Below are 576716 nucleotides of genomic sequence, written 5' to 3'. Positions count from 1 at the left end.
ACCACGGCAAGCATGGAGCCCGCTCAGGTAACCGTCACCCTATGTCTCCTGGGTGCTGGCAGACGCGGTACGGCTTTGCTGCACAGTAGCAGCAACCCATTGCCTTCTGGCAGCAGACGGTGCAATACGACTGGTAGTCGTCCTCGTCGTGTCCGAGGTGCTCCTGGCCATGTCGGCTGGGAGCGCCTGGGCAGACATGGGCGCAGGAACTAAATTTGGAGTGACTTGACCAGGTCATTCTCTTTAGTCCTGCAGTCAGTCCTATTGAACCGTCTTATGGTGAGTGGGCAGGCGATACAGACTGCTAGCAGTCGTACTGTACCATCTTCTGCTAGGCAGGCAAGAGATGAGGATTGCTAGTAGTCGTATTGTACCATCTTCTGCCAGGCAGGCAAGAGATGAGGATGGCTAGCAGTCGTACTGTACCATCTTGTGCCGAGCAGCCATGAGATGTGGATGGCATGCAGTCCTTCTGCACCGTCTGCTGCCAGCCAAAGATGTAAAAGATAGATGGAGTGGATCAAAACAAGAAATAGACCAGATTTGTTTTGTACTCATTTGCTTCCCCCCCTCCCCTGTCTAGGGGACTCATTCCTCTAGGTCACACTGCAATCACTCACAGAGAAGGTGCAGCGAGGTAAATCTAGCCATGTATCAATCAGAGGCCAGGCTAACCTTCTTGTTCCAATAAGAACGATAACTTAGGTGCACCATTTCTTATTGGAACCCTCCATGAAGTCCTGATTGAAATACTCCTTGATGTACAGCCACCCCCTTTGTTGATTTTAGCTCCCTGAAGCCAACCCTGTAAGCTGTGTCGTCAGTTGCCCCTCCCTCCGTCAGAGCAACAGCAGACAATCGTTCCGCGCCTTTTTTCTGTGCGGACGCCATACCAAGGCAAGCATGGAGGCCGCTCAGCTCACTTTGGCAATTAGGAGCACATTAAACACCACACGCATTATCCAGCAGTATATGCAGCACCAGAACCTGGCAAAGCGATACCGGGCAAGGAGGCGATGTCAGCGTGGTCACGTGAGTGATCAGGACATGGACACAGATTTCTCTGAAAGCATGGGACCTGCCAATACATGCATCATGGTGCTAATGGGGCAGGTTCATGCTGTGGAACGCTGATTCTGGGCTCGGGAAACAAGCACAGACTGGTGGGACCGCATAGTGTTGCAGGTCTGGGACAATTCCCAGTGGCTGCGAAACTTTCACATGCGTAAGGGCACTTTCATGGAACTTTGTGACTTGCTTTCCCCTGCCCTGAGGCGCATGAATACCAAGATGAGAGCAGCCCTCACAGTTGAGAAGCGAGTGGTGATAGCCCTGTGGAAGCTTGCAACGCCAGACAGTTACCGGTCAGTTGGGAATCAATTTGGAGTGGGCAAATCTACTGTGGGGGCTGCTGTGATGCAAGTAGCCCACGCAATCAAAGATCTGCTGATATCAAGGGTAGTGACCCTGGGAAATGTGCAGGTCATAGTGGATGGCTTTGCTGCAATGGGATTCCCTAACTGTGGTGGGGCTATAGACGGAACCCATATCCCTATCTTGGCACTGGAGCACCAAGCCGGCGAGTACATAAACCGCAAGGGGTACTTTTCGATAGTGCTGCAAGCTCTGGTGGATCACAAGGGACGTTTCACCAACATCAACGTGGGATGGCCGGGAAAGGTGCATGATGCTCGCATCTTCAGGAACTCTGGTCTGTTTCAAAAGCTGCAGGAAGGGACTTTATTCCCAGACCAGAAAATAACTGTTGGGGATGTTGAAATGCCTATATGTATCCTTGGGGACCCAGCCTACCCCTTAATGCCATGGCTCATGAAGCCGTACACAGGCAGCCTGGACAGTAGTCAGGAGCTGTTCAACTACAGGCTGAGCAAGTGCAGAATGGTGGTAGAATGTGCATTTGGACGTTTAAAGGCGCGCTGGCGCAGTTTACTGACTCGCTTAGACCTCAGCGAAACCAATATTCCCACTGTTATTACTGCTTGCTGTGTGCTCCACAATATCTGTGAGAGTAAGGGGGAGACGTTTATGGCGGGGTGGAAGGTTGAGGCAAATCGCCTGGCTGCTGGTTACGCGCAGCCAGACACCAGGGCGGTTAGAAGAGCACAGGAGGGCGCGGTACGCATCAGAGAAGCTTTGAAAACCAGTTTCATGACTGGCCAGGCTACGGTGTGAAAGTTCTGTTTGTTTCTCCTTGATGAAACCCCCCGCACCTTGGTTCACCTTCCTTGGTTCTACTTCCCTGTAAGCTAACCACCCGCCCCTCCTCCCTTCAATCGCCGCTTGCAGAGGCAATAAAGTCATTGTTGCTTCACATTCATGCATTCTTTATTCATTCATCACACAAATAGGGGGACGACTACCAAGGTAGACCAGGAGGGGTGGTGGAGGAGGGAAGGAAAATGCCACACAGCACTTTAAGCACAGCACTTTAAAAGTTTACAACTTTAAAATTTATTCAGTGACAGCCTTCTTTTTTCTGGGCAATCCTCTGTGGTGGAGTGGCTGGTTGGCCGGAGACCCCCCCACCGCGTTCTTGGGCGTCTGGGTGTGGAGGCTATGGAACTTGGGGAGGAGGGCGGTTGGTTACAGAGGGGCAGCAGTGGCAGTCTGTGCTCCAGCTGCCTTTGCTGCAACTCAACCATACACTGGAGCATACTGGTTTGGTCCTGCAGCAGCCTCAGCATTGAATCCTGCCTCCTCTCATCACGCTGCCGCCACATTTGAGCTTCAGCCCTGTCTTCAGCCCGCCACTTACTCTCTTCAGCCCGCCACTTACTCTCTTCAGCCCGCCACTTACTCTCTTCAGCCCGCCACCTCTCCTCCCGGTCATTTTGTGCTTTCCTGCACTCTGACATTATTTGCCTCCACGCATTCGTCTGAGCTCTGTCAGTGTGGGAGGACAGCATGAGCTCGGAGAACATTTCATCGCGAGTGCATTTTTTTTTCTTTCTAAGTTTCACTAGCCTCTGGGAAGGAGAAGATCCTGTGATCATTGAAACACATGCAGCTGGTGGAGGAAAAAAAAGGGACAGCGGTATTTAAAAAGACACATTTTATAAAACAGTGGCTACACTCTTTCAGGGTAAACCTTGCTGTTAACATTACATACATAGCACATGTGCTTTCGTTACAAGGTCGCATTTTGCCTCCTCCCACCGCGTGACTACCCCTTCAACCTTCCCCCCTCCCTGTGGCTAACAGCGGGGAACATTTCTGTTTAGCCACAGGCAAACAGCCCAGCAGGAATGGGCTCCTCTGAGTGTCCCCTGAAGAAAAGCACTCTATTTCAACCAGGTGACCATGAATTATATCTCACTCTCCTGTGGATAACACAGAGAGATAAAGAACGGATGTTGTTTGAATGCCAGCAAATATACACTGCAATGCTTTGTTCTACAATGATTCCCGAGTACGTGTTACTGGCCTGGAGTGGTAAAGTGTCCTACCATGAAGGACGCAATAAGGCTGCCCTCCCCAGAAACCTTTTGCAAAGGCTTTAGGACTACATCTAGGAGAACCGCAAATGCCAGGGCAAAGTAATCCTTTCACATGCTTGCTTTTAAACCATGTATAGTATTTTAAAAGGTACACTCACCAGAGGTCCCTTCTCTGCCTGCTGGGTCCAGGAGGCAGCCTTGGGTGGGTTCGGGGGGTACTGGCTCCAGGTCTAGGGTGAGAAACAGTTCCTGGCTGTCGGGAAAACCGATTTCTCTGCTTGCTTGCTGTGAGCTATCTACAACCTCCTCCTCCTCATCATCTTCTTCGTCCCCAAAACCTGCTTCCATATTGCCTCCATCTCCATTGAAGGAGTCAAACAACATGGCTGGGGTAGTGGTGGCTGAACCCCCTAAAATGGCATGCAGCTCATCATAGAAGCGGCATGTTTGGGGCTCTGACCCAGAGCGGCTGTTCGCCTCTCTGGTTTTCTGGTAGGCTTGCCTCAGCTCCTTCAGTTTCACGCGGCACTGCTTCGGGTCCCTGTTATGGCCTCTGTCCTTCATGCCCTGGGAGATTTTCACAAAGGTTTTGGCATTTCAAAAACTGGAACGGAGTTCTGATAGCACGGATTCCTCTCCCCAAACAGCGATCAGATCCCGTACCTCCCGTTCGGTCCATGCTGGAGCTCTTTTGCGATTCTGGGACTCCATCATGGTCACCTGTGCTGATGAGCTCTGCATGGTCACCTGCAGCTTGCCACGCTGGCCAAACAGGAAATGAGATTCAAAAGTTCGCGGTTCTTTTCCTGTCTACCTGGCCAGTGCATCTGAGTTGAGAGTGCTGTCCAGAGCGGTCATAATGGAGCACTCTGGGATAGCTCCCGGAGGCCAATACCATCGAATTGTGTCCACAGTACCCCAAATTCGAGCCGGCAACGTCGATTTAAGTGCTAATCCACTTGTCAGGGGTGGAGTAAGGAAATCGATTTTAAGAGCCCTTTAAGTCAAAATAAAGGGCTTCATTGTGTGGACGGGTGCAGGTTTACATCGATTTAACGCTGCTAAATTCGACCTAAAGTCCTAGTGTAGACCAGGGCTTAGTGTAACACCACTGAACTTAATGGAGTTACACCAAGGATAAATTTGGCTCATCATGCTCATCAAGAGATTGCAGGCTGTAATGCAAACAATTTCCCAATGGGAAGGGACGTGGTGTCTTTCAGTTATTACATTTGGGCTGGATTTGAACCAGTGAGTTAGATGCAAAAGACGATGTACCGTTATCAACACCACAGAGCCATTCAGTGTCCCACCTTAATCTGACCAGCACATTACGTTCCCATAGTGTCAGAGCAGCAGAGTCATTTTTGTTACTCTTCTTTGTGGACAAATGGCGAGCAGCTCTCCTAAAAATGTGTGTGTCTAAAGAAACCTTACAAAACAATGGGGAGAAGAGAAAAAAAAAGATACAAATGATGACAATTTCAGGTTAGAAATGATCATTTTAAGGAGTCAGGACCTCAAAGGCTATTGTCAGCAAAATAAGAGGAAAAAAGTATAAAATAAAAAGTATAAAATATAGAGCCGGTCAAAACAGAATTGTTTGTTTTGTTTTTAAGGAAAAAATGGCCTTTTTCCCAAAGCTAAAGCTTCTGTAAAAAGTTTTATTTCATTTGAAATTTCTATTTCTGAAAAACCAACATTTTGTACTTCCTTTCTCAATTTTTCATGGTAAATACTTACCATTTTCCCATAGTATGCACTATACATTCTTTGTGCTTCAGATGTAGGAATGGCAATCCGGCAGCTAGCCCCCAGCACATTGTTGGTGCTCATTATGGCAAGACAAATGCTATTTTTGTCCTTAATAGTGAATAGTCGAAGCAAAATAAAAGAGCAATGGCGTTTGATAAACAACCATGCCGTAATCTATTTGCCTGATGGCAAGTGAAAGTGAAGTGCCACATAGATGAAATGGTCCAATGTATATTGCCACTTGCTTATGTTATGATTCACACTGGATACACAGATACTGGGCTTCTATTCCATCGTACTGCAGCCAGATCAGGCAAATACCAGGAGGGTTTGCGTCCCCATGATTTTTTTTCTCAGATGGATTCTACAGAGTGAGGCAGTGATTGCTACCCTTACACTGGAACAAACGAGCCTATGTTCCCAGTTGGGGGAAATTACAATACATACATTACTTCGTCACAAGGGAAACAGCAAAGGGAAAATATACACAACTTTTGTGTGCAAGAAAAGAACTAGATAAAACTCCAATATTTTCTCCATTTCCAAATGCTTGTCCCTTGTAACCCATTTAAAGCTGGTCTGTGCCTACTCAAATTTTGTAACTATGTTCGCTAGGGCTGGTGCTCAATGGCATTACTTCTCAGTTAGTTGTAGCTTTTCTGTTACCAAATCCAATTTTGAGTTTGCTATCTCAGCCATATTAAGGTATGTGAAAAGCAACCATATACATATAGCACCATTTCCCTCAGCAGATCTGATGTTTTAGTGTGTTCAGAATCCTATTTGCTTACTTAAAGTGACAAATAAGTTTTTGGCATTTTACTCCTGTTTAGCCCTGCAGAGCTAACCTGGCTACAAGAGCAGGAGCTTGATTCAAGTCCCTTTTGTGCATTATCAATACAACTGTTAAGTTTCAATCACTTCCACCTGTGCACAACCACTGACAGCAACGGTATTGCAGGGATGTCACTGCAGACCTGCCCCCTCCCCAAAAATGTATAAAGTTTCGTGGCCAAGATTTACAAAAGTGACCGATGGTTTCAGATATTCAACCGGAGGCAAACCTTAAAGGCACCTAACCTCTAAAAAACTAAGCCCCTTAGAGGTGTCTAAAATGGGGCACCCCACAGCACATTTGGAAACCTCAGACAATACTTTTGGGTTCACTATGCTTACACTAAAGAAAAGGAGTGGCCACAAGTCCTCCTTTTCTTTTTGCGGATACAGACTAACAAGGCTGCTACTCTGAAACCTATGCTTGTACTGCATCTCTTCACACTGAAATCCTTTTCTTAACAGACTGCTTATGTCTGGTTTTTGAGCCTGCCTCCCCACACTTCTTCCCCACATCTTACTCAGAGAATTCAAAATTTCATGGATTCGCTTTGTTTTCTGAAAAACATGAAGGAAAAAGTCTCCGTGACTGTTGCAATGCTGATGACAGTAAAGCTTAACTAGGATGGGCTTCCCCACTGAAGCACTTAATCAACAAACCACTCTTGCCTTCAGCAGTCTGACTCCCATCTCAAAGTATCAAATGCCAACTGAGATCACATCATGAAATGTGCTAATCACTGACAAATGAGCCTGATGATGGCACAGTAGGAGCTGAACAGAAGCCTTCTCTAAATAAATGTGCTTGAGTTTCATAAGCTACTACAAGGACAATAGCTTCAAACGTTTCCTATGTTCGTCCAAAGGCATCTTTTAACACAATCCAGAGACTCCCTTCTCAAAATACCCTCAGATCAGTACCTCTGAATCTATTACAACTCAGGGCCAATTATCTGCTGGTGTAAGCAGGCACAATCCTATTGATGTATTAATACTTCGTTTATGATAGTGCCTACTATGTGCTAGATCCATCCCAAACATGCATGAAGGATGGTCTTTGCTCTGAGAGTTTTAGTCTGCAAACAGACAAGTAGACAGAGCTTAGGGGGATGGGGAACAATAACAGGCAGTTTCACTACTTCCCTGGAGTTGAGCCATTTTTTACTTACTTTTGCCATTGGTGAATTTGCCCTTTTAGCCATTGTGCCAACTTGCTCTTCTGGAAATTCAGTTGTTCTACAAAGTCATCAGCTTTTCAGGCTAGTGTCCTCTCTGAAACACTATAGAAAAGAACTCTTTTAGCAGGATTCAAATATATTTCAGTTGATTTCACCAACACAACTACCCTATTTTTCTCACAGTGTAGAGTTCACTTTAGTGAACACTACAGTGGTTGTGTATTTACCCTCCCAACTTCACTCCAGGCTGGATGATTACAGTCTCTCTCTCCTCTGGATAAATTGTCTTTAGTTGCTCAGCAACCTACACATCAGAATTAAATTAACTCTGATTACAATTACAGACAGCATAAATCTCAGGCCTGCACTGTCAGAAGAAAGCAGAGAGCATGCTGTTTTTCTGCAGGATTTTCTTCCTGAAGTGCTGCTGTGGAATAGGAGCCTCAGGGGAAATCACATCTCCCTAGGTGCAAATGAAACTCACCCTTTGTTTTCAGTAGTGAGTACAGATGCATTATGGTCTTGAATCATTTAAAGTGTGAGTGATTTGGGCACAAAAGAATGGATTTATTGTTCTAAAAATATCTCCACACACATGCAGCAAATGAAAATAGCAATCAGCTCAATCAGCTAGCCTAATAATATATGTTTATTAACACAAAATGAAACGAATCACTAGGGTTCAAGTGCCACTGGGAAAATCTGTAATTTTGCTGCTTTCCCAAAGTTACTCTAACATGACACAGAGAGAAGGTCCTAGTTGTGCTGACAGCACTGGTGTTGCACAAAAGTCCTGAATCCCACTGCACTGAAGTCGCATCATTTGTGGTTTGAGATACTTGCTTTAGGATCCTGAGGTCTCTCGGCTGATTCAACAAATTAACACAGGAATGCAATTGTTAGGCATAGTCTAACAGTTAATTAGAACAGATTGCCAACTCGGGGCCTGCTTCTGCTCCATGAAGCCACTCAGGGAGGGAGCAGGCTTTAGGGGACCCCCTGAAGAGATTAGACGTTAAGGGTGACTAGCACCACACTGGAGGTAGTCAAACCCTGAATAGGGGCTTTATTGAGCACAAACTAAGATGATTTAAATTTATCTAGTTGCTTTCATAATCTTACATGATTGTATTGGGTTTTCATTTGTCTTCCTAAGAACATATTCAGAGGGCCTATTCCGATACACTCATGTTGAGTGGTATGTTACTCTTTTGATTTCAGTGGGACTCCTTGAGCATAAAGCTCAATATGAGTAAAGACCATGGCCTTTATCTAGGATACTTTAGCTTACAAGGGCTAATGCCTTGTGGGGCCAGTTAGTTGAATTACCATTTGAGATTACTGAACTTTTTTTTTTAAGTTACGAACAGTCATAAATATCACACATTTTCATATAACCACTGAATGGTGAGGTTGCGCCAACTGTCTTTTGTTGCTCATTGAAATTTTACTACCCTTTTTTCCTTCAACTCGACCCTCTTTTTTTCCCCTTGAGCTTTATTCCTTGATCTAGCTTGATCATCAAATAATTCGTGCTAAGTGTGAGGCTATTTCCCGGATTCACTGTTAGTGTATGGATCCTACCTCTAAAACCACTCCCAGCAAAAGATTCCAGATGGCTCAGTGATACCACTCTTCAGAGACTTTTGTTTGTTTAGGAACACACAAACAGACAAGGGATATTTGGGGTGGTTTGAATAAGCTCACTTACTGGACCCATTTTGTTCAGGGCAGGAGGTGAAACTCCACCCAGGGAACAGCATTTACTGCCAAGTAAAAACTGGGAATTGTATTTTAAAACAAGATCCTTTAAACGGCAGCTGGTTTTTCTAAGCCCCTTGTACAGCAATCAGAGCCACCGAATCCAGCTCCCAGCCCCACTGTCAGAAAAAAAAGAGGCATCATTTGCAACACCATAAATTAGCATGGGAGGAGACCAGTGTAAAGTGGTTTCTATCCTGCTAACTAACAAACAGGAGAATTCTGACATTTAATAATTAAAAGATAGAGGGGTTATATTATGGCTTGCACTAAGCACCTGCATAAATGGGTAGGAGGCGTTACCTACAACTTTAGGTCTCAGCATGCAGGAGGAAGGGGGACTATGGATTTGCTTAGTCTTTCTGGAACAAGTGGGTGGAGAGAGGCAGGCAACGGGTGGAGCTTTTGTTCCACCCTATTATTCGCTGGCGAGCACAGTCGAGTCGGCACACGAGTGGAGAAAAATAATTTTCTGTTGATATTGTCCAGCAGTAAATTATTATCCCCAGGAGCAAAGTGGGAGCAGGGAAGGTATTGTGTATAAAAATTTACTTGAATTACTGAGGACTTACATCAGCGTAACTGGTAATAGAATCTGTCTCTCTCCCTCACTCTCCTCCTAAAGATCTGATTGTACCAATCTGTAATACAAAGGTGCTCAGTGCCGCCTGTCTTTAAAGCTTATGCATGCATAGGCAACAGTGGACTTTCCAGAATATGTGGCAAAGAATTTTCCCCTGTGTCTAAGATTAGATTAAGGCCCTGTTGTGCTGAAAATTTTGAAGTTAAATAAGTGTTGCTAGATTTGCTGAACCAAGGTGGGTAGAAGGTGCTTAAAGTTGTCTGGACTTGTAAATGCTTCATTTTAAATTGCTGGTAAAAACCAACACAAAAGAGTCAAAGGAATCATGTGCTAAATCTGTTAGGTAGTTAAAGTACTGCGTGTTGGGTAACAACATGAGAGGACTCCATGCTTGTAAAACTAAACTGGCTGTTTATTAAGAGAACGATTGACTAAAAAGCTGCAACTGCAACTAGAATTCCAGTCATGCATACAGATGGACTTCCTGGTGCCTCCTCCAAAACCCTCCCTCCTGAACCTGTGCTCCTCCCTCCAAGTCCCATGCAGGTTGCTATATTAGGCTGACATTTGGTGGTGCAGTGATCTCCACAGACTCTTATAAGGTCACTGAAGTGAATGTGAAGCTGCTAGGTAATACTCTAAGAACAGCACTATGCAATAATTTTATGAATATTGGATGTGCCCTGGTCAGTGAGGTAAAGTTACTGTATAGCCAGTTTGGGTTATTAGACTATCCCATATGGATGCATTGGTCTAGATTAATAGGGCCTGTTGGCAAAACAAGCAGAAAAGGAATATAGTGGCTCTATATAAGCAACCTCCCAACAACACTTTGTTTTGGAATTGGCACCATAGCCTATGTCCAGGCTCTAGCCCAAAGTTATGCAGCTGTTCTGCAAGGCAAGGAGCCTAGAGCTATGGGGACACTAAGCAGTTAAAAGGACTCTGTAGAGAGTGGACTGGGGAGTTGTGAGTGTGCTACTGTTTCTGGAGAGAGAGACTGACATGGAAGACAGAGACACAGGTCCTGTGTAGCTTGAAGCAGATGGGGCCTCCTTAGCTTCCAGGAAGTGATAAGCTGCGGGGAAAAACAGGGAAGCATTTAGGCTACGTATTGTTTTTAGATCGGTTTCAGAGTAACAGCCGTGTTAGTCTGTATTCGCAAAAAGAAAAGGAGTACCTGTGGCACCTTAGAGACTAACCAATTTATTTGAGCATGAGCTGTCGTGAGCTACAGCTCACTTCATCGGATGCATACCGTGGAAACTGCAGCAGACTTTATATACACACAGAGATCATGAAACAATACCTCCTCCCACCCCACTGTCCTGCTGGTAATAGCTTATCTAAACTGATCATCAAGTTGGGCCATTTCCAGCACAAATCCAGATTTTCTCACCCTCCACCCCCCCACACACAAACTCACTCTCCTGCTGGTAATAGCCCATCCAAAGTGACAACTCTCTTCAAAATGTGTATGATAATCAAGGTGCGCCATTTCCTGCACAAATCCAGGTTCTCTCACCCCCTTACCCCCCTCCAAAAACCACACTCACAAACTCACTATCCTGCTAGTAATAGCTCATCCAAAGTGACCACTCTCCCTACAATGTGCATGATAATCAAGGTGGGCCATTTCCAGCACAAATCCAGGTTTTCTCACCCCCCCACCCCCATACACACACAAACTCACTCTCCTGCTGGTAATAGCTCATCCAAAGTGACCACTCTCCCTACAATGTGCATGGTAATCAAGGTGGGCCATGTCCAGCACAAATCCAGGCTTTCTCACTCTCCCCCCTTTTTTTTCCCGGGGACACACACACACACACTCACTCTCCTGCTGGCAATAGCTCATCCAAACTGACCACTCTCCAAGTTTAAATCCAAGTTTAACCAGAACGTCTGGGGGCGGGGTAGGAAAAAACAAGGGGAAATAGGCTACCTTGTATAATGACTTAGCCACTCCCAGTCTCTATTTAAGCCTAAATTAATAGTATCCAATTTGCAAATGAATTCCAATTCAGCAGTTTCTCGCTGGAGTCTGGATTTGAAGTTTTTTTGTTGTAAGATAGTGACCTTCATGTCGGTGATTGCGTGACCAGAGAGATTGAAGTGTTCTCCGACTGGTTTATGAATGTTATAATTCTTGACATCTGATTTGTGTCCATTTATTCTTTTACGTAGAGACTGTCCAGTTTGACCAATGTACATGGCAGAGGGGCATTGCTGGCACATGATGGCATATATCACATTGGTGGATGTGCAGGTGAACGAGCCTCTGATAGTGTGGCTGATGTTATTAGGCCCTGTGATGGTGTCCCCTGAATAGATATGTGGGCCCAGTTGGCAACGGGCTTTGTTGCAAGGATAAGTTCCTGGATTAGTGGTTCTGTTGTGTGGTATAGCCCGTTTGTTTCATCCCATTGCCAACTGGGCCCACATATCTATTCAGGGGACACCATCACAGGGCCTAATAACATCAGCCACACTATCAGAGGCTCGTTCACCTGCACATCCACCAATGTGATATATGCCATCATGTGCCAGCAATGCCCCTCTGCCATGTACATTGGTCAAACTGGACAGTCTCTACGTAAAAGAATAAATGGACACAAATCAGATGTCAAGAATTATAACATTCATAAACCAGTCGGAGAACACTTCAATCTCTCTGGTCACGCAATCACCGACATGAAGGTCACTATCTTACAACAAAAAAACTTCAAATCCAGACTCCAGCGAGAAACTGCTGAATTGGAATTCATTTGCAAATTGGATACTATTAATTTAGGCTTAAATAGAGACTGGGAGTGGCTAAGTCATTATACAAGGTAGCCTATTTCCCCTTGTTTTTTCCTACCCCGCCCCCAGACGTTCTGGTTAAACTTGGATTTAAACTTGGAGAGTGGTCAGTTTGGATGAGCTATTGCCAGCAGGAGAGTGAGTTTGTGTGTGTGTGTGTGTGTCCCCGGGAAAAAAAAGGGGGGAGAGTGAGAAAGCCTGGATTTGTGCTGGACATGGCCCACCTTGATTACCATGCACATTGTAGGGAGAGTGGTCACTTTGGATGAGCTATTACCAGCAGGAGAGTGAGTTTGTGTGTGTATGGGGGTGGGGGGGTAAGAAAACCTGGATTTGTGCTGGAAATGGCCCACCTTGATTATCATGCACATTGTAGGGAGAGTGGTCACTTTGGATGAGCTATTACTAGCAGGATAGTGAGTTTGTGAGTGTGGTTTTTGGAGGGGGGTAAGGGGGTGAGAGAACCTGGATTTGTGCAGGAAATGGCGCACCTTGATTATCATACACATTTTGAAGAGAGTTGTCACTTTGGATGGGCTATTACCAGCAGGAGAGTGAGTTTGTGTGTGGGGGGGTGGAGGGTGAGAAAACCTGGATTTGTGCTGGAAATGGCCCAACTTGATGATCAGTTTAGATAAGCTATTACCAGCAGGACAGTGGGGTGGGAGGAGGTATTGTTTCATGATCTCTGTGTGTATATAAAGTCTGCTGCAGTTTCCACGGTATGCATCCGATGAAGTGAGCTGTAGCTCACGACAGCTCATGCGCAAATAAATTGGTTAGTCTCTAAGGTGCCACAAGTACTCCTTTTCTTTTTGTTTTTAGATCGGTTTTCTTGGAGACGATTTGGTTCTAAATAAAATAATATTTTGCTTAAAGATGGTTGTTTGGTCACCATATTAACCACTTGTTAATTGCTCCCCGAGGGAAAAGAACTGCTAATACTGATCTGTGTTAGGCATGTGGAGGTGATCATGCGTACAACAGGGAACTGCAGCCCAGGAGATTTCCTCTCCCTCCACCCTGAGGGAGGTAATGACTTGAGACCTGAGTTAGTGTGTAATCAAAGACACCAGGAAGGGCTAGAGGTGCAGTTAGATCAAGAAGTCATAAGTGCAGTTAGTCATGAGTTGACTGTCACAGTTATCGACAAAGGACTAAAAATGCCTTAAACAGGAAAGAAATTCCTGTTTTTGGAGCATCAGAAATGATGACAGTTGGACAAAGTGATCAGACAGCATAGGTACCAATCCCCTTCTAGATGTTTTAGAGAGAAAACCACAGGTGTATCTGGAAGGTTCTGGAGGCCATCAGAATGGGGGATCTCATCTAAGGGATCATCTCTGACAATTCTCTGATACATCCAGCACATAAACCAATAGGTGAGAAAGCCAGCTCTTTGCCATCAGATTGGTTGAATGCTAAGCATCTTCTAGGATTTAAGGATTGCTACTCCTACTTCTCTCTTCCTCATGGGTCACTTTATCACCATAAGGTCCTTCTTGTCCATCTGTTTGGCCTCCATCTGATTCCAAGCTTGGTTTCAAGAAGCTGAATTATTTCCATAGGCAAATTCATCACTCTCTTTTAAGCAGCCTTGCCTCAGCATACAGGAGAAACTGTGAAAGAAAACCAGAGCATGGATGATGTTTCAGACCACAGAAGTGAGCAAAAGTTCACACTGTTCATGACTGTCCAGTCAATGCCTGCAGCACATGAATGAAACTAGTGTGAAGGAAGCAAAAGTTTCCCCTTTTCCTTCTTTTTTGTGCATGTTGGTTACATTGGGAACAGTTTGTTACTGTTCCTAAACAGCAACTGTCTTGACAATATTAACAATTGAGCCAAAATCTAATAGTGCACTGACACATTTCCCTCCTAAAAGGCTTTTGGTACAAGCAAGAGGCTTTTTAACCAAAAATTTCCCCTTTGAAGGATTTACTGAAAATAAAAGAAAGCAAGCTTCAGTTTTTAATAAGGGTAATGAGGAGCTTAGGGCTAGTGGCAGGGTGGCTAATGGAAAAGAGGATATGGAAGTAGAAATTACCACATCCAAAGTGGACGTCAAACTCAAGCAGTTTAATGGGACCAAACTGGGGGGCCCAGATAATCTCCATCCAAGAATATTAAAGGAACTGACACATGAAATTGCAAGCCCAGTAGCAAGGATTTTTAATGACTCCATGCATGCAGGAGTAATACTCAATGACAGGAGAATTGCTAATATAGTACCTTTTTTAAGAAAGGGGGGAAAAAGTGATCTGGGAAACTAGAGGCCTGTTAGTTTGACCTCAATTGTATGCAAGGTCTTGGAACAAATTTTGAAAGAGAAAGTAGTTAAAGACATAGAGGTAAATGGTAATTGGGATAAAATACAGCATGGTTTTACAGAAGGTAGATCATGCCAAACCAACCAGACCTTTTTCTTTGAGAAGATAACTGATTTTTTTGACAAAGGAAATGGAGTAGATCTAATCGACCTGGATTTCAGTAAGACATTTGATACAGTTCCACATGGGGAATTATTAGTTAAACTGGAGAAGATGAGGATTAATATGAGAACTGAAAGATGGATAAGGAACCGGTTAAAGGGGAGACTACAATGGGTAATACTGAAGAGTGAACTGTCAGGCTGGAGGGAGGTTATTAGTGAAGTTCCTCAGGGATCAGTCTTGAAACCAGTCTTATTTAACATTTTCATTAATGACTTTGGCACAAAAAGTAGGAGTGTGCTAATAAAACTTTGCAGATGATGCAAAGTTTGGAGGTATTGCCAATACAGAGGAGGACTGGAATATCATACAAGAAGATCTGGAACACCTTGAAAGCTGGAGTAATAGAAATTGGATGAAATTTAATAATGCAATGTGCAATGTCATGCACATAGGGACTAACAACAAGATTTTTTTCTATAAGTTGTGGTCTTATCAGTTGGCAGTGACAGAGGAGAAGAAAGACCTGGGTTGATCATAGGATGACTAAAAGAGCTGCCAATGTGATGTGGCTGTGAAAAAGGCTAATGCAATCCTAATATGTATCAGGTGAGGTATTTCCGGTAGAGACAAGGAAGTGTCAGTACCATTATATAAGGCACTTGGGAGACCTCATCTGGAATACTTTGTGCAATTCTGGTCTTCCACATCTAAGGAAGATTAATTCAAACTGGAACAGGTGCACAGAAGAGCGCCTAGGGTGATCAGAGGAATGGAAAACCTGCCTTATGTAAGGAGACTGAAAGAGCTTGGGTTGTTTAGCCTAACCAAAAGGAGGCTGAGAGGCGATATGATTGCTCTTTATAAATACATCAGAGGGATAACTACCAGGGATGGGGAGGAGTTATTTATATTAAGCACCAGTGTTGACACAAGAACAAATGGATATAAACAGGCCATCATCAAGTTTAGGCTTGATATTTGATGAAGGTTTCTAACCATTAGAAGAATGAACTTCTGGAACAACCTTCCAAGGGGAGCAGTGGGGGGCAAAAAAAAACCTAACTGGCTTCAAGACTGAGCTTGATAAGTTTATGGAGAGGATGGTCTGATGAGACTGCCTACCATGGCATGAAGTTGATCGGCGGCTGCTAGCAGCAAATATCCCCAACAGCTGGTGATGGGACACTAGACGGGGGCTCTGAGTTACTACAGAGAATTCTTTCCCAGGTGTCTGACTTGTGGGTCTTGTCAAAATGCTCAGGGTCTAACTGATCGTCATATTTGGGAAGGAATTTTTCTTTGCGTTAGATTTGCAGAGACCCTTGGAGTTCTTTGCCTTCCTCTTCAGCATGGGGCACAAATCATTTGCAGGTTTCAACTAGAGTAAATGGTGGATTCTCTGTAACTTGAAGTCTTCAAATCATGATTTGAGGACCTCAGCCAGAGGTTATGGGTCTAGTACAGGAATGGGTGGGTGAGGTTCTGTGGTCTGCAATGTGCAGGAGGTCAGACTAGATGATCATGATGGTCCCATCTGGTCTTAAAGTCTATGAGTCTGTGAGTAAAGGAGAACCTTTCCAAAACGGATATCCAAATAGCTTTTCAATCCCAAATATTTTAATTTTCTTTTGTTTTTCTTGTTACGTGTTTAATAGATGTTTAAGAGGATTTGTACAGCATGATTGTTACAGTAAAAGCAAGCCAAAGTCCCTTTAAGCAAAGCCAATGAACTACAAATAGCTATCTAATTCTGTAAGAGTGAAAAGTAGGTTTTTTAGCATCTTAAAGGTGGCATGCAAATGATTTTTTAAAACTGACTTTTCTCTTTCTCTCTCTTTATGTAGAATGAAGGCCTGAAAGGAGTTCCTCTTCTGATTTTTTTTTTAAATCCTAAATTTCAGGAATCTCACTTCTGGTATTCTCTGGTTTTGTTGCAAGACTAACTTGTATATTGTGAGCACTCTCACTTTAAGTGAACGTATTGAATCTTTAACAAAGACTTCCTTTCTCTGTGATATTAATTAGCCATTGAAGTGTTAAACAAATTTAAAAAACCTAAACTAAAAATTAGGAGTTTTAAACACTCCAGTTACAAATGCCTTCCTTCTGTTAACTGTTCAACTTTCTCCCTCTTCGTGAAATTAAGTTCTCCAGTTATCACAGCATCTTCCAGAGCAAGCAAAACCTAAATTTCTAGTGTTAAAAACAGGGGAAAAAACATTAAAAACTTTCAAGTCTTCTTTATATATTAAAGGAAATAAATAAAAAAACAGCACAAGCCCAAATTCTTTTCCTCTTCCTGTCTCTCTTTATACTTTAACATCCAACACTTCCTCACCTCATCAGTCGTAGAATTTTTGTTATCAATCACAGCGTATGAATCTGTTCTTGCTGTCTGCAGCTATCTTCTAAGCAATCATCTTATTTTCCCTTTCTTTTCAGAAGTGTGTGTCCATGTCATGCTTTTTTTTCATGCACACAAATCCAACTTTCAGAATATGAAGGACTTTAGTTCCGTTTCAGTGTTTATTTGCTAACACAAAGGCTAGTGCCCCCATAATTTAATATTTCTCTGGAAGTAATTGGATAGAAGTCCTTTGGTTCTTTTCTTCCTGTCAGACTCCATTTGTTTAATTTGGCTGTTGTGACCTAGAGTGACAGATTCCATGCTGCTTTTTTACAGAGAGCAAAACTCTAGGATTCTTTTTATATATTGTTATAAATTTGCGTATTCTTCCCATTCACTCAGCTCACACTGATGTGTCAGATTACTGACTCCCCTAAAGAATTAATGCATTTTATTACAGCTGACCCAGAAACCTTTCAGAGGGGGAGATAGTATAGCTCCGAGAGCCAGCTGTATTTGCTGAAGCATAAAGAGGTATATGAGAGGGGTCCAAGGTATGCATTGACTCACAGCCATAGCTATTTCCTTTTATCCATGGATGTCAACACTCCTTGCTCTTCAAAATAGCCTAGTCTTGGGGCCCAATCATCTTTTCCCATGGGAATAGCGCTAGGGAATGGTTTGGGCAGTGGGGAGGGCGGGGAGGAAAATGTCATTAAGCTCCTTCGGCAGGGTTTCCCTTTGGATGGAATGGACAATGGAGTTGTCTCAGCTCTGGATCCCCCGGATCTAGAGGAAGATACACAGGAGGTCAGGTCAGTCTACATCTACATCAAGATCCTCTTCTACTTTGCTGGTTCTACAGCTCACAGCTGCCTGACAGCACAACTGCATCAAAACACAATTGCCAAGACCTTTTTAAAGGTCTTTCTGAGGACAGAGGGGTGCTACACAAACATTAATTCACCCTCAGGCTTCACAACCTTTTGTAAAAGTGCGATAGATAAATACGGCATTTTGAACTCTCCTGTAGACTGAAATATTCCTGCTCTAAAATTCTGTAGGCTGGAGTTATAAATGCCGTGGCACAACAGCACCATTACACCAGATGTTATCAGGTGAAGTCTTCCTCAAAAGGAGTTCAGTAATGCTGCACGGAAAGCACGTGAACAAGAAGCGCTGTCCCTGAGGTATATGCAGCCATACAGCTACACAAAGGGGCCTGAAATGGCCAGAGACAGTAGTAACGAAAGGAAAGACAGGCTGGTTACTCTAGAGGTGACCAGGACTGTTGCTGGTTGTTGTAACGCTCAGTCAGCAAAGGTCAAACAATCAGCAAGCCGGGTGACGTGGAAGCAACCCTTACGGACATATCAACAAGGTATTGAAATGGTAAACAAGGTCATTCCTTGTAGATAGTTATCAAAGCCATGTTAAATAGACTTGAATCTTTAAAATGTTTCCCTGCGTGGTTTGAGAATCAAGAGTGGATGCTACGTGTATTTGTCTGTGTTTACCTATTTCTTATTAGAAGTTTAACAGTGTAACCAGATTAGTTTGTAGATGCTCATTTCCTTTCATGTCTTAATGGCATTATATTATGCATGTGAATGGTTCAGCTAACCTTAAGATCAAAGATGTAAGATACTGTAGGAACTAATAATATTATTTACATTGTCTTCAGTTTATTTATCTATGCTATTATGAAATGGCTTGATGTTTGAATGGCTGATTTCCTTATGTGAATGAATGCAGCTAGTTATCCGTGTATGCATAGGAAACAGAAGATTAGCTTCAAAGCAACAATACACATTGCCTATTCTTCATCTGAGGAAGGGCCTGCTGTGACAATTGCTGTCGAGAGGCTTATGAGTTTGCTAAAAGCCTATAAGTAAAAAGTCCTGGGCCTGATCCTTTTTAATCTCAGGTCTGTTTAAACGTTGATTGGGAAGGGCTAAGCCACAAGGCGGAGGTCTCCAGGTTTACTCTAGATTTACCCAGGAATTCTCATGGAAGAATTTGAGCACACTCTGCACCTGAACTGCCTACTGGACTACAACCTTTTAAGTTGATTCCAGAAAGACTTTTACAAATCAGCAGCCTCACCATCTCTGCTGTGAAACTGACCTCAGGACCTTACACACATTTGTATGTATATTGATCTCTTAATCTTACATAACTCTTTTTTATTAATAAATCTTAGATGTAGTTAATAAGGATTGGCTGTAAGCCTGTATTTGGATGATATCTGAAATTTTAATTGACCTGGTGAGCAATGTGTCCAGTCCTTTGTGACTGGCAGAACTTTAAGTATGGTGAATAAGGTTTTCAATAATCCCTCACTATATTGGACTTGGCTGTCTAGATGGGAACCAATGGCTGGATTCCTTAAAGGGGACTATATTTGACTTCTGGTTAACCAGTGTGGCATTACAGAAGCTCTTTTGTTACTGGCTTGGTGAATCTAATTATAGAAGAAATCATCAATCTTGGGGATTATCTGCCCTAATTCTGCCCTGAGTTGGCATTCTCAGCATGGCCCATCCAGGCACCTGGTCACAGTGGTATTTAAAAGACATTACAAGGGTTATTACAAAGCCCAATTTGAGGGTTAATAATATGTCCATTATAATTTGCATCAGGATAAAACACAACATTCAGACCAGAGGAGGCCAACCTGAGCCTGAGAAGGAGCCAGAATTTACCAATGTACATTGCCAAAGAGCCACAGTAATAAGTCAGCAGCCCCACCATCAGCTCCCAGTGCCTCCCGCCCACCGGCAGCCCCGCTAATCTGCACACCCGCCCCCAGCCCTGATCAACCTTTTCCTGGCATGCAGGAGGCTGGGGGTGGGTGGGAGGAGTGAGAGCATGGCAGGCTTGGAAGGTGGGAAGGGGTGGAGTGGGAGCAAGGCCTGTGGCAGAGCCAAGGGTTGAGCAGGGAGCACCCCCAGCACATTGGAAAGTTGGCACTTGTAGCTCCAGCCCCAAAGTCGGTGCCTATACAAGGAGCCGAATATTAACTTCTGAAGAGCTGCATGTGGCTCCGGAGACCCAGGTTGGCCACCCCTGATTTAGACTGTAGGTCAGGTCAAACATTGTGTGTCAAAAAATGGCTTAATTCAGTTACCTTTATGTTATTAACATAAAGATTAAGAAATAGATGCCTCTGGGCTTTGGAAATGTGCTAGAATGGTGGCTCTGGGCACTGAAATCCTCTATATGTAATTTTAAGCACAGCACAAATCTTCCCACAATGCCATGCCAATTTGTCTCAGTCCTAACCTGGAGGCATCACTTCCTGGGGTGAGATGATAGCATAGTATTCTTGTCTATTCGGTCCTTGGCTTTTCAGTTGCCAACAAGGGTATCAAAGGTTATGGTATAATTTATTTTGTGGACATCTGTCTATTAGGACCTGAAGTGAGAGCACCAATTGGTTTGCCATAGGGTACTAAACAACCATCAGAAAAGAATGGCTTTTGATCACGTGCACCAACTAGAATCATATTTGAACCAAAGGGGTGACCAGGAGATGAAAGACTCAGTAGCTTATTATCAATCACCTGAGGAATCCAGCCTCCTAAACAGGCAAATTATCATAACCTTTTTTTTAAAAAAAAAAAAAAAAGCTACTATGCAGGTGTGCAATCTACTACCTACATGGCACAGAGTAAGTCTGCACTGCAATCAGGCGATGTGATTGCTGCTCGTGTAGACATACCTGATTGATCTAACTAGATCAAAGCTAGCTCAAGTAACAATAGCAGTGAAGCCATGGCGACTGCTCAAGTGCGTACTGCTGTATTAATTTAGATGGAATAAATGGGTCAAAGATATTAACATAACGCAATCACTGCTCAACATTAAACAGTGTTAAACAGGGTCTGGGGTTTGGTATACAGAGACCTCTGTCTGCTTAGTACCATGGCAAACACACCACTAAAAATCTTGTAACCCTTTTATTAAAAATAAAGAAAAGAAAGAAAAACAGTTAAAACATTTGAAATGTAAAGTATTAAGTAAGGTTTTCATTTTAACAACATTTTTTGGTCCCTTTTCCTTTAGCTGGAGAAAGTTTTAGAAGGAAAACCCTCCTTATTTGACACTCTCTTAAATGGTATCGAAGGTGGTAATAACCGTCTTTTGGGTAAAAGAGAAGACAGTTGAAATGAGCTGGAGCTATTGTTCCTAAAGTACAATCCTGTTCCATCTCAGCTGGTGCTTAGGGTTCAGCTGGAGCTTGTAGCGGTGGTGATGTCAAATGGAGCCCCCTCTCTGGCCTGGTCCTGTCAGGCCACCCCTTAGAATTAGGACAAAGAAGGTCCGGGGTCCAGGAGACAGTGGGATTGGCAGTCATGATGGTGAAGTTTGCTTCAGTAGCCTCCCTCTGTTCTTTCATTTCTACCCTACAGTCTCTTTCTTTGAGGACTCAAAAAGGGAGTAATGGGTGGAATAGCCTAATTATTTGTCCACTAGTTAGGCCTAATATCCAGTACAAACCAAATTTTGGTTAATTAATTTCCTGTTCCACATCTTCTGTTTTTACCAAGTATGGTTTCAACACAGTCCTTGAGTTATATCGGTAGGCCTTTTTGTTTAGACAAATGCAGCCTGTCTCCTTTTCATATCTTTTTCCATCAACACTTGTTATTATAGGTCATTGTGACATTTTATGAACTTCCACATACTTCTTACAGTTCAACTCACAATTAGAAATTTGTGAATTTGTAGGCCCAGATATTATGACAGTAGCCAGAGCCCTGGGTGGGTGGAGCTATAGCCCATGCATCTGCCCTGGCTGCCATGGGTTAACAGATTCCAAATAGCAAGGGTAAGATTGTGTATCATTTATATTCTAGGGGAAGTTGAACAGACTCATTGGGGTTGCCTGGCACTTATGCAAAAGTGGGATTTTCTGACTGAACTCCACTTTTCAATCTATTGCAAGATGTGTGCTATGGTTCAGGCTCATAGTCAGACACACTGGTGGCTCATGACTGCTAGTGTAGACTAAGTGCTCCAAAATAAATGTTTACTATTTTGTATTCCTGTTAGCACTGTTGAGCGAACACGGTGAGCAGAGCAAGCTGGGTTCTACTCCAGTTCACCATTCTTTAACTGAGTTCTTAATCAAGTTTCACTTGGAAAGCCAAATTCTGCCCTCAATCATATCACTGCAGCCCATTTGAAGACAATGGGAGTGCATTAGTGCAACAGAGAGAATTTGCCCTGCAGCATCTTTATTATTGGTGATGATGCACAAGCCGGGAAGGGAGAGGAGTTTGAACGTCAGATTTCAGGTTGAGTTTGCATGACTGGCAATAAGAAAAAACATCTTTTTGTGTGTAGATTGAGCACGTTTGCTCTGGAAGCCATCGAGAGGAAAGAAACATGATGTGGTTTGCACACTTTTCTAAGACGAATGGCACTTTGAAGGGTTATGGATGTCTGGATAATGTTGATCTTGCATATGAGTAATACAGAAAGATATGCTTTTTAGGAGATTACAAAACAGCCACTGTAAAATTTCTACAAATGCCTAATCATGCAGTGAAGTAGGCCGTTGAGGAAGATGTATTTCGGATGTTTTTCCTACACATGCACGTGAGTGTGCACATACAAAACACAGACAGTACACACACACACACACACACACACACACATGGTGCACACAATGCATGTGCGTGCACACAGACAGTGCGTTTAGATGGAAGGCACATTAAACAGTCTGGTTTCAAGGCTCGTGAATAGGTTAATCTGACATTGTAATTACATGTGCTTGAAAGATTATTTAATAATTATACTTGAAGCTACCAAGTGTTTCTATGATGAATTACCATGTAACTTACAGTTTTAGTTGAGAAAGAGATGGGGGAAGGTTAACAGGGGTCTAGTTTAGAAGACAAAAAGCACCAGATAATTATGCTGTGATTATACAGTAGCTGTCCTATAGTTACAACATACAGTTGCCATGAATTTGCAGCCTTGTTGCAATGTGGTTATTTATGCACTCTAAAACACAATTGTACCAAATTATTTCCACATCACGGCTTGGAATTTCCTGTTCATCTGAATTAGTTGTTTTCCATATTTGGTTGGGGGTGTGTGTGTGCACGCGTGCGTGCGCGGGGGGTGAGGAAGAAAGGGAGTGTGCCAACACGTGTCCAGAGTTTGAGCTAGTGAACACCTGCAGGTCCCCAGGGAAATCAACAGGTGTTCATCACCTGTGAAAATTCTCTCACTCTTGTTTAGGTGCCTTAGTATTTCTATGCCTACCCTTAGGTTCCCAAGTTTAAAATGATGGCCTTAGATTTCAGTTAAATAGCTATACCGAACTATTTTGAAATAAATACCCATTTTCAGAAATGAAAGCAGTCAATTCCTGAATAATGCAAATATAATGCAATGTAAAAGGCCATTGTTTGCCTGTAACAGGTAAATTATCTTTTATTCAATTAAAGAGAATCTGGGATGCGGGGGCTGGTGATTGACGTTGAGAAGTATATTTTTACATGTCAACAGCTTTGCAGCATACTTTAAAAAGAAATTTAATTTAATCCTTACAGAGCTAAATTCTGCCCTCGGCTTCACCCTGCTGTACCGCTGAAGTCTAGGATGTTGCAAAGGAGTGACTGAGGGCAGAATTTGGTTCCCCAGAGACTTCTTGCAACCTCATGGACTGGTTGACAAGGATCAACTGTACTATCAGTTTAATATTTGATATGTGCTCTATTAGAAGACTGTATCCTGCCCCTGTGTGGTTAACTCAATGATTTAGTAGGTCTTTACCATCTCTATCTTTTCTATATACTAATATTCAAGTGAGGACAGAAATCAAACTGATATAGAAAGAGCATGCTTACACACAGGCTGGGATTTTCAAAGAGGCCTAATGGAGTTAGGCACACAGTTCCCATTGAAATACAATGGCAGATGGGTTCCTGTCTTACTTAAGTATGTTTGAAAATAGCAACCATATTTAATGTCTTGCACATAAGAATCCTGCCAGTAAACGCTGAGAAACTGTGCAACTAAAAATGCATATTATTAAGAATAGTATTAGTCCACAATAGTGTGACTGTAAACAAACGTTGCTGAGTGCCACACTGTGCTGCAGAATAGCACCCTGTAACTCCATGTTCATCATTTGTATATGATTGTGATATTTCATACAAAGCAAGCCATGTAAAATAGCATAAAAAGGCCATAATCTGCTGAAGCACATTGTTCTGTCCAAATATGCTTATCGTTAGTGTGTATAAAGTTATGAGATTGTTGTATGGTTGTTACTGAAATATACTGTAAATTTGCTTTTGACATGCAAAGGCCCCCCACCGAAAAGGGTGCGCCACAACTATCAATCAGCAGGGCAGTTGTAATCAAGGGATTTATAATTCAATGACAGTTGCCCAAGTCCACACAATGAGGCTTTACTTGATCATTGTGACTCAGCAAAGCTCACTGGTTCATGTCTAGGCAACTGTCTCCCTGGCACATGGATTGCGGGTATAAAATAAGGAACAATTGCGACATGTCTTTGCCTTTCTCCTCCCACCTACGTTGGAACCAACTGGAAAACCAAGATGAGGAAGGTCATCTGAGAAGACTGGTCCAGGCTTAAGGGGAAGCCTGTGTGTTAAGAACTGTAACGTCTGTTGGGGTGAGAAAATTGCTGATCTAAATACTTCCTGGTGTAATACGATTTTAAGATTTAGATTGTGCATTTTTATTTTATTTTCATAGAATCATAGAATCATAGAATATCAGGGTTGGAAGGGACCTCAGGAGGTCATCTAGTCCAACCCCCTGCTCAAAAGCAGGACCAATCCCCAATTAAATCATCTCAGCCACGGCTTTGTCTAGCCTGACCTTAAAAACTTCTAAGGAAGGAGATTCCACCACCTCCCTAGGCAACGCATTCCAGTGTTTCACCACCCTCCTAGTGAAAAAGTTTTTCCTAATATCCAACCTAAACCTCCCCCACTGCAACTTGAGACCATTACTCCTTGTCCTGTCCTCTTCTACCACTGAGAATAGTCTAGAACCATCCTCTCTGGAACCACCTCTCAGGTAGTTGAAAGCAGCTATCAAATCCCCCCTCATTCTTCTCTTCTGCAGACTAAACAATCCCAGTTCCCTCAGCCTCTCCTCATAACTCATGTGTTCCAGACCCCTAATCATTTTTGTTGCCCTTCGCTGGACTCTTTCCAATTTATCCACATCCTTCTTGTAGTGTGGGGCCCAAAACTGGACACAGTACTCCAGATGAGGCCTCACCAATGTCGAATAGGGGGACGATCACGTCCCTCGATCTGCTCGCTATGCCCCTACTTATACATCCCAAAATGCCATTGGCCTTTTTGGCAGCAAGGGCACACTGCTGACTCATATCCAGCTTCTCATCCACTGTCACCCCTAGGTCCCTTTCCGCAGAACTGCTGCCTAGCCATTCGGTCCCTAGTCTGTAGCTGTGCATTGGGTTCTTCCGTCCTAAGTGCAGGACCCTGCACTTATCCTTATTGAACCTCATCAGATTTCTTTTGGCCCAATCCTCCAATTTGTCTAGGTCCCTCTGTATCCTATCCCTGCCCTCCAGCGTATCTACCACTCCTCCCAGTTTAGTATCATCCGCAAATTTGCTGAGAGTGCAATCCACACCATCCTCCAGATCATTTATGAAGATATTGAACAAACCGGCCCCAGGACTGACCCCTGGGGCACTCCACTTGACACCGGCTGCCAACTAGACATGGAGCCATTGAGCACTACCCATTGAGCCCGACAATCTAGCCAACTTTCTACCCACCTTATAGTGCATTCATCTAGCCTATACTTCTTTAACTTGCTGACAAGAATTTTCTTTGGGAACTTTCTCTAATCTTTTATACTTACCATGTATAATCACTTAAAATCTTTTTGTAGTTAATAAATCTGTTTTATATTTTACCTAAAACAGTGTGTTTTGCTTGAAGTGCTTGAGAAACCTCAGGTCAGGTACAAAAGCTGATGCATGTCCTCTCCACATTAAGGGAGGGGCAGACTGAGTAATAAACTTAACACTGGTCAGGCTTCTGACCAGGGCAAGATGGTACAGCCCTGGGGTGTAAGGTTGAGGAGCTGGGAGGAATTGGCTGGAGCCTCTCTATTGTTAGTTCATGAGTGGCTGGGAGAAGCATTTATGTAACTCAGTTGGGTGTGTCCCTGCCTGTGGATGTTTGTGTAAGTACAGGACCTGACAAAGGTTTGCAGCTTGTCACGGCACCACAGTGTGCGAGGGAGCCCAGGTTGGTGGGACAGAGGGCTCATCGGTACCCCAGTTCTAGGTTGCACCCTGGAGACCCTATCACACTGAGTAACAGTGTCAGGCAATCACATTACATGATAACTAAAGTCTATGATATAAAATGTCTTCTTCCTCAGAGAATGCATTTATCTTAGCCATAATGCACAAGCAAAACAGCTTGGGGATTCAGGGCTTGATCCAATACCCACTGAAGTCAATGAGAGTCGGTCCATTGAACTGCAATGGACTCAGGAGTAGACACTAAAAGAAGGATCCTACACCATTTATATCAATAGAATTTTTACCACTGACTTCAGTGTGTGCAGGATTGGGAAATAACTTGAAAAATAATTTAGCCCAGGTCACAGGCTTAGTGGTGGTGTATACACTCCAGGCAGGAAGCCTGAGTCTGACTCTGGCTCTGCTGTGGCGCCCTGTACTGGCAGAAATAATGCACTATGACCCTGGTGTAAGGATGGATGGAGGACTGTCTAGCTTTGCTCAACAACAAGCCTACTAGACCATTAAGGAATGATATTGGCAGGCTCCAAAAGCTGTCATCTCCAGTCCTGCTCACTATGTTATCCTTCGTGTGTGTGTGTGGTTGTGTGTGGGGATGGGTGGGTGGGTTGTGTTGAAGTCAGAATCTGGATGACTGCCTTCTCAGCACTCAGACAAGGAGGGGAAGGATAGCCTCATTCACAGAAAATAAAATATGGGGCCAGCCTGATCCCTGCTGCAACTCCAGGAATGTCAGCAGAGTTACACCAGGGACGACTTTCATCCTTAATGTCTAAATAGGGGAGAGGGGGATGCTGAGTGAAATCTCTGCAGCACTTAACTTTCCAAGTAAACATCTAATTAGAAAAACACTTGATTTTCAATAATAAATGAGCAAAAGATCAGGAGACAAAAGTCTAACTGGCAATGTACATCTATACCAAAGACTTTATGATGAGGGCATTTTTTGGCCTGCCGTCCTATTTAAGACCTTGGATTAAGTGGAAAGGCCTTGTATGCCACTATTAAGGGTAGGGCACGACTTCCTTCACAGTAGCGCTAACAATTTGGAGGCACCCATCGGCATAGCTACCCTCATCAATTCTGCATCTTCCTGAAAATGTACTTTTAAGCACCTTAATTGCATTTCAGAGATAACCCTGCAGGCAAAGTGACAGGAAGAGAAACCATATAGAGCAGTTTGGCGGTCAGGCTCTTTGTTTTAAATCAATCAAACATCTGCGGCTAATGCAGCTTTGGGCTGCTCCTCAGGAAGCATTAGCCCTATTAGTCTGGGCTGGCAGGAACACAAAATAATATATTTATGGACAGAGCACATGTGCATTATTCCAGAGAGCAAATAAGGAGGAGGAGAAGCAACTTTGGTCAGCACTTCTACTTTATTGGGAGGTCAGCTCCAACATTCAAAGAGCAGGTACAATAGGATCATCATGATTACCCTTGTCTGCAACCTGATGCATCACCCTCCTGGAAGATATTTCTTTCTCTACACCTGTTATCCCTAATCTGCGCTACATGAAAGAGAGAAAGGTAGCCACAAAAAACACCATGCTTTTTATTTTCTTAAGTAAAATGAAGTTAAACTGTCTACAGCCTGACACTTTGTCACTCATCACTGTTACCATTGTGAATGTGAGCTCAGAATAAACATAGCAGGGCGTGTCTCTGTGTTTGGGGGAAGAGTAGGGGCAAGGATTTCTGTAGTCACTGTCTGATGCAAGCAGAGCAATGTTGATTTAGACTGGTAAATATTGCACAGTAATTGTTCTAATTTGCTGAAAGAATGAACCAAGGAACATCTGATTAAAAATGGTGGAGTGCTAATGTACTGAAGTAAATGCTTCCCTTTCACTACTGAGAATCCAAAGAACAAGATCAGCTGCTCGTCAAACAATATTTCATATTTAATCTGGAAAGCCTTCAGTTTGTCAATCCCATTTTCCTCACCGCTTGGCTTTATACCTGTGCTAAGAGGCATATTGCAGATTCAAAGAGGAATTAAGAAATAGATCATGAAGTTGGTTAATTTGCACATGCACAATATGAACAAATGAGGGACACAAAAGATAGACTGCAGCTTGTCAGCATATCATTAATATATCCAAATTCAGGGCAATAGGTTCTGGTTACAAGGAACTGGAGGGGCAGATGGGGAGGGGGGAAGGAGCAGGAGGAATCTCTCAGCCTGCCATGGCTCAAATGTGGGACAAAAAAAATTATGAATTCAAGAAACTGAAAAAGCTGTGGCATTCCTCCTGGTATGGTAAACAACTCTTTCTGTAATGTCAGTTTTATTATTCATTATTTTTAATTCCAAAACAAAAAATATAGGAAGATGGAGGTAAGGTTGAGAGTATATATTAGTAATTTAGGGTAAAATACACTATAGGGGTGTTATTATCCTAAAACCAACCATTATAAACCAAGGAAATGCAGAATGAAGGTTAAACATAAAAAAATCTAAGAAGAATGAAAATCTACAGTTAGAGCACCCAAACAACCTTAACTCAGCCCTGTAGTGACACCTGCCACAATTATACGATTAAGGCATTGTGATTAATCTTGTGGTCCCAGATTAGATTAGTCTGGTTTTTAAAAAACAAATTAGATTATTTTCCTTTACCGACTTACCATGGTGTCACTACAGGGAAGAGATAAGGCTGCTTGGAAGTGCTAACTGTGGATTTCCATACAATTTTAAAGTTTAACCTTAACTCTGGATTTGCTGAATTTAAAATGCTTGGTTTTGAGATAATTGCAACATCTGAGTAATTACTGGCATCTGCTCTCCATCTTAATTTTTTTATTTGAAAAGTATTTTGTTTTTTTTCCCTCCCATTAAAAAACAAACAACAACAGTAAACAAGAAACTCAAAGAGACTGCTATCATATGATGTTTCTAATGATTTAAAGACAGGAATTATAAACTGAACATAATCACTTATTAAATATTAACTTTTATGGCCATATTCATCTGTACATTCTGGCTGCTGTATGCCACTTTGGAGCAGCACGAATCAGCCAGAGCTATGCTATGAAGTATACACCCCAGCTTCCCCCGCCTCTAATCCTGCAAATTCCCTCTGCCTCTTGTGCCTCCCTCCATTCCTGCCTCCTTAATCCCCCTCGTTCCTGCATCACACATTCATTCCACTGTGCCCGTGTGCACACACATATACCAGTTTCCCCCTCCTTCTTGCACCCCACAGTCCTCTGCGCACACCCGTCAGGTTTGCCGTCCCTCCACATACACATTCTTATTCCCCTCCTCATATCCTCTCTGTTGAGTTGAACAAGTACAATGGGTAGCTCTTGAAAAGACATTTTTATGATTAATGGTCATTTTTTGCCATTGTTTTCCACAATTGAAAGTCTGTCTGTCAGCAGAAGCTGGTGCATAAAAATCTCCTTCAGAGAAACTCACAAATAATTATACTTTTTCAAAATGGCTGCCATCTCCCATTGTTCTCAATGGTATTGAGGCTACAGCTGCCCTCAGTTACTGTGCTTTGTCTCAAAATGGCCACCACCCCCCTTTTTATTTTTTCCAGAAAGAGTTGGAGATTGGTGCCCTTCTCAAAATGGTCACCTAGCTGAGGGCAAATTCTTTCCTCAGCCCTACTGACGATAATGGGAGATGGCATTTGTTTTGAAACAGGGCAGTTTCATGTGGAATTTCTCTGTAGTACAACCTTATTTGTCAGCCCCTGTGGAAGAAGACACTTTCAGTCATGATGACTAAGTGGGGGAAAATGACCTATAATCCTAAAAAAATAAAAATAAAAAGACTTCAAATGTAGCCTAATCACAAGATTTCAGTGAGTTTAAACCATAAGGGAAGCTTGAAGCATCTGCGTTATTCCTTTATTAAAATAGTTTGGGAGAAAGAAATGTCTGACAATAGTTGCTAAATTTATTAAAGGACCCATTTTTAAATGCATTTTACTTCATAGTCGTTAACCAATTCGTTTGTGAAATTCTCAGAAAATTCATTCTGTACTCAAAGAGTAAGTGCTGTTATTTAGAGAAGAATACATTACATACGTAAGTGCTTGAACACTGCTACACTTCCATCAGGTAAATAAATAAAAATGAAGGGGACAACACATAGGTGTAGAACCAAGGTGACTTTAGGACCAAAATGAGGGACATTCAGGACAGTGGGACAGACAAGCAAGGGAGATTGTTCTCCACAGTGCATTCTAAATTTGTTTAATGGCCACTTGGGATGGCAGGAAGATGAAGCAAAGAGTGTGGGGTGGAAGGTGGGGATGGGGCACAGAGCTAAAAGGGTTTCTATTTTTAAAACTCATGCACATAATAGACTGAATTCTCACAGCTTTCAGCAAAGAATATTACTTATGAGTAACATTAGATGGCTCATTATATGGTAATCATCATGTATAAGAATGGGGAAAAAAATTCTTACTTTTTGACCTGTGCTCTGTAGAACTATTTTCTGGGCCTCTCATTAGCCATGAAAAATGATCTAGAAACATGGACATCAATCCCTTTTGGATCTCAAAGAGCTTGTGTGATCCAGGGAGGCAGATGCTATGAAAGTGGAATTATAAAGTTGTTCAACAGAACTGAGAATCATATTTCAATAGTGTTCTACTGTGAACATACCTTTCAATCACTTGAGGCCAAGATATGGGACACAAAAATGTGACCAATGTCCAAAATGAAGGACACAAGAAAAATAATTGTGCAAGCAACATAAAATTATATGGATTTAGTTCTTTACTTTAAATATCATTGTCTTTAGCCACAGTGTCACGATTCCACATTCATGAGGCACTTGATTTACAATAAAAATAAGTGGGATGCCAGAAAAGGTGTATGGAATGTAGATAAATTTGAGACTATTGAAGAATTTCCCACATAGGGTCTGATTCAAATCCCACTGGGTGTCTTTCCTTTGATTCAATAAGTTTGGATCAGGCCAATTATGAGGGACAGCTGGAAGCATGATCATGGGCTGATGGGGAGCCCTGAGCAGAAAAGGACTGAGGTTCTTATCCAAAGCTCACTGAAGCTGATGGAAGTTTTTCCACTGACTTCAGTGCTCTTTGGATCAGGCCTTTATGATACCAGCATGATTTCCTCCTCCTCCCTCTTACCTAGGATGTCAGGTGTCCAGTTTTTGACCAAAAAGTCTGATCGAAATGGGGACCTGGCGGTGTCCGGTCAGGTCTACTGCCTGGACACCTGAAGTCTGGGTACTGCAGGCATGGGAAGCGGGAAGGCACCAAGTCATCACCCACGCAAGCCCCTTCTCAGCTGGGGTTGCCGCCTACCTGCACTGGGCAGCTCCCAGCTCTGGCTCTGACGTTGAGTCCCTCCCAACCCACTCAGGGCAGGGGGAAGAGGAGCAAATGGGGTGGGGCCTCAGGAGGAAGGGGCAGGGCAGGGGTGGGACCTGGGGAAAGGGGTGGGGCAGGGTCTCAGGGGGAAGAGGCGGGGCAGGAGAGGTTCTGGCACTCCTGCTGGAGTGTCCAGTTTTTATATATTACAAAGTTGGCAACCCTACTCTTACCCCCCCAATACCTTTAATTTTTCTCTACACTTCTAATGAAATAGGGCCAGCTCTGTGTGCAGCAGAGACACATCTAGGTACAGAATGCAGACTTTCTGTCCCATATAACGGGATAATTGGAGGTCTGGAAGGAGGAAGGTGGTTAGGAGAAGCCACGGTTCAATTATTTTGGAAACGTGATGAAACAAAATGAAGATGGAATTTTAAGTGGAAATAAAAGCCCCTGGTAACTATGGAGCCAAAGCTGAGTCAGCTTAATGAGGTAGGGATCTTTGTTTGTAGGTTTCAAGTTCACCTCACTACAGAAAAGCACCCTGTATAACTCGCAGCCTGCCTGGGGCAGAATACAAATGACAGTAAAGAGGCCACATGTCTCACAGCCTCCTACAGCAGTCAAACTACAGGGAAGAGAACTAACCCTTGTTGCCCAGGACATCGTTATGGTGGGTAATGACAGGGCATTTCATGAATGGGCAAGATTAATCCTATTCAAAAACTGAGCCGGGTTTGCTATTAGTGAGTATAACCACTTTCTGGGGGCAGAGGGTTAAAGTGGGGAGTCACGGGAGCTTTTCTTCTTGTTCCATAGATGTTGTTGCAATAAAGCATACAGTAGAATAGATGTAGCCAGTAATCCAGCAAGGCTTTCTCTGCATAACTTCCACCCCCACAACTCCAGGCAGGTATTGCAAGGGTGAGTGATCTCTCCTTACTGCAGTGTTTCCAACCTTGTCTGTGTAGCATGTACAGGCTAGCAGGATGGAGCTCCATTAATGTGACCTTTCTTTTCAGGATTTGTTTATATTACCATCAGGTTTAAATTCACAAAGCCTGCTGGAGGTCTTAGCTTGATCCTTCACTGCCCCGATGAATCAGCTACACAGAGTGCTGTGCAGCACTGAATGCTGTAGAAGCTATGTTTGTGGAATAGTGTGACACATACCAGATCATCTCTCAGCTATAACTAGGACTTCGCAGACTGTACTAGCTACACACCATGGGTGGGATTTTCAAATGAGTCTCTGGGAGTTAGGCACCCAATTCCCAATAAATGTCAATGGAAGTGGGTGCCCCATTCCGTTATGTTCTTTTGCTAATCCTGACCCAGGGCTCCATCCTGATGCCATCCCTATTTCCCCCGACCTTGAGCATACTATTTTAAAACAGATGAAGTTCTGAAACTGGGAAAGCTTTAAGGGGTGTGTGAGAGAATTTCTAGAAGCAAAAAGATTGAAAATAAAATGACGTTGTGGTGCCTGGTTTTTATGACAGACGCACATACAGACCTGCAACAGAAAGGGGCAGGCAGAGATTGTGACAAAGGGAATTTTGCTCCTGTGAACCCCAAACTTGGCTCATTATCCCTGGTTTGCATTTACCCAGTCAACTTTCCTATTCATTAGAATGTCCTTATGCCGATTTATAAAGCAGGCATTTGCTTTATACTTTACTTTATAATTTACTTTGCAAACAGGCACCATATAACCTTGCACAACCTAGCACTCCTTACTCTCCTGATCACCAGATACGGTCAACTGATAGAGCTGCATTTTCACCTCTAAAATATGTCACTTTGGGTGGTCACTCGTTGAGCTTTGTGAAACTCATTGTCTATCCACCGAATGAATGTCCCTAACTTTTCCTTTTTTTAAACATAAAAATTAAGTCACATTTATTTTCTATGGCTTTCAACAGATTTTCACTAATTATTAATGGTGTGGAATGGATTACCATTGAATGTGAATGTTATTGTAAAGCATGTTGGCATGATAAGGTTCTCTAAACAGTCCAGCCATGCTTGTTTGTTTCTTGGTGTTCTTGTAAGATAAGAAAGACAATAAACAATGAGAAGCCAATAATCCTCCTCTTTTTTTTTCCTAACCATTAATTTGATTCATAGCACTTTGTTTGCAGTGCATGAGTAATGAGTTATTTCATCTTCACCCTAGATCTGTGCAGGAGTGGTAGATACATATCATCCAATGTATATGAGATAGAAATTTAACCCTTTGCCACTGCAGCACTGCTTCTGTGGAATATGTTGTTATAATCAGTGCATCATACACTGGTTTAACACAGTGATAAAGAGTTAAAGTAATTTTCAATAATATACCTTTGATTAGGGAAATATATTTCCCTGCCAGAAATGCAGCGATACATGGGTTCTCATCATCTAAACCAGTGGTACCCAAACTTTTCCTCACGTGCCCCCCCCCCCCTTACCAGTAATGGAATGTGTCCATGCACCCTCGGGCCAGAAGCAGAGTTGCAGCTGGGCTGGGGGCTGCAGCCAGGAGCAGAGCCGTGCCTGGGGAAGGGACTGAGAGCAGGGCCTGTGAGCAGGGGCCAAGCCACAGCTGGGAGTGGGGGCCAGGAGCATAGCTGGGGCTGCAGCTGCGTTCAGGGGCTGGGGCTGGGGGCAGGGCCAGAGGCAGGGCTGGGGACAGGGTGGGGCTGGGTGGCACTCCCTTCCCTCCCCCATTCTGTGGGGTCTGGCCTGGGTCCCACTGCATCTCCCCGCAGACATTCCTCCCTGACCCCCTAGGGGGTTGCGCCCTACAGTTTGGGGACCACTGATCTAAACCAACAGCTATGAGCAGCACAGTTCTCTCTCTAAAGGTTATTCCATTATATACATTTGCATAATCCGAGCATGGCATTAAAAGGGTAAAAAAGACAAGGAAAGGCTTGATTCCCTCTGCAGAGCAAAGATATTGAGCATTATTAATTTTAATACTTCCTCTTTGAAGGCATGGAAATTTTTGTTTGTTCATATTTAACCATACTTTGTATTCCCACTGACCAGACTGGGACATAAATGTCCAGACTAGATCAGACCAATGGCCCATCTAGTCCAGAGTCCAGTCTCTGACAATGTCCAGTACAAGAGCAGAAGTATAGCTTTGAACCATTTGGAATTGAGTAGCATAGGTTACCAAAACCTGCGAAAGCCTTTCCCAGCTGATGGGAAAAGTTCTATTTCCAGCTGAAGTAACAGCCCCTCCTCCACATCTGCAATCCACCACTTTCCTCATGCTCTCCTGAGTCACCAAAGACTGAGAATATGTGGGGTGAATAATAATGGCAGTAAAACAGTGACAGTCTTGAGATTCTCCATACTCCTGCATGCTTTTACTGATTCACAGGACAATGCTCAGCTGAGCCTGGGATGACAGAGGAATAGAAGGCAGAGGATGGAAAAAAACCTGCATCCCCATCAATTATCTGTTTTATGCACCATTTTCTCCTTCAGCCTGTTGGCGAAGAAGAATATTTGAACCCTGGTATTAAATGGGAAAGGACAGCTAATTTTAATTGACTGAAACTTCCTTAAAAGCCCAGAGTCTCACTACGCAATGTAAAATGCTCTAACTATATAAAAAAAAAAGACAGGAAATTATATTGGCAGTTTTTCTTGCCTTTAATTGGACAGTTTTTAGGCTGCCAAGCAACAAAATCAAAGTGGAATCCAGTTATGAGAGAGATTTTCCCTGAAATAGAAAATTATCCAAACCTCTCTCTTTTCCTTCCACTGCCCATAGCACCATGAGCTGATAAGCAGCTATATATAATAGCCCCAACTTCTTTCCACCAGGAAGAGAGTCTAGACATTTTAATTTGGTGAAACAATTCACAGGAAGAAAAAGTCAGCTTCTCTCAAAATTTAGGCTAGGAAAACACAGAAGGATGCTTATGGGAAATGAGCTGGCAGCCTCATTTCAATTCCTACTATATCAGTGTACATGTCACAAGTCACCAAGGGGGTGTATGTAGCTATGTATCTTGTTATGATTTTGTTTTCTACATAAAGCATCTTTAAATTTCTAGGAGTCTGCTGTCTACTGGAGGCAGCCACCATTTTGTTTCCAGTTAAAATGCAGATTTTTCCAGAGAAGAGGCACCGTACCCTCATTGGGATTTTACTTTTGTTCATTCTTGTTTTTTCCTCTACAATAAATCTTTAATAGAGCTTGTTGGAAATTTTCTGATAGAAAAATGCCAATTTGTTGAACCCCACATTCTGTCAGAAGGAAGCCAGTTTCGATGAAACTTTAGATGGAAGCCCAGCAGGAAGCACACCCACCTGGCTCTGCTACAGTTCACCAGCTGTGCTGCCAAGGAACCAGGGCTATCAGACCTTCAAGGCTTCACAGGTTGCCTGCCTCAATGGCAGGCTGCCAGAACGCCTCAGGCTCGTGGTTCTCTGATGAGACGGGCAGTCCAGGGAATAAGCCAAAAAAAAATCCCTTTCTATTCTCCTAAAACAAAATTTTTTCAGTCTTTCGCTCTTGTGAAAATTTTCAATTTTTTAAAAACTTTTGTCCAGATGGGGATTGAAAATTTCTTTCAAAAATTTGAAATTTTTCACTGGAGGGAAAAACTGGTTTCCAGTCAGCTCTAATCATTGGGCTGAAAGTAGGAGTATACAGTTGTTCTATGTGTATAGAAAACATAACACTGACATAATTGCCATCTTTGTTGAAAGTTTTAGTGGTAAGGTCAAGGACTGAGTAGACATGGAAGCTGAATCACTCTCTTATTCCAAAATAGGTGGTCTGTCCAGAGCAGAGTTAAGCTGCAATGGTGAGGAAGCCCACCCTGCTACTGTCCATATCATACCTGTCAATACTTGAAGAACTTGGGTCTCCTGGGCTGGTGATCCACAAAGTCCCAAGACCTCCTCATCAACCTCCTCCTGGTACTGGCCAAGGTGCTCATCCATCAGTCCAGGAGGAGGAAGCTGTATGAAGCGGGGAAAGCGGATGTTCTCTGGGGTTGATGGGGCCTTTTCCCATTCCCTGGTCTGTTCACGCATCTGGGCAAAGTTCCTCTGGGTGTTGTCCGCTGATGGCTTGAACGCCTTCTTGGAGCTGTGGACATAGTCGAGGATTGTGTGTTTAGTGTCCACTTCTAGTTTCTTTGTTTTGACCAGTGACCTGCACCCCCACCACTCTTTGATCATTACTTCCCCCCTCCTCCCAGTATTTAGTTGATGTGGGGATTTTGGTGCCTTCCTACACCTGTGAGGATGTGTGCTTTGGAGAGCTCTGACCACCCATCTCAGGATTTAAATAGGCTGACAACTTCATGAACACTAAATGTACTTAATAAAAACTGTAAAAGAAACAGATGAGCTATTGGCTCCATTGCCTTGACATATCATTGAAATGACACAAAGGCTATGATTATTGGGCAGGCTGTTTGTTATTCTGTTTGTTATTTTATTTTGCTTTCCTGGGTATTTTTTGGTAGATATTTTTTCTCTGCAGTCGTCTCTCTCAGTAGATGTGGATATAAAAAGAAATACATCTGGGTGGTACTTAACATTTAAATGCGGGTTATACTAATGGCAGGAGCACCTCGCCAAGTTGCATATAGCTGAATTACAAATACAATTGTGGAGTTTTCGGAACCGTGAGATTGCCCTGCTGTGACCCAGGCAGCGGCCTGTGTGGGTGTCACCATTCTCCCCCCTGGCCTCTCCCTGGCATTCAGCAATATCCTAAAAGGGTGCTAGGATATGTATATGTATAATTTGTGCTGCTGGTAACATTGCATCCTCATCCGCAGTACTTGCTAGCCCACAAACCTCACCAGTTCACACTAGGCTTGTCCCGTGCGGATCAGTGAGATTCTGCTGTGAATTTGTTTGACAAAATATCCCTGGGTAATGTGGGTCTGTTGCGGGGCTGGGAAGAAGGTTTATTTGCTGGGTGGTTTGGGTTTTTTTTTGCATACTCACCAATCACAACATTCTACAATGGCTCCTCCACCAGGAGTATGGATTAAGGCTTGCAGCCTGCCCGTGAGTAGTGCATAATATAGTGCAGAAGGCTGTTATGAGCACGAGCCGAGGCTACCAGGGGATGCCAGTGAAGTTATACCTTACGCAGTCCTCTGCAGCTCCTCCTTTACTCTCAGACCTCGGTGTGCACGGTAAAAACAGGCTGGGGTGTGGGTGAAGAGTAGGTGTGCCAGGAAACATGGGTTTTAGTTTTCAGAGTAGCAGCCGTGTTAGTCTGTATTCGCAAAAAGAAAAGGAGGACTTGTGGCACCTTAGAGACTAACCAATTTATTTGAGCATGAGCTTTTGTGAGCGACAGCATCCAATGAAGTGAGCTGTAGCTCACGAAAGCTTATGCTCAGATAAATTGGTTAGTCTCTAAGGTGCCACAAGTACTGCTTTTCTTTATGGGTTTTAGTGTGATCCATATAATACTAATAAGGCAATTAGTGATGTGCCTTTGGTCTCATTCCTGCTCTTAGGCACACAGTAATACTCTCATTGATGCAGAATCAGCTTCCCCTCTGCTTCCTGTATCACTCATTGCCTTTTTTACTTGTGCTTCTACACACAAGTCAGCGTAAATGAGAATCTGGGCCACAAAGACCACTTTACTCCACTCTGATAGCATAAAGGGGCCTTCAAGAGGGAATAAGTGATATTTACTCCCAATGTAAGTTCTCTTTATTCAGCAAGAGTGGTGCAAAGTGGCCTGAGTGTAATTGGGAATCCTGCACCTGCATGGTATAGGGCTGGTCCTGCACTCTACAACCCCCTAAGAAGTTCTACTGCATGTATTGGTGTTAAGGTAAGATCAGCTTTATGTTTTATTGCAATTCATTTGTTAAAAGGGCAAATACATAATGTAAGTGGAAAAAACACTGGAATCCAGAGGATCAACAAACTAAACCTTGAGAAGCAGCCTGTCACTGGGACAGACAGATCCCTGGACTCAGAGCACCAGCTCAGTCACCCAGCGCTCTTGAAGGTGGGAAAAGGTATTTTTTTAGACTGTCTGCTACCCAGAAAGGGAGCAACTAGTTGAGAGGAACACAACGATGTGACGCACAGCCATTAACAGCGGCAGGTGCTACTGGATGGGCAGCCAGCACCAGCAAAGGTCTCCTCTTGTCTGAAGAGGCTTGTGGCAGCAGCGTTATTGTTCCGTTACCAGTGAGGCTGTTGCTATGGACATTTGGGTAGTACAACCAATCTATGAAGGATGAGGGCCAAAAAAAGAAGGAAGGACAAAAGAAAACCTGAAGATAACTCTGTTTTGAAATCCTGCCAAGAAGCTCTTGCTTTAAAAAAAAAAATGCTTTAATAACTTGCTTGCTTTCTTCCCCCCACCCCCCTTCATCATTCCATTTAGCTTGAGTTTATACTGCAGCACTTTCATTAGAACATCCCAGAGACTTGCATCCTGACAGAATGACTTGCAGCTTTTTGTAGAATTGGCAAGCAGCCTCACTGCTGGTATATAGGAGTGATATTAACTCTCTACCTCTGTTCCTTTCTCCTTTTTTCTCTTTCAGTGTCTCGCCCTTTCTCTGCCTAATAAATAATTCTGCTAATTTATTTGGGTGGGAGTGATTGGAGACAATAAGGAGGAAATAAAATTAATGGCATTTACGTTAACTGCTGTGTGACTCAGGCTGACTGGACCAGAGCTCCATATTGACAGCATGAAGTCACAGAGAGCTACATCAGTTTGATGTCACCAGATAAAATCATTTGCACATGATTTCTAGAAAGCTAATTACTAAGCTATTTTTAACCATTTAGAAATGGGAAGAAAAGCTTTGTGATTTATATGTTACATAGCAGATATGGCAGAACCTTGAAAACTCCCAAGTTCTGGCACTTTTCAAAATTTTAATATTTTCTAGCAGTAGGTTAGAGTGCAGTCTAGTGGGGTTGTCTGGGGATCAGGTCTCCTGGATTCCATTCCTGGCTCTGACATTGACTTGCTGTGTGACCTTGTTCAAGAAGCTTAGAGGAAAATTTGAAAAAAAAAGTTGAGGCCGAGTCTCCCTTTTTCAGGTACAATTTGAACCTGCACTTTTGCACCTTCAAAATGAAAATCCAAATACCAGCAGGTCTATCTGATTTACACTTGCAATTTAAGTGCTGCTGCAAAAAGCTAAGGTGTGATGTCCACCCACAAAGCAGAGGCCACCCTTTTGACTTCAGCCCTTAAATGTTCTAGCCCAGATCAACAAAGGTGTGATCTGAGTGGACCAGAGCCAAAATACTTGTCTGGCTCTGGGCCTCAGTTTCTACATCAGTAAAATGGATAATATAATTTATCTAACTCACAGGGGTGTTGTGAAGTTTCATTAATTTAAGGCCTGATTAAGGCAATCCAGGACCCCAGCCACACCATGGCATGGAATCCCCTCCCATAGCTCTGCACCCATTCTCCCCACACACACCTTGTGGGTATACTCCCCACTGGGAGTGACAGTGTCATGGGCGACTCCTCTCCTTCCAGAAAGGGATAACAACAAGAGGCCCTCTTGTCCCCAACAGGAGCAGCAGCAAAGGTTCCCCCTAAGTGACATCAGGGTTCCCCCACTTCTTCCTGTGAAGAGGCAGGGGTGGTAGATGGGGGGCTCCAAGTACTTAGCTCAGCAAGCAGAGCGTGATGAGTTGGCTGTGTCTGTTGTATTCTCCTGCCACACCCAGCATCCTCTGCTGGGCTGGTGTTGGTGGGACTCTCCAGGGCAGGGTGAGGTGCTAACAACTCAATAAGTTGAGCATGGGGTGAGGTCACAGATCTTAGTGAAACGGGTTGGTGGGGCAGGGTACACAGTGTTCATAGGGAGCTATTATTGCTAATGTAAATTAGAGCAAACATCATAGGGGGAGCTCTAGTTTATTCCAGGGGACACATTGGTCAACTGTTGGCCCAAGGATAATAGGGATGGTGGAGGAAAAAAGATGGTATACACTAACTCTTCTCCATTCCCCACTCCCCCATAGCTGCACAGAACTCAGCTCAGGCACACCTGAGGATTTAGCCTGCTCTGCACACTGCTTTCTCACTGCCACCAGGACTTGTAAACAGCATTTTTCAATGATGGCTGTCTGCATGTCATCTCACATGGCCCGCCAAATCACTGTAAAACTAGAATCATGGGGAAAGGGGAGAGTATTTTTTTAGTCTCCATCCTTAGAAATGCACCAGAACAAATGTGACATTCTACAGTGGAGGGCTGTGATCAGGGCACTGATTCCACATGTGAGTTCATAGAAAACAACGGGCTGTGTTCTTGGGTCTGCTCCCGCGTCACTGAAGTCAATGGTAGTCTTATCGTTGACTTCACTCACAGTGGGATTAGGCCCCTCTTGATTGCATCTGGAACCTTTTCTCTCTTTCTGCTCACCAGGCTCAAAAGTACCTGGGCCCATTTCTCCACTCCATACCAGCTCTCCCTCTCCTCCAAAATAGAGTTGTCTCACTTCTTCTACCTCTTTCTCTCATTTCTTTCCTCACGTCCTCTCTGACTGTACTCCTGGGCCTCACTGACATTGCTAACCATGCTTCTTCCTGACACTGACATATTCCAGTCCTGCACTGATACTGCTGATTTCCCCACTGCAAGGGGGAAGATGCACTCAGTGTGCTTATTACAGGGCAGGTGGCCAGTGCTCACGTCATTTCACTGTGTCATCTTGGACGATGGCTCATCATGAGCTTTTCAAAAGCTTCACCTGATTCCACAGAGTTTGATCTGGTTGGAAATTTCCCTAGGCACATTCTTCCGGCCCTACTTGGTAGATTATCCTGTAAATTATAATTACAGAGACTCATAGCTACTCCCCTGCAAGAGTCTAATAAGGAATACACACCATTAAGAAATGGAACAAATTACCTAAATGAGACAGACAAAAGAAACTCTGTAGTAGATGGTTTACTATTATTAATAAATCATTATGCTTCTCTTCTCTCTCTTTCCATCAGTATGATTTTAAGGAGGCTAGTGCATGTGGCAGTCATAGAGCTGGAGAAAAACGGCCTTTATACCAGGGAGGCTTTAAAATGAAGGAACAATCTATATTTTAATAAACCACTGCAGTACTTCAATGTGTTTCAAATAAATCTTCTTTCCAAACGGCATTTCCACACTCTGATGCATCTAGTGTTACTTCCAGTAACCAGCATCACAAAACCTGCTGCATTCACAGAATGTCATTTGGATTCTTTGATGCAGCTGGGCACAACTGTGCTTTGCAGCCATCTCTGAACATGGCTGGACTAGCCTCTTCCTCCACTGGCTGTCTGCAGCTGCTTGTCTGCATATTAAAGATTCCCCATACTTTTCATTGCAAAAACTCTGAAATGGAAACAAAAATCTAGACCGAAGATTGACTGAGGCAGGCAGGGAGCAGGAGGCAGTGCTAACAAGTGAGTCTAGCAAGAGAAACAAATTGCACATCGGAAAGCCAAACACCACTGACATGACTGATTTTTTTTTTTTTTGGTCTTCAAAGTGTTTGACATTCTACCATGGTGAAACTAAACATTAACAGTGGTAACATTTCTAAGTATCCTCTACCCCTTACGGATTCCACCGATGTTCATTATTTACTGTAATAGCAGGAATTGAAATACAGTTATTTGTTACTTTTCAATACACTGTCAACAATCCAAACAAAAGAATCACTTGCTGTTGACTAGGAGTTAGAGCTAAAGAAGGAGGCCAAGTACATAATGAGAGCGCAGAGCTCAATCATTGGCAGGTAGGAGGAGATGGAGAAGCTTAGCGAAAGGGGGTTTCCCTTGTTGGCCAAGCTAGGGAGTGCTGGCTACCCTGACAACCACAAAAAGCCGATGGATACGCTATTATAGGTGATGACTAGAACAGGAGAAATAATTACAGTAATACAGTCCAAAAAAGTTGCTTGCTTCTTGTCTAACATTGTACGACCCAAAATCAATAAACTGCAATTTTTTTAAAAAAACATGTTATTTTAAAATAACTCCTACAGTTTTAAGGCAGTAGATTACTGGGAAATATATTTAAAATAGGATTGTAAAATATTTCTTGTACATATAAAATAGCAATCTGAACCAATATTTTTTTTGTTTTAGCAAAGGGATGGGCAAGAAATATAAACTATTACAACAGGCAATAATACAGAAAAATATCAAAAGCATGTGCACCAGATCTCTGGGACCACAAAGGTGTGCATCAGATTATGTTAATCTTTCACTGTACATATTGAGAAACCAAGATTATACATTTTAAAAATCCACGTGCCAAATTCAACCTGGTAACTATTGATGCCAGTGAAGTTGAAACCTCAAAGAAAAGTGTCCAGATTTTCCGCTGAGTCCAGTTTCCCCAGGGAGCCACGTATGACTCCCTGATTCCTGATGAGTTTATATCATACCAGCCAAGTTTAGAGCAGTCTGTGGGCTGCTTTCAGCTCTTCCAGCTAGTAAAATTCCCTAATGGAATGTGTCATCAACTGTGAATAGTTGAAGCACAGTACACATCAGCAATTCTGCCTCCCCACCTTTTTACCTGCTGTTCTAAGAGTGCTGGTGTGGGGAGGAAGAGCATATACCAACGATGCCAGCTCTTCACCTACTAGGAACTCATCTGCACTGGGGTCAATGCCCAACTGGACAGATACAGGTAGTTTCCGCTTCCTTTTTCACCACTCAAATTGCAAGCAGTGCTTATTGTCATATTAATCGTTATTTATTGAAAATGGTTCACATTCTTTTTTTCCTCCAGAATGCACAGTAGAAGGTTAGAGAAAATAAGAGGACTTTTCTTCTTGGAATCTTAACCCAGCATAGGTTTCCTGAGAAATCACCAAGTAAAATAATAGAATGGAATTTTAAGAGTTTTGGAAGACTTTGTGACTATTACAGACACCTATACTTAAGATAGCAAGTTAGTCCAAATGGATGACAAAAAAATTCCATTTTTTAGGGCTGATGCTGCTCTCTCAGAAGGCAAGGAGGGTACAGGAAGAATGTATTGGTCAAAGTCCAAAAATATATAGATTTTGTTTTTGATTGTTCATTACCTCTTTCAGCAGTTAGCCATTGCCCACATCAGACTACTCATGTCGCTGGATCCTGGGTTGCCTAGGATGTGGCAAATCCTACGGTCTACAGGAATACGATACTACATTCCACTTTGCTCCACTTCAAAGTACATGAATGAAAACTCACCTATGTTGTTCTGGATATTTTAGATTTATTGTTTCTGACTATGCACCTCCAGGGACAGATTAATTATTTCCCTGGACAATTTTTTCACATAAAAAAAAATAAGGGAAGAGAGGGGTGACAGAGTGCTGGGAGTGAGCCAGCACTCTGATCACTCAAACTAATTGGCTGGGGGGATGAAATGTATTTTAGCTAAGCAGGATAGCAAGTTGGGTGAGCTAACAGATTAATTAGCCCATCAGCTGAAGACTGATTTAAAAAAAAGACAGAGGAAGGAAATGGCGGGGGGAGGGCTAGGACTAGCTGAGTCCAGAGTCAGAGATCTCTTCACCTCCTGGGAAAATGACTGAGAAGATAGAAGGGGCACTAAATAGCATTGCTGCATGGGACTGTAAAGGTGTTGGTGGAGGGAACATAAACAAACAGTACAGTGTGGGCACCTAGTCAGTGCTGACTGAGCATATTTCTGTTGTGCAAGAAGGCAGGAGCAGACCATGCCCTGCTACAATAGGTTAAAACAGATTAGTTTGTTTTTATCAAGCTACCGTGGTGGTGGTGGGGGGGAATATGTAACCTAGCAAAGCTGATGCTTCTTGTAAGTTGAATTTAAATAAGAAACAAGATAAATGTCCCTGCTATTAGCAAGGCTACAGCTCAGCATCAAACTTTTTAAAAATAATCTCTTCTTTTTAATATCCTGTTGAGACAAACAGCCTTTGTGCTATGCAGACCTGCTGAACAGCAGAGAATACATAGCTGCTAGTCTACATGGCATGTCTATGAAGGCTCAAAGAAAGTGGCAAAAGGAGTTGCCAGTTTTCAGAACCAACCACTTCCCCAAGGAAAAACTGCCAGTGAAAGCAGACCCATCTGTAGTAAAGCAGCGCTACTCACTTCATGACCCAGTCCCAAAAGGGGAAGTGAAGCATATGGAATAAACCACTCAGCATTCAGCACTAATACAGAACATCACAGCAATCCACATCAGAAACCCACTATTTGCTGTGGAGAGCCTCCAGTAGAAGGTGATTATTCTCCAGCAGGACTGAAGTGTATGGGAAAGACTTGGCATATGGCCAGATAGCTTATGAGGGTCACCTAATATTACTCCAGACCCATGGGGCCAAATTCATCTCTGGCTATACTATGCTAATGCTAATCAATTTGACCTATGCTTTATACACAGTCTGTCTGCTGGATATTCAGTGGGCATTGCCCCTAGCACTAGCCAATGTGCTAAGACCTGGACTGGAACATGTTAAAATAAAATATCTAGAATGGAAGATGATATATACGCTGAAGTGGTGCAAGGACCCCAAAGCTATTTGAAAAGCAGCACATTAGATACTGGTGCAAGGAGGGTGGACTATATTACATACTCCAGAATTGTTCATGCTTGATCTTGGACAGTGACAATTATTTTATTGAGAGAAGGAGTGTTGGCCAAGATACCAGGCTTCTACTCCTTTCTTTATGAAAAGAGCCAGGGGATCTTTAGCTTCCACCTGGACACCAGCCAAAGACAAGCAGAAGAGAGCTCATTCTAACATTGTATCTAATGCAATAGTGTTATTAATCTCGGGATAGTGGTCTATGTACCACCATGTAATTGCTGAAGAACAGTAAGTAATGAGAGAGGGAAGTTCTCTTGCTTGTAGTGTCACCAGGGATGAGTAAATTATTCTCTTTGTGCATAGGGAGGTTAGCCTTGATAGCTCAGGTAAACTTCCCCTAAGTCCATGGCTTAGGACAGGGGTTCTCAACATTTCTCTTTCTGAGGCCTCCACAACATGCTATAAAAACTCCACGGTCCTCCTGTGCCACAACAACTGTTTTTCTGCATATAAAAGCCAGGGCTGGCATTGGGGGGTAAAGCAAACATGGCAACCGCCAGGGCCCCATGCCACAGGGGGCCCTGCGAAGCTAATTTGCTCAGGCTTCAGATTCAGCCCCAGGTGGCAAGGCTTAGAACCTTGGGCTTCAGCCCCAAGCAGTGGGCCTTCGGCTTTCTACCCTGGGCCCCAGCAAGTCTAATGCTGGCCCTGTATGGCGGACCCCCGAAACCTGCTCGCAGCCCCGCAGTGGGCCCTGGATCCTGGTTGAGAACTACTGGCCTACGAGGTGAGCCTGAAGCATGGTCAGCTTTCCTTTTATGATAAACTTTAAGAGGACTACAGCAATGTGTCAAGCTGGGAGAGGTTTTGATTGGTGGTGATTAAGTGTTATCTCAGTGCTCTATAAAGTGCATATTACTGTGGTATCAGAGTGCCTGGGTGATGACTGGAGGATAACTGGAATAGTGACTTGTTCTAGTAGGTCATTGTCATAAATATAAAGGGAAGGGTAAACCCCTTTGAAATCCCTCCTGGCCAGGGGAAAGCTCCTCTCACCTGTAAAGGGTTAAGAAGCTAAAGGTAACCTCGCTGGCACCTGACCAAAATGACCAATGAGGAGACAAGATACTTTCAAAAGCTGGGAGGAGGGAGAGAAACAAAGGGTCTGTGTCTGTCTGTAGTTTTCTTTGCCGGGGATAGACCAGGAATGGAGTCTTAGAACTTTTAGTAAGTAATCTAGCTAGGTATGTGTTAGATTATGATTTCTTTAAATGGCTGAGAAAAGAACTGTGCTGAATAGAATAACTATTTCTGTCTGTGTATCTTTTTTGTAACTTAAGGTTTTGCCTAGAGGGGTTCTCTATGTTTTTGAATCTAATTACCCTGTAAGATATCTACCATCCTGATTTTACAGGGGGGATTTCTTCATTTCTATTTACTTCTATTTTTATTAAAAGTCTTCTTGTAAGAAAACTGAATGCTTTTTCATTGTTCTCAGATCCAAGGGTTTGGGTCTGTGGTCACCTGTGCAAATTGGTGAGGCTTTTTATCCAACATTTCCCAGGAAAGGGGGGGTGCAAGTGTTGGGAGGATTGTTCATTGTTCTTAAGATCCAAGGGTCTGGGTCTGTAGTCACCTAGGCAAATTGGTGAGGCTTTTTACCAAACCTTGTCCAGGAAGTGGGGTGCAAGGTTTTGGGAAGTATTTTGGGGGGAAGGACGCGTCCAAACAGCTCTTCCCCAGTAACCAGTATTAGTTTGGTGGTGGTAGCGGCCAGTCCAAGGACAACGGGTGGAATATTTTGTACCTTGTGGAAGTTTTGACCTAAGCTGGTAAAGATAAGCTTAGGAGGTTTTTCATGCAGGTCCCCACATCTGTACCCTAGAGTTCAGAGTGGGGGAGGAACCTTGACAGTCATCGAATGGTGCAAAAGAATGAGACCATTTGAAATCACCTAAGCAATACGTCAATCTGGATTTAATAGCCATACAGCCTTTCTGGCTATGGCTCACTTGTCAAGAATGATGTTACCAATTACTTAAGGGATAGATATTTAGGAAGCAAAAACACTATTAATTGGCAGGCTATAAAGAATATGGCCACAAACAATACAACAAATTCCTTTTTGGGTGACAGAGGAATTTCAAAGTACTGAGTCACTAATCCAAGAAGCTAACAACTGACCCGTCTGCTGTGCTGATAATAAATAGACTGAAAGTGTACAATATCTTTGCACTATAGAGCAATAGGGTCTGTACAGTACATAAATTTGGAAACAAATTTCTTTAAAAATGTTCCTTCCATGGGACTGGAGTATTACATTAAAATAATATATTTAGAGTGTCTTGTCCTAAAATCCCCAAATACTTCACCAACTATAAATATACAGCACCACTCAAAAGCACCTACAAAACAGGCAGCAGAGTCAAAGAATAGGAGCCGAATACTTCAGTGGTACAGCAAGGATTAGAACACAGACTTGTGTAGGGATAGACAAATTACTTAACCTTTCTGGCCCAGATCATAGATCCTAAACTAAATTAAAGAAGTGCATATGCAGGTATTGCTACCAAAAGCACATGCATGCTAATCAGGGTACAGGAATGATACCATGTTACTTATCTGACCATACACAAGAGATCAGCATATTTTGACCAATGATACTGACATAAATGAATCGGAGGATATTGGTTGGAAATAATGCATAGAGTTAAAAAAGGCAAGCAAAAATATAATTGAATAGTTTCTTAATAATGACTAAATCTGAGGAAGTCCAGAGGCTCATTTATATTCTGCTGAATGAAAAAAATCAACATAAATCATTTGCTACAGGTTATTCACTCACTTCCACCTATTAGTGGCATAGCATTTTTACATAGGTTTGAAATGCTGACAGAATCTGCAGGCAGAAATATTGAAGGCAAAATATTTGACCATTTGCAAAGTGGCTGGGAGTGGATCAGAGGTTTTGTTTCAAAAGACAACATCCTGTCTGTCATGTAATCAGTTTCATGTGTTCTGTGGTTTTAGTCTCAGGGACAAAACTAAAATCTTAAGGCATCCTCTCCAAGGGACACAGTTTTCTCAGCTCCTGCCAAACAGAAAGATAACAACTAACCCTCCATGCCATTTGTAGTTTACAACTTTTCACACACAAAGGCAAAGAGGATACATAAAGACATTCTAAGAAGGAGATTGCTATTCACACCCTTTGAAATGTGTTGTAATTCATGTGACTAGAGGAAGTAAATGGCTTAACATTTAACATTGCCACTGGCAGAAATGGGAGAAGTTTCCCTTGACAGTCATGAGATGCCTATAACCTGATGTCTAGTCAGTGTGATACGTGCCACTTGGCAGCAAACAGCTAAATTTGTGAGGCTGCAGCACAACACACATTTAACTATTAGTCTTCTGAATAAGTCACTGCTGCAATTCCCCCCCATGAATGAAACTGTCTGAAAAACCCATGGGAGGTTTTTGACACTCAGGACTAAGGCACAGTAAATAGATAAAATCACTCTGGCTCTTCTCCTCAAATTCAGACTGAACCTAAACTGAGCTTTCAGGGGTGGTTGTTAGTTTGTTTTTTGTTAAAAGTTAACTTTTTTTTATTATTAATTTTGTGCGTTTGCTAGGTTTCTGGTTTCATTTCCCAGCAGTAATGAAATACACAGCAACCAAGCTAGAGCAGTCGCAACAAATGGTTTCTTAGATACATATTTTTTATAACTTAATCTGAAGGGATTTCAGTTTCTAACCATTTGAACATGAGGCAGCCTGAAAGGAAATAGGAATCCTGAGTGTAGAAATGGGCAGGCATATTCCATAGTATCCTGGACTGATGTTCAAAGGTGCTAAGCATCTACATCTCCCATTGATAGTGATCAAAGAACCAGGGGACACAAGGGGTTGAAACTGTGGAGGATGAAGAGCTAGTGTGTTCTACCTAAAAACCAACTAATATAACTGGTTGAAAGTTTTCAGCTGAAATATTTCATCAGCAATTTTTCCACAGGAAGATGTCAATTTTTTAAATGGCAAAATTCAAGACAAAAGATTTCATTTAAATCAAAAATCAAAATATTTTGTTTCATCACTTCCAAATTAAAAAATGTTCAGAACTTTTTGTTCTGCAAAAATATTTGCTATGGTAACTCTGCTACCAGGTATTGTGAGCAGCAAGGAAAGGGATTCAGCATACAAACACAGTGACCCAGTCGGAAAGTTGTTTGAAAAATAAAATGTCAGAACTGCAGGAAATTCCAATATTGCAGTGTTTGTTTTAAGCCCTAAAGTGGGAATAAAAGTCATAATGATGTAAATCCTGAGCCTTGAAGCCCTAGAGAGCAGGGAGCTTGGGACTGACACCTGGTTAATGAAGAGCAGCCAAGAACTACTTGCGGGATTCCTAAATAACATTGACTTGAGGCCCCACCCAGAAATCTGGGAAACTATATATACTCCCTTGAGGGGCAATGTTTCCCCACCTGCAAGCACTGAGTCCAGGGGGTTTAAAACAAAGAACTTTTAGGGAAAGAGGAGGGGGGGTAACAGAATGAACTTGGGAAAGCCACCAATTAATACACTAACGATGTCTACCCACCCACCCACATTATCTTAACAGCCTGAGACCTCCTAATGCATTCTAGCCACTTCCCTCCTCCCCAGCTTCCTACTTACCGTTTGTTGTCTAGGGCTGGTAGAGTTCAAGGATTCTGCCAGGTCATTCTCCAACTCCTAAAGGAAGTTATGCCAAGGGCTCTATCACCTGCCCCAGCGGAAGTGATTTCAGCTTTAATTGCTGGGTAGGGAGGTCCACACCAGACTCCCTTAGGTAGGCTGCTGCCTAAATGCTATCACCTGCCTCAGTGCAGCTCCATCTACTGCCACCTCAAAGCCTCCTTAGATCAGTTCCATCCACCAGCTCCAAGCTGCCTTAGCTCAGCTCATTGCCTTCTACCCATGGACTATCTTGAAGTCATCCTGCGCTAAGTCTTCAGAAGAGTGGAGTCATGGTATCTAGGACCTTCAACACAATCCTTTCTACCACCAGAGAAACATTCCAAACTAAAGATATGAGCCTCTCTCACTGTTTTTAATTGTCCAGGCTTTTTTACCCAACTGCACCTGACTGCAATCACAGGCAGGGTAACCCGTCATGCTGGGCACATTTGGGGTCGACCTCTTGTCCCTTTATTTCCCAGCAGGGTCAATATTTTATTGCCCGCAAACTCAAAACTTAACTGGATTTTAACGAAAATGCCCCAAACTGTCACCTAACAAAAATGCAAATGAGGCCTGACCCTGTTATTGCTATTGTGCTCAATCTTACTATGTGGCTGGAGTTGTCCTGATTCCAACAGATGCTAACAAAGCGCTCTCTCCCCGATAAAGCCCCTGCCCATCCTGAGTTCTCAAGCAGCTCTGCACTACTCTTCTCTCTCTGTTCACCAACAGGTGTCAATAGTGAGCTCCGTGTTCTCTCGGGTGTCAGGCCAGGGGGTTAACATCATTAGGACTTTTCTTCCGATTTGGAGGATTAAAAACAGATGCTGAAATATTGGAATTTTCCATAGGAAAATTGGGGTCACTGTGTTTGTATGTTGAATCCCTTTCCCCCATCTATGCCTGTCTTTGTCTTTTTAGATTGTACACTCTTTGGAGCAGGAACTTCATATTCCCTTGTTTTTGGAAAACACATAATACAGACCAAGTAATACTGCATCTTTTTATTAATAGTGTTATAATAGTGTACAGCCGTCCAACCAAGATCACGGCCCTATTATGCTAGGCACTGTACAAATGCAGAGTAAGAGACAGTCCCCCTGCCCCAAGTTGATTACAATCTAAATAGACAGGACAGACAAAAGATGAGGGAAAAGTAGTATTATCTCAATTTTACAGAGACCTTTGTGCATGTCTTCCATATATTCTGCACTCATTTCACATGTGGAAGTTCTGTTGATGTCAGTGAGGGTTACACATGCTGATTCAACACACAATATATAATACAGATCCCCAAGGCAGATCTGAAAAGGGAGAATTTTGTCCAGTATGTGTACATGGTCATTAGCAGTCTTGATTCCAGATTCCACTGGACTAGTTTAATGAAGTCCCCACATTTCTTAAAACAGACTGACTGAATAATTTTACTAGTGACCACTGCGTACTACACTAATCATAACTGCTTCACTGTTACCTTGTGTTCCCCTCAGCTGTTTGCTGTATGCACCTGTTGTCTCCTGTCTCATATTTAAGATTGCAAGCTATTTGGGACAGGAACCATCTTCTCACTACATGTGAATACAGGCCCAGATCCTCAAAGGTATTTAGGCACCTAACTCCCATTGAAATGCCGCTTTTTCATATTGTTCTGTGGAATGAATAACTGTATTCAGCATTGCAGTGATGCCTTGTCATATGATCAGGCTGCTTCCTCCTTGTCATGCATCATCATTAAGGCCAAGATTTTGTCACTGATATTTTTAGTAAAAGTCACGCACAGGTCATGGGCAATAAAGAAAAAATCATGGAAAATATTAAAAATATCCATGACAAAATGGGAAGCTGCTGGGCAGCTGTGGGGCCCCCCACCACTCCTGGGGGCTTGGAGCTCCAGGGTTCCTCTCCATCCATGGCTTGGAGCTGCAGGGGTCCCCTGCCACCTGCAAGAGCCAGGGCGTGGAGATCCCTCTGCCACCTCTGGGGCACAGGGGCTGCGGGGGTCCCCCGCTGCCTGCAACAGCCAGCAGCTGCAGAGTACCCCTGCTGCCAAAGGTGGCTCGGAGCTTGGGGACCCCAGCACTGCCTCAGGCTCCGGGGGCACCCCGCAGCTCCCGGCCACTGCAGGAGGTGGCAGGACCCTGTAGCTCCCAGCTGCCGAAGTCACAGAGGTCTTTGGAAGTCACAGAATCTGTGACTTCCAAAGACCGCCATGACAAAATCGTAGCTTTAATGATAATTATTTACTGATGCAGAGTCATGACACAAGGACATGCTGTTACTACAACATGATGCTATGTCACAACTTCAAGGCTTAAATAAATGTGGGATTCTTTAATTTTCCTGTAGACTAAGCTTGCAAAGCTACAAGACTTTCCCTTGAATCCCAGGAGGGTGGCACTAGCAACCTTTTAAGGTAATGCAGTCAAATGATCTAATGAAAAGAGTTCACAATTGAAATATCATAAGAACGGCCATACTGGGTCAGACCAAAGATCCATCCAGCCCAGCATCCTGTCCTCCAACAGTGGCCAATGCCAGGTGCCCCCAGAGGGAACAAACAGAACAGGCAACCATCAAGTGACCCATCCCGTGTCACCCACTCGCAGCCTCCCACCCCCAGAGGCCAGGGACACCATCCATGTCCATCCTGGTCAATAGCCACTGATTGGCCCATCCTCCACGAACTTATCCAGTCCTACCACAAACCTGCCATAGTCCTGGCCTTCACAACATCCTCCAGCAAGGAGCTCCACACGTTGACTGCGTGCCATGCAAAAAAATACCTCCTCTTCCTTGTTCCAAACCTGCTGCCCACTAACCTCACTCGGTGACCCCTAGCTCCTGTGCCATGAGAAGGAGCAAACACCACCTTCCCACCCTCTTCCTCCACATCAGTCACGATCCTATAGACCTCCATCACATCCCCCCCAGCCGTCTCCTCTCCAAGCTGAAAAGTCCCAGTCCCTTCAATCTTCCCTCACATGGCAGCTGCCCCATACCCCCAATCACCTCTGCTGCCCCCCTCTGAACCTCCTCCAACTCCTCCAATACATCTTCCCCGAGATAGGGTGACCACATCTGCACGCATTATCCAAGATGTGGGTGTACCATGGATTCACATAAAGGCAATATGATATTCTCTACCCTATTATCCACCCCCTTCCCAATGATTCCCAACATTCCATCCACCCTCCTGACTGCTGCTGCACACTGAGTGGATGTCTTCAGCGAACCATCCACAATGACTCCAAGATCTCTTTCTTGATCCTTATCTAGATAATTATTTATCTATCTTTCCAGGTGATTTAAGACTAGAACAAGGGAGGGAATGAGCTCCACATAGAGAACACCTGGTAAAACACTGAGCAAGTTCCAAATAGGTAGGAAAATATCACCCAAAAAATGAATATATTAAGGGAATGAAGAAAGAGGAAACTGTGTCATTTCAGTCAACAGAGATAATAAAACTAAATAGATGAGACTTAAATCCTCCCGAATCTCTCAAATGCCTTTTAGTTCCTCGTATATGTTACTCAAAATTATTCAATGAATTTTCTGTATAATTTTTATTTTAAACTCTGTGAAGTGAGTGTGTCCTATTCTTTTTGCTTGACTGTCAGTCTGGAAAATATCAGCATTCTAAGGATTAATAAAAATGTGCATTTCTGCCTATCTCTGGACAAATACCTGTGTGGGTTCATTCCAAATACTGTAAAATATGACCTTTAATTTCACCGCAGTGTTGCCTTTCTCTTGAGGGGTAAAGGTACCAGCAATGCTCAGTATATACTGTAACTTTTCCATGGAATAAAAGGCAGCTAGGACTGCCAGGTGCAAAGTAATGTGATCTTTTAAAATATCATTTTATATGTCAATGGGTTATTAAAAATTGGCATTTTTTCTAAAATTCAGTCTATACTTTACACCAGTCAAGCACCTTCAGAGCATCACCATGGGTAAGTATTAATAACTCAGTGCTTTTCCTTATCATGTACTTTTGACAGGTTTCCATACCCCTGCCACAATATTGCACCAATTAGAACACCATATTAGATTGTGTGACCTCCTCCTTTTGTCCTGTTCCTGTTTTATCTAATGAGCCAACTGTATGACTTAGGAAGACTCTTCTATCCTTTCCAGGGCTTGAGGTTTCACTTTTGGCTATGTGTATGTTTATGGCACCATTTGGCCATTTTGGAATTTTTTTGAAAAAAAAATCTATTTAATTTATCCCTACTGGGATCAGTAAAAACAAACAAACAAATAAATAAAGATCGTATGCCTTTTCCTTATTTTTCAGATGAAAATATGCTTTATACGCTACCATCTTAAATCTAATAAACTGAACTAAATAATTGCAGAAAACCACGAGTACAATTCTAACTAAACAATTGTACAAAGTCTTAGTGACACTGGAACAAATGAGATGTGTATGTGTTATCTATTATGCATTTTCCTCATTTTTCAAGAAAAATGTTCTTTTGTGCAGTTAGTTCAATTCTAAATAAATTAAATGCATGCAAATAGGCTTTGTAACAGAGGAATACAGAGGAAGAGTTAATGCAGATATATTTAATGAATTTTTCCTTCTCTTTCATGGGAAAATATTCTTTTATGCAATTAGTATAATTCTAAATAATTTAAATTAATTTAATGCCCAAAGTCTGCAAAGCATCAGTGATAGATAAAATATACCTAGAGTAACTTACATATGGGCAGGTTGTCTAAGAACGTTGTTTTTTTTTAAAGTATAATTAAGGAAATAAAAGGCAGAGAGAAGAGGAAAAGCAGCTAAACCTACCAAGTGTCATGGTTTAAAGAAACCCTAGTCCTGGGAACTTGGGAAAAACTTTGCCTCATTTGCTGAACCAGTCAGAAGAGATTATTTAATCCTGTGATCTTTTATAGAACTATACATCATAGACTATTAGAATATACCACATTTTCCTGAGCCAGTGGGAAGGTTTTCTTTAGCTCTATAGCCTTTTATGGAATTATACATCACAGCCTACTAAAATGCAAATTAAAGATAAAATACCAATCAAAAGGAGCTTGTTTTATTGGTCTTTTTTTTTTTTATAGAACCTATGTAAATTTATCAATTAGCCTTATTTGTTCTTTAATTCTGGACCAGGAATAAAATTTCCTCTTTCTACATAATCCTTTTTGCATCTGTGTTTAAAAACCGTTAGAGAATCCCTGCTCGTATTATGTGTTTAACCTTTATTCTATTTCTCTCTATTTCATTTACTCAAAGCAATGTTTTTCTTCATAACCTATTATATTTATTAGAAATTAGTGCCTATCAGCTTAAGGTGTATAAGACAACTGTAAATTTTAGCAAAGTTTTGTTTAAATGAATTACTACCTACACAAATTCTTATGTGGTTTTATAAGTTATTTCAGCAAAGGCAAAAATAAGACTTATGATATCCCACCACATAGATGCAAAGCTTATTATGCACCATCATGGATTACTACAGTAGACGCAGATCCACTGCAAAACACATGCGCCCACACACACACAAATGTGCACACACAGCCTAACAAAGAAAAACTAACTGCGTAAAAGTTGCTAATATACCTATGTGCAAGACAAAATTCGGGCCTAGTTTCAACTATTCTATGTAAAAGAGTTTAACACATATTGCTTTTCTTTCTACAAGCTATACCCATTTTTCTAAGCTTAACAGTAATTTTTCAGAACTTAAGGTTCTGGAAATTGTTCTAAAATCAAAAGGATTCACCCATCCCTCATTAAAATAATGTAATATTTAATTCTTTAGGGAGAATGAACTTTCCAGTTGTGAAACTGACCCAAATGATGCAGCATTGCCTCATTTGAGATGTGGAAGGTAGCCTGAGGCTAGGAGCGCCCGCGTTCTAATTTTGTCACTGACTCCACTCAGTAGAAGAGGGCAAGTCAGCCTCTTTGGGCTTCATCATCTTCATTTCTGAAGTGAGGTCAATGATAGTTGCTTGTTTACCTACCTCACAACTGTGAGGCAGTGCTTAGTTAATGTTAGTGCATTGGCTTGTAGAAAGAAAGTGCTATATTATTAAACACTTAGATGGGTGTATGCACTTAGATTGCTTTTAGTGCTATTGTGCTCAGTCTTACTGTGTGGATGGAGTAGTCCTGATTCCTGTTTCTACAATACGAAATGACTTTTCTTTTAAATGGTTCCCCCTTCTCCCCACTGTGAAACTGCAGAACACCTGATATTGTACAATGGCCAAAATGTTCACACTTGGGAGTCTAAAGCTAGCCCCCCCTAAATAAGCAGCCTGATGTTGACAGATGTTGAGCACACGCAAGTCCCATTGACTTTGACAGGAACTGTGTGTGTTCAGCCACTCCTAATAGCAGGCTATTTATTTAGGGGCTTACGTATGGGTTTAGGGGGCTTGCTGTAGTGCTTTTCCTTTTAGCTCTTTCCTCCTACTTGCGCAGCCTGTCATTCCTTCTCTGTAGCTGTGTGTCCACTAGGGAAAATTAAGGTAACATGCAGAGTGCAAACTATAAAGATTCTGTTCTTTGAAGGCACAGAATTCTTTATTACTTGAGATAGTACAAACAGCTGTAATGCAAAGCAGAGAGCGACTCAGGGGTCTGTATGAAACAGGGCTCCAATGAAAATGTCTCAAACACAGTTTAACATGACTGAACAAATGGATTCAATAGCATTGTGATGGGGCGTACTAGCCCCACTGGTGAACTAAGGGTTAAAGAACAGCTCTGGGCCCAGGACCTCCGTCCCAGCCACACCAGCTGGGCATGCTCATATTGGCGGCTGGGATAAAAAGGGAATGGCTCAGCTTAGTCTATGTGGGGAGTAGTTGTGTGCTGCAAACTCTTGCAGAGAAGCTGCTGTCACTCCCTGTGGTCCACATCAGGCCCTGCTGCCACAGGCCCTTCACCCCACAGAGGCTGGGAACGAAGGCCCTCTCGAGGGTGTGATCAGAGAGAACTCTGAGAGAATCCTGAAACAGACCTGAGGCACTGATGGAGACACTGAAGCTGAGGTAGGAAGTGGCCCAGGGAACAGGTGTAAGAGTGCTCGCCCCTAGGCCACGTATTTGAACTATTAGTCACAGGATCCTGGATTGGCACCCAGTGGAGCAGGGAGGGCCTGGGTTCACCTATCCCTGGCCCCTTAATCTCGCCACTTCAAACCCCTGACAAGCCTACCCCCCCCCAAATCCAGTGAGCCACATGGTCTAAGCTTTCCTGCTCCTTTACTGTACATAGTGTCTAACACAGAGAAAATCCACAAAGTGTCATTTCTTTCCTGTAACCACATATTCCTAGTACTTGGAATCATTTTATATTTAGGCAATAAATGTTTAGAATTCTTTAAAGCATAAACTTATAGTGCACGCCTGTGTTGCGGAGCGGAGAAACATTCAGGGACCTGTATGGAACAGGGCTCAAGCTAAAATGTCTTCCCCTCTACTACAACAGCCCCAGCCAGCAGTGGTAGGTAGAGTTTAGAAATCACAATCTCTGGGGAACACAGAGAGAAGGTGGTCCAAAAAGTTCAACCACTGTGAAAACTTTAGTTATCAATGTAAGATCATAGCACTCCCTTTTGTATATGCTTTGCGCTCACTGAATAATATACAAAGCTGTGCTGATCTAGTGATTGCCCATGACATTTACCTCTTCTTTGTGGAGTGTAGCACAGAATGAGAAGCATGTGTAAGAGTCTGAATGAAGGTTAAACTACACACTTTCTCTTCTGCCTGTTCCTGTGGCCCTATCTATGTGTGGGGAAACGTTTAAAGAATTGCTAACTCTGGTTCAATTCCATCAGTGTTAACAATGTTGGAAGCCCTAATGTATGCCATCAGTTGCCCTCACCATGGGAATCCCTCAACTGGCTCTCCCTCCTTGACCATATCAAGTTCAATCTTCTCGCCCTCACCTTCAAGGCACTTCACAATGCTGTCCCTCCCTACTTGTCTGATTTTGGTTGAGATTCAGAACTCTCAGCCCCAAGGAAGAAGGGACTAAGGCAGTTTTTAGCTAGCTTTGCACCTACTTGATCTTTGGATGTTCCACAGTATGCAGTGTAATTTAGATAGCTCTGGAGGGATTGTCCACGGCCGCAGTGTGGCCTGGAATCTGTGCAGTGCTGCATACAGGTTCCCCCACTCCTGACAGACCTTCTATACCCAATACAACCCCTATGCTTGCCTTCCCTGGAGGGGTGTGAGACTTTTAGTGCCCCTATACGAAGCTACTGTGTATGTATGTAAATCAGGTTCAGTAACACCTGTTCCAAAAGACAGGCAGGGTTGGTATGAGGGAGTAGCAAGCAATTGCTTGGGGCCACAGACGGCCTGGTGGGGCTTGGGGTTTGGCTTCAGCCTCACATGGCAGGGCTCGGGCTTCAGCTTCAAAAACACTGGAAAAATCTAATGCTTGAATAGCTAAGGGAGGCAGAGTGGGGGCCTACTCCTTAGTTTCTGCCCTGGAACCCAGTGAGTCTAACGCCATCCCTGAAGACAGGTTCAGTAAGACAGAGTCAGGTTCCTCCCCCACTCTGGGGCAAGGAGTCAAAAATGCAACATTAACCAAAAGATCAAATATGATACTTTTTCTAAGCCAGCACCTAATGCACTGGGGATTCTATCACAAATCAACTGCAGGCACAAGTGATAGGTATTTAAGTGCTAACTACTTGCTGTTGCTTGCATATCAAGTAGCTAATGTCTAAATAGTCTCGTCTGTGCCCACAATCAAATTATGGGAACAAAATTAGAAACCAGACTGGTGACTCTTTAAAAAAGTGGTCCTTAGTGATTAATTATATAGTAGTTATTTTTACCTATATCTCCATTTTCTATCAGTCTGGCTTTGGTCTGACACAATATAGGCGGGCTCATTTTTCTACTCCAGCCCCTCTTTTCCCATGTCTAGACTTTCTGCTTGAGCTCCATTCCTCTGCTAAAAGAAGAAATTAAAATAAATAAAACAAAGGTACAATATAATGTATTTGTGAACTTTATAGTATAAGACCGTGATCTCATTTCCCATCCCCACTTCCCTATATTTAAAAAAGTCAGTTCGAGTACATGAAACCCCAGCTTCGTCTTCCTCCTTGCTTTCTTTGTTGCCCAGCCCTGTTATTTTACCTATCAATATATTGTGCATGGAAAAAGGAATTGCAGTGCAGAGGTTTTATACAAGTACCATACAGAAGCTGCAATCAGAAACAGTAGCAATGTTTTAGAGGTTCTCCCTCTGGTGGACAGAGAAAGGAACTGAACTGAGAAGAAATTGAAAGCCTACAGGTCTAACTCACCACTTGGGGTTTTGATATGGTTTCATAGGTGCTGGAACTACGGGAACTAGGGGTGCTGCCACACCCCCTGGCTTGAAGCGGTTTCCATCATACACAGGGTTTACAGCTTGGTTCAATGGTTCTCAGCTCCCGCTCTATATAAACTGTTCCAGCGCCCCTGCATGGTTTACCATTTAAGGTACACATATTGTAGAATTACTGGACGGGAATGCACAGTCCCAATATTTGAGCTGGTTTGTATAATAGTGGGAAGCTTTTTAACTATTTAGCCTGCTTATTAAAGATTTGGTTTGATGGAAGTTAAGAATCATTCAGCTGGATGCATTTTCATTACTGTACCAGGATATTGCTTAAAAAAAGTCTTCTTGTAAAGCTCTGTGGCATTTAAACCAATTCCACAATAAGATCCTTTGAAAAGATATTATTACACTTATTCTAATAAATAAATAATCACCCCAAATACTGCAGTGTGAGTATTTGAAGTGTAGCTTTTGTCTAATTACTGTAAAATACTGTTGTTTTTTAAAAAGGAGTTAAATGGTTGATTTGCTGTTATAATTGAATAATAAAACATATTCTTGTGACCAATTGGAGAATGTCTACTTACAATTTATTAATTTTGATTGATTTTATGAACTTTATCTTTAACCCTCAGTGTGAATTGAATCAGCCATTTTGATTGCTATAGGCCTGGTCTGACATAAGTAACTTGCCTCATTTCTTAGTGGGCATGATTAGGAAAGAGAATGGAAGATTAAGTTGTCATAATAAGCTGTATGCTGGAGTTAGGATGGCTAGCTAAGATCAGCAGGAACATCCTGGAATTAGTACACAAGCTTAAATGAAAGGTAGAGATCAGATTATGCATGAACAGAGCATGCAGTACAGGGATTGGTTCCTATAAAGTAACCAAACCAATCCCGAACATGTGATGCAGTGTATAGTAAATGCAATATCATGTGTAAATATATATAAAGGAAGAGGTTTTCTGTGTAACTTTGGATGTGTGGTATGCCCTATAACCACTTGTTACACTTGAGCCTTATCAACTCAGTGTAGCTTTGCTGTATGCCAAATAAAGATAACCGAGTGACAATATCTAGAGTCAAACTGAGTACTTCAGAAACTGAGTGGAAAGAGGTATCAGAGGGAATCCCAAAAATTGCTTTTGAGTGGAGGAAGTACTTCTTCACACAATCGAGTCAACCTGTGGAACACATTGCCTGGGGAAGTTGTGAAGGCCAAAAGTGAGAGTTCAAAAAAGAATTAGCCCTGGTCTACACTAGGACTTGAGGTCGAATTTAGCAGCGTTAAATCGATGTAAACCTGCACCCGTCCACACGATGAAGCCCTTTATTTCGACTTAAAGGGCTCTTAAAATCGATTTCTGTACTCCACCCCTGTCAAGTGGATTAGCGCTTAAATCGGCCTTGCCGGGTCGAATTTGGGGTACTGTGGACACAATTCGACGGTATTGGCCTCCGGGAGCTATCCCAGAGTGCTCCATTGTGACCGCTCTGGACAGCACTCTCAACTCAAATGCACTGGCCAGGTAGACAGGAAAAGAACTGCGAACTTTTGAATCTCATTTCCTGTTTGGCCAGCGTGGCAAGCTGCAGGTGACCATGCAGAGCTCATCAGCAGAGGTGACCATGATGAAGTCCCAGAATTGCAAAAGAGCTCCAGCATGGACTGAACGGGAGGTACGGGATCTGATCGCGGTATGGGGAGAGGAATCCGTGCTATCAGAACTCCGTTCCAGTTTTTGAAATGCCAAAACCTTTGTCAAAATCTCCCAGGGCATGAAGGACAGACGCCATAACAGGGATCCGAAGCAGTGCCGCCTGAAACTTAAGAAGCTGAGGCAAGCCTACCAGAAAACCAGAGGGGCGAACGGCCGCTCCGGGTCAGAGCCCCAAACATGCCGCTTCTATGATGAGCTGCATGCCATTTTAGGGGGTTCAGCCACCATTACCCCAGCCGTGTTGTTTGACTCCTTCAATGGAGATGGAGGCAACACGGAAGCAGGTTTTGGGAACGAAGAAAATGATGATGATGATTAGGAGGTTGTAGATAGCTCACAGCAAGCAAGCGGAGAAACCGGTTTTCCCGACAGCCAGGAGCTGTTTCTCACCCTGGACCTGGAGCCAGTACCCCCCAAACCCACCAAAGGCTGCCTCCTGGACCCGGCAGGCGGAGAAGGGACCTCCGGTGAGTGTACCTTTTAAAATACTATGCATGGTTTAAAAGCAAGCATGTGAAAGGATTAATTTGCCCTGGCATTCGCGGCTCTCCTGGATGTACTCCCAAAGCCTTTGCAAAAGGTTTCTGGGGAGGGCAGCCTTATTGCGTCCTTCATGGTAGGACACTTTACCACTCCAGGCCAGTAACACGTACTCGGGAATTATTGTAGAACAAAGCATTGCAGTGTATGTTTGCTGACGTTCAAACAACATCCGTTCTTTATCTCTCTGTGTTATCCTTAGGAGAGTGAGATATCATTCATGGTCTCCTGGTTGAAATAGGGTGCTTTTCTTCAGGGGACATTCAGAGGAGCCCATTCCTGCTGAGCTGTTTGCCTGCAGCTGAACAGAAATGTTCCCCGCTGTTAGCCACGGGGAAGGGGGCAGGTTGAGGGGGTAGCCACACGATGGGGGGAGGCAAAATGCGACCTTGTAACGAAAGCACATGTGCTATGTATGTAATTTTAACAGCAAGGTTTACCCTGAAAGACTGTAGCCACTGTTTTATAAAATGTGTCTTTTTAAATACTGCTGTCCCTTTTTTTTCTCCACCAGCTGCATGTGTTTCAATGATCACAGGATCTTCTCCTTCCCAGAGGCTAGTGAAGATTAGAAAGAAAAAAAACGCACTCATGATGAAATGTTCTCTGAGCTCATGCTGTCCTCCCACACTGACATAGCACAGACGACTGCATGGATGCAGACAATGTCAGAGTGCAGGAAAGCACAAAATGACCGGGAGGAGAGGTGGCGGGCTGAAGAGAGTAAGTGGCGGGCTGAAGACAGGGCTGAAGCTGAAAGGTGGCGGCAGCGTGATGAGAGGAGGCAGGATTCAATGCTGAGGCTGCTGGAGGATCAAACCAGTATGCTCCAGTGTATGTTGAGCTTCAGCAAAGGCAGCTGGAGCACAGACTGCCACTGCTGCCCCTCTGTAACCGACCGCCCTCCTCCCCAAGTTCCACAGCCTCCACACCCAGACGCCCAAGAATGCAGTGGGGGGGCCACCGGCCAACCAGCCACTCCGCCACAGAGGATTGCCCCAAAAAAAGAAGGCTGGCATTCAATAAATTTTAAAGTTGTAAACTTTTAAAGTGCTGTGTGGCATTTTCCTTCCCTCCTCCACCACCCCTCCTGGGCTACCTTGGTAGTCGTCCCCCTATTTGTGTGATGAATGAATAAAGAATGCATGAATGTGAAGCAACAATGACTTTATTGCCCCTGCAAGCAATGATTAAAGGGAGGAGGGGAGGGTGGTTAGCTTGCAGGGAAGTAGAGTGAACCAGGGGGCGGGGGGGTTTCATCAAGGAGAAACAAAGAGAACTTTCACACCGTAGCCTGGACAGTCATGAAACTGGTTTTCAAAGCTTCTCTGATGCGTACCGCGCCCTCCTGTGCTCTTCTAACCGCCTTGGTGTCTGGCTGCGTGTAACCAGCAGCCAGGCGATTTGCCTCAACCTCCCACCTTGCCATAAACGTCTCCCCCTTACTCTCACAGATATTGTGGAGCACATAGCAAGCAGTAATAACAGTGGGAATATTGGTTTTGCTGATGTCTAAGCGAGTCAGTAAACTGCGCCAGTGTGCTTTTAAACATCCAAATGCACATTCTACCACCATTCTGCACTTGCTCAGCCTGTAGTTGAACAGCTCCTGACTACTGTCCAGGCTGCCTGTTTACGGCTTCATGAGCCATGGCATTAAGGGGTAGGCTGGATCCCCAAGGATAACTATAGGCATTTCAACATCCCCAACAGTTATTTTCTGGTCTGGGAATAAAGTCCCTTCCTGCAGCTTTTGAAACAGACCAGAGTTCCTGAAGATGCGAGCGTCATGTACCTTTCCCGGCCATCCCACGTTGATGTTGGTGAAACGTCCCTTGTGATCCACCAGAGCTTGCAGCACTATGGAAAAGTACCCCTTGCGGTTTATGTACTCGCCGGCTTGGTGCTCCGGTGCCAAGATAGGGATATGGGTTCCGTCTATGGCCCCACCACAGTTAGGCAATCCCATTGCAGCAAAACCATCCACTATGACCTGCACATTTCCCAGGGTCACTACCCTTGATATCAGCAGATCTTTGATTGCGTGGGCTACTTGCATCACAGCAGCCCCCACAGTAGATTTGCCCACTCCAAATTGATTCCCAACTGACCAGTAGCTGTCTGGCATTGCAAGCTTCCACAGGGCTATCGCCACTCGCTTCTCAACTGTGAGGGCTGCTCTCATCTTGGTATTCATGCGCTTCAGGGCAGGGGAAAGCAAGTCACAAAGTTCCATGAAAGTGCCCTTACGCATGCGAAAGTTTCGCAGCCACTGGGAATCGTCCCAGACCTGCAACACTATGCAGTCCCACCAGTCTGTGCTTGTTTCCCGAGCCCAGAATCGGCATTCCACAGCATGAACCTGCCCCATTAGCACCATGGTGCATGCATTGGCAGGGTCCATGCTTTCAGAGAAATCTGTGTCCATGTTCTGATCACTCACGTGACCGCGCTGATGTTGCCTCCTCGCCCGGTATCGCTCTGCCAGGTTCTGGTGCTGCATATACTGCTGGATAATGCGTGTGGTGTTTAATGTGCTCCTAATTGCCAAAGTGAGCTGAGCGGCCTCCATGCTTGCCTTGGTATGGCGTCCGCACAGAAAAAAGGTGCGGAACGATTGTCTGCCGTTGCTCTGACGGAGGGAGGGGCGACTGACGACATGGCTTACAGGGTTGGCTTCAGGGAGCTAAAATCAACAAAGGGGGTGGCTTTACATCAAGGAATATTTCAATCAGGACTTCACGGAGGGTTCCAATAAGAAATGGTGCACCTAAGTTATCGTTCTTATTGGAACAAGAAGGTTAGCCTGGCCTCTGATTGATACATGGCTAGATTTACCTCGCTGCACCTTCTCTGTGAGTGACTGCAGTGTGACCTAGAGGAATGAGTCCCCTAGACGGGGGAGGGGGGAAAGCAAATGAATACAAAACAAATCTGGTCTATTTCTTGTTTTGATCCACTCCATCTATCTTTTACATCTTTGGCTGGCAGCAGACGGTGCAGAAGGACTGCAAGCCATCCACATCTCATGGCTGCCCGGCAGAAGATGATGCAATAGGACTGCTAGCAATCCATATCACCAGCCTGCTCACCATAAGACGGTTCAATAGGACTGACTGCAGGACTAAAGAGAATGATCTGGTCAAGTCACTCCAAATTTAGTCCCTGCGCCCATGTCTGGCCAGGAGCACCTTGGACATGACAATGACGGCTACCAGTCATACTGTACCATCTGCTGCCACAAGGCAAGGGGTGGATGCTGCTGTGTAGCAATGCAGTACTACGTCTGCCAGCACCCAGGAGACATAGGGTGATGGTTACCTGAGCAGGCTCCATGCTTGCCATGGTATGGTGTCTGCACAGGTAACTCAGGAAAAAAGGCGCGAAACGATTGTCTGCCCTTGCTTTCTTGGAGGAAGGGAGGGAACGGGGGCCTGATGATATGTACCCAGAACCACCCGCGGCAATGTTTTAGCCCCATCAGGCATTGGGATCTCAACCCAGAATTCCAATGGGCAGCGGAGACTGCGGGAACTGTGGGATAGCTACCCACAGTGCAACACTCCGGAAGTCGACACTTGCCTCAGTACTGTGGAAGCACTCCGCTGAGTTAATGCACTTAGAGCATTTTCTGTGGGGACACACACACTCGAATATATAAAACCGATTTCTAAAAAAACGGCTTCTATAAATTCGACGTAATTCCATAGTGTAGACATACCCTTAGATAAGTTCTTGAAGGATAGGGTCATCAATGGCATTTAGCCAAAATGGTCCTGGATGCAACCCCATGCTGTCCATGTGCCTAAACCTGTCAGTGCCAGAAGCTAAGACTGGATGTCAGGGGATGGATCACTCGAAAATTGCCTGTTCTGTTCATTCCCTCTGAAGAATCTGGCACTGGCTGCTGTCAGAAGACAGGATACTGGGCAACATGGACCATTGATCTGACCCAGCACAGCCATTCTTGTTTTCTTATGAGCACTTCTGTAGGGGTTGCTTGCTGCTTGGCTCAGTAGGTTTAGCCCTGGTCTACACTATGAGTTTAGGTCGAATTTAGCAGCATTTGATCGATTTAACCCTGCTCCTGTCCACATGACGAAACCATTTTTGTCGACTTAAAAGGCTCTTAAAATCAATTTCAGTACTCCTCCCCGACGAGAGGAATAGCGCTGAAATCAACATCGCCGGGTCAAATTTGGGGTAGTGTGGACACAATTTGATGGTATTGTCCTTTGGGAGCTATCCCAGAGTGCTCCATTATGACTGCTCTGGACAGCACTTTCAACTCAGATGCACTAGCCAGGTACACAGGAAAAGCCCCAGGAACTTTTGAATTTCATTTCCTGTTTGGCCAGCGTGGCGAGCTCATCAGCACAGGTGACCATGCAGTCCCAGAATCACAAAAGAGCTCCAGCATGGACCGAACAGGAGGTACTAGATCTGATCACTGTATGGGGAGATGAATCCATGCTATCAGAACTCCGTTCCAAAAGACGAAATGCCAAAATATTTGCAAAAATCTCCAAGGGCATGATGGACAGAGGCTACAACAGGGACGCTCAGCAGTGCTGCGTGAAAATTAAGGAGCTCAGGCAAGCCTACCAAAGAGGCAAACAGCCGCTCCGGGTCAGAGCCCCAGACATGCCGCTTTTATGATGAGCTGCATGCAGTTCTGGGGAGGCCCCTACCACTACCTCACCCCTGTCCATGGACACCTGCAAGGAGGGAGTCTCATGCAAGAGGGATGAGGCTTTTGGGGATGATGAGGAGGAGGATAGCGCACAGCAGGCAAGCGGAGAAACCGTTCTCCCCGACAGCCAGGAACTGTTTATCACCCTGGAGCCAATACCCTCCCAACCCTCCCAAGGCAGGCTCCCAGACCATGAAGCCGGAGAAGGCACCTCTAGTGAGTGTACCTTTGTAAATATAATGCATGGTTTAAAAGCAAGCGTGTTTAATGATTAATTTGCCCTGAAGATTTGGGATGCATTCGTGGCCAGTACAGCTACTGGAAAAGTCTGTTAATATGTCTGGGGATGGAGTGGAAATCCTCTAGGGACATCTCCATGAAGCTCTCATGGATGTACTCCCAAAGCCTTTGCAAAAGGTTTCTGGGGACGGTAGCCTTATTCTGTCCTCCAAGGTAGGACACTTTACCATGCCAGGCCAGTAGCATGTAGTCTGGTGAACGAGAAGCTGGATATGAGTCAGCAGTGTGCCCTTGTTGCCAAGAAGGCCAATGGCATTTTGGGATGTATAAGTAGGGGCATAGCGAGCAGATCAAGGGACGTGATCGTTCCCCTCTATTCGACATTGGTGAGGCCTCATCTGGAGTACTGTGTCCAGTTTTGGGCCCCACACTTCAAGAAGGATGTGGATAAATTGGAGAGAGTCCAGTGAAGGGCAACAAAAATGATTAGGGGACTGGAACACATGAGTTATGAGGAGAGGCTGAGGGAGCTGGGATTGTTTAGCCTGCAGAAGAGAAGAATGAGGGGGGATTTGATAGCTGCTTTCAACTACCTGAAAGGGGGTTCCAAAGAGGATGGCTCTAGACTGTTCTCAATGGTAGCAGATGACAGAACGAGGAGTAATGGTCTCAAGTTGCAGTGGGGAAGGTTTAGATTGGATATTAGGAAAAACTTTTTCACTAAGAGGGTGGTGAAACACTGGAATGCGTTACCTAGGGAGGTGGTAGAATCTCCTTCCTTAGAGGTTTTTAAGGTCAGGCTTGACAAAGCCCTGGCTGGGATGATTTAACTGGGAATTGGTCCTGCTTTGAGCAGGGGGTTGGACTAGATGACCTTCTGGGGTCCCTTCCAACCCTGATATTCTATGATTCTATGATCATTGCATAACAAAGCATGGCAGCGTATGGTCCCGGTGTTTGCTGGCATTCAAGCAACATCCGTTCTTTATCTTTCTGTTATCCTCAGGAGAGTGATGATCCCAGAGAACTGGCGGCGGGGGGGGAGCGGGGGGGGGGAAGGGTTAGTTTGGTTTGTGCTGCACATTAACCCAAAAACCACAGCCCCTCTTTTTAAATGGCCAACCCAAAGGGCTTTGCTTGGTATGGGAAAAGAGGGTGCTGCTGTTTGAAACCATTCCCCCATGTTATGAAGGTTGAAGAAGCCTAAAGACTGTGGCTTACCATGGTTGCCTGCAAGCCGAATTCTGTTGCCCGGCCCTGCGTGTGTGATCGGCAGGCCCTCAATATAAGAGGCAAAATGCGACCTTGTACCGAAAGCACATGTGCTATGTAATGTTAACAGCTTAGTTCACTGTGAAAGAGTCTACCCATTGTTCTCTAAAATGTGTCTTTTTAAATACTACTCTCCTTTTTTTCCTCCCATAGCTGCAAATATATCAACACTCCCCCTATCATCTCCATCCCAGAGGCTAGCGCAGATAAGAAGGTGAAAAAAACACACTCACAATAAAATGTTCTCTGAGCTCATGCAGTCCTCCCGCACTGAAAGAGCTCAGCAGAATGCGTGGAGGCAAACAATGGCAGAGTCCAGGAAAGCAGAAAATGAATGCGAGGACAGGAGGGACGAGCGAGATGAGAGGTGGTGGGAGCAAGATGAGAGGTGGCAGCAGCGTGATGAGAGGAGGCAGGATGCAATGCTGAGGCTACTGGGGAATCAAACTGATGTGCTCCGGCGTCTGGTGGAGCTGCAGGAAAGGCAGCAGGAGCACAGACTGCCACTGCGGCCCCTGTGTAACTGCCTGCCCTCCTCCTCCCCAAGTTCCAAAGCCTCCTCACCCAGATGCCCAAGAACGCAGGGGAGCAAAGGGGCTCCGGGCACCCAACCACTCCGCCCCAGAGGACTGCCCAGCCAACAGAAGGCTGGCATTTAATAAGTTTTGAAGTGCAGTGTGGCCTTGTCCTTCCCTCCTCCACCACCCCATCCAGTGCTTCCCTCCTCTCACACCTCTCCCGGGCTACCTTGGCAGTTATCCCCCTATTTGTGTGATGAATTAATAAAGAATGCATGATTCTGAAACAACAATGACTTGATTGCCTCTCCAAGTGGTGATCAAAGGGGGGAAAGTGGTTGGCTTACAGAGCACTAGAGTGAACCAAGGGGGCAGGTTTTCATCAAGGAGAAACAAACAGAACTGTCACACCGTCGCCTGCCCAGTCATGAAACTGGTTTTCAAAGCTTCTCTGATGTGCAGCGTGCCCTGCTGTACTCTTCTAATCGCCCTGGTGTCTGGCTGCACGTAATCAGCGGCCAGGCAATTTGCCTCAACCTCCCACCCCACCATAAATGTCTCCCCCTTACTCTCACAAATATTATGGAGCACACAGCAAGCAGCAATTACAATTGGAATATTGGTTTTGCTGAGGTCTAACCAAGTCAGTAAACTGCGCCAGTGTGCTTTTAAACATCCAAATGCACATTCTACCACCATTCTGCACTTGCTCAGCCTGTAGTTGAACAGCTCCTGACTACTGTCCAGGCTGCCTGTGTACGGCTTCATGAGCCATGGTATTAAGGAGTAGGCTGGGTCCCCCAGGATAACTATAGGCATTTCAACATCCCCAACAGTTATTTTCTGGTCTGGGAAGTAAGTTCCTTCCTGCAGCTGTTCAAACAGACCAGAGTTCCTGAAGATGTGAGCGTCATGTACTTTTCTCGGCCATCCCACGTTGATGTTGGTGAAACATCCCTTGTGATCCACCAGTGCTTGCAGCACCATGGAAAAGTACCCCTTGCGGTTTATGTACTGGCTGCCAAGGTGGTCCGGTCCCAAGATAGGGATATGTGTTCCGTCTATCACCCCATCCAAAGGCAATCCCATTGCAGCAAAGCCATCCACTATGACCTGCACATTTCCCAGAGTCACTACCCTTGATAGCAGCAGCTCAGTGATTGCGTTGGCTGCTTGGATCACAGCAGCCCCCACAATAGATTTGCCCACTCCAAATTGATTCCTGACTGACCGGTAGCTGTCTGGTGTTGTAAGCATCCAGAGGGCTATTGCCAGTCGCTTGTGAACTGTGAGGGCTGCTCTCATCTTGGTATTCTTGCGCTTCAGGGCAGGAGAAAGCAAGTCACAAAGTTCCATGAAAGTGCCCTTACGGATGCAAAAGTTTCACAGCCACTAGGAATCACCCCAGACCTGCAACCCGCATAGTCCCACCAGTCTGTGCTTGTTTCCCAGGCCCAGAATTGGCGTTCCATGGCATGAGCCTGCCCCATTGCCACCAGGATGTCCAACTTGCAGGGGCCCGTGCTTTGAGAGAAGTCTGTGTCCATGTCCTCGTCACTCTCGTCACCATGTTGCTATTGCCTCCTCACCTACTTGTGCAGGTTCTGGTTCTGCACATACTGCAGGATAATGCGTGAGGTGTTTACAATGCTCATAACTGCCGTGGTGATCTGAGCGGGCTCCACGCTTGCTGTGGTATGGCGTCTGCAGGACAGCAGGAGAGCAGAGTTGCAGCAGAAAGAGTGGCTGACAACGGATGCCATGAGAATAGATATTTATAGAGAATGACAAGAGGACCTGCGAGGTGGATTCATGAGAGCAGGAGAGCAGAGTTGCAGCGGAAGCGGTGGAGGATGACGGTTAGCACCGTGCACATTTGCCGAGGAAGAACACACGTACCTGGGAGCCCATGACAGACAACATGGAGAAATTCACTATTGAGACAAGAGCAGCAGAGCAGAGTTGCAGCGGAAGTGGTGTATGACGACGGTTAGCAGTCCTACTGCACCGTCTGCTGCCAGCAACACCCAGGACACAACAGCAGTGGTGTCAGTGAGCTGAGCTGAGCTGAGCAGGCTGCACGCTTGCTGTAGTACGGTGTTTGCACAGAAAAAAGGTGCAAAACGATTGTTTGCTGTTGCTTTCACGGAGGGAGGGGCGATTGACAACATGTACCCAAAACCACTGGCGACAATGTTTTTGCCCCATCAGGCATTGGGAGCTTAACCCAGAATTCCAATGGGCGGCGGAGACTGCGGGAACAGTAGGATAGCTACCCACAGTGCACCGCACCATAAGTCGATGCTAGCCACGGTAGTAAGGACGCACTCCGCCGACTTAATGCGCTTAGGGTGGACATACGCAATCGACTGTATAAAATTGATTTCTAAAAATTGACTTCTATAAAATCGACCTAATTCCGTAGTGTAGACATACCCCTAGAAGCACACAGGATCCGGGGTTTGGATCCAAACACAGCAGCCGGGTGAGTATCTAGCAGGGGGAGTTTGAACAGCTCCGTGACAATACTAAAATTCAAAGAAGAGATTTTAAGGCAAAAGTGAGTGGTATTCTGTTCAGAGTAGGTTTGTCATATCAGGATGTGTGCGCCTGTATATTGTGACCTGCTTAATATCAGTTTTAGTTTTCCAACAGCAGCAACTGATGTACATGCTAAATGAAATCAACAAAGCAAAGGAATATTTTAAAGTTGAAAGCACGTTGATTTTAGAAAAGCATCTACATATCATGCCTCTACAAAGAAAGTTAGATCTTCACCGTTCTCCATGGGCAACTCCAGTTGTTCACACATGAGTTACATACATTGAAGGAGAGGGGTGCAGAAATATAACCCTTTATTGCAACACTGATTTTAGAAGTTTGTTTGGGGAATCTATCTACCAGGCATTGCGGTTATGGTAACATAGCCCTTACCTCACAGTTCTCACCCTCTCCCCACTTTCAATAAAAGCTAAAAGTCTGGTTACTCCATTGTACAGTAACTAGAGTTCTTTGAGATGTGTGATCACTATATGTATTCCACTCAAGGTGAGCATGAGCTCTATGTGCCTGAGACTGGAAGAATTTTCATTAGCCATGCCCATTGGTCCATGTATGACCCATTTTGCTTTTCATGTTCCAAACTGGGGCACAAAGACTGACCACATCTCCAGGTCCTGCTCTGCCATGAATAACCATAGGGTAGAGATCTAAAGCAGATGGGAAGGAGGGTGCATAATGGACTGCAGATAGGGTGGCGAGCCAAATAAAATGATCTGGTTGGCTGGATGTGGTCCCGGGCCACCAGTTGCCTTTTTTTTTTTTTAATCCAGTGGACTGGCTTCTATGCAAGTGCACTGAGTACACATTGGTTAATCCAGGCTCGGCTATCCACCCATAATTTTCAAAGTAGACTGTTAAAATGGAGTTAATTTGTGCGAAGCCAATCTGAATATTAAGTACTGGGGGGAGAGAGGTTGCGTTAACAGTGGTGAGCCCAAAGTACGTTGCAGCATGAAAAAGTTTGGGAATCGTTGGACTAAACTGAGGTCCCATAGTGGGGTAGGTTTCAGCACCGGAGGTAAGGTTCTGACAAGTCCCTTCAGAAACCTTATTATAGTTCAGAGGTGGGAAATCTACGGCCCGTGGGCCACATCCTGCCCGGCCTTTGAGCTCCCGGCCAGGGAGGTTCACCCCCAGCCAGTCCCACACAGCCTCTGCTCACCGTGCCGTCAGCGCTCTTGGCGGCAGAGCTGCGAGAGCTACTAGGTGTAATGTATTAAATTGCTCCCCATAGGAATGTGCTACTTACGGAGCACCAGGCTGGCAGCTGCAAGTAGTACACCATAAGTACTACTTATGTACGGGGAACAATTTAATACACTACACCCGTGTAGCAAAGCCTGTGCCTCTCCAAACAGCCTGGCCTCTGCCCCCTCCCACTTCCCTCTCTCTGACTGCCCCCTCAGACCCATCCAACCCCCCTTGCTCCTTGTCCCAACTGTCCCCTCCCAGGACCCCACCCTCTATCCAACCTCCCGTGTCCCCTGACTGCCCCGACCCCTATCCCCACTGCAATCCTGTGACAGGCTCCCCGGGACTCCCACGCCTATCCAACTGCCCCCTGCTCCCTGTCCCCTGACTGCCCCCCGGGACTCCCTACCACTTATCCAACTCCCCTGCTCCCCACCCCTTTACCATGCCGCTCAGAGCACCAGGACTGGCAGCTGTAAGTAGTACACTGTAAGTAGCTCCCTATGGGGAGCAATTTAATACACTACATTGGCCCTCCATACAGTTTTGAAACCCCGATATGCCCCTCAGGCCAAAAAGTTTGCCCACCCCGTTATAGTCGGATGGGTGAAGACTGAATGGTTGTTCCCTGGAGGATGAAAGGTAGTAATAGCTGCCAAATGCACTTGCAAGGAGCTAAGAGACAACTGTGATATTTTCAGAGAGAGGAGGTAGTCCAGAATTGTAGGGACCTCATAAGCCTTTGGGGAGTAGCCAACAATGCTGAAACTATAAAGAGAACATAATTATTTCTAGGTTCATTGTCCATCCAAATACCAAGCTACTAGACAGAAATACGTAGGGTTGGGATGGAGGATTGTGTTTCTGTCCTGATTCAATACATCTGGTAAGAGCTGAAGGTGGATGCACAGACATGAGGCCATCTGGAGAATACTGGTGAACCAGAACTGTCTTTGCTATATGGGAGCATGAGGATCACTGACACTTTGACTTGTTCAGTATTCCTCAGGACTTGTAGTAAGAGATCGACAGGTAAGAATGCTACAATAGCATTCCTACTAATGCATCCCCTCTGGAGTTGTGGCCCCCCTTTACTTGGTAGTAGCAGATCAAGTATTTCGTGTTCTCTTGAAATGCAAAGAGGTCCCAGAACAGGAATACCTATTGTTGAAATGTACCATAGAATCATGTAGTTCCCAGTCATGGTGTCTGGAGAAGTGTTTTCTGAGGCTGTCTGCTAACGTGTTGTGTACCACTGGAAAGTAAACAGGGTGATGGTGGAGGATGCACCAATTCCAGAAATTGGCAGCCTCTGTGCAAAGAAGGATGGATCTTGCCCCTCCCTGTTTGTTGATATACTAAACTGCTGTCACGTTGTCCAACATGACTTGAACATGCAGGGTCTGGATAAACGGCAGGAACCATTTGCAGGCTTCATGGACTGCACACAGTTCAAGTAGGTAACTTGGATTCCTGCTAGGTTCTACATGTTTGACCAGACGGGGTCCCCAACCTAGCAGAGAGGTGTCTGTAATCAATCTTTTCATGGATGGGCGAAGTGATGAAGGGAACCCTTATACACACTGTTTTCACATTTCCCCACCAGATTAGTGAAGTCAGAACTCTGGGGGAGTGAGACCAGCTTGTAAAGACTTTGCTTGCTTGGCACATAGACTGTCCACAACTAAGCATGTAGACATTGCATATGAAGTCTTGCAAAGGGCATCACATAAGTACGAGGCCTAGGTGGATGAGACAGGATCACACTGCCATCTGAGGGCTCAGTCAAAGCTGAGTGATTAGACCATTCATACCTTGGAATCTGTTCCAAACTAAGTATGTTTTGGCCATGATCGAATCCAAGGTCATGCCAATAAAGTCTATAAACTGTGTGAGAGCTAAACTGGACTTTTTCTGAGCTCACTTAGAGTCCTAATGATTGTAGTAGTTGGAATAAGGATAGGGTTGCACTTTTTGATTTTTTAATGAGCTGCCAGTCATCAAGATAGGGGAACACTGTTGTACCCTGACAGTGAAGGTGTATTGCAACCAGTGTTCCCTCTAATTTTTCCCACCCATGTGCGGAATGAATTTTATGTGCATCAATACGGAGGTGATGTGTGACACATCACCTTCATATAGTGCACATAACAAAAATGCATATGGTGGGGTTGGCGCCGAGGGGATCGGAGTGGGGGAGGGGGCTCAGGGCTAGGGCAGAGGGTTGGTTGCAGGGGTGTGAGGGCTCCGGCTGGGGGTGCGGCCTCTGGGATCAGGGCTGGGGCAGGGGAGTAGGTGCAAGGGGGAGGGCTCTGGCTGGGGTTGTGGGCTCTGGGGTGGGGCTAGGGATGAAGGGCTCAGGGCTGGGGCAGAGGGTTGGGTGCAGGGAGTGAGGGTGCAGGCTCTGGGGTGGGGCCAGGGATGAGGGGTTTAGGGTGCAGGAGGGTGCTCTGGGACTACAGCGGGGAGAGAGGACTCCTCGTGCTCTCTCCCCACAGCAGCACCTGGGCTTGGGGGCAGAGGTGCCTCTGCCCATCACAGGAGCTCTGGGCCTGGAGCTACAAGATAGGCACCCCATCCCTGTCCCCCTCTGGGCTGGGGGAGGGTTGCCCCGGCCACACCTGGGTCCGGGCTGGACCACCCTGGCTGCGCCTGGGTCCAGGTCGCTCCGGGGTCGGGCTGGGCCATGCCGCCCCAGCCACACCTGGAGCCGACCCGGGCCACACTGCCCAGGCCATACCTGGGTCTGGGTTGCTCTGGGGTTGAGCCGGGTCACACCTGGGGCCAGGTCACACCAGTCAGACCACCCCGGCTGGTCCAGACAGCAGGCTGAGTTGGGGCCAGGAGAGGGGTGCCCTGGTCGCGGCAGGTTGGGTGCTGGACTAGGTGGGGGCTGGGGGAGGGGCGCCTCTCCTCCAGGCGGGTTCCCTGAGCACCTGCATGACACTAAATAGGCTCCTGCGTGGCCACACAGCTGACAGGGAACTTGGATTGCAACTACTGATAAAACCTTTGCAAACCCTCTGTCAAGGCTCCTTCCCCACTCTGAACTCTAGGGTACAGATGTGGGGACTTGCATGAAAAACCCCCTAAGCTTATTTTTACCAGCTTAGGTTAAAACTTCCCCAAGGTACAAACTATTTTACCTTTTGTCCCTTTTATTGCTGCCACCACCAAGCGTCTAACAAATATAACAGGGAAAGAGCCCACTTGGAAACATCTTCCTCCCCCAAAATCCCCCCAAGCCCTCCACCCCCTTTCCTGGGGAAGGCTTGATAAAAATCCTCACCAATTTGCATAGGTGAACACAGACCCAAACCCTTGGATCTTAAGAACAATAAAAAAGCAATCCGGTTCTTAAAAGAAGAATTTTAATTAAAGAAAAAGTAAAAGAATCACAGGAGGGATTTAAAGGTGTTTACCCTTCCCTTTATATTTCTGACACCCTCTCAGTGCTGTCAAGAGGCCAAATGGGAGCACTCTGTATTTGTAATGGTCTAGGACAGTGGTTTTCGACCTATGGTCCATGAACCCCAGGGAACCACACACTATGTGTAAGGGGTCCATGAAAGGTGACTATGAAAAATAAAGTTTCGGATCCCAGAAAAGGCATTCCATTTTTCTGATCAATCAAAAGTATGGGAATACCCCCACCTACAGGTCAAAACCTAGAAGTGTTGTCGTTATTATAGAAGCCCACAGTTTAGCGCCCTTTCTCACGCTGCATCAAATGCCGTGCTGAGCACATGTAGCATTTATAGTTGAATTCTGTTCAGTCAGTTTTCAGTCTAAGACTTTTATGGCAGGGGTCTGCTGACCACAGGTTGAATTTCCAAAGAGGTTTGTACCTCATTTGAAATTTTTTTAGGGGTCCGCAAATGAAAAAAGGTTGAAAACTACTGGTCCAGGCCTAAAGTTAACTGGAAGAACCTCCTATGTGCAGGGTGGAGATCTATATGGAAATTAGCATTCTTTAAATCTAGACTTGTAAACCTTTGTTATCAAGGGAATTATAGAAGGCAGGGTGATCTTTCTGAACCTCAGATGGCAGAGGAGGATGTTCATCTGTCGGAGATCTAGCATGGGCTCCAGCCTTCTTTCTTCTTTGGAATGAGGAAATATCTTGAGTAAAGACCTCTTCCCCTGTGCTGAGGTGGAGTGGGGAGTCTACTTCCTGACTGGGCATCCTCTTGTGAGAGGGATCCCTGAAAAGGGATGGGGAAAGGGGTTTTGGAGTAGGAGGAGGAACAGAACGCTTGCACAACTGGTGGTGATTTCCATAATCCATCTGTCCATTTTATGGTGCCATGATGAGGGAAAGTGAGCTAAGCAGCTACCCAAGGGGTCGGGGAATCCAGTCTAGGTAGATTTGGAAGGAGGACTAGTTTGTAGCTCTCGAAGGTCCCATCAAAAGGATTTCTTGACAGGAGGCTGGGGGCGGGGGGCATTCTGCTTCCTGTGCTGCATTCTTTGGTGTTTTCTAGGAGGCTCATAAGACCCCTGATGGTAAGAGCATTGAGGAGCTGACCATTGCCTGTAAGACTGAAACGTAGAGTATTTTCTCCATGGTGCTAGGGCACAGACACTTGAAAGTGGAGTGTTGCTCTTGAGTCTTTGAGGGTATATAATTATTCATCTATTTTCTAACTGAATACGTTATTTTCCTCAAAAGGCAAATATTCCACAGCTGATTGGACGTCCTTGGGCTATCTGGAGGATTGAAGCCACGTCTCATGGGCTTCAATCCTCCAGATGTTGCCAATGAGTGGGAAGTTCTCTCTTACAAAGAGCTGTAGACATTTGGCCTCCTTATCCATGGGTGTAGATATGGGTTGGTGTTGCTTGTTCTTTTTGGTGATTGCCCTGCACTGCTACTGAGTTGGGAGTAGGGTGTGAGAATAAGTATTGCACCTTTTTAGACAGTACAAAATATTTTTTCTTCATTCTTTTCGCAATGGGAGCGCGGTGGCTGGAGTGTGCCAGACCATCTTGGCTGGTTTTAAGATACCTCATGGATTGGCAACATCACTTTACTAGGACACACGTTCTGGAGCATATCCAGTAATTTATCAGGGCCAGGGGTATCCTACACTTCTTCTAGGGGGATCTGGAGTGTATCTGCAATTCTTCTTGGAAGACTCTAGAATTGTCTATAGTCCTTAGGTGGTGACAGTGATGCTGGCATGACTACCTCATCTGGTAAGGCTGTTGATAAGCTGGTCTAGACTAGTGGTGCTGCCTGGTCAGGCTGTTTCTCTTCCTCAGAGTGTTCCTCTGTGGGTTCAGCTTCTTCCCCACATGGGGATACATGACTTGATTCCCATTTCTGTCTGTCTGGATTCAGGATGTCTCATGTATGGATCCCAGAGACCCCAGTAAGGTCATTGAGAGGATCAGAGGGGAGATGGGGTAGTCCCCATAGAGAAGGGTACCACTGGTCCTGAGCTGCATAGTTTCTCCTGTGGGAGTGGGAAGGTGCCCAAAAGATCTCAGAGCTTCTGTTGGGGATGATTTCCACCTTGATAAGGCTGGTGAAGTTCTCTCACTGAGCCTGGATTCATCAGAGTATGAGGCCTCTGTGTTGATAGACAGGCCATTGGCATAGGAAGTGGTCTTACACTGCCTCAGTTGGTAGACGGTACCAGTGAATGTCACACCGATGGTGTGGGGATCTCTCTGGCTAGGACCGGATTTGATACTATTGGTGATTCTGGGTCGGCATAGATAATAAGATCCTCCAGGATAATGTATTGACCCCCTGTTGCTGGTAGACAAACAGGGCTTCAGTCCCTTGGTGGCACTGGAAGTGCCAGCTTTGGAAGGACAGTGGTTCTCAGTACTGAGGACTCCTCCATGAGAGTCAATATCGACTTTTGTGGGTGCAGGAGGCATGCACTTGCTTCTCTCCCTTGTTGGTGCTGAGGGTGCAGTCCCACTCCTTTGGTGGATAATGGTCATGAGGCACTTTTGGATCTCAGAGCTGAGGAACTGGTACCATTCTCCCAATCAACTGCTGATTCACCTGTACTGGGGCATGGAGCCTCACCTGACTTAGAGTGAGTTGGAGAAGAAGTTTTCTTCTTAGATGAGGATTTAAGATTTCTCGTGTTTGTTCTTGTGACAGTGTTTACTCTTACCTTCCTCATGTCTGTTTGCTACAGTCCTTAACTCTGCTGCTACAGTCCCAGAGCTGGAGACAAAACTGTGCTCGAAAGGGCACTGCCTATCTGGGGGGTGCGGGTGGGGCCTGAGGGGCTGGGGTTGGAATGTGGTCTCATTGAATGATCCATCAGGAATCATTTAAGAAAAAGACTTGCAGATAGTATGTTAGGAGGGGATGTGAGTTTCCCCGAGGCAATACAGATAAGCGTCATGGTCGTCAATGACTGGGAAAGCCTAGGGGCAGACCATGCAGGTCTTGAATCCTGGGGGCTCTAGCATACTAGGAACCCTGTAAAGAGGGTAGGGGAGTCTGGGGTACCTCCAGATCCCTTGGTTCTAAAATTAACACTAATCTACAGCGGTGTGCACAAGTGGGGGGGGGCCAAGCAGGGGGGGGCCAAGCAGGGGCACAGAATTCCTCCAGCTCCATGGCCACAGCAGGGAGAGCGAGTGAGCTCCTCTGGCCCTGGGGCTGGGGCTGCGGTGGGGGCACAGTACATGCCCCTCCAAAAGTGGTCAAATTTAAATTCCTGCACACGTCCCTGCTAACCTATCAAACAAACATATCTAAGACCAGGTGAAACTACTTATAACTATTTACACTAGACAACAAAACTAAAGACGAAGAGGTTCCATCTCAGACCATGGGCAGTAGAAAGAAACTGGAGAGGTAGTTCTCTCACACTGCCCCTTATGCCTTCAGTTCAGAGCATGAGAAGAAGGGTGCAGGTGTGGACCAACAGATATTGCTTGCAAAAATCATCTGATCCTCAGGCATATGGAGTGCATGCGCCTATTGAATGGAATACAGATAGGGACTATTACTTTGCTAGCATTCTTCTATAAGTAACAGTATAAAACATGTATGGAATGTTCTTAGTGTACACAAGCATACATAACATGCATAGATGTTAGTGCTTCAATCTTTTATATCTGATGCTTTCTGTTGTTTGTTACCATCACTTATGTGAAAGACAAACTACATTTTGGGCTAAAATATGTTTTTGCTATTGGTCTTTGGTTTAGTAACATTTTCATTAATTTTATTTATTTATTTAAGAAATTTCACTGAAAAGATGTCAGAGCACTGAAATGAAACTAATTCAGGCCAGGTCAGTACTATGAGGATAACCCTGAACTTGTCCGATCCGATCTAGTTCAGCACTCTTAGAATTAGTGGTGTTGGAGGGAATATGTAGAACAGGCTCTTTGTCCAAGGAAGGAAAAAAGCATCTTCCAAATTCAGGCGACCTAGTCCTCCTTTTGAGCGGAATAAGGGACATTTCCTGTGGCTGGATGGGGCAAATAGGTCCATCCTGTGGAAGTCCCCACTTCTGGATTATCCCATAAAGGATTTGAGAGTCCACGTTCCATTCAGAGTCCTGGGAGAAGAATATGATAAATAAGCATAATTGGCTGTGACATTCTGGACTCCAGGAAGGTAAACGGCTGAGATCTAAATCTAACGGGCTATCCGCCAGTTTCATAACTTTAGAGCTTGTGTGTGCAGAGAGGGGTATCTTGCTCTTCCCTGCTTGTTGTGTTATAGAACATGCAAGCCACATTGTCCATTATAATTCTGATGGATTTGCCGTTGATGAGTAGGAGGAACTGAAGGCAGGCGTTCCTGACTCCCTTGAGTTCCAACAAGTTGATGGCGACTATTACCTGGGGTTTTCAGAACCCCAAACAGGGGCAACTTAACTATTTCATTCCAGGTGGTGTTAGGAATAAATCAATAGGAACACAGCAATTCCATCTGATAAGATATATGCAAGTAAGCATGCTCTATCTAAAACTGCAGTTTATTAGATTTAAGCACACACAAACATAAACAATAGGTTTAGAACATCCCAGATATTTACTTAACCTCTGGAATGGTACTGCGTAATTAACATGTCTCAAGATGGCTTCAGAGGACTGCTCCCAAGTATACTATACTAGCTAATCTTTGATAACTAAGTTCTACAAAACTCATAGGCCATAATGACCCCTCCTGGATCACCCCTTTTTAAACTTTCAATAAACTTTTAATATCAGAGGCATCTAGACTCAAGGTTTTCCAACCACCAAGGTTTTTAGTCTCAATTGTTTACTCGTTTGTCCCCTCCTCCCATTCTGATTAGGAGAAACTGTCAGCTAGATATGACCTTCTGAAAGCCTATGTCCAAATTAACCCTTAACTATGTGATGTTCTATTTCATTACTTCACGGTGGCTGAATGCACATAGTATGGTTGCAATTAACTTGATCACATTCTAGGAGACACAGACCCCTCAATTCCAGGGCAAAAGAGATCAGTTTCTTGAGCTGACTATATGCCCTGAGTTGTGAGCGTGTTGAGGTGTGCTCCCCACCCTAACAGTGATGCATCCATTGTCAAAGCTAGTTTTGGAGCTGGGTGGATGAAAGGGATGCCAACACAGACACTGCATTGATCTTTCCCCAGGGAATTCTTCATCTGGAGGGGAACCGTAACCTGTTTGTCCATGCTGTCTTTGGTAGAGAAATAGCTCCTCCTGAACCAGCCCTGAAAGAAGCTGAAGTGTAATCTTGCATGCTCAGTCACAAAGGTGCAAACTGCCATATGACCCAAGAGCTACAAACAGTTCCTTACTGTAGTATGGGGGCTTCCTTGAAATTGTTCTGACCAGATTCAACAAAGTTATGAATCTGCCTGTGGGAAGGAAGGCCCTGGCTGCCAACAAATCCAAACATGCCCTATGAATTGTATTCTCTGTACAGGGGCTAACTTTGACTTCAGTACATTTAGCTAAAGACCCAATTCCTAAAAAAGAGGGAGAGCGTTGTCTCGGTGGAAGTTAATGTGGCTTTGTAAGATCTGCCCTTGAGTAGCCAGTTGTTGAGATACAGGAAGACTAAAATTGCTTCTTGATGAAGGTAAGCAGCCACTACTGCTAAAACGTTCCAGAACACCCTTGCGGCTGAAGAAAGGTCAAAGGGAAGTACTCAGTATTGAAAGTGATCCTGGCCCATGGTGAAGCACAGGTATCTCCTGTGCATGGGATGTATTGCTATACGGAAATTGATTTTTGGCCCTAGATGCCTATATCCTGCCTCTAGAAAAGGGATTACAGCTGCCAAAGTCACCATCTGGAACTTTTGAGACTTTCCAAATTTGTTCAGCTGTCTTAAATCTAAAATCAGTCTCCACCCTACATCCTTCTTCAGCATGAGAAAATACTTTGAGTAACATCCTTTCCCCCCTGTGAGAGGATGGAACCAGTTCTATTGCTCCTAAATAAACAACTGAATGTACTTCTTGACTCAGTATAGTCTCACAAGAGGGCCAGGGAATGGGGAGAGGGATGTGAAGTGGATGGTGTAGTCTGATGTTATAACCTCCAAGACCCATTTGTCTGTTGTAATATGCCTTAAGGCCTGCAGGAAATGGGACAGGTGGTCTCCAAAAATTTGCAGCTTGCAAACTTAGAGGTGAGGGAGGAGTTGGGCTTTCGACCAACCTGTCAAAACAGCAATTTTGACAATGATTGGGTACTACTAGCTAAAGGAGGGTGGGAAGAGAAAGTTACTCACTTTGCAGTAACTGAAGTTCTTCGAGTTGTGTGTCCCTGTCGGTGCTCCACTCTAGGTATCGGTGCGTTCCGGCGCCGTTGATCAGAGATTTTCGGTAGCCGTGCCTGGTCGGGACGCACGTGCTCAGTTGGTATCTCCCGTCTTGTTGGAATCTTCCTGAGCACGTGCGTCCCGCACCCTCCTCAGTTCCTTCTCTACCGTGGAGAAATCATACTAGCACTCCAAAGTAGAGGGGAGCAGGGCGGGGAGTGGAGCACCCACAGGGACACACATCTTGAAGAACTTCAGTTACTGCAAGGTGAGTAACTTTCTCTTCTTCTTCGAGTGCTGTCCCTGTGGGTGCTCCACTCTAGGTGAATGTGTAGCAATACTCACTATGGTTGGTGGGACTTTGGAGATGCGGCAGTGAGTACTGTATGGCCTACTATGGTGTCTGCCATGGTATCTTGCGTGATAGCATAGTGTGTTCAGCTGACCATGTAGCCACTCTATATGTCAGGAATGGGTCGTTATGTAAGAAGGCAATGGATGTCAACATAGCTTGAGTGGAATGAATTCTAATGCCTTCGGGCAGTTGAATATTGTGAGTGCGGTAACAGGAGCTGATGCACTCAGAGATCCACTTGGACAGACGTCGTTTAGAGATAGCTGTACCTTTCGATCTTTTGGTAATGGAGACAAAGAGTCGTGGGGACTTACAAAATGGCTTAGTCCTGTCTAAATAAAAGGCGATTGCTCGCCTGACGTCAAGAGTATGCAGGGTTACCTCGTGCAGGGTCTTGTGAGATTTGGGATAGAAAGTAGGTAAGTATATTGGTTGGTTAAGGTGGAAGGTGGATATGACCTTAGGGAGAAATTTAGGATGTGGTCTCAGAGTGACTTGTCTTTGGAGAAGATTGTGTAGGGAGGATAGGCCATCAGTGTGCTTATTTCTCCTACTCTCCTTGCTGATGTTATTGCTACTAGGAAAGCTACCTTCATTGACATATGAAGAAGCGATGAGGTAGCCAAGGGCTCAAATGGAGGTTTCATGAGACCATGAAGAACGAGGTTAAGATTCCATGTAGCTGCCGTTGGGTAAATTTCAGGGTAGAGATTTTGCAGGCCATGAGAAATCTTTTTATGGTGGGGTAGGTAAAGAGTGAGTAACCTTCTAACAAGTCATGGAAGGTAGTAAGTGCCGGGTGTACTTTGATGGAGTTGAGCAAGAGTCCATCCTGTTTTAATTGCAGAAGGTAGTCCAGGACGTTAGGGAGGGTCACCATATTGGGTGTTAAGTGATTACGTGAGCACCAGAGGGCGAAATGCTTTCACTTCTGAAGGTAAGTTTTATGAGTGGAGTCTTTTCTACTATGCAGGAGGACGTATTGGACTTGCTTTGAACAGGCTAGTTCATGGGTTTGGAACCATGAAGGAACCAGGCTGTCAGGTAGAGCTTTTGGAGCTGGAGGTGAAGGACCAGTCCATTGTCCTGGGAAAGGAGATCTGGCCTGCTGGGGAGAGCTTGTGGATGACGGGAGGACAGGCGCAGCAGGTAAGGATACCGTGTCTGTCTCAGCCAAGCCGGGGCAATAAGTATGACCCGGGCCTTGTTGTCTATGATCTTCCAAAGAACCCTGTGTAGCAGAGGGATTGGTCGGAAGGCGTACAGGAGAGTGGTGTTCCACGGAATGAGGAATGCGTCTCCTAGGGATTCAGTCCTGAGTCCTGCTCTGGAGCAAAACAGGCGACATTTTCGATTCTGGGTTGTGGCAAAGAGGTCTATTGACGGGGTGCCCCAGAGGGAGAAGAGCTGAAGTATTGCAGGGTGCAGTTCCCATTCATGTTCTGTCGAGAAGTGCGTCAGCAGTAGTGTTGTGGCAGCCTGGTAGGTAGGAAGGCATGATTTGTATGTGATGTTGTATGCACCAATTCCATAGCGGGATGGCTTCCATGCATAGGGAATGTGATCGGGCTCCCCCTTGTCTGTTGATGTAGAACATAACAGACAACATAGCATGTAAGACCCGAATAGATTTGTTCTTTATGAGGGGAGAAAGTGAAGGCAAGCTCGTCTCACTGCTCGGAGCTCTAAGAGATTTATGTGTAGGCGCGTCTCTGATGCGGACCACTGACCTTGTGCCCTGTGTCCCCCTAGATGCGCTCCCCAGCCGATTAGGGAAGTGTCCGTGGTGAGCATGAGCATTGGGGATCGTTGCTGGAAGGGTATGCCCGTGCAGAGGTTTTCTGGTCTCGTCCACCATTGTAGGGAAGCTAGAATATTGGGAGGAGGAGTTAGCAGCATCCCTAAGGTGTGTCTGTTGGGGTTGAAGTTGGAGTTGAGCCAGCCCTGAAGACATCTCATGTGTAGCCTGGCGTGCTGGACCATGAAGATGGTGGCTGCCATGTGACCAAGGAGCTGTAGACGGATACTTGCTTGTGTCCTGGGACGAATAGAGAGCATGCGTATAAGCTGTGTGATAGCAAAGAATCTGTGATTTGGGAACAAGGCTCTGCTTTGGATTGAGTCCAGATGAGCTCCAATGAACTCCATCTGTTGTGTAGGTGTCAGGGTGGATTTTGGGAAGTTTATCTGGAGGCCTAGGCCGTGAAAGAGGGAGATGGCGAAATGGGTAGCTTGAAGTGTCTCGCCATAGGAGTTGCCCTTGATGGGGCACTTGTCCAGGTAGGGGAAAAGTGTGACCCCATGTCTGTGGAAGTGAGCCATGACCACAGCTAGAGTCTTGGAAAAGACTCTTGGCGCTGTGGAGAGTCCGAAAGGAAGAACTCTGTATTAAAAATGGTTGTGACCGATTGTGAATCGTAGGAAGTGTCTGTAAGCTGGCTGAATTGATATATGAAAACAAGCATCCTGTAGGTCTAGGGCTGTGAAACAGTTCCCTTGATCCAGTGCACGAATTATTGTGCCCAGTGTGACCATCTTGAATTTTTGTATCCTCACGAATTTGTTCAGTCGGTGTAGGTCTAGTATAGGCCTCCATCCCCCGGTCTTTTTCTGGGTCAGAAAGTAACGGGAGAAGAACCCTTTCCCTCAATGTTGTGCTGGCACAAGTTCCACTGCGCCTAGTTGTAGAAGGTGCGCCACTTCTCCGTGAAGTAAGTAAGTGTTCGTGAGAGGGGTCCCTGAAGAGGGATGAGGAATGGGGAAAGGTAGGATATAAATGGGATAGAGTAACCAAACTGAACTATTTAGAGGACCCAGTGGTCCTGAATAATCCACTGCCAGGCATGTTGGAAACTCTGGAGGCAGTGGCCAAATGGCAAGTCAGTGGTGGAATCAAGGGGTGGTCATGCAGACCCTTGTCCAATGTTTCAAAATTGTTTATTCCCCGATGGGTGGGAGGTGGTTGCTTGAGCTTGATTTTGTCTGCGCTTAGGGGGTCTAGCGCGATTACTAGTTATGTCGTATAGTTTGGGTTGAGGCCGATAATACTGTTGTGTGCGTGGTCTTTGGTAGGGTTGGTATCGTTGTCTCCTGGGAAGAGATGGGTGAATGCCCAGAATGTGCAGTGTCGCTCTAGAATTTTTCATGGTGTGAAGGAGTTCATCGGTTTTTGTGGATGTTTATCAAAGTTTATCAAAGGGGAGGCCCTTCACTTTGATCTGCAGATCTTTAGGGATGCCATATGCACAGAGCCATGAAGATCTGCGCATAACCACAGCAGTTGCAGTAGCACGGGCTGCTGCGTCCGCCGTGTCTAGAGATTCTTATAGGGCCGTTGTGGAAATCAGTTGGCCCTCAATCAGGATTGATTTGAAGTCTGCTCTCCTATCCTCTGGAATGTAGGAGGCAAATTCAAAAAGTTTATTGTAATTATTGAAGTCCTAGCTGGCGAGGAGGGCAGAATAGTTCGCAATTCTGAATTGTACAGTGGAGGATGAATAAACCTTGCGACCCAAGAAGTCAAGGCGTTTAAGGTCCTTGTCTTGCGGGGTGGGCCGATATTGTGGCTGTTTCATCCTTTGTGTGACTGCATCCATTACAAGAGAGTTCGGTTGTGGATGAGAAAATAGGATGTCAGCATCCTTACCAGGAACATAGTATTTACGTTCGGCCTTTTTGCAAGTTGGTAATAAAGAAGCTGGAGTTTGCCAGAGAGCGTCAGCTGATTCCAGTAGTGCTTCGTTTATGGGGAGCGCGATCTTTGAGGGCGCAGATGGTTGAAGGATTCTGAGGAGTCTGTGTGGTGTCTCCTGAACCTCTTCTAAGGGGATGTCTTGACTAAGTGTCACCTTCCTAAAAACTTCTTGAAATTGTTTACAGTCGTCCACGTTCTGTGGAGGCGGAGAGAAAGAGGGCTCCATCTGGAGCTGATGGAGAGTCTGGGGTCAGTGAGGCAGGATATGGTGCGTAGCTCACGTTCTCAGGAGGGGGTTCAGGTACTCTAGAAGTGGACGGAGCTGGAGATTGAGGCACAGGAGGCAGTGGTTTGGTAGAAGAGGTCTGAGGATGAGTGGTAGGAGGATGTGGCCAAGGGCACCACTGAGGCCAAGGCATAGGGTAGGAGAACCCAGTGCCACCCACGGGGGGAGGTGAAGTAGGGAAACTGAGGCTGGTGGCTGTGAGCCGTGACCTGATGTGGAAGAGGTTCTGGTGGAGGAGGAGAGGCAGGTGGGGAGAATTCTGCCTGCTGCTGTATATCGAGTTTGCTGTCAGTAAAGGTAGCCAGTTCAGGTTGGGAGAGCGGCTGTTCAAAAAAGTGAGCCCTGTGTATCCAGGAGCGGGGAGTTAGGCTCAGGTGGCACTGAGAGGTCACATGGAGTGAGAAACTGTTGCTCCTGCTCCCTGGGCTGTGCTGAGCCTGCTCTGTGCTCTAGTGTGTTATCAAGTGAAAGTGTCAGCGGTGCCGCGGAGAGCTTGGAGGTGCTTGGAGCGCTTGCAGGGGGTCTGCTGCTGGTGCCGGGGTGGGAAGCAGGCTTGGTGACGACGTTGTTCTCGGCACCGGGGTAGAGAACGCTGTTGGCACCGTGTCTATTTTCGGTGCCGAGGGGACTAGTGGTGCGGAAACCTTCCCAGCACGGGAGGTCAGGTCCCTGCTTCTGTGCGAGCCGCGGCTCAGGCGTTAGAAAAGACTGAGGCGCCTGCCTTTGGCACTGTCAGCACAGAGGGTAAGGATCTCGCGGGAGCCCCTTTACCCTTGTTAAAGTCTCTCCTTTGAGACTGTTGTGCTTCTTGCCTCTGCTCCAGAGAGGGTGAAGCCACGCTCCCAACTGGTTCGGATCTGGCTGGGGCGTGTGTGGGACTAGGTTTAACTTTCCCCGGCTCCGAAAGTGGCTGCAGAAATTTTTCTATTAGAAGCATTTTAAGCTGCAGGTCCCTGTCGCGCCGAGCTCTTGACTTGAGGCTCGTAAAGTGGAGGCACTTTACAGGGACGTGAGTTTCCCCAAGGCACTTCACACAACGTGAGTGCCCATCCGGCCGTAGCATGGAGTCTTGACAGGAAACTAAATAACTAAAATTAACTAAAGGAAAGGAAACAACTGGGATGTAACTAACTATTTCTATGTTCTTTGTTACTGTTTCCTACAGAGACTAGGGAAGAAAAGTAGCACTGCCCCGAGTCCCATCTTCAGCTGAGGACAGCCGAGAAGGAACTGAGGAGGGTGCGGGACGCACGTGCTCAGGAAGATTCCAACAAGATGGGAGATCCCAGCTGAGCACGTGCATCCCGACCAGGCACTGCTACCGAAAATCTCTGATCAATGGCACTGCGATGCACCGACACCTAGAGTGGAGCACCCACAGGGACAGCACTCAAAGAAGTTCTTTTTCTCTGGAATCTGTATTTTTCTAATGGGTTTGGTGATTCTGTGAAACCCGGAGAAGTGAGCTGGGTCCAATTTCTGGGTAGTTTGAGACCTGCTAACTCTCCTCTTGTTTGTAGGGGCATATATACCCAGAGACCTCAGTATGGCCATGGAATATTTCAGTGTGGGCAGGGACTTGACTGTAGCTCCCAAGAAGAGCTTCTAACCATCAAACAGGAGGTCCTCAACAGTATTCTGAACCTCTTTTGGGAATCCCAACAACTGGAGCCATGACACCCTGTGCATGACAACTGCTGTGGAGATGGATCTAGCAGCAGTGTCCATGGCATGCAAGGATGCTTGGAGAGAGGTTCTGGCTAATAACTGAACCTCCTTATTGATGGCCTGGAAGTGTTTGCTGTGCTCTTGTGGAAGATGTTCAATAAAGGATGCAAACTTTTAATTCATATAGTCATACTTGGCCATGATCGCCTGATAGTTTGCAATCTGAAATTGGAGGGTTGCAGATGAGTAGGCCTTCTGCCCCAAAAGGTCTAACCTTTTCTGGTCCTTGTCATAAGGAGAAGATCTGGAGTAATGCCATCTACCCTGTTTGTTTATGGCATCCACCACCAAGGAAGTGGAGGAGGGGGAAAAAATTCTGAGGCCCTTGGAGGAACATAATATTCTTATCAGCCTGTTTACAAGTTGGCAGTATAATGGCAGGAATTTGCTGCACAGTGTTTGCTGGATCCAGGAGAGCTTCATTAATGAGTAGCGCAACCCAGGTGAGTGTTGCTGACAGCAAGATGTCCAGGACCTTGTGATGTGAGTCTTTAACCTCCTCAAGAGACTTCTGGCAGGACTCCACCACCCTCCTCACAAGATCCTGGAATTGATGAAAATAATTGGCCATTGATGTGGTGGAGGCATGACTGCCTTGTATGGAGACAAAGATGAATTAGGGGTTTGAAGGGTAGGCTCCTGTTCCTCAAAGCCCTCCTCATGTTGGAGAAGATTGTGTAACCCTAGTTTCCTGGTGCAGCTGAGCCATTGGTCTGCCAATTTTTTCCTATATACCTCACAAGGATCCCAGTGTGGCTATTGAGGAGGGCCTATATAGAAGAGGGGTGGTACCCAGGACTGATCCCACCATCCCTGATGTGGTTGAGGGTCTTTGTCAAAGTACGGGTTCCTGTAATGATGCAAAGGAAACCGTGCACGGATAAGGAGGAGATGTTTGAATGTCTCCCTCAATGTACTACATTGGGGAGCCCCAACAGAAAACGGTGGAGAATCCCATGGTACCGGGAAGCACTGGTAATCAGGAGACTAGGGTGTCAGTACCAAGAATCCTTTGGCACCCAATAAGCAGTGGGGCCTCTGGCTCATCTAACACTGACGAGTCCCTGAACTAATGGAATTCCTGCAGTACTGAGTGGGTCGATACCAATGAGGCAGTTGACTTAGGCTGGACCATTGGTTTGGAGCACACAGGCACCATGACCAAACATGGGTGCTTCGATTTTGATGGAGCTGAGTGGGAAGATACTACTGCTAAGTGCTGATCTGGAGGTGGATGGTACTGGGGCTCTGCCGTGGCCGTGTTTCTCCTAAGTGGTCTGGGATCTCCCTCTTCCATTGGTACCAGAGGAAGTGTCTTTTGCCTCCATGGTACCAAGCTGAGAGGTCGAGGCCTACATCATCACAGACCTAGCAGAAGATTGGGACTTCTTGGGAGGTGGCTCTTTGTGGTGGGAGATCAAGCTCCTCTTCTTCCGAAACTTCCCTGAGTCCTCTGATATTTTCCCTTTCTTAGATGAGATCTAAGCTGAAGTCAGATGTACAGCAGGGTCTCCTGACTCAGAAGCAGGTTGAAGCAAGCGTTCAGTAGCAGCAGTTTAGTCTTCAGATTCTTCCAAATTCTAGATTTTAGAGCCAGACAAAAGCTACACTTTTGGGAAACAGAGTACTGTCCCAAGCAACGGATACACTTCAGAGTGAACATCGCTGATTGGAGTAGCCTTCAGACAAGAGAGGCAGAGTTTGAAACCTGGCAAGCCAGGCACACCCAGCCAGGCCAAATAAGCTCCCCAGAAAAAATGGGGGAGAAAAAAGGGAGTAAGGAAAAACTGAAACCTCTCCCAACTAACACTAAACTAACTAAACAACAATTACAAAACACAGAGGCATGCATGAGGTGGACATGCTAGAGCACTGTCTCAGTCAGAGGCAGCAGAGAAGGACCTAAGGGAGGTTTGCCCGCGCAGCTCTATGTACTCTTGGAGTATGGCATGGGGGTTGTACATAGAGCATAGGCCAAATGGACACTAATGGAAAATCTCTGATCAAAGGCTCGAGAGGCACATGCGCACTTGAAGTGGAGCATCCATAGGGCCCCTAGTTGAAGAATTATTAGTGCCTCCTCAGAATACCGATCCACTCCATCCAGTGTCCCATCTCCAGTTGTGGCCAATCTCTGATGCTTTAGTGAGAGATAAAAAAAAGGCAGGTGTGTGTAAATTCCTTCCTGACCCCTACTGAAGCCCCACAGCATGAGATTTTAGGAACATAAATCTTGAACCAGAAGGGACCCTCAAGGCTATTGTGCCTAGCCCCCACATCAGTGCCGGCAATCCTATCATACAATCCCATATATTCATCAAGTTCTCTCTTAAAACTAATTAGTTGTTTACCCCCAAAATACTAATCTGATACAAGTCTTTTTAGTTTGTGAAACCTGACATGCACGAGACAAGAGTGGGCATGCCAAATTTTCACACTGCTTTGTATATAGAACTAATATCGCAACTGGTAGTTTTTATATTGTGTAGTTTTTCCCCATCCACGTTCCAATGGTTAATTACCCTCACTGTCAAAAATTTACACCTTATTTCCATTCTGAATTTATCTAGCTTCACCTTCCAGCCATTGGATTATGTTATACCTTTCTCTGCTAGATTTAGACTGAAGCCTAAACTGCCAGATTAAATAGAGCCTATTTGTTCCACATGTAGATACTTATAGACTGTAATGAAGTTACCCCTTAACTTTCTCTTTAAGCTAAATAGACTGAGCTGTTTGAATCTATCACTATAAGACATGTTTTCCAATCCTTTAATCATTCCTGTGGCTCTTCTCTCCAATTTATTAACATCCTTCTTGAATTGTGGGCACCAGAACTGGACACAATATTGCAGCAGCAGTCGCACCAGTGCCAAATAGAGGTAAAATAACCTCTATTCCTGCTTGAGATTCTATTTGTGCATCCCTGCCTCAGCCAAGTCTGAACCAGTTCTTGAAGCTAACAATGTTTTTTTCTGTTCCCATTTGCTTCTCTCTCATCTCTAGTTCCTGTTATGCCTTATTTCTATATTCTCCTTCCCTTTATTTCTCTCTGCTCTTCTCACCCATCCATCCAGTTCCTTGCTTGTGAAACTGTAGTAAAGCCTCACCCACTTTTTATTTATAGCCACTATCCCAAAAAGTAGTAGCAGAGCACTACTCTAGTCTGTTCTGACCTCACTATACCCACTAATATCTTGGGTCGTGGATAACTCTCTCCACTTAGCTTTACAGAAGTTGTAGTGTGAGCCCAGTTTCACCTACAGCAGTGATTCTTAAACCTTCATAGCATGGGCCATTGAACATCAATCCATTCATAGATCAAAAGTGGTCCACAGGATAGAAACTTTGTGGCAATTTATGTGCAGGACTACATGAAAAATATTAGTATAGACTAAAGAAAAACTGAAAATAAACTCACTAATGTAGCTCATGTGGCTCCAGAGGTTAGTAAAAATGTCTGTCACGACTATATATTATGGTGCAGTCTCATTCAATAGCCACTGTTGAAGCTGCGTACATACAAAGACTTTAATTAATTGGTATTTGGGTCAGAAGCTTATGTATAGTTCTCTCTACTTCCCTGTGGAAAATCAGTTTAGTTCTTGGTCCTGTAATCTTGCTCCATGGCTAGTCTATTCTTTCTCCAACTGACTGAGAAGTGATTCTGACTCCAAAAGAAGGACTGGTCACAACTTTTGAACGAATCCAGGGGGGAAAGATGTGAATCTGAGATAGCACAGATTACCATCCAACACATTGTAATTCATACATGTTTAATAAAGGTACTCATACTAAAAGACGACTGTTCTATAAATCTAATTTGATAAGTGAATACGCCATTGTAGGGTCTAATCTCTTTTAGTACACTCAGGAAAAATGTATTTAACAGCTAACTATGAAGCTAAACAACACTAGCCTCTCACTTCTGGAGGTTCAAATTTTGATTGGTACAAGTGAAATAGACTTTTTGTACATTTATTTGCCCACACTGTAAATCCAGACAAGTTTCATACTCTTCAATTTAACTTGTACTTGAAAAGTCAGTTACACTTTTTTGGCAGGAGACAGCAGTGAGTGCTTCAGTCTGGGAGACCATCACATGACATTTCAGTTTATGTACCTTAGTTATAACCATTCACTCTAACCTTGTAAAACAGAGTTTATAATACAAATGTTGGCATAGTTCTAACTACAGTGGAACAAGGAGTTTTAATCTAATTTAATCTATTTGGATCCATTTCTATGCTCAGTACATACCAAGTCACATACTTATGTTCCATTTCATGATCAGAAACAAGCTGCTGCTTTACTGTAATTTTTGTAAGTTGTCCATACTATGCAGTGTTATAGAAAAATAAATTACTTCTCCAAAATATCACACTTGGGGTTCAAGATTAAGTATATGTGCTTCAATAAGCAAGAAAAATGAAGTAGATCATGCAAACAAAACATTAGTAAGTTACTGTAATAAAATATATCATGTCAATCTTTGAAGGTAGAAAGTGTTCTGGAGATTGTCTCTAAATCTTAGTTTTATCAGATTAATACTTTGGATTACTTTTGTTACTATATAACCTGGCATCTATAAGCAGTCTGTGTTAATTTTGATGCTATTACAGGAGAAAAGTCTGTGTTTGTCCCTGTGGTGCCTGTGCTACTTTAAAGCACTTATAAAAATAGCATAATCACAGCACAGTACAGTATCCACACACAGCATACTTAAAGATACTGCAAAACATCTACTCAAGATATTGAAGCAAAGTCTATTTTTGAAGGAGGTGAGCTTCACACTTTGTAAGGGGACTATAGAGTAACTCATTACAAGTGTTTTAGCTCCTAATCATCCAAAATATGAGCTATTCATAATCTAAACAGCCTTTCTTTAAGGTTCATATTACAGTACTTTAATAGATTATGTTGTACTGTCTCAATGTGTGATAAGTTATTATCAGAATAGGAGGACTTGTGGCACCTTAGAGACTAACCAATTTATTTGAGCATAAGCTTTTGTGAGCTACAGCTCACTTCATCGGATGCATACTGTGGAAAGTGTAGAAGATCTTTTTATACACACAAAGCATGAAAAAATACCTCCCTCCACCCCACTCTCCTGCTGGTAATAGCTTATCTAAAGTGACCACTCTCCTTACAATGTGTATGATAATCAAGGTGGGCCATTTCCAGCACAAATCCAGAGTTTAACAAGAACCTCTGGGGGGGGGAGAAGGGGGTTGGAAAATAAGGGGAAATAGGTTACCTTGCATAATGACTTAGCCATTTCCACACAACCTATCCTGAAGGATGACCCAACACTCTCACAAATCTTGGGACACAGGCCAGTCCCTGCCTACAGACAGCCCCCCAACCTGAAGCAAATACTCACCAGCAACCACATACCACACAACAGAACCACTAACCCAGGAACCTATCCTTGCAACAAAGCCCGTTGCCAACTGGGCCCACATATCTATTCAGTGGACACCATCACAGGGCCTAACAACATCAGCCACACTATCAGAGGCTCGTTCACCTGCACATCCACCAATGTGATATATGCCATCATGTGCCAGCAATGCCCCTCTGCCATGTACATTGGTCAAACTGGACAGTCTCTACGTAAAAGAATAAATGGACACAAATCAGATGTCAAGAATTATAACATTCATAAACCAGTCGGAGAACACTTCAATCTCTCTGGTCACACGATTACAGACATGAAAGTTGCAATATTACAACAGAACAACTTCAAATCCAGACTCCAGTGAGAAACTGCTGATTTGGAATTCATTTGCAAATTGGATACAATTAACTTAGGCTTGAATAGAGACTGGGAGTTAATTGTATCCAATTTGCAAATGAATTCCAATTCAGCAGTCTGTCGCTGGAGTCTGGATTTGAAGTTTTTCTGTTGTAATATCGCAACTTTCATGTCTGTAATCGCGTGACCAGAGAGACTGAAGTGTTCTCCGACTGGTTTATGAATGTTATAATTCTTGACATCTGATTTGTGTCCATTTATTCTTTTACGTAGAGACTGTCCAGTTTGACATGTACATGGCAGAGGGGCATTGCTGGCACATGATGGCATATATCACATTGATGGATGTGCAGGTGAACGAGCCTCTGATAGTGTGGCTGATGTTATTAGGCCCTGTGATGGTGTCCCCTGAATAGATATGTGGGCCCAGTTGGCAACGGGCTTTGTTGCAAGGATAGGTTCCTGGGTTAGTGGTTCTGTTGTGTGGTATGTGGTTGCTGGTGAGTATTTGCTTCAGGTTGGGGGGCTGTCTGTAGGCAAGGACTGGCCTGTGTCCCAAGATTTGTGAGAGTGTTGGGTCATCCTTCAGGATAGGTTGTGTGGGAATGGCTAAGTCATTATGCAAGGTAACCTATTTCCCCTTGTTTTCCACACACACACACCCCCACACTCCTTCCTCAGACGTTCTTGTTAAATCCTGGATTTGTGCTGGAAATGGCCCACCTTGATTATCATACACATTGTAAGGAGAGTGGTCACTTTAGATAAGCTATTACCAGCAGGAGAGTGGGGTGGGGGAAGATATGTTTTCATGCTTTGTGTGTATAAAAAGATCTTCTACACTTTCCACAGTATTCATCCGATGAAGTGAGCTGTAGCTCACGAAAGCTTATGCTCAAATAAATTGGTTAGTCTCTAAGGTGCCACAAGTACTCCTTTTCTTTTTGCAAATACAGACTAACACGGCTGTTACTCTGAAACATATCATCAGAATATGATTACATTCAAAACTGCAGTATTAACCTTCAGGAGGAGGAGGAGAGCTAACATTTCCTTTCATTTAACAAACAACACACACAAACAAAAACTTTTTCTTTGTATGCATAGCCAAAGTTCTGGAACCTTTCAGTTACCTGTTAACCTATACTCAAGTCTCCAGTTCAGCACAAAGTAATGCTAAGAAGTTTGAGACGTGTAAAAAATTAACACATCCTATACATTTCCTCTTTACACATTTTTGGATGGCTTAGCTCAATTTCTGTAATTAACCTCTGGAAATCAAAAGTAGTCACACAAGTATCTTTAGAAAAGCAACTGCCAATAGAAATATTCTTAGCAGAAAACACACACAAGCATTTAATGCAATTTTTTTTTAATAGTGCAAAACTTACATAAACAGTGATTTTTACTAGCACAGTGAGTTGGAAAAACAAGAGCTATTTAGAGAAATTTTCATGTTTGGCATAGAACTTTTCTCCCTTTCCTTACATCCTTAGATGTGACGAACTGGAGCTCCCTACATTAATGCTATCTGAAAGTATTAACAATGTAAAAAGAAAAGGAGTACTTGTGGCACCTTAGAGACTAACCAATTTATTTGAGCATAAGCTTTTGTGAGCTACAGCTCACTTCATCGGATGCATACTGTGGAAACTGCAGAAGACATTATATACACAGAGACCATGAAACAATACCTCCTCCCATCCCACTCTCCTGCTGGTAATAGCTTATCTAAAGTGATCACTCTCCTTACAATGTGTATGATAATCAAGTTGGGCCATTTCCAGCATAAATCCAAGTTTAACCAGAACGTCGGGGGGGGGGTAGGAAAAAACAAGGGGAAACAGGCTACCTTGCATAATGGTTTAGCCACTCCCAGTCTCTATTTAAGCCTAAATTAATAGTATTCAATTTGAAAATGAATTCCAATTCAGCAGTTTCTCACTGGAGTCTGGATTTGAAGTTTTTTTGTTGTAAGATAGTGACCTTCATGTCGGTGATTGCGTGACCAGAGAGATTGAAGTGTTCTCCGACTGGTTTATGAATGTTATAATTCTTGACATCTGATTTGTGTCCATTTATTCTTTTACGTAGAGACTGTCCAGTTTGACCAATGTACATGGCAGAGGGGCATTGCTGGCACATGATGGCATATATCACATTGGTGGATGTGCAGGTGAACGAGCCTCTGATAGTGTGGCTGATGTTATTAGGCCCTGTGATGGTGTCCCCTAAATAGATATGTGGGCCCAGTTGGCAACGGGCTTTGTTGCAAGGATAGGTTCCTGGGTTAGTGGTTCTGTTGTGTGGTATGTGGTTGCTGGTGAGTATTTGCTTCAGGTTGGGGGGCTGTCTGTAGGCAAGGACTGGCCTGTGTCCCAAGATTTGTGAGTGTTGGGTCATCCTTCAGGATAGGTTGTAGATCCTTGATAATGCGTTGGAGGGGTTTTAGTTGGGGGCTGAAGGTGACGGCTAGTGGCGTTCTGTTATTTTCTTTGTTAGGCCTGTCCTGTAGTAGGTGACTTCTGGGAACTCTTCTGGCTCTATCAATGTTTCTTCACTTCTGCAGGTGGGTATTGTAGTTGTAAGAATGCTTGATAGAGATCTTGTAGGTATTTGTCTCTGTCTGAGGGGTTGGAGCAAATGCAGTTGTATCGCAGAGCTTGGCTGTAGACGATGGATCGTGTGGTGTGGTCAGGGTGAAAGCTGGAGGCATGTAGGTAGGAATAGCGGTCAGTAGGTTTCCGGTATAGGGTGGTGTTTATGTGACCATTGTTTATTAGCACTGTAGTGTCCAGGAAGTGGATCTCTTGTGTGGACTGGACCAGGCTGAGGTTGATGGTGGGATGGAAATTATTGAAATCATGGTGGAATTCCTCAAGGGCTTCTTTTCCATGGGTCCAGATGATGAAGATGTCATCAATATAGCGCAAGTAGAGTAGGAGCGTTAGGGGACGAGAGCTGAGGAAGCATTGTTCTAATTCAGCCATAAAAATGTTGGCATACTGTGGGGCCATGCGGGTACCCATAGCAGTGCCACTGATCTGAAGGTATACATTGTCCCCAAATGTAAAATAGTTATGGGTAAGGACAAAGTCACAAAGTTCAGCCACCAGGTTAGCCGTGACATTATCGGGGATAGTGTTCTTGACGGCTTATAGTCCATCTTTGTGTGGAATGTTGGTGTAGAGGGCTTCTACATCCATAGTGGCCAGGATGGTGTTATCAGGAAGATCACCGATGGATTGTAGTTTCCTCAGGAAGTCAGTGGTGTCTCGAAGGTAGCTGAGAGTGCTGGTAGCGTAGGGCCTGAGGAGGGAGTCTACATAGCCAGACAATCCTGCTGTCAGGAAATAGCCCACCTTGATTATCATACACATTGTAAGGAGAGTGATCACTTTAGATAAGCTATTACCAGCAGGAGAGTGGGATGGGAGGAGGTATTGTTTCATGGTCTCTGTGTATATAATGTCTTCTGCAGTTTCCACAGTATGCATCCGATGAAGTGAGCTGTAGCTCACGAAAGCTTATGCTCAAATAAATTGGTTAGTCTCTAAGGTGCCCTAAGTACTCCTTTTCTTTTTGCGAATACAGACTAACACGGCTGTTACTCTGAAACCTATTAACAATGTGTTCCACCTTTTACTGGTTAGAAAAGAGACACCATACATTTTGGTGTCACTTTCTGTATGTAATTCAAAATGTTCAGCTGAGTTCAGTTTATCAATGCAAATTAGACTGATAATTATGGAAAAAAACTATTCACCAACAAGGCATTCATTAACCAATCAGTCATGCTGCCAATTTATGACCTATGTACAAAAATGTATGTGATGTTCTGTATCTCCATTTTGAACATCGAATTTTAGAAAATATTGTTCTGTTTTATATAAATCTGGATTTGCTAATTAAAGATGCAATTTAATTTACTAATTCATTGCAATTAAATAATTTAGATGTATAATAAGTACCACCAGTCAAGGCAATCACAAGGACTGCTTGATGTTTTCATAGCACCATGTAAGTAAAATAAGAAGAAAGACTGTGCTCTACTGGAATACAATCTATGAGAAAATTTGTTACATGTAATCATAATATGGAAAGCAAAGATATCCAGAAATTCTTTTTAAACCTTTAGAAGGTGATAACATTAAATATTTTATATAAAGGAGCAAGATACTTTCAGTAGTTATTCCAACAATCAAATGGAAACGTAAACTTGCTTTTTTTAAAAAATAAAACCACCACATAATTTGGCTTTAAAGTGTCAAAGTACTTTGTTCAATGTATTTTACTAAGCACCTGAAAACTAATGTCAAACTACACTTTTGTAAAGATCCAGAGAATAGATTTGCTCCAATTGTGAAATACTGAATTGGTCAAACACTTAAGAAGGAATTCCCAAAACAAGCTACTCTTTATTTCATTGATACTATTTATTCCAGTAATATCCATTCCTATAAGGATGCCACTAAGATCCAATATTCTGTTGCATTTCCAATTAGACTAGTTTCAGTATTCTAAAAATTTGTATTTGTGAGAAAATGGCAGGCTTAATATCAAAAGCAAAAGATCAGGATTAATCTCATTAGTCAGACAGTTATTTCCTGGCATTAATCAAAATGGGCAATTCTAAAACCAATAGATTTGGGCTGGCAACAGACCTTACGATAATTGTATCAACATAAAAATAGGTTGTGCAACTAGCAGGCAACTTCTGTATTTTAAGTCATTAAATTCAAACATATTTTATCTGTAATGGAAGCATGAGTGTCAGCAACACCATTGTCTCTTAAAACTGAAGCTTCCTAGGAGATTAGACACATGGAAGAATGTCTTGTGAAGTATATAATAGAATCCAATAGGCAAAAAAGTACTGTAAGCTTCAATGCACCTTATTTCCAATGACAAGCTGTGCTAATTATTTTGGCCCTGACACTCTCCAGACACCTGCTTCATAATCTGTCATCATGCCAAAATAAAACGTTAAAATATTGTACATAAAGTCTTGGGATCGAAAGAGAAGAAATATATTAATTTCACATTCTTACTATGAATGCATTGGCCTACCAAGTATGAATGTTTATAAAGTGACCAAGTCATATCTTTATACAGTATATTATTTATATAGTGGCTTAGTATAGACATTCTTATGGTAGATTTAGAATGCAACATAATTTAAAGTGTTCAAAATTTTGCAAATTTCAATCAATTCAATTTTTCCCCAGTTTAAAAACTATTAGTTATTTCTATTTTCACTATATCAGACAGGCAAACAACATCTCTAAATATTTAAAGACAAGTCTTAAAGTAAACTGTACAAGGTTTCCATTTAAAATATACCCTACTCAAAAGGCACTAAGTAGTTTAAGTGTGCAGGTGACTTCTTGGAAGAAACTGTGTGCAAACAGAGCCTGCTCCACTAGCTCTGCATTCTTTAAATTTTTGTAATGTTCTACAAAGTATTGCTAGTAAACTGTATGTATGATCAGACTTTATAAAGAGCTGAATTCAGTCAGTCCACAGAATCACATATCTCTTTTACTTTCTGATTGAAGTCTTCAGGTTGATCAGCATACACATAATGACCAGCACCAAGGATAGCCTGGGAGGAGGAAGTAGAAAAAAGAGAAGTCAGAATAACAAGAACATCAACAAATCCTGAAACACTAGGACATAGGAAAAACATACATTAGGAAAAATAAAAATAAATACATATCCAAACCTTCACACATAATCATGTGTCTGTTATTACATAGTGAGAAGGACATACTCTCCCCCATGTCTGGTCATACTGCAAGTTCCTTTGGTCACCCTGAACAAAAACACCATGCCAGGATTTCCAAACAGGCTTTTACACCTAAATCAGAAACCTGATTTTTAAAAGGACTGCGATCAATGAGAGCTGGTAGGTGCTCATTACTTTGGAAAATTTCTAACACTTACTTAAGACATCTAAATGTGGATGTAGAAGCTTATAAAACTTTAGGTTCCTTTATTTTAAATCTTGGCGCCAGCTCCTGTACATTACATTACAAGTGCTAATATTAAAACCAGACAAATCTAACAAGTGTTAGAATGTGCATTAGATGAGAACATTGATTAAAAAACTGACAACTGTGACAGACCCAGACCAGTGGGGTACAGGAGTCTGGTCGAAGGCAAATATACTGGCCATTGGATAAACAGTTTTCTGTTCCTTGAGTGACCAGAGCATGGGCTGCCCTAGAGCAATCAGGAACCTGCTAGAACCAATTAAGACAGGCAAGCTAATTAAGACACCTGGAGCCAATTAAGAACTTTCTAGAATCAATTATGGCAGGCAGGCTAATCTGGACACCTGGTTTAAAAAGGACCTCCCATCAGTTAGTAGGGGGGGGTGCACAAGGAGTGAGAATGTTTGCTGCTGGAGGACTGAAGAGTTCAAGCGTGATCAGGCTTCAGGAGGAAGATCCTGCAGTGAGGATAAAGAAGGTACTGGGAGAAGGCCATGGGGAAGTAGCCCAGGTAGTTGTAGCTGGGACTCAGCTGATACAGGGAACATTGTAGACAGCTCTATCCACAAGGCCCTGGGCTGGAACCTGGGATAGAGGGTGGGCCCGGGTTCTCCCCCATCCCCGCCAACTCCTGATTGGACACAGGAGGAGTTGACCTGGTCTGTGAGAAACACCAGAAGGGAAGGTCTAAATTGGAAAGGGATCTGGCCTGGCCCCGACCCACTAGGTGGGACAGTTCTCTGTTCCCCCATGTGGCCAGTGATGAGGTTAGCTGAGTGGATGGCAGGTTTGAGCCACTAGCAAAAGTGGCCAAACTGAGGGCTGCAGTGAATCTCTGAGGCAAACAAATCCGCCAATAAGCACAGGACCCACCAAGGCAGAGGAAGAACTTTCTCACACAGCCTATTGCACTCAATCCATATTGATTCAGCTGTGAGACTGGCTTCCAGCATGAGGAGGTAACAAGCAACTGCAAAGGAGGTGCAAACTTTCTTCCTATTTCACCCTCAGTTTATTCTTTCTATTGAGGAACCATTATTACATAGGAATAAACAAAAGGAAAAAAGAGAGTAAAACTACTGTTTATTCAATAACTTGCTTTAATGCCAAAAACGTTTAAGTGGAAGTGAGCCTCTGCAAACCAACTTGAAATTGTGCTTTACATGTTAAGCTTTCTACCAAAATGCAGCTCCAACTCTCCCAAAAAAATCTGGACAATGGTTCTTTGGCTCCTTCCCATCTAAACACAGAATGTCTGAATGTTTTTCATCTCATATGAAATGTATGCTCTGGGAAAGACTGAAAGAGCACGACCATAGATGATTAAGAACTGACTGAGGGCTTTAATTGCTGAGGATTTTCTAGACTGTGGCAGCAGCTTGTTTGTCATTTCAACTCTCTAAATTAACTTCTATGATAATCAGGGAAAAAAGTAAAGTCAGATGCTGAAAATCACATCTGCTGGCACCCTCCTGAATAGAGAATTTTACTAAAAAGATATAACTAAGGGCCACTGCAACTACACCTGATACTTCTGTAATTTAGTTCTCTCCATGCCCAGACTGGTAAAGCAGGCCATTTTACAGTACTCTATGGGAAAGGCACCTGAACAATTTGTACTTAATTTTATACCGAGGCATTATCCCCTTTTGAGCTCGCCTTCCCTGAAATTACAATTCACTTGCACTTCGGAGGGACAATTACTGTTTTGGATTACTAACTCTCTAGGAATTGAGAAAAGTTATCTTAAGAGAAGAGAAATACTAGGAAGCTAAGAAACAGTCACAAAATAAAATGTAATTAGAAATAACAAGATCTAGTTAGATATTAGAATAAACATTGCTGGGGAGACACTTTACTACCTAAAGGGAGACATTGGAAGAAGCCTCTCTCACCCTAAAGGATGCCTTTCAGTGTCCCCATTTTTCTTTCCGTGTTGCATTTGCCTTTTATAACCCACATCTTGGCTGACAAAATGTTAAGCTGAATTAGAATAGGACATTAAATTAGCCCTCCTGTCCCTCAGACCAGATTGGTTATACCTGTTTGCATGACTCACGCATGTCCTACCCTTCTACTCCCCACTCCCTAACAGTAACTTCTGTTATAGGAAGTCTGCTTGTTAAGCCATAACAGATCACTTTTGATAAATATATTTTTATTCGCAAACATGTCACTACTTCAGGAAGAGCAGAAGTGCTCTTTAGAAGGATCTGACTTTCCCTAATCCTCCTATACTGTATTGGGCGGTATTTATGAGTGAATTATAGAATCAGGAAATTAAGAGAAAAATCTCATCTTGTCCACACTCCCTTCTTTGTATACCTACTTCTGATACACGTGCATAGTCATTACAATCTTTTGTTCAACTTCATGACCTACAATATATTATGTCTAGAACATGTTTGGGCAAGTTACTGGTCAGTCACATCCGGAAGACCACACAACAGTAATACGATATCCAGCATATTCTAAGATCTGACCAACTCATAAAAGTAACTCGTACATCCATATTCAACAGTCACAGCTGTCTAGTATGATTCTGAATATCAATGATAATAGTAAATTTCATTTAGTTCATTAGAAAAGTGGCCTCTCTGTGTGTGTAAATATTAATCTAGGATGTAAGCACACACATCTGAAAGAGTAGCTCTCCTCACATATATAAGTAAAGCCACATTGGCTGGAATGATAAAATTCAATATTTCTGCAATGATTCAGATGAGGGCACTTCCAAAACTTCAGAAGAAAACAGTTACCACTTATAAAAAACGTTCGCACTACACAAAATTATTGGAACAATTTATCACACTGAAGATTCCTTGATTAAGTAGTATGTAAATTTAGACTGTAGGTATTTTTTCTTTACAAAACACATTTCATTAGAACACTGTAGAGTTCATGCTTTTTAGAGAGGAAAAATGACCCTATGGTTAAGTACCTGGATTGGAAATTAGGAAGAAATGTGGCTCAGTTCTGAATGCCACAACCAAACTTCCTTTTGACTTGAGCCCAAGTTCCCCCACATGAAAAAAATGGAGATGAAGAGTTATTGACCTTTCTGTAACTGTCTGTGTTGCACATATCCATTCAAATGTAGGTGTGTGCGCGCCCCAAGCACAGTTACTGGAAATTTTTCCCTTAGTGGTATCCGTTGGGTTGGCTCTAACACCCTCTGGTATCCGGTGCTCAAAGTGCTGGTAATAAGGGGCCCTGCCCTCCTTCAGTTTTTTCTTGCCAACTGCCTCTTAAGAGGGGAGTGAGGGTGGGTTTTGGAATGGACATGTGCAACAGATCTTGAAAAACAAGTTAGTTACAGGAAGGTTAGGAACAGTTTTTTCATCTTTGAGTGCTTTCACATGTCCGTTCCAATGTAGGTGACACACAAACAGTTGTCCTGTAGGGGGGTTTGGAAATCAAGGGCAGGCTGACTGTAACACAGCCCAGCCAAAACTGGCATTGCCTCAAGCCTGTTGTGTAATGACACAGTACATTGTGAAGGTATGAACCGATGACCAGGTTGCCGCCTTGCAGATGTCCTGAATTGGAATGTGCTAAAAAAAGCAGCAGAAGAGGCTTGCAAACTTGTAGAGTGAGCTATTAAGTTAGCTGGGGGCGAAATGTTCGTGAGGGTGTAACATGCCTTGATACACAAAGTGATCCACGATAAGATTTGCTGTGCAGAAATGGGGAGACCTTTCATCCTTTCTGCTATTGCTATGAACAGCTGAATGTATCTGCAGAATGGTTTGGTACTTTGTATTGTAGAAGGCCAGAGCACACACAACATCTAATGAGTGGAGGTGCTGTTCCTCCCTGCTCTCATGTGGTTTAGGGTAAAACACTGGCAGGAAAACTGTTTGACTCCAATGAAACTGTGATACAACTTTCAGAACGAACGATGGGTGCTGTCGCAGATGGGTTGTGTCCTTAAAAAAGACTGTATGGGGGCTCTGAAGTGAGAGCTCATTTTTAGGAAACCTATCTGACTGAAGCAATGGCCACCAGGAAGGCTACTTTCCAAAAGAGGCATAACAGCGAGAATGTTGCCAGTGGTTCCAATGGGGGTCCCATGAGTTTTGACAGGACTTGGTTTAGGTCCCACGGGGGGTGGGATATCTAACTTGGAGGAATACCATCTCCAGGCCTTTGAGGAACCAGACTACTATGTCATGTGAAAAGATAGAACAGTTGTCGATCTTGGGATGGAAGGCAGAGATGGCCGCTAGATGAAACTTTACTGAGGAAAAGGCTAGCCCTTGCTGTCTTAGCGACAGCAGGTAGTCTAGAATGAGATGCAGAGAAAACTGCAGAGGCAGTTGTGAACACTAGCTGGAGAACCTCTTCCATTTGGACAGGTAGATAGCTCTGGTGGAAGGCTTTCTACCGCTCATTAGGACCTTGCGGACTTGCTCCGAGCAAACTTGCTCTTCTGGATTCAGCCATGGAGCTTCCAGTCATCCAGGTGCAGCGACATGAGGGTTTGAGTGCAACAGTCGACCATGATCCTGGGATATTATGCCTGTGTGCGACAGGGGTTGCAGGGTTGTCTCCATGGACATACCTAGTAGGATAAATAACCAGTGCTGCCAGGGCCATGAGGATAACCCACGCTCCGTCCCACTTGATCTTCATCAGAAACTAGTGGATCAACTGGATAGGAGGGACAGCACAGTACAGGTGCCTTGTCATGGTAACAGGAATGCATCTCTGAGAGACCCCAGGTTGTGGCCCCTCAGGAAACAGAACTGATGGCATTACCTGTTGGATCAGGTGGCAAACAGGTCTATAAGGGGAGTCCCCCGCCATCAGAAGATGTCCCTTACAATGTCTGGATGGAGAAACCATTCATGGTGAGAGGAGAGAGACTAGCTGAGGTGATCTGCTAGCTGGTTCTGAGTCCCAGGAAGATAGGATGCTTCTAGAGTGATGTCGTGATCGATGCAGAGTACCCACAGGCAGAATGCTTCCTGGTACAGGGGGGAAGAACATGCATCACTCTATCTGTTTATGTAGATCATAGCCATTGTATTGTCCGTGAGCACTGAAAGAGATTTGCCTGTCAAGTTAGGTAGAAATGCCTGGCATGCTAGACATACTGCCCTGAATTCCCTGACATTGATCTGCAAGGAGAGCTCTTCTTGGGCCCAAAGGCTTTGGGTTCTGATGGGTCTTAAGTGGGCTGCCCAATGGAGGGCTGATGTGTCACATTCTAGGGACATGGATGGGTGAGGTCTTGAGAAGGGTATCCTTGCGCATACCATGGGGCTGTCCAGTCACCATTGTCCAGTCACAAGATGAGGCTGGGACCGTGAGAACTGAGTCCAGGTGATGGCGAGAGAGGGAGTAGACCAGGGCTAGCCAGGCTTGCAGGGGTCTGAGTTTTAGCCTTACATGTTGCATTACATATGTACACGATGCCATGTGGCCCAGGAGACTCAAGCACTTTTGTGCAATCATGATTGGATGGCTTCGGAAAGATCGTATCAGGAATGCAATGGTGAGGAATCGGTCGTTTGGAAGCAGAGCCCTCGCTTGCACTGAGTCGAGTTTTGCCCCTATGTACTTGATCTTTTGGACTGGGATCAGGAAAGTTCAGCAGAAGGCCTAATACACAGGAAGTTAATTGAAGGAGATGGATGTCGGGCTCTACTTGAGTTCTGGACCAGCCCTTGATCAGCCAGTCGTCCAGGTATGGAAATACGTAGACTCTCTTTTTCCTTAGGAAGGCCACTACTACTGCCAGACATTTTGTGAAAACTTGCAGGGTGGCCAAAAGGGAGCACCATGAACTGGAAGGGACTTTGGTTCACTACAAATATTAAGAAATGTCTGAACAGAGAAGATCGAAATGTGAAGTAAGCATCCTTTAGATCGAGGGTGAAATACTAATTCCTGGGATCCAATGAAGAGATGAAGGAGACCATGTGGAACTTCAGGTTCTTTAGAAATCAGTGGAGACTGGGCAGGTCTAAAATGGGTCTGAAACACCCCCCATGGTTTCAGAATTAGGAAATAGTGGGAATAGAACCCCTTTCCTCTCAGGTGATGGGTTGCAGAGGATTGCAAGGGAGAATAGGAATCAAGAGGACTCGCAGCCAGAGGGAACAGGGGATAGACTGGAGAATCGCACTATCACCAGGAAAAAAGCAGGTCTACATGATTGGGGACTCCTTACTGAGAAAAATAGACAGGCCTGTAACCAGAGCTGATCCAGAGAACAGAAGGATGTGCTGTCTGCCGGGTGCTAAGATACGGGATGTGGACCTGAGGCTGAAGAGGATCTTAACGGGAGCAGGAAAGAATCCACTGATAGTCCTTCATGTGGGAACAAATGATACGGCTAGATTCTCACTGAAACGTATGAAGGGAGACTATGCCAGGCTGGGGAAGACGCTTAAGGAAATCGAGGCTCAGGTGATCTTCAGTGGGATTCTGCCTGTTCCTAGAGAATGGCAACAAAGGTGTGACAAGATTATGATGATCAGCAGATGGCTCAGGCAGTGGTGCTATAAGGAGGGCTTTGGGATGTATGGCCACTGGGAGGCATTCATGGACAGAGGACTATTCTCTCGGGATAGACTTCACCTGAGCAGGGAGGGAAATAGACTTCTAGGATTGAGGCTGGCACAACTCATTGAGAGAGCTTTAAACTAGGAATTTGGGAGATGTCCAGGTAATCTCTATGCCAGATTTTAACACAGAGGGAAGAAAATGAAGAAAGGATACAGTCGTGGGTAGGAGAACGGACATAAGGAGGAAGGGCAGTGTGGATACCAGTCTAATAGGTCATACTGGCTGTAGAATGTCTCTGCCTAATCGGGTAAAGAATATGAGCGAGGCCAAACAGCAAAAATTAAGATGTTTGTACACCAATGCGAGGAGCCTAGGTAACAAAATGGAGGAACTAAGTTACTGGTGCAGGAAGTGAAACCAGATATTATAGGGATAACAGAAACATGGCGGAATAGTAGTCATGACTGGAGTACAGGTATTGAAGGGTATGTGCTGTTTAGAAAAGACAGAAATAAAGGCAAAGGTGGTAGAGTAGCATTGTATATCAATGATGAGGTAGACTGTAAAGAAATAAGAAGTGATGGAATGGATAAGAGTCTGTCTGGGCAAAAATCACATCAGGGAAGAACGCTACTAGAGCCTCCCCTGGGATAGTGCTTGGGGTGTGCTATAGACCACCAGGATCCAATTTGGATATGGATAGAGCCCTCTTTAATGTGTTCAATGAACTAAATACTAATTGGAATTGTGTGATCATGGAAAACTAAACTTCCCAGATATAGACTGGAGGACAAGTGCTAGTAATAATAATAGGGCTCAGATTTTCCTGGATGTGAAAGCTGATGGATTCCTTCACCAAGTAGTTGCTGAATCAACAAGAGGGGATGCCATTTTAGATTTGCTTTTGGTGAGTAGTGAAGAACTCATAGAAGAAATGGTTGTAGGGGACAACCTTGGTTCGAGCGATCATGAGCTAATTCAGTTCAAACTAAATGGAAGGATAAACAAAAACAGATCTGTGACTAGGGTTTTTATTTCAAAAGAGCTAACTTTAAAAAATTAAGGAAATTAGTTAAGGAAGTGGATTGGACTGAGGAACTTGCGGATCTAAAGGCGGAGGAGGCCTGGAATTACTTCAAAGTTGCAGAAACTATCGGAAGCCTGCATCTCAAGAAAGGGAAAAAAAAATTCATAGGCAGGAGTTGTGGACCAAGCTGGATGAGCAAGCATCTCAGAGAGGTGATTAAGAAAAAGCAAAAAGCAGACAGGGAGTGGAAGATGGGAGGGATCAGCAAGGAAAGCTACCTTATTGAGGTCAGAACATGTAGGGATAAAGTAAGAAAGGCCAAAAGCCATGTAGAGTTGGACCTTGCAAAGGGAATTAAAACCAATAGTAAAAGGTTCTATAGCCATATAAAGAAGAAGAAAACAAAGAAAGAAGGGGGACCGCTAAGCACTGAGCATGGAGTGGAGGTTAAGGATAATCTAGGCATGGCCCAATATCTAAACAAATACTTTGCCTCAGTCTTTAATAAGGCTAAAGAGGATCTTGGGGATAATGGTAGCATGACAAATGGGAATGAGGATATGGAGGTAGATATTACCACATCCGAGGTAGAAGCGAAACTCGAAGAGCTTAATGGGACTAAATCAGGGGGCCCAGATAATCTTCATCCAAGAATATTAAAGGAACTGGCACATGAAATTGCAAGCTCATTAGCAAGAATGTTTAATGAATCTGTAAACTCAGGGGCTGTACCGTATGACTGGAGAATTGCTAACGTTGTTCCTATCTTTAAGAAAAGAGGGGAAAAAAGTCATCCGGGTAACTACAGGCCTGTTAGTTTGACATCTGTAGTATGTAAGGTCTTGGACAAAGTTTTGAAGGAGAAAGTAGTTAAGGACATTGAGGTCAATGGTAATTGGGACAAAATACAAAATGGTTTTACAAAAGGTAGATCATGCCAAAACAACCTGATCGCCTTCTTTGAGAAGGTAACAGATTTTTTAGACAAAGGAAACACAGTGGATCTAATTTACCTTTATTTCAGTAAGGCATTTGATATGGTTCCGCATGGGAAATTATTAGTTAAATTAGAAAAGATGGGGATCAATATGAAAATTGAAAGGTGGATAAGGAACTGGTTAAAAGGGAGACCACAAAGGGTTATAATGAAAGATGAACTGTCAGGCAGGAGGGAGGTTACTAGTGGAGTTCCTCAGGGATCGGTTTTGGGACCAATCTTATTTAATCTTTTATTATTGACCTTGGCACAAAAAGTGGGAGTGTGCTAATAAAGTTTGCGGATGACACAAAGCTGGGAGGTATTGCCAATACAGAGAAGGACCGGTATATCATACAGGAAGATCTGGATGACCTTGTAAACTGGAGTAATCTTAACAGGATGAAATTTAATAGTGAAGAGTGCAAGGTCATGCATTTAGCGATTAATAATAAGAATTTGTGTTATAAGCTGTGGACTCATCTAGGAGTAACAGAGGAGGAGAAGGACCTCTGAGTATTGGTAGACCACAGGATGAGTATGAGCCACCAATGTGATATGGCCGTGAAAAAACCTAATGCAGTCTTGGGATGCATCAGGCGAAGTATTTCCAGTAGAGATAAGGAGGTGTTAGTACTGTTATACAAGGCACTAGTGAGACCTCATCTGGAATATTGTGTGCGGTTCTAGTCTCCCATGTTTAAGGAGGATGAATTCAAACTGGAACAGGTACAGAGAAGGGCTACTAGGAAATGGAAAACCTGTCTTATGAAAGGAGACTCAAAGAGCTTGGCTTGTTTAGCCTAACCAAAAGAAGGCTGAGGAAAGATATGATTGCTCTCTATAAATATATCAGAGGGATAAATACCAGGGAGAGAGACTAATTATTTAAGCTTAGTACCAATGTGGACACGAGAACAAATGGATATAAACTGGCCATTGGGAAGTTTAGATTTGAAATTAGATGAAGGTTTCTAACCATCAGAGGAGTGAAGTCCTGGAACAGCCTTCCAAGGGGAGCAGTGGGGGCAAAAGACGTATCTGGCTTCAAGACTAAGCTTGATAAGTTTACGGAGGGGATGGTATGATGGGATAGCCTAATTTTGGCAATTAACTGATCTTTGACTATTAGTGGTAAATATGCCCAATGGCCTGTGATGGGATGTTAGATGGGGTGGGATCCAAGTTACTACAGAGAATTCTTTCCTGGGTGTCTGGCTGGTGAGTCTTGCACACATGCTCAGGGTTTAGCTGATCGCCATATTTGGGGTTGGGAAGGAATTTTACTCCAGGGCAGATTGCAGAGGAAGGTGAAAAAACCCCAGGGCCTCTGCCAGTGTGGGGCATGGGTCACTTGCTGGAGGATTCTCTGCACCTTGAAGTCTTTAATCCATGATTTGAGGACTTCAATAGCTCAGACATAGGTTAGGGAGTTATTACAGAAGTGGGTGGGTGAGATTCTGTGCCCTGCGTTGTGCAGGAGGTCAGACTAGACTATCATAATGGTCCCTTCTGACCTTAAAGTCTATGACTCTAACGTGTTCCACAGCTCCCACCCAAAGGAGGGACTGGACTTCTCGTTCCAACAGGAGCTCATGAGAAGGGTCCCTAAAGAGAGACAGAGGACCGGTGAGAAGGTGGGGTGGACAAGAATTGGATGGTGTAACCCAGTTTTATGGTGTATCCCAGGCTGTCTGAAGTTATCTGGGTCCAGGCATCCAAGAAATGGGAAAGGTGGTTGGATATGGTTGGGGGTAGAGGGGGTAACCTGGATCCTGTGTAGAAGGTATTGTGATGTCAACCTCAATCGTCTTATCAAAAAGAATGCTTTGATGACCCGGGGTGCCTGGGAGCCAACTGAACAGGGTCTGTCGAGGATGACTGCGGATGGGGCCTTCACCTAAACCCTCTGTTCCTTCTCTTCTGTTGGCCCTGACAGGTTGTTTGAGGGAAGTAACAGCTTGGCTGCTGTGGCCTGTGGTCCTTGCACCTGCTGGTACATAGTCCTGGGGATTTCAAGGTCATCTGGGAGTCCTTGAGGCCATGCAGTCTAGCATCCATCTGCTCTGAGCAGAGCGACAATCCTCCAAATGGGAAGTCCTGGATGTACCTCCTGAAGGAGGCCTGAGGATTGCAACCAGGAGCTCCTATGCATCGTCACCACAGTCACTCTCCATCTGGCCATGGAGTCAGCGGCATCCAGGGCTGCTTGCAGGGAACCTTGAGCTACAGTTTTCCCTTCCCCAATTACGGAGGAAAATGCCTGTCTGGGGGAGAAGATCCTTGAATTTAATCAAGGATTCCCACATGTTGAAGCTGTAGTGCCCCAGCAGGGCCTGCTGGTTTGCTATACAAAGTTGCAGGCCCTCTGATGGGTAAGCCTTACACTCAGAGGTCTAGCTTTTTAGGGTCCTTTGCCTTTGGCACAGAGCTCTGCTGTCCCTGGTGGTCTTGCTCATTGGGTGCCACAACCACCAATGATCCCGGGAGGGATGGGGGTGGAGAAGAGGAACTCACACCCCTTGGCCAGAACAAAGTATTTACGCTCTGAGCATTTTGCCATCAGTGGAAGGGAGGCAGGAGTTTGCCACAGGGCTTTAATAGGGTCCATGATGGCATCGTGTAGCAGCAGAGACACTCTGGATGGGCCTGCTTGTGACAGACTATCCAGGAGGCCGTGTGTAACCTCCTTAACTACCTCTGTTTGGACCCCTAGGCTTGAGACTACCTGTTTAGTAGGTCCTGATACCCCTTATGGCCATCTGGAGGTGGAGAGATCCCAGGTGCCACTGCGGCCTCACCTGGAGTGGAGGAGGAGGCGGCGGCGGCGGCTAAAGCTTGTTGGGGAGCCTCAATTGCTGCTTCTGCTGTTTGCAGGAGCTTGCAGGGCTTCTTCTTAGGGTTTGGTGCAGTGTTTGGTACCGGAGTATCTTTGCACAGTATCAGGATGCTCTAGCCTCCGAGATGACCGAATAAGAGCGTCTTGACAGGGTAGCTTGAGGTGGGTGAAACCCCCAATGATTCCAAAAAGGCCACTGCATGGTAGTGGGGCCCCCTGGGTATGGTGGCCATGCACCCGGAGGCCCCTATGAACTCAGTGCCATGATGGAGTTGGAATGGCCTGGGGAGCAGAAGGGTTGGCTGCTTTGGCGGGGCAGTACACTTCCGCCTCTGAGTCTGCTGAGGACTAAGAGGTGCGCTGCAGAGGCCAAGGCAGCGCCATGCCCCTGGGTGTCGGAGAAGGCTGCTCAAGGGCCCTTGAGGCTCTCAGCAAGGGTTCCCCCTTGGACATCTGACACAGTTCTGGTTGAGGTGCTGGTGTCAATTCCCTGCTGCTTGGGGTCACTGATGGAGCAGAGTCTTGACCCTCCAGGGAGCCTAGTACTGGCAGGGTTAGAAGATCCCTTTCAGCTGCAAAGGCTTTGGGGTCGACGGGACTGTAAAATACCCAGTACTGTGGTCCTGAGTGGGTGACGTAGGACGCTCTGATACCGGGACTGTGGGCACCTGGCAGTGTGGCACCAGGGATGAAGAGAGGCCCAGTACAGGTCTCTCCCTCTCCCGGTCTCCTCTGTCCTTTTGCACCAGAGACCGGCTCTTCTCCTGGCACCGGTGAAGATGATTGGTGCTGGGTGACTTGTGTTGATGGAGGAACACGCTGCACTGAGGCAGAGGTGCTCGGTGCTGACTCTGAGCGCAGCTCTGAATCTGTTCTTAAGCTGTCTCCATAAGGAGGACCTTTGAAAGAGCAGTCCTTCTCGGTCCGGGGCTTGAACTCTTTACAAATTTGGCAACTGTCCTTCCTATGAGCTACCCCATAACACTTGAGACAGCTTGAGTGCGGGTTGCTCAAAGGCACAGACCTCCTGCATGACGCACAAGGCTTAAACCCCAGTGACCGAGGCACGCCTCGGCACTGGGACAAAGGACAACTCTGTTATTTAAGAGCAGAGACGTCCAATCTATGTAAAAACTAACTACTAAAAAGTGAGAATTATTTACACTAAAAGGTTAGGAAAACCACTATAAGGAGATTGTCTAAGCAATGAGAGGTTTCAGCAACCATCACAGGTGGTAAGAAGGAAATGAAACAGGGCAGGGCCCCTTATACTGGCGATATGAGTGCACCACACCAGAGGGCGCTAGAGCCGACCCAACAGATACCAGTAAGGGAAACATTTCTGGCAACTGTGCTCTGGACATGCACATACCTACATTGGAATGAACATGTGTAAGCACTCAAAGAGGAATATTTATTTTCTCCCACCCTTTTTCTGTTATAGAAATCAAATCAGATATCCTATCCAGAGTTTTAAACTGTAAGACTACCATTCCAGGGCTGGCACTAAATAGGGCAAAGAATGGACACAATTTACACAAACCCATAAAAAGGAAAAAACAAGGGCTAGAAAAATTCACTTACTACTGTCTTTACGTATGAATTTGGTCGCAGAGACTGGATGGTACTACCAGAATTGCCATCTATACAAGAACGTGCTCCGTAAATCACAGTGATAGGAATATCTTGATGCATGTGAGCGATCCGCTGTAACATTGGCCTTTTTGCCCATCCATAAGGAACAGTCATGTTCTTGAAAGCAGTTTCACCACTTAAAATGTCAAATGAAATAAGTGCAAAGTAACACACATTAGAAACAATAAACTCAACTATACATACAAAATTATGGAGTCTAAATTAGCTGTTACCACTGAAGAAAGATCTCAAGTCGTCATAGAGTTCTCTGAAAGTCATCTGCTCAATGTGAAGTAGCAGTGAAAAAACTTAACAGAATGTTAGCAACAATCAGGAAAGGGATATATAATAGATCATAAAATATCCTTAATTATATAAATATATAAATAAATATATAAATCTGTGGCACACCCACACTTGGAATACTGCATGCAGTTCTGGTAGTCTTACCTGAAAAAAGATAATAGAATCGGAAAAGGTACAAGACAAGGGCAACAAAATGATTAGGACATGGAACAGCTTCCATACGAGGAGAAATTAAAGAGTGGGACTGTTCCACTTTAAAGAGAAATGACTGGAGGAGGGAAGAGATATGATAGAGATCTATAAAATCATGAGTGGTGTGGAGAAAGTGAATAGGGAAGTGTTATTTACCCCTTTACATAACACAACAACCAGGGGTCTCCAAATGAAATTAATAGGCAGCAGGTTTAAAACAAACATAAGGAAGTCCTTCACTCATGCACACTGAACCTGTCCAACTCATTGCTAGGGGATGTTGTGAAGGCCAAAAGTATAACCAGTGTTGTTGCCAACTTAGCTACTTTGTCACTAGATTTAGTGACTCTTTGGTTTCCCTAGCGAGAAAATAAGTTTCAAAGTGACCGGTGACAAATCTAGTGACTTTCACTGCCAATTACAGTGACATTCAGAGAAAGAAGTCACCAATATGTATAGTCACAAAATCATTCACAAGCAGCTCAGTGTTAATAAAATCCATTCCATGCTCTTATTTTTTATTTTTCTTACAGATTTAAAATTTTTATTAAAGCTAATATTAAAATTATGTAATACATAATAAGACTGTCTGTGCATCTGCGTAGAATGCTTATATTAACCGAAGTACAAATGTTGGTTTAAAAGTAACACAATATATGTAAAAAGAAAAGGAGTACTTGTGGCACCTTAGAGACTAACCAATTTATTAGAGCATAAGCTTTCGTGAGCTACAGCTCACTTCATCAGATGCATATCGTGGAAACTGCAGCAGACTTTATATATACACAGAGAATATGAACCAATACCTCCTATACCAATAATAGCTATTACCAGCAGGACAGTGGGGTGAGAGGAGGTATTGGTTCATATTCTCTGTGTATATATAAAGTCTGCTGCAGTTTCCACGATATGCATCTGATGAAGTGAGCTGTAGCTCACGAAAGCTTATGCTCTAATAAATTGGTTAGTCTCTAAGGTGCCACAAGTACTCCTTTTCTTTTTGCGAATACAGACTAACACGGCTGTTACTCTGAAACCAAACAATATATGTAGTACATAATCAGCAATAACCCAAATAAGATTAATAAATTTTAATTACTACATTCTGTTGCACACCAAGTCAATGTCATTATGTCTCAATTGAGCATGTCCTTGGAAGGAATTGCATTCCAGGGAGTTTGTGGAGGCTAATTAAATACTTTGCTAAGCCAGGCACACTTTGAAGAGAGCAGCATATTAGTCAGGACTTGTTTTTACCCAAATGTGTTCTTTCTCGCTGCTCCGTAGTAGACAGCACATCCCAGGTCAGCTGGGATTGATTAATTTCAGCTAAGCCTCCCTTTCTTGCCAGCCTGGATTTGAGCTGACAGGTTAGTGAAAGGGAGAGCCCAGAGCCAGGGGGAAGAGGGCATTCACCTGACCTGAACTCGATGCTGCAGGGAGCCAAGAGGGTAGATTTAATCCCAATCCCACTGCTTCCAGGGTCTGATATTTTGAAAACAGCTGGGCTGCTAACCCCAGGCCAAGTCAGGGAAGGAGTAAAGGGGAACTGAAATCAAGCTAGCTCCTCCTATGATCCTGTGGTAAGGCCTTCATCCCTTGAAGCACGGTCCCCCCGCCCCATTAGGGCACATGGCTCTGTCTCATCCCACCACACCTTCCATCCGTGCGGCTCGCCTTGCCGGCTAACCTGCCTCCCCCGCCCTGCTCGCTTCATTAGTGATCTTCCCCTGCATCACAGATTACACTACCTACTACAGAACAGCGAGAAAGAACACCTTTGGATAAAAACAAGCCTTGGCTAATGTGCTGCTCTCTCCAAAATGTGCCTGGCTTTAGCAAAATATTTAATTATCCTCCATAAACTTCTTTTCCTCGCCTGCAGATTAGTGATCTCAGCCCAAGCAGCCCTGGAATGCGATTCCTTCCGAGGACATGCTCAATTAAAACATAATGACATTGACTTTAGTAATGTCAGAATGTAGTAAGAAGAACATGGAATAGATTTTATTAACACTATTGAGCTGCTTGTGAATGATTTTGTGAATGTACTTGCCTGGGTGAGTGTGTATACACACACACACAATCAGTTCTCTAGAAATTTTATTTTGTGACATTTTTGACTCTTGATTGCTTAAACAGCTACATCTAGCGACTTTTCGGGGTCTGTCTGGTGACTTCCTGCTATGTGAAGTTGGCAATACAAGATTCTGGGTTCAAAAAGAATTAGGTAAGTTCATGGAGAACAGGTCCATGAATAGCTATTAGCCAAGATGGTCACAGATGCAACCCCATCTCTGGATGTCCCTAAACTGCTAGAAGGTGGGCCTATACGACAGGAGATGGTTCAAAATTGCCCTGTTCTGTTCATTATCCCTGAAGTATCTGATGCTGGTCACTGTTGGAAGACGGGATACTAGGCTAGATAGACCATTGGTATGACCCAGTGGGGCATTCTTATAAGAACATCCTTTTGATTGAAACTTAGCTCCCAAGTGCTCATCCAAAGTTTAAAAGAAAAAAAAAAGGCAACAAAATCAAACTTGGTAGACCTAAAATTAGGATTGCAAATAGATAAATGAACAAGCAAAGTTCAATAATGTTTTGCTTTTAAAATTAACACATTAAATGCTAGTAGCCTAACAACCCTACAATAAAAAGCCAGTGCGCATGCATTACTGGGAGCGCTGAGGGAGGAGGAGAAGGGTGGCTGTTGAATTAGGAAACAGATTAATTTCAAAAATATTTTGGCAAATTTATGCTCACCTGGGTGACTGTACATTGCAGTGGTAGATGTATTCAGTAACAGTGTTATCATCAAACATAGAGGAATATTTTCGCTTGAAGTCTGGTCTTAAACGCTGTACAAGGCTTAACCCTGTAAAAAAAAATAGAAGTTTAAAAAATAATCATCAGGAGCTGGTAGTGACCCCCTTTATTTAGGTTGACTAACATTTTCCCATTATAAAAAGGTCCTGAGGTTGTGGCTGAGATAACTTTGGACAAGTCACTATCTCCCCTTCCATCATTTGCGTTCCTTAGAAAAATTCTGGCACCATGCATGATATCAAAACAAATGGACACAAACATTCCAAAAAGAATGGGCACCAAACTGCATCAGAGCAGCAGCCGCATCCCCCCAACCCCCACAGGGGTCAAGATAGAGGAACTGGGCTGCGCCAGGCTCCACTAAGCCTATTCTCCAGAACCAGCACATGGCTCCAACAAACCATTCCCCACCCTGAGGACTCTACATGGGATACGAGCATCCCAACTCCTTGAAGGGAGGATGTGCTGGAGGAGATAGCCAGGCCAGGTTCCTTCCTGCAACTCCTGGACCTTGCATATGGCCTCAGTGGCTCATAACCTCCTCTTGGAGGAACAGCCTTCTCCTGTTGCCAGCTAATTTATTTAGTCCCACAGCTCAAGAGGTAGATGTCTGGGCTGGAGGTTTGCTGGCTGACCCCTATGGATGATGTGGGAACCACAGTAATTGAATTTAAGGGTTTTTTTAAAACTTTTTTCTTAAAAAAACATTCTCTAGGAAATGACATACAAAAACTACATTATAAGAACAACATTATTTTGGGTGCAAAACCAAGCACTTGAGAATTAGGAAATGTCAGAATTAAAGTTGTCCATGCAATCCTCATTTTGTCCTTTTGTACACATTCATTAAGATATTGTTCTTAGCTTTCTTTTCATTTTCAACTGGTTGACTTTGCAACCTTAAAAGGACGTTATTTTAACATATTTTGTGTATGTAATCATACAGCTCAGCATTGGCCTAACTCTACTCTCAATGAATTCAACAACAGTTTTACCATTGGCTTGAATGATAGCAGAGTTAGGGCACTGCTGAGTTCTTTTGAAAATCCTACCCATAATCCATTATTAAATGCCTTATCCAGTATCTGGGGCATGAATGAGGGATTGCTGGCTGAAGGTCAACCCAGATAAGACAGAATTGGTGCTAGTAAAAGGGGGTAGCAAACTGAAGACATGTCAAAGACTATAGTTCCATCTTTAATTGAAGATGTGACCTCACCATTTATGACTTGGGTTTATAATCTGGAGGTAAGGGTTAATCCTTAAATGCTGGTAAACAGTCACAGCAACTGCAGTGATCATAATGCTGCTTCCCCTACCTGTTTCAGGCCAAAAGGTTATGACCATTTATGTAGAACTTGTCACCGTGATCCATGTTGTTATAACCTTGAGATCAGACTATTGCAATATACTTTATGTAGGGTTACACTTTAAATCAGTTCAGAAACTGAATCTAATACAATAGGTTGCAGCTCACTTATTAAATGGAGGTTTTAGTCATGAGCATGACACCAATGCTCAGTTATTTGTACTGGCTGTACGTAGTATTCTACATAGAGTTTAAAGTGCTGTTTTAGATTTACAACCCCAAAACTGGCTTTGGACCTTGTATTTGAGAGACTGCTTATTTCTGTGTACCATCCTGCTTCAAATGAAGTGCCTGCACTTCAATAAAGTGGAGACTACCAGCAGGGCATTTTCCGTGGGTAGCCCAATTTTGGAATGTACTTTCCACTTGGTCATAAGTCCAAGTTTATTGATCTTAAGTCCACATTGCCAAATCTCTTTTTCCTGGAATGTAGGGTGAGAGAAGGAAGCTGCGATATATTGGTGTGTGCTGAGATCAGTGGTTGGAGTGTGAGGGTCATCTCCCTTTTCAGTTTTAAGAAGATGGCTGCATTTGCTTTTGTTGATCAAACTGGTTTGTATTTTTAATGTTTATCAAGACAACTTGAACCTTTGGATAGTTTTTTTGTGCATGTTGTCTAAATAATTTAAAAAATAAATACTCCACATTAAATCAAGTAACTGAGTTTCTATCTTATAAATGGATTTAACATTCTCACCCCCTCACCAGAAAGAATCTCACCCCCTCATCAGAAAGTCAGAATGTACAGTTAATCCACTATATAATAGGAAGAAAGGAAACCCATTCCTTATGCAAAAAAATTGAACAGATGTTCATGAAGATTTACAACAGAAGCTAGGATTGTTGGGGTTTTTTACGTCTAAGACAGACAAACTGGTTGCATTTTAGAGAATTTTCTTTGGCACAGCAATCTATTTTTAAATTAGAATTTCTGCTTTCCCCAAAAAGAGTGGAATACTGTTAAGAATAACTAAACTGAATTTTTAAGTTAGAGGCATCATTTGTTAGCTTTATTTCTGGGCAACTACTTGCTAATCGAATAGTCCTATTTAGTAAATTAGAAAAGCTTCTACTTCAAAGAATAATCTTGTTTGCAAAGTAACAAATTAATATGTCCAAAAGGCTAATTACCTTAGTCAAGCTTTTAAAACATACAAAAGCCTCTTTCTGGTTTGCATATTAAATTATATATATATATATATATATATATTTTTTTAAAGAATACAGGTAGTTCAAATGTAAACAAAGGCTAGAAATTCCACTTTTTTTTTTTAAACTCATGATAGACGGTTGATGTAGCTCCAGATGCTTTATGAAATAAATGATGGGCCAAAAACTATTTATAAGAAGGAAATTAGCAATTATAAGAAGACAACCTCTTAATGAAATATTTGCTTTGTATTCATATTTAAAATAAATAGAAATAGTACTTTAACAAATATTAATTAGCACTCACCAAAGGGTCCTGCTAACCTAAGCCCAGCTAATGGATTAAATGGACTCAGCATAGCTCCTAGTGCTTTAATCCAGATTGGAATTGGTCGTTCTTGTTCAGCATTGTCAGGCCTCTCTGGAAAACCCCATGGCTCCACTAAAATGAGGTGCTTCACCCTGTTGGCAAAAAAGTTTTGTGAGGTTTAGTGTGTATAAAATGGTTTGAAGTCTCTCAATTTATTGTGGAACAAGAAAGATTAAAACTAGCTATCGGCAGATTAAATAATCTACATTATTCACCATCACGGTCATATCCTATGATCTAATTTCTGATCCCTCATTAGCATAAGAAAGTAAAATCGAAGAGAAGATTCAACACAAAACCAGCTGCTAGGCACTGTATTCTGTGAGTTAGAAAGATGAGATTTGTGTCCTTGTAAATCAGGTAGTGGGTATAGCAGAAGGGGTAATCACTAGCAGCCAGCATGGAATAACAAGAACAAATCATGCCAAACCAGCTTGATTTCCTTCTGTGACACGCTATCTGGCTTGGTAGATGGGGTAAATGCAGTGGACATAATATATCTGGACTTCAGCAAGGCTTTTGACACAGTCCCACATGACATTCTGGTAAATACGCTGGAGAAATGCATGCTTAGCAGAACTACCATTAAGTAGATACACAACTGGTTTAAACAATCACAAAGAGTAACTGTTAATGAAATGTCAGACTGGAGGTCTCAAGTGGGGTTCCAAAGGGATCTGTGCTGGGTCTGGTGTTCTTTAACAAACTTTATTAACAACCTGAAAGTAGGAACAGAGAGCATATTGATCAAATTTGCAGATGACACAAAACTGGCGGCGGGGGGGAGGGGTTGCCAACACTTTGGAGGACAGAGCTAAAATTCAGCGGGATCTTGATAAACTGGAGAAATGGGTTAAAGACAACAAAATGAAATTCAACAAAGACAAATGTAAGCTGCTACACATGGCGAAGAAAAACCAAATGCACAAATACAGAACAGGGGATAAGTAGCTTGGCAGCAGCACTACTGAAAAGGATCTGGGAGTTGTGGTGGATCACAGCCTAAACATGAGTCAGCAGTGCAATGCTTTTGCAAAAAAAGCAAATGCAATTTTAGGTTGCATTAACAAAGGTATAGCATGCAAGTCATACAAGGTGACAGTACTACTCTATTCAGCGCTGGTTAGGCCGTTGCTAGAGTACTGTGTCCAATTTTGGTCACCAATGTATAGAAAGAAGTAAAGAAACTGGAAAGGATTCAGACATGAGCGACAAAGATGATCTAAGTGATGGAATGCATGTAAACAAAGGCTGAAGGAACTAGGTATGTTTAGTTTGGAAAAGAGGAGACTAAGGAGGGACATGATAGTGGTCTTCAAATATTTGAAAGGCTGCCATAAAAAATTTCTCTTGCCAGAGAAGAGGTAATGGGTTCAAACTACAGAATAGCAGATTTGGATTAAATTTCAGGAAAAGCTTCCTAACTGTACGATTTGAAACAGATTGTCTAGGGAGGCTGTGAAGCTCTTTCACTGCAAGCTTTCAAAGGGAGGCTGGATAGCCATTTGTCTTGGATGGTTTAGCCACAACAAATCCTGCACTTTGGCATTCACTTCTAACCCTATGACTCTGTGGTGTTTAAGTGGTTTGATAACACAATATCTTGCCTATTTTTAAATAAGTCACTTGACAAACTCAGGAGAGACCAGAGATGTTAGAGAATAACCACAAAAAAGCTCCACTCCGAACATTAATTTAAGGAATACTTCAGAAACACTCCCCCCGGCCCCCAAACATTAACAAATGCTACTGAAATTATTCCAAAGCTGCAGGGTTTTTGTTTTTTTGTTTTTTTTGGGGAAGTACAGGTTTCCGCAGCACTAGACATACATTAGAGCAGTGGCTCTCAATCTTTCTATTTTACCCCTTTCAGAAGTCTGATTTTTCTTGTGTATTCTCAAGTTTCATCTCACTTAAACTACTTGCTTACAAAATCAGAAATAAAAATACAAAAGTGTCACTGCACACTATTACTGAAAAATTGTTACTTTCTTATTTTTACCATATAATTATAAAATAAATCAAACTGAATATAAATATTGTACTTACATTTCAGTGTATAGTTTATAGAACAGTATAAACAATTAATTATCTGTATGAAATCTTAATTTGTACCGACTTTGCTAGTGCTTTTTATGTAGCCTGCTGTAAAACTAGGCAAATATCTAGATGAGCTGAAGTACCCTCTGGAAGACCTCTGCATACCCCCAGGGGTATGTGTATCATTGGTTGAGAATGACTGCATTAGACTGTGGGCTCTGTCTTCCTAGATGCATTCCTACTAAGATTCCCCCTTATAAGAGATTCACGCATTGGAAGGGGTAAAACAACATACTGTATTTTCATTTAAATACACAGATTTAACAAGTAATTATTTTTAGTTTAAACCAAGCAAACATTTATCTCCTACTGGCTAAGAATCTCTGATTTCTAATAAGTTGGAGAGAGCCATCCTTATACCTTAATGTTAACTTACCAGGGTGGGGAGAGGGAAAAATACTAAAACAGAAATGTAGGTTACTTTTCAAAGGGCACACAGTATTCAAATATAAAACTTGTTTGACTGTAATGTCACAGTCTGATTAAAAACAGAAAAAAAGAGACACACGATACCCTTATTTATACAAGGATTGGGGAACAGGAGACAGTAATGGACTCCTAAAATTAGAAAAATCACCTAGAGGTCATTAATTTGTTGGTTCATCCTGCCTACTATGGGAGTTGTTATTAATGTTTTTATTATGCAAATAAATCTGCAGCTTGTGATGTCTGAACAATTTGTAAATGTATACTTTAAAAGTTATATTAATGCAGATTATTAATAGTACAATATTTAACTAACTATACATGCTTCAGGATGGCAGTTTTGCTTTTAGATTCTCATGAAGTAACTGATTTTTCTGTTCAGGTTCAGAGTACTGCAAGAGGACGTTTACCAAAAATGATTGATGGTTAGAACGTAAACAAAGAATTTCTGCTCATACTGTATTCATATTTTTCTACACAGAACAAAAACAATTTGCATTTTGGGTCTAAACTAGATGATAGTGTCTCTTTAAATCAAGTCTTGACCCAATTTTCACAACTAAACCTAATTCAGAAAGAACTTGGTTTTATATACTGCTGCATGTCAAATGAATACAGATGTGTAGTACTAACATTAGTAAGAGACAGCAAAGATTTCCTTTTTCCCTTTATTTTCACATACCTTGATGGGTATTTCAGTGAGTAAGCCGCAGCCAGGAATCCACCCAGATTATGGCCAAGTAAAATCATTCTGTCCAGCCCTACCTCCTGTCTCCATTCTTCTACAGCTTCTATAAACTGATTTTCTGCTCCTTCTGCATCAGTGTCAAACTGTGGTCTACTACTACGCCCAAATCCCAAGAGGTCAAATGCATAAACAGTCCTATTTTCGCAAAGGTCTTCAAAATTGAGAGCCCAAAGTCCAACACCTCCTCCAAACCCATGGAGGAGAACAAGTGGAGTTTTATATGAGAGGTCCTGAGAGAATGTTAGCGTCCATATTTTATTTCCATTGGATATGAAGACATATTGTTTACTGTACGTGCTTGTGATACCTGAAGGGAAAAAAAACATAGTTCAGATACTTTTTATTTTTTAGTCATATCTAGCAGTCTGTTCAGTGGAAGCTCAGGGCAGGAATATCAGGTATCTTTCAGAGCAGGGTCAAAGGTCCTAAACAAGGGAACACTGAGAATCTATATTATAGTCATGTTTGCTTCATTGCAATGCATTAAAAATAGCAATAATTGTTTCTGAAGAAAAATTACATGAGATCTGAGTATATTCCATATGTGTAAAAAAAAATACTTACACTTCAGTATTTTCTCTTCAGCTTCTTTAAGATGTGGCAGTGACGTGGGGCACCATGCAGGAAGCCAACTAGATAGCCACCCTGACCTACAGTAGCAGTAAACACAAAATAAACAGATTTATAAATAAATTGTAATATATATAAACAAGCTACCTACATTCTGCATTAGCTGCAGCTTTAGAGATCTTCAAGTATTGCCTCAAATAGAGCACACAAGTACCCCAGACCATTCTGTACAAGGACCACAATGAGCATGAGATGGAGTTTCAGCCTTTACTTTCTCCTGCCTTATTAGTTTGTGTCATAAGCTTAAGCAGTAACACAACAGGGAAAGTCTGACGAGTGTGCTCGGTGAAGCTGCAGATAGCACAGATCAGATACACACAGAGCAGGTGATTATAGCAGAAAGACAGTCAATCAGGATTCAGCATCTGACAATCTGTATCCATTGCCATTCAATAATATTTAGTTACCTTTACAACAGTCACTCTGAATTATGACCTTTCTGTGTAAAAAAGTGATTTGCTTTAACCATCAGAATTTAGGAGCTGTGTTTCAATTTCTCAATAAACACATTTAAAAACAAATAGTACTTTATCCTCTCAGGTGCTCAGCTCAATCAGTGAACTGAAAGCACTCAGCATCTTGCAGGAGCAGGCTCTTAAGAACATTAAAAAAAGTGTTAAACAAAAGTAAAACATGCATCCAACATCCCAAGTTTCATATTGTGGAAGTTCTGAAAAGCAGCATAGGCAATGGCATAAGTTTCTAGATTCAGGAAGACTGCACTGCATTGCTTTAACTACAATCTTTGTTTGGAAGAGTCTCTTTACACCCATAAAAGTTAGAAACTTCCAGGGTTTCAATTAATTAATTTAACTGATTTTAAAGTAAGTTCGAAGTCTGCAGAAAGTGATGGCACCCTCCTGGGAAAATTTCCAAACTTCCTATGGCAAGTGGACTTTTCAAATTCTACATCTTAAGCTAAGTCAGCTCATTAGGCATTGGCATCCAAACACACAGGCACCAACTTTCCAATGTGCTGAAGGATGCTCAACCCCTGACTCTGCCCCAGGCCCTGCCCCCACTCCACACCCTTCCCCCCAGACTCCACTCCCACCCCCTTCCCACAGCGTATCGCACCCTCGCTCCTCCCCCTGCCCCAGCCTCCTGCACGCTGTGAAACAGCTGATCACGGTGGGCGGGAGGCACTGATCTGCGGGGTCCACTGGTGGGCGGGAGGCTCTGGAGGGTAGGGGTGGAGTTGATATAGGGGCTGCGGCTCAGCATCCATTATTTTTTTCCCCATGGGTGCTCCAGCCCTGGAGCACCCATGGAATTTGTGCCTATGTCCAAACATGTCTGCCATACATTCTCATGTTGATTTTTTAAAATACTAACAGTTGAGGAAGACACTCACAACATAAGACAGCTAAATTAGAATGTCAAATCAAACTAAAGGTTACACATTTTCAAGAACCTTTTTCTCTTAGAATCTCAGTTAAAACTCTTCTGCATTTAAGGGGTTTTTTTTACATCCTTTTCCCCCCTTTATGTTTCCACTTTTTTGTTTGCCCAGCCTCTTGGCATTTGTGAAAGAAACTAAAGCAATTAAATATTTGCTTCTACCAGTGCTAAAGATTGCAGAACACTGCACCCAAGGATCACCTTAATGCTATATAAGGGACCAGTCCAATTCCCTTTAAAGGCGTCAATGGAAAGATTCTCATTTTAAGTCACGGGAGTTGCATCTGACCCCATGGTTCTCTTTCAAAGGCCACTGAAGTCAATGGAAGTCTTTACACGGATTTTAATGGGATCTGAATCAAGCCCCACAAGTATTTGAATACAGTTTGTTTCCAAGCTGATGGACAAGACTAGCTATCTAAAATTTAGATTTTTATAAAAAAGTAAATTTGGCATCAACACAAAGCAATTTGGCCAACTATCAACCATCAACTTGTACCATGAAATTTAAAACAGTTTAATGAAAATTATCAATTGATATAATCAACTTAGTTTTAATTAATTACGGTCTTAAAAACTGATTATAACAATACCTTGGTATCAGCTGGGCCACCATATTAAGTCATATGTCTCTTCCAGTGATATTCTAAGCTGAAGAATATTACCACATGATCCTGAGATCAGCAGTTTAACACCCACTCGCTTCTCTTCCCATCCCCTCAGCCCAATACTGTATAAATTCCTAAGACATATCTTGATTAAAAAAAACCCTTAAAATTTCTTTAAGGGGAAAAACATTCTTAGCAATAAAGAAATTTCTCTACTGTTAAAGACAGCTGTAACAAACATGTCAAAATGGTAGCAGTGCAGGTCTGTTGATCATCCGCAGTGTTGTCCAGGTCCACAGTTCCCACTGCTTGAGAGTCGCAGTCACCTCTTACAGGAACCTGCAGCACATGTCCTTCCCCCTCCTCAGCCAGCACAGACTGAGCTGGGCTGCCTCCTTTTATCTGTCCCTTCCACCTGAAACATGCACAGCAGGGGCAAAAGGGTGTGGTCTCCTGTCCCATCCGATGGATTTCAGTGTTAGTTCCCTGATTGGTCAGGCCCCGGTGCCCAGTGCTGTGTTAGTACACCCATCACACTGTTATTTGTATCTGTTCTTTGGGATAAGCAAACTTCAGTATTCTGAAGACAAGTATTTAGTTTCCTCTATCTATGATAAATCTGTCATATTTAAATGACTAAAAGTAGCTTTATTTTTGTATTGCCTATTTTAATTTCTGTTAAATAAATTTGAACCCTATAACAGGTGGATGAATTATTAAAGGAAATTCAAGGTTTAGAGTTCTCAGAACTAAGCGAGTATATATCTTTGTATTTATCTGAATTAAAGGTTTTTCATATTTTTCATTCCAGATTCTTAGTTTCGTGCCTTTTTTTAAAAAAAAGACAAGATTTTTGAAGAGCGAATAAGTCTTTGATATGACAAACAGAGCAGTAAAAGGTGATCCAGATCAGGCAGGAAAATGGCCAGGGTACCTCTATCATCTACATAAAAAGGTTACACACTGCTGGGGTTGAGAAGCAATGCACACAAGGCCTTTGACATGTGGAGTATGTAATCCTGACTGTGATAGGCAGATGGCAACAGTTAGCATGTATTAAAAGGATACAGTCAATTTGAAATCTAGTCAAAGCTTAAAGTAGTTTCAGGTCCTACACTTTCCACAGAATCTTCCTGTCAATTTATATAGTTTTACAATCATATTTTCTTTTCTTTTTTTAAAAAGTGGTTTCATTCCTCAGTTGCTGTGTGGAGTTACCAAACAAAAAAAATCAACTAATATTGACTATACAAAGAGAAACAGACACTCACTATACAAAATGTTATCAAATACACTAAGTAAACAAAAAGGAAAAATAGAGAAAATAACCTCTCTAATCTTTGTCGAACTCATTTTTGATTACCCTTGTAACACCAATAGGCAAAAAATTTCAATGAAGTATTTTTTTTTGAAGTAGACAATGTCCTTTTAATGACATATTTGACTTGATACAACACTGATATGGTTCCATGTAGGACAGAAACTACAGTTCACACAATCTCCAAGCAAGTGCAGGTTTACCAGCAACCACCTTAAAATAACCTGAAGAAGTCCCTAAGGGCTTGAAAGGCATGGGAGCTTTCAAACCTATGTTCAGAGCACGAGTCAGAGGAAACTTAACTAGGTTGCCGCAAAGTGCATGGGGACCCCATTAACCACAGCACAAGTAGGCCTCATTCAAGAGAGTACAAACTTGAACCCAGAGGAAGCTCAAACAGCTCCCTTATCTAGCTCATCTCTAAGAAAAGTTAATTGCCAATCCAATCCTTGGTTTAATGTCTTCCATGACATCAAAGCCAAAAAGTTCTTCATACCATCTAATAAACCACAGAGGTGGAACCACCTAAGAATGGAGCAGTGGGGAAAAAAATCACTATCTGAGAAACCCTCCCAAATTAGGTGGAATTAGGTGCAAATTAGGTACAATATTTATGCTGTAAGATAAAGGTGAGCTTCGTAGTTTGAACCACTTGAAACAGGAAATACCATCCTTAGGTTAGGGAAAAGAGGATTTTACAACAGCTACAAGTTTGGAATATCAAGGGACAGGATAATCTCGCACTACCAAGGTTCCTTTAGCTATTTCTGTGGGTATTTTCTTATTTTTACTATCAAGAGTAGATGCATATGGGGAGGTCAGCGGGAATATGTAGTCTTGTCAAAGTCACATGTTTGAGAGTGTTTATACTCCCAATGCAAAGGGTCCCAGAATTAGCTATGTAACAGCAGTCCCACTTTGCATTCTGTATGTTCAGTGATGCTTGTTGGAAGAGAATCTGAAACATAAACTAGCTGAGCTCCAACACACCTTTCTGAAGTACACTATGGCTGAGCTGGCCATACAGGTCAAGATATCCACAATATGGATCATTTGTACAGCAATTAGATTTGATGCTTTCCAATGAAGTACCGTCCCTACCTCTTCTGTCATTACTCAACAGCCTGGGTGACTGTTTATATACATAGAATTATAGAAATGTAGAAATGGAAGGGACCTTGTCAGGTCAAGTCCAGTCCCCTGTGCTGAGGCAGGGCCAAGTAAACCTAGACCTCTCCGAGTTTGTCCAACCTATTCTTAAAAACTGGAAAAGGATTTCACAACCTCCCTTGTTAGTCTCTAAGATGCCACAAGTACTCCTTTTCTTTTTACAACCTCCCTTGGAATCCTATTTCAGAGCTTAACCATCCTTATAATTAGAAAGCTTTTCCTAATATTTAACTTAAGTCTCCCTTGCTGCAGATTAAGTCCGTTACTTCTTGTCCTACCTTCAGTGGAGATGGAGAACAATTGATCCTCATCTTCTTCATAACAGCCCTTAACATATCTCAACACGTACTAGGTCCCCCACCCAATCTTGTTTTCCGAAACACGGCCAGTTTTTTTAACCTTTTCTCACACATCAGGCTTTTTTAAACCTTTTATCACGTTTGTTGCTCTCCCCAGACCTCTCCAATTTGTCACATCTCTCCTAAAGTGTGGTGTCAGGACTGAACGCAGCATTCCAGCTGAGGCTCGCCAGTGCTGAGTAAGTGGGACAATTACCTCCTGTGTCTTTCATTCAACACTCCTGTTTATATTAGCTTTTTTATAACTGCATCAAATTGTTGACTCAAATTCAATTTGTGATCAGCTATGACCCCCACATCCTTTTCAGCAGTACTACCTCCAAGCCAGTTATCCCCAATTTTTGTTTGTGCATTTGACTTTTCCTTCCTAGGTGTAGTACTTTGCACTTTATTGAATTTCATCTTGTTGATTTCAGACAAATTCTCCAATTTATCAAGGTCATTTTGAATTCTAATTCTGTCCTCCAAAGTGCTTGGAACCCCTCCCAGCTTTGTGTCATCTACAAATTTTAGAAGCATACTCTCCACTACCTTATCAAGTCATTAATAAAAATATTGACTAGTACCGGGCCCAGGACTGACTCCTGTGGGACCCCAGAATCTCCCAGTTGGATTCCGAACCACTGATTTACTCTTTCAGTATAGTCTTCTAACCAGTTTTCCACCTAATTTATAGTAATTTCATCTACATTACATTTCCCTAGTTTGCTTATGAGACTATTATTAAGGGCTGTAACAAAAGTCTCACTAAAAATCAAGAGACATCTCCTGATTCCTCCCATCCACTAGGCCAGAAACCCTTCCAAAGGTTGGTCTGGCATGATTTGTTTTTGACAAATTCATGCGGGCTATTCTTTATAACTCTATTGTCCTCTAGGTGATTACAAACTGATTGTTTAATAATTTGTTCCAGTATCTTTCCAGGTATCAAAGTTAGGCTGACCAATCTATAATTTCCTTGTTTCCTCCTTTTCCCCTTTTTAAAGATGGGAATTATGTTTGCCCTTCTCTAGTCCTCTGTGACCTCATCCATTCCCCATGAGTTTTCACAGAAAATTGCTAACGGTTCCAACATTGCTTTAGCTAGTTCCTTAAGTATCCTAGGATGAACTTCATCAGGCCCTGCTCTCTTAAACATATTTAATTAATCTAAATATTCTGTAGCAGCTTAATAGTGGTAGCATTGTTTTATTTGGATCCCTAACAGGATCTACCATCAGGAGGAGTAGTATGTGAGTATATCATACCATTCTAGCCTTCTTCTGGGAATATGTAAGGCCTTACATGTCACATGGTTCCAGAAACAGATACAGCAACCTTAATAAGTGTCTTTGTTTATTGGGATTCAGGAGTGGGGCTCTAAATGTATCCCTTCATGAAATTAGCTTCCACCAGTCACCAATCAAGAGAGGCTAGTACTTCTGAGGTTATAGTGAAGAAGACATAGTTCTGTGACTGAGAGGACCAGTGAGAAAGGAAAAGACTGTAGAAGACTTATTTGGAAGAGTACCCAGGAACTATATTTAGGCAGTCCACCTTGGAGGCTGGAACCTGAAAGCACTGCTATGCTGAAAGCTGAGACTACAAATACTAGATATAAATAAAACTTTCTTTTGTTACTCTCTGGCCTGAAGGAATGTCTTCTCGAATAGATCAAATCAAAACGGACTCAAATATACTAATGTCTGAGAAAAAGTTAGGGTTCCTAGCTGGGAAGCAGGCTGCTGTCCTTAGCTTCTCTCCTGAAGACCCAAGAATACAGACATTTTAGAAAGTAGTGTGATTAAGATGACATTATGCTAACAATACCATATATCTGAACAGCCTAGCAAGCACCTCTGCGGAAACAAAGGACAAAAACTGAGCTGCAGCCAGCATACCCTTTTACAGGGTACCTACCATCACAACTCTACTTCTAGTTTGACTGATCATATCCACTTGTCTGGGATGGCATGAGACAGTTATTCACAATGTCTGGAAAGGCTGTCAAGCACAGCTTTAACAGAGAAAATAACTATATTGAGGACAAAAGTGAAAATTAGTATTGCATGGATTTATTAATGCAGCTGTTACAACAAGGTTTATAAATATTACTAAAAATCAACATTTGAGCATAATATACACAGATGTTATAAAAATTTAGAAGAGAAAAACAAGCTAAAAGCATAAAGCAACATACTTATGTTTGCATCCTTGTCCTGATTTCAATTATTGTACTAATTTTAAAATGTTCTGCTCATTTCATTGTTCTTGTATTTATTGAAAAATTAAAAACAAACCATGCTATAGATCTAGGCAACACAATAGAATCATTAACTTTTCTATGATGTCCCAGATTACAATATTCTAATCTGTTTACAGCAAACCCAGATTTAGCCGCAGAATGACCTCAAAAATGTGAGAAGCAAAATTTATATGTTTTTAATTGCCAGTATTACCACAACTGGGTTAGTGGTATGGGGGGTATTCATATACATGTAGTTAGTTAATTCAGGAGTTTCTTTCCAGGTCACTTGTAAATCTCATATATGGTTGGCTTCAATCAACATGGAGAATCTAGTGCTTTACTGCATATAAGATTATGATACTTATTGCTCTGGACAATCGTAGCTGGGGAGGTCTATCAAAGAACCAAGAAAAAGTGGTTTATAAGGGAATATGATAAATAACCTTCTCAACCTAGTTATTGTGATTATTCGCCACATTTCTAAAGTAGTAGAAATTTTGTTTTGTTTCTTTTGAAGGTCAGTCTCAATTATTCATGCAGTGTACCAAACCTTAAATTGGTTAGTGCTACTTTGTAGGAAAATGTACAGAATATCTGAGTGTCAGATAAATGCCAACGGACAATAAAGCCTGTTAAAACTCATCAACCCTTCTCAGCCTTAAGGTCAGGTCAGAATACTGACACTTACACAACTCTAACTTTGTATTTGAAAAGAGTATACAATTAAATTGATAACCTGACTATTGCACTGAATTTCCTGTTTAAATCCAAATGTTTTTTGGTTTTACAACTTAAACAATAACCTTTCCCCTCACCAGACTTCCAATTTGTGCTGGATGTCTACAGAGTAGCTGCACTACTGGATTATCATGGAAAGGGTAAAGAACCTATTGTAGTTTGCTGCCTAAACACTGAGATGAACAGAGGTGGTTGTTTTCAGACCTAATGAATTAATGAGATGGCCTCTGTGGATTTCAGTTGGATTGCACTAGTACAAAACTGAGACACATTAACAGTGGAGCAGATACAGAAGTACAAACCAATATCAAAAGGGAACTACAGATGCCTTCCTCTGCTGCCTTCTGCAGGCAGTGTGTTTAAAAAAAAACAACCCCTCTCTTTTGCTAGCAAGAGAATTCAGAATTGTAGGTACTTTGCAATTTAGATATGAAAAATACTATAAGGCTCAATCCAGCAAGGTTCTGAGCACAATGGCTACAATCCAGAAAAAACATTTAAACGTTTGACTTAACTGAGACTACTCTGTGTTTACATGCTTTACTCCATCAGGGCCAGAGTGCTCATCACTTTCCTGGATCAAGTCCTAAAGAGCTACATAAATAATAACAAACAAACTTGAGAAAAGGAAAAGCAAATGGGAGAGCTGGGCAACTACTGTCCTAGAGAAGTCAGGTTAAAAAATTACATTAAAAAAATCTTTAAATTAAAACACTATTATATCATTTTGAACTGGAGTGGAAAGCAACTACCTGAAAAGGGAGTGGATTTTAGTCAATATATATGACTACTTTCTAACCTGCATAGAGTCGTGAAAACAATGAAGATTAAGCAAGGACAATTTCACAGAGGAAGCATCAATAGCCATCAAGAGGCTGATACATGAGTTAAAGATAAGTGATGAGATACACCACTTTTTTGAACTTTGGGGAGGAATGGCCAATAAGTTACTCTGTTCCACTGAATTTACACATGTTCAGTTTTGAGCATTTTCTTCAGCATCACTGAGTTCATGTGCCTTCATGCTATAAAAGCAAAGAAAACTTACTACAGCAATAAAGCATCCACTTTTCTGTTCCAGGGAGCTTTTTCAAATTAAAAAAGGCTCTTAAGGGCAATTCTACTCTGAAAAATGACGTGGCATCGTGTAATCCCACGTTTGTGTCTAAACTACTCCATATCAAAATTTATTCCATTTACAAGATGTTTATTCTGTCAACTCTTTAAACTCAACCTAGGATCTGAGACTCAGGCTGTGGGGGTTTTTTTTAACCTTATGCATCACAACCAGTAATAGAGTTTGCAGTACAAATTCTACTTCAGTTACTAAATTTTGAGTTCCTTTTAAGGTTGTGACCTTAGGACAAACGGAGAGAAACTGTCAAGGATGACACAAGCAGTTAGTATGGAATAAGAGGGCAGACAGCAACCACAGGTTTACACCAGGCTAATTTAGAGAAAAGTTCTTATTAGCATCTCATTTCCCACTTTGATAGTTTAGTTATTTGAGACAACCTGAAAACTGAACATAGCTTACATGGGCGCTCACAGCAAGATGTTACCATACCAACCTATTTGCTAGCCACCTATTAAAAAGGACACCATCAATTTAAAAAAACAAACAAACAGAAACCCACACACACACAACAACAAAGCACACTTCTCTGAACATTTTTATTGACTACTATTACTACTACTACTATAATTGAAATGTGTCACAGAGTATTTCTCTTTTCAGTTTATTTACTTTGTGCATTGACAGTATTTTGTATCTTCAAGTTTCACTGTTTGTCTTATTAAAACATTTAGTCACTTTCCCTTGACTATATGGATCTTTCATACAGCGTCAGAGGAGAAAAATACTTTTAAAAGAATATGAGCACATGATTGTAAAACTACAAGAAATTGGAAAGAAGACATGGACAGGTACAGTACCAGAAAGTACTTTAAATTTTTTTTAAAAAAAATCAAGTTAAATGATTTTAAGTTGTTAACTCCTTGAATCAAATCTAATACCATTTTGCTATTTGGTTACATAGTACTGAAAGACCAAATTGGGACAGGCCTTTAAAATACAATAGACTCAAAATGAAGCACAATCCTAAAAAACAGGATGGAGTTTTAACAGACGAGAGTTTAATTTCACTAATATGTCTGGGTTCTGTTTCTTCCTCCTACACACAAGATTTTCAATAAGCCAGCAGAGCTAATAGACTAATCAGAACACTGGACCTCAAAACAGGAGACATTTTAAAGCAAAGTAAATTTACATATTATTTGGGATAGTATTTCAGGCAAAGCTGAAATCTTGCTGTGAAAGGGAAAAAAGCTTGTGGGGGTGCAGAGGGTTTTCATGTAGGAAAATGCAGGAAATAATTACAGAGGACCAAGATGAATGCATGATGAAACCATCTCCTTTTACATTTGGAGTGAGAAACCTGTATGTATAATGTAGTTAAATTGTGAGACTCATTTTTACAATAAGTGAGATGAAGAGGTTTGAAATATACTACATTTGGATCTAAAATGAGTGACTTACATTGTCAGATTTGAAAGTTGACCGATTTCATAAGTAACATATTTAATAATAAATAAAAAAAGAGTTTGTTTGTAATATGTAAGGAACATGCCCTGCATGAAAACTGGTGACAAGGAACTGCAGACAAATTCACAATAGGTTGAAAGAGTTGCCAAATTAAACAGGCTAGTCTTCAAAGTTAGACAAGTCAAGAAAATCGTTTTTTATGTGAGGAAAGTAAATGGGTCCACAAGGGTCCATTTGCACTATACTGTGAATCTTTTCCATTTCGAATTTCATCTACAAGACTGATTCCAAGAAGGCTGAAGGAAACAAGTCAGCTATTCAGAAACACCACATCTACAGATCTCTAACCTGGTCCGTTAGGAAGAGGGCTCCTGAGTTGGAATAGAGCAGGGTGTCCCAGTGTAAGACCAGTCCTCAGTCTGATGGGGACTGGCTGAAATGATTACAAATGTCTAGCGGCAGAATCCATTCCCATGCTTGCAGAGCTTTCCAACACAAGAGGCATAACCTGATTCCTCCCTCATTGTTTCTATAAACATGGCAGTTCAACTTCGTTTGAATCAAAGCGACCTTTTGGGATATCAGCTCTCTAAAGATGAGGAGTACATTTAAGATCACATGAGTCCAGATGCTTTATGAGTAGTAGTTATTTCTGAAGAGACCAAGCTGTGTGAGTGAAGAGTTTCTTCATGTGGATTGGAAGTTAGATGTAGTGACCACAGATGCAATTTGCATGGGAGATTCCAAGGACAGGAGATAAGCTCCAGAAGTGGCACATGAATGTTAATAGAATGGAATACAGCTCATGTTCTACCCACCATCACTACCCTCAGAGATTACAAATCTTCAAGAGCGTGGGGCCTTGGAGAATATACTAGAAAGCCTAAAACACAAAGTGAGAACCCTGGTGGATGGTATCCCTTGCAAATACCAGTTTGGCATTTTCCATAAGATCCAACAGTTTTATGGAGCTGCTTCATGGTTAACTTTGAAGCCAATTTTTCCCTCTTCCAACTGGATTATCACCCTATTTATAAAGCTCTTTAGAAGAATTTCAAGCCAAAATGTTCTGTGACTACTTGAGTGTTACTGAATTATCCAACTGTTTTGCAACATTTAAAATACTGCGTATGATTTTGAAAACTACAGCACAATATTTCTAGGAAGTGTCCTGTACATCATACCTCCTGATTTCAACAAGAGGCTCTTGGTAGCTTATTACAGAATATTGCTACATTAGGTCAGAGGTAAAAACGCCTTCCTTGTATATTTATTGTATCTTGAACTTGGTATTTAGAACAGTCAGCACCTACTTTATCAATGTTAAATTATTTAGAAACATTGCATTTTGCCACTTGAAGTTTCCTGTACATATAAACAGCATGTTACATTGGCCCCTGACTTCCCAAATACTAACAAGAGATTGTAAACAAGGTAAGTCATACACAATTAATCTCTTCTGATTAGTATAGTGATATTCTAGTACACCATGACATTAGGAATAGTTGGAACAAGCTGCAAATTCAGGCAGGAGAGAAGATCAACATTACACTGGTATTCAGCATTACACTGGTACTCAAATTTGGTACAGCTCCCCTACCTGAAATGCAGCAGATGGGTACTAGCTCACTCCTCGTACTATCATGTTCCTATCCCTCTTCTCTTCTGTATCCCAGCAATTCCTCACATCCTTTTCTGCCCCTTGTGTATTTTTTGTTTTCTAATTTTTGTTTCATTTTGATGCCTCCTTTTGCCATTTCCCCTCCCCACATTCCAGGGTGTTGAGAGGGCATTCACTGATGCAGTGGGGTCAAGCATTATGTGCTCTTGCAGCTGAGATGAGTACTACAAGGGCAAAGTTTAAATGATCAGACTGCTGCCTGAGCCTGCATCCCAGTACACCCACGCTGCTTGCACAACTGGCTGTACAGTACTACAGGCTGCCACAAGAGAACAGGAGGTCACTAAGCACATTTGCAGTTGTGAGAGGCATATCTGTAGGGCCTTACCAAATTCATGGTCCATTTTGGTAAATTTCATGATTTTTAAAATCCTGTGACCATAAATTTCATGATTTCAGCTATTTTAAATCTCAAATTTCACGGTGGTGTAATTGTAGGGGGAGCTGAGGGGGAGGGGTGTTGCAAGATTATTGTTACGGGGGTTGAGGTACTGCCACCCTTACTTCTGCTCTGCTGCTGGCAGCAGTGCTGCAGCTGGAGAGCAGTGGCTGCTAGTCAGGAGCCCAACTCCAAAGACAGAGCCCCGCCAGCAGCAGTGCAGGAGTAAGGGTGGCATGGTATGGTATTGCCACCCATACTTTTGTGGTGGTGCTGGCGGGGCACTGCCTTCAGAGCTGGGCACCCGGCTAACAGCTGCTGCCCTGCAGCCACCCAGCTATGAAGGCAGTGCAGAAGTAAGGGTGGCAATACTGCAACCCTCCTCAAATAACATTGCGACCCCCCCCCACAACTCCCTTTTGGATTAGAACCCCCAATTTGAGAAACACTGGTCTACCCCGTGAAATCTGTACAGTATAGGATAAAAGTACACAAAACACCAGATTTCACAGACCGTGACATGTTTTTCATGGCTGTGAATTTGGTAGGGCCCTACATAGGTGGGATCATTCAGCTTTTCCTGACCACCACCACCACTCTCCTCTGCCTGTGCTCCAAATCCCCAGACAAGCTTGGTATCCCTTTTCTCCCTACCCCCAAAGCTTGTGAAACACTGCCCTATTGCCTCACATTTCATCTAAAAGACATGTCAAACTACTACAAAGACAGGAGGATAATTAATGCTAACAGGTCAGGAAACCAGTCCTTTCCTGCTCTGATTTCATCAACTCTGGAGGAGCAGAAACATTCAAAGTTCAAGATCAGACACTTCCCCTTTAAAAAAAAATAATTTACAAAGCAGTCACAGCACCAGCAGTAAAGAAATAAAGACTTTGTGTTTTCTTCCCATTCTTGTCTAATAAAACATTTTACACTTGTATTTGATACTGAAATTCAAACAAACCTAACCAAGAACATTAACAAAAATGTTATACTAGCAAATAAGAGAAAGTACTTATTATATAGGACTGAACTTTACCCTTCCTTCACTTCTGTAGCCTCTTGCTCTCCAGATTTTCCTACCACTAACCACCTGCTTCTCCTGCCCCCACACTGTCAATCACTCAGGACTTTGTATTTAAATCCCTCCTCTTTTCCCTCTAACTTTAGCCCAGTGTGACCTCATCCCTTTACACAGCTTCAGTGACTCAGACATCTACCTCTCTTCCCCTGACTTCTCTCCTGTTATCAAAATCTCTCATCTGGAGCTCTCACTGCCTGCTCAACCTCAACCTGGCAAAAACTGAGCTATCTACCTTTCCTCCCCCTCTTCTCCCTTGCTGTCAATACCAATGACACCCCAAAAAGCTATGCTAAAGGAAGGTCAAATTTGCAAAGTCAAGTGCTCAAAAGTTAAGACATGCCAAAAATAAGATTACAAATGTAACCATAGTGAATAATCAGAAGAGACTACAGATTTTTTTTTTTTTTAAATGGGAAGGTTCTTCATTTGTGTTTTCAGTTTTCCACCCTTTAGTTCTCCCACCAAAGGCCCTGTATTGTGGTGACCCTCTTGGGCTCACAGTACCTAGATCGGGGTCAGCAACCTTTCAGAAGTGGTGTGCCGAGTCTTCATTTATTCACTCTAATTTAAGGTTTTTAGAAGGTCTCTTTCTAGAAGTCTGTAATATATAACTAAACTATTGTTGTATGTAAAGTAAATAAGGTTTTTAAAATGTTTAAGAAACTTCATTTAAAATTAAATTAAAATGCATAGCCCCCCGGACCTGTGGCCAGTACCCAGGCAGCGTGAGTGCCACTGAAAATCAGCTCGCGTGCAGCCTTCGGCACACATGCCATAGGTTGCCTACCCGTGGCCAAGATGCTGTTCCTCCCAGTGCAACAGGGAGTTGGACCAGTCTGCAAGAGTGAATATACTGCATCACGAAAAGGACCTAAGGCACAATTCCTCCTAGTGCAGCTCCTTACTGCATAAATGACCCTACTGAGCACAGAATGAATTGTGAATTTAGTACTAGTGAAAGGTTTGTGCTAGGCCGATAGCCCTGAGGACAGAAGTCTTCATTTTATCTACAGTATGGGCAGCAGTAGTAGATTTCCGAACACTACTTCCCAGATATCTATTACCCCTGTTACTCAAGATTTTAAATATGATTCAAGAGTTAACAGATGACTATCATCTTCCTCGCCCCACCCTGACACTTTATTGAGAGGGAAGGGACTAGAGCCCAGATGATTGACTGGCCAAGCAAGCTGGTGGAGGATTTCTGCCCCAACTCAGCAGGGACTCAGCCAACTAGCCACGGAGAACAGGATCCTCCACCTGAGGTAATGGGTAGGACTTTAAAAGTGTGCAATCCCTGTAATCTCACCCTGAATTTATAGCCCTGTGCATGCACGTACCATGCTGGCACGGAGCACTGAGTGGGGTATGTTTGATTATTAAAGACATATTCGACTTGGATTTTTTTTTTTTTTTACTTGAAAATTTTTTGAAAGTATGTCAATATTTTCTTTTTACCATTGCACTCACTAGAGAATTACTGAAGGGTGGGGAAAGAAGGGCAGTCTACTCTTTATGCCTTCTGCAACCTTGTGGGGGAGCCTGGAGGCTGCCCTTCTGTCCACTAAGCCCATGTTTGGGCTTGAGAAGGGAGGGAGGAGAAAACCTCTAGCTCGGCAGTGTCTACCTTGCAGTACTTGAGGGAGACTTAAGAATAAAATATTTGATTACAAATTCAAAGTGTGCCATGCCCTGCAATTTTTAAACTGGGTGTTCAAATTAAACTCATCGCTACAAGGAGGAGGAATGAAGTACTGCCTCCCACTGTTTCACCTACAGCCCAAGGAGGAGCTGTGATGTGAGCCCAGAATGATCTTAGCAGCTGCTGTCCCTTCCCTCCGGTAACTGTTGAGCAATTCAGCTGCTTTGTTGACTGTTTCTCTTCAAGCCTGAAGGAGAGCAGGATACAAGAAGTTTGACTGGCTCTGCCTGAGCCTAGAGGAACGATGGCTCAGTTCCCCTTCACCACATTGCCATTAAGGGCAGCTCAGGAGAGGGGAAAAGAGAAACCAAGAATGAACTACTCCTTATGGATCCCAGGTTCTCTGCCTCAACCCCTGCATAGGCTAAAGCAGCCGAGGGAGTCCCCCCAAAAAAGGAGAATCTCTATAAGGTGACCAAATGTCCCAATTTTATAGGGACAGTCCCAATTTTGGGGTCTTTTTCTTATATAAGCTCCTATTATCCCCCACCTCGTCCCGCTTTTTCACGCTTGCTGTCTGGTCACCCTAAATCTCTAGCACTGGCCTAAGTGGTACAAGGAGAGCAGAACAGAGAGAATCCATCTCCAATACTGACTGCAGCAAATAATCTGTTCACCCCTCAGACTGAGAAGGCTGGATATCACTGTTCTAGTCCCTATTGCCGTTAAACATTCCTCCCAGGGAAGTTTCTAGATGGGAGGCCTCCATCTGCAGGGATGGGAAATACACTAGCAGCAGGCCAGGGGTGAGGAGACAGCCTCCTAACTGTGTCTCCATTGTGGCTCCACCCAGAAGAGAGGGGAGAAAAGACACCTTCCCAATGAAAGCCACAGTGCTCCCCTTCCCAAATCTATGCAGGGGCAGGGAAACTGCATAAATACACTTTCTAGAGTGGCTAAAATAAAACTTGCTCTTGAGCTTTGAGGACAGTACATGAATGTGATGCAAGTGCATGAGACCAGAGAGTGAAAGCGATGATAGACATAGAAAGGCATCTGCCTATACACAAACTCCTATCAATGCAAAAAGCCAACCTGGAAAAGGGGTGGCAAATTTCCTTTAGTCTGTGTGTAACACTGGGCACTGGGGTAAAAGTGTACATCCCAGTGCACCTGTTTTTGCCCATGTTCCCTTTAAAACTGGAAGCCTCTGCTAGTCATGTGACTTACAAGAAACTACATAAGTCTTGTAGACTTTTAGGGAGAGGAGCAGACAGGAGAGACCCTGGGTCATGGAGGAACATAGAGCGCTTTACTATCAGGTAGAAGGCCTGAGAGGAAGACCATTCAATCCTTGAGGGGGCCATTTAGGGAATCTGGGTCAAAAATTGGGGATTGGTCCTGCTTTGAGCAGGGGGATGGACTAGATGACCTCCTGAGGTCCCTTCCAACTCTGATATTCTGTGTGATATCCAAACTGTCTACCTTTTAAGGGAGCAAGAGTTGGCTGGGAGGGAGGAAGTCCCAGCTGATGATGAGAGACAAGGACTAAGACAAGATCCTGCGGGCAGTGACACTGTTTTGAGTGGATTTGTTTTGAATCTTCATTTCTAAGTTAAAGAAAAACTGAGCAAAAGAATGATAACTGTGCAGATATTTGGAGCATGATTTCATTACCCTACCTGCTTATGCTTTGTTTTAAATTTTAAGGTGCGACAGCCAGACAAATCTGCAGTTGACAGTGTCTCTTTAAAGAGCAAGTAAATGATTATGAATGTTATGCAGTATAGTACCCTGAGTGTCTTACTGGAAGTGCTTCATGAGTTCAAACCTACTGAATTCATCACTGCAGATTTTAAAACTACATTCACTCTGAGACTGTAAAAAGTCTAACATCTCTAACAACATGCCTCACAAGTAAAAACCCAAACTAAGAAAAGTCTCAAAGGATAATGGAAAAACAGTTATGAATATTGGAATTGCAATGATTCCTGCAACATAGTTCTATATATTATTCCAAAGCACTCTTAGTTTTAACTAGTTGCTGCAAGCCATACCATCTAAATTCACCAAAAAAATCCACCCAAAGTTATTTTTAAAGAAAGTTACCACTTATCTTAAAGACAACAGTTTTAATCCTTGAAACTTTTCCCCACATTTATGCAAACTGAGCAGTAATTAGTGATTTTATACGGAACGCTGACAAACTATTTCTAGATACTTTATTCCACATTGAAGATCCAAATATATTTAGTTTTATCTTCAGATTAGACTGTGTATTACATCTGTATGATGTTGCATGTTTTGATTAATATATTTTATAGTGATTTTACTATGCTATCACCACTATGCTCCCACAGAACACTCACGTTGCCAGATTTCAACTAGTTGAACTTGCTGCGTAACTAGGTGAATTACTATCTGATGTATTTGTTTTTAAAAAGATTAAATTTCAGATTTTTCCTTTATATACACCCAGTATGTCACCTGTCATTGAGATATGTATCCAATCTGCAATTTTAATAGCATGTAGGTATTTCTCTACCAAACCAAACAATTTTAAATCTGAAAGTAATTGTATGAATTAGTGAAATACACTAATTTAAATTTTCTCTAGCTGTAACCAGGCTTGTTCACCTTGAAAGGATGACCATGCTTTAAGACTAGCCAATATTAAGAAGCAGTAATGCAAATACTCTGTGCTAACTGTTCAAAGCACTAGCATTTCACCACTGCCAATGCACTTTTTGATGTGCAAAGAGGAGACTTAAACTTTCGTTTTCAAAAGTGACTAGTGATTTTGGGTGCGCAATCTGAAAGACCTTAAAAGGGCTTGATTTTCAGAGGGTGGATGCTGAGCACTTTCTAAAAATCACACCCCTTTTAAAATATGTCATGTTGGACACCCATAATCAGTAAACCCTTATGAAAATGTAGACCATTTTTTCCTACCCCAAGGACTTTATATTCTAAGAACAAAATTCTGAAAAGTGCTGTGTGAAGGTAAGAAGTTGGGAGCACGCAGCACTACCCAAGAAGCACTTAACTCCCCAAAGGATCAAGTTAGGCAACTAATGCAGTTTAGAGCCAATGCACTGAATGAGTCTGAGAATATGAAGCAGAGATATTTTAAGACTCACTTGGTAAATCATCAACAGGAGGCTTTATAGACTGTGTATTTTAAGAAGAATGTTGTAGGGTGTTATAGCTGTGTTGGTCCTAGGGAATCGGAGAGACAAGGTGGGTGAGGTAATATCTTTTATTCAGTCAAAACCTCTCCAGCAGAAGTTAGTCCACCAAAAGATTACCTCGCCTTCCTTGTCTCTCTCTAAAGGAGAGGGAGGTTTGTTTGGCACACAAACTACAGTGGAGGGGAAGATAGTTTCAAACACAAGGTGCAGCATTGTAGAAAATGTGAAGACAACGATTAAGTCATTCTGAATGGGCTGCTTGGGAAGAGAAGGAATAGTAGCAGAAATGTGGGTCAGGCCAATTTGCACAGCGGTTTAAAGGGGACTTGTGTTTCTCAGTTGATGCTGAAGGGAAGTGGAAGTCAATGGAGAGATGGAGCGACACAGACAAAAGAGGAAAATTACTGTTTGGCAACAGCAGTTTGTACGGGGTGGAGGAGACGAGAGATGTGAGTAGATCCCGGGGGGGCGGGTTGCTGTAGCTGAAGCAACTAAGACATCAGTGGTTTTGCAGTAAGAACATGGAGGAAGTGAGACAGAAAAAAACCTGCAGCACCTGGGATGTGAGGGTCCGCTGCTGAGCGGTGTGCGGGGGGCCGGGAGGGGGAATCTGGGGGTTCGCAGGTGTACATAGGCCGGAGGAGGTCCCCCCCAACTGCTGCCCCCGCCTGTGGCGCCGTCTCCCCGCCCGCCGGCCCGCGCTCACCCTTCGCTCGAGGCCTCCAAGTGCCCGTCCTCGGCCATGGCGGGAGCTCGGCGGCCGCGAGCTGGTGCCGGGGAGGCGGCAGCGAGTGACAACGCCAGGGCGACACCGCCAGCCATCACGGGACCCGCCCGCCGCGTCACCCCAGCCGGCCCGGCCCACCACAGAGCGTGCGGCTAGAGCGTCTCGGGGACCCGCCTCTCCTTAGGCCGGGCCGGCCAGGGCAATGGGCTGCGCACGGCTGCGCGGGAGGTCGCGCGCGCTGTCAGCCGAAGGCCCCGCGAGCGCCCTCCAGTGCTCGGTTCTGCCCTGGGGAGCTCTTTGTGGGGGCCGGAAGGGGCCAATTCTTGGAGGGGGAGGGGAGGGCGCGTTCTAAGGGAGGGTTCGCTGTAGTCTCATTTTTTGTGTCATGCGCAAACAGGGCCCCCAGCAACGCTTTCTTCCCTGCCTGGGGCCTGAGCCAGGTCATTGAATTCAGTGCACAGGGCACGTTTGAGAAAGATTCCTGGAGGGTTGTGTTTTTTGTTTTTTTTTAATGTCACATCCAAATGGTCTGATGACCTATTTTCAGGACAAAAGAAGACAGGCGCCCTGTTGATGCTGTCAACAAATTCTATTAATCCGTGTCAGAAGTAGAGTGCTCAAATGTCCTAAGTGGCAGCATGCTTAAACACATCCTAAAAGGAAATTAAGAGCGGCCATGCTGGGTCAGACCAGTGGTCCCTCTAATCTAGTATCCTGTCTTCTGACCAGCGCCAGATGCTTCAGAGGGAATGAACACAAGAATGCGAGTGATCCATCCCTTGTCATCCATTCCTAGTTTCTGGCAGTCAGCAGTAGAGTGGCTCTCAATCTTTGCAGACTACACTGCTGTACCCTTTTCAGGGGTCTGATTTGTCTTGCATACTCCAAGTACCTCACTTAAGCTACTTGCTTACAAAATCAGACATAAAATACAGAAGTGTCATAGCACGCTACTACTGAAAATCAGACATAAAATACAGAAGTGTCATAGCATGCTACTACTGAAAATTGATTCCTTTCTCATTTTTACCATGTAATTATAAATTAGAATATAAATATTATACCTACATTTCAGTGTATGGTAGATAAAGCAATATAAACAAGTCATATGAAATTTTAGTTTGTACTGACTTACCTAGTGCTTTTTATGTAGCCTATTTTTAAATTAGGCAGATGAGTTGATGTACCCCCTGGAAGACCTCTGCATATCCCCCGGGAGTATGTGTGCCCCTATTTGAAAACCACTGCTTTAGCAATAACTGGTTCTATGCTAGCAGATTAATTTTTGATAATCTAGCAGCCTCTAATACAGAAACAGGCAAAGGAAATCTCATTGAGGAGTACTACTAAATCTTCTGCCAACCCTGTGGATGTTATAGCATTTTTCTGGTTTGGTTTTGTTAAGAACCACCATCCCTATTCTTCTGCTTCCATTTAGGACCATTAGAAGAAAATGGATGAGGATTAGTGCCTCATTAAATTAGGGGGGAAATGTCTAAAATGATATTCAGGAAAAAGTATTTAAAAGGATTGGTTGCACAAAATGCTGTGGCAATAGTTATGCCTACATACACACTACACAATGCGTGTGTATAAATATGACACACACTCACATGCACCACAGATGTGCAAATATAAAATATGCATATTTATTTAGATTTAAATAATAAAAATATGTCTATTATAAGGCTCTAGGCAGCCTAACATAACTGATTAGAACTAGCAGCATTAAAATAATTTAAACTGAAATTATGCCAACCAGCCACCTGTAGGAATGCTCCCTTCCACCACCTTCATCTTTCTGGGAAGCATACTCTCAGCCCTCTCCATAAACCCTACCAAACAGATGTCTTTTGCAGGCAGCATGCCTAGATGGTCTCCAAATCTGGGGTACTTTTGACCAATATGGAGGACCAAGAGTGCAGTGCAGAAAATGGAGCAGCCTGCATGGAATGAAGGGTTAAATGCTGACTGGGTGCCTATAAACCAGCCACCAGTTTCTAGTACTTAGAAGATGAGTAGGAAGTGAGCAGGTAGAAGGATTGCAACATAAAAGGCCCCAGGAATTGTGGGATGGCATTGGAGGTCTAGCTAGGACAATCTAAACAAAACTCAGCTACACATACTTAAGTTGCATCTTTATTGCAAAAAGGTCAGGTAGGAGCATGCCTTAAAGTGAGACATACCTTAACCCATACTTCCAGTCATGCATGCAAACACAGAATCGACACTTATATAAGCATCTGTTTAAGGATTTTGTGCATGGATGATCGGGATTTGGGGCTAAAAAAGCCACACACACAAAAGCACAGAGTTCAGCCTGCAGTGTAGATATACCCACAGAAAACACCCTGTAAGCACCAACCTCTATTATAATGAGTGGGATCCAGCTCAAATACCTCTGCTTATCACAGCTGTGGTGGTATACCACAAGAGTGAGGGAATCTCTCAGGAGGATAGGTCACAAGCCATTTAGGGATTTATAGGTCAGAGCATACACCCTTAAGTGTTTACCCATATGCTCAGCTCAGTAAGAAAGCTGCTGCTTTTAGCACCAGCTTGTTTCCAAATGGTTTTCATATGTAGCCACATGTAGAACATGTTGCAGCAGTAGCAACAGTCTAATTTTGAGACAGCAAAGGCATGAGTAACACAGTGAAAATTATATCTTAAAAAGAAGGGTTATGGCATCCTAGCCAGACACAGATGGTAAAAACCCAGCTGGGTTACTGTTTGAATATGATCAGCACCAACAGGGGGTCTAGAATTACCATTAAACTGTGGTGGATGTATCCCATCAATATGCATACATATATGTATATAATATTTTCACTTGGCTATTAGTTATATTACTCAAATAACAAAGAGGCAAAAGCTTATGGAACAGGAAATATCTGTGAAAAGCTAATGAGCCCCCTTGCACACACATAGCCCAAAGGTGATTCCAGGGGAGGCAGCAGCACCAGACTGAGGAATTGATTCCCTCACAAGAAAAAGCATTCTCCAGCATGTTTACTAGAGGCCAGAGAGGCAACAGCAACCTAGCAGCTTTGAATTAGATTTTTGGGCTGGTTTTGGTTTTTAAAGTAAACCCTGACAATTATTACATGTGTAATTGGAGCAGTATTGAACTCTGACCATAATAATGATTAACTAGCATTTATATTGTGCTTTGCATTTGCAAAGTGCCACACAAGCATTCATTTAATCCAACATATGTATATTAAGTTTCACCTCCCTCATGTGGAGGGGAGTAATTAGGGGGAGGGAGAGGCTTATATTAGGCATTACACACCCATAAAAGCAGAACGACAGTCTTAATGTTAAACCTAATTATTATTAAACTTATATAAACATTATAACTGAAGTCAGGCAGCATGATTCAGTGTGTGGGAAGCAGGGTTCAGAAGTCTTAGCTTCTATTTTCAGCTAATATGGTATGGGGCAGTACTTTACTTGTGTCAAGGTTCCACCCCCACTCTGAACTCTAGGGTACAGATGTGGGGACCTGCATGAAAAACCTCCTAAGCTTATCTTTACCAGCTTAGGTCAAAACTTCCCCAAGGTACAAAATATTCCACCCGTTGTCCTTGGACTGGCTGCTACCACCACCAAACTAATACTGGTTACTGGGGAAGAGCTGTTTGGACGCGTCCTTCCCCCCAAAGTACTTCCCAAAACCTTGCACCCCACTTCCTGGACAAGGTTTGGTAAAAAGCCTCACCAATTTGCATAGGTGACCACAGACCCAGACCCTTGGATCTTAAGAACAATGAACAATCCTCCCAACACTTGCACCCCCCCTTTCCTGGGAAATGTTGGATAAAAAGCCTCACCAATTTGCATAGGTGACCACAGACCCAAACCCTTGGATCTGAGAACAATGAAAAAGCATTCAGTTTTTTACAAGAAGACTTTTAATCAAAAATAGAAGTAAATAGAAATAAAGAAATCCCCCCTGTAAAATCAGGATGGTAGATATCTTACAGGGTAATTAGATTCAAAAAACATAGAGAACGCCTCTAGGCAAAACCTTAAGTTACAAAAAAGATACACAGACAGAAATAGTTATTCTATTCAGCACAATTCTTTTCTCAGCCATTTAAAGAAATCATAATCTAACACATACCTAGCTAGATTACTTACTAAAAGTTCTAAGACTCCATTCCTGGTCTATCCCCGGCAAAGACCCAGCATACAGATACATACAGACAGACCCAGACCCTTTGTTTCTCTCCCTCCTCCCAGCTTTTGAAAGTATCTTGTCTCCTCATTGGTCATTTTGGTCAGGTGCCAGCGAGGTTACCTTTAGCTTCTTAACCCTTTACAGGTGAGAGGAGCTTTCCCCTGGCCAGGAGGGATTTCAAAGGGGTTTACCCTTCCCTTTATATTTATGACAACTTGGTATTGGTAACAGGTAATATCTGACCAGGTTATAATAAAGCACTCTGAAATTATTGGATGAAAGCAGCTATACAGCACAACTGTATAGTATGTACTTGGTAACAAATGCAGTAGTCAAGGTCACAGAATAGTTTCGGTCTAGGTTTTAATTGGGGTACCTTACAATGGCAAACTCGTACTTTTCTTTTGAGGATACCTGCTTGTGCTATGGAAACTTTTATTTAAATAAAAAATTAAGTATCTAGACTTTACAATTCTGAAGATATGTGAACAGAGTATAAATGGATATAGTGAACTCTGCCTGCATCTGCAGACAACCTGAAATGATAGCTCTGTGTGCTGTGAGTTGTTCCTCATCATTCAAATGGTAAATTAAGTCTAAAGCCTAGTTACGATGATTTAGGTCCTGATCTTGCAACACGTGTAATCTCATTGACTTCAATAAGCCCCCTGCATGCACACAGAGGAACTTCAGTGGAATGACTCATGCTTAAAGTCTAACATGTGTGTAAGTGTTTGCTGGTTTGGAGCCTTTGTTAACATTAACCATTTCATTGCTCTCTAGATAGCCCCCTTGCTATAGTGTCTGAGTGCCTTCCATGTGTTAGTCTCTCCCAAGATCTAGGAGAAATAGCTTGATTACGTTATTAGTTAGGCTTGGCAGAATTCAGTTTTTATTTTTTATAATTTTGACTGATATTTGTTTATTTTGGGGCATTTTTATTTTAAATTTCCATAGTTGCAGGAAATTATGGTGTGGGGGAGTTGAGACAGTGGGGGAGGGAATCAGGCAACTATTTAATTATTTAATGACAGTAGATGTTAAGATTCAAAATGTTGAAGCTTTATAACCATTAACAAATTTTCAACATCACATGTCAAAATACACAAAGTAAATATTCTTAAATCAAGCTCTAAAGTTCTCAAGAAGCATTTATTACTTTGCTTAGCTGTGAATTTTGATGCTCAATGGAAATATTTTTGTCAGTTTGCATGGGTGCAGTGAAATCCATGTTGATTGACTTTTACTGATAAAAATCTAATCCTTACAAACCTACTTATAGTTTTGGTTGTTTATCTGCTTGTTTGTATCTTTATGGATTGTTGAGTGGATGTGACCCTAACAGCATCCGAATGTAAGAGGGCAAGGGGCTCACTGGTATCTGGTAGTAACTTTCAGCTGGTCTGACCAGTTCAGCGTACCCAGTTCATTGATGTCATAAACTGTATCTGATATGTGTCATGAAAGGTATCATTGGAAAACTAATAACACACTGATGATTAATATTCTTGTGTCATGTATGTGCAGTAAACACCCAAGGGAACATAAAAATATGAAAGAAATGTGGAACTAAAATGTGCTTACCAGATAAGTCTGGGGAGCAGGTAAACAGGTTTCTCTCAGACAAAGGACAAGGCCATGCCTCCAGCCAGGTGTCATCAGAATCCATTAGCAATCACATGTCAAGAGGCCATTCATTTGCATTGAAGGGACAGGAACAAACCAATTTGCATTTTAGCAAACACCATTGGGGAAGAAACCAGCATGGAACTGCCTTCACCACCATACTCCATGTCTCCTTCCTCACAACTTGAATGAACTTTATTTTGGGGGGTAACCTTCAGAAGAATCCATTTCAAAGGTTCACTGGACTATAAATGAGAGGGGCAAAGAACCCCAAGTTAACTTTCTCCTAGAAAGACAAGAAGGAATCAACATCCTGTGCTTCTGTGGAAGGTCCTGACTGAGAGGCAGTCAGCCATGCTGGACAAAGTACGATTGCTAAGAGAAACCATTTTAAACAAAGACTGTACCTTCTATTGTTTCATCTGTCACTTAAAAAGGAGGAATTTAACTGCTGCTTCAGTTAGCCTGAATGGAAGGTGCTATCATGTCCACCAGTTTCATTGAGATCTGTGATGACCCATAGATCAAATACACACCCTCATGGAGGTGCCCAACCTCTAGCATAACATTGTGTATATATTTGTTTAAAATACACATTATGGGGCTCTTATCTGACGTCTTATCTTTCCTTTCTGATTGGATGCCTACATTATGCTGTGAATGGGGAAAGCTGCTCCACCTGAAGAGGTGGCAGCAACCCTAAGAAGTTCTATAACTAAAACAAATATCTAGACATACATGGGCAGTTGAAGATTCAACAAGTAAGAATTAGTTGACATACTATCTCAGTAGAGGGATTAGATATTGCCTAGTTCCTGCACTCTGGACAGAAGCATTACTCAGTCTTAACAAGGTTGGGGCTCAGCCAGCTAGTCCTCATTAACTCCTCCTCTCTTCCACACAGTGAATAAGTCGTTCAAGTGCACTAACTTGATCCAATGAATCAAATATAGAACTGGGTGGCATGTATGTCCTGTGGCACGTAATAGTTCAGTCTCCTTAGCATTCTAATACTTTGGTCTCATTTCAGTTGTCGGGTTTAATATGCAGGTGCTGGGTGGTGTTGGTGACCTATGATTACATGAAAGCAGACTCAATGCTTTAGTGGTCCCTTTTGGCCTTAAAATCTATGATTTTAACACAATCCACACTTCTTCACACAGGATATGTCTACACTACGAAATTAGGTCGATTTTGTAGAAGTTGATTTTTAGAAATCGATTTTATACAGTCGATTGCATATGTCCACACTAAGTGCATTAAGTCGGCGGAGTGCATCCACACTACTGTGGCTAGCATCGACTTACGGAGCGGTGCACTGTGGGTAGCTATCCCACAGTTCCCGCAGTCTCCGCCGCACACTGGAATTCTGGGTTAAGCTCCCAATACCTGATGGGGCAAAAACATTATCGCGGGTGGTTTTGGGTACATGTCGTCAGTCACCCCTACCTCCGTGAAAGCAACGTCAGACAATTGTTTCGGTCCTTTTTTCCATGCAGATGTCATACCACGGCAAGCATGGAGCCCGCTCAGCTCAGCTCACCGTCACCACTACTGTTGTGTCCTGGGTGCTGCTGTCAGCAGACGGTGCAGTAGGACTGCTAACCATTGTCATACACCGCTTCCGCTGCAACTCTGCTCTCCTGCTCCCAAGCGATGAGCTCGGGGGATCTGTGCTGGTCCTCCTGGGTGCTGTACGACTGCTCACCATCATCATTCACCGCTTCCGCTGCAACTCTGCTCTCCTGCAGACGCCATACCACGGCAAGCATGGAGCCCACTCAGCTCACCATCACCGCTGCTGTTGTGAGCATTGTAAACACCTCGCGCATTATCCTGGAGTATATGCAAAACCGGGCTAAGAGACGCCAGCACGAGAAGGATTTTGAAGAGGACATGGACACAGACGTTCCTGAAAGAACGGGCTGTGGCAATTGGGACATCATGGTGGCAGTGAGGCTGGTTGATACAGTGGAACGCCGATTCTGGGCCCGGCAAACAAGCACAGACTGGTGGGACCACATAGTGTTTCAGGTATAGGATGATTCCCAGTGGCTACCAAACTTTTGCATGCATAAGGCCCCTTTCCTGGAACTCTGTGAGTTGCTTTCCCCCACCCTGAAGCACAGGAATACCAAGATGACAGCTGCCCTGACAGTTGAGAAGTAAGTGGCGATAGCCCTGTGGAAGCTTGCAACGCCTGACTGCTACCGGTCAGTCAGGAATCAATTTGGAGTGTGCAAGTCTACTGTAGGGGCTGCTGTGATCCAAGTAGCCAATGCAATTATTGACATTCTGTTATCAAGGGTAGTGCCTCTGCGAAATGTGCAGGTCATAGTGGATGGCTTTGCTGCAATGGGTTTCCCTAACTGTGGTGGAGCGATAGGCAGAACACATATCCCCATCTTGGCACTGGACCACCTTGCCAATCAGTACATAAACCGCAAGGGGTACTTCTCAATGGTGCTGCAAGCACTGGTGGATCACAAGGGACGTTTCACCAACATCAACGTGGGATGGCTGGGAAAGGTGTATGACGCTTGCATATTTAGAAACTCCGGGCTGTTCGAGCAGCTGCAAGAAGGGACTTACTTCCCAGACCAGAAAATAACTGTTAGGGATGTTGAAATGCCAATAGTTGTCCTTGAGGACCCAGCCTACCCCTTGCTCCCATGGCTCATGGAGCCTAACACAGGCACCCTGGACAGTAGTAAGGAGCAGTTCAACTATAGGCTGAGCAAATGCAGAATGGTGGTAGAATGTGCCTTTGGATGTTTAAAAGCTCGCTGCTTGCTGTGTGCTCCATAATATCTGTGAGAGTAAGGGGGAGATGTTTATGGCAGGGTGGGAGGTTGAGGCAAATAGCCTGGCATCCGATTTTGAGCAGCCAGACACCAGGGTGATTAGAAGAGCACAGCAAGGCGCGCTGCGCATCAGAGAAGCTTTGAAAACCAGTTTCATGACTGGCCAGGCTTCGGTGTGACAGTTGTGTGTGTTTCTCCTTGATGTAAATCCACCCCCTTTGTTGATTTTAAGTCCCTGTAAGCCAACCACTCTCCCCCCTTCAAAGTAAAGTCACTATTGTTTTCAAACCATGCATTCTTTCTTTACTAATTAAAAAAAAATGAGATAGCGGACAAGGTAGCCTGGGTGGGGTGGGCGAGGAGGGAAGAACAAGGCCACATTGTTTATTGTAGCCACACTACAAAAATCAAACTGTTTGAATGACAGCCTTTTGTTGTTTGGAGTGGAGTGGCTGGGTGCCCAGAGGGGGGCTCCCCTGCATTTTTGGGCGTCTGAGTGAGGAGACTATGGAACATGGGGAGGAGGGTAGGCGGTTATACAGTGGATGCAGCGGGGGTCTGTGCTCTTGTTGGCTTTCCTGCAACTCCAACAAACACTTCATCATGTCCATTTGCTCCTCCAACAGATGCTTCATCATTTCTGTTTGCTCCCCCATTAGCCTCAGCATCGCGTCCTGCCTCCGCTCTTCACGCTCACTTAATTATTTCCTGGCCTCTGCCACTGAATGCCTCCATGCATTAAGCTGTGCCCTATCAGTGCGGGAGGATTGCATGAACCGAAATTCTCGGAAAACATGTCATTGCGAGTGCGTTTTTTTTCCGCCTTCTAATCTGCGATAACCTCAGGGACGGAGATGATAGGGGGAGCGTAGAAACATTTGCACCTGGGGGGAGATAAAAAGGGAGAGTAAAATTGGGTTGGCTTCTTACGCCTTCATAACATGTGGGAATGTTTTCAAATTGCAGCACCCCCCCAGAGCAAGCAATGGGTTGGGTTTCACATTTAAAAGGAGGGGCTGCAGTATTCGGGTAGATGTTCAGCCCACACCTACCCCCACCGCACCGCATGGCTATTCTCTGGGATGATCCCTTTTAGCCAAGCAGAAACAGCCGAGCATGAATGGGGTCCTTTTACTGTTCCCTTACAAAAATTCCCCTATTTCAACCAGGTGATCATGAACACTATTGCTTTTAAACCCCCTACTGTAGTTACAAATGTGCACTCACCAGAGGTGCCTTCTCTGGCTTCAGGGTCAGGGAGCCAGCCTTGGGAGGGTATTGGATCCAGGGTGATGAAAAGGTCCTAGCTGCCGGGGAGAACGGATTCACTGCTTGCTTGCTGCACATTCTCCTCCTCTTCATCCTCCTCCTCTTCCTCATCCACAAAATCCTCCTCCATGTGGCTTGAGACTCTCCCCTTGCAGGTGTCCACGGACAGAGGTGGGATAGTAGTAGGGTCCCCCCCTAGAATGGCATGCAGCTGTTCAGCATGAACATGAAGCGGCATGTATGGGGCTCTGACCCGGAGCGACCGTTTGCCTCCTTTGTCTTTTGGTAGGCTTGCCTGAGCTCCTTAACTTTCACGTGGCACTGCTGTGTGTCCCTGGTGTAGCCTCTGTCCAACATGCCCTGTGAGATTGTGGCAAATATATTTGCATTTCTTCTTTTGGATCGGAGTTCTGCCTGCACAGATTCTTCTCCCCATACAGCAATCAGATCCAGTGTCGCCCTTTCGGTCCATGCTGGAACTCGTTTGCAATTCTGGAATTGCATGGTCACCTGTGCTGCTGAGCTCGCCATGCTGACCAAACAGGAAATGAAATTCAAAAGTTCCTGGGGCTCTTCCTGTGTACCTGGCTAGTGCATCGGAGTGGAAAGTGCTGTCCAGAGCGGTCACAATGGAACAGTCTGGGATAGCTCCTGGAGGCCAATACCGTCTATTTGCATCTTGACTGCCCCAAATTTGAGCCAGCAAGGTCGATTTTAGCGCTACTCCCCTCGTCAGGGAGGAGTACAGAAGTCAATTTTAAGAGCCTTTTCAGTCAACGGAACAGGGTTGGTTGTGTGGATGCGGTCATTTTTAAATCAACCTGAAGCGGCTAAATTCGACCTAACTCTGTAGTGTAGACCAGGCCTAAGGGCACGATACAACACCATTGATGTGGATGGTAGGTTTGTCACTGATGGTAGTGGGAGCAGGAGCAGGCATAGGCACAAATTCTCCAAAGGTATTTAGGTGCCTCACTACCACTGGTTTTAGTTAGAAGCTGTCAAGGTTCCTTCCCCACTCTGAACTCTAGGGTACAGATGTGGGGACCTACATGCAAACCTCCTAAGCTTACTTTTACCAGCTTAGGTTAAAACTTCCCCAAGGTACAAACTATTTTACCTTTTGCCCTTGGACTTTATCACCGCCACCACCAAACGTCTAACTGGTATATTACTGGGAAAGAGTCCCTTTGGAATAGTCTTTCCCCCCAAAATCCTCCCAACCCTTATACCACCTTTCCTGGGGAAGGTTTGATAAAAATCCTCACCAATTTGCATAGGTGAACACAGACCCAAAACCTTGGATCTTAAGAGCAATGAAAAAGCAATCAGATTCTTAAAAGAAGAATTTTAATAGAAAAAAAAGTAAAAAGAATCACCTCTGTAAAATCAGGATGGTAAATACCTTACAGGGTAATTAGATTCAAAACATAGAGAATCCCTCTAGGCAAAACCTTGTTACAAAAAGACACAAAAACAGAAATCTACATTCCATTCAGCACAGCTTATTTTCTCAGTCATTTAAAGGAATCAGAATCTAATGCATATCTAGCTAGATTACTTACTAAGTTCTAAGACTCCATTCCTGTTCCATCCCTGGCAAAAGCATCACCCAGACAGAGAGAGAGAGGATTTGTTTCTCCCTCCCCACAGCTTTTGAAAGTATCTTGTCTCCTCATTGGTCATTTTGGTCAGGTGCCAGCGAGGTTATCCTAGCTTCTTAACCCTTTACAGGTGAAAGGGTTTTTCCTCTGGCCAGGAGGGATTTTAAAGGTGTTTACATTTCCCTTTATATTTATGACAGAAGCCTAAAAGCTTTTGAAGATCTGGACCTAAACCAAGGCTCAGGGAAGTCAGAAGGAGGCTTTCCATTGGTTTTGGATCAAGCCCTTACCACCTCATGGCCTCATTCATATTGGGTAAAATTCATTCCACTCACATGAAACTCAAGTTCTCAGTGTAACCATATATGTATATAAAAAAACCCCATAAGAATGAACATACAGTACTCCTGAGGGAATTGTGTGCCATTGGACACGCACAGAATTCATGTCTGCTGCAGATTTTTTTGCTTCCCTGAAGAAAAATGAATTCTGACAGGGAAGCAAAAGGAAGCTGCAAGAGTGGTCACATGCCCCTCCCAGGCAGGGCGGGCACGTCAGTTTGGGCATCTGGAGCAGATAGGGGAGACGTAAATCATCACCGGAGGGGTGGGGTGGGGCATAGCGTGTGAGTGAGTGAGAGAGACTCTGGCCCTCTCACTTGATATCACAGTGCACCCTGCCTTGAGGGGCAGGGCTTTGGAGCGTTTCTAAGGAGGTAGGCATGGAGAAAGCTCTGTTTCCTCAGGCAGAGCAGAATGTAGCAGCCTGCCTGCTTAGTGAATTGTTCACATTGTTCTTAATGAGTATAAAACATGTGTAAAAGTTTTAAGGCTCCTTTACATTGTCAGAGTGATGTAAAGCAGTCTTATTGTAAATGACAGTATGGCCTTATAAATGCTTATGGTGCTTAAGTGATTAAAACTGGTCTAAATTTTTGGACTGGAAAATTTTCCTATCAAAATGTGCTCCATGAACTGTTTGCTACTGATCTTTCTGGAGACGGTTAGTAACCAATATAAATTGTGAGTTTGATTCCCCAGCCCTCACTTGCTCTTCAGTTGTCTATGATGTAGTACTGAGCATATGGCTATATTTGTTGACTAATAACTAGAAATAAAGGGTCAAATTTAGCTACATTACTGTTAGACAAAGGGGATTTGTGGATTTCCTCCAGTGCTTCCCCACTCCCATTCTACATGCAGCTCAGCAGTTCACCTGAATCCCTGCCTGTGTTATTTCTTCCTCCAAAAGGGTGTCAGTCATCTGCTGCAGGCAGATTTTTTTGAACCCACTTACACTGTTGGCCTTCACAGTATCCCTGACAATGAGTTCCACAGGTTCACTGTGCACTGTGTGAAGAAATACTTCCTTTTGTTTGTTTTAAACCTGCTGCCTATTAATTTCATTGAGTAACGCCTGGTTCTTGTGTTAGGCAAGTGTTATTTACCCCTTTACATATTCATTTTCTCCACATTGTTCATGATTTTATAGACCTCTAACATATTTCCCTTCTCCTTAGTCATCTCTTTTCTAAGATGAACAGGCTCAGTCTTTTTAATCTCTCCTTGTATGGAAGCTGTTCCATACTCCTTTGTTGCCCTTCTCTGTACTTCTTCCAATTCTAAGAAATGTTTTTTGTAGGGTGACCAGATGTCCCGATTTTATAGGGACAGTCCCGATTTTTGGGTCTTTTTTTTATATCGGCTCCTATTACCCCCCAACCACGTCTCGAATTTTCACACTTGCTGTCTGGTCACCCTAGTTTTTTGAGATGTGGGGGGGACCAGAACTACACACAGTATTCAAGGTGTGGGCATCACATGCATTTATATAGTCACATTATGATATTTTCTGTCTCATTATCTATCCCTTTCCTAATGGTTCCTAACTTTGTTAGCTTTTTTGACTGAATTTCATCTGCCTTTTTGTTGCTCAGTCATCCAGTTTAGTGAGATCCCTTTGTAACTCTTCACAGTCTGATTTGGACTTGAGTAATATTTTATCATCTGTAAACTTTGTCCTCTTACTGTTTGTCCTCTTTTCCAGATCATTTATGAAAATGTTAAACAACACAGGTCCCAGTACAGATCCTTGGGGGACCCCATAGGTGCTGGAACTAGGGGTGCTGAGGGTGCTATGATACCTCCTGGCTTGAAGTGGTTTCCATTATATACAGGGTTTACAGTTTGGAATAAAAGCTCTTCAAACTCAGTTTGAAACATTTTTGTATAAATTATGCTCTGTTTCAAATAAGATTTTAGAATAACACTACAGCTGTAGAAGACAAAGTCAATGAACTTGATGACAAGACTAAAGATTTTGCTGTACAGATAGTACTAATGTTCTAAGTGGACCACTTAGCAGTATGAAAGATAAATTAGAATTTATGGAAAATGTAATTAAATCTACAAATATGTGGTCTTTAGTATTTCTGAATTGATGGCTATTGAAGATCTATCAGTTAAAATTTCAATTTTTCTTTTATTCTTTGCAGCTTATCTTCCTTTGGTCACACACAGCACATAATAGACCCTTGAAAAAAATCCTTTATTTTGAAAAATAATTCTACACTAACTAGAACTACTATAGTCATTTTTTGCAATAGTAACAAAAATAAGATAATGAGAAAGAAAGTCTGGAAAGCAAAATGTTCATGTGCTGTGTGGTAGAAAATAAAATTTCTGTTTTTTCTTTGATAACTCTAAAATATAAATGATAATTGGTACAGAAAGTTTTATAACTTTTATATAAATACTAGCTAAAAGTTGCCCATTATTTTATCTACACTTAACCATTTTGATGTGCTCATTTCTGTGAGATTTTCCTCAAGATTTGATATAGTTTTTAAAAAGTCTACTCTAGAAGAATAAAATAAAGGAACCTTTACCAAACCATCTCCTTTCACCAGTAAAATTTATCACAATCAGTGACAATTACAGTTTGGGGAATTCTGGATGTAAGTCAGTATGAATGGCCAGACTATAATATACTATCTTTTTGGGTCCAATCCTGCGACATAGAGTCCCACCCAAGAGGTACAGAGTATCCTCAACTTCATTGAACTCAGAGAGAAAGCACAGAACCTTCTAGGAGGTACTCACCTTTTTGCAGAATTAGGCACTTCATGCTTTGTTGCCCATTAAAGGCCATTAGATGTTGCCCATTAGAGGCCAATTTACAGAGAGGATAAGGAATCTATTAGGATTTAAATGGTAAAGGCTTTCATATTTTTTTTGTATAGGTGGAAAATAAGAGATCTAGTCACAGCTCACCACTGGGGGTTATTTATATAATAATTATCTTTCGATTGCAGTATATGTGTTTGTTACAATATTTCAACTCCTGGTATAGCCCTCTACTATACACCCCTTGTCCTTAAGAGTAGAAGGGTATGTTATATCTACACTGCAATTAGACACCTATAGTTGGCCCATGCCAGCTGACTCAAGCTCGTGGGGCTCAGCCAAAGAGGCTGTTTGATTGTGGTGTAGATGTTTGACTCAGGCTGCTGCCCACGCTTTGGCACCCTCCCACCTTGCAGAGTCCTAGAGCCCCGGCTCCAGCCTGAGTCTGAACATCTACACCACAATTAAACAGCTCCTTAGCCTGATCCAGGGGGTTTTAATTGCAGTGTAGACATGCCCAAAGAGGCCATTTGCTTTTCCCTTCTAAGAAACTCTCTGCCCCACCACAGGACCACTGGGTTAAAGGCACACCTCAAGTTGTCAATCTATAGACTACATAGTGCCTCCATCTAGTGGTCAGGTGAATACATGCTTATATATAACCCCTCTGATACCTAGGACATTAACAATATATTTAATAGGAATCAAGAACCAAAAAGTTGTAGGAAAACCCCTCCCAACATTTAAGAGAAAGGGTTTTGGTTACATAAAAAGAAGAGGGGATAAGTAGGAACCATGGGTAAAAGGAAAGGTCAGGGAAATCAAGGGGAAGAGAGATACCAAAGTGTTAACTCCACAACAATAATCAAACACCCCTCCTCAAATAATCACATCTTTTGCAATAATTAAATACAATCTGAATTCTACAAACAGAATATAAAAGAAAAGAGGGTCCAATCGTAAAGTCTACCCACAGATCTCAGCTGGTCAGTATGTACATACTGTCACTTGTGTTAGAGCTCTTTAGGATTGATTAAAGAAAAGTAAACTTGCCGTTGTTTTTATGTCAGAGCCCTGACCATCATTTGGGTGCTGACACTATCCTTCAACTCTCTGTAATCCTTCGCCTGTCTTTACACTGAAATTAATTGAGTCTCTTAGACAAGATCTTGAATGACCTCTGGGTATTTCCTAAGAGTAAGTGAAAATACTCACCTGGTATATCTACACTGGAGCTGAAGGTGTAAATTCCAGCTTGAGTAGATGTACCTGTCTGATGGAGCTACCATGCTAAAAATAGAATGTAGCTGCAGCTGCATGATGGGCTAGCCATTCCAAGTATGTACCCATCCAAGTACATGTCCTCAAAGTCAAAGTGGAATTTACACCTCCAGCCCAAAGTGTAGACACACCCAGTATAGGTACAGTAACATACTGTGAGACAGATTGCTCTCTGGACTGGAGGGCAGGTCTCTGTGTTGCTCAAATACTAATCCTCCCTTGACTTTCTGTGCTAGGGAGGCCTAGTAGGTGAGGCTGGCCTTCTATCTGTTCCTTCTGGATAGTAATCTGAGAGCTGCTTCCCTCCTCTTCGCTTTGTCCACACCTAGGCAGGTTGGCCTCCTCTCTTTCTGCTGGTTCTATATTGTGGCTGGTGATTGCTTGAGTGGAGGGACGGGCTTTTCTTTGTCCAATGCCTGCTATAGCCAAGCTGTTTTGGCAATAGCTGACTGAGTGGTGAAACTGGGTGCTGTGAATGAGCTGGGCTCCTTTCACTAGCAGATAAAAGGGATTTACCTCTCTTCTACCGTGTAGAGAGCAACCGAACAACTTCACCTGTCTCTACTTCTGAAAGTAAACTCCCCTATTTCCCCCACAAACAATGTTTGGGCTGGATGCACATAACTGGGAGTCCCAGCCACATGCAGACATTGTTGGGTGCAGTTGGTTGACCAGGAGTGTCAGTCACTCTTCTCTCTCAGCAACTTCCCCTCTTCTCTGGCCAAACACCCCCTGTCAGGGTCTCATGCACAACGAATGGGTAGCCACTTTCCATTTCCCAGCCTCTGTCTCTGTGCTGCAGTCTGTCTGTGGAAGCTGCTTCTTGCAAACCCCTATAATATAAAGGAAAATACAACTGCTAGCATGTGAAAATTGGGCTACATATCACTGGAAAAGTAATTTCCTCTACAGTTGTAATAAAATTCAGATTTGACCTAATGGTCTCTATGCTGTGATAATGAATGTAGATTATATCCCCTGCTCTTCTACAGGCTTGCTGTATGACTTTGGGGAAGTCACTACACCTATTTGTGCCTCAGTTTCCTCATCAGTAGAATGAAGATAGTAATAGTGTTTACCTTCTTTTGTAAATATACAGATAAAAAGTACTTATATAAGACTCAGCACACTGGTGTCCACTTAGAGACTGGGACCAGAACAAGTTTTGATAAGCTAAACCTTTCCTCTCACAGCAGGACCTGTAGATCAATGGCTCTTGTAATGTTTATCACCTTGTAGCAACAGGGGAGAACCAAATCCTCTTTGTAAAACTATTTAACTGTGTCTCTCATGTTTGAGATGTCTTAAACATTATTGTTGTTATCCTTAGCTACTGGCAACAATTCCTGCTTGTATGAAGTGACTCTTGCCAATTCAGCCTTTATATTAAATTTTCTTTAAATCCACCTTTTACTAGGACTCAAGGAAAAAATTAGTAATTTTGATGTATCAGCAGAATTACGTACTTAATGACTGATTCTTTCTCATATGCACAGAGTTAAACTGAATGCCAAATTTGGGGTTTGGAAAGAGGTTTCTCTGTGCAAGGACCTTGCAATTTTTTTTATTTCTGTAACATTAATTGGTACTCATCTGTTAAGATCAAACGGATGTATATATATATATATATATATATATATATATATATATATATATATATATATATATATAAAATCAAATGGGATTATATATATATAATCTCAATTAATTTCCTGAGGATTTGGGGGAGAGAAAGGAGTGACAATTCCTTTTTTAATTTTTTTGAGGTCTGATACTGGAAATATTAGAAAATTTAGGACTATTCTGTACAGTTCTCTTTAGGTGGTTGTACAAACAGAAATGTGCTCTCTAGATTGCAGGAAATTATACAACAGGTAAATAAAATGGATTTAGCATTTACTACTGTGAATAATCCCACTGAAATCAATGGGTTGTAAGTACGTACTACACCCTGTAATACAGGTTTGCCTGGGTAGTCCCTAAATTAAGACTAGAACAAACAGGAGACAACAAAGCAAGGAGAGGTAGGGTAAGGGAGTGGAAAATAAGATCTTGTGGGCCAGTGGGAGGCTCATGTATGTATTAGGAAGTAGCTTGTTTTCTTTAACTTCTTATTGCACAATGGATAATACTGAAAGTACAGGAGGCCAGAATAGCTACTGCTGCTGGAAGCCATGAGCTCTGAGGAGTTACAGGGTGAAAAGCAGGATATGATGGATGGCAGGGAGCAGCAAGACAGAAGGGGTGCATGTGGTCATGGGAGATGGGCACACATGACTATGTAGAGTCCTAATGCCTGTGTGGGGAGCAGGGGCGTTTTATAGAGTGCAGATACTGAAAGCCATTGAACAAAACTGTAAACTGTGCATCTCAGGAAAACCACTTCTGGCCAAAGGCTGCTGCCAGACTCCTAGCACCCTGGTGGGGAGGATCCTGACCTTGCTTTCCCCACACTCCAGAGGCTAAAGAGCAACATGCAGCAGGTCTACGGCATAGGTCTACGGCATATGTACACTGCACCCCCCCCCCCGACCCCAGTACGGGTACAACTAGCAGTGAGGGACAGCGAGGCACTGCCTAGGCGCGCACAGACGCCTAGGGGTGTGTGTACCATACATGGCTCTCTACGCCCCCATGCAAAGCCTTTGCTGCCATTTTTAGCAGCAGCTGCACAGCTACACGGCTGCCAGACGCTTGAAGGGGCTATGCACGAGTCCCGTCGGGGCCAACCGCCGGCCAACCGCTCTTGAGAAAGGGGGAGGGCGGAGTAACTCTCAGGCAACGTTTTAGCCCCGCCCTTTGGCTCGCGCAGTCCGCTCTCCCCCTCCGTCTTCTCCTCCGAGTGCGCGCGCAAGCGCTCTCCTAGCCCCGCCTCCTGGCGCGCGCGCGGCTCCCGCGGTCTTCCCCGAGCGCGTCTCCTTCCCTAAGCCCCGCCTCGCGTCCCTCTTGGGCCCGCCCTGTGGGCGCGAGCAGCCGCGCCCCTAACACCGGCGCACGCTCCCTGTTGTTACGGCGGGTCTAACGCCCCCTCCCATCACCCGCAGCCGCTCTGCTCCCTCCCTCGCCTGCGGACGTGGAATAAAGCGGCGGAGGGTGAGTGTGAGCCCCCTGCTCTCCGCTAGTCCCTGCCGTGTCTGCGCCGCCGGGAGAGGAGGAGCCTCCCTCGCCCATCCCTGAGTGGCCCGGGGTCCGCTCACGGCTGGCACCCCAGAGAAGCCGGGCACTGGGGAGGGCCTAAGGCGTCAGGGGTGCAGGAGTACTGGGGCGTTGGTAGCGGGCAAGACTGCGCGTACGCTTACTCTTCTCTAGGACCCTGCCGAGTTGCTCCAACTTTGCCCTCTCCTCCACCCCTCTCCGAGCTGTGGTCGGGGTGGGGCTGGACTGCCCGGATTGCATTTTGCAGATTTGCAAAGGAAGTAGATCACCCGTTGCTACCTACGTGTAATAACCATCAAATTGTCTTCCATTCGAAGAAGGTCCCGTGGTTTTTCACATCATAGAATTGGGTTCTGCTAACTGGGATTTGAACGTGAGCAAGTGAATTAGACTGATTTTAGGATTAGCTGGAATTTGTGATAACCAGAGCCAGGGTGGTCTTAACGCTTTTCCCCTCCGTGCCTGAATCACTCACAGGTGTGTTGAAGTGTGAAAGATATGTTTTGATGCACTTCACAGCTGCCTTTTATCTGGACAGTGCTATCTTCTGAATTACAATACAATATTTAGATCATTGCTTCTTCTTGGAGCAAAAGTTATGTCTCCTTGTTTGAAAACTGAGCATACTGATGGCACTTTATGAATAAAAACATGAAGTAGATAATGTGAACACAATTCAGTTACTGGAGAATAAACAAGTTTTTTGTCTGAAAACCTTTGTATTAAATTTATTCAATAAAATGTATTACATTAATGAAATTAATATTCTATATTTTCTTCAATTCCAAAGTATCATGAAACAGTTGATTTATAACAAGGTCAGCATACTTTCTGTTTGCTAACAGTAACAGCTAAACAGTAATTGCATTTCTTCTTCTGTTACCCGTAGAGTGCTGGCGTTTGTGACACATCTAAGTGGATGTGGCATGCCTTTCTGGGGCATGTCAACTGCACTCCATGCTACCTTCTAGATGTACCCCTTGGACCATCAAGCAGTAGATGTAGGAAGGGTGTTTATTATTTGTACTGAGACTAGGGTGCCAATTGCTGTACACACACCTAAGTAAACTGAGTGCAATTCTTCTTGGAAGGATGGATATAAAATGGCATAAGGGAATTCTATGTTTGTGTGTCCCTAGTTTCTTGATCAAATACGATCGTTTTTTTCTTATGTTGTGTATCATCACAAATAGTAAAGATTCTACGGGCCAGGTTATAGTCTGTTACATCTGTGTAACCCTGTCAGGGCTGGCTCCAGGCACCAGCTTTCCAAGCACGTGCTTGGGGCTGCATTTAGAATCGGGCGCCAGTCCGTGTCATGCGGCGGCAGTTTGACTGCAGCTCCGCCCCGAACCCTTTTGCCTCCAGATAACATCGTTGGTGACACTTGTGCAATCTCAAACAGGAGCAACAAGATGGAATAGAACAGGGGTCGGCAACCTTTCAGAAGTGGTGTGCTGAATCTTCATTTATTCATTTTAATGTAAGGTTTCGCGTGCCAGTAATATATTTTAACGTTTTTTAGAAAGTCTGTCTCTATAGGTCTATGTATTATATAACTAAACTATTGTCGTATGTAACGTAAACAAGGCTTTCAAAATGTTTAAGAAGCGTCATTTAAAATTAAATTAAAATGCTGATTTTACACCGCTGGCTTGCTCAGCCCGCTGCCAGCCTGGGGTTCCGTTCACCTAGGCTGGCAGCAGGCTGAGCAGGACCTGCGGCCGGGACACCGGCTGGCAAGGGGCCGGCAGCCAGAACCCCAGACTGGCAGCAGGCTGAGCGGCTCAGCCTGCTGCCACTCAGCCCGCTGTTGGTCTGGGGTTCCGTCCGTTGGCGGCTGCTGGCTCCGCTCAGCCCGCTGCCAGTCTGGGATCCCAGCCCTGCCCACATAGAGTGGGTACCTACCATCTCCCTGGTTCTAGCCCATTCTCTTCCTCTCTGCACTGAGCTGAGTGTGGGAGTGCACTGAGCACAGGGCTGGGGGTGAAGGAGCAGGCTGGGGGTTGGGGTGTAGGGTCTGGCCAGGAGCTAGAAGGAGGGAGGGGGCTCAGGGTTGGGGCAGGAGGTTTGGGTGTGGAGTGCGTACCTGGGGAGCTCCCATTTGGTGTGAGGGCACAGGTGGGAATGGGGGTGTGTGCAGGAGCTCTCGTTTGGTGCTCAGGGTGGGGGTGGGAATGTGGGGGGTGCAAGAGTCAGGGCATGGGGGGGGCTGGGAGTATGTGAGGAGGGTGCAGGGGTCAGGGCAGAGGGCTGGGGGTGTGGGCTAGGGTTGTGGGGGTGCTCCCAGCCCCCTGCCCAGAGTGGCTCATGGCAGGGAGCTGGAGGGGATATGCCCTGATTCCACCCCCCTTCTCCACCTCCTCCCTGGAGCAGGGAGTGCACTGCTGCTCCGCTTCTCCCCCTCCCGCGCAAGGGCCATCAGCTGATCGGCAGCAGGGAGGGAGAGGAGGAGGGGCAGGAACCCAACACGCTTGGGGAAGAGGCCGGGGAGCGGGGACCTTGCCTGCTTTGCAGCAGCAGCTGGCATGACCAAGCTTCTTCACCCTGCTCCCGGGGGGGGGGGCGGGGGTGGAGAAGAGCAGGCCAGGGCAGGAAGGATTTTTAATGGCACGCTGCTGCCTGCTGGGGTCCTGGCCTCCGGCCCTGTTCAGCCTGCTGCCGGCCTGGGTTCGACAGCGGTCTGAGTGGGGCCGGCGGCTGGGACCTGGCAGGCAGCAGGGTGCCATTAAAAATTGGCTCACGTGCCATCTTTGGCACGTGTGCCATAGGTTGCCGACCCCTGGAATAGAATCTTCACCACTTGCGCAGTTCTGTAGTGCTAACAGGAGTAAGAAATCTTTTTTGTGACTAAAATGAGAAAATATGATGCTGAATACGTAAAAGGAGAAGATCATTTTGAATAAGAAGCTGCCATTTTTTCTGCAGGACACTTTCAGAGCAGAACAATACTTCAATAAAAGGTTTCAGAGTAGCAGCCGTGTTAGTCTGTATCCGTAAAAAGAAAAGGAGGACTTGCGGCACCTTAGAGACTAACAAATTTATTTAAGCACGAAAGCTTATGCTCAAATAAATTTGTTAGTCTCTAAGGTGCCACAAGTACTCCTTTTCTACTTCAATAAATACTGTCAGCTAATAGAACTTACCATTTATCCAGTGCTAATCATATTGAAAGCTTTTTACAAACATTGACTAATTTTCACAACATCCCTTGGTGACAGGAAAGTATTACCCCCATTTTAAAAATAGGAAAACTAAGGCAGAGAGTTGAAGTAGCTTGTATAAAACAACACTGAGTTAGTCTCGGAACCAAGATTAAAATTCCGGATTTCCAGTTCTATTCTCATTCTTCTAGATCATTCTGTCCGTACAGATTTACATCTAAAATGTAGATTTACATTTTTATGAACCTAGTAGCATTCATAATATATTAACTTAAAATGTACACATTTTATTTCAGCATTGTGAACACCAAATGCAACAGGATTGTGCTATGTATGAGAACTAGCAAGTGAAACTGACCAGGCTAATAAATGATAAATTAGCTTTTTAAACATGATTTCAGTTTTAATATTTTAAAAAGATAGGGAAGAAATTATTGTTTAAATTGAGCTGTGTGTTGACTGTATCTCTGTAATTTGTAGCCTTACCTATACTGGAAATACCCTTTCCTGTATGCTTCATGGAGAAATCCAGAGAAGCTGTTGTGAAAAATGGACATTCTGCATAGGATAGATATAATCTTGTTGACTTTGAATAAGAGAGAGAGAAAAAGTACTTACAGTCAAAGACAATGGATGAAATTCTGACCCCATTCAAGTCAGTAGCAAAACAAAATTTCCTCCAATGAGGTTATATCTAGTCTGTTGTTCTCATGTACTGAACAGGCAGATGACCAATTTTTCTTTTGACAGTGACTCCTAAGTTGCTCTGTGAAGCATACAGAAAAAAGATAGGTTTCAGAGTAGCAGCTGTGTTAGTCTATATCCACAAAAAGAAAAGGAGTACTTGTGGCACCTTAGAGACTAACAAATTTATTAGAGCATGAACTTCCGTGAGCTGCAGCCCACTTCATCGGATGCCTAGAATGGAACATATAGTAAGAAGATAGATATAGATATATTTATTCTTGCAGCACATTTTATCCAAGTGTTTAAGGAATAATGTCAACATAAAACTTCAGTTCAAGTCAGTGAGACTACTCGTGTAAAGCTATGCACATGCTTAATTCTTTGCAACCTAGCTTTAGGTTCCTGTCTGTGCCACTAACTTGCTGTGTGATATTAAGCAAGTCCCTTAATTACTGTGTCTTACTTTACCCATCTGTAAAATGGGAATACTATTTACCTACTTACCTAACAGAGGTGCTGTGAAGTTTCAATTAGTGTTTGTAAAGAAGGCTTGCAAAATTTTCATGAAAACTTATCACCTCAGGCTCATAGTCTGTTTACCCACCCTTATCGAGATAATTAAAAACCAAACAATGTTATTCATCACCTGTCTGTCAAAATTTGTTTTCTCAACTGGGTAAAGGCAAAATATATTGTATTACAGAATAAATACATTAGTATTCTTTTTATTAACATTTTTAATTCTCTGATAAATGTGCAAAATTAACATTTTCAGGCTCTTATAATGTCTCTTAATTTAGTAACAGTTGTCACTGATTTTACTCTGTTGGGAAAAGTGAGATGGCCTCAGTGTCCTCCCTTATTTTTCTCTTCCATTTATTTATTTATATTTTTTTGCTTCCTCACTACCGCTGCCACCACCAATGTGCTATACATGGTGGCAACAGTCATCCTAGATAAAGAGAATGGGATATAGCTTCAGCCAAAGTCAGGCAACGTTATGTTGAGTGACGCCCAGTGAAGTTTATTCAAGTGCTGCATAGCACTTCCCTCCAGCAGGCACTGAGCATGCTACCCACAGTATGCCTCCGTTCACATGCTAACTACAAACAAGTAGTTTGTAGCAAAGTTTCTTTTTCTGCAGACTGTATCCTGTAGTATTTTTAACATTGCATGTTTGTTGTCTTTTAGCATTTCGCAAATTGTCAAAGGATGAAAGAAAGCTGGTCTGCATTCGACACGTTTGAGCCTCATTTCAGGCCTCTGGTAGTTATTGAGCTTGCAAAAAACACCAAAGAGGAAACCAAAGAATGGCTCACTCAAAGAATTGTGGACAAAAAGAAAAATGGAGGTAAATACAATGGTTCCTTTTCAGAGATTTTGAAATTGTATTGGTGATGTAGTCTATTGTAAATAAATGTCTTGATGCTATGGTAAAGTTAAATTCATAGTGACTTGTTGAGAAACAAGTTTAGCTAGTTTGATTTGCAGCAAAGGAAGAATATATATATATATATATATATATATATATATATATATATATATATATATATATATATATATATATATATATATATATATATATATTTTTAGTGCTTGCCCCTTTGTATATTCCACTCTAGGTGTGCATGTGCCTAGATCAGAGGCTTTTTGGTAAGCAGTGTCTGTTTGGTCTGTGCATGTTCTCTAACTATCCCTGTGTCCCATATCCAAGGTAGAAAAGGTATTGTGGGACCAACTGCTAATTCAGTTCCTTCTTTTCACTTTTGGCCTGAGCTGGAGTGCTTTAGTGTCAGCAGCTTTACTTTAGCATCTCATTCTTGTGTATGGTACAGTTTAGATTAATTAGTAATTTATGTTTTGTTTGTGTAGCTGTCCGTTGGTTATAGTTATGGGACTAAGGGGGAATTTATTTTTCCTCAGTATTCTGCTTACAACCTTGTTTGTTTGATTAGTGTCTGCCATATGATTATGCATAAGTGCCCCAGTTTTAAATATTGTATAGCTTGTGAGTTTTCCCAATTAATGGAGATCACACTGGTTACCTCTAATTTTTAGGGGAATTGTACAGCCCCTTCAAAGTGAGCATTATGTAGGTGGTTCTTCAGGAGAATAAGGAATTCTAGGGAGACTAAACATTTTCCTTCTGAATCGTTCTGTGAGGGCTGCTTCAGCTTCTGTTCCCTCTGATGCTTGTACAACATCCAGAAAAACCAAAGAGTGACCCATCAAGCCCTGAATTAGTTAGCTCCAGGGTGCATGCAATTAAGCCTTCATTGAAAGAATCCTGTAAGAAGAGCCATGAAAAAGTGTTTAAAGGAAAATTTAATCATCCTCCCAAGGAAAAGAGGGATGCATCTCCCCATAAATCCTCTTTAAAAAATAGGTCAAAATTGCCTTTCTTCTCCAAGTCAAGCAAGACTTCACATCTTGGTACAGATGTTGCATTGAAGGAGCAGGGTACTGGCTTGATGTCAAAGGGCTCTGTGATTGTGCCTGGCACTGAGTCTTTTGGTATGGAGCTCCCCTTGGCACCCTCCCAGTGTGCACTGATTGCTTCCTCATCATTGGCACTGACTGTTTCTGCAGTATAGGACAGGTTGGTACAGAGCACTACATTGATGGTGTCAAGTATGCCCCATGGTTATAATGCTCTCCAACCTTCAGTACTGATTTGAGGGTTTCTAATGAACCCAAATACCCCTTATTATCTGGAGGCTTAAATTTGCCTCTGGTACTAGAATCAATGCCTCCCTTGGCATCATTTTCCTTTCTGGTACTGACTGTAAGACAGGCTCAGCCTCATACTACTCCTATCCCTGCTGCTGCTTCTCTGGAGTCTGATATATCATATCCATCACTTGACTCTAAGCATAGCATGAGTGACTCACCCACATACTCTCCTAGAGCTCATTCTCCAACTTTAAGCTCAGATAGAGGGTCTAGGTTGTCCTGTCATCTAGAGATAGAGTTCCCATATGGCCCGGGAGCCTTCTCTGCACCCATACAATGTCCCTCAGGGGCCATACTGGGTTTCCTGTTAAAGCATCCTTCCCGGGTACCCTTCCAGACAGTAAAGGAGAGAGACATCAACCTGGTCCGATGAGTCTCCTGAGCAGATCTAACAAGAGGAAGAGCCCTCAGAAGAACAAGATCAACCCTGTTGAGAGAGTTCAGTTTTCATAATCCTCTGTGATGCTATCCGATTAAAGTATAACCATACAGATCATTGTTGCAATCTCTGTTATATATTTGCAACAAATCTTGTACAAAATGTGGCATGTAAGATGTCTATGAAAAGGTTATGATTTGCTGAATATGATTATGCTATATGTATGTATGTAGTTTTGTACTTGAAGTTATGAGTATTGGCTCTATTCCTGTATTTCAAATGTTTGCTCCTGGGGTAATGCCTGCAAGGGAGTTAGCCAGCACATCTTGGAGAGACCATTCAAATTAAGTGGCTCATCAAGAAACACTTGACTTGACAATGGACCATGGGAGACTCCCATCTACATGGAATGAGCTGTCCTGCAAATGTGCTGTTTGAGGTAATGGCTTTACTGTGTCTAAACCTTCATCCCTGGACATGGGACTTGCCCATGTGACTCCAAACACTATCTTGTCCCCTGTAATTTTCTACTAGTTGTGCTGAGGTTTTTGTTTAAAACAATAGGTTTCTCTCCACATGGCAGAAAATATAAAAGGCCCCGGAAACCCCTCCATTTTGCCTCTATCCTGCTCCAGCGTCTTTTTACTGCCCAAGCCTCTGTACTATGAACTTATACTAATAGGAGCATTCTAACTAATGGACTGAGGACCTTCCAATGATTTGGAAACAGCCAGAGACTTGGCTTAAGCCAGCAGTTTATTCCATCACTGCTACTAGCCTGAACCAAGAACTTTGCAATTACTGTATGTATTTAATTCCTTTAACCTCTTTCTTTCTTTCTTTCTTTCTTTCTTTCTTTCTTTCTTTCTTTCTTTCTTTCTTTCTTTCTTTCTTTCTTTCTTTCTTTCTTTCTTTCTTTCTTTCTTTCTTTCTTTCTTTCTTTCTTTCTTTCTTTCTTTCTTTCTTTCTTTCTTTCTTTCTTTCTTTCTAATACACATTTAGATTTTAGATACTAAAGGATTGGCAACAGCGTGATTTTTGGGGTAAGATCTAAGTTGTATATTGACCTGGGTGTGTGGTTGGTCCTTTGGGATCAAAAGAACCTTTTATTTGGTGAGATTAGTTTTAAGGAACCGCTCATCTCTAAGTCTAGTGTTTTTGGTGGTAATACAAGGACTGGAATGCCTAAGGAAACTGCTTTTATGACTTCTTGTTAGCCAGTATGGTGAAACAGAAGTTTTACTTTTTGGCTGGTTTGGTATATCCTATGGGGAATTAGCCACCGGTCTTGGGTTGTATCTGCCCTATTTCTCAGCAGTTTGTCCTGAATTAGGTATCCTCATTTGTGACCCACAGAGGCACGGTTACATCCTCTCTCCTCTTCTCCTGATGAAGCAATGACACCGGTTTCACTTTCATGATCTGATGACTTTAAAAACTTTCAGGGGATAATGAAAAAAGTAGCAACTTCACTTCAGATCCCTTTAGAGGAGGTTCAAGAGACTCCTAAATTATTGTATGTCCTTCACAACACTATGCCTGGGAGGATTGCTGTTCCTATTAATGAGGCTCTTTTGGACAAAAACTATGACAGACTCCTGCAACTGTTGCTCGGACTTCAAAAAAGACTGAAAAGAAATATGTTTCTGTTAAGGGAGCCAGGTACTTCTACTCACACCCTGTACCTTGTGGTAGCTGCAGTTAATGAGAGGTGTTAGAGTGGTACTGTTTATTCAACCCCCTATGCTACTGATTCAAAATGTTTAGTCCTATTCAGATGAAAAAAATATTCTGCAAGTTTGCAGTTCCATATATCTAATAACCAAGTTCTTATGGCAAATGATGATGATCTCAATTATAATAAATTCATGGATTTTATTGACAAGTTGTTGCAGGAGCATAGGAAACAATTTCAATTACTAACAATGTAAAGATTGTTAATGGCAAGATCCTCCTTACAAGCATCATTAGACCCTGCAGATACAGCTTCATGCTCTGTGGCAACTTCCACTGTAATGAGTTGTTTGTCCTGTCTCCAATCCTTGGGCATTCCAAGAGAAGTCCAGGCCAAAGTGGACGACCTTCCATATGAGGGCCTTAACCTTTTCAGTGAGAGAATGGAAGTCTCTCTCCACACTTTTAAAGACTTCTAGGCCACTTGATGTTCTCTAAGTATTTACAGCCCTGCAATGAAAAGAATATGCAGAGAGCCTCAATCTTACCCAAGACAGAGGTTAACTCCATCCTCTTTTTATCACCATCTACTTGCACAGCATCCTAGGAAATGTCAAAGGACGCAAAAGAGAAGACCACCTGATGCTTCTACTTTCTTATCATAGTTAGCGGTCGCCAGCAAGCATCCCTTTTGATGGGATTGTCAAGAGCTACAGAATGAACATCCCTCCAGATTTTACTCCCCCGTTCTTCCCGGATTTCCTTCGTAAATTTTCTTTCCCATTTTCAGAGAGCTTGGAATGCTGTTTCATCAGACAAATGGGTATTAGCAATTATTACTACTGGCTATGTAATTCAGTTTCACAGTGTATCCATCCTCACCCACCTTCCTTGTCCCTTTTCAAGGATCTCTCTCATGAGAAGCTTCTCCTCCAGGACATGGATTCTCTCCTTCAACTGGGCACAATAGAACCTCTTCTGCCTCAATATGGAGGGAAAGGTTTTTATCCCCAATATATTTCCTCATAGCCAAGGAAAAAAAGGAGATGGGAACTGATCCTGGATTTCAGAATGCTCAACACCTTCATTTGCCATTTGAGATGCAGGATGGTTACCCTGGCCTTTACTATACCGTTGCTATATCTGGGAGATAGGTTTGTTGTTCTTGACCTCAAGGATGTTTATTTCCACATTGACATTCATCCTACACATAAGAGATTCCTATGATTAGTGATCAGCCCAAATCACTATCAATACAGGATTCTTCCCTTTGGTCTGTCAGTGGCACCAAGGGTATTTATGACATTGTAAGCAGTGGTAGCGATATGCCTATGACAAATTATAGTGGTCTATCCTTTGACTAGCCAGTGGACCAGATATAGAATGTCCTAGCAAGATGCTTAAAATTCCATGAGAATGGTTCAACTCTTCCAGATGCTTGATCATAGGTTTAAGTTGTTAAAAGTTTGATACTAATACTGTATACAGAGTTTTATTGGAGAAAAACTGAATTCCTGGACTGCTAAAGTGTACTTACCTCAAGACATGTTCCAGGCTATGTCTAGTCTGATAGGTTAGCTTAAAGCGAGCTGTTGAATAACAGTAAGATCTTGTCTCTGTCTGCTGGGTCACATGGCCTCTTGCACTTTTGTGATGCAGCATGCCAAACTACATCTCTATTGTATGCAAGTTGGGTTGAAGACGGCATACACCCTGACCTTACAAAGTCTGGACATACTTGTGTAAGTTCCACAGAATATCCTCTGCATCCTTGACTGGTGGAAAGACCTCTCTCTCTCTTCCAGTAGGAACAATAGTGATAGATGCATCCTTACTGGGTTGGGAAGTTCATCTAGGTGGTCATTTAGCTCAGGGAAAATGGACTCCAGAAGAATCTTGGTTACAGATCTGTGTCCTGGAGCTGAGAGCCATGTAAAATGCATTTCTTGCTGATGATTCATGAGTCTGTTCAGATTATGTCAAGGGAACACAACTGCAGATATTTACATAAACAAGCAGGGTGGAGTGAGATCATTCCTTGTGTTGTGCAGAGGCAGTAAAATTATGGAACTGGTGCAAACTAAATTGCAGCAGTCTGTCAGCGGTTCTCCAGAACACATTAGCGGGCAATCTCAACATGCACTTCTCCACGAATGGGAAATCCACAAATTGGTGATTTGGTTCATTTTCCACCAGAAGGGCCAGCCAGAAGAGGCATGTTTAGAATAGATAAGAACAAGAGATGTCAGATATTTTGTGCCAGAGGAGGTCAAAGCTCCAAAGGATTAGGCATATGTGAATACACATTCCTAATCATGTATTCACATATGCCTAATCCTCCAATTCCATTGCTTCTGAGGGTGTTAAGGAAAATCAGACAAGACAAGGCAAAGATTATAAACTTCTGTGTGGCTGAGGCAATACTGTTCCCCACAGCTTTTTCACTTATCCATTTGCCCTCCAATCTGATTGCTTCTCATGCTGGATCTTGTGACTCGGAGTGAGGGAATGACGCATCATTCTGATCTGTCCTCCCGCCATTTAACTGCTTGGTTTTTGGATAGATGTCAGAGCTAGAAAAATCATGTTCTTCAGAGGTGCAAACCATCCTGAGCAGCAGTGGAAAAGATTCTACAAGAAAAGTGTACTGTGCAAAGTAAAACAGATTTGCCATCTGGTGTGATCAATGTAAACTGGCACCTCCAGAGTCTCATATACCTGACATTGTAGACCATATCTTTTAGCAGAAGACCTCAAGTCTCTCACTCAGCTCTCTGAGGGTACATCTAGCAGCTATTAGTGCCTTACCCCTTGTCAAGGTTCCTTCCCCACTCTGAACGCTAGGGTACAGATGTGGGGACCTGCATGAAAAACCGCCTAAGCTTATCTTTACCAGCTTAGGTCAAAACTTCCCCAAGGTACAAAATATTCCACCCTTTGACCTTGGATTGGCCGCTACCACCACCAAACAAATACTGGTTACTGGGGAAGAGCTGTTTGGAAACGTCTTTCCCCCCCCAAATACTTCCCAAAACCTTGCACCCCACTTCCTGGACAAGGTTTGGTAAAAAGCCTCACCAATTTGCCTAGGTGACTACAGACCCAGACCCTTGGATCTTAAGAACAATGAACAATCCTCCCAACACTTGCACCCTCCCCTTTCCTGGGAAATGTTGGATAAAAAGCCTCACCAATTTGCATAGGTGACCACAGACCCAAACCCTTGGATCTGAGAACAATGAAAAAGCATTCAGTTTTCTTACAAGAAGACTTTTAATAGAAACAGAAGTAAATAGAAATAAAGAAATCCCCCCTGTAAAATCAGGATGGTGGATACCTTACAGGGTAATTAGATTCAAAACATAGAGAACCCCTCTAGGCAAAACCTTAAGTTACAAAAAAGATACACAGACAGAAATAGTTATTCTATTCAGCACAGCTCTTTTCTCAGCCATTTAAAGAAATCATAATCTAACACATACCTAGCTAGATTACTTACTAAAAGTTCTAAGACTCCATTCCTGGTCTATCCCCAGCAAAGACCCAGCATACAGACAGACCCAGACCCTTTGTTTCTCTCCCTCCTCCCAGCTTTTGAAAGTATCTTGTCTCCTCATTGGTCATTTTGGTCAGGTGCCAGCGAGGTTACCTTTAGCTTCTTAACCCTTTACAGGTGAGAGGAGCTTTCCCCTGGCCAGGAGGGATTTCAAAGGGGTTTACCCTTCCCTTTATATTTATGACACCCCTCACCTTGGGTAGCTCTCCAGTATTTTTCCACCCTTCCGCATCTGGGTTCCTGAGAGGTTTAATGAAAGTATTTCGACCTGTAGTAGAACCTACCCTAATAAGGGACCTTAATGTTGTTTTGACAGGTCTGTATGAACCCTTGGCTTCATGGTTTTTTCTGTATCTGTCTGTGGAAACCTTCTTTTTTGTAGCAATAACATCTGTAAGAACATCTGGGAGAGTTAGGGTCTCTCGTGGCTGATCTCCTCCACCTCCAATACCACAGTCTTTTACTGGGGCAAAGTTTCTCTTAGTGCACAAAATAATGTCCAAATTCTACCTGAATTGGATGATATATTTTACTGGTATTTTTTCCAAACCCTCCCCCCCCCCATTCATTTTTGATGAAGTCAAGTTATATACTTTAGATGGGCACTAGCCTACTTCCAGAGAATGAAATCATTCTCTAGGTCCCCAAGATTATTCATTTTGTTTGCTGAAAGAATGAAAAGAGTTCAGATATCCACACAGAATCGGCAAAGTGGATTTTGGGTTGCATTACTCTGTGCTATGAATTAGCTAAATTAGTTCTTGTAACCAATATTAATGCTCATTCAACAAGGGCTCAAATGACTGCGATGACCTCTCTGAAAAGTGTTGTCTGTAAGGCTGCCACATGGAGTTCAATACATGCCTTTACAATACACTATGCTTTGATGTAGGCATCTTCATCAAACATCACTTTTGGTGGAGTAGTTGTTCATTTTGTCTTAAACAGGACTCCAAACACCCACCACCATAGTTAGATGGCTGCTTGAGAATCACACAAGGACAAGCACTCAGAAGAAGACAGGAGAGTTACTTGTCTGTACAGTAGCTGAAGTTCATTGAGATGTGTTGTCCCGGTGTGTATTCCATGGCCTGCTTCCCTTACTCTCTCCTTTGGATTCCTGCTATACTCTCTGTGATCTTCAGTAGAGAAGGAACTGGAGTGGTGGTTGGTCCTGTACTGCCCTTTATACCTTCAGTAAAGGGCACAAGGATAGTTAGGGTACATGCCTGGACCAAACAGACACTGCTAGCAAAAAATCTCTGATTTGGGCCCATGTGCACCTGTAAGTGGAATACACACAGGGATAACGCATCTTGAAAAACTCCAGTGATTGTATTTCCCTTTTTTTAAGAAAGCCCAAGCCAACGAGGAACTTTTTAAATCAAAAATAAATGTACCTTTGGAGAGGGATCCCTTCCTCCCTTTTTTTTTGGTGATAACCCTACAAGTCAGGTGGACCCTCTGCCTTTCATGAGGTCTTGAAGTGTTTATGATGTGCCATCATATTGATTTATTAACATATCACATAGGTTGGGGACATGGCTGACCACAGAATCCCCCAAACACTTGATTTTAGACTGCAAAACTTCACTGTAGGGCTAAGACAGATAACATGGTTGTTGGTAGCATAGTGGGTCATTGAAGAGAGAGGTTAGGGAACTGTAAGAATCTGAAGAAGGATGAGACATGAAGGAAGAAAGTTTTAGAATGTTAGGTAAGGTTTGCAACTTGATTCTCTAATACAAATAACCAAGTACTAAGATAATGCCCTGACAATAAACCAATATTTTGATGTAACAATTCCTTGTAGTCAAAATTAATAGTGTAGATAGCATGTCACTTTAAAAATTGAGGATGCAAATATTATTCCCAGAGTTCATCATTTAAGTCTGTTGTTGTTCCTTTCCCCATATTAGGAAAACTGGTGTTGGTTATTATAAACACGTATAGGAAAGGCAACAGAATCATTAGGATTTTAGAAATGAATGGAAATTTTAGTAAACTTCTTAAAATTAGAACATTTCTTTCCCTGAAACATTTTCTAAGCAATGGATAAAAGTGATGTATTTTGCAAATAAAAATTAGCGAAGTAATGTGGGACTAAGTAATTTGCACTTAGCATCATTTTTGTAACTATTATTAAAGCAAGATTTAAGCTAGAGCTTCTGGATGATGCTCTAATTATTTCAATATCTTTTTTGGATCATAAACTTTTCAACTTTAAAACAGATTTATCAGTAGCATAGTAATAGCTCTTTCATACAGTTATGAGTTGAAAGAATATGTATTCACAGGATTTTAGATATGGTATGAAATATTTATCTTCTGTATTGCTAGAAAAGGTGACGTACATTTGACTTTCCCAAGTTACCTATTGACCCATGACCCACTGTGACTATTTGCTCTGCTATATATAAATATAACTTTAAACCATTTTGTGTGCAATTGGATTTCTATTAAATGTATATGGTATGGGGAAAAAGGTTGGAAATAGGAAACAGGGACTTTATTTTGGTTTTGACACAGGTAGAAAATCAATTGATCATTAAGAGTTGAGTTGATATTGGATTGTGGCCACAAACTAGTTTCTAGGCCTGTCACAAGTAGGTAGATGATGAGTGTGTCAAAAGGCCTGATCCTGGAAGCCTTACAGTTATGAGTAGCCTGTTGAAGTCAGTGGAACTATTTGCATAAATAAGGATTACTTATGTTGTAAGTATGTGTTTTATAAGAGTAGACTGACTAACTGTCCTCCATGTGCCAGGCTGTCAATTGCAGTGTTTATTCTCTTGCTAGTCCCACTTGATGAGGTGTTTACAGAAAATAAATTAAATCAGGACCCAATCCTGAAAAGTGGTTAACACCTCTTATGAGTTGCTATGGCTCTTGAGCCTCCACTGGCTATACTGAGAATTGTATGTAGTAGTGTTCTAGCTATGTAAGATGGAATTTTCTACCTGGGTAAAAAAGCAAAATAAAGTCCCTGTTTCCAACCCCTTTCCCTTGTACCATATCCATTTAGTAGAAATCCAATTGCATAAAAATAGTTTGAAGTTATATTTATGTATAGCAGAGCAAATAGTTGCATTGGGCTATGGGTCAAAAGTAGCTTGGAAAAATCAAATGTCCATGCCACCTTTTTCTAGCTGGAAAGCTTGTCTCTCTCTCACCAACAGAAGTTGGTCCAATGAAAGATACTGCCTCACCTACCTTGTCTCTATTATGAGAACTGTGGGTTCTCAGCACTTCACAGAATTGCGTCTTATTGGGTGATATGTGTTACAATCATAATGTTTAATTATGTGCCTTTTATATGTTCCTTACTTTATGTTGCCTTTCATTAAAGGTGCCCAGCTGTTGGTTAAACCTTTGGTAAAAGAAGATGGAGGAAAAATAGATGGAAATCAAAATTTATATCTTGTTGGAGCCTCTCACTTAAGGCTGTTGCTGGGAGCTGAAACTGTGGGATTGGTAAAAGAATGTAATGATAACTCAATGAGAACCTTTACATACAGCAGTAGAAACACCTTCAAAGATTTTGCAGGTAAAGTGCCTTTAGCATTTTAAGACAATTCCTGAATCATTAAAAAGATGTGGTCAAAGATTATAGGTGCATAAGCACACAGTTTAACTAGTCAAATATTTTATTGTCTTTCTGTTTTTTGGAATAGTAAAAGCTAACAGATGTAGGTGGAATAAGCCACTGTCTATGTAATCCTTTTGACCTTTGAACATTCAGACTTCATTGTGGAATTAATCTGTATTTCCTGTCTCTGGATTAGTCACAATCTTGTAATGTGCCTGTGCTTTTAGTTCATACTTTTTCATCTGATGTATCTGTATATTCATTTATTGATATGACAGTTTATAATAAAGTTAACAAGGACCTTAAATTTGTTAGTAATATGTACCTGATTAACACTATCTAAAGTATTAGTTAATATTGCCTCCTTTTCTGATTTAAAAAAAAAACTGTGAAAAGCAAAATTTTGGGGTTAACTGCATCTCAATTAGCTGGAAAAATGGGAGTATTTTGATCCATTATGTTTGTACATCAAGCAATTGGTCACTAGCATGGGAATGATAGATTTCATGTTTGTATTTTTTAGATTGGGAGTTAATTGGGGAAAGGTCCATTCCTTCCTTTGTGTTTGAATATTGTGGGCATTACCAAGAATAATAATGCATTGCTTTAAGGATACCACATGCAATGATTCTTTCTTAGGGGTCTTAGCTCTGTAGTGCGAGATTGGCAGAACTCTTGCTTTCCAAGGAAGTACCAGAGTTTCATCTTAAATTAGCCTATTGTCTTATCAGCATTTTTTTTACCTTTCCATTTCAATGAGGCCCTTCTCCGTATTTTCTGTGTCAAAAGGCTCTTGGGGTTCTGTTTGGCATCACTGAAACCCTTAAACATTGATTACATTTTTTGCATGTTTTGACATCATTTTGCTGGACAATGCTATTACCAAAATGACCATGTCCAAATAGTTGTTACAGTGCATTTCTTTTTGTGGTCTGGCTGTCCTGAAATTGGAAGACCATGCCAAGGCTCACTTGATCAGAGGCAAGGTAACCACTCCTGCTTTTCTTGTAGATGTATATATTTATTTAGATTTATAAAGGTGCTAAAAAGGGTGCCTGTCTGTATGTTCTTGGTGTCTTAAGATGTCTTTTTTTAAGTTACATCAAAGTGCAGCAATTCCCCACCCTTGCAGTTCTCCCCACCCCTTATTTTCAAATGCCTCTGAAAAAGATGATCATTGTGACATGCCCTGAAGATCATCCAATTTAAGTAATTACATACCAAGGCAGGGAGTGCATTTCAGAGCTGCTGGGCTTTCACAAGGAGTGCTCTGCCAGCAGTGTGCTTTCATTTATACTATCAGGGCTGTAGCTTAAGTACTTTTGCTGATCTCAACTGTGGTGTATGGAATGGGGAGAAAGGACCTACCTACCTGAGGGAGAGCATAATTTGGAACTTTAAAATAAAAAATGCACCTTTAATTTCGGATGGAAATTCACGGCCAGCCAGCACAGATTGTGAAACATAGATTTCATGTGCTTGTGGCAAGATGCTGCATTTATTAGTTAGGCTGCTGTTGCCTGCCAAAGCTGCAGTATCTGGATGGGTTTAAGGAGTAGCCCCACATAGAGTTCATTGCAGTAGTCTAATCTTGAGGTGACAAAAGGATGGGCAACAGTCGTGAGATCCTTATCCAAAAGGAATGATATAATTTATTTACAGCCAGGAGGTTAATAAGAAACTGAGCTGGTTGTTGTTGCTATTTAATCTTCTAGTAGCAGCTGGGAGTCCAACTAGACCTCTAGATTGCAACCCTGACCAACAAATGGTGGATGCAAACCCTCAATCAAAAAGGTAGACCTCTTTCACCATATCCTCCAGTTGCTTCCCTCAAATATCACCTCAGTCTTGTCTGGATTAAGCCTCAACCAATTATTCATGCCCCAGTCTCACCAAGATATGGAGTAAGATCATTGACTGTTTTGGTTGGATCACATCAAATGAAAACATAAAGCCGTGTGTCATCAGTATATAGAAATTTATGGCTCATATGTTCTTACTAAGCCTTCTATTTATAAAGTCCTGTTCTCACTTCTGGCATTAGTCTTGTTAAGTTGTCTCATTGCAACTTTACTTAGTATTCTGTTAGGACATCCTTCTAGGTTTTTAGGGCTTGTCTACATAGTCTGGACTATGGAGCTGTGAATTGTAGAGCACTTTAAAGTGCTGTGCTTCAGTTGCCCAGTGTAGCATGAATTAAAAGGTACCTACTTTGCATTAACATAAATTAAAAATGCAGTTGGATGGTATCTTCAGAGAAGGGAAAGTTATTTGTAGTTCTGCTTATCTGAAGATATAGTAGCAACAGGATTCCCACTAAACCCCCTTAGAGTTTGGGATTTTTTTTTTTAAGGTATCTCCTTACTTAGATCATGATTAATTATTTTGAATTGGTTCACCATTCTGTTACATTCACCTGCTGTGCAACAGAAGATAGTATATATATCCAGCAGGGTTGGTGTGAAATAGTTGCTAGGGGGCCTTTTTTGTGCACTGACATACTACTGCTGCCCTCAGAGGTCACAATTCTGTAAGAGCTGAGACGTCCTGCCTGTCTTTCATTATGGTGCTAAAACCTGGGAGTGAGACATTGTCAGAATTATATCTTCAGAGAAACATAATTGCAAGTGGGTATTATTCTTCCTTTTGATGTTCTCAAGTCATATAGGTAGACTAAATATAAAGTAGCTGAAATGTGCTTATCATTGAAGGCTTTTAGGAGGCAGGAGTTTTCTCTCAAAAATGTGTGATCGAATAATATTGGTGTACAGTATTTCTTTTCTGAACTTGTTGGTCTTTAGTACCTATTTTTGTCCCCAGCGTCTTAAGCAATTATCTCCATTAGATTTTTTTGGTATGCTAAGGAAAGGGCATTATGAATCATTTTCTTTCTGATTTAGAGGACAATCACGATTTCCTTACAATGGCAGAGTGTCAGTACATCATCAAGCACGAACTTGAAAATTTGAGAGCCAAAGATGAAAGAATGATTCCTGGGTACCCTCAGGCAAAGCTGTATCCAGGAAAATCAATTTGTAAGTGATTTAGTTTGATATTCTTAATTGATTGCTCTGAATAATATTTGAAACATATTGCTCATCGTGAATATGTAAGGTAACGGGGATGTTCACAACTTCCTGTAGCCATGAGTAATCCCTCAAAAGTTAAAAGGACTCCAGAACTACTCCACTGTATCTTTTTATTTTTCTTCATCTTTAAGAACTGGAGTAGTGTAAAGAAACGAAGGGTTTTGTGTGTGTTTTTTTTTTTTTATAAACTTCAACTAGTGGTCTTCTGAAAAGATAAATGGATGTATAAATGTATAAATAAATGGATGAATAAATGCTGTATGATAGTTGGGAAGCAAATTTTTAATTATTCACATTTCTAATCAACTTAGTGATTAGATTCTTCAATCTTTTTAGTTTAATGTGCAAACCTTCTTATTACCATGAAAAATTTGAGTGTTACAATAAATAGACTTTAAAAGCATGTTGAAGATCTATATGTAGTGAGACAAATTCTTGCCTTTTGAGGATCTGCATGCAGAAATGTTAGATTTTCACAAATGTCTGCAAAGCATAATGGATTTGTAACCTCTTGCAAGCGCCCCCTTCTGGTCGGGTGTGTCTGCAGTCTCTTCAGTTTATGGTGACCCCGTCAGTGATTTCTCAGGTGGCTTTTGGCTGAGTCACACACATTGTGTGTGAAACAGAACCACCCCCCTCTGAGATGTACAGTCTTTAACTTATCCTGGCTCTAGTATGGGGCCAGACCCCCATGGCATCCTCCCTAGAAACACTGTCTTCTTGTGGTCCTCCCTCAGCCTGGTCCTTACTTAGTCCCAGCAGCCAGCCAGGAGCTCCTTTCCTTCTCTGGTTCCCAATCACACTGAGGTGTCCATGGTCCTGCTGCTCTTTCAGACAACCAGGAACTCAGGCTTATCTCCTCCAGCTCCAGGCAGCAACTGACTACTGCTCTGTTCTGCACCTCCTTTTATATGGCCCTGCTGGGCCCTGGTTGGCTGCTCTCTGCAGCCTCTCTCATTGGCTGCTTCTCTGCAACCAGTCTAGGCCACTTGGAGGACTTCTCATTACAACAGAGAATTCTCATTACAACAGAGACTCACCCTGCCTATGAGTAAAGACAAAATATTGTTTCATATAACAGAGAGTCAGAAAAGGCACTCTGTATCCTTTCACTGAGGAGATGTCTAGGGTAGCAGGGATGTTCTCAGAAAAAATTGGATCCTGGTTCTTATGAAGCCAGCCAGCTCTGCCACATACTGAACTCTGGGGGGAAACCTACTTTATTAAGTAGAAATGCAACTAGTAATAAGTGTAGACCCATGTTCAAGTTTTATGTTTTGGTTTTGTATTATAACCATTTGTTTCCACCACACTTTCTAGTTAGGTTTATTCAAGAAAGAATGGAGAGCTATGTTTGTTTTATTATAAGTGCTCACAAGTGCTGTGTGATTTTACAGGAGCAGTGATTTAAGGTAAAACTGCTTATTGGGGTACACTGGTCCTTTGGGGGCAGAGGATCAGGGATTTCTCTGAGTACCAGTGTCAGGGGTAGGATATCACAGAGGAGCAATTCAAAGAGATTCAGGGATGGGGGGTGCACGTATTGTTAACCTGCAAGGCAAAGATAGGGCTGCCATAGCCCAAAGGAGAATTCTTGCGTGGCTGAAAGGCTGCTAGTATCAGGGAGCTAACACCCAGCCACTACGGCATGTTTTGGTCTTGGGTGCCACAAGAACCATCACAAAGCACACTAGTGGGAAAGACAGCAGGTGCAGATTGAAATAGGTGCAGAGCATCTATTTACATTCATTAATTTACTCACCATTTATGAAAAAATACTCATGCTCTGTGGGTAGAAAATGACAACCTGTAATTTTCTGTTTCTGTTAGCAAATTGCAGACAATGTGAACTATATTAATTTTCCAAGGAATAGATGTTACATGTTGTTGCTTTGGAAGGATTGTGTGATAAAGTATCTTATTTGATGTGGTTCACTTTAGATAATGATGTGTTTGGATTGTCTCCTTATGAAAGTATCAGAAAAAGTAATAGTTTTTACAGAGCCACTAGTATTACATTACTGAGAAAGGAAGTTTGGTTTCATTTGCAACTCTTTAAATCATCCTTGGTAGATCATTTTTCCTCTGACTCGAGAGCTCTTCTATTTCATGGGGGAAGGGAGCAATAAGAGAGTACTATTTTTAGGAAAGCTGGAACTAGACCATTGGCACATAAGTTGTTTTCTAAAGAAATGTACCATATCTTTAATATCTGTGGATCATTAGAGTTTGTTTTTATATTTCAATGTTAATGTCTACAGAATAGAAAGATTTGTGTCTTCTAATAGCTCAACAAATGTGTATAGAAGATTAGTTGTAAATGTCAGAGGTGAGATTGAGGGTATGTTTATACCACAGCGGCACAGCTGTGATGTTTCAGCTGTGATGCTATAGTGCTATAGTTTAGACACTTCCTCCATTGACAGAATGAGTTTTTCCATCAGTGTAGGTAATCTACCTCTCAGAGAGGCAGTAGCTAGGTCGATGGAAGAATTATTTGCCTTTTAATCCATTTTTCCAGGCTCATTCTCAAATTCCAACCCCCTGAGTACCTTATATTGATGTGCACATAACATAAATAGTACTTGCTTTCTATAATAAAAATTCAATACAAATTTATGATATCATAATATAGGATTTTTTTCTATAATGAAGAGAGCATTCGGATTTGGCTACTTTGCAATTTAAGAAGAAATTTCCCACAAGAAATGGAATAATATTAAAAAAGCAACAGCTATTTCTTTAGTTTGGTTTTATAGGCTTAATTTTTTAAAAAATATTAATAATTTTTGGTGCTCATGAAAATAACAATAGGTTCATCAGCTAGAGCCAGGCACAGTGGCAGGTGCTGTTAAAGCTTCCCCACCTGGGTATATGACTGCATTTCAGTTCTGACCTGCTACACCACCTGCTGTTCAAGACACAGAAACTACCAGCCTGTGGAGTAGTTTGTATGATGAGATGGATATCAAGTTTCTCTTGGAGATAACATTTAAGCCCAGGTCTTTGTTGGGGCGTTAACCAATTAGCCACCTCCTATATTCTATAATGTTATATTAATATATAAGAATTTTTAAATGCACATATTATGTGTATTATAAGGATTTAAATATCAAGTTAGTTGTTTTTTTCAAACATTTTTTAGGCTTGCTAGTTATAATGTAACCCAGTGCAAGCATGCTATCTGTACTAAGACTTTACAGGAGCAATGTAAGCATAGCTTTCCCCATTTTCTTTCAGTGAGAAGATTGTTGACCAGTGGTATCCTACTTCAGATTTTCCCACTTCATGATACAGAAGAATTGAAGAAACTCCGGTACACCTGGTATGGCCAGGTCAAAATTAGTTATCAACCTTTAGGTATGTTAGCACTTATTTCACTGAAAAAAATAAAATGTCTTGAAACCAGAAGTGGCTCCAGTGGTGGTGAGCTTTTGAGAAGCTAGCTGCCCTTTTTTAATCAAGAGAGCTGTCTCTGAGTACAGACTTCCGATCCTGCTGTCTCATTTTATCTAAACTATCTCCCTGAAACTTTTGGATGATTGGCAGTTGCCTGGTAGCAGGTTTAGAGAAGTTATAAAAGTCTGATTTGTTTTGGGTTAATGAACTTCCAAAGTCCATTTGCCAATGCTTTGGAGATTGAACCCTGCGATAGAAGGTCTTCTGGTTTGTATCCCTCTTTAACAACAACCCAACAACAACAACAACAAAAAAAACCTGGAAAATTAAATGTAGGAAAGAATACATTTAATGCAGTGTTAAAGTTTCACAGTTAAACACTCAAAAGTAAGGAAATGCCATAGTTAATTATAGTTCAGTTTGAGCAATAACAGTTCAACCATCTTTGAATATGAGGAGAATGTTGGGGGAAAAACATTTTCCTCATCGTAAAAAGGAATTCTTACAAGTGTATTTTTAACAGCTCTAGTGCCAATGTAGCTGAGGAGAGAAAGTTAAAATCTGTTTTTGATTGCTGTTCTGTTCTGATTTTTAAATCATACCCATCACAATGGTATATGAGCACCCAGTTATGAATTAGCAGAGTTATGAGGGTTTGAAAATTGTACTTCAGGCATACATAGTACTTTCAATACATTTTTTTTTTTTAGTATTTCTTACCAATCTTTTAAGTGATGGATGCATAATACTATTTATACATACATGGAAATGTAACTATGTATTGTACTGAGAAGGAGAAGAATGCTCTTTCAGTTGGATACTATAGTTATAAAGTGTGACTTGTATGAGGCAAAGCTTTGTCATGGACTTTGTTTTTCTGGCACACGCAGAATAGTACAAAATAGAAGATGCTACACTTTGATATAAGATTGTAGAAAAAATGTTTGATATTTGAGAAATTACATCCTATTGTAATAAATTATATGCTATTGTAATGTATACATGCAAATGCATGGGGTCATGGAAGATCGGATATCCATTCTTAAATTCAGCATTTTTATTGTACTTTTGAGTAGTTAACTGTGTGTAAGCTTAACGTTTAAGATCTTTCAGTAACTGAAGAAACTTAAATGATAGAAATTCTCATGATTGCTTCAGAACATTTAATCTCTCAGCTGAAGTAAAAAAAATCCACATAGTTAGAACAAGTCTTTGCCCAGGCTAAAGAACATCTTTTGGGCTGGGTGGTTCTCCATGATCTTTCCACATTAAGCTCAGTCCTTCATAGCTGCAGCAGGCCTCTGCTTAGGCTAAGCTTTTTCCAGTCTTTTGCAGGGCTGGAGCAAATCTTTCCAGCTGGGCAGGCTTCTAGGGTAACCTCAGTCCAAGGCTAACAGGCTCTTTCAAAGCTGAGGCAAGCTTTGTAGATTCCAAGTCTTGCTCCTCACTAAACTCCAGCAAACTCTCCTCCCCCCCACCCCCGTCGTATTAGACTCTGATCAGCAGTCACTCTGTGACAGACCACTCTGTCACAATGCCATTTCATAAAGACAATATTTTAATACATGTAAGCAGAGGCTCTGCAAAAATTCTGTGTTAGCCTTAATTTTGGCATTTCTTTACTTTTGAATGCCTAACTCTGCAATCTTAACTTTGCAATAACACAGTGTTTTGCAATCAGTAATTCTTTAATTGATGTTAGCATTTTGTTTCTACTAGATATTTAATGCTATAGTTGTAGCTGCTAAAATAAGCTGTAGTTACAGCTTTCCTACTAATGTGTTTTTTTTTTTTTTTCAAATATACCTTCTGGTAGTTTTGGAGGTGTGGTAAGAATTACAGAGAAGTAATGATACTTGTTTTCTCTGTTTAGGAAACTGAAATTTGGGCCATTGTCTTAATCTGAAACTTAATTTCATATTACACTGAGAACTATGTTGGGAATTATTTAACATAGTCATTATCTACACTACCGCGTGGGGTCGATATAAAATACGCAACTTCAGCTACATGAGTTGCATAGCTGAAGTGGACATACTTACTGCGGTGTCTTCACTGTGGTAAGTCGACAGCTGACGCTCTCCTGTTGATTCTGCTTGCGCTTCCCATTTTGGTGGAGTACTGGAGTCAACGGGAGAGCACTCAGCGGTTGATTTATCACGTCTATACTAGATGCAATAAATCGACCCCCAATGGATCGATCTCTGCCCACTTATCAGGCGGGTAGTGTAAACAAGGCCTCTGATGGTTTGGTGAAATGGATAAGTTGTTTACTTAGGGGTAATATCTGAAAGGAAATCTTGTCTTCAATGCAACCAGTATGACATAGGAACCTAATGTTCACTCCTTCTTTTAGTGTGCCAGTCAGGTAACTCTTTTGTGTCTTTAGAAGATAGTACAGTTCCTATTGAAGATTTTAGTACTTCTGTCGCAGAATATTTTAAAAGCTTTGTGTGCTTTGAAAAATACGTTCTTTTGGTGTTTTCCCCCTTGCCTTGGCTTAGTTTTTTTTTCTCTCTCCACAGATGAAATCCGTTGCTATTTTGGTGAAACGATTGCTCTGTATTTTGGCTTCTTGGAATACTTCACATTTGCTTTGGTTCCTATGGCTCTCATTGGGATTCCTTACTATGTGTTTGCATGGGAAGACTATGACAAGTATGTGATGTTTGCCTCATTCAATCTGCTTTGGTCTACCGTGATCCTTGAAGTTTGGAAGCGCTGCTGTGCTATTATGACTTACAGATGGGGGACACTGTTGATGAAGCGGCAGTTTGAGGAACCGAGGCCAGGATTTCATGGGGTTTTGGGAATCAATGCTGTCACTGGCAAGGAGGAGCCGGTATACTCAAGTATTAAAAGACAGATACGAATTTATCTGGTGTCTTTGCCATTTGTGTGCCTTTGCCTCTATTTTTCACTGTATGTCATGATGATTTACTTTGAGTTGGAGACTTGGGCTCTGAATTTTCATGAGGAGAATGAGTCGTCTTATAGCAACTTAATGCTATTTGTGCCCAGCATCATTTATGCTATTGTGATTGAAATGATGAACCGCGTCTACCGATATGCTGCAGAATTCCTAACATCATGGGGTAAGACTTGGTTTTTTTTCTTTCTACTTTTCTTTTATGTGAGAAAGTAAGAAGCCCAAATAATTAAAATAAATGTATATAAACACATTTCCGAGCGAGGAAGGCATTTCCTAAACTTACTGCTGTGTACATAAAGAAAACTGTCTGGACAAATCCATGGTTTAGTTGCGCAGGAGCATCCACCCCACACTGGCAGAGAAGGGGTTAAAAGCAGCCTAGGGAGCCTGTAAAGGGAGCAGCCAATCAGGGCCCAGCAGGCCTATATAAAAAGAGCTGCAGGGCCAGAGGCGGTGAGGTGTTGCAGGAAGCCCAAGGGGGGCTAGCACCTTGGACAGGGTAGCTGCTAGCAGAGACCAGGGGAGCTAGGGAGAGAGCTTCTGGCTGGCTGCTGGGACTTGCAGGCTCGAGACCCTGAGAAGAGGGCAAAGAAAGTACTGGGGCCGTGGGAAAGTGGCCCAGGGAATTGAAGCAGCACCGGTGAGATGTTAAGGAGGGCTGCTAGCTACAGGGTTCCTGGGCTGGGATCACTTGCTGCTGGGAAGTGGCTGGACTGTTGGACAGCGATACCTTCCCCCCCGAAAAGAGGAAGCACAGACAATGACCTAGTCGAAGGGCTGAGTCAAGAAGAAGACGCTGCGGTTTGGGGAGCTGAGAGAGGAGCCATAGGCAGGAGCAGAGAACGAGTGTTGGTGTGCAGACCGTGGATGTGGGTGTTGGCCTTGAGCTTATCTCCAGCATGACCAGGAGGAGGCACCAGTCTGGTGATGGGGGCTGCACCCCATGACAAAGATATGTTATCAGGACTTCTTCTTTGAGTGCTTGATCATATATATAAATTTTCATTCCAGTCTTAGCGTGCATTTGCCCCACACACTCGAGATTAAAGACTTTTGGCCATAAGTGTCCATTGGATCCACTCATGTTCTCTGAGTTCCCTTGTGGTCCTGTACCAATGGTATAAAGGACAGTGCAGGACCTGTTGCCACTTGGTTCCTTCTCACCACCTGTGTGGCTTCAGATGGACCTCCCAATGTCTGCACTGACTCTCCCTTTGTTAATGATTTTTGGAATCAATTATATATTAGTGTTTGTTGTTTGGTTGGTTAGTTGACCATTGGCACCTCCCCATTTTTTGATAAATTATAGTTAGTTTTCGGGAAATCTTGTTAGTTCTTCCTTCCCTTGTATATGTTCCCCACCAGACTTTCTCTGGTACTTTAGGAAGTCACATCGAAAGTCACTTGGATTCAAATACTACCCCTCTTGTGAGGCAACAGTTCCAGTTCTTGATGGGCACATGAGGTGTCATAGAATCATAGGACTGGAAGGGACTTTGAGAGATCTTCTAGTCCAGTCCCCTACTCTCATGGTAGGAGTAAGTATTATCTAGACCATCCATAATAGGTGTTTGTCTAACCTGCTCTTAAAAACCTACAGTGAAAGAGATTCCACAAATCTCTACGCAATTTATTCCAGTACTTAACTACCCTGACAGGAATTTTTCCCTAATGTTCAACCTAAACCTCCCTTGCTGAAATTTAAGCCCATTGATTCTTATCCTATCCTCAGAGGTTAACAAGAATTTTTTTTCTCCCTCCTCCTTGTAACAACTTTTTATGTACTTAAAAGCTGTTATCATGTCCCCCCTCAGTCTTCTCCTCTCCAGACTAAACAAGCCAATTTTTTCAGTCTTCTCTCATAGGTCATGTTTTCTAGACCTTTTGTTGTTCTCCTCTGGACTTTTCTCCATTTGTCCACATCTTTCCTGAAATGTGACACCCAGAACTGGACACTTGAGGCCATATCAGTGCAGAATAGAGTGGAAGAATTGCTTGTTTTGTCTTGCTTACAACACTGCTGGAAATACATCCAAGAATGATGTTTCCTTTTTTTGCAACAGTGTTACACTGTTGTCTCATTTGTAACTTGTGATCCACTATGACCCCCAGATCTTTCTGCAGTGTTCCTTCCAAGGAAGTAATTTCCAATCTTCTGTCTGTGCAATTGATTGTTCCTTCCTAAGTCGAGTACTTTGCATTTGTCTTTATTGAATTTCATCCTGTTTTCTTCAGACCAAACCATTTCTACAGTCTGTCTAGATCATTATGAATTTTAATCTTATCCTCCAAAGCACTTGTGACCCCTCCCAGCTTAGTATTGTCCTGAGACTTTATAAGTGTACTCTCTCGGCCATTATCTAAATCATTGATGAAGATATTGAACAGAACTGGACCCAAGATCAATCCCTGCGGGACCCCACCCTTCTATCTTGACTGTGAACCACTGATAACTACTCTCTGGGAATGGTTTTCCAACCAATTATGCACCTTACAGTCGCTCCATCTAGGTTGTATTTCCCTAGTTTGTTTATGAGAAGGTCATGCAAGACTATCAAAAGCCTTACTAAAGTCAAGATATACCACATCTACCGCTTCCCCCTCTATCCACAAGCCTTGTTATCCTGTCAAAGAAAGCTATTGGGTAGGTAGGTTTGTCATAATTTATTCTTAACAAATCCATGCTGTTACTTATCACCTTATGATCTTCTAGGTGTTCGCAAAATGATTGCTTAATTTTTTTGCTCCATTATCTTTTCAGGCACTGAAGTTAAACTGGCTGGCCTGTAATTCCTCGGGTTGTCCTTATCCTCTTTTTATAGATTTGCACTATATTTGCCCTTTTTCAGTCCTTTGGAATTTCTCCCATGTTCCATAACTTTTTGAAGATAATCTCCAGTGGCTCAGATATCTCCTCTGTCAGCTTCTTGAATATTCTAGAATGTATTTCATTAGGCCCTGGCGACTTGAAGATATCTAAGTTGTTTAAATATTTTTTTAACTTGTTTCGTCCCTATTTTAGCCTCAGATCCGACCTCATTTTCACTAGTGTTCTTTATGTTAGACGTCCAATTACTACTAAACTTTTTGGTGAAAAGTGAAAAAGAAAGTCATTTAGCACTTCTGCCATTTTCACATTTTCTGTTATTGTTTTTCCCCTCTCTTTGAGTAATGGGCCTAACCTGTCCTTTGTCTTCCTCTTGCTTCTAATGTAGTTATAGAATGTTTTCTTGTTACCCTTTATGTGTCTAGCTAGTTTAATCTTGTTTTGTGCCTTGGCCTTTGTAATTTTAGTCCTACATGCTTATGTTTTTTGTTTATATTCATCCTTTGTAATTTGACCTATTTTCCACTTTTTCTGGAGTCTTTTGAGTTTCAGATAATTGAAGATCTCCTGGTTAAGCTAGGGTCGTCTCTTGCCATACTTCCTATCTTTCCTACACAGTGGGATAGTTTTGCTCTTGTGCCCCTAATAATATCTCCTTAAAAACCAGGCAACTCTCTTGAATTGTTTTTCCTTTCCTCTTTTCTCTTGAACTTGCTTCCAATGGGATCTTACCTACCAACTCCCTGAGTTTGCTAAAGTCTGTCTTCTTGAAATCCATTATCTTTATTGTGCTGTTTTCACTCCTACCATTCCTTAGAATTATGAACTCTACCATTTCATGATCACTTTCACCAAAGCTGCTTTCCACTTTCAAATTCTCAACCAGTTACTCCCTATTTGTCAAAATCAAATCTAGAACAGCCTTTCTCCTAGTAGTTTTCTCCTTCTTCTGAAATAAAAAAATTGTCTCCAATACATTCCAAGAACCTGTTGGATAATCTGTGCCCTGCTGTGTTGTTTTCCCAACTGATATCTGGGTAACTGAAGTCCCCTATCAGCACCAAGTCCTGTGCTTTGGATGAATTTGTTCGTTGTTTAAAAAAAGCCTCATCCACCTCTTCTTCCTGGTTAGGCGGTCTATAGTAGACCCCTACCATGACATCACCCTTGTTTTTTACCCCTTTTATCCTTACACAGAGACTTTCAACAAGCCTATCTCCTATTTCCATCTCAACTTCAGTCCAAGTGTATACATCTTTTTTCCCTGCTTGTCCTTCCTGAGCAAGCTGTATCCTTCTGTACCAATATTCCAATCGTGTATAATCCCACCATGTCGCTGTGATGTCAACTATGTCATAGTTGTGTTTATTAACTAGTATTTCTAATTCTTCCTGCTTATTCCCCATACTTCTCACATTTGTATATGGAAATCTAAGATACTGATTTGATTTTCCCTCTGTTCTTTCTTGTCTCCCTTATCCCTGCTCATGGCTCATAATGGCTCATGTTCCTCCCGGATTCTGACCCTCTCCCAGGTTTCCATGTTTTTGACTTACCTGTGGGCTTTTGTCTCCTGTCCTCATCTAACCTAGTTTAAAGCCCTCCTCACTAGGTTAGCCCATCTGTGTCCAAATATGCTCTTCCCCTTCCTCGATAGATGGACCCCATTTCTGCTCAGTGTCCTTCTTCCCGGAACAGCATCCTGTGGTCAAGTGTCTCTTTTGTTTGGGGGAATATCCTCAGTAAATGAACTGTGTGGAAATCCTTTTAGAAAAGAACTTAAAAAGTCAGGGAAGCCAAGCTTAAAATGTCTTTTTTTTCACCATTCCATGCAGTCTGCCTCAGGCCTTGGTTCCTCTGATCTCCCTGGACAGCTGCCTGTGTTGTTGAGATGTGCTCCTGTCAGCTCAGTATCTGTTAGCTCCAGGACTCAATTGGTTAAGTGTTTGACTTCTAGGGATACTAGTAGGGCTGTCCCTGCTCAGTCTGATGATGGAAAGGAGCATTGCTCTTCCTCTAAGAATAGAGGCAGATCTCCTCAAAACGCCTCTGTAAACCAGAGGTAAAAATTGCCCCTTGTGATCTAAGGAGACTCCACGACCTGAGCTAGATACCAGAGGAGCTCCTAGGGAGCATGGTACTGCCCCCTGAGGGTACCTTTTCAATGTTCAGTACCAAAACTGCCAGCCACTGAATGTCTCTGGTATTGCATGTATTGGCACTGGTTGCGACCACTTCAATGGACCAGAGCATGTTTGTACCCACTCCGGCAGCTGCTTTGGGCTATAGTTAATTTCAGAGGTTCACAGCAACATCTGCCTCTGTACCGATGAGATGTATGATAAAGGACCTCCAGATTATGGAGGAACCTGGGTACCTGTTGCAACAAGTAGGGTTCCTCATTCTACTGTTCTTTGAGTGCTTGCTCATGTCCATTCCACATTAGGGGTGTGTGCTTGCCACATGTACCGGTGCTGGAAGCTTTTCCCTCAGCAGTATCCATAAGGGTGTGGCTCTGGCACCCTCTGGAGTGGCGCCCGCATGGCGTGGTATAAGGGGTGCCGCCGGCTTCCCCCGCCCTCAGTTCCTTCTTGCCACCAGTGACAGCGCACGGAACATTCGCTGCTCTTACTAGCATTGCTTAGGCTTCGTTCAGACAAACTAGAGTTCTTGTAAAGTTAGTGTACCTAGTTAGTAGTTGAGTTAGTTAGCCCTTAGCAGTAGTTAGAGTTTTGTTAGTCCTGTTGAAGACTTAGCCGGGTGATGGGGTATGCTCCAGTCCCCAGGCTTTAAGCCCTGCAATTGCTGCAAACGGCCCCTACCCAGGAGCGATCCGCATAGCACCTGTCTCAGGAGCCGTGGTGAAGGGTACATAAGTGATAAGTGTTGACTCTGCAAGTCCTTTAAACCTAGGACTAAGAAAGAGCATGAGATCAGACTCAAAGCGCTCCTGATGGAGTCCGCGCTCACTCCGGCCCCGGAGCAAAGGTCTGACTCGGCATCCAACACTGAGGCATTGGTGTGTACCTACTGTTGATGAGCCGGCACTGATCCATGGCCAAGAAGTCAAAGAAGGCCGGTAGGGGACGGTCTCCTACTCCCTGTAAGGGGAAGGACAGGGCTAGAGGCAAGCTAAGACTCGCGCCAGGTGACTCATCTTCCCCATAGGGAAGTCGGTCCTCAGCTCATGTCGAGCGATGCAGCCCATCCCATTCCTTGCCTGGAAGCCCGGACACAGAAGCAGGCCTTCATCAGATTCAGGTGCTGTTGACGCCTGGAGTACTACAGGCTGCACAGGAGATCCTGACGCTCCTGATGCCGCTCACACCAGCCCTGGCGGTGCCCAGATGTTGGGGTAAGCCCGCTTTGGGATCTTTCCATCTGCTTTCGCCCCAACGGTACCGCTCCCCATCATGGGAGATGTCCCGCCACCATTCACCCAAAGCCATCAGGCCTCGGAGTTAGTGAGGTAGACGTGTTGGTCACCAGACTTTGGTCACCAGCAGTGGGATTTGAGGCTGACCTCGCCAGTTACTTTGCGCAGACCCATGGAGGCATGCACTCCCCGGCATCAGCCCTTCACGTCATCAGAACGCTGTTACAGATCCTGGGAATGATCAGAGGACCAGAGCCGCGGGCCCTGCCGACGATCCCCGAGACGGGTGTCACCATATTTGGGGAGATCCCACCTGGCGCCCGGCCCACGATACCTCCAGGTCCCACTCCTTGTCCCGTTACTGATCTCAAAGTGTGAGGCATGGATTGCAGGTCTCCTGTTGCAGATCCTTCGAGCGCCACTGGTCACTGATGTCCCCGTGGAGGCGCAAATCTTGCTTGGAGTGGTCCTCCTCTAGAGGTGACCGCAATTACCGCCTGGCACTGAGTCGCCACTCCATTACATCGGAGTCACTGGGTAGCAATCGCTCCAGATATGGCTCCTGTACAGCACAAGATTCCACATTGTCAGGGCAGCCTCCCAGACCCTTGGTGCCGCCTGCTTTGTCGATACCGAAACCTGCTCCATGGCACCCCTGGAGGTTCACCCAGCCCTCCTAGCCTGCCTACTCGGTGTTGGGAGCCTCGGACAGGCTGGTGGCCTTGACGACCCAGCTCCCTCCGGTGCTTGAGGCACCAGGAGCTAAGACCCCACAAGTCCATGTGGACCAAGAGGAACAGCCTGTTGGACCACCAAAGGGGTGCTATGGAACCAACAGTAGCAGCCTCCTCCTTGTTGTCACTGGATGAGGCCATCATGGAGCCCCCTCACCTGGTTCTTCAGGATGACACTAAGGCGCAACAGGAGCTGTTGAAGAGGGTCACATCCAACCTTGGCCTGCAGGTGGAGGAGCAAGCGGAGTCCCTATTTGACGTCCTCTGTTCCACAGCCCCTGCTAGGGTGGCCCTTCCTCTTCACGAAGGGATATTGAAGATATCCAGTGCCTCGTGGCAAACCCCCTCCTCTCTGCCCCCCATTTCTAAATGGGCAGAGCATAAGTACTTTGTCCCAACTAAGCAGTATGAATACTTTTACTACCATTCTGCCCCAAATTCCCTGGTGGTCAAGGCAGTTAAGTACAGAGGAGGCCAGGGGCAACCAGGAGCTACCCCCAAAAATAAAGACTCTAGGAGACTGGACTTGTTCTGACGGAAAATTTATTCCTCGTCTAGCTTACAGTTGAGTGTGGCCAACCACGAGGCTCTCCTTAGCTGCTACGACTTTAATATGTGGCAGACCGTGGCCAAGTTCAAGAATGCCCTCCTGGAAGGTTCAAGTAAAGAATTCTGGGCGATCTTTGATGAGGGCATGGCTGCTGCCTGGGTGGCCCTTCAAATGGCATCTGATGTGGCAGACTCTGCCGCCCACACGATGGCATCTGCCATCTCCATGCAGCGAGCATCCTGTCTGCTCCTCTCTGGGTTGTCCTCCGAAGCTCAGCAGTCTATTTAGGACCTCCCCTTCAATGGCCAGGCCCTGTTTACGGAGCAGACGGACAACAAATTACATGGGCTGAAGGACTCCCGAACCACCCTAAAACCCTGGGGCCTACGTTCCGGGCCCGGCATGTAAGCAGTTCAAACCACAACTTCCTCAGGGGCAAGGGAGCCATCCCGGCAGGACCTGCCACGCAAAAAGCCCAAGGGCTATAGATGGTGCACGAGCCACCTGTCCCCACTCTCTGCCCAGTTGGGCTTAACCTGCTCCAAGCAAGGAGCTAAAAAGTCCTTTTGAGGGTAAGCCCAAGGGCGACCTACCAGTCTATTTCCTGGATCCAGTTTTTCCCAACCACCTTTCCTCCTGGCACGGTCGGCGATAACTTTGGACTGCTGGGTCCTCAGTACGGTGGCGCACGGCTACACCCTCCGATTTATTTCCACCCCACCCTCCCCGTCCCTATTCAGGGACCCTTCTCACAAGAATCTTCTCGAGCAGGAGGTTCAGGAGCTCTTACAGCTGGGGGCAATGAAGGAGGTCCTGCCTCCTTACAGGAACAAGGGTTTCTATTCCTGGATCCCAAAGGCCAAGGGTGGTTTTCGTCCCATCTTGGACCTGCAAAACCTCAACAGATACCTAAAAAAGCTAAAGTTTTGTATGGTCTTCCTGGCGTCCATTATCCCCTCCCTGGATCTGGGAGACTGGTATGCTGCCCTCAACCTGGAAGATGCATGCTTTCATGTAGCGATCTTCCCCAGGACACAGATGCTTTCTCCATTTTACAGTTGGTTCGGCCCACTGTCAGTTTGCGGTCCTTCTGTTTGGCCTGGCTACAGCACCAAGGGTGTTTACTAAGTGCATGGCAGTAGTCGTGGACTACCTCAGGCATGGGGATATCCGGATTTACCTGTACCTCAACGACTGGCAGGTCAAAGGCAACTCCAAGGCTCAGGTCCAATGTGACATCACTGTACTACAAGCCATGTGCTGCTCCTTGGGACTACTGGTCAACCACAAAAAGTCCACGTTAGTTCCCGTTCAAAGGATAGAATTCATCAAGGTCATGCTCAACTCGACCCAGGTGAGAGCGTTCCTGTCTTTAGACAGGTTTCAGGTCCTGATGGACCTCATCGCGGAAGTTTCCTCGTTTCCCCTGACAACAGCCAGGGTGCCTGCACCTGCTAGGCCATATGGCAGCTTGCACATATGTCATCCGCCATGCCAGGCTCCGCATGCAGCCCCTGCAGCAATGGCTGGCGTCGATCTATTCCCAATCTAGGGAATAGGTCTCTGCAGCCCATCGCTTCCCGCAGTACCCATTGGCTGGGAACGGCAAACCGCGGCCCCTGTGTGGGGCAGTGCCTGTGGACGGTCAATGTCAGCAAAATGTCTCGTGGTCCGCAATCAGATTACCCTGATAGGCCGCAGGTTGCCCACCACTGCCCTAGCAGATCACTTCAGCAGGGACTTCTCCTCTCACCACGAGTGGTTGCTCCACCCAGAGGTGGCTTGCATGATCTTCCAGAGGTGGGGAACTCCGCAAGCTGATCTGTTTGCCACCAGGCAAAACAGAAAGTGCCATCAGTTTTCCTCCCGGCAGAGCCTGAGCAAGGGTTCCTTCTCCAATGCCTTCCTCCTGTCGTGGGCCGAGGGTCTGATGTACACATTCTCTCTGATCCCTCTGGTCAGCCGGGTCCTAGTAAAGATCAAGAGGGACAAAGGCACAAGTTATCGTGATCACCCGTCCGTGGCTTCTCCAGCACTGGTTCGGCATGCTCATGAATATGGCAGTGGCCCTTCCCTGGCCCCTTCCCTACTGTCTGGACCTGCTGTCACAGGATCACGGTCGGCTCCTATATCCCAACCTCAAGTCTCTACACCTCTCGGCGGGCATGCTCTATGGTTGAACCCGGAGAAGCGTACGTGGTCGGAGGAGGTCCAGCAGGTCCTCCTGGGAAGTAGGAAGCCATCCACGAGACTAACTTACCTGGCCGAGTGGACGAGGTTTTCCTGCTGGGCGTCGGAGCGCAGCATTTCTCCCTCGCGTTCTTCAGTGCAGTCCATCTTGGGCTACTTACTGCAGCCAGAAACTCAGAAACCAGGGTCTGGCACATTCTTCCATCAGAGTGCACCTTGCGGCCATCTCTGCGTTCCACCAGGCCAATCCAAGGTCAGACAGTCTTTTCTCATGACATGACTGTCAGGTTTCTGAGGAGCCTTGAGAGGCTTTACCCGCAGGTACGGGCCCCTGACCCGCAGTGGGACCTTAACCTGGTCCTTTCCAGGTTCATCAGCCTGCCTTTTGAGCCTCTGGGCTCCCGCTCCCTTTCTTTCTTGTCCTGGAAGTTTGCTTTCCTGGTGGTGGTGATGTCAGCGAGACGAGTCTCAGAGATTAAGGCCTTGATCTTGGAACTGCCTTACACAGTGTTTTATAAGGACAAGGTCCAGCTGCAGCCCCACCCAGCCTTGCTGCCGAAGGTGGTATCTTCCTTCCTCATGAGCCAGGACGTATTCCTGCCACTCTTCTGTCTCAAGTCACACAAGACTGCTGAGGAGAGGTGTCTGCACGTGCTGGATGTCCGGAGGGCCTTGGCTTTTTACTTTGGAGCATACCAAGCCTTTCCATAAATCGACCCAGCTCCTCATCGCTACGGCGGATAGGATGAAGGGCCTTCCAGTTTCTTCGCAGAGGATTTCCAACTTGATCACTTCTCGCATTAAGACCTGTTACAAGCTAGCAAAGGTCCCGCTGCCACCAATCGTTAGGGCCCATTCGACTAGAGTGCAGGTGTCTTCGGCGGCCTTCCTGGCGCACATCCAGGTCCAGGACATTTGTAGAGCTGCAATGTGGTCCTCGGTCTACATGTTCATGTCTCATTATGCCATCACTCAGCAGGCCAGAGACAACACTGGGTTCGGCAAAGCAGTATTACAATCTGTGCAGCTGTGAACTCTTACCCACCTCCACGGGAACTGCTGGGAGCCACCTAATGTGGAGTGGACCAGAGCAAGCACTTGAAGAAAAGACAGTTACTGTTCCGTAAGTGGTGTTCTTTGAGATGAGTTGCTCGTGTCCATTCCACGATCCACCCTCCTTCCCCATTGTTGGAGTTTCTGGCAAGAAGGAACTGAGGGCGGGGGGAGCCAGCGACACCCCTTATACCATGCCATGTGGGTGCCACTCCCTGAGGGCACCCAGAGCCGCTCCCGTATGGATACTGCTGAGGGAAAAACTTCCGGCACCGGTGCATGTGGTGAGCGCACGCATCTAATGTGGAATGGACATGAGCAGCACATCTCAAAGAACACCAGTTACAGAACAGGTAACAGTCTTTTATATTGCCCCACTGCCTAGCAGTACCCTATATTGTCTCTGGTACTGAGTGCATCTGCAGTGCCTCTTCCAGAATTGAAATTATTTTATTCCTCTTCTGACTCCCACTAAACTGGGGAGGGATCTACCACCTACTCCTCTTGGGCCCCTTTTTCCTAGTTCTGTGGGTCAGACAGAGAGAACTGTGGTTTCCCACAGATGTAAGCACCATAGGAGATATGAGGGTAGCCATATGTCTTGGTTCCCTTATCTTTGGGCACTATTCTGTTTTCTTATAATGTTCCTACATGGTCATGTTGGAGATCCTGAGGTCCTTATTGGGATCATACCTCACATGCACCTTCTCAAAAGAGAGCTACATAGGAGGTATGTCTGCATGACAGCTGGGAGGTGTAATTCCCAGCTTGGTGGACATACATATGCTAGCTGTGCTTGAGCTAAGCTACTAAGAGTAGGAATGTGGCGGTGGCGACTTGAGGTAGCCACCTGATTACATACCTTGTATCTTGGATGAGATTGTACTCAGGCGGCTAGCTTGAGCCACCGGCTGTGTCACCACAGCCACACTACTATTTTTAGCGCATTAGGTCAAGCAGAGCTCGCACTTATATGTCTACTTGAGCTGAGAGTTACACCTCCCAGCTTCAATGTAGACTTAGACAGAGACAGAGAACAATGCAGCCTCAGTCATGTCCTCAAGATATACTCAGCATATGGAGGCACCATCTGAGGAAGAACATAATTCAGGAATCAGTGCACATCTCCTCATTTCCAGATGAACCTGTAATCTATTCTGCACTGTCTTATCTAGATGATTATAAAAACTTCCAGGATTCAATGAGGAGAATGGCTGAATTGCTCCAGATTCTGCTTGAGGAGGTATAGAGGCCCCTCATAAGCTGCTGAATATTTTGCGCAGGTGCTTGCTGCGAAGAGTTGCTCTTCCAATTAATAAAGTTCTATTGGAACCTGCCAAGAATATCTGGCAGACACCAGCCACTGTCGCCAGAACATCAGAGAAGGTGGCAAATGAGATATTATGTATCCTCTTGGAGAGTGGAATATCTTTATTCTCATCTGGTTCTGGGCTCTCTATTTGTGGCTGCTGCAAATAAGAAAAACAGCACCTATCTAAAATGACCCCAGCTGAAAAGGAATGAAGTGTTTCAATCTGTTTGGTCATAAGAATTATTGTCTGTGAGATTGTACTTTGAAATTCCAAACTGTCAAGTCATGCTTGCTTTGTGATTTCCTTAATTTTAATTAAGTTTTCAGCCTTTATTAAAAAAATTTACCACAGGCGCATAGAGAGCAGTTCAGGTCCCTAATTACTGAAGTGCAGTTGGTGGCAAGAACATCCCTGCAGGTGGCGCTGGGTGCTGCATATATCCCCTTATGATGGCAACATCAGTGGTAATGAGGTGCTCTACTTGGCTCTAAAGTTCTGGGATCTCGAAAGAAGTACACTCTACCGTGGAGGATCTTCTGTTTGAGGGATGGAATTAATCTGGTGCAGAAAATGTTGCCCTTCATTCCTTGAAGGATTCCCATATCACGTGGTCTCTGGGAGTGTACATGCCAGCAAACAAAGAAAACACAGAACCCACACTTAGTCAAGGTAGAGAAGTACTTCATGCACTTTCAACTTTGAAAGGCCTGCAGAACTGCCTAGAAATTAATAACTCCAAAAGAGAAAGTCCTTCTTAGCACCTATCGTGGCCTCTCAGTCAGCATCTTCTAGCAAACGGTCCTTTTGATGGGATCATCAAGAGGTGGATACTGACTGTTTACTTGGTGAGAAGGTACAGAATTCCATCCAAATTATTCTTCAGTTATTCATGTTGCTTGGCCTAAAGGTCAACTGAGAAAAGTCTGTTTTGTTATCAATCCGGTGGATAGATTTATAGGGGTCATTCTAAACTTCAGGATGACTAGAACATAGTTTCTTTAGGACAGGTTTGAGACTGCTCATCTCCCAGCTTCAGACAAAACCTTGAACAACAATATGAACTGGTCCCATCTGCTGGGTCATATGGCATCCTGAACTTTTGTTATGCCAGAAGGCACTTATGCTGCATGCAAGGCTGGCTGAAATCTCTACATTCTAGCAAGGATAACTTAGATATGCCTCTGATGGTTTCAGAGGATGTTGTTCCCTCCTGCCTGAGTTGGTGGAAAGACCATCACCAAGGCATCCAGGGGAGCAACTTTCTCTCCACCCCTTCCAACCAAGATGATAGTGATGAATGCTTTACTATTGGCTATGATCACCTACAGGTACAGGGCAAATGGACTCCTAAGGGGAGACACTTGCACACAATGTTCTGTAACTCAGAGCAGTTCGCAAAGTCTTACCTCTAGTACAAGAACACTCCATTCACCTAATGAAAGACCAGACAACTGCCATGTTTTACATAAGCAGACTGGGGGAAGGGAAGGTTGGTCATCTCCTTTGTGCAGGGACATGGTTTAGTTATGGAATTGGTGCAACCAACATCTGATAATGCTCAGAGCAGTTCACCTTCCAGGTCTGCATATCACTCTGCAGACAGTCTGAGTAGGCACTTTTCATCAGAACATGATGTCAGTGATTCAGTTGATCTTCAGGAAATGGGGTCATCCATCAGTAGACTTTTATTTGTGATGTATGTGAACAAGAAATGTCACACTTTCTGTTCCAGAGTAGGACAGAATCCAGGATCCCTATTGGATATGTTCCTCATTCCTTGGTCTTGTGCACTGTTTTATGCTTATTCACTGATTCTTTTGCTCCTGAGTATACCCGGAGAGATCAGAAAAAATGCAGCCAGAGTTGTTCTGATGTCTCTCACCTGGCCGAGGCAATTCTGGTATTTGGATCTGATGTGCTTGTTGAGCTGTCCTCCGATACTTCTTCCACTATCCTCAGACCTGCGTCCCAGAATGAAGAAGTCACTGAACAGGTTGATTTCTGAATGGATGTCAGAGATAGAGAGGTTATGTTCAGTTGCTAAACAGAGCATTCTAAATAGCAGCAGAAAAACTTCACCAGAAAAAAATCTGCTAAGTGGAGAACATTTTTGACTTGGTATGAATACCATGAACTTCAGTCTCTTGAGATGCCAATCCTAGCACTTTTGTCTATTTGCATTAAAGAATTTTGAGAGTTTCAATTAGTTCTGCCAGGGTGCACTTCACAGTTATTAGCATTTATCACCAACCTTTATGAGGTATAACATCTTTTCTTATCCCACTATGTCCAGATTCCTTAGTGGTTAGTTGAAAATGTTTCTGTCTTTAAGGGAACCAACCCTCACTTCTTTTGGCAGGTCTCATGGATCCCCCATTTGAGCCCATGGCATCATGTTCTTTCTTTCTTATCTCTCTGAAAACCTCCTTTCTTGTGGGAATCACATCAGCTAGGAGGGTGGGAATCATGGGGCTCTTATGGAGACATTCTGTCTACTGTTTTCCATTTTGACAAGGTATTTCTTTAGCCACCCCCACAAATTTCTATCAAAAGTAGTGTCAGATTTCTATTTAAATGATGTCCTACATTTTACCTACATTGTTTTCTCCTCAAGCCCTATTTTAATGATCTAAGCTATGTACCCTTGATGTGCATAGGACTGTAGCCTTTTACTATTAGCAAATGAAACCTTTTTGCTATTGCTTAGGTTATTCTTGTCCTTTGCCGGGAGGTTGAAAGACTACCCCATTTGTACTCAAACATTACCTAAGTGGGTTTCAGGGCATATTAGATTCTGTTATGAGCTAGTCAAATTAGATCCACCAAACAATACTAAAGCTCATTCCACTAGGGCGCAGGCAACCTCAGCTGTTTTTTTCTGAGAATCATGCCCATAATTGACATCTATAAAGTTGCCACCTGGCGATATACTTTTTCAGTAGACATTATGCTTTAATAGAAGCATCCAGAGCAGAGACTTCCTTTGTCAGAGCTGTTTTACAGTACAGAAGAAATGTTGAGCATCCACCACCTTATTTAGGTCACTGCTTGGGAGTCACCAAGAGTGGAATATATACGTATGTATGGACAAACAGTTGAAGAAAAAGTTTAGGAAATTAATATATGCTTTTTTGTTTTACTATACAATTGGTAAAAGTCTACTTCAGAAAAATCTCTTAAATACTTATACATGCACTGTATGCTTATTTCACTGAACAAGAAAAGTTACCTATACAGCAGCCAAAGTTCTGGGAAAGTTGAGATGTTGTCATGTATATATATGTGTGTGTGTGTGTGTGAGAGAGAGAGAGAGAGAGAGATATAGATATATATATATATATATATCACACACACACACACACACACACACACCACTCCTGGTGCATGAGCACCCTACGCACTCAAGATCAGTCATTTGTACAGCTGCATCTGCTGAGTCTGCGCATGCACTCCAAGTGCCCTCATGCTCCTGTTCCAAGAGTATAAATGGTGGCACAGAGCCAACCACAACTCAGTTATTTTTCCACCACAGAATCCAGCTGTACAATAGGACTCTGAAGCAGAGGGGAAGAAGGGTGGGTTGTGGAACACATATATATGGACTACATCTCAAATTACACCATCAATAAAAAAAATTCTTAAGTAACTTTTTCTTCAAGTGTTTGTCTATACATATGTATATATTCCACTCTTGGTGACTCCCAAGTAGTGCCTAAATAAGGTGGTGGGTTCTCAACAGAATCTTACACAGGGCTATTTGGTCCAGACCAAGATTCCACTTGTCTATCAGGAGATTCTCTAGTGGGCTGCCTCCCAGAATGCTGCTGATTTGTTAGAAATGTCAGATGCCAAGAAATGTTTAGTGTCCTGCTCTAGAGCCTTCAAGGGATTGGAAGTTACGGAAATCTTTAAAGGAGTCAAAATATTATAGCAGCAGTGCTAGAGAAGGAAAAGAATTCTAGTAGATTACTATGGTTTGGTGGAAGGGTTGCACCGAGAACAGAGAAAACTGAATGATTTTTTGAGAGGGCTTACACTGAATTAAGGGTGATTTAGAGAGCCTGAGAAGAGGGGTATTGTAGAGGATGAAGTTTGTGTTTAGGTGATTATTTTAATAAATGGACCTGATGTTCTGTAATCAATACTGCTATTAAGTAAAATGTTTTGTATTTTGTTTTTCTGACCCTTCTCTTCATGCTCCAGAATTAAGTAATGTATACACTATATTTATGCAGATTTAATTAAACACATGCAAGACTGCATGTTCTGGGCATCAGGGACCCTTGCAATCAGTTAAAAGTACAAAAATAAATACAGAACCAAAATAGCAACACATTTGCCCCACATACATAGTCACTAGGCATCAAAAATATTACAAACCAAATAAAATCTCCCCATTCCTCAAAGGAGCTCTTTCCTTAGCCATCTGAGCCCTCACAAAATGCCTGCCCAAAAGAATAAAAATATTAGAGTTGTGACCTTTCTGTAGAGAATATCCATTTTATTGCCCTTACTAAAAACCACAATTGAGCCTGCATAATTAAAAAAACAAAAATGATAGCTTCAGATTTAGAAAAAACCTTCAGATGATCCATGCATAGCCACTCTTTAATTTTAAAGTGAATTTCTACTCTGAAAAGTGAGTATGTACAAATACATCACCTTATTCAATTATTGCTTAGGCTGGGACAATGAGCATAAAGGGAAGGGGCTTGTAAAGTGGTTAAAAAAAACAAAGCAAAAAGTATCCAGAGAGTTTAGGCCTATTGTAATTCTGAAGCCTGAATCTTTAAAGGTCCTAATTCTGTAGTGACTGTGTATATACAGAACTTCATGCATCATAAGAAGTGACATTTGAGATCTAACAGTCAAATCCAAAGCCCTGTGGAAGTCGACGAGGGTCTTTTCATTGACTTCTATGGGCATCAGATTAGTTCCCAGTCATTAGAATCCATTCCTCCTTCACATTGCATTTCAGTTAGTTTTGTATTTGATTTCAATGGGAGCAGGATCAGAGCCTCAATCATGCTTAACACTTAGTGCAATTTTCCTCCTATTTTTCTATTATAAAATAGTTCTCATAAAAGAGAGAGAGATTCAGAAGTATTTTTGTAATAGGAAAAAATACTAATATGCTTGTTATGCATCAGGATACTTAAAGATGGGCTAAACACTGAGGTGGGTATGGCACAGCCCAAACTTTTCACCACAGGCTCTTGCTTAAATATTTCTCTAACTAGAGGAAAAATGCTTGTTTGTCTTTATTACACAGTTGTGTCTAATATGTGTTCTTTGCTTTGTATTGTATCTCAATTGATTGTTTTTAATATTTTAGAGAATCATAGACTGGAATCATCACATCAGAATCATCTAATTCTGAAGGTCTTAGTGGTAGGTATGTTTAGTGTAATATTTTATTTGAGGAGGCAATATATAATGTGTTAGATGCTTGTTTCCACAATGGTCAGCTTTCAATTTTCCCATACTGAATTTCTTCCTTTCAAGATTCTAGATGTGTGGATTTTTCTTTTTTCTTTAAATGATCCTTGCTGCATCTGGAAACTATTGCTTTCATTCTTTAAAAGATAAGTTCAGATTTATGTATCAAGAAGCTCTTGTTTTCACTGATTCATTCATCCAAGAATATTACCAAATGCTTGATGTAGACGCTGATTGTGTAAACACTTTTCAAATACATTAATGTACTTGCACAAGCAGTCATAGGAGTGTAGTTATTCACGAGCATAAGGACACATCTACACTGGCAAAGTTACAGCGCTGCTGAGAGAGCGCTGAAGGGAAACTGCTGTTGTGTGTTCTCACTGTTAGCTGCCTGCACAATAGCGTGTTCACACTTGCGGTGGTATTCGGAGTGGTGCACTCTGAGCAGCCATCCTGCAGAGCACCTCTTTCTCTTCTGCCGCTGAGACTTGTGGGAAGGCGGAGGGAGTTGTGGGGCATCCTGGGTCCTGTCCCAATGACCCATGATACATTGCTTCGCATCCCAGAAATCCCTGTGCTTCCGTCTGCATTTGGCACCGTCTTTCAACAGTTTGTGTACTACGTGCACGGCCTCTTCGGGTTGCAGGAATAGATCCCGAACTGTTGACCAGTATGCTACTCTCTCTGAGTAACACTTCATGAGTGGCAGTGGAGTTATTCCTTAAACTACAAAGGCAAGAGGAGTGCGACATTGATCTCGCCATGCGTAGTAGCTGCGACACAAAATTGCTTGTTGCATTCACAGAAGTGCTGACCACAGTGGAACGCTGTTTTTGGGCTCGGGAAACAAGCACTGAGTGGTGGGATCACATCGTCATGCACATCTGGGATGACGAGCAGTGTCTGCAGGACTTTCGGATGAGGAAAGCCACATTCATGGGACTGTGTGATGAGCTCACCCAAGCCCTGCAGCGCAAGGACATGAGAATGAGAGCTGCCCTGTCATTGGAGAAGCGTGTGGCGATTGCTCTGTGGAAGCTGGCTACTCCAGAGTGCCACTGATCAGTCGCTAATGAGTTTGGAGTGGGAAAGTCAACCATTGGACTTGTTTTGATGGAAGTGTGCAGGGCCATTAATCACATCCTGCTCCGAAAGACCGTGACTCTGGGCAATGTGCGTGACATTGTGGATGGCTTTGCACAAATGGCTTTGCTTCCCTAACTGTGGAGGGGCGATAGATGGCATGCATATTCCAATTCTGGCACCAGACCACTTAGCCACCGAGTACATTAATCGCAAGGGGTATTTCTCAATGGTTCTCCAGGTGCTTGTGGTTCACTGTGGGCATTTCATAGACATTAACGCGGGCTGGTCTGGAAACGTGCATGATGCACGCATCTTTCGGAACACTGGCCTGTTCAGGAAGCTGCAAGCAGGGGCTTTGTTCCCGGACCAGAAAATCACCGTAGGGGAAGTCGAAATGCCCATTGTGATCCTGGGAGACCCTGCCTACCCCTTAATGCCGTGGCTTATGAAGCCATACACGGGGCAACTTGACAGCAGCAAGGAACAGTTCAACAACAGGCTGAGCAAATGGAGAATGACTGTCGAGTGTGGTTTCGGCCGTTTAAAAGCCCGCTGGCGCTACCTCTATGGGAAGCTGATGACAGGATTCCTATGCTTATAGCTGCGTGCTGTATGCTCCATAATATTTGTGAAAGGAAGGGTGAAAGCTTCATTCAGGGCTGCACTGCAGAGGCTCAGTGCCTGGAGGCTGAGTTTGAACAGCCAGAGATCAGGGCTATTAGAGGTGCACAGCACAGTGCCATAAGGATTAGGCATGCCTTGAAGCAGCAATTTTAAGCCAAAAGCCTCTAATATTTGTTGCTATGCTTGGGATTGCAGCGCTTGCAATGCTAGGAGGTGATTGGTGCACATGATGCAATAAGGGGGTTTATCATAATTGTATGTTGCTTTGCAGTGCTCTTTTTGCTTTCAATTGATAAAATAAAGATTGCTTTCAAACCAACACAATTCTTTTATTCAAAGACAACATCTGGAGGAGATAGTCAAACAAAAAAAAACATCAGCGGGGTGGAAGGAGGGAATGTGCGAGGGGGAGGTCCCAGGAGGAGGAGGGGTCCTGGGACAGCTCAAGATTTGTGTATGTCCAGGGATCATATCCAACCTTCTCATTTGGATGCAGCGGGTACTGTACTTTAGTAGGGCCAAACTGCAGAGAGATGGTGTTAAGTGCAGTGGGTAGTGGGAGTCTGCAGTGCTGGACTGTGAGGTGGGAGGAGCGGAATGCTGCAGGTGTAGACTGGAGCCAGGAGTTTGATAAAAGTGTGTTGGTGGTGTCTGGCGGGCGCACGGGAAAGAGTTTTGTGACAGCGGCTGCAGGGGAGGGCAGGCGCGGAGCTCCTCCGTTTGAAGAGCTAGTATCGCCTGAAGCGTGTCTGTTTAGTGCTCCATAACCTTTAAGAGTTGCTCCGTGGCTTCATTCTGGCTTGCCGTGTTCTCCTTTCGGTCCCTCTTCTCGCTGTCCTGCTACTCCTTCAATTCCTGTTTCTTGGTGGCGGAGTGCATCATAATATCACGCAGAAAGTCCTCCTTAGTTCTTCTTGGCTGCTTTCTAATTCTGCGCAGCTATTCAGCTGCCGATAACAAAGAGGGAGGCTGGGCTCCCAAGGTCATCTCTGTGAAGTTTAAACACAATATTTTACAGAAGCAGTATTGTTTGCAACACAGACAACACTGATTCAGTGATTTACCCTGCCCTTGCAGCTACTTACCATTTTGGGGGTCTTGTGGCTCATGTGTGCTTGCCTAGGATCAGCCAGTACTCTCACACCTCTCACTAACTGGCTGACCATAGGCAAGCACACATGAGCCACAAGACCCCCAAAATGGTGAGTAGCTGCAGGGGCAGTATAAATCACTCTTCCTGGACCCTGCTGTGCACTGGGCATGTGGGTCTTGGGGAGAGCCAGCACTGTAGGGGAGGCCTGATGGTCATTCCTGTTCCCACACTTTCCACAGGATGTGATCATTATGGAAGATACCTCGCTGCTGAGGGTGAGCAGGGAATCAAGGGAGGGTCTTCTCCAAGCCTGCAGCTTCCACCGTGGCCCCTATGCGGCTCGCCTTTCCCCCCCCCCCCCCGCGTGACGGCACAGTGGCAAGAGAAAGTTACCATTAATGGGGCAAGAAACAAAGCAGCTCTGCTGAAGAACCTGCGGCAGCAGATTGCCCAGTATCTCCAAGAGAGTTTCCTGGAGACCTCTGAAGGAGATTCCAGTAAAGTGAGGGAGCAATCAACAGCCTGTTTGACCACTTGGACTAGGCATGTGGTGGGAGACAAGCCTGCTTTCTGCAACCTTCCTGCCCTCAACAACTCGCTTCAGCTATTCCCAAAATCAGATACACTTACCAGGGGCCTCCTCTCCTGTTTGCACTTAGCCAACCTCCGACAGCTGTGACTGGCTAGCCTCCTCTGGGGTAGACAAGTGCTTTTGGCTGCATGCATCTCTGGCCTCCAAGTCATCCTCTGCCTCTGGGTCTTCCACCTTCCCCCCCCCCGCACATCCTCGTCCAAGATTTCCTCCTCCTCCTGGCTCGGTTTTCTCTCAACTGGAACGCGAGCCATGGAAGTGTCCACAGTGATCTCCTCAGTGGAGGTGGGGTCGCCACCGAGTATCGCGTCCAGCTCTTTGTAGAACCAGCAGCTTGTGGGTGCAGCACTGGAGCAGGGGTTTGCCTCCCGCGCCTTGTGGTAGCCATTCCACAGCTCCTTCATTTTTACCTTGCACTGCAGTGTGTCCTGGTCATGGCACCTTTCTATCATGCATCGTGAAATCTGTCTGTAGGTGTCATAAATATAAAGGGAAGGGTAAACCCCTTTAAAATCCCTCCTGGCCAGAGGAAAAATCCTCTCACCTGTAAAGGATTAAGAAGCTAAAGGTAACCTCGCTGGCACCTGACCAAAATGACCAATGAGGAGACAAGATACTTTCAAAAGCTGGGAGGAGGGAGAAAAACAAAGGGTCTGTGTCTGTCTGTATGCTGCTTTTGCCGGGGACAGAACAGGAATGGAGTCTTAGAACTTTTAGTAAGTAATCTAGCTAGGTATGTGTTAGATTATGATTTCTTTAAATGGCTGAGAAAAGAGCTGTGCTGAATAGAATGACTATTCCTGTCTGTGTGTCTTTTATGTAACTTAAGGTTTTGCCTAGAGGGATTCTCAATGTTTTGAATCTAATTACCCTGTAAGGTATCTACCATCCTGATTTTACAGAGGTGATTCCTTTACTTCTATTAAAAGTCTTCTTGTAAAAAACCTGAATGCTTTTTCATTGTTCTCAGATCCAAGGGTTTGGGTCTGTGGTCACCTATGCAAATTGGTGAGGATTTTTACCAAACCTTCCCCAGGAAATGGGGTGCAAGGGTTGGGAGGATTTTGGGGGGAAAGATGTGTCCAAACTACGTTTCCCAGTAAACCCAGATAAAGTTTGGTGGTGGCAGTGGAAATCCAAGGGCAAAGGGTAAAATTAATTTGTACCTTGGGGAAGTTTTAACCTAAGCTGGTAAAAGTAAGCTTAGGAGGTTTTCATGCAGGTCCTCACATCTGTACCCTAGAGTTCAGAGTGGGGAAGGAACCTTGACAGTAGGTATAATAATTCCTACATCTGGAGCGCAGCTGGGACTGGACAGCCTCCTCTCCCCAAATGCTGATGAGGTCCAGCAGCTCGGCATTGCTCCAAGCAGGGGATTGCCTGGTGAATGGAGCAGGCATGGCCACCTGGAAAGATGCACTGAGACAACTGCAAGTCACTGAGCAAACAGGATGGGGACTTTCAAATTTCCAAAGGAATTTACGGGGTGGGGATGATGGTTGGTCACCTGAGGGCAGGGCAGTAAAGTTGAAACCGATGACCAGAGAGGTGAGAACAGGCATTTTGGGACACCTCCCGGAGGTCAGTCACAGCGGTGTAATCGCCATGGTGTCTGCACTGGCTCTGCAGTGCTGTAGCCCCGGCGCAGAAAGCTCTATGCCTCTCGTTGGGGTGGTTTTTTTGGAGCGCTTCAACTGTGCAGTTTCTGCGCACTAAGTGTGTACACCTCAGGAGTTACAGCACAGAAAGCTGCTTTACTACACAGAAACTTGCCAGTGTAGACAGGGCCTTTAAGTGTTTGCTGCTTCAAGGCCTTGCTGTGCAACGTACTATAGGTGCTGATCTGTTTTTCTATGTGAGTCACAATAAGATGTGTATGTATTTTTAGTTGCTTTTTTAAAGTATACATCTTGTAGCACAAACGGTAATGGAATATACTACATGTGGAAATGGCAGAAGTGCTAAATGACTTTTGTTTTAGTTTTCACCAAAAAGGTTAGTAGTGATTGGATGTTTAACATACTGAATGCCAATGAAAATGAGGTAGGATGAGAGACTAAAATAGGGACAGAACAAGTGAAAAATTACTTAGACAAGTTGAATGTCTTCAGGTGACCAGGGTCTGATAAAATACGTCCTAGAATGTTCAAGGAGCTGACTGAGGAGATATCTGAGCCATTAGCAATTATCTTTGAAAAGTCCTGGAAGACAGGATTGATTGTAGAGGACTGGAAAAGGGCAAATATAGTGCCCATCTATAAAAAGGGAATAAAGAACAACCTGGGAAATTAGACCAGTTTGCTTGTTTGTTTGTTTATATGTGGCTTACCATTGAGTGTTCATTTTGAAAAGAGCACATTAACACTCACTTTGAACTTCCTGGCTGTTGTTGTTTTCATTGGTTTCCTAAATCTTGCTTCATGGACTTTTTGGGGGGAAGTATTATTTACAAAACATTCTGGTTGCTCCGGTTTTTGCTGTCGTAAGTGCTATATTACAGTTGCACGTGATCTTTCAGTAATCTTTGTTTTCACGAACAAATTTCTCAAAAAATATTCTTTTAGGCTGAAACTTTCCATACCTCTTCTCAGCCCAAAGGTGAATTGTCATTCAAGAGTGGACGTTAAGTCCAGTCAGCCATATTTTGTTTATATTTACAAGAATAATAGCACCCCATTCTGTTTTTCCCAGAAACTTTGTGCAAAATAACTTAAACATCTGAATTTTAAATTTGCAGCCTAAGGCCCTGATCCTACTATTGCAGGGATGGGCAAACTTTTTGGCCCGAGGGCCACATCAGCTTTGTGAAAATTTATGGAGGGCCAGGTAGGGAAGGCTGTGCCTCCCCAAACAGCCTGGCTCCTGCCCCCTATCTGCCCCCTCCCACTTCCTGCCCCCTGACTGCCCCCCTCAGATCCCCTGACCCATCCAACGCTCCTTGTCCCCTGACCACCCCCTCCTGGGACCCCCGCCCCTAACCACCGCCCCGACCCCTATCCACACCCCGACCCGCAGACATGGCCCCCGGGACTGCCCCCCATCCACCCCACCCCCCCGCTGCCTGTCACCTGACTGCCCAGACCCCTATCCACACCCCCACCCTCTGACAGCCCCCCAGGGATTCCTACGCCTATCCCACGTCCCCTGTTTCCCGTCCCCTGACAGCCCCCTCCCCCAAACCTCCGCCCCATCCAACTGCTCCCTGTCCCCTGACTGCCCCCCGGGACTCCCTGCCCCTTATCCAACCCCCCCCCCCCACACCTCCTTATGATGCTGCTCAGAGCAGCAGGAGCTCGCAACCCTGCCGCCTGGCCTGAGCCAGCCACGCCACTGTCCTGCCCGGCAGGAGTGGTGGGCCAGAGCGCTGGCGGGGCGGTGCGGTGCGCTGAGGCTGCAGAGGAGGGGGAACAGTGGGGGAGGGGCTGGGGGCTAGCCTCCCCTCCTGGGAGCTCAGGGGCCAGATAGGACGGTCCCACGGGCCATAGTTTGCCCACCTCTGTTCTATTGCCTCTGCATGGCTGAACCCCTATTTCACAGATCATAGTGGGCATTCCCTGCCAGTGTAATGAGAGGAATCTCAGCCTCTGTGCTTTGGATCCCCTGGGGTGTGTGAAACTTCTAGAGCCCCTATCGGTTGCAGCATTGGTTCCTTGTGTGGCCTCCTGGGCACATTTCCTGGGCACTGGCTCTGTCTGTTACACCTCTGGGAAGTGGGGCTGCTCTGCTTACCTGCCCTAGGCCCCCAGGACCAGCACAGACCCCCAAGATACTCCAATTAGTTAAACACACCACTCACCCATAATTCCACTCCAAAGCTTCAGCAAGTCCCTCCGGCAGGCAGCAGTTGTGAAGCAGTCAACACATGTTATACTTTGTACAGACTAACACTTTTATGCTCCTTTATATTTACTCATATAAAGCACAGGAGAGTACGGATCATACAAAACAGTAAACACCAAACACAGGTCCCTATCTCACCTTCCTCACCACTCCAGGACATTCTTTGGGCTGGGGTCTGAGTCCCTTGTGTTGTCCAGGGTCCTTGTGCCATCTTAGTTCAGGAAAGCAGACTGGCCCCCCTTGCCCCATGAAGCTGCTACATTCTGGATGACCTCACCCTTCTGGAGCCCCTCACCCAGTTTTTGTGACCTTATTCTCCCTTGTCCTAGGCTTTGGCTTCCTGTCTGCTCATGCTTTTGTGAGGTTTTCTTATTTAAACTCCTTCTGTCACCTGGCCTCTTTTGTTGTCCTCCTGAAAACTTTCTGCTGCTTCTTCATCCCCCTTCCCTCCAGCAGGGGTTCTCAAACTTCATTGCACCGTGACCACCTTCTGACAACAAAAATTACTACATGATCCCAGGATGGGGGGACTGAATCCTGAGCCCGCCCCAGCCCCACCATCCTTGGGGGGGCCCAAAACTGAAGCACGAGCAATGCCACCCCTGGCGGGGGGGGGACCCTAAAGCTGAAGCCTGAGCCCTGCTGCCCAGGGTGGTGGGGCTCAGGCTTCAGCTTCGGCCCTAAGCCACAGCAAGTGTAACACCAGCCCTGGTGACCCCATTAAAATGGGGTTGCAACTCACATTGAGGTCCTGACCCACAGTTTGAGAACCACTAAGGAATCGGCTACTGTGTTTTCCAAAGGTTCAGCTATTTTTTGCATAACCTTTGTGAGGTCTAAATACTGTCATTAACCTTAAGTATTTCCCTTTGTACGTGTCTGAGGTATACATACAGGCCCTGTCAGCAGGGTGGCTCTACATACATATAGGCACTCCATATACAGCAATTTTTCATAATACTGTAAAGTTGTATCCATCAGAAATAATAAGTTATGCAGATATAGCCCCACTTCACACCCTACAACTCCATAGATTAGAGCATTGCTGAAGTCAGCTGGTCTATGCACAGACGCAGGGGTCTGTCTGCGTGCATCACAGTGCAGGATCAGGGCTAAAGCCCTCATTGAGGAATAATTACTTATGTTTGAGAAAGGGCAAATAAGTTATAAATCATTGAACATTTTTTGTGCATGGCTATGAAAAATATTAGTGGTTTTTAGTTGTTATAATATACAATTGCATAGTATTGCAGCTAGGTTTTGTGTGTGTGTGTGTGTGTGTGTGTGTGTGTGTAAATACCTGAGAACTGTAGCTTCCATTCTGTGGAGTTGCATTAAAAAATTGTTCAATTCAGTAATGCTGTATCTTAAAGATTTTTTTGTTTCATCTTACAAAATTGAATGTTCCTTAAGCAACATTAAATTGTCCAGATTGCTCATATCCAGACTGATCCAAAGCCCACTGAAGTCTTTCTACTGAATGCATTGAGTTTAAGATTAGGCCCATGTTGTATTATTAGGATACTATTTAGATTATTAAATTATGCAACTTTAATATTAAAGTATGTACAACATGGGCAAGGTAACTCTTGCCATGGAACCTTTAATATCTTCTATTTCTTGTGTGTTCACATATATGCAGTGTTAACTTTGAATTTAATGTATTAAATACTATATCCTACTTTTTGAAAAGTGGTTCTCACAGCAGAGCAGAGTAAGGCTGACTCCCAGAGTCAAGGATTGGCGTGACATAGCAGATCACTGGTTCAGATAACACCAGGGGAAAGTCACAGTGGGTTGTGGGGTGGTTTTTTTTTTTTTTTTTAAATTTGCTAATTTTGTAGGAGTTCTTTATTTTTCTGGTGAATCACTGCTGTAGCCTAAAATACAACTCTGGTATTTTTGATGGAGGTCACTCTTGTGTTGTTACATTATGCAGCTAGAGATGGCTCGTTTTCGTTGCTGAATGAAAGACTTACCAAAAAGGTATTATCCAAAACCATTGTCTGCCTCATTGTTCATAGGAATCTCATTTATGCAGATATAGTTTTGCTTCTACAGCTGTTTGTCAGAAAATGGGAATGTTAGCTATTTTGTGTAATGTAGTGTGCACGAAATAAAATAAATATTGCATATTTTATATTTGTGTGTCCATATATCTAGTTTATATAATAATGTACAATCATATACCTATATGGAACCCTCAGCAGGTTCATTCTCCTATCTTGCAAAATTTACAGATCATAAATGTTATGGCAGATTGGTACTTACAAATTGCAGAAGGAAGAGAACCTTCCAGAAGAGGGGTGGAATAAACAGACCGCTCCCTTTGTACCCAAACTCTGCCAGCACTGATGGCAAATAGGATACATGTTTGGCAGGTGGGCAATCTGCTGGGCAATCCATTGGGAGTTGTATATATATCCAGAAAATGTATCCTCCTTGCCACATATATCCTTTCATTTAAGCAAGGTTCCAAATTCATACGTACAGTTGTCACCCTTTAAAATTCATTCTTATTTTAGAGACAGTACCAATACCAGTGGTATTTCCCGTTTTAAATATGTGGAATATCTGTCAAACTCATGTAATCTTTTAAAACTGATTGAACCTAAAAATGCAACTGCTGTATATCTCATGTACATACACCCACTTCTCAATAAAAGGAGTACTTGTGGCACCTTAGAGACTAACAAATTTATATGAGCATAAGCTTTCGTGAGCTACAGCTCACTTCATCGGATGTCCGATGAAGTGAGCTGTAGCTCACGAAAGCTTATGCTCAAATAAATTTGTTAGTCTCTAAGGTGCCACAAGTACTCTTTTTTTCTTTTTGCGAATACAGACTAACACGGCTGCTACTCTGAAACCACTTCTCAATGAATCATCCAGCAGATATATATTTATATATATTTCCAACACTGTGACATAACTTAAAGAAACATCGTCATCTTAGTTTAGAACCAAAATTTGTCCTTCAGATCTCTCCTCAAGACCTGCTATTATTGTTGTGCCTATGTGAAACTCCCAACTGATTAAAGCTATGTAGATGGCTGTAGGGATTTCTAATGTTTATCTGCTATATTTGTTTACTTACATTTTATAAGTTTAATAGAGATGTGCATATATGCCATGAATCAGGAAAGCATGTAAGCTTTTCTGAATAGGAATGCTTCCCTGAAAAGTTTTAAAAAAAAAAAAAGCCAAAAGCTGGCATTTATAACAACATGCTCTTATTCTTGTTTCTTCTTCTTTTCCCTTCACTTCTCCTTTTGAGTTTTTATTATTCTCCTTTGTTGTGTCTGGGACAGAAGCTACCTTCTTAATCTGTGTTTGTACATCGCCATAACTGACTGGAGCTTCTAGGAATTAGCACATTGAGAACAGGCTCAGATTTTCAAGGTAGCCTAAAGTGAAACTGAGCCATCTAGTTTCACTGAGGAAAATGCAAAAGTAAATGCCATAGGCATTGAAAAGTAGGTTAGAAAATCTGAGCTGTTAGTAATACAGGTACTGAACTTTGTAAATGAAGAATTTTTATCTGAACAATAATTCTTTAATTGAATTAGCTGTTATGTTGGGTGCTATTTTTTGATCATAGTCTACATTTGCTCTCCTGAGCTTACTTTTCAATAATACTGTTTACATTTTTTCTTTGCAGTTCAACTTTTTAAACTGCTTTGCCTCCCTCTTCTACATTGCTTTTGTCCTTTTTGATATGAAACTTCTGCGACAGGTGAGTTCTGGAAACTGTAAGATATCTAAGAAATACAGGGTTAGTTGAAATAGGAATTCAGAGGAATTATTGCTTTTTTAATATAGGATATGTGTTCACCCTCTGTTAATAATTTCTGGCAAATCCAGTTATCTGTATTTCAGTGCCTCTAATATATTTGCAAAGTCATAACAATATTAAAGAGGCACGAATAAAACCTACAAATAAGAAAATATTTTCAAACAATTTGACCTACAAAGGAGAAAAAGGTGGGTGGGAGGTTAATATCTTTTTGATATATAAACAAGGCCTGAAACCTTTTTTCTCTTGCCTTTTTTTTTTGTTATGCATTAGACTTTTCAAATCTTGTCTGCATTATTTTTCCTGAGGGACTCTGTTGACGACTGGAGAACAGTAGGATTACAACTACCATAAAAACCAAGCATAAGGAAAGAATTGAGGGGAAAATCATTTTTAGTCACATTTTAAAACTCACTCTGTTTTTATTGATATCCATCTAACTTAAATGCATGAAAAATAGGAAGAAAAGATGTTTTTGTTTAAAAATTTAAAAATCTTCGATTTAAGCTGATAACCCTTGAACATGAGTTCTCTGGTCCTCCAAGGAGACCTCCAGAAAAACCAGGAAAGACAAGACTTGATATTGCTGATATTTTAATTTAAAAAGCAACTGGAAAAGAAATTAAACAAAACAAAAATAAATCCAAACAAACTTTCAGGTTTTCTTTATACATCATAAAGAACCACAAACATTTTTTTTTGTCTTTGCGGGTAATTTTTTAAATAAGTAAATTAAGCAACAGTTTAAACGTACAAATTAGAAAATGTCTACAGACAGCTTAAAAGCAGAAAGTGAAGAAACAAAGGCCAGTTTTAAAAACTGTTGGTTATAAATACCAGCCTTTGCAGTTGAGGAGCTCCTCCTCACCCAGGTAATGGGAGATTGGACATGGAATGCTAGTCTCATGAATTACAGTGTCACTTAAGATTTTCTTGTGTTTGATATTGTCCTTTGTTTTTCCTGATGTGGTGATTTCTGAGCTGCTTGTCCTTGGAGGTACAAGAATTCCTCCATTTCCCTCTTTTTATTTTCCCAAACTCTAGTTATAGTGACCCTTTGTCTGAAAAGGCCGCAATTTGGCTTGCTTTGGAGCCCATTTAGCTCCGTTATTAGTTTTGTCAGTGGGGTTGTTACACATTGGGAAAGTATTCATTTTCCCCACAAGGGACTGAGTGTACAGCGTGCTCAGCACTTAGTCCCTACCAGCCCCTGGCAAAGACTGGGAATTAGATCTACCTCGTATGTGTTGTGGTATTGCTAGACCACTAGACTGGCCTGAGATTTGCTTTTATTGTGATTATAAATAACCATTGACAATGTAATCTAAATGCACAAAATAATAAATAATTTAAAATATATCACAGTTTTGTTAAATAAATATTGTTTTGTTTAATTTTCTTAAGAGCTTGGCTACTCTGCTGATAACTTCACAGATCCTTAATCAATTTGTAGAAGCTTTACTTCCTTACTGGCTCCAAAAGAGACATAATACGAAAGTGAAGAAAAGGGTGTACTCCGTAAAAGTGGATACTGACCTTTCATTATTTGAGCAAGTCAACCTGGAAAAAGAAATGGGCACCTATCTTGTAAGTTGAATATATGCTACTTTGGTAAAACTTTTGAAATTTACTGCTGACAAAAAGGGGCCATATGTTAATTTTAGATGACTGTAATGTAGTGGCTTGTGAAGAGAAAGAACTGTTTTATTTTAGAAGGGAATGTGAAGATGTGGTGTAAACATTTTGGGTATTGTGCATTAGTCATGATGTGTCCCATACAACACAGAACCCAGAGAAAACTAAATTGCTAACGTAACAACTGCTTCAGTCTGTCCTGTTCATCATAAAGTAGGATAGTAAGTTGCTGCATCAGAAATATTTGTTCACTTTTTACCAGCAGAAGGTAAAATAGCTTATTAGTCTAAGATGTTTTGTGCGAATAGATACTGTAAAAATCATGTTGCAATTTTAAATAAACAAGGAATGATACGAGAATACATTATACTCAATTCTATTAGTGCCTTTGGTACACAATATACTTGTGTCCCATCTAGGGATATGAATGTTCTAATCATTACCCCTTCATAATTTCCACTGTTAAAAATCAAAGGATATGTCTAGAGCAGGGGTTCTCAAACTTCATTGCACCGCGACCCCCTTCTGACAACAAAAATTACTACACGATCCCAGGATGGGGGACCTAAGTCTGAACCCTGCTGCCCTTGAAGGTGGGGGTGGAGGGTGGTGGAAGCGGGGCGGCCGAAGCCCGAGCTCCACCACCCCGGGCAGAGGGGACCAACGCCAAAGCCCCAGGGCATTAGCCCCTGGCCGGGGGCCTGTAACCTGAGTCGTGACACCCAGGGCTGAAGCCATTGGCTTCAGCTTCAGACCCGGGTGGTGGGGCTTTTGGGCTTCAGCTTTGGCCCTGGGCCCTAGCAAGTATAAGCCAGCCCTGGCGGACCCATTAAAATGGGGTCGCAATCCACTTTGGGGTCCTTATCCACATTTTGAGAATGCTGGTCTAGAAGATGTAACCTATCTCATAATCTAAAACTTCTTTACTTTCTAGTTATTTCAATCTTTTTCTTGTTCTATGTCCCTGGTTATGCTTACTAAAGATGCATTCATCCCTGCCACCAGCGCAGTGATATTCTCCAAAAGTACCTGTGCCAGTGATTTCCTGCTCATGAGTCTTTTGCTTCTAACAAAAGCCTATGAAGGAACTCCCATAGTTCACATGTTCTGAGCTATCAAGGCACTTCACGCACCCTTTTCCTAAAGTCAGTTCCTTTCTAATTGCCTTTGGTAGAGCTACTACTGTGACTTATCAGTACTTTGGCAATTGGTCTGGCTCACAGCATCTCTCAAAATTTGCAGCATTTCTGGGTCTTCCATATCCTTGTTGGTAAGATTCTTAATTAAAGAAAAAAACTTTCTCGAATTCTGGTCCCTATGTGTATTCCACTTCGGGGTATGCATGCACACCATGTGCCTGAGACTGGAGGGCTTTTTCAGCAGGGTCTGTCTGTTGGTGTGTGCCAATGCCATTTGCCTCTTTGTGCTCCAATCTGAGGGCATAAGGGGCAGTTCAGACTAAATGCCTCTCCAGTTCCTTCTCTACCATTGCATGATCTGAGACAGAACTTCTCCAGTGTTCTCTGACCTTTTTTCTCTTTGAACCAGTAAGTATTGTAAATATTTCATTTTAGGTTATTTAAACAGTTTTTGTTAATTTAGTATAGTATTAGAGTTATATCGTTAGTTAGTATAGTCTGTGGCGGAGGGCCTTCCCCTCATCTTCCATACTAGGTTTATTGTGTCCCAAATCCTGACTTTAAGAACTGTCTCTCCTACTCTTGGGTGTTCCTAGTTTCAGATGACCAGCCGCTGTGTCTATATTGCCTCAGAGAAGCCCTGGTCATTTCCAAGTGCAACTGCCACTCTTGTCCCAGCTGAACCAAACAGGCAAAGGCAGACAGACTCAAGAAACACCTTATGGAGCATGCTGTGAGTCTGCAGTCTGACCCAGCCTAGACAGCCCCCTCCTTTTACAGTGGCTAGAAGTGCCAAGAAACACACGACCAAGTTCGTATTGGATGTGGAGGCAGGCAAGAGTAGAGATAAGTACTCCCATAAATCTACATATGAGAGTAGAAAACTCTTATGAGTTGGGGAGACGCCCCTGAATTGAGATTATCCCCCTGAGAGGAGAGCCTTTTCTCTAACACCATCTCAGTCAAGAGATGCTCGTGGATCTTTGAAGAGCTGTAAGGAGGTCTCAGCAGATCTGCAGGCTCCAAAAGAGAAGATGGTACCAGAGGGCTCAATGCTACCACTGGAACCGAATGAACATAAGCACTGGGACCACCAGACCAAGCAATCAGTGGAACTGTGCAAAGACAATCATACGTTGTTGGCTCTGCCACACTCCAGCAAGGGAAATAACATACTAAAACCACCTGGTACTCTTCTCCTGATGATGCAAAAAGAGAGAAGCCCTCATCTTTCTGAAACTAAGGAAAGTTTCACATCACTGGAGGGCTTTATTATACTTCCTGATCCGGAGTCTCCTATTATTTCAACTTAGTACTCATCAGGGAAATTTTGACTCCATTGGTTCTGAGTTGGAGTGACAGGAGCCATTTTCTGATCCATTCTACCAAGTGGGATCCATCGTCATTAGTGTCCCAGTGGCATGACTGATACAGGCGGATCCCATGTTTTTGTCTTTGGGAAAGTCAGTTGCAGGTGAAGAACCTGCCTCCCACACTCAGAAACAAGGCTTTAGCCTGAATAGAGGATCCAAAACCTCAGGAATCCTTCTCATCCACGTACAGTGACATACTGAACCCAGAATAGTAATACCCCATGCCTTGGGGTCCTCTGCAACCTGTGTATAAGCCAGAACTCTGGCCATACTGGGGTCCAGGGATTTGTATGCATGGTACCATGAACTGATTCATGGTATGATGAGATAACTGGTTCTGTGGATGAAGGGAAAGCAGTGAACTTGTTATTCCTCGACTTTAGCAAAGCTTTTGACACAGTCTCCCACAGTATTCTTGTCAGCAAGTTAAAGTAATATGGGCTGGATGGATGCACTACAAGGTGGGTAGAAAGTTGGCTAGATTGTCGGGCTCAACGGGTAGTGATCAATGGCTCCATGTCTAGTTGGCAGCCGGTATCTAGCAGAGTGCCCCAAGAGTTGGTCCTGGGGCCGGTTTTGTTCAATATCTTCATTAGAAGAATTAGTGGGGGAAGCAAAAGTGGATGGGAATCTGGGAGGCAGTGACCATGAGTTGGTTGAGTTCAGGATCCTGACACAGGGAAGAAAGGTAAGCAGCAGGATACGGACCCTGGACTTCAGGAAAGCAGACTGCGACTCCCTCAGGGAACAGATGGGTAGGATCCCCTGGGGGACTAACATGAAGGGGAAAGGAGTCCAGGAGAGCTGGCTGTATTTCAAGGAATCCCTGTTGAGGTTACAGGGACAAACCATCCCGATGTGTCGAAAGAATAGTAAATATGGCAGGCGACCAGCTTGGCTTAACGGTGAAATCCTAGCGGATCTTAAACATAAAAAAGAAGCTTACAAGAAGTGGAAGGTTGGACATATGACCAGGGAAGAGTGTAAAAATATTGCTCGGGCATGTAGGAATGAAATCAGGAGGGCCAAATTGCACCTGGAGCTGCAGCTAGCGAGAGATGTCAAGAGTAACAAGAAGGGTTTCTTCAGGTATGTTGGCAACAAGAAGAAAGCCAAGGAAAGTGTGGGCCCCTTAATGAATGAGGGAGGCAACCTAGTGACAGAGGATGTGGAAAAAGCTAATGTACTCAATGCTTTTTTTGCCTCTGTCTTCACGAACAAGGTCAGCTCCCAGACTGCTGTGCTGGGCATCACAACATGGGGAATAGATGGCCAGCCCTCTGTGGAGAAAGAGGTGGTTAGGGACTATTTAGAAAAGCTGGACGTGCACAAGTCCATGGGGCCGGACGAGTTGCATCCGAGAGTGCTAAAGGAATTGGTGGCTGTGATTGCAGAGCCATTGGCCATTATCTTTGAAAACTCGTGGCGAACGGGGGAAGTCCCAGATGACTGGAAAAAGGCTAATGTAGTGCCAATCTTTAAAAAAGGGAAGAAGGAGGATCCTGGGAACTACAGGCTAGTCAGCCTCACCTCAGTCCCCGGAAAAATCATGGAGCAGGTCCTCAAAGAATCAATCCTGAAGCACTTACATGAGAGGAAAGTGATCAGGAACAGTCAGCATGGATTCACCAAGGGAAGGTCATGCCTGACAAATCTAATCACCTTCTATGATGAGATTACTGGTTCTGTGGATGAAGGGAAAGCAGTGGATGTATTGTTTCTTGACTTTAGCAAAGCTTTTGACATGGTCTCCCACAGTATTCTTGTCAGCAAGTTAAAGAAGTATGGGCTGGATGAATGCACTATAAGGTGGGTAGAAAGTTGGCTAGATTGTCTGGCTCAACGGGTAGTGATCAATGGCTCCATGTCTAGTTGGCAGCCGGTGTCAAGTGGAGTGCCCCAGGGGTCGGTCCTGGGGCCGATTTTATTCAATATCTTCATAAATGATCTGGAGGATGGTGTGGATTGCACTCTCAGCAAATTTGCGGATGATACTAAACTGGGAGGAGTGGTAGATACGCTGGAGGGCAGGGATAGGATACAGAGGAACCTAGACAAATTGGAGGATTGGGCCAAAAGAAATCTGATGAGGTTCAATAAGGATAAGTGCAGCTTATCACAGCTACAGACTAGGGACCGAATGGCTAGGCAGCAGTTCTGCAGAGAAGGACCTAGGGGTGACAGTGGACGAGAAGCTGGATATGAGTCAACAGTGTGCCCTTGTTGCCAAGAAGGCCAATGGCATTTTGGGATGTATAAGTAGGGGCATTGCCAGCAGAGCGAGGGACATGATCGTTCCCCTCTATTCGACATTGGTGAGGCCTCATCTGGAGTACTGTGTCCAGTTTTGTGCCCCACACTACAAGAAGGATATGGATAAATTGGAGAGAGTCCAGTGAAGGGCAACAAAAATGATTAGGGGTCTGGAACACATGACTTATGAGGAGAGGCTGAGGGAACTGGGATTGTTTAGTCTGCGGAAGAGAAGAATGAGGGGGGATTTGATAGCTGCTTTTAACTACCTGAAAGGTGGATCCAAAGAGGATGGATCTAGACTATTCTCAGTGATAACAGATGACAGGACAAGGAGTAATGGTCTCAATTTGCAGTGGGGGAGGTTTAGGTTGGATATTAGGAAAAACTTTTTCACTAGGAGGGTGGTGAAACACTGGAATGCGTTACCTAGGGAGGTGGTGGAATCCCCTTCCTTAGAAGTTTTTAAGGTCAGGCTTGACAAAGCCCTGGCTGGGATGATTTAGTTGGGATTGGTCCTGCTCTGGGCAGGGGGTTGGACTCGATGGCCTCCAGAGGTCCTTTCCAACTCTGTTATTCTATGATTCGCTCACAGGGTGAATCATGCCAGCCATTTCCACCAAGGGAGGAACCAGTCCTCTTGCAATTACCATCTGAGGAGGAAGAACAACTAGTAGAGATGGATCTGAATGTACCACTAGCACTGACAGTGTTTTCATAGTCTCTAGATGAAGCCATGGCACTGGCTTCACCATCTCCACCTGATGATTTCACGTCGTTTCTAAATGTCTTGAGGAGAGTGGCTGACACTCTGCAGGTACGATTTGGGAGTTCAAGTAACTCCTCATAAACTTTTTGGTATCCTGAAAGTGAAGGATCAAGCAGTGTCGTTCTTCCAGTCCATGAAGCCATTATGGAGCTAGCTAAACTTATCTGGCACATGCTGGCAACCTGGGCTCCTACCTCTAAAAGAAATGAGAAAAATATTAAGTGCCATCAAGAGACGAGAGTTTTTGTATACCCACCTGACCCCCAAACTCCCCAGTTCAGGCCCAGATGGAAAGGAGCAGACAGCACCAGGCCAGATCTCCTCCCTCAAATAGAGGGATATACCTGTTGGGCAGGAAGATCTTTACATCAACCAGCCTGCAATTTAGAATAGCTGAGACACAAGCTATACTTTCAAAATAATACTTTATTAATTGTTCTAAATTCCAAGGATTTGCAGACAGGAACACAAAGTGCAGTTCCAGGCATTGATTGAGGCAGGAAAGCTGATAGCCAGATCAACCCTGCAGTCTTCTGTAGATGCAGCTGGCAGCATCATGAGTCATGGCTTCAGCAATAGTTATGTGCAGAGAGCCATGGCTTCACTCTTTGGATTTCCTTGCAATTTACAAGCCACAAAGGGAGGATCTGCTCTTTGAAGGGAATAATCTCTTCAATGACAAGACAGACAAGTCTTTGCACTCACTAAAAGACTCAAGGGCAACCCTGTGTGCATTAGAAATTGACAGCCAAGGCCTGAAGAGAGAGAACCACATCCTGCAGACCTCATACAGTGCTCCAAGTCCTTCTTCTGTCAATAGGCTTAAGAGCTTTTGACAAAGAATCAGAATATACAGCGCAGTAAACAAATGGCTCCTCCAACATGCCTTTCCAGTGTCAACTGCAGATGCCATTCACACACCCAAGTCTGCTCTTTTATATCAAGTACCCATTTGTCTGTTGTGATGGCCCATTTTTTCCATACTTGGAAGGCCATCATAACAGACAAATGGGAACTTGATATAATACATTCAGGCTACATCACTGGGTTCTTCTGTCTTCCCCCTCCAAAAGTCCCCTTTCTCTTCCCTCTTCAAGGATCCCTCTCACAACAGGATGCTCTCCCAAGAAGCAGTCTCCCTCCTTATTCGAGAAGCCATAGAACCAGTACCTCTACAACACTGGTGGAAGGTGTTCCACTCAAATTACTTCCCCATACCAAAGAAGAAAGGGGACTGGAGATCCATTTTAGACCGAAGACAACTCAATATCTTTATTTGCAAGATGAAATTTAGAATGGTTACTTTTGGTATCTATCATCCCCTCGTTGTCCAGAAGGGATTGGTTCATGGTTGACAGTATGAAGGATGCCTATTTTTCCATATACATCCACCCCTCTCGCAGATGGTTCCTGAGATTCATCATAGAGAATGAACATTTCCAATACAATTTGCTTCCCTTTGGTCTTCCAACAGCACCAAGGGTAAATTTACCAAAGTTCTCTTGGTCATAGCAGCTCGCTTCCATTGTCATGGGTCATCAGTCTTCCCCAGATTAAACAACTGGCTACTGACAGGGAAATCTTACCAGGAGATGCTTTCAGCAGCCAAGCAACTGATCAACCTCCAGCAGTCTGCGCATACACTTAGAAAATTCCACTTTGGTGCCAACCCCAGTCCATAGAATTATAGGAACAACCCTGGACTTGATTCCAGCCAAAGCATTTCTCCTGCAGGACAGGTTCCAGGCTATCAAACATCTTGCTGTGCAACTCAGGCTGAGCCCACAAATGCAAATCTGCTCCTGTCTCATCCTTCTGGGTCATATACTTGTACTTACATAACCCCATTTGTGAAGTTATGTGTTTGCTATCTACAGGCCAAGTTTTGCTCAGTTTAATTACTAGCCAGAGACGTTATGAACCAACGACTCTCCCTCCCTCAAGAGGTTAGGGCCTCCCTGAGTTGGTAGGAGAATGAGAATCATGTGTGCGAGAGTCCCATTCTCTCCAACCTGATTACAGAAGACTGTCATCACAGATGCCTCCATGTTTGGCTGGGTTGTTCACGGCACATGGTCAGCAAAAGAAAACAGAATGGACATAAACAGTCTTGAATTGAGAGCAGTTTGTGAGGCTTTCAAGCATTTTTTTTTCATGTTCGTATAGTCTTGCCACATTCTAATGATGCTGGACATTATTACCACTGTGTTGCATATAAACAAATGGGGAGCCATGAGATCCACCTCACTATAATGCTGTAAAACTATGGAAATGGTGAATTCAACATCAGCAGTGCTGCTACCAGAAATAAACACCACCTGGCTGGACAGCCTCAGCAGGTGCTTCTCTCAGGACCATGAGTGGGAACTTCATGACTCAGTAATACAGACAATATTCCATCTGTGGGGGTCCCCCTCCTGTGACTTCTTTGCTGCCTGCAAGAAGAAAAAGTGCCTGAAATATTGCTCGGGGCGAAGGGGTGTGGAGAGGCTTGGGTCAGAACTCCATGGGAGATGTTCTTCTGGTTCACTGGTCAGGACAACTAATGTACGTCCTTCCTCCATCTCCTCAGGACTTGAGGTAACAAGAAGAATCCAGCAGGGCAAGGTGTGGTCAGCATGACGCCACTCCTAAGTGGCCCAGGGCAATTCTGGTTTCCTAGCCTTCTTCAGTTGTTAGCTCATCTACCTGTCAACATTCCAGACCTTCCCAGACCTTTTGACACAACACAAAGGCAGAATCAAGCATTCCAATCCAGACTCACTGCACTGCCAACCTGGTGTTTGCATGAGCATTGAGCTTAGAGAATAAATGCTTGAGAGATATCCAGAAATGTCCAGGCTATTCTCAACAGTAGTAGAAAGGAGTCTACTAAAATACAGTTATTACTATTACTCTATTACCTATTACTCTCTGCTTCCTGAAATGCTTGCTTCAGACCATTCCACCTGTAAACAAACCACCTCCAATGTGGGACCTTAATCTTGTCCTATCAACGATCATGAAAACTCCATTTAGCATCCAGCTTGCTATAGCATCTCTCTATGAAAGTAGCCTTTTTAATAGCCACCACCTCTGTGAGATGGGTGGGAGAGCTAGGAGCCCTTATGGCAGATAAACTATACACAGTTTTACACAAGAATAAGATCATATTGAGACTGCCAACTAAGTTTACTCCCAGGGTGATTTCGGACTTTCACCTCAAACTACTAACTTACATACCTTCTTTCAGAACCATATGCTTCTAATGAAGACGAATGTCTACATTCCCTGGATAGTCTCAAAGCAGTGATTTTCTATCTGCAGAGGACAAAACTGTTCAGAAAGAAACCTAGGTTATTGTTTTGTTTAGCAGAATAGATGAGAAGTAAAGCTGTAATATCCCAAAGGCTCTCTGAATGGATATCTGGATGCAACTTGCTGTGTTATGAGTTAGCCAACACAAGCTCACCACAAGATGTGAGAGTTCACTCTTCCAGAGCCCAGGCAGCTTCAGTATCTTGTTGAAAGATGTTCACATTGATAAAACTGGCAAAGCTGCCACGTGGAGCTTGATACATACCTTTTCCAGACACTTAAGCTATAGTTCAGGCCTCGGCAACTGAAGCTTCCCTGGATATTGTTATGCTCATGTTGGCTGTTTTCCCTCTGTCGCATGCACCTCAGTAATAGATACTGCTCCTTGATAACCCACACTGGAATACAAATAGGGATCAGCATTTGAAGAAGAAAGTAAAGTTACTTACCTGTTCTGTAACTAGAGTTCTTCAAGATGTGTGGCCCCTATCTGTATTCCAGTACCTGCCCCCGCTTCCCCTCTGCTTCAGGGCATGACTTGATTTTTGGTAGCGAAGGAACTGGAAAGGCAGTTAGTCCTCACTGCCCATTGTTTCCTTGGATCAGTGCACAAAGAGGTGAATGGCATAGGTGTGGATCAACGGATGCTGCTGGAAAAAAATTTCAACCTCAGGTGTATGGTATGTATCTGTACCCATAGTGGAATACAGATAGGACCACACCTCTCTAAGAACTCTAGTTATAGAACAAGAAAGTATCCTCCCTTTATTGCTGTTGTCACTGTCCAGGGCATTGCTTTCTTGTCCTGCTGGCAGTTATATCCATTACACTTTTTCAACCTTATAAACCACCTTCAAACTTTTCTACTCTCCTTGGGTTGGGGAGTTCACGGGGAGAAAGTTCATCTCTGGAGAAAATAAAATTACTTAGCAGTAATTATTTTTCTCTGAAGATATATATGAAATCTCCCAGTAGATGGCTATTTCCCCACCCTCTTCTCCTCATTGTTTAGAGTGTTCCATAATTTTTTGCATAATTTTTTAAACTGTATTTTAATTGACTTTATTTTTGGAAATTACCTCTTCCTGTTTTTGGTTTTTTTTTAAGGAACTGACAAGAGAGCATAAGGCATTGACCCCAGAACTTTGTGAGTTGCCCCTAAGGGTTCCCCAGAGGCTTAGAACTTTTACCCATAGGAATTCCTGCCTGGTCAGATACTGGAAGCACAGAGCCAAAAATATTAATGCATTATAATATATAGTTTCAGAGAATAAGTATTACAGTTAAGTAATTTATCTCTAGTAGGCAGTAGTTCATGACACAATTTGGAATTTGCCTAGAACAACAGGTCAAACGCTCCTCTTGTTGCATAAAATGCTGCAGAATTTAGAAGCATGAGGAGAATATTTGAATAGTGTTTTTACATCTTAAAAGTTGTATAAGTATTAATCCTCACAACACCCTTGGCAGAAAGGTAAATATTACCCACATTTTACATATGCAGAAACTAAGATTCAGAGGGATTAAGTAATTTGCCCAAATGCACACAGGCCCAATCTCAGTTCACTAGATTACGTGTATTTAAGGGCTCAGTTTTATTTCCCATCTGAAAACTAACAATAGCTCTGCATTGTAATAGTGAAAGTGCCGTATTATACCAGTGGTTTTCAAACAGTGAACTATTGGTGGTCAACAGAGTATTTCTAGAATTACAACTTTCACAAGGGAGAAACATCTGTCTGTCTTTAAATGCTGATATTTCCAGGAGTATAGCATAGAATCATTGTAGGATTTCCAGTGACTTTCGGCCAACTACACTTCTAATAAGCAGAGTAGTCCTCAATCCCAATCTCTTAGTCCTGTCAGATTGCTTCATACTTATCTTTGTTGGATATTTTGGGGCATAAATTTCATCATGCAGATCCAAAATTGGAAGGGTACCAAACAAACAAGGCAGATCCAAACTGCAACATGGAGAGAGTAAAACCGTTGAGTGCTGTTGGGATAAGAGGAGACTTAAATACTAATAGTGTAGGGCTTTATTTTAGGTAGAAGATATAAAAATGGGAGGGGAGGGGAAGATGGTCCTACTCAAACTGCTACACCCATTGCACTAAAGTGCATCTTGTCTCTTTAATACTTTCCTCATTTTACTACCTTATATAGCTGATTATTGTAATTTTCACAAGGAAGTTGTGGAAATAAGACTCGGAGGTTGGGAATGGAGCTATCCCTGAGAGGATCTCTATTTTAAGTACTAGTGTACAGTGTGAAGACTTCTGAAAATCCATCGTCTTATGCTTAAACATAGCTGCTCAGGGCTAGGAAGTAGTAGTGGTGGCCACCTGTTCCTCCCCTCTGTGCTGCACTGAGAGTCTTAAAAGAGCATGTCTATATGTACAGCGCTACAGCTGCACCGCTGCAGCGCATCTGGTGAAGATGCTCTATGCCGACAGGAGAGAGCTCTCCCATTGGCATAATAAAACCGCCTCAGCGAGCGGCAGAAGCTATGCTGGCAGAAAAGCTCTCCCGCTGACATAGTGCTGTCCACACTGGCACTTATGTTGGTGTAACGTATGCCCTGAGTGACACAAGTTATGCCTACATAAACTGTCTTGTAGACATAGCCACAATGTGGATGGGGTGAGGGAGCAGCTCCAGGAGTAGCCTGCAGTAATCAAGGGGAGGAGCTGAAAGGAAAACTTTGCTCACTGCCTGCAGCACTGTTTGGGTGATTGTGACAACAGGGGCAAATGTGTTACTGTCACTCTAGTTGAGTGACACTTGACACTTAAACAAGCGGGAAGTAAAATTCAGAGTTTATGTAAAATATTTCTGTGGGTATATCTCAGGGTTTTTAAAGGTTAGCTCCCCTGGGGTCTAATCTGTAAATTAAATAGCTTATCAGACACAGCTATGCTATGCTGCTTAACAGTGATCTTGACTGGGGAATGTAGCTGAAGTGGCCCCGTCTCCCATATCCATGAGCTGATTTTGAGCTTGTAGGCTTCTACTGCCTCTTTGTGTTTTGCTGGTGAAAGTACATTAGATACTAGAGAGACTAGCCAGCTTGACAGCTCAGCTTCCAGCAGACTGACTGAAAAGAGGCATGCTACTGATACAGAGCCAAAAATGGCTTGCTTTCTTTTTTCATGATCCTCACTAATTATTTAAAATATTCTCTAATCTTTATTTTTTCCCCTCTCAAAATGAAATATGCTAAACGTGTCTCTCTTTGAGGGAACACTGCATAGCAAAAAATAGTTAAAATGGAAGAATCCATTTGATGGCTTTTCATGGTCAGAAAGGAAACATAACTGTTCTCTTACGCAATGGACACTTTTTCTTAAAAGGTATTATAGTATTTTGTAATGTTAGATGATTTTTTCTTAAATAGGAATTAAAAATATTTTATAAAAGCATTTTATTAATTGACTATGAAATTTGTCACAATAAAAGGGTTGATTAGCTATCCAAAGTGTTGGTTTAAAGGTTAGATGATAGGTATTTTGCAGATGTGCTCAGGACACACTTTTTGCATGCATTTGGTATTCTGTTCAGTTGCCAGAACTGCTGCTGCCTTGCCATGCTATTGTTTCAGTGTCCTCTCAAGCAGGCCGCAGGCTACTAACTTTGCCTTTTGATTTTAATATGGCGTAGCTCAGAAGAACAAGAAAAAGTTTACATGTACATCAGCCTACAGTTGCTTTTGTTTATCATTCACGCTGGCAGTCTGAAATGATAACACTTTTCTTAGAGGGACAAGGTTGGTAAGGTAATATTTCTTATTGGACCAACTTCTGGTGGGGAAAGATACAAGCTTTTGAACTTACATAGAGGTCTTCTTTTCTCTTTTACTAGCAGAAGTTGGTCCAGTAAAAGACATTACGTAACCCACCTTTGTCTCTCTAATATCCTGGGATCAACACTGTTACAACAACAATACAAACAGCTTGTTGCACAGCTCTTTGAAGGTTGTCATCTTAGTTTAAAGTCATGGCAACATCTTACCTACACTGTGGTTTGTCTGTAGTTACTCCCTCACTGAGATACTGCAAAGATTGAATATCTAAACCTGTTTGTAGGATTAGTTCATGTTTTTTAATGTTTTATACCAATAATAAAGGTATTTATTGGTAATATTGTAGAAAGTCCTTTTGACTAAAAGAACACTCTTGCCCCCATCGTAAACAGGATTGGAATAATTAACTCCAGATTAGACCAAAGTTAAGTAATTTAGAGGATGAGTGCTTTGGGGTCCCCTGCCACTCCTTCCTAAACAATTGAGTGGGGCTGGGAGGAAAACATGTGGTTACCATATTGTTGATTCTGCTTTTCATCATATATTTAGAAAGGATAAAATGTGCTTATTTTGTCTCTGTTTTTCAGGGCACCTTTGATGATTACTTGGAGTTGTTCTTACAGTTTGGCTACGTGAGTCTTTTCTCATGTGTGTATCCTTTAGCAGCTGTCTTCGCAGTGCTAAACAACATCACAGAGATGTATTCTGATGCCTTAAAAATGTGCAGGGTCTTCAAACGTCCATTTTCACAACCCACAGCAAATATTGGAGTTTGGCAGGTAACCTGGTTTTCACTTTTCTCTGTTTGCCCTTATATGTTACCATAAACTTAGGCTGCTTGTTGCTCCATCAATTGATGTTAGAGTGTACTTGAGACACCTCTCCTCTTCAATGCCTTAGGACATTACCCATTTCTAGCAGGATTGTAGGGTTTTCAACTATCTGCCATTCTGAGTTGTCTTCCTTAATCCCATCTTCCTTTGGGTTTTTTGGACTGCATATATTGCTTTCATATTGCAGTTGCAAGAGACAGCAGCTTCTTTTTAAGACTGCAGTATCCCATGCAAGTAATAAGATGTTAGTGAGTGTGAAATAGATTGCGGGTGGTGTCAAGTGGGTTGTCTGTGTTAGACCCAGTTTTATTTAACATCTTTATATGGAAGGGGGGACAAAGAGCACAACAATTAAATTAGTATATTATTTTAAATTGGGAGGTGTTGATAATATTGTGAGGGGGGAAATACAAAATGACAGAAATTAGATAGACGAATAGGAAACAACAAAGGAGATTAATCTTGAAAAAATACACAAATCATTTTGAGAAAAAATCATTAGAAATGCACACAGATATTCACTGGGATGGAGTTATATTTGAAGCACTATATTGCTAGATAACACTAAGCGTGATGCTGGACAGCAACTGCACATGGTATACATTTACAGAATGCCTTTTGGGCTGACCACAAAGAAGTAGCCACAACCAGCTAATATTTTAAAACCTTATTGTCTCTGTATGTACTAGGTGTTTAGTGGTCTTTGAAAATGTTTATATTAACTAACATGTTTTAATTTACTTTAAATCACAGTTCCTTTCTGCAGTGTAGATGATCTCTTAGAGAAGTCTTATTGAATTTAATAGTTTTTTTTTACACTCTTTTTATATTATTCTTTTCAGTGAATTGTGGGAATGTGTTTAGTTTTATGAATATAGGAAAGTAAATTCAGGGCTTTTAGTATTTAATTTTGTATATGAGGTGCAGTAGTAAGGTGTTAGATTAGATAGAGGGTATTCTATGTAAAGAACCATTTGAATTATTGTATTGGCCAAGCTGAGTCAATGATTTATTGTCATAGTGAATGTTGTTTCTGCTGATTCATCATGGCAGACACTACATTTTGCCAGTCTCCTTTACTCATAGGAAAATTTCTCATTTATAGGTCAGATTTTCAAAGGTATGCACAATATTGCAGTTATATTATCATGCACCTATTTTATGCATGCTTTTTAGATTATGAGCTCCTCAGTGCAGGATTCATCTTTCTTGAAAGTGTAGAAAGTTCCTAGCACATGTATGCTACTGTAAATAAAAAATAACATTCACATCCATTTATGTCCGTGTAAATCAGCTGCCTGTGAACATGCACCTAACAAGTCAGTCACCTTGCTGGCGTGCACATGTAAATGCTTGATGTACAGATGAAAGCATAAAATTCTGTGTATTTACGTTTGAAAACATGGCTCATTTTATTCCAACAAGTTTTGGCTGGCAGAACGAGTTGTTTAAAAATCTTATTCTGAATTTCCCTGGAGTTTTCATATACTTAATATTCCAATACTTAATATTGAAGATGCAGTCAAAACCTCAGCACAGGACACCAGAAAATTTCTTTTTAAAGTCAGATTTAAATGCTAAAGTACCCCTGATGAAAACTTCGCTCTTTGACACTGATTACGTCGGAGGTGGCTTTCCCTTAGGAACACACTGTACACCAGTCAGTCGGGCGGCTGGTCTGTAGGAGTATGTGCCACTGTTTCCATGCTCATGTTCTGGGTTAGATGGAAGTACTAAAGATAGGGATGCCATTTGAGTTAATTCTGATTTTCAGGGAGATGATTTCATATCCTGCAAATCTAGCTTGTGAGATGTAAATGGTCCCAAAACAACTTTCAGGGCCTATGAAATGTTCATCATATTGTGACGAACAGTGCTTGAATTTTCCCCAGCAAACACAAAGAAGAGCCAACCATAGCTGTAGAGCAGTGGTTCTTAACTTTTTACTGCAGCCTGCACCCCTTTGGTTCTCAAAATATGTTCTCACACCCCTTATCAAAAATCAAAATATGTTCTCGCACCCCTTATCAAAAATCATTGAAGTAGGTCAGTTCTTTAAAACTTGATATATTTTTTTGTTTGTGTATTACAGTAATTGTTAAAAAATGTATAATGTTAATAAATACATAGGTTTGATGAAACAAAGTAGTTGTATTTACGTGCCTGTGCTTAATTTGTGTTTTCGATGATTTACCTTCTAAACAAATCTGGCATGTCTCGCACCCCCAGAAAGGGCATCTTGCACTCCCAGGGCGTGTGTGCACCCCAGGTTAAGAACCACTGCTGTAGAGGTACGGTTTGGAGGGTGCTAATGATGGGTTTTGTGATGGTGTAAGCCTTGTTGTGGACCCTGCTTATGCATTTAAGAGGAGATGTTGACAGGTTCCTGATAGAATCTGTTCAACTTTTCATCCGGTAGAAGTGTAATGCAAAAGAAAAAGGAGGGTAAAAATGTTGGGTGTGTCAGAACTTGTACATGTGGGAGAAACCTTGTCCCAAGAGGAGCAAGAGGACTGGAGGAAGTAGACATATTGATACTAATTATATTCTATTTTTGTTTTATTTCAGTTGGCTTTTGAAACTATGAGTGTTATATCAGTAGTTACTAACTGTGCACTGATTGGACTGTCTCCACAAGTAAATGCACTTTTTCCAGATTCAAAAACGGATCTTATTTTGATTGTGGTATTGGCGGAGGTAAGTATGAGATTTAAATATCTACATGTTTTTTAGTAGCAAATGGCATTTACATCACTTGGAATTTCTAATATCTCATTTGTCATATCTTTTTCTTTCATTTACCAGGAAATGGAAATTCTAGCATCAGAATGGGTTTTTCATTGTTTTACTCTTAGATTAAATTTTTATTCTTGGCGCTTTCATCTACTATGGATGTTGCACCTATGCTCTGCCACATAGTCTGAAATATTATGTGTATGTTGCATTATATATTTCAAGAAGGATTTAATAGTACTAACACAAGAATAAACTTAGTGTAGACATACCCTAATTGAGCTATATTAGGTCAACTTGCAGCCACCTCAGTAATTACTGATGTGGTGCATGTTCACACTACCCTCCTTGGGTCGGTGGACTGTGTCCTCACCAGGAACGCTTGCACTGACCTAAAAGGGGCAGTGTGGGGAGCTGACAGCCCGGTTTCTCAGCTCCGCTGGCAGCTCCCTGCCAGGAGTCTGGCTTCCGCACAGGCCCCTGGGCTCTCGCCAGGCTGCCTCCCCCATCCTCTCCCCATTCCCCGCCGAGAGTGGAGGGAAGCCACCTGGGGCTTCTCGCCCCCTGCCCCTGTTCCCTGCGTGGAGCAGCGGAAAGCCTTGCAGCCTTGTCAAATTCACTGCTCACTGAGCTGTGAAATTGACAAGGCTGCCCTGCTTGGTGGGAGGTTGGGGAGAAAGGGCTGCCTCGGGCTTCTCACCCCAGCTGGAAGCTGGGTCCGAAGCCGCCCAGCTCTCCAGAGGAGTGGGGGCAGCAGGGCTCTAACTGTCCAGCTTTCTTGTCACTTTCATGGCTCCTGCCATGAAAGTGACAAGGCAGCTGATGTAAGGGATGCATCGCCTGAACTACATGGACATAAGCCTTGCGCTTCTTGTGGAGGTGCAGTTGTTATGTTGGTGAAGTAGGGCATTACATCGGCAGGAGGAAGGCTGTCGTGTAGTCACTGACATAATTAGGTCAACATAACTGCTTTACGTAGATGTAACTGTGTAGTGTAGACCAGCCCTTAGTGTATTTTATTCCTTGGGGTCAGATGCTCTCATACTGGGGTTTGTGGCCTCAACAGATCAATAAAGACTTTTTATGGGGTCTACAGATTGTGTAAATCCATTTTTATTGAGGAAAATCCAGACAAATTATCCAAAAATGTTATAAAAGATGTAAATCAGGTATATAATGTATATAAGATGTAAATTATGACAGAGGGTGAGAAAAATTAAAAGGAGTAAGTGAAAGGGAAAGATTTGAAAAGAAATGGTCACTTGATATTGAGGCTGGAGAGAGAGAGAGGAATGTTCCATATAGCAAAAGACTGGAGAGGAAAAGTGTCCCACCCTAGAATTGGCCAGATTGTGTAAAAGGCAAGAGTGCAGGCTGATGTTGGATGAGCAAATAGTGGGAAGGGGAGTAGGAAGACACTGAGGGCTGGTCTACACTACTGCTTAAGTTGTTGTAAATTACATCTCTCAGGGGTGTGAAGAACAGACATCCTCCTGAGCAAAGCAAGTTATATCGACCAAAGCGCTATCCACGCTGGTGCTATTTGATGGGAGATGCTCTCCAGCTGACATAACTTCCACTTCTCGTGGAGGTGGAGTAATTATGCTAATGGGAGAGCGCTGTTGTAGCGTTGTAGTGTAGACTTGCCCTAAGATTGGAAAGTTTATTCCCAGAGGGAAGAAAGCCATTCAGGAAAGGACAGATCAACTGTTTTAAGAGAAAATGTTATTTCTTCTTGCTTTTCATATACAAATGTAAATTTTGGTTCTGTGCTGTTAAGTTTATAATGGAGTAATTGTACTTGTAAATTGATTTTAGCGTTTGTTTGTTTTAGACTTAATTATTAATACAAACAAAGATGTTGGAATAATGCATGTAAATAAAATTATTACCATATAGTGCAATCTTTTTATACTTAATTAACATTGAAATCATTCTATAGAACTGGCTAGTCATGATTTGTTTCCCTGAACTGGCTAGCCATGATTAGACATGGTCACTTAGGATTTGAGAAGGTTAAAGTGTGCTTATTTTTTACTTTGTTGTGTAACATATAGCATTCTTTATCATTGTAAGACTATTGATTTATGTTCTCAATTTGTTACAAATTGAGAAAATAGGATCTTTGACTTTGATAACAGGGAATATCTAATTTTGAAAGTGCTTTTGGACATTGCGTGATTGTGGTTGGACCCTTACAAACAGAGGAGAATGAAAACCATTATACTTGTTTTTTGTTTTTTAGGATTTTTTAAAAATCAGGATGTACTATTTAAAAGCTTGTCAGAAACTGTATGTTTTTAAAATTAATGTTGAAAGTATCACTGCAAACTGGTTCCATGGTTCCCTTAGATTTACATTGCATTACTAGAAATTGTCTGAGAAATACAATAAGAAAATCACAAAATTAAAAACCTTTTTCAGAAGTTAAGAATGTACTTTTTCTTAAGTTTTAAACAAAGCATAGTAAACCAACTCATGATTGTTTATGTGGATTTTTGTTAGTTATGTCAACTCCAGCTCCCACCACAAAAGAACGAAAGGAAAAAAATGTTAAAAATGATGTTTAAAAACTTTTTTTAATGTTTCCAGTCTCCCAAAACACATTTTTTGGTAGTCCATTTTTTTTTGAAAAAACTTAAATTTTATATGTTTTGAACTCTACAGCCTTCTGAGTCCAAAGTTATCAATATCAATCAGGCAATGGTAGAGTGGACATAATCTTGCAAACTTTCTATAATACAAGTTATTGAGAAATGTTATATGAAGACAGTGGAGTTGAAAGAAAGCTTGTTCTCCAGCTGGTATAAAATATTTGTGGCACAAAGATGTGTATATTGGTAAATTAATTTTTTTAAAAATTGTATTGAAACAGACACACATCATGGGCTTACTTTTCATTTACATAAGACAATTTACACTGCTCTGGCAATGTAACTTTCTTCATAATTGAAAAGAAATGCACCAGACTGAACCGGTTGTAATTAGCAGTTATGTTGTGACATGTCTGCTCATTGACTGCAAGAGAGAGAGAAAGGGAGAGAGACTGACTGAGTCTTCTGCCAAATACTCCTGAACCCAGGGGAAAATTTCTTGGGCTGGGAATAAGGAGACTATGAGATCCTATCTCACCTTTGTTGTAAGTTTATATTCCCATATACCTTATCATCACTGTTCCCTCTAAGCTGTGTGCATGTGCGCGTGCACACAGATCCTAAACCCCGCGCACACAGCAAAACACCGCACGCACAAAAATTTGCACAGAAGCACAACAGTTTGCACAGAAGAAATTTTTTGCGCACACGACCTGTCGAAAATTTGCACAGAAGAAATTTTTTGCACACACAGCCTGTAAAAAATTAGAGGGAACATTGCTTATCATCCTTATTATTGACTAAATCCATGAACTCTTTCTAAAAAGCAGTCAAGGACTAGCACCCATCAAATTCACACTCTAGCAGAAAATCTTAATAGGGACCTCAGCAACATTAAGGCAGAAAAATGTCCCCAATGTGTCAGATGTGCCTATCTGTTGTTAAAAAAGAATCTGAGGTCATTGTGTTAAAGTTTTGCGCTAGAGTGATTGATAAAGTTGGAGTATATATTGCTCTTTCCATCTCCAACAGACGCTAAGTGAAAGCCTAATGGCATTTGGAGTGTTATTACCACTGCGGCGGGCAATATGAAAGGAGTGCAAGAGACTTCTCCCTTAATTTGTTATTTCTGTGCTTTTCAGATTTTGAGTTGTCCTGACTCAACCTTAACTGTCACTAAACAAAGTTTTTGTATATGTTGTAAATGAGAATCTGGCTAAACAGTTCTACCTTTCTTTGATAAAATCAAATTTAATTAAAAACTAAAGAAATTGTACTTTTTGGTTAGAGCCAAGCAACCAGAAAATACATCTTTCTTATTTTCCCCAAAAGGTGTTTTTATTTTAGTAGAATAACAAATATTCTTGAAATTGAACTCATTTGTTTATATAGTAACATCTGACAGTATTCAATACTAAAGGCAGAGTTGCATGACGCCATTGTAAGCATTCTGTACCAAACCCTTATATACTTATGAAAAGAAAAAGAGTGTTTTACATTAAAAACCACTAACTATGCCGCTTTCTGCTGTTTCTATGGGAACAAACATGGTATCAGCAAAATCAGAGTAAAGGAATTAAAATATCCAACGTTTCCAAAGTGTTGAAACTGTGATTTTAAAGCAGCTGACCCATTTTCATCAATCCAACATCTGCTTCCATGGCAACATGGTTTGAACTAGCAGTCAGCAGCAGAATTATTGAAAGTCTTTCTTTTCTTTCACTTGTGGATAGATGCTGAATGAGTGCTGCAAGTGCACTTTTCAAACAAATGATTAAAAGTAAATACCTTCAAGCAGGATAAAATCAGCCATCCCCTAACACATCTTTAAAACAGTTACTTGCCATAATAACTGTAGTTCTCTGGGCAAGGTGGGTGAGGTAATATCTTTTATTTAACCAACTTCTGTTGATGAAAGAGACAAGCTTTTGAGCTTACACAGAGCTCTTCTTCAGGTCTCCGAGTGTCACAGCTACATCCAAGGTGGAGTGCCCATATCACATATCCACACTCTTTGGGGAAATGTGCCCTGGGTGTGAAAGCCTGGAAATTTCTAGCCTGCAAATGCCCATTGGGTCCAAGTGCATAGCCATCTTCTCCTTTTGTGCAGAAACCCACAAATACAAAAGGGGACTGGACTCAAACTCCCTCTTGTTTCTTACATTAATGTGGTAATACCTGAGAAGTGACTCTGAAGAAGTTTGGTAAGTGGGTGGGGTTTGTGGATTCATAGGAACAATCATCTTGAAGAACTGTAGTTACTATGTTAGGTAACATTTGTCTTTCTTTGAAAATTGCCCATATGGATTTCCACTGTTGATCACTAGTCTAGGAGGTGTGAAGAGTGTTAGTTGAAAACTGATTGCAGTACTACTTCCCCCCCCCACAAGAAGGAGCCAAATGGAGGAATTATGGTTGCGTAAAGGTGTGTATACAACTCCAAGTAGCATCCTTGAATAATTCATTAATGAAGGTGCTGTGAAGCCATGCTGTGAAGTCTACCTTAGACCGAAAGAAATGTGCCCTAATCTCTACAGACAGGTGAACATCTGCCAGGCTGAAGCAGACAAATGTTAGGAATCCATTTAGGCAGCTTTTGTGTGGAAGATGGACCCATCTTTGATCTTATCTCTGGATCACAAAAACTCCAGGGATTTGTGGATTGGATTAGCCATATTAGTAATAATGAATAGTATGACATCTATAAGTATGAAGCCTGACCTTCCAAGTTTATGAATGTGGTTTGGGAAAAATGGAGACACCTAATGGTTTGTCTTAAGATGAACATTAGAGATCACCATAGATAGGAATTTGGGATGAGACTGCAGGACTATCTTACCATATCCTTATAGAATGTGGTATAAAGGATCAGGTATCAGGAACTAGATCTCACTAATTTCTAGGCTGACATAGTTATAAGGAATGCCATCTTCACATGGTATAATGGTGAGATGGTATAATACTAAGGGTCCAACCATAGCCCCAGTAAACTTCATAAAATCCACTTTAGATCTGTGATGAGGTGGGTCATACATTGGAAAATATATGAAGTTACCCTTTTAGACATTGTTTCTCTAGGGGAAACAAACTGAAAATCCATTGACCAGAGGTTGAAAAGCAGTAATGTTAGCTAGTTAATAAGGCTCAAAATTAACCTTTTAACTGTTTTAAGTGCTGCAGATAATCAAAGGGATTGAGAACCATCTTAGATACACTCCTTTCTGAGTTTTCCAGATGGAGTCACTTCCATTTCATGCAGCAGATCTTCCTTATCAGAGGCCTCCTTAGTTTACAGTAAAGGCTTTGAACTTCTGCAGAACACAGCAGATCCAGTGCCCACAACAATCCAGAAGCAAAACTGTAAACCTGAGAGACTTTGGTGTAGGTGAAGAATCACAACCCAATTCTAACAATAGATGGTAGACTTTGAACTTGGAGTTGTGGTTTCCAGTATTGGTTCTAGTATGCTAGAGAACCAAGATTGATGAGTATATGGGGTTATCAGCAGGATCTTGACTACATCCTATTGCGCTTTCTGGATACCCCAATCAAAGAGATGTTGGGTCCTGTCAACCTCTAGGTAAAACAGTTTGAGGTAGCTTGATGCATAGTGACATCATCATCAAAATGTTTTTTCTTCATTTGCTGTTGAAAAAAAATGAATCCTTACAGATTTTGTGCCAAATTTCAGCTCCATGTGATTTTTAAATTACCAAGATATTAGCCCTTTAAAAACATGGGTTTATAAAGAAAGCCAGAGGTGGATCCATAAGTACAATGGTAATAATAATCCTTTAATTGCCTATATTGTAGGGAAATTCCAAGGGAGAAACAACTGTGTCCCTTACTGACATGACCAATCCTGGATGTTTCCTTCTGTGCCTTGTGGTCCACCTCAGTGGTCATAGTGGCATCCATGGGCTGCCTGTTGCCAGCAGTTCTCAAGACCCCCTATCTCCTGCTGAGGAGATCATTGAGGGAGATACTGTCCTGCTCCATCACTTCCTCCTCAACAGCCCCAACCTCAGTAGGAGTTTGTTGAGGAACATGAGACTAGAGTAGATAAGGAGATGACAACACAAACTAACATTTCATCATTGTCATGAGATAAGACTGTAATGCCTCCCCCATCTTCTATAACTGATGTTTTCAAGCAGTTTCAGGAGCTGATGAAATATATTGCTGATTCATTACAAATTCTGATAGAGGAGGTCCAGGATTTCAACATAAGCTTTTGGACATTCTACAGACTCTGTTTGAGTGACTGCCAGTGAATGAAGCCTGACTGGATTCTTTCAAGAACATATGGCAAACTCATTTCACTACACCGTCTACTTGCAAACAGGCTGATAAGAAGTAGTACGTCCTGATAAAAAAATCTGTATTTTTTGTTCTCCCACCCTCCATCAAATTCTTTAGTTTTGGAGGCTGTCAATGAGCATGGCAGACATCATCATATGTAGTCTACACCTTCCACTAAAGACCAAAAGTGACTGAACCTATTTGGTCATAAGAGCTACTCTTCAGCGACCCTGCAATTTTGGATCACAATAACCAAGCCCTAATTGCAAAGTATAACAACACAATTATGATAAATTCAACAATTGAACAGCTTTCTGTGGAACAGTGTGAGCAGTTCAAGGCCATCTTAACTGCAGGTCAGCTCTTAGCAAGAACTTTATTGTAAGCCTCCCAAGATGCAGCCAACACTGTGTCCCCCTTCCATCTGTACTGCTGTACTCCATCTGTACTGCATAAAGCTTCTTGGCTACAGCTGTTTGGCTTTCCTATGGAGGTCTAAAATGCCATAAAATACCTTCTTTTCTATGAATTTACTCTCTTCTCTTAGTCCGTGGACAAATTTCTCCATACCTTGAAAGATTCCAGGGCTGCACTCAGTCCCTTGACATATACATGCCTGCAAACAAAAGAAAATTTAGCAGGTCACAAATGGTGTAGAGATCCCACCTGGTTCAGTTCTCCAATTACCACAGGCCTTCTGACCTCCTAAAAGAGGCCGAGATATCACAAGAACAGACTGCCTATGGCAACTGCTATCATCCATCCATCCATCCATCCTCTTTGTCCAAATGTCAACTTTGACAATTTGGTTCAATGTCTGGAGCATCCCTTCTGCAGGAAGCTTCATCTGTACCATTCCACCCACTTCCCTCCCTTTGGACTCTCTCTCTCTCTCTTCCCCATTTTCAGCCTGCATGGGATCTGATTACATCTGATAAATGGGTTTTGGAGGCATAACATCGGATTACTCCATTCCTTTACCTCCATCCCTCCTCCCCACTGTTTTCAGGGATACACCTCATGAACACTTGCTGAGACAGAAAGTCATCTCTCTTGTATGTATGGGGGGGCCATAGAAACAGTTCCAGTCTAGCCCGGGGGAAGGGATTCCATTCCAAGTATTTTCTGGTCCCCAAAAAGGATGTGGGATGGGAACCGATATTAGATCTCAGATTCCTAAACACCTTTGTGAAATCATGGAAATTCAGGATGTGATTTTAGCAGCTATAATTTCATCATTGGCATCTGTGGATTGGTTTGCAGCCCTCTATCTTCAGGACACGTATTTTCATGTCTCAATTCACCCACACACCAGAGGTTTCTTCGTTTTACAGTCAGCCAGGATCACTTCTAGCATTGAGTGCTTCCCTTCAGCCTCTCCTCTGCCCCAGAGGATCATGCCTCAAAGATTATGCCAGTGGTAGCCACCAACCTACGTTGACATGGAGTAATCACTGACAGATAGACTTCATAGGAGCCCCTCTGGGTGCTATAACAGCCAGAGCTTACCTTCCTGTGGACAGATTTATGACTCTAACAGACCTCATTTCCACGGTTCAAATAAGCCCCCAGATGTTGGGAAAAAGTTGTCTTCAACTGCTAGGACATCTGGCGCCTTGTACTTTTGTAAGATAACATGCCAGGTTACATCTTTGCTGCTTCTAAGGATGGCTCAGAATAGTTTATATCCCAAACAAGCACAGTCTAGACAAGGCAGTGTCTGTCCCTTGCTGGGTACTAGAATTGGTAGAAAGACCCTTACAGAGTCTGCGCAGGAGTCCCTTTCACCCAACCTCCCCCTACCATTACTACAAATTGGCTATATCCTGCCTGGGATGGGGAGTGCATGTAGTGGGACACACCATTCAGGGCAGATGTTCTGTCCAAGAGTGCTTTATGCACATCAACCTCCTGGAACTGAGAGCAGTTAGGAATGGCTACATCCACTTCCTTTAGTTAAGCAGGGTCAAATCCATCAAAGTCATGACAGACAATGTAGCTTGCTTATTATACATCAGTTGTTGGGTGGGGTGAGATCTCTCTCTCTTTGAGCCAAAGAAATGAATCTATGGAACTGGTGTAGCCAGTCACATCCTCATTTCAACCTCTTACCTTCCAGGCATACAAAACACCACAGTTGATGATCTCTGACCTGGGGGTTTCCAGAAGTGGACCACGTTGCCACCAGTTTTTTTTGAGAGGAAGACTGGGTCCTTCAGATTAAGGAACAGTGGAGAAATTACTTTGAAAGGTTTGTGAACGAAGATAATCCAGAAGAACCATGCCGTCTGAATAAAACCAAACGTGGGTCTGGTAGCACCTGTCTTAGAATAAGTTGTTGCAGAAGTATTGAGTAATATGAAAAATTAGAAAACTCTCAGCCTCTATGGCATACCAGCAGAGGAATGGAGGTGCTTGGCTTAATATATTGACACAACTATTTAATTTCATCATGAGGTCTGGGAAGATAACTGATGCCTTGAGAAAAAGCACATTAGTACCAATATTTAAGAGAAAAGGAGTCATACAAGACTATGGTAATTACCACAGCATTAAACTCATGACCAACATACTGAAGATATGGGAGAAAGTAATGAATAAAACTACAGAGAGAAGTAAAGGTCAGTAACCGTCAGTTTATATTTGTGTTAGCATCCATTGTTGACTTGCCTATCTTTGCTTGTGAAAAAAAAATAGAGAAAAGAGGAAACCCCTACACGTAGTATTTATCGATTTTGAGAAGGCATATAACCATTTTCTGAGAGAAGTCATTGGGTAGTGTATGAGAATGAAACTGATATTTGAAGACTACATCAGACTCATCCTGGACGTGTACTGGGGTGCTGTTACCACAGTTAGGAGGCCATGTGGAGAAATGGAACAGTTTCTAGTAGGAGTTGGAGCACACCAAGGCTTGGCACTAAAGCCCTTTTTGTTCACGTGGATTCTTGATGCACTCACAGAAGACATCCAGAAAGTGGCATCCTGGTGTATGTTTTTCGCATGTCATGTAGCGCTTGTGGGGGAGAGCAAAGAGAAAATGGAAGAAGATTTAGAGAGAGAGAGAGAGAGAGAGAGAGGGATATACATGAAAGAAATGGTATGAAATAAAACTAATCTGTAGATTTGATGGTGCTTTGCAGGAATACAAGCAGATTGTAAGTCTGAAGGGCCAGCTACTACTAAAGGTACAGAAGTTCAAATACCTAGGTTCGATAGTGCAGGATGATAGTGAGCTCAGTGATGAACATATAGGCAGAACAGGAAAGGCATGGGCTAAATGGAGAGAAGTGAGCAGAGTGATCTGCTGTAGGAGAATGCCTATTAAATTGAAAAGTAAGATCTACAAGATAGTAATTAGGTCTTTACTTTTGTATGGCTCTGAATGCTGGGCACTGAGAAAGAGACAGGAGCAGATCTTGAATACAATAGGAATGAAGATGTTAAGATGGACCATGTTCAGAACAAATGAATTAGGGGAAGTGTGAAGGTGGTTCCAATTATAGAAGAGACAGGGGGATCCAGGCTTAGATTGTTTGGGGATGTGAAAATAAGATCAGTAGAATATATAGGAAACAGGATGTTAAAGTTGGAAGTGGAGGGTAAGAGAAGGGTTGGAAGACCCAAAACTAGAGAGATGGATGTCATACAAAAGGATTTGATTAGCTGCAAAGTTTCTAAGGCACTACTTCAAGACGGACTGGAATGGAGAAGGAGGACTCAAAGAGCTGACCCCTACAGGTGGGCTAAAGCTAGAAGAGGACGAGATGGAGGACTGGCCTCTCCTCATTCTCTCTAGGACGGAGATGGAGGACTGGCCTCTCTGATGAAGGGCTTTCTCTGTGCATACCCTCTCACACCATTGACCCTGAGAGTGTTGAACAAGATAAAACAAGACAAAGTCAGAATCATTTTAGTTGTACCAAGCTGGCTGTGACAGGTCTGGTACCCTTATCTGTTCTGCCTTGCTTTCTGTCCAGTGTTGAGAATTCCTTCCATTCCCCATATGCTGTCTCAGGACTCCACTCAAACTCTTCATCCCAACCTGGGAATTCTTTGACTAAAGGGTTGGCTCTTTGATGTGTCTCAAGAATAGAAACTTCCTGTTTGGCATAAGTACAACAGGCATTGTTAAACAGCAAAACAGTATCTACATAAAATGCTTTCCTTCAAAAATGGAAGAGAATTCACCATTAGCGTAAATGGTAACAGTTTTTGCTTGTTCACTCTTCTCTTTCCACTGTTTTCAATTACCTGCTAGAATTTTTTTTTAAAAAGTTGGGTTTTTCTGTGAGTTCTATCAAGGTTTACACTTGGTGGCTATCACAGTTTTTCATTCATCTGTAGAGGGATTCTCAGTATTTGCCAACCAATGACAACAAGATTCATCAAGGGGTTGATGGTTCTGTTCTCATAGATTAGACAGCCTGCCCCTGTGTGGGTTTTAAGACTAATCTTTAACTGCTTTATGAAGCCTCTTTTTGAATCTGTTCTTTACTGCACTTCTCTATGAAGATGGCTTTCTTGGTGGCCATCATCTCTGCCTGAAGAGTCAGAGAAATGGTGACTTTAATGGTAGATCATCCCTTTACAGTATTTTTCAAGGGCAAAGTTTCATTACAACCACACCCTAAATTTCTACCTAAAGTATCTTCTGAATTTTATGCTATGTATTATAACCAGGTTATTCATCTTCTGTTTTTTTTTTCTCCCAAAGCCACACCAGAACAGGGAGGAAGCTGCCTTCCATATCTTGGATATCAGTCTTTGAACCAAACCATTTACAAAAGTCTCCCAGACTTTGTTTCATTTGTGGACATATCCTAAGGGTCCGCATCTCTACTCAAAGACTCTCAAGATGGATCTCAGGGTGTATTATCTCTTGTTATGAGGCTGCCTACATTCAATCCCTTTTAAGAGTACTAGCCCATTCTACTAGGTCCTAGTCTACTTCTGTGGCATTATTGAAAAATGTTCCGGTTTTTAAAATTTGCAGAGCTACAACCTGGGTGTCAATATACTTTTCCAAACACTATGCTGTGGTTCATGCTTCCAGGTTAGGTGCTGCGGTTGGCAATACAGTTCAGTCTTCAGTGTTAGATCTGACCCTGAAGCTCCCTCCTTCTTCTTGGGTTATTGCTTGGGAGTCATCTGAAGTGGACCAGCAAAATGGACACTTTTTGAAGAAGAAAAAGAGGTTACTTGCTTTGTGGAGTAACTAGAGTATGTCAAGCCGTGTGTCCCTATGGGCGCTCTAGTATCTGTCTTCCTTCCCCTCTGCTTCTCAGTTTTATCTCACAAGACTTCGCAGTAGAGAAGGAAGTGAGAGTGGATTGCCTGTGCGACTCTATATATCATCAGGATGAGGCACAAGGATGTCTATAGCATGTGCACAGGCCAAACGGGCACTGCTACTGAAAATCTCCAGTCACAGGCACATGGGACACATGTATACATGAAGTGGAGCACTAATAGGGGCTCTCATTTTGAGGAATTCCAGTTACTGCAGAAAGTGAGTAACCTCTCCTTTCTATCAAATGTACAAAGGAAAGAAACAGAAAAAACTGAGAACCATAGTAGGCCTTACTCAACACTACTTCAGTTTTACACCTGTGTAATTCCATTGATGTTAATGGTATTACACCAGTGCAAAACTGGAGTAACACAGAGCTGAATAAAGCCCTATATATAGACTATGTCTACACTACTGCGGGATCGACGCTGCTGTGATGGATGCACTGGGGGTCGATTTAGTGTGTCGAGTGTAGACCTGCTAAATTGATGGGAGAGCACTCTCTGGTCAACTCCAGTACTCCACCGGGAACGAGAGAAATAAGGTAAGTCAATGGGAGAGCGTTACCCATCGATCCAGCACTGTGCAGACACTGCAGTAAGTCAACCTAAGCTATGTCGACTCCAGCTACATTATTCACATAGCTGGAGTAGCGTAACTTAGGTTGACTTTCCGTGGTAGAGAAGACATAGCCTAAGTAGAAGCCAAGTTTTTCAGCTGTAAATGTGTATTAACAAGTTGCCACTGTCACTTTTCAGATACAAGAACAACGCTTGTAGCGTATAATTATGGAATTGTACCAGCTTCTTCCTCTCAATATCAGTACAAGTTCTTTCTGTATTATTGCTCTATCTGCTCCCTCATAATTGAGAATCATTGTGACCATTTCTGGAGGGAATTGGGGAGCACCATCCTTTTACAATTTCTTCCCCCAGCATTGGTATCTTAGTATTTGCTTTTCTTGCTGATCCCATTGTTTTCTGTGACATGGGGGGTGGGAGGTCAGTGTACATATTCTCACAATGCAAGGCTCTTGCTTGCCCCCTTCTATGAAGGACCTACTGCCACCCCATAGTTTCTTTTTCTGGTAGTTTCATTTTTCAAACATAGGCAACCCCCTTCCCCCCAACACACACAGTTCTTCAGCCCATCTGAGGCTATAGCTCCCAGGGGATTTTCCCCTTTGCCTCTCTCAACTCCTCCTGCTTTAGGGCCTATTGCAGGATTCTCCCATGCTCTGTTAATTGAGCTTTTTCCCCAGAAGGTTCCTACTGCCTTCCCTACCAGGGGATTCTGGCAGCCACTCCTAGGGAATTTCTCCTGCTTCCAGTTCCAAGGCCTCCTAGCTTCTGGCTATCAGTAAGGAGTAGGCAGAGAGAGCTCCATGTCTGCTTTCTCTGATACTCTTGTGACTGCCCAGGAGCCTTCTGGAGCCCAGCTGGAGGTCAGCTGACCAGTTACAGGTGTCTCTTTCCTCTAAAGCTTCAGTGCCACCCTGTGACACTCAGGTTGTATGTTTGTTTATTTGTTTAAATGACATAAAAATGGTTTGGGACTGGGTTTAAATATCTGAAAATGACTTAATTTGTCAATTTTCTGACTTAAAAGTAGGAAAGAATTATATATCTGTGCAGTTTGCTGGTTAAATTTGTACCTCATTCTTATTTGTATTAAGCTTAGTTTGATTTGGATTTGACAAGTTAAATATGGAAAATGATCTAAAAGTAGCAGTTATGTGTTTCCACTGTTCATACTTAGTGAAGAAACAATTTTTAGGAAGTTAAAGGTTTGGCTCGTAGTATAGCAGGTATCTGAGTCAAGAAACATCTATGCTTGCAAATGTAATGAAAGTTTTAAAATTTAGGCAGGTAAATAGAAAAATGCAGTTTATGGAAATTGTACAATTATATGGTTCAGTGACATACATATGTAAAATAATTCTACAACATTACTAATTCTGAATGTTAAGGAAGGTTAATCAAAGCCACTGGTGATTTCAATTAACATATTGTTTCTATTTATGAGTTACTTGTAATTCAGTTGCAAATGTCATTTTCATAAGAAATCAAACTGCAAAGTCCTGTTTTAAAACATAAAATGTGCATGTTTTCAGATACTTTTTGTATGGAACAAAACAAAATATTTAAATGTTCATACCCTGTGCTGGAAAGCTAGACCACTGGTGTTCAGGGTTGTTGGTTTTCCACCCCAGTGGACAATTATGGGCAATAGAAAATATGTCTTACTGATACTAATATTTTCAAACTGAAATGTTGTTGAATACCACTGGCAAACCATGAGTGTTGTGAAATCCTTTGGGATATCTTGCTAACTGAAATACCTCAAAAATAATGTTTTATGAGAAGAATATTTTCCCCTTTATTTCAAATGCCAGTAAAGTAGAAATAAAACTCCTGTCAAGGATATAAGAAACGTGCTAATGTATATGACATTTCTACTTGAAAAGGCAAAAATAGATTTTCTTTACTTTAAAATGGATAAAAATAAATGTGGTATTTAGGGTTCTTTGTGTGTATGAGACCTACTAGCTTGTGTTTTTCATTTTTAATTCTTGAGTTAGTACGTACGGCTAGATCCTGTGCTCACAGAAGGCAGTGGCAAGGCTCTCATTAACTTTAATGATGCAGATCAGGGCCATAGCAAAGTTACAAGGCACCGCTAGCTAGGAGTAGGGAAGAAATCCCCCCCCCCCCCCCGTTTTTGATTATAGAGACAAATAGTAACTGTGAGGCTGAGGATGGAGGAAAGAACAGAGACCAAGCCGCCTGTGGGTAACATTAAAACTCGAGAAAATTGAACACAGGTAAAAGAAAAACAATCACTTTATATGGAGATTTTATGCAAGGTTGTAACATTGAAAGAGTGACCGTCACTCACTATGTATTTGTACATTGCATGGTTGAGTCTTCTAGATGCTAGTGCAATATAAAGATTTAATAATCATAATAATAATAACGAGGACTGTTTTAAAATTACTATTTTATAACATTGGGTGATTCAGTTAAAATAAAGCCGAAACAAGTGTGTGTGTGTGTGTGTGTGTGTGTAATGTATATAGGGTGCATGTACTATACTCAGAACATCCATTAAATCTTGGATTTAATATGAATTTATAGAAGTTAGATGATTTAACAATCTTTTTCATATAAGAGGAAGATAGATTGTTTTTTTTAAATGATCACCTGAAAAAGAAGTTTGGCCTCCTCAAATTTGGGGAAGATTTGTATAGGTGAGTCAAAATTAGCATCAGTTAATTTAATTTCATGAACAAGTTGTTGCCCATTGAAGCAAATTTCAGGGGCCATATCACCAAGGGCAAAAATGACAATCAAAATAATAATGCTGATTGTTCACTAGGATTATATTACATTTCTTTTGATAATAAATATATTCAAGGGTGTATCTTAGATCTTTTCACTGCCATCTAGTGTTCCTTTAGAGATATTCATGCCAATTTATTTTGGTCCTTTATTTATTTTGAGTTTAAATAGTAATGACTGAGGGCACAGGGTTGCCCAGATGAAAAGGGGATTCAGTATTAAAGAATGCAGGGATCTAAGCAGACCTTTTTACAGTTGGTAGTACTCTTATATGGCATGGGCAAGCTGAAATTCTGCTTTGTTCTTCAAGTGTAAAGGTTTTTCTCCCTCATCATCTAGCTTCTGCTTCTAAAGAGTCCAGTGGACATTAACAAAAGTCTCACAACTCATGAGACTTAAGTTTAAATTTGCGGCATCTGCTCTTCTTTCTTAATATTCTCTCCTCTGTGCTCTCCTTTTCTATTAAAGCTTCTCCATTTGGCATGATGGAAGTTGAAGAATAATCACTTGCAATACAAATATGATCGAGCCCTGCCAATTGAGCCATACCCACACACTGAAACCTATTAATCACTTAGATACAAAAGAGCTCTTTTTGTTTGAGAGAAAATGGAATGCTACTGCCTGTTTTTCAGCCACCAGAAACAGAAATGTGTGGGCATGGCACAAATGGTGGGATTTTTCCACCATTGTAATGACAAGAGAACTTCTAGAGGTATTTGTACTTAAAGAGTAACTGGAATGAAAACCTTTCCCTCTATTCTGAAAACCTGCTTCTATTGCTCTGAGGGTAAAAAGAGACTTTACCTCTTGCTGTAACAGTCTCTCATGAAAGAGGTCCCTGAAAAGGGCCACGGGGAAGGTGTCAAACCAGCTTTCTTGAGGTGGTTCTGATAGTCTTTGATATGGTAGATAGTAAGAAGAAGATGGTGTCTGTCTCAAATAGAGCTGGTGGTTTATCTGTTTCCTTCTGGACCGTTGGGTGTGTACTTCCAAGGACCTACGTATGGCCTGAGAGTCTTCTAATGAGTTCAGTGTGTCATTAGTTTTGCTGTTAAACAGATCATAGACTGTGAAAGGGAGATCTTCTGTCACAGTCAGTACTTCCCTGGTGATCCCCGAAGATTGAAGCCATGACACCCGCCTCGTACTCGCTGCTGTTGCAGTTGATCTTGCTGCAGCGTCAGAGGTGTCACTTGGAGCCTGCAGAGAGGTTAGTGCTACTAATTGTCCCTCAGAGATTAAGGATCTTAATACCTCTCTATTTTCCTGTGGTAACTTGTTGACAAAGTCTGAAACCTCATGCCAGCTGAGGTAGTTGTACTTAGCAAGATGTGCATAATAGTTTGGTGTTCTGAGCTAGGGGCTGACAGATGAGTAACCGTTCCTTCCAAAGAGATCCAAGTGCTTAGGCTCTTTCTCCTTAGGTGTGTTGGAGCTTTGTGGTTTTGTCTGCTTTTTGGCAGTAGTGACCATGGATTGAAATGTGTATGTGGGATGAGTATAAAAATATTCAAACCCTGAACAGAGTACTTAGTGCCTTCTATCTGCTTTCTTAGGAGTCATTGGAATGGATGCTAGTGTCTGCCACAGAAGCTGCAATGTCTCTCATAGTTTCTTGTTCACTGGCATAGCCAGTCACTCTGTCAATGAGGAGTGCAGGGTACCTAACAGTTGGTGTGATTTCTTCTTCTCTACCTTGACTGGTATCTCTGAAGTGCCTGCCATTCTCTGAAGGAGGTCCTGGAAGGACTTAGTCAATGGGATGAGATGGTGTACATGACACCGCACCCTCTTCAGGTGGTGATGATGAAATGTCAGCTGGGACAAGATTAATACAGTGGTGCTGTTCTTCATCAGAAGCTTACAACTGTGGACGTTCAACACAAGACACTGGGGATATTCTTGGACACTCACAGACTCTACCAAGAAAGATGATCTAGCCTTTGAAGACACAAAGGAGGAGGGCTTTCTGGCATGTTGTAGACTCCATGCTGCTCAGTATGTTCAGGAATGAGAATCATAAGTAAAGTGAACAGGGGAGCAGGACAGGGGACACCAGCTAGGTGTGTCTCTGTATAATTCCTGTGTCTAGTATGGTGACCTTGAGCTCTGGAATCCCTATCAAAAGCATAGGGTCATCTGAGTAAGCTCTTGGTCAATATGAGAGTTGCCAGTCCCCACTATGGTCTGGAGGAGAAGGAATACTCCTTTTCCAGTGGTGGAACAGAACTGGCAGGGGTCTCAAGGCATGATTTGGGGCAGTCCCTTGCTGGTACAGAAGATTTACCCAGTAGTAAGGAAATGAGGTTCTCAAACTGTGGGTTGTGACCCCATTTTAATGGGGTCCCCAGGACCAGCATTAGACTTGCTGGGACCCAGAGCTGAAGCTGAAGCTTGAGCTCCACCCTCACCCGGGGCAGCGGATGTAGTAACTTTGTAAGAAGGGCATCACAGTGCAATGAAGTTTGAGAACCTCTGTGGTAAATTATAAGTACTAAGGTGCTAATGGGCACTACAGAAGAGAGAAGTCATGACTGCGGGAGGGCACATACTATTAGAATCCCTGATACTGCAGATCTCGGTGCTGAGCACGTTGGTACCCTGAACAGTAGAGCAGTTGGCAATGGACTAGATTGCACCAGTGATGTCAGTACCAAAAGAGTTGGTGCCAATATGAAGAGCCCTGGAGATGGTACTGCAGTATCTGCATTGGAGACAGCATAAAAGTGATATTTAGTCAGTATCCAAATATGGAGACCTGGGGTCTTCCAGGGTGCTAAAGGAACCTAGGGCCTTTTGCTATCCTTAACTGAGGCAGAATGATGTGATCTCTGCTTCTTTTACTTACTGGGTCCCTCTGACAGTAATTTGTCTTTGTGCTCTTTAGAAAAGAGGTGCTGAGTCCAGTCCCTATCAGCAGATGATAAAGACTTGAGAGCAGGAACAGCTGAGGGGTGCTTTCAAGCAGCAGAAGCCTGGGAACTGGCTGCAGAGCTTGTGCTCAGTGAGGCTCTTCTGGAGGAGGATTGCTCCAAGGATCTTGTTTACCCTGATCAGCAGTAAGATTCATGGATTTGTCATGAAAAAAAAGTTTCAGGCGAGCCTCTCATACCTTTTGTGTTCCTTCAGAAAAGAAATGGCAAATCAAACATTTCTCCAGGATGTGCCCTCACAAAGGCAAAATAAACAGCTTGAGTGATTGACTGTAATTTTCCTTACCCTTGTCTTCTCTGAGTATATTATGAAGACTTCACAGAAGTCAGCCTAGAGAAACAGTATGAGATATAGTTGACACATTTGTTGCATAGGTTGCCAAGAGGACAAAACTTCAAAAAGGACAATCAAAAGAAAACAGACCTCCGGAGACAACTATAGGGCATTTTAAAAGACTTCCAAAAATCACATGGCAGATCTCTTAACCCCATTTTTCTTAACCCTGCCACAAAGAGGTGAGAATTGTGTATAAATATGGTATTTGCAGCTCATGCCTAATCCTGCCATTCTTCTTAGTGTATGTGCAATGTGCCTCAAGTGGCATGTCACCAGGATTTGGTCCGCTGGTTGGATCATTAGCTTCCCTTGCCCAGGCCAAGTACTGATGGGTGATGCAATGTGAACACTGATCCATGTCCTCCATCTTGCCATTGATCTGCATACTCAACTCCTGGTGACTTTGGTGGAAGGTTACTGTATGGAATAGAGGCAGAACTAGTATATAAGATTACTCATTGTCTGGCAGCCACTGAATAGAACACTGTTCAGAGTAGCAGCCATGTTAGTTGTATTCGCAAAAAGACGAGGAGGACTTGTGGCACCTTAGAGACTAACAAATTTATTTGAGCATAAGCTTTCGTGAGCTACAGCTCACTTCATCGGAATAGAACAGGAATGGAGTCTTAGAACTTAGTAAGTAATCTAGCTAGATATGCATTAGATTCTGATTCCTTTAAATGGCTGAGAAAATAAGCTGTGCTGAATGGAATGTAGATTACTGTTTTTGTGTCTTTTTGTAACTTAAGGTTTTGCCTAGAGGGATTCTCTGTGTTTTGAATCTAATTACCCTGTAAGGTATTTACCATCCTGATTTTACAGAGGTGATTCTTTTTACTTTTTTATCTATTAAAATTCTTTTTAAGAATCTGAATGCTTTTTTCATTGTTCTTAAGATCCAAGGGTTTGGGTCTGTGTTCACCTATGCAAATTGGTGAGGATTTTTATCAAACCTTCCCCAGGAAAGGGGGTGTAAGATTTGGGAGGATTTTGGGGGGAAAGACATTTCCAAACAGGCTCTTTCCCAATTATATCCCTGTTAGATGTTTGGTGGTGGCAGCGAAAGTCCAAGGGCAAAAGGTAAAATAGTTTGTACCTTGGGGAAGTTTTAACCTAAACTGGTAAAAATAAGTTTAGGAGGTTTTCATGCAGGTCCCCACATCTGTACCCTAGAGTTCAGAGTGGGGAAGGAACTGTTCAAGGTACTATGATGCAGGCTGAGCCCCCAAAGCCTCCTAGCTTAAAAGGTCCTTAAGGTTATTTTAGTATTTTATGTGTCTGAATTGATTGTCAGGTTTTATTGAATATTAGTTTATTCAATAACATTCTTACTCAGATAATTTTTCATAAAGTAAAAAAGGTTTTAAAACACACATGATACAGTACAACTTTATGTTGTCCCTAGCAGGACAGTTATTCTCAAGATTTTTGTTCAAGGTCACTGGTGGTGAAAAATCAGGCTGATTCAGGAGGATGCAATGTGAAAGGCATCAGCTACTTCTTTCACTGGAGCACCATTGGCCACCAGCGCAACCGTCACATGTAGATGTGTGTGCATCTCATGCATCAGTGGTGGACAGTTTTCCCAAGCAACGCCTGGAGGGCTGGCCACACATCCATGCTGGCTTCCGTTGTGCTCTCAGGGTATAAAAGATGGAGCCTTCCCTGCCCTTCTTACCTTGATATTCTATGATATTCTTCCAACCTTGATATTCTATTATTCTTACCGTCTATGGTTGGAGCATATTACAGTGCTTTGATACAGTCCCTTGTTTCCCTATTAACGCAAAAATATTGTGTATAGTTAGAATTCTTAATTAGTATTAATGTTACTCGGTATTTGTCCATTTGGACATTTTTTATTTTTTTATTTTAATTCATTTGATCTTCTAGGTCTGTAGACTTGTCCAAACTTTGCTCGGGACTGGGGGCGCTTATGCTAAATGAGGCTTCATGGCTTTGAGCCTTGTCCTGGGTGTCTCAAGCCGATACCGGTAAATGACTCTCGCTCTTGCTGTTGGAAGTGCTTGGGTGAGGGTCACATTACCAGTTCACCATACTACCCTTTGGTCTATCGTCACCAGCACCAAGCATTTTCTCCAAGAGTGTGACAGTGATAGCTGCGTGTCTCCACCATTGGGTTGTCTAACATGTATCCGTACCTGCATAGTTGGTTGGTACAAGGTTGCTTCAGTCACCAGGTGGCAAGCAGTATCCATCAGATTCTTTATCTGTTCAATTACCTAGTTCTGAAAATAAACAAAAAAAATCAGTCTTATCACCACTCCAGTTAATAGAGTTCATTGGGGGCAGTCTTGGACTTGACCTCAGACTGGGCTTATCTGGCTATATGGAACCTTTGTGTGTCATTCAAAGATCAGCCATGAAACAGCGTGGAACTGTCTCAGGCTTTTAGGGCGTGTGGCTGCTTGTATATATGTGATTCCTCATACCAAGCTGCTTCTCCAGGGGATGCAAGCATGACTCAAGTTAGTCTCCCACCCTCAGATACACCATCTGGACAAGTTCGCATGCATCCCAGCCAGGGTGTGTCATACTGGATTGGTGGATGACTGTGTGTGAGGGAGTACCAGTCTCACAAACTCTTTGCTTTATGACCTTGGTGACAAATGCTTCCACCATGTGGTGGAGAGCTTATTTGGGCAATTTACAGGATGAGGGCTTATAATCCACTCATGAGGCCGGGTTACATACAAATGTTCTCAAGCTGCATGCAATATTCTGAGTGTGTCAACAGTTCCTGCCACATCTTCAGGGCCAAGTCATTCAGGTGCTCACCACAGTGGTGTTTTATGTAAACAAGTTAGGGGATGCCAGATCAGACAGCGAGGCATCACACGTGCCAGGAGTTCATTTAGGATATGATTTGCAGATCATTCAGCCTATGTCATGAATGGTTGCTCAACATGATAGTTCTACAATGAGTGTTTTTGAATGGGAGGAATTTCTACAGTGGATTTGTTCGCAACTTGACAGAACAGGAAATGACCCCAATTCTGTTCTGGAGTCTGGGATCCATCTCAGACACTTTTCTGTTTTCATGAGGAAAAAATCCCGCTGTATGTATACCCACCAATACGCCATATTCCCAGAGTCATAGGAAGCAAATATGAGGCAGAATGATCCTCCTAGCTCCATCCTGACAAAGGCTCCCACAGCACTGAGATGTGTGGAGATTGTCTACCAGGAAACCCTTATTTCTGCTACTAGTCAAGGACCTGATTTCCCAGTATCATAGGCAAGTATTGCACCCGAACCCACAGGTACTGTAGTTCATAGTAGTGTTCGTCAGTGGATAAATCTTGTGGTGGTGCACTCTTTAGCAGCAGTTCAGAATGTCCTTCTCAATAGCAGAATATCATGAGAGGTACTTCATGAGAATTCATGAGAGCTACTTAGTAAATGAAAGTGCTTCTCCATCTGGGCAGCTAGCCATGATGTGTCTTTTACAGTCTATAATTCAGAAGATTTTTGGACCGTCTTTTACATCTCAAAGAATCCGGTCTAATGGTCAGATCTATTAAGGTACATATGGGTAACATTTCAGCCTTTCATCCTTATGTTGCTGGAAGGACTGTTTTCAATAATCCTATGACAACCAGGTTCCTAAAGAGGATTAAATAAACTTGTTCCCCACTATTGGAGATCCAGCTTTACCTTGGGACTTGAATTTAGTTGTTAGCTCTTATGGAACCTCCATTTTAAGCCTTAGCCTCTTGCTCAATGTAAAGCCTCTCGGTTTTGGTTGCCATCGCCTCTCTGTGAGGAGAGTGAGGGAGCTACATGCCCTAGTAAGAGATCCTTCATATACAATATTCTATGAGGACAAGGAGTAGGCTAGGCTGCACCCTAAGATTTTTTTCCAAGATGGTGTCTGATTTTCATCTCAAAAGACTTACTGGTCTTTTTCCAAAGCCACATGCTCACAAAGATGAACAAAAACTGCACGCTTTAGATATGCACTGAACACTGACTCTTTTACCTGGGTAGAACAAAGCCCTTTTGGGTTTCTTCCCAGCTCTTCATTTCCTATGCAGAACGAATGAGGGACCACCCTGTTATGGCAAATGGCTCTTGAAATGGATTGCGATCTGCATTGTGTTACTCCTGGGGGAATTCAGCACCACTGTACATGTGCAGAATTCATGTGCTGTGCAGAATTTTTTTCCCACACAGAAAATACATTCTGCTGAAAAAGTTCTACAGTTAAGCCTTTTGCTCACCAAGGGCTGCTGTGGCGAAAGAGCAGAGAGCAGTGGCTCCCGGGCCAACCCCAGTTGCTGCCTTCCTCACAAGGCCCTGCCTGTGGGACAAGGTCAGGAGGCACAGCAAATGGGGGGATGGACGGTGTGGGGCACATGGAGTTGCGGGGGGGGGGGGTCACAGACTGAGTTTCAGAAGGGCTAGTGCGGGGAACAGAGTGGGACAGGGGCTGAATGGGAGTGGGGGTACAGGACCACATGGGGATGGGGAAGGGGGTGTGGAGACACATGGGGACAGGGGGAGGAGGGTTCAGGGGGATTGGGGAAGGGGGGGAGGAGGGACACATGGGTATAGGCAAATGTACCTGACTGAATGAGAGAGGCTAGTTGTCAGCCAGGGTCTGCATGGTGGAGGCTCCCTAACAATCCCTCCCCAACCAAAAAAACCTATGTTCCATATGTCTCCCACCCACACCCAACAACCCTCGTTCACACCCAGGCTCCTTCCCAGCAATTACTTCCCTCTCCCTCAGCTCCTCTTTTATCCCTGACTCCCCCAAGCCTTTGCACTGCTTATGAGGAGTGCGGGAAATATGTTTTTATATTGTAGTTTAAAAGAATTATTACTCGGAGTTCTTTATTAATATGCCTAGTAGGGAATTTATTTGTCAAAAACATTTCCTGAATCTTTTTTTTTTTGTAGTCTGTACTGTTACAGACATACTTGCTGACAGGTATTTTGAAATAAATTACCAAAATAATGGGAACTGACATACTTATATTGCTGTTTTGACAAATAAAATATGCAGAATTTTAAAATATTGTGTGTAGAATTTTTTATTTTTTGGTCCAGAATTCCCCCAGGAGTGCTATGCTGCTAAAAGTATCGCACCTCCTGAGAAGTTGTCAGCACATTCAACTAGGGTACATTCGGCCTCTGCTGCATTTGTGGGAAACATTTTTATTGTCAACATTTGTAGAGCATCAATGTGGTCCTCAGTTGACACATTTGCTTGACTTTATACAATTCCTATGGGTCCAGCCACAGGAGCCTTTTATACACCAGGAAATTTTATAATCAGTTCCAGTGGTGAACCAGTTGGAGCCCTAGTGTACATGACAAGACACCAATTTAGCAGAAGCAATTGTGGCACCATTAGTAATATTTTTGTAGAACTCCCTAGCGTAGACAGTAATTTATAGTTAAATTGACTAATTTTTTATCCAGGGCAACCAGATAGGTCCAGGAAACGTAACTTGAGTTCTCTCTTTCTTTCTCTTTTTACAATAAGTTGGTAAACAAATTAGAAGACTTTTTGACCACTAATCTACTACACTTTCAACTTTGGTTAAATTTTTTTTACCTCAGCTCCAGAATTTACAGTACAACATTTCTTTGTTTGCATGTTTTAAAGAGAGGGCCTAAAATAGAAAACTGTTGCAACTTCATCTGTGTGGTGGCATCTACCACTTTATAATTCAGTAGACTGTTACCGAAGTATAACCTCCTGGCATCTCTTTTGTTATTGCTGTTTATCATGCTGATCATATTGCATATATGCTAACTAGATATACTAAAAACATGAAAAATTTGTTGGAACTTACTGCATAACCTCTTATCAAAGTGAAACAAATGAACTTAATTGCTTTAATTTGATTTTCCCAATAAATCCCAAAGCACCAACTATATTATCAATGAATGGCCTGTGAAACTTCAGTTTAAAAAATAATCCCTTTTGATTTATTTAGGTGCCAAGAAGCCTATGAAATAATTTAAAAAATAAGACAGACCACCTTCTTGAGCTTTAAAACTGCTAAACCACTTTCTTTTTTTCAAATATAATTTTGTTAAACTGGGTTTTGGACCAAGAGAGTACAGTTCAGAGTGAATTTTCTAGAACTGATTTTATAACCTCTGTGAAAAGGGATTTATACAATAAAGCCTGATATAGCATCACAAGCGATGCTGTAAAGTGAATGTCAAAAGAAATAGGATATATTTCATTGTGTTTTCATTCGGTACTTGAAGGAAGTGTCAATCCAGAAAGTCACTTCCCTGATCAGAGGAAATTAGTGGAGTGATGTGCAATTCTCAAAGGCATTTTTCATTAACTGTGGCAGTGTGCAAGAAGCACAAGATATGCAGCTGCTTTAGGTCTGAATACAGTTAGCAGTCCTTTTGAAGTCACAGGAGATTCCTAATGCATGCATGTAATCAGCTGAATCTATATAGTGGATAATACAAAGCAGGCACAGTTAGAAATGACTGAGAATTCATATACTGTAATATGTTTGATCAAGGTTAATCTCAGTCAGAAATGATCACAAGATATAAAGTGTGTGTGTGTTTGGGGGATTGAAGATAAACCAATACTAAAACCTTTTATTAGATTTGGAACATTATTACAACACTTGTTAGCATTATTATAATTTAGGGTGTATCTACATCTTCATTAAATTGATTTTTCAGGATCTTCTAACTATGGTAAACTATTGTTGTGAACTGAAACTTTGTTTAAAGCCTTGATGGGGGCAAGTAAATACTGTAAATAATAAAAGAGAAATATGTTGACATTTTTAGTTACAGCACGGCAGACAAAACACCTGCTGAATTCAGATACTTTATTATGCTGCTCTAACTTTAAAAAGGCATCATTTTTTAAAAGATGAATTTATTAGTGTAGATAAACGGTAGTGGTGAGAAGCCCATTTTTCCGCATAGACTAGAGAGGCATAAGAGAGAGAGGTGTAGTTCATAACATAGATTAATGCATTTGCGCATCTTGAAGAATTGTAAATATTGGAAAGAGAGAATAAATAATTAATAAACATTTTAAATAGTAAAAATAGTTTAGTCACATTTTCTCTTTGTGGTGCTGTGAGAAATACTCAGACAAACAAAAAAACTTAATAATACAAACATTATGCTAAGGCCTTGTCTACACACAGTTTGTGTGTCAATTTAACTAGATCAGTAGAAAGTCAGTTTAGTTAAATTGGTACAAAGATTTTGTGTAGATAAGCCTTGAGGATTAGATCTTAAATGTGTCTAAGAGCCCACAACACAACTTGTAGCATAGAACTCACCTCCGCATGTGCATAATCTTGTGTACGCTATGTAGGGCCAGTCTTCAGCTGTAGTTAGAGCAGCCTAAGGACTGCTTTAACTTATATCGACTGCCAACAGCCTTTAAAAGCCAAAGCCACTGCAGATGATTGGTGCAGTTTAGTGTGTCATGGCCATGTCCTATTTCCTCCAGCCATTCACCCTGTCCAGCCAGCAAGGAAGAGGATGACACTGGAGCCATTTAGGCCTTCAGTAGATCCCTCTTAAACAAGGGTGATTCTGTTGTGTAGATAATCATAGAATTGAAGGACTGGAAGGGACCTTGAGAGGTCATCTAGTCCAGTCCACTGCATTCATTACAGGACTAATTATTGTCTAGACCAGTGGTTCCCAAACTTTAACAACCTGTGAATCCCTTTCATTAAAATGTCAAGTGTTCCTAAACATGAATATTTCTAGGGATTTTCTCCTTTACCTGAGTATAAATTATAAAAGTAGTGATCTTGGAAATATAAAATTTGTTTTTATGACATGCTTACCACACACTATTTATTATAATTATTTATTATTTATCATTACAATGTTTTTATTACATTATGAAAATGGCAACACTCTTCCAAGATCTCACTTTCGCAGCTTGTATCACTTTGAATAAGCCTGTTTTAAGACAAAGCTCCTATGTTTCATCAAGGCGTATCAGATGTGAAACAGCATGAAGGTATTTAAAAAGCCCACTCAAAGAGTTCCTCCTACACAAGCTTTGAGGTCTTGAGCAGTCCAGGCAAACAACACATGTTACAAAGCTTAAACTTATTCTTCATAATAATTTAAAAACAATACTAGCTGCCTATTTAATTTTAAACACAGCAAAAAATATCCACCTCCCTTTCCATTTCTTATAAGGAGTCTTGAAGTTTAAATCTCCTCAGTGTGATAGATATGCTTGCTTTGATCTGCTTAGATCTTGGAAGTCCAAGGGCTCCGGGCTGCTGGCCCCGTGCTGCATGGGGTCCATAGGGGACAGCTCTGTCTGCCATTAGGGAATTTTTTCCCAAGAACACCCTGTAACATTTCACGAACCCCAGTTTGGGAACCACTGATTGAGACCATCCCTGGCAGGTGTTTGTCTAACATGCTCTTAAAAATCTACAATGATGAAGATTCCACAGCCTTCCTAAGCAATTTATTCTAGTGCTTACTTGCCTTTCCAGGAAGATTTTCCTAATGTTGAACCTAAACTGCTGCAATTAAGTCTATTGCTTCTTGTTCTATCCTCATGCTGACATTCACAAAAGATTTCACCAGCCGTGTGGTAGAATTTGCCGCTGCACTGTTGGAGGATCTGGCTTAAGTGTTGCAGAACACAATAAGTATATAGGGGAAAAAATGGAGAAATAACTTTTTCTCTAATATTTCAGTTATAGTAATCTTAGTTGTTACTTGTGACTAACTATAAGATTGTACAGTTATGGTTGAAGTTGTCAGAAAAGCCTAACGAAGCCAGGTGCTCAAATCATACCAAATTTCAGTGGGATTTAGGAGCCTAGCTCCCTTAAATCCTGAAAATCTCATCCTATATATTTTAAACTTTTATTAAAACTTTGTATTATGAGAAAGTGTCTCGATGCTATCTTACTTATTTGTATTTTTCCCCTACCCTCTCTGTGTGTCGTTTTTTTTTTTTTTTAATGCAAGCTCTTCAGGCCAATGACTGTGCTGTCTTTTATATTTGGAAAGTATCTAGATTCTAGTGAACCTTACTGGACACAAATAACAGCAGGCAAAAACAAAAATCAGAAGTGTGATTTTTCAAATTAACAATGTTCCTTTTAAATACACTTGTGAAGCTGTTGTTCCCTTTTAGGGGAGCACAGAAGTGGTTTGAATTTGCCAGTCAGGAAGCACCACATTAACCATTTCAACCAGCTTAGAGGATTTGTCCACATCCTTTCTGTAGTGGGGGCCCCTAAACTAGATGCAATACTCCAGATGTGGCCTCACCAGTGCCGAATAGAGGGGAATAATCACTTCCCTCAGTCTGCTGGCAGTGCTCCTACTAATGCAGCCCAATATGCTGTTAGCCTTCTTGGCAACAAGGGCACACTGTTGACTCATATCCAGCTTCACATCCACTGTAATCCCCAGATCCTTTTCCGCAGAACTGCTGCTTAGCCAGTCTGTCCCAGCCTGTAGCAGTGCATGGATTCTTCCATCCTAAATGCAGGATTCTGCGCTTGTTCTTGTTGAACTTCATCAGATTTCTTTTGGCCCAATCCTCCAATTTGTCTAGGTCACTCTGGACCCTATCCCTACCCTCCAGCATATCTACCTCTCCCCGCAGCTTAGTGTCATCCATGAACTTGCAGAGGGTGCACTCCATCCCATCGTCCAGATCATTAATGAAGATGTTGAACAAACCCGACCCCAGGACCGACCCCTGGGGCACTCTGGTTGATATCAGCTGCCAACTAGACATCGAGCCATTGATCACTACCCATTGAGCCCAACGATCTAGCCAGCTTTCTGTCCACCTTATAGTCCGTTCATCAAATCCATACTACTTTAACTTGCTGGCAAGAGTACTGTGGGAGACCATATCAAAAGCTTTTCTAAAGTCAAGGTATATCATGTCCACCGCTTTCATATCCACAGAGCCAGTTAGCTCATCATAGAATGTAATCAGGTTGGTCAGGCATGACTTGCCCTTGGTGAATCCATGTTGACTCTTCCTGATCACCTTCCTCTCTTCCAAGTGCTTCAAAATGGATTCTTGAGGACCTGCTCCATGATTTTTCCGGGGACTGAGGTGAGGCTGACTGGTCTGTAGTTCTGCAGATTTGCCTTCTTCCCTTTTTTAAAGATGGGCATTATATTTGCCTTTTTCCAATTGTCCAGGACCTCCCCCCAATTGCCACGAGTTTTCAAAGATAATGTCAAATGGCTCTGCAATCACATCAGCCAACTCCCTGAGCACCCTCGGATGCATTGCATCCGGCCCCATGGACTTGTGCATGTCCAGATTTTCTAAATAGTCCTTAACCTGTTCTTTCATCACTGAGGGCTGCTCACCTCCTCCCCACACTGTGCTGACCAGTGCAGCATTCTGGTAGCTGACCTTGTCTGTGAACACCAAGGCAAAAAAAAAGCATTGAGTACTTCAGTTTTTTCCACATCATCTGTCACTAGGTTTCCTTCCCCATTCAGTAAGGGTCCCACACTTTCCCTGACCTCCTCCTTGTTGCTAACATACCTGTAGAAACCTTTATTGTTACCTTTCACATCCCTTGCTAGCTGCAACTCCAGTTGTGCTTTGGCCTTCCTGATTACTCCCCTGCATGCTCGAGCAATATTTTTATACTCCTCCCTAGTCATCTGTCCAAGTTTCCACTTCTTGTAAGCTTCCTTTTTGTGTTTAAACTCACCAAAGATTTCTCTGTTAAGCCAAGCGGGTCGCCTGCCATATTTGCTATTCTTTCTGCACATTGGGAGGTTTGTTCCTGCACCCTCAACAAGGCTTCTTTACAATACAGCCAGCTCTCCTGGACTCCTTTCCCCCTCATATTAGCCTCCAAGGGGATCCTGCCCATCAGTTCCCTGAGGGAGTCAAAGTCTGCTTTGCTGAAGTTCAGGGTCCAAAGTGGTAAGTGCTATTATGAAAATGAAACATGGTAAAGGATGAGGGGTAGATAATGTACTAGCAGAATTGCTAAAAGCAATTGGTCATGGTGATATTGATTTCATGTGGAAAATTTGCAATGATGACTAGAAACTGGCCAGACAACTGGACAAAGGAAATCTTTCTGCCCTTACTAAGGAAAGGGGATGTAACAGAGTGCAGTAACTATTTTACTAGCTCTCTAATATTGCATGTGAATAAAATGCTGCTCTGCATAATTCAGGATTGCATGAGGGCAATGATAGAAGCAGAATTATCACCACAAGAAGCTGTTTTCAGAGAAAAATGAGGCACACATGCTCAAATTGCAAATATCTATCATATCAGTGAGAAACACAAGGAGTATAATCACCTATTGATTGTGTTTCGTTGACTACTTCAGAAGGCACTTTAGTGTCACTTTGTTGCAGAATAATTACTGCGTTCACAAAGACAGAGCCAGTATTTGCTGATATTTAGGCCATTTTGCAAGTCCCATCTCTTTCTGAGGCTATTCTTGAGGGTGGGATGGATGATAATGGTGGTGGTTTACTTTTGTTATTGTCCACTTGTAAATAAATTTTGTTTAAATATATATGTTCTGAGACCTGTAACTGAACACATTTTTATAATTAAAATAACTTATTTAGGGTCACTGGGTGAAAGACCTCAGGAATTAATGCTATAGCTGCTGGAAATGTTTCCTCCAAACTAAAGTATAAAAGTATCTATGGCTACTTGACAATGTTTATCAAACTTCTAGTAGGGAAACATTAACAAAATTGCTATCAGTAAACTGTGTGTCTTAAATTCCAGCCTACTTTACACTGTCAATTTGTATTAATAATCATGGCTATTTCTAGCTTTACTCAGGCCCTCTCTGAGGGCATCTGAACTGTAGACACACATTATGGAAAATGACCTTAAAAGTCATTGAACAAGAACATGGATATTTCACTAGATCACACAAAGGTGGTGTGATTAAGATATGGAAGGGTAGATGTGGGCTTCTTTTTAAAGGTAAGGGAAAAATTCCCTGCGGCTTTCGGGTTTTACAGATTTTCAAACCAAGGTAAGCTGCCCTGGTACAAGTCATTTTTACACCAGTGCAATGCATCTATACTGGAGGTTTGCAGTGGTGCCTCTCTACTGATGTAGATATACCAGTGCAAAAAATGTAGACAAGGCATTAGCTATAGCTTGGATGTGTAGAGAGAGAGAAAGAAGAGTCAAAGGTGACCCACATTTGTGAAATGAGTTGCTGCCCATAGCAGTGGAGAAAGGTAGAGGTTATAGATGTAGACGGTATTCCTTTTTAATGTACATTCTGTTCTTTTTTTATTCATTTCCTCACTTCCATGTCTGTACTCCTGTTTCCCTCATTTCTGCATAGACTGTATTGCAGTAGCACTCCAAGTTTTAAAGTTAGTTTATAAAGACCATTTTGATGCTGTGGCAGAATGGGTTCAGATTGAAACGGGGGGAGTAAGTAAGTGAAATAGAAAGTCATATTGGAATAATCAGACACAGGTCAACAATTTCACCATTTGCTTTTGCACTTGGAGAAAACCAGGGTGGTGGCATAGTGGCTATCATTTCTGAGGAAGAACTCTGCATTTCAAATCACAGCTGATTAAACCCTGAGCCTACTCCAACAACAAAATATAGGGATCTGCTCTCTGAAGTAATGGTGTTAGTTTAATACCCCATATCTACCTGTTCTGAGCAGAGGCCAAAATAGGAAACTATGGGGTGTTCCAAAGTTTTTTTGTTGAGGGTGTTGTGTATCTGTTCAGTATTTCCTCTTCCCTTATGACATTGTGCCAGGGTGGATTGATTTAAATCAAGTCTATTTAAATCATGATTTAAATCACCAAATGGAAAAATCTCGATTTAAATAAGCAATTTTTCTAAAATCAACTTTTCCATTTGTACTTCAGTTCCTTTCTAAAAATGAGTTCTTACTGGTTAATGTAACCATTAAACCATGTTCATTTACAACTAAATATACCAAATCTAGTGTAAAGGCTCTCTCTTTTTACTACCTAGGAGCTACTATATGCATTTATTTAAGCAATTATATAGCTTAATATTTTCAGATTCTTGATCATAATACATTTTTAGTTTGTTAGAAAATGGTAAATGATATCTTGCTTATTTACTAGATAATTAACTTTTTGCTTATGATTTGTCAAGCTGCATTAAGATGGTATCTGGAATTTAATTAAATACACAAAACAGCATAAAGATTTATTTTTATTAAATGAAACAACCTTAAATACTTTGCTTGATTCGAGAAGTTTATATATCCAGTGTTTTCATCTGTGGAGTTTTTCTGGAATTTGCTGGTTCTAATTACAAACTCATCAGTGGTTTGACTGGATGATGAAGAAGGTTTTTTGGTACAGGTAATTTGCTGTCTGACGTATATGTAGTTGCAGCACTGCTGGTGGTCCCAGCAGATGACTCTGAAGTTGTAGAAAGTGCAGGGACATTCAAAACCCCTTATGGCTAAGCTGGACTCTGAAATAAAATGGTAAAAGAAAGTCACTCACACTCATTGAGTAATACTCAGTTCACTGTTTTAAAAAAGTGAGATTGTAAATGAAAGATTCCTTCTACTGCAGCTGTTTTACCACAGTTTAAATGATATAATTTATTCTAAACCCAATTTTATAGGGGAAATACTAAATCACAAGGATTATCTACATCTATTTAAACTCTTATCTCTAGAAACATACCAAACAACTTGACAAAAATTTATTTAAATGTTAAAATTCATAAATGTTTATAAAACTTTACGTGTAACCAGGAAATCTTCACCTAGTATGTTTGATCATATTGATCAATAAAAAAATAATTGTAGGAGTTCATCAGTAACAGTAAAAATATAATTGATAAATACTCCCACAACAACTAACATACCAATTATATTTTGAAGAGACACATTTTGAAATTCATTGGTAATCCACCCAAAAAACATATATTGTTGTAATAAATTTGTGATCATTTACTAGCATAGTAAGACACAGTAGCCAGTCCATAAGAATGGTGCAAAAATAAGTTTACTAACCAGCTGATCATGGTCGTTCAGACATGTCCACATCATCATCTTCAAAGTCATTTCCTTCTGACAAGTGGTTTTTTCTTCTTCTTCTTCTTCCCCATTGTTGTTTTATTCTGACAACCAGGCCTTGCATCTCTTTGTGGCACTGTTTACATTTGGCACATGTTCCTTTTTTACCCAGAGGTACAGGAATTTCTTGAAAATATTCCCAAATAGGGTCTTTTTTGAAAGCTGCAGCAGTGGCAGTTTTTTTCTCCAGTTCCCAGGTGTTGAAGTCCACACTAGACTGCACCCTAAAGAATGTTGTCACTTCTTCCCACAGTGTCCTGCTTTGACATCAGTGTTTCTCCTTTGTTTGCACGCTCTGCTACTTGTCCCATGTTACATAACTCTCCCATCCCTACTCCCAGAAAAGCAAAAGAACCAACAACAATCCAAGACTTCTGCTTATGTGACAACGTGGCTTTCGCTCTACAATATTTTATTTAAGAGACAGAGGGAAGCAGTTGAGAAATTTAATGGATTTCTGTTTGTTCCTCTGCATACACATGCAACGAGACAGAGCAAGGCCATTTACTTGAAGTGCCCAGAGCCATCCAGAAGCCCGGGGTTGGTAGTTACTGGGCAGATCAGTGTTTTTCCATGAGCTGGAGAGTAAGTTTCCATGTGGGTGGATCGTAAGCATTCATAATGCGAGAACTGAGCCAATCAGAACTCAGGTAAGAACCACCTATAAAATAGAAGTTTGAGATCACCCAAGTGGGCTCAGTAGATGATCCTGATGAGGTACATGAAGGTGTCTCCTAGAGTTAGAGGCTGAGTCCTAATGCCTGTGATGATTTTGCCGGTCTCTTGCATAAGTAGTGTAGCCCCTGGCTCCCCCACTGGATCAAGCCTTTAACACAGTACATGATCTGTTGTGCCATATTTATAAAGCTTGACCTCAAAAGTTAATGTTTTTCCCTTGAATGTTTTCTTTAACTCAAAGTTTTTGATAGAGGCTCATGGATTCAGCATATTTCTTTTTTTATTTAAATGTTTGAAAAGACTATAAATTTAGGCCTTAACATATTTTTTATTACGTTCAGATTTATTTTTAAAAAGAAAAACTTATAATTCAAGTAACAAAATAAAAAGTCAGATTTTTTTGATGTTTTCAAGAAATCGATTTTTATCCACCCTACATTTGGGCTAATTTAATGTGACATTAATGCATATATTCCAAGATGGCACCCGCATGCTAGTGAAGTATTTGTCTGTCTAATGACTCTGTCAGAGTATAAAGAAAGGTCTGATATGGCCAAACATTGTGGGATGTTCTGTTTCCCAGGGACTGCTAAATATGTGCAAAACAGTCTTGTTTCAGGACAGTTGAACTGCGAAAACAAATTGTCATAAAGGCTGCTCCTGATTTAAAACATATTTTTGTTAGTCTTTTTTATGTATGTTCATCCTCTGTGTGCCACTGCTGATATAGTAAGAAGTTGCTTGGATACTAGCGTGAAGGGCAGGGTATAAATATGTAGAGGAAAGGATATTACTACATAGTCTAAAATATATTTATCCTGTCTTATTGTAGGTCACAAAGTGGTATGGGGATTTCATCCTAGTCATTCTGATTATGTCAGAAATAGCATAACGTTTGGAATATTTGATCATCTTGGCTCAGAGACCAGATCAGGAACAGCAGGGTGTGTTTCAGTCAGGTTTATGGTGTATTGCCAGTATTCTGTAGTAAAGTATGCACACTACTTGACCACACAAAAAACAGTGCTATTAGTGTCTCAATTTTTGAGCTTTCTGTTCGTGCACAACAGTTAAAAAATAAAAATGAAAGAAATACTCAATGGCTTATAGTAAAAGGAGCACATAAACATTAAGTTAAAATTTGGATATCTAAGTGTTTTTAGGTAGTCCGGGTAAGTACTTGAATATGGTTATATCTAAGTTTGGGCTTTCGCTTTCCAAATACTGTTCAAAATCATTGGAGGAGAGTTTGGTGACACAGTATTTCATGTCAAACTAGTTTTATACCTAATTTGATAATACTGTTTTTTCATAATTTTTCTCCACATTTTGGTTACTGGATTTAATGACTAAGCCATATAACTGTGGTTTCTTCTTTGAGTGCTTAGATTCATAGATACTAAGGTCAGAAGAGACCATTATGATCATCTAGTCTGACCTCCTGCACAATGCAGGCCACAGAATCTCACCCACCCACTCCTGCGATAAACCTCTCACCTATGTCTGAGCTATTGAAGTCCTCAAATCATGATTTAAAGACTTCAAGGAGCAGACTCCTCCAGCAAGTGACCCGTGCTCCATACTACAGAGGAAAGCAAAAAACCTCCAGAGCCTCTTCCAATCTGCCTTGGAAACAAATTCCTTCCCGACCCCATGTCCATTCAACTCAGGTGTGCGTGCTTGCCACTTTCACCCGTGCCAGAAGTTTTTCCCGCAGCAGTATCCATAAGGGACTGGCTCTGGTGCCCCCTGGAGTGGCGTACACATGCTGGGGTATATAGGCTGGTTCCCCCCACACTCAGTTCCTTCTTGCCACCAATGACGGTGCTGGAACTGTTGCTGCTTCAGCTAGTGCTGTTGCTGCTCATTCGTACAAACTAGTTATCCCTTGTATTATAGTGTATATAGTTTTCTGTTAGTGTTTATAAATCCCTTAGCTATAGTTAGAGGCTTCATAGGTCCTGAATGGGACTTTGCCTCAGGAGGGGGCATGCCCCGGTCCCCAGGCTTTAAGCCCTGTGATCACTGCAAGAGGCCCATGCCCGTTAGCGATCCACACAGCAGTTGTCTGCATTGCTTGGGTGAAGGGCACATTAGTGAAAATTGCAAAATTTGCAAGTCCTTCAAGCCAAGGACTAAGAAAGTGTGCAATATTTGTTTAACAGCACTGCTTATGGAGTCAGCCCTCACCCTGGCACCAGAGGAATACTCCGATTCGGCACTGAGAACCATGACCTCAGTATGCAGCGCCCCACCAGGACCATCCACTGGCCAGCACCGGTCCCCATCCGTGGCTCTGACCAAGAAGCCCAAGAAGGCGGTGTGAGGCCAGTCTCCAACCTCCTGTAAGGGAAAGGATAAGACTGGGTGTGAGCAAAGTCCCATGCCGGGCAACTCTTCACCCATGTCAGGACCTCGGGCCCAAGCTCTGGTGGAGCGATGTAGCCCAACCTGCTCCCTGCCAGCTACCCAGATAGCGGCAAAGAGCTCCATTAGCACCGGGTGCCATCCATGCCAGAGGCCCTGCAGGTGGCACAGGAGATCATGTCCCTCCCAGTGCCACCCATGCCGGCTCCTGTGGTTCCCTGCTCACAGGATAAACCCACATTCAGACCGCTTTGGTCCCCACCTCACCATTCCCATCACCGGGGACGTCCCGCCAGTGCTCGACCTCCCATAGTCGGCACACATCTGACCGCAAAAGGCAGATGCAGTGTAACCCCATTCAGTCACCGGACCTTGGGCCTGGGGAGAGAGGCTCGAGGAACAGCTCACTGGCTACCAGGCACAGACCTTTGGATACTCGCACCCCCCAGCAGGAGTACTGGTCCCAGCACCCGGTATCTCCGAGACTGTGATACCACTCCGGAGACCTGTTGAGGGATTGATGTTACCAGTCCTCGGACAATTGCCAATCCCCAAGGAGGGCATCACTGCATGCAGGTGCTTCCCGGCACTGGGCCTGTCCCGACTCCTGGTCCTGCTCCTCATCCTGGTACCGCTCATCAAGCATGAGACGTAGATCGCTGGCTCCAAACCATTGCGGATCTGTTGAGCGCCACCAGTCCCTGAGACCCCTCTTCAGATCAGATTTCAGGTGAAGTAACCAGCACTAGTCGGGACAGAGCCACAATTCCACTCCACCCTGGTCATCTGGGAGCGACCACCCAGGATCCAGCCCTAGTTCAGAGCGAGGTTCCCTGAAGTAGGCACAGTGATCGACACTGTGGTACCCATGGAACCCGTGGCAGTTCACTCAGGCCACCCGCTCGGTGTCCGGAGCCTTGGAGAGACCAGCTGCCTCTCTCTCCCACCATCCTTCGGTGCACGAAACCTTGGGTGCGAGGATACCACAGGTCCAAGAGGAAGCAGGGGAACAAGCCACTGGGCCACCAGTGGTTGTGGAGGACCCTATGGCACTGGCATCTTCCTTGTTGTCGCCAGACGATGCTATAATGGGGGCCCCCTCCCCCGGTTTCTGTGGATGATGCTAAAGCGCACCAGGAACTACTGATGTATGTTCATCCTCTGTGTGCCATTGCTGATATGGTAAGAAGTTGCTTGGATACTAGCGTGAAGGACAGGGTGTAAATATGTAGAGGAAAGGATATTACTACATAGTCTAAAATATATTTATCCTGTCTTACTGTAGGTCACAAAGTTGTATGGGGATTTCATCCTAGTCATTCTGATTATGTCAGAAATGTCAGAAATAGCACAAAGTTTGGAATATTTGATAATCTTGGTTCAGAGACCAGGTCAGGAACAGCAGGGTGGGTATACAGGTACTCGTGGCCTTTGGATGGCACAAAGTACTTGTGCTCAGCCCTGTTGGAGATGGGTGGCAGGGAGGAGGGAGTTTGCCAGAGCACATTAGTGGTGATCTTAGAGACCCCATCATGAAGGGGCAGAGCCACCCTGGCCGGTGCTGTGGAGTAGAGGACATCAAAGAAAGAGTCTGAGGGCTCCTCTAGCTCCTCCGCCAGGGGACCCAGGTTGTTATGAACTAGACAGACCTACCTTTCAAAGTGGATGAGGTTCTACCATTGGACAGCTGAACGGGGCATCTCCCCTTTGCATTCTTCGGTGCAGTCAATCTTAGACTACCTGCTTCATTTGAGGAACCAGGGCCTCTATCAGGATGCATCTGGTGGCTATTTCTGCCTTTCATCTGCCAATCCAGGGGCAGATGGTGTTCTCCCATGACATGATGGTCAGGTTCCTCAGAGGTCTTGAGAGACTTTTTCCAGAAGTTCAGTTCCCGGTCCCTCAGTGGGATCTCAGCTTGGTTCTGTCCAGGCTCATGGGCCCACCCTTTGAGTCTTTGGCCTCGTGCTCTCTGTCTCACTTATTGAGGATGGTAGCTTTCCTGGCGGTGGTGACAACGTTGGTGAGGCGAGTCTCCGAGCTGCGAGCCCTGACCTCAGAACCACTGTACACAGTCTTCTGTTAGGACAAGGTCCAGCTCTGATCCCACCCGGCCTTCCTTTCTAAGGTGGTGTCTACTTTCCACATGAAAGCCCTGGCTTTCTACCTAGATTGGAAAAAGCCTTTCCATAAATTGACTCAGCTTTTCATCTCTACAGATAGGATGATAGGATGAAGGGCCTCCCGGTGTCCATGCAGAGGATTTCTCACTGGATCTCTCACATTCGGACCTACTATGAGTGGGCAGGAATCCCTCTGTTGCCAATCGTCAGAGCCCACTCAACTGGAGCACAGGCATCTTCGGCGGCCTTCCTAGCACAATTCATGATCCAGGACATCTGTCGAGCCGTGACGTGGTCCTTGGTGCACATGTTCATGGCCCACTATGCCATCGCTCAGCAGGCCAGGGATGATGCTGGGTTCGGCAGAGAGGTGTTGCAATCTACACATCCATGAACTCCTACCCACCTCCACCTCCTTGGCTGCTTGGAAGTCACCTAAGTTGAATGGACATGAGCAAGCATTCAAAGAAGAAAAGACAGTTACCTTTTCCATAACTGGTGTTCTTCGAGATGTGTTGCTTATGTCCATTCCACAACCCGCCCTCCTTCCTTACTATCAGAGTTTCTGGCATGAAGGAACTGAGGGTGCAGGGAACTGGCGATGCTCTATATACCGCGGCATGTACGTGCCACTCCAGAGGGCGCCAGAGCTGGTCCCTTGCAGATACTGCTGAGGAAAAAACTTCTGGCACTGGTACATCTGGTGAGCACACACACCTAGATTGAATGGACATGAGCAACACATCTCGAAGAACACCAGTTATGGAAAAAGGTAACTGTCTTTTAAATCAACTGAAGTATAAGCTTGTCATCTTAGATGGATAGCTTTGAGGAGAGTTAAAAGTGTGGTGCTGGATGGCTGAGTTTCACTTCTTAGATAATATTAGAAAGCAACTTCAGTCTAGAGAGGAGGTGGATAGAAAGCCTGAGTGTAGTAACTTTAAAATAAGGTTACTCTGCCACTAGAGGGCACATGAATATTTAGTTTACTTGTATAACTCAGTGCATTGGAGAGGTTTTATTTTTACAGCCTTCTAATGATTCACAGGACCTGAGAAGAATGCCAGAGATGGAAATGAGATAGTAAAAACATTAGTATCAGTAAAGACAAAAATTCCCGTGTTAAGTATTTCATAAACTAGCAACCTCAAATCACTAGTTTTCTGAATTTTGGGAATAAAATTAGTTTGCTAGAACAATCTATAACATGGCATAGAATCTTGTAAACAGTGAGGGAATATGGGAGAAAATACAAAAGAAAATATTTCATCAAATTATTTTTAAAATGTGTCATCTTTTTGCTCTAATGAGGGCAGTCTGATGCAGCATATTTTAAAAATATATGTATTTTTATCCCATGTTCAGGTATAAATTAGCATCAGGAAAAAATATTAGCCCCCCGGGATACTATTGTAGCTATGTAATTTCCATGTGTGCCACAACAGAAAGGATACATGCTGCTAGGAAACAAAAGCCAAGTTGCAAATGAAGGGGGTATTATGAACAAGCAGACCTTTTCATAAGTGACTTTCCTCTCTACCTTCCTGCATAATTCTGACCTAGGATGTAACGTATGTTAGAGAGCACAAGGCTTCAGATAAATTGTATTTTACAAGATGAAATAAATCCTCCTCAAACACTGAATTATAAAGCATATGTGAATCCTTTAAATGCAGAAACTTTCTCCAAAAAGTAGGATTGACACATCTCTTCAGCAAACACCAGGCATCCACTTTCTGACAAACTGCACTTATCTTTGCTTCCATCTCTCCCTTTTTATCAAAAAGTACACATTCATCCTGCTTAGTTGTAAATACTTTATGGAGCACTTTTTTGTGTGCCAGGACACTTTCCAATGAATGAGTTTTAGTAAGAAATCTGCCTTATTTACAGTGTTAATTAGAATTCCAGTGTAGGTTTCCTCTCCTTCCTGTTCCCAAAGTCTTAATAGTAATTGCGGGATATAAAATATTTTTTTGGCACTTTTTGATTGCATGTGTTTGTTTTTAAACTTTTTTTTTTTTTTTTTTGGCAGTGCCCTGCTTTGTCAGTACAGATTGGATGGAGATAGGTTTCATGAAAATTGATAATAGCTTTAGGCTTTGTATTCATATGCATTTAAAATAAAATAAGTGGAGAGGTGAGGGAATTGTTCTTATTCATTGTATTTTTTCCCCTTTGAGGGTCTTGTAAATACCCTTTGGGCTGTGAATATCCTGAGGTTTTTCCTTAAAATTTCCTACCATTGCACTATGAGTGATGCATCTGCAGCAGTGATAACAACAATGGGAGTTCTAGTGTAGCTAAGGCACCAGTGTTTTTACTTCACTGTCATCTAGCTATGCTCAAAACAAGTGTATACAACATATTGACAAAAATGGTAGTGGCTCCACACTAGAGCATTTACTGTTATCATTGGTGTCAGTGGAATTGCTTGGAGTTCTAAGAAAAGGATTGATGCAAATATTATTTTATTTTGAAAGGCAGGTAGTGAGCGTACACAGCATTCTGGACAAAGGGAATGATCTGGGTCTGGTAGTCTCAGAAAATAAGATTACAAAAATAGCAAAAAGGGTCACACAGAACAGATGCCGGCCCTTCAAGGTAGAAGTGACTTCTTGAGTTTAATATAGTTCCAGAATGAGGACTGCTGAAGAGATCACAGTTATCTTTTCCCAGAAGACATGTGCTTAGTCTCTCCAAGACAGCAGTGTTCTTCACTTGAGTCCACTGGCTATTTTCTGGACCTCAGAATAAGGCTCTCATATATCTTGCTTCATTAATTAGCTTAGCAGTAAGTTTTTTATGCCATTTGGCTGAATTATCTTTCAGCCAACATTCTTAAAGCAAGATCTCTTGGATCTAGTGGTACTATCCTTCTGGCTATCTCTGTTGTTTGTTTTGTGCACCTCTTTTCTTCTGAGATGGAGGCAATTTTCCTTGTAGGGAGGCCTGTATATAGCTCTATCAGAAGCCCATGAAGGCCATTCTTTTGTTACAAAACAGGCAACAGCACATCTATTCCTTCTGCATCTGTTAAGGATTAAGCATGTTGCTGGTTCAGGAATCAAGAATCGAACTCAGATCTTAACTTTAGTCCCTTATGAGAACCATTAGAATGTTAGACTGGTCTTTTAATTTCTTGCCTTTGGCAGGAGTGGTGGGAAGCTTCTATGATGCTAAACATGTTAAAGTATTACATTATATATAACAATCTTATTTTTTGCATCTGACCAGTTGGAGCTATTAGTGTGGTTAGTTGTGATAGTGTTATTAATAATCTACTACTATGGGCGTAGACACGATGTCAAGAAAAGAACATTTTGTTGTGTTGGTTGTGACAGCCAACAGTGTGCTAACTCCTTTGTTTGTGTGTATGTGTGTAAAAACCCAAAATATACACCAATATTTGTATTTTTTGCAAAATAGTTTAAAGAAATATCTAGATTTTCTATTACCACTTTGTTCACTGATACTGCTTTTTCTAGTGGTAGATCTCCTGGTAAAGTTAATGGTCCAGACTGCTACATAATTGTAAATTTGCCAACAGTGCTTTAGTCACCGATGAGATATGTTTGAATTGCAATGCAGTGACAAAGCAAATGGTGGCATATATCTCTTTTCAGTGGTAACTTGGCTCCTGTTGTTGATGTAGATTATTTTTCCTTTTTCTTCATTGTAAATGTTTGCAAGTGCTGCAGACAACACTGAAGCCTCTCATTGAGTGCGCCTGACAGCTGCAGAACCCAGATGCCAAGATCTGGCTCCCAAACCTTGACCTCTTCTTTGACTTCTTGTCTGGTCTCTTAGCTGGCTCCACTGCTGGCTGCTGTGGCAGCTGCAGAATACTCTACAGAGGAGATACAAAGCTAGCTTGTTCAGAATCTGCTTTATTGTTGGCACATGGCTTTTTTTTGGCACTTACCTTAGAGAGAAGTATGCCACTTGTTTTTAACATATTCTGAGAGTAGTATTCTTTAAATACAAATCAATGTATAAAGGTCCCTTATTGCAAATGGAAAGTATTTTGCCTCCTATTTCTATTTGAAGTAAAAATATACAGTATTTGGGGTGTGTTTATTCCCCACCCCTAGACCTTTTTATGTTGCACTGGCTTTCTGTTTTTTAAAAAAAGTAGTCAACATCTCCATTTTTTAAAGTATTTCCCTCACTTAAATGTTTGTAAGAGGCAAGCTTGTCTGAGAATGTGGCTAAAGTACCTGAAAAGAACTGTGTGTTTGTAATATATGTTCCCTCTTCCTCAAACCACAGATTCAAACTTTTGAGGTCAGTAGCCACTAGTTGTGTGAGTCTTCTGATATGGACATAAGGTGGATTTATATGGGTGAAGGGACGAACAGAGACATGGGTACACAATGGTGAGCTGGATAAAGAGCCTCTGAACTCTGTTTAGTCCAACTGAAATCCGTACCAAGGAAGTATTCAAAAAGTATAACATTCTGTTTCAACAAAGAAAATATTGACCTCCAAAAACCCCATATTGTAATATATTTTTTATTATTAAAACCAAACTTAAACTTGTCAAATGAGCTCTAATGTGCAGAAAGGAAGGGGGTAGAGGAATATAACTGAGTAACTAAGGGAGTAGATTGTCATACCATGTTTGCTCCCAATCTAAGGCAATACAGGGAAGGTTTAAGATTGTCATCTTTAATTTAATTCCTGGCTTTTGTTGAATTAATGTCATAGCTTTGATATTTTAATAATAATATTGTGTTAATATTACTTCTAAAATAAGATAATTTTAAAATTACATCAAAACTGTTTTCTATGTCCTACACCATTGTTTTTATATTTTTTAATTTTCTTTTGAAAAAGACCAAATAGTACACAGCGGTAAAGATAAGCTGTGATATGATGGGCTTCCAAAGCCTGAAGCAGTTGTAAATTGGGAAGTGTAGGAATACTAGATCCACATTTTTGAAATTGTGAACCAGAGATGGTAGGAGTGGGTTGAGGGCTGCTTGGGCCTCATTTGGATTCCACAGGAAAGTCCTCGAAATTAGCAGTTTTCAGGCAACTAATTAATATTAAAGTGGAAAGGGAATAGTGTACAGATGCCAAGAGAAGATGAACTTGCTGAAGGGTTTTGAGTCTAACATGCATGGGAGAGCCACAGATCCTCCCCTTGAAAACATTATTTGAATTTTGTAACTATTGAAAAAAAATTACTTGTAAATGATGCAGTTTGAAATCCTTGGATATTGAAGACTGGATTCTGTACAGTAAAGGTACAAGCTTTCCTATGCTGTTCTGGAAAGGTTGTCTATAGAGTGTGAGAGGGTATCTCAGTCTTCAGACATATTAAGTCATTGGTACATTTATTAAAATTATCAGGGTGCCATTTAGACCCTATTACAGTGGTCCCCAAACTGTGGGGCATGCCCCCCTAAGGAGGTACAGAGGAACGTCTGGGTGTGTGTGGTGGACCTGGGCCAACGCCCCCGGGAGGTGGGAAGGGAGCACCACCCAGCCTTGGTCTGCCCCCAGTTCTGCCCCAGTCCTAGCCACCCTGACACTGTCTGGTTACCCACATTAACTGGCCTTCGCCACCGGGGGCAGGAAGAGCAGCGCTGCTGCTGGAGCCTGGAGGAGCACTCAGGGACTGCTCTGGTAAGAGAGGTTCCGGCAGCTCCCCTGCTGTGTCCCGAGCACAGCTGCCCCTCCCACATCCTACCTCACTCACCTCCCTATCCCCGGAGCACAGCTCCCGCTCCCCGTCCTGACCCACTCACCCCTCCACCCCCAGAGTGTGGCTCCCCATCCACTGTCTTCAGAGCCGTCCCTTGGGTACAGTGAATTGGGGCGACTGCCCCATGCTTCTATAAAATCGTGAGGAGATGGGCAGGGAGGGAAGGCGGGTGGGTGGGGTGAGGAGGCGAATGGGGAGTCTAGCGGCAGGCAGAGAGGAGCACCCCTACCAGAACCTCTCCCTCCCCCCAGTGCCTCCTGCCCGCTGGCGGGTCCTGCCAATCACCGCCTCCCCCTCCCTCTCACCACCTGCTGCAAATCAGATGTTTCGTGGCATCAGGAGGCGCTGGGGGAGGGGAGAGGAGCAAGGGCGCAGCGCGTTCTGGGGAGGGGGCAGAACTGGGTGGGGAAGAGGCAGAGCAGGAGCGGGGCCTGGGCAGAGGCGAGGCAGGGAGCACCTTCCCAGCAGATTAGAAACTCAGCGCCAATGTCCCAGGCCCTGCACCGCCCCTAGGGACAGCCCTGCCTGTCCTGCCCCACTCACCCTACCCCAGCTCCTAGGGATGCACAAACTGTGTAAGAGGGGGGCATGATTGAAAAAGTTTGGGGATGACTCCCCTATTATGATGATACCACCCGCTCATTTCACACAAAGCAATGAGTGGTCATCAAGTGATTTTATTGGTCATTACTTATCAGAGTCACATTAGAACTAGAAACCTAGAGGTGAAAGGGCTCAATATTAAATTACTAGTATCTCAAGCTATTAAGTCTCTTAGACTTGAAGCAATGTAACAAATGAAATAGTTATTTTACTTTGGCATTTTTTTCAGTTTTCTGAAGTTACACCAGATGGACCGGCCTGTCCCGTTCACTTGGGACGGATCTACACTTAAAATACTGCAGCAGCGCACCACCAGTGCAGCTGTGCCATTGTAGTGCTTCCATGAAGACACTGCTATGCCGAGTGGAGCGCTTCTCCTGTCGGCATAGTTTATTCACCAATATATGAGGTGGTAGCTATGTCAACGGGAGAAGCCCTCCCATCAACATAGGGCTGTCTACAGTGGGGGTTGGGTTGTATAACCGCATCACTCAGGGGTGTGGATTTTTCACACCCCTGCACGAGGTAGTTATACCGATGTAAGATGGCCACCAGTACCTTCTGATGTTTGGATCAGCTCTTGAGGCAGCACCTCTTGTTTCTGACAGGCATTTTGGGCACAGTGATTGTCATCTTTGTATTTTTTTCTTCTCTTTAACCTGTGCCCTCTCTGATTTCCTGTATTTTTTTTCTTTTTGTTTATTTTATCTTAACCTCTTCCCCTACTAATGCTTTGTTGACATCCTTCCTCTTCCACTTCCTTTTGCTTTACTTTCCTGATTTCCCACATACAACCTTCTTCCATCTCTCTGTCTTACTTTGTCCCCATATTAACTTTTGTTCTGTTGCCCATCTCCTTTACTTCACCCACCAAGTAGGCTACTTGCTGCTGGGGATGTGATTCCCAGTTTGAGAAGGCCTACGCCTGCTCACTCTCATTGAGCTAGTTCACTGAAATAGTAGTGTACTTGCAGTAACACAGGCAGTGGCAAGTGGCGGCATGACCTACCATCCCCCCCTGAGTACATACCCACCTGGTCTGGGCTGGTTTGTACTTGGGGCAGCTAGCACACAGTGCTGCTCGCTGCTGCTCCTGCTACTGCAGCTACATTACTATTTTAGCACAGTAGTCTCATGAGTAGTGCGAGTATGTGTGCTCGAGCTGGGTATCACAACCCCAGATCCAAGTGTAGACACAGCCATAAACTGGAGAAGGGGGGGAATTACTTCCCATCAGCTACACTGGCTGTTGAAATTGAAGGTGTATCTGTGATTCGTCTGATTGTATTCCCATTGAACAAAAAGGAAAAATTCTGTAGACTCGAGTAGGGGCAGGATAAAGGCCCTCAATTAAGATTATGGCTGCAAGAAGTTTTTTTTTTTTTTTAAAGATACTTCAGCAGATTATATGGAAGCATTTTAGAAAAGCTGTTGTAACTAGATAACCTCTGTCCATTTTTCAAACTGCCTATAGTTCCATTTCAAAGTGGATGAAACAGTCATAAATTTTGAGTCCCTTGTACTTACAATGTATTGGGATGTGAGTATTTCTCCTCCTACTCACCCAAATAATCAAGTGAAATAAACAACAGCAGCAAAAAAGAGACCCAAAATACAAGAAGCCCGTGCTCTATAAAACTTCTTGCCTTCTACTCATATCCCCAAAATTCATGTCTTTGCACCCCAGAGACAGGATAGGACCCTGTGGCTTAGTCTCTGATGCAGTCCCATCCCCCTCTTTCCTTTATACCGTATGCAGATTTGGCTTCAATTGTGTTGGTTTACAATGCTTAATTTACATAGCCAACAGAGAGACTGGTGAATCATAGTCCTTTATTTGACCCAAAATCTGTTTGTCCACACTTCCTGGGACAGATTTTAAAACATCTTTTCAGTACATATACACAACTCCTTAAATATTATCTGTACATACATCTCACAATGATTATGCAAATCAATATGACATAAGCTTTTATTAAGTACCTTCCATGATATTCTTTATGGATAAATATTATGAAAGCCCATATGCTAGGTGTAGGGAGTTTGTCAGGTCTGTTAGGAGTTGCTGACACGGAGTAGTGAACCCTTTGCCAGCTGGCACTGATGGGCCTCTGTGTCACTGTATATAAAATGCTAACCATCAAAACTGTAGTGTTTGGATTCTGAACAGCAGTTGGATTGGGCAGGTATGCAGCCATATAATGAGCAGGTTTCTGGTTTTTTTGTCTGTCTTCCATTTTGCTTCCAATTCTTGGGTCCTCACAGCTGCTGTGCAGCTGGTGACTGATGAGTCGTAAATCTTAAGTGGCATCAAATCCAAAACATAAAATCCCTGTAGGAAACTGCAATCAGCTGCTTTGGGAACAGAAAGTTCAGCATCCCTGGGTCTTGCTGCTGCCTCACGTGCCCAAGATTCTACCACCACTGCCTGGAAGGGGAGATTAACTCCTGAATATAGTAGCCCCACCTGAAAATGTTTTCTCATATACCTGCCTGAGAGGAGGCAAATAGTAGAATAGTGCCTTAGGCAGGTCTGGAGCAGGAAATGTGTAACAAGTAGAGGAGAATCTAACTGAGGATGTCTAAGCCCAGCTGTAGTCCGCAGCCCGCACAGGAAGAGCTGCTGACTGAATCAGCGCAGCCCAAAGGGGAAGTGGATTCACAGCTTGGTTTTTTTTTCATTCTGACCCGTGTTTTTGATATTCCTGTATAAAAATGCTTGCTCACTGAGAAAAGTCAAAAGAGTTCCATTTGTTTATTGGGATTTGTTTATTGTGTAGTCAACCTGAGCCAGTGGAAACAGATGAACCAAACTAGTACAGAATGTAAAACAAGTATGAGTCATGTTTAATACATGTGAGTTTTTTCCATAGACGGTATCCAGTCAGCTATGTACTGTATTATAAGTAGCAGAAAGGAAAGCTAAATCAGAGTGGGTGATCTCCTGGCATTTGGGTTGGAATGACTAAAACACACATCACTTACTCATTATTCCTTGTGCATTTGCTTTTTCATTCCAGTATTCTTACCCCCTGCTGCTTACCAGGAAGCACTTTACAACCCTTTCAAATTAGAAATTCTGAATGCATGCTTCTGTTATTTTAATACACCTCTTCTGCCGCTGCCTTTTTTCATCTGTGCTCATTCAAACCATGAGTAAGCTTGAAGCCATCCTGGCTCTGTGTTGATCTATTTTTATCTAATGATTGGTTTTCTCACTTAGGGATTCACACATTGTAAATGAAGATACTGATTGCCTTGTCCCTGCTGATATTTTTGTTTCCTGGTGAATTGCCATGTTGTATTTAAAATTGTCATGCTTTGGAATGTTAGCTGGAAATACTTGGGATGAACGGAAGAATAAACACAAAAGAAAACTGAGTTTAATATAGCACATCTTACATTTTGATATTATTTTCCCAGTGTGTGTCTTTTAATTAGAAGAATCAGTCCCAAGATGCTTTTGATTTTGTGTGTATACCACAGGGAAGTGCACAATATAAATAGATAATTGAATGTATATGTTTATATAAAATAATTAAATATGTGCTGTATATCTATAAAACTGATTTAAATCACCACTAAAATTTCATCACTTTTGGGGCGGACTATAGAACATATTTTTTACCAGAGTTCAGCATCAACTAACACATTTGCACATAGGAAGTGAGAGGAAATGTAGATAAGTACACATTTTGAAATTTGGCTATGTTACTAATGCTAACATTCTGTTCCTCTATTTTTGCATTGGAATGGGATCACTCATCACGAATGATCAAGACCTTGATTTTAGTTCACATCTATACACATTAGAAGTAAAGAGCTTCCTACCACCATGCTGGTACATTTTTGAGTTGTGATTTGGTGGGAAGAGTGCTATATAGTAAAACACAAACTGTACTAAACCATGTATATTCTAGCTGTACCTGGAAACTTTTTAACAAAATCTCAGTGTAAATGTCAATTTGAAAATGAGTAAAAAGAAATGTTTGAGTGTAATATTGGAAAATTGCTGTAAACAAAAGTTAGAACAGAATAAACCCAAAAGGTTTATATCAATGCATATTTATTATCATGTGATGAACTATGCAGATTCATTTGGATCACATTCAATAATCAGTTGCACAAATACAAAATGAGAAATGTCTGACTAGGAAGGAGTACAGTAGAAGAAGAATCTTGAGGTTATAGAGGATCGCAAACTAAATATGAATCAACAGTGTAATAGAGTCGCCAACAAAAGTGAACATCATTTTGAGATGTGTTAGCAGGAGTGTTGTGAACAAGACACAAGCAGTAATTTTTCCACTCTACTCAGCACTGATAATGTCTCAGATGGAGTACTGTGTCCAGTTCTGGGCACCACTCTTTGGGGAAGATGTGGACAAACTGGAGAGAGTCCAGAGGAGCGCAACAAAAATGATTAAAGGTCTAGAAAATGACTCATGAGGAAAGATTGGGAAAAAAATTGGGTTTGTTTAGTCTGGAGAAGAGAATACTGATGGGGACATAAGTCATCACGTACCTAAATGGTTGTTATAAAGAGAAGAATAAATTGTTCTCCTTCACCACTGAGGACAGGACAAGAAGTAATGGGCTTAAATTGCAGCCAGAGAGATTTAGGTTAGCCATTAGGAAAAACTTCCTAGCTGCAAGGGTAGTTAAGCACTGGAACACATTACCTAGGGAGCATGTGGAATCACCCTTGTTGGAGGTTTTGAAGAACAGGTTAGACAAACATCTGCCAGGGTTGGTCTCTAGATAATACTTAGTCCTGCCTCAATTTAGGGGACAGGATTAGATGACCTATCAAGGCCCTTCCAGTCCTACATTTCTATGATTTTATGTTCATGACCATAAAACATGATAAACAGAAGAAGCATAGAATATGGCTAGATAACATAATTATATCACTATTAGTTCCTAAGAATTAAAGTCCATTTTATTTGTCTTTGGATTTGCACTGAAACAATTTATTAAAGCTACAGTATGTGTTTTCTTAGACTAATTTCTCATTTTAAAACCTAGTTTAATTCAGATATTCTTTTGCAGGCTCTATAGAAATATATTTATCAGAGATGGTAGCTATGATGCTTATCTCTGTTTTTTTTTGCAGTTTGGTCATTTATGTTGAATTGTAATTGACTAACTCTCTCCTTACCTATCCACTACAGAATTAATTCTTGTAAACACTGAATTAGTCTGATATTCATGCTAAAACATGCTGCAGGTCTTGCATTAGAATTATACAAAATAACATGCCATCAGTAAACACATTTGTAAAAAATAATTCTGTACATGAAGAACAAAATTACAGATGTACTGAGCAAAACTTTAGAAACAAAGTCATACTATAGCAACAGTTTTCAACGTAACTTTTAGAAATGTATCACCTTTATCTCTAATTTTCCATTTTATTCAACCATCATAATTTTAAAGCTTTGGCTACCCAATTGAGAGAGAGCAGTAATTGATGTTACCTCATTGAGAGAGACTGTTTCTAGATTAGTATTTTTTTAAAAAAACATAAACAAATGTATCTGTAAGACAGATGCAGACACTGTTGAGCTGATGGTTAATTAGCCAAGGTTAATAAAATGTGGTGGTACTGTGTTTAAAGTCTGTTAGCAGGACTGGAAAATTTAGCAAGCAGGATTGAGGAGCTACTTTATGGGACAGAGCTAATTATGAGAATGGAGTCTATAATGCGAAAGATAATTTTACAGTCCATATGTTAGTTATATCCCTGCCTAAGATATAAGATGACAACATTTTTAATGCTGCATCATTGAATTGATTTTATTTTCTGATTCCATGGACTGTTTTTTACTTAATACTTTGAGTGGATAATGCAAATGTATTACTGTATTTAATGCTGCAACTTTAAAATAAAAGTGATTACTACGTCTCAGCCTACACAAAATAAATTCTCAGCCTCTGTTAAAGGAAAAAGAAGATGTTATTGCATCCAGGATGGCAACATGTTCTACTCTGGTGCTAAACAGGAATAATTCCAAGGAAACTGATTATTGAAAGAACCAGGCAATCATTTATCTTTCATAATTTATCATGATGTGAAAAAATATTCAGAGAAAGTGCAAGTTTGAAATGTTGCCCCACAATTTTAATAGTTAATGAGAACTTTACACTATATTTAATTGAATATATTTTCATCTCTAGCATTATATTATAACACTTTGAATTTCAACTGCATCTTGCAACCAACGAGCTCCAAGAGCTCTACAATTAAGTCTCATAACTCCGATGTGAAATAGATACTTATGAAATGGCAATCCTGTTTGTAGTTGGAGAAATCTGAGGCACAGTGAAGTGAAATTACTTGCTTTATGTCACACGTTTTGTTAGTGGTTCAGCCAGAAATAGAACCTGGTGGTCTTTACTCACACTATTGTGCTAGGATTGTCTATCATCATTATTCAGTATGCACACCCTGTCCTCCTTAGCAGTGGGTCGGGGTAATGATACCACCATAGTTACACTCTATCGGACTGTTCTTAGGCTGAAAGCAGCATGGCCTAGAGGCTGGAGTCAATACGGCAGCCCTCGGGTACAGAGCTGGGCGGCTTAGTGGCCAGAGTCCATATGGCTTCCCTTGGAGTCAGGGCTGTGTGGCCTAGTAGTAGCATAGGACATCGACAGCCCACTTCACCTCCAATGCCGCCTCCTCAATCGTTGAATAGTATGTCTCCTTGGGGAACAGCTTATGGCTTAGATATAAAATGGGGGTATTCTTCCCTGTTGAATTCCTGGGATAGGAGGGCCTCTAGCCCCACTTCTGAGGCATCTGTTTGCAGAGTGAAATCTTTTGAGAAGTCTGGATGTATGAGGACTTGTTCCTGCGCTAGCCATTTCTTCAGTGTTTGGAAAGCCTCCTCGCACTTACTAGACCGCCGCACTTGCCAGTGTTGGGAACTTTTGGTTAGGTCAGAGAGGGGGCCACTATTGTCATGAAGCCAGGCATGAAATGCCAATAATATCCGGCCAATCGCAGGAATTGGCATACTTGGTTCTTCGTTGTTGGCGTTGGGGTATTAGATAGGGCTTGCACCTTATCGATCAGTGGTCGTAACTTGCCCTCTCCCACTATATATCCAAGGTTTGTCACCTGTCATCTCTTCCTGCCTGAGATGGCATTTGGCGGGGTTGGCTGTGAGGCCCACATCCCGAAGGGCCTTGAAAACACTGGCCAGGTGTCAAAGGTGGTCCTCCCAACTGCTGCTGTAAATCACAGTGTCATCTATATAAGCCATCACATATCAGTTGTGAGGCTGTAGCATCCTGTTCATCAACCACTGGAAGGTGGCGGCTACTCCATGAAGCCCGAAGGACATTGTTATGAACTAGAAAAGACCATATGGTATGAGAAAGGCAGTCATCCTGGAGTTTGGCATCAGGGGTATCTGCCAATACCCTTTTATTAAATCCAGCATTGACAAATATTTGGCTCCCCCAGCCATTCCAGGAGCTCTTTGATGCGTGGCATTGGGTATGCATCAAACTGGGAAATGACATTGACCTTTTGAAAATCAATGCAAAATCGGATGGCCCCGTCTGGTTTCGGAACCAATACGATCGGACTTCGCCATTCACTTGGAGATTCTTCCACCACTCCCATCTCAAGCATTAACTCCAATTTCTGGTGGATGGCATTCCAAATATTCCTGGGGAGGGGCCAGTTGTTGTCCCTCACCCTCTGTACCAGGATTGTTGCAATGTGGTGACTTATGATATCGGTCTGCCCTGGGTGTGTGACAAGACGTCCAGGAAGTCCTATATGAGACGTAACTATTCTCACTGTGCGGGGCAAAGGCCTTCTCCCATTACCACTAGTTTTGGATCCAGAGGTTCTCCCAATAGTGGTTCCGGTTCTGGGGGTGAAGGAGCAATGAACAAGGCCTCTCTGTCCTTCCAGGCTTTTAACAAGTTCACGTGATACATGCATACTTACGTCGCCCTAGCAACCTGATCTCATAATCTACTGGTCGCACCTGACAAGTCACCTCCAAGGGGCCTTGCCACTTGGCTAAGAGCTTCAATTCAGTGGAAGGCAATAATAGTAGAACCTGGTCTCTGGACTCAAAGCTGTGCACCTTAGTCCCTTTGTTATATTGTTGCTCCTAGGTTCTCTGGGCTTGTAACAGGTTCTCTCGAGCGAGGGCCCCCAAGGCCTGGAGATGCTCATGGAATTGTAACACCTAGTGGGTAGTCCACAGGACCTGGGTCTCTTGTGCTTTCCAGTCCTCTGTCAAAAGATCGAGGTTGCCCTGAGGTTGTCTCCCATACAGGAGTTCAAAGGAGAGAACCCGGTTGAGGCTTGGGGGACCTCCCACACAGCAAACAGTAGGCTGGCAATAAGTCCCAATGTCTGAGATCATCTTCTACAAACTTTTGCAACATTGACTTGAGAGTTCAGTTAAAGTGCTTGACTAACCCATCAGTTTGTGGCTGGTACACTGAGGTCCTGAGAGTTCGAATGTACAGAAGGTGATACAATTCAGCTACCAATTTGAAGGACACATTGGTGCCTTGATCAGTTAGGATTTCTTTGGGGATCCCAATCCAAGCGAAAATCTTCACTAACTCCATTGCAATGTTAGGGGCTGTGGCTGCGCACAAGGAGACTGCCTCGGGATAACGTGTTGCGTAATCAACAAGTATGAGGATAAAGTGGTTCCCTGTTTAGCTCTTCTCTAGCAGTCCCATGACAGCCATGCCAACTCATTCAAATGATGTACACAACATTTTGGCATGCTTCAAAAGTCTTTCTTCCTGTAACTTAAAACTCTCAGAACTTGTAAAATGAAATCTATAATGTGAGGTAAGGCAACTCAAGATAAAAAGTAGAATTTTTTGGGGAGCACTGTAGAGGTAACATACTTCATCTGTGGGAAAAGAGCAGTGCCTTAAGTAAACGGTATTGACAGGCTCTGAAGGGACTCTCATTAAGTACTCCTTAGCCAAAAAGATGGTGACTCTAATGCAGCTTTGGGAAAGTGGAAACTGCTACACAGAGACTTGTGCTCTGACAACTACAATAAAATCCCAGAGGAAGATCTTTCCAGTAAGGTAACTTAATAATGTGCTAGAGGAAGAAAGGTATTTTATTGTAGCTTCATAGGACACATTACAGATGCTTAAAAAAATATTCCACACAATTTTCTATGTAAACTGAACATTCCTTAGCCACTTATAGTTGCCACCTCACATATGAACAAAACCCAAATTAATTTCTCTTTTAGCCATTCCTATCAAAGCATTATATTAAATTATAATGCCTCTGACTCTGAGTTTCCTCCTTCTGGTCCTTCTATAGCTGTTGAGGTCTTCTCTCCTGCTTGAGGTGGACCTCTCCTCTTCTTTCCTCTCCCTGGCTGCTTGCCATATACCTTTCACATATCCTTTAGAGTTCTTAGCTGCTAGTTTTCCTGGCTCTTTCTCCATATACTTTTCTCACCCTCTACTCCCACTCCCATCCTTCATGTCTTACAGATTTTGAGCATCCTAATAGCCTTCTATCTGTGGTGAATCACTTCCTAGGCTGCTTTCTTACTGCCATCTTCTGCCTCTGATCAGCAGTTCACTGTAAATACACTAAACTCTTGCAATAAATCAAGTATTGGGAAGGGCTCAGAATCAATTATGATAGATAAGGATATCCTATCAGATCCTAAACTGCACGTTATGTTGTCCATTGTAAGCAGTACAATAGAGAGAGAGGTGATCATTTGTCCAGTTCTGAAGGGTGGCATTAACTTGTTACCACTTTACAGTACATTAAGTTCTCAGCTTTTAACATTTATACAGCTTTTAGCATCCTCTTTCTTACTTGCTTTCCAGGGTTAATGAAGTGGATCCTAATTAAGCAAGTCATATGAGTTTTGTTCATTTCTGTTATCTAAGGTGGTGTCTCAATATATTATAATTGTGATAGTTAATGTATATTGTTAGTTTGTCTTTTACACGCTTTCTGGGGTGGCCTGTTACATTTGAAAACCTAATCTTATTCCATGGATAATGGAGGAGGTGATTACAGTCTTCAAATGTGTTAAGGGTTGTTATAAGGTGGATGGTGATAAATTGTTCTCCATGTCCACTGAGAGTAGGACAAGAAGTAATGGGCTTAATCTGCAGAAAGGAAGATTTAGATTAGACACTAGGAAAATCTCTCCAACTATAAGAGTAGTTAAAATCTGGAATAGGTTTCCAAGGGAGGTTGTGGAATTCTGATCATTGGAGAATTTTAAAAACAGATTGGACAAACAGCTGTCAAGGATGCTCTAGGTTTATTTGGTACTACCTCTATGCAGCAACTGGACTTGATGACTTCTCAAGGTCCCTTCCAGACCTACATTTCTATGATTCTGTGAAATACTGTCAAATTGCTAAATACATTATGTGGATTTTTCAGTTTAGTTTATTTTGCCAAAACCATAATAAGACTTTGAGTCTGAATAATCACAAAATAAATTAAAATTTATTCACAGTATTAGAATGATCCTTATTTCTGGGCTTCATGCATAAATTCTGTTTTATTTTGATCATACAGAGACTTTTTTTTGTTTATGCGTCTATGTATCAATTAAAGTGGGAGTTCTTTAAGAAAAAAACGCATAGTAAAACTCTGGATAGTTAGCATTAGATCACTTAATTTAACATTCTTACCCAAGTATGCTGTGAGTACTTATTAAAAGTATAATTAAAACACAAAGGTTAAGCATGTAAGGAAACCTAATTTATGCTATATTAAGATCTGCATGGGTATTTTACAGCTAAAATATGATTGCTTCCTCCTTTTAAGAAGATACATTCTTTGCATGAAAGAAGATTATCTTCTGTTGCTAAATATATGAATAACATAAATTAAACTTCTGAAGAGGTAACATAAAGGTTGTTTGTGAAGCCTTATGTAAGTTTAGTTGATTTTAATTAAAAGTCAATAGAATCAAGTACATTTTTTGACTCTGAGCTTACTCCTTTACGGTACTAGTAATTTACAGATAGATAATGGTGCATTAGGAGAAGCTGGCTAATCTGGGGATGACAAGGACTTGCTTAATTTTTTTTATGGCTTGAGCTCTGGTTTTTTAGAACAGGATATGAGTGATCCTAGTATCCTTCAGAAGGTTTTGAGTATTTCTTTCATATGTACGTATGCTCAGTTGGTACCATTTTAAAAACTGGATCTTTCTTCTTTGAGTGGTGGTCCCTGTGTGTATTCCATACGTCAGGTACACATGCACATCATGAGATCGAGTCCAGAATTTCTTCAAAGAAGTGTCCGTTGACCCGCACATGTGCAGTAACTCTCCTTACCCTCCCAAATGAGGGTATAAGAGGCAGTGCAGGTCAGCGCCTCTCCAGTTCCTTCTACTGCTGCATGGCCTGAGTCAGAAGTGTGTCCTTCGCTGTTGCAGAACCTGTAAAATTTAATTGTAAATAGTTGTGATAGCATGTCAACCCTGCACTTGCCCTGAAGGGTTAATGGAGGCCAGATGGGCCAATTAACCTATTAAGCATCAAGTGAGGTAGATACAGACTGGTCCGAGAGCCTTAATTAGAAGGAAGTTCACCTTAGCCAAGGTGGGCTGAGCTAGGATAAATCTAGGAAGCTGGCAGCAGCGTGGTTGGCTGGAAGGAAGTTTGTGGTCACTCTCTGCTTAGTAGAGAGGGAAGAAGGGAACCCAGGGAAAGAATAGGACCCAGGGGAGGAGGCTGGCCCAGAGGCAGAGTGTACCTTGAAGAGAGCAGGGTGGAGAAGAGAGCCTGGGGAAAGTGGGGAGGAAGCAGCCCAGGGAGTTAGGAGCAAGGCTGGGGACTGAACAGACCTTAGTTGCATATTGTAGGGTCCCTGGGCTGGAACCTGGAGTAGAGGGTGTTGGCCTCATGGAGCTAATACCCAGAACTGCCAGGAGGGAGCACCCTGTCGCAATAGTTTATATCTTATCTTTGAAATTCTAGTTAGTATATAGTTTAGTGTAGACTAGCATACTCCACATGTGCGCACCCCCTTTCCCCCCCAAGTCAGGGGAAATCCTCCCTATGTCCAGGATTCAAGAACTGTGTCTCCTGCCCTTGTTCTTTCTCCATCAGCAACAAGCATCACCAGTGTCTGTACTGTCTGGGTGAGGCATATATATCTCTGCAAACTGCAGTATCTATAAATCTTTCTCTCCCAGAACTAGAGAGTCCCAAGAGCTCTGACTGAAAAAGTTCCTGATGGAAGAGATTGTGAGGGCCTGGGAGACCCCTCTCTACATTGGTCTCAGCCAGTCAGTATTGCCAATCCAACCACGAGCCTTGGAGTGGAGCCCTTAATATCGAAGCCCAAGGACTCATCACACAGGGCTTCTAATGAGAGGGTAAGAGACACTCAAATTGGCATAAGGACAGATTCCCCACAGTGAACTGTCCAAAAGAAACAAAGTTTCCTCCCTGAGCTGGTCCAGGTTGGTGAGACGCTGCATACAGACCCATGGAAACAGTTCTGCTGAAGACCCCCAGGCTGGAGGGTAAGGCTTGGAGAAAGAGGGTTCCGATGATGGCTGCAGTACTGGGTCGGAAAGATAGAGACTTGCCAGTCCCGTCTCCGAGTGCAGGTCCGGATTCTTTGTTGGTATTGCCTCAGCTATCCAAAGGGTGTCTGGGTGCATCAGGTGAATTGGGTCCTTCCGGCATCTTAACTGGAACTCCTGGGACTCTGGGTTGTACAGAGACCTTTGTAATGCCAGAAGATATCTTCCTCCCTTTCCTGCAGTCTCCACTCCTTTGAGGCCCTTCTCTCTTGAGACGTCCTTACCATGGAGGAGGAATCGTTACAGTTGTCTTAGGTGAGGTACATCCCCATCCATCAGGCAGGAGCACCTCAGTGCTAACAGTACCATCGTTACTGACAGAATCGTCCCTGGAATCAGAGGAGTCAGACGATATAGCTGCACCAGTATCTCTGCAAAGGCACAGGCACCTTGACACATCCGAAACATTATTATCCCTTCAGTTATGACATCCTCTCCAGGGGGAACCTGGTATTGATTGTGGGGACCATCATGACCAATGGAACCTTCCTTCTGACTTTATTAGGGTCTTCAGGACCCCTATGGCAGGCGAACGGACCTCTCTTAGGAGTCATACTGCTCCTCCCCCTCTCGTTAACCAATTCCATTGGTGTACAAGAAGGAAGAACCAGAACTGGTTCTGTCTGGGGCCTCCTCAGCTCCAGATGATGCCATCATTTTTTCATCACCCTCCCCACCGGATGACCACTGGCAATATTGGGAGTTGTTTTACAGGGTTACTAATTATCTACAGATCATACTAGATGAGGCCCAGGACTGCCAACATTGATTCCTGGACTTTTTAGAACTACCGGGACTGACCAGCATGACCCTTCCAGTCAATGAGGCCATATTAGAACTAGCCAGAGCAGTTGGGCACACACCAGCATCTTGTGTCCCTTTGCCAAAAAAAAAGCTGAAAAGATGCTATTTTATGCCAGCCAAGAGTGCTAACTTCTTGTTTTCCCATCCTGGCCGTAATTCGTTGGTGGTATAGGTGGCTATGGATAGAGTTTGGCTGCGCTACCAAAAATATACTCTGGAAGATAATGGGTCAAAGAGACGGATCTTCTGAATAGGAAGGTTTTCTCTTCCATAGGCCTCCAGTTTCTTATAGCTAATTACCAAGCTTTACTAGCAAAATATGATTTTAACACATACCTAAAGCTCGTGGAATTTAAAGAGCAAACTTCTGATGGAAGACCGAGCCCAGTTTCAATCCTCTCTATTCGAGAAGAAGTTGGTAGCAAAGGTGACTCAGACCAGCATCCAGATCTTTGGCCACAGGGTTGGTAATGTGACGGGATTGTGCCTCTAGTCATCAGGCTTCCATAAAGAGGTCCAAAATACTATCCAAGATCTCCCTTTTGATGAGTCTAACCTGTTCAGTCAAAAGACAGATGAATCTCTACACTCTCTAAAGGACTCAAGATCCACCCTGTGATCCTTGGGGATTTATACTCCAGCCCCCAGAAGGAAACACCAGAAACAGCCCTTTCAATCACGACTACCCCTTCACATGCCCCATACTACCAGTGTCCACCTGAACCTCCTTGTAAGCAACAAGGATTCAGAGATCCTGTTTCTCATCTCCCTCCGCTGCTATACCCTCCATCTCAACTGCAGGCCAAAGGCCATCTTTGACATGCACATCAAGACCCGCCTACCACCAACAATGTCATTTACTTATCCTCTTGTCATCTTTGGAGGCCATCTTACTTTCTTTGCCCACAGTTAGAACAAGATCAACATGGACAGTTGGGTTCTGGAGATTATCCATCAGGGATGCTCCATAGAGTTTGTGTCTTTCCCTCCTCACAAAACACCTTCTCAACCCTGCCTTCAGGGACCCCTCTCACCAATTGATTCTTCAACAGGAGGCGGAATTCCTGTTACACCAGGGAGCGATAGAGAGAGAGAGCCTCAGTACCAGGGCAGAGAATTTTACTCCCCATATTTTCTAATCCCACAAAATATTGAGGGTGGAGACCCATCTTGGACCTTCAGCAATTCAATATCTTTTATCCAAAAGCTGAAATTCAGGATGATTACATTGGCATCTATAATCTCCTCCCATCAGGAGGAAGTGTGTTTTGTGGCTCTCGACAAGAAGAATACATATTTTCATGTAGACAGTCAGCCATCACACAGGAAGTTCTTGAATTTCATGGTTGGCCAAGAGCACTACCAGTTTCACGTCCTCCCCTTTGGACTTGTGACGGTGCTTAGGGTGTTGATGAAAGTTTTTGCAGTGGTAGCAGCCCAGATGAGATATCAGGGATATACAATATTTCCATACCTGGATGACTGGCTTTTGGTAGGCCAATCTTGACAAGAAGTTATATTAGCAACAGAATTTCTTTGGCGCCTCCTTGCCTGCCACCTTGAATGTTTGCATAAACAAAGACTGGTCCGTTTTGTCAAACCCAAGGACAATTTATAGGAGAATGGCTGCGCTCAATTGATGCGAGAGCTTTCTATCCTGCAGACAGATTTTACATGTTGAACAACCTCATCTCTCTCATCAACCACAAACCTCAAACTACAGTACATCAGTGCCTCTCTCTGTCATGCTACATAGCCCCATGCACCTATGTGACACCTTTCGCCAGACTCTTCTTGCGGTGCCTCCAAGCTTGGCTCCACTCAACCTACCAGCCGAACAGGGATCGCATAAACTTCAAAGTCTTTGTTCCCTCTGTAGTTCTCACCTCCCTCACCTGGTGGTCCAGTCCAAACAGAGTTATGGTGGGGACTCCCTTGAGCCCTCCCATAGTGAAGGCTACCACCTTGCTAGATGCCTTCTTTACAGGATGGGGTGCTCACTTGGATTGCCATACTGCTCAGGGTATCTGGACCCCATGAAAGGCTAGGCAACATCTAAACTTACTGGAGCTGAGAGCAGTCATAACAAGCACAACTTCATACCGTCAGACTTTAAAAAGCCCACTGCTTATATGAAAGAATCATCCTAAACACAGGGAAGAAACAAGTATCTTTCTCCACTTGCATGTTGAATGTGGATCTTCCAGCTACATTCCTAATGAAACTCTTCTCTGCAACATAGAAGATGCTGCCATCAGAAATGAGAAGCCTATTTAAGGATCATTTAATGAAAGAGGTCCTGAGTACTTTGGCTTGCCACATCTTTCCTAGTTATTCACCCCCCACCTTTAATGCTGCACATTCCATTGCCACGATTTTCAAACCATCAAACTATTTTTTAAGTCTCATACCAATGAGTGTGTGTATTTGTAAGCTAATAAGATGGTTTATGCATTTTTTGAAATCTAAACAGTTTGGTTTCAAAAGTGGATTTTAAAAATTATTTTATGGGTCTTAAAAGCATCGTATACTCCTTAGTTCCTCTTTTTGAAATAAAATGGAAATAAGAACTCTACATTCAGCTAATTCTTTAATTATCTTGAATGGTATATGTAGATATTCCTGAACATTTTCTGCTCTTAGAATAAAAGAGAGCCCATGTGCAGCTAAAATAGAATTACAAACAAAAATTAATACATAAAAAATGTTAGCTATTGAATTATTGTGGAAAAACTGACATGGAAAAAAGGAACATGCCTGTTGGTCAGTTTTTACTTTATTATGGGCATCAGGTGGTGCATATCTCCCCCAGATCAGTTTTATAGGATGACATGTTATTAAGCAGTTTGAAAAAGGATCTGTTTTATATCCACTTGACTGTCTTACATAGATTGACAGTGAAAATTTGGTAAATTTCAGTTTAATTTTAGTATCTCTTTCACCTTAGTTGGACAGAAGAAACTGAACATTCATAGTTTTCTTGTTTTAATTCTTAATGAGTAAACTTCTGGTAAAACATAACCTTTCAAATATTACTTTCTTCTAGCTGTTACTAACTAAATTCGGTGATTAAGTGATACATAGCTGAAAGAGGAATACTTTACTGGATTTTTTTTTAATATCCATTGTGCTAGGGAAGTTGCCTCCTGCAATTATTCATTCTCCTCTTTGTTCAAAATTAGCTCTTTGCACTATTGGCAAATACTGTAATGCACTCTTTAGACAATATCTGTTTGGGTTAATAGTGTGAAATGGGGGTTACACATTGTCCAGGTTAACTTTTATTTTAAACTTTTTAAAAAATCAACTAAGGGTTGTTGCTCTTGGAACATCTTAATGAACGAAATTGCTGATAATTTTCAGTGTTCTAATGTTTATAATTTGGCACATCTGATTCAGAATTTTAAGAATTATGCAGACTCAAGAGATACAAGGGAAAAAATCCCACTGTACTAGTCACAAGAAAGAGAAAGGTTTCAGAGTAACAGCCGTGTTAGTCTGTATTCGCAAAAAGAAAAGGAGTACTTGTGGCACCTTAGAGACTAACCAATTTATTAGAGCATAAGCTTTCGTGAGCTACAGCTCACTTCATCAGATGCATATCGTGGAAACTGCAGCAGACTTTATATATACACAGAGAATATGAACCAATACCTCCTCCCACCCCACTGTCCTGCTGGTAATAGCTTATCTAAAGTGATCATCAGGTGGGCCATTTCCAGCACAAATCCAGGTTTTCTCACCCTCCACCCCCCCACACAAATTCACTCTCCTGCTGGTGATAGCCCATCCAAAGTGACAACTCTTTACACAGTGTGCATGACAATCAAGTTGGGCTATTTTCTGCACAAATCCAGGTTTTCTCACATCCCCCCCACCCCCATACACACACAAACTCACTCTCCTGCTGGTAATAGCTCATCCAAACTATTGTATGGGGGTGGGGGGATGTGAGAAAACCTGGATTTGTGCAGGAAATAGCCCAACTTGATTGTCATGCACATTGTGTAAAGAGTTGTCACTTTGGATGGGCTATCACCAGCAGGAGAGTGAATTTGTGTGGGGGGGTGGAGGGTGAGAAAACCTGGATTTGTGCTGGAAATGGCCCATCTGATGATCACTTTAGATAAGCTATTACCAGCAGGACAGTGGGGTGGGAGGAGGTATTGGTTCATATTCTCTGTGTATATATAAAGTCTGCTGCAGTTTCCACGATATGCATCTGATGAAGTGAGCTGTAGCTCACGAAAGCTTATGCTCTAATAAATTGGTTAGTCTCTAAGGTGCCACAAGTACTACTTTTCTTTTTAAGAAAGAGAAACAGATTTTAAATAATCATGTAAGTCTCTAACTGTATTCAAAACCTGCAACTCTGAACAAGATCTTTTACTAGACCCTTCTTACTGCAGGTCGGTCTTGCACCAGAACCTAACTCATACAGATCGACTTTTTTTCTGGTAACTCTTATTTTATGTTATGGAGAAGGTTCCCACATCTACAAACAGAGGAATGTATGACCTTATGTTTGGCGGTATTGAAAAGCCTATTGTTTGCTTGCGCCCAGTTTAGCAAGTGATCCCGATTTCTCTACATCAGTGATCTGTCTTCTCTATGGTTTACCACTCCTCCAATCTTTGTGTCATCTGCAAAGTGTGTCAGTAAAAAATTTTATATTTTCTTCCAGGTCATTCATTCAAAAATATGAAATGGTATAGGGCCAAGAACTAATCCTTGCAGGATCCTGGTATATATACATTTGCTTCATGATGATTCCCCATTTACAATTACATTTTGAGATCTATCAGTTAGTCATTTTTAAATCCATTTAACATGTACCATGTGAATTTTGTATCATTCTAATTTCCTAATTAAACTCGTGCACGGAACCTAGTCAAATGCCTTACAGAAGTCAAAGTATAGTACATCAACCCTAATATCTTTATCAACTAAATTTGTCATGTCATTAAAAAAATCTAGTTTCAGATTTATTTTCGATAAACCTGTGATGATTGGTATTAATTATGAATGTATTAATTGATAGTGTTCAAAACAGTAGTTTGTGTATAGCACAAGCAACAGCAGTGCAAGGTTCCTGCACTTCAGTCTATGTCCATGCCTCAACTCTTTCCTGGAATGACCACCTTGAGGGGTTAGAAAATAGTTTAATCTGCATACCCATTGAGTCCCTGGTCTTGCTGTTTAGCATGAAATGGTATAAAAAGCAAATTATTTACCCAAGAAACAAGAAGCCACCTGTCCCTTAATATTAAGATATTGGTTACTAGAAATATGTAACATTTTATAAAAAGCCACATTTAAAAGAATATAAATAAAACTCAGCTAAACAAAGACAGGGGTTCTACAGACAGTTATCTTAGAAAGAGAATATGGTCTTGCCCTTCATTTAGTATGTCAGTTCTGAGTTGGGGTGTGGGATTAGGGGCTTGATACTACAGACATGATTGCACATAGGGCATAGGACTTACTATAGGAGTAGTCATGGTAAGTTTACCCTGAGTACTAAGCACTACACCCAGTAAAAGTTGTAGGATTGGGTCAAAAGTTGTTTGTGTTAATTAGCTCTGATGTGGCAATTTTTGAATTGCTAAAACTCTTTTAACATGCCATTTTTATAGGTTCAGCCATATAAGGTTCAGCTACATCTTTATTTTTATAGATTTGCCTTTTGTGCCTATTAACTTTTTTTGACCAGATATAATTTTTGTAACTGCTTTAGAAAGGGGCTAAGACTTAGTCTACACTAGCATTAAAATAAGACTATTAGAAATTCAGTGAAACCACAGTACCAATTTAATGGTTGGAAACTGCAGGGCTAAAATTAGCCATCAGACAGAACCTATTCATTTTCACAAAGGCAATTGAAATGTTAACACTGGAAATAAAAACAGTGGTTGTTACAGAGTTAAAGTAAATTATCAAAATGTTCATAATATGAATGCTCCAAATTCTTGATAAGTTTCTGGCCAGAAACTATCCTTAAGCAAAATTTGTCCTCCAAAACTAACAACCCTCAAAAGGGGGGGAGAGAGAGAGTATGTGTGTGTGTGCATGTGTGTACATGTGTGTGTTCACATACACTGTATGCTCTCCTAACCTTTCATTGGGCTGGTAGTCTGAAAAATGCCAGCATCCCAAGGATATTATAGTATGTTTTGCCTTTTCAACAGAGTGTGGTGTATTGTAAATACATTCAGACAGTTTCTGAATATTTTTTTAACATAGTAGTTCATTTGCCACTGAGAGAAAATGTATGAAGAATTTTTAATATGGATACAGCCTTGCTCGGATTTGAACTCTCTAGCTTTAAAAAAGAAGGCAAATATTTTATCCAGTTAGGCTAGAGAAACTTTATTTAACCTCCATTGGAATTCAAAGGTGGTGGTTTGACCACTAGAGGGATCCTGTGCTGTTCCATTAATTTAATAGGAATAAAATGAAAATTATAAGAAGTTGTTAAAAAGAATATATGGAATTGAAAAATGTGATTTACATAATTTAAACAAGGTTTATATGTATACAAAAGCTTTATGAAACTCACAACAGATTGGCTGGCCTCAGCTATTAACATCACTATTTTGTAGAAGCAATGTAAAATTCTTGCCATAATTTTTCCTTAAGTATGGAATCTGTTGGGTTAACTGTGCAGATGGTATGTAATAGAATAATTAGATCTGTGCAACAGCATGTACATAATCAAATTCCAAAGCTTGGTGCTATTAAGGCCATGCCCCAGTTTCCCCATCAGTCTGGATATATAATAGAATTCTATTCAAATTCTTTGAGGATGTCAACAAGTATGTGGACAAGGATGATCCAGTGGATATAGTATACTTGGACTTGAGTTTCTTAAACAATTTTTACAGGATTAAAATGCATTTGTTTGTTTTTTCTGATCTCCTTGTTTCCTTCCTTTTTATTTTTACTTACGATTTTGAACACACTTCACTTAAATTCTATTGCACTGTAAAGATTCTTTTCTAAATGTAATCAAATATGAGCTTGCTAGTTGCTTATTCAACTCTTTTCTCTTATGTTGCTGCTAATCGTACTTGTTTGGTGGAAATTTCCCATTAGACACTGACGCAGGAAGCAAGCTGATAAAGTTAAAACACCTTATTTTGCCAGTGTGAAATTCCCTCATCTTAAATTCCCTCATCTTAAATAAAATCATAATAGCATTAATACAGTTCAGTGTGAAAAAAAATTAGAACCAAGTAAAAACCCATTAAGTAACTGCACACTTCTAAAATAGGTTCAGGTGGCTGACACTGTATACAAAATGAGTATCATAGGAACTTGGTGGATCATGTCCCTTAATGTTCCTTCTCTAAGCTGCTTCTCTTCCTTTCTCTCTTCTTTTAGCATTATAAACTTGTTTCAGAAAGAATCTGTTGTGTAAAACATGATGTTATGCACTAAAAGAGTATTCATTCTGTTTAACAATGTGCAGGTATTTAGATTTGCAAGGAAGAAGTATACTTTTGTGTCTTAAGTGCCCATTGAAAAGGTAAAAGTTAAAAAGTGATGTAATGTATTAAAGATAATCTTGGGCTAAGGGTAAAACTCCAGTGGAGTAGAATAATCTGCTGCTTTGTTCTGACTCCTTACCCTGAAGCTCAAATCCACTTTGAATAAACTCCTGCCTCCTCCATTTTATCCAGTGTGTAGCAACAGGATACATTGTAGTTTGTTGAATTCATCAGTGGATAAAAAATATAACTTCTATACTAATTACCAAATCAGGGTGCAAATGAAAAGACAGAGAGAGAGAGAGAGAGAGAGAGGTGTGTGTTTCTCTTCAAGTCTGTCGTGATTCTTTTGGCATGGATACAATTTTTTAATGAATGCTACCTTTATTAAATATTAAGGCTCTGATCCTCCAAGGTTAATATTTGGGTGGACAGCTGCTCACACATGCTATTAATTGCAGGATCAGGCCTAACTTATTAAACCTCCATAAACCACCTGAGACTGTAATGAAAGTGAGGAGATGTATATTTATAGCAACATGGTTAATACATTGTCTAGGACACATCTCTTTGAAGGCAATGTATGATATATTTGAAGCATTTAAAGGTTAAAATGAAAGATGAAAATACAGAGCCTAGAAAAGGCAAGAAATACAAATAAGGGAGAGGATATGAAACTAAACCGGGCATGTAATCTCATTTTGATATACTGATCTGCAGTTTACTTTTTGTATTCTAAAAATCTTAAAGCAAAGCAGCTAATTTAATATTGATTTCAGAAGTGCCCGACAGCAATTAGACTTTAGCTTGAATCACTTTGGCTGTTGCTGTGCTTTTTCTGTTAAATTTAGGAAGAATTTTGGAACTGCTGGACAATTCACTAACAGAACTGTTCACAACTCTTATACAGCTATGAAGTTTCTGCTTCCCATGACTCTCTCCAAACACACATCTGTTTCTGCTCATTCATATTCAGTGGGAGTTTCTAGGTCTTAGAAGTAACTCAGAGTCCTTTGGGCCAGCTACTGCAGATCACTCTTTGCAACACAACTGCAGTTAGTACAAGGGTCCAACTGAAGATTAATACAAAGAAACAGGGAGCAAGGACCTTATGACAGGGTGATTTTCCTTCTTACTAAAAACTATTTCTTTTTTCAAAAAGAAAAGGAGGACTTGTGGCACCTTAGAGACTAACCAATTTATTAGAGCATAAGCTTTCGTGAGCTACAGCTCACTTCCTCAGATGCATCTGAGGAAGTGAGCTGTAGCTCACGAAAGCTTATGCTCTAATAAATTGGTTAGTCTCTAAGGTGCCACAAGTCCTCCTTTTCTTTTTGCGAATACAGACTAACACGGCTGTTACTCTGAAACCTGTCATATTTCTTTTTTGTAATCTAAGATCTTGGGAGGCAGGGCTCTTGGGGAACTGTCAGGACAAATAGGGAGCTATCTTGCTATCCATTTATTTGTTTTTATTGTTGGGCTAATTAGGGTGACAAATGTGTGGTGAGCCTAGGGGAGACTAATGTTTGAATTGAATATAAGCTCAGACAGCGTGCTGTTAATTTAACCAACTCAATGAGTAACGGTTTCATCAGGTATTTATAAAAAACTGGACAAAATATATTTTTAAACTTACAGGGATATCATAAGAATTGCCATACTGAGTCACACCAATGGTCCATCTAGCCCAGGATTCTGTCTTCTGATGGTGGCCAGTGTCCAGTGTTTCAGTGGGAATGAACAGAACAGGCAATCAAGTGATCCATCCCCTGCTGTCCACTCCCAGTTTCTGGCAAACAGAGGCTAGGGTCACTCGGAGCATTGTGTTGCATCCCTGTCTATCCTGGCTAATAGCCATTGATGGACCTATCCTCCAGGAACTTATCTAGTTCTTTTTTGAGCCTTGTTATAGTTTTGGTCTTCACAACATCCCCTAGCAAGGAGTTTCACAGGTTGACTGTATTGTGTGAAGAAGTACTTGTTTTAAACCTGCTGCCTTGTTTTAAAGCTTGTTTTAAACCTGCTGCCTGTTAATGCCATTGGGTGACCCCTAGTTCTTGTGTTATGTGAAGGAGTAATTAATATTTCCTTATTCATACTCTCTACCCTGTTTATGATTTTATTGACCCCTTAGTCATCTCTACCAGGCTAAAAGTCCCAGTCTTTTTAATCTCTCCTCATACTGAAGCTGTTCCATATCCCTAATACTTTTTGTTGGCTTTCTCTATACCTTTTCCAATATATCTTTTTTGAGATGGGGCAACCACATTTTCATGCAGTATTCAAGATGTGGGCATACCATTGACTTATATAGAGGCATTATGATATTTTCTAGGTGTTATCTTTCCCTATCTGAGACAGACCCGAAAAAGGGACATTACTGGGATTTAGAGACTTATAATGACCTTAGAAGTGTTGGCTTCTAGGCTCAATTTAAATCCACCCTATTCCCCAAGTGCATACAATGAAACAAAAAGCAAATAAAAAAAAATCAAATGGTACAGAATTTCTCATGTGGAGAGCTCCTTATCTCTGTCCACACCAACACTGATCTGTCTTACAAGCTGGTCATAGCATCCTGGTGTCCTGTCCTCTAGCTCTCTAGTGTGACCCTCCTCCTCTTGGGAAGTGTTGATAACACGAGCCCACTCACTGCCTGGTCATTCTGAGACCTACCTGGAAAATAGAAATAAATCTCAAGTGGGAAAAGAAACCGTCTGGAATGGGGCTGATTTACTCCAGGCCCCCCACCACAAGAGTGGGAAACGCTGAGCCTGGGTGAGGAAGAGGACTTGCCTTGCCACAGTGGCTAACTATAAAAAGTCAACCCCTATTTCCAGATAGAAATCATAACTCAACATCTAGTCCGAGGTTATGTCATAGAAAACTATTCTATACAGAGCTACCTTAATACTGTTGTATATTATTAAAGGAGTACAAGGCAGAAGATTTATTCTATCATAATATATAACAAATACTAATAATCCTAACATTCCTGGGTTGAAAAGCAGTACAACTTCAGAATGTTCTAATCATGGAATAAGAGTAGAAAAATAATTTATTCTTGTAAATACATTTTAAATCTTTTACATAGTCCAAAAAAAATTGGACCAAATAGGATGAATTATAATAATCTCAGGATTATTATATTATTAGGATATTATTATGATGTTATTTCAATAGTCTTGAGTTTCATAGCCAAAGTTTGAGATCAGCAAAAACTATTCTGTTGATTTATAACGTGGTAAACTATCCATTCTACTGCATTATCTGACACAATTATATAACAAATGAGTATTTAGTATGAAATATTAGTCAATTATGATTGATCAATGAAATCATAAATATAATGTAATTCAGAGTTACAAACCTGCACAATTTATTAGAGCTAATATTTCACACTCAGTCGCAAGCCTTACCGAGGATGAAATGGACCAAGTCAACCTGAGTGGACTAATCTTAATAGAATAAGTTTGTGATAGAAACCTTTGAAGGGGAGAGGGACATCCTCACAGCTCCCTTAGGGATTGCTGCTGTTATTATAGCATATAGGTGCCCCTGTCCAGGACCCCATTGTGTTAGGCTTTGTACAAATAAGAAAAAAAATCTTTGCCCCAGAGAGTTTACAATCTTAAGTATAAGACAAAAGACAATAGAAGGTTACAGGCAGATCAACAGGGGAGTACGAGGAAATGGTGAGAATACTGGACATCATGATAGGCTGTGGTCTCAGCACACCAGCAGCCTTAGCATTGTCAAGATTTTTGTAGGCATCACCGCAGAGGTGAGTTTTAAGGAAGGATTTGAAGGAAAACAAGGAAGTAGCTTTGTGGATGTCTATGGAAATAGTACCTCCTAAGTGTGAGGAGCGGAATGGGAGAAGGCACAAAGATGCAGGTTTGAAATTTTAACAAGTAGTCAATGAAGATTGACACAGGCTGATTGGAGGCAGGAGCTGACCTTTCAATACTGAATGAGAGATGGGTAACGTGGGGATAGCCTTGAAGGGCCTTGAAAGTGAATACAAACAGCTTATGTTTGCCACATGTGCAGGTGACTGGACTAGATGACCTCTTGAGGTCCCTCCCTTCCAGTTCTAAGACAGGATGGACGAGAGGGAGCCAGTAGAGGGATGTATAGAGAGGAGTTGTGGTAATCAAGACATGACACAAGAAGAGCCTGGATGAGAATTTTAGCTGAGTGGGTAGGTAGAAAAGGCCATATCTTAGAGGTATAATGCAGGAAGAATCTGCAAGACTTCAGTATAGCCTGAATGTGAGGACCTAGTGTGAGGTCCATGTTGAAGATGACATCCAGGTTACGGGCCTCAGTGATTGCCAGGATAAGGGTGTTGTCCAGAGTGATTGAGAAAGAAGGGAACAGGACAGGTGAAGGACAAACATGAACTCTGTTTTAGCCATGTTGAGCTTGAGCTGATAGCTAGACATCCATAAAAAGATGGCAATGAGACAGGTTGAGATTTTCGTTTGGATAGAAGGAAACAGGTCTAAAGTTGGAAGGAGATAGGTCTGAGTTGCCCATATAGAGATGGTAGTTGAATTTGTGTTTACAGATGAAATAACCCAAATAGAAGATGTAGAGTGGGAAGAATTGGGTACTTCTCCCACACCCTCAAAGGAATTAATTCCCCCAAAATTGATAAATTAAACAAATTTTGATGGAACAGAAACTAAAGGTGTGTCCATGGTTCAAGAAGGATGTTGATAAATTGGGTAGGGTTCAGGGATGGGCCATGAGAACGATTGAAGTATTGCAAAATATGCCTTATATAGTGATAGATAAAAGCAACTCAGTGTATTTGCTTATCAGAGAAGAATAAGAGGTGACTATCAAAATTTGTAAGTACATACATGGGGAACAGAATTTTGATAATGGGCTTTTCAATCTAGTAGACAAATGTATAAGTTAGATAAATTCTGAATGGAAATAATTGACTCTTATTGACTTCATTTGAAGTGCTCAGTGTCTCTGAAAAACAGGCCAAAGCCAGTTAAGGTGTGTAAATATGGACGTGGGTGCCTGAAGTTAGGCATCTAAATTGGAAATTTTCCATTTCTGTTTGTACTATTGTAGAGTACCTAGAAATATTCAGACACTCAGGACTAGACAAACACTATTAACGCTTTAGTTTTCTGCACATGGACACTCATTATCATTAGACATTCATGGTTAGATGCAAGAGTGATTTTTAAAAAAATAGAGTAAAATATAGAAATGTCTAATTTTAAGAGACTCGTAAAAAAATCTCAAAAATTGGGTTTAATAGAACCTAAGCACCTTCTTAAAATTAATCACATGCTTAAAGGACAGTCCTGCAGAGAGATGCTCTCCTGAATCAGGGTCAAAGTGAGCAGAAACAGTATTCTAATACTTTTGTGGTAACACCCTCAGTTTCTCCAAAATGTAAGCTTTAATTTAGAAAATTTATATTATATAATAAAATAAAAAGTCTGTAGGCCTTATTGTTGCAAAAGCCCCACCTCTCCAAAGTGAGCCAATGTAGTATGAAATATGAGGCATAGTTTCTTTTTGTAGATAATTCCAGCACTATTTCTAGTAAAAATTATTAGAAAACTGAGCCTGCAAGCTATTGACTACAGTAAGAGTACTCAGAAGCAAGGGCTGCAGATGCAGGCCCGTTGAATTTAAGCAACTCAGAGAAATGACCACATCTCCTCTGTGTTTCTGAATAGTACTGGGCACAATGTTAGCAAACTCAACAGTTTTATAATAAATACTAATGAATAGAGGTTCAGGAAACCTTTAGTCTGTACAAGAGACAATATTAAAAGAGGCTTGTGATATATCTTCAGGTATAGAAAATATTCAGACCAAAATAGAGATCAGAAAGAGTATTTTATGAAAGAAGACTTGATATATATTTTGATGTACTCAGTTTCAGTCATTTTAAAATTATATTCTGATTAGGTGTTAATGTAGTATCAGATGAGAGAAAATTATAATCTTTCATATTTTAAACTTCAGTAGAGGAAAAAGCCACACAAAGCTGCCTGTCTTCACTGATTCAAAACCCTCATTTCTATTGTAAAACAGGCAAAGAAATATCAGTTTTGAATTCATGTCAGTCACTCTACAAAATCCAAACTGCAACTTTTTTATTTTATTCTATTTTATTTTACACAGTAGAAATGCTAATTCCAGCCTTTGTAGGTGGTGACAGTCCCCAGATCAAAAATGTGATATGTCAGATTTTGGACTAATGTAGTCCATCGAAAGTGGTGAAAGCTCCATAGCATGAGTCATTAAAACTTGAATAAAGCATTGGACAGTATTATAATGGAAATAATTCTGTATTGACAGGTAGATGGAGAAAACTTAGTAAGCCACTCTTTTGAATGGAAGTACAGTCCATGATAACTAAGGACCAAGCAATGTATGGAGCCTACAGAAATACTGATAATCTGTAGTTCTTCTTTGAGTATTGGCCTTACGGATGCTCCACTCTAGGTGCGCTCGTGCCCCCTGCGCCTTTGGAGACCTCTCATAGCAGTGTCCATTCAGCCCATGCATGAGCGTTAGACAGTCTCTTGCCCTGTTGTGTTATATAGCACTACATGGTCGAACCACCCTCAGTTCCTTCTCAACTGCATTGAACTGAGACACATCTCTAGCAGTTGTCCTTTTGAGATCTCAACTCAAATTTCTCTTACTGTTAGTTAATTGTAGTGTTAGTTCTCGAATAGTCAATACTTCCCTTTATTCTAGCTTTTTTCCTTTCTTTTTTAAAAAAGGAATCTCTTTTCTATATCTATTTAGATAGTTTGTCATTTTCTGTCTCTAAGGTGATGTCTGATTCTGTTGGCTTCAAATACTTTTTTTTGTGCCAGGAGGCCAACCTGGTCTGTGACAGACATTCACGTATCCGGGGAGTTGCATGTCACTCAAAAGTGCAACTTTTACCTGGTGTTAAAATCAAGAGACAGGTAAAACAAAAAAATAAAGCTTCATTTCCTTGTGATGGAGAGTTCTTAACACCTGGCCTCTGGTCCAGGCCAAGGGACCAATCCAGACTCCCTCCCAGTATGCCGGTCCCCAAGTAAGTCTGCTGCCTTAGAACCCCAGAGTTCCAGGGTGCCCAAGAGGAAGATACAGAACTCCTCAAACAAGCCCTCAAAGGAATGTGCCCTGGGTTCACCAGATAGAGATTCTACGTCTAAAAAGCTGAGGTCACCGGTTCTCTAGCTACCCCAGCACCACTGGCTCTCCAGTCATGTACTGATGAGGCTTCCGGTTTCTTTGGTATCCAGGACACAGCTAGACAGCATGGCGGCAAGGCTTCAGCCCCAGAGAGAAGCCTCGGTATCATTATCTGATTGAGACGGCAAGAAGAGCTCTTCTGCTCCCTCAGCCTCAAAGCAGCATGTTTGGACTCCAACTGCGTCTCCCTCAGAGTGCACAAAGCACTTGGCACCATCATCAAGGACTGCGACACTGTCAACAACCCAGCCACAACTACTTCGGCACACTCATCAGCCTTGGTACCAATGGTCCTTGCAGCACCACAAGAGTTCCATTTTCCTCTGGACCTGGCAGAATCTGAGACTCCTGATTCACCATTCCTTGGCTCTAATGGACTCTCGGTACCAAGGACATCCAGATCACCTGAGGTGTGCCTGGTACCAATTATTTCACCTCCAGTTTCTCTAGGTGCTCCATGGTTCCTGAGTGAACCAGAGAAAGGATTCTGATGAAGACCTTGCCTTGTTCTCTCAAGTGTTTGTCCAGGGCTCTCACCTTACTCCTCCAGAGGTCCCTTCCTGGAGGCTTCGACTGAAGCTCCGACTGTTCACGGCCCATGATTACCATCAACACCTCGCTGGTGCAAGCACTTTTGGGTGCCTCCACCTATGCCTTACGCTCCTCCTCGACCATATTGGGACCCTTGGGCTGCTTATCGCCAACAATTCTCCAGAGCATCCAGTGCTACTCACCAGAGACAGGAACAATCAATGTCACCTGTTCCCCCCAGGAGACCTGACCCTCGGGAGGAATTTTTTTGAGGAGCAGGAGGCTAGAGCTAAGGTTTTGCCTGCAGCCAACATCACCTCTTCATCCCCCGATGAAGCAGTCATGACTCCTTTCCCCATCCCTGGTGGGTAATTTTAAATACTTCCAGGATCTGATCAAGAGTTGCAAATTCCACTTGAGGAGGTTATGGAGCCTCATCATAAGCTGGTAGATATCCTTCATTCACCTTCAGCGGGCCCTGTAGCCTTACCTGTCAGTGAAGCTCTTTAGATCCAACAAAGCTGGCACACACCAGTTTCTTTTCTTCCTACATGTAAAAGAGTGGACAAGACATATTATGTCCCTGATAAGTACTCAGAGTTATTTTCCCATCCCTCTAACTAACTGTTTAGTAATGGATGCAGTGAATGAATGTGGCAGGCAGCACCATGATAAATTCATGCCTCATGATAAAGGCCACAAGCAACTGTATCTTCTCTGGAGAATGTTCTATTTCTGGGCATCCCTCCAGTTCAGAATTGCAAATTATCTGGTTTTGGTGGCAAAATATTACCATGTGAACTACATCAAACTCCCCTCCCTTGTAGATCACCTATCAGCAGATCACAGGGAGCAGTTTCAAGCAGTTGTGGTGGAGGGCCAGCTACTGGCCAGGGCAATCTGAAGCCTCCCTCGATGCTGTTGACACCTCCACCTATTTGATCACCAGGACTGTAGAAATGAGAAGAGCCTCCTACCTCTAGCTCTCTGGTTTCCCTAAGGAGGTCTCAGACCGCAGTTGAGGTTTCCTTTTGATGGATCTAAGTTGTTCACAAATATTATGGAAGAGTCATGTGACTATTGAAGGATTCTAGAGCAACTTTGTGTTCTCTTGGCATTTACACCCTTACATACAGGAGAAAACTAAGCAAGTCACAGAGCCCAGAGATCCCACCCTGTCCATTTCCTTCCCTCCCAGAGGGCATATGAGCCATACCAAAGAAGGCAGATAAGGTAACCTTATGCTTCTCAGCCTTCCACCTCACTCCCCTCCATCCCCAAGCAGCAATTTTGACATGTTGGTCATCCTGTCCTGCGGCACTGATTCATCAGTCTTCCTCCCTTCAGTGACAGCTTTCACCACTTCAGGCAAACCTGGGAGTTGATCACTACAGATAAGCAGGTTTTTACTGAACTTCCACCAATGACCCCCCACCCCCAAACCCATTCCTGTTCAGGGACCCTTTTCACAAGAGTGTGCTTTGTCAAGCAACAAACATTCTTATACTTGCGAGCTATAGAACTTGTCCCCATGCAGCACAGAGGGAAGGGGTTTTATTCAAGGTACTTCCTGGTACCAAAAAAGAGTGGAGATTGGAGAGTCATCCTAGACCTGATACAACTGAACACTTTTGTGAAGGCGCAGAAATTCAAAATGGTGACACTTGAAGCAATAATTCCCTCACTAAAGCAAGGGGATTTGGTTTTCAGCCCTTGACATTCAAGATGCGTATTTCCACATTGCTAACTAACCATCCATCCTACAAACGATTCCTCTGTTTCATTGTTGGCCAGGATCTTTTCCAGTATCAAGTGCTCTCCGTTGGCCTATCATGTGATCCGAGTGTCTTTTCGAAGATCGTGTCGGTGGTAGCAGCGCAACTCTGCAGGAAAAATATTTTAGTATTCCCTTATCTGAACAATTGGTTGCTAAAAGGCTGCTCCCTGGAGCTGATGTCTTGGGCAACTTCTTTCTTCAATTGAGCCTGCAACTGAATATACAAAAATCCACACTGACCCCAGAACAGAGTCTAGACTTCATAGGGGCACATCTCAATTCAGTGACAGAAAAAGCCTACCTTCCTTGGCACAGGTTTGTGGCTCTCTCCAATGGAGCAGACACGATTCAATGCAGTCCACAAACCATAGTCAGGAATTGCATTCAACTACTGGGCCACATGGCAGCCACCACCTTTGTGACCGGACATGCCAGACTTTGAATGTGTTGCCTCCAAGGATGATTCAGAACCATTTATTCACCCATCAGTCAACGTATGCTTCTTTCCAAATCTATCTTCGTGAAATAATCTCTTAATTGGTGGAAGAACCGACACAACATATGCACCGGAGTTCCGTTCATACGTCCTTCCCCAATGGTAGTCATAATGATGGATGCCTCTCTGCTAGGGTGGGGAGCACATCTAGACCATCACACAAGAGACAATGCTACAAAGCAATCTCCTGGAGCTCAGAGCAGTCAAATATGCCTGTCTCCTATTCCTACTGCTATTCAAAGGCAAACACAAAGATCATGATGGACAGTATTTCAAGCATGTTTTATATCTACTGACAGGGTGGAGCAAAATACCCCTCCCTTTACACCAAGGCTGTCAGACTTTGGAACTGGTGCATATGAAACCAGATTACTAGCACAGCAGCCTGTCTTCCTAGTATTCAGAACATGATTGCAGATGCACTCTGCAGACACTTCTTCCAAGACCATGACTGGGAAATAGATTCCAACATATTACTTCACATATTCTGCCAATGGGGTACCCCCCAGATAGATGTATTCAACAGGCAGGCAAACAAGAAATGCCCTCACTTCCACCTAAAAGGCAGATTAAACTTCCAGTCTTTAGGGAATGATTTTCACCTTTGGTGGTTGTCAACCGTACCGTGTGCATTCCTGCCGACTCCCCTAATAGACAAAGTTATGCTCAAAGTAAAGAAAGACAGAGCCATTCTAATAGCTCCCACCTGGCCCAGGCAAACATTGTTTCCTTACCTCCTACAGCTAGCTGTTTGCCTTCCAATCATTCTTTGCAACGCTCCCCATGTCCTCTCCCAGGAGTGTGAGAGGATTTTTCACCCCAGTGTTTCATCTCACGGGAGCAGAGACAGCCTGCTCAGAGGATGTAAAAAGCGTGCTACTACACAGCAGGAAACAATCTACTCACTGCATGTATTCTCAAAAATAGATGCGTTTTGTCAGTTGGTGTGACTGTAGACAACTTTCACCAATGACTGCATTGCTTCCAGATATACTAGACTACATCTTAACCCTGAAAACTTCAGGCTTATCGATGGGCTCAATAAGAGTACACCTGGCAGCCATCACAACCTTTCATCCCCCAATAGAGGGGGATTCTATATTTAGCCACCTGACCACAATGAGATTCCTCAGAGGGCTGGGGGAACCTCTATCCCCCAGTCCAATATCCCATTCCAATAGGAGACCTCAACCTGGTCCTTAAATGCCTCAGAAGATCGCCCTTTGAACCTCTGGCTACTTGCTCACTGCTCCGTTTGTCAGTGAAGATGGCATTCCTGGTAGCCATCATGTCAGCGCGGTGGGTTGGTGAACTAGGGTCCCTGATGGCATACCCACGCTTCGCAGTGTTTAAGGACAAAGTCACACTGTGTTGTCACCCCAAATTCTTACTTAAGATTTTGTTTGCATTCCATCTCCATCAGACCATTCACTTGCCTATCTTCTTATCCCAAACCACATCTGAATCCCCCATGGTGCACTGCTGCGTACCCTGGAAGTCAGGAGCGCTTTGGCCTTTTATCTAGGCAGAACAAAACCTTATTAGTCTTGATAGCATATTTGCTCACACTGATTTAAAGAGAGTTTTTCTAGTTAATTATTGGAGTATCTTGTCAACTTCAGTTATAACCATGAAAACGGACAGCCCAAATCTGCCTTTGGTGCACGCCTAAAACTCCTTTAAGTGTCTCAAAAGGAAAGCAGGATTGAAGTAAAAGGGGCTCCCAAGATTAGATGTTAAACTAATGGGAATTTTTTATATGTACAAGAAAGTCCATGTCACTGCATAGTTTCTTTCCTGATCTGAATGATCATGAATAATTTGTTTGCTGAATCTTTTACCATGTACTACACATAGTAATTCATAGATTTCAAGGCCAGACGGGGACTATTATGATTATCTAACTTGATCTCCTGTATAACACAGGCCAAAGAACTTCCCAAATGATTTCTAGAGCATCTCTTTTTGAAAAAATCGAATCTCGATTTTAAACATTGTCAGTGACGGACAATCCCCCCCAAACCTTGGTAAATTGTTCCAAAGGTTAATTTTTCATTTTAAAAATTTTTGCCTAATTTTTCCAATCTGAATTTCTCTAGCTGTAATTTCCAGCCATTGGATTACATTGTACCTTTCTCGGCTAGGCTAAATATTTGTTATTTAAATATTTGTTCCCTATATAGGTACTTATAAACTAATCAAGACACCCCTTAACCTTCTCTTTTCTAAACTAAATAGATTAAGCTCCTTGAGTCTATCACTGTAAGGCATGTCGTCTAATCCTTTAATCATCCTTGTGACTCTTCTCTGAACCCTCTGCGATGTATCTGCCTTTGTATTCTGTGTTGTAATTGAAATCAATATATTTGAAAATGTAGAAACCATCCAAAAATATTTAAATAAAGGTTATTCTCTTATTGTTTAACAGTGCGATTAATCGCAATTAATTTTTTTAATCGCTTGACAGCCCTACTTAATTTTATTACGTAATGGTGTCCAAGAATTCCAAATTAAGATAGATAACTTATTGCTTCTCGCTTCCTGTGAGATGGCATACTTTTGATTTCTTTCCCGTAATCTACTACTTAATAAAAGAACTCTCAGACCAGGCCATTACTACAGACAGTTCTTTCCGCACCCTGCAATCTGACCTCAGATTACACTCCACCTATCTTTTGGAAGAGTGGTTTGGTCTGAGTGTACTGAACTGAAACAGGAGGAAAGGGAATGGATAAAATGCACATAATTTCTTGAAGTGGGAGCATGGGTACAGGATATGCATGTGGTATAGACAGGGCACTGGACAGAGAATCTGGAGATCTGGGTTCCATTTCTGCCTCTGCCATTGACCAGGTGTTATCTAGTACAGATCATTATTCCTCTCTGCGCCTCTGCTCCCCCCCACAATGTTTCTTTGTCTTTTCTATTTAGATTTTAAACTCCTCAGGGCAGTGACTACATTTATACAGCACCTACCAAAAAATGGCTGCAGCTTCAAGATGCTAGTGTAATAATAATAATTACAAATTTAACTACATTTACCTAAAGTTTGTTTATAAAAATGGCATTCAAATTCTAATCCTTTCCCCAAAAGTTTCAGTTGTTCAAAAAGGAACAATTAATTCCTTCCTGACCCTTTAAAAAAAAAAACACAAAAAAAAACCACCAACAGGAAGGAAGACAGCAGCTTCCATGGAATAAGCTAAGGAATATTTAGGGCAGGGACACCAGATAAGAAGAGCAGGTGAAGGGCAGTGCCCCCCGCACACACAAGCTTGTTGCGCTTCATACCAGGCCAGAGAATGTAGTAGACAGAGCAAGAGAGGAGCCCCTCGTGCTGGGTGGAGCTGGATGCCTCACAGTGTGACAGGGGACTTGGATCCCTCCACACAACCTATGTCCTCAGGCTCTCCATGCTAATGTGTGTGTGTGTCAAACTGCAGCGCATGCACATTGGTGTCCTGAAGTCTGTTTGGCAGCTGCTGCCCTGAACCCAACAGATACTGCAGTGTGTGTGTGTGTGTGTGTATAGACCTATGGGGACTGTGGGGTGGAGTCATCTTGACCGCAAACTTTCTTTTCCATTTCTACCACCAATTACAAGCAGCAGTCCTAAATTACAATTACATCGCTTCCCCCCAGGGGAAGCGATTGAACTCACCACTGGTACCTCCTTGTGGTCAGGTGTGGCTTGGCAACTCTTGGCCTGTCAGGTACTTGTACCTTCTGCTAACAGCCACTCCAGCACTGTGGTAGTCTGTCTGTTCTTGTGACTTAGACCTCTGGCCAGATCACTTTAAAGTTTCTGGCTTTAAAGGGTAGTCAATAAACAGAAAGAAGGGGAATTAATACGAATCAATTGTCCAAAAGTTGGGTTATGGCTGTCTTCCTTCAGAGGGTGCTTGTTGGGCTGTGGCCCTAAACTGAGTCCACAGCTTACAGAGCAGAGTGGTTCCCTCTCAAAATGAATTAGCATCTGGCCCTTCCTTCCTTCAGGGAGGGTCCACTGGGCAGTGGTTGCCTGGGGAGCTCCTGCCTTCAATCAGCCCTCTCTCCAAGAGCTGAGGACCAAAAGTCTGCCATCAAGAGGTTTCTCCCTCTTAAGCTTCTTCCTCCACTCCAGACATTTTTTGCAAGCACAAAATAATCTTCACATCACCATGAAGTAGGTGGGAGAAAGTTTAAGTTTAGTTTTCCCCATTTTATTGCCAGAAAAAATAAGGTTACATTACCTGCCCAAGGATGTACAGCAAATCACAGGCAGAGTTGAGATTAAAATTCCAGAGTTTCTGGTTCCCCAGACTATTGTGTCTTTCTAAGTGTCCAAAGTATGTCATTAGCCTTGAATATTAGTTACAAAGATTTAAAAGTACTGGTACTGTACCCCTAGCTGAGAACCACTTTTTAAGCATTATTAGAGCATTTATAGGCATTCTTTAAAATGTCCCTGCAACACAGAGAGAACCTCACACTTTTCTGTAAGGAGTTTTTTATAGTTATTTTAAATTGTACAGGTTAATCAGCCAATAATATATTAAATGTATTCAGGTAAAGGAGGGTGTAATGGTCTCTCAGGATTTTCCCAACAACGAGAGAGATTAGTCCTTTCAATGCCCTTTGTTTTACTTAAAATTGCAGATCCCCCTAGGTCATTTTCATAGTCTGAGAGGGAGATTATGAAGATTAAAAAGCCCACTACACAACTGGATGGGAAATAAAAACTGTATTGCTATTCCATTTATTGTCAATAGAATTAAATGCTTTGAAGTCACCTTTAAAGGAGCCATATCAGATTTACACACTAAATTTAAAAAAAAATATCATTTGCATAAAAGGAATTTTATTTATTATTTAAAGATATTAGGGAAAGCCTTGCCGAAGCACTCTCACAACCCTCTTCTCCCCTTACTCTCCTTCACAAAAGCTGTAATACTGAATTTGTGACATGACATTTCCATGGCAATGCACTGAGGTAATAAACGCAGGATTAATTCACTGAAGGATCATTCATATAAAGAAGCTGGGTTGTGAAAGTCTATTCAAACCCAAATATCTGAAATAATAAGTAAAGAAATATAGGTGAGGAAAGGCCAAGAAAATTGTTTATTATAAATGTTCTTTTTGTTCAAGTTTGATACATCAGAAGTCACTTTTTAAATTATTCCTATAAGTACTTGCTTGTCTGAAAGCAGAGAAAGAAAATAAGTGTTGTCGAGTAGTCAAAGAAGAAGACTGAAAGTGAATGAGATTAAGGGTCTTGGATCAGCTCTGCAAGTCTCCTTACATGACTGTGGGCAAATAACCTCTCAACGCTCTGAGATCCATGGATTTAAGGAGTTATAATTGCAAAGAACGAGAGCGGCAGAGAGGTTTCAGGGACCAAATAATCCAAAGGAAAAAACCCTAAAAGTCTAGTTTATAAGATTACAACTAATTTTTTTTATTCTTTTAACAAAAACAGTAAGAACTGAATTGCTACATATATAAGTTTAATATTCTCATCACATGTGAGAGTGTATATATACATACATGCACAAATATATCAAAAATTCATTTAAAACATTTATTTAAGGTTGCAAAGGGCAAATACCCAACTCAGGAAATACCACAAGAAACTCAAAGTATATACATTTTCTCACCTCCTCCACACACCTACTCAGAGACACAAAATCCTTATATCACCTGTATAATAAACCAGTCACAACTGTTAGCCAATTTGCCAGTTTCTGCTCTCATACATAAAACTCCAGCTGTCTAGTATCCAAAGGAGATTGGACATTTTATAACTCTGGCATGTCTGAAAGGAAGAAGGTGGTGGTCAATAACTTGTGTATCTGAGACATTGCTTGAAGAAGAAGCTATCAGGGAGGAGAGGTGGAATTGTGAAAAGGTTTTGATTTACAATAGGAAGACTGATATTAGTCCTTTTTTGTTTTTGTTCCTTAAAATGAATAGCAAGTAATCTTTTTGAAACTGTGTTATTCCCAGCTAAGAGGAGAGTTTATAATGATTAATATTTATTGTAGAGGTTAGGACAAATAGAAAAAAGTATTTACTCATTAGAAGAGCATGATGAGTCACTGAGCTCATCCTGTCTCATAGGATTTCTATCACACTCAGATAAAGCTGAGGGACTTTGTCAAAGGCTTTCTGAAAATCTAAGTACACTATATCCACTGGATCATAGTCATAGTAAACAGCATTATAGCTTGAGATCTTATCACCTGAGGAAAGCATGCATGCTCTTCTGAGAGGTAACTCTGTGTGTGTATATATAGATTAGGAAGGGAGGGTGCAGCCATAGTGAGTAGCAGGATTTTAAAGTGATTTTGTACTTTGTGTCAACGTTTACCCTCAAATATATGGTTGACACTCTCGGTGTTTCCAACATAGCTGGCTCTCTCTTCCTCGTCCGGGTTTGCCTGTGATCCTGCCTGATAGTACAAGTACTGGAATCAAATCCCTCTGCGATCAACCTGTCTCAGAAATATGTTCTCTAAGATAGGTTTTCAACAAATTATGCTCTTTTTAAATACATCTTTCTTGTCACTAGAATGCTTGTTTCTAGAATTTTTTGAGGGGGTCAACAAGCATATGGACCAAGGGGATCCAGTGGATATAGTGTACTTAGATTTTCAGAAAGCCTTTGACAAAGTCCCTCACCAAAGGCTCTTAAGCAAAGTAAGCTGCCATGGGATAAGAGGGAAAGTGCTCTCATGGATTGGTAACTGGTTAAAAGATAGGAAACAAAGAGTAGGTCATTTTCCAGAATGGAGAGAGGTAAATAGTGGTGTTCCCCAGGGGTCTGTTATGGGACCAGTCCTATTCAACATATTCATAAATGATCTGGAAAAAGGGGTAAACAGTGAGGTGGCAAAATTTGCAGAGGATACAAAATTACTAAAGATAGTTAAGACCCAGGCAGACTGCGAACTACAAAAGGATCTCTCAAAACTGGGTGACTGGGCAACAAAATCGCAGATGAAATTTAATGCTGATAAATGCAAAGTATTGCACATTGGAAAGCATAATCCCAACTATATATATAAAATGATGGGGTATAAATTAGCTGTTACCACTCAAGAAAGAGATCTTGGAATCACTGTGGATATTTCTCTGAAAACATCCACTCAATGTGTAGCAGCAGTCAAAAAAACAAACAGAATGCTGGGAATAATTAAGAAAGGGATAGATAATAGGACAGAAAATATTGTGTTGCCTCTATATAAATGCATGGTATGCCCACATCTTGAATACTGTGTGCAGATGTGGTCACCCCATCTCAAAAAAGATATAATTGGCAACAAAAATGATTAGGGGTATGGAACGGTTTCCAAATGAGGAGAGATTAATAAGACTGGGACTTTTGAGCTTGGAAAAGAGACAGCTAAGGGGAGATGTGATTGAGATCTATAAAATCATAACTGGTGTAGAGAAAGTAGATAAGGAAGTGTTGTTTACTACTACTCATAACACAAGAACTAGGGGCCACAAAATGAAAATAGGCAGCAGGTTTAAAAACAAACAAAAGGAAGTATTTCTTCACGCAATGCACAGTCAACCTGTGGAACTCCTTGCCGGAGGACATTGTAAAGGCCAAGACCATAACAGGGTTAAAAAAAGAACTAGATAAATTCATGGAGGATGGATCCATCAATGGCTATTAGCCAGGATGGGCAGGAATGGCATCCCTAGCCTCTGTTTGCCAGAAGCTGGGAATGAGTAACAGGAAATAGATCACTTGATGATTACCTGTTCTGTTCATTCCCTCTGGGGCACCTGGCACTGGCCACTGTCAGAAGACAGGATACTGGGCTAGATGGACCTTTGGCGCTATTGGGTCAGACCATTCTTATGTTCCCTCATCATTTGAAGTATTAGTTACCACCATAGGACCCAGCCGCATCAGCCACACCATGAGGGGCTCATTCACCTGCACATCTACTAATATGATGCTATCATGTGCCAGCAATGCCCCTCTGCCTTATACGTTGGCCAAACCGGACAGTCTCTACGTAAAAGAATAAATGGACACAAATCAGACATCAGGAATGGTAACATACAAAAGCCAGGAGGAGAACACTTCAATCTCCCTGGACATTCAATAACAGATTTAAAAATAGCCATCCTTCAACAAAAAGAAAACAAAAATACAACTTCAGAAACAGGCTTCAAAGAGAAACTGCAGAGCTACAATTCATTTGCAAACTTAATACCATTAGTTTGGCCTTGAATAGGACTTGGGCGTGACTGGCTCACTACAAAAGCTATTTTCCCTCTCTTGGTATTGATACCTCCTCATCAGTTATTGGGAGTAGACCACATCCACTCTGACTGAATTGGCCTTGTCAGCAGTGGTTCTCCACTTTAAGGTAACTTCCTTCTCTTCATGTGCCAGTATATTTATGCCTGTATCTGTAATTTTCACTCCATGCATCTGAAGAAGTGGGTTTTTTACTCACAAAAGCTTATGCCCAAATAAAGCTGTTAGTCTAAGGTGACACCGGACTCCTCGTTGTTTTTGTGGATACAGACTAATACGGATACTCCTCTGATACTTGAGTCATCTGTGTCCTTTTTAAGTTTTCAAACCCCCACATCTGTATGTACAGGAGGATTGACCATATGTAGCACTCCAGTTATCTAGTGCAGATGTGTAGTTTTAACTTTTGACTACGCAGAAGTCTTTGGAAGTTGTTGAATGCATTTTTGCAGGCTGTATCCTTCTCTTGATTTCTTTATCTCATCTTATGTGTGATGTTATTAGACTCCCTAAACAGGGGAAAGTATTCACTTTTTTTATTACTTGACCATAAAGATATGGGTGTTTGTGTTTACTTATGGTCATAAATTAACTAAAATAAAATCTTCAGTACAAAAATCCATCTTTATCTACAGACATAATTTGCTGTTAAATAACAAAAACAAAACACAAGCCATGATCAATGCTGAGAGCAACTAAACAATCCCCTTATATATGTTTCTTTTAATTTACCAACAGCAATAACAATTTGAGCAGTTTTGATTCTTATTCACAATACTTTATCTACTGCAATGTGCTGCATTATGCTACTTGAGAAGTGTTTAAAATATTTCCAGTGCTAATAATGTGATATAGTAACTGCTTTCACTTGAAATGTTGTTGAAGTTGTCAGGATTTAAATACGGTACTGCTTATTTATAATCTCTTCAAACAGGCATTTTCCATTAGTTGAGCTTCTAATATAATGTTGAGAGAGAGAGAGCACACTTGCATGTAAGTAGATGTAACCGTCAGGTGGTAAAAAAAAAAAAATCAACAGGAGGAAAAATATACTAAAGACATCTTAGAGATCTTTGTTTATTAATGTTACCAAGAAACAGAACTCCAGCGGCACTTAGCATGTACTTTCTAGATACAGCAGGATGGTTCTACCAACTATTACACCGGCTTGCCCTTTAGAGTCATGTATGCTCATTAGATCTTTCAAAATCATACATGCATGCCATATAAAAAAGTCTACTGCATTTGCCTTGTACCATTAATTAAAGAGAATGTAACCCTTCAGTCCATCATGTTCTACAGGCTTTAAATTGATCATTTTAAAAAGCTGTAAACTTAATTAAGTTTCAGATATTTAGACTCAAGGGTATATTACAATTGATAGCCCAAAGGTTTTGTTATCTGATCGAATATGAATAGAAATTGTGAGGCGAAAATTATATTTTTCAATAGTTAAAAATCATAACAAGGAAGGCATGTGAGAAAAAATGGAGCAACTGCTAGGTTCCTCGATACTGCTACAAAGAAATTAGCTCAAACTGCATATAGTATAGTCAATTTACTAACACACACACACACACCCAAAATCTAAATTTTATTTTCCCTCACCCCACACAATGTAATTGAAGGATGAATAATTTTCCAACTTCTGAAATTTATACTGAACCACTCATCCAATTTTAGACAATTCAGTCAATTTTTTGGTCAAAGAACCTTGTCTTTCTTGATCAAAACAAATTCTAGCAGTCTGTGGAGAATTCAGTAAAGTCTCCCCCAGTTCCTTTTCCAGGAGAATTGAGAATAGAAGGATTTTTCACAATACAATCCATCCCTATAAAGATTTTTACACTCTTTCCGATGAGCCATGAAGAGCTATACAAAACACTGTAAAATTTAATACAAGTTAGAACTATACACATATGGCTAGCAAGCAGTTCTCTGCTCTGGCCTTGTCTTCTCTGGAAAAAAAGGTGTGTTCTTCTTCGAGTGCTTGCCCATGTCAGTTTCATTCTAGATGTGTGTTCAGTGCACATGCACAGTCGTCAGCGATTTTTGCCTTAGCGGTGTCTGTAGGGTTAGCTGTGGTGCCCCCTTGAGTGCTGTGCTCATACCCTGGTATATTAGGCGCCGCTGACCCTACAGCCTCTCCGTTCCTTCTTAGCACCCGTGATGGTTGATCTGAGCATCGCTAGAGTATTAGCGGTTCTTACAAAGAAGACCGAACAATGGATTGTATTTAGTTGATAAGTACTTAGTTAGGGTATGTGTACACTACGAAATTAGGTCAAATTTATAGACGTCGGTTTTGTAGAAAGCGTTTTTATACAGTTGATTGTGTGTGTCCCCACACAAATGCTCTAAGTGCATGTAGTTGGCGGAGTGTGTCCACAGTACCGAGGCAACCGTCGACTTCCGGAGCGTTGCACTGTGGGTGGCTATCCCACAGTTCCTGCAGTCTCCGCCGCCCATTTGAATTCTGGGTAGAAATCCCAGTGCCTGATGGGGCTAAAACATTGTCACGGGTGGTTCTGGGTACATATTGTCAGGACCCCGTTCCTCGCTCCCTCCCTCCGTGAAGGCAAGGGCAGATAATCATTTTGTGCCTTTTTTCTTGAGTTACCTGTGCAGACGCCATACCACAGCAAGCATGGAGCCCGCTTAGCTAACCGTCACCGTATGTCTCCTGGGTGCTGGCAGACGTGGTACTGCATTGCTACACAGCAGCAGTTTATTGCCTTTTGGCAGCAGACAGTGCAGTATGACTGGTAGCTGTCATCGACGTAGTCCTGGGTGCTCTTTTAACCGGGCGCCTGGGCAAACATGGGAGTGACTCAGCCAGGTCATTTCCCTTGTTTCGTCTCGTGGCAATTGAGTCCTACCGGCAGTGCACTGTCTTTTAACCTGCAGCTAGCAGAAGATGATGGCTAGTCATCATACTGCACCGTCTTCTGCCGAGCACTCATGGCTAGTGGTTGTACTGCACAATCTGCTGCCAGCAAGATGTATAAAGATAGATGAAGTCGCTCAAAACAAGAAATAGACCAGATTTTTTTTCTATTCATTTTCTCCTCCCTCCCTCCCTCTGTGAAATCAACGGCCTGCTAAACCCAGTTTTGAGATCTATCCTTGAGGTTTTGAGTTCTGTCCTTGAGGGGGCCATTCAGTTTCTCGCAAAGCCACCCCCTTTGTTGATTTTAATTCCCTGTAAGCCATGTCATCAGTTACCCCTCCCTCCGTCAGGACAACGGCAGACAATCGTTCCGCGCCTTTTTTCTGTGCAGATGCCATACCACGGCAAGCATGGAGCCCACTCAGATCACTTTGGCAATTAGGAGCACATTAAACATCACATGCATTATTCAGCAGTATATGTAGCACCAGAACCTGGCAAAGCGATACCAGCGAGTAGGCGACATCAGCGTGGTGACATGAGTGATGAGGACATGGACACAGACTTCTCTCAAAGCATGGGTCCTGGCAATGTGGGCATCATGGTGCTAATGGGCAGGTTCATGCAGTGGAATGCCGATTCTGAGCTCGGTAAACAAGCACAGACTGGTGGGACCGCATAGTGTTGCAGGTCTGGGACGATTCCCAGTGGCTGCGAAACTTTTGCATGCATAAGGGCACTTTCATGGAACTTTGACTTGCTTACCCCTGCCCTGAGGTGCAAGAATACCAAGATGAGAGCAGCCCTCACAGTTGAGAATCGAGTGGCAATAGCTTTGTGGAAGCTTGCAACGCCAGACAGCTACCGGTCAGTCAGGAATCAATTTGGAGTGGGCAAATCTACTGTGGGGGCTGCTGTGATGCAAGTAGCCAACACAATCAAAGATATGCTGATATCAAGGGTAGTGACCCTGGGAAATGTGCAGGTCATAGTGGATGGCTTTGCTGCAATGGGATTCCCTAACTGTGGTGGGGCCATAGAGGGAACTCATATCCCTATCTTGGAACCGGAGCACCAAGTCAGCGAGTACATAAACCGCAAGGGGTACTTTTCAATAGTGCTGCAAGCACTGGTGGATCACAAGGGACATTTCACCAACATCAACGTGGGATGGCCGGGAAAGGTACATGAAGCTCGCATCTTCAGGACCTCTCTGGTCTGTTTCAAAAGCTGCAGGAAGGGACTTTACTCCCAGACCAGAAAATAACTGTTGGGGACGTTGAAATGCCTGTAATTATTCTTGGGGACCCAGCCTACCCCTTAATGCCATGGCTCATGAAGCCGTACACAGGCAGCCTGGACAGTAGTCAGGAGCTGTTCAACTACAGGCTGAGCAAGTGCAGAACGGTGGTAGAATGTGCATGTGGACATTTAAAAGCGCGCTGGCGCAGTTTACTGACTCGGTTAGACTTCAGCGAAACCAATATTCCCACTGTTATTACTGCTTGCTGTGCGCTCCACAATATCTGTGAGAGTAAGGGGGAGACGTTTATGGCGGGGTGGGAGGTTGAGGCAAATTGCCTGGCCGCTGTTTACACACAGCCAGACACCAGGGCAGTTAGAAGAGCATAGGAGGGCGCGGTGCACATCAGAGAAGCTTTGAAAACCAGTTTCATGACTGGCCAGGCTACGGTGTGAAAGTTCTGTTTCTTTCTCCTTGATGAAACCCCCTGCCTCTTGGTTGACTCTACTTCCCTGTAAGCTAACCACCCTCCCCTCCTCCCTTCGACCACCACTTGCAGAGGCAATAAAGTCATTGTTGCTTCACATTCATGCATTCTTTATTCATTCATCACACAAATAGGGGGATAACTACCAAGGTAGCCCAGGAGGGGTGGTGGAGGAGAGAAGCACCAGGAGGGGTGGTGGAGGAGAGAAGGACAAGGCCACACAGCACTTTAAAACTTATTGAATGCCAGCCTTCTGTTGCTTGGGCAATCCTCTGGAGTGGAGTGGATGGGTGGCTGGAGGCCCCCCCACCGCGTTCTTGGGCGTCTGGGTGAGGAGGCTATGGAACTTGGGGAGGAGGGCAGTTGGTTACACAGGGGCTGTAACGGCGGTCTGTGCTCCTGCTGCCTTTCCTGCAGCTCAACCATACGCTGGAGCATATTGGTTTGATCCTCCAGCAGCCTCAGCATTGAATCCTGCCTCCTCTCATCACACTGCCGCCACATTTGAGCTTCAGCCCTCTCTTCAGCCCGCCCCCTACTCTCTTCAGCCCGCCACCTCTCCTCCTGGTCATTTTGTGCTTTCCTGCCCTCTGACATTGTCTGCCTCCACGCATTTGTCTGTGCTCTGTCAGTGCGGGAGGACAGCATGGGCTCAGAGAACATTTCATCACGAGTGCGTGTTTTTCGCCTTCTAATCTTCATTAGCCTCTGGGAAGGAGAAGATCATGTGATCCTTGAAACACATGCAGCTGGTGGAGAAAAAAAAAGAGACAGTGGTATTTAAAAAGACATTTTCTAGAACAATGGGTACACTCTTTCACAGTAAACCTTGCTGTTAACATTACATACACAGCACATGTGCTTTTGTTCCAAGGTCGCATTTTGCCTCCCCCCCCCCCATCATGTGGCTAGCCTCTCACCCCTCCCCGTGGCTAACAGCGGGGAACATTTCTGTTCAGCCATAGGCAAACAGCCCAGCAGGAACGGGCACCTCTGAATGTCCCCTTAAGAAAAGCACCCTATTTCAACCAGGTGACCATGAATGATATCACTCTCCTGAGGATAACACAGAGATAAAGAACGGATGTTGTTTGAATGCCAGCAAACATACACTGCAATGTTTTGTTCTACAATGATTCCCGAGTACGTGCTACTGGCCTGGTGTGGTAAAGTGTCCTATCATGGTGGACGGAATAAGGCTGCTCTCCCCAGAAATCTTTTGCAAAGGCTTTGGGAGTACATCCAGGAGAGCTGCAAATGCCAGGGAAAATTAATCATTAAACATGCTTGCTTTTAAACCATGTATAGTATTTTAAAAGGTACACTCACCAGGAGTCCCTTCTCCGCCTGGTGGATCTGGGAGGCAGCCTTGGGTGGGTTCAGGGGGTACTGGCTCCAGGTCCAGGGTGAGAAACAGTTCCTGGCTGTCGGGAAAACCGGTTTCTCCTCTTGCTTGCTGTGAGCTATCTTCCTCATCCCCAAAACCTGCTTCTGTGTTGCCTCCATCTCCATTGAAGGAGTCAAAGCACACAGCTGGGGTAGTGGTGGCTGAACCCCCTAAAATGGCATGCAGCTCATCATAGAAGCGGCATGTTTGGGGCTCTGACCCGGAGCGGCCGTTTGCCTCTCTGATTTTCTGATAGGCTTGCCTCAGCTCCTTAAGTTTCACGCGGCATTGCTTTGGGTCCCTGTTATGGCTTCTGTCCTTCATGCCCTGGGAGATTTTGACAAAGGTTTTGGCATTTCGAAAACTGGAATGGAGTTCTGATAGCACTGATTCCTCTCCCCATTCAGCGATCAGATCCCGTACCTCCCGTTTGGTCCATGCTGGAGCTCTTTTGCGATTCTGGGACTTCATCATGGTCACCTCTGCTGATGAGCTCTGGCCAGCGTGGCAAGCTGCAGGTGACCATGCAAACAGGAAGTTGAAATTCAAAAGTTTGCAGGCCTTTTCCTGTCTACGTGGCCAGTGCATCTGAGCTGAGAGTGCTGTCCAGAGCGGTCACAATAGAGCACTCTGGGTTAATGCCCGGAGGCCAATACCGTCTAATTGCATCCACAGTACCCCAAATTTGACCCTGCAAGGCCGATTTAAGCACTAATCCCCTTGTCGGGGGTGGAGTAAGGAAATCAATTTTAAGAGCCCTTTAAGTCGAAAAAGAGCTTTGTCGTGTGGACGGGTGCAGGGTTAAATCAATTTAACGCTGCTAAATTCGACATCAACTCCTAGCGTAGACCAGGGCCTGGACTATTAAGTGTTAGAGTAGTAGTTTAGGAGTTAGAGTCCCTCTGGGACTTTGCCTCGGAGCAGGGCATGCCCCATTCACCAGGCTTTATGCCATGCTCATCGTGCAGCTAGCCAATGCCCATTAGTGACCCCCATTATAGCTGTTTGAAGTGTTTGGGGAAATTTCACAGAAAGGAAAAGTGAAGGATCTACAAAAAATTTCCCCCTCAAACTCAAAAGAGCAGGATATCTGCTTGAGGGACCTCCACATGGAGACTGAACTTTGTACTGCCTCGGAGGTCTCTTGATTGGACTCCACGCCTGGCACTTCGGCATCTGTGTGCAGCACAGCACTGGCACTGAAATCTGCCCGGCACGGTTCCCCCTCGCCGGTGCCTAAGAAGCAGCAGAAGTTGAAGGGCTCACCAGCACCGCAGGAAAAGGGGGCTTCGGGCAAAGAACCTGTGTTAGGCCACATGCCCGCCCTGGAGTGACTTGGGGGTACTGCTGCGGTTGGAACTCCTAGCCCAGCCAGGGATCCACCTCCTACCCCCGGGAGCAGCAGGGAATCCTGTCCCCTCACAGGGCCATCTATTCCCAAAGTGGGCCCAGTGGCCAAAGAGCAAGTAGGCCAGCCGGTACCGCAGACACCAATCCAGGCAATGGACCTGGCTAAGGCCCTGACTTCTAAGGGCAGGCCATTTATGGGACTGCCCTCTAAAGCAGCGGAGCATCCCTGGTCCCTTAACCTTAGGCGTCGATCCCCATCACTGCAGCTCTTTCCTTTATTAATTGTGTTAGTCTTCCACATGTTTCTTGTTTACCATTCCCTTTAAGTAACTGCAGTTTATAAAGGAGAATTCACAATTTACTAATTTTCAGACTCTGGCCATCAAAACTGTCTGACTTTTTCAAAGTGTCACCAATGATAGTTGTAAAAAGCCTTCTTATCAGAAATAGAGTGAATGGAAGAATAGTGCTTTTAACAAGACTGGCTTAGATCTTGTAAAAGAATCTTGTAAAATGTTCCTCTTTTGGCACATACTGACTAATCTATTATGTGTGTGAGATTAGATCAGTAACAAACATAACATGGAAAAATTCACTAGACAACTAAAAAAACCAAACATATCAAGGGGCTCCACTGAAGGAGAAATATCTTTGTGGGATGGATTCACGTTTAAACATAGGGTTGGAGTTTTGAACTGATTTTAAAATAATAAAATTGAAACAGATCAGTAGCAGAAGTGACTGTACAAAAATGTCAAGCAAGAAGCAATAAGTACAAGGGTTTGCAATTTGTGATATTTCTTTGGTTTTCATCTGGAATTACTGCAGATTCTGAAAAGGCTTAAGGTGCTTTCAGTTTTTCCACTTCAAAATAGGAAACCATGTGTGCATCAGGCGGTGTAGCTGATTCTGCAGTGTGCACTATGTTGTTATGCTAGGGACCCAATGGATATAGGGAGAAATTGTTCCTTTACCCACAACTGGATTGAGAACATTACAGATAGGTGCTGAAGGTGCAGGTTTAGTTTGCTGTTTTTGCATCTCATAGCAGCTTGTTGTAAAATTACGTTTTATAATCAATAAATTGTATTGCCTTACCAGTAACTGAGATAGTGTTATATCCACAATTGCTTTGAGACAGGGAGGATGATGGGGTTACATTATACAGTGAGAACATATATAACAAATATAAATGAAAATATAAAAATGAAATAGTAGATGAAAAACCTATAACCTGACTTCCACAACTCCACTACCTAATATAGTATTCAGAGTCATTGCTTCCAGCTTGAGAGTTAGGTTTCTATTATGCAAAAAAGGATTAAGACTAGAAATGGATTTTAAATTACTGTATACATAGCACAGTCATCTTGCCTAACCTAGACTAATCATTCCCTAAAAGCAAGGTAATATTCTTCTGGATTTAAAGTAAAAATGTTCACAACATTTTCCTTATAATATTTGTGTGTAATACTAAAGCAAGTCTTGCTTTTAAATGTTGTCCGAGTGGGGGGGAAAAAAGTCTGAGTGATCATTTTAGAAATAGCTCTGTCTGTATACCTTGGAAATATATTAGATAAGACCTAGGCAATAATGTTAAGTGGCAAAACCAACCTTTAAGTCCACTATCAACCATCAGTTTTATATTTCTAATGGCTTATGTAGAAATGACCCACATGAAGATCCACATGAATCACAAATCAGCAATATCAGTGGGAAACAATGTATAAAAGAATAGCACAAGCATGTGAGGACAAAAATGAGAAAAGCTAATGCACATGCATTATGACTAGGGCTCTGTCTCTGTCACGGAGGTTGTAGAAGTCACGGATTCCAGGACTTTTGCAGCAGCCAGTGTGGCTGACCCCAGGGCCGCCCAAGCAGCTGGTTCCGGGGCCCATTGCCCAGGTGGCCCCAGGGACAGTCATGCCTGCTGCTGCTGGAGCAACTCTGCTCGGGTTGCCCCAGGACTACCAAGCAGCAGTTCCTAGGGTGGCCAGAGCAGCCGATGCTCCAGTGGTCCCCAGGCGGCCAGAGCCTTGGGGTGCCCCCCCAGCAGCAGCCCCCCCAGCAGTGGCCCCCCCAGGGCACCCCAGCAGCAGTGCCTCCCCTCAAGATTTAGTCAGGGGTATTTATGGTAGGTCATGGGGCTGTGAATATTTGTGTATTGTCCATGACTTTTACTAAAAATATCCAAGACTAATTTGTAGCCTTATTATGACTAGTAAGAGCCATAAAAGGCAATAAGAGGATAAGAGAAGGTTTTATATATAGATCAGAAGTAAGTGAAAGAAGGGAGTTGTAGGTCCAGTACTTAATGTGGAAGGAAAGCAAATAACATGTGACCCAGAGAAGGCTGAAGCGTTTAATGACCCTTTTTTGGGCATTAATTCTTCACTAAAAAGGTTAATTGTGACCAGATCCTTAACACAATCTTAACAAGGGGTAAGAATCTCAGACCAAAACAGGGAAAGAATAGATTAAAGATCATTAGATGTGTTAAAGTCATCAGGGAATGATGAAATTCAGCCTACTCTAGAGTATTTGATGAACCAGCCAAAGCACTTTCTGAACCAATAGCAATTATTTTTGAGAACTCATGGAGGATGCATGAGGTCCCAGAGGACTGGAGAAGTGCAAAAATAGTATCTGTCTTCAAAAAGGGGAAAAAGGAGATTCCAGGTAATTATAAACCAGCCAGCCTAACTTCATTACCCAGAAATAATGAATCATTTTGTTCCAGCCTAGAAGATAAAAAGGTGATAAGTAGTAACCAACATGGATTTCTCAAGAAAAAAAATCATGCCAAACCAATCTAATTTCCTTCTTTGATCAGCTAACTGGCCTTGTGAGTAAAGGGAAGGAGTAGACATATCTGATTTTAGTAAGGCTTTTGTTCCAGTTCCCCTTGATAGTCTCATAAGCAAAGTAGGGAAATATGGCTGTGACGGGGCTAGACTCACCGCTGTGGCACCTCCTGCTGGCTGTCCTGGGAATTAGCTTAGTTCACCCACACACCTCATCTGGTGATGTCTCACCACAATCACTTCTCCTCCAGGAAGCATGTTGTCCCCACAAACACAGCATCCTCTTCAGGACACAGCCCTCTGGCTGTGTCACACTCTGTTCTCCCCACTTCTAGGGGAACCATAGTCCACTGTCCAGCTATTTCCTCAGTGGCAAGTGAGGGGGACCCAAGTCCACCCACTCCTCCAGGTCCTGTAGATGGCAGCCATATGCTGTGTCCCCTCCAACCCCACAGTCTACTTTCCCAGGCCACTTCCCCGGGCCGCTTCCCTGTAGCTCAAGTACCTTCTTTGCCCTTGTCTAAGGGCCCCAGCCTGTCAGCAGTCAGCTGGGAGCTTGCCGTTGCTCCCCTGATCCTTCCCAGCACTGCTGTATCCCAGATGCTGTTTAGTTTTAGTTTTAGTTTTAGTTTTAGTTTTAGTTTTAGTTTTTCTTTCTTTCTTTCTTTCTTTCTTTCTTTCTTTCTTTCTTTCTTTCTTTCTTTCTTTCTTTCTTTCTTTCTTTCTTTCTTTCTTTCTTTCTTTCTTTCTTTCTTTCTTTCTTTCTTTCTTTCTTTCTTTCTTTCTTTCTTTCTTTCTTTCTTTCTTTCTTTCAAGCAGACAGCCCCCCATCCTTGAGCTCCAGGGAGTGACTAAAGCTGCTCTGCCCAGCAGCCCTTCTTATATGGCACAGCCCGGTCCTGATTGGCTGCCCCTATAAGCCCTCTTCTGATTGGCTGCCTCCTGTGCTCCTATAAGCTCTCTCCTGATTGGCTGCCTCCTGCACAGCTTTCAAAGGGTTGCTTTAACCCCTTTATCGGACAGTTTGGGGCCGAGACATCCCATCACAATGGCCTAGCTGAAATTACTATAAATTACATACATAATGGATTGAAAGACCATTTTCAAAGATTAGTTATCAATGGTTCAGTGTCAAATTAGGAAGATACATCAAGTGGAGACCTGAAGGGTTATGTCCTAGGTCCAGTACTATTAAATATTTTCATTAATCTCTTGGATGATGATATGGAGGGCATGCTTATAAAATGTGATGATACCAAACTGGGATGGGATGCAAGCACTTTGGAGAACAGGATTAGAAATCAAAATTATCTCGATAATTTGTCTAAAATCAGTAAGATGAAATTCAATAACGATAGTGCAAAGCAATACATTTAGGAAGGAAAAATCAAATGTGTAACTACAAAATGGGGAATACCTGACTAGGCAGCAGTACTGCAGAAAAGAATCTGGAAGTTAGAATGGTTCACAAATTGAATGAGTCAACAGTGTGATGCTGTGAAAAAAGCAATGTCATTCTGGGATGTATTAACAGGAGTGTTATATGTAAGACAAGGGAGATAACTGTTCCACTGTGTTTAAATCATGTGAGACCTCTACTGGAGTACTGGATGCAGTTTTGGGCACCACACTTTAAGAAATAATATGAACAAATTGGAGAGCATCTAGAAGAGAACAAAACTGAGACATTTAGAAAACATGATATATGAAGAAATTATATGATATATAATGCATGAAAGAATTAGGCACGTTTAGTCTGGAGAAGAGAGCTGAGGGTGAACCTGATAAGTCTTCAAATATGTTAAAGTTTCTTATAAAGAAGACGGTAATCAGTTGTTCTCTATGTACACCAAGAACAGGACAAGCAGTAATCGGCTTAAGTTGCAGTAACAGAGTTTCAGGTTAGATATAAGGAAAAACTTTCTAACTATAAGGATACTTAAGCAGTGGAATGGGTTAGCTAGGAAGGTTGTAGAATCCTAGTCATCGGAAGTTTTAAAGAACAGGTTAGACAAACACTTGTCAGGGATAGTGTAGGAATACTTAATCCTGCCTCAGTGTGGGGAGATAGACTAGATGACCTCTTGAGGTCCCTTTTGGCTGTACATTTTTGTGATTCTATAATGTTCAATTTTCATATCAAAGACTATTTAAATCAGGATATTAAGTAGATAAAATGTTGGCTAAGAGATTATAGGAATTTCTCCTTTTCAGTAACAGCTACAAAGGAACTTGTAAGAGAGGGAAAAACATGTATCACAGAGATTAACAGTGTTTTCTTTAACAGAAAACTCCACTTATCATATGGCTCTTGCACTGTGCAATCTAATACGTCTTTAGTTAAGATTAATCTATTTATGTTCAGGAAGTCCATATTTGGATAGAAGATTTGAAAGGCTATGCTCCTCAATATATTTGACTTTTAGAAGCATGTTTTTTTCCTAAGATAAGAACTATTTGAATTTATCAGAAACTTTTTTTTAAAAAAACCCTATTTTTCTTCTTTGAATATGTATGTGCCAGTGTAGATCCTCCTGTAGGTGTGCATGTGCCTTATTTATGTGAAATTGGATTCTTTCAAATAGTAGTGTCTGGGGTTGTGTCTGTACCCCGTGGCTTTTTGAGTTCCCATGTGAGGGCATAGAGAGTAGAGTGGCTATGACCCTTGTTCAGTCCCTTCTTACTCCCTATGTCAGGAAGATGGAACCCAGTGAGTGTCCAAATCGCTACTTCTACAGAGCTTCAGACTAATCCTTTTCTCAGTTAGTTGGTGAAGAACATATTTTCACCCTTCTCCCTTATTTTGGACGTTCCAAGAAAAATTAGTTAAAAAAATAAATATATAAAAATACAAGGTAAAATGAGATCCCTTGTACATTCCCCTGTACAACAGGTTGAGGCACTTAGTGCCAATGTGGTAGACTCCAAATTGTCTGGGTTCAAATCCTGCCTGTCCTATGATGATCAGATCCCCCTCACTGAAGAACACCACTGTTACCTTTTCAGTCCAGAGGAGAGCCATATCTCAGATAGGTGCTTCGTGTACTGGTCTTTTTTCCCTCCAAGACCTGCAACTATAGAAGACACTTGGCTCAAGTTACAGCTGCTTGAGGAATCCTTGTGGCTCACTTAAGGCCCAGAGGAAACCATAGCTACCAAAGTGGAGCTGAAAGAGTTGATGTTGGTCAGTGTTTCCTAGAATGGGTACAACACCCTGGGATCAAGCAGCAAAAAAAAAAAAAAAAAAAAAAAGCCAATGAAGAGGACACAGGCAAAAATAGTGCCATCAACTTTGGCATCAGTAATCCTAATGCAACAGCTTCAACATCAAAACTGACACCTATGCTCTGGTCACAAAAAGGTGACACCGAAAGACAACCCCACATTGAGCACAACGCAGCTCTAAGCAACACGTGATTGTCCCACAAGGAGGACATGACACATCCATCATCAAAGGAAAGAGCCTCCAAGTCCATCAAGGTGGTCGGCACAGGGTGGAGGAGCCCAAAGGGCTGTGAGCATTTTTACACCCACCCAAATGTAGGTTCCTTGGTGGTATGTGTAATCCAAAAGATATCCAAAAATGTATTCCTAATTACAAAGACCCAAAGAAATTACATATTTAGGCACACTTCAACTCTGGGTAGCAAACTACCAAGACTTGTTTGTGAAATATAGCTTCCTCACCTGGGAGAAGATCACTGCTTTCCTGTCAAAAAATCCTACAGGAGAACAGAGAGTAGTTGAAAGATCATGAAAGAAGGCCAAATGGTCACTAGAACATCATTGTAGGCAGCCAGGGATGCACCTGACATGGCCACTATGAAATGGGCTTCTTAGCTACTAGCATCCAGGATACCCAAAGAGATGCAAGCCACCCTCGAAGACCAGTCCTTTGGGGGATGGAACTCTAGTCAAATTACCAGTGAGGTGCTCTACTTCATGAGAGATTCTTTAAGGTCTTTAGGGATTTACATTCCAGCTGTGTACTGGAAACTATTTAACTATCAGTCCCAGCAAAGGCAAGGGATACCTGCATACTCTCAATACTCAAAAATTACCTATTCTCTAGAGACACCCATCCTCTGTCACTCTCCCAGCACTGTCACAGTGGCAGCAGGTTTGATGGGAGTGTCAAAAGTCACACCAGAGCTAATCCAAAGCCAGTTGCTACCCTTGAGAGCCACCTTACCTCTTTCTACCAGGCTTAGTCTACTATCACATCAGAATAATAGGTATTTGACATAATTGCCCATGACTAACCTGTTCATTTCCACATCTTACCCCCCTTCTCTGTCTGTCCTCAAGGACGCTTCTCATGAGAGCCTATTACAAAAAGAAGGGATAATATTGTTTTGACTAGGAGGTTTAGAAGAGGTACTGCAGGAGTGCAAGGTTAGAGGCTTCTACTCCTGATATTTCCTAATCCCAAAGAAAAAGGGTTTTTTTGTACTATCCTAATCATGAGGAGACTGAACAAATACATAAGGCTCTTCAGATACAGGATGTTTGCCTTCCTTATTCCATCTCTGCAGGCTCAGGACTGATTCATGACTCTTGACTTGCAGGAATAGCCATCCACTCAGTCTACAGGAATTAACTGAGATTCACAGTGGGGCCAAGTGACTACCAGTACAAGGTACTGCTGTTTGGACTCTCAATAGCATCAAGAGTTTTCACAAAATGCCTAGTCCTGGTGGAACATCCACATCTACCTTTGCCTGGATGATTGACTGATCAAAGGCAGATTCCAGCAGATGATGATGACAAGCATAGACTGGCCCTTCTAGTGAGCTATAAAAAGATTGTGTCTTCACCCCGTCACATATGATACAGTTTGTAGGAGCTATAATGGACTCTAAGTCAGAGACAGTATGCTTACCCGAGGACAGGTTCCTGTTGTTGCAGTCACTGCTACTTGAGATAAAATCAAACCCGACTGTAATGGTACAGACTTGCATTGGGGTGTTAGGCCATATGTCGGTATACACAGACTTCACCTGAGGTTCCAATAGTTCTGGCACTGGTCTGTCTACTCTCTGGAGAGACTCCAGATGAACAGAAAGGTCTCAATACCTCCTAATGTGCTCAGAGAGTTAACGTGGTGGCTAGAACCCGAAAACATAAGAAGAGGATTACTTTTGTTCCCCTCCCTGATAAATAATTGAATCATGGACACACAAGGAAGAGGTTGGGGAGCCCACTGGGGCACATAGAGATGCCAGGGATCTGGTCTCCAAAACACATGGGACTTCATATAAACTTCCTGTAACTTGGGGCCATCAGGCTGTCCTGTGTAGTACACTGTCCTTTGAAATGTCACAGTGCAGATTCCGATGGATAATGTCTTCGTGATTCACTAGATAAATGAACAAGGGGGCTCCCTCTCAGCACCCCTCTGCTTTCAGGCCATCAACCTTGGATATTGTGCCACCGACACATGATAACTCCACTGGCTATTCACCAGTGGGAATCAGCAACGACCTATCAGACATTCTGAGCACGCAATCCATCACCAGTCTCAATTGGTCCCTGTGGAATTCCATTAGAGACTTGATACTCCAACATCGGTGGGTTCCTGTGATAGACCTGTTTGCCACCAAGGACAATGTCATGTGTCAGAATTTCTGTTCCAGAGGAGGCTTGAGCCTGGGCGCATTGCCCGATGGCTTCCTTCTGCAATGGAATCCTTCTCCTTTTCACTGATATCCCTGATCCCCAGGGTGAGTTCCAAATTCAAAAGAGACATAACTCTGATCATTCTCATAGCACCATACTGGCGGAGGCTGTTCTGTCTGACTAATTTATTACAGATGTCCATGCAGCTGTGGATTCAGCTCCTAGACTTCCCTCACCTGATCTCATAGCACCACAGCCAGGTACTCTGTCCAGACCCAAAGTCCCTTCACCTGACAGCTTGAATGTTGGCTTGCGAAGTATCACGGACAGGGGATGCTCTAGACACGCCCAGAAGATCTTAATACATAGTAGGAAGACATCCGTTAGAAGGACTTGTTTGTCACAATGAAAGTGGTTCTCAGTCTGTGCTTGCCAACAGGGCCTATACTGTTTACAGACTTCAGTACTACAGATTCTTGACTACTTGGTGGATCTGAAGTGCTCCAGCCTTTTTGTTCAGTTCCATTAAGGTCCACCTCACATCAATTTCAGCTTGCCATCTGTCTGTACAATTGAGCTCAGTTCTCTCTCATCTGACAGCATTAAGGTTCCTGAAGGGCCTAATACACACTTAGCCACAAGTTAGAGAGCTTATTCCTGCTTGGGGATCTCAACATCATTCTCTTGAGACTCATACGGCCTCCCTTTGAACCCCTTTTAGAATACTCCATACCTCATGTCACTGTGAAGACAGTCTTCCTACTTTTGGTCACTTTGACCAGGAGAGTGAGTGAACTCCAAACACTTATTACGCCACATATCAAAGAGGTAAGGTGGTGCTGAATTCACCCTAAGTTCATCCCCAAGGTGATTCGGAATTTTGTCTGAATCAGTCAATTAACCTGCATTTTTTCTTCTCAAAACCACATTCCTTATTGGGAGAGAAGTTGCACACTACTAGATGTTTCCAGAGCTTTACTACATTGACAGGACCAAACCATTTAGGCTGTCTTCCTGTTTGTTTCTGGCTATAGCTGGCCATTCCAAAGGCTAGACTGTCACATCATAAAGAATGATAATGTACTCAATGTATCTTGCTATGTTACAGGTTGGCTGGTGTACCATTTCCACTGAACCTCAAGGCTTAGGCCTGGTCTACACTAGAAAATTTGGTCTGCATAACTACTTGGCTCATGGGTGTGAAAAATCCACACCCCTGACTGGTGTAGTTAAGCCAAGATAAGACCCTGTGTGGATGGCTTCCTAGATCGGTGGAAGTAGAATTCTTCCATTGATTTAGCTACCGACTCTCGAGGAGATGGATTACCTATGCCAATGGGAGAATCCCGCCCATCAACGTAGGTAGTGCCTACGCTGAAGCACTAGAGCTGTTCAGCTGTGGTGTTTTAAGCATAGCCAAGTCCTTACTCTGTCAGAGTTTCAGGGACATCCTCTGCCTGCTTCAGAAGCAGAAAAATATCTGAGATCTGCAAGGCGGTGATGTGGACTAACCCACGGACTTTATCAAACATTTTATGCCTCAGATATAGCTGCCAGAACAGATACCAAGTTCAGGAAAGCAGAACTACAATCAATGTTCAACTAATGCTGTTGATATTCCTCATCCCATCATTTGAAGGAGTACTGTTTTTCAGTCATCTGCGTGGGATCCATGCTGACACATACATCAAAGAAAGAGTGGTTACTTCCCTACAGCAACATGGTTCTTTAAGGTGTTGTCAGTGATTTGGGGGTTTCTCTTTGTGTGTTTTTGTTTTCTTACAAAAGCCACTAAAACTGCACTAGAAGACATCTTTTGTTTACTACTTGCATCAGTTTCAAACCACTGAAATAGAGGTAAAGAGCTTCATAACTCATTTGCTAATCCCCTGAGTCATCCAGTAACATTACATTTCTGAAGCTGGACAAACTGAATTCCTTATATAGATAACTACAATGAAGTATACGGTAGTTTACCTCTACCTTTTATATATTTTTTCTTTTTGGAAGGTGTGTGGTTTGACGGAGAAGGAAGTGTAAATGTCATAGATTAATAGGCTACAATAAGCATTTTTTTTCTGATGTGGAGCATAGGGCATTTCAAAAATAAACAATACCTGTCAGGATAGGCTCCGATATGTAATGTTAGCAATCAGCTAAGAGGCACTTTGTGAGCTGTGGTATTAATCACAATGTCAAATTCAATTGCATGGGCATCTTTCTATCCACTTTTCACTTAGAATTTATTTCTGAGCATGATCAAAGCTTTACTCTTCTTTAGATTCAGCATTAGCTAATTTGGCTTTTGGCAACCCAGATCCTGGTTCCTATTAAACACCATCCATAAATTGAGATAAGGATTGTGCCAAAACATTTCAGGATTATAGAATGGTAATATACTGTTGGGTGCATTATGAAACTGTGTTATAGATTGCTGTGCTGCAAGATTTACTATTAACAAATACTGAGAAGCTTCAAGGATGAAAAATATACACCTACTGTGCTTTGTTTTTGTGTGTTTTAAATTGGCCATGCTCTGAAGCAAAGTGAAGAAAATAATATGGTCTTAAATATTGCTAGAGTTCTTGTGTGTATTTCATGTATTTTAGAGTGCTTGAGAGAACAGTTATTTAACAAATGTACTGTAGTATGGCATATTTTTAGCAATATAATGAATATGTTGAATTACAAAATAGTATTTTTAGATTTTGAGTGTATATACCTGTGAGTAACTTCATTGCCAGTTTGCAATTAATTATAAACCTGCATACCACAGATTGATATTGGGGTTCTTCTCTTGATAATTATTGCTTCTGCAGGTGTTTCCAGAACTTTGTTGAATGTCAGGTTTCTGTTGATAGATCCAAAGAGGGCAATCTGAGTGGGTGAAGAGATTGAGAGCAAATACTTCCTTTGTGTAATAAATTGCTATTTATAATCATGGAATTCACCTTCTTGTTAACTGCCATTTTTTATTTTGTTTCTTTGTTTCTATACAAAGTGAATCAAAGTTGGCTGTACCTGCTTTGGATGTTCCTGGTAACTGGATGTATAATATAAAAACATTCTGAGTCAGGAAATTCAGTTGTCACAACTATGACTTGGCTTCTTTAAGCATATATATAGTGTTTTGTATTACTGTACCATATAAGATGTTAACTTTCATGCCTTAACAGTTACCAGAATACTATGGCTGTAGAAAACACAACTTTCTGAATGTTTTGACTTCTGTGTGTGTAAAATTAAATCATGGTGTTCCACAAAGGTAGTCTATGGCATTTGATTTTTTAAAATGAAAGCACAAAGATGTCAAAAATTGGGTTGTGTTCCCTACAGTGTTTGAATTGATCACGTTATTGTTAAATAGCATATTCAAATAAACTTTGTAAGGAGGAATTAAGGCGAGGAATGATTGAGCGGCAGGATGCCCAGCAAGTCCACGGCAGTTAAGGATAACATAATTTCAAGAAAATAACACTGTTCCTATGTGTGGATCTTAAGCATTGCAGGCTGGTATGGTATTAAAAAAGCAGCAAAATACATTCTTTACAGTATGTGATTTTTCTAATACTTATTATTTCATTATTATTAAAACTTTTACAAATATGTCAGTTACTAGCGATTTTAAAAGCCACTTCTCAGTTATCAGAGCATGAAAAAAGGGATGGAGAAAAATACCTGGGCTGGTTAAAACAAAACAAAGAAGCAAACTGCCAACCTCCCAAACCCATCCTCTTCTCCACCACCAATCCTTTTTGTTTTGTTGCATATTCAGATACCTCAAAAATGCACCAAAGGAATTCCTCCAGAATCTTGAAAACATTTATTTTGATGCTGAAAATAAGCATGAAAAACTCCAGTGCAATGGAGAAGTAATTGTTCTGCTCTGTTTGGCACCGGTGAGGCTTCAGCTGGAGAATTGTGTCCCGTTTTGGGCACCACACTTTCAGAAAGGTGTGGACAAATTGGTGAGAGTCTAGAGAAGAGCAACAAAAGTGATAAAAGGTTTAGAAAACATGACCTATGAGGAACAGTTAAAAATAAGGCATGTTAATCTTGAGAAAAGAAGACTGAGGGGGGACCTGGTAAGAGCCTTCAAATATGTTAATGGCTGTTATAAAGGGGATGGTGATCAGTTGTTTTCCATGTCCCTCTGAAGGCAAGAAAAGAAATAATGGGTTTGATCTGCACGAAGGAAGATTTATGTTTCTAACTGTAAAGATAGCTAAATACAGGAATAAGTTACCAAAGAAGGTTGTGGAATCCTCGTCATTGGAGGTTTTTAAATAAATATCAGTTACAATGGTCCAAGTATACTTGGTCCTGCCTCAATGCAGGGAGATGAACTAGATGACCTCTTGTGGGCCCTTCCAGCCCTGCACATCTATGATTCTGTTTTTTAAAAAACAAATGTATAAATCCTGGAAAAATAGGATCTTACAGATTTTATGATGCATCAAAGGAAATCAGTGGCAAAATTCCCATGGACTTCAATGGTGGAAGATCAGACCAGATATAGGTAGTTTCTCAGTGATAGCTCTAGGAGAAAATCATAGATCACAGATGCTCACATAAATATTTTTAAAAATATTAATAAATCCATATTCTTGCTCTAATTCATGGATGATTGACTATAATGTACAATAACTTCAATTTAAACATTTGTCAATTGATTAAAAATACAAAGTATTGTAAATAATTAGAGTATGGGTTGTTTTTTGAAGATTCCATCCCAGTAACAGTATGCATGATGTAACATAAGAAAAAGCAATAATCTTTTTCACAACTGTATTGGTCAGATTATCCATGCTTTAGACTGTATTGACATGCATTTGGTGGAATGCATTTTCATTTAAATATAAATCACCAGATGGAGTCTGTTAAACCTTTATATGAACTAAATGTTTCTGAATTATTTCTAAATTTAGGACGAAGTTGCAGAAAAAGTGTTATCTTGTTTTGTTTCCTTTCTAATAGTCACTTTTAGAACTTTTTGATAACAGGAAGTGAGTGGAGAAATACACTCCCACGTACAGACAGAAGATCCTCTCTTTTATGAGGGTGATGTTGAAGTGTTTGTTTTTCATTTAAAAAAAATAACTTCTCTGTTTTTACAGTAACTTCCTGGAAATGTAAACCAGGAACGTAAACCAGTTCTTCTCAAAACTATTTTTATCTCATCACTCATGCACACTGGTTTGTTACGATGCAGTTACTCAAGAGTGCTGGGGTGGTACTGATTTAGTTGTACTAGTCATTGCTATTTAAAGTAAATTTAGTATTTGAAAAAATTACCAGATTGACAACCTTGGAGACAGAGTCCTGGTCAACACTTCAAAATGCTTGCCACTCTAGTTATGTCAGTACCGGCAAATCCTCCTCATGTAGACCACATCTTATGTTGGCCACCCAAAAAAATGCTTTTGCTGGTGTAGCTTATGCATAAAGACATAGGACTGGAAGGGACCATTTGGATCATAGAGTCCAGTCCATCGGCCATTCATAAACCTATTAAGATCCATCTTTAAACAAGTTGTTTGCCCCCACTACTCCTACTAGAAGGTTGTGACAGAACCTCACTCCTCTGATGGTTAGAAACCTTTCTCTAATTTCCAGCCTAAATTTATTCATGGACAGTTTATATCCATTTGTTCTTGTGCCAACATTGTCCTTCAGTTTAAATAGCTCTTCTCTTCCCTGATGTATTTAAATTTATACCAGATCCCCAAGCAAAATCAGCATTAATGGAAAAAAGGACTTTTATGTCCGTTTAACTGCATCTATACAAGGGCTTTAGCTGGTGTAGAAGTGTAGTAAAAAATAATAATGTGACCCTAACTTTCATTACTATATTGGCAAAGGTTCTAGTGTAGACCTGGCTTAACATCTCAGGTATAATACATGTTGTGGAAGTGAAAATGTCACTCTGTCCTTTCAGTGAACTGGGTGAATCATAGATTGTTTAGAACAAAATGACCATTGAATCATTTGGTATTAGTCCAAAATAATTCTTTAAGGTGAAGAATGTGGATGTGCAGAAAAATTCCATTATTTTAGAATAGAGATTTGTTGGAATTATTTTGATCTCCTGTTGCTACATTCCTGCTTTCTGTAAGCCTACTGGTGATTATTGAATCCTTGCATTATATCATTTTCCTTATGTCTCACAACCATATCTTATGCATGGTACCCGCAGCAGTGTTGGAATATTGCACAAGAGATTCTGCAGCATGTTGGCAATGAAAAGGTACATCCTATGATTTCTACATCTATTTACCAGTGTTTGAGAAATAGAAATGGTTGCCAAGTAGGAAGCTCTATCTGCTTCTGTAACACCAATATTCATTTCTTCACTGTGGAAGAGTAATTTTATTAGAGTTGGAAGGAAGGTCACCATGACCAAATGTGTTTGCCTTTTGACAATGGCACAATTATCTCCAGAAAGGTTTTGTGTGTGTGTGTGTGTGTGTGTAATTTAATCATCTGGCACAATCAAAATGTTAATTAACTGATAGATGGAGCATTCGCATAGCTAGAATCAAACAGCAGATCTGGAAAAACATTTGTGGTGCTTACACATCCCAGGACTCCTTATAGATCACACTGGAGAAGGTCAAGGAGTTGCGTCACAAGTTGATGGATATTTTACAACGTCATCTGCTCAAATTGCCCTTCCCATCAATGAGGCTTTGTTAGATTCCACAAAGACAAATTGGTATAACCCTACAAAAGTACTCACCTCTAAGAGGGCTGATAAAAATATTATGTCTCATCAAAGGACTTTGAGTCTTTGTTTTCCCATCCTTTTCCCAGTTCCCTCATTGTCAAGGTAGTAATTGAGTATGGAAAGCAGCACCACGCTAAAACAATGCCATACAAGAGGGAACAAAAATGTCTCAACCTAATAAGTCGTAAATCCTACTTATCTACAACTCTGCAATTCAGGATCTCCAACTGTCAGGCACTTGTGGCAAAGTGTATCTATCAGCGTCTCCAAGTTATTTCATTTTTTGAGCACTTTCCACCAAAACAGAGGGAACAATTTCAGGCAATCATATTGGAGGGCCAGCTTTTGGCCAGAATATCCTCCCATAACCTCTCTGGACATTACTGAGGCTGCTTATTGTTCCATCTTTATGGCAGTTGTCTTGCATAAGGCTTCTTGGCTTCAGCTTTTGTGGTTTTGAATGGAGATACAGAATACAGCAGAGGACTTCCCTTTGACAATTCCAAGTTGTTCACCAAAAATATGGACAAGTCTCTACATACTTTAAAAGACTCTAGGACTGCTCTGCAGTCTCAGGGAATTTACACACCTGCAAATAAAAGGAGATATAGTGAGTCCCATACAGCTCAGAGATCTTGCCTTGTTCTATTTGCCAGATTTCAAAGCCCCAAAGAATCCCAAGAAAGAGAGAAATGTTCCAGAGGAAGAGAGTGACCACCACATCTGAATCGAACACACAACCTGATCATAATCTGAAAACTCATATTGTCAGGCTTGTTGAGGGTCCAAGTCATCTCCCACCTTTTGAGTTCTCAGCTACAAAAATTCACATGCCTTGGAGCAAACACTACAGACAAGTGGGTCTTGGGGATCTTAGCATCAGGATACTAGATCCATTTTACCTCCCTTCCCTCCATTCCAGCCCCTTCCCTATCCCTCTTCAGGGATCCCTCTCACAAGCACCTACTAAAACAGGAAATCAACTCCCTTCTGACCACGGGAACTATTGAACCAGTACACAGAGAGAAGTAGTTCTATTCAAGGTACTTCCTGGCTCCTCAATAAATTTGTGAAGGTACAGAAATTCAAAATGGTAACATTTGCAGCAATAATCCCTTCATGGGGCCAAGAGGATTGGTTCTTGGTACTTGACTGACAAGATACATATTTCCAAATAGTGATCGACCCTTCCCACAGGGAATTTTTGTTTTACATTTGTCAAGGTTCCTCCCCAACTCTGAACTCTAGGGTACAGATGTGGGGACCTGCATGAAAAACTTCCTAAGCTTATCTTTGCCAGCGTAGGTCAAAATAGTACAAGGTACAAAATATTCCACCCTTTGTCCTTGGATTGGCCGCTACCACCACCAGACTAATACTGGTTACTGGGGAAGAGCTGTTTGGACACGTCTTTCCCCCCAAAATACTTCCCAAAACCTTGCACCCCACTTCGTGGACAAGGTTTGGTAAAAAGCCTCACCAATTTGCATAGGTGACCACAGACCCAAACCCTTGGATCTGAGAACAATGAAAAAGCATTCAGTTTTCTTACAAGAAGACTTTTAATAAAAATAGAAGTAAATAGAAATAAAGAAATCCCCCCTGTAAAATCAGGATGGTAGATACCTTACAGGGTAATTAGATTCAAAACATAGAGAACCCCTCTAGGCAAAACCTTAAGTTACAAAAAAGATACACAGACAGAAATAGTTATTCTATTCAGCACAGTTCTTTTCTCAGCCATTTAAAGAAATCATAATCTAACACGTACCTAGCTAGATTACTTACTAAAAGTTCTAAGACTCCATTCCTGGTCTATCCCTGGTAAAGACAGAATATAGACAGACACACAGACCCTTTGTTTCTCTCCCTCCTCCCAGCTTTTGAAAGTATCTTGTCTCCTCATTGGTCATTTTGGTCAGGTGCCAGCGAGGTTACCTTTAGCTTCTTAACCCTTTACAGGTGAGAGGAGCTTTCCCCTGGCCAGGAGGGATTTCAAAGGGGTTTACCCTTCCCTTTATATTTATGACAACATTAGGAAAAGATAATTTTCTTTATCTAGCCTAACTGTTGTAATAGAATCATAGAACTGGAAGGGACCTTGAGAGGTCATCTAGTGCAGTACCATGCACTCATGGCATGACTAAGTATTATCTGGACTTATTATCTAATAATAACCAATGCATCTGTATGGGGATGAGGAGCTCACCTGGATACTCATATTGTTCAGGGTAGGTGGTCATCCCACAAGACCACCTTACACATCAACATACTGGAACTCGGAGCAGTCAGAAATCCCTGGCTCCGTTTTATGCCATTGAACAGAGGCAGGTGTATCAAGATCATGATGGACAATGTGGCTCGCATGTTTTATATCAATCAGTAAGGAGGAACGAGACCATCTTCCGTGTGTGACAAAGCTATAAAACTATGGAATTGGTGCATACGCAGTCATATTCACCTATCTTCAGTGTACCTTCCTGGCAATCAGAACATCATATCAGATGCTCTCAGCAGACGTTTCTCACAAGATTTCAAATGGGAGCTAGACCCTTGGATTCTCACTTGCATTTTTCAGATTTGGAGTCTTCCAAAGGTAGACCTCTTCATTACTGCCATAAACTGGAAGAGCACTCGGTTCTCTTCAAGAGGGAACCTCCTCTGGCTGCACGAAGCTCTGCACTCCTGCCCCACTTCCTGACCCAATCGCTTCCCAGAGGTGGGAGGAGGGGTCAATGTATAGGGAGTAGCTGTGGAGCTTCCTGCAGCCGGAGATGGGTCTGACCTGTCACTAGGAGAGGCCCCAGCAGGAGAAGAGGAAGTCCCAGCCTGACTGGGACTAGCTGCTGGAGCCCAGCACATGGTAGGAGCCCTCAGCTGGGTCGCCCCTAGCAAATGGTGCCAGAATCGGGAGGGCCAGGAGCCATGTCCCCTCACTTTTTAACGTGGGCATAGTTTGGGGTGGCATGGGGTCAGCTCAGCTTCAGCCCCAAGCCCCAGAAAGTCTAATGCTAGCCCTGGCAACCCCATTAAAATGGAGTCACGACCCACTTTGGGGTCCCAACCCACAGTTTGAGAACCGCTGATCTAAAGTATTAGACTCAATTCCAACCCCCCTTCCCCCTAATGAGGGTACTGCTCAGTAGTCACCTGAAGTGGAGCACCCCTAGGGTCACTGCTTGAAGAAGGAGGATAACTTACTCACTCTGTGCAATAACTAGCTCATTGAGATGTGTCCACCTATGGGTGTTTCTCTACCCGCCCTCCTTCCCTCTGCTTTAGAGTTTCCTTTATGGGACTTTGCAGTAGAGAAGGAACTGAGATTGGTATGCTCATGCAGCCCTGTATAGCTTTGGTGCAGGACACTAGCTGTATAGAGCAAATGCACAGGCCCTTCTACCAAAAATCTCTGATCAAAGGTGCCTGGCGCCCATGCACACCTGAAGTGGAGCACCATAGGGGAACACATCTCAAAGAACTACAGTTACTGCATTGGGCAAGTAACTTCTCCTGCATAAGCTGCAAGTTCTGAAAGGAGGAACATGCAGTTTTACCAAAGCAGATTCAGTTCACATTTTGTAAAAAGATTCTCTAATAATGTAAGGGGATGTGAGGTTTTAAAAGAAGCGTTTATCACTGAAGTGGAAGACGGTCCCCTATTATTAGAGTCCTTCAGCTGTGGTAATTCTACTCAATTAGCAAAACTCTTTAATTAATGTAGTTTAGTTTAAAAACAGGAAGAAAAGTTTAGTCATGCTTTCTTTTTATGCGTTACAAAAATGTTTTCTAATAGATTTCTTTTATTGCTGTCTACTCAAGCAATTAAATGTAATCCAGTTTCTGGCATTTGTAAGTTATATCTTTGCTTGTATTGTACCTTTAACTGAATTTCCTTTTTTAAGCGCAAATACTTTTTTTATTATTTTAAACTTTTTACTAACATTTCAAAGTATCAGCCTTATCTAGTATAGTTAAGAGAACTTGGAGCCCAGTCATCAGATTTTTAAAGCCACAGAAAGAGATTAGGTTTCAGAGTAACAGCCGTGTTAGTCTGTATTCGCAAAAAGAAAAGGAGTACTTGTGGCACCTTAGAGACTAACCAATTTATTTGAGCATAAGCTTTCGTGAGCTACAGCTCACTTCATCGGAAGTGAGCTGTAGCTCACGAAAGCTTATGCTCAAATAAATTGGTTACTCTCTAAGGTGCCACAAGTACTCCTTAGAAAGAGATTAATTTATCTCTGATCTGTATCAGTTCTTAGCCCTGATTTTAGTTGAGTTTAACACAGCAACAGTAGGAGATCACATGACTTCCTTATATTTACCACATATTCTGCACTTTGACAGTAAAATGATCATATTCTGGTGCATTCATTAACACTCCCAAAGATGTTCTGTATACCGCAGTATTGAACATGCAGGGGAGAAATACCTTGAAGTCACCTAACCTTAGAGGGGGAATCTTGTGTAGGGTTCCCAGTTAATGAATAACCAATGAATGCCTTCTTCTATCACACATACTAGTTCTGCAGGTCTAGACTACTGGATTTCTGATTTTAATGGAATTTATTAATAAACAGGTACATTCTGGGACAAATGTTTGATGTAAAACTTCATTAAACTCTTTCCAGATTGGGATTTGTCATGTAATCTGTCTGTTTATCAGAAAAGGCTGCTTTTGCATATATTTCTTTGTTCAATGGTGGCTAGACTCTGATGGGAACACAGCATTACTGCAGTCATACCACTGTAGAAATCAAATTAGCTGTTTAAAATGCCAAGAATTCAGCCCTAATTTGCATTTTCCGTTTCAGAAGAAACAAGGTTGGGGATACACTGCTGCAAAACACAGCTGCCTTTGTAGCTTATGCCACTAGATTTTGTAGAATAGAACAGCTCCGTTAGCTCTCTGAGCACCTGGCACGAGACCACAAAGAGTTTGATAGTGCTGCAATTATCAAGGGTGAGAGACATATTGACATTTCTCTCCTCACCCGCTTGGCAGATTGCAGAGTAGGAGAGTACTTCACTGTTGGCACTAGGGAGCATACAGCTTGTGTTACTATTATCCTGTTTTTTTCATACAAAGACACACTCACCCTGTAATCATTTTGTGGGATATGTTTTTGAAAACAACTTATTTTAATAGTTTCATTTTAAAATAACAGTTTGGTTTTGTATTTTTTTTATTTGTAAACAATTTTGATTATAGGAAGCTACTTAAATAAATGCTTTAAAGAGGTTACTACAACTCTGCCTATTTCTGCAGCAGATTTTCATCAGAGTATACATTTTCTCTTTTTTTGTTTTGTTTCGTTATTTGTCATAGATTCAGATCCCTTATTTGTTTTAATTTTATCATTGTAAATTGCTTGGAAGGGTTTTGCTGTGTTATATCTGTGACCTATTAGCCTATTCTTGGGACAGTTTTTCTGACAGTGGATGTATTTGAGTCAGCTTTGTAAAATTATACTAGCTTTGTTTAAGGAATACTAAAATGAAGATGGACTATAAAATGAATACTGCATCCTATTTCTTTTTACTCTTCTGAAAATTTCTAGAACAGTTCTTTGGTCTTCCTGAGTCAACTGCAGCTCTATTCAAGGGTTAGATTTTGAAATTAGATACAATTTCTTTTAAAATGTTCTCTTGGCTCTAACCCACCCACATTGGTGGATTTTGATTAGATTTCTCAGATATTTTCCCATATTTTTTAATAATGTTGTTTCTGAATTGCATGTTAGGAAGTGGGGAGAATGCAGTAGGAGGAATAAGTAGGTTTAACAGTAACCAATGTGGATTCATTTTGGGAAAGGTGTTATAAGTGGAGCTGTGGCTCCTAAAATTGTTTTTGGTAGTCCTTAATGTTTTAAAACATTTTCACTAGGTTCTGTAGGGTGGAATGGCACTTCACTTTACCATCTTAAAGTCCAAGACATTTTAACTAAGCTCACAAACTTTTAAAGGACAGTAACCCACATGATAAATACCTCTCACTTAATTCTACACAGTTTACAAACAATAAAACTTCCTGTTTCTAAGAGGTCATGAATGGAGTAAGCATGGAGACTGAGCTCTTGATAAATTAGAGTTTTGTTTACAGGGGTTTTTTGGCTGGTACAAAAATCTAACTGTTCAAATGTTAAAAGTAAATAACAAAATTACTTAGTGGTTTTCAGAGCTGGGTTTAGAATTTTTGAGCAGGTCTGCAAACATTTTTTTTGCCCTCTTCCAATCTGTTCTCTCTACTCCCCCGCTCCCTAGAAAAACAAACAAACCCAAACCAAAATAAAAAAGGGGATCAGTGGAGACAAAAGCCCTAAGTGGCTTCAAGGCTGAATATGGTAAGTTTATGGAGAGGGTGGTATGATGGGACTCCCTATAACGGCATGTGGCCCACCAGCGACTGCCAGTAGCAAAAGTCCTCAATGGCTGGACACGGGACACTAGATGGGGAAGGCTCTGAGTTACTACAGAGAATTATTTCCTAGGTGTCTGGCTGGTGGGTCTTGCCCACATGCTCAGGGTCTAACTGAACTCCATATTTGGGGTCAAGAAGAAATTTCCCCCCTGGATCAAATTGGCAGAGACCCTAGGGGGTTTTCGCTTTCTTCTGCAGCATGGGACATGGGTCACTTTCAGGATTAAACTAGTGTAAATAGTGACTTCTCTGTAACTTGAAGTCTTTAAACTATGATTTGAGAACTTCAGTAACTCAGACAGAGGTTAGGGAGTAAGCGTGGAGTAGGTGGGTGAGGTTCTGTGACCTGCAATGTATAGGAGGTCAGTCTAGATGATGGTCCCTTCTGACCTTAAAGTCTGAGTCTATAAAGCCCACTAATCAATTCCTATCCTCCCTCATCAAATCACTATGAGATTAGTCTTTGGCGACCCCTCAAACTTAATTTACATATTTACATAAAAAGTGAGCAGACTCTAAGAGAGGAAATTTAGGTTACGTCTCAGCTTCCTGCTGTGGAAGTGTAGTTAGCTGCTGGTGGTTTAGGTTTTCAAGGCTGTTTTCACAAGGAAATGGCTAGGAGTTTACAGCAATTGGATTCAGGCACCCAAAGGTTAGCCCTGCTGGTGCCCAAACTTTTTTACTGAAATTGTAATTCTTGCAAATAAATCCCCTGCCCGCATCCATCAATGTCCCCTAGCTCCATGAGTTCTTTTTCTGATAACCTTCTCTTTCTCTTTTTTCTTGTTCACCCTTTTGCCTCCTAGGTTGCTCCCACTTTTCTGTCCCATGTCCCCCCGAAACCAAAACACATGAAAAACATGCATTTTAACACATCCAAATGTGAAGTCATACATCTAAGAGCAAAAAATATAAGTCACACTTATAAGATGGGGGACTGTCTCTTGGACAGCAGTGACTCTGAATAGGACTTAGGGCTCATGGTAAATAACCAGTTAATCATGAGCGCTCGGTGTTACGCAGTAGCTAAGAGGGTGAATATGGTCCTTGGATGTATAAGCAGGAGAATATTGAGTGGAAGTAGAGATTACCTGTGCATGTGGCATTAGTGAGCCCATTGCTGGAATATTGTGTCCTGTTCTGATGCTCACGCTTCAAAAAGGATGTTGACAAACTTGAAGTGGTTCAGAAAAGAGCCAAAAGAATTAGTCAAGTTTTGGAAAAATGCCTTATAGTGAAAGACTAATGAAGCCCAATCTATTTAGTTTATCCAGGAGAAGGTTAAGAGTTAACTTGATTATGGTCTATAAATACTTACCTAGAGAAGAAATTTCTGGTAGGAGCCGGTTCGTTGATCTAGCTGGAAAAGATGTTATCCAGTGACTGGAAGATGAAGCCAGACAAATTCAGACTAGAAATAAGGTACAATTTTTTAATAGTGAGGGTAATTGACAATTGGAACAACTTACATAGGGATGTGATGGAGTCTTCATCACTTAAAGTCTTTAAATCAAGATTGAATTTATTTTTAAAAGATATACTATAGCTCGAAGAGACATTATGGGTTTGATACAGAAATTACTGGTGAGGGGGTTTTGGCCTGTGTTATGCAGGATGTCTGATTAGATGTTTATAGACATCCTTTCTGTTCCTGAAGTCTGTGAATCTATGACTACTTGCTGCTCATGGTGTGGAACATCCTCTGGTAGTTTGGGCCTGGCTGCGTAAGTGCCATGAACCTGCAGCTGTACACGTAAATTGAAGGAACCTCCTGCTGCTTTATCTGTAGCTTTGGAAGCAGGTTGGTTAGACCATGTGTGGAGTGGTAGTGGCAGAAAATCCATGGCTGTGGAGCTTTTCGTCTTCCACTACTTTCCTCTACCCCAATCTCCTGCACCCTCAAAAAAAGTAGCCTTCCGGGGTGTCTCATTTCCTCAGGTTGGGAAACTGATATAATAATCTTATTCTCTGGACTGTCACTATTTTTGTTCGTTTGTTTGTTTTTAAGAGGAAATTCTACTAAATTACTACTAAATGCTACTAAATTCTGTGCCCTATGTTATACAGGAGATCAGACTAGATGATCTCAATGGTCATCCATGATCTATAAATGAAAAAAAGACACACTATCTAAACAGAAACTGCTATGCATACTGTCCTATCAAGTTCATATGTTTTATATTATATAATTTAAAATAGATAATACATTAGTTAGTAGTACTTAGTCTTCCAGTTTTGAGGAATAACCTTTTTCCTCAGGTATGAATTCTAAAGGTCCTTGTAAAAATGCATTTGTGAAATTTTTAGACTATAAACCCATTTACATTTATTAAAGGATTCATCTGCTGATACATTTTTTGTATTTAAAAATATGGTGGTCAAATTTAGGTATGATCTTTGTAACTTTGCACTCAATTTCTCCAGGTTACACCAGTATAACTGAGAACAAAATTTAGCCCAGTGCTGTTAGCTAATTGATTACATACAGTAAAAGCTTTTTTCCCAGCATGTTGGGGAAATGGGGGGTGCCGGTAAGTGAAAAATTCCGGTTAACTAAGAGGGAGGGAGTTTGGATGTGGGAGGGGGTGCAGGACGCGGGCTCTGGGAGGGAGTTAGGGTGTGGGAGGGGGCTTGAGCAGGGGGTTGGGGCACGGGAGGGGTTTTGGGTGCTGAATTCAGGGGGCCCTCACCTCCGGTGTCTCCCTGCAAGCGGCGAACTGTCCCTGCTGCTCCTAGGCAGAGGCACAGCAGGCAGCTCTCTGCACTGCCCCGCCCGACCCCAAGCGCTGATTCTGCAGCTCGCATTGGCCAGGAACTGTGGCCAATGGAAGCTGCGCGGGGCAGCACCTTCAGGCGGAGGCAGCGCACAGAGTCACCTGCCACACCCCAAGCCCCTGCCCCGAGCCCCCTCCCACACCCAAAGTCCCTCCCAGAGCCTGTGCCCCACACCCCTGCCCGCACTCTGAACCCCTCCTGGTCGTTCCTCCACCTAGGAGTAGCAGGAACATGTCACTGCTTCTGGGGAGCCATGTGGAGTCAGATAAGGAGCCTTCCGGCCCCGTGCCAACTGCACTGTAAACCGGACTTTCTATGAAGATTAGAAATGCCCGTTTATAGAGCTTTCCGGTTGGTACAGGGCTGGATAACACAGCTTTTACTGTATTATGTTTGATTCCTGTTTTTTTTCAAGTGTGTTTCCTATTGCTGCTATTAAGATTTTAAGTCTGCATCTTCCTTGGTAACTCTCCTGTATCCAAAAAAATGGTTTTAGATATGAGTTGAATGTTCCCCATGTATCTCTTGTCACATCTGAGTACTGGGATGGATTTTATCCCGCTCTAGAGTATTGTCTCTCTTAATTCTTGTTCTAGCTGATCCTATCCTCCTTCAGTATTTCATCTTTCCATGGAAGGCATTGTCCCTCATTCTTCTTTGTAAACTTGTTAGGGGAAAAAAATGATATTTTTAGCAATATGTACCTCCTCTGTCAGCAGACCTATGTGTTTACTTAGGCTTTCTCAGGAATAGATTCTGCCATGTTGAGTGGGAAAAGGGGAAAATTTTGTGCCTTTAGGGAGTGTTTCAGTGTTGACATGATGTCAAAGTAGAATTTTTTTGTAATGTGGTATTAAGGATTGAATTGCTTGTGTTTACTGTCAAGGATAATGGGATTGCACAAGTCGAAATAAATAAATATTTTCTTTGCCATGTCTTAGCTGATGTTCTGACTCCTTCTTTAATCTCTAACTTTGTATGTACAGTTTTTAATAAATGTTGTATTTACATTAAATTCTATTTCAGCCTTTCTTTATCCTCTTTGGATTAATTATTATTTCTTAGACTGTAAGTTTCATTCCCTAAATGTATTCACTCTTTTTCTGTATTTGATTTTGTATAATTTGTATGTGGCTCATTTTTAACTTTTGGTATTGTCTTAATCATTACCATTACCTCTTCTTTTTTCTATCAGTATTCGCCTGTTTATAGTTAAAGTATGTTTATTGCTGCATAGTCCACATGACCATTGTGTGGGTTTGTATTTCTTTCCATTTCTCCACTGTCCTTTACCTCCATTGCATTATACCAGGTGATTTATTTCTAGCTCTTCCCATCCCACATCTTTACTCTTGATGCTTAGCGTTTTGTGTTGTGCAGCCAACTGCATCAAGATGGAACATTTAATTCTTGGACTTGTATTCTCAGAAAAATGAGTCAGTGCTCTTTTCCATTTTATGACAGTTAGAGCACTGATTCAGGAAAAAAGTTGGGCATACATGTATATAAATACCATATAAAGCATGCGTATAAGTACCATTGATGTCAGTGGGACTTAAGCATGTGTTTAAAGTTAAGTTTCCCTGTATAGAGATGCTTTTCTGAATCAAGGCTAAGTTGCTGCCATCAGACTCATGGCAAGTTGCCAGTCCAGTCCTCAGTAGGGTAAATTTTGAGGGGCTCTAGCTTAGATGCTCGTGCAAACATCTGTGTGCCCCCCCAAAAAAAAATAAACATCTGTCTTGAAAACTTGGGACTTGTTTTGAACAAGCGTTAATGGGTGTGCTGCATCTTTAGGTCAAATATAAAGAGTGATGAACAAGGATTAAGTTTAACTTTTAATTTTCTGGTCTTTGTTGGGTTAAATGTTTCTATAATCCTTTGCTATATAATTATGGCTAATTTGGCCTATTCCTTCCACTCCTTATATTTAGAATATCCTCTCAATTAATGTTGGCCAGTTCACCGCTTCTGTGTATCATTCCAGCTGTAAAATCCAGACCCCTGTTGTGTTGTATTGTTTTGTAGTCCACCCACAAGGACTTTTAGATTATACTCTTTCTGGGACAGGAACTCTGTTACTTATTTTTGTTTGGCACATTTTACCATTGTATTATGTCATGTAAATCTATTGTGACATATACATCTTATGCTTTCACTATGTACTACAGTTCTTATCCTAGATTCAAATTCCAACAAGGTCAGTATCAACCTGAATAGTTTGATTTTTATCAGGAATCACAAATGTATAAATAAAGAAGAATTATACAGTACGTAGTGAAAATATAAGATTATAATAAAAACAAACCTAATAGAAATATGTGTTTATTTGCAAAGTATAAATAATTGTTGAGCTGGAAAAGTCAGGAGTAATCGTGGCATAGTATGCCATCACTATTTCTCACATAATTAACAATAAATAATTTTTAGGCATCCTGGAATTAAAATTTGCAGAATGCTTTTGTATTATTCTTCTTTACTTGCCATGAACTATATAATAGAGTATTGAATTTGTTTTTTCCCCCAGCATATTCTACTGGCATTGAAGTTTGTCATGGCGTTTGTGATTCCTGATAAACCACGGGATATCCAGATAAAACTGGCCAGGTTGGAATTTGAATCTCTAGAAGCTCTCAAACAGCAGGTATGGGCAACTGACTTGGGGAAACAAATGTACTAGTTTGGGGGACCAAAAGCAAAGATAAATTATGGAAATGGAAATTGTCAGTACTATCCTCTATTTCAGTTGCATGGCATTCGATATTAGCATCTTTAAGGGACATACATAGTATCAATCTAAAATGTAAAATAATTTAAAAATTGTTTTTAAAAAACCCTATTATTGATGCAAAAGCTTTCAGTGATTTAGTCATTGATCATTCCAATTAAATAATTTTTGTTTGGAGTTTAACTATCCTTCTGTATTGTTTGCAACCAAAATAAAGCAGTGTTTAACAGAAACAGATGAAAATGCCTATCAATAAATATGAAAGTGATTAGTATATTTTAATTGTTCACATTGATTGGAAAGCAAAAAGTAAACAGCATTAATGCTGAAAAGTAAATTAAATTTTAAAAAGTACTTTAAATTCTAATAATTTCAGTTATTGTTTAGTAACACAGAGATCAACATTTTTAACCTGACAGTATCTCATGAATTTGTGTTGAATTTGCCAGATTGGGTCAGGTATCTTTCATTTAAAAAAACCCCACTCTCTTATTTATGATGATACTTACTTTCCTTTGTAAAGAGCTTTGAAATCTATGGATGAAAAGCTCTCTATAAGAAATGGTGTTCACTGTACTGGCATCACGTGTAAATTGTAGTTGGCCACTGTATGGAGGAATATTGTTACTGTAAGCACTCTTGGCATGGATTTTTTTAAATAATCATTTCAATCGTTTTGGGGGAAGGTTACCAAAGAATTATATGGACATTATGTGAAAAAGGTAAACTAGATTACATTTTATTACCACAGTTTTAGCATTATTATTTTTATATATATATGTATAATTTACATTTCAGCTGTATGTATCATAGAATCATAGAATATTAGGGTTGAAAGGGACCTCAGGAGATCATCTAGTCCAACCCCCTGCTCAAAGTCCAATCCCCAACTAAATCATCCCAGCCAGGGCTTTGTCAAGCCTGACCTTAAAAACTTCTAAGGAAGGAGATTCCACCACCTCCCTAGGTAACGCATTCCAGTGTTTCACCACCCTCCTAGTGAAAAAGTTTTTCCTAATATCCAACCTAAACCTCCCCCACTGCAAGTAACATGTATCCTTTAGGAAAACAATGAGCTAGATTTTTCTACTGCAGAATCTATAGAGGCAAATGCATACAAGGAGACAGTAGTGGAAGCCATAACTGAAAGTAACTAGTATGTGGTAACCTCAAGCGGTGGGAAGAGATCTCTCAGGTAGAACATGCCTGTATGGCTACCCTCTACAAAGAAAATAAATCATAAGGGAAAATCCGTGACCTAGTGGAAAGAAGAATAGCTATGTGGGGGAGGAACTGGGTGGACCTCTGTAGGTTCTGAAAAATATTTGACTTTGAGGATATTTAGCTGAATGATCCAGTTACAGAAAGCAGAATTCCAGGTAAAGATTAGCAAATAATGTAATTTTGTAATATTGTAAGCTAAAATGTGAAGTATATGCAGTAGCTGATTACAATAAGCATTATGCATATAGCTGTCTGTCTACACTGAATTAAACTAATGTTGCATGAAATCATTTATGAAAATAACCCTTTTTTGATTTCTTTGCTTTATTTATGAACATGAGGATTTCCATCTTAACCTTCATAATCGCCAATACGTAAAAAAGTATTTCAAAGGCCAATTATCCATAAAAATAGGTATTTGGGACCGCTGTGTCCTCAGTCACCAGAAAGTTGCATATGAATTATGATGAATTTTAGGTTTTTCATGTGAGTATTTTAATTGTGGTGGTGGGCTTTCATTTGTTAGTTTTTGGCTCGTCTTAGAAATCTTGGGTGAAATCATGGCCCATTAAAGTCAAATGAGAGTTTTACCATTGACTTACTGGGTCCAGGATTTCATTCCTCATCTTCTGTCAGACTAAGAGTAGGATTTTAATAAAACTAAGTGAGACAAACAAAACCCCCACTTAACCCTGTGTTGTCTGTCCCATATATTGGACTGTGATTGTGCATGAATGTGATAATTTTTCACAGAAACAAGCACAAAACAAGCATAAACTTTGCAAAAATATACCCAAACCCAATGTTGGGAAAACCCCCAAAGTTTCAGAGTTGAAGTCCCATTCACCCATAGTTCTTAACACATTCACACACTCTCATCTTTCTTCCCTGCCACTTCAAAGTCCTTAGATGGTATTTTATACAGTGGAAATGAACCGGAGTGTACTGGGGAAGCAGCATCGAATGTTCATATCAACACAACATTAGTGTTCACATTGTCCCAATGGTCACTACTGATTTGCAGAGGCAATATACTTAGAGTACATCAGTTATAGGTGAGTAATCGTCCATACTCTGTGATCTTCAAGTGAAGTTGGAGAATACACCTTAACAAAAAAAAATCTTCTGTGATATCTGGCAAAATGTTATATTCATTTCAGCCAAACTGACCCCTGAAATATTACATTGCCATCACTATTAAAAACACATGGTCTTATATGATGTGTGTCCCTATCCAGGTCAAGATAGTCTTCCACAATAAAAGCATAAAAAATAAAATCTAAATTAAAATGGAATCTAAAGCTCTACAATTTAGTTTTGTAGTTCTCTAATGGGTTCACTGAAGTTACCAGGCGTTGACAGTGGTCTTACATATCCTCTACTTAACATTTTAAAGAGCAGGACTGCTGCTCTATTTTAGTTGCTCCTTTTCTCTATTTTCATTTTGTAGACAGGCAAAACTAGTTCATCCACTGAAACCTTAAGCACAAATGAATAAAACCACCTTTGATTAGAATATGCTGGTTGAAATCTACTGAGTGTGGTTCAATATGAATATATTGTCAGCTGTTAAGACTTAAACTTTCACCCTCACATCTATGCATGAATTACCATAATATGTGCCTGAGCCCCAAGTCTTCAGGGTTTGTTTTATTAATCCTACTGAGAGATGGGCATTCTGCATTTCAGTGGGAACTAAAACCCTCCAATTCTTTTCATTCTCCATCTTCTTACAGGATAGAGAAGTCCTTTTTAGTTTTAGGATACCTATAATTATATGCACAGATAACCACGATCATCTTTTCAGATTTTCCTTGACTGATTCCATGTTATGTCTTTCATAGTTTGAACATGTCATGTATTAAGTAGTGTACTGAAATGGAATGATCTCATGTGGAGACTTGCTTTTATTCTTTAATGTCACATTAAAACAGCTTTGGTTTTCTGGATGTCAGCTGGCAAAATATCTGCACTTCAAAATAATTCACTGATAACTGAGGCATTCATTTTTAAAGCATATTTTCAAGTTCTTTCAGCCTCAGATAGTCAAGATAATCATAAGTAAACCTTCTGGCAATAAACATCATCTTTGTAATGTAACCCATTTTCGTTTTGATATTTGAAATTGATTTCTCTAAAAAAACAATTTTTTTAAAAGCAAAAAAAAAATGAAATGTGTTAGACTTATATGTCACATGGAAGCTTCCTCCTCCCCACTCTTGTGATAAGTGCATACCAAATTCGTCTTCTGACTGCTGTCACAATTCCCTGTCCCCCGTTTATTTTAATACATGAGAGATGCTAAAAGAAGGGTCTGCTTTTCCATGTTTGCAGAAGATCCTGATTGAGAATAGCTTTAGGACTTCTATTCTCTAGAGACAATAGATACTAGGTGTACATCACTCCGAAGTATATTGCTTGTTGTCTGGGTCTGGAGGAGGATTCCAGCTCTTCTGTATTCAGACCCATCTGCTGGCTGATTACCTCTTTAACAATGATTTTACACAATCAGTGTGCCATGTTCCTTCCTGAAAATAGTATTCCAAAGGTATCCAGCAATGAGGAAGAGGGACGTGAGGTGGTGTGCTCTATTTTGTTATGTGGCCATAATCTCAACCTATTATCTTAAAAAAGGATAAAACTGCAAGAAAGTATGGATTGGGGAAAAATCAGTAAAAACAGCTTCCTTGTTGAATTGTTTCTCCTTTTGAAGACTCCTCATTAGATAACAGGGAAACACAGAAGTGCCTTTAATAATAAATGTATTGAAAGGATAATAGAAACACTCCTGCCTCTATGACACTGGGACTAAACAGAATCATGAAATAGTCTGTGCTCTATTCCGTTGAAATCAACAGAATATCAGAGTATGTCAGGTATGTCCATTAGCACAGGAGGTGTGTGTTTACTGGACATATGTATGTAACTGGCACATTCAACAACAATGCTGCAGTTAACACACTGCGCTGCCTGCTTATACTATGTACAGATAGTAAGTAGAGGGTTGTTGATGGTGGGAAGAATGTGAAAGACAGTGGAGGAAAGGATAGGGAGAGGGCAGAATTGCTCATTGGTTTGTTTCTCTTTCATTTGTTTTGCTGTGCAAACTGAGCACCTGATATTGGTATCTATTATATTTTCTTAACCTAGAAAACTGCCATGTTGTTTTGCAGCCAAATTATTTATCAATCTAACAATCGCTCAAAACTGTCATCTGAGCTCAGTATATTACCGGTACCAACTCTCATGTTAGTTGATGTAGATAAAATTTGCATACATTAGTAAGGGTGGGGGGATGTTGCGTCTCAGTGAGCATTTCCTTATGGTGAATTATTATCTTAGATGCTGAAAAGATTCACGCTGATATTGGAGTACTCTGCCAAAAATCTAGTTTCCTGATATAGGCAAATGTTGATTATGTAATTAAAGCACAAACTCACACATGGTGTTCAAATAAAATGGTTATTAATCATTTTTATCTGTCAGATTTTTTAAAGAAAGAGCCCAAACCTGTTTAAATTTAATTTGAAAAGACAATTTCTCCCTAGTGAGTAATCTGTTGCCCCGGACATTCTTTAATATAAGGTTTGTGTGTGTGTTTGTTAGCAGAAGGGATAGACTATTAATAAACTATATTAGATTTTCATAACATAATTTCTTTTTATATATATTTTTAATACATGTTATCACTCATGGAAGTGAGAGATTTGTAACCAGTCATAGCAGAAACAAGCAGTGTTCAAACTTGCTCACATAGTTCTGCCAATATACTTTAATCCAAAGATGGACCCTTCTTGAGAGCATCCCTCTGAACCTGTCAATGTAAAAGTGTTGGAGGAACCACCCTAAAAGTAGAAATGGTGGAAAGGGGGTGGGACGAGAGCCCAAAATGAATTGTGGGGTTAACTTCATTAGCCTTTATAGCATTTTCTGTAATGTCAATTTCATGATTCTCTATTTCTGATAACAACTGAAAAAGTGAGATGACACACAGTCTGTGTGGTATGGAGGTAAATTTACATTTGTAATGTGGGAATGGTTGCATAAGCATACAATTACAAATATGTATGAATGTTATGTGATTGTGATTAATTACATGCTGTTAACTGGGGTGGGAGGGAAGACTTGCTGGAAAATTTATTTTTGTTTTTTAAACAACCCATTGCTTCTTTTTCTCATTGTAGCCAAAGTTAAATTTGTTCTTAATGTCACATATTGACAGCAGCGAACCATTCTTGCAAAGAAACCTCAGTCTTACCCTTTTCAGCCTCTGACCTAGATCCAAGGAATGGAATTCAACAAAAGTCAAGCCTATCTCCTCTGCATCCCCCAAACATCCCAGAGCACTGGTAATATATCTACAAGGAAATGTGGAGTAAAATGAGTAAGGCTAGGTTAAAATTATGCTTAAACCTAAGCACTCTGCAGTTACAGCAGACTTCGTAGGTTCAGAATCCACAGGGCTGCCCAATTATATTCTGACTGTCTTGAATACAGTGGGGGTAAACTCTTCCATTTCACATAAAAATGGGCGTAAAGTGCACCAAGAATTCTGATTTCAAGTGACTGTTGTCACCCAACTATTAATAGGCATTTAATTTGAGTGAGCCTGGATTTTTATCAAAATTTCAGTATTGTCCTGACTTTTTCCAAAATGTCCTGTCTTCCCTGTTTTGTGTGCTGCTTCCCTGGCTTCCATTCTCCCGGCAGATCACTCTTCAGAAACGGCAGGAGGACGAGCAGCAGGAAGCCTCAGGATTCCTGGAAAAAGAGACATGCTATAAAGAGTGGGAATAACATTAGCACAGCGGAGTTCAAACTTCTCATCCCACTATGTAAACTACCTCTGCTAATCCCTGGTGTCATGGCATTGTTTTCTGATCCTGTCATGGTAGGAGAGCTAAGGTGGAGGGCCAGGAAGATCATAGTTACATTAGTGCTGACACTTGTATAATGACTGAGTCCATGCATGTGTTGAAGAAGCAGAGTACACTGCCCAACTATTGTGATGCCAAGAACTAGTATCCAGATGATGCAAAAGCAGTCACCATAATTTTAACCGTTTTAAATGTAGAAACTGGTTTTGCCCACTGACACTATTTGAATATGTATAATTTTTGTTGTATAAGAGGGAGCACTCTGAGATTTGTGCTTTCGTTTCAGTGATGTTATAACTGCCAATACAACAAGAATGGGATATATTTCAGTCGGTATCTTTGCTCTGAAGTTATATGCAATTCCATTGCCAAGTAACACAAAAAATAAAAAGTGGCAATGTATTGTGTATATAACAGCGTAATGTTTACTCTCAGTGTGCATGTATTGCTTTATGCACAGGACCTAGAGTTTGTGTAGCACATTAGATTTGTTTTCAGTTGTCAGTAGAAGAAATATTAGCAAATTGTTCAGTTGAATTGAGGATCACATTCCCTATACAAATGTTTCTCAAACTCTCATTGCAGATCACTTCTTAATGGTGGAATCCTCTTCTGGACCATCTCTCTTCCCACTCTCCAATATCCAGTTCCTTACCTTCTGTGCAATATCTATAGAGTTTGGTTACTTGAAAACAGTAATGTTAGGACAACATTAAGAAAAGATAAAAATAAGCTCACTTTGGATATGGCTGGTTACATTACTTCCATACTATACTCCCTATTTTTTTTTAATTTGTGCTGTTTATTTCGTCTCTCTGGGGGTAGGACTAGACATTTATTAATACAAATTCTCCACTCTTTTCCTGCATCCACACTGAAGGAACCTGTTCAGAATCACTTGGCAGCTTACTATATGTGTTCATTTTCATAAAGGTATCTTTTTACTCACAGCAGGCAGTTTTTTAAAGGCTCAACTGATTATTAGCAGCTACTTTTCCCTGGGGTAGGTATATTTAAAAGTGTGTCTATCTACTGGCGTACTGTAAGTTTAATGTTTTTCAGAAAACAGTTATCATACTGGATAGTTTTGATGGCAAAACTTTTGCACTAAGATAAATATTTCGGAGACTCTGGTTTGAAGCTCAAAGGTTCTTAGCTTTTTAGGTCAAAATATCTCATATCCTCTGACCATGTTTGCATGCATGTTATAACGAAAATGTTTTTTAGTTCAGATGCTGTGTTGCTTTTTTGTTGCCACGGTTAAAGAGAAAATATCTAGTAGTTAAAGCCCAAGGTTTGGACATAATCATAAGACACTTAGAATCTGATAGTGAAATTCCTCCAGATTTTACTTTTCTTATACTTGATCACTGACATCTTAAAAAAATACTACTTTTGTTAGACTCATAACAAGAGTGCAGTTTATACTCTTTCAACTGTATTGACATCAATATAATGATGCTAGTGCAAAAATGAAAAATGCTTTGGTACAATGAAGTAAGATAGACATTCAAGTGTTTGTTAAATAAAGAAATATTTCAGTTCCTGTAGACATGGCATGTGTGAGAAATCAGTTTCCTGAAAAGGTATTCTTTATGAATGAGTAGGGAAATAAAAGCTATTTTTAAGATTCAAAGGAATTATTATAATGGGAAAATGGTTTTAAAATAAGCATTATATACTATACAGTTATTTTACAGTCACTCTTTAAAAGCAAATCATTTATTTTATTTTTTTGCTAAAAGTAATGAACCTGGCTGATATCCCTGCAGAACACGAAAAGCATTAACTGAATTAAAAAGATGTATTTCCTCAAAGATATTTTCCAAATGTGTTCCTTAATTGTTGAAAATATTAGTTACAAACAAAGGAATTCCCCACACACACTTAGCAAATATTTATCATCCACTTAGCTAACTATTGTATTGTTAAAAAATGAGGGGAAGAAACATTTGTGAAAAATAGGGATTTCTGCTAATGCTAGCAAATGGCTGTGCTATGATAAGAGCTCCTGCACACACAGCCAGCAACCACATATGTTTCCACCTGGTTAGTCTGTTATCAGAATCCATCTCTGATTCCAGGCTGATGAGAGGCTGAATTTGTAAACCTAGGTGTACTGGCAGATGAGAAGAAGTGCAAGTGCACAGATATCTAGACAATGGAAAACTTGTCAACATTCTGCCATTAGCAAGTGTGTCACCATTAGTGTACTGATGCCACATAATCCATGGAGCTGTTTTTTACATCTCATATCCCTGAGTTATAGTGGAGGCGGGGGAGGGGGAAAAAGGAGGTGCATTCTGATGGTCAAAAATCCTGGAGATCATTTCGCTGGCACAATATGTGAAGGTTATGTAATGTGTATATTACATAAGTGCACTCCAGTGCTAAAATCCACTAGCTATTATTTTAAAACTAATTACAGTTAGAGTATTAAAGAATATTAGAAAAAATTACTGAAAAAATATGATCCTAAATTATGTCTACAGCAGTAGTAGCAGCAGCGGTTTTGAATGAGTGATCATTCTTATGAATATATTAAAAGTAATGGGATGGTTTGTAATAAAGAACAAAGTTGAATGCACATCAATAATTTAAAAAGTTCATTTAGACTAAAAGTGAATTTGAGTTTAAAAAGGGCATATAACAGGGTAAAGCTCACAGTACACCACAATATTTTTATTTTACTGCTGTGTTTTTTCAGTATTTCAAATGGTGTTATGTTGGAGTCGCTGGAAGGAGGAAGTCATTTTTTATTTACAATCTGATTCAGTATCCCTTTCCCCTTAATTTGGGATCGGGAGAGCTGCAGTTGAGTTTATATAGCCTTGTCTGACATCACTATTAAAGTCCTCCAAAGATCAGGCCAAAAGTTCTCCAATAACATCAGTAACAACTCCCTCCCCTACCCTTGTAGAAAGGATCCAAGGGCTCCCTGGCAGTTCAGAAATAATAGACCCCCTAATGGAGGAGATGTACTCTTTTTCATTTTTCCATCTTTATGTAACAGGGAATCATCTCTTGCTAACCTCCTTTCTTCTTCATAGGTATCACATGGGGCTTTAGGGAGGGACTCAAGAGATTTTTCTTTAAGCAGAAAGGGCATGAGTGTCACAATGTACAAGCCGCCTTCGTATCCTCCTCCAAGATCCATTTGTCCAGTATTCAGATGGCTATTAATCATGGCCCTACTGGGAACCCTCAGGTATGCTATCCTATTCCCACAAGCCAGCATTCACTGTTGCTCCTTATAGGATTAGTTCTTCTTGTTTAAGTGGTGGTATAGACCTTCCCAATCAGGTCAGTTGCTGCAGTCACAGATCCTAGAGAAACAGGAGGAGGAGAGTGATAAGGATCAGCATGCCCACACAGAGGAACTATTGATCCCACCTATAATTTCATCCTTCTTCCCTGATGAGGCAGCAAATTCCTCCATTCCTTGTCTCATGGACAACTTTAAGGCATTCCAAGATTTGATGAAACACATGGCTGAAACCACTGGAGGTAGTTTGTAAGAGAAGTAGAACAAGCCACTACACTTCCTGTACCTTTCATGCCTGGTAGGATTGCCATGTCCATTAAGGAGAGATTGTTAGACCCTGCAAAGGAATTGTGACAAATTCCAGCATCAATATCTACCACATTCAAAAGATGATGCATGTACCTGGTGCCAGGATTACTTACTGTAGATCCTGCTCAAGGGCATCGGATTTCCTGAACTTCTCTACAGACTGCTTTGGATGTGTCTAAGCCCACTGCCTGCACTATGGCCACTTCTGGGGCAATGTGAAGAAGATCCTTCCAGCTCTAGTCATCGGGGATTCCCAGGGGAGTTCAAACATTTATAGAGGATCTGCCTTTTGAGAGCTGTGACCTCTTCAATTCCAAGATTGTCAAGGATCTCCATTTATCAAGATTCTAGGGTTAACTTGCACTCTCTGGGCTTGTGCACCCCAGTCCCAAGGAGAAAAAAAACAGATCTCAAAGCTCTTTCAGGCAATGTCCCTCTGCCCTATGCTGCTGTTCCAACACTTCCCACTCCCCACCCCCGGCCTGTGCTGGACACAGGTGCTGGTAGATGTCCTAAGGTAGTGAGCCTTGCACCTGTTTCTCTTTGGATTGGGCACTGGCCCCCTTTGCTTAAGTGGGTCCAGAAGCCTCTGACACCAAAACCCAATCACACCCACGTGAGTCAAGGGAAGGGGTGACCAATGGGCTGTAATAAGGAGGGGAAATTTAAGGGAATTCAACAACAGTGAAACAATAGCACAGTTTCTTCCCCTACCTGAGGAGGTGCCAAAAATCTTTACACCCTCACCTGAGGCCTCTGATCCCAGTGGTGGTGGAATGAGCTGAGATGCGCTAGCCTGGTGAGATGAGGCTCCTCTGGTGTCTGCTCAGTCTGGACCTCAGGCCTGATGAGATATGTTACTCCTCAACTACTCAGTCATCATCTTCTCTCAGAACATGCGTGAGCCTAAATCAAGAGTGCTCACAACAAGTCCCAAGCTAGAAGTGTCCCTCACAGGTCCTTTTCCCAGGCTCATGCACATCTACACCAGAGAAAGTGTCTTTCTTCTTCGAGTGATTTTCACATACATATTCCACAGCAAGTGTATGTGCACTCAGTGCACTCTAGTCAGAGACTTTTGCCACCAGTAGCACTAGGCGACGCTATCAGGCAAAGGCATAAAAGGAGGAAAAAATGGTTACTTACCTATACAGTAACTGTCATTCTTTGAATGTGTAGCGCACATATACATTCTATGACCTTCCCACCTTTATATACAGTGGTGCAAAGGAACAGGGAGGGAGGCAGTGACCAAGCTCCTTTTTTGCCCTCACCTGAGTGCATGAGGCGAGCAGAGGCACATGAGTCGCCTACTGATACTCTTGGCAGAAGTTTCCAAGTGAAGTACACTGGGCATGCATACACCTGCAGTGAAATGTGTATGTGCATAACACATCTCGAAGAACAACAGTTACTGTATAGGTAAATAACTGTTTTTCTTCCTTTCACGGAGGCCCCCCTCCCCACATGCTACAGTCAAGATGTCAACCCCTGCTCTCCAACTCTTCCCAACTGTCACGGAATCCTCCGGCTTCTAGCTTGCCCCTCTAGGCCATTGATCCTCCAGGTCTTGGCTGCTCACATTTAGCTGCCATCGGCTGTCTTATTACAGTATTATAATCCACGCAGGGCATCAGAACCACCAAGGAAGAAGAGGTTCCACTACTGATGACCCTCTGCTACTTCCTCAGCTACTGTGCACTCCATATCTGTTTCTTGGCAACAGGTTTGATGCGTAGTCAAGAACCTGGCAGAACCTACAGAGGATCTCTACCCATTTCCCCACTATTTTTTGACAACTGTTTTGCCTTTTTTCAGGAGGCCTCGGCTGGCATCATCAAGGACCAGTTTAGAGTTCATCAGCAAATGATACTGCATACAGATTCATGCTCTTGACCCTTGTTCCCCATTCCTCCCCATAGGAGATGGACTCTCTTGTGCACTTGGAACAGTGGAGAAAGTGCCCTTTAGGTTCAGAGGCAAGGGATTCTACTCCCATTATTTTCTTAATCCCAGAGAAGAAAGAGGGTTGGTGCCCTATCCTGGACCTTTGACATTTCAACAAGTTTGCCCATCATTTCAAGATCAGGATGGTGACTGCGGCCTCCATAATCTCCTTATTAGAGCATCAAGATTGGTTTGTATCTCTTAACTTGTAGGATACTTATGTCCATCTGCCCACACACTCAGGACATTGGGAAATACCTCAGATACCGGGTAGGGAATGCTCACTACCAATAGAGGGTCCTGCACTTTGGTCTTTCCACAGCACTGAGGGCTGTCATGGGAGCTTACTTGAGATGGCAAGGTATCCAGGTCTGTCTGTATCTTGACAGTTGGCTCATCTGAGGGAAATCACCCCAGCAGGTGACCAGCTCAATCTATGTAATCCAAAGGCTCTTTGCTACTCTAGGCCTCAAAAAAAATAGAGAAAAATTCACCTTTGATCTAACTCAAAGTCTAGAGCTCATAGGAGCCATGTTAGAAACAAGGTCAGTGAGGGCTTATTGCCAATAAGAAAGATTCCAAACTATCCTGGACCTTATCAATCACCTCCAGCCTGGTCGAAAGATGTTAATGAGACTGTGCCTTACACTTCTAAGTCATATGGCTTCCTGCACCTACGTGACTCAATTTTCCAAGCTTCACCTAAACATCACATGGACATATAGGGAACAGTCCCACAAGAATAACTTTTGTTAAAGTCGTGAAAAGACCCATGTTAGGTTTGCAAAGAAGTAATTGACAAATGCAATCTTGGCTTGCCCATATCCATTTAGGTAAAGATCATTTTCCTATTCTGTCGCTTTGACCATGTCACCCCTCTCTTTCTATCTCTAACACTGGATCCTCTGGATCCTTGTTTTCTACTGCATCAAACATAAGCTGCTTGTTTTCACTTTCAAAGCGCTTCACAGTCAATCCCCACTGAAACTATCATCTCTTTCACTATTGAGCTGTCAATGCATACGTCCAATTGGCTCAAAAGAATGGCCATACTGGGTCAGTCCAAAGATCCATCTAGCCCAGTATCCTGTCTTCCTACAGTGACCAATGTCAGATGCCCCAGAGGGAATGAACAGAACAGGTAATCATCAAGTGCTCCATCCCCTGTCACTCATTCCTATCTTCTGGCAAACCAAGGTTAGGGACACCATCTCTGCCCATCCTGGTCAATAGCCATTGATGGATCTATCCTCCATGAATTGATATAGTTCTTTTTTTAATCTGTTAAGAGTCTTAGACTTCACAACATCCTCTGGCAAAGAGTTCCACAGGTTGACTGTGCATTGTGTGAAGAAATACTTCCTTTGGTTTGTTTTTTGCTCATGACAGGGAGAGCATGGTCATGGCCACTCAGTCCAAGGCACACTGGGTTTGGTATATTTGTCATCAGATTACGCTTTGGCTCTGTACCTGCCAGGCACTCAGAATTCTAGCAGATCAGACATCTTCCTCATCTCTTGGATACCAGGATTGATGTACACATTCCCCTCAATCCTACTGATATCAAAAATCCTGAGAAAAATTAACTAGGACAGAGGCTTGATGATCATGATCAATCTAGGATGGGCCAGACAGTTCTGGTTCTCTGATCTCATCAATCTGTCATACAGCCTCTGATTGCGTTACCTACTTTGCCAAGCATAGTCTATCAGACTACACAGACTATCTGCACCCAGATTCAGCATTTGTTGCATCTGATAGGCTGTCTGTTGAGTGCCATAGGACTGCCACAGAAAGGAGTGATTCAGCTAACATTCAGATCATTGTGGTCCATAGCAACAAAAAACAAAACAAAACAAAAAACCCGCAAACCACCACACTCAGCTAGACTGGCTTTCAAAGTGAAGGGGAAAGATATTTTGTTTGGGAATCCTAACATCACCTGCCTCCCTTGAAAATTCTATTTCTGCTGTTTTGTTCTATTGGCCAGCCCTAAAACAATCAGGAATTTCCATCAACTCCATAAGGGTACATTTAGCAGCAATTTCTGCACATCACCCTCTTACTCAGAGCCTTATTCCATATTTTCTTTCCCTCTAGTTACTAGATTCCTCAAAGGCCTCTTACATATATTTCCCCTGTGGGCCCCTAGTGATCTGTTCTTATATCTTGTGTCCATGAAATACATAGTACCAAAACTTCAGCTCAGAGGGTAGGGGAGAATTCAGGGTCTCAGGCTAGTTCAACTTACACAGAGATTCATAAAGATAAGATGACTTTGATACCTCCCCCCAATTTCTGACCAATATTGTTTCAGAATTTCATTTGGATCAGTTTACTCACCTCCCAGTGTTCTTTTCCAAGCCCCATTCAAATTAAGTCTTATTATCTTGATAGGACAAGGCCCTTCAGGAACTCCCTTAGATTGTTTGTGACTTTGCAGACAGAGTTAAGAGTCAGGCCATATCCACTCTAAGAGTGTCTAAATGCGTATCTAACTGTATAAGATCCTGCTATCAGTTAGCTAGGTTAGATCCACCTATGCATATTGCAGCCCACCAGGGCTCAGGCAGACTCTACTACTTCGCAGAAGCATCCCTATCTCAGAAACTTGCAGGGTGGCTATATAGGGATCAGTCCACATGTTCATCTAGCCCTGCTCCTTAGTTGAGGCTTCCAGATGAGGTGCCCACTTTGGTAGAGCTGTCCTGCAATCCTTATTTAAATGGGACACCTAGCACCCTCCTCCAAGCCAAGAGGTAACTGCTTGCTAGTCACCATCTATGTAGACAATTACTTGAAGGAGAAAGAACAATTACTTACAATACAGTAACTGGTTCTTGAGATTTGTTGTCCACATGGATCCCATGACTCACCCTGCTTTTACAGTCCTGTAGCTCTGGGATTCTGTATTGACAAAGGAATTGAAGGGCACTTGGGTCTGTTCCACCTTTTGGTGTCCCCCATCTGAGGATGTAGAGCATCCAGTTTGCAGGTGTGGCTGCAATGAACACTGCTATCCAAAAGAATCCATTCTTGTGCTTATGGGGACAATGTGAAGAATACCTTTGGAAGAACCCCAGTTACTGTAAGGTAAGTAACAATTCTTTCATATGAAGCTTTTAGGTTAACAAGAGGCAGGGAATTAGCTTGATATTTAGCCCTGTATATCACTAGTACTGGACAGTTTTCTTTGATTGAAGATAAAAACAAAGCTGATGACAAGAGAGTAAATTTATCCCCAAGGGATTGTTTTTGGAAGAATTCCCATTAGTTAACCATAGTAATTAACTATCTATTTGTCCATCTTTTTAGGGGGTTGTACTTGCAACCTTTTGTTTTTATTACATTTTGTTACTAATTTGTTTGGTTTTTGCTCTCTTCTTTTTGGTGTATTTGACGCTTGTAAATAACTTCTTACTAAATCAAATCTTTTCAATTCTGTGTTCCTTCATTCTTGCTTGTTTTCTTAAATCCAAATATTTATGACTTCCATAGCAGAGATAGTTAGGTCATATGCAGCCAATTTTATAAATCTAATTTAGTAAATGTAGTGTTTGTCTGATTGCAGTTTACCCTGAACTCTAAACAGCTGTTAGGCATTTTAAAATGGCCCTGTATTGTGAATATTTTGAAAACATCAGTTTACTTGCCATTATAATGTTTTACAGCTCTAAATACAGTGACAATGGAATTTATCCAGGAAGAGAAGCAGTCTTAAAAAGTCATTTAAGTACTCATGCCAACCTTGTCACACTAGGCAGTTCATTTACGTTGATTTTATTAGAACCCAAACAAAAAGCTAAAGAAGGACTGAGTCTGTTCTGAATTGTGCTGTGCCCTCATCACAATATTCTCTGTTTGAACACAATCTCCTAGTCCCCCAGATAGATTAAATTATATATAATTTACCCTCATTATACCCACATTTCAGTATAGCATTCAAAAGGCTTGATTCTCAAGAATTGTAGTACAGTGAGAACAGACTGTGCGGTTTTGGAGGAAAGCCTAATGCAAACAAAACTGAATGCTGAAAGCTTCTGAAAACGAAAGCTGAGAAAGGTGGAGGAGTGAAGCTAGAGGTTATTGCATATGGCGTCATCATAAGATATGCTTTGGCTTGATTCTTAATGTTGCTAAATTTTGGATTGATATTGAATTCATGCAGTACTGACACCTTTTCAGTTTAAAAAACAAACAAACAACCTCTGCTTATACTAATTAAGCAGTTAAAATATAAGGAGAATGCAGACCCACTCTTCTGCTGGAAACTATATCTGCTGTTTAAAGTACATCTTTATTTTTTACTTTACAAAACATACTTGGGTGTTGGTGTGTAATATTTTATGCCCTTTTTAACTACTGTTTCTTTGGTGCTACTGAATCAGTTTGCAGGTTGAACTAGTGACGATTTGGTGGTAATTGTGATGTTAAATCATTACCAATAAATCATTTAGCAGCTGTCAGTAGATATTCATAAAGGAAGGGTAACCTAAGTTGTCTGGAGTTTTATCAGGATCTCTAAACATCTGTAGAAAGAGAGGGCTGGTGTGGACTTTGCTTTGTAGTTATATGCATTTTATCGTGTTACTTAGGCCATGTCTACACTACCACTTACATCAGTAAAACACACCCCAAGTGACAAAAGTAATGCCAGCATAAGTGATAGTGTGCACAGCACTATGTTGGTGACAGAGCGTCTCCTGCCTACATAGTTACCACCTTTATTTGGGGTGGTTTAATTATGTCAATGGGAGAGCTCTCTTCTGTGCGCATAGAGCGGCTTCACGAGAGATCTTACAGCAGGGCAGTCGCATTGGTACAGAAATGTCGCTGTAAGCTCTCTAGTGTAGACGAAGCCTAAATATTATGTGCAAGTGTTGATTGTGCTGAATTCTTATAGGTGTCAAATACTTTGTGGGAATTCCAGTGGTATTGCTGTGTTTTCTTACTTTGTTGACATAGTAACACTACAGTTCATTTACAGAATGAATGTCCTAATTTGAAAGTTTAGCTGAACCCATCTCAATTTGACAAGGTGGGTGAGGTAATATCTTTTATTGGATCAACTTCTCTTGGTGAGAGAAACAACCTTTCAAGCCACATAGTGGTCTTCTTCAGTTTTGTGGAAGGTACTCCCAGCATCACAGCAAAAAGCAAGGTGAAACTGATTATTTAGCATAAGCCATCCTCAAACCACTCACCACTCAGAGGGCCAGCTTCCTCCAGGACACAGCAGACTTTCTCCACAAATTCTGCAACATAAACAACCTCCCTCAGAACACCATCCTCGCCACCATGGATGTCACTTTCCTGTACACCAACATCCCTAACAATGATGGCATAGCTGCCTGCCTCATATATTTACAAAACAATGGACAACCTTCAGATATCTGCCCTAATACATCATCAAACTCATCCATTTCATCCTCACCCATAACAATTTTACATTCAGCAACAAACCATGGGAACAGCCCTGGGTACTAGAATGGCTCCCCAATATGCCAACCTCTTCCTGGGTCACCCAGAAGAAGAATTTCTGGACAAATGCACCATGAACCCAATGATATACCTGAGATACATTGATGATATTTTCATCCTCTGGACAGATGGATTAAACTGCCTCATAGATTTCCACCACTACTTCAACAACCACCACCTGTCCATTAAACTCTCTCTGGAACACTCCCACAGTAGCATCAACTTCCATACCACAATCAGCTTCAGCAATGGAACCCTACAGACAACCATATATAAGAAACCCACGGATCACCACACCTAACTTCATAGATTCAGTAACCACCCCAAACACATCAAGACATCTGTTATCTACAGCCAGGCACTCAGATACCACAGAATATGCTCCGAGGAGAAAGTCCGGGATACACCTTAACACACTTAAACTGCCTTCACCAAACATGGACACTCCACCAGAGAGGGAGATCGCATCATGGAACAGGCAACCTAAATACCTCAAGAGAACTTGCTTCAAAACAGAAATAGAACCACTCTTACTGCACACCCCTAATCGTAACCTAGCACCCCACACTGGAACCACATAGGGTATCATCAAACAACTAGCAACCATACTCAATAGGGACCCCATCCTGAAAAAAATCTTTCCTGAACCCCCACTTCTGGCCTTCAAACAATCCCCAAACTTCTCCAAGCTCATCATCAGAAGTAAGCTCCCCACAGACCAGAACACAGCAACTCAAAGCGGCACCAGACCCTGCCAGAACAACAGATGCAAAACCTGCAGATATATCTCCACTGCTTCCTTGATCCATACCCCTACTATTTACCTTTCAAGATCCATGGATTCTACACATGCCTATCACAACATGTGGTATACCTCATCCAGTGCACAAAATGCTCCAATAACAAGTATGTGGGTGAAACCAAATAATCACCTTGTTCTCAAATGAACTCACATATAGTGTGTTTTTGTCTTTTATCATTTTCCTGTCAGCTACAGGTGAACGCTTTTCAAAAAGTAATCACTCTATATCTGACTTATCAGTCCTCATCCTCAAAGGAAACCTTCACAACACTTTCAAAAGACAAGCCCGGGAGCATAAATTCATTACTCTGCTAGACACTAAAAATCATGGCACTGGCTTTATGAGACACTGGATTTATGGCTTATTACAACAATCTATAACCCAATAACCCCCTCTTTTTGTCCTATGACTGCAGCTGTGTTAATTGGCCACTGTACCTTGAATGGTCCCTTACAATATCTTCTAACTACTTACACTAAACAGTCTGTTCCATCTTGAATTTTATTGTGATGCTGGGAGTATCTCTTCCAGACCAGAAGACGAGCTCTATGTGACTTGAAAGCTTGTCTCTCTGACCAGCAGAAGTTGATCCAATAAAATATATTACCTCCCCCACCTTGTCTTGGTAATATCCTGGGACCGGCACAGCTACAACTGCAACCATCTAGATTTGTTAGTTGTTTTAAATTATGCAGTGAAGCAGCATACCGTCATATAGGTGATGATATTCTTCAGTGGGCTTAGGAAAGCCTTTATTATTGGACAGATGATCACCAAATTACAAAGCAGCTAGATAAATAATACAACTAACCATGCAATTAAAAATAATGCCCTGGGAAAACTGATTTTGAGTTAGACTCATCAAGGATGAGTCTAACTTGTTGCCTGTTTTTAAATGGAGTTATCCAATCATTTAAAGAAGGCACTTGCAGTTTATAAAAGGTGTTCAATTTTCAGACCCTTCTTTTTTTTTTTTTTTAAACTTCCTAATAGCAATGCTGTTCCCTACCATAGGATCCATATGGGTAACCCAATGGAGTAATACAAACATTAATGAAGAGCAGCACAATATACCTGGAGAAGTTTTTGTAGAATATTTTCTGGCATTGTATCTTAAATCAGTTAAATATACAAAATGGAAGGTTTCCTTTTATATTAAATTGAATGAGGTTACCCAGAGATAGGATGGAGAGAGAGAGAGAGAGAGAGAGAGAGAGAGAAGAGGTGTAGATGTCTCCCTGGGCCTAATTTTAAAGCCCAGCCCACCCCAGCCCTGGACCCAACCCTGGCACAGCTGACCCAAACCTGACCCAAGTTGATCGAATCCTTTTCTGACCTGACCCGAACCTGGCATTTCCTTCATAACCTGTATCAGCACTGCCACCTCGTCCTTGGGGCTTGGCCTGGTGGGAGCTTCTTGCTCCCCACACTGCATGGCCACAATACTTCTCCAGCCACCTCCTGCCTGTGGGGTCAGCTCAGCACCGGGTGCATGCTCCACTCCTGCCATCCACAGGTGCCTTGCTGCACTGTGTGTGCTGCAAAGTGAAAGGCGCTGTGATACGTCAGCACGCTCTCAGTGCGAAGTGGTATGAGCAGGCCATACAGCTGCTGCCGCACCAACCCCATGGGCAGGAGGTGATCAGAGCCTGCCCGAGAAGGTCAGGTTGTTTTCTGACCTGACCAAATGTAAGGTTTGGGTTGGGCTGCAAGGCTCTTAGGAGGGGGTTAGGGTCAGAGCCCTGGGGGGATCCCAGAGACAGCTGGAATTGAGGAGTGATGTATCATCCTAACACTGTGAAGGAGCAATTGGAGAGGAAGGAGAAAGACGGTCACAAAAAATGAGGAAATAATGCAATGATAATAAAATAATGGAGTAATATATTACTATTTAACAGCATTATTACACTGTGAAAATAATATTAAAAGGAAGCATTTTAGGAGTACTTACAGTTTCAGGCCTTTTGGTTTTTTTTCTTCTCAGAGCACTGGTAAAAGTAAAAAAGCACAAGCAGTGTAATTGCTCTGCTTAAAAATTAAAAAACCCTCAGACTTACAAATATGAACATTAATTGCTCGTTTTATGTAGGCTACTTTATGTAGTTTTATGTAGGCTACTTTTTGTGTTTTCATATTTTTTTCCAGTTTTTAAAAAAGTACTCATAATTGTTGCTTTCATGTGCATGTACAAGTAAGGCTTTGGTAATGCTAACACTTATGCACATGCATAATCTTACCACATGAGTAGTCCCACTGGTTTCAGAGTACAGATTTACATAAGCATGTAAGTCTTGGAAGGGTGGTGGGGCCTTAAATTCTAATCTTGAGGTTTGATCCAGGTGGGAGGCCCCTGTAACATCCATCTGAAGTATCATTGAAATTAGTGGGGCTCCACAAAATTTCAGGGAGTCTCTCTGCATGGATCAGCTTGCAGGATCAAGGTGCTCAATAACACAAAAGTATAACAAAGCACCATAAGACTCCTGACATGGTAGAGTTAAAAAGCCAGATCCTCAGCTGGTATAAATTGGCATAGTTAAACTGAATACAATGTAGCTACACCAGGTCACACCAGCTGACGATCTGACCCATAACATAAATCTGTTCCTCTACCAAAATGAATGTATTTATATTTTGAGCAAATAAGGGACAGAATTAGCTCTGGCATAATTGGCTTGTTTGTGAATAACTTGTGCCGTCTGAATTTGATCTAAGTATTTACAAAAGATGTTAGCATTAGCTGTATCTAAATACTTTCCATTTAAAATAAGCAGAACTAAAAGTGTGAAGGGACACTCATAATTTGAATGGTTTGTAAATGATTTTTAAAAATTCAGTTTTCTGGTAGAGTACCCTTTTAAAATAGTGTGTTCTAATATTTTAACATTCTGTTAAATATGTGTGTGTGTATCAATGCGTTACCCCCTCCCCCCCACACACACATACATATAAAAACATGGGTATTTCGGTTTCCCTGGTGATTTTATGTAAGTCTTTTGCCCAGGATTAAAAACCTCACCACCTCTGTCAAGGTTCCTCCCCCACTCTGAACTCTAGGGTACAGATGTGGGGACCTGCATGAAAAACCTCCTAAGCTTATCTTTACCAGCTTAGGTCAAAACTTCCCCAAGGTACAAAATATTACACCCGTTATCCTTGGACTGGCCGCTACCACCACCAAACTAATACTGGTTACTGGGGAAGAGCTGTTTGGACGCGTCCTTCCCCCCAAAATACTTCCCCAAAACCTTGCACCCCACTTCCTGGACAAGGTTTGGTAAAAAGCCTCACCAATTTGCCTAGGTGACTACAGACCCAGACCCTTGGATCTTAAGAACAATGAACAATCCTCCCAACACTTGCACCCCCCTTTCCTGGGAAATGTTGGATAAAAAGCCTCACCAATTTGCATAGGTGACCACAGACCCAAACCCTTGGATCTGAGAACAATGAAAAAGCATTCAGTGTTTTACAAGAAGACTTTTAATAAAAAATAGAAGTAAATAGAAATAAAGAAATCCCCCCTGTAAAATCAGGATGGTAGATATCTTACAGGGTAATTAGATTCAAAAACATAGAGAACCCCTCTAGGCAAAACCTTAAGTTACAAAAAAGATACACAGACAGAAATAGTTATTCTATTCAGCACAATTCTTTTCTCAGCCATTTAAAGAAATCATAATCTAACACATACCTAGCTAGATTACTTACTAAAAGTTCTAAGACTCCATTCCTGGTCTATCCCCGGCCAAGACGACTACAGACAGACACAGACCCTTTGTTTCTCTCCCTCCTCCCAGCTTTTGAAAGTATCTTGTCTCCTCATTGGTCATTTTGGTCAGGTGCCAGCGCGGTTACCTTTAGCTTCTTAACCCTTTACAGGTGAGAGGAGCTTTCCCCTGGCCAGGAGGGATTTCAAAGGGATTTACCCTTCCCTTTATATTTATGACAACCTCATATGATTGGACCCAGCCCTTCTCCCTAGCACCTATTGATGCCAATTGACAGAAGGTACAGAGGGGATGCATGGGGTTTTACAGGGATCTCCTGGGTCAGGTACATGCATAATAATTCACCAAAGGGTGGCATGTAAGGTATCTGCCAAGAACCCAGTAGCTTAATGGTCACCACAAGTAATATTTAAGAAGTTATGTATTTATACTGGAAATTAAGTTCTTAAAGCCTTGAAGTTAAAAGCAGGTCATGTGGAGGTGACAGACCCTGGACAGATTCTGTTCAGGCAAAAAGTAGGAGATGCTTATTTCTTGCTATCAGGTCAAGCGTGTATTGTACATTGTATGTATCACAGTGGAGGCCTGTTTGCTTTATTGAGCCTGATGCTAATCAAAAAAGTGTGAAACTACAAGGAGAGGAAAGCTTCCGGAAAAAACTGAAAACACCAGAAACACCTTGTTTATGAATAAAGATGCAGGATTTTTGGGTTATAACTGGGGATACTGAGGGATTCCCAGGATCCTTCACTGAGGAGATGAACTGTGTCAGCGTGTTCTGCCTTATGAAAGAAGGTCATAGCCAACCTGACTGGAAAATGCTGCAAAGACCTTAGACAGAAAAATATCTTATTAATTATGTCTGCTCTCTAGAATGCGTGGTGTTATTTTACTTTACATATAACCATTTGTTTCCAGTACTTCTACTTGCTACTTCTCAAATCTCTATATTTTTGTTAAATAAACGTTTACTTGCTTTTGTTATAAACATACCTAAGTGCTATGTGTTAAGCGGAGCTGTGATCTAAAGTGCAACCAGTAAGCTGGGGGGTTCTGTTCCTTTGGGAGCAGTGGATCTGTAAGTTCTGTGTCCAGCAGAGCAGGGGCTGGACACTCCAGGGAGATGCTCAGAGGGCTCAGGAGTTGGAACACGCCTATTGGTTACCCTCAGAGGGACAGCAGAGCCTGCATAGGCTAAGAGGGGAGTGCTTGTGTGTTGTCCATGGTTGGGGGAGTCAGGGAGCTGACACCCCACAGGTACAGACAAGGCTTCCTCACGCTAAGGGCAGTTAGTAACAAGGTGCCTCACAGCCCTGAATACACCTGAGAAGCATCACACGCCCTTTTTTTCCTCTGTGCATACATATGCCTGCTACCTCTTCGTCTTGACTTTCAGTTTCAGATATGTTGCCTTTGGTACCATAACCAGAGGAAAGAGTGTACATGGAGCACCGCGCACAGCAGTGTATGAGTGATGCAATTGACCGTTAACAGAGAAGTGAAACTAATTATATACTCATTGTCAAATGCACACAGTAAACAAACTGGAAAAATAGAGACAAATATTTTTCCCTCTAATATCTTTCTGGTCTATTAATCTGAAGTGTTATTTGTAGCTGTAATGAATACAGAACCTTCAGCTGGAATTGTGATTTTCAAGTTGACCATGTCCCTTTAACTTAGCTTTACAAGGTAATGTTGAGCAGCCTCTGTTAGCATGGCAACAATCAGCTATTATGTTAAGAACATGGAGAGTGTCTAAATGGCAAGATTGCCTTCAGAGAATGTGTTACTATATTTAACATTTAGGGCCATTAAAAAATATCTGGAGCTACAAAACTTTTACAGCACAGACAGTCTGCTGTTCTGCAGTGAATCTTCAGTCAAACAAATATGAGTGAGAAATCACTCCTAAGAAATACAGCCCAAAAATACATCTCTGCAAAAATATAAAGATCTTTTCCAGCTTCTATACTTCCACTTTATTATAATGATTATGGCAATTCAAGTAGTGATGACTATAGTTAAGGATGTCCAACACTTCCAATTATAGACCCTTTTCCATTATATCTAAAAGACAAGATATAACAGGTGGTCATGTGGAGTATGGGGTAACAAAAATAATTAGATGTTTTAGTACAGAGTAGCTGTATGCACAACTCATAGCCCACAAGTAACAGTAACTGCCACTCACCACCTGCCTAACTGTGATTATATGTTGGTTTTCTGTATGCATTACAGCAGAGGTGAGTTTTGAGGAGGGACTTGGAAGATGTTGACTGTATGGATTTGAGCTTTGGGCACACATGAGGGGCAACTTGGGAGAAAGAACAAAGATTCTTGTGAGAGAAACAAATGAGCAGGAAATTAGGGTTGCCAACTTTCTATTCCCACAAAACTGAACACTTCTGCTCTGCCCCTTCTCCGAGGCCCCACCCTTGCCTGCTTCATCCCCCTTCCCTCCGTTGCTTGGTCTCCCCCACCCTCATTCACTTTCACTGGGCTGGGGCTGGGACTTTGGGTGCTGGAGGGGGTGAGGGCTCTGGCTAGAGGTGCAGGCTCTAGGGTGGGGCCGGGGATAAGGGGTTTGGGGTGTGGGAGAGGACTCTGGGATGGGTCAGGGAGTTGGGGTGTGTGTGGGGGGCTCCAGGATGTTGCAGGGGTTGGGTGGGAGTGGGGTCCTGGCAGGGCTTACCGCAGCTCCCAGGAAGCGGCCGCCAGGACCGTGCAGCCTTCTAGGAGCATAAGACCAATGGGAGCTGCTGAGCCGGAACTAGGGGTGGGGGCAGTGTGTGGAGCCTCTCTGACCGTCCATGAGCCATGGAAAAGAAGCCAATAGAGGGACTTAAGGAGTGGGATAATGGACAAGCCACAGTGACAAGCTAGGAAGAAGATGTTAGCGGCAGCATTTTATCATGGACTAGAGAGGGAAAACGTTGCAGGCATCAAGGCTGCACAGAAGATTTCAGTAATCTAGGTGCAAAATGATTTAGAGTTGAATCAAGGTTCACATTTACAAACAATTCCTTGCTTTATAGTTGCACATTTTAATTTGACAACATGCACTGATTAAACCTTTTAACACATGTTGGAGATTTGTCTATCTTACTTTTAAAGATAGCAGTACATTTTGGAGATAATGATCCTGAGATGGTGGTGTAGAGAGAGAATTTACTAAATAATGTAAGTACTTGTGCCAGTCCTTAGTGACCAAATTCTCGAATTACTGTTTCTCATTTCCTGAAGGTATACCACCTTGAAAATTGTAATCCATTTAATTATCTTCATTCTACAGAGAGGAGATTGATGGGGTATTTTGTAAGCAGCAAAAAATACCTCTCTGCTTGGCATCTCAATAATTTTGAAAGCCTCAGTATTTTTCTACAATATGAGGACTAAAACTAAATGCAGTTTTCTCATTGAGATCCAAGTGATGAATTATACAAAGGTATTCCACTTTATTATTTTTTCGAAGAATCCAGAAACTCAGAAGTCTAGATCTTCAGCTGTAGTAAATCAGTTTAGCTCCATTAGATTCAATGGTGCTCTGCTGATTTACACCAAGAGGATCTGGCCTACAGTGTAATTTACGCCTCATGTATGCAATCCCACACTATCAATATCTAACATTTTGAAGGACTTTATAAGCTTTAAATGGCACTAACTTATTTTCAATTAAAAAAAAGTCTATATTATAAGAATGCTAAGGTTGCAAAGTGAAGCATTCAAAAGTGAGGAAATAACAAAGTTAAGGTTATTGCCAAACCTTAATTCTGCTCCTTTGTGTTTATGCATTATGATGCAGTCTTTAATTGACTGAGGTCATGCTATTATTTCTTCAGGACCGCACTTTAGTCAATGCGCAAGCTCGATGATGCACAGTGAATGAGGCTGCTGAGTGAGCTCTGCTTTTATTTATCCTAAGTGTTCAATGGCCAAACCCATACCTATTTTTTTGCGCACATTCTAAACTTTGCACTAAATGACAGATCTTCTGAGCCCCTGCTTTGTTTGCCACACACACTGTCTTATTCAGAATACACTGTCCATCTTGTGCAGTGAGGATCCAAATCTGCACTTAAACCAGTCTTAAATTCAGACTAGGTCCACTGTGGCACTTGCAAATAGAATTTGTCTCAGCATGAGCCATGGATCCACAAGACCTCTGTTTCATTCAGTACCTATCTGCTTTATTCACTGCTGTCATTTATGCTGTACAATGAATGAGGAAAGGATTCTGCAGAAACAATAATATGTCATCAAGTAATCCAACACTTTGGATGGGATTTTCAAAAGTGCCTAAGTGAGTTAGGCATCCTAACTTGCATTGAAAGTCAATCCAAGTTAAAAAACATCTCATTTTGGCTCTTCTGAGAATCCCACCCTCTATCATAATGCATATACAAAAGAACAATATTAGGGTTATTTTGGCATTTACTGATTTTGAGTGCTTTGCAATCTTTATTCTTTTACTATACTTCTTTGTCTGGAATTTTTAAATTTTTAAAAGAAAAATAATAAAACAGGCATTCTATAATGTGAAAGTGTTTGCTACAGAAATAGAATCCTGGCTCCTGGTCTTAGACAAGGGCTCAATACTAGTGCAGCAAGTGTAGTTTAAGATTGCTGTGATCCAGCTGCCAAATACAGACTCCATAGATAATCTTCGACCTCATTTTACACAGAAAATCAATGCTAATTGAGATTGTGTTTAGCCTGGTTAGCTATTTCTCCTTGATTACACTTTGTGTGGTCCAGGTACCACGCGGATGATTGCCATCTACTAGAAATCTACTATCTAATTGAATACAATTGATCTAATTGAATACAACAATGAATACGGCAGTTCTCGAATGCAGCTAGTTTGGGAAAACACAAAGCCAGACTACATCATAAACTAGATATAAGCAAATCTGATGCTCATCCCAGGACTAGTATACTGCCTATTTCCGTACTATATACAATCCTCCTCAGATGAGTGTAATCACAGAATCAGAGGAGTACAAGAGAGATAAAATCTGTTTGGTCAAGAGACAGAGTAGATTACCTATGTGCAATTGTTCCCCATAATACATTTTTAGTGTTTTGTCCTGTTTAGCTTAAATGTCTCAAGCAATGGGCATTCTGTCTCTTTCCTTGAGAAACCTTCTCACACCCTCACTATCAGGAAATTACTCCTAATATTCTGCCTAAACTTTCCATTGTTCATTTCATCCCATTGCTCCTTGTATACATCACATTGTGCATATGCCATATAATCCTTCTGAATACATGATGCTTACATCCTTGAGATATTTATGTGCTCTTATTCTGTGGATCTCATATTGTTGTGTTTAATCAAGATCTTTTACTAAGTCTATCCTTTAAATTCCATAATGCTTTTCTTGTTCTTCCCTGAGCTCCATATAATTTATTACTGTCTTCTTTTAATGAGGAATCCAGAACTTTGTTCAGTATTTCAGATGTGGTTTGACCAGAATCATGTAGAGAATTACTACCTTCTTAGTCCGTGTTTTGCATATATGGCCTAAGCTTTCAATAGCCCAATCTACTACCATATTGCTTTGCAAACTCATGTCTAATTTTCTATCCACTATTACCCTTAGTTCATTCTACTGCTTTCTCCCTCTCATTGAATATTTGTATTTTGGTTTATTTTTTTCCTAGAAGCTTATGAATTTATAGGTTGAATTTTATTGTTCGTTTTTTTTTCCTGCTCTTTTTATAATTTCCTTAGGTCTCTTTGTATATTGTATCTTACCTCACTTGTGTTTACATTAATGTGCTGTTATTCCCAATAGTAAGCATTTATATAGTGTTTTCATCTTTAATTCATTGGGTAGTGTTTATAAAGAGCTTTGTTTTTCATAACTTTTTTGAGATAGGGAAGTATTATTACCCCCACTGATGGGAACATAAAAAAGCAGAGTGGTGTAGACTTGCCCAAGGCCACAGAGCTAGTCGGTATCAGAGTTGGCTTTGGAAGTCATGAGTTCAGGCTTCCTATGCTGTGCTCTGCTTTAGTGGTCTCAGAAGAGCCAGAATGCATCCCTTTTGCATTCATATAAGCAGCTGACTAGCTCCTTCATGCTTTACTAACTTGTAGATGTTTCTGTACCTATAAATCTTGTCTCATAACAAGTTTATTTCACTTTGGATATTTATTGCACAGTGTAATCAGTCACAGTATAAGGAGACATAAATAAAATAATCCCGTAGTGAATTTACTTTTTCATGGAAGATTAGGCTCTATAGGTGATTTAGATTCTGGTGAAGCAGTAAGATGCCTAATATACTCATCTAACACAGTTTTTAAAGATTACACCTGTCTTTAAAGTGAGTTATATGGTGCTTGCTGGAAGTAGTCTTTACTGAAAAGGGTGTTTTGACTGTTGTGAGTAGGGACATTTAATTATTGATAGAAGTACTTTAGTATCACTTGAAACTGATTAGATCTGTGCAAATTACTTTTATAAAAGAGAATATTTGTATATTGCTAACAATTTATCATAATTGTTAAGTGCTAATGCTTTTGAGGTATATCTATCTGTTTTTACACTATATCATAATATCTGAGTGTCTAATTATTTATGGCTCTTATCTCAGAAATGTCAAAGTTAGATAGCAAAATGGTTTACAATGGCTTCTAAATATAAAAAAGTTTAAAAATAAACCCCACAAAACTGCTCTGGTCTGTTTAACAAAATATCCTAGATAGTGAATAAAGAGGGTGAAAATAGTGTGGCACGTCGTGTGTGTTTAATCTGTTTCACATAAATTTGCTGTGAAAGTTCTATTTCAATATAGATAATGTGCAATCTGTTCTAAACATCCAGTAGTACTATAAGTGTAATTTGTGGGAGACGGTTATGGATCTTAAGAGCTTTTTCATCATTCTGTGTATGGAATTAATCTTCTCCTAAATGCTCATTCAGAAAATGCCAGAAGACTGCTCTGGTTGGTTGCCATGGCAGATATTGTTCTTCTGGCTCCTCTGAGAGCTACATTTCTAGAAACTGTGAATGTTTTCAAGTTTATCACAGCAGCAAGCTATGGTTATCCTTCTTTTTACACTGATAGTTTTCTTCTATAGTACGATCACCTAATTTTTTCCTCTCTTCTTTTCATGAAGCACTCTTTAGAATAGTTTAAACTTTCCTTATCTGGCTGTGCTCTAAGCAAATTAGAACAGTATCTTTTTCATTATGGGGACAAAAAGGGAGCGAAAGTATTTCAAGCATAATGTCCCACATCGGTGAATATAAGTAAAATTACTGCATATATGCATAAAGAGTCTAATGGAAATGACAGAATTTCCTGATAAATGCATACATTAAAAGTGGAAAATCTACAAAGAGTTCTTTTCTCAAATCCCTGTATGCTGGTAGGTCATTGCAGGTAGATATTGCAAAGAAGATTCTGCTGGTTTCAGCAAGGTAGTAGGAAACTTTCCTGTTTGCATGTATTTATATTTTTAAAATCCACAGTATATTAAGAAATATCTTTCTTTGATATCCATTTAACTTAAATATGAATGTGATATAGCCATATGTAACATTTGGAAATCCAATTCTGAATCAGTTCCATGGTATTTAGTTTTCTTCTGGACCAAAACTCTGGGGCCAATACAGGTTTGGATCATCTTTGTTCCCATTTTCATTTCTAGGAAGTTGTGCAGTTGGAGTCCCAAATGAGAACAAGAAACTTGGAAAGTAAAAAGCACTTCATATTCCTGTACTCATAACTCTGACTGCAAAACAAAACATGAGTAAGCTGGTGTCAGGAATCGTTTGATTTTATGGGTGGGAATTTCATAAGTGTTCAATGTACGCCTAATTCTCATTGACTTCAGAGGAAGCAGAGTTAGGCAAATGCTGGATGCTTTTGAAAATCCCACGATAAATCTTTTATAGTTCTAGTAGTTGTCAACATATAGGAATATTTCTCAGGCTTGGTTTTCTGTAAGATGGTGTTTATTTGGCTTACCACTAATTTTGTCAAATATTGTAAAAATCTCATGTTAGTTTTATTGTTAATGTCAATATAATGGTTTTCCCCAGTAGAGTTTACAGTGTTACAGTCTCTACCAGCAGTACACTCTAACAATAATAATTTTTATTCTGGGTTTCAATAAGAATAAATACCACGAGCTGGTGAAGTCGGAGTATAGGCACTAATTTGGGTTCTTCTTCAAATAGTGTTCCTATGGGTGTTCCCTCTAGGTGCACATGTGGCTCATGTACCTCAGATCAGATATTTTAGGTAGCAGCGTCCGTCTGGCTCATGTAAGCCCACCATGCAGCCTTTTGCCCTGTACCATTGGCCATATAGAGTTACGCAGGCAAACCACCCTCAGTTTCTTCTCAACTGCCCTAGCCTGAGATGGAGCCTCAGCAGCGTCCTAGTTGAACTTACCTCAACTGTATTTTTTTCTCGTATCTTACTAGTTAGTCAGTGTTCATTCTTAGTGTTAGTTCTAGTGCCACTCTGCATTCTCTGGGAATTTACATCCCTTCACAAAAAAGAGAGTTCAGTAAGTCCCAGATGGTGCAGGGGTCTCGTGTCCCCATTTCTCCCTCCCCCTAGTTTCCTGCCTCCCAGAGACATTATGAACCACAATGTAAGAGACAACAGTTTCAGAAGACAAGACCATCTACTTCTCAGGCATCCACTTCATAAGCCACAACTTCAAAACAACAATTTTGACAGGGTGATTGCAGTGCTGAGTTACCGTCCCCACTCATATCTGCTGCATCAATCAGCATGTGTCCCTTGCATCGGTGACTGCATTTCTTATTTCAGCTGGGACTGGGATCATGTCACTAAGGGCAAGTGGGTGTTGGAGATCATTTCAACAGGATACTCCATCTAATTTACCTCCCTCCCACCCTCTTACCCCATCCCCCATCAAAAATCCCTCTCACAAGCACCTTCTACAACAGGAAATAGGTCTTCTTCTGAACTTGGGTACTATAGAACCAGTTTCTACACAACACAGAGGAAAGGGATTTTATTCCAGGTTCTTCCTGCTTCCCAAAAAGAACATTGGTGGAGACCCATTCTAGAGCTAAGATTACTCAACAGATTTGTAAAGATGTAGAAGTTCAAAATGGTAACTCTTGCAGCAATAATTCCATCATTGCACCAAGGGGATTGGTTCTTGGCCTTCGACCTACAAAATGCTTATTTCCATATAGTGATTCACCCCTCCCACAGAAGGTTCCTATGCTTCACTCTGGGTCAAGAGCATTTTCAATACAGGAGGCTCCCATTCAGTCTCTCCTTGGTACCCAGAATTTCTCAAAAGTTCTCTCAGTGGTAGCTGTTCACCTTATAGACAAGGAATTCTGATATTCCCATGCCTCGACAATTGCCTGCTCAAGGGATCCTCCTACAGCAAAGCCTTGACAGATCATGACGGACAACTTGTCATGCATGTTTTATATCAACTGTCAAGGTTGACAACTGTCAACCTTCTCTCTGTGCCAAAGCAGTGAGGCTCTGGAATTGGTGCATACGAAACCAGATCAACATCTTAGCAGTTTACCCTCTGGGCATACAAAACATCACAGGAGATGTTCTCAGCAGGTGCATCTCACAAGACCACGAATAGGAGATAGACCCCATTACACTACACCGCATATTTCAGTGATGGGGCATCCTTCAGATAAACCTTTTCGCCAGAGCGAAGAACAAGAAGTACTCTCAGTTTTGCTCATGGGGCAGACTGGGTCACCACTTCCTGGGTGATACCTTTCACCTTTGTTGTATGCATTTCCCCCAACTCCCTTGATATCCCAGGTGCTGTTCAAGATAATGAAATACAAGGTCAAGGTTATTCTAGTAGTTCTGACATGGCTACAACAAACATGGTTCCCTTACCTCACCCAGCTCACTGTTTGTCAGCTGATCACCCTCCAGACCATCCTCCATCTTCTCTTTCAGGATGCTGGTCAAAGGTTTTACCTCACCGCATTCTATGGTAGCATTTGCAGTTTAGCAATCCTAAAGGTTTTTTGTCCATTTTTGTAACATTTCCACCTTTTTAAATACTTACTTATCATCACTGATAGTTGTTGAGGTTGACAGCTATCAACTATTATAGGTATTATACTTTGTATGCCCAGGGCAATGAGGCCATGACCTGCATAAGGCCTGAAGGTACTACTGTAAAGTAATATTCCTCCTTGGCTAAGCCCCAATGTTTCTCGTGCCTCCCACTCCTACACTTCTTACCCTACTTTCTCCTGGAGAGATTCATCCTTCTCTGACGTCTTCTTGTAAAGTCCCATTTTTATCTTTCCCCATTCCAAGCTTTCCCCAAACTCTTCCCTACCTGTTCAGCCTAGCTCACCACTGCCTTGTACCACAATGTATCCATCCCTACTATGCCCTCTTAGTTACTGGTTACATTTAGCTTCTAAATGTTTGTGTACCAAAGTTGAAAAGCTGAATCTAATAGGGATGGAGAGTGGGGATGTAGTGAGGAAGAACATGTTGAGCAAGGCCATAGGGAGATGGGAACATTATTCAGGTGTCATAAGGCCTGTGAGGTGGGGCATAGTGTGTGCAGGGTTTGAGAACATGAGGAAAGTCTTTGTGGGCGCATGAGACATGCACATGCCAGCTGAAGCCCCAGGCCCCCCTCATACATCTTTTATCTCATATTTCTCTCATACCTACCTATTCCCTCTTCCACCACAAATCCCCATATACCTCATGTCACCATGCCTAAAGTGGGTCACAGATGAGAATGCCAACTCAGGACTGACTGCTGAGAAACCAGGCAGACGCACCCCAAACTGGTAGTTATTCTATCATTAGATTTCACCAAGCCAGTAACAAAAGTGAGCTCCTGTATCATTACTGTATTTTCCACAGTATGCATCTGATGAAGTGAGCTATAGCTCATGAAAGCTTATGCTCACATAAATTGGTTAATCTCTAAGGTGCCACAAGTACTCCTTTTCTTTTTGTATCATTACACTTGTTCACAGAGAGCCACACAACATTCCCCCAGGCACTCCAGCCCATGGTTACCAGCCAGACAGCTGGACTTTATGATGAGAGGTTACTGAAAACCAGATTCATCATTTTTAAAGTTCTTCCAATCCCAAAGGACCAGCCACTTCACCAGGTCAATATCTTACTCAGGTCTTACCCAAAAATCCCACTGATAGCCAATCCTTTAGTAACTAAAAACTAAAGGTTTATTAATATAAAAAAGAAAATAAGAGAATTATCAAATGGTTAAGGAATCATATACATTACAATTGATTTTTAGAGTTTGCAGGTCAGGATCATAGCAGTGATGTTAAATCTGCTAGTTTGTAAAAAGTCTTTCTGGTTTTACCCAAGCAGCTTGGGGGTCATTCAGTTCCTTGTTTAAAGCTTCTTTGTTAGAAATCCAGTCCAGAGATGTGAAGCAGGAAATGAAGACAAAGGAGTGATGTCAGAGTCTTCTTTTTATACCTTCAGCCCAGGTGCATAGAAAATTACTGTCAAAAGATGGAGTCTTAGTGAAAATGCTGGCAGTAACCGTTGCACCGGTGATATGTTCTACAACAGAAGTGTTATATTGGTAAAGCTAACAATCTATCTAGTTACAGTGGGGCAAACCCCTAATAAAGACTAATTTAAACCAGTTTAAATTGAACATATCCTCATCACATGTCCTTACATGCCACGATGAGTCACTGGGCAGCCTCAGTGCTTTCTGAAATGTCTCCAGGAAAAGCCCATTGGGTGTGTTTAATCTCTTCAACGGCCCATGGTCAGAGTTGGGAGTCTTTAATGGGCCATCAGCACATAGCTGGAGGGTCTGTCTGGGGGGTGTCACCAAGAAACACAACACATGTTTGAGATACAAATACACAGCCAATATTCATAACTTCAGATGATACATGCATATAAGCAGGATTATTTTACTTAGCCCTGGTCTACACTAGGACTTTAGGTCGAATTTAGCAGCATTAAATCAATGTAAACCTGCACCCGTCCACATGATGAAGCCCTTTATTTCGACTTAAAGGGCTCTTAAAATCGATTTCCTTACTCCACCCCTGACAAGTGGATTAGCGCTTAAATCAGCCTTGCCGGCTCGAATTTGGGGTACTGTGGACACAATTCGACGGTATTGGCCTCCGGGAGCTATCCCAGAGTGCTCCATTGTGACCACTCTGGACAGCACTCTCAACTCAGATGCACTGGCCAGGTAGACAGGAAAAGAACCGCGAACTTTTGAATCTCGTTTCCTGTTTGGCCAGCGTGGCAAGCTGCAGGTGACCATGGAGAGCTCATCAGCAGAGGTGACCATGATGGAGTCCCAGAATCGCAAAAGAGCTCCAGCATGGACCGAACGGAAGGTACGGGATCTGATCATAGAATCATAGAATATCAGGGTTGGAAGGGACCCCAGAAGGTCATCTAGTCCAACCCCCTGCTCAAAGCAGGACCAATTCCCAGTTAAATCATCCCAGCCAGGGCTTTGTCAAGCCTGACCTTAAAAACCTCTAAGGAAGGAGATTCTACCACCTCCCTAGGTAACGCATTCCAGTGTTTCACTACCCTCTTAGTGAAAAAGTTTTTCCTAATATTCAATCTAAACCTCCCCCACTGCAACTTGAGAGTTGCACTGTTTGGGGAGAGGAATCCGTGCTATCAGAACTCCGTTCCAGTTTTCGAAATGCCAAAACCTTTGTCAAAATCTCCCAGGGCATGAAGGACAGAGGCCATAACAGGGACCCGAGGCAGTGCCGCGTGAAACTGAAGGAGCTGAGGCAAGCCTACCAGAAAAACAGAGGGGCGAACGGCCACTCTGGGTCAGAGCCCCAAACATGCCGCTTCTATGATGAGCTGCATGCCATTTTAGGGGGTTCAGCCACCACTACCCCAGCCGTGTTGTTTGACTCCTTCAATGGAGATGGAGGCAATACGGAAGCAGGTTTTGGGGACGAAGAAGATGATGATGAGGAGGAGGAGGTTGTAGATAGCTCACAGCAAGCAAGCGGAGAAACCGGTTTTCCCGACAGCCATGAGCTGTTTCTCACCCTGGACCTGGAGCCAGTACCCCCTGAACCCACCCAAGGCTGCCTCCTGGACCCGGCAGGCGGAGAAGGGACCTCTGGTGAGTGTACCTTTTAAAATACTATACATGGTTTAAAAGCAAGCATGTGAAAGGATTACTTTGCCCTGGCATTCGCGGTTCTCCTAGATGTACTCCCAAAGCCTTTGCAAAAGGTTTCTGGGGAGGGCAGCCTTATTGCGTCCTTCATGGTAGGACACTTTACCACTCCAGGCCAGTAACACATACTCAGGAATCATTGTAGAACAAAGCATTGCAGTGTATGTTTGCTGGCATTCAAACAACATCCGTTCTTTATCTCTCTGTGTTATCCTCAGGAGAGTGAGATATAATTCATGGTCACCTGGTTGAAATAGAGTGCTTTTCTTCAGGGGACACTCAGAGGAGCCTATTCCTGCTGGGCTGTTTGCCTGTGGCTAAACAGAAATGTTCCCCGCTGTTAGCCACTGGGAGAGGGGAAGGTTGAGGGGGTAGCCACGCGGTGGGGGGAGGCAAAATGCGACCTTGCAACGAAAGCACATGTGCTATGTATGTAATGTTAACAGCAAGGTTTACCCTGAAAGAGTGTAGCGACTGTTTTATAAAATGTGTCTTTTTAAATACCGCTGTCCCTTTTTTTTTCTCCACCAGCTGCATGTGTTTCAATGATCACAGGATCTTCTCCTTCCCAGAGGCTAGTGAAACTTAGAAAGAAAAAAAAACGCACTCGCGATGAAATGTTCTCCGAGCTCATGCTGTCCTCCCACACTGACAGAGCACAGACGAATGCGTGGAGGCAAATAATGTCAGAGTGCAGGAAAGCACAAAATGACCGGGAGGAGAGGTGGCGGGCTGAAGAGAGTAAGTGGCGGGCTGAAGAGAGTAAGTGGTGGGCTGAAGACAGGGCTGAAGCTCAAATGTGGCGGCAGCGTGATGAGAGGAGGCAGGATTCATTGCTGAGGCTGCTGGAGGACCAAACCAGTATGCTCCAGTGTATGGTTGAGCTGCAGCAAAGGCAGCTGGAGCACAGACTGCCACTACAGCCCCTGTGTAACCAACCGCCCTCCTCCCCAAGTTCCATAGCCTCCACACCCAGACGCCCAAGAACGCGGTGGGGGGGGCCTCTGGCCAACCAGCCACTCCACCACAGAGGATTGCCCAAAAAAAAGAAGACTGTCATTCAATAAATTTTAAAGTTGTAAACTTTTAAAGTGCTGTGTTTAAAGTGCTGTGTGGCATTTTCCTTCCCTCCTCCACCACCCCTCCTGGGCTGCCTTGGTAGTCATCCCCCTATTTGTGTGATGAATGAATAAAGAATGCATGAATGTGAAGCAACAATGACTTTATTGCCTCTGCAAGCGGTGATTGAAGGGAGGAGGGGCGGGTGGTTAGCTTACAGGGAAGTAGAGTGAACCAAGGGGCAGGGGGTTTCATCAAGGAGAAACAAACAGAACTTTCACACCGTAGCCTGGCCAGTCATGAAACTGGTTTTCAAAGTTTCTCTGATGCGTACTGCGCCCTCCTGTGCTCTTCTAACCGCCCTGGTGTCTGCCTGCGCATAACCAGCAGGCAGGCGATTTGCCTCAACCTCCCACCCCGCCATAAACATCTCTCCCTTACTCTCACAGATATTGTGGAGCACACAGCAAGCAGTAATAACAGTGGGAATATTGGTTTCGCTGAGGTCTAAGCGAGTCAGTAAACTGCGCCAGCGCGCCTTTAAACGTCCAAATGCACATTCTACCACCATTCTGCACTTGCTCAGCCTGTAGTTGAACAGCTCCTGACTACTGTCCAGGCTGCCTGTGTACGGCTTCATGAGCCATGGCATTAAGGGGTAGGCTGGGTCCCCAGGGATACCTATAGGCATTTCAACATCCCCAACAGTTATTTTCTGGTCTGGGAATAAAGTCCCTTCCTGCAGCTTTTGAAACAGACCAGAGTTCCTGAAGATGCGAGCGTCATGTACCTTTCCCGGCCATCCCACGTTGATGTTGGTGAAACGTCCCTTGTGATCCACCAGAGCTTGCAGCACTATCAAAAAGTACCCCTTGCGGTTTATGTACTCGGCGGCTTGGTGCTCCGGTGCCAGGATAGGGATATGGGTTCCGTCTATGGCCCCACCACAGTTAGGGAATCCCATTGCAGCAAAGCCATCCACTATGACCTGCACATTTCCCAGGGTCACTACCCTTGATATCAGCAGATCTTTGATTGCGTGGGCTACGTGCATCACAGCAGCCCCCACAGTAGATTTGCCCACTCCAAATTGATTCCCAACTGACCGGAAGCTGTCTGGCGTTGCAAGCTTCCACAGGGCTATCGCCACTCGCTTCTCAACTGTGAGGGCTGCTCTCATCTTGGTATTCATGCGCCTCAGGGCAGGGGAAAGCAAGTCACAAAGTTCCATGAAAGTGCCCTTACGCATGCGAAAGTTTCGCAGCCACTGGGAATCGTCCCAGACCTGCAACACTATGTGGTCCCACCAGTCTGTGCTTGTTTCCCGAGCCCAGAATCGGCGTTCCACAGCATGAACCTGCCCCATTAGCACCATGATGCATGCACTGGCAGGGCCCATGCTTTCAGAGAAATCTGTGTCCATGTTCTGATCACTCACGTGACCGCACTGACGTCGCCTCCTCGCCCGCTATCGCTTTGCCAGGTTCTGGTGCTGCATATACTGCTGGATAATGCGTGTGGTGTTTAATGTGCTCCTAATTGCCAAAGTGAGCTGAGCGGCCTCCATGCTTGCCTTGGTATGGCGTCTGCACAGAAAAAAGGCGCAGAACGATTGTCTGCCGTTGCTCTGACGGAGGGAGGGGCGACTGACGACATGGCTTACAGGGTTGGCTTCAGGGAGCTAAAATCAACAAAGGGGGTGTCTTTACATCAAGGAGTATTTCACGCAGGACTTCATGGAGGGTTCCAATAAGAAATGGTGCACCTAAGTTATTGTTCTTATTGGAACAAGGAGGTTAGCCTGGCCTCTGATTGATACATGGCTAGATTTACCTCGTTACACCTTCTCTGTGAGTGACTGCAGTGTGACCTAGAAGAATGAGTCCCCTAGACAGGGGAGGGGGGGAAGCAAATGAATACAGAACAGATCTGGTCTATTTCTTGTTTTGATCCACTCCTTCTATCTTTTACATCTTTGGCTGGCAGCAGACGGTGCAGAAGGACTGCATGCCATCCACATCTCATGGCTGCTCGGCAGAAGATGGTACAATACGACTGCTAGCCATCCTCATCTCTTGCCTGCCCGGCAGAAGATGGTACAGTACGACTGCTAGCAATCCGTATCGCCTGCCTGCTCACCATAAGACGGTTCAATAGGACTGACTGCAGGACTAAAGAGAATGACCTGGTCAAGTCACTCCAAATTTAGTCCCTGCGCCCATGTCTGTCCAGGCGCTCCCAGCCAACGTGGCCAGGAGCACCTCGGACATGACGATGACGACTACCAGTCGTACTGTACCGTCTGCTGCCACAAGGCAAGGGGTTGCTGCTACTGTGTAGCAATGCCGTACCGCGTCTGCCAGCACCCAGGTGACATAGGGTGACGGTTACCTGAGTGGGCTCCATGCTTGCCGTGGTATGGCATCTGCACAGGTAACTCAGGAAAAAAGGCGCGAAACGATTGTCTGCCCTTGCTTTCACGGAGGGAGGGAGGGAACGGGGGCCTGACGATATGTACCCAGAACCACCCGCGACAATGTTTTAGCCCCATCAGGCATTGGGATCTCAACCCAAAATTCCAATGGGCAGCGGAGACTGGAGGAACTGTGGGATAGCTATCCACAGTGCAATGCTCCGGAAGTCGACTCTAGCCTCGGTACTGTTGAAGCACTCTGCCGAGTTAATGCACTTAATGTACTTAGAGCATTTTCTGTGGGGACACACACACTCGAATATATAAAACCGATTTCTAAAAAACCGACTTCTATAAATTCGACCTTATTCCGTAGTGTAGACATACCCTTAGCAAATCATAACTTTTCCATTGATACCTTACATGACATATTTTGTATTAGATTTATTGCAACTTTAGAACAATGGTGAGTGTATTAGGGTAACTAGTCATCTTTCTTTTTATATAGCATCACACCTCATCCCCCACCAAAGATTTTCCACATACCTACCTTCCCACTTTGCTGTTCATCTCCACATGGATCCACGGCACAACCAATTCCGTGTCTTCCTCTGTGCAGAAAGCCACTGAAGAGCTCTGCTTCAACAACATGTGGGGATTTGTGGAGTCTGCCAGGGTAGCCTCAAGACTGTTCTTTCTCTCCCCCATCTGGTGCAAGTTAAGCATGGCGTTTTTGCTGCACTGTAGGTTTTGCATGCTTGCATGGAAGAGAAGCAACAATTGTCACTTTTAGCACAAAACCTGTTGCATTTCCAAAGAAACGTAAAGTGAAATGGGGGGACCAACGGACACAACAGTCTTTATTTAAGCACACAATTTCATTTTCAATATGCCTTGGGAACATTTGAAAAAAGGATACTTATTACTTGCTGTACTTAAATGTACTATAGGGCATACCATAAATACAGCAGGAAGGATAAATTTGGAAGGCTGCAAATGGTCATTTTTAATCACACCTGAAGTGGGAATGCAAATTGTACTCTTAATCTGAAGCAATTTTTTTCTATCTTTGGCAAATTATGAAGTATTAAAATGCATTCCACGCTTTAGTCCTATTTAGGAAGTAGTCAGGGGAGTTGTTCCCTTAACATTCCCTTTCTGAAGAAGGTATTTAACCAGAATACTTGACATTGATTTTTGTCTAGTGACATTAGTATTGTTCTGAAGTGTTCGTGAAATCACTTGTTAGACACACTGTAATTCTCCATAGATAGGTATATATCCATCACTGCTATTGGCAGTAGGCATGTTATGTTTGTGCACTGTGGCAAGCTCATATTGCTGCTCTGTTCTGTATTTATAAATAAAGATTTTCAGTCTCCAGATAGGTTTTAGAGTGGTAGCCATGTTAGTCTGTATCAGCAAAAATAACGAGGAGTCTTTGTGGCACCTTAGAGACTAACAAATTTATTTGGGCATAAGCTTTCGTGGGTTAGAACCCACTTCATCAGCTGCATGTAGTGAAAATACAGGAGCAGGTATAAATACGTGAAAGAAGAGGGTTGCTTTACCAAGTGTGAGGTCAGTTTAATGAGATAAATCAATTAACAGCAGAATACCAAGGGAGGAAAAATAACTTTTGAAGTGGTAAGCGAGTGGCCCATTACAGACAGTTGACAAGAAGGTGTGAGTAACAGTAGGGAGAAATTAGTATTGGGGAAATTAAGTTTAGGTTTTGTAATGACCCAAACACTCCCAGTCTCTATTCAGGCCTAATCTGATGGTATCCAGTTTCCAAATTAATTCCAGTTCTGCAGCAATGTGAACCTGATACTCTTTTGTGATTTGCTAGATTGTTCAGCCAATAATAAATGCTGCAATGTGCATTGATCGTGGCTATATTTTCTATTAAATTCATTGGAGAAAGAAAGGATTTTCTTTTCTAACAGGTTTTTTGGATAACATGTTATCTTAGTTGCTCTAGTTTTTCTCATGTACAGGATTTTCTTCCTTTTTTTTGGATATGTATTGCTTAATTCCTTGAGCCTTTCTCAAAACTGCAAGCCAAGTCCAGGAATTCTTTTCATACAAGTCTTTTCTTTTTCTGGAACTCCTTTTTTGTTTTCCATCGACAGTAGTTAATAATGCTGGGGTTCTTCATATCCCAGTCATATTCAGTATGCTTGGCTGCCTCATTTGCTGTCCAAAATACACAGTGAATCATAGAAATCAGAGACGTGTAGGACTGGAAGGGAGTTTGATAGGTCATTGAGACAGAACTAAGTATTATCGAGAGACCATCACTGAGAGGTGTTTGTCTAACTAGTTCTTAAAAACATTCAGTGACAGAGATTCCGTAACCTCCCTAGCTAGGGGAAAAGGCAAGAACTGAAACAGTGGAACCAAAAAAAAAGAAAGCCGATTTTCTTATTAATTATCTGGGAAAGAAAAGGTGAGATCAACTTCTCATTGTTTCAGCTCTATAATTAGCCCCCGTAAATCACATGACATAAACACAAATATGGTACAAAAAATTCAAATACTAGATCTGCCCACAACTCTAAAATAGCTTTTAATTTAATCTAAAGCCATTGTCTGTCTCTTTATTCAATTGTTTTCTTTGCAGACTAGACTGCAAGCTTTAGTTCTTTTCTGACCAGGTGTGACATACAGTACAATATCTTATGATAGAATAGCATGGATTGAGGTAAACTGCATATTTCATAACACTGTGGGCTATAGCTTGGAAAGGAATGTTATCACCGTATTCAAGGAGAGCTAAATAGGAAGAGAGCTGATTAGATGCATGTATGTTGTATTTGGGAAACCAAACTAAAGAAAAGCTGATACCTACAACTTAGTGCTAATTATCAGAAAAATAAGTTTGGTGCCTGATGACGCTACTTTGCCAGATCATTTTTATAATATTATAAGGTAAGTCAAGATAAACATGTCACTGTTGTAGATCACAAGCAGATTGTCATTACTGGTATCAATAACATTCCTAGTGAACTCTTCACAGTATTTTAAAACCACCACAGAGGTGGCTCAGTTGACCGAAACAGTAAGTATGCTTGACCAAATTCAGTTTTTATTTTTTTATCATTTTGACAGATATCAATGTTTAAGCATTTTCTCTTTTTTTTTTAATTTAAATTCTCACTCTTGTAGAAAATTATGAGTTTTAAGTATTTTTAAAAAGTTATCAATTTAAATGTTCAGAGTTGCAGGAAATTATGAGTTGGCCACACAATAATTATTTAATGACAATAGATGTTGAGATTCAAAAAGCTTAAGTTTATAACCATTAAAGCACAAATTGTGAACATCCCATGTCAAAATATACAAAGTAAATATCCTTAAATCAAATTCTAATTAAAGTTCTCAAGCAGTATTTTTCTTACTTTACTTATATGTAAATTTCAGTTATTGATGGGTATAGTGTTTTGTTGGTTTGTGTGTGTATGGTGAAATTGATGTTTCCTGACATTTACTGATACAAACCTAATCCCTCCAACTCTAACTATAACTATTGAAGGGTACTGTAGACAGGAGCTGCCTAAGAAAGCTGATCTCATATTTGATAATACTATGCTTATCTCCATTTAGTTTTTTAATCCTTTTACTTTCAACTGCACAGCTTCTCTCCTCATCCATCACTAATGGGTAATATCTCCAACCTGTGGAATTGGGAGGCAGTCAGATGAAGTGGTGGAGTCTGTGGGACTAAGCCCACCCTTCAGCTCATGCCAACAGATTTTTTTTCTGCCAGTGGCAGCAGAACAAGTTGGCAGTTCAGTGACTCCTGACCATTTTGTTTTATCACTTTGAAATGAAGTCACTACTGTATGAAAACAACTTCTAGCTCTGCTCTCCTACTCCTGAGTTGAGGAATTACCAGAGTATTGAGGCTCTGACCCGCTGGTGTCTATGGGACAGTATTTATTGAGTGGGCTCCCTCTGCCCCCCATCACAGCAGCAGAGAAGCCCTGGAAGCATCAGGATAAATCCAAAAGGTTCTACAGGCATCTTTGCGGAACTTCAAAGAGCGAGTTATGCCTTGCAGACATGAGTTGACAACCCTCATGCTGCCATGGTATGGGGATGAGAGGCTGAGCTAATCTCTGCAGCCACAAGCCGCTAACTCACACTCTGCTAGGGTATGGACTTGAGAGGGTGAGCTGCAGCCAGAAACAGCCAACCCTCACTATGTCAGGGCATGGGCTTTGAGTCAGATAGGCATGTAGAGACTCAAATGCTGCCTGAAGCTGTTACTCCATCATGGGAGGCTTGACTAGGTACATAAGGATTCCCTCAAAATACTCTAGGTCCCAAAAAGACTGTCCACTTCCTAAGGCAACAGTTAGTGTTATTAATGAGCAACTCGGTAAAATCAGGGTTTGAACCTTTTCTTCTTTGTCTTTCCCCCTGGAGGGAGTGTTTGCTGGGGCTTCTTCACAGAGGCTCTGTATCAGGCTCACTGCCCCTGCCCCACCTTGCAGCATGTCTAGGTAAGCAGAGAAGTCTGTTATTCTTCTGAAGCCCTGCCTCAGACTGCAGCATAATGGAAATGGTACCTGTGTGGCTTTCAGCCCTGAAACCTCACAGGGAAAGGGGCTCAGTCGGAAAGGCAAGAAGCAGTCTCTCTCTCCACCCTTTCACCTCTCCGTAGGCTGTAACCACATGTAAAACATAAGGAGCACTTCATGCAGTCTGTGGCTGGAACAGAGGCATCTGAGGACTCCATTCCTCACGCAGTTGCACCATTGTGTGATTACAAAGAGGTAAATAAGAAATCCCCTCTCTTGTTCAAAACGACTCCTGTTTTACTGAGTAAAGCCCTGAATGGTAGCGGGTCTCCCCAAGTACTATTACGCCTTTTGACCCGAGTGGTTAACTAAAATTTGGAGTCTTGTGGGTTGTTTTCATTAGGAGGATAAATTGATGATGGAATGAGGTATTTCTTTGGTGAAAATCTTGTTATTTACAGTCATAAATATAAAGGGAAGGGTAAACCCCTTTGAAATCCCTCCTGGCCAGGGGAAAGCTCCTCTCACCTGTAAAGGGTTAAGAAGCTAAAGATAACCTCGCTGGCACCTGACCAAAATGACCAATGAGGAGACAAGATACTTTCAAAAGTTGGGAGGAGGGAGAGAAACAAAGGGTCTGTGTGTCTGTCTATATGCTGGTTTCTGCCGGGGATAGACCAGGAATGGAGTCTTAGAACTTTTAGTAAGTAATCTAGCTAGGTATGTGTTAGATTATGATTTCTTTAAATGGCTGAGAAAAGAATTGTGCTGAATAGAATAACTATTTCTGTCTGTGTATCTTTTTTGTAACTTAAGATTTTGCCTAGAGGGGTTCTCTATGTTTTTGAATCTAATTACCCTGTAAGATATCTACCATCCTGATTTTACAGGGGGAATTTCTTTATTTCTATTTACTTCTATTTTTATTAAAAGTCTTCTTGTAAGAAAACTGAATGCTTTTTCATTGTTCTCAGATCCAAGGGTTTGGGTCTGTGGTCACCTATGCAAATTGGTGAGGCTTTTTATCCAACATTTCCCAGGAAAGGGGGGGTGCAAGTGTTGGGAGGATTGTTCATTGTTCTTAAGATCCAAGGGTCTGGGTCTGTAGTCACCTAGGCAAATTGGTGAGGCTTTTTACCAAACCTTGTCCAGGAAGTGGGGTGCAAGGTTTTGGGAAGTATTTTGGGGGGAAAGACATGTCCAAACAGCTCTTCCCCAGTAACCAGTATTAGTTTGGTGGTGGTAGCGGCCAATCCAAGGACAAAGGGTGGAATATTTTGTACCTTGGGGAAGTTTTGACCTAAGCTAGTAAAGATAAGCTTAGGAGGTTTTTCATGCAGGTCCCCACATCTGTACCCTAGAGTTCAGAGTGGGGGAGGAACCTTGACATTTACAAATGATGTACTCAAAGTCCTGTTTCCTGAACACATTAGGACTCAAACAACATGAAATCATTTGCTTGCCCAAGTCTCTTTTTCCCACCAGCACTCTGCCCAAACAACTCTCTTGGTTTTCTCTCAGAGTCAGGCTACAAGTGGTTCTCTGGCTATCCTTGGCTTTTGGCTGCCTTCTTGTTTGCTTCTGTGGTATTTGTCTACAGCTGCACTCTCTCACACTCAGTACCACCAGAACAACAACCAACCCACTGAATTTGCGTCGAGTCCCCAGTGAAATCCCTCTGCCCACAAGACTTAGCTCCTGCTTGGCCATTCATGTGGCCTGTGTTTTGGGTGGTGAGTTATCTTATTCCAAAAAGGAGGTTAAAGGCTTCTGACATTTATTCTGAACGAAAGGTGACTATAAAACCCACCAGCTTCCACAAGGTTTAATCCAGCCGCAGTATGATAGTTCTTATATGGGTGCTAACCAGCCTGTGGGAGCAGGCAGGGTCCTTCCATGCTCCTGGGGCTATCTAGTTGGCTATTCCCACAACTGAGGTATACCTAGTAGCACTACTCCTGGTTGACCCCAGACCAGGATGAACAGCGGGCTACTTCCTACAAACCGCTAGGGGAAGTGACACACACACCATCCCAAATAAACAAAAACAAGAAAACAAACCCACACCTCCCACAAACAAAAAACAAATGCTAAATTAAAATGTTGTATAAGACATAAAGAAATGTCATAAATTTTGAAACCTAAGGTTGCAGCAGCAGTAGCTCAACCAGTGAAAAATATAGTCACAGCTTCAGAAGGGGACTCCCTTCCAAAAGATCGCATAGACCATAAGAGTGAGGACACTGCACAGTAGTTTCAAAGCCTCAGCTATAGCCATTTAGACCAAATGTTTTTCTTGTGCTTACACAGGAAAACCTACTAGGTGCAAGCAAGTGGTTCAACATCTAAATACAAGTTCCTTGCTTGCTCTTTAAAGGCAAGGAACTTTTACTTAGATCATTAAGTTCTGATGTGACTTTGGGCAAGAGCAATGACACCTAAATCAGTGGTTACAAAATAGCTACGTTGCATTCATGAGCAGCAACAAGTTTTCCTAAACATATTCCTTGTGCATTCCAATTTTACAGGTGAGGAGCTATATGGACATTATAGAAATTAGTTGCTGAGTTTGCAGAAGGGTCTCAACCCTCCCTATCAGAGCCACTATAACATTCTGTTGGTCACTACCAACACCAAGGGTATTAAAAGAGGGGCTGTTCTCCAAGCAGAGGAGAAAATCTGGAGCAGAAACTCCCAACAAAGCTTATATATATTTTCTTCCCAAACCAACAAAATTCTTCTGAAATCCAAATCTTCTTTTATCTTTGTCTATCAGAGTTTACAGTTCCTGTAAAAGGCTCTTATTTGTGATTCGCCCTCTGCACCAAGAGTCCTAAGAAATGGCTTTTAGTAGTGACAGCAAGGCTTAGGTTGCAAGTCACGCATCAATACCCATTCATGGATAACATTCCAATCATTGTCCTTTGCCCAAACCCACTTGCCACCTCCTTTTAAATCAAGAACCTTTTAAAATCACTGTAGAGAATTCCTTACTCAGGGGTCAGAATAGGCTTGGCTCTGGCCATAATTTTATAACCACAGTAAAGATTTTTAAAGATCCAAAACTTCACAGCATCAGACATTTTCTGGCACTAATCATCTGTAGCCGGTTACCTCCAACAGCCAAGATTATTGGTGCCACCCACTGTGTCAATCCCTGAATGGGATTTTTAACAATGCACCTCCAGAAATCCTTTGGAGAACATGGAACCCACTCACTGAACACAGTGGAAAATTAGGTGTCATTCCCGTATCACATCTAAATGTCCCTTTGTGGGCAGGTAAATACAAATAACATGCTGACAGCCAACACATTTTTTCCTCTGTAGACCCTTGCATACATACTATGGAAGCAAGCTTTGGAGCAGAGGGTGCATACCTATAAGACAAAGCTCAGAGTACATATCCTTTAAGTTCACTTCAATAGCTGTATCAGTGGTCTGAACAAAAACATAGACATGGCCACATAGGTTCAGAACAGTAGTCCATCAAGTACAGTGTTGTGTCTGTGACAATGGCCAGTACCAGCTACTTCAGAAGAAAGTGCAAGAAAACCTATAGTGAGCTGTTATGGTGCCCATACAGAAAGCTTTCTCCTACCTCCCATTAGAAGAAAGCAAGAATTTTGCTTATGATAGATGCATGAATGTTGAAATCTCTTCCAAAACCAGGGAATAAGCAGAGGTCAGAGCTTATCTGTGGCAATAAAAAAAAAAGTATTCATGTCCTAGGCAGATAAGAATATGCTGCATTTCAAGATAGTTCACATAAGGGAGGTAGAAAAGAGGAAAAGGAAGAGCGAAAGACTTTCTCTAGACTGCTACTGGCCCAGAAGGCCCTTTGGACTTGATAGATAATGAAGGAACTTCCATTACACCTACAGAAAACCCCAGACTTTGTAAGGAAGGAATCCTTTTCCATCTGGACCAGGACAACTTGTTGTTAACATTGCCGAGCATTGGAAGAGTAGTATAGTTCAGCAGGGTTTCTCCATTAGCCTCCTCAGTACTTTTTGATATTCTGACAGAATTCAACCAGGATATTTCATTTATTGATCTAGTAAAATTACATTTCTGGAGCAAGGACTGTCTTTCTAGTTGTACTGTGTTGTACTGTGATGAGGCTCTGGTCTCTTGATGTCACGATAGTAGAAATAATAATAACCACCACAAAGTTCTGGTGATCTCAACTACACTTGGTTTCTCCAGGATGATTGACTGGAGTCATACAACCAAGCAGTACAGAAAAGTAGGAATAGCCAGGTCTAGCTGGGTTCTTTAGGCAGGTACAACTGACTTCCCATTTGAGTATCATCATGTGTCAAGTTTAATCAGACTGACAGATTAGATAAGTCTGTGGCTGACCTTTCTAGCTGCCATTATGTCCAAAAGACAGTCTTTCCAATTAGTTCCGCGGTCCATACAAGAATCACGCTTTTTTTGTCATGAGGAACAGGTTATTCATGTAGATCAAGAAATCCTTGTGTTCAAATAAGTTCTTCTTTCCACAGTTACTGGAAATAGTTCTCACGTTGTTTTGTTCCAATTCTCAACACTCCTTTGGACACTTGTGGCATAAATAGACATGCCTAGAACTCTGAAGATATATCTCAAGCATGTGGAGTATATGCGCCAATTGTACCCTGTGCATCTTATTTTATCCAAAATGCCAGGTCCTTAGGGCCTCAGAGTTGCTGCTAACAAGATGTTAAAATCCTGCACCAATTGGCATGCTTGACCCTTGGGAAACTATTTACAAACAAGTCAAGGCTCTCTCTACGATGTCTCTTAGTGGCATTGTGGGGGAAAAGTGTATGAGCCTCAGGTGAGGAAGATTTGCAAAGCAAGTTTCCATTCCTCTGCAGAGGCATTCATTGGGAGGAATAAGATGCTGGGTTGGTTCCCAAAATAATTCCTTAAATTATAAGGCTCTTGCTCTATTTGGGGGGGAATTTCTATTTCTTCCTGTTACAAAACCTGTGTAGCAGAATGAGAAATTTCTTGCCAGATAATTTTCTTTCTGTTAGCAGCTTCTCTCCTCATTCAACTCTCTCTGGTAGTCTGGTAAATCACCGGACTACAATTTGAAACAAATTGAAATTTTTGTCCAAAGGGAGACTTGGACATATGATTTGCCTTAAGGTTATTTGTATGTTAAGTTGTCTTAATGTTAATTGTTGGTCGCTGAAGAATTTCTACAGCTTCAGAAGAACTCTTCTGTTGGACTGAGGTGACAGGCAGGGCTTAGTCCTTGAGCTTCCAGCAGCAACATTGGACCTCCTCCGAATTCCACAAATGAGATGTATTACCACATTAGTGATGAATGAGGAGGGAAGCTGCTAACAGAAAATGATCAGGTAAAGAATTTCTCATTCATAATGTTGAGAGTGGACCCCAAAATGCAAACAATAACAATAATATTGATCAGTTTACATATAACTGAAGTTCTGCCTCATTTATTCTTACATTCTTTACATGTGTCCTAGTTATTGTTTCATTTGTATGTGACTGTGACTGCATTTACCTGTTGGTATATTCTAAATCATCACCTATGACTCTCTCTTTAGTTTTGTACATTTTTTTTTAGTATTTGTACTTGCAGTGCTAATTGGTCACTCTCACTTCCTATTAATAAAGAAAATAATATTACATTCTTCCTTTATGTCTGAGAAGTGTTAAGCTTTGCTCAGATTACTGAGGAAGTACAGGCTACAGCTGTAAATTTCTGTTATTAGTAACTGGCACATTTTGAAGAGTTCCATTGGTTCTAAAACGGTACATGGAATTTTTATTCTTTCATTTATGATTGTTTCCAATATTCTTAAATAGTGCCAAAAGAGGAAGACTGTACATGTGATCATTGACGTATTAGCAGGCTCAAAGTGCGGAAAATAGATTTCCGCAGCTTGTGAAAATCTTGTAATTATTTGTCTTGTCCCAGATTGCTTATTTGATTTGCCCTGAAGAACCTGTGGAAATATTCATTCACCTGCCTTTTTATAACACCACATAAATTCACAATGAATTAGCTAAGTGATTCACTGGGTAATATAAATCCACTGTATTGATTCAAGTTCATGTGATATCTGAAACATTTATTTAAAGCCCTCTGACAGCAACCACTGGTATTTTTTTTTAATTTTAGCAGATGAAACCGCCTATATTAGATAGCATTTCCAACATAATTTACAGATAGAATCATAGAATCATAGAATCATAGAATCTCAGGGTTGGAAGGGACCCCAGAAGGTCATCTAGTCCAACCCCCTGCTCAAAGCAGGACCAATTCCCAGTTAAATCATCCCAGCCAGGGCTTTGTCAAGCCTGACCTTAAAAACCTCTAAGGAAGGAGATTCTACCACCTCCCTAGGTAACGCATTCCAGTGTTTCACCACCCTCTTAGTGAAAAAGTTTTTCCTAATATCCAATCTAAACCTCCCCCACTGCAACTTGAGACCATTACTCCTCGTTCTGTCATCTGCTACCATTGAGAACAGTCTAGAGCCATCCTCTTTGGAACCCCCTTTCAGGTAGTTGAAAGCAGCTATCAAATCCCCCCTCATTCTTCTCTTCTGCAGGCTAAACAATCCCAGCTCCCTCAGCCTCTCCTCATAACTCATGTGTTCCAGTCCCCTAATCATTTTTGTTGCCCTTCGCTGGACTCTCTCCAATTTATCCACATCCTTCTTGAAGTGTGGGGCCCAAAACTGGACACAGTACTCCAGATGAGGCCTCACCAATGTCGAATAGAGGGGAACGATCACGTCCCTCGATCTGCTCGCTATGCCCCTACTTATACATCCCAAAATGCCATTGGCCTTCTTGGCAACAAGGGCACACTGCTGACTCATATCCAGCTTCTCGTCCACTGTCACCCCTAGGTCCTTTTCTGCAGAACTGCTGCCTAGCCATTCGGTCCCTAGTCTGTAGCTGTGCATTGGGTTCTTCCGTCCTAAGTGCAGGACCCTGCACTTATCCTTATTGAACCTCATCAGATTCCTTTTGGCCCAATCTTCCAATTGGTCTAGGTCCTTCTGTATCCTATCCCTCCCCTCCAGCGTATCTACCACTCCTCCCAGTTTAGTATCATCCGCAAATTTGCTGAGAGTGCAATCCACACCATCCTCCAGATCATTTATGAAGATATTGAATAAAACCGGCCCCAGGACCGACCCCTGGGGCACTCCACTTGATACCGGCTGCCAACTAGACATGGAGCCATTGATCACTACCTGTTGAGCCCGACAATTTAGCCAGCTTTCTACCCACCTTATGGTGCATTCATCCAGCCCATACTTCCTTAACTTGCTGACAAGAATACTATGGGAGACCGTGTCAAAAGCTTTGCTAAAGTCAAGAAACAATACATCCACTGCTTTCCCTTCATCCACAGAACCAGTAATCTCATCATAAAAGGCGATTAGATTAGTCAGGCATGACCTTCCCTTGGTGAATCCATGCTGGCTGTTCCTGATCACTTTCCTCTCATGCAAGTGCTTCAGGATTGATTCTTTGAGGACCTGCTCCATGATTTTTCCAGGGACTGAGGTGAGGCTGACTGGCCTGTAGTTCCCAGGATCTTCCTTCTTCCCTTTTTTAAAGATTGGCACTACATTAGCCTTTTTCCAGTCATCCGGGACTTCCCCGGTTTGCCACGAGTTTTCAAAGATAATGGCCAGTGGCTCTGCAATCACAGCCGCCAATTCCTTCAGCACTCTCGGATGCAACTCGTCCGGCCCCATGGACTTGTGCACGTCCAGCTTTTCTAAATAGTCCCTAAGATCAAGAGTTACATTTTCTAACACAAATTGTAATATACAGTCTCCTCTGTTTTCCTACATTATGTAATTCATAGAACAGTCATATAGTGGTAGGCTGATTAGATACAGTTTCAGATGTTTAGTGTTACCTGTTAGATATATATTTGTTACTATATTTAAGTTAAAGGTGATGAAAGGAAATGGCAGCAATGAAGTATCTGTAAGCCTAGGTCTGTACATAATGCCAGTGTTTTGTAGTCCATAAGAAATCTTTCAAACCTAAACTTCATGGTCTGGTAGCATTAAATTATTATGGCATTTGAACATGAATCTTAATACTTAATTCCTCAACCTAAGCTGTACCATTAGCTCTAATCCATACTAATGTAAATGAAGAAAGTCAGTCTAGAACACGTTGGATTGAGCCAGTAGGTCTGTATAACCTAACAGTTCTTTCTTGGCTCCAGTTTGCTACTTTCTTCTATATAGGTATCCTCAGGTACTCAAAGAGTAGAATAGCAAAAAGTGTTGGGTTGTTGATATTTGGGGGGGGGGGGGATTTATTTGAGCAAATAAGCAGAGCAGTGAGAGGAGAAGGAAAAGTGCAACAGTTTTCACACTTTGAAGTGGAGTAGCACCTAGGCTTCAGGGAGAGGGTTGTTTGTGCTGTAATTGTTATAGTTGCTCAGCAGTGTACACCCACAATTCAAAAGCTGAAAGCATTCCAGCTTACTAGGCCTTGTAAGCACTGGGCCTGGTGGGTCATAGTAACCACTCAGACACTTGGCTCAAGTGAAAGGGTGTTTTACTAGGCCTGGCAAGAAAGGGAAGGTTGCAAACACTGTAGGGTACAGTGGCTTAACTAGTTACAGGTCAAAGGGATCAACAGCAGTTCTTGTATGGGCCCTCAAGGGCAGTCTACCTGAGGGTTAGAACTTTTTTAAGGCCTAGTTCCTGGAGTGCCCTCTCCAATCCAGGTTTTATTCAAAGCAAATAGGAACTTGCAGCTTTCCAGGCCAGGATCAGTTAGTGGGTTAGCTGTCATTGGGGTCCCTCTTCACTGGCTTCCTGTCCAGCCTCTGCTTCTCTCCATAAGTCCCACAGCACCCTGGTCCTGTCTGCATGTCTGACAGACACACCCTACTCTAGAGCAGTTCCCTGGCTTCGGCTGCAACCTGCTCTGTATGCAGTTCCCTCTGGGTTTCTCCCTGCATCTCTCTTCCCTGCAGCTTCTGACTAGCCATGTTGCTGCTGCTTCTAGGGTGACCAGATGTCCCGATTTTATAGGGACAGTCCCAATATTTGAGGCTTTTTCTTATATAAAAGCCTATTACCTCCCACCTCCTGTCCTGATTTTTCACACTTGCTGTCTGGTCACCCTAGCTGCTTCCCAAAAGTGCCTGGTCACTTCCTGGTTCAGTGTCTTTGTGGACTTTCTGCCCTCTGCCTGGCCAGGAGGAAGATATGTGCACTCGAGAGGAGGTTGGTAGGAATCATAAGTGTCCTGCTTAGCAGAGCGATCACAGTACTTTTCATGCCACTGAATTTGACCCTTCCCTACTACTGCAAGTGGATGCAGAGCAGAGCAGTTGGGAGGAAGCAGCAAGGGATTAGGAATAGAGTGCAACTAGAAGGGCAAGAAAGCAACCAGGAAATGGGCTGGGGAAGAAATCAGGAGGGAGCAGGAGAGGAAGTAAAAAAAACTTGAAAAAGAAGAGAGAGAAATGGGGGAAAGACGGAGAATATAAAATAGAGAAAGAATGGTAGGAAGAGGGAAAGGAGAGGAAAACAATTAAAAAGACAGCAAAAAAAGAGTCTGAGAAACATGGTGTCATTGTGTGTGTCAATGGATAGAGGTGAGTGAACAGTACGCACTGCGACAGGAGGCATAGACGGTTAATTTTTTTTAAAGGAAATTATTAATTATGGCATCTTGCATTTTTACAAGTGTTCTGGCTTTGCTTAGAAGTAGAAGCTGTAATATGTTTTAATTATTATAATTTTAATAATTATAAATGATCATTTAAAACTATAAATGATGAAATGTTACTACAATTAAATATCAATCTGTTAATTGCTTATTAATGTCTTAATTTGATAGTGATCATGTTTAATCTAAAATTCATGTCACTATATGTAAGAAAGGTGGGAAGACCTGATATAGTTAGTGTGGCTGTGGAATGCTGAAGTAATGGGTTTGGTGAGTGGTGTACACAGGAAGAAAAGCTTGAAAATAGAAAAGAAAACAGAGACTGTTGAAAAGAGTAATACTACTTATTTTCCAGTCCAGCCCTTGATCTAGATAGAATTTGTTCTCCTTCTGTCGTTGTTCATTTACACATTGTTTTAAAAAACCACCCTGTTTTTAAAAGCACTGAAGCCAACCTAAAAAATCAGAGTAAAGTATGCACACCAGCATTTTGCGTATGTCTCCATAAAAATGTTACTTTCTGCTGTGAGTCTTAAATGTTCAGCCTAGGGTTGCCAATTTTCTAACTGCAGAAAACTGATCACCTTTGCCCCGTCCCCTACCCTGCCCCGTCTCAGAGGCCCCACCCCCACTCACTCCATCCCCCCTCTCTCCGTCACTCCGTCTCCTGCACCCTCACTGACTTTCACCAGGCTGGGGCGGGGGTTGGGGTGCTCGAGGGGTGAGGGCTCTGGCTGGGGGTGCAAGCTCTGGGGTGGGGCCAGAAATGAGGGGTGTAGCGTGCAGGAGGGGGCTCCAGGCTGGGGCCAAGGGGTTTGGAGTGTGGGAAGGGGCTCAGGGCAGGGGGTTGAGGTGTGGGAGGGGGTGCGGGATACGGGCTCTGGGATGGACTTAGGGTGTGGAAGGGGGTTCTGACCTGGGGCAGGGGGTTGGGATGTGGGAGGGGGTTGGGGTGCGGGCTCCAGCCGGGCAGCGCTTACCTCAGGCGGCTCCCTGTAGCAGCCAGCATGTCAATGGGAACTGCAGAGCCGGCACTTGGGGTGGAGGCAGCATGCGGATCCCTTGGCTGCCCCTGCACCTACGAGCCAGACATGCTGGTTGCTTCCAGGAGCCGCGTGGAGCCAGGGTAGGCAGGGAGCCTGCCTTAGCCCCACTGCGCCACTGACTGGACTTTTGATGGCCCTGACAGTGGTGCTGACCTAAGCTGCCAGGGTCTGTTTTCAACCAGACGTTCCGGTTGAAAACCGGACTTCTGGCAACCCTAATTCAGCCTGTTCTTCATGTTACACAGTCACTTAAAAAATGCAGACCCGTTTGACATGGGACAGTATCTGTTAAAATCTTTAACTATCCATAACACTGTCTTCCCTAGAACATAATTTCACAAGATGCTAAAACTTTGCAGGATAGTTGCTAGTGCTAGACAGAGAGAGCCTGAAACTTCTCTGTGAGGGCTATAGTGGCAGTGCACTGAAAGAGACACATCAAGTAACAGTATTTGTATTTCGGGCATTCCATTGCTGCACTTTACCTTATTCAAGTAACTATCAAAAGTACTTTATAGTTCTAGAAAGATTCAGGCAGACAGGAGCTTTACAAATATAAACAAAACACTAAATCCTTTCACTTGCATAGCTTCCAAACAAAAGAAGCTAGCAGGCTATTGCAGAAGAGGTTTCCCTCACACCATTTTATTGGAAAACGTGCACAAAATGTTTTGTCCTACCATAGCCTTGTAAACAGGGTGAAATTCTGGCTGGATTGATGTCAATGGAAGTTTTGCCACTGACTTTAATGGGGCCAGGATTTCACCCTTAGACTGGTAATTTTAAATTATATTTAAAAATTGCATGCTATACATTTCATACATATTTATCACACTATATTTTAGAACCACGTAAGCATCCGTAATTTTTGCCATCTAAAAGAAACACAGAGTTTTAAACTACAAAGTTCACATATTTTACCTTTTTTAAAAAATTGCTCTGCAGGCCAATTCAAAGTTCGTTCTCTCTCATAAATGCTTTTTAGTCAATATGCTGTATTCCTCTAAGAATGCCATTCATATCTGACTGTATGCTTTAAATGAAAAGGGGAAGTTGGTAACTCGCAGATGTGCCCCTTGTGTATATGTAGACCACATCATAAAGACACCACAGCCAATTTGAATAAACTGACTATATCTGATTAGGACTGAGTACCACAGCATTTAGCTGAGAGACTAAATGACCTCTTATCTATTGAGGGAGTAGTCTTTCCAAGTTGAGGATTAGAATTCTCTTGGCAGTGTGGGAATTCACCTTGTAGAAACTGTCTTGAATGAATGGAGGAATGGTGTTTGATGTGCTATTTTTGGTTTGTGAACAGTTGCAGCCAAGCCCTGACTGTATTTTATAAATGTTAAGATAGGTTTCTTCAGAAAATTTGCAAAATATCTAAGAACTAGAAGTAGCCAAAGTTTTCCTGACTGAGAGCTATGAGATTGTTGAATAGTCCCCCAAAGGAAATAGTCCCTTTAGAGGCAAATAAAAATAGACTGCAGAAAGTTCTAGAAATTATGCTTTAGGGAAAATATAGTATGGGAAACAAGCTTGCACAGGGAAGGGGAAAGGACTGAATGACTTAATAGATCTTTTCCTTAGCTAATTTATGATTCCTTGCTTATTGTAACTTTTAGATGGATAGGATGCTATTTCTTGTTCACCAGATAATTTAAAACAAATGTTAGTAAAATACGTATCTTCTACTTTATTATGATAAAGCTGTATATTATAAATACTACGGTAATATAAATTTTAAATTAAAACCACTTTTAATCCTAACATGGCTTTTTTTAAATGCCAGGCTCTCAAAGGTAAAAGGAGAGTGTTAGGATGTTGTTTTTGTTATATATTTGCTTTGCACTGACAATATTAAATAATAATTTTTAAAAACAAATGTGCTCACCTATCTGAATGTCTCAGGCTAGGGGCAGGGGGTTGGGGCATGGGATGGGGTGAGGTGGGTTCTGGGTAGCGCTGACTTGGGGGGCTCCTTGGAAGTGGCTGCCTCCACCTGCAGGCACCGCCCCAGCAGCTCCCATTGGCCGTGCGGGAGCTGCGAAGTCAGCGCTCTGGACGGAGGCAGTGCACAGAGCTGCCTGGCCATGCCTCCGCCTAGCAGCTGAGCAAGGGGGATATTGCTGCTGTGTGGATAGGCGCGGAGCCAGATAGGGAGCCTTCCGGCTCCGCCAACCTCCCCCACACAGCACCAGCAGTGGTCCCGGGCCACGCGCTGCCGCCCTTCCCCCCTGCAGCACCACCTGGGGTCCTGGGCTGTGCGCCTCCTCCCGCCATCACCCAGACCGCCCTCCCCCAACACCTGTGGCGCCCCCGGCAGCCCTGCCCCCCAAGTTTTAGTCACAGGTATTTTTAGTAAAAGTCATGGACAGGTCACAGGCCGTGAGTTTTTGTTTACTGCCTGTGACCTGTCCATGACTTTTACTAAAAATACCCGTGACTAAAATGTAAGCCTTAACCATGATCACTGGTCCCTAAGACCACCAACTTCCAGTCCAGTGATTAATTCATCTTTATCCATCATAATGAGGTCCAAAATAATTACTTGGTGTTGGATACAATACCTTTTGTGTTAGAAAATTATCATCCATAATTTTTAGAAACTCTAAAAGGGGTTACCAAGCCCTTAAACTCTGTTTTGGATCAGCTTTTGAAAAAGATGGTCAGACAGCTCACACAGTATGCACACTCTCGAAGACTATAAATAAAATGCATATTCTCCCAGAAGACTCTGTTAGCTGCATCTCCTGCCCTCCACGTGAGCGATTGGTGATTGAGGCAGAGATGGCTCGAGGGAAGACCAGCTGCTCTCACATTGCTTTGCCCAAGAATCCTAAGCACTGGTATTGAGATTTAGTCAAATGTTGGGTTCACCATTCCTCAGCTACAGCCCTCAAAGTCATGGAATACCCAGGGCTTCATCACCAAAGGTCTAGTTAAGCTCTGGAAGAAGGTCTCTGTCCTGGTTAAGTCTCTTCCTCAGGACAAGTGCCAAGAACTCGAGAAGCTTATGCCCACGGTAGGCCTATCAAGAACTAACTGCAGGAAGGGGGAAGAGAAAATGGAGCTGCTGGCAGGCACAGTGCAAACTCTCCTGCCATCTCCTTTCAATTTGTCAGCGACACATCTGGCAATGTCCCTTAGTTGCTGAAGTCCAAACTAGTAGTCAGTTTTATTCAAAGCTGATGAGAAAAACAGATTTATCATAATAACCAGTTGACCCCAATGTAAAATCACTAGAAGATCATTCATGTGATCATAGTTCATATATAAACTGCACCTTTAGATTGATGCACAAGTCTGTTTAGTTGAAACAGGTTCATGTCACTTTGAATATTTTTGTATCATTGCTGTCCCTGCTGGTCAATAATTTCTGGTTCCAGAATCTGTTGACTGGCTGCCTATTGGCTGAGACATAATCACATGACCTAAAAGAGAGACTCAGCCAACAGTAATTCTCATGCTGCAAGCATGCTTAAAGCATACAATCCTAATGAGGGAAAGCAGTGGATGTATTGTTTCTTGACTTTAGCAAAGCTTTTGACACGGTCTCCCATAGTATTCTTGTCAGCAAGTTAAGGAAGTATGGGCTGGATGAATGCACTATAAGGTGGGTAGAAAGCTGGCTAAATTGTCGGGCTCAACAGGTAGTGATCAATGGCTCCATGTCTAGTTGGCAGCCGGTATCAAGTGGAGTGCCCCAAGGGTCGGTCCTGGGGCCGGTTTTATTCAATATCTTCATAAATGATCTGGAGGATGGTGTGGATTGCACTCTCAGCAAATTTGCGGATGATACTAAACTGGGAGGAGTGGTAGATATGCTGGAGGGGAGGGATAGGATACAGAAGGACCTAGACCAATTGGAAGATTGGGCCAAAAGGAATCTGATGAGGTTCAATAAGGATAAGTGCAGGGTCCTGCACTTAGGACGGAAGAACCCAATGCACAGCTACAGACTAGGGACCGAATGGCTAGGCAGCAGTTCTGCAGAAAAGGACCTAGGGGTGACAGTGGACGAGAAGCTGGATATGAGTCAGCAGTGTGCCCTTGTTGCCAAGAAGGCCAATGGCATTTTGGGATGTATAAGTAGGGGCATAGCGAGCAGATCGAGGGACGTGATCGTTCCCCTCTATTCGACATTGGTGAGGCCTCATCTGGAGTACTGTGTCCAGTTTTGGGCCCCACACTTCAAGAAGGATGTGGATAAATTGGAGAGAGTCCAGCGAAGGGCAACAAAAATGATTAGGGGACTGGAACACATGAGTTATGAGGAGAGGCTGAGGGAGCTGGGATTGTTTAGCCTGCAGAAGAGAAGAATGAGGGGGGATTTGATAGCTGCTTTCAACTACCTGAAAGGGGGTTCCAAAGAGGATGGCTCTAGACTGTTCTCAATGGTAGCAGATGACAGAACGAGGAGTAATGGTCTCAAGTTGCAGTGGGGGAGGTTTAGATTGGATATTAGGAAAAACTTTTTCACTAAGAGGGTGGTGAAACACTGGAATGCGTTACCTAGGGAGGTGGTAGAATCTCCTTCCTTAGAGGTTTTTAAGGTCAGGCTTGACAAAGCCCTGGCTGGGATGATTTAACTGGGAATTGGTCCTGCTTTGAGCAGGGGGTTGGACTAGATGACCTTCTGGGGTCCCTTCCAACCCTGAGATTCTATGATTCTATGATTCTTCTTCTTCCTAGAAAATGTAATTATTTTTCCCCACCTGCAAAATAAGGTATCCTCCAATTACAGGATGCTTTTACTGTTGCCCCAAAACATTCGCTGAGCTTGTTAGTATAAGTGAGGATCTGCTTTGACACTACCTTCAGAGACAATAAAATTGCATAGGTGTAATTCTTGTTTTCTGAAAGTGCTTAGTCATGATAGGTACATGCTTACCATACACTTTCCCCACAGCATTGCGGGATAGCTACTGTTCCATTCAGATTTATTCTTAGACTTTTTATTGTTCATAAAACATATAGGGCAGTAGGAGTCTATCAAGTTTCATTCCAGGCGCAGGCATGCATTATCCTGCTATTGGCAGGCATGTAGATTTCGCTGATATTTCTCAGTTACCTGCAAAAGTCACAAGCCCTAGAATCTACCTCTACTGTTACTGTGCACCATCACATGAATGTCACATGAACATTTTCTTTCCCCTTCCATTTTCATATTGTAAATATGAAACAAATCAAGAAATAATTTAGCACGTAGTCCTATATAAAAATAAAAACAGTAAACTCAAATGAAGGAATTTTAGTTGGCTAGTAGAAGAAAAGCAAACGAAGAAGTGGCTGGTTAGAGGCATGTACTCTGTACTTACTTTAGTACATATTTCCGTATCTACTTATTTGTATATGTGGTTTTGTGCTGAAAAATATTTATTTGGTGCATCGATGAAGTCTAGTTTCAGCTCAGCAGTTTGATTTTCTTCTTTCTCGCTATTTCAGGTAATTTTATCTTCTTTTCCACATTTAGCTGCTGAACTGTTGTCTGAGGCCCCTTTTTCTCTGTTTAAATGTGTAAGATCCGGTAGCAATAACTGTAGGAGATCTGACTACAGTATAGATTATGAACATAAGAGCAAAAAGAAAATTGGAAAATGTAATGTTGCTATGAAGCATAACATAGCTATGGCATAGAGCTCAACAAATGCACAAGGGCAATATCATTATGTGTAAGTGGAAAAAACAGAGGTAATACATACAAAATGCATCCGAACATTCTGAAGAAAATGTCAACTGTGGTTTGTAAAACCACACAGAAACGTTGAGGATGGTTTATCAGAGCATACTAAGTGTGTGAAAAATATGTGATGTGAACATCGACAAATATAGAAGCCCATTATACAAAGGTCACAGATTTCCTGTATTTGTAATGCAGTTAGTCAAAGAATAGCACAAAGAGCTCTATAATGGTGGTCTAATGAGACTACAGATCCCATTGTATTCCATCTTGATCAAGATATGCTGCTTTACAGCAAGATAGGGAGTTTGCACATTGGGACCTGTTATTTCTAGGATCTGCACTTTGATATTAAAGATAAAGGTGGCTGCAATCCATTCATAACATGCAAATTAAGGGTAAGTTTCGATTGAAGCCTTTAGTGGGGAAAGTCTGGACACTACTGTAATAAAATGCCCTGCAGCTCCATTTTTTTTCTTTAATCCAGGTTTATAATGTGATTGTGCCTTTCTTTGTATTTGCTTATATCTGTAACTATCACCCTTTTGCCAACATACTGTATTGTTTTGAGTATTAAATTATACAATTTAAAAGCCCCTTATTTCAGGGTCAGCTATAATCAAATACAACTGGCACCTTTGCCTAAAAGCATCAAGATTTTTATGTTCATATGATGATGATTGCAAACAGATATTGGAAGTATGCTGATCTCCGCACTTTCACACTTTTTTGAGGGGGAAGGTGGTTCATTCAAATTCACAAGATTATTAGTGAGTCAATTAGTGATCCTGGAGGAGAAAAGATTTTTTTAGTACTAAAACAATCTTGCAAGCCAAGCACTTCCCCTCCCCCAAGCCTTTTCAGTTGGCCTAAAGAAAAAATGGATTCATGGCTAGAGGAAAATTAAACATTACAGCATTATTTAAAACACCAGGTAAAAAATTAACTCTGCGGACTCTTTTTGTACCGTGTCAGCATTTCTGTCTGTAATTTAATTAAATACAGTTTTTAAAGTTTTTGGATTTAGCCACAAAGTTCTTGGATCTTTGCTGAGTAGAGAAGGAAGGAAAAGATTACATAGCAGAGTATCACACCTTGAGCAATGATGATTCCATGGAGTGATAAACTTGGTCTATTTTTATGTTTTCCTTTAAAATATTCATGGAAATGTAATGCTTGAGAAATGTGCCAAATTTGCAGTCTCCCGGACTTAAATACTTTCTTTGTCCATACAACAGTTACAGTATAAGCTGAAGTATTGCAAACTTCCTCTCTCACCCTTCCTTGAAGGACTATGTCTATGGTTGAGAAGGGAGTTGGGCCTTCACACTGGTCTTTGGCTTCTCTGTTGAGACTGCCAACAAAGCTAAGAGAGAGAGACAAGGTAAATGAGCTAATATTTTTTATTGGGCCAACTTGAAAGTTGCTCCAATAAAAGATTTTGCCACACCTACCTTGACTTTCTCATATCCTGGAAGCAGCATGGCTGCAACACTGCAAACAACAAAGCTAAGATGAGCTGTGGTTTTGGGGCTGTAATCAAGTATCAGGAGCACAGAACTGAAACTGAGAACCGTCAAGGTATTTCAGATAGTCCATTTAACAGCCATCAGATTAGCAGCTATTAACTATTTGAGCAGAGGTACATTTTAAAAGCTCACGATTTTTAAGTCATCAAGCGTGATGGCATCTTCTCAATGATAGGAATCTGCTGTTCAGTCAAACTTGGAACTGCTGGATTTTTCCATGTTTTCCAAGTCTCAGAAATGGGCAAGAAGTTCCTCCCCATTAACCCCCTGTGCAGTCTGCCTGCCTGCTTGCCTGTGCTCTCAGTGAACTTTATTGATATTGCTCCCCTGTCTTCTGTGGCCATGCTCAGAGGCAGAGGTTTCTTCACTAGCTCTCTGAGGGCTCTTTTCCTCTGGATTTTTTTCCATCTTCTGCATCTATTGCAGGTTGGTCTCCACCTGGCAGGGAGAGGGTGTTTGGGGAACACTTTGAGGAAATCCTGGATTAGACAAAAGGCTCCTTTTCTTGCATCCATCACCCTGCCTCCCCCAAGGAGCTTCCATAGTTTTGTTTGGGGGGGGTTATAATTAATAGATACCTGAATTAATTTTCCCCCAGCATAGTTCCTGCACTGTCTCAGTTCCTCTTCAGTAGCATGTCTCAGGTCAGTCAGCAGGGGAACAGATATGTGCAATGAAGGACCCCTGGCAAGCTACCACAGTGGCCAGTTTCTGGTGCCCACGGTGTTTCAGCGAGAGCTTGTTCCCTGCCTTGTTTCCCCAGCCAGTCAACATCAACTGAGAGGTCTCCCTGCCCAGGGAGATTCCTCTCAAGCCACAAATGATCCCCTACCCCAGTTCTCTGAGTCTGAGCTGGTAAAACACAACTCAACCCAAAATGACGTGAAGATCCTGGCTTTACCAGAACATCATTGAACTTCAGTGTGCCCTCAGCCATCTCCCTGTAAATCCATAGGAAGTATTGGAATTGAAGTTAAGCCTCCCTGATAGCTACAGAATATATAAAGAGGTGGTGGCAGAGGTGGTACTGTATCTTAGATCAGAAGAGCTGAAGTCCCCATTTTGAAATGAGTTTTCAGCTAAGTTTAGGATGTAGGTCCAGAACTGGATAAAGACTTCTGGATATTTTTTTTCATCAGAGAAACTAGAGTCAATAATGCTGAGAATTTAAGAAAATCACTCCAGTGTAAGTGAATTAGTTTTGAGTTTGGTGAGTCATGAATTGGGTGGAATTACTGTTCTCTGTATCTTTCTGATGCTTTTACATTAGAGATAGAAGTCACTTTAATTAAGTTGCCGTTAGTTTTAATGAGGCATTTATTTAAATAAATGAATCAGCAAGGATACAGAAAGGGATTCTCAATCCCATCATTCAGCTATGGTCTTTCTTCCACAGTTGCTAGGGGAAAACAAATAAATATTTGTACAGCAAACTAATTTTATTTTGCTTATAGGTTGGATGGAAATGCAGATAGCAATTTAAAAAATACATTTACTGTAGTTAGCTTATACCATGCTAAGCATATTTGGACTGCAGGCAGGCAAAGACAAGAGGCAAAGTTTGAATGTTCTTCTGTATTAAATAAATCCTGGCATCCCAATTTTGTTGGATAGAATGTGAACTAAAATTTCAGTGTCATAGAGTTTAAGGCCAGAAGGGACCACCAGATCATCTAATCTGACCTCCTGTATATCACAGGCTACTAAATACCACCAGCACAAAAGCGCTAAACTCATCAGCTGAAATTAGACCAAAGTATTACAGCCTTCTGGAGACTATTGTCTGCCACAGGCAGAGAGGGAGAGACTGAGATGTACCAATGCCTGAGGACCCTGCACTGGAGGCACTGATTTCATGAGATGTATCCAGATGATACTAGCAAGTGATCTATGCCCCATGTCATGAAAAGGAAGGTGGAAAAACCCCAAGATACCTGCCAATCTGACATGGGGGAAAATTCCTTCTGGATCCCAAATATGGTGATCATGATCAGTTAGATCCCAAGCACATGAGCAAGACACACCAGCCAAGCATCTGAGAAAGAGAATACTCAGTGCCACCTCAGAGCACCAGGCCACCCTGTCCAGTGTCCCATCCCGCTGTGGCCATCTCTAAAGCTTCAGAGAAAGAAGACCAAAAAAAAAAATTCAGAACACCTCCGGGGTTCCCTTCCTGAACCCTACAGGTGATGGGCTGAAGCCCTGAAGCATGAGATTTTAGGAACATAAAACATGAACCAGAAAGAACTCCCAGGGCCAGCCCAGCCCTCTACCACTGTAGGAAAATCCATCATACCAGCGGTTCCCAAACTTGTTCCGCCGCTTGTGCAGGGAAAGCCCCTGCCAGGCCGGGCTGGTTTGTTTACCTGCCATGTCCGCAGGTTCGGCCAATCGCTGCTCCAGGCCAATGGGAGTTGCTGGAAGCGGCATGCGCCAAGGGACGTACTGGCCACCACATCTAGCAGCTCCCATTGGCCTGGAGCAGCGAACCGCGGCCACTGGGAGCTGCGATCGGCCGAACCTGCAGACACAGCAGGTAAACAAACCAGCCCGGCCCAGCAGGGGCTTTCCGTGCACAAGAGGCAGAACAAGTTTGGGAACAACTGCATCATACAATCCCTCATAAATTTATCAAGCTCTATTTTAAGATTAATTAAATCATTTCCATCCTACCCGTCATCACAATCAGTTGTTCTTGTGCCAGCATAGTTGTTTAGTTTAAATAGTAGTTCTTTCTCCATGGTATTTACCCCTCCTCCCACACCCTGTATGTGTTTATAGAGAGCAATCATATCTCCTCTCAGCCTTTGTTTTGCTAAGTTAAACAAACCAAGTTGTTTTAGTCTCCGCTGGTAATCAGGCTCTCCATTCCCCTGATCATCCTGCATGTGTTTCAGTTTAAATTCCTCTTTGCTGAACATGGATAACCAGAACTGTACACAATATTCCAAATTAGGTCTTATCAGTGCCTTGTACTGTGGGACTAGCATTTCCCTATCTCTACTGGGAATATATTGCTTTCTGCATCCTAGGATTGCATTTCCTTTTTCACAACCATATCACATTGGTGGCTCATAGTCATCTTGTCATCAACTAACACACCTAGGTCTCTCCTCTCCTCTTTCATTTTCAACTGACGAGTCCACAGCTTCGAGCAGAAATGTTTTCATTGTGCTTTTTATACACACATGCAATTTATTCATTTCCAATTTTTGTGATAGTACTGTTATACACTTAGTTATATGTTCTCCTGTCTTTATACCACTCTATACATATTTGATAAAATCAAACTTTTTTTATTTTAAATAGGAAAACAGCTTAAACTTTAGGACATTGGCATTTGCAAAACACTCACTCATTGAACGATTAGGCAAGTGCATGGCTAGGTAATCTGCATGGCTAGGTAATCTTTTAGAGATTGTGTAAAAGTTACTTTGTCATGGAATTGCTTTCTGTATTTTAATGTTCAGGTCTCTTTCTCTTTCCCTGTCTGTAGAATCATCTAGAATTAAGTCATGCTAAATTCAAGACTGTGAACTCTTGAATTCTAAAAATGCCACTCAATACAACTAGCTTCTCCCCTTTCCTCCCTCCTCACGTTTAGGTTCACCGCAATCTGTTCTCTTTGCTTTGACTATATCTTTCAATCCCCTTTCTCTCCAAAGAATAGCGAGTTATTTCTTACTTGTTTCAATGTATCTTTATGGCATTTATTCTCAATATTCACTGCCTTAGTATACGTGCACAAATTCTATTTTTTCTAATATTGTGAGACCTTTACCTGTTAACTGCAGGTGGTAGGTGAACAGTTCCTTTGGCTCAGCTTCATCCAGTCTCTTTCTGCTTCCACAGACTCTTGAATGATCATACAGTCTTCTTACTGAGAAGCTGCACATAATGACTTCAACTTCCCTCAGCAGATATTTTTGATGCCCAGCATCCTTGCTTCATGTTGAGCCCTCTCCGGTAATGGAGACAAAACCTTAACTGTAGCTTCAGGAATAACACACATCACCACCACTGCCCTCTTTCCAGATTTTATTTTTACCAGGGAGTAAATTAATCTATTTTAGCAGCAGATTGCCTGGCAAAGAAAAGGAACTGAATAAAATGAAGTTTAACACTCTCTTCCAAGGGACTTTGGGAGCCCCCCAACGATAGTGATGCATTGAGCAGTAGGGTCTCTCAAAAGCCTGACAGTAGAAATAAAAAATTAAAAAAAAATTAACTTCAATAATTTTACGAGAAAAACATACAATACAATATTCAAGACATTTCAGTACAGTAAAATTTATATTCAGTAGGGCTCGCTATTTCCTCTTTAACACCTGCAGGACTACCTGGTCAGAAGGCGGATGCTTAGTCTACAGGCAAATTCCATTCACATTTTTGAAATGGAGCATGTAATGACCAAGAATATGAATATGTCCAAGTAATTTAATTTTTCCATCCTATATAAAATTACTTTGTTACAATTCGTCTTCATGGTCACCATTTTACATACCTGAAAATATGGCCCAGGAAGAAGCATCACATAACTATCAAAACAAATGGAAAAGAAATAAGTTTTTGACCCTGTGATACCAAGGCTGCATGTTTGGGTTCCTAAATGTGGGAGATTTCTTCATGAATTATGTTCATCCAAAGCTACCCCTCTCGCTACACTCCTGATATCGGCATGCTCTCTGGCCTCTCGTCACAGGATATGATGACTATGTGAACACAAACAATACAGTCATCAGCTTTAATGCACGCAGACAGAAGAAGAGGTAGAACTAAGGGACTTCTGATAACAGTGATAGGAATGCCAGATTACATAGGTTAGTTGTGTGCACATTTAGATTGTATCTGGTCATGCCATTAAAATATTCATATAAAATATAAATAACATATCTGTAATCTCTATTGGCCCTCTGGAGAACAAGGAGTTCAAAGGAGGATGGGGGGGGGTGGTTTTACGGGTTAGTTTAGGGAGGGAGGTTCCATGCGGTAGAGGTTACATGGGAGAAAGAAGAAAGACGTTTGTGGGAGAAGTGAACAAATAGGCAATCAAAGACAGCATGGAGTCAGGATGCAAGGGCCAGGCTTGCTCATGGGAGGAGGAGACCTAGGAGCACAGTTAGGTCTTGTTAGCAGCAGCCATACTGGCAGCTTAGTGTGCATGTTCCCAGGGTTCTGAGCTATCAGCAGGCAGAGGTGCTAGCCTGGCAATTCCACGAAAATAGTAACTTTAATAAATTAAACTGACAAGCTTTCAAGCAACACAATCTCTTTACCATGCTACAGAAAACAGAACATGGATGAGTTGTACAATGGGCAACAAATGTTGAAATGTATGGTACACTTGCAGTGCCTAGTTACTGTGTCATTCCTCATTTTCACTATACAGAATGCCAGAAATACTACAGGTGAAGTAAATATTATGGTGTGGTACATAACAAGATTTTAACTATGTTTATTATAGATATGTGAGCAGGTTGAAACCTTGTTATTAAATATAGGAACACAGTAGATCTAAGACCTACTTTCCAAAAAAGTTAGGTGCAGTTGAGAGACAGCTTTTTTAAAAAAATTAATTAGTTTAATTGGAAAGAGGTTCTATTAGACAGCTTCACCACCTATTTTAATTTTTCAAAGAAAGGCCATAAAATGACACCCTAAAAGGCTAATGCATTCTCCAAGAATAAACACCTCTAAAATTAAAAAATATATAGTTTTATAGATGTGTGATTTACCAATACCTCCATGAAATATTTTTGATAGACTTTATAGCAAAGAGAAGTTAATCAATCTGAAATGCTAGTTCAAAACGTCAGTGAAATTATAAATGGCAGGTAAATATTAGAATTGTATTTAACTCCTCACATAGTCCTTTCGAAAACAAGGCCAGTTATTAAAAGAATAGATTTAATTTTATATACTCTTCCAGTGTTGCAACTTGCAGCCTTACTAATCTACATGCGGTACCTCTAGGGCTCAGTAACTCCATTTGAAGGAGTTTGCTTATGTCCATAGACCTGTATAAGTATTGTTCATCATGCAAGCAATTAACATATAATCTGAACTGTCAGTCTCTATGTCTTTTAGTGAGAAAGACAAGGTGGGTGAGGTAATATCTTTTATTGGACCAACTTTTCTTGGTAAGACAAGATACACTTTCAGCCTAACAGAGTGCTTCTTCAGATCTCGAAAGACAGGCAGTTACCAAATAAAAACTGTCTGTTCCTGTCTCTCGCTTGTAAAATTCAGGCATGCTGTAAGCTCAGTGTGTTTTCACTTTTTTTACAAAGGAATGTTTGAATTAATTTAAAATTATTTCTTGTCATTTTAAACATTATTTGATTAGATTCAAAGTGATACTTTTTTCAGTTCTACCTTTGGATTCCATTGTTTTGTTCACTTTATTTAAACTATGCTGCAACAAGTGTGTGATACCATTTTTTTTCCCTCACAGCAAATGAAACTTGCAGCTGAGTCATTGAAGGAGGAAACACATGGAGAAAAGAAGATGAACTGAGCATTAGCATGTGAACATGCTTTTAAAGTATTTACTGTATTTGCACTCTACAATGTATTACTCAATAGATAGTATCTATTATCTGTACTTGGTCATCAAGACTGATTACTTGACACAATGAAAAATGGTTTCCCTTTTCCTTTTCCTCTTCATTTCTTATCGAGTATTCAACAGTTGTCCAGTGAGACAGAATATAGAGCATCACTCCAGTTTATGCTAGGTCTGGTTGAAATATGTCATAACCAACTGTACATTATATCAAAATTATATTAAACAGATCTTTAAGAGTAGGTATCCTGATGCTAAATGTAGTCGGGATCTGCAGCTTGTCAAGAGAAGGTGTATTAGAACTTAATTTTTAGTGTACCATTCCTTATGCTTGTTAACCATTTTTGTCCTTGTAGTAGAATAGTTAATCATTTCCAAAGGCATATCTTTTTTCAAAGACAGCTTATTATACACTGTTCACAGCATTTACTAGGAAATTAATCTAAATTTTGTTTATTATATAGTGTGATGTCTGATTTTTTTCCATAGAACCAATCACAAAACTAGTTATTTGGAAATGTATACTATAAAATGAGATTACAATATGTTCATTTTATAAAGAATCTCAATTAAATTATTTTCAGAAGCTGTTAAGAAAGCATTTGGCATGAAACAGGGATTGTTGATTAGTAGTTTATGAAGATGAATGGTGATTGTGCATTCTTTTAATTCAACATTAACTCTGATTACCATTTGGTGGTTCTTCAGAACAATAGTCCTGTATTAATGGATCTTTTTTGTTAACTGAAATGATAGTAACAGAGCTATTAAAATGAACACTACATGATTGTATGTCTGATACTTTCACACATGTACTGAGATATTTGACTCTTTCTTGCATATCATGAAAATGTAATACTCCTATTTTTAAATTGTTTTCTGATGGTAATAAGCTCAAAATCTATATTTCTAGGTCATGTGGCCTCAAGTCAATTTGTTTTCTGTTGATATTCAACTTTCATCTCTGTCAGAGCGAACTTCCCTGGATGTGAAATACTTTTGTGTTAGCTATGCAATCCTATTTGGATAGATCTGATGAAGATAATTGCACTGACTTGGATATATTTCAAAATTCTACCACAAGAGAACCTGTCACCTGAATACTTCATTACACAGCAAACTTTTACATTTGTAAGTAAAGAGATACTTGTGACAAAGGGTACTCATCACAGAATAACACAGTTAAGCTAACATATAGTCTTCTGTATGGAGTTTAAAGTTTTGATTTTTGGATCTGTAAAGTGCTAAATGACCTGAGACAACTCTTCTCTCCCTCTGTTTTCCTGCCACAGCTGTGATCAGTGGAAGCTGGCATATAAGAGAGAGAACTGCTGGCAGGGTGTTCTCCATGAAGACCCTTCAGCTATGGAATTCATTCCCCACTTTGGTCTAAAATAGCCCAGATCTATTAAGGTTTTTGGTATGTGCAAAGCCAAGCTCTTTGAACGAACATTTGGGGGAGAGTTGAAGATCTAAGGGATAGATCTCTTTTGTGAATGTTAATAATGTGTAATTTTGTTTTGGAATATGTTCCTGTGAGTGGTGGTTTGTTGGCAATTTGTTGTTGACTTGAGGGATATGATAGAGGTATATAAAATTATGAGTGGTGTGGAGAAAGTGAATAACCCTTTCACATAACACAAGAACCTGGGGTCACCCTATGAAATTAATAGCAGGTTTAAAACCAACAAAGGAAACAACACAGTCAACCTGTGGAACTCATTCCCAGGGTAAGTTGTGAAGGCCAAAAGTAAAGTGGATTCACAAAAGAATTACATGTGTTCAATGAGGATAGATCTATCAGTGGCTACTACTCAAGATGGTCAGAGGTGCAATCATATTCTCTGCATGTCCCAAAGCTTCTGGCTGCCAGATGCTGGGCCTGGATGATGGGATGGATCACTTGATAATTCCCCCATTCTTTTCATTCCCTTTGAAGCATCTGGCATTGACCATTGTCGGAAAACAGGATACTGGGTTAGATGAATCATTGGTCTGACCAAGTATGGCCGTTCTTTTGTTCTTATTTATATTACCTTCATTGCATAGGGATTGCATTTTTCATTGATGACAAGGGTGCCTAAAGTGTGGCATAGGCATTTTTATGGTAGTTAAATGCATGCAGAGTGGAAAGAGATATAGTAAATACCATCAGAAACACATACTCTCCAGCCTGTGTTACCAAGAAACTAACCAAATGGAGACTAAGCTCCTGCATTGCTATTAGAGAAAGGGAGAAGAGGAATGGGGAAACTATGAGTATGAGGCTCTGACATGAAACATTAATGTACTTTTTTCATATAGCTTTTAAGTAGGAATTGGGTGAAGTACTGAGTGTCTTGGGAAATTATTGCAACAATAAAATTAGTGCCTTGATCAGAGGCTGGTGTACTCCATAGCACAATGGAACCAAATTCTGTAGCAAGAACCCTTAAATTCCATTACAGCGTTAACTACTTCTTCAAGTAGATGCAGACACGTATTCTACTTAGGTGTGTGCATGCCCAGCATGCTGGAGCTGGAGACTTTTGCCTAGCAGTATCCATAGAGGGGCGACACTCGCGCCTAATGGTTTTGGCCACTCCCCTGGCCCCGGCCCCCCCTCCATTCCTTTTCACCACCCATGGCTGGAGTCGGAGCTCTATGTGGTTATAGTCTCACAACCCTTGCATTTAGTCTCAGCCTAGTTCATTGTATATAATTAGTTAGTGTGTGTTAGTAGTCAGTAGATAGTGTTAGCTGCTAGATAGTGTTCCTGAGTGATGCCTTCACTGGGGTTTAAACATTGTCTGTCGTGTGAAGGAGCGATACTGAAGAGTGCTTGCTCTCTCTTGGTGAGGCCCACCTCAAAGAGCGTTGTTCAATCTGCAAATCATTCAGGAAGCAGACTCAGGTGATGTGGAACTTTCAACTCAAGCAGCACCTGCTTGAACAGGCCACATGGCCTGATCTGGTAATGAGGCTCTACTTGGGCCGAAGATCGCCCTTGGGCTCAGAGAGCTCTGCCACTTTTTGTTCCGGGGCAGGCACCTCTCTAAAGAGGCTAAGGACCCGTTCTCTGTCCTCGGGACCGAGGAAAAGGTCTCATAAGTCCAATCAGGAAGACTCCAGGACATAGGACGACTCCTCTTCCTCCCCCAGGAAAAGGGTGGGCCGGACTAGGACTGGTTCTGGAACATGGGATGGCACGTGCTCCCCTCTCTGTGGTGGGGAAGGAGACAGTACCGGAATCAGTATGAGGGACCTCGGCACCAAGACCTTCTTTGGCCCTGCTGTATTCAATGCTGCAGATGCTCCCATGGCAGCTTTCACCTCCCTCAATGTTGATGCACTTGGGTGCTCCAGTACCACTGTTTACACCGGGACCATCACTGCCTGCAGCACTGACATGCTTGATACTGATGGTACCAGCTTCATCGGGGCAATGGATGAATTGGGCCACGTATTGGCTCCCTAGGGCATCGCTCCGCCCATGTCTCTGAGATCCTGGGGCTTTTCTGAGTCAGGGTTGTCATCTTCCCACTCCATATCACCTGGTGAGCTCTGAGGGCCGCCAGTGGACCAGTATGGCTCCCAGGGTTGGCATGCACCTCATGGCTGGGACGGAGGTCTTTGCCCTGGCCCCTACTGGCCACCAATCTGCTACAAGTATCTGTGGCCTCCTTGGACTCAGTAGGATGCTCCATGCTTGTGGAGATCCCACTCCTCATCTCATTCAAAGCTGGAGTTACCCACCAGGTTGACAATGGTTACAGTGGGTCAGCTGCAAGCCCAGGCATAGGTGGTCTTCCTCCCTGCAGAGCCGCTGGTGTCCTCCCTTCCGGGTTCTTCATCCAGAGAGCAAGAGCCAGTTGTGGCTCAAATGAGAGCCTCACCCTCATCACCAGATAATGCCATGCTGCCTGGTTTGTCCTCTGCATCTATTCCAGAGGACTTTAAGGCATACCAGGACATTTTACACCATGTAGCCACATTTCTCTACATCCAGGAGAACACAAACTGGTAGACATTCTACAGCCCGCCATCCCTGGGAGAGTGGCCCTCCCAATTAATGATGTGTTCCTTGAGCTGGCGAGAGCCCCGTTAAGTACACCAGCCTCGGTACCACTGGTGACTAAGCGCATGGAAAAGTGGTACTTCATTCACATGAGGGATTTGAAGAGTTTATTCACATCCAGCCCCAAATTCCCTGTTGTAACGGTGGTGAATGACAGGCCCGGTAGGGTAGGTTGAAGTCTCTGTCCAAGGACAGAGACTTCAAGTGGTTGGATGTTCTGGGCAGAAAGAGCTATACCTCATCATCCCTACAGATAAGGATTGCGAATCAACAAGCTTTGCTGTCCAAGTATGATTTTCTGAATTGGTCAGCCATGTCTAAATTCGTGGACCAGTTGTCTGAGGCCTCGCATGAGGAGTTTTGGACATTTGTTGCAGAAGGCTGCTTGGAGGCCAAAACATCCCTGCAGTCCACCCTTGGCGTTGCGCATATCACGGCAAGGGTGATGGCCTCAGTGTTAATTATGAGGAGGGGTTCTTGGTCGCAAAACACTCGGATAGGTTTGGATATCCAGCAAGCCACTGAGGACTTGTCCTTTGATGGACGGATGTTGTTCTTGGACAAGACAGATGACATTTTGCCCTACTTTAAGGCTTCCAGAGCTACTTTAAGATCCTTGGGTGTGTACATGCCTCCACAGGAAGACACCACTATGGGGCTCAGCAGCAGCAATATCGCCCACAGCATTCCTTGCGCAGCCTTCTCCCCCGCCACCCCCACTTCCCAAAAGCAGTGGGACTACCCTAGAAAAAGGGATAGATCCCACAAGAGGAAGCAGTTGGGCTCAGGCTTTGGGTACCCTCCCCCGGCACCTGCTAAGCACCCATTTTGACTCCTTAGTTCAAAGCAGTGGTCCAGTCATTTCTCCACCATCTTTGTCCCCCTGTCCTTTTGGGGACAAGCTGCCCCATTTTTACAATGCTTGGGAATTAATTACCTCTGATAGCTGCGTCCTAGACATTGTCAGATCGGCCACACAATCCAGTTCCTTTCCATGCCTGCTCCCCACCTCTCCTCCCTGTCCCTTTTCAGGGACCGCTCTCACAAGATGCTGCTTATTGAGCAAATCAGGTCTCTGCTGACATGGGTAATGGATATCAGGAACGGCTGCAGCCACAGCTTCTACTCCCGGTACTTCCTGATACCAAAAATCAAGGGCGGGATAAGATCCATCCTCAACCTTTGTGGCATCAACGAGTTCATCAAATACACGAGGTTCTGCATGATCCACTTTTATTGGTTGTCCTCCCCATGCTGTCTCATAACGACTGGTTTGCTGCTCTGGACCTCCAGGCAATTCTACTAAGCCACAAGAAGTTACTTTGTTTTGTGGTAAAAGAACATCACTCAGTATATGCTTCTCCCATTCGGCCTCTCTTCTGCCCACCGAGTCTTCACCTAATGCGTGGCTGTGGTCCTGGCATATCTCAGGAGGAAAGGAATTCACAACTTCCTTGATGATTGGTTACTCGGGGGTGGCTCCACAAAGGAGGTTCTTGCCGACATCAACATCATGTTGTGTTTGCTTGACCATCCCAAAGTTTTTATCCAAAATGGTCTCTCAGTTTCATCTGACTCAGGCAATGTATTTACCTGTGTTTTCCCCTAAACCACACTCTTCCTCGGAAGAACAGTGCCTCCATCTAGCCAGGACTAAACCATTTTGTGCTTCACTTCGCTTGCTCGTGTCATTTGTGGACTGCATGAAGGGGCAAGTGATCTCTGCACAGACCATCTCTAGATGGATAACATCCTGAATCAAGACTGCATATGAGATAGCTTTGGCTACACCTTCTCAGCGAATACGGGCTCACCCCATGAGGGTACAAGCAACATTGATAGCATTCCTCAGTGACATTTCCATACTGGACATTTGCAGGCAGCCATGTGGTCATCCATACATATATTTACAGACCATTAAGCTATTACCGCATCTTGCAAAGCAGACACAGGTCTCGAAAGGGCAGTCCTGTGATTTCAGTAGACTCTAAGACCCGCCTCTGGATTGTCACCTAAGTAGAATACACATCTGCATCTACTCGAAGAGGAAGAAACAGTTACTTACTGTAACTGGTTCTTTAAGATGTTATGTAGACATATATTCCCCTCTGTACTGGTGTCTCATCTTACAGGCTTGCGATGTGAAGGAACCTGAGGGGGGTGGGTGGCAGCACCACCTCACATAACCAGGGGAGGGGCCACAGCCATGAGGTATGAGCACCGCCCCTCTATGGTAGTGGTTCTTAACCTTTCCACATTACTGTATCCCTTTCAGGAGTCTGATTGTCTTGTGTACCCCAAGTTTCACCTCACTTAAAAACTATTTGCTTACAAAATCAGACATAAAAATACAAGTGTCAGAGCACACTATTACTGAAAAATTGCTGACTTTCTCCTGTTTACCATATAATTATAAAATAAATCAACTGGAATATAAATATTGTAATTACATTTCTCTGTGATACTTGAGCCTGTTTTTCACTTAGCCTTGTCTGAAGCCCTACCACCAAGGGCTGAAGCATGTAGCTTAGCTTCACGGGCTGCCCCTGTAGTGTTGGGTTCTGGGCAATTGTCCCACTTGGCACCCTGTAACACCTGCCCTGAACTTGCGAACCTCCTACTTCCACTGGGTTTGAGTAGTGTAAACTAGTTAGGGAATGAGAGAGAAACCAGAAATCTGGGTGAGTGAAATGGGCTTCCAGGAGAACACTGGCTTGGATGATGAGCCACTGAAGCTGGCTACAAACTTCCTGATTTTCTAGCATACATGGGTGGGAAGGAGGTTCTGATCCTGACCACCTGGAGAACATAACAAAAATATTCATTGATGAATTTTATATCAAGGAGTATTTTTGACTATTGCTCACCTGTCATTCTGGTCTTTAAAATCCTCCTGCTTACTTTAGCCCACCAGGGGGAGGCGTAGTATGGATTTAAGTACATGTTGGAAATAAATCCTGAGGTTCTAACACGGATTCTCCCGTTGACCTTGGCAAATCCTGTCACTTCTGCTTCAGTTTTCCCATCTATAAATGGGGTTAATACCTATTTCTTGGTTTCTCAACCTGGGAGTCATGAGTAGGTGTCAAGGGGTTGTGACCTCCCTGCCCTTCCCTTATCAGAAAAACAGTAGGGAGGACCAAGTCTGGCAAAGCTTGAGAAACAATGACCTATCTCATAGGGATTATTATTATTATTTATATTAGAGGAGTGCAGAGGGTCCCCAGAGAGGCATCTAGGAGCCATACAAACATGGTAAAAAAAATTAAATTTAGTTGCTGTGCAGGATTAGTTACCCCATAAAATGCTAAGTAATATTTTGTTTGCAGTGTTCTTTTAGCCGTGTTGATCTCAGGCTATGAGGGAGACAAAGTAGGTGAAGTACTATGTTGTATTGGACCAACACAGACCTGTGTAGTTCAAAAGCTTGTCACTTTCACCAACAGAAGTTGGTCCAATAAAAGATAGTACCTCACGCACCTTGTCTCTCAAGTAGTATTTTGCCATAGACCTCTTTCCATTCCCTTCCTCTCGTCTCCTAGCAGTCTGCTGTCTCTTTTTATCCAGTCTCATACCCTTTGGTGTAGGAATTTTTCTCCATCTCGAACTCTGGAACTGTATCTTCTTTGCCTCATTGACTTCATCCATACCTCACCTGATGGAAAAAGAAATCTTTCTACCTATACATCTTCATCTCTCTCTTGTTCTGTTGTTTTTATTTCTCCCTTATAACAGTCTTGTGTAATTCTGTAAACAGTTTGGAAAGACAGTTTGTATGAAAATTCATAACAAAGTAAAGTTGTATTGCCAGCTAAAAATATTAGGATGAATATTTATTTTTTAATCCAAGGTATTAAGAGGGAAGATAGAAGAAGAAGGTTACCATAGGATCATTGACAAGGGTTGCTAGGGAGACTTTGTCAAAAGACATGACAGGCTAGAGCACTAGAGTGGTAAATCCATTCAAAAAAATCCAATATAAATATGCATGGAGATAAAGGATGAAGATGAGTGCCGTGCTTGCAAAAGTAAAATCTAAGTAAACCACAGAGCCCAGTTGTAATCACACTTACGTCTATTTTTTTCTAAGTGTCCTAGAAGCTCACTTGGTAATTTCCCTGGGTATGGAGGACAGAGAAATGGAGGTTCTGGTTGTCACAATTGACAAAAAAGCAATGATCCATTTGATCTGATTTCAGACCCAGCATAATTCTGCCATGATATAAATAGGAACTAAGCTTGATTGATTGATTTATTTAGTAAAAATCACACTAGAACAGCCTTTTTGTTAGAGGACAGTAAGGTTATTGAAGATCCAATGAATATGTAGACTTTTGTGCTTTCTGTAAAGTGCCCCATGCAGTTGGTTCTTGCATTTTCCACATGGTATAGCTATTTTTTACCTCCCTCTGAAAAAATGAGCAGGAATAATCTTTTCCCATTGTAACAGATGGATTTTAATCTGTCAAATAACATAACTGATATAGAATAGAAATAATGGTGCGAGAAAACTACACAAAAAAGATAGATGGAGCTTGACTCAACCTAACACCTAAAAATGACATTTGAAATGCTAGGGCTTTGAGAAAGGAAATTTGGAAGTAGATCCACATGGCAGGATGTTAGATACAAGGGACAGTGGCCTCTGTACAGAGAATAGGCACTATTACACTTCTTCTCCCGGGTGGAACACCTGATCAAACTATTTACTGTGGAATATTTGATGTAATGCATTCTTTTACTTTTAACATCAAAAATAGTGATAGTCTGGGCTCTGAGACGGTGGGAGACCAAGACATCCAAAACCAAAGATGTGCCACTGGACAGCCAACCGCAGAAAAGGAGAACACGCCATATAGAAAGGTAAGGCTGTAACTTCAGTTAAACACATTGTGAATATATCTGGCTTAACTAGTAACATAGTGAGTAAAAGCAGTGTGATTCAGGCCATTTATTTTGCTTCAATCTGGTATTTCTTTAAATTAAATCTTGTTTAAAGATACTACTTGAGAGTCTTAAACGTCAGGAATTTCATGAAGACCCTTCCATGGAAGATGGAACCTACTGCATTGGGGAATCCTGACAAACAGGGCCTGAACTAAGGGACCCCCCTCCCATAAGATGTTACAGGGATTCTGTCTGAATGATGTCTAGTGCTCATGGAAAAGAATACAGCTTAAGGAGCTAAAGGTAACACATGAGAAGTTTCTTGTAGGAGCCTGAGGACAGACACTGTGGGGATTTGGTCCCTCCTAGACTACTTGGTTTTTTGTTTTGTTTTGTTTTAATTTAATTTAGTTAAGGTACTGTTTACAGGATCATTTTGCTAAAGTGCTATGTGTGTTGGCTCTTTAAATAAAAATGAATTGAAAAATGTAGCAGCAGCCAAATAATCACAAAGTTATGCCAGTAGGTCCAGTTCCAAATATTTGGTTGGAATAATGATGTGATAATACCATCTTTGACCAACTTCCTCCAAACATACAGCTGTTCTGTGAGCCACAGGGAAATCCCTCCCTCCCCAGGACATAAAGAACATCATCAGTACTCTGCAGAAGCTGTGCAGTAGAGATAGCATTGTACCATGAAAAATCCCTACCCTGTGTAGAACTTAGATTGGGGGCAGGGGAGGTGTATTTCATTCTGTGCTGCACACGTGAAGAGTTATTAGGCCAAATTCCTCCCTAGTGTAATTCAGTGTGATGATACAGTAGGAATAAATGTGACTTGCTGTCATTTAATAAGGATCACAAATACACTTGAAACAGCCATTTTTAACCTAAAGCAGATGTCCGGTAAATAAATGAGTTGGTAAATCACAACAATGCATGCAAGCCAACAGGGTATTTGATCTTGAATATTTAAGTTTTTCAATCATCCTCATGGTTCAGTGCTTGTTTACTGTGTTCTCAATCAGCTGTTCCTGAAGAGTCAATCTCCCACGTCAGGGACACTACACACTGCAGGTTGGGACCCAGCTTTGGGGATTACATGCACTGTGAAGAGGTGCCAGTAGTAAATTGAATCAATTAAACTTTTACAAAGATTTACCTTGTTAGTAAAAAGCCCCTGGCATCCTTCTGTTAGGTTAACAGTGGAAATCAAAGTATAGTGCACATTAGGTAAAAGATTAAATCAGTGATGAAATAAAGCACATATTTAATACGTGCTCTAAATTTGAAACTTTCTCATAACTGAAGCTTTAACAGAAAACAGTTAATGGGAAGAGACTCATACTTCAGGCTACTAAAGAAAAGATGTGTGACTGAATATAGGAACAGTTACAGGCCTCAGCCTCTTGTTAAACTTAAATTAGAAAAGTAAATCCAAGATTTAGGCTTCAGACATACAAATTGAGACACAGTTCTGTCAATCTAAATTACGGATTTATACATAGATAATTGCCTACATATCTTGAAATTGGTCATTAGGATTGACAGTACTGATGGGCTAATTTTACAGTGAAATGCTATACATTTCTATATATTGTGAAATACAGTGAAATGCTATATACATTTCAATGCCATATATATTTAAAATCCCTTGAAGGGTGGAAAAATTGGCTGATTCCTTCCACTTTTTGGAATCACATTTGGTCCCTCTTTTCTCCATCTTAGTTAGAATCTGTATTTATTTATAGATACATTTTAATTTTTTCTAGCATTATTTCAGAGTTCTGTTCTGCTCTTACTAACTGCTTCCTCTCAGGTAATTCTAAGTGTGCAAGCAGGAGGAAGTAACCAGGGGGACAGCCAGTCTTGATTCTGACTAACAGGGAGGAACTGGTTGCAAATGTGAAGGTTCAAGGAAGTTTGGATGAAAGTGATCATGAAATGATAGATTTCATGACTCTAAGGAAAGGAAGGAGAGCAGCAGAATAAGGACAATGGTCTTTAAAAAGGAGATTTAAGCAACTCAGAGGACTGGTAGGTAGGATCCCATGGGAAGAATATATAAGGGAAAAAGGAGTGCTGGCAGTAAGGTACAAGTGCAAACTATCTTAATGCGAAGGAAAGATAGGAAGTACAGTAAGACGTCAAAATGGCTGCACCAGGAACTCTTTAACTATTTGAAAATCAAAAAGGAATTCTACAAAAAGTGGAAACATGAACAGATTGTTAAGGATGAATACCAAAGAATAGGACAAGCACATAAGGACAAAATCAAAAAGGCTAAGGCACAAACTTAGTTACATTTAGCAAGGGACATAAACATAAGAAAAGATGCCATAAATACCTGGAGCAAGAGAAAGACTAAGGAAAGTGTAGGTCCACTACTTAGTAGGGAGGGAGAGCTAATAATGGAAGACATTAATGCAGTATAGCTGTTTAATGACTGTTTTGCTTCAGGCTTCATTTAAAGCCATATCTACACTATCACTTATGTCAGCAAACCTTTTGTCACTCAGGGATGTGGGGGGAAAAAACCACACCCCTGACAGACATAAGCTTTGGTGGCATAAGCACTCGTGAGCAGAGTGCTATGTCAGGGGGAGATGCCGTTTGCCGCTCATTGAGCTGATTTTATGATTTCAGGGGGAGAACAGCAGCATAGTTCTATCAGTACAGCTGTGCCACTGTAAGCTTGTAAGCGTAGACATGGCTCAAATGGGTAAGTGTGATCAGATGCTTAACATAATATTAACAATAAGGGGAAGGAACATAAGCTTAAAACCAGTATATAAAGAGTATTTAAACAAGTTAGAAGTATTCAAGTTGGCAGGACATGATGAAATTCATCCTAGGGTACTTAAGGAACTAGCTGAAACAATCTTGGAACCATTAGTTATTTTTTGGGGATTACATTCTCATAAGAAAACTAGGGAAATGTAGTCTGGATGAAATTCCTGTAAGATGGGTGCACAACTAGTTGAAAAAACACAGTAATTTTCTGTCAAACGGGGAGGGCATATCTAGTGGGGTCCTGCAGGTTTCTGTCCTAGGTCCAGTACTACTCAACATTTTCATTAATGACTTGGATAATGGAGTATAAAATCTGTGAATGACACCAAGGTGGGAGGGATTGTGCAAGCACTTTGGAGAGGACAGAATTAGAATTCAAAATGACCTTGACAAATAGGAGAATTGGTCTGAAATCAGTTAGATGAAATCAGTAAAGACAAGTGAAACGAACTACACTTAGGAAGGAAAAATCAAATGCACAAATACAAAATGGAGACTAACAGGCTAGATGGTAGTACTGCTGAAGAGGAGCTGAGGTTTATAGTGGATCACAAATTGAAGTTGGGCCAACAATGTGCAGTTGGCAACTAGGCAAAATAGTCTAAGATATATTAACAGGCGTGTTGTAGGTAAGATATTGGCAGTAATTTGGTAGTGGTGAGGCCTTAGCTGGAGTATTGTGTCCATTTTGGGGTGCCACACCTTAAAGATGCAGACACACACAAAGGTGACCAAAGGAGAAAAACAAAAATGATAAAAGCTTTAGAAAATTTGAGCTATAATGAAAGGTTCCCCCCCCCTCCAAAAAAAAAAATCCTGGATATGTTTAGTCTTGAGAAAAGAAGACTGGCAAGAGATGCTGATACAATCTTCAAATACATTACAGGCTGTTACAAAGAGGACAGTGCATAGTGATCAATTGTTCTCCAAGTTCACTGGAGGAAGAAGAAGAATGAAATGGCTTAATCTGAGACCAACATTTATATGCTACATTCTTAAAGTTCAGATGTTTAAGAGTGAGGTGACACATTGAGGCTGAAGAGAAACCCTCCAGGAGCAAACAGCTAAAGTTACCTTTCAATTGTTAGACATACTTGCGGCAACATAGAGACTAACAAATTTATTTGAGCATAAGCTTTTGTGGGCTACAGGCCACTTCATCGGATGCATAGAATGGAACATTAGTAAAATTTTACACACGCATACACAGAGAGAGAACATGAAAAGGTGGAAGTAGCCATACCAACTGTAAGAGGCTAATTAATTAAGATGAGCTATTATCAGCAGGAGAAAAAAAACTTTTATAGTGATAATCAAGATGGCCCATTTAGACAGTTGACAAAGTATGAGGATACTTAACATGGGGAAATAGATTCCATATGTGTAATGACCCAGCCACTCCCAGTCTCTATTCAAACCCAAGTTAATGGTGTCTAGTTTGCATATTAATTCAAGCTCAGCAGTTTCTCATTGGAGTGTGTTTTTGGAGCTTTTCTGTTGCAAAATTGTCACCTTTAAGTCTGTTACTGAGTGGCCAGAGAGGTTGAAGTGTTCTCTGTTTGCCAGAAGCTGGGAATGAGTGACAGGGGATAGATCACTTGATGATTACCTGTTCATTTCCTCTGGGGCACCTGGCTCTGGCCACTGTTGGAAGACAAGATATTGGGCTGGATGGACCTTTCGTCTGACTCAGTAGGGCCATTCTTATGTTCCCTCATCATTCAGAAGTATTAGTTACCATCATAGGACTCAACCACATCAGCCACACCATCAGGGGCTCATTCATCTGCACATCTACTAATGTGATGCTATAATGTGCCAGCAATGCCCCTCTGCCACATACATTGGCCAAACCAGACAGTCTCTACGCAAAAGAATAAATGGACACAAATCTGACATCAGGAATCATAACATTCAAAAACCGGTAGGAGAACACTGCAATCTCTCTGGTCACTCAGGAACAGACTTAAAGGTGGCAATTTTGCAACTGAAAAGCTTCAAAAACAGACTCCAATGAGAAACTGCTGAGCTTGAATTAATATGCAAACTAGATATTATTAACTTGGGTGTGAATAGAGACTAGGAGTGGCTGGGTTATTACACATATGGAATCTATTTCCCCATGTTAAGTATCCTCATACTTTGTCAATTGTCAAAATGAGCCATCTTGATTATCACTACAAAAGTTTTTTTCTCCTGTTGATAATAGCTCATCTTAATTAATTAGCCTCTTACAGTTGGTATGGCTAATTCTACCTTTTCGTGTTCTCTGTATATATATCTTCTTACTATATGTTCCATTCTATGCATCCGATGAAGTGGGCTGTAGTCCACAAAAGCTTATGCTCAAATAAATTGGTTAGTCTCTAAGGTGCCACAAGTCCTCCCGTTCTTTTTGCAGATACGGACTAACACGGCTGTGACTCAAACATTTCCATTGTTGCCGGCCATAGACATTTTAAGCACAAAAAATAGTTGTGGTCTTGTCTAGACACCAAAATTGCACCAGTGTAACTAAACAAATGCAGCTGTGTGGGTGGACACTTAAAGTGAAAACATGGGACTTTCAACTAACCTCTTCTGTAGCCTTAACGCTGGTGTTCCATATTAAGGATGCACAAGTGCAATGTGTAACTCAAGTGCCCTGGTACCCACTGGAATTCACAGGTCCAAGATAAGCACCCAGACTCACCATGCATTGTGTGGGGAGAGATACAGAAGATCGGCAGCTCTCCCCTCAGCTTGTGAACACCTAAACTAGCCAGTAAAAAATGCCAAGGGGCAGGGCCTAACTCCAAATTGGAGGGAGATGCCTTCTCCTTTGCTCAGAATTCTGACATGAACCCTCAGCTGGAATTAGGCACCTAAAACAGCTTAGCTGCACAGGGGGTGGAGGGAGTAGAGAAGGAAAGCCTATCCCCTTTATAGCCCAGTGGTTAGGGTAGTCTCCTGCAACATGGAAGACCTGCTTTTAAATCCCTGCTCTGCCTGATTTGAAGCAGGGACTTGGACCCAGGTCTCCCACATCCCAGGAGTGCCCCAACCAGCTGGCTATTAGCTACTCTGCATCTCAGTCTCTTCCGAAGCTGTTCCACTTTGTAAAAATAAATATTTATTGGGCCAGAAAAAGAGAGAGATTGGTAGTCCGGTGGTTAGGGCACTTCGGCTATGGGAAGTGTGAGGTTCAAGTTCATGCTATAAATCAGGGCTTCAAACTTGGGTTTCCCTCATCCCAAGTACCCTAGCCACCAGCCAGACCCAAAAATTCCCAGTCTGCTTGGAGCCTGCTGTCTCTTGTGCAGGTTAAGCATGCACTGAGCACATCTACTGGGACAGACCCTGCTTAGATTGACAATCCTGTTAGGGCATAAGTATGAGCTTCACTGCTGAGCAGCTAGATGACATTGCGCATACCCAACCAGTGAAAATTTAGGCACCTAGAGGGATAGGGGACAGCTGAGTGATGGTTTTGTAAATGTCAGCAGTGCCAAACTACTACTTTAGGCACTTCCGTGAATCTAGCCTCATGTTGCAAAGACTTCCCCGTCTGTTTGAACCAGACACCACCACCACCACCGTTTCATATGTTCTGAAAAGTGATACTAGAGCAGAAGAGATTTTATTTCACCCCATAGTGTAGAATGAATAGTCTGATTTAGCAAATTGTATAAAGTTGACATGGAAAACAAAGTTTATGCACCAATCAAGATGTCATTTTTATTAACTGGATTTTCCATTTCTGACACACACCGTGAATGTTTACACAATGAAGAAAGCCAAACATTGCTGGAAGCAACCGACAAGATCAGCTGATATTTCTGTACCCTCTTAACACACACATTCTTTCTTGGTGAGAAGTTATTTAATTCTGTTCTATTTTATTTTTACTGCTACACTTAAAATTCTGTGTCAAGATTGTCACATCTTAAATACAGATAAAGTTTCTAAAGGTACATTTATATATACACACGGAGAAAAATACAAGACTAATTGTTTTTCCACAATATTTAATTTATATGCTACCATAACTATATGCAACTTTTAAAGACAGGTTAAGGGGTACAAGAAACTGTTTACTCGCTCTAAATAGTTTGGTCCAATATTATTTTAATGTAGTGGTTATTCTCTCCCTTCCTTTTACATGACAACATAATATAACATACAACACATGCACAATCATTCACCTATGAACAAATGGATAAAAGGATAACACTCAGACTAACTTTTGTACACCCAGAAGTTCAACCAACCATACACAACTAATAAGGCTATAATACAGCTATGCAGCATAAATGGTCAACACTGCTGTTCTAAAGTGAGCACCATATATACATCTGTATATAAAAACATTGGAAACAAAATACACCTGGGGTTAGTTAAAAGGTGCCATTCCAAGGCTGTACATAATATCAGGAAAGTATTTACAATACTTGGAAAAAAAAGCTGCAATAGTTTATTGCCAATGCCCTTTATAAACTTTTCTCTTACTTTTAATATAGATGTTATGCTCACTGTCTGTGAACCACACATCTTATTTCTGGCCCTTTATAAGATCCCTGCTCAAAAATATCAAGCAAATGTGTTCTATGGCTTCACCCACACATCTCTTCTTGTAGCTTTCAGTTTATAAATATCACACTGACTGAACTGCAACTGTAGCTTAAAACTGAAAAGTTCCATAAAGTAAAATGTTTATCACTTGTTTTGTTTAGGGAGCAGAATGTATAATCCCTAGCTAGGCTAGCCAGTAAAAGTACTCGGTGCAATATAGATTGTCCTAATAAAATGTATCATACTAATTAAGAAAAGCCAGTGTGAACTACAGAGATTATGACCAAATGTAATGCAGTTCTTTGGTGCTCTACTCACTCTACGGTGTCCATGAAATGCATTGTATTTGACCATTGTGTAAAAATGTTACAATATGCTAAACAGTGTAAACTCCTCGCAGACCATTCAATGTCTGGCTGGGGTGCTGCTACATAATACCACCAATTTTTACTAGCATTGCTTTGAAGACCCAGTGCACAGCATGAAAAAATAAAACATTCTTGCCCTTCCCAAAATTAGGAATCTGCAATATATTTTATTCTAGATAATAAAATTCCACAAAAAAGTTAGTTCATCTGGTCAAAAGTAACCTTTTGTACAGAAATATTCTAACACACGAATTTGCCATTATTTTAATGGCAATGGGGACACAAAATGGAAAAGCTAATAGCTTTAAAGAACGTGAAAGGGTATTTTCTTATGTGCCCAATTTTTAGTTTTTGTAAATATTGGACTTGATTTTAATAGAAAATGAGAGTACTGAGGGAAATTAACAAAACAGAATAAATACAGGAGACAACACAACATATTAAGTCCTGACAGGAGCCAAAAAGTCTAATGATGAGGAAAATTTTTATCGGACAATAATACTGATTAATTTAAATTTGCATCCAATTATTTAAACATTTTCCATTCTTTATTGCATTTTGAGATCTAAGGGTCACACTCAGAATAAGAAGTGCTAAAATATTTAAGGTAATTGTCATGATAGACTACTACTAACGGAAGTAATGTATACAAACTATTTATTTTCAGTTAGAATGTAAAAACTCAGAAGTAGACTTTATAATTTACCTTTGTTATATTAAAAAAGAAGATTGTCTGCTTGTAATATTAACACATTTCTATGGGAAAAAGCTGCCTTACAAATCTAGTTGCTTTTTAAAAAAATCTTGCCTATAGGAAAACAAGATCTTTTCAGTTTGATTTTGAGCCACAACTTTAACCATATAGCTTAAGACAAATAGGTGTGGGTTTAAAATCATAGTTTAAGATCACTAATTTTCAGTGCATCTTTGCTTTGTACAAGCCTTGGAACATCTGAAAGCTCCCTGAGGAGTTTTCAGCATCAAAACATTATTGCTTTGGTTCTGTTTCAGACACACAGAAGTATGCCACATATCACATATTTTAGATATCACAGAAGGTCAGAACAAGAATTAACATTTCACAAGCAAACAAAAGCTTCTCTCTCTCTCTCTCGTTTAAGTGCAGAATATGAAACTTCCAAGTGCTACATTTACACTAGGATCCAGATATACATTTTAATTTAATCCAGATCTTCCATAGTAAAATTATATGTGTAAAAATTACACAATAAAATAGTCTATTATGTTGGGAAAGAAAGATGTATTGGCTAGCAGCATGCACAAAGACCATGCATTGTCATACCATCAAGCAAACACAAAATTTAAATGTAATAAATAACTGCTCATAAAGCCCACTTTAAAATATTAAGACAAAAAAAGGGGGTTCATTGAAATAAGGTGTTCACAGCTCTGAACAGGAAGAATGGTGTTGTCAAGTAGATTGAGCTATTAAGTCAGGTCACTGTCAAATGACCTGACAACAACTAGTTTGACTGGAGGTACACAGCAGTCCCTCCTTGGGGTTCCGCTGAATATTCACAGATATAGTCTTTTCACAGAGAGGTAGTTGTAGCACATTATTTTTCAAGTTCTTACTCTTTATCCGTTCCAACGCATTTGCTGTGTCTGACATTTGGTCAGAAAAGAATTTTATGCTGCCCAAAGATGAGGCTGGATTTGCACTCCCAGTAGAACTTATGCACATTTTCCACATTGATTTCTCTTGCACTTTTACACTGGAAAAGGACAGATTGTTTTGAGGATCAATAATGTATTTAGTGCTGCCATGAATCTGCGAACCTAAGCAAAGGCTCATCAATTTTAGGCTTTCAACCAGGTCCCCTGCACTTCTAGACGATAACTGCATTGAGTTTCCAGATCCAGCACATTTACGAGTAGAACCTGAAGTGTTATTAGTGCTACCACTGGAGCCTGTGGAGGGACTTCCCCCACTTTTGGTGTTATCACTAGGGCTTGTTTTGTCTACGCCTCCATTTCCATTGCTTGGTTTGCTCTGTCCACCACCGTCTCCTTGATTCCCAGGTGGCCCTTCGCTACTATCCCGTCTATGCCAGGAGTATGTAAACCCACTATCTTTATCTAGCCGTCTCCTACTTTCTGAGTCATCATCACTAGTTTCTGAGCTACTGCAGCTAGACCCCCGACCCTGGCTTTTCCTTCTGTGGTAGCGCTTATGCACTGTGCTCGGTGAAGCAATATTCATTTTTAACCTGCTGAGCTTCGGGGGCAAGTTCTCATCCATGTCAAACTCATCATCTGACTCCCCTTCCTCGAATATTTGATTGAGGACTGGTGCACTCTTCCTGGAAGTGAGACGATTTGTAACTGAAGGCTTGCGGCGCAAAACAACTTGAGTTGAAAGAGAAATGGGTTTCTTATCTTCTTCATCTTCCTCTTCATCTTCTTCTACTCTAAACAAGCACTTCCGGCCACTAGTGGTGGGTTTTAAGCTCACTGAAGGAACCACTGAAAGTGCTGGCCCAGCTAATTCAGGGATATCCTCTTTCTTTGCTGAATCGCCAAGTGCCTTACTTCTGTGACCATTAAGAACATTTTCAGCAGTGCGAGCTGGAGACTGAGGAACAGTTGCATGGGAGAGAGGAGAAGCTGTAAGGTCATCCTCCAGATCCTGGGGTACATCGATTTTTGTTGGCCATGATTGCCTACGTAAGAGATTGTGAAGGGAAAAAAGAGTAAAATTAGATTTGACTGATAGCTTAAGAATACACAATATAAAATCGTCACAGTATACAGAGATCATAAAGGCCACAGCAATTATCCTACTTGGCAAGCCAGTACAATTTATAAATAGTAATTTTAAAGAAAACTTAAGAAAAATGATAAGTATAATTTAAATTGGTTGTTGCCAATTTAGAGATCTGCAAAATCCATGACAGCTCTCAGAAAACAAATTGAAAAAAACTTTCTTCAAACGTCACAGAAAACACTAAATCAAATGTTTGTGGGAGGTCTAGAATCAGTATGCACTTGGCAGGGAGGGTCCTGTTCCTGGAGCTTTTCAAACACAATCTAAGAATGACGGTATTGTAGACAAGGTTAATCTGGAGCTTTTTTATTCTTTCCAGTCTTCATTCAACAATATAAAAGCCATCAATTCAATGGCTTTGTATTTGCTCAGACATATTGCTAGTTTTCATCTTCTCATTCACATATTTTAAACCATTAATTCAGAAAAAAATGACATTTTCAGATGTCAGTGTCTTTTTTTCTGAACATATGGTCTAAGTTTGCTTTTACAAAATTGCCTTTACTTAAAGTACACGAATACAGCTGATAGAAATTTTTTACTTTAGAATTTAAACTGTAACACAGTTGATGTACTGCCACTGACTAAATCAATTTCTCCTAGTCATTTCAATATTCAACCAACAAGTCATATGAGTCCAGGCAACAAAAAAACATGATATTTTCCAAAGACATTTTATCTGTAATTGAGTGGAACTTTGAATGTAATATGACTGTGTATTCAGCACAAACCTCAAATCAAAGCAGCTATGAAAGAAATGACACTTTAAAAGGTTGCAGAAGAGTTTTTCAACTAAAGGTTGGGGGAAGCCAACAGGTGCAGAGGAGCACACGGTCAAGGCAGACACATCCATTAGAGGAGTACTTATTAAAGGGGTTACTCCAAATCACAGTAAAGAAGAGAGGATAGAAGTTGACAAAGTACAGGTAGGAACTGAATAGAAACAGTCAACAACAAAAAAGAGTCCCATTCAATTATGTCCCATGAGGGCAGATAAATATTAAGATGGGTGAACTTCAGTGTGTGGTATTAAATTAGGATATTGATATAATTGACATCACAGAAACTTGGTGGAGCAAAGATAATCAATGAGACACGGTAATACCAGGGTATAAAATATATAGGAATGAGAGTAGGTTACGCTGGTGGGGGAGTGTCACTATATCTGAAAGAGAACAAAGTGTCAAATATAGTAAAAATCTTAATTTAATTGAGCAGTACCATAGAACAGTCACAAGAGTAAAATACCTGCAAACTGCACAGAAACTTTAAAAAGAGGTTCAAACTAAATGCATACCCCAATTAAAGAAACAAAAAACACTAAGACCATCAAAAAATGCCACTATGCTAAACAAGAGTAAAAGAGGTGGTTAAGACAAAAAGGCATCTTGTAAAAATTGGAAGTCAAATCCTACTGAGGAAAATACAAAGGAGCATAAATTCTGGCAAGTCAAGTGTAAAAATAGAATTAGGCTGGCCAAAAAAGAATTTGAAGTGCAACTATAAGACGACACAAAAACTAACAGCAGGTTTTTTTAAGTACATCAGAAACAGGAAGCCTTCCAAACAATCAGTGGGGCCACTGAACGATCAAGCTGGTAAAGGAGCACTGAAGGAAGACAAGGCCATTGCAGAAAAGCTAAATGAATTCTCTGCATCGGTACTCACTGAAAAGGATCTGAGAGAGATTCCCACACCTGAGCTATTCATTTTAGGTGACAAAGCTGCGGAAATGTCTCAGATTGTGATATCAATAAAGGAGGTTTTGGAACAAACTGATCAATGAAACAGTAATAAGTCACCAGGTCCAGATGGTATTCATCAAAGAGTTCTGTAGGAACTCAAATACGAAACTGCAGAACTACTAACTGTGGAATGTAACCCATTGCTTAAATCAGCCTCTGTACCAGATGACTGGTGCATAGCTAATGTGACATTGATATTTAAAAAAAAGACGCCAGAGGTGAGCCTGGCAATTGCAGGCAATTAATCCTAACTTCAGTACCAGACAAATTGGCTGAAACTGTTGAGAACAGAATTAACAAACATAAATAAACACAACATGTCAGGGAAGAGTCAACAAGGTTTTTGTAAAAGGAAATCATGCCTCACCAATCTATGAGAATTCTTTGAGGGGTTCAGCAAGCACATGGACAAGGGTGATCCAGTGGACATAATAAACTTGGACTTTCAGAAAGCGTTTGACAAGGTCCCTCGCCAAAGGCTCTCAAGCAATGTAAGGAGTCATGGGATAAAAGGGAAGGTCCTCTCATGGATCATTAACAGACTAAAAGACAGAAGACAAAGGGTAGGAATAAAGGATCAGTTTTCACAGTGGAGAGAGGTAAATAGCAGTCCCCCACTCCCAATCATCCCCAAGGATCTGTACTGGGACTTGTGCTATTCAGCATACTCATAAATGATATAGAAAAAGGGGTAAACAGTGAGGTGTCAAAGTTTGCAGACTATACTAAATTACTCAAATAGCTAGGTCCAAAGCAGACTGCGAAGAGTTACCAAGTGATTTCACCAAACTGGGAGACTAGGCAATGAGATGACAGATGAAATTCAGTGTTGATAAGGGCAAAGTAATGCACATTAGAAAAAACAATCCCAACTATACATACAAAATGATGGGGTCTTAATTAGCCGTTACCACTCAAGAAAGATCTTGGAGTCGTCATACTTAGTTTTCAGTGTGCAGTGGCAATTCAAAAAGCTAACAGAATATTAGGAACCAGTAGGAAAGGGAAAGATAAGACGACAGAAAATATCATAATGCCATTCTATAAGTCTATTGTATACCCACACCTTTAATATACATGACGTTCTAGTCATCTCATCTCAAAAAAGATATATCAGAACTGGAAAAAGTACAAAGAAGGGCAACAAAAATGATTAGGGGCATGGAACAGTTTCCACATGAGGAGAAATTAAAAAGATTGGGGATTTTTCAGCTTGGAAAAGAGAAAACTGAGGGGAGATATAATAGAGGTCTATAAAATCACCAATGGTGTGGAGAAAGTGAATAAGAAAGTGTTATTTACCCCTTCACACAACACAAGAACCAGGAGTCACCCAAAGAAATTAATAAGCAGAAGATTTAAAATAAAGATAAGGAAGTATTTCTTCAGTCAACCTGTGGAATTCATTGCCAGGGGGTGTTGTGAAGGCCAAAAGTATAACCGGGTTCAAAAAAGAATTAGATAAATTCAGGGAGGCTAGGTCCATCAATGGCAATTAGCCAAGATGGTCAGGGATGGAACCACATGCACTGGGTGTCCCTAAACTCTTGACTGCTAGAAACCGGGACTGCATGACCAGGAGTGGATCACTCAATAAAGTACACTGTTCTATTCAATCCCTCTGAAGCATTTGGCACCAGCCACTGGTGAAAGACAGGCTAGATGGACCATTGGTCTGACCCAGTATGATTCTCAGTACATCAGAGCAGTGCTTGGTTCACCCGAGGATGGGTTACAAACACGGCTTTCTGACACAAACTGGGAGGTGGGGGAGGTAGTGGTATTCTTCTGTGCTCCACCTACATCAGACACTGCTCACAGTTGATTAGGCACATTTTCACACTATGATCATGTATGTATGCTCTCTGCGCTCAGCTCCACTTAGTGGGGTCTAGATGCATCCATGGGCTATGCTGGACTCGGCTTCCCCTCTGGGAGGCTCGAGTGTCCCACTGGGCCTTCGTGAGCTTGGCTTCCCCTTAGGAAGGGCACAGATGCTCCAATGAGCTCTACTAGACTCCTTGATTTGAGGACAGAAAAAGTGGTGATATCTTCCAAAGCCACTCACTGGGGGTGCCCCTGTGGAAATGTTCACAATAGACTCTTCTCCTTTCTGATGTGCTTTGGTGACTTGGACATTTAAAGTATGACTGGCAACTAAGTTAGCACCCAGTAAGATGAATGGGATAGTTCAGACCTCTCAGAGGTGTGGTTTCAGGCTCTGCAAACGTAGGAAAATGTCACAACACATCAATGGTATTTTCAAGAACAAGGTGGAAGTATGAAAGGGCCATTACATTGTAACAGTTGAATGTGAGCCCTGGTACGGCAGTCACAAAGCCCCTCTAAGTTGTGCCAGGTTGTAATAGCACACTGGGGAGCATGCTGCAGCCTACCTCCTCCCAACCCTTATGTTCGCTTCATGATATTTGGGAAGTTTCCCTTAACAGAGGACTATTGGAGCTGGCTGGGGATCTGGCCCTCTATATTTGTAATATTAGCATGTGTTATCAAGGTCTCCCTCTAACCAGTAACATGCCATTCATTCTGTTAGCAAGTAAGAACAAGCTAGAGTCCTGATATGTTGCATGCTTGGTATTTTAAAATGCTATTCTACAAACATCACTAGTTCACAAAATAGACCTTAAGAAATAAACTAGAGACACATAATACTTAGCTTAGAAAATGAATATCTAAAACATTTGCAAAAAGAGACAGTGATTTAAGAATGGACTGTGGTGTCAATGAAATAGGAGTTTTGAGACATTGTGTGTTGTCAGTGATAAAGATAAAAAGAAGAACAATGGGATCTTGATAGTATCATCATCATGACTAGGGAACATTTTATTCTCATTAATTACAACAGGGAAATAGCGACTGTATAATTTCTACAACAATTTTCTTATTTTCTGTGATTTCCAATAGGTTTGAGATGACAGAAAAGCTCCAACCTGTGAGTCAGTTAAAAATAAGTTTCCAAATATGTCTTAACTGCAAAATCAAAGTTATGCAGCAATCCGTCTTTTCCCTACAAGGCCTTTATTTTGGTAGATCTTTTGGATCAAGGACAATATCTACACAACAAATAACGCTCTCAAAACTACTTGGAGCTGTAAGAGCCAACTATCCATAAAAGTACGTAGCTCTGCTTGTCACATGGAGCAAAGGAATATTTGCAGGGCAGGCATTAAACAAACTACTCCATTCATTTCTACCAGCTCACCTCAGTCTTGATATAAAATAACTTACTTACTTCAGTTCTTGACATCTCCTAAGCAGACACTACCAGGTATAATGAAATATTTTTTTGGTCCACATTAATATTTCAACTCAGAATTCCAGCACTGCATACCTCCCCACATTTCAGGTCGGTAAAGCATGATGGGTCCTGCCTCTAATGGATGGGGAATTGAGTGCAGCCGCAGAAGGGGGAGGAGGGTTGAACTGCAAGTCTATCCTGCTCTCGCCCCACAGCTGTCCTGTTCCATGGGGCTGGCTGGGCTCAATTCCTCTCTCTGTTGGTTGGTCTGGCCCCACTGATAGAGGAGCGGGGGGAGAAAGGAATATGGCCAGGGCAAATCTGAGTGAGTGATACTGCAACCTCATGTGCCACGGCCAGGTTGTAACACCTGGAGCAGGGAACCAAACCCCACCAGCCCCAGAGGACAAGAGCCGCTTCAACTGGAACAGGAGTTTTGCAGGACAGCCCTGCAAAAACCAGGACTGCTGGGAGGTCTGAAAGTCAGTGCTATAAAACAATCTTTTAAAAACATCTGTCATTTCAAAGGCATATTCAGGGTTTTCAGTTTATGGTGCTTAGTTTTTTTTGACTGTTCTAACAGTAAACACTGAAAAATTTGAGTATTCTATTTGGATTTATTTTGAAAATGCACAGATTCTTTCATCTTATTTCATGTAAAATAAGAACAGGGTATCCTGGGAGTGTCAGAATGAAAGGCCATGGTACTACAGTAGAAGAGAAATAATCTCTTCAACAGCAAGATCAAAATGATTTAGGGGTTTATAGCTAAAAAATGAACACTTAATTGCACCCAGCAAATAAACTGTCAGCCAGTGCAGACCATGCAGTACAAATACGTTTCCTGCAGCAAAGACCACTAAGTGAGCTCAGTAAGTGAACTGAAGTTTTCAAATGGCCTTTGGAAGAAGCTGCATACAGTGTGTAAAGCCACCAAAGCTGTAAACCTAGATCAGAAACAGCAGGCAAACTCCTCAAGTCAAGGGAGCTGAACTAGTGTTAACTAGTTCTACAAATGTATCCCCCAGTCTACAGCAATTTCAGCCTTGTCTGGGTTCAGTCTCAGTTAATTAGCCCTCAGCTGCCCCAGCTGGCTTCAATGAAGTGGGGGTATAAAATGGAAAGATGTCACAACCCACATCTCCCCATTATTCTTCCTAATGACTCCCTATATATGTTGAATGGTAAGGATGACAAAATGGAATCCTGCTTGAGATAACCCTTGGAACAGAAGAGCAATTGCCCGATACCATTCTTGGATTCCAAGGATGGAGCCTCTCAGGAGTATCTTTATTTCCACCCCCTGGAGTCCAGACCTGGGTTAACCATTCTGAAGGCAGGCAAGAGATAAAAAAGAATCAGCACAGGCACCTGATTTTCATCCATCACTGAAAGGAAGTTAGCGACGACCACTCTGTACTATACCCAGGCCTAAAGACATAGCCACTGGAAGGGAGGGAATCAAAGATTTCAGAAATACAAATATTGATGGAACTACCTCAGCACAACCTCCATAATCTTTCCTAAAATGATAATCAAGACAGAGCAATAACTCAAAGATGATTCTCAGTGTCAACAGATCCTTGCTCAGGGAACCCCTAACAGCAGCAGGCTTGCTGCCTACATCTCAATCAACACATTAACGCCACCAAACAAAACTCAGAGTTTAGGGGGAGAGGGTACCTCTTCCCCCATGAATATTTTAAATATAGCAGAAACTTTCAATTTAGCATGTTCTCACTAAAATCCTCTCCGTTTCTTTCTTCAGCATAAATTTGAACCTAAATCTAAAAATGCAAAAGAATTAAAGGCTGGGTGAACACACCAATACCAACTACATACACAAAAGCAGCAGCAGATTTCTCCTATCTTTTCCACATGAGATGGAGCGACCACAGATTTCAGGAGCATTGCTGACAGTTATTACATCTTTTACTCCTGAGGGAATTCTGCGCCAAAAAAATTAAGTGTACATTTTTTTAAAATTCTGCAAAATTTTTCAAATTTTATTGGTCAATAAATAAATGTGACTCCAGCATGGCAGTGGGGAGCACAGGCCACTGGCTACATTGAGGTGGGAGATCAGCCTGAAGCCCTCACCTCCCCTGGTACAGGGACTCGGCAGTGAGGCTGCACCTGACCCTGACACAGTACAAGGGCTGGGCCTGCCCCAGAAACATCCCAGGGCCCTGTCCCTCTGTGCCAGGTGCACCAGGCGTGGCTGGGCAGGCTCAGCCAGCAGGATGCAAGTGTGGAGGGATCCTGGTGTGCAGTGAAGGTGTCTGTGTGTGGCAATCTGGGTGCTGGCAGCTCAGTGGGAGATCTGGATGCACAGGGGCTCATTGGGGGGTTCCTTGGGCAATGGGACTCCGCAGGTGATGGTAGTTGGGCTCAGTGGGGGGGTCCAGGTGCTGAAGTAGTGGGGCTTGATGGGGTGGGGGTCCAGGTGCAGCTGGTTAGGGCTCAGTGGGGTGGAGGGTCTGGGTGTGGGGAGCTTGTCCGAGGGGTCCAGGTGTAGGGCTTGTCAGGGTGAAGGTTCGATGGGCCTGCTTAACAAGGGAGCCCCAGCTGTTGTCGAGGAGATGCCGTATGCTGGGCTCCCGCTTCCCCCTTCGATTCCCCTATCCCCTTTTCTTCTCCATCCCCCTCCCCTCACTGCCACATTCCCCTCCCCCTGCCCTATTCCACCCCTCTTCCTTCCCCTCTCACCTCCCTTCCCTCATTTCCCCCCCAAGCCCCACCGCCGGCACTCACTGTTCCACAGAAAATAGGAAGGCTCCCAGCACACCGAAGGAGAGCCCAACTGGCACTAGGGACCTAGGAGGCTGTGTTCAGCTGTAGAGTCAGCGGAGCCCAAGACACAGCCTCCAAGCTGGGCAGCTCTGCATTTGCAGAAACGGGGGAGGGGGCAGTGGCACATAACCCCGTGTGCTCCCCCATGCCTTGCCAAAAAAACTGCACTCGGTCATGCCTCCATCCTTGCACGGCTTCCCCTTGCCCCCCTGCCATTTTCTGTAGGGAAAAGAAGGAAATCTGCATGGGGGGGGGGAGGGGATTGCTGGTGAGCAGTCCAGCAGAATCTTCCCAGGAGTAATTTTTAATAGGATTATACAGATCAGTGTTTCTCAACCTTTTTGATAGCAGGGACTGGCTTGCTGCCTTCCTAAACTGTGTCAGGGAAATTCCAGGGACCAGTACCCATCCACGGAACAGTCTTTGAGAGACACTGACAGATAAACGAAACTTACTTATGTTGAAAACGAAACTTACTTATGTTGAAAACGAAACTTACTTATGTTGAAAACATTTTTATTCCTAAAAATCAGTTTAGCTAAGAAATAAATCAAGTAGAGTGAAGACAGCCATTTCAACATGTTTCCTTAATCAATAAATACATCTAACTTGTTAAAAAAAATCTCAAAACGTATGTCCTTTTTAAGGGCTTCGTCCTGAGAAGTACTTGAATTAACCTAGATTTACTGAAACCCAGAACACGACCTGACAACTAAATCCTTATGTAAACTTCAGTTCAGCTTTTCCTTTATGATAGATCCCCATCAGCACCGGAGTGCAATTAGGGAATTACACCATCAGAATAGTTTTTACAAAGTGGAATTTAAACCAACAGAAGGAAATCATACCAAATAATTTCTCTATCAGACATAATACAGGTATGACACTTTGAACATGACCTCCCCATGGCAGATATAAAAATCTATTCTAAAGCTTGTTTATATTTCAGCTGCACTTCCCCCAAAACGTTTGGAACAAGCAATGAAATAATATTTTTCTGTTTTTAACGTTATCTTGGAATTTCAAAACATTCTGATTAAATTGACTAAAGCACTGAAGTGTCTAAATGCTCACCTGAACTGAGCTTTGATGTTGCTAGGGCTTGCAGATCTGGTTTGAATTTCTTTCTCCTGTTTCTCTCTCAGAATCCTCTCAGCTAGTAAGAAGTAAGTAGCAGTGATATGATTGTATTTGTTAGTTTCCAGGGCCCTAAGGGAAACAAAGAAAAATGGAACACATCACACACCAACGATTTTCTAGAACTGGACACATAGCTGACACAACTTAGAGTGCTTCACACAGAAAGTAAAGTTCCTGAAAATAAAAATTAATATTTTTGACATCTTGAAACATGGTTTTTGACTTATTAGAAATGGGGCAACCAAATATGGCAAATTCAATAATTAGCTTTGGATATATTTAGAAAAGCATCCAAAGGCTAAATAAGTTTTCCTCTGTTACACATATTTAAGCAATAACATTAATTGAATATGAGTTTGTGTTCCGAAAATGGCCTCTCCCACTTACAGACAAATGCTGAGGTGAAGTGGAAACATTTAGTTTTGAAGCAGCTTGAGCAAAATCTCACATTCCCCTCAGTGTTGTCGTAGCAAACTTGCAACAAAATTGAACTTTTAAGGTTACTAAAGGCGTTTCCTAGACACTATAATCTACCAGAAGATCTAAAATAATGGGTTTAATGGGGTTTTTCATGGCCCTTGAAAGTTTAAGAGACCTTTCCGAAGCTACTGCATATATATAAAATACTTTTAGAAATAAAACATTTAAAGCTTCTAAATCCTAAATGTGCTTTTTTTTAATTGTTTAAAAAGACTTCAGGTTACAGAGAATTCACCATTTACACCAGTTTAAACCTGTAAGTGACCTATGCCCCATACTGAAGAGGCAGGCAACCTCCACCCCAGGTTTCTGCCAATCTGACCTGGGGGAAAATTCCTTCCTGGCCCCAATATGGCGATCAATTAGACCCTGAGCATGTGGGTAAGACCCACCAGCCAGACACCTGGGAAATAATTCTCTGTAGTAACTTGGAACCCTCCCCATCTAGTGTCCTGTCTCTGGCCGTTGGGGATTTTTGCTACTGGCAGTCACCAATAGGCAACTTGCCATTCATTGTAGGAGATCTCACCATCCCATCCCCTCCATAAACTTATCAAGCTCAGTCTTGAATCCAGTTAGGTTTTCTGCCCCCCTCCCTGCACCCCTTGGAAGGCTATTAAACATTCATTGTTTTAAAAAAGTTTTACTGGTGCAAAGTTTTACTTGCTTTCCTACAATTTGACTGGATAACAAATTCTATTTTTATTACACAATAACTTTTGAAAAAAATTGAAAATTTAAATTTAAAATCATTAGATGAGTAATAGTTTTAGTAATATTGTATAACAAAGCAATGTTTACAAAAATTACTTGGAAGGAAAATCCCAAAATAAACTAGTTGCACAAAAACAGCCTCGCTTTTTAAGGTAACAGATGTAGCACAAATCAGAATAATCATTTTATATTTTAAAGAGATCTAAGAGTTACTTAAAACCACAGAAAGCTTTTAGAGTAATCCAACACCACTGAGACTGATTTTTTAAAATCTTTATTCTAAGTCTGTGTCTATAGTAGCCATTTTCTCTTTAAAATTTCCCATCATTGTAAATACTTGTTAAGCTCCACCAGTAACAGGGTGGATCTGATTTAAATCGCTAGTCAGGAAGACTCTATTTATTCATGGTTTTCTACATAAAAGTGCATTCTTGTTCGTTGTTATAACCTTAATACATACTCTTCACAACTCAGAGATAGATGTAGGTTTCATTTTTTAGAAGGTACACACTATACATTTTTAAACAGTGATTTATTTTGAAAACTTTTCAGGTTAGTTTTACAGCTATATCTGAAAATGAATGATTGTTTGGTTATTTCATTTACCAAAGGTAACTGAAGCAGATATTTATGAAGTCACTGGGAGGTGAACTATCTCCAGTTCAACAGGTTAATCACTGATATTTGGAGGATTTTCTTGCCATGCTGTATTAGGAGAACATCATCAGACAGACATTTAAATTGTTTTATTTAAGTAAAACAACAAACGTTAAGTATTCTGGATTTTTTTCTTCAACAGCAAACATATTTTAACAAAACAAGCATATGTCCCTCGCTTCTCACATTTATCTCCAGACTTCTTCTCCTTGTCCAGATCTATTCCGCCCCCAACAATCTTCTTCTATTCATTGAACTTTTTGAAACTTTGCACTTTTAGAGAGAGGTAAGGGATTGACTCTGTGTACACAAATTTGCAGAGGGACAATAGAGTTGAGGTCTGTTATTACTCACCTCTATAGATTATTTATTTATTTAAAAACATTTTTGGTGTTAACAAGCATGTTACCTCTGGAGACAAATCCACTGTTTGAGAACTGCAAAACTAAGCAACTCTGATGGTATCTTCTAGACCAGGGGTCTCAAATACGTGGCCTGCCGGATTCTTTCGTGTGGCCTGCCAAGCTCCGATGCGTCCCCCCGCCCCTCTGCCTACCCCGTGGCGCCATGAGCCCTGCGCCGCTCCCTGAAGTGGCCAGAACCATGTCCCTGTGAGCCTGCCCTGGCCCCGGTGTGCGCCGCTGCCGCGCTAGGTAAGCAGCGCCGGGCCAGAGCCTGCACCCCTCCTGTACCCCGCCCCCCAACTCCCTGCCCACCCCTTGCCACATCCCACACCCCTCCTGCACCCCCTGGGTGCAGGGAGGGGGCAGAGTTGGGGTGGGGACTTCAGGGAAGGTGTTGGAATGGGGGCAGGGAAGGGGTGGGAAGATGCGGGGCAGGGGCGTCAATGATGCGGCTCTCAAGCCGCTGCACTAGTCCTTATGTGGCCCTCGTGGTCATTTGAGTTTGTGACCCCTGTTCTAGACTGAGCACTGAGTCCCATTGGGTAGGTAGAAAGATTAACCTAAATCCTCTGTACAGAAGCCTGTGGAACCCCATAAGATTGGGTCCCTAATCCATGAACTATTGGAACTCATTTACAAATTTTTTCTTAAACATTACATGAATATATTGTCATATATTGTTAGAATTTATAATCCCTATTCCATAATGAGATATCTTTGAGCTATAACATATCTTAATTAAAACTATCTTTAGATAGGTTTTTTCCTCCTCCAAAAGCATTTTATCAAAAAAATCTGATTTAAATAAAAAATCAGATTTTTTTTATTAAAAAAAAAACATTAATTTTTATCCACCCTGACCAGTAATAATACCCATGGAAGTGTTAGCGTAGACAGGACTCTAGGCAGCCATCAGCACACCACGTGATTGAACACTACTCAGATCTAGATGAGAAGGTGTTTAAAACGCTGATCGCTTGTCTATATTAGCACTCCCCATGACCGTTAGCACCAACATAACTACTGACTCAGTTTGAACATTGAGAAATTACTAATTGTTATTTTTCCTCAACAAAATATGCCATGAGATGAGAGTGGGGAGTAAAAGAGGGATGGAATATATTTATCCATCCAACATTGAAATGGTGAGCACATTATACATTTAATATTGCTAATTATCCAAAATGTCAACAAACTGAACTAAACTGTTTTACAATTAGACATTAAGGTAAAAAGTAATATTTTATTAGTTTTACAACCAGAGAGTTAAAAATCCACAAAACGAATTATTTGCAGGGTGAACTCCAGAGATTAATGACGACAACAAAAAAGTCTTGTGAGGCAAGACTGCCATTTTGATAAAAATATTAGGATTTAGACAGAAACATTTCTGTAGAGATCCAGTATATAATTCCTGTGGTGTAACTAAGTTATACTTTATTTTGTTTTTGTGATCAAAATTTGAAATCGTAAAGTGGACTTTTTAAGTAGGATTTAAAATTATCTATAAAAGTTTTATAGCAGCATGTGTCACATAGCTTTAAAATTGAAAGATACTTTAAAACTGTAATACAGTATTAGAAATCTCTAATAAAACGTGTCTACCAAATTTACTCTATTTATCAGTTATATGCATAAATTTCACTTGTCAGAAACTTGTTCATAACACAGTATAATTTTAAAACTTGTCTACATTTGGCTGAAAAATGGAAGAAGAACAGATGGTCAGTGCTAGACTGAAGAAATACACCAGACTCCATCAGTTAAACTGTGGTTCTACTCCAAAAAAGTGACCCAATGGCTTCATCAATGCTTATCAAATCCTCTCTGATGGCAAGCAATTTTAACAATTGTATCTATTTAACAGCCCTGAAAATTTACTGTGTGCTCCAGCAGTTAAATTGTGTTCTTCCTTTCTCACACATCATCATCATCATCAAAACATTCTAACAGCCAAATTTTCCCTTCAGTTAACCTTTGTGCAATCCGTGTTATCTTCAAAGGCTTTGGTTAATTTAACAGGAGTCTTGTCTTTCCATTAACTTGGAGTCAGTCTTTTCCATTGACTTCAGTGGGCATTGGATCAGGCTTTAAATGAGGCCTTTAGTTACCCTATACACCATCAGTCTTCACTGGGGTCTCAGAAATGTAAGAGGACATCCTTTGGCCTACAAAATATTTTACTGGCAATATGTGAGAGGGAAAGAAAAAACGGTTTCCTACCTTTTGTAACAGTTGTTCATGTCCATTCCAAGTAGGTGTGTTCATGCCACGTGCACAGTCAGAGGGTTTTTCCCCTAGCGGTACCCATCAGGTCACTGTGAGCCCCCTTGAGTCGCGCCTTCATGGCAGTATATATAGGTCCCTGCCAACCCGCCACTTCTTCAGTTCCTTCTTTCCAGATACTCTGACAGAGGGGAGGCGGCTGGGTATTGAAACGGATATGAGCAACACATCTCAAACAACAGTTACAAGAGGTAGGTAACCGTTTTTTCTTCGAGTGTTTGCTCATGTCTATTCCAAGCAGGTGACTCCCAAGCTTTATCTAGGAGATGGGGTCGGAGTTTATGGGATCGCTGATTATAGCACCGCTGTATCAAAAGCTGCATCATCACTGGCCTGCTGTGTAATGGCATAGTGCGATGTAAAGGTGTGGATCGTTGCCGCCCTGCAGATGTCCTGGATAGGAACTTGAGCCAAGAAAACCACTGAGGATGCCTGCGCCCTTGAGGAGTGTTCTGTCAGCATGGGGGCAGGTATCTTTGCCAAGTCATAGCACACCCGGATACAGGACGTGATCCAAGAAAGGGTCCTTTGGAACGAGACTGGAAGCCCCTTTGTACACTCCACAATTGCAATGAAGAGTTGCGTTGATTTTCGAAATGGCTTTGTTCTTTCAATGTAGAAGGCTAATGCTCATCTGACACCCAGGGAGTGTAGCATTCGTTCCCTGTTGCTAACATGGGGCGTAGAAAAGAACACAGGAAGAAAAATGTCCTGGTTTGCGTGGAATTGTGAAACTATCTTCGGGAGGAAGGCTGGGTGCGCTCACAGCTGCACCTTGTTTTCACAGAAGACCGTGTATGGGGGCTCCGAATTAAAGCCTTAAACTCGGACACCCTCCTGGCTGATGATATAGCTACCAAGAACACTATTTTTCAGGAGAGGTAGAGTAGGGAGAATGTTGCCAAGGGCTCGAAAGGAGGTCCTATCCGTCCAGAGAGCATAAGGTTGAGATCCCATGGAGGAGCTAGCTGTTTTACTTGAGGGTACAATCTGTCTAATCCCTTGAGGAAGCGGCTCATCATGGGGTTCACGAAAACCAACTGATTGGCTGCACTGGGGTGGAAAGCTGAAATAGCGGCCAGGTGCACTTTTATTGATGACACTGACAGACCTTGCTGTTTTAGATGCAGCAAAAAGTCTAGGATAAAGGAAATTGATGCCTGTAAGGGTGGAGTGTGCTTTTGTAATGCCACAATGGAGAATCTTTTCCACTTGGCCAGATAGGTGGCCCTCATGGATGGCTTCCTGCTGTTAAGAAGGACCTCTCTAACAGGGTCTAAGCATGTAAGCTCCAAGGGGTTCAGCCATGGAGTTTCCATGCCGTGAGATGGAACAACTATAGATTGGGATGCTGGAGGCAGTCGTGTTCCTGGGTGATCAAATCCGGGACAGAGGCAGAATTATTGGCGTGTCCGCCGACGGGTTTAGAAGCATGGTAAACCAGCATTGGCGAGGCCACACTGGTGCTATTAAGATCACTGATGCTCTCTCCCTTCTGATTTTTCAGCAATACCTTATGTACAAGTGGGAAGGGCAGGAAGCATATAGTAGGTGGTACTTCCAAGGGAAGAGAAAAGCATCTGCAAGCGAGCCCAGGCTGTGATTCAGGAAGGAGCAAAACTGGTGACACTTCCTGTTGTAGTTCTTTACAAGCAAATCTATTTGGGGAAACCCCCACCATTAAAAGATGTTGATAACAACATCTGGGCAGAGGGACCACTCATGATTGTAAAATGACCTGCTGAAATGATCGGCCAGCTCATTCTGGGAACCTGGAAGGTATGATGCCTCTAGATGTATCGAATGGGCAATGCAGAAGTCCCACAGCTGGAGGACTTCCCAGCACAGGGGAGAGGAGCGAGGACCACCCTGTCTGTTTATATAGAATGTCGCTGATGATGTGTTGCGTACTGCTATTGACCGACACACATCTGGCCTGCAGATGGGCCTGGAACGTCTGGCAAGCAAGGCGGACTGCTCGTATCTCCCTGACGTTGATTAGCAATGGAAGTTCTGCCTGGAACCAAAGGCCTTGAGTCCGCCTAAGTGTGCGCCCCCCCCCCAAAAAACCCTAACTAATACTAAGTTTTTAACTATACAGAAACACTAGAGACAGTCCACTAGGGGATCACTTGCCATAGCAAGAGAAGAGCTGCTCTAACAATCATCACTGGCAGTAAGAAGAAACTGAAGAGGTGGCAGGTCGGCAGGGACCTATATACGCTGCCATGAAGATGCAACTCCAGGGGGCTCCACAGCTGACCCAACAGGTACCGATAGGGGGAAAACCTTCTGACGACTGTGCACGTGGTGTGCACACACCTACCTGGAATCGACATGAACAAGCACTCGAAGAAGAATCCAATTTAACTGGTGCTCATGGTGAATTTGACACTTTTTATTCGTAAACTGAACGGATCTGATAAGGAGTAAGTGAGACATTAAAAATAAAATCCTGTCTTTGCAGAATTATTTTTCAGAGTAGAACTGCACTTAAAATTAATTCATCAGATTAAATCTACACTACTTCAAGTAAAGAACTCTATCACAGGCTCAATATCTCCTGTGGGGCTTTGTCTCAGCATTTAGGAAGAAGCAGAAAGTCATTTTTCTGTGATTGCATTCAATTTTTTAGTAATTCTCAAGTTAAATATAACGTTAAAATCATCAAATTGCATGTAGAAAATTGGTAACTTACTCTACTATTGTATCTCGATCTGCTATATCACCAAGGACCATGCGTTGTATTATACTATTGTGTTCTTCCTCAGAAAGGTTTTTGTATGAAACCAGAGGGATATTGTACTTTGTTGCAGGCGATGGGTCAACTCCTTGGAGCCATGGATGATTTTCAATCTCTTCCAAAGACGCTCTTCGCTTTGGGTCTCTCTGTAACATCCGTGTAATTAGACTAGGAACAAAAAATAAATCTATAAACAAAACGTACTAATATGTTCAGAAAGTAGCCATCAGAACAGGAACACTAGGAAGAGGACTGTTTTCCTTTTGTTACTATGAGCTCATATTAGCCTCTTTTCAGACCTTCCAGTAAAAATAATGCAAGTACAGTGTGACTGGAACCTGAATCTGCACTCACAAAAATACTCTAAATGACAATGCAAAACTGAAATGAATAAAGCAACTGAATCATAAAAACTGCAGACATAGCAAACACCACCATTTCCATTTGATTTACTTGAGCTCTTTCACCTCTACACTCTTCTGGACTTTCATTTTCTATTGGTTGGCACAGTACTTTTCAAGTCATGTCCCAAACTAGGTGGGCCTCTAGGTGCTACTCCAATATAAACGTTTTTTTAAAATTATTAATACATTTTTTGCTGTTGTCATCAAATGTAAGGCATTACAAAGAATGTAAGAAAGACAAGGTGGGAAAGGTAATATCTTGTATTGGGCCAACTTCTCTTGGTGAAAGAGACAAGCTATTGAGCTTACACAGAGGTCTTCTTCAGATCTGGGAAAGGTACTCAGTGTCACAACTAAATAGAAGGGTGGAAGAGATAAGGAGTTAACACATGTTGCAAGAGACCGTTCAAGGTGAAATGACCAATTAATACCTCTACAATCATAGGACAAAGCAGGATTAGTGGTTACAGATTGTTGTAATGAGCCATAAACCCAGTGTCTTCATTGAGTCCATGATTTTTGGTATCTAGCAAAGTTATGAATTTCAGTTCCCAGGCTTGTCTTTTGAAGGTGTTGAGCTGGTTTCCTTTGAGAACAAGGACTCAGAAGTCAGATATGGAGAGATTGTTTTGTGAAGAAAGCGTTTACCCACAAGCGATTGGGTGTTTTTATCTTTTTTATGTGAGAGTTCACCTGAGAGCATAGTGACTATTTCATGTCACCCACAGACCAGGACGTACCAATTCTAAGCCCCTCATAACAACAGATGCAAAACTTGCAGACCTATCGCCACTGCTACAATAATCAATACCTCCACAACAAACCCTTCAAGATGCCTGGGTCCTATATGTGCTTATCACACCATGTGGTGCACCTTATCGAGTGCTTTAAATGCCCCAACAACAACTGTGTGGATGAAACAAGAGAATCACTATGCTCTCAAATGAACGTGTCCTTTTCACAAACAGAAGTTTGGTCAAATAAAAGATACTACCTCACCCACCATGATGTCTCTAATATTCTGGGATCAACACAGCTACAACAAAACTGCAAACAAAGAAAAGTGTGTTTTATTTTAAAGTAGGAACCAGGCCCTAAGTTCTTAAGTATCAGCAAGAGGAAGGGGAGCTGTCGAGAGAAAGAGCTGAGGACTCTGCAATGACAAGCTTTTTCTTTGTGGGTAGATGCTAAATCAAGTGATATGTCTCCAACTGCGAGCAGGCAGAAGTGTAACCCAAGCACAAACTGTCACAGAATGTATAGAGAATGGATATTGTATGACTAGCATATTTCTACTTGCCTAATGTATGCAGAACTTCAGTTTAGGCCATGGCAAATGACAACATTTGCCCCAATTTATCTGCTTTGCACAGGACATGGAGCTGGTGATGGAGGATGTTTAGTGTTGATGCTCCATTGGAACTTTAGCACTTCAAAATGTAGCAGAAAAGGTAAGGGGCACAGCTATGAAGGAATGCTTGAACTCACGTACCAAGCATGCTAGGCAGGACAACAATCTAACTACACGTTATAATGCAATGTATTCCACAAGTTATTTTTTGTTAAATACGGGAATCATGATATGAGTAGAGAAAGGAGTTACAAAGGAAAGAGGAGGTCCTATATTGCCTGCACTGTTGACTCCTAAAAACTGCCATGAAAAAGGAGGGACATATACTGAATATCATTAGTCTATCTTTTTCCCTTGTAATTTTTAAATTTCAAAGAGGACGGCTGGGTGGGACACAAGAAAATAAAGGACAGCTTTCTTCTCCTTTGCCAATATGGTCTCTGTCTCCAAAAGATGTGTTATGTATAGATAGTAGGTTTCCAAAGTTTTCACTCTACCTCGTATTGCAAGTACAAAGGGGTGCAGAGCTTATCCATCAACTTTGCTATGCTTTCTAATGCATCACAAACATCCAAAGATGCTTTCACCCAAAGCAGGACCATCTCTATATCTTACTTACTGAGATTCTTAAAGTCTCTTCCCCAGGAGAAATGGTCAGAAGTGGTGGAGGGGAAAAAAAAAAAATCACAATCTTTACTGCACATTTAGAATTGAAACCCACCGACACAGGACCTGGTATTTCCTGATACAGATTATTGACCAGAGGCTAGTAGATGTGGCATACCAAATCCTATCTTTTGGGAGAAGACAGACAGGGGAGGGGAAGGGAGAGGGAGAGGCTGGTGCACAGAATGATCAGACCTACCAATTCTGGTTTTGGCAGTGACAATTTCACCTAATACATTCATTGGAAAAATAGTTATTGGTTTATGGGGTCTCAAGGAATTTCTTCTAGTAGTGTTCAGTTGATTAATTCTTTCTCGTATACCTCTCCTGGATTGTTAACTATTGATACTTCTAAAAGATGTGACAAGAACAGCTTTTCTGCATTACTGATTATGCTAAGTCAGCGGAATCAGCAGATCCAAATTCAATACTGAGAGCTAGAGCACAAAAAATAACTACAGCTCACTTATGACACTGAGTGCAGTACTAAAAAATGCACTAGACTCCACGTCATATATGAACGCAGGTATGGCTATTACAGCAAGCACCAGAAGGTGGAAAACATTCACCTGGTCCATGCAAAAGATCACGCTCTGCTTGAACTCCAGTGTTTGGCATAAGAGGAAACCTGAAATCTTATACATGCACTAGGACAATGGTCCCCAAAGTGGGAGACGCAGCAGGGCCCGGGCCCCACCCAGCCTTGCTCTGCCCCAATCCCAGGTCCCTTCCCAGCCCCTGTCCCCAGCTCCCACCTCTGCTCCTGGCCTGGAGTGGCGCGGACACATTACATTTCTGGTAAGGGGAGACACTAAAGCAAAAGTTTGGGCACCACTGCACCAGGATATTCAAGGCGTAGGAGTGGTAAAATATTCTGTCATTTACCGAGGACTCTAGCTATGCCTGAATAAAAATTCTAACTAGAAAGGGGGAATCTCACATCTTGGGGATCTACATTTAGGGGCTGAAGCCTACATGCATCAACCTGACTTCAACATATGGGGAGTACCGAACGATTCAAAATTGTCAAAGAGCTGCCGTGAACATTCCAGAATAAACATCTCAAAATGAGTCATGATTCCTAAGTGGCATGTGCTATTTACATAGATATTTTTTCCTTGACACCCGGTATGTTGATTTGGGGATTGCAATTTTAGTAGGAGATCAGCAAAAGACTGGTGCCGTATTCTTGAGCATAACAGCTAGTGACAATATCCTTGAACAACTATTCAGACAAATAATGGTTTACTTATCACCGCCCCAACCCAAAAATCTGTGACAACTTTGCCTAATACAAATGTGTGGAGAGTCTCAGGCTCAAAACATTTCAAAGGAACAAATTCAGTCAACTTTGATAAAGACTGAAAGAGGCAAAGAGATTAAAGATGTAAAGAAGCTATTTAACTGGTGCTAACAGAAGAATGAACAAGTAAAGGAAACTGCTGGTAACATAGCAGGGAATTTTAGCATTGGAAGCTCTGTTAAAAATAGTATCAATAAAAACTTCCTGGCACCTGAGGAACCAGATTATAGATAATTTGTTGGTAGTATACATATCTATGAATGCTACCAAATTACTTAATATTTTACTTACTCTTTACATTCTTTGGACACATGCGATGGCACTGTGTATTTGCAGTCCATGATCATAGTCAGTGTTTCACTGTCATTTGCTTCTTGGAATGGTGGTTGTCCACATACCAACATGAATAGGATAACACCCAGGCTCCATATATCTGTAAATTATAATACATGTTTTAAACTTATTGCCAGAGAGACAGAAAAAATACTGCCAATGTAAAGTGTTTGCTAAATTTCCATTAAGGTTTCTAACTAATTTAAGTATCATCATCAGATTGTCTTTATAGGCATTAACTGTGGAATTTACAATTCCTTTGTAATGAAGTACAAAATACAGTAGGTTCTACATTTTACTGACAGCTTTAAGATTTTGGATGGAAGGACCAAAATTTATGATTTAAAGCCATGCAGAAAAATATGGGAGTGTATTACAATCTTAAATACATATCTATTTCCTGACACCTCCATTTTTGCTGCATTTAATACTGAATTTCAATAAAAGTTGACCTTTTTCCATTGTTAAAGCTTTACGATTGCTCATGATTACAATTAATTGTGAATAAAACATCTGAATTTGTTAACAGAATCCTCTCTCATTTTGTGGCAAATATTTATTCAAAGTCAGACTATTTTGCTCATTCAAAACTAGAGAATGTATAGACTACCTTATAACTGGGTACATATTACTGAAAAGGTAAGGTTTATGGCTACTGTATCTGCCCCTTCTGGAGGACAAGAATAAACAATTCTCAGTATTTACATGTTACTGGATGAAGCACTGGAACAACCTTCATTTTTAAGATTTTGGGGATACCGATGAATTAGATTTTTTATTTTACTGGTAAATCCCAAATTACATTTCTCTATTCATTTTATTATAAATATTTTAATCTAGTTCACTGCTTGTAATTGGTATTATCTTCAGTTAGGTTTAAATTTTTCTAAATTATTTAGGAACAAGCATTTAATGCAGTTAACACATGGATTTCTTCCAATTACATCTTGTAGAAAAACAAAGCATTAATTTTCTTATTTCCTGATAAGGTGACGTACACCAAAAGATTAAAAGTAATCATAGTAGTACATCTGAGCAGTATGTCGCTTTTTTCTACAACATGCAAATACTTCAATCTATTCAGTCAATTTTAAAAAGTTAACTCTCAGAAGGAAGCACTACTAAAGAACTTCACAAGACAAAATGATAGTCAGCAAAGATCTGAAGTGTTGCAGATAACAGGAGATATGTATAGTACTGGCTAACGGATTATATATAGGAGTGAAGGCAATGCTATAAGATATTTTTTATTAAAAAAAGCTCCATTTTCTGTGGCTTAAATCAGGGTACGACAATACTGCAAACAAACCAAAAAAAACCCACACAGCAGCAGTGAATCTCAGAGCCCAGATCAACTGACGTGGGCTTGTGCTACAGGGCTAAACAAGCAGTGTAGACGTTCCCAGTCAGGGTGGAGCCTAGGCTCGAAGACCCTCCGCCTCACTGGATTTCAGAGCCCAGGCTCCTGCCCAAGCAAGAACATCTATACTACTATTTCTTGCCCCATAGCATGACCCCAAGTCAGTCGACCCAGGCTCTGAAACTCCCTGCCATGGAGGGTCATGGGAAGAGCGAGGGTTGCAATACAGATGTCCGAGTAGTTAACATACTCAAAGAGACAACTACATTTCACTTAATCGTGTGTAAATCATATGCATTTATTCATTTTTAGAACAATCACTCATGTTACTAGTTATAAACTATTTATTCTTTATATAGTTTAGCTGAAAAATAAATAGGAGCAATTCAACCTAATTTTCTTTAGAATTCTAATTTATGATCATATTAACCCAGAGAATCATTTGATTTCTGCTAATGATGGCTTGTGAGCTCTATGCTGCAGGCACTGAGCACTGTGGCCTCACTACAGCAATACATGTAAATTCAGTGGGACTATTCACACATTTAAAATGTGCTTCAATAATTTGCCAGAGTGGTACCAGAATGGTTCCAGACAGAGTACTTTTCAGGATCAACTCCTACAACATTAACTTCTCTAAAAGTTCTACAGGATGGGAGGTAATTTGTAGTGAATGCTTTCCTAGTGTAAGTCTAAACAAGTGATTTTCTTTCACTGTAAAGTTGAGTTGCAAGAAATTTGAAGAGGATGTCATGGAATATTCTTCCCCCCCAAATATAGACTGTAAGAGTCCATTCTCTTCATGCATAGAGTATGTTCCGTTCATGTGTTTCATTAACAGACAACTGCATCGTTTTCTTGAGAGTTCAGTGTACTATTGAAATATGTTTTAATTAACCTACTTTGCCTTAAAATCTTGTTTAAACACACTATCTACAATTTTTCTGTATTTCTATATTCTAATTGGCCTTTTAAGAGAGCTAAGCAAATAGTACATCTTCCTTCTCCCCACCCATCCCTTCCCACACACAATAAAATAGTTTGTCTGCTTTAAATTGCAAATGTTTAACTTTAAATTAGAAGATTTCACATCTTATCCATAACAGGACAGATAAGTATTACAAATTTACGTTTGGAATAATAAAATAATATTCATTAACTAGATTTAAAATACCACACATTTCTTTTGAGGAAATATATCTTTGAAGTGTTTTTACCCACAAATATTGCAAGATATTTACATGCCAGATGCGCTAAAGATTCGTATGTCCCTTGATGCTTCAACCACCATTCCAGAGGACATGCGTCCATGCTGATGATGGGTTCTGCTTGTTAATGATCCAAAGCAATGCAGACTGACGCATGTTTATATTCATCATCTCAGTCAGATGCCACCAGCAGAAGGTTGATTTTCTTTTTTGGTGGTTCGGGTTCCGTAGTTTCCGCATCTGACTGTTGCTCTTTTAAGATTTCTGAAAGCATGCTCCACACCTCATCCCTTTCAGATTTTGGAAGGCACTTCAGATTCTTAAATCTTGGGTCAAGTGCTGTAGCTATCTTTAGAAATTTCACATTGGTATCTTCTTTGCATTTTGTCAAATTTGCAGCAAAAGTGTTCTTAAAATGAACAACATGTGCTGAGTCATCATCAGAGGCTGATACAATGTGAAATATATGCAGGTATGCAGAATGCAGGTAAAACAGAGCAGGAGACATACAATTCTCCCCCAAGGAGTTCAGTCACAAATTTAATTAATGCACTATATTTTTAATGATCATCATCAGCATGGAAGCATGTCCTCTGGAACAATGGCCAAAGCATGAAGAGGCATATGAATCTTTAGCGCATCTGGCATATAAATATCTTGTAACCCCAGCTACAACAGTGCCATGCGAATACCTGTTCTCACTTTCAGGTGACATTGTAATTAAGAAGTGGACAGCATTAAACTCCCATAATGTAACAAACTTGTTTGTCTTAGCAATTGGCTGATCAAGAAGTAGAACTGAGTGGACTTGTAGGCTCTAAAGTTTTACATTGATTTGTTTTTGACTGCTGTTATGTAACAAAAAACCCTACATTTGTAAGTTGCACTTTCATGATAAAGAGATTGCACTACAGTACTTTTATGAGGTGAATTGAAAAAAAAATCTTTTGTTTCTCATTTTTACAGTGCAAATATTTGCAATAAAAAATCATATAGATTGAGCATTGTACACTTTGTATTCTGTGTTGTAATTGAAATGAATATATTTGAAAATGTACAAAAAATCCAAAATATTGAATAAATTTCCATTGGTATTCTACTGTTTAACAGTGCGATTAATCACGACTAATTTTTTTAATTGCAATTAATTTGTTTGAGTTAATCACATGAGTTAACTGCGATTAATCAACAGCCCTAATAAAAGCTGTTAGTAATTAAGTTGGAAAAGGTTGGTTTTTAATACCATCACATGAAAAAAACAAGACAAATTCTTGATCATAGTCAAACTTCAATGAAGTACTGAACTGCCTACGTAATATTTTAGAATTACATACTTTTATGTTACTAAAGAAGCCATCACTTTCACATATGTACAAAACAAAGAACAGGTTTAACAAAGATCCAAAAACAGGGCTTGAAGACTTTCTGCATTGCCTAGATACTTTAACACCTTCTCTGAACATGGTAGCTGCAATAATTCTGTGCTGTCAAAGTTCAGAACTATAAACTATTCCAAACTTAATTAACAGTGTTGTATTTTGAAATAGTCCAGGCAAATGTGATATTATTTCCTCATAACAATCTGTACTTTTTTACTCTGGAGTTTTGTAACACATTGTGTTCTAATACAACCGGGAAATCACTGCGGGTAGAAACAAAGGCGCAGTTTTCACTCCCACCCCTTCTCTATAGAAACTGTGGTTGAAGAGACAGAACTTTAAGCTCCTTGCTCTTCACATCAGAAGCTACAGGCAAAATGACTTAGCCGGGAGTCTCAGGGACACAAATTACTCGCTTGAATGGAACTTTAAGAGTTTTCTGAGAACTAGCAACAGTATCTAAGTGGAAATAATATATCTGAAAGGAAGCCTAAGCCTAACTCCTAAAAGGAAACAGACAATTAGAGAAGTTATGAGACCACTGGAAGACTTGGCACACTCCCCTCCTTTAATGGTACAGAGAACTGAATCCTGAACTCAGTTTACTGACAAGCAAGGCCTTTTGTCTAAAGCCTTTTGCAGAGAAAGCAATGCATCTAGTGAGGGAGCAGACCTTTACAGAATTATGGCATTAGAAGAATGCCTAAAATTCTTACTGGTCTACTGCAAGGACAAGAGGAGTTGGAAGAATTGATTTGTTACAAAAAAAATTAAAAATGCCTGAAGGGCATCCTTCCCACCCCAAGAGCCATGAGGTTGAAAGCCAGGACATTATTAGAAATCTCTCTTTAGTAGGGTAATTGTCAGTCACTGAATGAATTGTGGGCTGCATGGAGGGATGCAGCAAGAAACTGCACATCCGGCAAAATGGACTTCAATGCTTCCCTCTTAAGGTGGGCTAAATCTCTCCTAAGCACTCAGCTAGTGACCATGCCACAGAGAGAATGAAAAGAAGTAGCAAGCTGACCAACAAACAAATCCAGAAGACCTTTTCAGTGCCCAATCTGTTTTCTTTTCCAGGAGCCTTAGAGAGTGGCATATTTTTCAAGAAAAAGATACCAATTAGTAGTTGGGTTACCTTACTTATCTCCAAAAGAGAAGGACTGTTGCATAGAGTATACTTTGAGTGCTTTTAGTTTAGGGTTAAAATAACCATTGAGACTTCCACTACTCTTGCTAGACCATTCAACAGCAATAGACCTTACTGAACTTCTTCCTCTCTTGCCTCCAATTTAGTATATAGGGCTTCATCAGGAGTGGGGTTTTTTGGCAAAGGGAAATGGTGTGAGAGCACATCAAAAAATAAAAGTTAGGCAATATGAGTCTATAAAGTTTGAAGACTCCATTCAAATCAGGCTAAAACCATGTGTTACAGAAAACAGTTAAACAGATCAAATGTTGTATTTACTGCTCATACCAAACACTTTGTAGGAGACGATTAGCAGAATGCAAAAGGAAGTGGTAAAAAACTGAAGAAAAACAGGAAATGTTTAACAACTCTTCAGAGTAATTTCAGAGACAAAGACATTTTAAAATAGATAATGGAAGAGCCTGCATAGAATTGAGTTGATTTCAAACTATCACAACTAGTCAAAGAGCAATGAATGACCCCAACATCAAACAAGATCCTCTGGTTAAAACTGTATCTTTTCACCCACCCAGTCTAGAAAGATGTCTACACTTTTTTCTATATTATAAGAAATGTTGGACAAATTAGCACTTCTCGGCTGTTTTCAGCTAAGATCAAGTGTAGTTAATAGAGTAAAACTCAGTGCTGGTCTCTCAACGTTTAGAGATTTTAAGATCTGCTTGGTTTTTGTTTTCTTTTTCTTTCCTGTTTTTAACCATCTATAGCTTGAAAGAGGACACACCATTAAACACCTTTCCCAAAAAGAGTTGAAACAGATTTTTTCTTACTAGAACTCACAACCCAAAATATTTATAACAACACAGCTTGCCAGGATATCAAATTAGTCTTTTCTATGCCACGGACAAAATGCACTGCTACACATTTTTGGAATCTTCTTACACATGTCTACCATTCCATACAGCATATTAGTTTACCAAACAATCTTTATATATTTGTTTCTATCATCCTCAAGAGTGACAGTTCCTTATTGTACTGTTATCTGCCCTTATCTCCAGAATCCCAAAGTTCCTCAGCATCTAACTTGGGTTACCATCCTCCCACTCTCCATTACCTGACCACATCCGGGACCACAGGACCATTATGGGATTGGCATTTGTCTCGTGGTCAGGACAAGGGCTCTTGGCCTGGTGCCTACTGGCCATCAATGCCTTATCCATGCCAGTGGCCTCCACGAAATCCATGGGACACTCCTTGTCATGGAGGTCCCTCTCTTTGTCTCGCTCAAAGGTGTGACTACTGGCCAGGTGTGTGGTGGTGAACATTCATCTGCCACAAGCCAAGGCACCGGCAGACCACCTCTCTGCGGAGCCTCCAGAGCCATCCTACCATGGTCTATAAGCCCTAAAACAGGATGCCCTTCATCTCTGAACAATTCCATGCTACCTGGTTCATCCTTCCCTTTGGTAACGGAGATTTTAAACAGTACCAAGACCTTTTGCAGCGTGTAGCTGCTTCCCTCAGTACCAAGGCAGTTCTTGCAGGAGAATACCCATTTACTTCCCTCCAGCCCCAGATTCCCTAGTTGCAGTGAACGACAGAGCCCGATAGGGCAGGTTTAAGTCCACCCCTAAGGATAGGGTTTCTAAATGAACAGACCTGATGGGCAGGAAGATTTACACCTCCTCTTCCTTACAGATGTGAATTGCTAATGAGCAAGCCTTGCTGTCCAAATATGGTTTTGTTAACTGGACAGCTACATCAAAGTTCACAGACCAGCTGCCGAGGCCTCATGAGAGGCATGTGTCACCAAGGGTTGCTTGGTGGCTAAGATGTCCTTGCAGTCTCTGCTAGACATCACAGACGTCTCAGCCAGGGTGATAGCCTCTGCAGTTACCATGGGAGAGCTTCCTTACTGTGGAATTCAGGCACTGCCCCAATGTCCAGCAAGCCATTGAGGACTTGCCCTTTGACAGCCAACCACTGTTCTCAGACAAAACTGATGAGATGCCATACGCCTGCAAGGATTCCAGGGCTATCCTACAGTTCTGCGAGAGGGATGTACACACCAGTGGTGCAACTACAGCATTCAACAGCAATAGCAGCATCCGCAGCACGTTTCCCAGGCTTTCCCTCTTCCCGCACAAACGGGACTACCCCAGAAAGGGGAACAGATCTCACAGGAGGAAGCAGGTGGGCTCAGGGTTTGGCCAATCCACATGCCCTCCCTCCAGCACCTCCCAAAGTACCCATTTTGAATCCTTAGTCCAGAGCACTGTTCCAGTCGTCGCTCCTCCCTTCTCATCTCACTTTCACAATGCTGGGTCCTAAGTGTCATCAAATCAGATTATGCCATGCAGTTCCTTTCCACACATCCTCCCCAACCTTCCTCCCTGTCTGTCTTCAGGGATTTCTCTCACAAAATACCGCTCCTCAAGCAGGTCCATTCTACTGGCTTTGGGAGCAGTAGAGGAGGTTCCGCCAGAACCCCAGGGTTACGGCTTCTACACCCAGTACTTCCCTGCAGTGAAGCCAAAGGGAGGGGTAAGACCCATCCTCAACTTTTGCCACCTGAATAACTATATCAGGTACATGAGGTTCTGAATGGTCGCTCTCGACTTTTCTCCCTGCATTGTTTCAGAATGACTGGCTTGCTGCTCTGGACCTTCAGGACACATACTTCCATGTGTCGATTTTGCTGAGCCACAGACAATTCCTTTGATTACTTGGAGAGAGAGCCACTTTCAATACACAGTGTTTCCATTCAGCCTCTCTTCTGCTCCCCAGGTTTTTACCAAATGCATAGTCATTGTTAGGGAGTATTTCAGGAACAAGGGAATTCACATCTTCCCATATCTGGATGATTGATTATTGGAGAGGCAGATCCAGAGAGGAAGTTCTTGCTCATGTCAGCGTCACACTGTGCTTGCTCAACCATCTGAGTCTCATCCGAAACACAAGGAAGTCAAACTTGTCTCCTACTCAGAAAATAGAGTTCACTGTTAAATTCCAAGACATTGAAAGCATTTCTGCCAACTGTTTTCAGACAATTTGCCACTTTTGCCTCAGTCTGCAGTCTCAGCCTTCCATGATTGTTCAGATACATCTGAGACTCCTGAGCCACGTGTTTGCTTGCACGCAGGTGATCTAATTTTGCAAGGTTGTACCTTTGCTCCATTCAAATGTGACTCAGGATGGTTTACTGTCCTACTCTTCACCCTCTAAGACAGATTGGTTTGCCTTCCTCCACTGGTTCTGGACTCCTTGCAGTGTCTGCCAAGACATTCACTTTATCCAGAGCTTGCCAACCAGGTCGGTTTTTACCAGCACCTCCCTAATGGGTTGAGAGGGGCACCTCGGATCACTGGAAGTACTGGGGCTGTGGTCGGAGCAGGAGGCCTCACTCCATATTGACGTGCTAGAGTTTCAGGCCATTAAAAATGAATGTCATACTTTTCAGGACTGTATCAGAGACTCAGTGGTTCACATACTTACTGGCAATACCACAGCAATGCTGTGAACAAGCAAGAGGAAGCACACTCCATGTTTCTCTGCCTAGATGTGATCAGGCCATGGCAGTTTTGCATCGAGGAGAACGTTACTCCAATAGCTGTTCATTTGCCTGGGGTTCAGAATCATCTTGTGACCATCTCAGCAGGTATTTTTCTCTGAGTCACACATGGTCCCTGAAGACAAGTGTGAGTGATCTTCATAGCTTGGGTCATCCCAATAATTGACCTGTTTGATACAAGGTAATCTGTTCTGCTCTCAAGGGGCCCTCGGTCCACACTCCCTGTCCGACACTTTCCACCTCAGTTGACAGTCAGCTCTCCTGTACACATTTCCTGCAATCCAGATCATCCCTCAGGTTATCCTCAAGCTCAGGGCGGATCAGGCCAAGCTCATTCTCACTGCCCTGGCATGGCCAAGACAGTGCTGGTTTTCCAACCTTCTTGGACTGTCTGTTAAGACTCCCATACTGCTTTGTCCCCACCCCAACTTACTCAGAACCAAGGCCACACCTTGCATCTTGTGCTCAGCTCCCTGCATCTCAGAGCATGGCTGCTGCATGGCTGAATGAGGAGAAAGAGTTGTGTTTGGCAGCTGTCCAACAAGTCCTCCTTCAATAGAAAACCTTCCACCAAGATGGCCTATTTAGTGAAATGAAAGTGATTTTTGGTGTGGTCATTAGCCTGCAGAATCCAACCAACACTGATCTCTATCCAGGACATTTTGGAGTTTATGTTGCCCCTTCAGTCACTGGGGCCTGCAGTTAGTTCACTGAAAGTGCATCTAGCAGTGATACTGGCATTTCATTCCCCCATTCAGGGAATATCAATCTTCTCCGATGCCATGGTAGCAAGATTCTTAAAAGAGCTCCTTCATCTACATCTTCCAGCCCAAGATCCACAAGATCTCCACAGCTACTGCCATGCCTATCAGGCATCTCCTCTCTTCACCTTGCAGCAGGTGTCTGTCTCCCAATACTTACCCATCTATCAGCTCCTCCAGTACCATCTCTGGCACCAATGCCTAGATCCCTCCTTTTGGACTCTGGCGATAACACCTCTGACTCCAAAATCCTGGTGTGGGGCTTTTCCTCAGCTTACTACCTGACACCTCAGGAGGTGTACCCTGATGAGGACTCAATGGAGTCTAAAAGATACCCCAGACTCTCAGTAACCCACAAGAGGGGAGACTCCAGTTCCTCCAACACAAACAGGTCCTTTTGTAACAGGAACCTTGAGAATGCCACAGGCCTGTGGTAATGGAAATGGCAAATAAGATGCCATTGAGGATGGTGCCAAAGTGATTGTCAAGGTGGTGTCTCTACACTCCAGGTGATATGATTCTCACAGTGACACCAGAGAGGAAGACAGTACCAGTGCCTTGGGCTTCCTTGAGTCTTTACATGTAGAGGGATCTCAATGCCTAGATGGCACCAGAGAAGATGACTCTCACCAGTGCTTATTAGCAGGCTTATCCTGAATTGTCTATTTAGACAATACCTAAGCCCCAGTGCCAGTGTCTGTTGAAGCCTCGGAGGTACCCATTCCAGGGCATAAGGTTCAGTTCTTAGCAGTGATCTCCCTCTTTTCCTGGAGGTTCTACAAGCGTTCTCAAACTTCATTCCACCATGACCCCCTTCTGACAATGAAAATTACTACACGACCCCAGGAGGGGAAGACCAAAACTGAGCCCACCACCGGGGGGGGGGGAGGGGGAGAGGAAGGAGGGAGAAAGGGAGGAAGGAAGTCAAAGCCAAAGCCTGAGCCCCTCATCGCCCTGGGCAGGGGAACAAAGCAGTAGCCCAAGAGCTTCAGCCCCAGACAAAGAGTCTGTAACCTGAGCCCTGCCATGCCTGGCTGAAGCCTTTGGGTTTTCAGCTTCAGCCCTGGACTCCAGCAAATCTAAGCTAGCCCTGGTGACCCCATTAAAATGGGGTCAGGACCCACTCTGGGGTCCTGACCCACAGTTTGAGAACCGCTGTTCTACGAGGAGAAGGATGCTTTTGTTTCCTAGAGCGCTTCATCTCTGAAGCGGTCACTGAAGTACTGGGGGGACATGACTTGGACACTGCAGGCTTTAGAGCGCATTCCTTAAGGAGAAGCTTTACTCCTACCACCTATTCCTTGGGATATCTGCTCTTAAACCCAGTGCAAGCTTTGCGCTTCAACAGGATGTGGGAGTCTCTGAACACCGGAGACAGCTAGAGTGCTCGGCACTCTAGGGGAAAAAGTCTACTGCAGGTCTGGCAGGCTTTGAATCCTGGGGCTTTTGGCACACCCCACAGTAAGACCAGTTGAAAGGCCAAAGAATTAGTCACATACCAGGAAATCGATGGGGGAGAACCACCCCCCAAAACCCAGAGATTTCTGCAAACAAGGGCAGGGGGAATAAATACTCAAAAAATAAAAGAATAAACTAAAAAAAAAAAAAAAAAAAAAAGAAGAACTGGTAATGGCTACTAAGAAGCAGCAGACACTTTGCTTCATCTTGAGCTGCAGGCAGTTGAGAAGGAACTGAAGTAGCGGTGAGTCCACTCTTCCCTATATGCTCTCGCTCTGAGGGCACAATTCACCTACGATTCCCAACCCTCAGTTTAAGAACTTGTGATGTAATGTACTTAATAAAATTCTGCATTTACAATATGAAAATTTAAAAATCTGCTATATACAAAAATAGTTAACATCTTAGTGACGAGCCAAAAGAAGGCTATACGATGAATAAATTTTTCATTTCAAAGTTAAAGCATCCATTTCTGAGGAGGGCAAATTAGCAAGAGATGAGGAGTTTGGTGGGGGGGGGGGGAGTACAGGGAGCAAATTGTGAAATTTAGGGTGCACCTTTTGATAATTACAGCACTAACACAGGGGCTACAAGACTGGAAATATACACTGATTTCAGAAAGGTAGACTGAAGCCATATCTATATTAATTCCTGTGAGGTGTACACACAGTCATCAAGATTTTCTAGTGAAAACCACAGTGCAGATTTCAGGGTCAGATTTGACCTTTAGAACCATGGACCACTGACCTACATATTCACTGCTGTAATTACTAACATAAATTAGAAGTGGTATTAATTACTAACCAATTAACAAAACCTGAAACACTTCACATACTTTTAATGATCTTTTAAAAGGTTGATCGGGAAAGGATTGTCCAAGAAAGATTCTCAGAACCTTAACAACCAGGGCAGTGTACGTTCAACTTCCTTACATAACACGAAGTCACTGCCATGGAAACCAAGCTACGTCACTGGCTGCCTCAGATCAAGTGAGCACCAGAGAGAAGCTGAGCACATCTGTTGTATTTAAGTGCTCAGAATGCATAAAGGGTATCCATTTTCATATTGCTTAAGAACAGAACTCTAGGATCTGATTAAAGTTAACTTAAACATTTATTCCATTCTGAGGGCATGATGTAGTCCTCACTATGACTCTCAGAAAGTGACAATTTATGATTTACAAAGGCTGTCTGTAGCTTCTATATCAAGAGCTTATCTGCTAGAATTTCTGCCACATTTCAAAAGTTATAGACCATCACACAATATTGGTACATTTGTGATTGCAGGTCTCCGAAAATGGGCATACGTTAGACAAAGCAGTCACATTATTCCCATTCAACCACATGAAATGAGTGAATCTGGAGTCTGTTTATTAAAGCAATTTATTCCAGACTCTTGTTGGAACAGGCAATGCTCTTTCAACACCTTAGATGTACAGCTGATCTAATCTTTCAGTTGGGTAAAACAAAGGCCAATGTATACTACTCAGTAACACTTGGAGTAGCGGTCAGAGTCTATAAAGTTCTCACCTATTACAGTACACATTCAAATTAATTTTAAGCAAGCAAATTACGTACCAGTTTTATTAATAACTATTCTTTATTAAAAACAAAAACAAAAAATTCATTTTACTTAATTAAACTCATGTGAGAAAAGGCAGACCAGAACTTGAGTTTACAAAAGTGATGTAAGATACCAAGGGTTGAATTTGGCACAGAGATCATAGAAATCCCATATTACAGAACTCTTTCCACAGACAAGAATCACGGCTATGTTTCTGCTCCTTCACAGAGCAGCAGTACTCAAGAGCAAAGTGAAACTACTCCTGCTGATAATATCCCACTTTAATTGAATGGTCTCATTAGAATTGGTAAGGCAACTCCCATCTTTTCATGTACTATGTATATATATCTTCCTACTGTATTTTCCACTCCATGCATCTGATGAAGTGGGTCTTAGCCCATGAAAGCTTATGTCCAAATAAATTTGTTAGTCTCTAAGGTGCCACAAGTACTCCTCGTTGTTTTTGCTGAATACCGTCAGTCAGTTTCACATACTGCTACTAGTAGACAACCAATCTGCAACACCAGCAATGGCACAAGTACTATTTTCCCCACTGTTCTTTTCTTTGAATGTGGACAAGAGACTATATTTTCCCCTTCAATCCACCTCCCCCCTTTCTCTTACAGTAGGCCTGCAGCAATGGAGGGCTGCTTTTATGTCAGTATTATTCCTGCATAGTGCTTTCCCAGTAAACTGGCTGGGACTGACTGCATCACTTCACCACTGTTATAACAGTGATGGCACAAGCATAGATGCAATCTTGAGGAAGCAGAGACCCAGAAAGGTAGAAGGAGGGGTTAAGACACACAGAAGAGATAGGAGAGTGGAAAGAACAAAAAAAGGTGTGAGGACATGAATGCACACTATTGAGACAATAGGAAGTAGAACTGTATAGCTAGTCCAATGATCGTTCAAATTAACTAAATTTCAATCCCTTCCTTCCAGGTTGAGAGGAATAAGAAACACTGTACAGAAAGCACTTTCTACCTTCAAGGCAGAGGGGAAAAGGCTAGAGGAAGAGAAGATCTGACATGAATCGCTCCAACAAGGATCTCTGGCTAACTGAAGGAGGACTATTGACTGAAAAAATGAAGAAGGCAGGCAATAGAAACAAGACAGCCTAACATTTTGAAAGGAAGTGGGAAGGGAAATAGAGGCTTCAGCAATAAAATGTAATTCCTCAACATTCTGGTCAAGTACATTGCATATCTATGTGTTGTATATTATACTTCCATTATATTACTTTACATACTTTGTTACTGCACTTAGAAATAGTGTAAAAAACGGGAACAAATATATTCACATTTTCTGGCCATTCCTATGGTGTTTAAGATTCTGAGACTGCAGTACGTTTATCACTTGAGGTATATGACCTTATTGGAAGTGGTATGCTGTAATAGGTGGTATGTCCCCTTTAACAGATAATGGGACTTGGGGCCAGCCAACCCCTGTTCCATTATATGGCCCCTTTAAAGAACAAGGTATTCAAGGGAACAGCAGACTAGCTGAGGAAGGTACCTCCTTAAGATAAAATCCAGCTGTTAGATGACTTCCAGGAAGATTAAAAAGGGACAGGGCAGACAGCCTGGAGGGCAGCATTGCAGGGAAGCATTAAGCCATGAGAGACACACCATGGTATGGAAATCAGAAGAGAGACTGGTGTGCTGGGAAAGGCTGCCTGAATCACAACCCAACCCCAAGAAGGAAAGATGTAGGGCCCCAGAAATCAAGAGGACAAAATGCGAGAGTCCAAGGACCAAGAGAGGATCCATGGAACAGGGCTGGAATCTGGATACTAATGAGCTGGGGAAGGCTTGATTCAAAGCACAGCTCCAGGAAAGAGCCATGTTGAATACCTTAACCAACAGAAAGGAATTGTGAGACCAAGACAGAAGGAGATGTGGGAAAGACTTTCCAGACAGGCCAGAGACTGCAGGGTGACTGCACACAGCTCCATGGTTCAGACGGAGCAGGAAGAGAACTGGGAACAAAGCTGAATTGGAATGGAAACTGTTCAATACCCAGGTAAAACTCCTCAATTCCAGACAAGGCTCTCCCACCTTTCTAACCCTCCCTCCACCCCGGACACAATCCCTGACCCTACCCTCTGTCTAACCTGGTTAGAGCCGGGCAGGAAACTCTTTTCCTGTCTTATTAAACTTCTCATAATTTCATTCCCAATGTGCATCAGGATGCAACTGAGACCTTTTGAAGTTTTTCACAACAAAAGAGCAACAGAACGAGAGATCCACCCACCCCATAATTGCCAGTAGTTTGGTTGTCAGGGCACTCATCTGAATAAGGCAGATCAAAGCCTTGAATTTGGATCTGCCCACATTCCAGGTGAGTGCCCTACTCATCAGGCTTTTCTGGCATGTCTCTCTCTACTTTGACCAAAAATTTCATCCTTCACCTGAAAAGAAACTTTCCCGATGAAAGTTTCATCAAAGCCAGTAGGTTTCTGCAAAATATTAGTTTAGGTAAGTCAGAATTTTCAAACAAAAATGTGTTTTATCAAAAGATCCCTGATCAGCTTTAAACCTCATGTCCTCTAGCCCTTGTACGTGGACTCCCCCAACCAAACCCACATCTAATTTCTTCCAAGTACATTTCCATAAGTCAAATTCAAATGCTTCTTTTACTATGAGTCTGTAAATATATAACAGCATTAAGGCATAAAATAAATGTACACAAAGAAATTTGAATGTGGTACTTCAAACGTCAGTTTTTTTTAATAAGGTGGTACATGAACCACTAAAGTTTGGGAATTGCTATTCTAAGCTATTTAGACCTTATAGTTTCAGCTGAAAGTTTTTATTCCTTATATAAATCTAAATCAGTTACTATACCAGGCCTGGGCCAATAAAAATAACCAGGAAGTTAGTGCTAGAAAGATCAGCCAGAATTGGACACAGGGGTTGGCAACAATGTTCCCTCTAATTTTTCCCATCCATGTGCAGAATGAATTTCATTATGTGCACCAATATGGAGGTGATGTGTGTTGGGTGTGAGGCCAAGGGGTTCAGAGTGTGGGAGGGGGCTCAGAGCTGGGGGCAGAGGATTGGAGCACAGGGTGTGAGGGCTCCGGCTGGGGGTGCAGGCTCTGGGGTGGGGCCGGGGGAGAGGAGCCTCTCCCCACCACAGCAGCTCCAGGGCTGGGGGAGTTAAGTGTATGGCCCTTTGTAACATACTGTACGGCCGCGCAGGCGCGCGCATCTTAGCACAGCTGTTGAAAACTTATAAGCATCTGTGGGGGCATGGCTGACCATATTTATAAGCCCTAGTCTACACCAGGAGTTGAGGTCGAATTTAGCAGCATTAAATCGATTTTACCCTGCTCCCGTCCACATGACGAAGCCCTTTTTTCCGACTTAAATGGCTCTTAAAATCGATTTCCTTACTCCACCCCCGACAAGGGGATTAGCACTGAAATCGGCCTTACGTGGTCGAATTTGGGGTACTGTAGACACAATTAGATGGTATTAGCCTCTGGGAGCTATCCCAGAGTGCTCCATTGTGACCGCTCTGGACAGCACTCTTAACTCAGATGCACTGGCCAGGTAGACAGGAAAAGAACTGCGAACTTTTGAATTTCATTTCCTGTTTGGCCAGCGTGGCAAGCTGCAGAGCTCATCAGCAGAGGTGACCATAATGGAGTCCCAGAAGCGCAAAAGAGCTCCAGCATAGACTGAACGGGAGGTACGGGATCTGATAGCTGTATGGGGTGAGGAATCTGTGCTATCAGAACTCCGTTCCAGTTTTTGAAATGCCAAAACATTTGTCAAAATCTCCCAAGGCATGAAGGACAAAGGCCATAACAGGGACCTGAAGCAGTGTCGCATGAAACTTAAGGAGCTGAGGCAAGCCTACCCGAAAACCAGAGGAGGCAAACGGCCGCTCCTGGTCAGAGCCCCAAACATGCCGCTTCTATGATGAGCTGCATGCCATTTTAGGGGGTTCAGCCACCATTACCCCAACCGTGTGGTTTGACTCCTTCAATGGAGAGGGAGGCAACACGGAAGCAGGTTTGGGGAACGAGGAAGATGATGATGAGGAGGAGGTTATCGGTAGCTCATAACAAGCAAGCGGAGAAACCGGTTTTCCCAACAGCCAGGAACTGTTTCTCACCCAGGACCTGGAGCCAGTACCCCCCGAACTCACCCAAGGCTGTTTCCCGGACCTACCAGGCAGAGAATGGACCCTCTGGTGAGTGTACCTTCTTAAATAGTATACATGGTTTAAAAGCAAGCATGTTTAATGATTAATTTGCCTTGGCATTCGCAGCAAGGACAGCTACTGGAAAAGTCTATTAACGTGTCTGAGGATGGAGTGGAAATCCTCCAGGGTCATCTCCATAAAGCTCTCCTGGATGTATTCCCAAAGCCTTTGCAAAAGGTTTCTGGGGAGGGCAGCCTTATTCCGTCCACCATGGTAGGACACTTTACCACGCCAGGCCAGTAGCACATAGTCGGCAATCACTGCAGAACAAAGCATTGCAGCGTATGTTTGCTGGCATTCAAACAACATCCATTCTTTAACCAGCGGCCAGGCAATTTGCCTCAACCTCCCACCCGCCATAAACGTCTCCCCCTTACTCTCACAGAGAATGTGGAGTGCACAGCAAGCAGTAATAACAGTGGAATATTGGTTTCGCTGAGATCTAACTGAGTCAGTAAACTGCGCCAGCGCGCTTTTAAATGTCCAAATGCACATTCTACCACCATTCTGCACTTGCTCAGCCTGTAGTTGAACAGCTCCTGACTACTGTCCAGGCTGCCTGTGTATGGCTTCATGAGCCATGGCATTAAGGGGTAGGCTGGATCCCCAAGGATAACTATAGGCATTTCAACATCCCCAACGGTTATTTTCTGGTCTGGAAATAAAGTCCCTTCCTGCAGCTTTTGAAACAGACCAGAGTTCCTGAAGTTGAGCGCGTCATGTACCTTTCCCGGCCATCCCACGTTGATGGTGGTGAAACGTCCCTTGTGATCCACCAGTGCTTGCAGCACTATTGAAAAGTACCCCTTGCGGTTTATGTACTCGCCAGCTTGGTGCTCCGGTGCCAAGATAGGGATATGGGTTCCGTCTATGGCCCCACCACAGTTAGGGAATCCCATTGCAGCAAAGCCATCCACTATGACCTGCACATTTCCCAGGGTCACTACCCTTGATATCAGCAGATCTTTGATTGCGTTGGCTACTTGCATCACAGCAGCCCCCACAGTAGATTTGCCCACTCCAAATTGATTCCCGACTGACTGGTAGCTGTCTGGCACTGCAAGCTTCCACAGGGCTATTGCCACTCGCTTCTCAACTGTGAGGGCTGCTCATCTTGGTATTCTTGCGTCTCAGGGCAGGGGAAAGCAAGTCACAAAGTTCCATGAAAGTGCCCTTACTCATGCGAAAGTTTCGCAGCCACTGGGAAACGTCCCAGACCTGCAACACTATGCGGTCCCACCAGTCTGTGCTTGTTTCCTGGGCCCAGAATCAGCGTTCCACAGCATGAACCTGCCCCATTAGCACCACGTTGCCAGGGCCCGTTCTTTGAGAGAAGTCTGTGTCCATGTCCTCATCACTCTCGTCACCGCGCTGACGTCGCCTACTCGCCCGGTTTCGCTTTGCCAGGTTCTGGTGCTGCATACACTGCTGGATAATGCATGTGGTGTTTAATGTGCTCCTAATTGCCAAAGTGATCTGAGAGGGCTCCATGTTTACAGAAAAAAAAGCGCGGACTGTTTGTCTGCCGTTGCTCTGACGGAGGGAGGGGCAACTGACAACATGGCTTACAGGGTGGGCTTACAGGGAATTAAAATCAACAAAGGGGGTGGCTTTACAGCAAGGAGAAACAAAAACAACTGTCACACAGAATGGCCCCCTCAAGGATTGAGCTCAAAACCCTGGGTTTAGAAGGCCAATGCTCAACCCAATGAGCTATCCCTCCCCCCGGTATTTCAGGCAGGACTGAATCTCCATTAAACTTTTCAAGGTGCCCCTGACAGACCTCACCAAAACAATTGTCAGCTGTTGATTTCACAGAGGGAGGGAGCAATGGAGGGGGGGAGCAAATGAATACAAAACAAATCTGGTGTATTTCTTGTTTTGATCCACTCCATCTAGCTTTTACATCTTTGGCTGGCAGCACATGGTGCAGTCGGACCACTAGCCATCCTCATCTCCTGCGGTACAACAGGACTGCCAGCAGGACTAAAGAGAATGACCTGGTCGAATCACTCCTATGTTAGTCCCTGAGCCCATGTCTTCCCAGGCACTCCTGACCAACCTTACCAAGGTGGCTAGAAGCACCCCGGACAAGACGACAATGGCTATCAGGCCTACTGCACCGTCTGCTGCCACAAGGCAATGGGCTGCTGCTGTGTAGCAATGCAGTATTGCGTCTGCCAGCACCCAGGAGATGTACCGTGACAGTGAGCTGAGTGGGCTCCATGCTTGCCGTGGTATGGAGTCTGCACAGGTAACTCAGGAAAAAAGGCGCAAAACCATTGTCTGCCGTTGCTTTCATCGAGGGAGGGAGGGCCTGACGACATGTACCCAGACATGTACCACCTGCGACAATTTTTTGCCCCATTAGGCATTGGGATCTCAACCCAGAATTCCAACTGGCGGAGACTGCAGGAACTGTGGGATAGCTACCCACAGTGCAATGCTCCGGAAATCGACACTAGCTTCGGTACTGTGGAAGCACTCTGCCGAGTTAATGCACTTACAGCATTTTGTGTGGGGACACACACAATCAACTATATAAAAGCAATTTCTAAAAAACTGACTTCTATAAATTAGACCTAATTTCGTAGCGTAGACATACCCTAGGAAGGGTAAACAGACAAATATTTTTCACACCGAGGGTTGCAAAAGAATGAAAAGAAAGGACAGATTTTGGTACACACTGAACTGCTCTTAAGGTGTCTGGTCAGCCAAAATTTCATGAGTTTTTTTCTTTGAAGGGGCAGGATTAGACTCTGGCATACCAATCAGTAGAAACTGAGAACTTTCTAACTGAAGAGAATATTTTTAAAAAAATACAGAAAATCTAATATGTGGACAAATGCTGATTAATTCTGAGAACTGAAATATACAAATACTGCTTGGTGTATGCTTTTTGTAAGTAACTTTATTCTTCAGAGTAAAATGAAAGCACATTTGCATCATGCTGTGTTCAAAGTTGTTCAAAACACATTCCTTTAAAAAAAAGTTGTATTCCTGGCAGGAAGTATCTGTTAGGCTTTTTGAACATCAGGACAACATACTGTAACCCTTTTGTTAACAGTAACAGTAATAACAACCATTGTATGTATTGGAAATGCCTCTTCTACTATAACGTACACACACAGAGATAGGATCTGTGACTACTCAGACTTCACATGTGCTGACTTATGAACTTTGGGAAGAAGACCATATTAGTTCAAATGTCTTGTTTAACATCACCATTTGAACAACTTCTAATACTGCTATTTTTACAAATACACAAATCTTTAGATGGCTGGAATTTTCTTCGTTTAAAAATGCTTCAGACACGCACACACCAAAACGTCAATATAATTCAGAGACAGTCTCATGTTTAACTCAGCTGTTTATTTTAGTCCCTGTAAAAAGGCAGGGGTTTAATTTTTTTTTCCAGCAGATGGAAAGAGTTAGGGATGTTCTTCACTCTAACACACACTTTCAAAAGGTTGCAGGGTTTTCTCCTTTTTTAAAAAGCTACTATTAATCACTAATAGTTGGATTAGTAGCCAAGAGAACTCAGATACAGTTCCTTTGAAAAAAAGCACTGAAGCTCACCAGATTAATATTTTTGGTGATTAGCTTCTCTGTAACCTAGCAAAATATTTTACTTATTGAAGCACATGACTGAAAATCCAGGTGATCAGTTCCATGTTTATACGCAGCTCCTGCTTTCAGTACAAACTGACAAACATTACTTGTCTTTGGTAAAAAACAACATTAAAATAGCCATCAAAGAGCCTATATCAAACTATTAGCTTAAAGACAAATGGAAATATAGTTCATGTTTTTACTCAGGCACTTTTGACTCATAATCCAATGACATCTATAGCTCACATTCCGTAAGAGGCATGTTTACAGAAGACTATCAACAAAAAGGACTTACTCAAGGGACTTGCCTGCCTTTTTTTTTTAAACCTCATTTAATTCCCAAACTGTTTGCATTGCAAGACTAAGGTGGGGTTATTTGTTTGTTTCTATTCATGATGTAGTTCTGCAGTTCAAGCTACACTGTTTTCATAAAAAGAAAAGGAGGACTTGTGGCACCTTTGAGACTAACAAATTTATTTGAGCATAAGCTTCCGTGAGCTACAGCTCATTTTCTCTAAGGTGATACAAATCCTCCTTTTCTTTTTGCGGATACAGACTAACACGGCTGCTACTCTGAAAACTGTTTTCATAGATTTCTATTGCCCAGGCACATAATGCTGAGTTTATTAATAATTAAATAATTTGAAAAAGTACAAATTTTCACCATGTATGACTTTCCAACTACTCTTATTATTCCAGTACACAAATTAATTTTTCTATTAATTTTTCAACTATATGTGGGAGCAGTTTTTCCTTGGAAAAGTATAGATCCCCAGATATATTGATCTGACATAACAAAAGATGTCATGTTACATGAAAAGCTTTGAGCAAACATTTCATTTTTGCTTTTTTTCTTAAGAAATAAACATATATAGCAGATGTTATTTATTTGAAAGATACAGATAAGCTTGTTCATAGCAATCATAAGGCATCTTGAAAATTTGTTTGACTTTGTGACAAATATGAAAAGTACTCTTTTCTAAAAATTTAGCATATGGGTATTCGAATTATAAGCAACTATAACACTACTATCAGACCTACACATGCAGTCTTACATAAATAATAATAACGTATGTTTGCAAGAGACAACTTCATCTGGTATTCTCAGTAAGGAACCACTGCCCCACAATAGCAAGAGGATGTATTGTACTCTTGGAAGAACTCCTTTTTAGTACAAGATAAGCAAGAGGAACGGACTGCCTTGGTGTACTGGCTAAATTTAACTTTGGTAATTAAACACAGCTCTGAAAAGTCTCCTCTGGCATTTCACTTGAATAAGTTATTCTTCACTTCCCCTGGAGATGATGGTTGAACTTAATGGTGCATGGACTGATCTCTATGTACATTTTTTAGTGATTTAAGTTGAGTAAAAGATACTATATACATCTAAGACACTATTATCTGTTACCTTAATGGCTCAAGCTGTTCAAGACTGTATAAAGAGCATTGTTAGATCAATAAAGAAGGTTCAGATAAGGCAGCATGAAAGAGGAGAGATTTCTGTATTAAGGTGAAATTTAGGTTCCCCCTTCACTCAGACCAACAATTCCATTACTTGTATATGTACTGAAACTGGCTAAACCTTGACTGTAAAAAAAAAAAAAAATTCTATACCAATACTGGACATGATTTTTCTTTTTTTAAACATAGTACATGTAAATTATTTCAAAGAATGTTTAAAAAGCGCATAACAGCCACTTTTTCAAACATAACAAAAATGCAAAATATTCAAATTATATTCTTATTTTTCATCTGATCATTTGTTACTATTCCTTCCCATCAGTTTTAGTCAAGCGCTGAAATTTACCTTATACTGATTAGTCAGCCTCTCAAAAAGTAAGCCTCCAAATGTATAGCAATAAAGGAGCTTTTAGAGAGAAAAAAAATCAGACTGGATTTTAAAGACATTTAACTGTCTAATTTTCCCAGCAAAGAATATCATCCATGATAGCTTTTATTTTAGCAAGGTGTCGTTTTAATGTCATTTTGAGTACATTAAAATCCAAAATGCTGGATGTTTCGTATTCAACACAGCACAGTTTACAAATATTCCATGAGTACATATTTTAAAATTGAATTTTAATAAAAGGTCTCTATAACTAGAAGAATAACTGCCATGTCAAGATGTATCCATTACTAATTTACAAGGGACTATCAACAGTACCCGTTATTCAGACTATGGGGCATATAACGGACACACAAGAGGTACTGTTAAAATACAAAAAGAACACGAATACTTGTGGCACCTTAGAGACTAACATTTATTTGAGCATAAGCTTTCGTGAGCTACAGCTCACTTCATCGGATGCATTCAGTGGAAAATACAGTGGGGAGATTTATATACATAGAGAACATGAAACAATGGGTGTTACCATACACACTGTAACGAGAGTGATCACTTAAGGTGAGCTATTACCAGTGGGGGGGGAGGGGAGGGGAGAACCTTTTGTAGTGATAATCAAGATGGGCCATTTCCAGCAGTTGACAAGAACGTCAGAAGAATGGGGGATGTGGGGGATGGGGGGGTAATAAACATGGGTAAATAGTTTTACTTTGTGTAATGACCCATCCGCTCCCAGTCTTTATTCAAGCCTAAGTTAATTGTATCCAGTTTGCAAATTAATTCCAATTCAGCAGTCTCTCCTTGGAGTCTATTTTTGAAGTTTTTTTGTTGAAGAATTGCCACTTTTAGGTCTGTAATCGAGTGACCAAAGAGATTGAAGTGTTCTCCGACTGGTTTTTGAATGTTATAATTCTTGACATCTGATTTGTGTTCATTTATTCTTTTACATAGAGACTGTCCGGTTTGACCAATGTACATGGCAGAGGGGCATTGCTGGCACATTATGGCATATATGTGATATATTACACAAAGTAAAACTATCACATATATGCCATCATGTGCCATTTGCGGTGATGTTTACAAAAATGTTTCTATTATTTATTTGTAATGCAGTAGCACCTAGAGGCCAGTATTCCATTAGGCTAGGAACCATAAAGACATAACAGAAAGACAATCCTTTCAGAGAGTGCAGAGAGCTAGCCATCTGAGTTTCAGATGAGAGAATTGAAAGATATGACAAGTTTCTATGTTGAAAACTTTACAGAACAACAGTTATAAAGCCAAATTTGTTTTCAGATATACTGTAGCAACAATGCACATGAGTATCATAGTTCCCATGGTCACTACAAGTTACTACAGTACATGCAGTGCTTAGCAATGACATATTTTTAACTTTGTTAAAAAAACCCCAAACTTAGCCATCAGTAAAAACTACCTAAAAATGGTTACTGACCTGTTCAGTAACTGTTGCCCTTAGAGATATGCTGGACGGTCCATTCCACTTCAGGTGTGTGCATGCCCACTGCTCTGAAGCCAGAGATCTTTTTCCCCACAGCAGTGTCCACTGGGGTGGCACATGCACCTTCTCCATGCTCCTCCTATCTTACCAGAGACCAATAAGTTAGACTCCAATATGGAGTGGAGGGAGGGAGGGTCATGGAATGGACATGTGCAACACATCTTGAAGAACAATAGTTACAGAGCAGGTTAACAACAATTTTTTCTTCAAGTGATTGCATGTGTCCAATCCACTTCAGGTGACTGGCAAGGAGGGTTTCAGAGTCTACCTGAACAAGGAATGCAACACAACTCACCCAAATCTGGCATCATCTCTTGATACTCGGAAATAGCATGTAGCCCTCACCCAAACACTTTAGACAACAAGAGTAAGGGTCATGACTGGCATTGGCTTGTTTAAAGCCTAGGGGATTAGTGTTAATGCCCAGTACTGAGGCATGCCTAAGTGCAAGTCCAAAATCAAACAAAAATAAAAGTAACAAGTGCCATTATCCAAACAAACACTAAACAACTAATTTAACTATTTATAAAGTTTTATGGATTTCACTCAGAGAAAAACAGGAAGATTTGTGCAAGGAAGCATATGTGCTTCAGCTACCAACCACAAGCAGTGAGAAGGAACTGAGGGAGTATCCGGGTGGTTCCAACCCCTTTATACCACCAGCTAACAGGATGAGCTTGCGGTGAGCACATGGGCCGCCGCAACAGGTACCACTGTGGGAAAAATCTCCGGCTTCAATGCACTGGGTGTAAACATGCCTGAAGTCGAACAGACACGTGCAATCACTCAAAGGAAAGCTTGAATTTTTTTAACTAAAGTTTAGCATTTGCATTGTGAGAGAAACGGTCTTAAACTTCATATACATCAGCAAAGAACTTTCCATGGTCACCTTTCCATGACTCAACAGCTGCACAGATTTTGCAAACATGAAAAACATGAAAAGTTTTCGCCCAAGAGAACTTTTCAGAAAGTTATGAGCAAGTAAAAATCCTGATGTAACCGTACAGAAGGTGTGACCAGTGCTTACTATTCTTCTAGCTATTTGCAACCTCAGACACCAAAGGGAACGTTATTGGATTCACAGAATCGATACCTTAACAACCTTTACTTGAAAAGATGTTGCTATCACTAGGGATCAGCGTATGTGCTTTAAAAAAAAAAGAAAAGAAAAAGAAAAGCTATTCCTTAAACTGAGTGTTTCAATTGTTAAGTTATTATAAAGTAGTGATCTGGAGATTATTCTCCACTAGACTAGTTAATTCAGTTTACTTATGCAAGCCCAAAATTACTTTTGCACTATTAAATATATAATAAACATTTTACGTAATGCACAGCTTATTTTACATACAAGGACAACCTCTTTCTACTCTCAAGAAAAACACTTTGTTCATGGCGGTGGGAAACTGCACCAAGTATATATATATATATATTTTTTTATTTACTAATTAGTCCCAGCGTTGCTTATAGTCAAGTCCTTATATATTCTGCATCTAAGTATACATAAATTACTGCTAAATTTGACAGCAACTTCAGGTAAATTCAAAGAGGAAGGATTTATACTGAATGAAGTATGAAGACAAATATTATCCCCACTTCATTTTCTATTCTATTTTATTAACTTTACATTCATTTATACTGCACCCCAGTTTTACTGTAGATTCTGAAATGAGAACTCAGTCACACTGTATAAATTGAAGGAGTGGATGGAATTGAAAATTTTGGCAGCTAAGTAGGCAACAGTTTGAACTTCTGACATCCAGGAAGGCAAGAAATGAGGTTTGGATTTTCAGCACCAAGGAAACAGTTTAGGTTTTTGGCAATGGGGAAGTGGAGTGCAGTTCCTCTTGCAACCCCATCATGGACAGGCGCAGAGGTGACCTGAAATCCAAGGAGGGGGCTGAACTATTAGTACTCCACTGCCCTTAGTCACCACTGTATCCAACATTTGAACTTTCTGCTACACTGATTAACAGTGAAATAATTAGGTATTGATTGCCATTGCATGGGAGCAGTTCACACTTCTCTGCTATTGTTTCAGGCTATGTGCAGACTCAGGAAGAAAACACTGCTTTAGTTTACATTCAGTTCACATTTGGATGTTCTCTTTACACCTATAAAGGCTACAAGTTTTTGTTTTTTATAAAAATAATCTTTACCAATTCTGTGGTAAATTCTATGGTCGCCATACACAGGATGCTGGTCTCATGAAAGTTTATCACCTGCAAAGGTCAAGAAAGTTCTCCCCATTTTCTCTCTCTCTCTCTTACACACACACTACAGCATTGCACAATTAGCCAGTTGTATTTTGGGGGTTTACACCTTCCTTTGAAGCACAAGTAAATGGCCAGTGACAGAGGCAAAATAGTGGACTATGCAATCCAGAAATCAGTAGGGTAAAATCTACATTTCCTCTCAGGCAACCTAGACTCATTTGCCATACACGGAAGATTGATGACAGCACTCTTCATTGTAATTCACTATAAAATCTTTGTTAAAAATGATGAAAACTGGGACATGAACAGTTTTTAATTCAAAATTAGTAATCCTTCTGCAAGGTTAGGAAAAATCCTATTGTCCAGACAATTTAAATATAATTACTTATTTTCTGCCAAACTATTTGTTGACTTGCATTTAAAACTCCTTGGTCACAGACTGGCTGGCATATTAACCTGAGGCTAAAAAATGAGAACTAGTTTCCCGCTCAAGTTTTTCTGTGGACTTAGTTTTCTTCTGGCCACATCTTCTGCATGTCCTGCTCATTATTGTGTTGGGTACCTGCTCTGGGTCAGCTCAATCAGTTGCATATCATACTGCCCTTTAGGACTAGCGTGCATAGCTAATTATATAGGCACTTCTCTACCATGTACAAGTATAGGACTTAAGTGGTACAGTGGCATTTACAAGATATAAGGTGAGAGTCTATTTTCATCTGCAGGTGGTCATTCAATGCACCTAACATTTTTAAGTGCAGGTTGGATCAGACCACCAATATAAGAATTAAAATAAAACCCTGTATTTTAAAATTTCCATATTGTACTTCTTAGATGAGAAAAAAAAAGTCTCTTGCAAAACAACACTAGAACATATTTTCTTCTCTGACAATCAAGTTGGAGATACAGGTAGCTCATGGACTACCTTACAGAGAGCCTAAGCTGCCCTCCTGCATAAAGTTTTGAGCCAAGAACGTAAACATACTGATTTTACAATATCTGTTTCTAAAAGGGCAATGCCCAGAAATTTAAACCCAATCTAATCCCCTACTTATTCCATGATACTGATCTAGTCCAAAATATATTCCAATAACCCTGAGTCACTTTCTCCTGTTAAGTGAACTTTAAGACAGTCATTATGAACCACATTGAACCACCATTGAAAATTGTTTCTTCAATGCTGGTCACCACTTCTCTTCCAGTGCACTGTAAAAATGCAATAGGGCCTACAAAAGAACACTGATGGTAATGAAACATGAAAGCAATGTAGCATCTAGAAACTACCAATATGGTCAGAAAAGTGGCCATGTAAAAATAGCACCATGCACCCATCTTTTGATTCTATTCTCTTAGGGCTTTATCCTATTCAGATTGTCAAGCACCCCAAACTTCTCATGTTGATGTCACACTTGCACCCCCAACTTTGTCCTTCATCCCTTACCTTCTCCCCTTTACTCTTCTCCATTGTCTCTTTACAACTGTTTCCTTTCTCTCTGAATTTAAGCATGTTGTCATTTCTAAGTGCTCCTCATGTCTCTCATGCCATTTCTTTCCTCCACTTTATCTCCAAAACTTGAACAAGCTGTATTACCAGGGCCTCAGTTTTCTCTTCTTATAACTACCTCCTCAATCATCTGCAGTCTGGCTTCTGTTCTCTCCATTCCGTATAAGGAAAAAAAAAACAAAAACACTAGATTCAAATCAACTGTCCTGCAATGGACTTTACACAACAGATAAGTTTTTCCTCTATTGTCACAGGCTACTCTGACCACTTACTTGAAACCTGTATTTCAAGAAATTCAGATAATTAAAGAGGTGACTTATGCAAGAAAGGACTTAATTGGTCATCAACTCTTAGGTGTAACTACCAAAACTGCAAACAGGATTTGTAACTTGAATAACTGGGTCCCAGCTCTAGGATGGAAATCAATAACTACACTACCTTGAAGTCTGAATACGGATATGCTAAATAATCAATAAAATCAGTCCTAAGACCTATAACATTACTCTTCAGAAATGTCCCCACCACACTACAGCAATTGCCCCTTTACCTAGGATAATATTCAAGTTTTACTTATCAGAAAAAAATCAAAATACTTTTGAAAGCTAGCAATGAAGCAGCCTTCAACTTGTTGCTTACAAACATCACAAATTCACCCCTGAAAAAGGTAACTTTGATTATGCTTGGTTATGTATGGAGTTCTACAGTGTACTATGAAAAAAGTAAAGTAACGTATCAGGCATGTAAGGACAGGAGGTATTTAACTATGATTAAATATGTTTCAAAACACCCAAAATATACCAAACCTCCTTTTTCAGATGTTCTCAATTTCAGAATAACATGTCAAAAAAAAAAAAAAAAATGAGCAGCCAGTGTTCATGCCTTGTCTGGTGGACATGGATAGCCTATATCTGACCCCAGTGAACTATAGTGGATCTGCTCTTCCATGCTGTTATACAGCTGTAGAAGTTACTTATCTCCCAAAAAGGCCAAGCAAGTTCAGCACATTTAGTATCTACTCCTGGGGGAATTCTGCGTGACTGTGCACCTGCAGAACACCCCCTGCCCCTGCAGATTTCCTTCTTTTCCCTGCAGAAAATGGCAGGGAAGCAAAGGGAATCTGCACAGGTGCAGGGGGCGATCATGGGCACAGTTTTTGGGGGGGACTTCCCCCTTTCAAACAAGGCAAGGCATGGGGGGGGCACATGGGGTTACATGCTGCTGAGCTGCCCACCTGAAGGAGGCTGTGTCTGGGCTCCACTGACTCTGCAGCTGAACGCTGCCTCTTGGGTCCTAGTGCCAGTCATGTGCCCCTTCTGTGTGCTGGGAGCCTTCCTGTTTTCTATTCTGTGCAACAGTGAGTGCCTGCGGTGGGGCTGGGTAAGACATGGGTGGAGAAAATGAGGGAAGAGAAGGGAAGGTGAGGGGGTGGGGGGGGGAGAGGCAGTGGGGGAAGAAGAGGTGAAATAGGGCAGGGAGGGGAGAAGCAAGGGGGATGGAGAAAAAAGGGGATAGGGGAATCACGTGGGGGTGGTGGGGTGGAGAGCCGGAGCCTGGCATGCGGCATCCCCTCGACAGCAGCTGGGGCTCCCCCGTTATGCAGGCCCATCAAACCTTGACAAGCTCCACCACTCACACACCCCCAGACCCCACCCCACTGATCCCCAGCCAGCTGCACCTGGACCCCCATCCCATCAAGCTCCACTCCCCAAGCACCTAGACCCCCTCACTCACGCTCCTGCACCGAGCCCCATCTCCTCACACCCAGACCGTCCCCCGAGCCCAAACCACCTTCACCTAGATCCCCTGCACCCAGAACCCCCCAATGAGCCTCTGTGTATCCAGATCTCCCACTGAGCCGCCCATATCCAGACTGCCCCACACAGAAACCTCTCAGCCCACACCTGGATCCCACCAGTGCCTGTGCTCCCCATTGCCATGCTGGAGCCACATTTATTGACAAACATTTGCAGAATTTAGCAATATTGTGTGCATAATTTTTAGGCGCAGAATTCCCTCAGGAGTAATATCAGAAGTGAAGTAAGAGTTCTCTCACTCTTCTTAATATGTTAGCCCAGATAGCTAGCATGATCCCTCCCCCTTCCAGTAGGAGGAAACAAAAAAAACTAGAACTTCAAAGGCAATAACTATAATTATCATTTGACACCCTGGCAATCTCCAATTATTGCCATCTCCAGCAGGTAAGAGAAACTAGCCATCTCCAGAGTTTAATTCTTAGACATTAGTGCTCTCTCATTGTTATTTTATTTTTCTTTAGTTAATTGTGTCTGCTCTGCTACTTTTAAAGGTCAAGTCAGCATCTCATCCTTAAACTGCTGGTTCCCACTTCCCATTAGATCATTTGTCTGGGAGCATGTGTAATTTTGTGGGCAAGTTAATGATATAAAGGTAAGGGAGGGGTCATTTGATTCGTAAATATTTATAATTTCAATGGCATCACCCTCTGCAACATGGTGGGCAGGTGGACTTGCCCCCCTCATCCCTAGGTCCTCCAGTTGGTGAAAATGTTGATATTACAATGTCATTGGAAATGGGTCAAGTTGGATATCATTCGAAAGCCCATTCTCCCACAATGGTACCAAACAAGACAAACCTAGAACAATTTTGTAGATATATATTTGAGAAAATGTTTACATATCAACTTTTAATTATACTTTTACACAGGCATGTCAAATATGCAGCTTTCACAAAATTAAATTGTGGTTGTTGATTGACAGTACTGTGTTATCAATTAATGCTCAGAACGTGATCCATGAACTTTTTAATGTTACAGATTACTATAAATGGAATGTGTGCTTCAAGTGGATTTGCCATCATCAACAAAGAAGATGCAGTTCAGCGATATTGATTATCAGCTTTATGACGTAAAAAGAATTGTAATGAGTGATTAAGACATCAGTATCCAGGTAGAAATTACTGGAATCCATCTGTAAATGGCACACACAAGTTACATATCATACATTACATAACAATTAATTATGATTACCAAGTAATTTATTACAAAATCCTTGGTTTTTTTGGTCTTGATCATTTTTAGGCATCAGTGGGGAGATGAGCAGTACCAACTAGTTGCTGAATCCTTGAAGAATACCATCATGGAGGACTTGGTTAAACACAATACTTGGTGGCACCTTACACAATATAACAAGTACACCCATAAACTGCATTGGCAAGGTTGGAGAGAAAGTACATCAAGCATCAGGAAAGAGTTGAAAGTGCTAGGACAAGTGCCAACTGTGGTGAGACGCACCTTATAGTAGGTCCTATGGCGTGCATTTCAAGAAGAACCCTACCTTTCTGCTGTAACCCAGAAACCCAACATGTGAGACAGGTGAGAAACTGTATGAAGCAGTCACTCTTAGCAAGAACATTGCATGGAAAGTAAAATGCGTGTTAGTCTCTAAGGTGCCACAAGTACTCCTTTTCTTTGCTGCTACTCTGAAACCTGACTCCACAAACTTCTCCAATCTCACAATGAAGAAGCTACTGTTTTATATATCCACAAAGGAGGCGTTAACTAGCAGGAAAAATGCTCCAACATACAAAGAATTTCATCTTCACATGGCATAACGAAGCTTCTGCCTCGCAATGGTCAGTGGAGTTTCCTCATAGTTCCCATAAGGAGGCTCATGCTATCAATGCCACAGAGAATAGTGCAACTAAACTCCAGACTTTTTGCACAAGACAGATGTTCTAGTGCTCTCTCTGAGATGCTACCCAAGACTTCTGCAAGATTCTGTTTTTGTGCCTGCTGCTGAGGAACAGAATTTCTGTATATCCCTCAGAGATGTGTTCCTATCACTCAAACTGTTAAAAGCCACCGTACTGCCAGGTTTCCACATCTTTCAGCATGTGACACTACTGGAAAGTTGCCTGGAAAGACCAAATTTATCTTACTGAAAGGCATTTGATTCTGCCTCACTCTGAGGCTGCTTGGAACGGCTGAGACAGTCACTGATGAGGCCAAAAATGCACTGGAGGCATTCATATACCAAGTTTACCGTTTAAAAACCAACATTACGACACTGGCAGAGTTGGCGGATGTTTTCCAAGAAGCAGACAAAAGGAGAAAAATCAACAAGGACAAGGATGCGTTTATACCTGCTAATAAGAGAGAAATTTATCAAGCAACAGAATGGCTCCAGGATGATTGAGCGCATCCAAAACTACCTTCTGCTATCACACATGGATGGGTCTTGGAGGATGGACTAATCACACCAGCTATATGTGAAATACTATGCACTCCTGAATCAATCTTTCAGCAAATCAAACACTCATGTGCAAAGACCAGATGCTCACTATCTTGCAAAATGTTTGGCTGGCACCCTGTTTTGTATGGAGATGTGCGAGTGCGGCTTGAACAAGGATTAGTGACACAACATGTTTAGCAGTGGTGCCCCAGACAGATGTCACTGATGAATAAATGTTTTCAGTCCTACATGTCAAGGACAACTTCCCTAGGATTAGGCAAGATCAATGTCCTTTTAATGTAAGCAATGTATATCTGTGTTTAAGTAGAATTTTTAAAAAATTCGATTTGTAAACGTTTTCTCCAATATATATCTACGTAACTATTCTAGGTTTGTCATCTTTGGTACCACCGTGATCACTGGAAAAGGGGCTGAATGATACCCAACTCAACCCATTTCCAAAGACATTGCATTATCAAAAATTTCCACCAACAGGACGACCTACAGCTGGAAGCGAGTCCCTCCCCGCCACGCCACAGAGGACACCACGGAAACTATGATACATTAGTACGAATCCAATGACCATGATATCATTCATGGTCACCTGGTTGAACTAGGGTGCTTTTCTTAAGGGGACATTCAGAGGTGGCCATTCCTGCTGGGCTGTTTGCCTGTGGCTGAACAGAAATGTTCCCCACTGTTAGCCATGGGGAAGCGGGGGGGGGGGTTAGCCACACGGTGGGGGGAAGCAAAATGCGACCTTGCAACAAAAGCACATGTGCTATGTATGTAGTGTTAACAGCAAGGTTTACCGTGAAAGAATGTACCCATTGTTCTATAAAATGTGTTTTTAAATACCACTGTCCCTTTTTTTTCCTCCACCAGCTGCATGTGTTTCAAGGATCACAGGATCTTCTCCTTCCCAGAGGCTAGCAAAGATTAGAAGGCAAAAAAGAACGCACTTACAATGAAATGTTCTCTGAGCTCATGCTGTCCTCCCACACTGACAGAGCACAGATGAATGTGCGGAGGAAGACAATGTCAGAGGGCAGGAAAGCACAAAGTGACCAGGAAGAGAGGTGGCAGGCTGAAGAGAGGGCTGAAGCTGAAAGGTGGCGGCAGCATGATGAGAGGAGGCAGGATTCAACGCGGAGGCTGCTGGAGGTTCAAACTAATATGGTCCAGCATACGATTGAGCTGCAGGAAAGGCAGGAGGAGCACAGATTGCAGCTACAGCCCCTGAGTAACCAACCACCTTCCTCCCCAAGTTCCATAGCCTCCTCACCCAGACGCCCAAGAACTTGGTGGCGGGGGGGGGGGCCTCTGGCTACCCAGCCACTCCACCCCAGAGGATTGCCCAAGCAACAGAAGGCTGGCATTCAGTAAGTTTTAAACTCTTCAAGTGCTGTGTGGCCTTGTCCTTCCCTCCTCCACCACCCCTGCCGGTGCTTCCGTCCTCAACCACCTCTCCCGGGCTACCTTGGCAGTTATCCCCCTATTTGTGTGATGAATTAATAAAGAATGCATGATTCTGAAGCAACAATGACTTTATTGCCTCTGAAAGCGGTGACCAAAGGGAGGAGGAGAGGGTGGTTACCTTACAGGGAAGTAGAGTGAACCAAGGAGGGTGGGGGTTTCATCAAGAAGAAACAAACAGAACTTTCACACCGTCGCCTGCCCAGTCATGAAACTGGTTTTCAAAGCTTCTCTGATGCGCACCGTGCCCTCCTGTGTTCTTCTAACCACCCTGGTGTCTGGCTACACCTAACCAGCGGCCAGGCGATTTGCCTTAACCTCCCACCCCGCCATAAACGTCTCCCCCTTACTCTCACAGAGAATGTGGAGCACACAGCAAGCAGTAATAGCAGGGGAATATCAGTTTTGCTAAGGTCTAACCGAGTCAGTAAACTGCACCAGCGCGCTTTTAAATGTCCAAATGCACATTCTACCACCATTCTGCACTTGCTCAGCTTGTAGTTGAACAGCTCCTGACTACTGTCCAGGCTGCCTGTGTATGGCTTCATGAGCCATGGCATTAAGGAGTAGGCTGGGTCCCCAAGGATAACTATAGGCATTTCAACATCCCCAACGGTTATTTTCTGGTCTGGGAATAAAGTCCCTTCCTGCAGCTTTTGAAACAGACCAGAGTTCCTGAAGATGAGCGCGTCATGTACCTTTCCCGGCCATCCCACGCTGATGTCGGTGAAACATCCCTTATGACCCACCAGTGCTTGCAGCACTATTGAAAAGTACCCCTTGTGGTTTATGTAGAGATAGGGATATGGGTTCAGTCTATAGCCCCACCACAGTTAGGGAATCCCATTGCAGCAAAGCCATCCACTATGACCTGCACATTTCCCAGGGTCACAACCCTTGATATCAGCAGATCTTTGATTGCGTTGGCTACTTGCATCACAGCAGCCCCCACAGTAGATTTGCCCACTCCAAATTGATTCCCAACTGACTGGTAGCCTTCTGGTACTGCAAGCTTCCACAGGGCTATTGCCACTCGATTCTCAGCTGTGAGGGCTGCTCATCTTGGTATTTTTGCGTCTCAGGGCAGGGGAAAGCAAGTCACAAAGTTCCATGAAAGTCCCCTTACTCATGCAAAAGTTTCGCAGCCACTGGGAATCGTCCCAGACCTGCAACACTATGTGGTCCCACCAGTCTGTGCTTGTTTCCTGGGCCCAGAATCGGCATTCCACAGCATGAACCTGCCCCATTAGCATCATGATGCCCACGTTGCCAGGGCCCGTTCTTTGAGAGAAGTCTGTGTCCATGTCCTCATCACTCTCGTCACCGCGCTGACGTCGCCTACTCGCCCGGTTTCGCTTTGCCAGGTTCTGGTGCTGCATACACTGCTGGACAATGCGCATGGTGTTTACTGTGCTCCAAATTGCCAAAGTGATCTGAGCAGGCTCCATGCTTACAGAAAAAAAAGCGCGGAATGATTGTCTGCCGTTGCTCTGATGGAGAGAGGGGCGACTGACAACATGGCTTACAGGGTTGGCTTACAGGGAATTAAAATCAACAAAGGGGGTAGCTTTACAGCAAGGAGAAACAAAAACAACTGTCACACAGAATAGCCCCTTCAAGGATTGAACTCAAAACCCTGGGTTTAGAAGGCCAATGCTCAACCCAATGAGCTATCCCTCCCCCCGGTATTTCAGGCAGGACTGAATCTCCATTAAACTTTTCAAGGTGCCCCAACAGACCTCACCGAACCAATTGTCAGCCGTTGATTTCACAGAGGGAGGGAGTGATGGAGGGGGGAGCAAATGCATACAAAACAAATCTGGTGTATTTCTTGTTTTGATCCACTCCATCTAGCTTTTACATCTTTGGCTAGCAGCACACAGTGCAGAAGGACTGCTAGCCATCCTCATCTCCTGCATGCTCGGCAGAAGACGGTGCAATAGGACTGCCAGCAGGACTAAAGAGAATGACCTGGTCGAGTTACTCTTATTTTAGTACCTGAGCCCATGTCTGCCCAGGCACTCCTGACCGACCCTACCAAGGCGGCCAGGAACACCTCTGACATGATGACGATGGTTATCAGGCCTATTGCACTGTCTGCTGCCACAAGGCAATGAGCTGCTGCTGTGCAGCAATGCAGTACCGTGTCTGCCAGCACCCAGGAGATGTAGGGTGATAGTTAGCTGAGCGGGCTCCATGCTTGCCGTGGTATGGCGTCTGCACAGATAACTCAGGGAAAAAGGCGCGAAACCATTGTGTGCCATTCCTTTCATGGAAGGATGGAGGGTCTGACGACATGTACACAGAACCGCCCATGACAATTTTTTTGCCCCATTAGGCATTGGGATCTCAACCCAGAATTACAATGGGCGGCGGAGACTGCGGGAACTGTGGGATAGCTACCCACAGTGCAACGGTCCAGAAGTCGACGCTAGCTTCGGTACTGTGGAAGCACTCCACTGAGTTAATGCACTTACAGTATTTTGTGTGGGGACACAATCAACTATATAAAACAATTTCTAAAAAAATGACTTTTATAAATTCGACCTAATCTCATGGTGTAAACATACCCTAAGGCACTAGTTTCATAACTGAACTGCCTCTTGGCACACAGGAGATGACCACAGCTCTTCCTTCCTGTTTATATAAAACATAGCAGTTATGCTGTCTGTCATGGTCTGAATGTACAGTCTTTGAATCAGAGGAAAGAAGTGTATGTACGCTTTGCAAACAACTCCGAGTTCCAATATAGTTGTGTGAATGAGTCTCCTCATGAGTCCACCTGTCTCATGCTTGATTGGTGTTCTAGGCGCACTCCCAAACCCAGATGTGAGGCATCTGTCATTACAGTTTTGGCTGGAAGAGTGGAGAGAAGGGAATTCCTTTGCACTCCTTGCTAGGGTCCATCCAACAGCTCAATAAGGAGAAAACATCTTACTGAATGTCTGAGGCATGTCCAAGTTGGGCCTGCTCAGAATGTAAACTGATTTTGTAAGGCCTGCATGTAGAATACAGGTTAGCCTGGCATGCTGTGAGGCAAAAGTGCAGGCCGCCATGTGATCCCAGCAGGCTCAGACAAATTCTTCTCTTGTTTGAGAATTTTTCTGAGGTTACATGATGTGCACGCACCGTTTCAAAACCTATCCTGGGGTAAATGAGCTCTTGCTGTCTTGGAGTCAAAACAATCCTTATAAAATCTGTTGCATTAGTGTCAAAATGGACTTTTCAGCTGAAGGACATGAAGCGCTGAAGAATTCACTGAATGGAGTTCTGCACATGATGCTGAGACTTCCCTCTGATAAGACAGTTGTGGATATCCTTAAGGAGCTAGGGGATAATAGCCTATGTCTACCCTGAAATTAGACACCAACAGCTGGCTTGTGCCAGCTGACTCAGGCTCACAGGGCTCAGGCTAAGGGGCTGTTTAATTGCATTGTAGACGTTTGGTCTCAGGCTGCAGCCAGAGTGCTGGGACCCTCCCACCTCACAGGGTCCTAGAGCCCAGGCTCCAGCCCAAGCCAGAATGTTCACACCACAATTAAACAGCCCCTTTGCCCAAGCCCCACAAGCCCGAGTCAGCAGGCATGGGCCAGCTGCAGATTTTTGATCAAATATAGACATACCCCATTGTGTGCAGCTCCTACCACTACACTCTGTTAAACACTTAAGTGCTACGAAGAGGCAAAAAGGTAGAACTCCGTACTGGAAGTGGTTATGACCTACCAAGAATCTTAAGTATTTCTTGTGTGCAAGATGTATGGCAATATGAAAGCAGGCACTATAGAGGGTGAGAGCCGCAAAATAATTTTCTGGATCTAGAGCTGGCATTACAGAGGCTGTGGTGACCATTCTAAACTTTTTCTGGCAGATGTAGGTATTGGGCACACTCAAATCCATAAATGGCTTCGATCACACTGTTTGGGTATGAGGAATTATAATAGAAACATTTCTCCTGCATTGTTACCAAGTTTCATAACACCTCCCCCCCCCCAAAAAAAAGAGGTAGTTTCCAAAAGGGAAGCAAAGAAGGAAAATCAAAAAAGTGATTAATTTGCATCTCTCCACAAGCCCATCAAAAGGATTGCTTACTTGCTGAAGCCAGCTGGGAGGCAGAAGTAGAATCTAAAAGATTTTCTCTTCTGAAGTCACTGACACTTTCAAGGAAGTTCTGAGGACCTTGGACAGTGCTTGGTGCTGTTTTTTGACTAGAGTAAGAATGGGATCTACTCTTTCCTCTTCACTGCAGCATGCAGATTCCTAAAGAACAAAGTATGGCACAGGAATCCTTCGAGATGTGAAGGGCATCATCCGTCTTTCTGCTGAACAAACTGGAGCCCATGAACAGAACATCCTCCACTGTATATTGTACTTCTCTTGAGAACCCAGAACTCTAGAGTCCAAGAAAAGTGTCTTGTCACTATAGGTGATGCCATGAACCAACTAGTGGTACCCACAGCATTCAGTGCTGCCTGCAGAGATGTTCTTGCATCTAACCGCCCCATAGCAATCAGGGACCTGAAGTCTTCTTTCTGTGACAGTTTGTCTCTGCAGACTAAACTTATTGTAATTAACATCAGAGGGCAAGAAGAGCCTGATAGTTTGAAATTCTACCTCTCAGACTTGCCCAGGTAACTCTTAAAATTGAACTAGATTCATTTCCATTTCAGATAGAGTCACTTTAGGTTGATGCAGCCTATGCTTTCAATTCACAGCAGCAGCAACTAAAAACCCTGGTAGCAGATGTGAAAAAATATTCTGTTCTTACCAACAGTACATACTATCTCTGACCTGCTTTTCTGAATTTGGGACAACAGTTGCTGGTGTCTGCCAGATATTTTTAGGAGATTCCAATACGGCTTTGTTAATGGCAAGAAGTGTGCAAAATGTTCAAAAACTTATGAGGGGCCTCCTGCACCTCTTCAAATGAAATATGGAGTGATTCAGTTACCCTTCTCACCAAATACTGGAAGCCTTTATAGACATCCAGATGAAAGGATTACTGACACATTTGGAAAGGAAGAGGAGATAGCCACGGGTGCCTGCATGTCCTAATCTTGTCTTGGGGCTGTTCTTCCTCTGCAGGCAGAGAGTCATCACGGGATGTCTGAGGTTACAATGTTCTCTGCCTCTAAGTAGCTCTTGCTCTGAGATGGTGCATAAGAGATAAACCAATATGGACCCCAAGGTTCCAGTATGGCCATGCAGGAACAGTACAGGGAAAAGGAGTATGGGCCAAAAGGGAAGGGTACAAGGGCATAAAGCTACCCTCATAATTCCTACAGATCTAAATATAGGAGACTCTAGACTCTTTCTGATCCACAGAACTTGGAAAAGGAGTCCTAGGGGAACAGTTGGAGAACTTGCCTCATTTTTTTGTGAGTCAGATGAGGAATACGAAAATTCCATCTCTAAAGGTGGGGCTGCTGAGGCAGCAGTAATAGGTTGTAACCCAGCAGCAGGTGGTGCTGAAGACAAGGTTGGTACCACTGCAGCAGCGGGCATGAGTACCGATGGAACGTTAAGCCCAAGAGACAATAAGAGAGACTTAGGTTCCTCCATAACGTAGAGCTTCTTCAGTAATGTGTACCTCATCAGTACCAGGATATATGGTGCTGCAAATCTCAAATCTAATGTGCAGCCCATAAGGGTAGCCACAGTCAATTCACTTGGTACTGATATTTTCATCAGTGCTGAAGAGGTAGCAACCAATAAAGACACACACAGTGCCGAAATAACGTAAATAACCATTGTCTTGGTACTACTCAAGAACACTGTATCCTGCAGTGTGCAGTATCAGTTAGCCAGTACCATGTTCCCTTGAATCTCCTCCAGTATTCAGTTCAAGCTGTGGAGACTCCTTAGATTGGGAGTCAAGAGGCTGTTTTGACCTCTTCTTTACACTAGAGATATGAGAACTGACTAATTTTAGAGGCGGAGCAATGCTCCTTACCCTCAGGAACATTAACAGGGACAGTCCTACCGAAATCTCTGAAATTGCAGCTTGCTTACTGGAGCCCTGCAGCTAACTGAAGCCAAGCTGACACGGGCACTTTTGGACACAACAGACTGATGACCAGGAATGGGTCAGACAGACCTGGATCTGAGGCAGGCTGCACGGAGTGGTTAAGTGGAACATTTTAAGCTTCGCTTCTCAAACTTCAAAGCCCTCTCGAAAAGGACTTGCACATGGTGCATTTAAGGGGAAATGTGACCCCCTCAAAACAATGAGATCTTGTATGCCCATCATTAATGGAAACGGCTGCTTCACAAGGGGGCCAAAATTTAATCCAGAAGACTTTGCCTGCAACATCTTTAAGCACTAGTACTGAAAGATCCCAGCTGGGAATATGTACAAATATTAAAGACTTCTCAGAACTAAGCAAAACCTATCAAAGAGGTGATGCCAACAGGCAACTAAACCAAACCAAATTTACTGTACTAATATATACACTAAATCCAAATTTTCCTTATTAAGAGAGAAAGTGATCGTGGACTCTGGGTGCACCGTCTCAAAGCCACAGGAGGTAAGAAGGAACTGAGTGGCAGTAGGGTCCCATGCTGCCCTTTATGCTCTTGGTATGGGAGCACAAGGGCCTTCAGGGTGCATGGGAGGACTCAACAGACACTGCTGGCCAAAAGACTCTGATTTCAAGCAAATGCTCACGAAGAATGGAATACACACGGAAAAGCACTCAAAAGAAGAATTGCTCATTTTCAAAGTTTACTTCTGTTTGTGAGGTAAGTGATTCTTGTGTGTTTAGATTTGGGGAGTTTTGTTTTGTTTTTAAATTTTACCTTTCTGTTCCCTATGAAAGGAGCTGGATTTTGTTTGAATCACTATATACCAGAAGGCATACTGCATACACCGTACTATTGATAGTTTATTTTAATCCAGTCCATATATTGCATGGGTTTCCATTTTTATGAGGTTTAAGATAAAAATAAAAGATTTAACAAGCAGTTTGAAAGTTCTTCTTAAATAGACTAAATAGTGTCTCCTTCAAATAAAGCTACTGTAACCTTGACTCAGTGATCCAATCTTTACTATAAGACTTCTTTTCTAAGGATGGCATTATTTTGGAAGGGAAGAAGTCTAACTGGTAAAATGCTGAGGTATATAAGTTAACATTACTGGTCAAATTTAAGAAGAGTGACTTACCCACTGCTGGTGCATCATACTCATCCCCAAGTAGAATTTCAGGAGCAGAATATGCTAGAGATCCGCAACTGGTAGTAAGCTTCTTTCCAGGCTGAAATTTGTTGCTGAAGCCAAAGTCAGTCAATTTCACAAGTCCTTGTTTTTCAAAGAAGACAACATTTTCTGGTTTTAAGTCTCTGTGAACTACATGTAGTTTATGGCAATAAGATATAGCATGAACTATCTGAGCAAAGTATTTCTTAGCCAGGTCCTCATTAAGTCCCTCTTCATGTTTCATGATGTAATCAAACATATCTCCTCCATCACCAAGCTCCAAGATAAGGTAAAGTTTGGTCTGGGTGTCAATCACTTCATACAGTCGAACAATATTAGGATGCTGCACTAGTTTCATGCATCTAACTTCTTGGAAAAGATGCCCAGTGGCTAGAGTGTCCAGTTTGGTCTTGTCAATTACTTTCACTGCTACTTTTTCACCTGTAAAGACATGCCGGGCAAGTTTGACCACAGCAAAGTGGCCTCTGCCCAAGGTTTTATCCAAATCATACAGTCCAGCAATTTTTCCATCATACCCTCGTTTGAAGCCTGCCATACTGTTCCTGAAGAAGGAATAATGTTTAAACTGTTTGGAATGGGGATCTTCTCATACAAGGATATTTTTTCCAAATAAGTAATCCATTTTCACTGCCAAACATATCTAAAACATAGAAAGAGAGACATGATTACATATATTCACTTCGTCCTTAGTGTAAGCCATTCAAAAATAATTACAATGTGGGCGTTATAGAATACTTCTGAAGTTATTCAGCAGATGAGTTCTTCAAAAAGAATATTTTGCCAACACCCTAACTAAAGCAATGTACTGCTGACCAGCACCGGTCAGAAAACCATGTTGTCCATGTGTTTGATGAAAGTGAGTTTCAAAGGCACAATGGGATGAAGAGTAATGGAATTTCAAGAGAAATTTACTCAAAGGGCATTAGAGGAATCTCATGATACCCAAAAACTTCTCTCAAAAACTGGATACCCTTGATGTGCCTTGGATTTGGAAAATACAATGTGTGATTAACACTTCAAGGAAGCTGTAGTTTGGATAAATTAGTTCTTCCACATGACTACAGTATAAAAATGGTCAATTATAGAAGCCCTTAAAAGCTGAAGTCTACATGTTCTTGTTAAAACAGGGGAGCTAATCATCAGAATTCAAAGTAATGCCAATAGAACTTTGAATCACAGAATAACTGTTATGTGCTGCAACGTAAGTGTTAAAATATGCCAAAAAATGAGGTGAAACATCCTCATTTCTTGGATCAATGTTCTACTGCAGTGACGTTAAAATATGTTGGGTAACAATTTCCCATTTACCACGGCTCAGAATGAGGTACTAGATTTCACTTTCTAACTCAAATTTAGTGATCGTTTATCAATGCATGAAAGTCCCTTTTGTATTTAAAAAGTTACTTAAAATTTCAACAAGTGTATTTGGCAATTTAAAAAAGCACTACAAAAACATAACCATGGAACTGTAAAAGAAACAGAACAAGTCTTAAAAGGGGACAAGGAGTCTTCTAACCCAGAAAGTTTCCACTCAATTCCAGACCCCAATACCTCCCACTTCAAAGAACAATTAGCCTACTTCTCAGAGAAGGTCATTCATTCACAACAACAGGAATCAAGCACAAGAAACACTCTATATCCAAATTCAGTCTATGCTCACAGACAAACAGGAAGCACTGCAAGAAAACGAAGCCATGAGGGAGGCTGCAACCCTAATCCATGCTCTTGTCAGCTAGTGGAAGTATTGAGAAAGTCTTTGCCCCCTAACTGAGCTCATTAATACCTCCTCTAAAAAGAGACCTAACAGTCTCCATGAATCACATCACAATCTGACCATTAGTTAAGAAATTACTATCTAGTATCTAGCCTTCTATTCTTGAGCAAGGTCACCTCCAACTCCACCTAGATTCTGCCAATATTCTGGGCCCCATCCAATTAAGCTTCAGGGCTGGACATGGAACAGAGATATGATGGCACTGATGAATGTGCTCTTCTTGACCAGTAAAAAGAAACATTTGTACTCCTATCAAAAATCCTACTCCCCATTTCATATGCAGGCATTGTTAGCAGCACTGGATCGGAGATGGTTTCAACTGGTCATCTCACATCAAACTAAGTTGTGATGGGCACATGCTCCTTCACCTCAATAGCCTTCAGATGTGGACAACAATTTATCCTCTCCCTTAACCTGTTCAACATCTATATGAAGACACTAAACAGCACAACCAGCAACTGGATGAAGAACATAAGAATGGCCATACTGGATCAGACCAAAGGTCCACCTAGCCCAGCATCCTGTCTTCTGACAGTGGACAATGCCAGGTGCTCCAGAGGGAATGAACAAAACAGGTAACCATCAAGTGATCCATCCCCTGTCGCCCATCCCCAGCTTCTGGCAAACAGAGGCTAAGGACACCATCTCTGCCCATCCTGGCTAATAGCCACTGATGGACCTATCCTCCATGATTTTATCTAGTTCTTTTTTGAACCCTACTATAGTCTTGGCCTTCACAGCATCCTCTGGCAAAGACTTCCACAGGTTGACTGTGCACTGTGTGAAGAAATACTTCCTTTTGTTTGTTTTAAACCTGCTACCTATTAATTTCATTTGGTGGCCCCTACTTCTTGTGTTAGAGCAGCTATTGGAAGATAAATCCTAGAAAGACTAAAGCTATGCTTACAAGAAGAATGAAGCATGTTAAAGAACTCACAACCACTGCTTCTCTGTACGCAAATAGCCTACAGCCATAAAAAAGTCATTTCTAAATACAGTTGACAAGAACTGTGTGCCTTCTATCTAATTTGAACTTACCCACAGTGAAATTTATACTCAAACTCCCTGCTCAGTTATTTTATTCCTTCATGTGTAGGACTGAAACTGATGATCTTAAATTAAAAGCTAAAACTGGTTCAGAACATAGTAGCCCAACTGCTCAGCAACACAGCCTGCCAAAGCATATTATCCCAGTGCTCCACTCTTTTTGCTGGCTTCCTATGAAATAGCAAAAGACCCAAGGTTTTAGTCATCCTCCCCCAAAGCCTCCATGCAACTGGCTCAAATCATCTGACCACCTCACTCAGTGATCACCACCTCAAGCTACATTCCACTAGTAATGTCAAATTCTGGAATGTGATTTATGTGCATGGGAAATACCTTTCTTAGTGATTGACCCATAAAACTAGATCTTGGTACTGCATGAGGTAAAGCTAACCTTGAGGTCAAAAATACAAAATCCATTTTGACCTAACTTTCCTCTAACATCAACAAGAAAAACCCAAAATAGTCCATTCTCTGAACACTGGAGGAAAAAGAGAAGCTTATATATACACACATTAAACACACACAAACTTTAATTGTGTGAACTGCTCAGACCACGATGGGGCACTGTAAAAAACCTAGACAGACCGTGAGATGAGACAAAAGTGAGATTTAAATCAACTATTACTACTGCATTTAAGATTACTATAACTAAAAGACTGGGAGAAAATAGGGAAACTGATCATATGCCAAGGTTCTGAAAATGTACAAAGCGAACAAATAGGAAGAGAGATTTTCCCCTATTCTCTGTGCATCTCACTAACAGCAACAGAGAAAGAAAAGAGAACGATTTCCAATACCACTAAAATGTTGGCAGGAGGGCTCAAGACCAAGCGTAGTACCTGCAACTATGCACTTATGTAAAATCTGATTAAAAGGTGACAGTTTGTCTTTAAACTTCAACCTGTCACAAAAAGCTTTTGATCAAAAGTCAGCTATGCATTAGCTATTGAGAAATTTTCAAACGACAGCACCTTCAATGGGACAAATATTCACAAAAAGGGAAGGAAAAAATAGGGTCAGAGCAAGGGGAAGATAACGAAGACTTTCCATATTAATGCTGCATTTTTGTTTCCCATTTTTACACAACAGGTGAGCTAGAATGAGTTGCAAATCCAGCAATAGAGTTCCCCAAAATTGTGAACTTAATCTAAAGTCATGGGTTCATAATTGATGGCAGTTTAAAAAGGTTAAGTCTTAGAAAATTGAAACACAGGACATCAACTGTAAACTTAACAAGGTTTGAGAGGAAAAGTAAAGTATTCATTAGTAGCCAACAGGCACATAATTATTTATAATAATACACAAATTTCATCATATGCGTGCACTACCAAAATTTCAAATATTCTAAGCTTGAAAAATTCAACTACTATTCTTTCATTAATGCTTTCAAGGGCACTGGAATGGGACTCAGGAGATCTCTGTTCTAATTCTCAGCTCTACCACTTGCCTACTAGATGACCCTTGGCCAAGTCACTTCACCACTGTATGCCTCAGTTTCCCCCATCTGTAAAATGGGGATAATGAGACTTAACTCCTTTGTAAAGTGCTTTGATACCTGCTAATGGAAAGCATTATCCATTTCCATTAAGTCTTATTTTCTGTACTTAACTGGGACACAAAAAAATATACTTGGTCAAAACATGGCTTTCAAGATAGCTCAAGAGAAAATATTACTCATGTGTATTTGGTTAAAGTGGTATAAAAGCAAAGCTAATGTTTTATTATGAGGGATTTTTGGCTGAACAAAACCCAGTTTTGACTGGAAATAGAGAGGACTGTCAAACATATCATCCAATAGACGTTCCTGATCGCAAGTCTGTTTGAAAAACTGGAGAACCATCCTGCAGGATGAACACTGTTGAGTCCTGTTATGTATTTAGTTTTTATTTCAATCTAAAAATAACAGCATTAGAAGGTATTTTTCAGGGGTAAAAGGGATGCATATAAAGGTATCTCTGGTATAGCAGGCTCAGGAAGACCACTACGTGTAGCCCAACATATATCAACAGGGCACAAAGATGGAAGATTAAACAGAGATTTGTAACCAATTGATTGAAACACACTTTCACCTTTGGCCATTGAAATGGCCCACTCCATCCCAAAAGTGATTTCTTACACCTGAGGGAAGTAAGAGGTGAAATTTGATTCAAAAGTCAACCATAGGGAACTAAATCAGATTAGATGTAACAAGGGAAGTGTCCAACTCTTCATGATCTCACTGATCACCAATATATTTTGAATAGCACATAGAATCAATAGAGGGAGGGGCACATCAGTTAATATCATTCCTACCCAGCCCTCTTTATACAAAGGGTTTGGGAAGAGAATTCCAAGTACCAAAGCTAGGCACGTGAAGTGCTGTAGTCTTATATTTAAACAGCAAAGAATGAAAATTTTGCAAGTCTCAGACTTGTTATGGTCTTTCCTAGACAAGCACCACCACTGTATTTCACTGGTCCCTCAATCTAGAAAATATTAAGGTTTGATATCTTATGAACCATCACAGCTAGAAAGAAATGTCATACCACCACTGGAAAGCTGGGAATCTCAACTTCCAGCAGTTTACATCCTTCATTTATAGCCCTTGTGTGTGGTAAGAAAGTTAACCAGAAAATACCCACAATTCTGATCATAATTTGTTCTCCAACCTCACTTCAATTTTGACAGATTTATCAGACTTTTATAGTGAAAGGCTGGAAAGCTTTCAAAAAAATAAAGCATTAATGGTGTAAACTGCTAACATCTAATACTACCTCTTAAGATAGTAATTGCAAAAGTAACAGAGCAGGGGAGAAAGCAAGATGGTAGCCAGGATGATATAATTATAAAGGTCCATTATTTTGTGAACAGCCAGACATAGAAATTCTTAGCTATAAAATTTCTTCAGTTATACCAAATCTTCATAATACTGAAATAAATCCATTTTGACAGTTCACATACCCAAACATTTTTTTTGCAGCATACCATAATATTCACTAGAGCAGCAAACAGCTTCTCCCCTAGCACAAACAACCCACCGTAGACCTCAGCTACCCATAATCCAACCAACAATTAATTGACTACAATTCATCCACAAAGAAAAAGCAAATCTAAGAAGCAGCCCAGAAACCAAGCATTTTGGTCAGTCTTTCCTGAATCTAGAAATAAAACCATATAATCTTCTCAGGCCAAGATTTGTTTTGAAGATTAATTGGCATTAACCAAGTATTTTTCCCTAAACTTCAGAATTATAAATCCCTCAACATCTTCCCTCTTCATCCTCCCGACCCATCATTTTAGAACAACTGTTTGGAAGCTTGAAATGATGTATTACTCTGATGAAAGTCTACCCTTCTACAACATGCATATACTTTATTATTGTAGGTCTGATCGTGAATAGCAGCGCTGGTTATTTTTTAAATGGGGAAAACACATTTATTTTGAGAAAGTTAATTGCAAACATTTTGTAAAAGAAGGAAAAGACTGATCAAATTTGGGTTCCACCAACCTTGACAGTGCCCCTTTCAGAGATATCATTTGGGTTTGTTCTTTGTTCATGAAGTCTCAGACTTTCTTCATCCTTTCCAAATGTCTAATGATGTTTCCATATCAAGTACTGATGCCAGTTTTGCATTCTTCTTTCCCTCGCTCCTAGGTAAGCAGAGAGTTAAAAAAAAAATTATTTCCCTCCACTGGAAGGCTAGTAAATATTTGTAGAATATACAAAGATAAGAGACACGAATACTTGGACTTCAAAACATTTCAACAGATGTTCAGCTGATTCTTCAATGGGGACACATTTAAAAAAAAAACAAATGAGATTAATCCATTATTGTAAGCATACTCAGACAAAAGGTAACATCAATAAACAAGCACAAATCAAGATTTTTTTTAATCCATGTGGACTGAGCTAGAAGTGTCAAATGCTGTCCCATGTCTGAATACTGAGACAAGTACATATAAAACCTATTGTAAGCCACACTCTCACCCTCTAAAGTAAGATTTCCACAGTATGCTTGTGAACTAAATCCTAGAGCATTACTGGTTTAATAAATGTCGGATACCATAAATGTTCAGAATACCAACTTAGCCTGGACACATATGCCTTTATAATACTGGAACCTTCCCACTGAGATCTGTAGCCACAAACTGCTCTTCCTTAAAGTTCAATAACATAGTTTTTCCCCACCCAGTTACTCAGCTTCTATACTACACCTTCATTAATAACATCTTAAGTTACTTAAGAATTGGCAAAAAAGTGAAATTTTTCGTTCCTTACTTACTATATATGAACTTTAGTCATGAAATCCTGAGCTGAGATCTTATATCTCAAGATAAGCTGGGTTATGCCTGGTCACTAATGGGGTGTGAGCCTGCTGAAGAAAACAGGATGATGCAGGAGTCATGTTGGTGAATCAATGAATAGAAACTCTTCCATACAACTTCATATAATGCCCCATCATGGTAGTAGCATTCACTGTGCAGTTGAGAGATGTAGTCTAAGATGAAAGAGAGATCTTGTCCATTAGTGATTAGTAAAGATTGCATACCACCTTCTTTTTGCAACAGGGTTCTTAACCCCATTGTCCTGGCCAGATTTCTGCGTGGGTGTCTACATACTGACTAGCTATACTCTCTCTGAAATTTCAACTGTATGCACAAATTTGCACATCCTTGAAATGCTGTGTACTATTGTCATGTGCTCTTAAAACAGCAGCTATTTTATACTACAGATGTGGTTGAATTTCAATGTCAATTACATTTCAGAAGTAATTTGTACTACCTCTTAAGTTGTTAACTTACCTGACAGTATTTATTTATTTGCCGCACACAGTAAGTTCAGCTCTGTATAGAACATACAGAAGGACAAGTCCCTGCTCCAAGGAACTTACCCTCTAAAATAACACAAACCACCTGATGATTGGATGCACAGCAGTGCAGCAAAAAAAGTTTTTAAATTAATTATAGTACTTCAGGGGATTTCTTGGAGTGGGGGACAGTTGGGGAGTATGACTGGTAAGTGTCATGAAAGTATGTTTTGAGGACGTATATGAAAGAGGAAAGAGAGGAATCTTGTTGCACACCACGACAGCAAGGATATACTAGGCGTAAGGGACAGCATAGAAAGAGAGACAAGAAAGCAAGAATGATAAAGAGGAAGTGGTCAGACACAAGGTATTGGCAGAGTACAGGGAGCAAGATTCAAATGAAGATGTAGACTGGAGAAGAGCTGTTTAAACCTGATTCAGAAGGCAGGAAGTAAGAGGGATTTGAAGAGAGGATGAGGTGGTCAGAGCAGTGTGTGAGAAAGATTCTCTTTGTAACATTATGAATAGACTGAAGGAGAGAAAGGTGAGGATTAGAGGTTTTAGTATAACAAATGCACATATCCAGTTTAAAAATGATGTACCAATATGTCTTCACATTGCATTCACTTCAGTTACCAGAATTTAAACTCTTTGACATACTGCACAATCAGATAAGAAAGAAAGCATTAAGTCACTTATATTAGGCACACTTAAAAAGTTTACTTCAGTTCTAACAGGATTTAAATATAGGGAATATCACTAAGAATGAAATGTAATTTATGTCATCCACCATACTAAGGGAATAAATTGGGTCTGTGCTTCCCCCCCCCCCTTCTTCTTTATGTTATATAAAGAATACAGGAAGGGTGTGGGGGTTGTGTTTGTTTGTTTTAAGATTTCCGGCTTTTTATTACCTTAAATACATTTGAAATGTCAAATCTGGTCTTATCTGGCTTTGTTGGCAGCTCTGAGGAATCATATGAACTCATGTTACTGTATAGTATTTTAATGCTTGATCTGTTTCAAGTCCTACAAGAACTAACTGTCATTGCTACTCACTACAATCAATTGGCTCCTCAGTCCCAGTAGTTGACAATTGGAGCACATTACGTAAAACGAAAATTCAGCTGATTTCAACAATATTTCAGTACTAATCAATTCCTTGGTGGCACATTTCTTGCAAGATGAGCTTAACCCTTTTATAATCTATAAGTCAGTCTCAACCTATCTTTAAATTCCACTTTACTAAGATCCTTATTTTCTTCCTCCCCCTACACATGGAAAAAGTGCCTTTGGAGGTCTAAAAGCATTCCCCATAAAAATGCTCAAAAGCAAAAATGTAGCAGCCTACATAATAACTAAGTAGCATGTACACCAGAGAGGGAAGGCATAAACTCACATCATTTGGATGCAATTTATCCACACCAGTAGATGGCTATAAGTCTTAGATCACACCTCTATTGTTTCAAGAACTGCTCTGGTACCACTGAGGAAGTCACTTGTTTGCAATCCGAGTTCTAACAGGATGCATAGAGTAGGAGGACAGATGTAAAATTGTCCCGTAATGAGAAAACATTTTTATACCACAATTTAAACCTTTCTCCCTTCAGTAATCTTTGTGTGTGCAGAAAGCACCCCTCCACAGATGCTCTAGTTATCATATGTACCAGTAAAAAAATCCAGTTGGAGAAAAGTCAAGTTTGTCTCCAGCATCCCCCAGGTCACTACAGAGTTTTTCCCTTTATGTGAAGGGATAAACAACACTTCCCTATTCACTTCTCCACACCATTCATGATTTTATAGACCTCTATCATATCCCTCCCCCTTAGGCCATGTCTACACTAGCACTTATGTCAGCAAAACTTTTGTCGCTCAGTGGTGTGAAAAAAACAGCCCCCTGAGCTACGTAAGTTTTGCCGGTGTAAGTGCTCATGTGCACAGTGCTATGTTAGCAGAAGACACTCTTCTGCGGACACAGCTACAGCTGCTTGTTGATCTAGTTTTATTATGTCGACGGGAGAGCTCTCTCCTGTCGTCATAACATAACTGCACGAGTGATCTTACAGCTGTGCTTGTAATTGCAGACATGGCCTTAGTCATCTCTTTTCTAAGATGACCAGTCCATTTCTTTAATCTCTCCTCATACAGAAACTGTTCCATACCCATAATAATTTTTGTACAAGAGAAGGGCAACATTTTCCAATTCTAATACATCTTTTTGAGATGGGGCAATCAGAACTGCATACAATATTCAAGATAGCATGGATTTTACCTTAGTTACCCTAGGACTTCATGAATAACTAAAAACTATAAAACAGATTTTAAAAGATACATTTCATGGATGTAGTTAGTGGGGTGGCTTCTGGGTGTCAGAACCTAGCCACTAAGGTCCATAAAAGCCATTGTCCAGTACAGGGCTACTTGCCAAATTAATTTCGATAGTAACCTAGAAACAGCAGTTCAACGAAATAGTGTTAATGGCATGATTATACAACTGTTGCCAAAGGAAAAGAGACACCTAAAGTTTGTTTGTCTGTCTGTCTGTCAGAGGTACTCCCTCTAAGCAAAGAAAGAATGTCAGCTCACTCTGAACAAACCTGTTGGCTATGCCTCTGGCCTGAAAGAGTAAGAGGCAGTATAGTATCATCCCCCCCAAAATGTGGATAGGATTCTGGTTTAAGAATTTCTCTAGCTAGAAAGATTTCACCCTTTTAACACAAAGCATAGAACAGGCAAAGCACCATAGGTGTCCCTGCCCTCCACAGGGTGTGAGAGGTGAGGGTGAACTCCACCTCACTTTCTTCCCTCAGAGCCTGCTTGGCCCGTGTTTGGATTTTGATAGTACCACAAATCACACACACACGCGCGTGGGGGAAAGGGGGAGTCGTCATGTCACACACACGCGTGCGGGGGCGGTGGTCGTCGTGTCACACACACACACACACACGCACGGCGGGACGGGAGTCATCATGTCACACACACGCGTGCCCGGGGGCGTGGGGGTGGTCGTCGTGTCACACACACACGCGCGCGCGCGGCGGGACGGGACGGGGTCGTTGGGTCACACTCCCGCCTGCCCAGGCGCTTCCAGCCCCGCACCAACCCTCACCCGGCCGGCCTAAGCCGGGAGGAGGAGGAGACACAAGATGTGGCTCCCCCAGCCCGGGCAGCCCCGACCTTCAGGAGCAGGGAACTGCCCCGCCGCCGGGCCCCGCCGCCTCCCCGGGGCGAGGCCGCCATTGCCCGGCCGGCAGGGAGCCAGGGCCCCGGCGGGCAGGCCGGACCCGGGGAACGGTCCCTTACTTTTCCGCCATCCCCGCCGGGCCGGGAGCCCCGGGACACCGCTCCCCCGCGCCGCGCCAGTAACGTACCCCCGCAGCAGCGGCTCCTCCGGACGCCACCCCCCACATGGGCAGCGGCGCCGGCCCCTGTCACCGGCCGCTCCCCGCGCTGGGAGCTGGAGGCGCCCCCGGGAGAAGCGGGGCCCAGGCAGGACAGCGAAACAGCGGCGGGGAGCAGCTCGACCTGTGCCCGCGTCCGGCTCTGCGTGTCCCGCGCCCAGCGCCGCCGCCAGCTCTGGCCCCGGCTCCTGCCGCTGCGGCGACTCCGAGCGCGACGCACTGACAACAACGGCCGGCGGCTCCCGAGACCTGGGGGCGGGGCCAGGGAGGGGCAACCGGCACAGAGAAAGGGTCGCCGCTGCGCATGCGCCGGAGGGAGGTGCCACAGTCTTGCCGTCACGCCTCGGCTGAAGGAGCGTAGCGGGTTGGGGAGGGACAGGACGCGGGGGGGGAGATTGAAGGGGGGAAAGGATTGGTGAGGGGAGGGCTCGTGGGGGGTGAGTTTGAAGATGGGGGAGGATTTGGAGATTGGGTTTAAGGCAGGGGAGTGTTGGAGGAGGAGGGTTTGGAGGTGGGGTGGGGTTGAGGGGGAGGGATTGGGGTGGGATGGAGGAGGAGGGTTTGGAGGTGGGGTGGGGTTGAGGGGGAGGGATTGGGGTGGGTTGGAGGAGGAGGGTTTAGGGGTGGGGTTGAGGGGGAGGGATTGGGGTGGGATGGAGGAGGAGGGTTTGGAGGTGGGGTGGGGTGGAAGAGGAGGGATTGGGGTGGGTTGGAGGAGGAGGGTTTGGAGGTGGGGTGGGGTTGAGGGGGAGGGATTGGGGTGGGTTGGAGGAGGAGGGTTTAGGGGTGGGGTTGAGGGGGAGGGATTGGGGTGGGATGGAGGAGGAGGGTTTGGAGGTGGGGTGGGGTGGAAGAGGAGGGATTGGGGTGGGTTGGAGGAGGAGGGTTTGGAGGTGGGGTGGGGTTGAGGGGGAGGGATTGGGGTGGGTTGGAGGAGGAGGGTTTAGGGGTGGGGTTGAGGGGGAGGGATTGGGGTGGGATGGAGGAGGAGGGTTTGGAGGTGGGGTGGGGATGAAGAGAAGGGATTGGGGTGGGTTGGAGGAGGAGGGTTTGGGGGTGGGGTGGGGTTGAGGGGGAGGGATTGGGGCGGGTTGGAGGAGGAGGGTTTGGAGGTGGGGTGGGGTTGAAGAGGAGGGATTGGGGTGGGTTGGAGGAGGAGGGTTTGGAGGTAGGGGGAGAGCTTGAGAGGTTTTGTGAGGTGAGAAGGTGAGTGTAAGGGTTTGGGGACATGGGTGAGAAGAACTAGGTGGGGGATGAGAATGTGACAAAGATGGGTGAGGGAAGGTAGGAGGGGAGGACAGCAGCCAAATGGATCCGGCTTGTGGGTTGTAATTGAATCAGTGTTTCTTTCCTGGAAACTGCCATCTTGGGTTCTGTAATCTGATCTTTCAAAATATTAAGCACCTAGCCATGGAGATTGTGAAAAAATCCTTGAAACTATGACTGGAGCATAAAGTGATGCAGCTCTGTCTACCTGAAGCAATGTTGTGTTGGCTCTTAATAAACTCAGAAAAGAGAAAGGAAAAGGGAAATCTCACTTCAGCATCTCAGATGGATTGGGCTTGGTTTGTAGAAGAGCTTGGCAGAGTGCAATTCCACTCCCGGAATGAGGGGCTGAATGAGGTGACTGATGGATGAGAGAATTAGGCTGAAGTTGTGGGAGAAGATGAGGTTGAGGGTGGGTAAAAGATGTGAGGAGAAGGCATGAAGGGTGTTTGAGAGAGAAATAATGGTGCATCTAATATCATAGATGAGAGAGAGAAACTAAGAGAGATTTTCTACTGCACCATCCAAAGGCCTGATCTGCCTTCCATTGAAAACAGAAACAAAATTCTCCGTGATATCAGTGGGAGCAGTCAGGCTCCTAGATACTCAGGAGAGTGACAAAAACATGTTTAAACTATTAGAAATGATAAGACTTTCCCTCAAAAAGTAACAAAGGAAAGCTTCATAACCCTAAGAGAAAGCAGAGATAGTGGCAGATTGGATAGCACCTGGCCTCTCAGTTAGAAATGGCCAATCCGGACAAATGGTGAGAGAGGATAAAACCCCAACTACAGTGAAGACCACTTCCAGGCAGAAGCATGTATCTCTGAAGGAGACTCTGGCTTCTTGTCTCTTTTATGTTTTGACGAAACTGATACAGCATGTCATGCTAATAAAATACTGTAGATTTATGGATTTTTCTTTTTTAAGGCCAGAAGGCACCATTATGATCAGCTAATCTGACCTGGATAGTACAGGCCACTGAATTATCCAAAAGTTCCTGAATTGAGCCCAATAACGTGTGGTTAAACTAGAGTACAGCTTTCTGAAAGAGTTATTAAACTGAAATTCTGTAAGTGTGGAAGATAACAAAAAAGACTCTGTTTTTATTGTAATATAAATGTAATTACAGGACACAAAAAATAAATACTCCAGATTCATCATAAACCAGTCTTTGGTTATAGTAATCTTAATGTATCATACATTCCAGTCACTTATCCTCAGCAGAATTGGGAATTTCTCCCTTTACATCAGCATTTACTACAGATAATAGGCCCAATTTTCTGCTGTTTAGGGTGACCATATAGCAAGTGTGAGAAATTGAGGGACACTTTTTTTCAGGGGTGGGGGGTATAGTTGCGTATATAAGACAAAGCCTCTAATATCAGGATGGTCCTGATAATATCAGAACATCTGGTCACCCTACTGCTGTTACACCAGTTTTATACCATGGAGTTACACTATCATAAATCTGTTGTAACAGAGTGACCAGGCCCATTGCCTCTGGCTGCCTGGTCACCACTGGGCTCTCAATTTTAAGCTCACACTTGTATCAAGGCATTTCCCAGCATGCTTCACTCTGATAGTTGGTCCTAAGAAAGACAACCAGCTGGAGGCTAATGGTTGTTAGTATTGTTCTGTAGCAGATTGCTGTAGATCGTGCCTCTCGCCTTTCTAACTAATAAATATTTTGATTCCCTGTTCTGTTTTCTCTTGGGTTTCACTTCCTCTGATTCTTACAGAGGGTACACGTATATGACAATTGTAATAATTCAGCAACACAAAGAGACTAGAATTCTCCTTTTGCAAAAAACAAAAACAAAAAACAATTTGGCCTAAAGGAGAACTTTTGTAGCTTCTAGGGTAATAGTACCCTTATCCTTTCTATGGGCCAGCCATGAGAGAGTGGCAGGGCCAAATGCACATACCCATAAAACAACTACATTACAAATTGTGTGCACATGTATGTGTGTGTGGTGTGAGAAAGGAAGGGTAGGTGAAAGAGTGTATTTTTCTAACATTTTTGTATGCTACAGTAATTGCCCCCAAACATTGCAGTATTGCTATTACCGTATTTTGGGTCATTACTATGGACAAATAAGGTACGTTTACTTCATATGGTAAGATTGTGTGTGTAAAAGTATGTGTGAGACTTTTAGAAAGTAAGGTAGCTCAGGTAACTCTGAATTTTATAAAGGGTCCAGATGTAATCCTGGCAATTACAGACCGATAAGCCTAACTTCAGTATGAGGCAGATTGGTTGAAATTATACTAAAGAACAGAATTATCAGACACATAGATGAACACAATATGTTGGGGAAGAATCAGCATGGTTTTGTAAAAGGAAATCATGCCTCATCAATCTTTTAACATAGGAACGGCCATACTGTGTCAGACCAAAGCTCCATTTAGCCCAGTATTCTGTCTTCTGACAGTGGACAATGCCAGGTGCTCCAGAGGGAATGAACAGAACAGATGATCATCAAGTGATCCAACCCCTGTCGCCCATTCCCAGCTTCTGGCAAACAGAGGCTAGGGCAGGGGTGGGCAAACTACATCCTGGGGGCCAGATCCGGACCGCCAGCTGTTTTAATCTGCCCCTTGAGCTCCTGCTGGGGAGCGGAGTCTGGGGCTTGCTCCACTCCGGTGCTCCAGCCAGGGAGCAGGGTAGGGGGCCGCTCCACGCGGCTCCTGGAAGCAGCGGCATGGCCCCGCTCCAGCTTCTACGCGTAGGGGCAGCAGCCAGGAGGCTCCGCTCTACACTCTGCCCCCTCCCCAAGTGCTGCCCCCACAGTTCCCATTGGCCGTAGAAATAATCTTATATAGAGCCTTAATAATCTTATATTTATATAGGGCCTTTCATCCTGAAGGATCCCAAAGTGCTTTACAACTTTCTCTTGTATCCAAGATTTTAGCTAGAGATTTTGGGTTTCCAACTTGAGACATTTTAAAGGGTCCTGATATTCAGAAAGTGCTTCACATCCATTCTCTGAAAGTCAGGCCCCTTTAACATGTCTCAAGTTGGGAACCCAAACACTAATGTACCAAAAGCATTAGCTATTCTTAAAAAATCGTGGGTAGTATATATGGACGCCCACACATGCATAGTATTATATTCAATATTTGGGTGAGAATACATTTTTGGTCAAGTGTTGTTTTATTATAATCTTTTATTGTGTCAGATAGAAAGTGGCATATATACAGAAGGTATGGTCCATTGTACAGTCACAAGACAACACACTACAAGTGATCAACACATGATCACTTTAGGTTAGTTTCTAGGAATTTTCTAAACACTGGCTTTTTCACGCACCACTAGTGAGCTGCATCAGACCAATTCCAACAATAAGTTAAATTTTGAACAAAGAACTTCAGAAAAAAGAAAGGGGGAAGTTCACAGTAAAGGTCCTGTAACAAATATGAAGTTAGCCCTTAGCAGTTTATTTTGTCAAGGCATTCAGCAGGTTGTTAGTAATGGAAGCAGCATGTGGCAGTGGTTAGAGCTGTGGAGTGGGAGTCAGAAGAATCATAGAATCATAGAATATCAGGGTTGGAAGGGACCTCAGGAGGTCATCTAGTCCAACCCCCTGCTCAAAGCAGGACCGATCCCCAATTAAATCATCCCAGCCAGGGCTTTGTCAAGCCTGACCTTAAAAACTTCTAAGGAAGGAGATTCTACCACCTCCCTAAGTAACGCATTCCAGTGTTTCACCACCCTCCTAGTGAAAAAGTTTTTCCTAATATCCAATCTAAACCTCCCCCACTGCAACTTGAGACCATTACTCCTTGTTCTGTCATCTGGTACCACTGAGAACAGTCTAGAGCCATCCTCTTTGGAACCCCCTTTCAGGTAGTTGAAAGCAGCTATCAAATCCCCCCTCATTCTTCTCTTCCGTAGACTAAACATCCCCAGTTCCCTCAGCTTCTCCTCATAACTCATGTGTTCCAGTCCCCTAATAATTTTTGTTGCCCTCCGCTGGACTCTTTCCAATTTTTCCACATCCTTCTTGTAGTGTGGGGCCCAAAACTGGACACAGTACTCCAGATGAGGCCTCACCAGTGTTGAATAGAGGGGAACGATCACGTCCCTCGATCTGCTGGCAATGCCCCTACTTATACATCCCAAAATGCCATTGGCCTTCTTGGCAACAAGGGCACACTGTTGACTCATATCCAGCTTCTCGTCCACTGTAACCCCTAGGTCCTTTTCTGCAGAACTGCTGCCGAGTCATTCGGTCCCTAGTCTATAGCGGTGCATTGGATTCTTCTGTCCTAAGTGCAGGACTCTACACTTGTCCTTGCTGAACTTCACCAGATTTCTTTTGGCCCAATCCTCCAATTTGTCTAGGTCCCTCTGTATCCTATCCCTATCCTCCAGCGAATTTACCTCTCCTCCCAGTTTAGTGTCATCTGCAAACTTGCTAAGGGCGCAATCCATACCATCCTCCAGATCATTTATGAAGATATTGAACAAAACCAGCCCCAGGACCGACCCTTGGGGCACTCCACTTGATACCAGCTGCCAACTAGACTAGACCTGTGGGAGATTCTGTGCTGCATGTCTAAGAGGAACAGCACAGAACACGCAGCTGAGAGGGAAGGGGACATGGTGTCTATAAACCACCTTTGCATCTTCCCAATCCTAGGCTGCTCTTGGGGCTGGAGATGCCCCCAGCATAATTTAGATAATCCCTGGACCTAAATTGTGGTAGCCTCCCTGGGCTATCCTATGGATAGCAGCACTGTGTATTGGGGCCCTACCCAGCATGCCCCCATGTCAGGGATTGCAAGCAGGTCCTTGGGAGGTCGCTTAAAAGGCTGTCTCCACAGTTCCTGTGCCAGGAGAATCCTACCCCAAATGGACATAGGGCTTTTAGGCACCTTCATGCCACTCCCTCTTTTACTTGGTAAAAAGGAGTTGGAGTCAGGGTGAGGTTTTCACCCCTAGCTTCTATTCTCAGCTTTGCCACTGATGCAGTGTATGTAAGTGTAAACCTTCTGCTAGGTCTTGTCAGCAGCAACAAGGCCAGGTTCAGTATTGGGGTTCTTAAAACTAGAAAAACAAAACTGTCTTGAACCCCCACCCAGAAACCTGGAAAAACTAAATACCTCTCTTGGGCTCCCCTAATAGGCAATACTTCCCCACTCACAAATACTGTATAATAAAAGAAAACTTTTTTTTCAGGGAGGAGGGAATGCAGCATTAATTTGGAAAAACACAGCAACAATGACCGAAGTACGCAAATAATAAGTAAAACACCCAACCATACAGTAGCTTTGAAAATGTCACAAGAACTACTAAGTCTCAGCATGTCAGGCTTTAATGGCATAGGAGGAACTGCAGTAAATATCCAAAGGAATCATACAATGCCCTTTTTTGGATGTATACTGAAAGTCTGCAAGACACAGAAGATATGAAGTAACACAATGGGAGTGGAAATTGGATGGCTCAGGAAACTGGCCACCTTTCACCTCAAAGTTTCTAGTCTGAATAACCACAAAAAGTCATTAATCTCTGACAGCCATTCAGTGATATATGTGAAATAAGCCTGTAGTCTCAGTCCAGTTGCTATCTGACAGGAGTTCATGTTACCAAAACCAGCATAAGATAGTACAAATTGTCATCTTGGTTGGTAGTCTCAGCAAATGGAATGCATAAAGAATGAACAATACCCTCACCCCAAAAGTAGATGTCATTATCCCTTTGGGCTGAGGCATTGAAGCATATGGTCTTCTAAGGGAAGATAGCAGAAGAGTGTCCACAGGCATGCCTTAAAGTGTTTGACGTGATAAACTAATTAAACATGGTAAAGTTAGGGATGGTTCTGTAGAGGTAATTTGCATTTATGATCCAGGGCTGAGCCCCAGTTATTTAAGAAGGATTCCCAATAACTCTCCTGGAAGTCAGACAAAGTAAAAGTGTGGAGCCCAGTTCTGGAAATGGAATTTCCCCAATATTGTTATATTGCCATATAATTGCCATGAGTGTGATTCTGAAGTACTGTCTTTCTTTTCCTGTTCTTGGAAAGTTTGAAAAGGCTTCTGATGGAGACAACACATTGCTGTTCAGTGATTCCTAATGTGCTCCACAGTTAGTTCTCCAGGGCCAGAAGAAAGATTAACAAAGCATAGACTTTGAAGGAAGGAGGCAATATAACATTAATAGAGGAAATGAAGGTGAATCCTCAGGGTTCTGAGGAGCAAATGCAGGAGCCATTAAAAATAAACTATAACAAAGACCAAGATTATTTATATTTATTTAGTACAATAATAGTTTTGACTAAACTAAACTAAACTGCAGGAAGTAACCAATAGTATGTTGGTTGCTCCAGCACAAACAATAGCAATTAATTTTTGTAAATCAGGCTTACTTCAGTGTCTTTCCTATAAGCAGGAAAGAAAGAAAATTAGAATTCTGATCATATGACAAATCACTTAACCCCAATGTGTGTTACTGAGGCATAAGTGCTACTGGCTAAGATATGACCTATATACAGTACAGTGCCACTTTGTAAATGAAGTATGATCAACATATCCTATTGAGGCAAATATTAAAAATCTTTTACAATATTATGAGTGTTATTTATTTTTAGGTATAAGGAAACACATGTATTAGTTAATGAAGTGGCCTCAGGATATTGTCCAACATGCACTGTTGCTTGAACAGCATCAGTTCTTTTTATGGACCTGTCAGAAACTTTAAGCAGATACAGTGCAGTGTAGAAAATGACAAGATGAAGCAGGAAGATGTGTGGCTGAATCCCTGTAATTCACGTCTCAACAAACAACATAATATCATGGATTTAAAAAGGAGCCATTTCTTAGAAAGAAAGCTTGATATGCTGGAACTGAGTCTTTGAGTGTAATTATAGTCATGGAGCAACAGTAATCATGTCTTACACAGGAAAAAGTGTTTCATGATATAGCTGATATTTACCATAAAGGGACAGCATCAGGTAATCAACAGGCTTAACAGTTAGATTTTGAAATATACAAAGAGGGAGGTTACAAAATTAATACAAACAGAAAGGTTTGCTTTGTTTTACATTTAATCAATTTTTTTAAAAAAGCTAAACATTCCCCTACAGCCTTGGAAATGTAACCAAAAGAGCTAGTCATGAGACTAGGTAGTGCTAGTGCATGAGAACCAGAAAGTGAAAGTGAAATTGTTTCATTCTCCAAACTGAATGAAATGCTGAAAACAAGTTAACGTATTCAGTTTCAATAATTTAAGGAGGCATGAGCTGCACTCTCTAAAAGGGTAGCAGAACTCCTGCTGTGGCCTGTGTTCCCTAGAAGCCCCGGAGGAACAGGATCCACCTCCACCCCACCTCACTCCCAAGCTGGGCTGTGTCTTAATTTAGCCCTTTAGTTAGTTTCATTTATTTCATTCTGTCTCTTTCTGTGACATGCCTTTAGATATGTGGGATATTAGAAGAATGCAGTTGGTCTACTCTGCAAGAGTCTCATTTACAAAGTTGCCAGCAGATATACACGTTTTCCCAATTCAGGCTGAAAAGGAAAAATTCAATTTTCTTAAAACAGCTGCAGTGACTTTGACCTTGACACGCTGAGTAGGCATTCAGTAAAGTGAAAAAGAAAAAAGGAAAGAACTGCAGGAAAGAAATATACTTTTTAAAAAAAGCAATGCAACTGCAGGGACTTTTAATTTACAAAATCCGACACATAGTGTAGCAAATGAAAATTCAAACAATGCAAAATAATTAACCTTATACAATACTTGCTTATTTGAACACCATAAAGAAAACAACAATTTTTTTATGTTTCAAATAATCTTTTACTCTTTAAAGCAACTTTTGTATATTCTTTAACATCCACATTCTACAAAGTGAAATAATATTGAAAGCTACAAATTTTCTCTTTTAAATCTCCAGGCAAGGCATCATTAATTCAAAATAAAAGGCAAAGCCAAAAGTAATTAATTAAATACAGAACTTTAAATTCAATTTCTACTTTAAAACAGTAACATCCTCTTGTCCAATCACAGGCATCTAGCATTTGTTGTCCATTTACAGCTATAATATAAAAAAAGAAACAGGATGTTTTGATTCATAACTGGGCTGTTCATTCATTTTAAGGGGTTGTCAAGCTTGAAGATAAATTTGTGGATTTCTTTGTTTTTCGGCATGACTGTTTTATATCTGAAATGCATGCATCACGGAAGTCTTGAAAGTGATGTTGACGCTACTTTGACGTCATACTGAGCCCTATGAGCTCTTTCCTCCACAACTACACAACTGTGAATCAAAAAGAAAAATTTCTTTGAGGGCTAAAATTGAGCAAGTTGTAGCATGAGACAATTCCTCTGCCTTTGATCCAGAGAAAGTCCATGACTAGTGTTAGCCAGCAAAATCTGAGCACCTCATTCTCCATTCTGTTATATCAGTTTTAAGGCAGTATAATAGAGTGGAAAAATCAGGCCCTCTATTTCTAGCCTTAATTTTTTATATATTGTGACAATGTTCCTCCTCTACCTTGGTGGGTCTTGCGCTTATTGGCGGATTTGCTTGCCTTGGAGCTTCACAGCATCCCTCAGTTTGGCCGTTTTCATGAACCCACAGTCCAGGTCAACTCCTCCTGTGTCTGACCAGGAGTTGGGAGGTTTTGGGGGGAACCCGGGCCCACCCTCTACTCCAGGTTCCAGCCCAGGGCCCTGTGGAATGCAGCTGTCTAGAGTGCTTCCTGGAACATCTGTGCAACAGCAACAACTCCCTGGGCTACTTCCCCATGGCCTCCTCCCAACACCTTCTTTATCCTCACCATAGGACCTTCCTCCTGGTGTCTGATAATGCTTGTACTCCTCAGTCCTCCAACAGTATGCGTTCTCACTCTCAGCTCCTAGCGCCTCTTGCTCCCAGCTCCTTACACACCACCACAAACTGAAGTGAGCTCCTTTTTAAAACCCAGGTGCCCTGATTAGCCTGCCTAAATTGATTCTAGCAGCTTCTTGATTGGCTGCAGGTGTTCTAATCAGCCTGTCTTAATTGTCTCCAGAAGGTTCCTGATTGTTCTGGAACCTTCCCTGTTACCTTACCCAGGGGAAAGGGACCTACTTAGCCTAGGGCTAATATATCTGCCTTCTATTACTCTCCTGTAGTCATCTGGCCCGACCCTGTCACAATATATATTTGTTAATGACCATCTGTTTAGCCATATTTGCCCCACAGGACTATGACAATATTCATTTTAGAAATGTTTTACAAGAATTTGTTTTTTAAACTTTGCTGTATTGCTTTTGATGGTGAAATTTCACATGAAGATCTATCTTCAGGGTCCATGTTGTTCTCACATCAGTAAAAACCCATTAATTTAAGTAAAAATCAGACTTTGGCAGACTATTTCAGCCTCTTCTTGTCCACTTCCCCTACAGTACAACATAACACGCACAATGTGCTATGCTGTAAAATGAAAAAAATCTAAGGACTTACTTTACATGATTTAGCAGCCTAATATATCTTGATGTAACATCAAAGATGCATTCCCTTGTAATAATCCATGCAATATTTGTAAAACTGTAGTAGATTGCCAGAAATGTATTTAACATCTTAATTCCAATTTACTAATATTCAAGCACTTCAAAACGAATTTTACACTCTTATCTGCAATAAATAAAATACTCTACTTGAGAAATAAGAATCACATTCCTTATATGTTGCTTGAACTAAGAAAGGGTGGGGATATTTCACAACCAATCACTCATGCAAAAAATTTCCATACAGAGTCATGCCTGATGATTTTACAGATAGTAGTTTATATTACTTCCCTGAAACACATCTTACAAGCAAACAAGAGAAAAAATATTTAAAGGATGTCTTTCTAAATGTTAATATCCTGTATGATGTTTCACATCATCTTATTCTCCTCATCAAATCGTAAACTATAATTACAACTTAACCTGGAAAAGATTTCTTGAAGTCCTAGTTCTCCCAACATTTGTTTTAAATTGCTTGTTGCGAACTCTTACTTTTAACTGCTTGTTTGAAGTGTACTGTATCATACAGTTTGCTTACATCATACGTCTCAAGGAAACACAAGCATGAACATGTAATAAAACTGTTATGGTACTTGTTCGTTCTCTTTGCTTACTAGCTGACGAGGCAAGCAATTATACTGATCTAGCTATTAAATGCATTTATTACTTGTATTTGATTTACTGGCACATCTGTTTCCAAGCAGGAACTATCTCGGAACAAGGTGTGGGAGTTTATGAGCAATAGTTCTCCAACTTCTCACTTCTATGACACCTTTGTAAAAGAGAGAGTCTCTCCTAGTCCACCTCCTCTCCTAACATCCCAAATTCCAACTGCTTGATTCTCAAAATGTTTCATACTGTGAACCGCCAAGAGGGACCCCAAGGACCACTGATGGCACTCAGGCCACTGTTTGAAAACTATTGAGGACAAGTTGTATTTACCCACTTCCTGGCCAGCAAGATATTTTCTTCCCCTTTGCACCCCATAGATGCATCAGGCACAATTACATTGTCTACAGTCTCCTAAACAAGCCCAAAAAGGACATGGATTTGAGCTGGCCAGCTACAGAAAGCAGAGCATATTACCCTTTGCCAGGGTGTGGTGCAATTGACACACTCCCGCTGGGTGTCAAGGGGCTCCAGGACATATGGTGTGACTTCTGTTGCTTCCAATGTGGTCTGTGCCTAAGTGGCAGAATTGTGCCCTATAATCTTTTTTTAGAGTTATTTAAGGTCCAAATCCCTTTTTGGATAAACTAGTGATCAGACTTTTATCCTTCTCAGTGGTTTCAGAAAGGATTTATGGACACTAATCTATCCAGCCTGCTTCCCTTGTAGGTTCTCTCAGAAATCTAAGGCTCTCCACATTTAATCCTACCAACCACACTTTTGAGTGGAATCACATACCTTCTAGCAATGATGTTCAGAGCTCAACTGACTAGCTGTCAGCTGTCCAGGCTTAAAAATGCTTGTCAGTGCGTCTCTTGTTTCCTAGGGAACTCCTCCTGCGTTCCCTTTGGATGTTCCAAGACACCCAGGAGATATTTCATTACAGTTACTTTTCATGTTTTTGTGCACCCCAAAGTAATCAGCACATCAAAAGTACATTTGCATTTCTTAGTCTTACAAATTTCTAAAACAGTAAAATGAATTACTGAACATAGAAAGCTGATTGTTTTTCTTTCTGTAACATTCCAGAGCCTTCCTCTGTAGGCCAGAAACCTCCTTAATCATACATAAGCTAATCCATTTACATTTCCAATATGGGCTCCAGACCCCTACTACCTGCTCCCACACTTATCCTGTTGACCTGCAGACCACCATTCAACCACCACATACCAGGTACAAGCAGCCTTTTTCCTATCCACCTGCCCATTATGGGCCAGAGATACCAACATCTTGTATCTTACTCTCCAAAGACCCAAATCCGTCACAACCCACACTCTTAATATGGTACAGCAATCACAGTCATTCCATAGAAAGCCCAGAGACAGTGCCTTTCCCATCCACTCTGAGACAGAGAACTCAACCTACCTTATCCATCCTCCTGTGTATATGCATTAGACCTGTTTGAAAAACGGAGGTTTTTTTTCTGCAGAAAATTTTTACCTCAAACACCAAAAAATTTGGGCTTTTGGCCAAAAAGTTTTTTGTTTTTTTAACTAAAACTCAAAATATTCTGCAGAAAATAGACACTTTTTGAGAAAAACTATGTTGTGATGGAAAAATTGTGATCAGTCCAAATACATAGTATTCACATATCTGTTGAGGCTCTGAGATCCCATCACACAGACATTTACTTGATGGGCACCTTCATGTTGTCAATTCTACACTTACTGGTCACAGATGTCTTAGTTCTACATTCGTCAAGACAGACTGAGGCTTTACTGATTCCACCTGAAGAAGAGATGGGAGCCAGGACATGTGTACAATGTATTTCCCAGTCATTTGCAATCTATGACATGAAAAGTGTTGGAAGTTGTTGTAATACATATGATATACTGCATCTGCATTAGATGGATAGGGATGGACAGAGATACTTGGTCAGAGACATGGCTTTGTTTGTAAAAAACTTCTTTCCTTAGGCTGACTCAGAAGTGTTCACTGTCATTTCTGTTTCATGTAATGAAACATAAGAACGGCCATATTGGATCAGACCAAAGGTCCATCTAGCCCAGTATCCTGTCTTCCTACAGTGGCCAATGCCAGATGCCCCAGAGGGAATGAACAGAGCAGGTAATCATCAAATGATCCATTCCCTGTCGCCCATTCCCAGCTTCTGGCAAACAGAGGCTAGGGACATCATCCCTGCCCATCCTGGCTAATAGAAATTGATGGACCTATCCTCCATGAATTTATCTAGTTCTTTTTTGAACCCTGTTATAGTCTTGGCCTTCACAACATCCTCTGGCAAGGAGTTCCACAGGTTGTGCATTGTGTGAAGAAATACTTCCTTTTGTTGGTTTAAAACTTGCTGCCTTTTAATTTCATTTGGCAACCGCTAGTTCTTGTGTTATGAGAAGGAGTAAATAACACTTCCTTATTTACTTTCTCCACACCCATCATGATTTTATAGACCTCTAGGCTCTATCCTATCCCCCCTTAGTCATTTCTTTTTCAAGATGAAAAGTCCCAGTCTTATTATTCTCTCCTCATATGGAAACTGTTCCATACCTCTAATAATTTTTGTTGCCCTTTTCTGACCCTTTTCCAATTCTGATATATCTTTTTTGAGATGGGGCGACCACAGTATTCAAGATGTGGGCATACCATGGATTTATGTAGAAGCAATATGATATTTTCTGTCTTATTATCTATCCTTTTCTTAATGGTTCCCAGTGTTGTCAGATTTTCTGACTGCTGCTGCACATTGAGTGTATGTTTTCAGAGAACTATCCACAATGACTCCAAGATGTCTTTCTTGAGTGATAACAGCTAATTTAGACCCCATCATTTTATATATATAGTTGGGATTATGTTTCCAATGTGCATTACTTCGCATTTATCAACATTGAATTTCATCTGCCACTATGTTGCCCAGTCACCCAGTTTTGTGAGATTCCTTTGTATCTCTTCGCAGTCTGCTTTGGACTTAACTATCTTGAGTAGTTTTGTATCATCTACAAATTTTGCTACCTCACTGTTTACCCCTTTTTCCAGATCATTTATGAATATGTTGAACATCCTGGCTTTTCTTTCACTGGTTTTATTCCTTATTCTTATCATCCATATTTAATGTATCTCTACTCTCTATTTTGTAACCATTTAAAATCACATTTAGCCTTTTAACGATCTACCTTTATAGAGGCAAATAACTTCAATTGATTATAGTTTACAAGTCAATGATTCATTGTCTTTCAATGTTATTTGTGCTGACAGTGAACATCATTATTTTTCTGTCAGCTTTAATATTAGATAAAACATTTGTGCCTGAAGTTCATTAAACCACAAAATATGCATTTAAGTAATGCTAAAAGTTGTAACACCATTCGGAAAAGAGAAGGAAATTCAAAGTTAAGGATGACGCTCTGTCCTTAGCTCACCCTGTTGTAACTTGGTATTGCAGCATATGGTATTTCTTAACACCTACGGTTTAGAGACTCATGCAACATCTAGACATAACCGAGTGATTCAAGGATATAGGCCAATATTTTCAAAATTGGAAGGCCTAAAGTTAGGCTACTAAATAGAAGATTTAGGAGTCTAAAGATGAATTTAGGAGGCTAACATTGGGCACTCAGGTTTTAAAATTGGGCCATAATTCCATGGCCATTGCAGATAAAAATAAAACTCTTAATTTCATTTTAACTGTTTCAGATTTACCCAGCGTGCCTGCTACACGGGGAAGCCCTAAGATTGTATTACACTAGGCATAGCATTTTAAGTGCAAACATTCCAACAGAAGCTTCAATGGATGCCATCAGGAAAGGAGTGTTTAAAGAAAAGAAATTCTCCTCTCTTCTCTCCAGGGGAAAATTGCTTCCTGACAGCTCTGTTTTGATCTTTGCTGTAGTTCACCTCCCCTGACAGACTTCGGGCTACTACAGTGTATGAGGTAAACAGACAATTGTAAAAAGTAATATTTAATAGCTATACTTCTTGCTTCTATAGCACCTTTTGTCTAAGGATCTTGTAACTCGTTACAGACATACATGAATTACTTTTCGTAACCCCCAGTGCCCATGCTAATATTGTTAGAGCTGTATTAAATATTTATTATTATCTGCAGCCTACAATGCCACTGATCATGGGGCACTGTTGAGTCTCCTGTGGACAGCAGCAGGAGCAAATAGGGTTGCTATCCAGGTTTTCCCACTCCTTCCTTGCTGAACATTCTCAGCGGAGGTTTTGGATGCTATCATGTGGAGCTCCATCTTGCCTCCCCTTTATTCAGTTCGTACACAGGGCTGTTAGGAGGATTTGCAGGAGTAAGTTGCAGCAGTGTTTCCAGTCTGTTGGCAACAACCAGCTCTACATTGCTAGCTCACATGACAAGGCCAGTGCTGTTGAACACCTAGCTGAATGTTTGCGGGAAAATGAGGCCTGGTCGAGAATTAGGTGGCTGAAGCTCAGCCAGATAAGAGTGAGGTGATGCTAGCAGGTTAGGGGAGGCAACCAGAAGATATGGCAAAGATTATATCTTCCTCTTAATACTGAGGATGTGTGCCTGCCATTTATTGGTTTGCAATCTGGGAGTTATTATTGAATTCCTATCTGCCATTACACGAAGAACAGCAATTTCTAGGAAGTCCTTTTCTCATCTTTGACTAGCCAGATGTCAGGGACCACAGGTCTTAAACCTGGGTCTACAGGACTTGTAGGAGTTAGTAAGCACCAACCTGTCACCCAGCAACCTGCCAACAGTTGCTAGGGCAGAAGCTGAAACCTGATAGAGGACTCCAATCCTGGAACCTGATTGGCAGGATACTGGGAGTCCTGATTGGTCCATAGCTCCTATTTAAACTCAGCACAGGACCAGGCCTGTTGTTCATAGAAATTGTCATGACCAGGATGTGGGTGGTCCGACCTAGTGATCAGACAGGAGTTAGGCTGGGTCAGATACCAGGAGTTCAGCATTGGTATCTGGTAGCTGAACCAGGCTCTGGTGGGACATCCTCTGGTTCATGGTTAATGCATTCAGATTTGCTGGTGATTCCAAGAATGTGATCTACATCGGTGGTCTCCAAAGTGGGGTGCGCAAGACCATCCATGGGGGTGCGCGGCAGGAGGGGCGCCGCCGAAGGAGCACCGCCGGCACCGTGGCAGCAGCGCTCCTGGACCTCTGATGCTTCGGTGGCACGCCGGCGGCAGCTCTTCTTTTTTTTTTTTTTACTTCCCCAGAGCTGGCCCTGGGGGCGTGCGATTCAAAAAGTTTGGAGACCCCTGATCTACATCACCTGCCACCTGAAGGTCATGGCAGCCACCCCAGTGCCAGATCCCTTGACCAAAGCCTTCTCCTTCAGCCAAGCTGGCAATGCCTGGATGCCAGTGAAAGGCCCCCAGGCCATCTGCAGCTGCTGCGAGAGCGGGAACTCAGTGGTGTCTGCAAGGTTCAACCCCAGGCGCCGGCCTCCGGAGCTGGGCTGGCAGGGGGCACAGCTGAGGAAGCCCATGTGGCTGCCAGGTCCCGCTTCATCTTGGATCAATCCTGCTCTGGACTGTGTACCTTGTGCTTCCTGTTCCTGCTCCCCGGCTTGATTTCCTGGTATCTTGACCCGGCCTGACTCTGGTTATTGATCTGTGGTTCTGCTCTCAAGTTTGTCTTCTGCTGCTGATCTCCTGGTAACCCGAACCTGCCTGCTTCCTGATGCTCAACTCTTGGTTTGCCCTCTAGCCTGTCTTGGACCCTGACCTCCCGGTATCTGACCCAGCCTGATTCCTTCTTTGACCACTAGGTCAGACCAGTGGCTCTGAAACAATTTTTATAGTGGGGTGCTGAAGGCAGAAGCCATGTATTTGGTGTTTGTTATTGCTACTTCAAGCCAGCACTCCTCGTTCCAGCACCTATGTTCAGACCACTCATGTCTCGGTGGTGAAACCAGGAGATTGTGACTGTTTCTTTTGGATGCAGACCCTTGTTACTGAAATACATGCATTTTGTCACTTTGGGATTAGATTACTATAACATGCTCTATATTGGGTTATACCTTAAATCATACCAGAAACTGTAGCTAGTTCAAAATGCAGCAGCTCTCTCACCATGAGCACATGACAACCATGTTACAGGATCTATTATTGGTTTCCAGATGGCATTGGTTATGACAAGTAAAGTTTTAAATGGTTGGGACCTGCCTACATGAGAGATCACCTCTTTTCTCATGCAGTGCCTTACCTATGATCCATAGAGGTGTCTGGTCTGGAGCCTTCTTGGTACAAAATTGGCAGGGCATTTTCTGTGAGAAGCTCTCAACTTTGCAATTTGCCTGCCTTTTGGTCTAAATACTACAAATCTGTTGATCTCCGGGCATGCCACAAGACTCATCTGTCTAGTCCCAGGCTCTGAAGGAGGATGGGTGTTGAACCAGAAGAAGACCCCAGGCCCTTTCTGTTTGGAAAGATGTAATGAGGCTCTCCCATCTCGATCACATATACATTTTAAAACCTTAAACTGTTAAAATATTTTCTTTTAGTACGAGAAGAAGGTAAAACTACTCCCAAGCCAAAAATTCTCATCACCAACTTGGTGAGGGGTTAAAAGCCTGATCAATGGAAAATTTACTTTTGACCCTTAGGAAAGATGGTGTGCTACCAAACTGACTGTTACCCCTTTCACTTATTAAATTCCATGTTGATATCTAGGTTTCGCTTAAACACACACTACTATTTGGTCTCATGAAAAAATTTCCCTCCAAGTGTTCCTTGGATTTGGACTAAGTGAAGTTTTTCATGAAAACCGTTCATTTTCCATTGGATCAGTTTCTGTTGGTGAGAGAGACAAACTTTTGAGCTTACAAAGAGTTCTTCTTCTTGTCACCCACCTTGTCTCTCTAATATCCCAGAACCAATATGGCTACAACAACATTGCTTTCAATTGAAAATTTTAAGTAGTTGTTAAAAACTTTCCAGACAACTTTTTAGAATTTTCACCTGGAAATTTTTCGCTATTCAACAAAATGTCAACATTTCCACAGAAAGTTTCAGGGAAAACATTTCTGTTTTCATTGAAGTTTTCCATGGAGAACTCTCCTCTGTCCCATTTTCTGACTAGTTCTAAATACTACTTAACTTGACGAAGTGGAAATCTATTTAATTTATTCCTTGCTCAAATAAAATAACTCTCATGTATTTATTATGATTTTATAGCATAAATATCATAACCTTGGCACATTACAAAATTTAAAAATATTCAGTACAACATTTTGACCATTAATTTATTACTTGAACTGCTACACAAATCCCACAACTCACATCCCTCTACCCTGTTAACCAGCCCATCAACCTACCTTCTTGTAGTGTTTCCAAGTGTCTAGTTTTCAACTGGAATGCCCGGTCAAAAAGGGACTGTGGTGGCTCCGCTCAGCACCGCTGACTGGGCCATTAAAAGTCCGGTTGGTGATGCTGCAGGGCTAAGGTAGGCTAGTCCCTACCTGTCCTGGCACTGCGCTGTGCCCCCGAAGCAGCCAGCAGGTTCAGCTTCTAGGCAGGGGGGCCATGGGGCTCCGCGTGCTGTTCCCGCCCTGAACACCAACTCTGCACTCCCAGTGGCCGGGAATGATGGGCAATGGGAGCTGGGGGAGGGCAGTGCCTGTGGGTGAGAGCAGCTTGCGGAGACTCCTGCCCCCCCCCCCCCGCCTAGGAGCCGGACCTGCTGGCTGTTTCCAGGATGCAGCGCGGTGCCAGGACAGGTAGGGAGCCTGCCTTAGTCCCGCTGCGCCGCTGACCAAGAGCCTCCCAAAGTAAGCCCGTGCCCCAACCCTGAGCCCCAACCCCCTGCCCCAGCCCTGAGCCACCCAAACCTGAGCCCCCTCCTGCACCCCAAACCCCTCATCCCCAGCCCCACCCCAGAGCCCGCACCCCCAGCCCAGAGCCCATACCCCCTCCTGCATCCCAACCTCCTGCCTCAACCCGGAGCCCCCTTCTACACCCTGAACCCCTCATTTCTGGCCCTACCCCAGAGTCTGCAACCCCAGTTAGAGCCCTCACCCCCTCCCGCACCCCAGCCCAGTGAAAGTGAGTGGGGAGGGGAGAGTGAGCTACTGAGGGAGGGGGAATGTAGTGGGTGGGGCCTCAGGGAAGGGGCCAGGCTTGGGTGTTTGGTTTGTGTGATTAGAAAGTTGGCAACCCTACCTTCTTGCCGGATGTCCACCAGAAAACATGGGCTTTGCTATTTGCTCAGAGAGTTCAGAAACTGGGCTCTGGTCAATCCAGGGAGAAACAAGTTTCAAAGTCAAGGGTTTTTCCACAGATACTGTCCTACCAGGAGCCTCCTCCCATTTAAACTGAGAGGATGCCAGACCAGGGACTTCTGGTGCTCACAACTGTGGCGAAAATGAGCTTCACTACATAAATAGTTTCCAAACCATTTAGGGCTTTATGTACTGAAGCCAATGCTACCAGCTGAACAACTCACAATCTTTATTGCATTTATCTTCACATCACCATTGTGAGGGAGGAAAGTACTGTTATTGCCATTTTACAGATGGGGAAGTGGGGCATAGAGACCAAATAACTTGCTAATAGTTACAAGGACATAGGCAGCAGAGTAGCAAATTGAGCACCCAGCTCTCATAAATGCTAAGCTACCACCCTAACCATGGGACTACCAACCTTAAAGCCTTCCCCCTGAAAACCGATTCACAGTTCAGAATATGGACTAACTGTGTAACATGCATGCTGTTCGTGTGATGCACTACTTAGGAAATGAGCAGCCCATTTCTTAACCTAAAGCTATGTCCCCTAATTCAGGTCTGCCTAGCTGTATCAAACAGATCATCAAGTTTCATTTTGTAACCTTCAGCTAATTTAAATACTTCAGTCATTTCACCTCCTAGTTTTCTTCTCTGAAGACTTGTGATCTCAGTTCTGTTGGTCTCTTGTCATATATAAACCTTTCCATTACATTCATGTTACTGGAGTTGTCTGTACAGTACTTTATCCAATTTTATCTTTTTTTAAAATATGGTGACCAAAACTGGTGACATCTACAGCCTATTAGCTTTCTTTATTGCTGCTGTACCTGGACACAAAATTAACTGTTAGATCTATCAATACCATCAGACTATTTTTATCTACCATAGTAACAAATTTAGCGCCATTTAAACTGTGGTTTAGCTCAGACAATAATTCTACTTAAGTACATCGTATTATTCATACCTAAGAGTTTTTATTCTTTAGAGGGTTTTGTTTTGGTTTGGCTTTTTTTGTTTGTTTCGTTTTTTAACTTAGTTCCTGACATTCCCTTATTTCTGCTGTGCTGTTTTAGGTGGTTTGAAAGAAGTTATAAAATGTGATGTCTATTTCAGTAAAACTAACCTTACAATCATTAGACTTTCAACAAAACAAAACAAAACAAAAGGGTAATAGCAAAATTAAACAACAGGAGGGTCAAATACTATTAAATCCCTCCAAGTTGACAAAGGCCTTATATTGGCAATGAATGGTAAATAGCTTTAAGGTAAATTTTCCCATTTAATCTTAAATATGCACTATTCTTCACAGATCCTGCAAGAAGTAATAATGAGATTGATTATACATTGTAAAAACAAATTTGCTATCAGTTTGTTTTGGTAAATGGATTCCCCCATATACAACCAGTTTATTTCAGGCGCAACATTTAATGTACCAAAGAAAAGTTTTCAAATGGAAATAAAGGTGTATTTTAAGCATTTCATTGCCACACTATCAGAGGCTTGTTCACCTGCACATCTACCAATGTGATATATGCCATCATGTGCCAGCAATGCCCCTCTGCCATGTACATTGGTCAAACTGGACAGTCTCTATGTAAAAGAATAAATGGACACAAATCAGACGTCAAGAATTATAACATTCAAAAACCAGTTGGAGAACACTTCAATCTCTTTGGTCACTTGATTACAGACCTAAAAGTTGCAATTCTTCAACAAAAAAACTTCAAAAACAGACTCCAATGAGAGACAGCTGAATTGGAATTAATTTGCAAACTGGATACAATTAACTTAGGCTTGAATAAAGACTGGAAGTGGATGGGTCATTACACAAAGTAAAACTATTTCCTCATGTTTATTCCCTGCCCACCCCCTCTTCTCCCCCCAGGTTCCTCAGATGTTCTTGTGAACTGTTGGAAATGGCCCACCTTGATTATCACTACAAAAGGTTCCTCCACCCCTGCCCTGCTCTCCTGCTGGTAATAGCTCACCTTACCTGATCACTCTCCTTACAGTGTGTATGGTAACACCCATTGTTTCATGTTCTCTATGTATATAAATCTCCCCACTGTATTTTCCACTGAATGCATCCGATGAAGTGAGCTGTAGCTCACGAAAGCTTATGCTCAAATAAATTTGTTAGACTCTAAGGTGCCACAAGTCCTCCTTTTCTTATTGTGCAACTAGAATGCCTATGAGTTTATATTTTGTAATCATTATTCCTGAACACTTGTTTTTAAAAACATTGTCCTTATTAGTCAGTAGAATCATAGATTATCAGGGTTGGAAGGGACCTCAGGAGGTCATCTAGTCCAACCCCCTGCTCAAAGCAGGACCAATCCCCAGCTAAATCATCCCAGCCAGGGCTTTGTCAAGCCTGACCTTAAAAACCTTTAAGGAAGAAGATTCCACCACCTCCCTAATTAACCCATTCCAGTGCTTCACCACCCTCCTAGTGAAAAAGTTTTTCCTAATATCCAACCTAAATCTCCCCCACTGCAACTTGAGACCATTACTCCTTGTTCTGTCATCTGGTACCACTGAGAACAGTCTAGAGCCATCCTCTTTGGAACCCCCTTTCAGGTAGTTGAAAGCAGCTATCAAATCCCCCCTCATTCTTCTCTTTTGCACTCTAAATAATCCCAGTTCCCTCAGCCTCTCCCCATAAGTCATGTGCTCCAGCCCCCTAATCATTTTTGTTGCCCTCCGCTGGACATTTTCCAATTTTTCCACATCCTTCTTGTAGCGTGGGGCCCAAAACTGGACACAGTTCTCCAGATGAGGCCTCACCAATGCCGAATAGAGGGGAACAATCATGTCCCTCGATCTGCTCGCTATGCCCCTACTTATACAGCCCAAAATGCCATTAGCCTTTTTGGGAACAAGGGCATACTGTTGACTCATATCCAACTTCTCGTCCACTGTAACCCCTAGGTCCTTTTCTGCAGAACTACTGCCTAGCCACTCAGTCCCTAGTCTGTAGCAGCGCATGGGATTCTTCCGTCCTAAGTGCAGGACTCTGCACTTGTCCTTGTTGAACCTCATCAGATTTCTTTTGGCCCAATCCTCTAATTTGTCTTGGTCCCTCTGTATCCTATCCCTACCCTGCCGTGTATCTACCACTCTTCCCACTTTAGTGTCAAATAATTTCCAGAATACAATTTTGGAATTGGCTCCAGCATGTAACATTTTTAATTTAGAGAAAATATTTCACCAATGCTAAGTACTAAATGCTAATTTGTGTATTTTGATTTTATTTCCCAAGTTAAGGTGTTTTTCCTTCTTTTGATTCAGGAAGAAGTATTGTATAGAGAGGTATGTCTTGAAATTTTTATTGGTTTAAATTGTATGTGAACACCAACCTACAAATGGGGATTTTGCCTGAATAAGGACTTCAGGATTTGGCCCAGACAAATTAGGCTTGAAATAATTTTTCTCTCTCTCTCTCCCTAGAATTTTGGTGCCAGGAACAGAGCTAATCATCTCCTTTTGGGGAAACACCATTTTTTAAAACAGGAATGTAATCACACAGGAGGAAGCTATGATATGTCTTAGGATTAGTGAATGCCTCTTTAACTGAGGTTTAGTAAAAGGCAGCAGTTCTGGCATTATTTGTATTCACCGAGTGGAAAATTATTGGAGCATATTTCATATAATTAGGATCAAGGATGAATTTGGCATCTTGTACAGCAAATACCCCTGAACACTAATCTGGTTTAGTTGGCATGATTGCCAGAGCTTGTCTTGTGGGGAGTATAATGGCAACAATTACCCTGGCGAGACAGAACAGAAATAGGAGGTAGCAAAACTGTGTTGTCTTGTATCCAAATACAGAGCCACTAGTGACCTCATGCAATGATACAGCACAACTGTCTCAAACTAATTAATTATGTTTAGCTTCCCTGGGAGTTGGGTCTTTCCCTGATGAACACTGTACATTCCTTTCATTTTCCCCCACCACACTTGAAAACCCACATTTCTTCTGCTATCCGAGAAAGACTGAACAGGGCTACATGTGGAGACTGTCAGCTGAGCTATTTAAGCAATGTGAGGCTAAGGGTGCGACCAACAAAGATACTTAGATGCCTAAGTCCATGTTTTAGGCACCACTGCGATCCACAAAACTCCTGCTTGGCTGCCACCTGATCTGGCAGATGCCTCAACTCGCTTAGTGCCTAAATTTTTTTCCTCTGGGTATGTATGCTGCAGCCTCACACTAGGCACCTATCTCCTGCCTGAGCATGTGCACTGGTGCTTCATAATAGGTGTCCAGATGCCTCTCTCCTGCCTAAGCCCCTGAGCTATTCACAAACCAGGAAAGAGGGGCGTTCGGCCACCTTAATCGCATGCAGGGGCCCAATCTAGTAGTCATGCTCAGAGGGTGCCTACTGAATCAAGCCCCCCAGGCAAGTTCACACAAACCACCCAGCGGGCAATGGGGAGACCTTCCTTATAATCTTTAGCCTAGTGGATTGAGTATTTACACAGGATGTGGGCAGGAGAAGGGATTTGATCTGGGATTTCTCAGGCCATAGCATCCACTAGGCTACAAAGTCATTCTAACTCGTTCATTGGTCCAATTAACATTTAAGTAGTCCATTGTTTAATCACAGTGGAACAACTTTAGTAGAGAAGATTGCAGGAGTCCCACAACAGAGCATCCATGCTCTTTGGCGGTAGCATACCTGGTTCAAATCCCTGCTCAGGAGGAGAGGGACTTTTCCTGGGGGTGTCCCACATGGAGGCTAAAGGTTATAAGGGTGCTTCTTTCCAGGCTGCAGCTGTTTTGTTTCAAACCCTGCATGCAATTTAGCCAGTCTATCTTCTCCCAGTTCATGGAGCACATGCAGAGCTAGGCACCTCTCTGAAGCCTGGACTTAGGCGTCTCTCTCTGAGAGAGGGGCAGGGCTTAGGATGCACCCCCCCCCTTGGCTAGCTTAGGTGGCTCCCTGACTTGCATGCTGGCTTTGGTGGATCTCTTAGGTGCCTATCTCTCTCCGTTCATTGTGTAGGAGGCTAGGAGGCACCTAACTTGGCTTTGTGTTGTTTCTGTGATTTTCGAGGCACCTAAAAGTTAGGCATCCAAACGCTCAGCATTGCAACACCCAGATCTCTTTGTGGATTCCACCCAAAGTGTAGTCAGTTTGAGGGGCTGCTGTTGAGTGGCATTCCTTCCCTTTTCAGAGCTGACCAGTACTTTTCAGCAGCACTTTCAGCAACTGTTGGCCTGGGGAGTCAGACTGAGACCAAGTCCAAGATCTGGGCAGATGTCACTAAGTCATTGCTCTAGTCTAGGAGACAAATTTCCTTGTTTTAAAGCAGATATAAATGATATGTATATGTGCCAGGCTAGACTGGTTTTTTGTTTGTTGCTAGAAGTAAGAAAGTTGCAGCATTTTGAACAATTCATCAAAGCTTTCTGGTTCCTTTACCCATTCATTATGGAATATGGTAATGGAAATATGTTAATGAGATATTTAGGTTCGGTACAGTGAAGATTCAGTCATCTATATGCTTGGTTTCCTAAATCATTAGTAAATAATTGCAAAATAACTTCTTATAGTATTTTCTTAGACACAAGCAATAATTTGGGAAGAAAGGATTTAGGCCAAAAATGGACACTAATTTTTGGTGCCCAAATTCAAACTTTCAGGCAGGCGCTGAACATCTGCAATTCCAGTTAAAGTCAATGGGAGCTGCATGTACTCAGCACATTGAAAAATGATGTCTTAGGCTGGGCACTCAAAATCAATGGCTACTCTTGAAAAACGTCAGCCCTTATGAACACAAATTGTATAATTGTAGCTGAAAGCCTGGATCAAAGTTCCTGTTCATTTTTTTTTTAATGTTGATTACATTTTTTTAACCTGATGCAAACCAAAGAAAATCAGAGGGATGCAGCTATTACGCATGATGATATTGGTAAAATGCATAAATGGACTCAGAAGTGTCCTACGCCTATTGATTAGATAATATACTACTTTTGGATTTAAAAAATATATACATTACACCTCTGTCGTCCCATATGCTGAGATCTGATTAGACATAATATATATCCCATAATAATCGTTTCCCCACCTGCCTTTCACGACATGGCTAAGCAGATGATGTACATTCGCCTGCACCCATTCAAGTGACTGTGCTCGAACAGGCAAGTGTTTTTCTTGGCAACACTCCAAAGATGATATTGGCTAGTGGTTGTTTATCATGTGTATGAAAAGCAGCTTCTTGCAAAAAGAACAGGAGGACTTGTGGCACCTTTCAGACTAACCAATGTATTGGAGCATAAGCTTTCATGGGCTACAGCTCACTTCATCGGATGCATAGAATGGAACATATAGTAAGATATATATATATATACATACAGATAAGTTGGAAGTTACCATACGAACTGTAAGAGGCTAATTAGTTAAGATGAGCTATTATCAGCAGGAGACAAAAACTTTTGTAACTCAGCCTGGAGATCATTCCTTTAAATCTAACATCACCCATCCCTTATAACAATACTGTAAGATTTTACACTAATGATCAAACTTGTTACAGTATGTGATAGTGTTATTCATGCTTTTTTTTACTGCTGAATAGAGTAATTTATTTTGTTCCAATAGCAATCTAAACTCTGAGGTAACACTACTATCCTCTAGAATCTGATTTTCTAATCTTGGCTCAGGTATATTTGATAGTTTGTCTACACATGAAAATTAATCTGGAATCTGGCAGGCAGGGCGTGAATTTAAAGCAGGTTAAATATTCTTGATTAACTCCATATATGGATGCTTAGTCTGGAATAAGAGTGCCCTTATTCTGAAGTAGCTTGATCTGTAAACTAATTTGGAACAAGGAACTCATTGCAGAATAAGAGAGTCCACACATTGAATTAATAGCTATTCTAGACTAACTCCCCATGTAGACCAGCCATTAGTGTAATGTATGGATTATAAAAACTTCTCCCAACCTCCATTAACAACTTTAATATTATAAGGAACTTCAAGTAAAAGTTCCTGTCAAATCCTGCTCTCATTTACAACCAGGCAATTCCATTACTATGTGAAGTGCATGGGAGCACAGGATTTTGCCCTCCATCACCAAGAAAACTGATCAGAGCTGCTCTTATAATTCAGGTGGAATCTGAGTCCCACTGCTTACCGCTCTCTTCCCTATAAATGCATCTGTTAGGGAGGATAAAATCTGTTCATCTTAAATCAACACTGACCTGAACACTCATCCATAATTTGAACCAAACTGAATTATTTCTAAGATTCATAAAAGTTTCCTGATGGAAATAGAAGAGCCAAAATACAGTGAAAGAGGATGTTCTCATGGTATTTCCAGCCTAGTTTCCAGACCCAAAAGTAGAAGAACATAAGAATTGCCATACTGGGTCAGAACAAAGGTCCAGCTAGCCGAGTATCCTGTCTTCCAACAGTGGCCAATGCCAGGTGCCCCCCCAGGGAAAGATCAGAACAGGTAACCATCAAGTGATCCATCTCCTGTTGCCCATTCCCAGCTTCTGGCAAACAGAGGTCAGGGACACCATCCGTATCCATCCTGGCTAATAGCCATTGATTGACCTATCCTCCATGAACTTATCTAGTTTTTTTAAATAGATAAGTGTCTGAATTTTTTTTCTCCTTATCTGAACTGAATCTGTTGGACCTTTTGAAGTTCTCCTGGCACTACATCTACAGCCTGGGCTTGAACGTGCACTCCTTGGAATCTATGGGAGATTTGCTTTTGCTTTAATGGGAAATTTTTGTTTATTGAAATATGGGCTTCACTAAGATGCATGCGTAGATTACATCAAAATATGTGGAAAGCTCTGAAAAGGCAAGAGCAAGAACAGATCTTAGAAACAGGTTAGTTGTAGTCAAACAGCAAACCTCAGCAAGGATGTGTTCAGTGTTAAACATTTATCTTGCATTGAATCTTGCACCTAGTCAACACTCCTTTTATTGACTGTACAGCTGTTACTGGAATTGCCAAAGTATACACCTATTAAAAGGCAGTATCAATATACTGTGCAATGATAATGATAGAGGTGGCCAAGCAGCATTGTTTTGTGCACCCATGATTTGCAAGATGTGGCTTGCCCTCACTGACTATGTCTCCTGCAGGCTATGCTGGAATCAGAGCAGGAGAATTTATGCAGGCCTGAACTGAAGTATTTGTAATAAACACACTTTCCATTTGAGTTAATGCACAAGATTAACAATGTTCTAAAATTACCTGTGATCATGTGTGAGATCCTTGTCTGTTTCAGTACCAGACCTCAACATTTTTGTTACTCATAAGGAGGGAATATGTCAATTAATTACCATCTTTCAATCAATTGTAATTGTGACTTAGCTTTCCCTAAAGTAATTATTGCGCAGTATAAACAGCAGTACCACAGAACTAGATCTGTTACTTGCTTAGGGTTTTGCTGACAGTGTGTTTGCTACCAAACAGATGTCCCACTTTTCTTCAGGTAATGGACAGAAGCACCTAATGGGTAATTCAAGACAGACATCTCTACTCCAGCATCTCATGGACTAACACTCAGCTTTGTTCTTATCTTGTCAAATTAACTCAGTGTGATATTGATGGTTTTGTTAACTGATAGTCTCAATGGAGATAGAAAGAACACCCATGTTTTCAAGTGGCTGTGTATATTCAGTGTGATGGCAACTAAAGAGATAACTTTTAAAAGGCTTCCTATTATAGTGTGTACTCACCAACACAGCAGCCCCTAGTGGCAGGACGCAGCATGACAGGAACTCTTCCTCTCGAGTACCACCTCCTGTCCTGATTCCACATTGGTCTGCCAACTCCATGGCCTAACTTTCCAGATAGATCAGCTTTCAGTCCAGACTTCTTCCAGGATTAGCAGAAGACAAATTAAATCTCAACTCAAAATAGCCACTTGGGTGTTAAAGTCCATAATATAAACCCTAGTCCTTCATAAAAACCCAAGGTCAATGTTACCAAGGTTAAGATCCTGAGTTGGCCAGGTAACTTGGATTAGGCTGTGCTGCCCTGTCCTGTGTTGGCTTCACCCAGAACTGGGGCTCCTAGTAAAAGGAAACAGACCTTTTTAGCTTGCCTGTTGAGCTCTGATTGGTCTCTGCCTGCTCTTGGCCCTTCTAGCTGCTAGAGGACCAACTCTCTCTAGTTCTGTTTTCAGCTGATCTTGAGAGGCCTCTCTAGGCAACCCCTGGAGGTCTGAACTCACTACTTTTCCCTTTCATCAGGGAACCTTCTTAGGGCAAGGTGTGCCAAGGTGGTGGGGCCTATGGCAGGGGACAGCACATGGCTGGTCCATAGTCACTTGTCTTGGTTAAAACCAAGCTAATGACTGGCTGTTTATGCACAATGCTCTTCCCTGCTCATTAGAAAATAGAACTGTCAAGAATTGGGCACTTTCTGTAGCTTTATAACTGAAATGGCTAAAAATGTATTGTACCCACTGAATTCATGTTCATACCCAGAATGAAAGCCTCAGAAGCATCAGATATGACACTACATCCTGTAAGGCTTTTTTTGCAAACACACTTGTCCTATTATATCATTTGGCTTATCAATTTAATCTTCATAAACCTTATATTGTATAGGGCTGTGAAGTTCCAGAGGACTGGAGAGAACAAACAGAGTACTTAACTTTAAAAAGGGAAACAAAGAGGACCTGGGGAATTAAAGACCAGTCAGCCTATCTTAGACACCTGGAAAGATACTGGAATGAAGTAAGCACCTAGAGGATAATAAATTATAGCCAACATAGATTTTTCAAGAACAAATCATGCCAAACCATCCTAATTTCTTTCCTTGACTGGGTTACTTGCCTAGTGGTTTGGAGGAAGCTGCAGACATGATATACAGGATCTTGATTTTAGTAAGGCTTTTAACAAAATCCCACATGACATTCTCAGAAGCAAGCTAGAGAAATGTTATCTAACTGAAATTATTATAAGGTGGGTGCACAACTGGTTGAAAGACTATAGTCAAAGAGTAGTTATTAATGATTTGTTATCAAACTGGGAGATGTATCTAGGCTAGGTTTTGGTGGATAGTTAGAGAGTTTGACACTTAAATGTTTATAAATCAGAATGCACTCAGGAGGTCAAATTCTCCACTCACCTATACACATGCAGCCCTACTCATGATAACAGAATTTAGCTCCATATATCTTATTCCACTCAGCCAGGCATCTTTCTGAACATTGGGAGCTCAGAACTAAACAGGTTGAAACTCCCAGCATGGTACCTCATAGAAATAACATTTCCCTCCACATTTCTTTCTAATAAGCAGCCAAACTTTGCTGGAAAGAAATGAAAGCTTGCACCATTCTTGTGTGATTGCTTTCTCGGTGTTTCATGCATTGACTTTTGATTTCAAGAGGCTTTTGTTTGTTATTGTTTTAAACTATTTTCAGAGCTCTGCTAACATGAAAGACTTTTTTTTAAGGAAGAATTCCCTGAATGGGGACATCAATTTCACCTGAACAATTGAGGGAAAAGTAGGCAGGTAGTTGGGCTAGATATTTCCTTAGATCTGGGTTTTACAATCTGTATCCCTGCCTGCAAGCAGCAATGTCAGTAGTAACAGCATCTACTGTATACACCCTACAGCATATTTCCATAACAGAACAAAACAAGGGGGCAAAGTTAAATCTGAGTAGATAGTGTACATGAGCAATGAAAGGCTGTATGACAGTGCAGACTATACTGGATCTTTTAGTTGTTCATTTCCAGACATTCTAAGTTTTTTGTTTTTATTTGTTTTTTAAAGGTGTAAAGTGTTTTAGAGCAGATGTAATATTGCTTTTGGGTATTCCAACCTTCACTCTCTTTTAACCAAGTTTGTTTGTTTGCAAATCTGTCTTTATTGTTAAAACAGATCTGTAACCTTTCTATCTCCAGGGATTGGGTACTGTATAGGCAGACCTGTTACCTGACTGCTATTGTTCTACTTAATGTCACTGCACAACTGTGGATGACATAAAAATTCAGTATTTAAAAAGAAAAGAAGGAACATGGAAGAGTCATTTGTTTGTCATCTCTTGCACTGCTTGGACCACCAGATGCCACATAGTGTGATTTATCTTCTGTGCAACATACCAGCAAAAAAAAAATTCTGAACCAAGAGAGAATCCTGAACTTCATGGTTCACCAAAGGGGCTGCCTTGGAGCTTGTTTATTGTCTGATGACAGGATCTCTTAAATATTGCCTCACACCAACACACTATATTCATAAGGCTTGTAAAAAGCAGGGTTGGGTTGATGGTTGGCTTTTTTAGTTGATGTCAGCATGTTCGATTAGTGTCTTACTCACTCTAAACATTATGGTAGGCAAATTTTTTCTTGGTAATATGCCAACCATTGTTCAAAAAATTGGCGTTGGCATTTTTAAGAAGGTAGGATGTATAACAAATGTTCATGTGTATTTACTATGCGCATAAGCTTTGTTCCACTGTATAGTCATTTCCCAAAACTTGTAGATTGATCAGTTAACGCACAGTGTCCAGTCTGTAGGAGACAATATAGGGGGCAACTTTCTTACATCCAGGTTTTCCTTGATCATTCCCCGGGTATTGCCACCTACATATTTCTTTTGCATTGTCAAAGAACCTTGTTGAAGTTCTAGAAATCTAATATTATTAATTCTCTAATAGGCAGGAACAACAATTAGGAGTTTTTCTATTTACAAAGCTACTTTTGGTTTTCTTGGACTGACAATTCATATTGTGGTTCAGTTTCACAGCACCATATCAAAATAAGTCTTTTTTGCATGGTAGCCACCACACTGTGTAATGTACCTGGGATTCACAGCTCAGATGAACTAGTAATCTATAAACTCATTATTTTCATTTTATATCTAAAGAAAACTTGCCTAAAATGTATCTTTCCTGACCAGCAAGTTAATTCCTCTTAATCCAATATGTATAGATTGAATTGTTTCTTACTGCAAAGTGAATAAATTAATATATTTTAAGGCCAGAAAGGACCACTATAATCATTTAGTCAGACCTCCTGCTTAATACAGGCCGTAGATTTTCACCCAATAATTCCTGCAGTGGAATTAGTTACTCTTTGCTATGTAATATTGCCTATCAAATCCAGAATTGTTTAGTCCATTTGTAGTCCTTATTTAATAAGGCTCCTGCCATTCCTTGTTAGATAGATAAAGGTCCAGTATGGAGTTTATCATTTAAATGAAACACCATGTTTAGCAAAACTGTTAAATGATAACTGAAGGCAGACATCTTGATGCATAAATCAATGTTCATGAATAAATGATGTCCGTGAGTGATGAAATGGTAGTTTAGTTTTTAATGTTATTTCCATCTTAGACCAACAAATGAGCCAGTTAGCGTCCATTGTAATTATGGTTATTGTGATGTGGACACTTCAGGTGAGATCCACAAAGAGCCTGAAGCATTGTAACACTGAGTACAACAGCGCCTAAGTTTTAGGCACCTAGAAGTTCAGAAGAACAACTCTGAGATTCACAAAGCCTGAGTTAGGTATCTAGGTGCCCTATGCTATGAATGGGGAGAGACAGGCACCTAAGAATGTGATCCACAAAAGCCATTATGCTTGGAGGCTCCCCGCCTAAGTTAACCAATGGAAGGTGCGGACAACAAGGGTGTGCACTAAGCCCACCCCTCTCTTGGAGATAGGCACCTAAATCTGGGCTGCGGGGAAGCACCTATCTGTGCTTAATGATCCACAAATGGGAACCCACCACCTAGATTCAGGTGGTTTATTTGCCTAAGCTGCTTCTTGAGGGAATAAGTTAGGTCCCTGCCTTGCTGCACACAAAATAGGGGTGGGGGAAACCCATCTTAAAACTTTTCTCTCAGTGGCTAGTACACTAGCCTGGGATGTGGAAGCCCCCCGGTTAAATTCCCCTCACTGGCAGAGGGTGGGAGGATTTGAATAAGGGGTCTCTGACCTCTCAGGAGAGCTTGCTAACTACTGGGCTAATCTCATATTGGGCTTCTTTTGTGGAAGCTGTTTCAGTGTGGATAAATAATAAAAGGATGATTTGAGCAGAGGGACTGGACTCAGGGTCTCCCACTTCTCAAGTGGGTGCCCTTAGCACTACAGAGTCATTCTCTTTCACTCTTTCTGGCCCAATGCCTGTTTAAATATTTATTCACAGTAGAAAAGTCATGGGGCAAGAGTGAGAGACACTGTAGTCCAGTGGCTAGGGAACCCACCTTCCAGGTAGAAGATCCTGGGGCCAGTCCCTCTGCTCCAATGACTCTTTCATTATTTAGTCACAGTATAGCTGCAAAAGGGGGGACCGAGGGACTCTCCCAACAGACCGTCCTGTAGCTCAGTGGTTAAAGCACTTGCCTGATAGGTAAGAAACCCCAGTTCAAATCCTTCCCCCAGCGACAGGGAGCTGAATCTTAGTTTCCCAAGCAAGTGCTCTAACTGTTGGGTGGGTGTCACCACCTCCTCCTTGATCTGATTTGGTAGGCAGCCTGTGGGCATACCTCCCAGATTAGCCCCTGTATGTGAGTTAGGTGGCCAAATGCCTAGCTTTCCCTGCTCTGTGCATCACTCTGAGGCTTAGGTGTGAGATAGGTAACTGGATGCCTAGAGTGGGTCAGCGGGACATTTACCCAGAAGCTGAAACTCAGCTATCTAGGAAACTCTTACTTTGAAAACCTGGATGCTGGGTGAGTTTAGGCCCCTACAGTGTTTAGTGGGAATTCTGTGGATCGCAGTGAAGCCAATACTGGGACATAGGTGCCTAAATCTGAGGTTTAGACACTTAACTACCTTTGTGGGTCTGGGCCTTAGCCTAAAGATGCAGATAGGTGTCTCGTGGGATAAACTTCCTTTGATTTCAATGGCTCTTACCGTTTAGGAACTGGAATGAGCCCTAGTAACATGTTTCAGACAGGACAGCAGAAGGTGCCTTGCAATCAGTGCTGCTCTGGGACATATTCACACTGTGATCTAGCAGTGAAGGGCTCAGTGTTCTATTGCCAATCCCTTTAACAAGCCAATCCTCACACCTGTAATTCTACCAGATACCAACACAATTGGAACTTTCATCAGCCAATCACTTCCTAGTGAAAATTATTTCCCACTTTGCACTGGGAACTTTAAAATGGTTATCAATCTCTTATATTTTTGCACAAAAGTAAATGAAGTTTATTGAAAATCATCAATATACTTGCAAAGTCTCTGCCATTATGGGTGGGGAGGGGACATATTAATTTCTAATACTAAACTCTTACAAAATTATCCCTCAGGAAGAAATCTTTTGCTCTTGCCCTAAGGCTGCAAGATGGCCATCAGAGTGCTTATGCATGATATCTTATTTTCTTAAATATTTTAAATACCTGTGGTTGTGGGAAAATGCCAGTTCTATTATTTTCTTTAATAATATAAGTGGTTTTCAGATGCCTGGGATAAGGATAAGCAGGTGTTACAAGAGCCAAAAATCGGTTATTCATATATATAAATATTTACTTAGATAGTGTACCTAGACACTAGGCTCACATCCTCAGAGGTATTTAGAACCCCAGGTCGGGGTTCTAGGCATGTGTCTGCACAGATCTGTTCCTGTGCTTTTTCAGGGAGTTTCTTGAGCAGATGGTGTAGTTTCTTTTGGTAACCCTCAGTGGGATCAGAGGATAATGGCCTGTAGAATGTGGAGTTAGAGAGCTGCCTAGCAGCCTCTTGTTCATATTCCAACTTATTCATGATGACGACAGCCCCTCCTTTGTCAGCCTTTTTGATTATGATATCAGAGTTGTTCCTGAGGCTGTGGATGGCATTGTGTTCAGCACGGCTGAGGTTATGGGGCAAATGATGCTACTTTTTCACAACTTCAGCCTGTGCGTGTCGACGGAAGCAATCTATGTAGAAGTCCAGTCTGTTGTTTCAACATTCAGGAGGAGTCCAGGCAGAATCCTTCTTTTTGTAGTGTTGGTAGGAAGGATTCTGTGGGTTAGTATGTTGTTCAGAGGTGTGTTGGAAATATTCTTTGAGTTGGAGATGTTGAAAGTAGGATTCTAGGTCACTGCAGAATTGTATCTTGTTTGTGGGTTCCCTCCCCACTCTGAACTCTAGGGTACAGATGTGGGGACCTGCATGAAAGCCCCCTAAGCTTATTTCTACCAGCTTAGGTTAAAAACTTCCCCAAGGCAGAAATCCTTTGTCCTTGGATGGTACGCTGCCACCACCAAGTGATTTAGACAAAGAATCAGGGAAATCACTTGGAATTCCTATTCCCCCACAATATCCCTCCAAACCCTACGCCCCATTCCTGGGAAAGCTTGAGAATAATATACGAACCAAATAGGTAAACCAGATTCTTAAAAAAAAGAACTTTATTATAAAGAAAAAAAAGTAAAAGAAGCACCTCCGTAAAATCGGGATGGAAGGTAACTTTACAGGGTAATCAGATTCAAAAACATTCAAAAACTGGTAGGAGAACACTTCAACCTCTCTGGCCACTCAGTAACAGACTTGAAAGTGGCAAATTTTGCAACAGAAAAGCTTCAAAAACACACTCCAAAGAAAAACTGCTGAGCTTGAATTAATATGCAAACTACCATTAACTTGGGTTTGAATAGAGACTGGGAGTGGCTAGGTCATTACACATATTGAATCTATTTCCCCATGTTAAATATCCTCACACCTTTTTGTCAACTGTCTAAATGGGCCATCTTGATTATCACTACAAAAGTTTTTTTTCTCCTGCTGATAATAACTCATCTTAATTAATTAGCCTCTTACTCCACCTTTTCATGTTCTATCTGTCTATCTAACTCTTCTTACTATATGTTCCATTCTATGCATCCGATGAAGTGAGCTGTAGCTCACAAAAGCTCATGCTCAAATAAATTTGTTAGTCTCTAAGGTATCACAAGTCCACCTGTTCTTTTTGTGGATACAGACTAACACGGCTGCTACTCTGAAACTGTAATGAAGTTGCTTATGGGAATTTTCATAACTTATTTAATCTCTTACATGGCTTATACTTTTAAAAAAATATTTTTTCTCTATATATTAGCTGCTCCTGAGTGGTTTTCTGTCTTTTCTCTTTATGGTAACTGAGTCTATGACCCGCTGGAGCACATGTGTCAGACTACAGGGTGATAGATTTCAGCCAGATGATGAAATCCAACATAACCCATCTCAAAAAGTGAAAATGTTTCTGTAAAAGCTTCATTGACATTTTGCCAGCATTCAGATAAAGACAATGTTTTATTGCCCATCTTTGAAGAAAATTTTACTGGTACAAAAACTTCTGTGGGAAATGTTATCAGCAGTTTGTGGAATCTCTGCAAATTTAAAGGGCAAATTTTGAGTGCTTTTAATCTTGCAGTGTTTTTTTTGTTTTGTTTTTAAACACAGCTCAATGATTAAGTGCTTGTTATAATAAAAGACAATAGAATGATACACCAGAGTTTAACATAAAAACAGCACATAGAGCCTGAACCTGCATTTCTTGCACAGCTAAAATACCCATTGACTTCACTGAAAGTTTTGAGTCCTCAAGGAGTGTGAGGTGTTGTGCATAACTAATAACACATTTTCTTCTAGTAATCTCCTTGTCTAGAGATCTTTCTTTGCTATGTCTGGAATACATATGTAATATGTTTTCTAATAACAATCCACAATATTTCTATTACTGGATGGGTCTCACACAGAACTTTTTTTATCCATTTTTTTCAGTAATGATTGTCACTTTCATAACACTTCTAGGTTCTAATTCAAAAACCCAGTGAAGTCAATGGCAAGACTTCTGTTGACTTTAATAAGCATTGGATCAGGCCCCGACTGTGGAAGAAATAAGACTCTGAATATAGAATTCCAAGGGTTTGACTAGAGGGAGTGACAGATGTGTAGCTTGACTCTGAGATCTGTTGGGGTAGCATTTTCCAAAAGTAAAAACAAAAATCAGCTGTGTCAAATTTATCAGCCACTTAGATATTTTTCAGTATACACAGCAAGAAATAGCTTAGCAGCAGATCAGTTTCAAATTAATCATATTATTAATAATTGTGCGTTAAGATTTTAACTCCGAGGTTGCTACCTTTGCAGGGATACTAACCCATCAGTAAGTTATACCTGTTGTGCAAAGCACTGTAGTAGTTTCAGAATGGAATAGAGAATCAGTAACAAAGGGTTAATATTTCTGTTTTCAGTGGCTGCTCAAAGCCCTGTCTCATGCCCCTACATCAAAATTCTGTTCTTATAGCCGTATGGCAAATCTTGCCTTGGATAATATGTGCTCCCTAAGGACCAGATCCAAAGCCCACTGAAATCAACAGAAAGTCTCCCATTGACTTCAGTGGCTTTGGATCTGGGCTTAAATGCATTGATTCATTCTATTGACATCAGGCAGTCTATTAGAGGCAAGATGTGCCATGTGCTTCCGAAAGCAGCATTTTGCCCTGGGGAGTCGGGAGACTCATGTTTCAATCTGGCTAATATTTTGAGGACAAGGTTATGTTGTTTTTTTCTTGCATTTCTCATTACCCATTGGTTTAGGGTGTTAGCTAGACTCCTCTGAAGCACTTTCAACTTTAACTCTCGGTTAACACCACATTTTGTTTGTGACTACATATATGGGTAAGGAAATGGGTGCTTAGAGGGAAGTTTTGATTTAAAAAAAAAAATCAAAGGTCTCCCTTTCTGCAGCTCAAGCTCTACACAGTACATGCTATGAGTCAAGAAGCATGATGCTATGGTTTAATGATTATCAGTAGAAGTTGGAATAGAGGGGAATTGTTCGTTTTTCATATAAATGTTTTAATATAATGAACTGGGGAGGAAGTCACCCTGGCAGATTGATTTAAGGACAGGATTAGAAACTCATTCATTCAAATCCAAGCTCTGCAGTGACTTGCAGCAAGGTCTTGGGTAAGTCATGTGGCTTTCCTTGGTCTCAGTTTTCTCATCTGTCAAAAGGGGATAATAAAACTGGTACTCACATCTAATGGCTGCTACAAGGTTTAATTTATTAGTTAGTGGGCTAGATTCTGCTCTTGGTTGCCTCTATTCAACCCCATTGATTTCAATATAGTTGCCTGGTTATTAATTAGAGGAGTCTTTGGGCCACTGAATGTAAACCGTTTTGGAGATATAAAGTGCTGTGTAAATGCCAGTATTAACTGATTAAATTATGGTGCCTGACACACCTTTGCAAAACCAGTGCTGAGTGCTTTTTGACAAACCGTGTAAAGTGAATGCCTCCCTAAAGATACTGAGTCAAATGCTCTCCCCTGAACCAGCTCTTTTCGGCTACTCTAGAAGCACAAAGGAGCTGGAATCTGGCCATAGCTGGCCAGCTGAGAATTACTCTGACAGCAGGGAGCTCTCAGCTAACAGCATTCTGGCAATTCAGAGCTGGACGATGGTCCTGCAGGGACTGTTGCCAGATGGCTTAGATTAGAGCAGTGGTTTTCAACCTTTTTTTTCATCTGCAAGCCCCTAAAAAACTTTGAAGGGAGGTATAGACCCCTTTGGAAATCTTAGACATAGTCATAGAAATATAGACATAGAAAACCACTGTTCTATGGTAACTACAAACTTTCGCAGACCTCTTAGGCATAGTCTGTGGACCCCGGGGTCCACAGACAACAGTCTGAAAACCACTGAATTAGAGGTTTCAGAGTAGCAACCGTGTTAGTCTGTATTCGCAAAAAGAAAAGGAGTACTTGTGGCACCTTAGCGACTAACAAATTTATTTGAGCATAAGCTTAAGTGAGCTGTAGCTCACGAAAGCTTATGCTCAAATAAATTTGTTAGTCGCTAAGGTGCCACAAGTACTCCTTTTCTTTTCACTGAATTAGAGCATCCCCCAGGCTCTTCTAATTTATGCCAGAGCTGGAGTTGAAGCTGAAGCCCTGCAGGGCAAAGATAGTTCTCCATCTCTACTTAGCTGAACCGATGTCAGGGCAAAAGAGAATCTGATCCATTATACTTACTATTCACATGGCTACAGGTTATGCTTATATAAAGACCTTGTTGGTAGGCCACTTAACATAGATAGGGAACAGTTCAACTTTTTCTGCAATACAATGAAGTGAATTGTAAATTTGTACTATTATTTGTGAAAATATTACTTTTGGCATAGATAAAGTAATCAGTTCTGTAGCCTTCTATTGATTAAATAATCTGTTACAATAATTGTAGTTGCATTTACCAATCCCCAACATAAACTTAGCAGTAAGAAGCTGAAAAGGTACACTGGAATATCTTCTCACCGATATGCACTATGCTGCTATTCACAGTTTTAACAATATTCATTAGGAAAAGTTGAAAACACATGCTGGCATTGCACTTTGTCTGTAGAGGATATTTGATGTATCCAATGCTTGATTTGTGCCAGGGCTTGCTAGGGCTGAGCCCCGATTCCTCGACGCTTGGCAGTTCATAGACCCGGCACCTCTGGTTGCTGCATCAGTTATGAATGTAAAAATATTACTTGAGCCCTGGCACCTCTTTAATTACAAATTAAACACTAGAGGTATCTCTCCTCTGAAGTGAAGCAAAAAGGGTGTTAGTGAGACAAGATTGTTTAGCATAAGTGGTTACACATATTGTAAGGGATTATTTTGGATGAACTCACACAGGAAAATAAGATGAAAACACCCTGTCACCTGTGAGTGAACACTTTTTACAAAGTGATCACTCTATATCTGACCTTTTGGTACTCCTCCTCAAAGGAAACCTGCACAACACTTTCAAAAGACAAGCCTGGGAGCTTAAATTAATCTGCTAGACACCAAAAATCATTCACTGAAGAGAGACACTGAATTTATGGCTTATTACAACAATCTGTAACCCACAGGCCCTTGAATGGTCCCTTACAATATGTGCTAACTACTTGTGCTAAACAGTTTGTTCCACCATGCATGTAGCTGTGACGCTGGGAGTACCTTTCCCAGACCTGAAGAAGAGCTCTGTTGGCTTGAAAGCTTGTCTCTCTCTCACCAACAGAAGTTGGTCCAGTAAAAGATATTACATCTCCCACCTTGTCTCTCTAATATCCTGGGACTGACAAGGCTACAACTATGCTGCATAATTCAAAAAGGGTAACATTTTTCTCCCGTGCAAAAAGTCAGCACAAGTGCCTTAGTGGCACTTCAGTGTTGTGTACACCGTGTGATGTCCCTCTGCTGAGATGTGAATTTGTCCTTGAAGGCAAAATTCCACTCTCATATTTGCATGATGAATCTCAACTCTTGCGTTCTGATCTCCCTGTCTGCATAGATCTCCCATTGAGAATGAAGAATATCTGAGCTGAAATCCACTGTTCAAATGCGAAACCAGAATTTGCTCCATTTACTATTTTTATTTGTTACTGACATTGCACACGGTGTCATACAAAACATATGGCAAAAATGGTTCCCATCACAAGATGCTTACAGTCTAACTAGACAAACAATACAGTTCTGACACATCACACTTGGTGGCCAGAAGAGGAAGGCTGGTCTTGTGATTAAGGCACTGGAAGGAAAATCAGGAAACTGGGGTCTCTTTCACAGACTTCCTGTTTGACCTTTAGAATTCTGCTTAATCTCTTGGTGCCTCAGTTTTCCATCTGTAAAATGGGGTGTTGTAAGAATATATTCATTAATAATTGTCAGAAGCTCAGCTGCTTGGGACTATTTAAGCTCCTAGATAGAGGGATTTATCACAAAGCAGTGTGAGGTTTTTTAACTGCTTGTTGTAAATATTAATACTCTCTTTGGTGAATTAATGTTGCTTCACTGGGGAAGTGTGTTTAAGAAGAGATTTGGAAGAGGAGGTTATGGATACCTAGCACACCAAGGAAGGAAAAAGATTCCAGGCAGTATGAAGAAGGCACAAAAAGAAAAGTGTGAGGAATCAAATGGATGGTTAGGAAAGAGGCCTAGGTGTGCAGGATTGGGAGGGAGACTTGGAAGGTTTCTGTAATGTTGCTACAATATAATAAACAGTGGGTATGTTTAAACCCAGAGGTGGCTGCATTTCAATGGTGGGGTGTGATGCTGTGTGTAGTTTGTACATCAGTTTATGAAGTGCTTTCAAATACTCAGGAAAAATAAGGGCTATATAAATGTAATATCATCACACAAGCAGCATGTCACCTGCTTACATTTCTTTGAAGACTGGAGACACCAAGTGCTGTTAATTTTTAATTATAGCTCACTGAAAATACAGAACTTCACAATGTGTCATCTCCACTGTTCAAACATAGACATATACATCTTAGGGGAAAAAATTAATGCCACAGAGTACTGTACTTATATAGTGCCTGAAAAAAATGTGTGCACATATCCCTGCATCCAGTAAAAAAGTAAACCAAGGAGAAATAACAGAGAAATTTATTCTACAAATATATATTAGTTAACATGAAGCCAATGGGAATTCTCTTTGTATATCACTCATGCATCCATATATGAATTGACACTCTCAGCATGGTGTTCATGAATAAGAGAAAATATAGTATTTACCAATTTACTTTCCCTTCCTCCCCAAATCAATATTTGGAAAAACAGTTTATAGATAAACAGGGAGCCAGAAAAATGAAATAGTCACGAGTTCTCTCCATCAAGAGATTCACATCACCATGTTGCTTGCTGCGAGAACTGCAGAAATTGTAAAGCTGCCATCCTAAGACTTGCAGGTTGCATTCTTCTGCTTGCCTGTGGGAAATAATCCTCTTGATTTAATTATTTGTTTTCAGTAATTTAATGTGGTACTCTGGGCTACTGGCAAAGCTTTTGGTTGGCTTTCAAATTACTGCCATCTCTGATAGTACAATATTGGAATCTGGCTTCCAGAGACAAAGGGACTCATTGTCACTTAGCCCTGGTCTACACTACAAGTTTAGGTCGAATTTAGCAGCATTAGGTCGATTTAACCCTGCACCATTCACACGACCAAGCCTGTTTTGTTGACTTAAAGGGCTCTTAAAATCGATTTCTGTACTTCTCCCCGGCGAGGGGAGTAGCACTAAAATCGACCTCGCTGGGTCGAATTTGGGGTAGTGTGGATGCAATTCGACGGTATTGGCCTCTGGGGGCTATCCCAGAGTGCTCCATTGTGACCACTCTGGACAGCACTCTCAACTCAGATGCACTGGCCAGGTAGACAGGAAAAGCCCCAGGAACTTTTGAATTTCATTTCCTGTTTGGCCAGTGTGGTGAGCTGATCAGCAGAGGTGACCTTGCAGAGCTCATCAGCACAGGTGACCATGCAGTCCCAGAATCACAAAAGAACTCCTGCATGGACTGAATGGGAGACACTGGATCTGATCGCTGTATGGGGAGAAGAATCCATGCAGGCAGAACTCTGTTCCAAAAGATGAAATGTCAATATATTTGCCAAAATCTCCAAGGGCATGATGGACAGAGGCTACAACAGGGACACACAACAGTGCCATGTGAAAGTTAAGGAGCTGAGGCAAGCCTACCAAAAAACAAAGGATGCAAATGGTTGCTCTGGGTCAGAGCCCGATACATGCCACTTCTATGATGAGCTGCATGCAATTCTGGGGGGGAGGGGGGCCTACCACGACCCCACCCCTGTCCTTGGACACCTTTAAGGAGGGAGTCTCACGCAACAGGGATGAGGATTTTGTGGATTAGGAAGATGAGGAGAAGGAGGAGGATAGCACATAGCAGGCAAGCAGAGAATCCCTTCTCCCCGGCAGCCAGGAACTGTTCATCACCCTGGAGCCAATACCCTCCCAAGGCAAGCTCCCGGATCATGAAGCCAGAGAAGGCACCTCGAGTCAGTGTACCTTTGTAAATATAATACAGGGTTTAAAAGCAAGCGTGTTTAATGAGTTATTTGCCCTGATGACTTGGGATGCATTCGCGGCCAGTATAACTACTGGAAAAGTCTGTTAATGTGTCTGGGGATGGAGTGGAAATCCTCCAGAGACATCTCCATGAAGCTCTCTTGGAGGTACTCTAAAAGCCTTTGCAGGAGGTTTCTGGGGAGGGCAGCCTTATTCCATCCTCCATGGTAGGACACTTTTACAATGCCAAGCCAGTAGCAAGTAGTTTGGAATCATTGCAGAACAAAGCATTGTAGTGAATTGGCCCGGGCTTTGGTGGCATTCAGGCAACATTCGGTCTTTAACTCTCTGTGTTAGCTTCAGGAGAGTGATATCATTCATGGTCACCTGGTTCAAATACGGGAAATTTGTTTAAGGGAACATTCAGAGGTGCCCGTTCCAGCTAGGCTGTTTGCCTTTGGCTGAAAAGAAATCATCCCTGCTGTTAGCCACGCTGTTGGGGGAGGCCCATTCATGCTGAGCTGTTTGCATTTGGCTGACAGAGATCTTCCCTGATACTAGCCACGTGGTGGCGGGAGTGGTGGTGAAGCGATCATCCCAGAGAATGGGCGGGGGTGGTTGGGTTGTGCTGCACATTCACCCTAAAACCGCATCCCCTCATTTTAAATGGCCAACCCAATGGGCTTTGCTTGGTATGGGAAAGGAGTGTGCTGCTGTTTGAAACTGTTCCCACATGTTATCAAGGTTGAAGAAGCCGAAACCCTTTACCTTACCATGGCTGCCTTCAAGCCGAATTCTGTTGCCCAGCCGAGCATGGTGTCTCATGATTTCTCACACCAAACCAGCAGGCACTCAATATAAGAGGCAAAATGCGACCTTGTACCAAAAGCACATGTGCTACGTAATGTGACTCGCTTGATTCAGTGTGAAATAGTCTTCCCTTTGTTCTCTAAAATGTATCTTTTAAAATACTACTCTCCCTTTTTTCCTCCCACAGCTGCAAATGCTTCTATGCTCCACTATCATCTCCATCCCAGAGGCTAGCACAGATTAGAAGGTAAAAAAAAAAAAGTACTCGCAATGAAATGTTCTCAGAGCTCATGCAGTCCTCCCGCTCTGATAAAGCTCAGCAGAATTCTTGGAGGCAAACAATTGCAGAGACCAGGAAAGCATTAAATGAACGTGATGAGAGGAGGGAGGATGCAATGCTGAGTCTAATGGGGAAGCAAACTGACATGCTCAGGCATCTGGTGGAGATGCAGGAAAGGCAGCAGGAGCACAGACCGCTGCTGCAGCCCCTGTATAACTGCCTGTCCTACTCCCCAAGTTCCATATCCTCCTCACCCAGAGGCCCAAGTTTGCGGGGGTGGGTGGGGAGGCTACGGGAACCCAGCCACTCCACCCCAGAGGATTGCCCAAGTAACAGAAGGCTGGCATTCAATACGTTTTGAACTCTAGTGTGGCCTTGACCTTCCCTCCTCCCCTCAACCACCACCACACCCGGTACTTCCCTCCTCACCCACCCCTCCCGGGCTACCTTGCGCGTTTTCCCCCTATTTGTGTGATGAATTAATAAAGAATGCATGATTTTGAAACAATAATTACTTTATTGCCTCTGAAAGTGGTGATTGAAGGGGGGAAGTCGGTTGGCTTACAGGGAAGTAGAGTCAACCAAGGGGACGGGTTTTCATCAAGGAGAAACAAACAGAACTGTCACACCGTAGCCTGGCCAGTTATGAAACTGGTTTTCAAAGCTTCTCTGATGTGCAGGGCATCCATCTGTGCTCTTCTAATTGCCCTGGTATCTAGCTGCGTGTAATCAGCTGTGAGGCGATTTGCCTCAACCTCCCATCCCACCATAAACGTCTCCCCGTTACTCTCATAGATATTGTGGAGCACACAGCAGATAGCAATAACAATGAGAATATTGGTTTTGCTGAGGTCTAACCGAGTCAGTAAACTGCGCCAGCGCGCTTTTAAATGTCCAAATGCACATTCTACCACCATTCTGCACTTGCTCAGCCTATAGTTGAACTGCTCCTTACTACTGTCCAGGCTGCCTGTGTATGGCTTCATGAGCCATGGCATTAAGGGGTAGGCTGGGTCCCCAAGGATAGCTATAGGCATTTCAACATCCTTAATGGTAATTTTCTGGTCTGGAAAGTAAGTTCCTTCCTGCAGCTGTTCAAACAGACCAGAGTTCCTGAAGATGCGAGTGTCATGCACCTTTCCCGGCCATCCCACGTTGATGTCAGTGAAACATCCCTTGTGATCCACCAGTGCTTGCAGCACCATTGAAAAGTACCCCTTGAGGTTTACATACTGGCTGCCAAGGTGGTCCGGTCCCAAGATAGGGATATGCGTTCCGTCTATCGCCCGACCACAGTTAGGGAACCCCATTGCAGCAAAGCTGTCCACTATGACCTGCACATTTCCCAGAGTCACTAGCCTTGATAGCAGCAGCTTAGTGATTGCATTGGCTACTTGCATCACAGCAGCCCCCACAGAATATTTACCCATCCCAAATTGATTCCCGACTGACCAGTAGCTGTCTGGAGTTGCAGGCTTCCAGAGGGCTATCGCCACTCTCTTGTGAACTGTGAGGGCTGCTCTCATCTTGATATTCTTGTGCTTCAGGGCAGAGGAAAGCAAGTCATGAAGTTCCATGAAAGTGCCCTTACGCATGCGAAAGATTTGCAGCCACTGGGAATCATCCCAGTCTGTGCTTGTTTCCCGGGCCCAGAATCAGCATTCCACGACATGAACCTGCCCCATTACCACCATGATGTTGAAATTGCCAGGGCCTGTGCTTTGAGAGAAGTGTGTGTCCATGTCCTCATCACTATCATGATCGTGCTGTCGTCGCCTCCTCGCCTGCATACTGCAAGATAATGTGTGAGGTGTTTGCAATGCTCACAACAGCAGAGGTGAGCTGAGTGGGCTCCATGCTTGCCGTGGTATGGCGACTGCAGGAGAGCAGAGTTGCAGCGGAAGCGGTGGAGGACGACGGTTAGCACCGCGCACATTTTCTGAGGAAGAACACAAGTACCCAGGAGCACATGACAGACAACATGGAGAAATTCGCCATTGAGACAAGAGCAGCAGAGCAGAGTTGCAGTGGAAGCAGTGGATGACGACGACAGTTAGCAGTCCTACTGCACCATCTGCTGACAGCAGTACGGTGTCTGCACGGAAAATGATTGTCTGCCGTTGCTTTCATGGAGGGAGAGGCGACTGATGACATGTACCCAAAACCACCCACGACAATGTTTTTGCTCCATCAGGTATTGGGAGCTCAACCCAGAATTCCAGCGGAGACTGCAGGAACTGTGGGATAGCTACCCACAGTGCAACGCTCCAAAAGTCAATGCTAGCCATGGTACTGTGGACGCACTCTGCCGACTTAATGAACTTAGTGTGGACGTACACAATGGACTGTATAAAATCAATTTCTAAAAATCGACTTCTATAAGATCGACCTAATTTCGTAGTGTAGACATACCCTTAGTCTGTATTTTCATTATGACAGATACTGAGGCTCCTTTCTGTGAGATATCCTCTAGGTGATCTCCTTTTTCCCACCATTTACTCTGCCAGCCCACACACATCCCATAACATGACAACCCTCTCTTTAGGGGCTTGATCCTATTCCCATTGAAGTCAATGGCTCCAGATGAGGAGAGCTGAATCATCTGGAGTCTGTCAGTGCTCTTCTTTTTGTCATCCAAAGGGGCTCACTACAGAGCAATGCCCGGAGAACACAGCTTGTGCAAAGCTTTAACCCTTTTTCAGCATGGGGATGAGATGAGGAAGCAAAGCCAGGCCCAACATGACAGCACATCACCAGACCAATCTTTGCAGTGATTGCTTCTAGAATTACTAAGGCCTTCCACTAAAAGTGGTCTCCCACTATGAGATGTATTATGGCTAAATCCTGATCAATTTTGGCTCTGCTGTAATGGGCAGTAACATAATTTCAACAGTGCTGTAAGATCCTTGTGATAAAAACATGTTCCTACTGTACATATGAATTAAGATATATGAGTCTGATTCTGCTCTCATTTTCATGGTTGTTTTTTTTGACTGGCGCAGCTCTGTTGACTTCAGTGGAGCTGCTCCTGATTTACACTGGTGTAAGCGAAAGCAGAATCCAGCCCTGATAGATATCTTCTTCACAACTTAGAATTAAAATTATTTTTGGTTTTAATTAAAAAAAATAAAATCCGTCCTACTTTAATTTGCAGTGTGTCACTCAGGTATTTGTCATTGTATAATGAACAGCAAAAATTAAACTGCTGCTACAATATAATGGTACTGTCTATGATTTTACTACTCTGTGGAGAACAAAACAAAACAATAGTGTAAAAGGGGTAGAAATTTCTTGATAGTCTGAGGACATAAACACATGCATTAAGCAGCAACTAGATGACTTGCAAACCAGGAAGTTTCTACACTTACTCAGCTCCCCACTGCAACACATTCTGGTCCTCTCCAGTAATTGTGGAGACCAGGAACTCTATAACCACTCCACATCTCCCTTTCTTTATAATAAAAGATGAAAACTTAAATTATAAACCAATGTATATGCACACAACAGTTCAAAATAAAACTTCAAATTCCTTAGAACTATTTATACTACTATGTCCCCTCACCAATTGCATTTAAATAATCCTGAGCCGTAGCACAAAGATCAAGTCTTGGAGAGGGTCTGATCAGTCTTCCGGACCATGTTCTCTTCCATTGAGTATGTGTGAGGAGTCCTCTGTGAAGAGGGCTCGCTTCCTGACAGAGTACCTACAGGTTCCAGGTTCTCTCTTTGTAGAGATACGGAAGATGAACCTGGTTCCTCTAGAGAAATCCTTCTGGAGTCTTCAGTAGGTAGGATCTGGGAACTTCTGCCAAGTTCCTAACAGTTACAAATCTCTCTGAGCTTTTCAGCCAAACCTTGTTCCCAGGTCTCAGTTTGCATAGTGCTTTTGTTCTGTGATGAGCAGTGAAGTTTTGTTGCTGCTGAATTTTTATTTCAACATCCTGTTTCTAAAATTGCTTCAGGGTTGGCCACTTAGGATTAATCTGTATCAGGGCCACAGATAAATGCGTCCATAATTGTCTTTCCATCAGAAGTTCTGCTGGAGATAGTCCAGGTGCAAGCAGTGTTGACCAATATGCCAGGAGTGCTTTATATGGGTCCACTGATATTTATAGAAGTCTTTCAAAAGTCTGCTCTGCTCACTCAACCTCCCTATTGCTCTGGGATAACGTGGACTGCTAGTACGATGTTCAAAACCAAAGTCCTGTGCAAATGCTAGGAATGTTTCAGAGGTAAATTGATGCCCATTATCAGATATGAGGACTTCAGGAACTGCATGTCTTTCAGATATTGATTTTAGTTTCTGGATGATCTGTTCCAATGAAGTCAGTGTAAGTGTAGCTGGTGGGATGGGGTGGAGGTAGTACAGGAGTGGAGAGAGAATGAGCAGGTTGATTTCGTACAAGGAAACCTACATGGTTAAATTTGCATAATGATTTGTGCACACAAACCATGTAATTTACACACACAAAACCCATTGTCTGTGTGTACAAGAGATAGCATGAAAAAATTGCACCAGGAAGTAATTTATGCTTTCCAAGTTACACATCTACAGATGGAACTGTCGTTGAAGCCCATTTTAAATTTTGCCCTACTGGATTCCCCTGGGTAGAGTGCTAGCCTGGGTCTTAAGAGACCTGGTTCAATTCCCTGCTTGACTTTATACAAGTCACTAAGGCGTGGTCTACTCTAGAAAATTAGGTTAGTTTAACCATGACAGTCAGAAGCGTGAAAAATCCACATCCCTGAGCTGTGTAGTTATACTGACCTAAATCCCTGTGTAGACAGCGCTAGGTCAAAGGAGGAATTCTTCTGTCAACCTAGTTACCACCTTTTGGAGAAGTGGATTATCTACGCCAATGGGACAGTCCCTCCCATTGGCACAGTAGGTGTCTATGCTGAAGCGCTACAGCAGCACAGCTGTGTCCCTGTATTGTTCTATGTGTCTCTCTCTGCCTCAGTTTCCCACCTGTAAATGGGGATAATAACAATTTTCTAATTGCAGCAGGGTTGTAAGGATAAATACTTTAAAGAATGTGAAGCTCTCAGATACTGTATTGATGGGGACCATATCAGTACCATAGACAGGTAGAGTTAGATTAAAAGTACTTTTAAGAGGCTATTTTCTTTCAGTTACAGATGGCTTAATTAAACAATAAAACTTAACAGATGTGATTTTTGGTCCAATAATTTATTCCATCTGTGTCAACACAACTAGGCATAGATTAGTGTACCAAAATATATGCATTAGTGTCTTATTTCAGTTATTATGTATACATATATATACACCTCCGTTTAGTGATGAGGTTAATAAATTTTAAGGAGATTATGTTCTTTATTCAGTTTAAAGAGCTTGTTTTTTAAAACAGAAAAAAGAGAAAAGAATATAAAAAATATGAGGATACTTTATATGAAGAGACAAAGAGGAATTGGTACTTTGAGTGTATTGCATAAGTATACATGTGCCCCTACTGTACAGCATCTGTAGCTTTGCTGTATTTAAAATATCAAATATTCTGTGACCTCTTGAGTAAAGACTTTTCCCTGTTATATTTCTATTTTGAAGCATAAATCCTTTCAAATCTGTATGCCAGAGGAAAGAATAATTTACTTGTATCCGAGGGGAGCCTTTCCACTTTTGTAAAACAGTTGTAATAGCAGTTGATATCAATGTATCCATATTAATTATTGTTACATATTATTTTAAAGCACTCATAACTGTGTTAGGTACTTCACAGAAGATATACAGAAGCCACGTCTCTACCTTGAGAGTTTCCAATTTAAGACCTGATCCTACAGACACTCATGTGAGTAATTTTGCACACCTTGGTAGTCCCATTGAATTCAGTGGGACTGGGCACGTGCATGTTTGCGGGATCGGGTTCTTCATTTTCTAATCTCAGCCTATTTTTAAGGTCACTGCTGTGAGTTCTTATGAACCAACTGGGTTGCTTGACTTTACCTAATTTAATTTTGAATAATTTAATTCTAAGCAGTCTCTCTTCTCAGCAGCCTATTAACCTTACAGTGAACTCTTCCTGTAAAGGGAGATTGGGAAAGGAAACTGTCTAAATCTGTTAAAATATTAGTCTGCTTTTGTACAGTGTTATATGGCAGAAGAATAGTTGGCAAGCACAGCACTTGTTCAGGGGCACCTGACCGCCTACACCCAGTGGACACTGTACTGGGATAAGGTGTGATCTACTCCCATTGAAGTCAGTAGCAAAACTTACATTGGCTTTGATTAGGACCATTGATCCCAATTCATCCCTGTGCCAGTGCAGAAATTAAAGGGAGGTGACTTGTGCCTCCCCAGTCTTGAGGCTGCCAGGGGCTGATTTGACTCCCAGTGATTCTGCGCCCCTTTTGCAATGAACCCTCTGGGACACTCCGGGGATTAAAGTCAATGGGGCACAGGAAATCGGCTTTCCCCCTTTTCTGGCCTGTCCCTGTGTAACCCACACTTCCTGGGTGTGGTGCTCTGTCCCATCTAGTGGCACTGAGACCACTTAGAGAGACCACATGGCTTTTCACTCATGCAGTAGAGGCTCATGCATTTAGCTCCAGAGGTTCCCAAGTTCGATCCCACCTGCTGACGACCGGGGTCTGTTGGTGTTACAGCTGCTCCAGAATGGCCCCTGTGCAGGGTGCCTGCAGAGATGGCACAGCTGTCGGAGTCAGTTCTGTGCCCGGTGGGGGCCGCTGCTAGGACAGGGAAATTCATCTGGGGGCCATGTGGCTGTGGCATGAGGCTAAATTTCCCTCTCCTCTTTTTATCAGAATCCTCCCCTCCCAAAAAACAAAATATTGGTCATTTGGAATAAATCCGGTTATGACCCTCCCTAGGATTGGGTTTACTTCCGTCTGGGCAAATGAAAATGCTGCCTTGAGCTCTTCTCTAGTGGATTCAACCAATCAAAAGTGTGACTCTAGTAGCTGTATTATTAGACCAGGTTTAGAATTGCTTCGAAGTGTTTCCCTTGTTCTGTCATTCACCTTAATGATATCACTGCTGTCAACTGATTTCTGGGACCAAGGTACAGAATGGCCAAAAGTCACAACATGTCCGCTTGTAAGCTAAACTTCCTTGTAAATCAGGCACGTATGCTTCATAACATTTCCTCAGAGCATGACAGTCCTACAGTATTGAGACTAACAAGGTATTAGCAAGACTCTCCTTTGGCAACTTTTAATATTCTTTCAGTAAAACAAGACTGTAAAGGCAATTTGACTGAGAAAGTTCTGGGGAAAATCTGTCTATAGACTGTGGATGATCAATGGATATGAGACACGCACTACTAATCTTCAGCAGTCTGCACTATTTTTTCATTCCTGAAGCTGAACATAATGAGTCAAGTGCTGCAGTCTTTACTCACTTCTTACTCAGGGAAAATTCCCAGCGACTGCAACTGAGTTTTGCCGGAGTGAAGACTGCAGGATTTGTGGCCTAAGCTACTAAACAGTCTTTTTCTCCTTCTTTCAAAAATAGGCACACTTTAAAGCATGTATTGCCCATCAACTATAAATTATATCTCAGTAAAGCAGTGGTTTTCAGACTATGGTTTGTGGCACCAGACCCTGCCAGAACAACAGATGCAAAATTTACCGACATAACTCCACTGCTATGATGATCAACGCCCCCCACAACACACCTTTCAAGATCCAGGGAACCTACAAATGCCTGTCACAACATGTGGTGTACTTCATCCAGTGCAATAAATGCCCCAATAACAACTATGTGTGTGAAATGAGACAATCGCTACACTCTTGCATGAACTCACAGAAAAATGGTAAAAGACAAAACCACCCAATCACCTGTGGGTGAACACTTTTTATAAAATGATCACTCCATATCTGACCTCTTAGTCCTCATTCTCAAAGGAAACCTGCTCAACACCTTCAGAAGATGAGCCTGGGAACTTAAATTCATAACTTTTTAGTCCATACTAAAAATCATGGATTGAACAGAGACACTTGATTTATGGCTTATTACAACAATCTGAACCCACTTAACTCCCCACCCAGCTTTTTTTTCCCTTTCTCCACTATGATTGGAGCGGTGTTAATGGACGACTTCATCTGGAATGGTTCCTTGAAATGTGTTAACTACTTATGCTAAACGATCTGTTCCACCTTACATTTAGCTGTAGCACTCAGAGTACATTTCCCAGATCTGAAGAAGAGCTCAGCGTAAGCTTGAAAGCTTGTTTCTCAAATCAGCACAAGTTGGTTAAAAAAAAAATTACCTCACCCACCTTATCCTGGGACCAACACAGCTACAGCACATATCACCCCTGTGAGATGAGAAAGTGTTATCCTCATTTTACAGATACAGAGCTGAGACATAGAAAGATTAAAGTCCAGTAATCAGTAACAGTGTCCAGTAATTTTGAGTGCTGAATTTGAAATACTTAGGACCTGATTTTTCAAAGTATGTAGCATTATGCAGCACTTTATATGTTCAAGACAGAGCTCCCGTTGACTTCAGTTGCAGCTATCAGCACTGAGGCCTTCTGCAAATCAGACCTCAGGATCTTAAGTCAGGCATCCTGAAAATGAGGAACACACAATTAGTGACCACTTGTGAAAAGTTTAGTTTAACTTGCCTGGCATCATATGGGGACTCTGTGCAGAAGCAGGGATAGAATTCAATTCCACAGGCAGCATTCAACTGTCTTAATCATGAGACCATCCTTACTCTTTCTACAGTCCCTGCCTCATTCACTACAAACCTTCCAACTCTGCAGCAAATGAAGCAGGAGTCTACAGTCAACAGTCACCTTCTCTACACAACCGTGATACATCCCCAGAGCATGTCCATCCTGGGTACTGAATGAGGCAGGTGTCCAATGTTTAAAAAACAAACAAACAATCAAATAAACAAACTGAAAAAACAGAAATTCTGTCATGTGGTATCATATTGACAGTCGCATGATTCATCAGCAGCATTTAAACCTTTAGGTCCACCACACAGACCTTTATCACTGGAGCTAATGGAGTAACTGCTAGCAGTAAGCAGAGGTGACTGTAGAGGGGGCATGAGGGGTCAAGTGTCCTCCCAGATTGGCTTGCTTAGGGTGGGGAGGGAGAGAGGCTCTGACCTTCTCTCTCAGTGCCTCCCCTGGCTCTGCGGGGAGCAGCAGTACAGAGAGCCCAGCTGGGAGACAGAGGCAGCCCACTCCTTGCCTGGGTTCGGCTGCCAGGGACAGGGGACAAGCATGCTGAGGGTGGGGGGCGCTCTGGCTCGTTTGGCTCCTGTCTCTGCAACAAAGCCCAGGTGGGGGGCAGCCCGCTGCCACCCCAGATGCTGGGGACAGAGGCCAAGTGAGCCGGAGCCTCCTCTCCCCCTGGCATGTTTCTGGCTCACTCAGTCCCTGTCCCCAGGAGCTGGGGCAGTAGAGGGCCAGAAATCAGGGGTTGATAGTGGGATCTGTGGTGCAGCCTTAATAACAGGCATTGTTACCAGACCTTCCTATAATAATAATAAATAACAATAATAACAGCAATACTGATTCTAAAAAGACACTTTCTGCTCCTCCTGTAAGCAAGCCAATTAAAGGGTGTTCCTGTAGTATCTCTGTAATATTGGTCAGGGACTCACTCATCCTAATATTACCTTGGGGATATATTCTGTCCATGTATTGTGGGCTCAGAGGCTTCCTTGGAGATGGATGGGGCTTGGCAAATAATCCATTGCTATGTGGATCCTCCTGCTCACCATTCTCCATGTGGAAGGAGCACATAACAGCCAGAAGGGTTATGGTTGCCTCAGGGCTGTAGTAATTGCTGTGGAGTAGCTTTACAAATGGGTTGAGAGAAGATTGCGCGAACCTGTGACCTGCACAATGGAGCTACCATTATTTTCAGGCTCTGTGCTGTGGGGTAGATTTGTGCTTAATAGAATACTTTCCTGAATCTCTAGGACCTGAGGTTTTAGCTGAAGTGTTAGTCGTAATAAACATCATTTTAAGGAGTAATGGATGATATTTGAGCATCATCATTTGTTTGGAGCTAGCATTAAAAATAGGGCATGATTACTCTATTTCACCTTAATGACCTACTGCATTTTTATGAGGCATATAACATTCAAAAAGACATAAAAGATGGCACATGAGTATGCAGCTATAAAACTATAATTATTTATTTTACAATATGTGAAGGTAACATATTTTGTTCCTGAACAAGTGTTCTTTACCCGCCCCAACTTCTTGAGTTCAGTGGGCGACTTGGGTGTGCAAAGACTATAGGAGCATGCTCTTTGAACCTAGGCAAGCCAGAGTCTGAATAGACCAGCAAAGAACATGAGCACCAGAAAGTCTGCAGGGGGGGAAATACTGAATTGGAAAATGATTGCAATCTTCCTTCTATAGGGTGGTGGGAGATGGGGGTAATCATCCCTGCACAAAATGTGAGTGGCACTGGGTGGGGAGGCAACATAGCCCAATTTTTAAATTATCCTATAGAGTACAGGAATTGGGTAATATCTTTTTAAATAGTTTGTGAGCCTTCTAGTGGCCCTCACTGTTTTCAGAAGCCACCCGAACCTTGGCAGAGCTCCAGTGCATATATAGATAGGTGGGCCTTGCATGTTGTATGTTAAACATGCTTAGTAAACAAGGTTATTTGGATTCCACTGTTTCCGTGAGGTTCCTTCATATTATGTATATTATGTAAAGAGCAAAAGACACAATAGTTTCCAAAACTGTTTCCTAGCACAGTGCTTTCTGTAATGTAGACAAAGTCACAGAGATTCTCCTCAGTTTCTGTCCCCACTAATTCGAAAAAACAAATGTCGAATCTGTTACTGTTCATGTGATCACGTGACCGGCCCCAGTCTAAAAGAGAACTGAGTAGTATCTCTCTCTGTTTATTACTTTGAATCTTAACCTTATTCTCCAATCCCATACACAAATAGATAATACCAGAGTGGTGTCTGTTTATTGATAGAACTGTGCAGAAACTGGAATTTCCATTTAGTGGAAAATTTCGGGATTTCTAAATTTGCTTTGTTCCGAATGCTAAATTAACCCCAACCACTGTAGACGTGAACAGAGGATTCAATATCAGAGGCATTGCATTTGATTAGTGGAACTCTAACCACCTGTTCCTCTAGATAGTTTTGCATTCAGCTTTCCTGTAAAGTTATGCCTCTTTATTTTGAGAAAACTGAAATTAATATTGCAGAACATAATACTCCAGTGTCTTTTAGGGACTTGTCCGGAGAGATGCTGAGCACCCACAATTTCCAATGATCTTAACAGGAGTAGTTGTTGCTCAACACCTTTCAGAATCACATGCCTTGAATGTAGTGTATTTTCCATTTTATTTAGGGCCTTTGTGCTCCTATTGCTGCTACAGCTTCTATAGCAGAGCAAAATATTCTATTTTAATACTTACTTTTTAGGGGCATTTGTAGCACATCTCTCTGTCTGGGTGTGTATTTTGCAGCAGAATGCAAAGTCTACTGTCCTTATAATGACTATTATGACCTCCAGATAAGAAGAAAAGCAATGTATGTCGTGAAAGATTTCTGATTCCTTTTTCTTAAGAGATGCACTGATTTTATTGATGGTTTATCAAATTATCCCTTAGTCTGATATTCTGAACAATTTATCTCCTTGACAACAGACAATATCTAATATGGAATTTCCCATTGTAACCACATGCAGGAGTCCCTCCTACTAAGTAACTGGCAGCCAGTAGAGATTAGCCCGGATCAGGAGATCAGAAGGCTATTAGGACAACATCTGGCAAACCAGGGAAGCAAACAGTCACAACATCTCCACACACTATCCGAATAAGTCTGAAAATCCATGAACCAGAACAAAATTAAGTTTCCTGCTTTTCATCAATGTAAAATTCATTGCAATGGAATAAGTAATGCAGAAGATTAAAGAAAAAGATTATACACTAACAAAGGAAGATAAGCAATTAATTTCTAACATTATTACATTTCAGACCTGAATATTAGTTCCAAAGGTGACTGAAAACATGTTTGCTTTTCAAGATATATAAGCGATTACAATCTCTCCCTCTGCTTTAATAATAATATACTTAATTGCTTCACTGCCACACCTCATGCTGGTCAAATTTGCTTCACGGGGAGAAAATTATTTTCTGTTGTCCTTTAGCAAATAAATTGTCTGCCATCCCTAATCTGGGTAATAAAACAGGCTGCATCAGCCAGCTACTTCTGCAGGTCTGCATATTACATTGGCTCCAGTACAAAGTATTCATGACAGCTATTTTCTTTGTGCCATCAGGAGCAAATTGGGTGTATAATGTGAAGTGTAAAGCCAATAGATTTGTTGGGGTTGTTTTCATTGTCTTCCATTATTGCTGTTGTGACACTAACTAAATTATCTGCCTATGATGTTCGCATAGCACACTAAGTCTGGGATGCTATTTTATAATTTTGCCATGCAATATAGGAGATAATAAATAATAGCAATCCTCCCCCTATACCCATCCACCCACGCACACACACACACACACACTGAAAAAAATGTAGAACAATTTTCTACACAATATTTTTCTTCAGAGCAGAGCACTGGGTGGGAAGATTTATAGGGCCCAATAAAGCCCTGCACTCTGGCCTCTATACGCTGACAATGTTGCTGTAAAGGGGCTATAGTCCTGTGGATCCAGTCATCAGGGAATTTTCCTGTCCAGGAGGCTTCCTGGCTGCATCCTTTGCTCGAAGATACCCTATGCAGATGAGCCTGTCACAGGGAGCATGCAGGGGCACTATTAGGGGCATGGAGTGACCTTGAGGACTCTAACCTGCATTGGCAGCTGAAGGTGTCCCCCAGCCAGCCCTGGATAGGGAAGGGGTAAAGGTGGTGTAAAACACAGCTCCAGTGCAGGGATTAATGTGGTTCGTGGGTTCTGTCCTTGGTTTTTGTCTACAGCTTGCTGTGTAATCTGGAGGAAGGAACTATAACACCTGGATTTATGCAGGAAATAGCCCAGCTTAATTGTCATGCACATTGTGTAAAGAGTTATCACTTTGGATGGGCTATCACCAGCAGGAGAGTGAATTTGTGTGGGGGGGTGGAGGGTGAGAAAACCTGGATTTGTGCTGGAAATCACTTTAGATAAGCTATTACCAGCAGGACAGTGGGGTGGGAATAGGTATTGTTTCATATTCTCTGTGTATATATAAAGCCTGCTGCAGTTTCCACGATATGCATCTGAAAAAGTGAGCTGTAGCTCACGAAAACTTATGCTCTAATAAATTGGTTAGTCTCTAAGGTGCCACAAGTCCTCCTTTTCTTTCTACCTACGCCAAAGGCTATAGTGAGAGTTAATTTCTTAGGGTCTGAGGCCTTTACAGTCCTTTCTTGGGCAATAATCCCATTGACTTCAGTGGGAGTTTTACCTGAGTGAGGTCTGAGAAGGACCAGAGGATCTGACCTCTTTATATATATAAATTCAGTGGCATTTAAGCACATGCTTAAAGTTAAGCACATGCTGAAGGGCTACCCTGAATAGGGGAAGATTTAGTAGTATTGCACACAAAATGCATATTCGGATTATTTAAAATAATCGAAAGAGGGGGACATTGTTGAAAATGCCTTAATGTGTTCCTTGATTACGTGCTTCACATTTGCTATGGAATCTATTTTGTTATTCATGAACCTAATGGAGTCAATGTAGAAATATAATGCACCTAAAGCTTTCAGGCTGTTTGGGGTTTTTTTTCCGGGGTGAGGGGTGAGGGAGGAAGTGACATTTTTCTAGAAACATCAGACACATTTTACATTTGACTTATCAGGAAATAAGGATAATTCCAGAAAATGTGTGTGCAAATTTTGCTGGAGTCCCTGCTCTGACAGACTGATAGTATCCTATAATATCCTGAATAAACCTTGCGAAATTCAGATAAACTTCATTGATTTAAGTTAAAGCCTATTGAATTAGGATTAATATCTTTGGGGTACATTGCATTAAAAATGCAACTGTATATGTGGCATTGTATGTGCCGTCTCCGGTAGGAAGGGATGCTAATGTAAGCCTTTGAAACCATCCCCTTGGGATAAATGCATACACTAGTTCAGCCTGGATTCTCCAGAGACAAAGAAAATGCTTTTGCATAAAAACCTGCAGTTTAACCTGACTCAGGGCTTTCTTCCTGATCCAGCAAACGGACAGGACCTCTGGTCCACGGAGGGCCCCAATGCTTTGGGAAGGGTTGAAAGGGTACGGGTCTACTGAGTCCCCATAAGACTGGGTGCTTGCTCTGAGCTGGAGCTCTAATGAACTTATAACCAGAAAGAAACCCCAAGGGTGAGGTAATACTTGGTAAGCTTGTTAGCATGGGTGTAGGTTCTTTTATTGTTTTTAATATGTTTTCTCTGTAGTGCTTGTGATGGGGTCCCTGTGGTACAATCTGGAACTGTGGGACTGCTGTGCCCCCTTAACTCTCCAGCCTGGGCCATCTCCCACAAAGCTATTCCTGTGACAAACAGCAAACCCCTGCAGGCCCTGTTATCACTCAGCCATCAGCATGTGGAGACCTGCATCCAGCTAAATTGCAGGAAGGCTCTCTAAGCCACCCGTGAATTATACAGAGAGGGGCACCAGCCAGTCACCCCAGCCCTGAGTCTTGCAGCCCATATGACTCAGTGTATTCTCAGCTCAGGCATGGATGCTGCTCACCTGGTTTTCTTCAGCCATTCAATCCACAGCTTGTGTAGTTATATCCCATGATGAGCATACTTCTCTATCAACCATTCTTGGCACGCTTATGGAGCTGGATCCTATCCTCATAACGCTTGTTTTGTGTGTGGGGATAATACTTTCCATTAAGTGCATCCAAAGAAAATTTGGTGTGCAGGACCTACAAACGAGCAGGTGTTACTGCTGCTCCTTTGTGCAGTGGTATGTGATCACCCTCTAGAAAAAGAAAATGGTCCTTGTTGCTCTCGGATGGAGATCACAAAAGGCTTTTTTGTCTCCTATTTAATACACATTTTGATTCCTATTTAATACACAAGGGAAAGTTAGTCACAGTGTTTTATGAAATTATAAGATAAGTGATATGGAACAAGGGAGGAAAAAGCATTTTTGGCTCTTCCCTTCTGCCCCCTCAGGCCAAATCCTCAGCTGCTGTAGATAGGTGCAAATATGTCAGCTTGAATGGAATCACGCTGACTTACTGCAACTGAGGATCTGGCCCTTATTTGATCATTCTTGCACTTCATAGAGGGACCATCATGATCATCTAGTCTGACCTCCTGCATATCACAGGCCACAGAACCTCACCCACCCATTCCTGTAATAGGCCCATAACCTCTGGCTGAGTTACTGAAGTCCTTGATTTAAAGCCCATAAATTACAGAGAATCCACCCTTTAATTCAAACTCATTAGGTGGTATTGACTTTCAGGTTATAAATACATACGACACTGTCTTCATTCTCCCTTTTCACAGCTCCCTGACATAAATAGCAGTGATAACGTGTCCTCCTTGCAGCCCACATGCCTCAGCACTATGCATAGACAACAGGCTAGTTTGCTGCTCTGTCCTTCCTTGTTCTGAGTTCTCCAGCTCTCAATTTAGCTATGGGGACTCTGGTAACCACCCTTTTGTCCTCCAAGTATCCCATATGCCAGCTCCTAAGTGGAGACAGAGCCAATAGGGAGGGATTTTTACTTGTTTGTCTCAGTGTCTGAGCTATTAAGGTGGGACAATGTGGTTGCCCATTTTGTCATGCTGGCGGGGATATCAATAAGGGCTCTCTGTCCCCTGTTTGCAAGAAGTGAGGCAGGGCTGAGGAAGCAGTAAATTTAGTCTCAGAATAAACTGTATTTTAAGGCAAAAATTAAAACAAATAAATCAATTGGTTTTATTCCTGACCTTAAAAGGTTTGGTTGAAGGGAGCGCCGTCATAGCAGTACTTCTGAAACTGGCAATGGGCTGCGCTGACTCCTCAAAGTTGGGCTGCGCTGACTCCTCATTGTACATTTGGAAGCCCTAGTCTGGGTTCGGTGGAGTTTTTCAAACTGCCGTCTCAGCTTTAGGTAGGAGGAATGGCTAGGTCGCACCAGCCCAAATAAACAATGGCCCTGCTGAGGCAGAAAACTGCAGTGTCTGCAAATATGCCGGAGATTTGCTCATTATTATTTTTTTTTTGAGGCCTTATCTAGAATATTGTTTAATTCAGTCTTTTGGCATTGACCTCAGCAAGTGCCTTATCCTGCCACAATTAAGTCAGTGGCAGATTTACCATTGACATTGGTAGGTGAGGGATCCCCATAGACCTGGAGCACATCAAGAAGTTTCATAAGAGATTCATTCTTAGTACCAGGGTAAAACCAGGAACTTAAATGTCAAGAAGGAACTTGAAGTAAATGATACAAGTTTCATTGATGCACAAGTAGATTTATTATCACACACTAGCCCAACAATAACTAAGAGTGTTTTGTGTTTACAAAAACACCCCTCCCTCTTTACAGTACCAATTTGCAAGGACAAGAAGACAGTCAATGAAACTGAAAGGCAGCACATTTAAAACTGATAAAAGAAAAAGGTGCTAAGCACATTTCACAATTAACCAGTTGAACTCATTGCCTCAAGATATCAATGGAACCAAAAGCTTATAATTGTCCAGTCCCTTTTGTGAGTTCTTCTATGGATGAGAACATCCAGAGTCACGGTGGTAAGCATTTCTTAAAAATCCGAAAGTTTCGGCAAGGCTATAACTCTTCATGCTTCAGAACATAAGCCATGCTCAGACTAATGATGGTTAATAGGAAACTATCCCTGGGGATGATTGATCTCATAACTGCCTTGTGAAGCGTTTCTTGCACCTTCCTGGCCTCTGTCAGGCAGGATACTAGCTTAGGTGGACCTTGAGTCTGATCTACTCTCGCAATTCCTATGCAGCAGATATGAAGCGTGAAATTAGGTGGTAGTATTATAATGCTGCTTAATGTACTGTAGCTGTGGCAATTAATGGTATTACTTACGAGAGTTTCATGTCATGACTAATTTTCATACTGGGTATACATATGCATAAAGCTACAGCAGTCACACTTGCTGTGTTACTCTTAGGCCACAGCACAAAAAAAGAGTAATTTGGAGATAGTGTCATGAGACGACACTACCTCTAAAACAGAGGTTCCCAAACTTTAACAGCCTGCGAACCCCTTCCAATAAAATGTCAAGTCTCATGAACCCCCTCCTAAAAATGAATATTTCCAGGGATTTTCTCCCTTACCTCAGCATAAATTATAAAAGCAGTGATCTTGGACATATAAAATTTGTTTTTATGACATGCTTATTACACACTATTTATTAATTTTTATTTATCATTACAGTATTTTTATTACATTATGAAAACAGCAACACACATCCAAGATCTCACTTTTGTAGCTTGTATCACTTTTGATTAAGCCTGTTATAAGACAAGGCTCCTATCAGAAGTGCCAGTAGAAAAAAGGGGTGTGGGGTCAAAGCCCCCATGCACCCCAGGGCCGGGGGGGGGCACCGGAAAAAAGGGGAGGGACCCGTGGTGGGGGGCACCGACGCAGGGCCAGCATGTGACCCTCATCGCTGGCCCCCCAGCCCCCATACTCGTACCTCTGGCTCCTATGTTTCATCAAGGAATATCAGATATGAAACAGCATGAAGGTATTTAAGAAGCCAACTCAAAGATTTCCTCCTACACAAACATTCAAGTCTTGAGCAGTCCAGGCAAACAATGCACGTTACAACAAAGCTTAAACTTGTTCTTCATAATAATTTAAAAACAACACTAGCAGCCTATTTAATTTTAAAAACAGCAAAAAAATCCACCTCCTTTTCTATTTCACATAAGGAGTCTTGAAGTTTAAATCTCCTCAGTGTGATAGATATGCTTGCTTTGATCTGCTTAGCTCTTGGAAGTCCCCAAGGCTCCGGGCTGCTGGCCCCGTGCTGCCCGGGGTCCCTATGGACAGCTCTGTCCGCCATTAGGGAATTTTTCCCCAAGAACCCCCTGTAACATTTTGTGAACCCCCAGGGGTTCATGAACCCCAGTTTGGGAACCACTGCTCTAAAACAATACTGCTGGCTACCAGCTACTGTACTTACAACTTTATTTATAATTTCCCTTCTTATAGTACCACCACTTACTTTTGCTTGCCCAGTGCAGATTGGTATCATAATGAGGGAGGAACATTTATGTAAATAGAACTAGCTGGCATGTGTGATATTTTTAATTGTTTGTTTTGATTATAAAATCTGCCTATCCCTTGGTCTAGGCATATGTACAAACTTGAATGAACAGTTCCAAATTAGACCAGTACAAAAGGTAAAATATGCCCTAAGTGTTATCCACCCAGCCCAGAGGAACTAATAATGCTTCTATTTCTTCAGATCAGTCCCCAAAACATGCCCTGCCATGTTAACCTGGACAAACAGGACATAACCTGAAAGTCAACCACCTTGGGCTGAGGAGGGATTTTGCCAAAGTCTCACAGGAGTCTAGTAAGGAAACGAAGGTCCTGACTCTCATAGGAAGTGAGAAGTCTTGACTGCTATCATGAAGTCATGTCTAATCATGAAAGACAAAGTATCATCATGTCATGTGATGTAATCCAAAGTGCTCTGGATGAGAAACTAAGACAGAAAATGAAGAGTAGGAATCTTTTTCATCATGATAAAAGGCTAACCATGGGAATGACCCAAGAACCAGTGGTCGGGCAGGTGGTGGTCAATGTGTCTATTAACAATCTGGAAAAGGAGGTGAGCGATGAGGTGGCTAACTTGCACAGAGCCCAAAATTAGTTAGGTTAGTCAAGACTGTGAATAGTGTATCTGACTGTGACCCTGTTCCCTGATTTACAGTAACTAGTTCCAAAATCCAGAACTTGAGGATTGCAGTACTGAACTTAGAGAAGATCAAAGTGTATCTGTTGTTGTGTGAATACGAATTGTGCCATTTATATAGTGCCAAAGGTGTGGTAGGGCAGTTCAGCCGTGCGGCACTGGCTTTCTTTTCATTTAGCCCGAGAATATAGTTTACAAGCAAAACTTTCAAAAATGCCTAAAAGTAGGTCTACACTGCATGCCCTCCCCCCCCCCCAAAAAAAACAAACAAAAAACCTTACAGTAGCAAGTCTCTGAGCCTGGGCCAACTGACTTGGGCTCACACTATGAGGCTAAAAATAGCAACGTAGATGTCTGGGTTTGGGCTGAAGCCTGGAATTTGAAATCTGGCCAGGGCTCTCAGAGCCCAGGCTCCAGCCTGAGTCCAAACATCTACACTGCTATTTTTAGCCTCATAGCGTGAGCCCTTCAAACCCAAGCCAGTTTACCCAGAGTCTGAGACTTGCTGATGCAGGTGTTTTTTTGGACTGCAGATCTATCCTAAGTCCCACTTTCAAAAGAGACTGGGGAGCTTAACTCTCCTCTTGTCACTTAGGTGCTCTTGAAATGTTACCCTGAAGCCTGTTCTATATCTATATGTTTACACCTTTGAGTTAATGAAGAAAGCAATATAGCAATATAGAATCAGTTTTAGATTTAAATTTCCACAGGGGAATTCACTTATGTGTTTGCTACCTTTCGTCAGGACTGGGGCCTCTGTTTGCAACTAGCAATGGACTCAAATTGATACTCTTGAATCTAAATATCTTCTGAAAATTTGGTGGAGGAGTTTTGGATTCTGCATCTCGATCTAGATCTGATTTTCCCAAAGCTGTCCCCTGTCCTTCTGTGAGAACAAACCAACCCCCCAGAACCAACACCTCCAGCCTTTGGAATGTTTGGAATTCAGGTCTGAAATGTGTACCTCAGGGCCAGCTTTATTTGCAACCTAAAAAAAAAGGCACAGCTAAATCCAGCATATCCACTTTGAGGTGGGCCCTCCCCCCCAGTCACCGAGAATGCTTAAAAAGATAACAATCATATTAGGAAAAGCCAACACTTTAAATCAGTAAGAGGACATTTTCTTTTTCTCCTCTACAATACGTCATAATGCCCAGTGTTGTTTCTCTGCTCTTCTTCCCTCCACCTCTTTATGGAGAAAGTGCACCAGACACTGTGTGGGATCATCCACTCAAAGAGCCACACAAGAAGGGAATTCCCCACATACCAATCTCCACGGGAAAGTTCATCTGCATCCATGGCACTGTTCTCCACTCTCTCTTCTGGAACCAGTGAATCCCTCTCTGCAAATCTGCACAGGAAGCAGGGATTGGGGTCAGGCGGGAGAGGGAAGGATATGGTCTCCCTTCTGGAATTGAGGCTGAGAAGAAAATACAACTGAGGCCAAGGACCTGCTGAGGGCCAGTGTAGAGGTTGAACTAAAATATTTTGTGTTATCACCCTGACTGAATTTGGGGATCTCTGATCTATGCACATGAAAATAAATATGCAGTGACCCATGAATGTGGAGTGGACAAATAAGAATAAATACAGCCTGGATTCAGAGTAACAGCCATGTTAGTCTGTATTTGCAAAAAGAAAAGAAGTAAGATAAGTGTTTGGTGTAGAGGGCTTCTACATCCATAGTGGCCAGGATGGTCTTATCCACAGCCTCAGAAACAACTCTGACATCATAATCAAAAAGGCTGACAAAGGAGGTGCTGTTGTCATCATGAATAGGTCGGAATATGAACAAAAGGCTGCTCGGCAGCTCTCCAGCACCACTTTCTACAAGCCATTACCCTCTGATACCACTGAGAATTACCAAAAGAAACTACAGCATTTGCTCAAGAAACTTCCTGAAAAAGCACAAGATCAAATCCGCACAGACACACCCCTGGAACCCCGACCTGGGATATTCTATCTACTACCCAAGATCCCTAAACCTGGAAATCCTGGGCGCCCCATCATCTCAGGCATTGGCACCCTGACAGCAGGATTGTCTGGCTATGTAGACTCCCTCCTCAGGCCCTACGCTACCAGCACTCCCAGCTACCTTCGAGACACCACTGACTTCCTGAGGAAACTACAATCCATTGGTGATCTTCCTGATAACACCATCCTGGCCACTATGGATGTAGAAGCCCTCTACACCAACATTCCACACAAAGATGGACTACAAGCCGTCAAGAACACTATCCCCAATAATGTCACGGCTAACCTGGTGGCTGAACTTTGTGACTTTGTCCTTACCCATAACTATTTTACATTTGGGGACAATGTATACCTTCAAATCAGCGGCACTCCTCTGGGTACCCGCATGGCCCCACAGTATGCCAACATTTTTATGGCTGACTTAGAACAACGCTTCCTCAGCTCTCATCCCCTAACGCCCCTACTCTACTTGCACTATATTGATGACATCTTCATCGTCTGGACCCATGGAAAAGAAGCCCTTGAGGAATTCCACCATGATTTCAACAATTTCCATCCCACCATCAACCTCAGCCTGGTCCAGTCCACACAAGAGATCCACTTCCTGGACACTACAGTGCTAATAAACGATGGTCACATAAACACCACCCTATACCAGAAACCTACTGACCGCTATTCCTACCTACATGCCTGCAGCTTTCACCCTGACCACACCACACAATCCATTGTCTACAGCCGAGCTCTACAATACAACCGCATTTGCTCCAACCCCTCAGACAGAGACAAACACCTACAAGATCTCTATCAAGCATTCTTACAACTAAAATACCCACCTGCGGAAGTGAAGAAACAGACTGATAGAGCCAGAAGAGTTCCCAGAAGTCACCTACTACAGGACAGGCGTAACAAAGAAAATAACAGAACGCCACTAGCCGTCACCTTCAGCCCCCAACTAAAACCTCTCCAACGCATTATTAAGGATCTACAACCTATCCTGAAGGATGACCCAACACTCTAACAAATCTTGGGAGACAGGCCAGTCCTTGCCTACAGACAGCCCCCCAACCTGAAGCAAATACTCACCAGCAACCACATACCACACAACAGAACCACTAACCCAGGAACCTATCCTTGCAACAAAGCCCGTTGCCAACTGTGCCCACATATCTATTCAGGGGACACCATCACAGGGCCTAATAACATCAGCCACACTATCAGAGGCTCGTTCACCTGCACATCCACCAATGTGATATATGCCACCATGTGCCAGCAATGCCCCTCTGCCATGTACATTGGTCAAACTGGACAGTCTCTTCGTAAAAGAATAAATGGACACAAATCAGATGTCAAGAATTATAACATTCATAAACCAGTCGGAGAACACTTCAATCTCTCTGGTCATGCGATTACAGACATGAAAGTTACGATATTACAACAAAAAAACTTCAAATCCAGACTCCAGCGAGAGACTGCTGAATTGGAATTCGTTTGCAAATTGGATACAATTAACTTAGGCTTGAATAGAGACTGGGAGTGGCTAAGTCATTATGCAAGGTAACCTATTTCCCCTTCTTTTCTCCTACCCTCTCCCCTCCCCCCAAGACGTTCTTGTTAAATCCTGGATTTGTGCTGGAAATGGCCCAACTTGATTATCATACACATTGTAAGGAGAGTGATCACTTTAGATAAGCTATTACCAGCAGGAGAGTGGGGTGGGGGGAGGTATTTTTTCATGCTTTCTGTGTATAAAAAGATCTTCTACACTCTCCACGATACGCATCCGATGAAGTGAGCTGTAGCTCACGAAAGCTTATGCTCAAATAAATTGGTTAGTCTCTAAGGTGCCACAAGTACTCCTTTTCTTTTTACAGCCTGGATGTTTCAAAACACTGGGCCCTAGTTGTGATGACTTATTTCTTGTTCTCCAACACATACACTCTTTAATCTCTGATTAAAAATGCAGAGAGTTGCAGCATGTAGCATCCAGCCAAGGCCATGGAAGGAAAAACTTATATTTATAATACAACATAGTGTGTGCAGAAAGTATAGCTTGAGATATGCTTTGTGGGCCTAATATACATAGGAAGCTATATATAAATCCAACATATTTGTATTTTAAATACATATGTTTTTTCAAAGCAGCTTTCACTGATTTCAACACAAATTGGAGCTGGTCCGTATCTCTGAAAATTGGGCCATACTAACCTCTGTGCTTGAGTTCCCCATGTATGAAATGAAGATGACACTTCCCTAAATGGCAGGGGTGATGTTCTCTAATGGTGGTGAGGTGCTGACCCTATGGTGATGGAACTGTAAAAGCAGATGGAGGAATGTCAGTGTGCCACCTTTCACAAACAATGTTAATTGTGGGGAGAAGAATCTGAAGTTTGCTAGGAATGCAAATAACTAGAATGTCCTGCCTCTGTTAGGGGGCCTATTCTAGAAGCATTATTGTCTGGTACAGCCACAATCCTGAAAATCCCATGACATAACCCTCTGGCCTAGTGCTTGGGCTGACAGCGTGTGCCACTCCAAGCTGGACCATGTAATGGTAACAAAACATACACATGCCACGCTTGAACTGTCACTTCATCTATGCTTCATCATGAAGCATGGCTTTACTCTACCCAAGGCTTTTATAGACCTGAGTTCCCATCATCCAATTTCAGGTGCTGATTCACCACTATTCAGAAGAGCACTCAAGCATATGTTTAATTTGAAGGCAATGGACTGAAGCATGTGCATGAAATTAAGCATGTGCTTGAATGCTTTGCTGAATCAGAGCCTCAAAATGCACCTCCTAATTCTCCAGTCAGCATAATTATGCAGCATTATCTTGTATATGGATGGGAACTGTCATAACTTCACTTATCTCAAAAGACAAATGTTTCATGGACTGAAAAACATGCCTGAGCTCAATATTTTCACATTTGTAACCATTTTGGTAGCAGCAAATGATAAAGCAGCATTTGGAGGCAGCTCAGCAGGGCTTAATAAATCTTCATAACTGACAGCCTATAATAATAATAAATACATGAAGAGTTTATTTCTCTCTATGCAATTAGAAACTCACTATATGGGAATCCTCACCAGCTACTGGGACTCTTTTAATGGTTACCAAGTCAATTAATTCTGTTGCCTGTGCCAGGTTTGGCATCTTACTTATTAAAAGCTTCCACTTGTAGTTTATAGTAGGGAAGATCGGTATTTCAGTACACACAGATTATATTGCCTATATCCATATTGTTTCCGTGTATCTTTCAGCTACAGAGGAATGTATGTTCCCTTATGTTTTATAGTCATATCCATGCACAGGACTGTACAATTAGCCAGATGCAGTAAGGATTTTCCCCCCAACCTTTCTCTGAAGCATCACACACTGGCTGCTGCCAGAGGCAGTACAGGGGACTTGATGATCCAATTCAGTGTGGCAAATCCCATGTTTCTATATGGTGTGCACACTTCATCATGTATGGGGTACCTGCAATAAATGACAGGGTGTAACAGGGTCAGTCACCTCCTTCTACATGAAAGTGATGTAATGCACTGGAGTGGGATGTGGGTTCTGTCTCAGTCATCATGAGACACAAGCCATTCAAGTGCTCTGTGCTCTTGTCTCTGTCTGTAAAAGCGGGGAGAATAAGTTACCTTTCACACTTCACAGGTGGATTCATTCCAGTTTGCCAGATGCTTTGGGA

The 576716-nt window shown here is 42.2% G+C and overlaps 3 protein-coding genes across 11 annotated transcripts; 1 reads left to right on the top strand and 2 right to left on the bottom strand.

Moving 5' to 3' along the window:
- Positions 1 to 97281: 97281 nt before the first annotated feature.
- Positions 97282 to 142075, bottom strand: ABHD5 (abhydrolase domain containing 5, lysophosphatidic acid acyltransferase). Of its 3 annotated transcripts, XR_012157494.1 has the most exons (8): positions 141845 to 142074; positions 122730 to 122815; positions 122100 to 122472; positions 118829 to 118983; positions 115941 to 116052; positions 112626 to 112812; positions 100557 to 100704; positions 99226 to 99292 (listed from the first exon to the last, which is right to left on the bottom strand). XR_012157494.1 is itself a non-coding variant. In XM_073333330.1 (7 exons), exons 1-7 carry the CDS (start codon positions 141958 to 141960, stop codon positions 99203 to 99205), a joined length of 1119 nt encoding a protein of 372 aa, XP_073189431.1. In that variant the 5' UTR covers positions 141961 to 142073; the 3' UTR covers positions 97282 to 99202. The 3 variants fall into 3 exon arrangements, 2 of the variants coding, with proteins under 2 accessions (XP_073189431.1, XP_073189432.1); XM_073333330.1 differs by lacking the exon at positions 100557 to 100704 and having other exon boundaries at positions 97282 to 99292; positions 141845 to 142073; XM_073333331.1 differs by lacking the exons at positions 100557 to 100704; positions 112626 to 112812 and having other exon boundaries at positions 97282 to 99292; positions 141845 to 142075.
- Positions 142076 to 160714: 18639 nt separating this feature from the next.
- Positions 160715 to 418583, top strand: ANO10 (anoctamin 10). 5 transcript variants are annotated; one of them, XM_073333325.1, is made up of 13 exons: positions 160715 to 160853; positions 165959 to 166118; positions 176459 to 176656; positions 179599 to 179733; positions 183028 to 183147; positions 185712 to 186281; positions 203497 to 203552; positions 214500 to 214574; positions 216039 to 216221; positions 229490 to 229681; positions 232304 to 232432; positions 350266 to 350382; positions 417695 to 418583. In XM_073333325.1, the coding sequence occupies exons 2-13, from the start codon at positions 165980 to 165982 to the stop codon at positions 417755 to 417757; spliced, it is 1977 nt and encodes a 658-aa protein (XP_073189426.1). In that variant the 5' UTR covers positions 160715 to 160853; positions 165959 to 165979; the 3' UTR covers positions 417758 to 418583. The 5 variants fall into 5 exon arrangements, with proteins under 5 accessions (XP_073189426.1, XP_073189428.1, XP_073189430.1 ...); XM_073333327.1 differs by lacking the exon at positions 417695 to 418583 and adding an exon at positions 357153 to 357957; XM_073333326.1 differs by lacking the exon at positions 160715 to 160853 and adding an exon at positions 162333 to 162399.
- Positions 418584 to 433235: 14652 nt separating this feature from the next.
- SNRK (SNF related kinase) lies at positions 433236 to 509053 on the bottom strand. 3 transcript variants are annotated; one of them, XM_073333322.1, is made up of 8 exons: positions 508759 to 509053; positions 504863 to 505078; positions 504088 to 504230; positions 497726 to 498419; positions 457488 to 457629; positions 453428 to 453640; positions 446123 to 446257; positions 433236 to 437147 (listed from the first exon to the last, which is right to left on the bottom strand). In XM_073333322.1, exons 4-8 carry the CDS (start codon positions 498312 to 498314, stop codon positions 435929 to 435931), a joined length of 2298 nt encoding a protein of 765 aa, XP_073189423.1. In that variant the 5' UTR covers positions 498315 to 498419; positions 504088 to 504230; positions 504863 to 505078; positions 508759 to 509053; the 3' UTR covers positions 433236 to 435928. The 3 variants fall into 3 exon arrangements, with proteins under 3 accessions (XP_073189423.1, XP_073189425.1, XP_073189424.1); XM_073333324.1 differs by lacking the exon at positions 453428 to 453640; XM_073333323.1 differs by lacking the exon at positions 504863 to 505078.
- Between the last annotated feature and the right edge of the window lie 67663 nt (positions 509054 to 576716).

This window comes from Lepidochelys kempii, chromosome 2, assembly GCF_965140265.1.
Source record: "Lepidochelys kempii isolate rLepKem1 chromosome 2, rLepKem1.hap2, whole genome shotgun sequence".
Lineage (NCBI taxonomy): Eukaryota > Metazoa > Chordata > Testudines > Cheloniidae > Lepidochelys > Lepidochelys kempii.
This window is presented reverse-complemented; position numbering and strand designations above follow the sequence as displayed.

Excerpts from the sequence above, each read along its gene's own strand:
- ABHD5 (XM_073333330.1), bottom strand. The coding sequence starts at position 141,960 with ATGGCTGGCGGTGTCGCCCTGGCGTTGTCACTCGCTGCCGCCTCCCCG. Across the intron at positions 122,816-141,844 it reads TTGGAGGCCTCGAGCGAAGG|GTCAGGGTGGCTATCTAGTT; the intron begins GTGAGCGCGGGC and ends CTGCTACTGTAG. Across the intron at positions 112,813-115,940 it reads TGCAATGTACAGTCACCCAG|TGGTGAAACTGCTTTCAAGA; the intron begins GTGAGCATAAAT and ends TGACATTTTAAG.
- ANO10 (XM_073333325.1), top strand. The coding sequence starts at position 165,980 with ATGAAAGAAAGCTGGTCTGCATTCGACACGTTTGAGCCTCATTTCAGG. Across the intron at positions 166,119-176,458 it reads GGACAAAAAGAAAAATGGAG|GTGCCCAGCTGTTGGTTAAA; the intron begins GTAAATACAATG and ends CTTTCATTAAAG. Across the intron at positions 179,734-183,027 it reads GTATCCAGGAAAATCAATTT|TGAGAAGATTGTTGACCAGT; the intron begins GTAAGTGATTTA and ends ATTTTCTTTCAG.
- SNRK (XM_073333322.1), bottom strand. The coding sequence starts at position 498,314 with ATGGCAGGCTTCAAACGAGGGTATGATGGAAAAATTGCTGGACTGTAT. Across the intron at positions 457,630-497,725 it reads GTATGATGCACCAGCAGTGG|ATATATGGAGCCTGGGTGTT; the intron begins GTAAGTCACTCT and ends TATAATTTACAG. Across the intron at positions 453,641-457,487 it reads GTGTCCAAAGAATGTAAAGA|TCTAATTACACGGATGTTAC; the intron begins GTAAGTAAAATA and ends TTTTGTTCCTAG.